At 37.3% G+C, this 576,716-nt stretch overlaps 3 protein-coding genes, 1 non-coding gene and 1 pseudogene across 25 annotated transcripts; 3 read left to right on the top strand and 2 right to left on the bottom strand.

Moving 5' to 3' along the window:
* Window positions 1-83,470: 83,470 nt before the first annotated feature.
* LOC137765780 (tetratricopeptide repeat protein 8-like) lies at window positions 83,471-84,998 on the top strand. 2 transcript variants are annotated; one of them, XM_068545577.1, is made up of 4 exons: window positions 83,471-83,583; window positions 83,637-83,976; window positions 84,067-84,834; window positions 84,924-84,998. In XM_068545577.1, the coding sequence occupies exons 1-4, from the start codon at window positions 83,471-83,473 to the stop codon at window positions 84,996-84,998; spliced, it is 1,296 nt and encodes a 431-aa protein (XP_068401678.1). The 2 variants fall into 2 exon arrangements, with proteins under 2 accessions (XP_068401678.1, XP_068401677.1); XM_068545576.1 differs by having other exon boundaries at window positions 83,637-84,834.
* A 36,756-nt stretch (window positions 84,999-121,754) lies between these two features.
* LOC137765932 (proline-rich protein HaeIII subfamily 1-like) lies at window positions 121,755-122,378 on the bottom strand. Its single transcript, XM_068545676.1, has one exon. The coding sequence runs from the start codon at window positions 122,376-122,378 to the stop codon at window positions 121,755-121,757; it is 624 nt and encodes a 207-aa protein (XP_068401777.1).
* Window positions 122,379-208,316: 85,938 nt separating this feature from the next.
* On the top strand, window positions 208,317-532,497 carry ZPLD1 (zona pellucida like domain containing 1). Of its 21 annotated transcripts, none has more exons than XM_068545571.1 (17): window positions 233,206-233,332; window positions 285,334-285,423; window positions 293,391-293,501; window positions 446,859-446,975; window positions 467,841-467,979; window positions 491,870-491,920; window positions 492,003-492,116; window positions 506,840-506,947; window positions 507,920-508,140; window positions 511,436-511,617; window positions 513,038-513,110; window positions 517,079-517,176; window positions 520,138-520,218; window positions 523,707-523,878; window positions 524,937-525,045; window positions 530,466-530,495; window positions 530,910-532,497. In XM_068545571.1, the coding sequence occupies exons 9-17, from the start codon at window positions 507,964-507,966 to the stop codon at window positions 531,083-531,085; spliced, it is 1,098 nt and encodes a 365-aa protein (XP_068401672.1). In that variant the 5' UTR covers window positions 233,206-233,332; window positions 285,334-285,423; window positions 293,391-293,501; window positions 446,859-446,975; window positions 467,841-467,979; window positions 491,870-491,920; window positions 492,003-492,116; window positions 506,840-506,947; window positions 507,920-507,963; the 3' UTR covers window positions 531,086-532,497. The 21 variants fall into 21 exon arrangements, with proteins under 21 accessions (XP_068401660.1, XP_068401672.1, XP_068401670.1 ...); XM_068545569.1 differs by lacking the exon at window positions 506,840-506,947 and adding an exon at window positions 485,792-485,822; XM_068545557.1 differs by lacking the exon at window positions 506,840-506,947 and adding exons at window positions 457,385-457,438; window positions 457,778-457,942 and having other exon boundaries at window positions 491,870-492,116.
* Window positions 346,527-346,656, bottom strand: LOC137766869 (small nucleolar RNA SNORA18). The gene has a single exon (XR_011074401.1). It is a non-coding gene; the product is annotated as a small nucleolar RNA SNORA18 (small nucleolar RNA).
* A 1,439-nt stretch (window positions 532,498-533,936) lies between the features above and the next one.
* LOC137765931 (elongin-B pseudogene) lies at window positions 533,937-539,040 on the top strand (annotated as a pseudogene).
* The last annotated feature ends 37,676 nt before the right edge of the window (window positions 539,041-576,716 follow it).

The raw sequence follows: 576,716 nt of genomic DNA, 5'->3' as shown, positions 1-576,716 counted from the left end.
GTTTTTCTAAGCCAAACTTCTTGATTTGGGTCTCTGTCATGGACTGAATATTTGTGTTCCTCCCCAAATTCTTATGTTGACATCCCAACCTCCAATGTGATGGTATTTGGAGGTGGCGCCTTTGGGAAGGTTACTTATGTTTAGATGAAGTCTTGCAGGGCGCTCCCTATGATGGCATTAGTGTACTTATAAGAAGAGGAAGAGAGACCAAAGGTCTCTCTCCATCCTGTGAGTACACGTCAAGAAGGTCTGCAATTCAGGAAGCAGGCTCTCACCAGTGACCAAGTCTGCTGCCACCTTGACCTTGGACTTTCCAGCCTCCAGAACTGTGAGAAATAAATATCTATCCTTTAAGCCACTTAGCCTATGGTATTTTGTTATAGCAGCCTGAGCTAAGAGAGTCTCTGATCCATATATCTTTGCTAAGTCTTCACTGTCATTCCCCTACTATCCCCTCCCGCCAAGATGGCCGGGCTCTAGACCTTGACTGCAAAAGTGAATAATTAAATGTATTCAGGGTTCTACTCATGAAGAGTCTCTCTCTACCTGCTCATTTGTCTCATGCTAGGGGGGCAGCTCTGAAGACAGTCCTGAGAAGTCCAGTGTTGTAGAGCTACCTCATGGGGCCTCAAGTTGAATCTTGTGGTTGTGGTTGCCAGTGGGGCTAGGCTTGTACTACAAAAGTCACCTAGAGGGAAACTGACTCAAAAATCACATCACATGTTGGCTTTGTGATAATTATAAAGATGATACGATACGTTAAAAATACTGATGGCAAGTAAACAAGGCAGACACCCAGATGAAGTCCTGATTATGATGGGAAGTTTTTTTTGAATTTTACAATTCAAAAAAGTAAACTTCAAAAAAGTAAAATTCAAAATTTTACTTTTGGGATTAAGTGAATTATGGTAAATTAAACCTTTACCAATGTTTGGGACATAGTAGGTACTAAGTACATGTTTTTCTCCTTTGTCTTCCCTTCCCTTCTCTGTGCATGTAAAAACAATGATCATGTAAACTGAGAAACATACCAGATGCTTAATTATTGAGCAAATCTTTTTTAGGAACCTACTGTGTGTCTGGCATTACTGGCTTCATGTAGGACACCACAGATGTTACACAATGGCCAGGTCCTTAAAAATATGTTATTATTATTATTTTTATTGTAAAATATATATAACATAAAAATGACCATTTTTAAATTACCATAACATAAAAATTTTAACCATTTTTAAGTGTACAATTCAGTGGCATTAAGTACATTCATAATGTTGTACAGCAATCACACCCATCCATCTCCTGAACTTTCTCATCTTTTCAAGCTGAAACTGTATCCATTAAACAGTTACACCCCATGCCTTCCTCCACTAGCCCCTGGTAACCACCATTCATTCCACTTTCTATTTCTATAACTTTGACTATTCTAGTATCTCAAATAAGTGGAATCATACAGTAGTTGTCCTTTCATGACCAGTTTATTTCACTTAGCATAATGTCCTCAGGGTTCATCCATGCAGCATGTATCAAAATTTCCTTCCTTTTTAGGGCTGAATAATATACTGTTGTATGTATATACCCCATTTTGTTTATCATTCATCTGTTGATGGACATTTGGGTTAATTTCACCTTTTGGCTATTGTGAACAATGCTGCCGTGAACATAGGTGTACAAATATCTGAATCCCTGCTTTCAATTCTTTTGGGTATATATCTAGAATGGAATTGCTGGATCATATGGTAATTCTATTTTTAATTTTTTGAGGAAATGCCAAAATGTTTTCTGCAGTGGCTGTACCATTTTACATTTCCACCAGCAATGCACAGGAGTTCCAGTTTCTCCATATCCTCATCACACTTGTTATTTTCCACTTTTAAAAAATAATAGCCATCCTAATGAGTGAAGTGTTATCTCTTTGTGGTGTTGATTTGCATTTTTCTAATGGCTAGAGGTGTTGACATCTTTTCATGTGTTTAATGACCAATTGTATATCATTTTCAGAGAAATTCCTATTCAAGTCCTTTTTCCATTTTTCAATTGGTTTGCTTGTATTTTCATTGTTGAGTTGTACCAGTTCTTTAAATATTCTGGATATTAATCTCTTAACAGATAACTAACTTGCAAATATTTTCTCCCATTCTGTGAGCTGTCTTTTTTACTCTCTTGATAGTGTTCTTTTTTTTAATGGGAATTATTTATTTATTTATGTCTGTGTTGGGTCTTCGTTTCTGTGCGAGGGCTTTCTCTAGTTGCGGCAAGTGGGGGCCACTCTTCATCGCGGTGAGCGGGCCTCTCACTATCGCGGCCTCTCCTGTTGCGGAGCACAGGCTCCAGACGCGCAGGCTCAGTAATTGTGGCTCACGGGCCCAGTTGCTCCGCGGCATGTGGGATCTTCCCAGACAAGGGCTCGAACCCGTGTTCCCTGCATTGGCAGGCAGGTTCTCAACCACTGCGCCACCAGGGAAGCCCCTGATAGTGTTCTTTGATGCACAAAAGTTTTAAATTTTGATGCAGTCCAGTTTATCTATATTTTCTTTTGTTTTCTGTGCTTTTGATGTTATTGCAAGAAATCACTGTAATTCCTATATGAAGATGATTTTCCCTTATTAAGAAACATACTTTTTTTTTTTTCTTTTGGTAAAGAAAAGTCTTAAAGGAACTAGTTCAATGTATAATCATTTCTAATTGAAGAGGTTAGATAATAAGTATAGAGTTGTTCAGAAAAGAGAGAGAACAATCCAAGTCCCTGAATAAAATCTTAATTTTACACCAATTTACTTCCAGCAAGAAGGGACACACTGGAAACACAGAAGATGCAGTGGTTGCCCAACCAAAGGGAAGCTCTAGGAGTAAGACAGACACTTGGAAAAAGTGATCGTTGGGTAATCATTTCAAATAAATAATTTGGATTTACTTAGCCCTTTGTATATATTTACTTACTGCATGTGCTTTTATCTCCCAAATCCAAATAAACCTTCAAGGACAGGAGAAAGCTTGTCGTGAGGTGATAAATTGATGGTGGATGGGGGTGAATGGTTAAGCAATTTTTGCAAGCAAGGAGATCTAATTTTGCAATCTGGGAGATCCTTCATTTTTCACTGAAAATTTCTGTTTGTATGGTTTTGTTTCATTGATGAAAAGAAAATATTTGCATCCATGTGTCCTGAAGTTTCCAAGGCACTTGCAACTTCAAAGTATTTTGTCCTGTTGTAACATGAGAGACCTTGGTTTTTGATATAGAAAGGATTTCCAACATATCTAGATAATATTTTTTATTGTCATGCCAATCACCTTATCAATTACCTTTTATGTCATAGTATGAATTTGCAATAAAATGCTGAGTAGTTCCTTAAGACTGTCTTGGTCTGTTAAAAATTCCAAACTGAATTTTATTGCTGCTCTAATATCTGAAGGCTAACTCACTTTCTGTTTGTTATATAATTTTTTGTTGGACTGGTATTCAAACACACAGTTCCTTTATCCTTATCCTTTATTTCTTGAGAGCTTAATTTTCCTCTTAGAACTAATTGATCCTCAGCTTTCGGAGGCGCCAGATCATGTAGGGTCCTGTGTGTCTCGTCCAGATGTGTGGATTTTATCTGGCATGGGCTGGGCAGCCATTGAGGATACAGGATCATATTGGCTTGTAAGAAGGCTCACTCTGGCATTATGGAAAAGGGACTCAAAGCAGGTGGGATGGGGCCAATAGTTTAATTCTCCCCTTCTTCCCTTCATATCCCAACCTCACTGGGGAAAGGAGCCTTATACTGGGTATCATAATCCCATGAAGAAACAGGGAGAAAGGGGTTTTCAAAATGGAAATACAACCAACACCTAAACACAAACATGTTCCTATGGGGTTCTACTGTCAAAACCCTGAGATGACTTTTGTAATGTCTACCAAACAACCAGCCCATCAGACACTAAACACACAGGCTCACCGGCACTGCTGCTTCACTCCTCTTTATTTATAGCAGGAAGGTTTCTTCACTTCCAGTTTGCTTATCTTCCCTATAGAGCAACTGGTCAGATGCTGAGCCTTGGCGATTGGGACAGGCCATTTATATTCTGAAATGGAGGTTATATATTTGTAATTTCCCCTGAAAAATTTCAAATATATACAACAAGAGAGATAATGGCGTTATGAACTCTCCCACACATTCCCATCATCCATGTTCAATAATTAGGAATATTTTGCCATATTTGCTTTATTGTTAAACACACATTTTTGCCAAATTATCTTAAAGCTAATTCCAGACCTTGTGTCATTTCACCCCTACATGCTTCCTTAGGCATGTAGTAAAAATATAAACATTTTCTTACATAACTACAGGTCCATCATCACATTGAACAATATTAACAAGAATTTCGTGGTATCCTGTAATATCCAGTCTACGTTCAAATGTCCCTGATTGTTTAAAAATGTCTTTCTATAGTTGGTTTGCTGAACTAAGATCCAAATAAAATCAGATATTTTATAAACATTTCATTATACTCCAGGTGTTAGGGTTTTTTCTTAACAACTTCCTTAATCCCACCTTTTTCAGTATGCATCTGAATAAGCTACAATTTTGGAAGCCATTTATATCCATTTCATTAAATTAGTTACCATGTGTGGTAGGCTGAATAATGGCCACCAGTGATAACCGGGTCCTAATCCCGGGAACCTGTGAATGTTACCTTCTATTGCAAAAGATACTTTGCAGATGTGATTAAGTTAAGGCTCTCTCGATAACAGGATTAACAGGTGGGCACTAAATACAATCAGAAGTGTCCTCATAAGAAGGAGGCAGGGGGAGATTTGACACAGATGAGAACACCATGTGACGGAAGCAGGAGGAAACAGAACCACAGAAAGAAGATGCTACACTGTTGGCTTTGAAAATGGAGGAAGAGGTCACAAGATGAGGAATTCAGGTGGCTCCTAGAAACCAGAAAAGGTAAGGAAAAGAATTCCTCCCTAGAACCTTTACAGGGAACATGACCTTACTGACACCTTGATTTTGTCCTAGTGAAATTGATTTCAGGCTTCTGGCCTCCGGAATTGTAAGAGAATACATGTATGTTGTTTTAAGGCACTGAGTTGATAGTAATTGGTCACAGCAGCCACAAGAATCTAATATACTATGGTTCAAAGGTATTTATTAAGAAAGAATTCCATTCTCTGTAGAAGATGAAATATTTCAGAGGCCAGAGCTGCTCGAGAGGCAGCATGTAGTAGAGGGAAGGGCAATGACCTGGGAACTGAATTCTAGATCCCATCCTGCCAGACTTTGGGCCAAGTCACTGGGCTTTTCCGAGATTCAGTTCCCACATATATAACCATCAAAGGAATGCATGCGGTAAACAATACTTGAGGGCCCTTTATTCTCCCTACTTTGTTTCACCAGATGAAATCAAGAAAGGGCAGAAGAAAACAGCAGAGGACCCTGACTTCTCATACAAGGCCTTGAGGCTGTAGGGGGTGTGGGGAATGTAGGGAGGAGGGAAACATTGTGAGGCAACCAAAGCCACTTTACGTTGGTGTTTGTGCTGGCCTGGGGTGTGTTTAAGTGCTGTGGATGGGACTGCCTTGGGTCTCACTGAGAGAAGGGCACTGGCCAGTCTGCCTTTTCTTCCTTGAGTCACGGCATAGCCACAGTAGTCTGATCTCTGAATCAAGGGGCTCCAAATTTAGAGGCCGAAGGCAATTTCTTTGAGTTTTCTCATCCCAAAGAAGTCTCTGAATGCAGAATTTGGGAGCCTCTGGGCTTCTTATGTAACAGCTTTCCTAATAAACCTGGGAGGGGCTTCTGATTGGGAATACCAATAACATTTATTAAGTGCTTAATGGGCCCTCTACTGGGTTAAAAGCTTTATACATAAAATCATTCAATCTTCACAAAAGTGTCTGTGAAGTAGTTATCAGCACCTCTGTTGTGTTGGCAAAGAAATCGAGGTTTAGAGAGGATATGACTTTACCCATAGTGACATAGCTGGTAAATGGCCAAGTCTGAAATTGGATGCAGGCCAACCGGAACCAAAGGCTATGTATGGGAGACGCTCTTCTTGAAAGGTAACTTGAGGTGACATACATGGGCACTTAAGATATCCAGCTGTGTGTCAGACTCCCAGTCTGCCGTTTCTCTAAACTGTTGCTTTTCAATGTTGTCTTCTTAGATGAGAGAACGAAGGGAAACCTTTGTTCCTGGGCTTAGGAAACTGTCATAATAGGAGCATAGCCACTTCTCACCTGCCACCTGGAATCGCTTTATAAGTGCCTAAGAATTTGGAAAAATCTGAACTTGTACTGCACCAGTGGTCTATAACATAAACTTTAGTATTTACCTAAATACTTCATTCTTTCTTCTTGGATATTGTTCTTAAGTCTTCCTTAGATTATATGTTCTTTCAGTCTAAGAATGATTTTATTGCTTTCGTTTTTCTATAGCCTCCCAATTCTCTAGAGTGTTGCTGAGCATATGAAATAAGTTTTAAAGATTATTTACTTTCAGTGGATCATAGAAAGGAGGATTGGAGAAACCAGTAATTTCCCTATCTTAAAGTGGGGATAATGATGCCTACCTGAATAAAAAGAAATTTATTTTGACCAAATTATTTGCCTAATGCAAAGACTTCAGTTTCTTAAGTGAGTGTTTCTGAAACTCTAGTCTCTGAACATATCTTTTGGTATCCATGAGAATCTTTTCCTTTAAAAGGAGTCAATACATTTCCTGAGATTGAAACTAATTTAGTTTTTATCCCTATTTTCAGGATAACTTAGCTCACTCTATAATTGATCAAAGTGGATCTGTGCACACACACACACCCTACATGTGCATAATATTTTCTGAACCAATTGAGAATAAGTGGCAGACATAATATCTCTTTACCACTGAATATTTTAGTGTATATTTCCTAAAAAGGACATTACCTTATGTAAATACTGTATAATTATTTCTTTTTTCTTTTTTCTTTTTTCCCCTGCCTTTCACTGGACAGAACTTCAGGGAGCTGCAGCAATGGGTACTGAGATTAATATACCATATTTCTTTTTTTTTTTTTTTAACATCTTTATTGGAGTATAATTGCTTTACAATGGTGTGTTAGTTTCTGCTTTATAACAAAGTGAATCAGCTATACATATACATATGTTCCCATATCTCTTCCCTCTTGCATCTCCCTCCCTTCCACCCTCCCTATGCCACCCCGCTAGGTGGTCACAAAGCACCGAGCTGACCTCCCTGTGCTATGCAGCTGCCTCCCACTAGCCATCTATTTTACGTTTGGTAGTGTATATATGTCCATGCCACTCTCTCACTTTGTTACAGCTTACCCTTCTCCCTCCCCATATCCTCAAGTCCATTCTCTAGTAGGTCTGTGTCTTTATTCCCGCCATGCCCCTAGGTTCTTCATGACCTTTTCTTTTTTTTTCCTTAGATTCCACATATATGTGTTAGCATATGGTATTTTTCTCTTTCTGACATACTTCAGTCTGTATGACAGACTCTAGGTCCATCCACCTCACTACAAATAACTCAATTTTGTTTCTTTTTATGGCTGAGTAATATTCCATTGTATATATGTGCCACATCTTCTTTATCTATTCATCTCTTGATGGACACTTAGGTTGCTTCCATGTCCTGGCTATAGTATATAGAGCTGCAATGAACATTTTGGTACATGACTCTTTTTGAACTATGGTTTTCTCAGGGTATATGCCCAGTAGTGGGATTGCTGGGTCATATGGTAGTTCTATTTTTAGTTTTTTAAGAAACCTCCATACTGTTCTCCATAGTGGCTGTATCAATTTACATTCCCACCAAAAGTGCAAGAGGGTTCTCTTTTCTCCACACTCTCTCCAGCATTTATTGTTTGTAGATTTTTTGATGATGGCCATTCTGACCGGTGTGAGATGATATCTTATTGTAGTTTTGATTTGCATTTCTCTAGTGATTAATGATGTTGAGCATTCTTTCACGTGTTTGTTGGCCATCTGTATATGTTCTTTGGAGAAAGGTCTATTTAGGTCTTCTGTCCATTTTTGGATTGGGTTGTTTGTTTTTTTGATATTGAGCTGCATGAGCTGCTTGTAAATTTTGGAGATTAATCCTTTGTCAGTTGCTTCATTTGCAAATATTTTCTCCCATTCTGAGGGTGGTCTTTTCATCTTGTTTATGGTTTCCTTTGCTGTGCAAAAGCTTTTAAGTCTCATTAGGTCCGATTTGTTTATTTTTGTTTTTATTTCCATTTCTCTAGGAGGTGGGTCAAAAAGGATCTTGCTGTGATTTATGTCATAGAGTGTTCTGCCTATGTTTTCCTCTAAGAGTTTGATAGTGTCTGGCCTTACATTTAGGTCTTTAATCCATTTTGAGTTTATTTTGGTGTATGGTGTTAGGGAGTGTTCTAATTTCATACTTTTACATGTACCTGTCCAGTTTTCCCAACACCACTTATTGAAGAGGCTGTCTTTTCTCCACTGTATATTCTTGCCTCCTTTATCAAAGATAAGGTGACCATATGTGCGTGGGTTTATCTCTGGGCTTTCTATCCTGTTCCATTGATCTATAGTTCTGTTTTTGTGCCAGTACCACACTGTCTTGATTACTGTAGCTTTGTAGTATAGTCTGAAGGCTTGATTTGTGATCCAAGATATGATCTATCCTGGAGAATGTTCCATGAGCACTTGAGAAGAATGTGTATTCTGTTGTTTTTGGATGGAATGTCCTATAAATATCAATTAAGTCCACCTTGTTTAATGTATCATTTAAAGCTTGTGTTTCCTTATTTATTTTCATTTTGGATGATCTGTCCATTGGTGAAAGTGGGGTGTTAAAGTCCCCTACTATGATTGTGTTACTGTCAATTTCCCCTTTTATGGCTGTTAGTATTTGCCTTATGTATTGAGGTGCTCTTATGTTGGGTGCATAAATATTTACAATTGTTGTATCTTCTTCTTGGATTGATCCCTTGATCATTATGTAGTGTCCTTCTTTGTCCCTTGTAATAGTCTTTATTTTAAAGTCTATTTTGTCTGAAGTGAGAATTGCTACTCCAGCTTTCTTTTGATTTCCATTTGCATGGAATAGCTTTTTCTATCCCCTCACTTTCAGTCTGAATGTGTCCCTAGGTCTGAAGTGGGTCTCTTGTAGACAGCATATATATGGGTCTTGTTTTTGTATCCATTCAGCCAGTCTGTGTCTTTTGGTGGGAGCATTTAATCCATTTACATTTGAGGTAATTATCAATTTGTATGTTCCTATTCCCATTTTCTTAATTGTTTTGGGTTTGTTATTTTAGGTCTTTTCCTTCTCTTGTGTTTCCTGCTTAGAGAATTTCCTTTAGCATTTATTGTAAAGCTGGTTTGGTGGTGAACTCTCTCAGCTTTTGCTTGTCTGTAAAGGTTTTAATTTCTCCATCAAATCTGAATGAGATCCTTGCTGGGTAGAGTAATCTTGGTTGTAGGTTTTTCTCCTTCATCACTTTAAATATGTCCTGCCACTCCCTTCTGGCTTGCAGAGTTTCTGCTGAAAGATCAGCTGTTAACCTTATGGGTAGTCCCTTGTGTATTATTTGTTGTTTTTCCCTTGCTGCTTTTAATATGTTTTCCTTGTATTTAATTTTTGATAGTTTGATTAATATGTGTCTTGGCATGTTTCTCCTTGGATTTATCCTGTATGGGACTCTCTGTGCTTCCTGGACTTAATTAACTATTTCCTTTCCCGTATTAAGGAAGTTTTCAACTATGATCTCTTCAAATATTTTCTCAGTCCCTTTCTTTCTCTCTTCTTCTTCTGGACCCCTATAACTCGAATGTTGGTGTGTTTAATGTTGTCCCAGAGGTCTCTGAGACTGTCCTCAGTTCTTTTCATTCTTTTTTCTTTATTCTGGTCTGCAGTAGTTATTTCTACTATTTTATCTTCCAGGTCACTTATCTGTTCTTCTGCCTCAGTTACTCTGCTATTGATCCCTTCTAGAGAATTTTTAATTTCATTTATTGTGTTGTTCATCATTGTTTGTTTACTCTTTAGTTCTTCTAGTTCTTGTCTTTAGTTCTTCTAGGTCCTTGTTAAACGTTTCTTGTATTTTCTCTATTCTATTTCCAAGATTTTGGATCATCTTTACTATCATTATTCTGAATTATTTTTCAGGTAGACTGCCTATTTCCTCTTCATTTGTTAGGTCTGGTGGGTTTTTGCCTTGCTCCTTCATCTGCTGTGTGTTTTTCTGTCGTCTCATTTTGCTTAACTTACTGGGTTTGGGGTCTCCTTTTCGCAGGCTGCAAGTTCGTAGTTCCCGTTGTTTTTGGTGTCTGTCCCCAGTGGCTAAGGTTGGTTTAGTGGGTTGTGTAGGCTTCCTGATGGAGGGGACTGGTGCCTGTGTTCTGGTGGATGAGGCTGGATCTTGTCTTTCTGGTGGGCAGGTCCATGTCTGGTGGTGTGTTTTGGGGTATCTGTGGCCTTATTATGATTTTAGGCAGCCTCTCTGCTAATGGATGGGGCTGTGTTCCTGTCTTGCCAGTTGTTTGGCATAGGGTGTCCAGCACTGTAGCTTGCTGGTCGTTGAGTGAAGCTGGGTTTTGACGTTGAGATGGAGATCTCTGAGAGATTTTTGCCGTTTGGTATTACGTGGAGCTGGGAGGTCTCTTGTGGACCAGTGTCCTGAAGTTGGCTCTCCCACCTCACAGGCACAGCACTGACTCCTGGCTGGAGCACCAAGAGCCTTTCATCCACACGGCTCAGATTAAAAGGGAGAAAAAATAGAAAGAAAGAAAGAGGATAGAATAAAATAAAATAAAGTAAAATAAAATAAAATAAAGTTATTAAAATAAAAAAATAATTATTAAGAAAAATATTTTAAAAAGTAAACAACAAACAAAAAATACCAATGGACAGAACCCTAGGACAAATGGTGAAAGCAAAGCTATACAGACAAAATCACACACAGAAGCATACACATACACACTCACAAAAAGAGAAAAAGGGGAAAAAAAAATATATCTTTGCTCCCAAAGTCCTCCTCCTAAATTTGGGATGATTTGTTGTCTATTCAGGTATTCCACAGATGCAGCGTACCTCAAGTTGATTGTGGAGCTTTAATCCTCTGCTTCTGAGGCTGCTGGAAGAAATTTCCCTTTCTCTTCTTTGGTCGCACAGCTCCCGGGGTTCAGCTTTGGATTTGGCCCCGCTTCTGTGTGTAGGTAGCCTGAGGGCATCTGTTCTTCGCTCAGACAGGATGGGGTTAAAGGAGCAGCTGATTCGGGGGCTCTGGCTCACTCTGGCTGGGGGGAGGGAGGGGTACGGAGGAGGCGGGGCGAGCCTGCGGCGGCAGAGGCCGGCGTGACGTTGCGGCAGCCTGAGGCGCGCTGTGCGTTCTCCCGGAAAGTTGTCCCCGGATCATGGGAACCTGGCCGTGGCGGGCTGCACCGGCTCCCGGGAGGGGCGGTGTGGAGAGTGACCGGTGCTCGCACACAGGCTTCTCAGTGGCGGCAGCAGCAGCCTTAGCGTTTCATGCCCGTCTCTGGGGTCCGCGCTGGTAGCCGCGGCTCGCGCCCATCTCTGGAGCTCCTTTAAGCGGCGCTCTTAATCCCCTCTCCTCGCGCACCAGGAAACAAAGAGGTAAGAAAAAGTCTCTTGCCTCTTAGGCAGGTCCAAACTTTTTCCCCAACTCCCTCCCGGCTAGCCGTGGCGCACTAGCCCCCTTCAGGCTGTGTTCACGCCGCCAACCCCAGTCCTCTCCCTGGGATCCGACCTCCGAAGCCCGAGCCTCAGCTCCCAGCCCCGCCCGCCCCGGCGGCTGAGCAGACAAGCCTCTCGGGCTGGTGAGTGCTGCTCGGCGCCGAGCCTCCGTGCGGGAATCTCTCCGCTTTGCCCTCCGCACCCCTGTGGCTGCGCTCTCCTCTGTGGCTCCGAAGCTTCCCCCCTCTGCCACCCGCAGTCTCCGCCCGCAAAGGGGCTTCCTAGTGTGTGGAAACCTTTCCTCCTTCACAGCTCCCTCCCACTGGCGCAGGTCCTGTCCCTATCCTTTTGTCTCTGTTTTTTCTTTTTTCTTTCGCCCTACCCAGGTATGTGGGGAGTTTCTTGCCCTTTGGGAGGTCTGAGGTCTTCTGTCAGCATCCAGTGGGTATTCTATAGGAGCTGTTCCACATGTAGATGGATTTCTGATGTACCTGTGGAGAGGAAGGTGATCTCCGCATCTTACTCTTCTGCCATCTTGAACCTCCTCTCCTGTATAATTATTAAAATCAATGGATTTTACATATAATCATTTATATAATTATTGATACAAAACTATTATAAAAACAACAGACCTTATTCAGAGTTCTCCAAATGTCTTACTAATGCCATTTATAGTAAAAGAAGAAAAAAAAATTATTTCCTGATCCTGGATCCAATTCAGAATAACAGGTAGTATTTAGTTGTCCTATCTTTTTTGGTCTTCTTTAATCTGGAATTGCTTGTTAGTCTTGCTTTGTCTTTCATGACCTTGACTTTTTTTTTTTTTAAAGGCACAGGCCATTTGTTTTGTAAAACTGCCCTCAATTTGGGTTTGTTAAATTTGTCTCTATGATTCAATTAAGGTTATATATTTTTGGCTGGAATACCATAGAAGTGTTTTTCTGTCCTGCTAAGACTGTGGATTTGTCTGTTTTCCCTTTTAGTTTTGTCATTTTTTTTTTGCCTTATATATATATTTTTTCCACATGTTTATTGGAATATAGTTGCTTTACATTGTTACGTTAGTTGCTGCTGTATAACAAAGTGAATCAGCTATATGTATGCATATATTCCCATATCCCCTCCCTCTTGCGTCTCCCTCCCACCCTCCCTATCCCACCTCTATAGGTGGTCACGAAGCACCGAGCTGATCTTCCCGTGCGATGCAACTGCTTCCCACTAGCTATCTATTTTACATTTGGTAGTGTATATATGTCAATGCCACTGTCTCACTTCGTCCCAGCTTACCCTTTCCCTTCCCTGTGTCCTCAAGTCCATTCTCCACGTCTGTGTCTTTATTCCTGTCCTGCACCCTAGGTTCATCAGAACCATTTTTTTTTTTTTAGATTCCATATATATGTGTTAACATACCGTATTTTTCTCTTTCTGACTTACTTCACTCTGTATGACAGACTCTAGGTCCATCCACCTCACTACAATAATTAAATTTCGTTCCTTTTTATGGCTGAGTAATATTCCATTGTATATATGTGCCACATCTTCTTTATCCATTCATCTGCTGATGGACACTTAGGTTGCTTCCATGTCCTGGCTATTGTAAATAGTGCTGCAATAAACATTGTGGTACATGACTCTTTTTGAATTATGGTTTTCTCAGGGTATATGCCCAATAGTGGGATTGCTGGGTCATATGGTAGTTCTATTTTTAGTTTTTTAAGGAACCTCCATACTGTTCTCCATAGTGGCTGTATCAATTTACATTCCCATCAACAGTGCAAGAGGGTTCCCTTTTCTCCACACCCTCTCCAGCATTTATTGTTTGTAGATTTTTGATGATGGCCATTCTGACTGTTGTGAGGTGATACCTCATTATAGTTCTGATTGGCATTTCTCTAATGATTAGTGATGTTGAGCATCCTTTCATGTATTAGAAATCTGTATATGTTCTTTGGAGAACTGTCTAATTAGGTCTTCTGCCCATTTTTGGATTGGGTTGTTTGTTTTTTTTGATATTGAGCTGCATGAGCTGCTTGTATATTATGGAGATTAATCCTTTGTCAGTTGTTTCATTTGCAAATATTTTCTCCCATTCTAAGGGTTGTCATTTCGTCTTGTTTATGGTTTCCTTTGCTGTGCACAAGCTTCTAAGTTTCATTAGGTCCCATTTATTTTTGTTTTTATTTCCATTTCTCTAGGAGGTGGGTCAAAATGTATATTGCTGTGATTTATGTCATAGAGTGTTCTGCCTATGTTTTCCTCTAAGAGTTTGATAGTGTCTGGCCTTACATTTAGGTCTTTAATCCATTTTGAGTTTATTTTGGTGTATGGTGTTAGGAAGTGTTGTTCTAAGTTCATTCTTTTACATGTAGCTGTCAAGTTTTCCCAGCACCACTTATTGAAGAGGCTGTCTTTTCTCCTTTGTATATTATTGCCTCCTTTATCAAAGATAAGGTGACCATATGTGTGTGGGTGTATCTCTGGGCTTTCTATCCTGTTCCATTGATCTATATTTCTGCTTTTCTGCCAGTACCATACTGTCTTGATTACTGTAGCTTTGTAGTAGAGTCTGAAGTCCAGGAGCCTGATTCCTCCAGCTCTGTTTTTCTTTCTCAAGATTGCTTTGGCTATTTGGGGTCTTTTGTGTCTCCATACAAATTGTGAAATTTTTTGTTCTAGTTCTGTGAAAAATGCCATTGGTAGTTTGATAGGGATTGCACTGAATCTGTAGATTCCTTTGGGTAGTATAGTCATTTTCACAATGTTGATTCTTCCAATCCAAGAACATGGTATATCTCTCCATCTATTTGTATCATCTTTAATTTTTTTCATCAGTGTCTTATAGTTTTCTGCATACAGGTCTTTTGTCTCCTTAGGTAGGTTTATTCCTAAGTATTTTATTCTTTTAGTTGCAGTGGTAAATGGGATTGTTTCCATAATTTCTCTTTCATATTTTTCATCATTAGTGTGTAGAAATGCAAGAGATTTCTGTGCTTAATTTTGTATCCTGCTACTTTACCAAATTCATTGATTAGCTCTAGTAGTTTTCTGGTAGCATCTTTACGATTCTCTATGTATAGTATCATGTCATCTGCAAACAGTGACAGCTTTACCTCTTCTTTTCTGATTTGGATTCCTTTTATTTCCTTTTCTTCTCTGATTGCTGTGGCCAAAACTTCCCAAACTATGTTGAATAATAGTGTTGAGAGTGGGCAAACTTGTCTTCTTCCTGATCTTAGAGGAAATGATTGCAGTTTTACACCACTGAGAATGATGTTGGCTGTGGTTTGTCATATAAGTTCTTTATTATGTTGAGGTAAGTTCCACTATTTTCTGGAGAGTTTTTATCATAAATGGGTGTTGAATCTTCTCAAAAGCTTTTTCTGCATCTATTGAGATTATCGTATGTTCTTTATCTTTCAATTTGTTAATATAGTGTATCACGTTGATCAATTTGCATATATTGAAGACTCCTTGCATTCCTGGGATAAACCCCACTTGATCATGGTGTATGATCCTTTTAATGTGCTGTTGGATTCTGTTTGCGAGTATTTTGTTGAGGATTTTTGCATCTATGTTCATCAGTGATATTGGCCTGTAGCTTTCTTTCTTTGTGACATCTTTGTCTGGTTTTGTTATCAGGATGATGGTGGCCTCATAGAATGACTTTGGGAGTGTTCCTCCCTCTGCTATACTTTTGAAGAGTTTGAGAAAGATAGGTTTTAGCTCTTCTCTAAATGTTTGATAGAATTCGCCTGTGAAGCCATCTGGTCCTGGCTTTTGTTTGTCGGAAGATTTTTAATCACAGTTTCAATTTCAGTGCTTGTGATTCATCTGTTTATAGTTCTTCCAGGTTGTCCATTTTATTGGCATATAGTTCTTTGTAGTAATCTGTCAGGATCCTTTGTTTTTCTGCAGTGTCAGGTGTTATTCTCCTTTTTCATTTCTAATTCTGTTGATTTGAGTCTTCTTCCTTTTTTTCTTGATGAGTCTGGCTAATGGTTTATCAATTTTGTTTATCTTCTCAAAGAGCCAGCTTTTAGTTTTATTGATCTTTGCTATTGCTTCCTTCATTTCTTTTTCACTTATTTGTGATGTGAACTTTATGATTTATTTCCTTCTGCTAACTTTGGGGATATTTTGTCCTTCTTTCTCTAATTGTTTTAGGTGTAAGGTTAGGTTGTTTGAGTTGTTTCTTGTTTTTTTGAGGTGGGATTGTATTACTATAAACTTCCCTCTTAGAACTGCTTTTGCTGCATCCCATAGGTTTTGAGTTCATGTTTTCATTGTCATTTGTTCCTAGGTATTTTTTGATTTCCTCTTTGATTTCTTCAGTGATCTCTTGGTTATTTAGTAGTGTATTGTTTAGCCACCATGTGTTTGTATTTTTTACAGATTTTTTTCCTGTAGTTGATATCTAGTCTCATAGCACTGCTGTCGGAAAAGATACTTGATACAATTTCAATTTTCTTAAATTTACCAAGGCTTGATTTGTGACTCAAGATACGATCTATCATGGAAAATATTCAATGAGCACTTGAGAAGAAAGTGTATTCTGTTGTTTTTGAATGGAATGTCTTTTAAATATCAATTAAGTCCATCTTGTTTAATGTATCATTTAAAGCTTGTGTTTCCTTATTTATTTTCATTTTGGATGATCTGTCCATTGGTGAAAGTGAGGTGTTAAAGTCCCCTACTATGATTGTGTTACAGTTTATGTCCCCTTTTATGGCTGTTAGCATTTGCCTTATGTATTGAGGTGTTGGGTGCATAAATATTTACAACTGTTATATCTTCTTCTTGCATTGATCCCTTGATCATTATGTAGTGTCCTTCTTTGTCTCTTGTAATAGTCTTTATTTTCAAGTTTATTTTGTCTGAAATGAGAATTGCTACTCCAGCTTTCTTTTGATTTCCATTTGCATGAATATCTTTTACCATCCCCTCATTTTCAGTCTGAATGTGTCCCTAGGTCTGAAGTGGGTCTCTTGTAGACAGCATATATATGGATCTTGTTTTTGTATCCATTCAGCCAGTCTATGTCTTTTGGTTGGAGCATTTAATCTATTTACGTTTAAGGTAATTATCAATACGTTATGTTCCTATTACCATTTTGTTAATTGTTTTGGCTTTGTTTTTGTAGGTCTTTTCCTTCTTTTGTTTTTGTTGCCTAGAGAAGTTCCTTTATCATTTGTTGTAAAGCTGGTTTGGTGGTGCTGAATTCTCTTAGCTTTTGCTTGTCTCTAAAGGTTTTAATTTTTCCGTCGAATCTGAATGTGATCCTTGTTGGGTAGAGTAATCTTGGTTGTAGGCTTTTCCCTTTCATCACTTTAAATATGTCCTGCCAGTCTCTTCTGGCTTGCAGAGTTTCTGCTGAAAGATCAGCTGTTAACCTTATGGGCATTCCCTTGTATGTTATTTGTTGTTTTTCCCTTGCTGCTTTTAATATTTTTTCTTTGTATTAATTTTTGATAGTTTGATTAATATGTGTCTTGGCGTGTTTCTCCTTGGATTTATCCTGTGTGGGACTCTGTGCTTCCTGGACTTGATTGACTATTTCCTTTCCCATGTTAGGGAAGTTTTCAACTATAATCTCTTCAAATATTTTCTCAGTCCCTTTCTTTTTCTCTTCTTCTTCTGGGACCTCTATAATTTAAATGTTGGTGTGTTTAATGTTGTCCCAGAGGTCCTGAGACTGTCTTCAGTTCTTTTCCTTCTTTTTTCTTTATTCTGGTCTGCAGTAGTTATTTCCAGTATTTTATCATCCAGGTCAGTTATCCATTCTTCTACCTCAGTTATTCTGCTATTGATCCCTTCTAGAGAATTTTAAATTTCATTTATTGTGTTATTCATCATTGTTTGCTCTTTAGTTCTTCAAGGTCCTTGTTAAACGTTTCTTGTATTTTCTCCATTCTATTTTCAAGATTTTTGATCATCTTTACTATCATTACTCTGAATTCTTTTTCAGGTAGACTGCCTATTTCTTCTACATTTGTTAGGTCTGGTGGATTTTTACCTTGCTCCTTCATCTGCTGCATATTTCTCTGTCTTCTCATTTTGTTTAACTTACTGTGTTTGGGGTCTCCTTTTCGCAGGCTGCAGGTTCGTAGTTTCTGTTGTTTTTGGCATCTTCCCCCAGTGGGTCAGGTTGGTTTAGTGGCTTGCATAGGCTTCCTGGTGGAGGGGACTAGTGCCAGAGTTCTGGTGGATGAGGCTGGATCTTGTCTTTCTGGTGGGCAGGACTGTGTCCGGTGGTATGTTTTGGGGTGTTTGTGACCTTATTATGATTTTAGGCAGCCTCTCTGCTAATGGGTGGGGTTATGTTCCTGTCTTGCTAGTTTTTTGCCAGGGTGTCCAGCACTGTGGCTTGCTGGTCATTGAGTGGGGCTGGGTCTTTGTGCTGAGATAGAGATCTCTCGAGAGCTCTCACCGTTTGATATTATGTAGAGCTGGGAGGTCTCTCGTGGACCAATGTCCTGAACTCGGCTCTCCCACCTCAGAGGCACAGGCTTGACACCCGGCTGGAGCACCAAGACCTTGTCAGCCACACGGTTCAGAAGAAAAGAGAGAATGAAAAAAAAATTATATAAAATAGTCATTAAAATAAAAAAAATATTAAAAATAAAAAAGCAAAAAGTAATTAAAAAAATAGAGAGAAAGAAGGGAGCAGCCAAACCAAAAAACAAATCCACTAATGATGACAAGTGCTAAAAACTATACTAAAAAAAAAGGACAGAACCCTAGGACAAATGGTAAAAGCAAAGCTATACAGACAAAATCATACAAAGAAGCATACTCATGCACACTCACAGAAAGAGAAAAGGGGAAAATAAATCTATAAATTAAAAAAAAAAAGGAAGAGAGCAACCAGATCAATAAACAAATCTACCAATGATAATAAACTCTAAATACTATACTAAGATAAACATAAAAGCAGAAACAAATTAGATGCAGAAAGCAAACCCCAAGTCTACAGTTGCTCCCAAAGTCCACTGCCTCTAATTTGGGACGATTTGTTGTCTATTCAGGTCTTCCAGAGATTCAGGGTACGTGAAGTTGATGGTGGAGATTTAATCTGCTGCTAATGAGGCCCCTGGGAGAAATTTCCATTGCTCTTCTTTGTTCACACAAACTCCTGGTATTCAGCTTTGTATTTAGCCCTGCCTCTGCATGTTGGTTGCCTATGGGTGTCTGTTCCCGCCCAGACATGAGGGGTTAAAGTAGCAGCTGATTCGGGGGCTCTGGCTCACTCAGCCAGGGGGAGGGAGGGGTATGGAATGCCAGGCGAGTCTGCAGCTGCAGAGGCCAGCATGACGTTGCACCAGCCTGAGGCGTGCGATGCGTTCTCCCGGGGAAGTTGTCCCTGGATTACGGGACCCTGGCAGTGGTGGGCTGCACAGGCTCCTGGGACGAGAGGTGTGGAGAGTGACCTGTGCTTGCACACAGGCTTCTTGGTGGCCTCAGCAGCAGCCTTTGCATTTCATGCCCGTCTCTGGTGTCCGCGGTGATAGCTGCGACTCGCGCCTGTCTTTGGAGCTCGTTTAGGCAGTGCTCTGAATCCCCTCTCCTCGTGTACCCCAAAACAATGGTCTCTTGCCTCTTAGGCAGTTCTAGACTTTTTCCCGGACTCCCTCCCGGCTAGCTGTGGCATACTCGCCCCCTTCAGGCTGTGTTCACTCAGCCAACCCCAGTCCTCTCCCTGGGGTCTGACCTCCGAAGTCCGAGCCTCAGCTCCCAGCCCCCGCCCGCCCCAGTGGGTGAGCAGACAAGCGTCTCGGGCTGGTGAGTGCTGGTCAGCACTGATCCTCTGTGTGGGAATCTCTCCATTTTGCCCTCCGCACCCCTGTTGCTGCGCTCTCCTCCGTGGCTCCGAAGCTTCCCCCCACCCTGCCACCCCCAGTCTCTGCCCACGAAGGAGCTTCCTAGTGTGTGGAAACCTTTCCTCCTTCACAGCTCCCTCCCAGAGGTGCAGGTTCTGTCCTTATTTTTTTGTCTCTGTTTTTTCTTTTTTCTTTTGCCCTACCCAGGTATGTGGGGAGTTTCTTGCTTTTTGGGAAGTCTGAGGTCTTCTGCCAGCGTTCAGTAGGTGTTCTGTAGGAGTTGTTCCACATGTAGATGTATTTCTGATGTATTTGTGGGGAGGAAGGTGATCTCCACGTCTTATTCCTCCACCATCTTGAAGGTCTCCTGGGTTTAAATTTTAATCTTTGCTTTCTATTTCCTCTTTTTGTTCTATGCTATTTTCCTCTTCTTCACTTACTGTTTTAGATTGATTTAATGTTTTCATTATTCCATTTTGCCCTTTGTTAGCTTGATATTTGCACATCCTCTTACTATGTTTGTTTAGAAATTACCATATCTATCCTCAACTTATCAAAATCAACTTTGCTAGTTGAAACTCTGACTCATTGTTCATACCTGACATTCACAGTTTTGTAGGTTTTACTGCTATCAGTAGCTTATGTCAATTCTTTCCTTGTTTTCATTACTTTTTTCTTTTTACTTGTGCAGAGCTGACCAATGATCTTATAGAGACCTTAAAAGCAGGAAGGGGTAATGGTGAGAATAGTGAGCTTGGAGGTCAGCGGAGGTATCATCACGGAACCAAAGAAACTATTTTTGATTTGGTGGGTTTTTGTGACATCACTTTTTCCTTTGCTCCAGTTATGTTTCCTTTAGAATTTCTCAGCCTTCAGTTCTTTGCCACTGACCTTCCTATAACCCTCCTTCCATCTCTGTCCTTCCTGCTGTCTCCTACTGTTCCTTTCTCTAGCTCTGTATTAGTTTAAGTCTACTATAAGTCTACTACTATTAGTATAAGTCTACTATAACAAAGTACCACAGTCTTGGTGGCTTAAAAACAAATTTATTGTCTTACTGTTCTGGAAGCCAGAAGTCTGAAATCAAGGTGTTGGTAGGGCTGTGCTTCTTCAGAAAGCTCTAGGGAAGAATACTTCCTTGTCTCATTCTAGCTTCTGGTGGTTGCCAGCAATCCTTGGCATTTCTTGCCTTGTAGAAATATCACTCCAGTCTCTGCCTCCATGCTTATATGATGTTTTCCTCTGTGCTTTCATGTGGCATTCTCCTCTTCATGTGTGTATGTTCAGAATTTACCTCTTCAGGATACCAGTTATTTGTTTAGAGCCCACCCTAATCCAGTATGACCTCATCTTAACTTGGTTACTTTTGCAAAGACCCTATTACCAAATAAGGTCACACTCTGAGGTTCCAGGGAGACATGAATTTTGGGGGAACACTATCCAACCCGCTAAAAACTCATTACCCTATTGTGCAGTAAACGTAGCACTGGCCTAAAAATTAGAATAGTCCTAGGTACTAATTCTGCCGGTGCTACTAATTTTATGGGTGCAGACTTTGGAATTCACAAGCAGAGGTTCAAATCTCAGCTGTCACTTAAACTCACTGAGTCTCAGTGTCTTCATCTGTAAACTGAGGATAATTATACCTATGTTTTAGGTTGGACTAAATAAAATCATGCTTTTTAAGTGCCTGGCGTAGTGCTTAGCATATTGTAGGTGCTTAACAAATGTTTGTTTTCTCCTATCCATTTCTTCTTATTTTCTCCATAGTAAAATTGTGAGTTTATTTTTAAGATAGTTCCAGCTTTCAAGTTATGACAGCTCCTTTAAACTATTTCTTCTTCATACTCTGCCTTACCCATTTCTCTCCTCCCTTTTCTTTTTGTCAATTTAGCCCCTTCATTCCAGTGTTTTGTTCCCCCCAACCCCATTTTCTTCCTAATTCTCTTCTTTCCAGTTTTATTCCTTGTGGCTAGGATGACATTTATCTGCTTTGCCCAGTAACAGTCCTAGTTTATGCCTGTTGTACCAGTGTAATTATTGATAATGTCCCCTTTCATTCTCATAGTGCTCTGGTTTGGATGATGAGTTATGTGGTCACCCTACTTAGAGTGTTCTCATAGTACTTGGACCTTCCTTTATCATTGCATGATCCGCAATGTATCATGTGCATTTTAATTGTTTTGTGGGTCTGTCTCTTTGGCAGGATTGAGAGCAGCAATTGGGAATGATTTTCTGTGTTTTCCCAAAGTCTAGCACGTTCCTGGCTCATGGGAGCTGGTGCTCAGCAATGTTTGTTGGACATATGAATGTTCTTGAAAACTTGCTTCTTTCTGTGTATAGCAGGTGCTCAATAAATAATCTTTAAATTGAAGTAGATTGCTGCCCGTTATGAAAGTGAAAAATGAACCCAATAAGAACACTGCTCCTCTCTCCGCCTTCCTTTATTTGTTGTCATTAGCTTAGAGAGCTCACTTTACTTCCAGATTTGTGACTCATTTCTTCTTCTTGCCTCACGCTTAGCTATTTTGATTCTTTGAAAACTGGAGTTATCCTTTTCATGACTCCAGTGGGTGCCGTGGTGACCTGCTTTCCAGTTGCTGCGTGTTTTAGGCAAGTGTACCTCCATGATTAAAATCTCGCCACCGGCCTGGGCTCCTGAGGCTTTCTCTGTTCTGTTGTCTGTTTCAGAAGCACTTTATCTGCCATCTTGTTTCTAGCTTTGAGGCCACACCTTCTGTTGATTGTTTCATCTTGTCGCTGTGTCTATACAAGCAAAATTAGGTGGATAATCAAATCAATGATGGGTTTATTTCAGGCCTCAAAGCCACTTTTGCCTGACACTTTTTCCTGTTGCTTTCGGCTCAGGGCCTCAGCACACCACCCCACTTTTTGTTTGTGGGTTGGGATCTTCTATGCCATGGGAATATTTTCTGGGCCTTGTCATTTAGTTCAAATGGTGGAAAACATTTCCCCTCTTCAGGAATTATGAAATTGAATCCACCTGGATTGAGTAAATGGGTTGTGCTTCTTGCTAATGGCTGAAAATTGGCACTTACTCAGTTTTCAAGAAACAATTATTGAAAATTTACTAAGTATAAATAATGATACCAATAATTTTTGACTTTGAGAGTTTTATAGAGGCTGTGACGGTGTGCTGCTCAAATCAACTTTCATAAGAACCTCCTGCAAAGAGTGTGGTTCATCCATAGTCTCCAGCTGCAGCACCTTTGGAGTCAGCCCCTGTTTTCACACTGCCAGGCCTCACTCTTCTCGGGCTTCTCTCAGCTGGTGACTGAGTGCGGCCATTTCTGCCCAACATGGGACACCTCTAACGGGTAATCTTTGCTTAAGGACTCCCAGTCGGTCTGGCTTAGACTTTCTCAAAGGTGTACTTCAGTCTGACCTTCCTATTACCCTGTCTTTTTTCTTGTCTCCTCTTCTTTCCCAAGTGTCAGACCTGCATCATGGTCTGAAGACTCTCCCCATTATGCCTGCTGCCTCTTCTCTTAATTCTTCACAGGTATTTCTTCCAAGAAATCTCCTGCATGACTCATTTCATCTTGGCACCTGTTTCTTGGAAGAATCAAGCCAACACAAGTTCCTAATCTGGTAGTGTAGACGAAACGAACGTGTGGACAAATAATGCAGAATACTCTTCATTCCATTCCTCTCCAACAGTAAGTGGTAGGATTAAAGTACAGTAGGGACATAGAATCTTAGATTTAAAAGATGTACATTTCCCATAGTGTATTATTTCCTTGACAGCAAGGACCATGACCAATATAATTCATTGTTCAGTTTCTAGGACACCTGTCATAGGTGATTAAAAAAAAAAAGCACTTAAGAGGAGAAAAATAATAGTAGAAGAAGAGAAAATAATAGTGGAAGTAGTAATAATAATATTTTAATGCAGCTCAATATCAAAAAAACAAACAACCCAATCAAAAAATGGGAGGAAGACCTAAATGGACATTTCTCCAAAGAAGATATACAGATGGCCAAGACGCACATGAAAAGATGCTTAATATCACTGATTATTAGAGAAATGCATATCAAATCTACAATGAGGTATCACCTCACACCGGTCAGAATGGCCACCATCAAAAAATCTACAAACAATAGTTGCTGGAGAGGGTGTAGAGAAAAGGGAATCCTCATACACTGTTGGTGGGAATGTAAATTGATACAGCCACTATGGAGAACAGTATGGGAGTTCCTTTAAAAACTAAAAATAGAACTACCATTCGACCCAGCAATCCCACTACTGGGCATACACCCAGAGAAAACCATAATTCAAAGAGACACATGCACCCCAATATTCGCTGCAGCACTATTTACAATAGCCGGGTCATGGAAGCAACCTAAATGTCCATCAACAGAGGAATGGGTAAAGAAGATGTGGTACATATATACAATGGAATATTAAAAGCTGTAAAAAGGAACGAAATTGGGTCATTTGTAGAGACGTGGATGGACCTAGAGTCTGTCATACAGTGTGAAGTAAGTCAGAAAGAGAAGAACAAATATATATTAACGCATATATGTGGAATCTAGAAAAATGGTACAGGTGAGCCTGTTTTCAAGGCAGAGACAGAGACACAGACATAGAGAACAAACGTGGACACCAAGGCTGGAAGGGGAGGTGTGGGATGAATTGGGAGATTGGGATTGACATATATACACTATTGACACTATGTATAAAATAGATAACTAATTAGAACTTACTGTATAGCACAGGGAGCTCTACTCAATGATCTGATGACCTAAATGGGAAGGAAATCCAAAAAAGGGGATATATGTATATCTGTAGCTGATTCACTTGGCTGTACAGGAGAAACTAACACAACATTGTAAAGCAACTATACTCCAATTAAAAAAAATATATTTTGAGGGCTCTCCTTATGCCAGGCATTAGTTACTTCATATAATTTTTCTAGTCCTCATAACAACCTCGCGAAGAATATATTGTTGTCATGCGCATTTTGTAGATGAGGAAAATGAAAATAGGGTAGTTAAATAGATGGCTCAAGGTCAACCTAGAGCTAGTGAATTACTTTGCCAGGGTTTGGATTCAGAGTCCTCTGAAGCCCTCGAGTTTCTCGTGATATCCTGCTCAGTCTTTGGGGTGATCTTAGGCCAGACCTTAATCAACCTGGAAAGTTTGAGCAGTGTTCCTTCCTATGGGTTGGAGATAGGCTAGACCAGAGTCTTGGTCTATGAGTTATATATTCTCACCATTTAGTGTGGTATTTTAAAGGAATTTTTAGAAAATAAAAGTAATGTCTTTAAGATGGCTTTCCCCTTTCTTATTAGGTTCTGTGGTCTAGGGTTGTGGAGAAAGAGAGTAGCACAGAAAGAAGCCAGGCACAAAAGACAACATATTGTATGATTGCATCTATATAAAATGTCCAGAATAGGCAAATCCATAGACATAATAGATTAGTGGTTGTCAGGAGCTGAGGGGAGGGGAGGATGGGAAGTGACTGCTAATGTGTGTGGAGTTTCATTTTTTGGGTGATGAAAATGTTCTGAAATTAGATGGTAGTGATTGTTGTACAACTACTTTGAATATATTAAAAACCACTGAATTATATGTATACTTTATTATTTTAGATTTTTTTTTACAATCTACCATTTATTATCCTATAATTTCATAAGAGAAAGGACATTTTCATTTTAAAACAGAATAAAGGACAGTCCTTCACATGAATAAATTGAACATTATGGAAAACACACTTTTTAAAAAATTGTTTTAGATGAATGCTGGGGATTTCTTTTTTTTTTTTTTTAAATCAAAAGCCATTTTCAACCATACTGTTCATCTTCCCCCCGGAGTCCCCATGCTTCTGACATTTCCGAATGTAATAATGTCATAGCCGGCAGTCAGTCTCCACACCTCGCCTGGATAACGATGTATTCTGATCACTTTCGTTGTCTGGATGGGGTGGTTAAATACTACAGGCCTCTCTTCATACTGTTATTAATTTCTGACTCCCTGGCGAAAGCATTTCCATGAGAATCAAGGACTTCCCGTCTTTTAATTTTTAGGAATCCGAGGTCATGGGGGACAATGGGGAGATCCTTGTTCATCCTAAGCTTTTGAGACAGAAACAAAAGAAGGTGGTGGTGATGGAACCCGAGGACAGGGTAGAAGGGGCATTGGGCAGTGGAGACCCCAGCCCGAGGGATGGAGGGTGGGAGGCTGGGTCAGTAGAGGGCAGGCTGAGAGTCTTGTGCTTTTGGAGGGAAACAAAAAGGGGAGAACAAACGAACACACTTAAGGCATCTGCCATGTGGTAGGTGCTGTGCTCAGTGATTGGCATTCATATTTCAGGAACTATGTGTGGGAGCTTATGGATTGGCATGGATGCCTCTCCTGAAGTCCTGACTCTTCCTTATTCATAGCACCTCATTTTGTTCAGAGTTCTCCACGGTGCTGTACAGTCATGGTCTTCCCCCAGGCCAACCACTGTGACTCTATTTCCCTTACTAGGTATTGGTATAGAAATAGCCATGTGAAGCAGGTTCTGGACCATGAGACAAAAGGGGAAGTCTGCTGAAGGAAGAGGAATTCTGGGAAAATAAGAGAAATATAAGAAACACTGTTTTCTCTTTTGCTGGGTACTGCCAGGTCTGGATGTGATGCCTGGAACTGCAGCAGCCATTTTGTGACCGTGAAGGAGCTTGGTGGAACAGAAAGATGAAAAGGACATGCGTCCTTGATGATACAATTGTGCTACTGAGTTAATGAACCCTGGAGCTACCCTACCATAGGGTTTCTTATGATTGTTTGAGATAATCAATTTTTTTCTCATTTATACCAATGAGTCAGTGTTTCCTATTACCATGCCAAAATCATGAAGATACAAGAACAAATTTTTCTGACTATTTTACAGATGAAAAAACTGAGACCCAATGACATACACACGTTTGCTTAAGTACACATAGTCTGGATGTGGTGGACTCAGTATTTGAACCCTCTGTCTTAGAAGGAGACCCCTGCTGCGGGGTGGGGGGGCAGAATTATTTAAAAAATTTTTATTGGAGTATAGTTGCTTTACAATGTTGTGTTAGTTTCTACTGTACAGCAAAGTGAATCAGCTATACGTATACATATATACCCTCTTTTTTGGATTTCCTTCCCATTTAGGTCATCAGATCATTGAGTAGAGCTCCCTGTGCTATACAGTAAGTTCTCATTAGTTATCTATTTTATACATAGTGTCAATAGTGTACATATGTCAATCCCAATCTCCCAATTCATCCCACTCCCCCTTTCCCCACTTGGTGTCCATATGTTTGTTCTCTACGTCTGTTCTCTATGTCTGCCTTGCAAACAAGTTCATCTGTACCATTTTTCTAGATTCCACATATATGTGTTAATATATGATATTCGTTTTCCTCTTTCTGACTTTCTGCATTCTGTATGACAATCTCTAAGTCCATCCACGTCTCTACAAATGACCCAATTTTGTTCCTTTTTATGGCTGAGTAATATTCTATTGTATATATGTACCACATCTTCTTTATCCATTCCTCTGTTGATGGACATTTAGTTTGCTTCCATGACCCGGCTATTGTAAATAGTGCTGCAGTGAACATTAGGGTGCATGTGTCTCTTTGAATTATGGTTTTCTCTGGGTATATGCCCAGTAGTGGGATTCCTGGGTCATACAGTAATTCTATTTTTAGTTTTTTAAGGAACCTCCATACTGTTCTCCATAGTGGCTATATCAATTTACATTCCCACCAACAGTGCAAGAGGGTTCCCTTTTCTCCACACCCTCTCCAGCGTTTATGGTTTGTAGATTTTTTGATGATGGCCATTCTGATCCGTGTGAGATGATATCTCATTATAGTTTTGATTTTCATTTCTCTAATAATTAGTGATGTTGAGCATCTTTTCGTGTGCGTCTTGGCCATCTGTATGTTTTCTTTGGAGAAATGTCCATTTAGGTCTTCCCCCCATTTTTTGATTGAGTTGTTTGTTTTTTTGATATTGAGCTGCATGAGCTGTTTGTATATTTTGGAGATTAATCTTTTGTCAGTTGCTTTGTTTGCAAATATTTTCTCCCATTCTTAGAGTTGTCTTTTCATCTGGTTTATGGTTTCATCTGGTTTTGCTCTGCAAAAGCTTTGAAGTTTAATTTGGTCCCATTTGTTTATTTTTGGTTTTGTTCTCATTACTCTAGGAGGTGGGTCAAAAAAGATCTTGCTGCAATTTATGTCAAAGACTGTTCTGCCTATGTTTTCCTCTAAGAGTTTTACAGTGTCTGGCCTTACATTTAGGTCTTTAATCCATTTTGTTTATTTTTGTGCATGGTGTTAGGGAGTGTTCTAACTTCATTCATTTACTTGCAGCTGTCCAGTTTTCCCAGCACCACTTATTGAAGAGGCTGTCTTTTCTCCATTTTATGTTCTGGCCTCCTTTGTCATAGATTAGGTGACCATAGGTGTGTGGGTTTATCTCTGGGATTTCTATCCTGTTCCATTGATTTATATTTCTGCTTTTGTGCCAGTACCATACTGTCTTGATTACTGTAGGTTTGTAGTATAGTCTGAAGTCAGGTAGCCTGATTCCTCCAGCTCCGTTTTTTTTTTTCCTCAAGATTACTTTTACTATTCGAGGTCTTTTGTGTTTCCATACAAATTGTAAAATTTTTTGTTCTAGTTCTGTGAAAAATGCCAGTGGTAGTTTGATAGGGATTGCATTGAATCTGTTGATTGCTTTGGGTAGTGGTTATTTTCACAATATTGATTCTTCCAATCCAAGAACATGGTGTACTTTGATGTGGACCATTTTAAAAGTCTTTATTGAATTGCTTACAATATTGCTTCTGTTTTATGTCTTGGTTTTTTGGCCGCGAGACATGTGAGCTCTTAGTTCCCCGACCAGGGATCAAACCCACACCTCTTGCATTGGAAGGCGAAGTCTTAACCACTGGACGGCCAGGGAAGTCCCTATATGTACACTTTAAATGGGAAAATTTTTATGATATGTGAATTATATCTCAATAAAAAAATTATACATACACACAGAAGACTCCCAGACTCTTCAAAATCTCACAACTATTCAGTTGGATGAAACTTCGCACGTTACAAATGTTTAATTTTAAACTAAACTATGATTCATAATTTTTCTTTTTATTGAAGTATACTTGACTTAGAATATTTCAGGTGTATAACAGTGATTCAATATTTTTATACATTATGAAATGATCACCACTGTGAATCTATTTACCATCTGTCACCATACAAAGTTATTACAATATTATTGGCTATATTCCCTATGCTATACATTACATCTCTGTGGCTTATTTATTTTACAACAGGAAATTTGTACCTCTTAGTCTCCTTAATCTGTGTTGCCCATCCCCCTCCACCTCCCTCCCCTCTGTGGCAACCACTGGATTGCTGTCTGTATTTATGAGTCTGTTTCTGTTTTGTTAACTTTGCTCTTTTGTGTTTTAGATTTCACATATAAGTGAAATCATATGGTCTTTGTCTTTCTCTGTCTAGCTTATTTCACTTAACACAATACCCACCAGGTCCATCTATGTTGTTGCAAATGGCAAGATTTCATTCTTTTTTATGGCTGAGTAATATTCCTTTGTGTATATATATACCACATCTACTTTACTGATTTGTCTATCAATGGACACTTAGGTTGCTTTCCTAACTTGGCTGTTGTAAATAATGCTGCAGTGGGGACTTCCCTGGTGGCACAGTGGTTAAGAATCCTCCTGCCAATGCCAAGGACACGGGTTTGATTCCTGGTCTGGGATGATCCCACATGTCACGGAGCAACTAAGCCCATGCGCCACAACTACTGAGCCTGCGCTCTAGAGCCAGTGGGCCACAACTACTGAGCCCACGTGCCACAACTACTGAAGCCCACATGCCTAGAGCCTGTGCTCTGCAACAAGAGAAGCCACCGCAATGAGAAGAATGTGCACTGCAATGAAGAGTAGCCTCTGCCAGCCACAACTAGAGAGAGCCCGCGCACAGCAATGAAGACCCAACGCAGCCAAGAATAAATAAATAAAATAAATAAATTAAAAAAATAATGTTGCAATGAATATGGGGGTGAAGAAATCTTATTGAGTTAGTGTTCTTCTTTTGTTATTTTGATAAATAACTGAAGTGGAATTGCTGGATTGTATGATAGTTCTATTTTTCAGTTTTTTGAGGAATTTCCATACAGTTTTCTCATAGTGGCTGTGCCAATTACATTCCCATGAGTAGTGCAGGAGGGTCCCCTTTTCCCCACATCCTTGCCAATACTTGTTATTTCTTGTCTTTTTGATGACAGACATTCTGACAGGTGTGAAGTGATATCTTCTTGTGACTTTTTATTTCCATGTTCCTGAAGATTAGTGATGTTGAGTATTTTCATGTGCCTGTTGGCCCTCTGTATATCTTCTTTGGAAAAAAGTCTACGAGGCCCTCTGCCCATTTTTCATGTGGATTGTTTGTTTTTTGATACTGAGTTGTAGGAGTTCTTCATATATTTTGGATATTAACCCTGTATTGGACATATCATTTTCAAATATCTTCTCCCACTCTGTAGGTTGCCTTTTTATTTATTGATGGTTTCCTTCACTGTGCAAAAGCTTTTTAGTTTGGTATATTTCCATTCATTTATTTTTGCTTTTGTTTCCCTTGCCTGAGGAGACAGATCCAGAAAAATATCCAGAAAAATAAGACCAATGTCAAAGAGCATACTGCCTGAGTTTTCTTTTAGGATTTTTATAGTTTCAGGTCTTACATTTAGTTTTTAATCCATTTTGAGTTTATTTTTGTACATGGTACTAGAAAATGGTTTAGTTTCATTCTTTTACATGTAGCTATCCAGTTTTTTGAAAACCATTTATTGAAGAGACTGTCTTTTCTCCATAGTATATTCTTGTCTCTTTCATTGTAGATTAATTGACCACATAAATGTGGGTTTATTTCTGGGCTTTCTGTTCTGTTCTGTCTGTTTGTGTGCCAATACCATACTGTTTTGATTACTGTAACTTTGTAGTATAGTTTGAAACCAGGGCATGAGATACCTCCCGCTTTGTTCATTTTCAAGATTGTTTGGGCTATTCAGGGTCTTTTGTGGATCCATACCATCTTTAGGACTACTTGTTCTGGTTCTGCAAAAAAATGCCATGGGTATTTTGATAGGGATTGCATTGAATCTGTAGATTGCTTTGGGTATTATGAACGTTTTAACAATGTTAATTCTTCTAATCTATGAGCAAGGTATATCTTTTCACTTATTTGTGTGTCTTCAGTTTCTTTCATCAGTGTCTTATGGTTTTCAGAGTACAGATCTTTCACCTACTTGGCTAAATTTATTCCAAGGTATTTTTTTTTTTTTTGATGGAATTGTAAGTAGAATTGTTTTCTTAATTTCTCTTTCTGATAGTTTTTTATTAGTGTATAGAAATGCAACAATTTTTATTAATTGATTTTTGAATCCTACTTTATTGAACTCATTTATTCTAATAGTTTTTTGGTGGAGTCTTTAGAGTTATCTATATATAGTATCATGTAAACAGCAAATAGTGACAGTTTTACTTCTTCCCTTCCAATGTGGATGCCTTTTATTTCTTGTCTGATTGCTGTGTCTAGGACTTACTTACAATATGTTTTTGAATAAAAGTGGTGATACTATCCTTGTATTTTTCCTGATCTTAGAGGAAAAGTTTCAGTTTTTCACCATTGACTGTGATGTTAGCTGTGGACTTATATATGGCCTTTGTTATGTTGAGGTACATTTCCTCTATACCCACTTTGTTGAGGATTTTTATCATAAATGGATGTTGGATTTTGTCAAATGCTTTTTCGGAACCTATTGAAATGATCATGTGATTTTTGTCCTTAATTTTGTTAAAGTGGTATATCTCATTGATTTTGCAGATATTGAACCATCCTTATGTCCTTGGAGTAAGTCCCACATGACCATGATATATGATCCTTTTAATGTATTGTTGAATTTGGTTTGCTAATATTTTATTGAAGATTTTTGCATCTGTTCATCAGGTGTGTGGCCTGTAATTTCCTTTTTATTTTGTAGTGTCTTGGTCTGGTTTTCATATCAGGGTAATGCTGGCTTTTAGAATGAGTCTGGAAGTGTTTTTCCTCTTCAATTTTTGGAACAGTTTGAGAAGGAAAGGTATTCACTCATCATTAAATGTGTAGTAAATTTCTCCTGTGAAGCTGTCTGGTCTTTGACTTTTGTTTGTTGGAAGTTTTTTCATTACTAGCAATCTGTCTGTTCAGATTTTCTATTTCTTCCTGATTCAGTCTTAGAAGATTGTATGTTTCTAGGCATGTATGTATCCATTTCTTCTAAGTTGTTCAGTTTGATGGCATATAATTTTTCATAGTAGTCTCTTTGATTCTGTGGTATTGGTTGTAATGTCTCTTTTTTCATTTTTGATTTTACTGATTTGGGCCCTCTTTTTTTCTTAATGAGTCTAACTAAAGGCTTGTCAGTTTTGTTTATCTCTTCAAATAAACAGCTCTCTGTTTCATTGATCTTTTGTATTGTTTTTTGCAGTCTCTATTTCATTTATTTCTGCTCTGATCTTTATTATTTCCTTCCTTTTACTAACTTTGGGCTTTCTTTGCTCTTTTTCTAGTTTCTTTAGGTATAAGTTTAGGTTGTTTATTTGACAATTTTCTTGTTTTTTGAGGTAGACCTGTCTCACTATAAACTTCCCTCTTAGGACTGCTTTTGCTGCATCCCATAACTTTGGAAAGTTGTGTTTCCATTTTCATTTGGCTCCAGGTGTTTTTTTTTAATTTTTAATTTTTTGGCTGTGTTGGGTTTTCTTTTCTGTGCAAGGGCTTTCTCTAGTTGCGGCAAGCAAGGGCCACTCTTCATCGCAGTGCGCGGGCCTCTCACTATCGCGGCCTCTCTTGTTGGGAGCACAGGCTCCAGACATGCAGGCTCAGTAGTTGTGGTTCACGGGCCTAGTTGCTCCGCGGCATGTGGGATCTTCCCAGAACTGGGCTCGAACCCGTGTCCCCTGCATTGGCAGGCAGATTCTCAACCACTGCACCACCAGGGAAGCCCTCCAGGTGTTTTTTGATTCCCACTTTGATTTCTTCATTGACCCACTGGTTGTTTAGTACATTGTTTAGCCTCCATGTGTTTGTGTGTTTTCCAGTTTTTTTCTTGTTGATTTCTAGTCTTATAGTGTTATGGTAGGAAAAGATGCTTGATATAATTTCAGTCTTCTTAAGTTTATTGAGACTTGTTTTGTGGCCTAGCATGTTGATCTATCCTGTGGAATGTTCCATGTGCACTTGAAAAGAATGTATGTACTGCTGCTTTTGGATGGAATGTTCTCTATATATCTATTAAAGTCCTCAGGTCTAACATGTTGTTTAAGGTTAATATTTCCTTACTGATTTTCTGTCAGTATGGTCTATCCACTGATATGAGTAAGGTATTAAAGCCCTTACTAGCATTGTTACCATCAATTTTTCCCTTTATGTTTGTTAGTATTTGCTTTATGTATTTAGGTGCTCCTATGTTGGCTACATATATATTTCTGAGGGTTATATCCTCTTCTTGGATTGATCCCTTGATCATTATGTTCTTCTTTGTCTCTTGTTACAGTCCTTAAAGTCTATTTTTTCTCATATGAGAATTGCTACTCCAGCTTTCTTTTCTTTCCAATTGCAGGGAATATTTTTTTTCCATCTGTTCACTTTCAGTATGTGTGTGTCATTAGATCTGAAGTGAATCTCTTATAGGCAGCATATATATGGGTCTTGTTTTTTGTATCCAGTCAGCCACTCTATGTCTTTTTTAAAAAAAATATTTATTTATTTATTTTGGCTGCACCGGGTCCTAGTTGCAGCATGTGAGCTCTTAGTTGTGGCATGCGGGATCTTTAACTGTGGCATGCAGACTATCAGTTGCAGCATGCATGCAGGATTTAGTTCCCCAACCAGGGATTGAACCCAGCCCCCCTGCATTGGGAGAATGGAGTCTTACCCACTGGACTGCCAGAGAAGTCCCAGCCACTCTATGTCTTTTGATTGGAGCATTTGGTCCATTTACATTTAAAGTAATTATTGATTGGTTAGTACTTCCGCCATTTTGTTACTTCTGGTCATTTTTGCAGCTCTTCTCTGTTCCTTTCTTCTTTTAGTCTCTTCCTTGTGGTTTAAGATTTTCTTAAGTGTTATATTTTGATTTCTTTCTCTTTATTTTTTGGGTACTTATTGTAGGTTTTTGGTTTGTTGTTACCATGAAGTTCATATCTACCTACCTATCTATCTATCTATCTATCTATCTATCTATCTATCTATCTATCTATTCCCTCTAGTGTTTAAGTTGATAGTCACTTAAGTTTGAATGCATTCTAGAAGCACTTCATTTTCCCTTCCCAACTCCCAGGTTTTTGTTTTTGATGTCATATTCTACATCTTTTTATTTTGTGTATCTGTTAACTACTTATTGTAGTTAAAGTTGATGTTATGATTTTTGTTTTTTGTCTTTTAATCTTCATACTGGCTTTTTAAGTGATCAATTCAATGCCTTTACCGTATATTTGCCTTTACCAGTGAGATTTTTTCTTTCATATATTTTTGTATTTCTAGTTATGGCCTTTTCTTTTCCACTTGAAGAAGACCCTTTAACATTCCCGTAAGACCAGTAATGAACTCTTTTAGTTTTTGTTTGTTTGGGAAAGTCTTTATCTCTCCTTCAATTTGGAATGATTGCATTACTGAGTTGTAAGTTTTTTCATTTCAGCACTTCAGATACATTATGCTACTCCCTTCTGGTCTGCAAGGTTTCTGCTTTAAAATCAGCTGATAGCCTTATGGGGGTTCCCTTTTGTGTGACTCATTGTTCTTCTTTTTCTGCCTTTAAAATTTTCTCTTTATCTTTAACTTTTTGCATTTTAATTCCGATGTGCCTTGGTGTGGGTCTCTTTGGGTTCATCTTGTTGGTAGTCTCTATGATTCCTGGAACTGGATATCTGTTTCCTTCCTCAGTTTAGGGAAGTTTTCAGCCATTTTTTTTGGCTGCGCTGTGTGGCTTGCGGGATCTTAGTTCCCTGACCAGGGATTGAATCTGGGCCCACAGCAGTGAAACCACCAAATCCTAACCACTGGACCACCAGGGAATTCTCATCAGTCATTATTTCTTCAAATAATTTTTCTGGCCCTTTCTCTCTTCTCCTTCTGAGACCCCTATAATACAAATATTAGTATGCTTGATGTTGTCATATAGGTTCCTTAAAGTATCCTCATTAAAAATTTTTTTTTCTTTTGCTCTTTTGACTGGGTGATTTCCATCATTCTGTCTTCCAGGTCACTTATACATTCTTTTGTAACATATGGTCTCCTGTTGATTCCCTCTAGTGTATTTTTTATTTCATTCTCTGTATTCTCCAGCTGTGGTTGGTTCCTTTCTATATTTTCTAACTCTTTGTTGAGGTTCTCACTGTGCTATTCCATTCTTCTCCCGAGTTCTGTGGATCTTTATGACTGTGGCTTTGAACTCTTTATCATGTAAATTACTATCTCTGTTTCATTAGTTTGGTTTTTTTTTTTTCCCCCCTGGGGTTTTATCTATTCCTTTGTTTGGAACAAATTCCTCTGTCTCCTCATTTTGTTTGGTTTTCTGTGGTTGCTTCTATGAATTAGGTGAAATAGTTACATCCTCTGGTCTTGAAGATGTAGTCTTGTGTTGGAATATTCCCTATGTAGACTGCATGTGCTGGGTAGCTTTGGCATGCCAACTGGGGCTGGAGCAGGCATGGGTCTGGGGGAAAGTTGCAGGGTACTCTGGGTTGGACCAGGGGTGCCTTGGTGGGACAGCTAGAGCTGGAGCAAGTGCAGGCTGGGGCTTTCCCAAGGCATGCCAGAGCCACTGCCCTGGTGGGATGGCTGGAGCTGCAGTGGGCACAGTCTGGGCCTTTCTCAGGGTGTGCTAGGGCTGCTGCCTTGGCAGGACAGCTGGCATTGGAGTGGGTGTGGGCCAGGGGCATGCTGGGGTGGTGGCTTTGGCAGACCAGCTAGAGTGCCAGGCACTTTTCAAACTGCTACCTGAGCTGGGACTCAGAGTGGGTGAGTTTATGCATGAGCCCTTTAAAAGCAGAGTCTAGGTTTCCTACAGTCCTCTGGCTCTCCCAGACTTAAGCTCCATTAGTTTTCAAAGCCAGTTATATGGGCATATCTTCCAAGTGCTGGTCCCCAGGGGTGGGTTACCCAATGTGGGGCTTGAACCCTTTGCTCCTTAGAGAGGACCTTTGCATTTATGACATCCCCTCCTGCTTGTGCGTCACTGTGCTGGGGTTTGTATCCTGACTAGATTATGAGTCTGCCCTTCCTGCGCATCTTGATGTGGTTTTTCTTTATCCTTAATTGTAGTTGAGCTGTTCTGCTAGTCTTCAGGTCATTTTCAGAGAGAGTTGTTCTATAACTAATTGTAGTTTTGTTGTGTCTGTGGAGGAGGTGAGCTCAGGGTCTTCTATTCTGCTATTTTGATCCTACTTCCTGATTCTTGGTTCTTACCTTGTCTTCTGAGAAGCTGAATGGAGTTTCGTCTAAAATGTGTACATACAATCCACACTTTTAGACTTCCTTTTCAAGATTTCAGTGTACTCTATTTGGATGTGGGTGTCTAAACAAAATGATCAGTCAAGTTCTCAACTCTGGATTTGGTCCTGGATCTAGTTGTCAGACTTGGATAATGTCCCAATAACTACAGCAAACAAGATGATCTAGACTGTTTTCATAGGTAGATCTTGTGCAATTTCTATCCCCAGGTGTCTGGCAGGAACATTGATGAAGACACCCCTGCATGTCTATTTGGAACCCAGGAGGCTATGCTGACTGCCAACACTATACACTCATTTGGCTCCCATGGGTGTGGGAACTTCCTGTTTTTGGCAGAGGACAGAGAAGCTTTTTTTTTTAAAATTAATTATTTTTATTTATTTATTTTTAGCTGCATTGGGTCTTTGTTGCTGCGTGCAAGCTTTCTCTGGTTGCAGCAAGCGGGGGCTCCTCTTAGTTGGGTGCCTGTGCTTCTTATCGCGGTGGCTTCTCTTGTTGCGGAGCATGGGCTCTAGGCGCACGGGCTTCAGTAGTTGTGGTTTGTGGGCTATAGAGCGCAGGCTCAGTAGTTGTGGCACACGGGCTTAGATGCTCCGCGGCATGTGGGAGCTTCCTGGACCAGGGCTCAAACCCGTCTCCCCTGCATTGGTATGCAGATACTTAACCACTGTACCACCAGGGAGACCCCAGGACAGAGAAGCTTTGACTCTCCCTACAAGTCCCGTGTGCCACTAGGTATGGGATGACTCTGCAGGGCTGGGCTTCAGACAGGAAACCTTTCCTTCCATGTTCCACCTTTAACTATGGCAGCCAGTTGCTGTAGCGTTCTGGAATGAGCTGTTGTAGTGTTTGTTTAGATTTTTCTAGCTGTAGAATGAGGTTAATGACAGTAGATCAGATGTTGTGCCAGTGTGGGAAGAGAGTTTGAAAGGATCTTATGAATCATAATGTCCGACACAGACTTAGAGACAGGAAGTGACTGGCAGTTCATGGCAGAGCTGGGTCTAAATCTAGGCCTCTAGAGTCCTAGTCTAGGATTCTTTCCATCTTGCTTTGACCTCTCATAAGTGACTATGTGATCAGAGAAGGGGAATCTAAAATGAATATAAAATGGATTGATTTATGAACTCAGAATTCGTAAGCTTTGCTGTATTGTATATGCAATCTGGCCTCTATATTTCCTTCCTCTAACTTTCTCTTCAGGCTATTTTCTAGCCATTTTGGGGATAAGTTTTCATATATTTCTGAGGTAGAACCTCAGAATCCAACTCATTTTACCTCTAGTCTATTTCACATTTTTTGGAGTATATTATAGGCATTGTGGTTGTATTTGGTGGGTAAAAGATGATGATAAGACCTAGCACCTGACCTGGAGGCACATACAGTCTAGAAGAGGAAATAAGCATAAACATAATACAGAATGATAGTTGCTATAATAGAAACCTACCTAAGGTACTAAGCAAAGAAGAAGTCCTAAGTGAATAACTTCAGGGCATGGAGCATGGAAGGCAAAGAGATGGGGGTAGGCTCCACAGAGGAGGTAGCACCTAAGTTGGGATTTGAAGAAAAACAGCATTTGGAATAAAAAACTTACTGACTTTTAAAAAATTAAAGTATAATTGATTTACAATATTGTGTTAATTTCAGGCGTACAGCAAAGTGATTTGGTTATATATATATACTCTTAAAAAATTCTTTTCCATTACAGGTTGTTACGAGATATTGAAAATAGTTCCCTATGCTAAACAGTAAGTCCTTGTTGTTTATCCGTTTTATATATGGTAGAGTGTATCTGTTAATCCCGTAGTACTAATTTATCCCTCCCCTGCCTCCTATTTGGTAACCATAAATTTGTTTTCTATGTCTGTGAGTCTGTATCTGTTTCATAAATAAGTCATTTGTACTACTTTTTAGATTCCACATATAAATGATGTCATACAGTATTTGTTACTGACTTGCTTTTAATTCATGCTTCTACTCGGGTACTACTTTATTTAGCATAACAAAAATTATAATGCTAATGCTTCCAAAAGATACTGATCAGAGAGGTCCAATGGGGACTTAGGTTGCATGCAGAGCAGCTCATCAGGAAAGTTTAGGACTTCGTTCAGATACTGTTTAAGTAACAACTATTACTATTATTATTATTATTTTAAAATTTATTTTATTTATTTATTTTTGGCTGCATTGGGTCTTCGTTGCTGCTCACAGGTTTTCTCTACTTGCGGAGAGTGGGGTCTACTCTTCGTTGCACTGCACAGGTTTCTCATTGCGGTGGCTTCTCTTGTTGCAGAGCACGGGCTTTAGGTGTGCAGGCTTCTGTAGTTGTGGCTTGCAGGCTCTAGAGCGCAGGCTCGGTAGTTGTGGCGCACGGGCTTAGTTGCTCCGTGGTATGTGGGATCTTCCCGAACCAGGGATCGAACCTGTGTCCCCTGCATTGGCAGGCGGATTCTTAACCACTGCACCACCAGGGAAGTCCAGTAACAACTATTATTGATGAAGCTAATGGCAAGCACTGCTGTCCCTATAGCCAGAAAACAGATGGATATGGCTGTAAAGGTTAGTCAAGTAATAATCTTGTTAATATTTTTTGAGCATTTATCATGTGCTGTACTTTATGTATGTTAGAAGCATTATGTTATTTAATTCTTATACTAACCATATATAGCAGGTACCAGAATTTTTATAGGTGAGAAAACAGAAGTTAAGAGAGGTTAAGAAATAATTTTGCCTAAGGTCAGAGAGCTAGAAAGTAGTGAGACAGAATTTGAAATCAAGAGTGTCTCCTTCCAGGGACTGAACTCTTAACTCCTACCCTGTGCCATGGTTGGAACAGAGTTGGAATGTAAACCAGAATTTATCTGGATCCTTTAAATCTCCCCCATAGAAGTTCTAGCCATGAGAACATGCTAGGGACATGGGATTAGACTTATCAGCAAACACTTCCTGAATTTCTGCAAAGTCCTTAACACTCTGTTAGGCCCTATAAGGAATGCAGAGAAACCTGAACTTAAGTCCTGGAGGATGAAACTCACATCAAGGAAATGAGGTCCTGGGAGAATAAGCTCCTTGCCCAAGGTCCATGGCTGGTGAGTGAGACCCAACACTTGAACACTTGAACTTGATTTTTAACACTAGAACTAGTGCTTTTTCTTCTACAATTTCTAGGCAGATTTTGGCATTCATAAACAGAAGAGTTAGCTCCTGTAGGACTGGAAGCTAAACAAACATCTTTCACAACTTTTAGGGTCAAGGTTTCATTGTATTTTTTTTTTTTCTGACTTGAGATATCCTTTTCCTTAAGTCTACTAATTCCGGTGGTGCCAGAAAAAAGATGTTTGAGACTGTGAGCCAGAAAGATTTCTAAGCCCCTGTTTGATGTGATATCTCACTCTCTTTTCTACCATACTTCAACTCTGATCCATGAACTACTTGATATTAAAAAAAAAAAAAAAGGAGAGAGAAAGATCTGCCAGCTTACTTTTCAAATAATGCTGGTGTACGTTCTTTCCATGTTTTTTTTTTTTTTTTTTGGGGGGGGTTTATTTTTATTTATGGCTGTGTTGGGTCTTCGTTTCTGTGCGAGGGCTTTCTCTAGTTGCAGCAAGTGGGGGCCACTCTTCATCGCGGTGCGTGGGCCTCTCACTATCGCGGCCTCTTCTGTTGCGGAGCACAGGCTCCAGACGCGCAGGCTCAGTAAATTGTGGCTCACAGGCCTAGTTGCTCCGCGGCATGTGGGATCTTCCCAGACCAAGGCTCGAACCCGTGTCCCCTGCATTGGCAGGCAGATTCTCAACCACTGCGCCACCAGGGAAGCCCCTCCATGTTTGAATAGCAATACACTGACATAATGAGCTAGACTAATTTTCATATAGGGCAGAGTTAACAAAATTTATGGTTGAAAGACAATTGTATTTCTGAAATTGTATTTCTTAACTTTAGTGAGAAAGATTAACAAAGTAAACATTAAGTTGAAAGCTAGAAGAAACCAGAAAAGGAGACTGGGGCTGCATGATATTCTGGAAAGCTGGTGGGACCATTTGATTCATGAGTTCAGAGCTGTGAAGGTTTTGTGCCTCGTTTTATGTGGTCACACAATGGTATCTTGGGCTATAGCCAAGACCAGCTTAATGACCAACCAGTGACTGAAGGGATTTTAGAAAGAAAAATCTTTCTCTACCCCTGAGCTCTTACTGTTAGAACTTCATTCGAGTCTGAGATTTTTCAAGAGTTTTAAAACATAGTTATCCTTTAAAGTAGTAGCCTGCCATACTCTTGCTTACTATCTCAGTGATTGGCTAATAATTCATTTACATTTAATTGGGTTATGGATTAGTAGATCCAATTCTTGGATTATCAAGCAAGAATGACCTTAGGTATCACCAAGTCCAACCCTCTCACTTTATAGATGAGGGAATTGAGGCCGTGAAAGGTTAAATGATTTGTATAAGATTAATTAGAAGGGGGAATGAGAAATAAGGATTTCTTATTCCCATGTACTCTTTTGAAAGAATTTTTTTTTTTTACTTCTTGTACAGGAATACATAAATATATATATGTGTGTGTGTGTATGTATATCTGTGTATTTTCTTCATAAAAATTTATATGATATCAAACCATAAAGGATGAAAAGATTAAAGTCCTCTTCCTCCTTTTCTCTTCCTCTGTGTAAATATTTTTGGGCCCTTTTCTACTCACTTATGTACATAGATGTATACATAAAAAATAATGAAACATCGTTTAAAAATATTAATAGAGCTCACATTTCATGTGTTCTGTAGCTTTCTTCATTTTATTTGTAAAATTTATATTTTTTGAAAAAAGAATATATATATGTATGTATATATAAGTTCAAAAGATTTTAAAAAAGTGAAAAGTCTCTCACCTCGCTCTGAGTCTTAGTCATGCAGTTTTCCCTGGAGGCCACCAGTGTTACCAGTTTCTTGTGTAGCTACCCAGAGAGATTCTTCGCTCATATAAGTCTTTACCCCCTGTTTTTAAAAATAAATTATAGCATACTATACATATATATATAGCACCTTACTTAAAAAAATTAATATTTCTTGGAGATTATTCCAGATTAGCAAATAAAAAGCCTTTTTTCTTTTAACGATTGTAGCAGTGTAGTATGTAATACAGTTCCATAATAATGCATTTTATAGGTAGTACTGCATGGTATTGCGTTATGTGGATTTATCATAATTTATTTAACTTGTCACCTACTGATTTAGTTTGTTTTCAATATTTCCCCATTTAAAAATCATTGCATTGCATAACTTTATATATAGAGTGTATCACACATACCAAAGAACTTTTATAGAATAAATTCCTGGAAGTGGCGTTTCTGGGTCAAATGTGTGCATTTGTAATTTTGATAAGATATTACCAAATTGCCCTTCAGGGGGGTTGTATCAATTTACCTCTCTCTAGCAATACAGGAGATGAAACTTGCCTTCCCATGACAGTACATAGTAATTTGCCACATTCCTTATCACGCCTCCTAGGTCTTCCACAGAATGGCTGTCCCGTAGTTTAAGTAATCCCTTACTGATGGACATTTAATTTATTTCCAAATTTTCAGTATTACAAACAACACTGCCTTGAACATTTCGTGTGCCAGTTTGTGAACATCTTTCTAGGAAACACCTACAAGTGGAAACCTTGTTTCAAAGGATATGCACATGTTATGTTTTAACAAATAATGCCAAATTTCTCCATGAATAGGCTGAAGCAAATCATGCACCCCCAAAAGAATAACAGGGTATCAGCTTCCACATATTCTCACCCAAATTAGGTATCATCAATTCATTTAAATTTTGCTTTGATAGTTGAAAATGAAAACAGGGCTTGAATTTTTACTTCTCTGATACTAGTGATGTTGAACATGTTTTCATATACTTACTGCTTGAAAAGGGTAGTCAGTAAGAGCAAAGTCCTGGAGTGAGATTGTCTGGATGTGACCCCAATGTTCTCACTTTATTACTCTTTGTAAGAGCCAACCAAGGGCAGGTTACTTCACTCTCTGTGCCTCACAGGGATGTGGTGAGGATTTCATGAGCTAATAGTTGCAAAGTGCCTATACCATAATTTATTTGATTCTCCCGTTTAATGTCGCTGGAGAAAGTGTATATGTAGGCAGTACGTGTCTTCCTATTCAGTTATGTAGAGACTTCTCTCACCTTTTCAATTTCTTTTTAAATGCCCTTCATTTTTCTTTATTTACATCTTACACATTTCTTTAACTTTCCTCCTAGGCTTGTCTGATTGCCAAAAGAGTTGAACACACTATAGTTAAAGAAGAAATAATTTTTAATAAGATAATAAACTTTCTTGCTATTTAGTACTGAGTCATTGTGTTGATAGTTTATACAATGTTACAATTTTTCAGGTTACTTTTATTACGATGTATCCTAGCCCTAGAGCCCAGTATAATTAGGTCTGGATTCAAATCCCAGTTCTGATTTTAACACGTTTCTAATGAGTCTTTTGACTATGCCATTTCACCTCTTTGGACCAAGTTTCTTACTAGAAGTAAGGGAATTAGACTATGCTATCTTAAGGTCCCTAAAATTTTATCGTTCTTCATATTCAAAAGACCCAATTGTCAAAGAGCCTGACCTGTGGGTCGTGGCCAAGTTATCACAAGCTCTTCAGAAGGAAATCCTATGAACATAGGGTAAAGTGAACAAGAGATTAAAAATTCATCTCCCACACAATGCTCCTTTAACAGGATGTGTACTTCTTTTGCGAAAATGATTCCTTATTTTCTTCCACAAATTCATGACCAGTGCACACCTCAGAGACCTAGTTCAAAGCCCCTCTCTAGAAGGCACCTCCTTATTGGCCTCCTTTGATGTGGCAAATGCCACACTGAGGGAGGGAATTCACTGTACAAATCACCACACAATAGAATGTTGATATTCATTATTATGGGAAAGATATAGAACCTGATAGGGTTTAAGTCCCAGGAAAAACTTGGAGGGGGCTTGAAGTAAAATGCCACTGTGTGAACTTGGGCCCATGTCCTTTTCCTGGGGCTGGTGTGGTCCAGTGGCTACAAATATTAAGTCAACTCAAACTGAATTGAGCAAATGTTCTCCTTTAATAAAACTGGCACCTTGAACATCCTCAGATTACATTTATAATGTTATGTTTGGATCTGTAAAGTGTTAACTCTGTCGGGAGGCTGGTGGAGAGGCATATAGGAGGAGGAATGCTAGAGAGTAGTAGTGAGGCAAGGGTGTAACCCCAAGGTATATCCCCTCCTTAGGAAGAGAAACCTCGGAGTCTTTGGGTAGGAGTAACAAAGAGCTAGTTGCTATGAAAGCTGGGATGTGTTTGGTCTCGCATTTGCCCTGGGCTGTTGTATCCTCTCTCTAGAGCTGTCTCGAAGCTAGGAAGTTGAACAGATGGTAAGGACCCAATTAGGTGTCTGCGGGACAGAGAGAAAGAAGAACAGAGGTAACAGAGCAAATAGGACAGGCAAGATGAGTCCAGAAGGATAAGCCACACCTGCTGAGGTGACAGAAGAATGAGGAAATTAAAAAACAGCATGTTGGGTGGGACCCACAGATTTTTCAATCAACTAAATAAATGCTTTTCTTGGAGTGTGAACTAGATGTTATCTAGTTAGTCACCTCTTAACTGCAAGCTGGGCTTTCTCACTCCTCCTCCTCATAACTTTCCCCCTCATTTATTTACAAAAATACTCCACATTTATACATCATCATCGATGTGCTATTTACTAGCATTGATGTGCTCTCTGACCTTAAAGAGTTTACAGCCACATTCAACCAACCAGAGCAGTATATAATTTTACTTGTTCCTATCTTTCCTCTCCAAGCCCCATAATCTTATTTGTTAAGCAAACTCTTATGTGTGGCTTGCCATGTTTCAGGTAGTTTTGTAGACATTACAGATGCTTACACACTTAATGTTCATAAAAACCCTTTGGGGTATGTGCTATTATTATTCTCATTTTATCTATGAGGAAACTGTGGGGCATAGAAGTTGAGTAACTCTCCTAAGGTCATATAGCTAGTAAGTGGCAGAGTTGAGATTTGAACCAGGGACTCTGGCTCCAGAGTCCACAGTCTTAACAATTTAATCATGTTGCATGGTCTTGAATTTGGATTGGTATTTGTTCACAAAAAAAAAAAAAAAGAAAAATATTTGAATGATGAATGCAAGATCTAATTTGAACTAATTTACTGTTGGAGAGGAAAATAGTTCATTTTCTTTTTCTTTTTTTTAAAAAATAAGAGCCAGTTGCTTCTAAGTTGCTTTTGAACCTACATCATTTTTTCACTGTTCAGGAAATGACTTGGGAGCATAGGGTGCAATGAGGGAATGATTTAAGTGTCCATTAGGGTTTCTTTCAAAGCTCAGATGATTTCTGTGAAGCCAAAAGAAAAGGGACTGTTCTTGTGTTCTCCTGGGCTAAAGTGATCCCCAAATCTGCTGTTCTCTAGGTGGTTTTGCTCTTTTACTTATTAAACAACTGCTGATGGGATACCATTTATGTCCCATTACTATGCCAGTTGAGATGGGGATCCATAGAAATACACGCATGGTATCTGCCATTAATGAGATTAAAATTTAATGAAGGAGAATAAACACACACACATACCACCTTTAAATAACATTCACAAATCTAGCAGTATATAAGCAGGCAACCAAACCAGGAATTCAGGGAACTGAAAGATCAGTGGGTAAACTTTATGGAAAGGCTGGCTTTGACTACATGGGGAGGCAGCATGTTGAATTTACATGCCTCAGCAGATTCTCTTAGTCTCATCTGTTTCAAGGACTTTGACCTTTTCCATTCATCTGTTCTGCCTCAGTTGCTGAGCCTGAAAGAGTCTGTGGTCTATGAGATTCTACCACCCAAGACTGACCAGCTCCATGCCTGGACCCTCTGGCTCCTCCTACCACTTTGAGATTTGTATGAAATATCACACTATTTAGCATGGGCTCTATCTTCCTAAGCAGCTCTTAATGGGTCCAGAAGATACAACCAAGAAGAGAGTTGACTTTGGCAAAAGAAAAATAGGAGCTGGAGAGAATTTGGGCTGATATGTATTCTTTCCCTTTCTTCCTTTAACAGACTAATCTAAGACATTTTCTCTGACCAACCTGTCTGGAGACATTCTGGGTAGCTGAGTATGTGACCTGCCAAGTGACTGAGATTTTTCAGGCTCATAGTGAAGTAGAAGCCATTGTTGGTACGTGGTTGGTGATTGTTACTGGCTGGTCGCTGTTTATTGGTGTTGTGGTTATTATGGAGATACTTATCTCCTATTGCTTGTCATCTTTCCCTGTCTCCCTTTCCTTTCCTTCACTCTTGTCCCAGGATTGTACCTCCCTAAATAAAGAAATATCCCATAATCATTGCCCCAGTTTCTGTTTTCTAGAAGTTTTGGAGTAAGACAGAAGAGAAGACAATCTTTGTAGAGTATAGAATATACAAAAGAATGATCTGGATTGAGAACGTTTATGTTGGGAATAGCTGCAGTCAAATTTTAGAGGGCCATGCTGAGAGACATATGGATTCTTGGAAGGCTTTTGAGAAGAGGGGTGTCATAGTGGACACTGGGATTTAGGTAGGTAGACCAGGTTGAAATAAAAACTGGATTGGCAGAGGTGGGGAGAACTGGAGGCAGGAAGACTAGTTATGATTTTTTTTTAACATCTTTATTGGAGTATAATTGCTTTACAATGTTGCGTTAGTTTCTGCTGTATAACAAAGTGAATCAGCTATATGCATACGTATATCCCCATATCCCCTCCCTCTTGCGTCTCCCTCCCACCCTCCCTATCCCACCCCTCTAGGTGGTCACAAAGCACCGAGCTGATCTCCCTGTGCTATGCAGCTGCTTCCCACTAGCTATCTATTTTACATTTGGTAGTGTATATATGTCCATGCCACTCTCTCACCTTGTCCCAGCTTACCCTTCCCCCTCCCCGTGTCCTCAAGTCAATTCTCTACATCTGCGACTAGTTATGATTTAAATGTGAGGATGAATGTAGGACCAAGCGGTAGAAATTAAATGGTAGATGAGGAACCTTAGGAAGGCCTTAAGCTATCTTGGTAAAATAGGAAGTCATTCACTAGATGTGAGTAAGGGGAAGGTACAGTTAGGGGAATGAGCAAGAGGAGAGTGTCAGCGTACCCTCCTGAGGTCACGCTCCTGAGTATCCACGGTTCAGACTGGGTCACGGTGCTTTATGCTGGGCCTGGCTGTGTGGCTGTAGGTCTCCCTGCTCTCCATCAATATGCTTCTAGGACACACAGAGAAATTCTCATTTCATGATGAGTTGTGTACTATAAAAAAATTGCCGGAAGACTGATCATCTATTTACATGGTCTATTCAATTTGGATCTTGTTAATGAAATTTTGTTAATTTTATAAATTAATTTGTAAACAGATTAATGTTAATCTGTTAAATTTTGCTAATTAAAACTACTACTATGGAAACTGTTATTTACAGTCCTTTGTAAAGAACAAACAGATGAGCCCCGTGGTTATATAGCAGTTGGCTTTTCTTGTGAAGCCACAGTAACCACTGAACACTCATGCACTCATGACTTTTGTCTAGATCTTGCTCTTCATGAGGAGGCAGAAGTGGGCGGAGCCAGCCACGTATCCATTCTGGATCTGAAATGCAAAAGTGTGTGCTCAGTTTATTTTTTGTAATCCTCAACTACATGTAAAAATACTTTTGATTACTTCTGTGTTGTTGAGTACTTTATACACTGGCCAGTTATTGAACACTTGAGTTTGTGTTGAAGTTCCTCGTGTCCAAGATTGTTTGTTTGCCTAGAAGGGAGAATAATTAATGTTCCAAAGCATTACTTGAGTATAGTTTATATGCTGAGGCAGGTAGGCAGAGGTAAACTATAAACCAGGGGATATAATATATCTACACAGACTCTGAGATGAGGCTACTCAAAAAATCCTTAAGTTAAAGCAAACAAACAAACCAGAAACATGAAGTGTTTGATTTGTTGTGCATGATATAATGGTTTCCAGGGACTTGGAGTGTTGTCTGGCTAGTGACTCAGGAGTCTGCTTTTGACTCAGCTAGTTGGTCTTTCTGTGGTGGCACAGGTGCCAAAGCACATCCTTTTTCAAGGGGTGGTATTCCAATAGAGGTGCCCCATTTGTCTTTATGTTGATGTGGTGATCGTCATGCTTATCATGGGACCTCATTTCCTTTGAGCCCTCACAATTGCTCTGGCAGAGATCAAGCCTGACCCAGAGGTGAGTGTCTCAGCTGCTTTTTGGCTGTATTTATTGGTAAAGAGTCAGCTCTTTGTCATCGGTAACCAACTGGTTTCAGTTTCATCACAGGAAGCTGTGAGCCAGGAACAGCATTTAGAAATCAACCAAAGGCTTGTGGGAAGTCTGACCAGTGTCATAGGTGGATGGCTGAACACGGCTGAGGGAGTTTCAGAAATGGGGGGAATTTCAAAAGTGGAGGGAACGTCATAGTTTGAAGTGATGGAGGATGGGCAAAAACCAAAAAAAACAAAACAAAAAAACCCAAGCCATCTCAGCAAGGAAGTGGGAGTACAAGGAACATATGGAGGAAAACTGAAGAAGACACAAACTTTAAAAAAAACTTCTTATACACAGGGGAAAGTATATGCTATGAGTTGGCTCTATTAACCACCAAGATGCCTATGCCAGAAGCTTTGAGCACTGCTTAAAAAGTTGTTACAAGGTCATGGAAACTCTCTTGGCTTACTTTCCTTCAAGTCATTTCCAGTCTTTCTACACATCAGCTTACCTTGGTCCCCAGACCTGCTTGGCTGTCTCACCTTGTCTAGGCTCAGTGGCATTTGGCTTAGGTCAGAACCACGATAAGTAGACCAATCAACCTCACACAGTGCTGCCTGCAATAAATGTCTGTTGGCATCATGAGTCTCATTCATGGACAAGATGTTTCCTGTTGAGCTGCCCATGCCCCAGGACACAGATGTCCAGTATTTTTTGCTCTATCAGACCTGTTAAGAAAGTTTTCTTTCTATGAAAAAAACATAAAAACAAAATTAAATGAAACTTGACTTACCAACTAATCAACCAGCCCATACACCCAAATCCCCCAAGATCCTCACCTCTAGAGAGTAATTGCAGGGACCCTGAAGTTGGCTGCCTAGATTCCCAAGGCGAATACCCGCTGAGGAGTCTCCTAGCTGCAGCTGCTGAGCCCTACTTCGGCGGCAGCTGAGAAAGTGCTGCTGAGCCAGCAGGCTGCTTCACAAATGCTCAGCTGGCCTCTGAGCCTTGCAGGTGCCAGCTTTTCCAGTGACCTGATTATGTCTCTAAGTTTACAGAACTGACATTTGAAAGTTGTCCAAGAGTTGCTCTGCAAAGCACTGGTATTAGCTTTGGGCTCGAGGATTTGCCATTCTGTGTTTTTTATTTTAATATAGAAGAATGAGACAGAAATGGGGCTTCCACCAGCACCCCTTGACAGATAATCAGTGGCCTCCTTGCCAAATCCAGTGATGTTTAATTCTTCTCTAAACTCCTCCATGGGAATCTGTGCCATGTACACCATCTTTTTCATCACTCCTCTCTTTCATTTCTTATCTAGTGGTATTTCCTAAAACCTGACCCTAAGTACTCTGCTTTATCTTTCTATACTTTCTTCCCTGGAGACTAGGTTTATTTTGATTCCAACTCTCACTTCTCTGTAGAGAATGCTTGCCTCCGTTTATCCAGCTCCATATTTTCACCTGAACTCTAATACTCATTTATAGCTGCCTACCTTGGTGCCTTCATCATTGTGACATCATTTGGAGATCATTATGTTCCAGGCTGAACTTATTTTTCCTTAAAGCTTCCCCACAGAGAAAGACAAATGTCATCACTTATATGTGGAATCTAAAAGAATGATACAAATGAAATTATTTACAAAACAGAAGTAGACTCACAGACATAGAAAGCAAACTTATGGTTACCAAAGGGGAAGGGGGCCAGAGGGATAAATTAGGAGTTTGGGATTAATAGATACATACTACCATATATAAAATAGATAACCAACAAGGCGTTATCTATTTATAGATAAAGGAACTATATTCAATATCTTGTAATAACCTATAATGGAAAATAATCGGAAAAAATATATAACTGAATCACTTTGCTGTACACCTGAAACTAACAAAACATTGTCAATCAGCTATACTTCAATTAAAGAAAAAACCTTCTTCAATTTACTCCCAATTTTATATTTCTAAGCCAGGAATAGATAGATTATCTTTTAGTCCCTGTATACATTTAATACCTTGTTCTATCAAATCTTATTTTAAATAGTTCTTTACTTTGTTCTCTTTTTCTTTAATTTTCATTGCCACCCTCCAAGCCTCATGTTCTTAAATAATAGCCTCAACTAATCTTCCTACTGCTAGATGTATCCTCTTCAAACATCATCTTTACTGTGAAACTATTTGTTGCTCTCCATGGCCTACAGGGCAAAGCAAAAACTCCTAGTCCAGTCTGCTCTAATAACCTACATATCCAACCTTATTTTTCCTAGCCAGCTGGGGAGAACCTGAATTGTGGTGGCTCACAGAGAGGTGGGCTTTATACGGAGGAGGTGGAACGTATTATAAAGGCAGCTGTCAGCTCACCAGTGCAGGTTTCTCAAATTCCATATTGAGTTGGTTCACTGTCCCATCAATGTTGGGCACCAGAAGTGAACTAGGTACTTGGGTAAAGTAGCCTGGTGCAACTTTCAGATAAACACTTGGTCTCTGTTGTGCTGATGCCAAATGACATGGAAAGGCAGAAAATGGAAGTAGGATCATGCTATAGCAGGCTGGATTTGAGTTAGACAAAGGAAAGTCGAGGAGATACAGGACCAGGGGACCAAGTAGAGGTTATTTTTCCCATTCCTTAAACCAGCACCAAAGCCTTTCCTGACTGACTGATCCCCTTCCTTGACTTATTTTTCCCCATAGCAGTTATTCCATCTGACACATCCTATATTTTACTTGATTATTGTTTGTCTCCCCCAACTAGAATGTAAGCTCCATGAGGGTAGGGATTTTTTTGTTTGTTTTGTTCACTGCTGTCTCCCCATTTCCTAGAACCATAACTGGCATAAGATACATGCTCAATATTTATATACATCTTTGTATATATTTATAAATATTTGTTAAATGAATAGACTCGCTAGTGTAAAATCTTATTTACTTATTGGGCAGTCTGATTGCCTCTACCTTCAAGCACATTAAATTTATTTCTCTTCTTAGTGATTCCTTATGCTGTTCACCTGCCTGGAACTTTCTACCTCCTTTTCGACTATCCAAATTTCACCCCTATTTTGGGTCCTGGTCAGGTTGCCTTACCACAGGGAAGCTTTTCTCAGCATCCCAGGCCATGTAGTCACTTATCTCTCAGTTCTTCTGAAGCTCTTGCTGTTTGTAGCATTCATCTTTGGAATCATCACAAACTCACATGCTGGTGTGCTTTGCTGTTTAATGCCTCCCTCAGATCCTGATCTCACCCTTTCTGAACTTCATCTTCTCTTGCTCTCAGTGTTATACTCCTTGGTGGCCCTTAACAGGTGTGGTCTTCAGCTATGTGCATTTTGCTCATTCATGTGTTATTTATTCACTCAACACACATTCATCTAACACTGGGTGTTACCCCATGGGAAACAGAAATAAACTAGGTTCAATACAAGCCATTAAAGAAATAATAGAATCTAATGGAGTGTAAACAAGTTAGATCTTTGAAGATAGAAACATTTAAAAATATTTTTTTGTGTGTATTCTCACTCTACCTCAAATAATTCTAGATGCTTAGTGAGCTCAATCAGTGTGCCAAATTATGGAAGTGTAGGACTTCAGCATTGATATGAATTTAGAGATTATTTTAATCCAATCATCTCATTTTATGGGTGAGGATACAAGAAGAATGGTTCAACAACTTGCCTGGCACAGAGCTAACTAGTAGAGGATCTGGGCTGAGAGAAACCAGGGACCTTGACTCCAGGTCAAACACATTTTTGCTGTATCTCTGTATCATTGCCAAAAAAGACAGTACAGAAGACCAGGCTGATTTATGTAAAAATAACTGTTAAAATGTATTGATGAAATCCTAGAGGACAGATAGCAATATATCAAAATATCTAATATGAAAGTGATTAATATTCCCTGGATGCTCTCTTTGGTTAGAATTAGAGGTTATAAAGGATTCTCTGGGAATAAATGCATCACTCCAAATGTAAAATTCTTTGTGGTCACCAGTGTGTGACGCTGCAGCCTCTGGAAATAACCCAGAAATTACTGCCGGGACCACTGCTTGAGATATCTAGAAACATTCTGATGATCCTACATTGGTTGCCATTCCCTGACCTCACCTTCCACCTCATCTTCTTTTCTTCTAGTATATGGTTAATAGACATCCTTGGGAACTGAGAAGCTAGTACCTCAGAGGCCCCAGCTCCCTGCTACTTCTTGGGCTACCTTGAGGTTACCACAGTAGCAAACACAAGAATCTTGGTAATTTTGATTTGCATACTCAGTGCCCCTTCTGGATCTAGGAACTTCATTCTCGGCAAAGCTAAACCCTCACTCACTCAATATTTCTTTTAAATTCCAAGGGGTGTGCCAATAGGTACATAAGAAGGGGAAGGATTTGGTGACAGAGAGGGCGTCTTCCAAAGTAGAGTTTAAGAGAAGGGTTTAGAAGTAGATATCCCCACTGGCAAAAATTGACTAATCTTTTCAAAAATTTTAAAAATTTTTTATTTTTTTAAAAAAATTTATTTTGTATTGGAATATAGTTGATTTACAATGCTGTATTGATTTACAATGTTGTGTAGAGCAAAGTGATTCAGTTATATGTGTACATATATCTATTCTTTTTCAAATTCTTTTCCCATTTATGTTATTACCGAATACTGAGTAGAGTTCCCTGTGCTATACAGTAGGTCCTTGTTGTTTATCTGTTTTATATATAGTAGTGTGTATATGTTAATCCCAAACTCCTAATTTATCACTCCCCCCACCTTTCCCTTTTGGTAACCATAGTTTGTTTTCTAAGTCTGTGAGTCTGTTTCTGTTTTGTAAATAAGTTCATTTGTATCATTAAAAACTGACTAATCTTGAGCCCTAGATGAGTTATGGTAAACCTTTGAATGCATTGAACTCTAGTAGAACTATTCTGATGAGGATTGTGCCTGGAGTAAACCAAAGGCAGACTAATTATATTTGCAATTACAAATTTATACATAAAGTATTGTGGAGAGCTATATGTTTTCCATTAAAGAGTGGGTTTAAAAAATTATTAGCTGACCACAGAGACCTGGGAGTAGCATATGAAAGAGAATTCTGGGGGAGCTACTTTGCAAACTAGAGGAATGTGGTATCACTTTTACTTCTTTCCCACGGTGATCGCATAATGTGTGACAAGTAAAGATTGACTTCTACCCAGAGATGAAGCATTTCCCAAGACCAGTAGGGAGATTAATCTCACAATGATCTAGGATAGGTTGATGTTCTTCCTCCCTTTATTCAGCTTTTAGAAAATGGCTTATAATTTTTGTCTTCAGAGATGCATGGTTGCTTTCCATGAACAATAACCCACTAGCCCAGGTTTGGCTTAATGTTCTGACAGGTTCCGGCTGTAGCAGAGGTAGCATAATCCACCACCTGAGGGCACATGAGGCTGCACCAGATTTGAAGAATAGAAGTCAGGAACAATCAAAGGGCATGTAGATACTGGGGTGAAGTGCTGATTTGGAAACACAATTTTTATGTGAGTCTTCCTGGCCTGGCATGAAGATAGGCCTCCTGGGGAAAATTTCATCCTTTTATCTTTGAGATATACTATGAGACAGGCTCTGTGGGTAGCTTCCTTTCCAGACAAAGAGAAACTGATAGATGTTGGGCTGATGATTTTCTCATGGCCAAAGAGGCTAACGCAACAATCCTGGGCACTTGAGTGGTGGTGAGATGCGGAGAAGCAGGTGCTTCATATATTGAGCATCTCACCTCCCAGCATGGGATCAGCAGCCACCTTTGAACCTTTGTCCCTTTCAAATCAAATACTGGCAATTTCACTTCTAAAAAATTAATTAATTAATTAATTAATTAATTAATTAATTAATTTCTGGCTGTGTTGGGTCTTCGTTTCTGTGCGAGGGCTTTCTCTAGTTGTGGCGAGCGGGAGCCACTCTTCATTGCGGTGTGCGGGCCTCTCACTGTTGCGGCCTCTCTTGTTGCGGAGCACAGGCTCCAGACGCGCAGGCTCAGTAGTTGTGGCTCACGAGCCCAGTTGCTCCGCGGCATGTGGGATCTTCCCAGACCAGGGCTTGAACCCGTGTCCCCTGCATTGGCAGGCAGACTCTCAACCACTGCGCCATCAGGGAAGCCAAATGGCAATTTCACTTTTATTACAGGGCCAATTACTTTTTCCTACTATAATCTTCTAAGTATTCGACCAGATTATGTAAAATTGCAATTAACAACCTGTGAGATCCGTCTTTTCTACAGACTTTGAGCACCAGCAGCATTCTAGTTTCTAGTTGTTGGATGAGTTAGAACTGATGATGACTCTGTAGGTAAACTGAAACAAACTATCTTCATCCCAACTGACATTTTAAAGATGTCTATTTATCATTCCTACATTATTAAAGCAAGTAGTTGAATGGGAGAGCAAGATAGGCCCTACAGCAATGCATACTTTTTTGACTGAGGAAGAAGCAAGCAGGTGATTCCCCTCATAGTCTTATCCTTATGGTACGTGGTGAAGCAATAAATGCTGTGGAATCAATGTTATAAAACCCGGGGATCCATAACATATTTTGAATATCTTATGTGGATCTGGGTCTAACCCAGGCATAGTGAGAAGCAAAGAGGGGAGTCACCTAATGTTATATTGCTACTTACCCCCGCCCACCCCCCCCCCCCACCACCATTACTTCTTATTCTTGTGAACAGAGATATTTGAATCCAAAAGTAGGACTCACTTTTTTGAATCTGGGATTCTAGCTCAAACTGTACCCACTATGTTTTCCATAGAGCAGTCCCTGGGCAGCTATGCCAAATGGATTCATTTTTTTTTACCAAGAGTGGAAATGATCCAGAAATAATCAAAGCTTGGACTTGTCACTTTAGATCAGGGTCATTCCCCGAGTTGACATAGAATCTCAAGTCTCTTTCACTTTTCTGCTTCTTGGAAGTTGAGAGAATTTATGAAGCTGAAAAAAGAATGATGTTATCCTAGAAAGAATTGAAGTTGTTCTTATCTTGCCCCTTGGTAAACCATTCATCATAAGGTTACATATTTCCCCAAGGCAGGGTGGGAAAAGGTTTCTGAAGGCAGGGTGAGAAAGAAGCTCATTGGTGAATGAGGGATGAAGAGTTGGTAGAGATAAAAGGAGAAGGACTACATTCTCACCACTATTATTCAACATAATTTTGGAAGTTTTAGCCACAGCAATCAGAGAAGAAAAAGAAATAGAAGGAATCCAAATCACAAAAGAAGAAGTAAAGCTGTCACTGTTTGCAGATGACATGATAGTATACATAGAGAATCCTAAAGAGGCTACCAGAAAACTACTAGAGCTAATCAATGAATTTGGTAAAGTTGCAAGATACAAAATTAATGCACAGAAATCTCTTGCATTCCTATACACTAATGATGAAAAATCTGAAAGAGAAATTAAGGAAACACTCCCATTTACCACTGCAACAAAAAGGATAAAATACCTAGGAATAAACCTACCTAAGGAGACAAAACACCTGTATGTAGAAAACTATAAGACACTGATGAGAAAAATTGAAGATGATACCAACAGATGGAGAGATATACCATGTTCTTGGATTGGAAGAATCAATATTGTGAAAATGACTATACTACCCAAAGCAATCTACAGATTTAATGCAATCCCTATCCAACTACCAATGGCATTTTTCACAGAACTAGAACAAAAAATTTCACAATTTGTATGGAAACACAAAAGAACGCGAATAGTCAAAGCAATCTTGAGAAAGAAAAATGGAGCTGGAGGAATCAGGCTCCTGGACTTCAGACTCTACTACAAAGCTACAGTAATCAAGACAGTATGGTACTGGCACAAAAGCAGAAATATAGATCAGTGGAACAGGATAGAAAGCCCAGAGATAAACCCATGCACATATGGTCACCTTATTTTTGATAAAGGAAGCAAGAATATACAATGGAGAAAAGACAGCATCTTCAATAAGTGGTGCTGGGAAAACTGGACAGCTACATGTAAAAGAATGAAATTAGAATACTCCCTAATGCCATACACACAAATAAACTCAAAATGGATTAAAGACCTAAATGGAAGGCCAGACACTATAAAACTCTTAGAGGAAAACATAGGCAGACCACTCTATGACATAAATCACAGCAAGATCCTTTTTGACCCACCTCCTAGAGAAAAGGAAAGAAAAACAAAAATAAACAAATGGGACCTAATAAAATTTAAAAGCTTTTGCACAGCAAAGGAAAACATAAACAAGATGAAAAGACAACCCTCAGAATGGGAGAAAATATTTGCAAATGAAACAACTGACAAAAGATTACTCTCCAAAATTTAGAAGTAGCTCATACAACTCAATATCAAAAAAACAAACAACCCAATCCAAAAATGGGCAGAAGACCTAAACAGACATTTCTCCAAAGAAGATATACAGATTGCCAACAAACACATGAAAGAATGCTCAACATCACTAATCATTAGAGAAATGCAAATCAGAACTACAATGCGGTATCACCTCACACCAGTCAGAATGGCCATCATCAAAAAATCTACAAACAATAAATGCTGGAGAGGGTGTGGAGAAAAGGGAACCCTCTTGCACTGTTGGTGGGAATGTAAATTGATACAGCCACTATGGAGAACAGTATGGAGGTTCTTTAAAAAACTAAAAATAGAACTACCATATGACCCAGCAATCCCACTACTGGGCATATACCCTGAGAAAACCATAGTTCAAAAAGAGTCATGTACCACAACGTTCACTGCAGCTCTGTTTACAATAGCCAGGACATGGAAGCAACCTAAGTGTCCATCAACAAATGAATGGATAAAGATGTGGCACATATATACAGTGGAATATTACTCAGCCATAAAAAGAAACGAAATTGAGTTATTTGTAGTGAGGTGGATGCACCTAAAGTCTGTCATACAAAGTGAAGTAAGTCAGAAAGAGAAAAACAAATACTGTATGCTTACACATATATATGGAATCTAAAAGAAAAAAATGGTTCTGAAGAACCTAGGGCAGGACAGTAATAAAGATGCAGACGTAGAGAATGGATTTGAGGACACGAGGAGGGGGAAGGGTAAGCTGGGACTAAGTGAGAGAGTGGCATGGACATATATTCATTTCCAATTGTAAAATAGATAGCTAGTGGGAAGCAGCTGCATAGCACAGGGAGATCAGCTCGGTGCTTCGTGACCACCTAGAGAGGTCAGATAGGGAGGTGGGGGGGAGACACAAGAGGGAGGAGATATGGGGATATATGTATACATATAGCTGATTCAGTTTGTTATACAGCAGAAACTAACACAACACTGTAAAGCAATTATACTCCAATAAAGATGTTAAAAAAAAAAACAAACAGGAGGACTAACTTGTGAGCTCTCTTCAAGAGGAACAAATACAAAGTATTAGCTTTCTCTGTTGTTTGTGTCTTTCCTTGCAGATACCTTGACCGTGAACAATGGTTTCAATAAGGAGGACAGAATGACTTCTGATAGGAAGGTTGGGAGCTGTGACATGCAGAAGAAAAATGAAGCCAAACAGCATGGAGATGTGTCATCACTACTGGGTTTTACCTTCATCTACACTCAGTTATCAACTTCTTTTCAAAATGGTTGACACTCATTCAAGAGATAGCATACATATTCTGACTTTGAAGTAATGGAAGAACTTTCAGGTACAGTGTATTGAGATAAGTCTCACCAGTTCCTTCCCAGACTGTGAATTCATTAATATAGCTATCCATTCAAGAGTCATTTTGTTCATTTATTTATTTTGTATTTATTGATTGATTGATTTTTGGCTACGTTGGGTCTTCATTGCTGTGTGCAGGCTCTCTCTAGTTGCGGCGAGCGGGGGCTACACTTAGTTGTGGTGCGTGGGCTTCTTATTGCTGTGGTTTCTCTTGTTGTGGAACAAGGGATCTAGGTGTGTGGGCTTCTGTAGTTGCAGCACGTGGGCTCAGTAGTTGTGGCACGTGGGCTTCAGTAGTTGTGGCTCGTGGGCTTCAGTGATTGTGGCACATGGGCTCTAGAGCGCAGGCTCTGTATTTGTGGCGCACGGGTTTAGTTGCTCCGCGGCATGTGGGATCTTCCCAGACAAGGGATCGAACCCGTGTCCCCTGCGTTGGCGGGCAGATTCTTAACCACTGAGCTACAAGGGAATTCCCCAAGAGTCATTTATTGCGAGCTCATTATGTGATAGGCATAGTGGTAAATACTGTGGATTATCAACCACTTAGTTCCTAGAAATTTGAAATATTGCAAGCCAATTTTGAATAAGATGGGCTCCTGATTGACTCCAGAGATGCCCTAGTTGTTGCTCAGAAGTCAAGGTACTAGCCTTCTGTGTGCTATTCTCTGTGTGTTATCCTGTATAACATTTACAGCAAGTGAACCCTTATATTTGTCAGTATGGATTTTGTGCCTATTGTTATTTACAGTGTAATGCTATAGTGATACCTGCATAAACTCACAGGCACTAATTTAGGAAATTCGTGAATTGATTCGTGAATCAAAGAAGAAGTCTTGAGATAAGACAGAAAGAAAGTAACTGACAAAAACAAGGAGAAGTACACATTGTTGGGTGGGAGGGTGGGGGAGGAGAAACAAAATTGTAACCATCAGTAACAGGACTCATGAATAAGTTACCCTTTTGATGGTCACAGTGAAAGGAATGTAGGTAATGAGAGCCTCCAGTGGAGAGGAAGAATGTCAAGGAAGAGTTAGTAGGTGGCCTGTGCCCTTCTAGTACCTGGGAAGGAAAACAGTGAAACCCTGAGCAATGGCAGCCAAGGTCAGGGTTAGTAGAGAGGAGATGGTGGTGTAGCTGTGGAGCTCGGGCAGGACTTTCCTGGCCACTTTAAGGCTTAGTGTATGCTGTGCAGGAGGGTGTTTTATGGAAAGAGTGGGCCAGCTACCGGTTAAGATGTGGCGAACACACATGTGGGAGGGGTTGAAGAATCAGACTTAATGTCTGATTTCTGTGATAGTTTAGAATCTTAATTAAACACCTTAACAAAACTTCCTAGTAGGAGGATTTGTCCCGTATTTCAAATGTTTCCCAAGTGCTGGGAAATGGAAATTTTCAACTGGCAGCATTTCATAATTCTGATTACCTGGGGAAATTAGTATAGCAAGTATAGGTTTCATTCTCAAATCACACATCCCCCTTCCCCCAGAAATGTAAGTTTAATCATATTGTTACTTAAAGTGTCAGTTTCTAAGAAGGTTGAGCTGCAGCATAGCCTGTATAGGAGCGATGCATTTTGAAGAAATCTCATGTGCGTTCCTACACTCAAATCTCAGAGAATCAAAATAAGATCCTCTTAGTTTGTAATAAACAATCAAATCTCAAGTGAAGTCTATAGCCATTTGAAAAACACTCTGCTGTCCTTTCTTCAGAGGTTCATGCTAATAGACGTCTTGGGCCCTCTCTTGACGGTGGGTGTCATGGTGCTGGAATGGTAATAATAACTCAGCCAACCAGTGCTTGTCTGAACACAGTCTCCTGAGAGCAGGTGCTGTGAAATAGAGAAGCCGAGGCAGACACAGGAAGACTAGGTTGTGAAGGGAGATGAATTCACTGTCAGGAGTGTTTGGATTGGGAGAAATACTATCCAGTAACTATGGAAGACAGAAAAGAAAAGTCATTAACCCATTCCGAATGGTGGGAGAAGAGAAAAGCAAAGTGGGGTAGTGAGGGAAAAATAAACCCATCACCAAATTGAAAAGAAAACACTTCTAACAAAAACTAGATTGATGAATGACCTTTAGCTGTGGAAAGATACTATTCTGATGAAACATGAACTGAAAGGATTTCTTCTGAGGGCTAATTTACATTTTTTTCTTTTTCAGTCTTCAACATATTTTAGTAGATGCATGGTTCTGCATGGTTAGTATCTTTGTCTCTCTGAAAAAGAAAAATGGGTCAGCTTGATATAGCCTGATGTAAGCAGTCAGTCAGGTGATCCCTGTGAGAGACATGACTAAAGCCAGATCAAGTCTTGTTAGCAGAGGGGACATTTGGGGGCTTGCCCTGAGGTGGTATTTTATGATTTAGTTTATGGAGGGATTTTCCTTCCCAGCTGAGCATGGCTGACACTGATCTTGTTTCAGGGAAGCAGGACCCTTCTAAGAGGTGCTGAGGGCATTTGCCCAATATACTCCAATGGTACTTGGCTGGAAGACATTTGTGGTGGGCAAAAAATAGCTCCTCAAAGATGTCCATATCTTTATCTGAGAACTGTGGGTTATATTACTTTACACATGAAAAGGGGCTTTGCAGATGTGATTAAGGGGCTTTGCAGATGCGATTAAGGTAAGGATCTTAACATGAAAGATCCTGGATTATCTAAGTCGGTCTGATCTAATCACACATGTCTTTAAAAGTTGAGAAACATTCATAGCTGTGTCAGAGAGAGATGTGATGATAGAACAAGGATCAGATAGACAGACTGTGAGAGGAACTCATCCCACAGTCGCTGGCTTTGAAAATGGAGGAAGGGGGCTGTGAACCAGGGAATGTGGGTGGCTTCTAGAAACTGGAAAAGTCAAGGAAAAGGAGCTTCCAGAAAGAAACACAGCTGACCTCTAGAATTGAAAGATAATAGATTTATGTTGTTTTAAGGCACTAAGTTTTTGGTAATTTGTTATAGTAGCAAAAGAAAACTATCTCTTTGTTGTCTCTTGCTAGTTTGTTTCCTGAATTCTGTCTAAATAATAAAGCTGTCATGTCAGGCTAGCTCCCTAAGGAAAATCTTGACCATAGAACATGATTTTAAACGCTGATTAAGTAAATAGACCTACCAGTAGATACTTCAACAAATTAATATATTCACTCTTTTTATGCACAAATAATTTTTGAACCCCCTAGTATCAGCCAAGCATTTTATTAGGTTCTGGGATTAAAACCTGAGTGATGACAGATTCCATCCTGCCCTCGAGGAGGAGCTTATGGATTTGTTGGGGGAAACCGACTATCAAACCAGCAATTCCATCGTGTGGAGTGGATAAGCTTGCCTTTCTTTGTTGTCCTCACTATGGGTATTTAGAGTTCACTTTCCTTTACTAAGTTAAACCAGTCACCACACTCCTTCATCCAATTTTCATCTTCCACAGATTTGTTTAAATGTGGGGTTTATTGCCATTTCTCTTGTTCTTTTTACCTGTTTCTAGGGGTAATGAGGCTTATATCTCCTGTGTATTATTGACCTTGGTTTTCTCTTAGGAACCTGGTGCAGCATGACCCTGCCTTATCCCTCTGGAAAAATAAACCATAAAACAATCCCTCCCTGTGCTAGTGCTAAAGTAGGAGAAAGGAAATAAACAAGGCAGCTTCCTGAGCTATAGCCTTGATTGCAGGAGGTAAGCTAGGTACATACAGAACTTGCAAATAATTTAGCATTTCTTTCTGCTGAGGAGTTCAGAATAAGTTGGAATAAATGATGAACAGGAATTATTTAGTAAATAAAATAATTCAGGTCATAATTTTTTGTTGCCACCCATTATTTTCTAGAATCAGAAATCCTAAAGAACCTGTTGGCAGGTTCTCCTGGTGAAGACATATCTTCTATCACTGGTGATCAGCTTCCTAATTCTGACAGATACATCTGCCCAGGCAAGTACCTGGACCAAGAATAACTAGGTTAGTCTTTCTCTCTGCCCCCCACCCCGCTTCTTTTGTTGACTATACTAACAAAGGGACAGTATCAGGCAAAGGGAAAAATACATCTATTACCAAGCAAAAATGTTTGAGAAACTTACAGCTGTAGAGTTCTCTGCCTGTTAACATCTAGTCAAATATTTTTTCTGAAAGGATGGTCTTTAATTCCCTTCCTGTGTTTTAAGGTGATGCCCTTTTCAAAACACGGCCCTGATTCGTACAGATTAAATAGTGTTTGAATTGGCCAGAAAGAGAATATAAGAAATGGATGTACTTATTCATTTCTGTTGGTCCTTTCTTTAGATTTCAGACATTGTGGTTCTGTGGCAAGTCTGGTCTCTTTGGCTAACCTCTGCAGGAAGGGTACAGTGACACTGGAAGGGAACATGCAGAAGTGGCAGGTGAATGAGAGAAATTATGTTGAGTTAAATCCATTCAGGGAGGTGATTTGTGGCCATGTGATACAATGTACAGATGTTAATTGCTTTTCCTTTTCTCATGCATGATTGCCTTGCTGTCCTACCTCACCTGTGTGTGCCTACAGAGAGCACATGATAGATGTTACAAATAGGAGGTTCAGAGAGGGTGTAGTGTGACAACAAAGGTGCTGGGAGTTGGTGCATGACAGATTAAGGGAAGAGCAGGTGACAAGCCTGGGCAGAGAAAAGAAGCAATATTCAGGCTAGGAGGGCAGACAACCAGAGTCTGAGATTATCACAAGACTCCAAAGGCAAGGTCATGAATTGATAGGGGATTTCCCTGTCTTCCAGCACACACATGAAGAAATCATCTTACCTATTCTGAAGATTCAAGTGTCTAACCAGAAATTCCATTTGGGATGGAAAAATGCCAGAATTCTTCCCCACCCTCTAACTGATTTGTTCACGGCAATTTTCATACCAAAGCGCCATGTCATGTTTGACACAGATGACATGGGCACCTAGGGAGAGATAATTCCCAGGCTCCAGCCATGCCTGACACACTCAAAATTTAGATATCCAGAGAGGATGAGGAACCTGCACAGAATATTTAACAGGAGAAAACGCAATGGGGTTGGAGAAAAATCAGGAAACATTGGGCTCACAAAAGCCAAAAAGGAGAGTTTCATGGAGTGAATTGTGGAATAACAGAGAAAATAGAATAACATGTGAAGAGATGTGTCTACGTGTCTACTGGATTTGGAAACATGATATGGAAGGAAGCCAGGTTAGAATGGGTTTTTCATTAACTAATTCTTGATGTCCACACACATTTTTTTTTGAGTACTTACTATGTAGCAGACATTATTCTGGGTGTTTGGGGGTTGATGGATGCGAAAACAGACATGATGTCTACTTTCGTGGTGGCTCATGGAGGGAGGCAAATAAAAAAGAAAACCCCAATTACAAAGACAGGAATGACGTTGGAATATTGGAGGAAGAAAAAAAAGGTCATTTTATCTGAGGCATAGTGATTGACAGAACGGAAGAATTAAGAGAAAACATGAGATGACCAGGGGCCGGATCACAAGGGAAAGGTCTTGTAGATTACATGGTAAAGGATTAAAATTTTATTCTGCATGCAACGGGAAGACTTTAGAGTAGATTTTGCATGGGTGCAGTGCGATTTGATTTTAAAAGTGAATGAGAGGTGAGGAAGTGGAGATCATAAATAGAGTCAACTTCCTCAAGATATGTGCTGGGTAGAGTAGTAACACTTTATTTAGTGCTTGTCATGAAACAGTGAATATTTTAACTATTTTTACCATCACTAATTTAATACTACCTACTCCTACAATGAAGCAGGAGCTATTATTAGTCTTACTTTGCTTATAGGTAAGGAAACTGAGGCACAGAACAAAAGTGGAGCTTTTTTTTGTTTTCACTTGCTTGTTTTTATTTTGATAGGACAGAGGTAGAGCTTTTATTTTAATAAGAGAGAAAATAGAGAATATGGGCATAAATTCAGGTAGGTTTATTGTTTGACAGAAGTTATGAGCTTTCCCCCTTACGGTGTCAATTTTCTCAATGCTCATCAGCTGAGGAAGAAGGAGCTGGGAGGCTCAAGGGTGAAAAGTGACCTGGTGGGAGAGTAGGATATCAATGTGCTAGGAAATGTTTAACAACTTGTTTTCCTCTAAAAGCTTATCCTTTACAGTTAGATCTATAATCTGTCTGTAGTTAACTTTTTAGTATGATGTGAGGTAGGGGTCAAAATGCATTAGCTTTCAGGTGGAAATCCAATTTACCCAGCACTATTTATTAAAATGACTATCCTTTCTTTACTAAATCACAGGGTCACGTTTGTCAATTAGTTGACTTTATATGTCTGGGCCTGTTTCTGGAACCCTTGACTCTGCTCCATTGGTCAGTTGAAAACCTTTGTTTTTTCACTAACGTTTTCAATCTCTCTAGGAAGGCTCAAATAAGACCTCTTGGGTTTGCTTTTACAACTATCAGGAATTTTATTGAGGTCAAGTATAAGTATCTACATATGAAATACAAGTATCTACATATGAAATATAAGGTCCCCCCTATTATCTTCTCCAAATACAATGTGAGGTAGATAAGAACTAGTACGATGCACTGCTCAGATTCTCCTACAGGACAGAAAGTCTTATTTCTTTAACTGCTGGGAATGCTGTCAACGTCCAGCCCTTAGCTTCCAGTCCTCTTCAGGATTGCCATAGACAGCTACCTGGCCCAAAGTCATGTCCCCTTCCTGGGGCAGCCCACATCAAATGACTCCTCTTATGGGCAGCTGTTATCATGGAATGAGAAGCTAAAGGGCTCAGGAGGCAGAGGCACTATGGAGATCAATGGAACTTTACCTGTGTCTGCTGGTGGAGATATTCCTCTAACTCTGAAAAGCCCTGAGTTGCAACAACAGGAAGCTTCTCCAAGAACTTGGAGAATCTCCCTAAGTGGGTCACCAGGAGTGATGGTAAGTGGGGCCCCTTCTACTTCCACTTCTTAGTTCCTGGACCCATGTATTCAACCTATTAGGGATCTATTAGGAACCATTTAAAGGTCAATGATTTAAAGTACAACATTCTAAAGGATGGCACTCCTGTGCAATACTCCTTGCGAGGTATTGCTTCTGATCTATCATTTTAGCGAGTTCTCCTTGGTATAGCATGAGCTAGTAGATTCTGTGGTCACGTGCTGACTCCTGTACTTCCTTTGCTGTTGTTCTCTTGATATGAGGTGATATAATGTGGGATGCTGGGACAGTGGGTCAGATACCTTCTAAGCTCTCAGACCTGCACATAGGAGAGGCTAACCCCTACCTGGAATATTTGCATATTAGTGGAAGAATGAATTGTTACCTTTTCCAAGGTGGAAGGGGTCTAATGTGGTCAAATACCACCAACTGGCTGGTTGGTTTTTTTTTTTAATTTAATTTTATTTTTTTATACAGCAGGTTCTTATTAGTTATCCATTTTATACATATTAGTGTATATATGTCAATCCCAATCTCCCAATTCATCACACTACCCCCCCCTGCCACTTTCCCCCCCTTGGTGTCTATACGTTTGTTCTCTACATCTGTGTCTCTATTTCTGCCCTGCAAACTGGTTCATCTGTACCATTTTTCTAGGTTCCACATATATGCCTTAATATATGATATTTGTTTTTCTCTTTCTGACTTACTTCACTCTGTATGGCAGTCTCTAGATCCACCCACATCTCTACAAATGACATTCATTCCTTTTTATGGCTGAGTAATATTCCATTGTATATATGTACCACATCTTTTTTTTTTTTAACATCTTTATTGGAGTATAATTGCTTTACAAAAGTGTGTTAGTTTCTGCTTTATAACAAAGTGAATCAGCTATGCATATACATATGTCCCCATATCACTTCCCTCTTGTGTCTCCCTCCCTCCCACCATCCCTATCCCACCCCTCTAGGTGGTCACAAAGTGCCGAACTGATCTCCCTATGCTATGCAGCTGCTTCCCACTAGCTATCTATTTTACATTTGGTAGTGTATATATGTCCATGCCACTCTTTCACTTTGTCCCAGTTTACCCTTCCCCCTCCCCATATCCTCAAGTCCATTCTCTAGTAGGTCTGTGTCTTTATTCCCATCTTGCCCCTAGGTTCTTCATGACCATTTTTTTTTTTTTTAAGATTCCATATATATGTGTTAGCATACGGTATTTGTTTTTCTCTTTCTGACTTACTTCACTCTGTATGACAGACTCTAGGTCCATCCACCTCACTACAAATAACTCAATTTTGTTTCTTTTTATGGCTGAGTAATATTCCATTGTATATATGTGCCACATCTTCTTTATCCATTCATCTGTCGATGGACATTTAGGTTGCTTCCATGTCCTGGCTATTGTAAATAGAGCTGCAATGAACGTTGTGGTACATGACTCTTTGAATTATGGTTTTCTCAGGGTATATGCCCAGTAGTGGGATTGCTGGGTCGTATGGTAGTTCTATTTTTAGTTTTTTAAGGAACTTCCATACTGTTCTCCATAGTGGCTGTATCAATTTACATTCCCACCAACAGTGCAAGAGGGTTCCCTCACACCAGTTAGAATGGGCATCATCAGAAAATCTACAAACAACAAATGCTGGAGAGGGTGTGAAGAAAATGGCTGATTGGTTTTATTATTGTATAATAAACCACCCCATAACTTAGCGACTTAAAATAACAATTCTATTTTGCTCATGATTTCCTGGTTTAGGAAGTCAGGAAGGACTCAGCTGGCCAGTATGTCTCTGGTCCACATGGCTCTAGCTGGGGTGTCCGAGGCTAGAGGATTCACTTCTAAGGTGGCTTTTTCCTCAGATGTTTGGAGTCTCCGTGTACCTTGGCCTCTCTCTCTCTCTCTCTCTCTGTGACATCTCGTTGTTCAGGGCCTCTATAGTTGGCTTGTTTTCTCATAGCATGGTCATCTCAGGGTAGATGTCTCAAGCTGCTTATTTGACAGGTGGTATCTCTCAAACAAGAGTTCCAGGAAAGAGCTTTCTGAGAAGTCCGTTCTGAGAGGTGCATTCTGAGAGGTCTAGGTAACAGTTGCAAGGCTTCTTACAACTTAGCTTTGAAAGTTACAGAATGTCTGTATTTTTTTTTTTTAATATTTATTTGGCTGCATCGGGTCTTAGTAGTGGCATGCAGGATCTTTATTTATTTATTTATTTATTTATTTATTTATTTATTTATTTATTTATGGCTGCATTGGGTATTCGTTGCTGCACGCGGGCTTTTCTCTAGTTGCGGCGAGCAGGTGTTACTCTTCGTTGTGCTGCACAGGCTTCTCATTGCAGTGGCTTCTCTTGTTGTGGAGCATGAGCTCTAGGCACACGGGCTTCCATAGTTGTGGCACGTGGGCTCAGTAGTTGTTGCTTGTGGGCCCTAGAGCACAGGCTCAGTAGTTGTGGCGCATAGGCTTATTTGCTCTGCGGCATGTGGGATCTTCCCAGACCAGGGCTCGAACCCATGTCTCCTGCATTGGCAGGCGAATTCTTAACCACTGCACCATCAGGGAAGCCTGGCATGCAGGATCTTTAGTTGCGGCATGTGAACCCTTAGTTGTGGCATGTGAACTCTTAGTTGCAGCATGCAGGATCTAGTTCCAGTAATTGAACCCGGGCCCCCCTGCATTGGGAGCGTGGAATCTTAGCCACTGGACCACCAGGGAATTCCCCAGAATGTCTGTATTTCTATTGGTAAGTGAGTCACTAAGGCTCAGCCTGGATCCAAGGGAAAGGAGGAACACATTCTACCTCTTGATGGCAGGGATGGCATATGCGTAAAGGGAAGAGAGAAATTGACAGTGGCCACATTTGAGACAAACTACCACAGTCTCATTGAGAGTCCTGTAACAGGGATTTAGGTTTGACCTGTTGTTGGCAGATAGGAGATTTGGCAGTAGCAATAGCTAGATCAGCTTTGGTAAGTGGGAGTCCATGGTTTTCAGCTCATGCATAGCCTCCATTTCTGCCACCATGGCTACTTTTCCATGTGCCCAATGCAAGGGATGGCCGATGCAGAAGCTGACATATGTCTACTGTCAAATAATTTTATCTACTTGTGTGCTTAGTGCTTTTTCTGTCATAGATTCTCTTTAGGGATTATATGCAATACAATACCTTCAGACTTTGAATCCATTTCCATATGTCCATCCACATGCTCCTACTATAGATTTTCTTGACCCCAGTCTTCCAGTATTTCTCCTTCCAAAATCTTGATCAGTTGTACTAAGACATTCCCTAGTGACCACATTCTCCCCACCCCCTTTTTTTATCTCAAACAGATGTGCCACCCAAAGCTTGGCCCAATGGGAGGATTTCCTCTCACTGTTCTCTTTCAGAATCACCCTTGAATAGGAATATAATTTGGCCACTGTCTACTTAGGCTTACACCCACATACTGAGCTGACCAATCCATGGACCAAGCCTAATCATTTTTCCCTTCATGAGTATTAGTCAGTATTCACCAGAGAAACAGAACCAATAGAGGAGATATATATCTATATCTATATCTATAGCTATATCTATGTCTATGTCTATGTCATCTCTATCTCTATATCTATAATGTATATGTATACCTGTATATACATAAATATATGTATAAATATATATACATAAATTTATTATAAGGAATTGGCTCATGCAATTATCGAGGCTGGCAAATCGAAAATATACAGAACCAATGTTCCATTTTGAGTTGAAAGGCCAGAAATTGCTGTAGAACCAGGGAGAGTGGATGTCTCAGTTTGAAGGCCATCAGGCAGGAGAATTCTCATATTCAGGGGAGGATCAACCTTTTGTTCTATTCAGATCTTCAACTGATTGCACGAGGCCCACCCACATTCTGGATGGCAATCTGCTTTACTCAGTCTACCAATTTTTTTTGATAGGTAAGAACTAGATTTATTGAGAGAGATACACGCTCCATAGAGTGTGGACCATCTCAGAAGGTGAGAGGTCTACCAATTTAAGTGTTAATCTCATCCAAAAACACCCTCATAGAAACACGCAGAATAATATTTGCTCAAGTATCTGGGCAACCTGTGGTCCAGTCAAGTTGCCTCATAAATTAACCATCATGGTGAGCTAGTTATAAAGTAACTGCTATGTGGCTGTATGTGTGAGCTGGTGCAATAGTGGTGGGGGACAATGACATGAAGATCTAGCTACCTGCTCATGGAGCTTGCTTGAACCCTCAGGCCCTGTTCATGCTCAATCTCAGATATTCCACTTGCATCTCATGATGGCCTGCTGCTGGGCCCTCAGGCCTTATTATGATTTTGTGGGTCTGACAGCTTATGATCGGCAGTTCTGGCCAGTGGTGCACTTGATGTTCCAGGAACAAGCTCTCCATCTCTACCATAGTTCAGTAGAACAGCAGAATTTGTTGTTTGTAAGATGTACAATTCTCCACTGCAGGGGGTAGGGCCTTGCTTTCTTGCTAGTGCTGTCACAAAGTTCACACAACATCTTTTCCCATGCCTTACACCTCCAGTGCAATAGTGACTACTGGTCATATGATTCAAGAAGCAGGGCCCCTTGCACCACAGCCTGGGCCTGCTTGCTTTCTCTTTCCTGCTTTGGACTCCATAGAAAATGGGTAATGTCCCAGGTATGGAATATTCTTTCAGAACTCAAAGAAGCTGGTTTTGTGTTGTACTTCTTGATGAAAGATACAAAGTCAAATAATCGATCCTTTACTTCGGAGGGAATGTCCAGCATGCTCTAGACTACTAAGCCCCTAAAAATTTATTGATATGACAGCTCCCTGAATATTTGTAGAATTTATCTCCCACTTTCTTATGTTCTGAGGGATGCCCAGGTGGCCCAGGCAAATGTATTTGGTTAAAAACTACTGTTATCTATTCTAAGTGAATGTGAACTCTTTCTGATTTTTTTGGATAAGATTGGACAAAAATGCATTTGCCAGAGCAATTGTCCCAACAACATTTATGGCATATTCCTTAATTTTACTACTTATTAAAGTGTAACTTCATATATGCATGAGTCTGATTGGGAATTGCTACTTTGGTCCACTGATCTATTTGCCTATATTGGTGCCAGGGCCACACTTCTTTGGGTTTTGTAACATTATATTATGCTTTGATACTTTGTAAGGCATGCTTTTCCACACCATTTATATATCTTAAAGTTTTTAACAGTTATTTTTGCAAATTTACTGTTCCATAAACACTTTGAGGTTAGTTTGTGAAGTTTCATAAAAGAAAGCCATAATGGAACTTCTGTTGGGATTAAACTAGATTTATAGATTTTGCTGTTGAGTAAATGATTTGAGAGAATATGAATGCATAAAAGTGAAAAGGGTTAGAGGAAGTTTGAGTCATAGACACACATAATTTTTGATAGACATAAATAGGCAAAACCCCTTCTTGAAATAAATGTCCTAAAACTCAGTAGTCAGATTTTTTTTTTTCTGATGGGAATGTTTTTCATGAGCTACAGACTACATTTCCAGAATATTGAGGGACTCTCTTAATGCACTGTTTCTGTTTTTTTTTCTTTTTGTTTTCATTCTATAATTGATTGAAACAGTTCATGTAGGAGATCCAGGAACAAAATGTATAGTGGACATTGTGATGAGTTGCTCAAATTCCCCCACTTTGGGACTGAATTCTTATCAGCTCGTCAGCTGGAAGTGCTGGCAGCAAACACTCCTCAGATGTCAGCCCACTCTGAGGTAAATGCCTCATCTGAAGGGTCACTTCTCCCCCAAGCATGCTGCCTTCCCGGGGCAGCCCATAATTGAGTGTAAAGGCCTGTACTGTAAACACCCTCTCACCCCAATGTGGGACAATCCTAGCATCAGAATTCCCCATGGTTGGCTGAGGCTTTCGTTGAGACTTTATTGTAGTATAACAATCATACAGAAGATGCACAAAAAGAGTATATAGATGGGATTAATAGATACACGCTATTATATATAAAATAGAATAACAACAAGAACCTACTGTATAGCACAGGGAACTATATTCAGTATCTTGTAATAATCTATAGTGGAAAAGAATCTGAAAAAGAATTTATATATATATATATATATATATATATATATATATATACATACATACATACACATATACATAACTGAATCACTTTGCTGTGCACCTGAAACATTATAAATCAACTATACTTCAATAAAAAAATATATATAGATAAATGTTATCACAAAGTAAACACACCCTGGTAGCTTTACCAGTAACCATAAGCCCTCCTCATGTCCCCTTTCCAGCAAATATTCCTTAGTCCTCCCCAAAGTCAACCACTACTCTGACTTCTAACATCAAAGCTTAGTTTGAAGTATGACTTTCATATCATGAAATTCGCTGATATTAAGCATACAGTTCAATAGAATTTGACAAACGCATTTACCTATGTAACCCACAACCCTGTCAAGATAGAGAGTATTTTCATTACCCCGGGAAAATGCGTTATGTCCCTTCTCAGTCCACCCTTACTCCCAGAAGCGACTACTGTTCTGCTTTCTATCACCATAGATTAGATTTGCCTGTTCTAGAAATTCATATAAATAGAAGCATATACTATGTGTTTTTTTGGTGTGTGTGTGTCTAGCTTCTTTTCATTTATCATAGTGTTTTTGGGATTCTTTCTTGTTGTTGTGTGTATTAGTAGTTTATTCCTTCTTGTGACTGAGTAGCATGCTGTTGTATGAATATATCATATTTTGTTTATATACTTTCCTGTTGGACATCTGAACTGTTTTCAGTTTTTGGCTATAATTAATAAAACTGCTCTAAACAGTCTTGTACAAGTGTTTTTGTGGACCTAGTTTTCATATCTCTTGGATAAATACCTAGGAATGAAACTGCTGAGTCATAGGGTGAATGTATGTTTAACTTTTTGAGAAACTGCCAGTTTTCTGTGTTACACGTACACCTGTAATATATGAGAGTCCTGGTTGCTCTATGTCCTTGATAATATTTGGTATTGTGAGTCTTTTTCATTTTATCCATTCTAGTGGGTATATAGTGGTAATCATTGGGGTTTTAATTTGCATTTCTCTGATGAATAATGAAGTTAAACACTTTTTCATATGCTTATTGCCATGCCTATATCTTCTTTTGTGAACTGTCTTTTTAAAAATTGAAATATAGTTGATTTACAATGTTTCAGGTATACAGGAAAGTGATACAGTTATACACACACACACATAATACACACACATATATATATATACATATACATATATATATTCTTTTCCAGATTCTTTTCCATTATAGGTTATTACAAGGTATTGAATATAGTTCCCTGTGCTATACAGTAGATCCTTGTTGGTTTTCTATTTTATTTATAGTAGTGAGTATCTGTTAATCCCTAGTTCCTAATTTATCCCTTCCTTCCCTTTCCTTTTTGCTAACCATAAATTTGTTTTCTATGTCTGTGAACCTATTTCTGTTTTGTAAATAAGTTCATTTGTATCATTTTTTTAGATTCTACATATAAGTGATATCATATGATATTTGTCTTTCTCTGTCTGACTTACTTCACTTAGTATGAAGATCTCTAGGTCCAACCATGTTGCTGCAAAATGGCATTATTTCATCCTATTTTATGGCTGAGTAGTACTCCATTGTGTGTATGTGTATATATATATATATATATATATATATATATATATATATATATATATATATATATATCACATCTTCTTTATCCATTCATTTGTCGATGGGCACTTAGGTTGCTTCCATGTCTTGGTTATTGTAAATAGTACTGTTATGACATCGGGGTGCATGTATCTTTTCAAATTAGAGTTTTACTCTTTCCTGGATATATGCCCAGGAGTGGAATTGCTGGATCATACGGTAGCTCTGTTTTTAGTTTTTAAAGGAATCTCCATACTGTTTTTCATAGTGGTAACATCAATTTACATTCTCACCAACAGTATACAAGGGTACCCTTTTCTCCACACCCTCTTCAACATTTGTTATTTGTAGACTTTTTGATGATGGCCATTCTGACCACTGTGAGGTGATTCCTCATTGTAGTTCTGATTTGCATTTCTCTAATGATTAGTGATGCTGAGCATATTTTCATGTGCTTTTTGGCCATCTGTATCTCTTCTTTGGAGAACTGTCTATTTAGATCTTCTGCCCATTTTTTGATTGGGTTTTTTTTTTTTTTTGATATTGAGCTGTATAAGCTGCTTGTGTATTTTGGAAATTAATCCCTTGTGAGTCACATCATTTGCAAATATTTTCTTCCATTCTGTAGGCTGTTTTTTTGTTTTGTTTATAGCTTCCTTTGCTGTACAAAAGCTTTTAAGTTTAGTTAGGTCCCATTTGTTTATTTTTGCTTTTATTTCCTTTGCTTTAGGAGATAGATCCAAAAAAATACTACTACAATTTATGTCAAAGAGTGTTCTGCCTATGTTTTCCTCTAGGAGTTTTATGGTTTCCGGTCTTACATTTAGGTCTTTAATCCATATTGAGCTTACTTTTGTATATGGTGTTAGAGAATGTTCTAACTTCATGTTTTTACATGTAGCTGCCTGATTTTCCCAGAAACATTTATTGAAGAGACTGTCTTTTCTCCATTGTATATTCTTGCCTCCTTTGTTTTAGATTACTTGACTGTAAGTGGGTTTATTTCTGGGCTCCGTATTCTGTTCCATTGATCTATATGTCTGTTTTTGTGCCAGATGATTACTGTATTTTTAAAGTGAGTCTTATGTAGAGTAAGTCCTCCAATACTGACTTTTTTTCAAGATTATTTTAGATATTCTAAGTCCTTTGCATAGCTATGTAAGTTTTCGTGTCATACTGTCAATTCCTACAAAGAAGTATGCCAGAATTTTTATTGGAATTGCACTGAATCAATAGATCAATTTGAAGAGAACTGATATTTTAACAACTTTGAGTCTTCTAATATGTGAACATTGTATGGTATATCCTTCCATCTCTTTAGGACTGATCTTCTTTAATTTCTCTTGGCAATATTTTGAAGTTTTTATGGGTGGCAGTCTCCCATAGCTTTTGTTAAATTTCTCTTAGTACTTTGTGACTGAAAAAATTATTTTCCAGTTGTTCATTGCTAGTATATATAAAAATACAATTGAGGCTTTGGATCAACTCTGCAACTGTTACCGGAAAACTGGTTTATCTCTTGGAGGGTGTCAAGCCAAAAAACACAACGAAGCCAAAGATAGGAAGAAAGTGAGGCCGAAAACTCAGCCTCTGTGCACTGGTGCTGAATTGAATCTCGGAGACAGAGTTTTGGGTGAAGTAGAAAAGAATAGCTTTATTGTTTTGCCAGGCAAAGGCGGAAACAGCGGACTCATGCCCTCAAAACTGTGTGTCCCAACCCAGGGGGATTTGGTGAGGAATTTTATAGCAATGGTTCAAGGGCAGGGTTGCCAATAAGGATCAGGGTGTGTGCAGGGCCTGCACTCCTTTTATGTGTCCTTAGGTGGTTTCCTGATGAGCTTCTGTGGTTCTCAAGGTTATCAAACTGTGAAGTTCTCTCTGGAATGAAGAATGTTCATCAAGTAGTTAACATTGTCCATTTTTGGGGGGGTTTAGTTCTGCAGAAGACCTCAAAGATATTGTTATGTGTATCCCTTGAAGTGGAACCAGGACACTGCCTCAAGGCTGCACTATTGTTTTTTGACTGCTCCTGCCTTGTCTCTGCATTCCCCACCCTTCCCTGATTAGCAAATGTTTGAACCTGCCCTTTGGAACTCAGGGAAGGTCATGGAGGGTGAAGCTTATTCCCTACAAACAACAATCAGGGGACACAGAAAGGCTTCCACGTCCAGGAGCCCCACAGGGTCCTACTCGGTTTCAAAGGGAGGATTTATTACTACTTGTAGCAAGTAAGGAGAACACTGGGGATCGTTCCCAAAGCAGTGTCTCCCTGAACAGCAAAACTGGGGAAGTTTTAAGCTAAGGGAACATGCATATTCATGAAGGGGCTTGGGTGGTTGACAGAGTCCAAGCTTTAGTTGATTCAAGTCAGGAGGCTCAGAAAAGGTCAACATCATCATTATTATTTTTTAAAAAATCTGTATTCTTGAGGGAAGTTGGTCTGTAATGTTATCTCCTTAAATAGTGCTTGTTTTATTTTATTAGAATTATGCTGTCTTCATGTGATGACTTGGAAACTGTTCCTTCCCTCCTCTAGTTTTTGGAAGAATTTTTGTAGAATTGGCATTATCTCCTTATTAAATGGTTGATAGAATTTACCATCAAAGCTATTGGGCCCTAGCAGTTTTTAAATTTAAAATTTGATATTAAAAAAAATCCCAGATATAAGGCTGTTCAGATTTTCTATTTGTTTTGTCATTTGTTTAAAAGTATTTTACTTTTTAAAAAATTTCTTTTTTATTTTTTGGCCATACTGCATGGTGTGTGGGATCTTAATTCCCCAACCAGGGTTCAAACACATGCTCCCTATAGTGGAAGGGCAGAGTCCTAACCACTGGACTACCAATGAATTCCCTTGTTTTGTCAGTTTTGATAAGTTATGTCGTTGTGTCCTCCCAGCCTATTGATGGTGATGTTCTTGGCTGGGAGTGCCTGAGGCACTCACCCAGCCCTACAGAACCCTCCCCTCACCCTCACCAGTATTGTGGCTGGGCCAATGCTGTGGCTGGGCTGGCCCCTATGGTTCTTATTATGACTGCAGGATGCACTTCAGCAAGAAATGATCAGGGAACTTTTAAGAATAAGATTTATTACTCACAGATCCTGGTGGGTACACAACATGCCTGAGGGCCACATAGCAAGGTCTTGGAGAAAGAGAAAGAGAGAGGAAACCTGGAGCTCTGCCTCTGTTAGGGTCTGAGAGTAAGGTGTCTAGGGCTTTGTGAGTTCACTCTTTATTGGTGAATTTAAAGCATAAGAGTGGGACTTAGGGAAATGCAGGAGTCACTAAAGTGGTCAGTTATCTAGGCTACCTAGGGCTTTATAAAAGGGGAACTTCATCAGTAGGAGTAGCCTAGTTCCTTATCTACTTGTTTTGCTCTGTCATACAGCTGGCAATATGTTTATTTGAGATGGATATCTTTGAAATGGATGCCTCAGCAATCAAAACTTAACGTCAGGCACTTAACATTACAATTAAAAGCTTAATGTCAGGCATGTACACTACACATGTTTTTCAAGAAATGTGTGTATTTCATGTAAGTTGTTATACATATTGGCAAAATGTTGTTCAAAATAACACCTTGTTGGACTTCCCTGGTGGCGCAGTGGTTGAGAATCCGCCTGCCAATGCAGGGGACACGGGTTCGAGCCCTGGTCTGGGAAGATCCCACATGCCGCGGAGCAACTAATCCCGTGTGCCACAACTGCTGAGCCTGCGCACCTAGAGCCTGTACTCCACAGCAAGAGAAGCCACCGCAATGAGAAGCCTGTGCACCGCAATGAAGAGTATCACCCACTCGCCGCAACTAGAGAAAGCCTGTGCACGGCAACGAAGACCCAACGCAGACAAAAATAACTATAAATAAATAAATAAATGCATTAAAAAAAACCCAACTTGTTATTATTTTTAATATCTATAGGATCTGTAGTAATGAACCTTCTTTCTTTTCCAATGTTTGGAGATTTAATCTTCTTTCTTTTTCTTAATTTCTCTTGCTAGAGATTTATCAATTTTATTAATCTTTAAAGAAACTCTTGACCTTGTTAATTTTTTCTATTGTTCTGCATTTTCTGCTTTGTTTTCTGTTCTTATTTTTACTTCTTTTCTTCTAGATACTTTGAATTTTATTTTCTCTTTCTTTTTCTTTAAACTAGCTTCTTAAGGTGGAAACATAGATTTAAAAAAAAATTTTAAATTTTATTTTATTTATTTTTTATACAGCACGTTCTTATTAGTTATCTATTTTATACATATTAGTGTATATATGTCAATCCAAATCTCCCAATTCACCCCCCCCACCACCACCCCTCACGTTCCCCCCTTGGTGTCCATACGTTTGTTTTCTACATCTATGTCTCTATTTCTGCCTTGCAAACCGGTTCTTCTGTACCATTTTTCTAGATTCCACATATATGCGTTAATATACGATATTTGTTTTTCTCTTTCTGACTTACTTCACTCTGTATGACAGACTCTAGGTCCATCCACGTCTCTATAAATGACCCAATTTCGTTTCTTTTTTTGACTAATACTCCATTGTATATATGTACCACATCTTCTTTATCCATTCGTCTGTTGATGGGCATTTAGGTTGCTTCCATGACCTGGCTATTGTAAATAGTGCTGCAATGAACATTGGAGTGCATGTATCTTTTTGAATTATGGTTTTCTCTGGGTATATCCCCTGTAGTGGGATTGCTGGGTTATATGGTAATTCCATTTTTAGTTTCTTAAGGAACCTCCGTACTGTTCTCCATAGTGGCTGTATCAATTTACGTTCCCACCAACAGTGCAAGAGGGTTCCCTTTTCTCCATACCCTCTCCAGCATTTGTTGTTTGTAGATTTTCTGATGATGGCCATTCTAACTGGTGTGAGGTAATATCTCATTGTAGTTTTGATTTGCATTTCTCTAATAATTAGTGATGTTGAACAGCTTTTCATGTGCGTCTTGGCCATCTGTATGTCTTCTTTGGCGAGATGTCTATTTAGGTCTTCTGCCCATTTTTTGATTGGGTTGTTTGGTTTTTTAATATTGAGCTGCATGAGTTGTTTATATATTTTGGAGATTAATCCTTTGTCCGTTGCTTCATTTGCGCATATTTTCTCCCATTCTGAGGGTTGTCTTTTCGTTTTGTTTATAGTTTCCTTTGTTGTGCAAAAGATTTTAAGTTTCATTAGGTCCCATTTGTTTATTTTTGTTTTTATTTCCATTACATTAGGAGGTCCGTCAAAAAAGATCTTGCTGTGATTAATGTCAAAGAGTGTTCTTCCTATGTTTTCCTCAAAGAGTTTTATAGTGTCCAGTCTTACATTTAGGTTTTTAATCCGTTTTGAGTTTATTTTTGTGTATGGTGTTAGGGAGTGTTCTAATTTCATTCTTCTACATGTAGCTGTGCAGTTTTCCCAGTACCACTTAATGAAGAGACTGTCTTTTCTCCATTGTAAATCCTTGCCTCCTTTGTCATAGATTAATTGACCATAGGTGTGTTGGCTTATCTCTGGGCTTTGTATCTTGTTCCATTAATCTATATTTCTGTTTCTGTGCCAGTACCATATTGTCTTGATTACTGTGGCTTTGTAGTATAGTCAGAAGTCAGGGAGTCTGATTCCTCCAGCTCTGTTTTTTTTCCTCAAGACTGCTTTGGCTATTCGGGGTTTTTTGTGTCTCCACACAAATTGTAAGATTTTTTGTCCTACTTCTGTAAAAAATGCCACTGGTAATTTGATAGGGATTTCATTGAATCTGTAGATTGCTTTGGGTAGTATAGTCATTTTCACAATATTGATTCTTCCAACCCAAGAACATGGTATATCTCTCCATCTGTTTGTGTCATCTTCGATTTCTTTCATCAGTCTCTTATAGTTTTTTGAGTACAGGTCTTTTACCTCCTTAGGTAGGTTTATTCCTAGGTATTTTAGTCTTTTTTGTTGCGATGGTGAATGGGATTGTTTCCTTAATTTCTCTTTCTGATTTTTCATTGTAAGTGTATAGGAATGCAAGAAATTTCTGTGCATTAATTTTGTATCTTGCAACTTTACCAAATTCATTGATTAGCTCTAGTAGTTTTCTGGTAGCATCTTTAGGATTCCCTATGTATAGTATCATGTCATCTGCAAACAGTGACAGTTTTACTTCCTCTTTTGGAGGAATTTGGATTCCTTTTATTTCTTTTTCTTCTCTGATTGCCATGGCTAAGACTTCCAAAACTATGTTGAATAATAGTGGTGAGAGTGGACATCCTTGTCTCGTTCCTGATCTTAGAGGAAATGCTTTCAGTTTTTCACCATTGAGAATGATGTTTGCTGTGGGTTTGTCGTATATGGCCTTTATTATTTTGAGGTAGGTTCCCTCTATGCCCACTTTCTGGAGAGTGTTTATCATAAATGGGTGTTGAATTTTGTCAAAAGCTTTTTCTCCATCTATTGAGATAATCATATGGTTTTTATTTTTTAATTTGTTAATATGGTGTATCACACTGATTGATTTGCGTATATTGAAGAATCCTTGCATCCTTGGGTTAAATCCCACTTGATCATGGTGTATGATCCTTTTAATGTGCTGTTGGATTCTGTTTGCTAGTATTTTGTTGAGGATTTTTGCGTCTATGTTCATCAGTGATATGGGTCTGTAATTTTCTTTTTTTGTAGTATCTCTGTCTGGTTTTGGCATCAGGGTGATGGTGGCCTCATCGAATGAGTTTGGGAGTGTTCCTCCTTCTGCAATTTTTTGGAAGAGTTTGAGAAGGATGGGTGTTAGCTATTCTCTAAATGTCTGATAGAATTCACCTGTGAAGCCACCTGGTCTTGGACTTTAGTTTGTTGTAAGATTTTTAATCACAGTTTCAATTTCATTCCTTGTGATTGGTCTGTTCATATTTTCTATTTCTTCCTGGTTCAGTCTGGAAGGTTATACCTTTCTAAGAATTTGTCCATTTCTTCCAGGTTGTCCATTTTACTGGCATAGAGTTGCTTATAGTAATCTCTTATGATGCTTTGTATTTCTGCAATGTCCATTGTAACTTCTCCTTTTTCATTTCTAATTTTATTTATTTGAGTCCTCTCCTTCTTTTTCTTGATGAGTCTGGCTAAAGGTTTATCAACTTTGTTTATCTTCTCAAAGAACCAGTTTTTAGTTTTATTGATCTTTGCTATTATTTTCTTTGTTTCTATTTCATTTATTTCTCCTCTGATCTTTATGATTTCTTTCCTTCTACTAACTTTGGGTTTTGTTTGTTCTTCTTTCTCTAGTTCCTTTAGGTGTAAGGTTAGATTGCTTATTTGAGGTTTTTCTTGTTTCTTGAGGTAGGAATTTATTGCCATAACCTTCCCTCTTAGAACTGCTTTTGCTGCATCCCATAGGTTTTGGATCGTCGTCTTTTCATTGTAATTGGTCTGTAGGTATTTTCTGATTTCCTCTTTGATTTCTTCAGTGATCTCTTGGTTATTTAGTAATGTATTGTTTATCCTCCATGTGTTTGTGTTTTCCTTTTTTTCCCCTGTAATTGATTTCTAATCTCATAGCCTTGCAATCAGAAAAGATGCTTGATATGATTTCAGTTTTCTTAAATTTACCAAGGCTTGATTTCTGACCTAAGATGTGATCTATCCTGGAGAATGTTCCATATGCACTTGAGTAGAAAGTGTATTCTGTTGTTTTTGGATGGAATGTCTTATAAATATCAATTAAATCTATGGTCTATTGTGTCATTTAAAGCTTGTGTTTCTTTACTTTTCTGTCTGGATGATCTGCCCATTGGTGTAAATGAGGTGTTAATGTCCCCCACTATTATTATGTTACTGTTGATTTCCTCTTTTATAGCGGTTAGCAGTTGCCTTATGTATTGAGGTGCTCCTATGTTGGGTGTATATATATTTATAATTGTTATATCTTCTTCTTGGATTGATCCCTTGGTCATTATGTAGTGTCCTTCCTTGTCTCTTGTAACATTTTTATTTTAAAGTCTATTTTATCTGATATGAGTATTGCTACTCCAGCTTTCTTTTGATTTCCATTTGCATGGACTATCTTTTTCCATCCCCTCACTTTCAGTCTGTATGTGTCCTTAGGTGTGAAGTGGGTCTCTTGTAGACAGCATATATTTGGGTCTTGTTTTTGTATCCATTCAGCGAGCCTGTGTCTTTTGGTTGGAGCATTTAATCTATTCACATTTAAGGTAATTATCAATATGTATATTCCTATGACCATTTTCTTAATTGATGTGGGTTTGTTTGTGTTGGTCCTTTTCTTCTCTTGTGTTTCCCACTTAGAGAAGTTCCTTTAGCATTTGTTGTAGAGCTGGTTTAGTGGTGCTGAATTCTCTTAGCTTTTGCTTGTCTGTAAAGCTTTTGATTTCTCTGTCGAATCTGAATGAGATCCTAGCTGGCTAGAGTAATCTTGGTTGTAGGTTCTTCACTTTCATCACTTTAAATATACCATGCCACTCACTTCTGGCTTGTAGAGTTTCTGCTGAGAAATCAGCTGTTAACCTTATGGGAGTTCCCTTGTATGTTATTTGTCATTTTTCCCTTGTTGCATTCAATAATTTTTCTTTGTCTTTAATTTTTGTTAATTTGATTACTGTATGTCTCGGCATGCTTCTCCTTGGGTTTATCCTTCCTGGGACTCACTGCACTTCCTGGACTTGGGTGGCTATTTCCTTTCCCATGTTAGGGAGGTTTTCGACTATAATCAATATTCAATTGATTCAGATATTTTCAAATGTTCAAACATTTTCTAGGGTCCTTTCTCTCTGTCTTCTCCTTCTGGGACGCCTATAATGCGAATGTTGTTGCACTTAATGTTGTCCTGGAGGTCTCTTAGGCTGTCTTCATTTCTTTTCATTCTTTTTTCTTTATTCTGTTCCATGGCAGTGAATTCCACCATTATGTCTTCCAGGTCACTTATCTGTTCTTCTGCCTCAGTTATTCTGCTATTATTTCCTTCTAGTGTATTTTTCATTTCAGTTATTGTGTAGTTCATCTCTGTTTGTTCTTTAATTCTTCTAGCTCTTTGTTAAACATTTCTTGCATCTCCTTGATCTTTGCTTCCATTCTTTTTCCAAGGTCCTGGATCATCTTCACTATCATTATTCTGAATTCTTTTTCTGGAAGGTTGCCTATCTTCACTTCTTTTAGTTGTTTTTCTGGGGTTTTATCTTGTTCCTTCATCTGGTTCATAGTCCTCTGACTTTTCATTTTGTCTGTCTTTCTGTGAATGTGGTTTTCATTCCACAGGCTGCAGAATTGTAGTTCTTCTTGCTTCTGCTGTCTGCCCTCTGGTGGATGAGGCTATCTAAGAGGCTTGTTCAAGCTTCCTGATGGGAGGGACTGGTGATGGGTAGAGCTGGGTGTTGCTCTGGTGGGCAGAGCTCAGTAAAACTTTAATCCACTTGTTTGCTGAAGGGTGGGGCTGGGTTCTCTCCCTGTTGGTTGTTTGACCTGAGGTGATCCAGCACTGAAGCCTGCCTGGCTCTTTGGTGGGGCTAATGGCAGACTCTGGGAGGGCTTATGCCAAGGAGTACTTCCCTGAACTTCTGCTGCCAGTGTCCTTGTCCCGTGGTGAGCCACAGCCACCCCTTGCCTCTGCAGGAGACCCTCCAACACTAGCAGGTAGGTCTGGTTCGGTCTCCTATGGAGTTACTCTTTCTTCCCCTGGGTCCTGATGCTCACACTACTTTGTGTGTGCCCTCCAAGAGTGGACTCTCTGTTTCCCCCAGTCCTGTTGAAGTCCTGCAATCAAATCCCGCTAACCTTCAAAGTCTGATTCTCTAGGAATTCCTACTCCTGTTGCCAGACCCCCAGGTTGGGAAACCTGAATTGGGGCTCAGAACTTTCACTCCTGTGGGTGTACTTCTGTGGTATAAGTGTTCTCCAGTTTGTGAGTCACCCACCCAGTGGTTGTGGGATTTGATATTATTGTGATTGCGCCCCTCCTTCCATCTCATTGCAACTTCTCCTTTGTCTTTGGATGTGGGGTATCATTTTTGGTGAGTTCCAGCGTCTTCTTGTTGATGATTGTTCAGCAGTTAGTTGTGATTCCAGTGCTGTCACAAGAGGGAGTGAGCACACGTCCTTCTACTCCGCCATCTTGAACCAATCTCAGAAACATAGATTTTTATACCTTTCTTCTTTTTAAATAGGAACTGAAAATACTAGCAAACAGAATGCAACAGCACATTAAAAGGACCATACAGCATGATCAAGGGGTTTATCCCAGGAATGCAAGTATTCTTCAATATATGGAAATCAATCAATGTGATAAACCATATTAACAAATTGAAGGAGAAAAAACATATGATTATCTCAATAAATGCAGAAAAAGCTTCCGACAAAAATCAACACCCATTTATGATAAAAACCGTCCAGAAAGTAGGCATAGAGGGAACTTACCTCCACATAAAAGAGGCCATATATGACAAACCCACAGCCAACATCATTCTCAATGGTGAAAAACTGAAACCATTTCCTCTAGGATCAGGAACAAGACAAAGTTGTCTACTTTTCCCAGTATTATTCAACATAGTTTTGGAAGTTTTAGCCACAGCAATCAGAGAAGAAAAAGAAATAAAAGGAATCCAAATTGGAAGAGAAGTAAAACTATCACTGTTTGCAGATGACATGATAGTATACATAGGGAATCCTAAAGATGCTACCAGAAAACTACTAGAGCTAATCAATGAATTTGGTAAAGTATCAGGATACAAAATTAATGCACAGAAGTCTCTTGCATTCCTATACACTAACGACAAAAAATCTGAAAGAGAAATTAAGGAAACACTTCCATTTACCACTGCAGCAAAAACAATAAAATACCTAGGAATAAACCTACCTAAGGAGACAAAAGACCGGTATGAAGAAAACTATAAGACACTGATGAAAGAAATTAAAGATGATACAAACAGATGGAGAGATATATCATGTTCTTGGATTGGAAAAATCAACATTGTGAAAATCATTATACTCCCCAAAGTGATCTACAGATTCAATGCAATCTCTATCAAACCACAAATGGCATTTTTCGCAGAACTAGAACAAAAAATTTCACAATTTGTATGGAAACACAAAAGACCCCGAATAGCCAAAGCAATCTTGAGCAAGAAAAATGGAGCTGGAGGAATCAGGCTCCCGGACTTCAGAGTATACTACAAAGTACAGTAATCAAGACAGTATGGTACCGGCACAGAAACAGAACTATAGATCAATGGAACAGGATAGACAGCCCAGAGATAAACCCACACACATATGGTCACCTTAATTTTGATAAAGGAGGCAAGAATATACAATGGAGAAAGGACAGCCTCTTCAATAAGTGGTGCTTGGAAAACTGGACAGCTACATGTAAAAGAATGAAATTAGAACACTCCCTAACACCATACACAAAAATAAACTCAAAATGGAGTAAAGACCTAAATGTAAGGCCAGACACTATAAAACTCTTAGAGGAAAACATAAGCAGAACACTCTATGACATAAATCACAGCAAGATCCTTTTTGACCCACCTCCTAGAGAAATGGAAATAAAAAAAATATAAACAAATGGGACCTAATGAAACTTAAAAGCTTTTGCACAGCAAAGGAAACCATAAACAAGACGAGACAACCCTCAGAATGGGCGAAAATATTTGCAAATGAAGCAACTGACAAAGGATTAATCTCCAAAATTTACAAGCAGTTCATTCAGCTCAGTATCAAAAAAAACAAACAACCCAATCCAAAAATGGGCCAAAGACCTAAATAGACATTTCTCCAAAGAAGATATACAGATTGCCAACAAGCACATGAAAGGATGCTCAACATCACTAATCATTAGAGAAATGCAAATCAAAACTACAATGAGCTGCTCCTCGCCCCCTGCCCTCCCTGGGCTGGGCCCCGGTCTTTCGCGGCTGGTTCCCGGCCGCCATGGGCTTGAAGATGGAGCCGTTGCTCCTGGCCTGGAGCTATTTTAGGCACAGGAAGTTCCAGCTCTGTGCAGATCTGTGCATGCAGATGCTGGAGAAGTCCCCTTATGACCAGATTGAGCACACTGAGGCACATGGTAAAGTAATTTGTACAAAGTTACAAAGCTGGCAGCCTGGATTTTAAAAGCACGAGCACTAAATGAAGTGGTGTACATAGATGAAATTGACGTAGGTCAGGAAGGAATTGCAGGAATGATACTGAACAAAAATGCTCAAGTCCCACGTCCTGGAACATCTCTGAAACTCCCTGGAAGTAACCAGACAGGAGGGCCTAGTCCAGCTGTCAGGCCAATCACTCAAGCTGGAATACCCATTACAGGTTTCCTTAGACCTAGCGTACAAAGTGGAAGGCCAAGCACTATGGAACAGGCCATTAGAACACCCAGAACTGCCTACACAGCTTACCCTATCGCCAGCTCATCTGGAAGATTTTTTAGGCTGGTAATGGTTTCCATGCTTACAAGTCCTGATGGACCTTTTATAAATTTATCTAGGCTGAATTTAACGAAGTATGCCCAGAAACCTAAATTGGCAAAGGCTTTGTTTGAGTATATCTTTCATCATGAAAATGACGTTAAGACTGCTGTGGATTTGGCTGCCCTTTCCACAGAGCATTCTCAGTACAAGGACTGGTGGTGGAAAGTGCAGATTGGAGAATGTTACTACAGGTTAGGAATGTATCTTGAAGCAGAAAAACAATGTAAATCAGCCCTGAAGCAGCAGGAAATGGTAGATACATTACTCTACTTGGCAAAAGTTTACATCTCATTGGATCAACCTGTGACTGCTTTAAATCTTTTCAAACAAGGCTTAGATAAGTTTCCAGGAGAAGTAACCCTACTTTGTGGAATTGCCAGGATCTATGAGGAAATGAACAATATTTCATCAACCACTGAATACCACAAAGAGGTTTTGAAACAGGACAACACTCAGGTGGAAGCCACTGCATGCACTGGAAGCAACCATTTTTATTCTGATCAACCAGAAGTAGCTCTCCGGTTTTACAGGCGATTCCTGCAGATGGGTGTTTATAACTCCCAGCTTTTCAACAACCTGGGGATCTGTTGCTTCTATGCCCAGCAGTATGATATGACTCTGACCTCATTTGAACGTGCCCTTTCCCTGGCTGAAAATGAAGAGGAGGTAGCTGAGGTCTGGCACAACTTGGGACATGTAGCTGTGGGAATAGGAGATACGAATCTGGCCCATCAGTGCTTCAGGCTGGGTCTGGTTAACAGCAATAACCATGCAGAGACCCACAACAACCTGGCTGTGCTGGAGATGTGGAAGGGCCATGTCAAACATGCAAGAGCACTGCACAGTTGCAAGCTGCTTCATCCTTAGCACCCCACATGTATGAGCTGCATTTTAATTTTGCAACAGTATCTGATAAGATGGGAGATCTACAGAGGAGTTACATTGCTGCTCAGAAGTCTCAAGCAGCATTTCCAGATCACCTGGGCACTTAACACTTAATTAAGCAGTTAAAGCAGCATTTTGCTATGCTCCGGTTTTTCCTCAGACTAAAGATATTCTTATGGAGGGACATTATGCAAGGGAAACAGTAGTGTATATATATGTGTAGTAAAAACCTGTGCTTGATATTAGTGAAGGTGACATAAGGGAAATTAAACCAGAATATTTAAAACTTTATAATAATAACTTTATAAGATAATGTTATAAAAGAAAGTATTTAAGCATTTGTAAGCAGATTATGAAATCTACCACATTATATGGTAGATGTTTGTTTATGAAGTTTACAGAACATTTTCATGAATTTCCTCAAATTTTTATAAATTCACATTTTTAATGTCCTTTAGCTGACCATTAGCTATCATGTAGCTTAAAAGGTCTGAAATCTGCCTTTAAAATTGCACTTTTATGACTAAAAGTGTATATACTTATCCTTGGTAGAGACTTTAGAGATAAAAAATTGTACTTAAAGCTATTTTTTATCAAGTGCTTTGTGAGACACTCTACTTTTTCTTATATATTATGCTTTAAAATAAATGTGTATAAAACACCAAAAAAAAAAAAAAAAACCAAACTACAATGAGGTATCACCTCATAACAGTCAGAATGGCCATCATCAAAAAATGTACAAACAATAAATGCTGGAGAGGGTGTGGAGAAAAGGGAATCGTCTTGCACTTTTGGTGGGAATGAAAATTGATACAGCTACTATGGAGAACAGTAGGGAGGTTCCTTAAAAAACTGAAAATAGAACTACCATACGACCCAGCAATCCCATTACTGGGCATATGCACTGAGAAGACAATAATTCAAAAAGAGTCATATACCAAAATGTTCATTGCAGCTCTATTTAAAATAGCAAGTTCGTGGAAGCAACCTAAGTGTCCATCGACAGATGAATGGATAAAGAAGATGTGGCACATATATACAATGGAATATTACTCAGCCATAAAAAGAAATGAAATTGAGTTATTTGCAGTGAAGTGGCTGGACCTAGAGTCTGTCATACAGAGTGAAGTAAGTCAGAAAGAGAAAAACAAATACTGTATGCTAACACATATATATGGAATCTTAAAAAAAAAAAAAGGTTCTGAAGAACCTAGGAGCAAGACAGGAATAAAGATGCAGATGTAGAGAATGGACTTGAGGACACGGGGAGGGGGAAGGGTAAGCTGGGATGCAGTGAGAGAGTGGCATGGACATATATACACTACCAAATGTAAAATAGAGAGCTAGTGGGAAGCAGCCACATAGCACAGGGAGATCAGCTCGGTGTTCTGTGACCACCTAGAGGGGTGGGATAGGGAGGGTGGGAGGGAGATGCAAGAGGGAGGGCATATGGGTATATATGTATATGTATAGCTGATTCTTTTTGTTGTACAGCAGAAGCTAGCACAACATTGTAAAGCAATTATACTCCAATAAAGATGTTAAAAAAAAAAAAAAGGAACAGAAAACAACACATTTTATTTTTTTAACATCTTTATTGGAGTAAAATTGCTTTACAATGGTGTGTTAGTTTCTGCTCTATAACAAAGTGAATCAGCTATACATATACATATATCCCCATATCTCCTCCCTCTTGTGTCTCCCTCCCACCCTCCCTGTCCCACCCCTCTAGGTGGTCACAGAACACTAAGCTGATCTCCCTGTGCAATGCGGCAGCTTCCCAGTAGCTATTTATTCTATATTTGGTAGTGTATATATGACCATGCCACTCTCTCACTTCGTCCCAGCTTACCCTTCCCCCTCCCCGTGTCCTCAAGTCCATTCTCCACGTCTGCGTCTTTATTCCTGTCCTGCCCCTAGGTTCTTCAGAACCATTTTTATTTTTATTTTTTTTTAGATTCCATATATATGTGTTAGCATAAGGTATCTGTTTTTCTCTTTCTGACTTACTTCACTCTGTATGACAGACTCTATGTCCATCCACCTCACTACAAATAACTCAAATTCGTTTCTTTTTATGGCTGAGTAATATTCCATTGTACATATGTGCCATATCTTCTTTATCCATTCATCTGTTGATAGACACTTAGGTTGCTTCCATGTCCTGGCTATTGTGAATGGAGCTGCAGTGAACATTGTGGTACATGACTCATTTTGAGTTAGTGTTTTCTCAGGGTATATGCCCAGTAGGGGGATTGCTGGGTCATATGGTAGTTCTACTTTTAGTTTTTTTAAGGAAACTCCATACTGTTCTCCATAGCGGCTGTGTTAATTTACATTCCCACCTACAGTGCAAGAGGGTTCCCTTTTCTCCACACCCTCTCCGGCATTTATTGTTTATAGATTTTTTGATGATGGCCATTCTGACTAGTGTGAGGTGATACCTCACTGTAGTTTTGATTTGCATTTCTCTAATGATTAGTGATGTTGAGCATCTTTTCATGTGTTTGTTGGTAATCTGTATATCTTCTTTGGAGAAATGTCTATTTAGGTCTTCTGCCCATTTTTGGATTGGGTTGTTTGTTTTTTTGATATTGAGCTCCATGTACTGCTTGTAAATTTTGGAGATTAATCCTTTGTCAGGTGCTTCATTTGCAAATATTTTCTCCCATTCCGAAGGTTGTCTTTCTGTCTTGTTTACGGTTTCCTTTGCTGTGCAAAAGCTTTTAAGTTTCATTAGGTCTCATTTGTTTATTTTTGTTTTTATTTCCATTTCTCTAGGAGGTGGGTCAAAAAGGATCTTGCTGTGATTTATGTCATAGAGTGTTCTGCCTATGTTTTCCTCTAAGGGTTTTATAGTGTCTGGCCTTACATTTAGGTCTTTACTCCATTTTGAGTTTATTTTTGTGTATGGTGTTAGGGAGTATTCTAATTTCATTCTTGTACATGTAGCTGTCCAGTTTTCCAAGCACCACTTATTGAAGAGGCTGTCTTTTCTCCATTGTATATTCTTCCCTCCTTTATCAAAGATAAGGTGACCATATGTGCGTGGGTTTATCTCTGGGCTTTTTATCCTGTTCCATTGATCTATATTTCTGCTTTTGTGCCAGTACCATACTGTCTTGATTACTGTAGCTTTGTAGTAGAGTCTGAAGTCCAGGAGCCTGATTCCTCCAGCTCCGTTTTTCTTTCTCAAGATTGCTTTGGCTATTTGGTGTCTTTTGTGTTTCCATACAAATTGTGAAATTTGTTGTTCTAGTTCTGTGAAAAATGTCATTGGTAGTTTCATAGGGATTTCAATGAATCTGTAGATTGCTTTGGGTAGTATAGTCATTTTCACAATGTTGATTCTTCCAGTCCAAGAACATCGTATATCTCTCCATCTGTGCGTATCATCTTTAATTTCTTTCATCAGTTTCTTATACTTTTCTGCATACCGGTCTTTTGTCTCCTTAGGTAGGTTTATTCCTAGGTATTTTATTCTTTTTGTTGCAGTGGTAAATGGGATTGTTTCCTTAATTTCTCTTTCAGATTTTTTGTTGTTAGTGTATAGGAATGTAGGGGGTTTCTGTGCATTAATTTTGTATCCTGATACTTTACCAAATTCATTGATTAGCTCTAGTAGTTTTCTGGTAGCATTTTTAGGATCTCTATGTATAGTATCATGTCATCTGAAAACAGTGACAGCTTTACTTCTTTTCTTATCTGGATTCATTTTATTTTTTTTCTTGTCTGATTGCTGTGGCTAAAACTTCCTAAACTATGTTAAATAGTAGTGGTGAGAGCGGACAACCTTGTCTTGTCCTGGTCTTAGCGGAAATGGTTTCAGTTTTTCACCACTGAGAACGATGTTGGCTGTGGGTTTGTCATATATGGCCTTTATTATGTAGAGGTAATTTCCCTCTATGCCTACTTTCTGGACGGTTTTTATCATACATGGTGTTGAATTTTGTTGAAAGCTTTTTCCACATCCGTTGAGATGATCATATGGTTTTTCTGCTTCAATTTGTTAATATGGTTTATCACATTGATTGATTTGCATATACTGAGGAATCCTTGCATTCCTGGGATAAACTCCACTGGATCATGGTGTATGATCCTTTTAATGTGCTGTTGAATTCTGTTTGCTTGTATGTTGTTGAGGATTTTTGCATCTATGTTCATCGGTGATATTGGCATGTAGTTTTCTATCTATGTGACATCTTTGTCTGGTTTTGGTATGAGAGTGATGGTGGCCTCATCGAATGAGTTTGGGAGTGTTCCTCCTTCTGCTATTTTGGAAGAGTTTGAGAAGGACAGGTGTTAGCTCTTCTCTAAATGTTTGATAGAATTCGCCTGTGAAGCCATCTTGTCCTGTGCTTTTGTTTGTTGCAAGATTTTTTAATCACAGTCTCAATTTCAGTGCTTGTGATTGGTCTGTTATATTTTCTATTTCTTCCTGGTTCTGTGTTGGAAGGTTGTGCTTTTTTAAGAATTTGTCCATTTCTTCCAGGTTGTCCATTTTATTGGCATAGAGTTGCTTGTAGTAATCTCTCATGATCTTTTGTATTTCTGCAGTTTCAGTTGTTACTTCTCCTTTTTCATTTCTAATTCTATTGATTTGAGTCATCTTCCTTTTTTTCTTGATGAGTCTGGCTAATGGTTTATCAATTTTGTTTATCTTCTCAAAGAACCAGCTTTTAGTTTTATCGATCTTTGCTACTGTTTCCTTCATTTCTTTTTCATTTATTTCTGATCTGATCTTTATGATTTCATTCCTTCTGCTAACTTTGGGGCTTTTTGTTCTTCTTTCTCTACCTACTTTAGGTGTAAGGTTAGGGTGTTTATTTGAGATTTTTCTTGTTTCTTGAGGCAGGATTGAGTTGCTATAAACTTCCCTCTTAGAACTGCTTTTGCTGCATCCCATCGGTTTTGAGTCATCATGTTTTCATTGTCATTTGTTTCTAGGTATTTTTTGACATCTTCTTTGATTCCTTCAGTGATCTCTCGGTTATTTAGTAGTGTATGGTTTAGCCTCCATGTGTTTGTATTTGTTACATATTTTTTTCCTGTAATTGGTATCTGGTCTCATAGCGTTGTGGTCGGAAATGATACTTGATATGATTTCAATTTTCTTAAATTTGCCAAGGCTTGATTTGTGACCCAAGATATGATCTATCCTGGAGAATGTTCCATGAGCACTTAAGAAGAAAGTGTATTCTGTTTTTTTGGGGATGGAATGTCCTATAAATATCAGTTAAGCCCATCTTGTTTAATGTATCATTTAAAGCTTGTGTTTCCTTATTTATTCTCATATTGGATGATCTGTCCATTGCTGAAAGTGAGGTGTTAAAGTCCCCTACTATGATTGTGTTACTTTCGATTTCCCCTTTTATGGCTGTTAGCATTTGCTTTATGTATTGTAGTGCTCCTATGTTGAGTGCATAAATGTTTACAACTGTTATATTTTCTTCATGGATTGAACCCTTGATCATTATGTCGTGTCCTTCTTTGTCTCTTGTAATAGTCTTTATTTTAAAATCTATTTTGTCTGATATGAGAATTGCTACTCTAGCTTTCTTTTGATTTCCGTTTGCATGGAATATCTTTTTCCATCCCCTCACTTTCAGTCGGTATGTGTCCCTAGGTCTGATGTGGGTCTCTTGTAGACAGCATATATATGAGTCCTGTTTTTGTTTCCATTCAGCCAGTCTATGTCTTTTGGTTGGAGCATTTAATCCATTTACATTTAAGGTAGTTATTGATATGTATGTTCCTATTACCATTTTCTTAATTGTTTTGGGTTTGTTATTGTAGGTGTTTTTCTTCTCATGTGTTTCCTGCCTCGAGAGGTTCCTTTAGCATTTGTTGTAAAGCTGGTTTGGTGGTGCTGAATTTTCTTAGCTTTTGCTTGTCTGTAAAGTTTTTAATTTCTCTGTGAAATCTGAATGAGATCCTTGCTGGATAGAATAATCTTGGTTGTAGTTTTTTCCCTTTCATCACTTTAAATATGGCCTGCCACTCCCTCTGGCTTGCAGAGTTTTTGCTGAAAGATCAGCTGTTAACCTTATGGGGGTTCTCTTGTATGTTATTTGATGGTTTTCCCTTGCTTCTTTTAATATGTTTTCCTTGTATTTAATTTTTGATAGTTTGATTAATATGTGTCTTGGCGTGTTTCTCCTTGGATTTATCCTGTATGGGACTCTCTGTGCTTCCTGCACTTGGTTAACTATTTCCTTTCCAATATTAGGGAAGTTTTCAATTGTAATCTCTTCAAATACCTTCTTCGTCCCTTTCTTTTTCTCTTCTTTTTCTGGGTCGCCTATAATTTGAATATTGGTGTGTTTGATGTTGTTCCAGAGGTCTCTGAGACTGTCCTCATTTCTTTTCATTCTTTTTTGTTTATTCTGCTCTGTGGTAGTTTTTTCCATTATTTTCTCTTCCAGGTCACTTATCCATTCTTCTGCCTCAGTTATTCTGCTATTGATTACTTCTAGATAATTTTTAGTTTCATTTATTGTGTTGTTGATCATTGTTTGTTTGCTCTTTAGTTCTTCTAGGTCATTGTTAAAACTTTCTTGTATTTTCTCCATTCTATTTCCAAGATTTTGGATCATCTTTACTATCAGTACTCTCAATCCTTTTTCAGGTCGACTGCCTATTTCCTCTTCGTTTGTTTGGTTTGGTGGGTTTTTGCCTTGCTCCTTCATCTGCTGTGTGTTTGTCTTCTCATTTTGCTTAACTTACTGTGTTTGGGGTCTCTTTTTCACAGGATGCAGGCTCGTAGTTCCCGTTGTTTTTGATGTCTGCCCCCAGTGGCCAAGGTTGGTTCAGTGGGTTGTGTAGGTTCCTGGTGGAGGGGACTGCTGCCTGTAGTCTGGTGGATGAGGCTGGATCTTGTCTTTCTGGTGGGCAGGACCATGTCCGGTGGTGTGTTTTTGTGTGTCTGTGACCTTATTATGATTTTAGGCAGCCTCTCTGCTAATGGGTGGGGTTGTGTTCCTGTCTTGCTAGTTGTTTGGCCTAGGGTGTCTAGCACTGTATCTTGCTGGTCGTTGAGTGGAGCTGGGTCTTAGCGTTTAGATGGAGATATCTGGGAGAACTTTTGCTGTTTGATATTCCATGGAGCCGTGAGGTCTCTGGTGGACCAATATCCTGAGCTTGGCTCTCCCACCTCCGAGGCACAGGCCTCACACCTGGCCAGAGCACCAAGACCCTGTCAGCCACATGGCTCAGAAGGAAAGGCAGAAAAAATAAAGAGAGAAAGAAGAAAAAATAATAAAATGAAATAAAGTGAAAAGTAAAAACATTATTAAAAATTAAAAAAGTAATAAAAAAGAAAGAATGAAAGAAGAGAGCAACCAAACCAAAAAACAAATCCACCAATGGTAACAAGTGCTAAAAACTATACTGAAAAAACAAAAGCCAAAAAAACCGGACAGACAGAACCCTGGGACAAATGGTAAAATCAATGCTATACAGAGAAAATCACACAAAAAGCATACACTTACACACTTACAAAAAGAGAATAAGGAAAAAAAATCTTTTGGGAAGTCTGAGGTCTTCTGCCAGCATTCAGTAGGTGATCTGTAGGAGTTGTTCCACATATAGATGTATTTCTGATATTTTTGTGGGGAGGAAGGTGATCTTCACATCTTACTCCTCCACCATCTCGAAGGTCTCTGAAAACAGCACATTTTTAATTGTTTCTATCTATGTACTGTTAATGTCATTATAAATATGTTGGGCTTAACTCTATCACCTTGTGTTTGTTTTCTATTTTCCTTTTATGCACAATTTTCTTCTTTCTCCTTTACTATGTGTTCTCCTAGATTGAGTATATTTAGTATTCCATTTCGCCTCTGATATTGACTTCAATTTATTACTGCTAACTTTCAAAAAATGTTCTTCTGCTTCACAAACTTTGTGAAAACCTTACAGTTTTCACTCCTGACTTTTTTGCTTTTTTATTATATATTTTATTTATACATAGACAGTAAATACTACAATAGAGTATTATTTTTATTTTTAACAATCAATATTCCTTTAAAGAGATTTAAAAATATATGTATGAATAAGCTTTAAAAAGTCATATATTTTCTAAAGTATTTCCTTTTTTTTTGTTTCTCATTTGTTCTTGCAGAACTGGATTTCCATCTGGAATCATTTCCTTTCAGCTTAAGAAACTTCTTTTAGCATATCTTGTAATTCAGGTGTGCAGGTGAAACATTTTTTGTAGTTTTGTGTGTCGGAAATGTCTTTATTTCACTTTCATTTTTGATGAGTAGTTTTTCTGGTCGTAGAATGCTAAATTAACTTATGTCTTTCAGCACTTAAAAAAAATTCCATAGTCCTCTGGATTCCATTAATTTGGATGAGAAATCAGCCATTATTGGTTGTCTGCCCACCTAGCCTGCATATTGATAATTACTTTCAATTCAGTGATTTTTTTTTTTCTGTTGTGTCCAGCCTGCTGATAAGCCCACTGAAAAATATCTTTATTTGTCTAATTTTATTTTTTATTTCTAGCATTTCCATTAGCTTAAAAAAAATTTTTTTTGTTAGAGTATAGTTGATTTACAATGTTGTGTTAGTTTCTGCTGTACAGCAAAGTGAATCAGTTATACATATCTACTCTTTTTTAGATTCTTTTCCCATATAGGTCATTACAGAATATTGAGAAGTGTTCCCTGTGCTATACAGTAGGTCCTTATTAGTTATCTATCTTATATATAGTAGTGTGTATATGTCAATCCCAGTCTCCCAATTTATACCCACCCCTCACCCCCGTTTTCCCCCCCGGTAACCATAAGTTTGTTTTCTGCATCTGTGACTCTATTTCTGTTTTGTAAATAAGTTCATTTGTACCATAGCTTTGTACATAGTTTCCATATCTCTGCTGAAATTCCCCATCTGTACATGTATGTTTTTCTCCTTGTTCATTAGATCCTGTAATATGTTCATTATAGTTACTTTAAAATCCCTGTCTAATAATTCTAATCTCTGATTTATATCTGGATCTGATTTTATTGAGTGTTTTCTTTCTATATTAGTCAGCTCAGCTGCAATAACAAGCCACAACTGGGTGGCTTAAATGACAGACATTTATTTTCTCACAGTTCTGGAGGCTAGAAGCCTGAGTTCAAGGTGCCAGCAGGGTTGGTTTCTGGTGCGTCTTCTCTTCCTTGCTTGCAGGTGACCACCTTCTCATAGTGTTCTCACATGGCCTTTTCTCTGTGTATGCACTGAGAAAGTAAGGTCTCTGGTGTCTCCCCTCTTCTTATGAGGATACAAATCTTATCATATTAGGGCCTGACTGTTACGACCTCACTTAACCTTAATTACCTTCTTAAAGGCCCTCTCTCCAAATACAATCACATTGGAGCTTAGGGCTTCAATCTATGAGTTTTTGTTTTTGTTTTTTTTTTGCAGGGGAGAGGGGGGAACACAATTCAGTTCATTACTGAACACAATTACTGAACACAATTCACTAACACTTTCCTAGGGATAAGTTAAATGATCTTACTTCTTTATGTGTCTCATAATTTTTGATTGAATTTTAAACTCTGAGTGTAAAGAGCATGAGATCTTGAAGTAAATAATATTTTTGCTCGTGAAAGTCACATCTCTCCTTTTGTCAGCCCACTAAGAGACTGAGTTAATCTAGTCTGTGGTTGAGCTGGCTTTGGATTTAGTGGTTACTTCAGTTGGATTCAGTTCACCAATGGCTTTAAATTATTTGAAGGTGAGATAAGGATCTTCCCTGTAGCAAGCTTGAGATATATGTGCCTGGATCTTTCCTTGCTCTTAACATTCAGCAGCCCTACATGCCTGTATGTCAGGGAGTCTCCCTCAGTTATATTGTTTTCCTCAACAACAGGTGGCTGCTGCTGAGGCCCAAAGTGACCAGAATATTTTTCTCAGTTCTTTAGCCCTGGCATCAAATTTGGTCAGACCCCTGGTATCTGCATCTCAGACGGGGTCTCTCTCAGTTGTTCTGCCCGTTCTTCAGTGATACACTTCTGTTGCCTTGTACTCAGTGTAAGGACTAGAGTTCCTGGAAAATTTCTTTTAATCCTCCTGTTCTCAGACTTCAGCAGGCCTCACATGCTTGCACCTCAAGCTTGCACCTCTCAGCTCTTTTGCCCCATCCCAGCTACAGGTGACCCCTTCTTCACACTTAATGAAGGCCTAGAGTGCCTGGAGGATTTCTCTTAGTTCTTCTGTTCTTCCCTCAGACACCAATGTCTCTTATTCTTGGGGCTTGGCGTTCTTTCTCAGTTCCTCTGATCTGACTCCAGTCTTTCTTGTGAGCACGTGGAGAAGGCCTATGGATAAGAGTTGGCAGATGGGTGCAGATTCTCTTTGTGTCTGGGGATTTTAGAGGCTTGAATCACCAGCATTAAAACTTTATTAGAAGTTTTTCCTCCCATGTCAAAGGAAGACTCCCTCTTTTCCTTCTGCTCTGCCAGGGATGACAGCAGGCACAGGACTGTTCATTCCTAGGAGTGTGAGCTAAAACAAAGGATCAGATTGTCAAACAGGCTCACAAGAATCAGAAATATTAGCCAGTATCAAGTGTTAATAATAATTTCAGTATAGAAATAATAAAGAGGCTCAGACAAAGCAGCAAGAGATCTGAGATGCTAAGGTGGCTCTCAGGGTTTTCCTTTCTACATCAAATACTTGTTATCTAGTTCAGAGTAGACAAGATCTCTAAGTGAGGTACTGGAACATTATCTCATATTGTGGGAATATTTAGTCTATGATACAACTCCATTTTATACCCTGGTTTATGTGACATTTTCTAGGGGGCCATGGCTCATAAATCTATAGATTCTAGGTTTATTATTTTTATTTTGTTGATATAATTGACACATAGCATTATATTAGTTTCAGGTATACCGCATAATAATTCAATATACGTATATATTGTGAAATGATCACCATGATGTCTAGTTGACATTCATCACCATACTTGGTTACAATTTCTTTTTCTTGTGATGAGAATTTTAAGATCTATCCCCTGCCTCTGGCAACCACTTATCTGTTCTCTGTTTCTGTGAAGTTTTTTTTTCTGTTGTTGTTGTTTGTTTGTTTTATTTTATTTTTTTTAGATTCCACATATAAGTGAGGTCATATAGTATATTTGTCTTTCTTTGTCTGACTCATTTCACTTAGCATAATGCCCTCAAGTCCATCCATGTTGTCACAAATGGCAGGATTTCCTTTTTTTAATGACAATAATATTCCGTTATACTGTATATCATATTCTTTATCTATTCATCCATCTATGGACCCTTAGGTTGCATCCATATCTTGGCTATTGTAAATAATCCTGAAGCAAACACAAGGGTTCAGTTATGTTTTCAATTTAGTATTTTTGTTTTCTTTGGATAAATACCCAGTAGTGGAATTGCTGGATCATATGGTAGTTCTATTTTAGATTTTTTGAGGAACGTCCATACTGTTTTCCAAGTGGCTAGACCAATTTACATTCCCACCAATAGTGCAGGAAGGTTCCCTTTTCTCCACATCCTCGTCAACGCTTCTTATTTCCTGTCTTCTTGATGATAGCCATTCTGACAGGTGTGAGGTAATATCTCATTGTGGTTTTGACTTGCATTTTCCTGATGATTAGTAAACCATCCTGCTTGCTGACTCTATTTCCCAAAGAATTACCTTGTGCCATCAGAACAATCCAGTAAGCTCCAGATGGGCATTCTCTGGACCTCCATATAATTCCCCTGTTAAATATCTCCCTCTCAGCAGTCATTAAAACCAATGAAGATGCTGTTAAGAAAATATTCATTTGTTATTTTAGGGGGAAAGAGGATACTGAATATGAAACCTGCCCTTGCTACATTGCTGCTACATTTGATTTTCCACTTGATAACTATGTCAGCTTTTTGGGCAGGCTCATCTGCCGCCTTTTAAAAATATAACTGTTATATAAAAGAGAGTATTGACAGTAATAGGAAACAGCTTTTAAAGAGGAAATGATGACAGGAAAGAGGAAGTTCATGGGCACCAAAATAATGGTGTCAGCAATTTCATGCGAGAGTAGTATAATTAATATCTTAAACTTCTGAAGTCACAAAGAATCCAAGAGAGAAAATCCCTTATCTATTCTTCTTCCTCTTCCCCAGGAGGACAAAAAAACTAATTTGGGAGCATTACTTCATAGTTTGTGGGTTAGGTTAGAGGTTGGGGGTGGGGTGCAGAATCTCAGTTATCATTTACTGTAACCGTGTTCAGAAAAAACATTCCAAACAGTGTTGCTGCCTCTGAAACTGCTAGAGTTTCTAGGTTAAATAAAGTCTGAATATTTCAGGGCATTACTCTAGCCACACACTAAAATATACCTAGGAGTAAAACAATTCTGGCATTTTCCTTCCTGGAGGAGATGGTAAGTAAATATCTGAATCACATAGATCTGCTACTCTTTCCATAGGGAGAAAGTCTTTTTTGATGTACTTTTGTTAAAGTGAGAATAAGAATGACTAGCTCCCTTTCCTTTTTAAAAATAATATATATTAACTGACAAGTCCAATAAATGACCAAAACAAAACAAAACAGATGAAACACAAAACTTATTTAGATTGTATCCCAAGTAAGACTTCATGTCATCTGCATAACATTTTTAGCCAAGAAAAAACTAAAGGCTGGCATTTTACTGAAATGTGAAGCTCCTGGGAACAGAAGCAAGGTTATTTATTTTGGAATCCTTAGAATCTTGCACAATGTTTGGAATATAGTAGGTTTTAAAATGAATGTTTGAATAAATAAATGGTTGAATAAACTGGAAGAAAAGACAATCTGGAACTGTCTCTTATAAGATAACATGCTGCCATAGGGAACTGTGGAGAAGTGGGAAAATGCCCACAGTCATCATGGTCAAGTGAGTAGCTGATAATTTTGATGCTGGCAAGGCCAATGTTCATTGTTCACTGGCAGTTGCCACCAACTCCACCCACCAATGGGACAAAGAGTACATAATCTAACTCTAACCTGCCTTTCCAGCTTTATCTCTCAATATCCCTCACATGAACTCTCTCCTTTGGTCAAACTGTTCTACTCATTTTTATCTGAACACCTCGTACTTTCCTGCCTCTCTATGCTTTGTTCACACTGAACTCGGAATCTATTCCTCTGCACCTTTACTTACAAAATCCTACCTATTCTTCCAGGTCTATCTCAAACACCAAATACTTCAAGAAGACGCCCCAGTCATCCTCACTCTAAGCAAGACTGCCTTAGAGCACTGATTATCTCTTCACCCACGCAACATTGATTACATACTCCTTGCACTGAAATTATTTGAGAGATCAAGGGATCCATGTCACACATCAATTTTTCCCTTTATGAAGCATTAAAGTTAGGTGAATTGACTGATTAATTTGGCATCTTATACTTATTGATTACTTATATATTTATTAAGCATTAGGGGTTCAGGGCAGAAAAAGGAGCCTGATAAGTAGGCAGAGAGATTCTTTTGCAGATGTGGGAGGAACACTGAAAGAGTGTTGTGTCATAAAGGCAACAGGAGGAGACTTTCAAGAAAGGATGATTTGTTATTTTTTTTTTTAAATCTTTATTGGAGTATAATTGCTTTACAATGGTGTGTTAGTTTCTGCTTTATAACAAAGTGAATCAGTTATACATATACATATGTTCCCATATCTCTTCCCTCTTGCATCTCCCTCCCTCCCGCCCTCCCTATCCCATCCCTCTAGGTGGTCACAAAGCACAGAGCTGATCTCCCTGTGCTATGTGGTTGCTTCCCACTAGCTACCTATTTTACGTTTGGTAGTGTATATATGTCCATGCCACTCTCTCACTTTGTCACATCTTACCCTTCCCCCTCCCCATATCCTCAAGTCCATTCTCTAGTATGGTCTGTGTCTTTATTCCCGTCTTGCTACTAGGTTCTTCATGACCTTTTTTTTTTTTTCCTTAGATTCCATATATATGTGTTAGCATACTGTATTTGTTTTTCTCTTTCTGACTTACTTCATTCTGTATGACAGACTCTAACTCCATCCACCTCACTACAAATAACTCCATTTCGTTTCTTTTTATGGCTGAGTAATATTCCATTGTATATATGTGCCACATCTTCTTTATCCATTCATCCGATGATGGGCACTTAGGTTGCTTCCATGTCCTGGCTATTGTAAATAGAGCTGCAATGAACATTTTGGTACATGACTCTTTTTGAATTATGGTTTTCTCAGGGTATATGCCCAGTAGTGCGATTGCTGGGTTGTATGGTAGTTCTATTTTTAGTTTTTTAAGGAACCTCCATACTGTTCTCCATAGTGGCTGTATCAATTTACATTCCCACCAACAGTGCAAGAGTGTTCCCTTTTTTCCACACCCTCTCCAGCATTTATTGTTTCTAGATTTTTTGATCATGGCCATTCTGACCGGTGTGAGACGATATCTCATTGTAGTTTTGATTTGCATTTTTCTAATGATTAATGACATTGAGCATTCTTTCATGTGTTTGTTGGCAATCTGTATATCTTCTTTGGAGAAAAGTCTATTTAGGACTTCTGCCCATTTTTGGATTGGTTTGTTTGTTTTTTTGTTATTGAGCTGCATGAGCTGCTTGTAAATCTTAGAGATTAATCCTTTGTCAGTTGCTTCATTTGCAAATATTTTCTCCCATTCTGAGGGTTGTCTTTTGGTCTTGTTTATGGTTTCCTTTGCTATGCAAAAGCTTTTAAGTTTCATTAGGTCCCATTTGTTTATTTGTGTTTTTATTTCCATTTCTCTAGGAGGTGGGTCAAAAAGGATCTTGCTGCGATTTATGTCATAGAGTGTTCTGCCTATGTTTTCCTCTAAGAGTTTGATAGTGTCTGGCTTTACACTTAGGTCTTTAATCCATTTTGAGTTTATTTTTGTGTATGGTGTCAGGGAGTGTTCTAATTTCATACTTTTACATGTACCTGTCCAGTTTTCCCAGCACCACTTATTGAAGAGGCTGTCTTTTCTCCACTGTATATGCTTGCCTCCTTTATCAAAGATAAGGTGACCATATGTGCGTGGGTTTATCTCTGGGCTTTCTATCCTGTTCCATTGATCTATATTTCTCTTCTTGTGCCAGTACCAAACTGTCTTGATTACTGTAGCTTTGTAATACAGTCTGAAGTCAGGGAGCCTGATTCCTCCAGCTCCATTTTTCGTTCTCAAGATTGCTTTGGCTATTCGGGGTCTTTTGTGTCTCCACACAAATTGTAAGATTTTTTGTTCTAGTTCTGTGAAAAATGCCAGTGGTAGTTTGATAGGGATTGCATTGAATCTGTAGATTGCTTTGGGTAGTAGAGTCATTTTCACAATGTTGATTCTTCCAATCCAAGAACATGGTATATCTCTCCATCTATTTGTATCATCTTTAATTTCTTTCATCAGTGTCTTATAATTTTCTGCATACGGTCTTTTGTCTCCTTAGGTAGGTTTATTCCTAGATATTTTATTCTTTTTGTTGCAGTGGTAAACGGGAGTGTTTTCTTAAAATCACTTTCAGATTTTTCATCATTAGTGTGTAGGAATGAAAGAGATTTCTGTGCATTAATTTTGTATCCTGCTACTTTACCAAACTCATTGATTAGCTCTAGTCGTTTTCTGATAGCATCTTTAGGATTCTCTATGTATAGTATCATGTCATCTGCAAACAGTGACAGCTTTACTTCTTCTTTTCTGATTTGGATTCCTTTTATTTCTTTTTCTTCTCTGATTGCTGTGGCTAACACTTCCAAAACTATGTTGAATAATAGTGGTGAGAGTGGGCAACCTTGTCTTGTTCCTGATCTTAGTGGAAATGGTTTCAGTTTTTCACCATTGAGGACAATGTTGGCTGTGGGTTTATCATATATGGCTTTTATTATGTTGAGGAAATTTCCCTCTATGCCTGCTTTCTGCAGAGCTTTTATCATAAATGGGTGTTGAATTTTGTCAAAAGCTTTCTCTGCATCTATTGAGATGATCATATGGTTTTTCTCCTTCAATTTGTTAATATGGTGTATCACATTGATCGATTTGCATATATTGAAGAATCCTTGCATTCGTGGAATAAACCCCACTTGATCATGGTGTATGATCCTTTTAATGTGCTGTTGGATTCTGTTTGCTAGCATTTTGTTGAGGATTTTTGCATCTATGTTCATCAGTGATATTGGCCTGTAGTTTTCTTTCTTTGTGACATCTTTGTCTGGTTTTGGTATCAGGGTGATGGTGGCCTCGTAGAATGAATTAGGGAGTGTTCCTCCCTCTGCAACAGTTTGGAAGAGTTTGAGAAGGATTGGTGTTAGCTCTTCTCTAAATATTTGATAGAATTCGCCTGTGAAGCCATCTGGTCCTGGGCTTTTGTTTGTTGGAAGATTTTTAATCACAGTTTCAATTTCAGTGCTTGTGATTGGTCTGTTCATATTTTCTATTTCTTTCTGGTTCAGTCTCGGCAGCTTGTGCATTTCTAAGAATTTGTCCATTTCTTCCAGGTTGTCCACTTTATTGTCATAGAGTTGCTTGTAGTAATCTCTCACGATCTTTTGTATTTCTGCAGTGTCAGTGGTTACTTCTCCTTTTTCATTTCTAATTCTATTGATTTGAGTCTTCTCCCTTTTTTTCTTGGTGAGTCTGGCTAGTGGTTTATCAATTTTGTTTGTCTTCTTAAAGAACCAATTTGTTATCTTAAGTGTTGCAGAGTTGTATAGGCAAAAGAGGATTTGGTTTGTTACTAACTGATCAGATGATGACCTCTGAGATAGTCTAGCTTCAGACAACACTATAGTGTGTAAATTAGTGGAGGTGTGTAAATTAATGGAGGGCAAAAGCCAGATTATAAGGAGTTTGGAATGAGTAGTGAATGAGGAAGTGGAGGTGGCAAGCATTTGAAAAAGTTTGATGGTGAGAAAGAGAGACAGCAGATAGCATCTCAGAAAAGGAGAAGATTTCCCCAACATTCTTTTTTTTATTGTTGTGGTGGTGGTGGTAGTAGTTTTGTTTTGAGAACAAAGAAAGAGACTGTTGACAGGCTTAACTGAAAGTGAAGAAGGCAGAGAGAAGAGTCATTTGACTCTTCCAAGGGGTTTGTGCTCTCCAAGGGGTTGCCTCATTGAGGAGATTCCTATGGCTGTCCATCACCAAAGAAAACAAACCATCATGACAGCAAAAGTCTTTCAGTCTTCTGCATTATGAAACAGAACGCTTAATAGTAGTACTTGAACATCTGGTTTGTAAAAAGAGAAATTAGAAGGTGACATCACTACCTTGTAAAAGGACTAAAAAAGGATTGTTGGGTAGTTTTAAGTGCTAATTTCTCAAGTATTTCTTTACAGGTCATTAAATGCCCAACAATGTAAACTACCTAAAGCTATAGTATTCCAAGCCAGTGCTGATTAAGTATCACCAGAAATTAAGATAAAGCAAACTGAAATACTGCTTTTTAGTGTTATTTAAGGACATTATTATTTAGGGATATTCACATTTCTGGTTTAAATATTTTTACTTTACCAAAAAGGAAGCTAAGTCACCATTCTGTCCTGTTAAATATAAATACCTGGGTCCCTCAACGGGACCCTGAATTGTTTTGTCTTGTGGGACTGCCCCATCAGAAGAGTCATTTGAACCACCTGAGTGGGCTGTAATATGGGCAAGCAATGGGCAAGGAGATGACATCACTCTAGGAAGTTCTGAATGCACATGACCTTCAAGAAAATTAATGATACATGTGTAGTCAATATTTTATTGTGAAAAGTACTGTATGAGATAAAAATGAAAATCTTTAAGTTCTGTAACAGTTTTTAGATTATCAAAGGTGATGTAGCACTTACTTAGAGAAAGTACTCTGATTTGTAAGCATTGTACACACTGCTGGAAGTGGTTTAGGGATTATGACAGTATAGTGCTGAGATATATGACAGGGGCAAGAGTATTCTTGGGTTATTTAGAATGAAAGTACAAGGTATTTTCAGATATTTGAACTCTGCAGAGCTGCAGAAGGACCTGATCAAGTATATATTTGTGTTCTGAGCAGCACCTGCATTTGAAAAATTATTCAGGATTGGAAAAAAACACCAAAAACACTGAAAAGGAGTAGAGGGAACAGTGCTCAGTACCCACACAGGGCCAGGAATAGTGTGTTCTCACTAGACTAGAAAATGTCATAATTCACAGGTGGAGTACTCAAAGATTTTTGCTTCTATAGTGAGAAATAATTAGCTCTAGAATAAACACAGTTCTGGTTCTGCCTAACAAATTTTAAAGGCAAGATCTGAAATGATCAAACTGTTTTCAAGTAACTTAACTGCACCCTAAAACAAAGCTCAAGAGTATTTTTAGAATAACAAAATATTCAGCATTCAACAAGATAAAATTCACAGTGTCTGGCACCCCATCAAAAATTATCAGACATGCAAAGAAGCAGGGAAATATGACCCATAATGAGGAGAAAAATCAATCAAAACCAATCTATAACTGGTACAGATGTTAGAATTAGCAGATGGACATTTAAATAGTTATATAACTATATTCTATATGTTCAATAAAATTAGAACATAGAAGACATAAAACAGTCCCAGATCCACTTCTAGAGATTAAAATTACAATGTCTGAGATAATAAATACAATAAATGGAGTTAATGGCAGATTAGACATTGCAGAAAAAAATAATAAACCTGAAGACACAACAATAGAAACAATCCAAAATGAAACACACAGACAAAAAAGGAATAAATAATGAACAGAGCATCAGTGAACCTTCAGGCAACTTAAAGCAGCTTAATGTAGATGTAATACAAGTTCCTGAAAGAGGAAAATACAGAAAAGTATTTGAAGAAATAATGGTTGAGAGTTTTCCAAATTTAGTGAAAATTATAAACCTACAGATTCAAGAAATTTGTTGAAATCCAAACACGAGCAACTTGAAGATAACTATACAAAGGCACATCATTATCAAATTGCTAAAAAAATGATAGAGAAAATCTTATAAGTGGTAAAGGATGATATACTATGTATAGAGGAACAAAGATAATGATGGTAACAGATTTTTCATCATAAACAATGCAATTGAGAAGACAGTGACTCAACATCTCGATGTACCAAAATGAAAAACTGTTGCTGAGAATTATATACCCAGTAAAAATATCTTTGAGAAACATAGGTGAATTTTTAGACATGCAAAATCCTAAAGAATTCATGAGCAGAACTGCATAACAAGAAATGTTAAAAAAAAAACAACAAACTTGTTTAATCAGAAGGAAAAAGACAGCAGATGGAAATATGGATCTGCACAGTGAAATGAAGAGCACTGGACATGCTAACTACATGGGTAAATATATAAGATATTCTTCTTATTTAAATATTTTGAAAGAAAATTAAATATTAAAAAGATAATGACAATGTGATGTGAGGTTTATAACATATTGTAGTAGGGAGAATTTTAAAAATATCCCCCAAAGAATGTTTTTCCTATGTTTTCCTCTAAGAGTTTTATAGTGTCTGCTTTTACATTTAGGTCTTTAATCCATTTTGAGTTTATTTTTGTGTATGGTGTTAGGTAGTTTTCTAATTTCATTCCTTTACATGTAGCTGTCCAGTTTTCCCAGCACCACTTATTGAAGAGGCTGTCTTCTCCATTGTATGTTCTTACCTCCTTTGTTGTAAATTAGGTGACCATATGTGCATGGGTTTATCTCTGGGCTTTCTAGCCTGTACCATTGATCTATATTTCTGTTTTTGTGTCAGTACCATACTGTCTTGATTACTGTAGCTTTGTAGTATAGTTTGAAGTTGGGGAGCCTGAATCCTCCAGCTCCATTCTTCTTTCTCAAGATTGCTTTGGCTATTCGGGGTCTTTTGTGTTTCCATATGAATTGTAAAATTTTTTGTTCTAATTCTGTGAAGAATGCCATTGGTAGTTTGATAAGGATTGCATTGAATCTGTAGATGGGTTTGGGTAGTATAGTCATTTTCACAATATTGATTCTTCCAATCCAAGAACATGGTATATTTCTCCATCTGTTTATGTCATCTATGATTTCTTTCATCAGTGTTTTATAGTTTTCTGAGTACAAGTCTTTCGCCTCCTTAGGTAGGTTTATTCCTAGGTATTTTTTTCTTTTTGTTGTGATGGTAAATGGGATTGTTTCCTTAATTTCTCTTTCTGATTTTTCATTGTTAGTGTATAGGAATGCAAGAGATTTCTGTGCATTAATTTTGTATCCTGAAACCTTACCAAATTCATTGACTAGTTCTAGTAGTTTTCTGGTGGCATCTCTAGGATTTTCTATATATAGTATCATGCCATCTGCAGACAGTGACATAAACCACAGCAAGATCTTTTTTGATCCATCTCCTAGAGTAATGGAAATAAAAACAAAAATAAACAAATGGAACCTAATTAAACTTAAAAGCTTTCGCACAGCAAAGGGAACCATAAACAAGATGAAAAGACAACCCTCAGAATGGGAGAAAATATTTGCAAATGAAACAATGGACAAAGGATTAATCTCCAAAATATACAAACAGCTCATGGAGCTCAATATCAAAAAAAGAAACAATTAAATTAAAAAATGGGCAGAAGACCTAAATAGACATTTCACCAAAGGATACACACAGATGGCCACGAGGCACATGAAAATATGCTCAACATCACTAATTATTAGAGAAATGCAAATCAAAACTATGATGAGGTATCACTTCACACCGGTCAGAATGGCCATTATCAAAAAACTCGAGAAACAATAAATGCTGGAAAGGGTGTGGTGAAAAAGGAACCCTCTTGCACTGTTTGTGGGAATGTAAATTGATACAACCACTATGGACAACAGTATGGAGGTTCCTTAAAAAACTAAAAATAGAACTACCATATGGCCCAGCAACCCCACTACTGGGCATATACCCTGAGAAAACCATAATTCAAAAAGAGACATGCACCCCAATGTTCACTGCAGCACTATTTACAATAGCCAGGACATGGAACCAACCTAAACGTCCATTGACAGGTGAATGGATAAAGAAGATGTGGCACATATATACAATGGAATATTAGCCATAAAAAAAATGAAATTGAGTTATTTGTAGTGAGGTGCATGGGCCTAGAGTCTGTCATACAGAGTGAAGTAAGTTAGAAAGAGAAAAACAATACCATGTGCTAACATATATATGGAATCTAAAAGAATGGTACTGATGAACCTAGTGGCAGGGCAAGAATAAAGACATAGACATAGAGAATGGACTTGAGGACATAGTGGGGGAAAGGGAAGCTGGGACGAAGTGAGAGAGTAACATTGACATACATACACTACCAAATGTAAAATGGATGGCTAGTTGGAAGTAGCAGCATAGCGCAGGGAGATCAGCTCAGTGCTTTGTGATGACCTAGAGAGGTGGGATAGGGAGGGTGGGAGGGAGACGCAAGAGAGAGGTGATATGGGGATATATGTATGCATATGGCTTATTCACTTTGTTGTAAAACAGACACTAACACAGTATTGTGAAGCAATTATACTCCAATAAAGATCTATTAAAAAAAATATCCCCCAAGAACCATGCTCTAATCTTGGGCACCATTGAATATGATGGTATCATTATTGTTGTGTTATATTCTAATGTTCTTCCACATTATGTTTTAAAGCATACCTGACCTTGAGATAGGGAGATTATCCAGGTGGACCTAAGTAATTGTATGAATACTTTTAAAAGCAGGGCATTTTCTCCATCTGGTAGCTGAAAGGAAGGCAGAGAGATTGAAAACACAAGAAGGATTTGATGTATTGGTACTGGCTTTGTAGATGGAGGGGTTCATGTGCAAAGATTGGAGAGTGGCCACAAGGAACTGAGAATGACCCCTTGTCTACCATCAGCAAGGAAATGGGGACCTCAGCCCTAAAACCACAAGGAATTGAATTGTCAGTAGGAAGATTGGGAGAAGACCTCATGTTCCAGATGAGAACACAGTGGGCTTACGTCTTGATTTCAGCCTGTGAGACCCCAAGCAGAATACCTAGCCAGGTCATCCCAGACTTCTTATAGAACTGTGAGATAATAAATGGGTGTGGTGTTAAGCCTCTAAGTTTATGGTAATTTGTTATGCAGAAAACTAATAAACATATGTAGAAGCTAATATACATATATAGAAAGTAGTATATATATGTAGAAATAAAATGTGTGACAAAAGTTACACAGAAGCTGAAATGGACAAATGAATGTATACTGTTGAAACAGAAGTTTTAGTTAACATTGTCAACAAAGGAGATAAAATGCAATTATAAAAAATATTCAATTAATTTAGAAAAAGGCAGAAAATAAAAAAAGAACAAATATTACATGAGACAAATAGAAAAAGCAGCAAGATGATACGCTTAAATCTAACTGTATCAATAGTCACATTAATTGTAAATGGACTAAACACCCCAATTAAAAGGTAGAAATTGTCACACTGGATTAAAAGGAAGATCTAACTATATGTTTTCTACAAGAAATGCACTTTAAATACAAAGACACATGAAGATAAAGAATAAAAGGTTGAAAAATGATGTGTTAACATTAGTCAAAAGAACGTTGGAGTGGCTATATTAATAACAAAGTAGATTTCAGAACAAAGACTATTACTTGGGATAAAGATAGTCATTACATAATAATAGAGGTGTCAATTTATCTGGAAGAAATAATGTTCCTGAAGGTTCATACTCTCAATAATAGAACAGAGAGCTTTGCTTCAAAATACATGAAACAAAAACAGATAGAACTGCAAGGAGAAATAGACAAATCCACAATTATAATCAGATATTTCAATATAATTCTCTCAATAGTTGATAAAAGAAGTAGACAGAAAACTTGTTAAGATATATGACTTGAAAGACAATTAACCAGCCTGACCTAATTGGCATTTATAGAACACTTCACTCAATACTAGCAGTTTATTTTCAGGTGCAGACATTTATTTTCACGTGCATATAGAATATATATGAAGATCATATTCTGGGCCATAGAAGTCTCAATATCTTTAAAAAGATAGAAGTTATACAAAGTATGTTCTCTGGTCACAGTGGAACTAAATTAGAAATCATAACAGAAGAATCTCTGGAAAACCACCAAATATTTGGAAACCAAACAACACATTTCTAAATTACACATGGGTCAAAGAAGAAATCAAAAGGGAAATTAGAAAGAACTGTGAACTGAATGAAAATGAAATCATAACATATGAAAATCTGTTGGATGCCACTAAATTAGTAGTTATAAGGAAATTTATAACACAAACCAAAGGATAAAAAAGACATTCAGCTTGGAAAAGAAGAAATAAAACTGTCTTTATTCACAGACAACATAATATTCTATGTAGAGGATTCAAGGTCTAAAAAAAGCTACTAGCAACCTAAGTGTCCATCGACAGATGAATGGATAAATAAGATGTAGCACATATATACAATGGAATATTACTCAGCCATAAAAAGAAACGAAATTGAGTTATTTGTAGTGAGGTGGATGGACCTAGAGACTGTCATACAGAGTGAAGTAAGTCAGAAAGAGAAAAATAAATACCATATGCTAACACATATATATGGAATCTAAAAAAAAAAAGTTCTGAAGAACCTAGGGGCAGGACAGGAATAAAGATGCAGATGTAGAGAATGGACTTGAGGACACAGGGAGGGGGAAGGGTAAGCTGGGATGAAATGAGAGAGTGGCATGGACATATATACACTACCAAATGTAAAATAGATAGCTAGTGGGAAGCAGCTGCATAACACAGGGAGATCAACTGGGTGCTTTGTGTCCACCTAGAGGGGTGGGATAGGGAGGGTAGGAAGGAGATGCAAGAGGGAGGAGGTATAGGGATATATGTATATGTATAGCTGATTCACTTTGTTATACAGCAGAAACTAACACAACATTGTAAAGCAATTATACTCCAATAAAGATGTTAAAAAAAAAACTACTAGATCTAATAAATGAGTTATCAAGTTTGTAAGATGCAACATCAATACACAAAAATCAATTGTATTTGTATAAACTAGCAATGAACAATCAGAATTTGAAAGAAAAAACCACTATGTAAAATAGCATCAAAATATGAAAATACTTAGAGTTATATCTGACAAAAAGGTGAGTAAGACATGTATATGCTGAAATCTACAAAAACATTGTTGAGAAGAACTCAATAATGGAGAGATATACAGTGTTCATCGGTCAGGAGAATCAATGTTGCCATGATGTCATTTCTCCTCAAAATGATCTAGAAATTTAATATAATCCCAATCAAAATTCCCACAGGCTTTTACATATGCATTGCAAGATAATTATAAAATTCAAATGAAAAAGGCAAAAGACCCAAAATAACCAAGGCAACTGAGAAAAGAACAAAGTTGGAGGACTTAACATTATCTGCTTTCAAGTATTATAAATTATGGTAATCTAGACAGTGTGCTAATGGTATACAAATAGACGAATAGATGAATGTAATAGACCAGAGATTGTGAAAATAGACTCACACACATATATGGACAACTGAGGGCACAAAGGCAATTCAGTGGAGAAAGGTTGGACTTTTCAACCAGTGGTGCTAGAACAATTAGATATTTATAGGCAAAACAAAGAACTTTAATTCATATCTTGCACCATACACAAAGCTTGATTCAAAATGGACCATAGACCTAAACATAAGAACTAAAACTATAAAATGTCTAGAAGAAAACACAAGAGAAAATCTTTTTGAATTTAGATTAGGCAAAGATTTTTTAGATACGACACCAAAAGCCCAACTTATGAAAGAAAAAGTTTATAAATTGAACCTAATCAAAATGAAAAACTTCTGCTTTTTGAAAGACACTGATAAGAGAACAAATAGAGAAGCCACAGGTTGACATAAAATATTGCAAATCATATCTAATAACAGATTTGTATTCAGAATATATAAAGAACTCTTAAAATCCAACAGTAAAAAAACCACAAAATGGGCAATAAAAAAATGGAAAAAATGTGAACAGACACTTCACCTAAGAAGATTTACAAATGGCAAAGAAGTATATGAAAAGATGCTCAACATCTGTTATTCAAGAAGTACAAATTAAAATGACAATGAGATTTCAATATAAACCTATTAGAATGATTAACATAAAAATGACTAACAAGTGTTGGTAAGGATGTGGAGGAACTAGAACTCCCTTATCCCCCTGATGAGGATGTAAAATGATACAACCTCTCCAGAAGACAGATTGGTAGGTTGAATAATGGCTCCTCAGAAATGTTCATATCTTAATACCTGGAACCTGTGTGTAGATTTCATGGTAAAGGGACTTTGTAGATGTGATTAAGTGAAAGATCTCAGAGATCCAGGGAATTATCCTGGATTATCCAGATGAGTATAATATAATCACAAAGGTCCTTATAAGAGGGAGGTGTAGGATAAGAGTCAGTAGTAGGAGATGTGATCACAGAAGCAGGAAGTTAAAGAAATAGACCATGAGCCTAGGGAATGCAGGCAGATCAGTGGTTAATAAGGGAAAGCAAATAAAATTTCCCCTGAATCCTCCAGAAGGAACACAGCCTGGCCAACACCTTGACCTCAAAATTTTGACCTCTAGAACTATGAGATAAATTTGTGTTGTTTTAAGCCAGTCACTATTTCTTTTTTTTTTTTTGTAATTTGTTAGAGCAGGAATAGGATGGGCAGATTGCTCAAATATTAAACATATATCTAACCTATAGGTAACCTAGTCTTTCCTCCCCTAGATATTTATGCAAGAGAAATGAAAGCATCTGCTCATCCAAAAACGTGTATGTGAATGTTTGCAGAAGCTTTATATGTAATAGCCAAAACCTGGAAGCAGGTCAAATGTCAGAGGTGAATGAGTAAACAGATCATGGTATATCCAGACAATGGAAAGTGGAACTAGGCAATAATAAGAAAAACAAACAAACAGAAAAACTATTGACAAATACAACAATATGAATGAATCTCAGAATAATTATGCTGAGTAAAAAAGCCAGAAAAAGCGTACATACTCTGAGATTCCATTTTGAAAAATTCTAGAAAATGTATACTAATCTATAGTGATCAGTATTTGCTTGGGATGGGAAGGAGGGAGAAAACAGGGAGGAGTGAAAAGGAAAGATTATGAAAGGTCATGAGGAAAGTTTTGGGGCGATGGATATTTTCATTGTCTTGATTATGGTGATGGTCTCAGAGGAATATACATTATTAAAACTTATCAACTTGTATACTTTAAATATAGCTCATTATTGTGTGGGAATTATTCATAAAACAACAACAGCAGCAGTAGCAGCAAAGAGACTATGCCTCAGAGGGTTGTTGTGAAGCTTAAATGAGATGCTATGCATATCACTTGCTGTAACTCCTGGCACTAGTGAGAACTCAATAAATTTTGGCCATTATTATTATTTTTTTATACACTTATTTATTTATTTTTGGCTGCTTTGGGTCTTTGTTGCTGCTCGTGGGGTTTCTCTAGTTGTGGTGAGCGGGGGCTACTCTTAATTGTGGTGCATGGGCTTCTCTTTGCAGAGGCTTCTCATTGCAGAGCATGGGCTCTAGGCACACGGGCTTCAGTAGTTGTGGCACGTGGGCTCAGTAGTTGTGGCTTGCGGGCTCTAGGCCGCAGGCTCAGTAGTTGTGGCACATGGCCTTAGTTGTTCCGTGGTATGTGGGATCTTCCAGGACCAGGGATCGAACCTGTGTCCCCAGCATTGGTAGGTGGATTCTTAACCACTGCGTCAGCAGGAAAGTACCTAGCCATTATTATTTTTTACTTTAGAGGCCAGAGTGGTAGAGCAATAACTGATTGTGAATTACCAAGAATCTTTTGAAATAAATGTCAAGGCTAACTTTCTCACAGTAGATACTGTGGAGAAAAGTGAGGAACAGACTTATTAAATATAGCATTTTATTAAATATACTGCACAAAGATATGATGCAATAAGGGTGTGGCTTAATAGTGGTCTTTCTATTTTCGAATAAGAGCTGTGAAATCCTTTCTTGTTCTTGATGTATAAACTTTGCTTACATAAGTGGCAAGGGTTCTATTATATTTTGGGGAGGCATAGTAGTTACTTAAAATATATCTGTCAGATTGAACTGAATTAATCATCTTCTCATCTCTGTAATTCAGGAACTTGAAATTCATGTTCATGTGTACTTTGTAAGCTAATTAACCTCAACTCAATTTGGGGGATTCCTTGCCTCAGGATACTTAGTCTTCCCTGATGTGAAATATTTAGGTAATGATAGACAGGAAGCAATGACTTATGAGGAGAACATGCCTGGGGAACTCCAGAAAGTGTCAGGGGAAGTATATAGGAAAGTTGAGGCTGGGTTGGGCCGGGGTTGGTAGGCTAATTTCATTTCCCATGGTTTCCACATGTCCTTTCCTGAGTGGAGTAGACTCTTCACCAAACAATAGATATTTGTGTTTTCTTCCCTAGTTCTTGTTCTTGCTGTGTTAGGAGCTGAGTTCTGCTGGGTGGCATGAGAATTTTTTCTTCTACATTGTGTCTAACCCTGAAGTTAATCTGTCTCTAAATACGGCACTGATCTGGTTGCATGGAAAGATTCCATACAGAACTAGTTTTAAGGAACATCACCATCTTGAGAGTATATTACTCAATCAAATCCCAAAATAGAATTGCTTGACATCAAGTTTAACATCTAAGAGAGGATAGGACTTTAGATTTTAGTCTTCTTCGGGACTGAGTGAAAAAATTTTCTCTACTGACAACAGCTGGCTGTGGTATAGAGTTTAATTTAAAAAAAGCAATTTTCTGATTATAAAAGCATTACAAGAACAGGATACTTTCCATATATAATTATCATGTGAAAGATGTTCATTATCATTAATAATCAGGGAAATGCAAATCAAAATCACAGTGAAATACCATGACATTGACAAATTTCAATCTGACAATATCAAGTGTGAGTGAGGATATAGAGCAACAAGAACTTTCACACACTGCAGGTGGGAGTGTATGTAAACGGATGGCAACCACTTTTTTTTTTAAATTGAAGCATAGTTGATTTACAATGTTGTGTTAGTTTCAGGTGTACAGCAAATTGGTTCAGTTATACACATATATATATTCTTTTTCAGATTCTTTTCTCTTATAGGTTATTACAAAATATTGAGTATATTTCCCTGTGCTATGCAGTAGGTCCTTGTTGGTATCTATTTTATATATAGTAGTGTGAAAGATATGTGTACCCCAATGTTCATTGCAACACTATTTACAATAGCTAAGACATGGAAGCAACCTAAATGTCCATCAACAGCAGAATGGATAAAGAAGATGTGGTACATATATACAATAGAATATTACTCAGCCATAAAAAAGAATGAAATAATGCCATTTGCAGCAACATGGATGGACCTAGAGATTATCATACTAAGTGAAGTAAGTCAGGCAGAGAAAGACAAATATCATATGATATTGCTTATATGTGGAATCTAAAAAAAATGATAAAAATGAACTTATACACAAAACAGAAATAGACCCCTAGACATAGAAAACAAACTTATGGTAAAGGGTTAAATGGCGGCAGCGGGATAAATTAGGAGTTTGACAGCAACCACTTTGAAAACAGTTTGGTATTGTCGAATAAAGTTGAATTTATGTGTACTCTATGACATAGCAATATCACTCCTAACTTCATAATCCAAGGAAAAATTTTTTGCAGGTGTGCACCAGGATGTAACGAGAAATAATGAACCTTCCCCCTCCCACCAGCCCTGGCAAAGAACCCAAATATATATCTCAGGTAAAATGGTGAAATAAATTGAAGTATGTTCAAATAGTGGAATACTATAGAGCAGTGAAAATAAATGAACTATAGCGACATGCATCAACAAGAGTAAATCTCCAAAATATAAAGTTGAGGGGAAGAAGAAGGTCATGGAAGAACACATAAGTAGAGGCTGTATTCCTTTTTGGACATGTTAAGTGTGAAGTGCTAATTGAACATCCTTGTGGAAATATCCAGATTATGGGTGGAAACACAGATTTGAAGCTCAAGATTCAGGTAGCATATTTAGGTGGCATTTGACGAAGTGAAAGCTGAAGCCATTGGTGAGAATAACAAAGGAGAGGGGTAAGGTGGGTGATGGGAACCATTATAAAAAACTGAATTTAGTGAGTGGAATAATGAAATAGAAAAGGGGTGTTAGAGATGTAGGAGAAAGAAAATGTAGTGTCTGTAGCTAAGGGAAGAATCAGGACCAGTTACATAATTTGTAGGGCCTAGTGCAAAATGAAAATATGGGGTCCCTGTTAAAAAAATACTGAGAATTTCAAAATGGAGACAGAAGAGTCCTAAACTGAGTTCAGAGTCTTTCTAAGTGTGGGACCCTATGTGAATGCACAGATTGCACACCTGTGAGGCCGGTCCTGGGAAGAGTTCTGGGGACTTGCAATCAATGGAGCCAGATATGTTAGGGAATTGAGAAAGAAGAATGAGGAAAAAAATATATTTAAATCCTTTTTTGCCCCTCTGATTAGGAAAGTAATACTCATTAAAGAATATTTGGAAAAGCATAAAAATGTATAAAAAGTATCCGTAATTTGACTTCTTTACCAGTAATTTTTAATCTGATAACTTTTAATATTTTGGTGGATTTTTTTCCCCCACTCTCACTTTTTTTTATGCTTTTTTTTATTGTGGTAAAAGTTATATAATACAAAACATACTATTTTAACCATATTTAACTGTACAGTTCAGTGGCACTAAGTACATTCACACTGTTGTGCAACTCTCACCATCATCCATCTCCCCAATTTTTCACCTTCCTAAACTGAAACTCTGTCCCCTTTAAACACTAACTGCCCATTCCTCCTCCCCCCTCCCCACCCCCCGGCCCCTGGCATCTACCAATGTACTTTCTGACTCTATGAATTTGACTATTCTAGGTACTTCGTATAATCCCACTCCCTTTCTGAATAGACACACATGTTAACATGCTTGCCAACACTTTAAGTAATACAAATTGGGACCATACTCTATAATTTTGTTACTTAAAAAATTTTAACATTATATCATGGGAGGTTTCCCATGTCCTTATATGTTCTTTGAGAAAATGATTATTAATGAAAAAGATTATGTGACTAGTTGGTCATTGGTGACCTTGGAGAGGCTGACCCTGTTTGGTCAGATGCACATAAGTGAGGAGTAAATGAAAGTTGAAGTTGGAGGCATCAGGCATAGACACTTTTCCATCTGATGATTGCAAGAAGATACAGGAAGTGTGGTACCTCATGGGGGTAGGTTGGCTGAGGGAAATTTGTATGAGTGTGGGAGACCTGGATGTAATTGTAGGTTGAGAAAGGATGCCTGAGGAAGAGGTGGGTGTGATGATGAATAGAATACATTCTTGGAGGAGTTGGGAAAGGAATGGACACATGTAATCAGCAGGACAGAAATGCCTGCCTCTGAAAAAGGAGCAAAGAAGACGAGGATGGATTATACAATACAAGCTGAAATTTTGAAGTACAGAGAAGGGAAAGCGATTAAATTTACATCATATAGAGCATTATTTAGAAAACAGAAGATGACGAGGAGGGTAGACTTGGAGATTTCTAATAACAGTTTGATACAGCACGTGATAGAGGCTCATTCAGAGGTAAATTCCAAAATTGTGAACAGCAGTGCAGGCCCAACTGAGGCCAGATTTTGGAATGAAACAGGTGACTCAAGTTTGAGGTTTTCTTCAGTAATATTCAGCAGCCTGGTAGATGAGCAGAGAAAGTAGATGACAGTTTGCTCAGAGCTAGGGCTTGCCAAGGCCAGGGTCATGGAAGAAGGAAGGTATAAGGGATTCTGGAGTACTAATAGGAATTTTATTAAACTTGCTCATTACCAGAGCCAAGAGTGGAAAAGAAGGCAAATAAAGGAGGAAGTGAGGTAAGGGAGGAACGAACAGGCTGAAAGCTGGGCTGAGGGTGACTGAGCGGCAATGTCAGTGGACATGGAAAAGGAGGAAGGATTCCGTGTTGTCAAAGAAGGGAAATCGAGACTTAAAAACTTGAAAGGGAGCAATTCTGCAGAATGACAACCCAAAGGTAAATGTGGGTGCTTCAGTGAAGGTGCTGAGGTGGTGTAAAAATGCTGAGGCTGGAGTGTGGAAAGGGCCATTCAGATGGACATTGAGAATAACAAGATATTGCCATGAATCAGTTGAGAGAAGACTGCAAGCCAAAGGCTAAATTATCAAGAGAGATACTGAAGGGTCTAGAGGTTGGTAGAAAACAGCAGCAAGGAGGGGACAGGGAGTCAATGGATGAGGCATTGCTGAGAGCTGGTGATAGAGGGATGGTGTGGCAGTGACTGGGAGGAGGTCAGAGTATGTTGCTTCCTAAATTAATGTAATTCTGAGGATTGACAGAAGTAGACACTGCTGGGGAGTTTTGACCTACTGTCGGGTCAAGGTCGGGGGAGGAACAATCCAAGAGAAGGCTGAGGATGTAAGTGAGCTAGTTCACAATCAGTTGATTTCCACAGAGCACAATGTTGAGCGTTGGCTTACATATCTGGGTGTCTACTGGGAGTCCTTGTACCCATATCTATCTCCAATCTCTATCTTTCCAGCACCTCCACTACATCACCATTAAATACCCTTTTCATCTGACATTCTTTTTTTTTAAATAAATTTATTTACTTATTTTTGGCTGTGCTGGGTCTTTGTTGCTGCGCACGGGCTTTCTCTAGTTGCGGCGAGCGGGGGCTACTCTTCATTGCGGTGAGCGGGCTTCTCATTGTGGTGGCTTCTCTTGTTGCGGAGCATGGGCTCTAGGCACATGGGCTTCAGTAGTTGTGGCACGCGGGCTTAGTTGCTCTGAGATATGTGGGATCTTCCTGGACCAGGGATTGAACCCATGTCCCCTGCATTGGCAGGTGGATTCTCATCCACTGCGCCACTAGGGAAGCCCTCATTTAACATTCTTCAAGTCTTCAAAATCTCCCAAATTTTCACTAATTTGTTATGAGCTTGATGAGTGACAAAAAAGAATCTATCAGAATCTGCCAGACAGGTTAAATGAGTTGGCCAGAATAAAAGAGTTAGTCAGCGTTGAATGTGGGAAAGGAAAAGATAATAACAAGGGTCACTGGTGATCACAATAAGGAACTCAAAACAAATCTCAAGTTGGTGACGAGCATAGATGAGTCTAGAACTCTCACACTTTGTTTCTCCCTTTGAAGTATCTATGCAATTTTGGCAAAAAACTGAAAACAAAATTTTCTCACGCACTTTATAGTGTGTATCTGCTGTCTTTGATGTTCATGGGAAATCAGTGCCTTTGATTATAACAGTTGAAAGCCAGAAATAACAAAGTAAGGAAACTGAATTTTCGAACAGTTGTTAAATTTTACCTTGGCTTTACATTTAAGCACATGTATTAGCCATCAATACTTGAATTGCAGGTTATGACCCTGTTCGTATTTGTCTTTTATTTTCTTACTCCAGGACACTTTTAGGCATGGGGTTTATAAAAATTTTTCCAGCAATGTTATGTAGCCTAGGAACAAGAATGGAGAAATTAGATGAAAGAGTTTAACAAGGGTTGGGAATTAGTAAAGGTATTGCCCTTTTCTATTTAAAGGAAGTTTACAGTTCTGGTTTGAATGAATTGTAAAATATGAGCACTTTTAACTGTATACCTTTTTTATTAGGTTATACAGTCTATGTCACCAGATACAATATCTTGAAATGTGGAACTACTAAAAGAATATGTGATATGAGAAGCACAAATAAATTATGGAATTCACAGTACATATAATTTGGCATAAATGCGGGGACCAGGTAAATTTATTTGATAGGTTTCCCAATGAAAGAGTAAACTATGGAGACCATAAACCAAATAAAATCAAAGTGTTCAATGCGTTTCATATTTTTTTACGGTGCTGTCAAAAGGGATCCATATAACTGTCAATAAAAGGCAGATTTTGTTAATTGGTGAGTCACTAATCAGTTATCAAGTGTTATTTTCTTTTTAACATCTTTATTGGAGTATAATTGCCTTACAATGGTGTGTTAGTTTCTGCTTTATAACAAAGTGAATCAGCTATACATATACATATGTCCCCATATTTCTTCCCTCTTGCGTCTCCCTCCCTCCCACCCTCCCTATCCCACCCCTCTAGGTGGTCACAAAGCACCGAGCTGATCTCCCTGTGCTATGCGGCTGCTTCCCACTAGCTATCTATTTTACATTTGGTAGTGTGTTTATGTCCATGCCACTCTCTCACTTTGTCCCAGCTTACCCTTCCCCCCACCCCCGTATCCTCAGGTCCATTCTCTAGTATGTTTGTGTCTTTATTCCCGTCTTGCCCCTAGGTTCTTCATGACCATTTTTTTAGATTCCATATATATGTGTTAGCATATGGTATTTGTTTTTCTCTTTCTGACTTACTTCACTCTGTACGACAGACTCTAGGTCCATCCACCTTACTACAAATAACTCAATTTCGTTTCTTTTTATGGCTGAGTAATATTCCATTATCAAGTGTTTCTTGATAGGTTATTATGTGATAGATACCGAGCTAGAAAAAAATCTATTCCCATTCCTGGCAGAATTTACAATCTAAGAGGGACAAAGCACAAAGGCATGCATGAATCAAAAATTGAGGAAAGGAACTCATTAGAGACCCTTAAAATATTGATCTGATTTCTGATTGGGTTCCAAGAAATTGGAGCAGCTGAATCTGTCAGACATTCCTGTTATATCAATATTTTGATTGTCTATGCAAGAGGCCTAGTTTTACTGAATTTGTTTTCCTATATTATTATTATTTCTGCTAACTTTAAAGTTGACCATTTTAACCTTCATTTATACATGACACATGGCAAGGTGAGGAATCATGAAGTCATAGATCCTTTGAGCTTCAACAAACTCAAGGTTACATATTTCTGGAGAGGAGGGCACTGAATTTTCAGAGAGGTGATGTGACTGGCCCAAACCTCATAGCTCTGCTAGTTAGTTGGAGAGACAAGACTTCAGTAGGGGTCCAGTGCAGCACCTAAGATGTTGGTTCCTAGACTGTAACTAGCGTGGAGATGTGGGGAGTTGTGCTTTTGTGACCATAGAAGAGAGAGAGGGGAAAGGAAACTAAAGTCTATCCTTTGGTTAACTAGAGGAAGGAAACTAGAAATTGAAGAGAAGAACCACCATCTAAAAGATACTAACAGGGCTGGAAGCCCTAGATCCTTGATTTGGTTAGTTTCCAGAAAGGGACTTAAGTTAATGGAAGTCAAGAGAGTTATCAAGATTTGGTATTGAAATAAACACTATCAGTTAAATATTAGTGAAAAACCTACCAAAAGTATTGTCCTTTGGTATTTATTTTCTTTTTAGATTGTTAGCTTTGAAATGTGTGTTCTGTATATTAATTACTTTTATATTTAAAAATAGAGCTCTATCCTATTGTACCAAACAAGAAAAGCACACTTATTTCCATCTCAGGTAAACTATACCTGAACTATGGTTAGTGGACAGAAAACCAAGAGACCTGATAGGGAGACTTTGGGCAAAACCCTTTTCTAGTTTGGTATTTGAAAATACCAAATACTTTGGTAAAATGAAAAAAGAAGACAAGATGATTTCTACTACTTAGGCCATAAAGACATCAACATCATCTTGTGGCTTCTTAATTTAATTGAAGACACAGTTCATTACAACACAAATGACCTCTTGAGTAACAGTAGAAATATTTAAAAATAACTATAATTTATTGAGCACTTACTATATACCAGATTTTTGCATCATTTTCTTCATATATATAATCTTTTATCTTCACACCAATCACTTTGTGAGGTAGATATTGTTGCCCTCATTTAACATTGTGGTACCTCAGGGTCAGGAGCCTGCAATGATTTGCTTGAGGTCAAGCACATAGTGGCTGAGCTCAGTGGGCTCCAAACCCAACGTATTTCTGTGTCACTGTTAAAACCTAAAATGTGGAGTGGCAGCAGGACAAGCTACTTATTAATAGTTTCAAATTCATTTTTCTTCCAGTTTTATTGCTATATAATTTACATATAACACTATAAGTTTAGGGTGTACAACATAATGACTTGACTTAGATACATCATGAAATGATTATCACAGTGATTTTAGTGAACACCCATTATCTCACGTAGATACAATATTAAAGAAACAGAAAAAATATTTTTCTCCTTGTGATGCGAACTCTTAGGATTTACTCTCCTAACACCTCTCATATATAACGTATAGCAGTGTTCATTATATTTACCATGTTGAACATTACATCCCTGGTGCTTATTTATCTTATAACTAGAAGTTTGCATCTTTTGACCACCTTTATCTAATTTCCGCTCCCTCTACCCCATGCTTCTGGTAACCATAAATCTGATCTCTTTTTCTACGAGTTTGTTTGTTTTAGAAGTATAATTGACCTACAACACTATGTTAGTTCCTGTTACACAACATAGTGATTTGATATCTCTATACATTTCAAAATGATCACCATGGTAAGTCCAGTTACAATGTCACCATACAAAGATATTACAGGTAATCTATGTATACATGTGATTATTTTAAGTTGCTGATCTCTTAAGTTCAAACACAATTTAACAACTCTGCATTTTTACTCTCCCTCCCAAGTTTACTGTTTCTGACATCATATTTTATGTTCTTTTGTTTTGTGTATCCCTTAACTGCTTATTGCAGATATAGATGATTTTACTCCTTTTGTCTTTTCACCTTCCTATTAGCTTTATACATGACTGATTTACTACCTTTACTGTATATCTGACTTTACCAGTGAGATTTTTCCTTTTGTAATTTGCATGTTTCTAGTTGTGGCCGTTTCTTTTTCGATTAGAGAAGTCCCTTTAACATTTCTTATAAAGCTGGTTTGGTGGTGCTGATAGCAAGCAAAGCTGGGGTTTAGCTTTTTCTTGTCTGTAAAATTTTTGATCTCCCCATAAAATCTGAATGAGAGCCTTGCCAGGTAGAGTATTCTTGGTTGTAGGTTTTTTCCTTTCATCGCTTTGAGTATGTCATGCCTCTCCCTTGTGGCCTGCAGAGTTTCTGTTGAAAAGTCAGCTGATAGCATTATGGGAGTTCCCCTCTATGTAACTTGTTGTTTTTCCGTTGCTGCTCTTAATATTCTCTCTTTATCTTTAATTTTTGCTATTTTAATTACAATGTGTCTTGCTGTGATCTTCTTTGGGCTGATCTTGTCTGGGACTCGCTTCCTAGACCTGGTTGCCTTTCCCAGGTTAGGGAAGTTTTCAGCTGTTATGTCTTCAGATATGCTCTCTGCCCCTTTCTTTCTCTTCTCCTTCTGGGACCCCTATAATGTGAATGCTAGTATGCTTGATGTTGTCCTGAAAGTCTCTTATATTGTCCTCATTTCTTTTTATTTAAAAAAAATTTTTTCTGTTCAGCTTGAGTGATTTCCACTACTCTGTCTTCCAGCACACTGGTGTTTCTCTGTATCATCTAATCCACTACTAATTCCTTCTAGTGTATTTTTCATTTCAGTTATTGTATTCTTCATTTCTGTTTGGTTCTTCTTTATATTTTCTAACTCTGTTAAAAACTCCTAACCTCTCACTCTGTTCATCCAATCTTCTGTTGAGTTCTTTGAGCATCTTTACAATCATTACCTTGAACATTTTATTGGGTAGATCACCTATCCCACTTCACTTAGTTCTTCTGGGGTTTTATCTTGTTCCTTTGTTTTGAACATATTTCTTTCTCTGTTCCCTCATTTTGCCTAATTTGTTGTTTTTATTTCTATGTATCTGGTAGGTTGGTTATGTTTCCCGACCTTGGAGAAGTGGCTTCTAGTAGGAGACATCCTATGCATCCCTCTCTTCTGGTCATTAGAGCTATACGCTCTAGTGGTCTCATCTGTTTGGGTTGCATGGGTTCTTCTGTTGTGGCTGGCTGACTACTGTGGGCAGTCTGGTAGGCGTGGCTGGCTCCAGGTCTGGTTGGTTGCCAGGCCCTGCCTTGAGTGGAGGCTGCTGGCTACTGATGGGCAGAGCTGGGTCATGAGGCTGCTGGCTGCAAGGCCCTGGGGGTGGGGGTGGGGGAGTAGTCCCAGGACTAGTGCTGGCCCACTGGTGGGCAGAGCTTGGTTTTGGAGGGGTGGTTGCAGAGCTGGGGGTCTCAGGTCTAGTGTCAGCCTGCTGATGGGCAGGGCCAGTTCCTGACATGTCTGGCTGCAGGGTCTGGGGTACCCCAAAGCTGGTGTTGGCTTGCTGAGGGGCAGGGCCAGGGCCCAGGGAGTCTCGGGGCTTGTGCTGACCTGTTGGTAGGCAGGGCTGGGCCACAGGGGAGCCCAGAGCTGGTGCCTGCCCACTGGTGTGTGAGGCCAAGGTCCAGTGGGTCCCAGGGCTAGGGCTGGCCCACTGGCGGACAGATCTGGGTCCCAGAGTCTTTGGCTGCGGGGCCCTGGGGTCCTGGAGTTGTTGTTTTCCCTGTTGGTGGGCTGGGCCAGTGCCCAGGGGGTCCTGGTGCCTACCCATTGGTGGGTGAGGCTGGTTCCAAGGCTAGTGCTGGCCCATTGGTGGGTAGAACTGGGTCCCAGGGTCTCTGACCGCAGGGCCCTTGGGGACCTGGGGCTAGTGCTTCACTATGGTGTGTGAGACTGGGTCCTGGGCCCTCTGGTGGGCAGGGCTGGGACGTGGGGTGGCTTTGGGCTCAGGGGGACTTAGGGCATCAGGCCGGCTGGTGGGTGGGGCTGTGCCTCTGCCTGGCTAGTTGCTTGGCCCAAGACATCCCAGTACTGGTGCCGAAAGGCGGGGGGCAGGGCTGGGTCCCAGTGCTAATAAGCTAGAAGAAGGATTCCAAAATTGTGTCTGCCAATACCAGTGTCCTCTTTGTAGAGCGAGCTCCCCCCAGATTATTTTCCACAGTCTTCTGGCTCTCCTGAAAGTAAGCCCTGCTGGCCTTCAAAGCCAAGTGCTTTGGGGGCTCATTTTCCTGATGCAGGACCCCCCAGTGCTGGGGACCCCAATGTGGGGCTTGGGCCCCTCACTCCTTGAGGAGAACCTCTGCAATTGTAATTATCCTCCTGTTTGTGGGTTGCCCACCCAGGGGTATGGGTGTTGACTATATCATGTCTCCGTCCTTCCTACCATCTCATTGTGGTTCCTTCTTTATATCTTTAGCTGTAGAAGATCTTTTCTGCTAGTCTTCTGGTTTTTCTCGTCAATAGTTGTTCTGTAAATAGCTGTAATTTTGGTGTGCTCATAGGAGGAGGTGAGCTCGGTTTCTTCCTACTCCACCATCTAGGCCACTCCCTCAGTAGTTTCAAATTCTTAACGTCTGGTTCTCCTTTGGTATTTAAAAGTATGTGCTATCAAATACATCAGAGTCACTCTCTATGAGTTTATACAGAGAGAGAAGAATATGTCTTTTTCTCAAAGCATTCCTTTCTACCGGAAAGATTTGGAGACTAAGAAACCCCCCAAAAGATTAAATAAAGGAAGTTGATAATATATATTTGTAAGGTATGTAAATATGGAGTCTTAGGTATTTAAAAATTTATAAGAAAACAAAACAGCTTCTGAGGGTTGATTCTCTTTAAAAATATAAATATGGCTCTCTTGAAAAATATAAATAATTGATTCTCTTTAAAAATATAAATATGGCTTTTTCAATATGGCTTTCTGAGGGTTGATTCTCTTTAAAAATATAAATATGGCTTTCAAGTTCTTGAGGTGGCTCTGGGTTGACCATGGCAAGGAGAAGGGGACCTTCTGGCTGAAGGATGGATGCTGAAGTTAGAGGAGAAGTTGTGGGAAGAAAGGATTAATTTCTAATGGGATTTATTAATTAACGCAGAAAAATATTTACTAACAGCATAGTAGATGCCAGGCTCATTCCAGATGCTCAGGGCACAGCAGTGAACAAGACAGACCAAAACCCACATCTTGAAGGATCATATATTTAGAGCAGTTCATAAATTAATTTGCAGAAAAAAACGCAATGTAGCATGAATTAATCTAATAGGGCCAGGGGAGGAGCTGGTCAAAGAGCTCTAATATCGTGGCCAGGTAGAGACAAATAAGAAATGGAATGTGGGAGCAAGGGCTGGGGAGGCAGGAAATGGTGATGGAGATGGGGGACCGTGCTTGGGGGACTTGACTCAGGGAGTGGGTGCTGGACCCTAGGGGAGATGCTGAAGAGAAATTTCTGAGACAGAGTCTAAAACAGTAGCGGCAGGTAACCATGAACATGAAGACCTAAGATTGAGGCCCTGGGGCCTAGGCAGGAAGAGCCGGCATTTCCAAATATCTAAGGATGGGGAAAACAGTACTCAGCTCCGTCAGAGGGAGGAAATAGGGAGAATGGCGATCTCCCCATGGAAAGAGCCATTACTAAAATGTTTAAACAACTCTTGGCTGTGTAACTCACTTACGTGGCAGCCCACCCCTTCACTATTTGACAGAGATTGTCTTAGTGTGTCTTCAGTGAGGCCATTACCTGAAGGTGGATTTTCCTCACTGCCCAGCAGTCCCCAGTGAGGGGCTACAGATGCCCTCACGTGGTCGTGATGAGGAAATTAGTGATTCACTTGCCCTCAGCTGAAACCACATGGAACCCCCTGTGAAAGCTCACATGGTCTTATACTGGAGAGTTTAGGTAATTTTCTCAAAGTTCTACAAGTTTGTGGGTAGTGGGGGGAAATTGGACACCTTGCCCATGGCATATCTCCATAGCTCCCTTTGCTCTCTTGCTCCCATGAGGATCAGGACTCACTGCTTAGGCCTGGGGGACGGGAGGGCTGTCTCACAGCGATAATCTCTTTCTTAATAGTTCTCTCTTCTTCTATTTCCAGCATTTCTTTTCCTTTAACCCCTTCACTGTTGATATTTTTAACCTAATCCCACAGTTTTTCTAGGACCCTCACTACAATAATCAAATTTCTAGTCTCTTAGTTCTTTTTTGTGAATTGCAAATGTTGTAGCCTCAGGCATTACTGATTGTCAATGCTTAACATGGTACTCTGACTTTATATTCTCTTGAATGAATAACTCTGGTTAATATCGCTAACATAGTATTCACTGATTCTGTGGCCCTGAGTTACATTATAATGTGCTCTCACACTGGCTAATGATAAATGATGTCTTGTTCAAATTGTTTCCCTATAATCCTTAGATTCACCCCCACCCTTAGAAAGATGAGAGGTGGTTCGGGTGATTCCACTACAGTAGCTTTGTAGTCAGACTAGGCTCTGTTCCACTACCTCTACCCTGGGGAGGTTCTATACTATTATGCACTTGAACAAATTGTCTGCCAGACTTCAGGACAAAGGATGGATGGAAAGGGTTCAATGGAAAAGATTATATAGGAGGAAGGTCTTGGGTCATTAATCGGTCTCTTAAACCTTGTGGGTAGTTGCCACAGAAGTTAACTTTGGTCAGAGGTCAGTGGGGGACAATGACGGGGAAACCTGTGTGGCCACTGCCCCTAGCAAAAGTCCTGTCTTGGTCTTATTGCGGAATGAAGGACAAAGAATATGGCTGCTCTGTTCACATACCCCTGGGCTGTCTCTGGAAAGATGCAGTTAGGAGAGGGGCAGGGAGCCATTTGTTACTGAATACCTACTGTGCTCAGCATTGTCAAATGCCATCCATTCATTTTTTCATCTAATTCTCACAAGAGTCCAGTGATATCTCATTTTATAGAGAGGAGATAGATACTTAGAACCACACCCAGGTCACACAGCCAGGATGTGGCAGTATTTAAATTAGCTCTGTGCAACTCTAATGACAGTGGTCCCACCACTATCATTCTGGGGGTGTTTTCCTAAGGTGGAGTAACACCCAGGCAGGACTTGCAGTTCCTTCTGACTTCTGGACATCCCTCCAGTCATGTGGTGATAACTGTTACTCCAACAGTTCTCCAACTTGCTTTAAAAGTAAGGTTTTTAAGCTCAAGTACAGTTAGGGGACATGCAGAAAAAGGAGGATAGTTTCCTTTGCTGATCTTAACAAAGAGATTAGAATTTGGCAGAGTTGTATGGTAAATTTCTTTTTTTTTTCTTCTTCATACTTTATTTTCTGAATGTTTTCAATGAATATACATTACTCTTACATTCAGAAAAAATACAGCTATTTGCATTTTGAAAAAATATAATCTTAAAATGTTTAATTAGGTTTTAAGCTGTTGTAAGAAACCAAACTCTCTAATATACTACTAGATGGAATTTTAAATTCATGACATTGACAGATGGAAATTTGACAATATATGTTTAAAGTCATAAATATGAAATCCATTGACAGTACAATTCCTCTTCTGGATATTAATTCTAAAAGAAAACCGATATTGTATGGTAAATTTCTATCATACTTTCTCTCCTCCTTCCCATTTCAGGCCAGCTCTCTTTCTCTTGTTTTGAAATTACACCTTTAAAATACTTTTAGTAAGATAATTAATAAGCACACCCTAGGAAAAACAAGAATATAATAGGTGATAAAGAAAGCATGCCAAATAAAAGGGGAGGGGATAGAGTAGTCAATAAATGATTGGGACACTTGCATATTTAAAACAAAAATACATTTGAAGCCTAACCTTATACAATACACACAGATAAATTAGAAATAATTTGAAAACTTAAAGGTAAAATGTTAAACTATAAAAAATGGTAAAAGTATTGTTAATTTGTATCTACATTTTGGCTGAGAAAAATAATTCTAAATATAAAGGCACTGAAAAAATTGCAAAGGAAAAGTATTTAGATTTCACTATATATTAAAGTTTAAGATACAAGCAACCAGAAAGGCAATTTATGGGTAAATAGCACATTAGGAAAAATATGAGACAAATATGATAGGTGAAGCATTAAAAAGTTAAAGATGCTTCAGCTTTTATGAGAGAAATTCTAAAGCAAGGCTTTATTTCTCATATGTTTTAAGATATGGCTCCTTATTTCATCTTGCTGAGATCTCTTTGGAGCTAATTGTCAACAACCCTTATAATTTTTTTTTTTTTTTTAACCCTTATAATTTTAAGTTGTACAGATTTGATGTCCCTGATATGTAGGTCCCAATGGAAGTTCTTGATAAATGGGTTAAGTAACACAGATCTGAGAATGAGCCCTGTGTCAAGCTGCTAGAAAACTAACTCAGCTGGGCATGGATCCAGAACGTGGGGGGTTTAGCTATTCAACTCTAAGTTAAGTCACCCAGTACTGGCATCCAGCCCACACTTAATCAGAATTCATGGAGATTATGAAAGACAATATGTGTTATGAAATCTAGATACACTCACTATCGTCATGGGGTTCTCCTGCTCTCTCATGAGTTGAAAATTCAAAAATGGAAATGAACTCAGTCTTGTATGACTTGTTCTTAGAGCATACGTGATGTCTTCTAGTGAGCCATCATTCCCCTTTATAAGTTCACAAACCCTATGTTTACTAATATCTTTGATAATATTTCCATCACTTATCTAGAGTTTGTAGCCTCCAACTTCATTCGTCTTTTGAAAATGAGGACTGTAGTTTGCTTTTCTTCACTCTTCTGGCACAGCACCCTTCTCTGCATTTTCTTAAACAGTCTCAAAAAAAATAGGAAGCATAAGTGAATTACTAGTAAGTCCAAAGAACATTTTATTTAAGCTTGCATGTTTCTGATGGTAATTATCGTTTTCAAAGAAATGAGTGAGATTGTGTGTGTTTGTGTGTGCTGGGGAAGGGTTGTGGGAAGAAGGAAGGACAGGAGTGGAGACCAATAGCTTGCTTTTATTCTCCTATAGGTGTCTGGTGCCTAGAAAAGTGTTAGGGGAACAAAGTTACATGAATGGAACACATGGAAGTAGAATTTTACTGTGTTGAGCTTACTCTTCACTTCTTTTTTGTACCTCTAATTATTATTGGGTTGAGTGTGGGCTTTTAATGGGGAATCTTAGAGAAGGAAAAAAAAAAATCAAGAATCTGCTGCCTTCATAGAACTTCTTTCTACGGAAAATTCTTGAGGATGTTGACTTCAAGACAAATTCAAACAAAACCAAATTAAACTAATAAACAGACAAACAACCCCCCTACCCCCCAAATAACCAATGGTTATTTCAGACCACAGGTAAGATAAATAAAATGGATGCCTCTGCCAAAAATTGAGAATGCCGTAAAGTTTGGTAACTAACAAGGTTGCTTCCCCTCAGTTAAAGTTTTCATCTTTAGGTGATCTATGAATGAAAAAGAGCACAAAGTTTATATTTTTTGAAATGCCACCACATTATTTTTTTTTGTTAATGGCAGTAAAGTGTTATTTCATAAGCCTGTCATTGTAAGTGTTCTTCTAAATTAAGCTCTGGGGTTTGTTATCTCAGGCTTCCTCCTCAGCAAGCCCCAGGCCTTGTGACAGTACTTCTACTCTGTTTACCAATAGTGTGAGTCAGGGCTTGTGGTTGTTGCACAGTCAGTGCCACAGCAGCTTTATCTCCTCTGACTTAAGGGAAGGCACCAATGAAATGGAAAGGGAAGCTGGAAGATCCAGTGGTCCCAAGACATCATCTCTGCATGGTAACCTCTGTCCTAATGAAGTTTAGAGACTATAGGCTGAATTGTCCCTGTCTTAGCCTGAAAGAAGGTTCCTGTTCATGAAGTATTTCTTTCGTGAAATGGCACACAATCATTACTTCACAGCTGAACTTTTTATTAGCTGATTAGCTGCTTTCTTTACCTACAATCTTCAGCCCATTCGGAATATTGTCATCAGATTAATCTTTCCAAATCATAGTTCTGATTGTCAAGATGATGTCTACCCCCAACCACTGCCCTGGACTGAATTTGCTTCCTATCTGGAAAAGTGAAGAAAAAAAATCATATGCCCACTTTATAATCATATAATCTTGATTGGAAAATGTTTACAGATAAATACTATTTCTTGGTAAATAAAGCAATTGCCTTTATAATAAGTCTTGGGGTAAGGGAGAGATACCCAAGCAAATATAAAATTCACAAGGTAATGTCAAACTTTATTGAGTTAAAATTTGCTGAATTATTTCATTATTGTCTAATTTATGTCTTGAATTTTGGCATGGAAAGAATTTTCAGTATAATTCACAATGTGTGGATTTATAAGCAAAGCAAGAATATATTTACAACTAATGCTAAGTAACGTTATATTTTCTTCAATATTCTACAAAGTTATCCTGAGAGATCTATTTCTAAAAAAATTAAAATTATTATAAAATCTACTCAGTTGTGACTTAGCTAGTGCTCACCAAATATTCTGTTTCCCTTCATTTCCTAGCCTCCTTTGGGGCCACCAATAGATAGAAAGTAGAAAAGACACGTGTCTCTTTTGGGCCAAGGCAAACTGGGACACCACACATTCGAGCTGGTGTAGGCACAAGATGGTAGAAACTCTGTCAACTGATGTTTCTGGGACACTGTGGACAGGAGAGAATTCCACAGACAAGTGCTGGCCATGGAACTTGAGCAAGAAATAAACTTTTTGAGATTTGAGAGTTAACATAAACTAACCTCTCCTAACTAAAACAGCAGTTAAACAATAAGTACCAAGTGTGACGTACTCCTGTAATTGTATTGAAACAAATGAAATATGAATTCCATTCTCTTCCTCCAGTGGTTTTCTGTGTTATGGGGACACCTGGTTCCTGCTGACTGCCATTTGAGACATCCTGCTGTTTCATCTTAAAGTCTTGGTCCTGAGTGTATTCTGAACTGAGGTTGAAGATGACCAAACCCTTCAACGCTGTACAGAATCTTGTCTGATACTGGTCTCTGGGGCAGGACCAGTGTGAGGCTCCTGCTCCTCCCCTTGCTGTTGTATCTTGTCATAGAAGCTGTCAGCTCTTGGCACTTGATCATGTGTACCAATAATCATGACTCTCTCTGGATTGAAAGTCACTGTGCCCTCTGAGTGCTTTCTACAAAAAGTCTCTAATTTTAGCCTGACCTTCCAAAATCTTCTCCTATTTTCTCCTTCTTCCTACCTTTCAAATCTTAGGTCTTACCACAACCTTTCCAATCTGATTTACTTGGATTTCCTAGACATATTTGTTCTCTCTTACATCTTGTAGTCATGTCATTGCTTCTGTCTGTATGTCTTTCTTCCCTCCCCTTTAGAGTCCTTCCAAGTCTTCAAGGTGTAACTCAAGTTTCACTTTGTTTTGATACCTTCTCTGAACCATGTGAAATTTTCTACAGATTCATAATCCCTTATCTTCAATTCTTAAATTCAAGACGTTCTGAAAACTGAAAGCTTTTAAATAACTCATTTAGCAGCAAAACCTAGACTGATCTGAAACAAATTGGAGACGAAACTTGAATTGCACTGACTTGTCTTTATCTGTAGTTTTTATCTCATGTAGTGTGTATATTCATATTCTGATTGGTTGTGATGTGCTATCCCAGACCCTTCTCAGGTAATATATAATATTACATATTACCTGTATAAAATCTAAAATAGTCTTGAGTTCAGAAACTCAACTGTCCCCAAGGGTTTTTGTAATAAAATACGGTTCTGTTATTGTCCTTATGGAGAAACTACTGTATATCTCTGTTTTTAAATTTTATGATCCATCTGAAGATGCTTTAATAAAGCTAACTTCTAGCATAGATTGGGGTTCTTGATAGCAAAAATATTCTTTATTAGTGTTTGGGTACAGATTTCCACAAGTCATAAATTCAGTTGCACAAAATGTGCTTGCTTTATTTTCTTATAACTGAATTCATTTTTTACCTCAAGGCTCCATCTCCACTGGCAGAAAACATCAGGTAAATTCAGTTAAATTAGTGATTATTACTAAGTCATTTAAGGTTTTGACTTGGTTAGTTCAGGGAAATAAGCCTGAAATTCCTGCTCCAATCCTGGGGACCTCATTTGGCCACTTCCCATGATCCTCTTGGAGGTACAGGAAACTTTCAGATACTTCTCATGGCCCTTTGGGATCCAGTCTTGCAGTCACTCTCTCCCTAAACTGTTTTAAATTTTCTGTTGCCAGACCATATTGATGATGGGGTAAATATATCAAAATCTGCACTAGGTGTGTTGTCTCTTCCCTTGGTGCATGGGAAGTGAGGCCCAACTTTCAGAATTCCCCAGACCTAATGGAACTTTGGCCATTCTTTCCTCCTCACTCTCAAGGGATAGGAATGGGGCCAAATGGTCGGAAAGTCCATGACTTCTCTGATTTCAGAAAGATTATTAATTAATGAATTAACTAGCATTTATTCTCCTCTTTAAGTGACCAAGCAAGACTTCTTCTAAACTTATTTTTCATGCTGATAAGTTTAGAATTCTTCTAAAAGTAATATTTTTTGATATTTTAAAAAGCCACATCTTGGGACTTCCCTGGTGGTCCAGTGGTTAAGACTTTGCCTTCCAATGCAGGGGGTGCAAGTTCGATTCCTGGTCGGAGCTAAGATCCCACATGCCTTGTGGCTAAAAAACCAAAACATAAAACAGAAGCAATATTGTAACAAATTCAATAAAGACTTTTAAAAAGATATAAACCACATCTCATAAAGCTATGGTTTATGACATGGATTTACAAAGGTATACTTTGAGGCTTGTAATGTGTATCACTAGAACCTACATGACTAGAATTCTTTGTTCTCTGGCTGTGATTGCTTTGGCTCTGACCCTGAGGATTTAATGTTATCTGACTCCTAGGTAAAGTCTAGAAAACAAAGAAGAGGTGGGGTGGGTGGGGATATATGCTTAACATATTAAAAGTTCATTCTATTACTTGTGCAATCCCATTTGGCATCATTCAAAGTCCAAACTGAAAAAGCTGCCTCCTGTGCAAGGGTAAACGTTTGCTCATTGTGCATAAGTGGTTTGCAAACTGGTTTCCAGAAGGATCATGGAGAAAGCTGTTGAGAGGAAATTTCTTTCCTTCCCACCCATCTTCTCCATGCCAGCCTCAAATGTATTCTACCCATATTTAGTCAAAAACAGTTCAAGACTTTCATGTCTTTTATATATTGTTGATCTGTGCATGATTTAATTTAAATAAAGAGTACTGCTAGTAAAAATATTTTAAAAATCCTTGTTGTATCTAAATAGGATTATACAAAAGATTTTTCAAATACCCAGATCCATCTGAGAATCTATTTCACTGTTTAACCAGAATCAGCTTCTTCTTTTAGCTGAGAGTGAATAATTCAATGAGAATCTTCTCAGTGATGGAATCTCCCCAGTATTCATGTCCTGTGCCTGTATGTTTCAGGCTCTGGGAAGTTCAATTTCAGAAGGACTTGCAGTCAGTTTGCTCCCTGCATAACAGTATAGACCTTGGCCGCTTGCTTATAGGGTCTAGGGCAGGAAAGCTTTGTTTATCACTTTTACTGCTATCTCTTTTCCTCTTGGGAGACACAGAGAATTAAACAAAAGAAGTGTTTCCCATGCTCATTTGAATATTCCCATTCCTGCTGACTGAGAATAAACATGATCAGTTTGGATGTTTTGGTCAGTTACCTTTGTTCACACACTCCTTATCTGTCACCTGGAACTTGTACCAGGCTCCAAACGTGTCTCCCTTCCTTTACTGCTCCCTGATCTTGTCCACTTCTAAAATGTCACCTGAATATTTTTTTCTAAATGTACATCTAGTCATAATGCTCTTAAGTGTTTTTTTTTAAAGATTAAAAAAACCCCTTTATTGGCTTTTCATTTTTACAGGCTATAATTAAAATTCTTTGCCTTGGGTCATGAGATCTTTCATGATTTCTAGAATAATACTGATAATTAACAATTATTATGTGTCTCATGTGCTAGTCAGTATAACAGGACTTTTCAGTTAATCTCATTTAACCTTCACAACAACTCTGTGAGGTTAGCAGTTCTATCTCCACTTTTTAAATGAGAAAGCTGAGCTTAGAGAGATTAAATAATTTTCCCAAAGATAATGAATAGCATGTTCTCTTCTATCACTAGTCCTTCCTATGCACGCTCATGGCTACGAAGCACCAAAGTATTCACTGAAACCAATGCTGACATATACACTATTCCCTATCAGGCCTCTCTGTCTTCCTCATGCTGGGTCCTCTGCCTGCAATGAGAAGAAGTCTTATTTGCCGGTCAGTCTTTAATTAAGCCTCGAGATCCATATCATTAGTTCCTTAACCATTTCATCTCTTGGAGGCACCGTCCCTCATGAACCAGTTATACTTTGTGACAGGCTACATCAGTAGATGGTGAATCCTAGGTGTGAAAAGTATCCTCTAGCTCACTCCTCACTTGGGGACTATTGATTTCATCAGAAGACAATCATTTCAGGAAATGGAGGAAGAGTTGAATATAGAGAAACTATAGATTACTGTGGTATTCCCACTGTAGACCATCTAATACCTGCTGATGTTTTTCTTTCTTTTAAAAAAATTGTTTTTGATATACTGAGACCGATGTGCTTACACAAGAAACAGTTGGTGCCCAGGTATTTAAATACCAACAGGTCCAACAGGGAGATTTCTTATTTTTTTCTAGGTGTGTTTTTTTAATGAAAAAAATTTTAATTGTGGTAAATATATATAATGGAAAATTTACCATCTTAACCATTTTTAAGTGTATAGTTCAGTAGTGTTGAGTATATCACACTGTTGTGCAATCAATCACCAGGACCTTTACATCTTGCAAAGCTGAAACTCGATCCCATTAAACAACTCCCCATTTCCCCTCCCCCCTAGCCTTGACAACCACCATTCTACTTTCAGTTTCCATGAGTTTGACTACTCTATGTACTTCATATAAGTGGAACCATACACTGTGAGTCTCATTTCACTTAGCATAATGTCCTCAAGGTTCATTCATGTTGTAGCATATGTCAGAATTTCCTTCCCTTGTAAGCCTGAATAATATTCCATTGTATGTGTATACCACATTTTACTTATCCATTCATTTGTAGATGGACATTTGGGTTGCTTTCACCCTTTGGCTATTGTGAACAATGCTCTATGAATATGGGGGTGCAAATATCTCTTTTGAGATCCTGCTTTCAATTTTGGGGGTATATACCCAGAAGTGGAAATACTGCATCATATGGTAGTTCTGTATTTAATTTTTTGAGGAACTGCCATACTGTTTTCCATAATGACTGCACCATTTTATATTCCCACCAACTCCCAAGAGTTCCAGTTTCTCCACATCCTCTCCAACAGTTGTTATTGTCTGTTTTGTTTGTTTTTGTTTTTTTAAATAGTAGTCATCCTAATGTTGTTCTAGGTATGGTTTTGAATCAAGAGAAACTCTCTCTAAAAGTTCAGTTAGACACTTTGTTATATGGGCCTCTTTGACTCAAGGGTTACGTATAATCCAAGACTGAAAATTATTATCCTCTACCATTTTAATAAAAAAAAAATGTGCATAGAAAAAGCACAAATGAGGATTAAAAAAAAGAAAAAAGCTAAAATATTTCTAGCTTTAGTCCAAGCTAGCAGTGTCTATGTGAAACCAGGCAGTTCGGCCACAAAACCACAACCCATAAACTACCCTCCTCCGGGAGGCATCTTCTCTTAGGTGCAGTCACAGTGTCTAAGAGGAACTAAGTAGTTTCTAGGGTGTCAGCCTTAGAAATCTGACTTTATAAGGTATTAGCAATTATCCAACTTCCCAGCTAAACCAAGAGTTTCTGGGGGATGGGGGTTGTTCCTGTAAATTGTTGTATCTCCTTAGTGCCTGGCATTGTGCAAGGCCTGTAGTAATTCATCAAAAAAATTTGTGTTGGATGCCTGCCATGTGCCAGTGAGTAAGCCTGGGAGTCACTGAAGATATAGCAGTGAATAAAACAGACAAAAATCTCTGCTCTCATGGACCTTAGGGCATGGTGGTGGGGACTGACTATAAGCACTTAGGTGTATGTATAATTGTAATATAGTGGGTATGTGTAGTAATAGTATGGAAATAAAAGCAGGAAAGGAGAATAGTAAGTGGAAAGAGGGGGGGTGGTTTCAATTTCAACCTGGGTTTAAGGAATCCTCATTGAGATATGGCATTTGGCCAAGTACCTAAAGGAAGGGAGTGAGGTATGCTGATTGCTTTCTAGGGGAAGTGTGTTCTCTCTGTGAGAGAACAACGAGGGCAGAAAGCCTGAGGTGGGAGCGAGTTTGATGTGTTGGAGAGTAACAAGAGAACCAGCAGGTCTCGAGCGGAGTGGGTGGGAGGTAGGAGAAGTGGTCATATACTTGACAGGGAGCCAGACTTCAGAGGGCCTTGTAGCCATTGAAAGTCCTTTGGTTTGGGAAGCCTTTGGGGAGGGGAGAGTGTGTGTTCTGAGCACAAGACAGACATGATCTGATCTACATTTACGTGGATCACTCTGGCTACTATGTTGAGAATTGATTAGGGGCCAAGTGTGGAAGTCAACGCTCCCAAAAGATATTTATTGGTTGAGGGAAGTGGAGTTCATGGTGTTTGGACTTGGGTGTTATAGGAAGGGTGGGCAGGGTTGGCAGTACTCACAAAATACACTACACAAATTCCAAAGAGGCCAGGCCCCTGGCCAGACTGCTCATGGATGACCTGGGTAAGGAGGGCACACTCCAGAGAGTGCATCCTGATGTCTATGTGGATGAGTGCGGACCTGCAGGGCAGTGTCTGCTGTCTGCTTTGGGGTTAAGGCACTTAGTCTATTGGAGGCCCTGTGATGGAGCAACGTGTTGAGGTTGGCAAATGGGACAGCTGCCCACAGAGAAGCTCTTTCTTTCTGAGTGAATGGGTCAGACTCACCTTTGAGAAATTTTTGCAGGGCCCAGGTCTGAGGGAATTTGAGCAAAATGTCAGTGGGTTTTCGGCAGTGGCCAAGGGTGGCCGTCACAGCTGGGTGGTTCCCACCAGAGAAATTCTTCTTTATTCCTTCATTAGCACTAATGAAACTAACTCTGATGAAAGGAGATCACATGATGAGACCACAGTTGTTTCACCGAAAGTGCTACTCACTTGAGTTGTAAAGCTGTTTATAATGTTTAACCTCGGGCCTATGCCTCAATGAAATAAACTCAAAGGAAACAACCAAAAAGTGATTGTACAGACCTGTCTTGAATTAAAAGGACATAACACTGAGAGCAATTCAAGTGTTCAGGAAGAAAGTAATAGCTGAACAAATAATCAAAAAAGTTATTTTAAGAAGATAGAATGCTACAAAGCCACTAGAAATAAAAGCTCTGGGGTTTCTTTTGGTCACTGAAAAGTACATAAGAGATTGTTGAGATGAATAATGCACAACACATAATAGAATATTTGTACAGTTGTACCTATATCAAATACGTGTACTCCCAACAAATGGATTTAGAGAAGTAAAAATAGAGTTTATAAATGAATTTAGAGAAATGACAGTTGAGTTTAAACTCATTGGGTTCTTTAATGTAAAATGATTAGACTATAGACATAAACAAAAAATAAAGTCTCCAAAGAAGATGGGGGGTTAGGCATTGAAGGTACAGGATAAGGCTGCTGGCCTTTTGTCCTCATACACCATTTAGACTTTTGTTGCTATTTGATACCTAGGCCTCATTTTCCCTAATATGGCCCATTTGCTTATGTGCTCAGAAGACTAGCGAAGAAGCAGACAAAGGTGAGTGTCCTTGACTGTTAGCCTTGAAAGCCCACCAGAAAAGGGGGAAAACTCCTACTTGGCCTGTGTACTTGGTCATTGATGAGCCACCGATGATCCAAAGGCCCTATATGGCTTGGCCGGCTCTAAGAACAGCCCTGCCACGTGATTTCGGGATGAAAGATTAGAAAGCTGCCCCTGTGTGGCTATTTTATAAACAAGCCAAGTTATTTACATTGTGGTCATTAAAAGTAGTACCAAATTTTACCAGCAGAGTTCCTCTGTTTAGCAAAGATAGTGATAAAGATATACATTCATTTTTCTCCAAGGGGCTCAATAAACTTGCAGAGAAAGTTTTTTCTGTAATATTTAAAATATAGACACTATGGATGGTAGGATTTGTAGTTAATTTTACTTTCTTCTTTAAATATTCCTGTATTCAGTCCTGTTGAATTTTTAAAAACAATGGACATATTACTTTCATAACAAAAGGTAAATTTGTTCTATTTGAAAGGAAAAAGGTACCTAATCAATATTTTAATTCTTTCTATTGGCCCTTATAAAGATTAATAAGACTAACATAACATAACATTATAAGTCTCTGTGTTGACAACCCTTCTCAATGCCCATCATAAACAATGCTTAAAAATAGGTGACAAACTCCATTGACAGATGAATGGATGAAGAAAATGTGGTACATATACACAATGGAATTCTACTCAGCCATAAAAAAGAATGAAATAATGCCATTTGCAGCAACATGGATGGACCTAGAGATTATCATGCTAAGCGAAGTAAGTCAGAAAGAGAAAGACAAATACCATACGTGGAATCTAAAATATGACACAAATGAACTTATCTGTGAAACAGACTCACAAACGTAGAAAACAGACTTGTGGTTGCCAAAGGGGAAGAAGGATGGGAGAGGGATAGACTGGGAGTTTGGGACTAACAGATGCAAACTATTATATACAGAATGGAGAAACAACAAGGCCCTACTATAAAGCACAGGGAACTATATTCAATATCCTGTGATAAACTTAATGGAAAAGAACATGAAAAAAATGTATACATGTGTGTAACTTTGTTGTACAGCAGAAATTAACACAACATTGTAAATCAACTATACTTCAATGAAATAAATTTAAAAAATAGATGACAAACTGATAGGGACTATCAGTTAATATCTCTGATACACAAAGATATTTTATAAATCACTAAGAAATGATGAGAAAAGGTCCAGAGATGTGAATAGACAACTTACTGTAGAAACGGCCATAAACATGAAAAAAGGGCTAACCTTATTTGTGGTTAAATAAATGGAAATTAGAAGAATAATTAGCTATTGGTTTTCATCCATTAGAGTGGGAAAGGTTAATTACTGATATTCGTTATCGGTTACAGTCAGAGACTATAGACATTCTCATATATTCCAGTCCATTCAGAGACTATAGGCATTCTCATACATTCCAAATTGATACATTCATTCATTTTCTTGGAATTAAAGTTTTAAATGAGAATATCCTTTGACACATATGTTATACTTCTGAGCAATTTCCTAAGGAAGTAACTGTAAAGTTTTCACAGAGTTTATGATTAGATTGCTTGTTGTAGAATTGCTGTATTATATGTATAGCCATTAAAAATCATATGGAGAATTACAAAATTCAATGATAAGGGATCCAGATTTGAGGGAGAATAGGAAGTGGTGGGCATGGGGGACCTTGAGCAAACACTCCAAACCCAAAAACTGTTGCTGCTCCAGGTCTGAGTGTCACCTTCAGGACTATGCTCAGTGTTGCCAGGCCTTCCAATTTTTCAAGATAAGGCCAAAATCTGGATTTTTACATAACATTTTCCTTATTTAAAAATGTGGGCCACTTCATCAAAATTTTTAAAACGCTGTGTACACCAACATGGTATGGCCAAACCTAGACTCTTTCAACCCTTGATGTATATCTACCTACTTATATATTTTTACTTCCAAAATTTGTGTGTGTACAGAGGATGAAAATAACATACATGTCATGTTTAAAAAATAATTTAAAAATCCTCAATCGTGTTACTACCACCCACCTTTAGAAGTAGAACATTAACAAAATCTGTGTGCTCTATGGCAATCACATTTGACTCATTTCCATTCAATTCCCTTCTGGGCAGTTCCTCAACAACCTGGGTGGAAATGGTAGCTGTTCTTAGCACATACAGTGTGCATCATAAATGACTGCTGAGGGGACAGAGGAATGAGGGATGCCTGTTGCCTGGGCCTCTCCACAGAAGTGCAGTCTGTCTCCCTGCCCAAATTGGTACATCAAACTGTTCATAGAGGTGTAAGAAAGTGACAATATTAGTAATACTCAATGCAACTGAACATGTACTCTGTACCAATCTCTTTAATTGCTTATGACAAGCTTATAAGGGAGGTACTATTATTACTCCCATTTTACAAATGAGGTAATAGAGGCACAGAGAGGTCAAGCAATTTGCACAAGGTCACAAAGCAATTAGTTGCAGAGATGGGATGCAAACTCAGTTCCATTTGACTTCCCAGCCCACACTTGAAGCCACTATGAAATGCAGTCTTCTTTCAGATCATTTGAGTCCCTTAGGCATTAAAGGCTCTCATGGTAGGAAGTGGCAGGGGTTCAGCTCCTACCCCCCCCGGAGTAGCTTCCCGGGCTTCCCCAGTCAGGGTCTCTCTCTCCTCTGAACCTCCTGCCTGGATCACTCACTTGCCCCAAATATCTTCCTGATCCTATTCATGGACACATGTTTTGTCTCTCTTCTGTATTTTCAGCATCTTGAAGCAGAGGCCAAGGCTTAAACTCTGCGAAGACCAATCACGCCCAGCAAAATGCCTCCTTTAGTAATCCTGATACTGGTTATTTCCTCCCTTGTTTTTGTTTTTTTAAGTCCCAGCCTCCCTGCTACACTTGGTGTATTACTTATTTATTGCCATGTAACAAACCAATCCAAACTTAGTTTCTTAAAATCACAGCCATCTTATTAGCTCATGATTCTGCGGTCAGCAGTTTGGTTTGGGATCCTCTGCTGATATCCCCTGGAATTACTTTTGCAGCTGCAGAAGTTGTGGCCTCTGAACCGGGACTGGATGATGTAACACGGCCTTGCTCACAGGTGGAGCACACTGTCGGTCAGATGATTGGGTTCTGGGGACTCAGCAGGAGCAGCTCTCCTCCACTGGCCTCTCGTCCTCCCGTAGGCTAGACTCGACTCCCTCAGTTGGCAGTCTCAGGGCTGTGTTCCAAGGGAGCAAAAGCAGAAGGATTTACTTTTTCTACATTCTGTTGGATACAGCAAGTCAAAAGCTAGCCCAGATTCAATGATGGGTGAAATTGATTCTACATCTTTTTTTTTTAAAACCTTTTGATACACTTTACCCATTTCTCCCCAACCCCTGCCTTTGGCAACCTTCAATCTATTCTCTGTATCTGTATCTATGAACTTTTCTTTTTCTTTTTAAATGCCACATGTAAGAGAGATCATATGGTATTTGTCTTTGTCTGGCTTATTTCACTTAGCATAATGCCCTCGAGGTCCATCCATATTGTCACAAATGTTCAAAGGACTTCTCTAAGTGGAAAAGAAAAGTCATGACTAGAAATATGAAAATTATGAAAGGTAAAAGCTGATTGCCAGGCAATTACTAAACAACAACAACAAATACATAGTATATCAATATTAAAATCGCAGATTCAGGGCAAAAACGCATTAAAAGGGATGTCTGCCTTCCAGATCGGTAAAAGGAACAATCTACTAAAAAAACACAACTATCTTTAACTGTTGTACACCTTAAACACGGCCTTAAATTGTGAAGAAATAAAATCTGGTAGAATTATAGTTGGAAACTAAAAATTACAGTGGAAAATAAAAGTAAGGCTGTACTTTAATAACAACCCTACCCCCACCCCAAACAGCTCAACTGAAAAGTGAACACAGGACTTGAATAGAGATTTCTCCAAAAAAGACACACAGGTGTCCAACAAGCACAAAAGAAGTTGCTCAACATCACTAAAGCAAGTCAAAACCACAATGAGATATCACCCTTTAGGTGGCTACTATCAAAAAACCAGAAAATAACAAGTGTTGGTGGGAATATGAAGAAGCTGGATCCCTTGTGCACTGTTAGTAAGAATGTAAATGGTGCAACCACCATGGAAAACAGTATGGTGATTCCTCAAAAAATTAAATCTACCATATGATTCCACTTGTAGGTATATGCCCAAAAGAATTGAAAGCAGAGGCTCGAAGAAATATAAACCCATGTCCATAGCAGCATTATTAAAAACTAAAAGGTGGAAGTAACCCAAGTGTCCATCCACAGAGGAATGTATAAACAAAGTGTTATATATACATGCAATGGAATATTAATCAGCTTTAAAAAGCAAGGAAATACGATACAGGCTACAACATGGATGAACCTTGAGGGTATTATGCTAAGTGAAATAAGCCAGACATAAAAGGACAAATATTGTTTGATTCCACTTATTTGAGGTACCTAGAGTAGTCAGACTCATAGACAGAAAACAGTATGATGGTTACCAGGTGCCGGGAGGAGGAGGGAATGGGTGTAATTGTTTAACACGCACAGAATTTCAGTTTTGTCAGATGAAAAGAGTTCTGTGGATGGATGGTGGTGATGATGGGAGAACCATGTGAACATACTTAATGGCCACTGACTGCACACTTAAAAATGGTTAAGATGATACGTTTTATGTGTATTTTACCACAATTTAAATGAAAAAATGAGACTACTTTTGATATATTTGGAGAACGATTTAATGAGGACAAACAGCATGGAGAGAGATCGGTTGGAAAGTTTTTCTGCAAATCAGAGAAGAGATAATGGTGACTTTAGTTCAGGTAGTATAAGTGAGGTTGAGGTCAAAGGGAGGGATGGAGAAATAATTAGAATGTAGGGACAAAAGGATCCAACGGTTGACTAGGTGTGAGTGGAAAGGGAGAGACAAGTCACTTTGGATGTTTGGTCTCAGGCTTGACAACTGGGTGGATGTTGGAGCCATTTCCTGAGCTAAGACAGCCAGGAAGAGGGGCAAGATGGTAAATGCAGCTTTGATGAAGGAGAGTGTGAGATGTTTGTGAGACACCAAAGTGACCAACATCACTTGTTTTTTTGTTTTTTAAAAAAATTTATTTATTTTACTTATTTATTTTTGGCTGCGTTGGGTCTTTGTTGCTGCACACGGGCTTTCTCTAGTTAGGGCGAGCAGGAACTACTCTTCGTTGCAGTGCGCGGGCTTCTCATTTTAGTGACTTTTGTTGCGGAGCACGGGCTCTAGGCACACGGGCTTCACTAGTTGTGGCTCACAGGCTTAGTTGCTCCGCAGCATGTGGGGTCTTCCCGGACCAGGGCTCGAACCCGTGTCCCCTGCAATGGCAGGCAGATTCTTAACCACTGTGCCACCAGGGAAGCCCAACATCACTTGTTTTGACTGCTTCACCCTCTCTTTGCTTCTACCACTAACACTCACACTTGGCTTTCATTCTATGTACATTTTACACAAAAAAACACTTTTATTTACTTCTGGAGTGTATTTGTGTCACTGCAACGTAGTGCTTAGAGGTAGATTCTGGAATGACTCAGATAAGTGCTTGTTTCAAACAGGATCTATTTTCTTAAGGTCAGAGAATGCTTAATGCAATTGAACAGCATTCCCAGTAGACCTTGGAATCCCAGAGGCAGAACACTGACAAGAAGCTTGCATAGGCACAAGGCCAATTTCATTTCATTCTCATTCACTGTAATGCATCCCTTCTAGAATTTCACTGATGGTGTAGATAAGAAGATTCACAGCTGTCACTGGGACCTGCCAACTGTTCCCTTTTGCTGTTTTCCTTTGCTTTCCTTTTGCTTTCCTTTCCATTATGCACACATAATGTTTTTGTAAAAGTAACATAATGGGTCTCTGAATTTGGCTTGTTTATATTTAGTGATGTCTTTGATGCTAACAGAGCATATTCAGGACATGATACTTAATGTAGAATGGTAATGAATCAATCACCTTTTGATGTTATCCATCTGGTAGCAGCCATTGCAGAAGACGGTTTTCCTCCACAAGTCCAAGTATAATGGTAAAAGCAAGGACTCTGTGTTCAAGCTCACAGTCCTGGCAAGCTATGTGATCTTGTGCAGGTAATTTAACTACCCTGAACCTCAGTTTCTTCACCTTTAATTAAAAAGGGGTAAAAACATCTGATTTTAGAGTTATGGTAAAGATTAATAGATGCAAATGTACTTATCGTGATACCTAACATATAGTACGCATTTAACAAATATAAGTTTCTCTCCTCCGGTGAACTGTCTTGTGATTAAATACCAGATTTCCTCAAGCCACCCCAACCTGAAGGTAAAAAAGGGACTACAGCAATAGCATAAATGTCCCCACCATTTTGGTGGAGACTTACAAATTCCCTTCAAAGAAATCTCCCCAAATGTGTAGAGTCTCAGGACTACCTCACAAAACATAATGAGCACGGTGTTTCCAGCTCACACTGGTTTGCCATGTTCTTCTCTGCTTTGCCTGTACAGGACCATTTGCTCCTGGGACTGCTGCTTCTGGTGAAGCAAATGCAAAAGGTGCCAAGAACCTTCTGGTGCCTTTGGGGAGATGTTGGGAAATCCCCCTCCTATCACTGCCAGCTTCCACCTTTTGTCATGGACGCTGGACACTGGACGGTGCCAATGCCACTCACAGGGCCCTCGTTACCATGATTGCTTCTTTGGCACACCGAAACCACTTCATTTTCTTCCCTGATGTGGGGAGACTCTCTTTTCTGTCTTCATATTGAGCTTCATTCTTTCTGTTTGTACATTTAGCCCCTGTCTCCTTGGGGACTCCATCATGAGTCCATAGGGCCCGGGTCAGAGGAAAATTGACTAACTGGAATCATACCGAAAATCTGCCCTCCCTTCTAACGCTGAAGCTTTATTATCAGGCCAAGCTTTTATGTAAGGGCCGCTCCTCCCTGAGGAAGAGTTATTTTCAACCTCTCATGTAAGTCAACCTCCCTCATCCCACGCCCCTTAGGGCCACCTCAACAATCTTCCAGTTACTCTTAAAGTGAATGCTTCTTACCCTCTGGTTGAGAATCCTGCTACAGTTTCACATGCAGCTAGGAGGATTTTTAGAAGACTTTACCTCTGAGGAGGAGGAGGGATAAGAAAGAGCACTGTGAAATGATAGCGTTAAGTTAGGACATGACGGGGTAGGGGCCTGAATTTGGGTAGTGGTCATAGAAAGAAAGGGGCAGATGCAAGAGTCTTGATGAAAGAACAGACAGATATAACAAATGACTAGACTGGAGAAAGAGGCCCTGATGGTTATCATGGGTGATTCTGAGTTTTCTAGAAATTCCTGGGAAATTTGATTTGTCTGCACAGTAAAAATTGGAATTCCTTATCCTTAATGCAAATTTTCAGAATCCTGTGCTCCCCATCCCCTCACCCTGCCCTGACTCCCTTAAATCCCCCAGGTCTACACTGGAGACCCTCATTTCGCTGCTGCTTTCTGAGCACCAGGCTTGTGGGTGAGTCATTAGAACACGTCCACTCACCCCGCATGTGATAGTGACATGGACATGTTAGCCTTCATGAAGCCACTGGTGAACTGGTCTCCCAGGGCAGTCTGTCTGTCAGTTTTGGCAGTATTGCTTGTTCTCAGCAAGAGATGGAAACGAGAGCCCTGGGATTCCTCTGGGACTGAAGATGGATATCGTTCTCAGCATTCAGATTTGCTCCGAATGAACATTCTTCACATGCTCACGGTCAGGAGCAACTTAAGAGGTATTGGGAACCAAAAAGTTGATTGGATTTCCCCCCAGTCTCTTTGTAGTCTATATTTAGGCTTCAGCCTAGCAAAAATCTTTTAAGAAGAATATTTGGCACGTTTTTGAAATATTAATCTGAACCTTAAGCCAGTGAACAAGAGCAGGGACAGCTCTGGGCAATTCTCTAAGTGGGTTTTCAGGCAGCCCTGTGGTTGGCCCCTTCTTCTTTTTCATCAGTGTCCTCATGCTGGCCCTCAGCTGCTTGGAGCTCTTCACAGGGCACTTCATCAGGACTGGCCTTCAAAATCCCTGTGGATAAGCCTTTCCTTCCCCCCAGATCCAATACCAGATTGTCATATTCCTAGAGGCATGAAGATAATGGGTGGTTTAATAAGTAGTACTACTACTACTAATAATAGTAGATATGGTTTACTGAGTGTCTGGCATTGTGCTTTTCACACATCACCCCATCTAATCCTCATTTTAGGAGACAAATGTTATTGGCCCTCTTTACAAATGAGGAGAGACTGAAATCCAAGAGTATAAGTAAGTTGGCAAAGGATATGTGACTTGTAAGTGCCAGAGATAGACCCGGATTGTGGGTCTTTCTCATAATATACACCCAGATCAACAATGCTTTTAATCTCTTAATTTTGAGGAGTGATTTCCGAAAGTGATTTCAGGAATCAAGACAAGCTCTCAGAGGTTCTATCTCTGATAAAGGTTTTATTCCAGTGGGGCTTGATTCTTTTAAACTTGTTTTTTAAAGAAACAATCTCTTTGCAAAGCTCTCTTTAGCAGAGAAAGACCACATGTCCTAGTTCAAATTGTTTTTTGAAGTCTCATAATCTGTATTTTTTCAGAATATGAGACCACGTGAGGTATCTTTAAAAAATTTTTAACTTAAAAAAAGAAAACAAACGACTCCTTACTGCCTCTTGATAAAAGTTATTTAATTGCAATTTTGTCAACGAGAATGAAGGAAAAGTGTGGTCTGTAAAAAATATTTGCTGTCTTTGGCATTTCGATTTCCTGTTTCTAAGTACCTCTCAGTGGTTGTCAAACCCTCCATACCTGCCTGAGAACAAACCCTCTCTTACTGAGCTGGGCCCCAGGTGAAATGGGGGAGTGACTGAAGGTAGAAAACAAGCACACTTAGTACTCCCAGCTTCTTCCTCTCTGGTCTTTTCCCTGCCATTCTAGGCATTTTTTTAAACAATAAAGTAAAATGCAAATAAGACAAATTTTCCTTTTCCCCTCAAGTAAGAAGGCATCTTCGGACACATTTTTGTGTGATTTAAAGAAAATGTGATTTGTAATGGTACGATATCGCTTATATGCGGATTCTAAAAAGAAATGATACAAATGAACTTATTTACGAAACAGACTCACAGACCTAGAGAAGAACTTATGGTTAGCAGTGGGGAAGGGTGGAGGGAAGGGATAGTTAGGGAGTTTGGGACTGACATGTACACATTGCTATATTTAAAACGGATAACCAACAGGACCTACTGTATAGCACAGGGAACTCTGCTCAATGTTATGTGGCAGCCTGGATGGGCGGAGAGTTTGGGGGAGAATGGATACATGTATATGTGTGGCAGAGTCGCTTTGCTGTGCATCTGAAACTATCACAACGTTGTTAATCGGCTATACTCCGATATAAAATAAAAAGTTAAAAAAAATAAAGTAAATGTGATTTTTAATTTTATGGTATTGGCATTTTCCAGGTTTTCTTTTTCTGGTCTCTGGTTAAAGGAATTTCAGGTTAAGAAGACTTGGGAGTGGTGGCATGGGGGACACAGAAGGAAGAAATTTGGATAGGATGAGCACGATATACCTTCTCTTTTCCTTAAGGCAGAAAGGCTTCATGAGAAAAGACTTGAGGGTAACCATTTCTTTACTTATTTTTTTTCCTTTGGTGGATTTTGGCAGGGCTGCTCTGTCAGATGATACTAAGGCCCATTTTTTTTTTTTTTTTTTTTTTCACTCTGTGTGACAGGGAAACAACCAGGTTTAAAGGAAATAGAGCTGTCCTCTTCTCCCAGCTTGTTTATCTGGGCAAGGTTCTTAACACCTAGTGCCCTCAAGCGATGGAGGGACTTGTTCCTGCCACAGTTCTGATGATGGCTTAGAGAATGAATCAAACTTTACAAAATACATTAATTGAACAAGTAGAAACATTTTTAATAAATGCAAAATATTATTAAAACTGAGTGGAGGAACTAGTGGAGGTTATGTGGAGTAGCCACTTTGATTTGAAAGTCTCTTAAAATTGAATTACTGTTTTTCCTCTGATTATAAAAGCACTGAAATGCAATACAGAACAAACTCTTCCTCCCATCTTGCCCCACCCCCACTGCACAAACATCGCAGAGAACAGCGCCAAAGTGGCAGTGATAACCGCGATGTCTTGTTTGGTGTGCCACAAAAAACTCGCAGTATTACACTGCCCACCCTGTGGTTCCTGCATCAGGAAGATCCCTCTCATGTTCTTGCCCAGTCAAGTCCCCCTACCTCCTACTTTCTGGCTAGACCGTGATTTTTTTTTAATTGAAGTGTAGGTGATTTATATTATATGAGTTTCAGGTGTATAACACAGTGATTCAATATTTTTAGAGATTATACACCATTTAAAGTTCTTACAAAATAATGGCTATATTTCCCTGTGCTGTACAGTATATCCTTGTTGCATATTTATTTTATACATAGTAGTTTGTATTTCTTAATCCTCTACCCCTATCTTGCCCCTCTCCCCTTCCCTCTCCCCATTGGTAACCACTAGTTTGTTCTCTATATCTGTATGTCTGTTTCTATTTTGGTATATACATTTGTTTGTTTTATTTTTTAGATTCCACATATGAGTGATGACATAGAGTATTTGTCTTTCTCTGACTTATTTTGCTAAGCATAATACCCTCTAGGTCTATCCACATTGTTGCAAATGGCAGAATTTCACTCTTTTTTATGGCTAATATTCCATTGTATATATATAAATCACTTCTTCTTGCCCAGATCAACAAGCTGGGAGAAGAGGACAGCTCTATTTCCTTTAAACCTGGTTGTTTCCCTGTCACACAGAGTGAAAAAAAAAAAAAATGGGCCTTAGTATCATCTGACAGAGCAGCCCTGCCAAAATCCACCAAAGGAAAAAAAATAAGTAAAGAAATGGTTACCATCAAGTCTTTTCTCATGAAGCCTTTCTGCCTTAAGGAAAAGAGAAGGTATATCGTGCTCATCCTATCCAAATTTCTTTGTCCATTCATCTGTTGATGGGCGTTTGGGTTGGTTCCATATGTTGGCTATTGTAAATAATGCTGCTGTGAACACTGAGGTGCGTGTATCTTTCTGAAGTAGTGTTTTCACTTTCTTCAGTTATATGCCCAGGAGTGGAATTGCTGGATTATATAGTAGTTCTGTTTTTAGTTTTTTTGAGAACCTCCATACTGTTTTTCATGGCGGCTGCACCAATTTACATTCCCACCAACAGGGTACTAGGGTTCCCTTTTCTCCACATCCTTGCCAACATTTGTTATTTGTAGACCTTTGGATGCTAGCCATCCTGACAGGTGTGAGGTGAGATTTCATTGTAGTTTTGACTTGTATTTCTCTGATGATTAGCAACGTTGGGCATCTTTTCATGTACCTATTGACCATCTGTATGTCTTCTTTGGAAAAATGTCTATTCATGTGTTGTGCCCATTTTTAATTGGGTTACATTTTTTTAAAATTAATTAATTAATTAATTTATTTTTGGCTGTGTTGGGTCTTCGTTGCTGCATGCGGGCCTTCTCTAGTTGCGGCGAGTGGGGGCTACTCTTCCTTGCGGTGCGCGGGCTTCTCATTGCAGTGGCTTCTCTTGTTGTGGAGCACGGGCTCTAGGCACACGGGCCTCAGCAGTTGTGGCACGCGGGCTCAGTAGTTGTGGCTCGTGGGCTCTAGAGTGCAGGCTCAGCAGTCGTGGCACACAGGCTTAATTGCTCCACGGCATGTGGGATCTTCCCGGGCCAGGGCTCGAACCCGTGTCTCCTGCAATGGCAGGCGGATTCTTAACCACTGTGCCACCAGGGAAGCCCTGGGTTACATTTTTGATATTGAGCTGTATGAGCTATTTATATATTTTGGATATTACCCTCTTATCAGTCATTTCATTTGCAAGTATTTTCTCCCATTCAGTAGGTTGTCTTTTCATTTTGTTGATGGTTTCCTTTGCTGTGCAAAAGCTTTTAAGTTTAATTAGATCCCATTTGTTTATTTTTGCTTTTGTTTCTTTTGCCTCAGGAGACAGATCCAGAAAGATATTGCTACGATTTATGTAAAAGAGTGTTCTGCCTAAGTTTTTCTCTAGGAGATTTATGGTTTCAGGCCTTACATTTAGGACTTTAAGCCATTTTGAACTTATTTTTGTATACAGTGTGTATGAGTTTCATGCTAGCTTGAAGCTTCTCGTCTCTTTGGACCATGTGAAATCAATCCCACACCACACCATTGTTGTTCTACAGGTTCATCGAATTTATCGAGACCTGAGGGCTCCCATCATACAGGGAACTATCACAAACAAATCTATTATGATCTTACCCCTGTGTTCCATGGGCACGGCTCACTGCTCGTCACTCATTTCCTTAATGTGCTCCTTTCTCTTGACCCAACAAAATAAGCTGGCTTACAGCCTGATCATCCTACAACAAAGTCCACTGTCAAGTCTTTCCTAATTTCACAGTTTCTAATCAGCTTTTCAGTCTCTTAAATAGGTCCCTCTTAAATGTGGATGAACTTTGGAAGATCCCTAGATATTTGAGGAAAAACTTTACGTGAAGTGAACTCAGAGGAAGCAAAGACAGTGTAAGAAGTAAAGAAAAAAGAAAAGACCAAACAGATTCTCAGAGAGATAAGAAAAGATAATAAATCCATGAACAAGGACAGGATACAATAAAAATGTATATTAAGAGAATAAAAAAGAGCTCTAGAAAAAAACTGATGGCAGAAATTAAAAATTAAACCAAATGTTTGATAGAAAGGTTGAATAAATGTCACAGACTGAATTGTGTCCCCCACCAGATTCATATGTTGAAGCCCTAACCCACCCTCCTAACCCCAGTACCTCAGAATGTGACAGTAATTGGAGATAGGGCTTTAAAGAGGTAATTAAGTTACATGAGGCTCTTAGAGTGTGCTCTAATCCAATCTGACTGATGTTCATATAAGAAGAGATTAGAACACCTAGAGAGATAGCAGGGTGTGTGCACACAGCGGGACAACCTGTGAAGAGCAGTGAGAGGGCTGATGCGTGCAGGCTGAGGAGAGAGGTCTCAGAAGAAACCACCTCCACTGGCAACTTGACCTTCGACTTCCAGCCTCCAGAACTGTGAGAAAATAAATTTCTGTCATTTAAACCACCCATTCTGTGGCATTTTGTTACAACAGCCCTAGCAAACTAATATAATAAATTTCCCAGAAAATAGTGTAACAGCAACAACAAAACCAAAATGAACAACCCAAAACAAGAAGATGGAAAACATAGAACAAAAAGAAATTAGACAAATAATTTAAGTGGTTCAAGATCTCATAAAGAGAAAGCAAATGGAAGGAAGAAAAGTAGAGAAGAAATAATATAAGAAAATAAGATTAAAAAGCTTTGCCAAGTGCCTAGCATAACAATATAAGCAAACCACACACCAAATCATATTACTGTGAAACTTCAGAACACTGGGAATGAAGAGCAGGTCTTAAAATCTCTCTGAAAGTAAAAGAAAGAAAAAGAAAGTTCAAAAGTTGATCAAATACAATAAAACAGAAACCAGGATGTTGTTAGATTTCTCAAGAAGAGAAAGTATACATGAATAATTGCAGGTGAGTAACTGTAAACTCATTTTATTTATTGAGTGAACTCATTTAATTAATTGTCTCTATGACCATATCTTAAGAAACCTCAAGAAACTTTTCTAGTAATATGTAAGAATGATGTCTTGTGTCTAGCTCAAATTATTAAACACCATTACTCTTAGTAAGTTGTAGTGTGTTCTACATCAGTGCTCAGTAAAAGTTAAAGAAAAATAAGAGAATGGACTAAATGTGATTTGTGTCAGTGGATTTTTCTGCCACCAAAGAATTATACCAGTGTGCTGGTCAGATGACATGTGGATAACATGATTCTGCTCTAAGCCACAGAACTAAAGAGGACTTTTCCAGAAGACAAAGAATAGGAAAGCTAATTAAATTGGAGTAGTCATGTGAGAAAAGCGTGAAGGAACTAAAGATGTAAAAGCTGAAACAGGAATGTTTTAGTAATGTCAAAATTTTGATCTTCGAATAGTTGAAAAGCCCTCATACGGAAAAAAGATTAAACCTATTCAACGTGGACCAGAGACCAATGACGCTTTGGGGAGAGACATTTTGGTTCAATAGAAGGCATATTAGTTTTCTTTTGTTGCTGTAACAAATCACCACAAACTTAGTGGCTGCAAACACCACAGATTTATTACTTTTTAGTTCTAGAGGTCAGAAGAAATGGATCTTATGGGGCTAAAGTCAAGGTGTCAGCAAGGCTGCACTGGAGAATCTGTTTCCTTGCCTATCCAGCTTCTTGAGGCAGCCTTCATTCCTTGGTTCCTGTCCTCCTTTCTCCATCTTCAGAGCCAGCAGTGTATCATCTTCCAATCTCCCTGACTCTGACCCTCTTGTCTCCCTATTATAAGAACCCTTACTGGGCTTACCTGGATAATCCAAGATAATCTCCCATCTCAAGATCCTTAACTTGATCTGTAAATTCCGTTTTGCCATATAAGATAATATATTCACAGGTTTGTGGGATTTGGATATAAAATCTTTGGGGGCCATTATTCTACTCACCACAGTAGGTAAGAACTTTCTAATTGCCATGGTGGTTTAGAGATGGTATGGGTTGTCTTGGGAACCAGTGATTTACACCCATTGCTGGGACTGTCCAACCAGTAGGAATGCTGAGGGGGGATTTTATGGGCAATTGCACTAGGTGAGTCTTAAAGTCCTAATAATCTTGAAATTAAAAACAATAATCACTCTTTTTTCATGATGTAGAAAATTAAATCTGAGAGAGCATGACACTAAGGCAGCTGGATGAAAAGAAAAATCAATCTTACTATACTTTATGATACTTGCATGGAATTTGAACTTTTCACTCATTTTAAAATTATGCATGCATGATCTAAAAGATATGAAAAATAGTTTGAGGTTCTACCGTATAGAATCAAGAAGTGGACTGGAATAATAGCGTATAATGAGTATTTTTCATTGGTTAGCTATAATTACCATAAAGCCTTTAAAAAATGTTTCCTTACAACTTCAACTCATTGGTCCTATTCTGCTTTCTGAAGCTAGACAAATTAAGTTCAGCTCCTTTTACATAAGACAGCCTTTCTGATATATAAAGAGGTTTGCCATATCCTCCAAGTCTATTCCATAGTCTAATCATCTGCTTCTTTGGATAGGCTATAGTGCATATGCCTTTATTTTATACTAAATTCTGGACTTTACATGTCTTTTCAATTGAATCTCATTGGTTAAATCAATTGGTTAAATTTGTTAAATTTAATTTTTTCTGTCCATTGTTCTGGCCAAGGTCAACTATACACATATATACACATATATTTGTATATGTATATATATACATATATACATATACATATATGTATATACATATACACATACATATACATATATATACACATATACATATATATTTATATATGTATATAACTATATACATATATATGTATTTCTATACGTATGTATGTGTGTATATATATGTATTTTTAAAAAATTTACTTTAGTCCAGTAGAGTTGATTTACAATGTTAATTTCTGCTGTACAAAAAAGTGATTCAGTTATACATATATATACATTGTTTTTCATATTCTTTTCCAGTATGTATTTTCAATTGTATGATTCCTTTTATTTTATTTTATTTTTTTATTGAAGTAAAGTTGATTTACAACGTTGTGTTAATTACTGCTGTACAGCAAAGTGATTCAGTTATACATATATATACATTTTTTTTTAATATTCTTTTCCATTATGGTTTATCATGGGATATTGAATATCGTTCTCTGTGCTATGCAGTAAGACCTTGTTGTTTATCCATTCTATATATGATAGTTTGCATCTGCTAATCCCAAACTCCCAATCCATCCCTCCCCCAACCCTCTCCCCCTTGGCAACCACAAGTCTGTTCTCTATGTCTGTGAGTCTGTTTCACAGATAAGTTCATTTGTGTCATATTTTAGATTCCACATATAAGTGATAACATATGGTATTTGTCTTTCTCTTTCTGACTTACCTCACTTAGTATGATAATCTCTAGGTCCATCTGTGTTGCTGTAAATGGCATTATTTCATTCTTTTCTATGGCCGAGTAGTATTCCATTGTATATATGTGCTGCATCTTCTTTATACATTCGTTTGTCACTGGACATTTAGGTTGTTTCCATGTCTTCGTTACTGTGAATAGTGCTGCTGTGAACATAAGGGTGCATGTATCTTCCTGAATTAGAGTTTTGGCCATATATATGCCCAGGAGTGGGATCGCTGGATCATATGGTAACTCTATTTTTAGTTTTTTGAGGAACCTCCATACTGTTTTTCATAGTGGCTATACCAACTTACATTCCCACCAACAGAGTAGGATGGTTCCCTTTTCTCCACACCCTCTCCAGCATTTGTTATTTGTAGACTTTTTAAATGATGACCATTCTGACCAGCGTGAGGTGGTACCTCATTGTAGTTTTGATTTGCATTTCTCTAGTAATTAGTGATAATTGAGCATCTTTTCAGGTACCTGATGAAGGCCAATGATACATTTTAAAAAAATTATTCATTCATCAGGGGTTTTTTTTGCGGGGGGACACTATGAACAAAACATTATTTTCATGACACTTTGAGTGGGGATCTTTATTTGTTGGTATTAATTCCTGCATTGGGTGAATGTTTTACTAAATAACGTTTGAGACAAATTGTTCAGCAAACTTCACTGAATGTTACTAGGGTAAAGCACTTTGGGGACATATAAAGAAATGGCCTTTGCTTTCAAAGAGCAGATCTGCTATTCTGTGACACTGTGCTTTGCCTATGTGTCAGGCTGATCATGGAACTAATATAATTTGTTATAAATAATATACACAGGAGGCTTCTCTCCACTAGTGAAACTCAAGACAGTGGAACGCTATTGGTTACTTTAGTCCTATATTACTCAAGTGAGAGGGGAATTAGAAAGCATTTTGTTTATTCTAGAAAATTTTGACACTTTAAAATCAAATATTTCCTCCCTCATTTTCCCTGAGACACAAGGATGCCCAAAGGGTCAAGATTAGACTAAGGCATAAAGAGACAGTCAGTCAATGGAGTGTGATACCTACTCAAATATATTTCTCACATCGGCCTGCTCCTGGCACTGGATATTCTATTATTTTTGATTCATTCCTTTACGCTCAGCATTGCCCACTCCCAGTAATCTCCTTTAGAATTCAGTTTTCCTTTCCACAGCAAATCTCTTGGTGTGACTTAGTTTATTTATTTATTTATTAATTTATTTATTTTGAATTGAACAGCTACCCATTTATTTAATGTATCACACACAAGGAGTTTCTCTGATCTAAGAATTATTTTAAAACAACTGTTCCCTTATAAGTATTTGTAAATTAGATAAAGTACTTTTTTTTTCTGTTTTACCATATTTTAATTAATTTTTATTGGAGTACAGTTGCTTTACAATGTTGTGTTAGTTTCTGCTGTACAGAAAAGTGAATCAGCTATACGTATACATATACCCCCTCTTTTTTGGATTTCCTTCCCATTTAGGTCACCACAGAGCACTGAGTAGAGTTCCCTGTGCTATACACTAGGTTCTCATTAGTTACCTATTTTATAAATAGTAGTGTATTTATGTCAGTTCCAATCTCCCAATTCATCCCATGCCCCTTTCCCCCCCTTGGTATCCATACGTTTGTTCTATATGTCTGTGTCTCTCTTTCTGCTTTGCAAATAAGTTCATCTATATCATTTTTCTAGATTCCACATATAAGTGATATTACACAGTATTTGTTTTTCTCTTTCTGACTTACTTCACTCTGTATGACAGTCTTTAGGTCCATCCATGTCTCTGCAAATGGCACAATTTCATTCCTTTTGGTGTGACTTAGTTTAATAAGGCAAATTTATTCTTTAAGTTTTAGAATTAAGCTGCATCAGATGATTGAGAAAGATCTTGTACAGAAACTCTAAAAAAAGGGAACTGAAGGAGCTGGAAATTCCTCCCAACAACCTATCTTACATATTTGCCCCGCCTAGGATTGTTTGGACTCTGAACTCCCTACCCAGGAGGCATTTGAGCTTGGTAACTGGAGATAATTGCTGAGTGAAGTTTTGACAGTCCAGGAATAGGAAATGAATTTGGCATTTTGAACACAAATGACTTTTAAACATAAAAAGGTCTAAATGTTAGTTAGCATTTGGGTCAGTTTTAGAACACACACACACCTAAAACCCTGAGGAAATAAACGGTGTAATGCAGTTGAGTTGTGTCAGAAAAACTAGATAATTTAGACTCCAAATATTTATCTTCCTTCAGTTTTTTTGCTTAGTTTAGGTAAAATATAAGCACATCATCCACATTACTCAGGTGATACTATTAATATGGCATTTTTTTTCAGTAGATAGAAATAACATATCTAATTTATTTTAGAAATGATAATTTTGAAAAGATATCTTGTTTTTAAATGCAGCCTATTCAGACACCACAAGAATTTGATGAACAAGTATTAGATTTTTTTCGTAGGCTTTTTCTTTAAAAGGGTCACATCACACATAGCAAGCCATCATTTTGTTTCCGCCCTTTCTCCCCTCCTTACTTTCCACCCCAACTTCCCGAATTTCCTCTGAAGCTCCTAATTCTTTTCTTTCAATTATACAGAGTGATTTCTATCTTTCTACAAAGTTTTATCACCACCCAATGCCAAGGCCCATAAATTTTAGCTTATGGTCCATGTGGGCTTATCAAAGCATTTTTCCCAACAAAAACAACTCTTCCCTTAAGAGGAATTCTTATACTAGCTGCTATGAAAAGTAAAAACAAACAAACAAATAACCCCCAAACCAAACTCTATCTTATTGTTGATGTGACAAAACTTTGGCATCAGCAAGAAATAGCAAATAATTTTACATTTAATTTACGATCATCTCCATCCACTAAAAGAAATCATTACTTTTTTTTTTAGCTTTAAGTCAGTGAATGTATTATGCATATTTCAAAGTTGATCTTTTAATCCAAGTTTTTATTCAATTCCATTACAAGGGTTTGAGCAACATGGTCAGTTTGAATATTTGTAAGCCAGTGGAGTTGAACAATGAGTTTCATGAGGAAAAATGTCACAGATTAAATAATGAAAAAGCCAATATGTTCTTTTTAAAAAATTGTGGTAAAATACATGCAACATGAGACCTACCCTCTTAACAAATTTCTAAGTGTACAATACAATGTTGTACCGCGGATCTCAAGAGATTTTCATCTTGCATAACTGAAATCTTATACCCATTGAATAGCAACTCCCCATATCCCTCTCCCCTCATCCCCTGGCAACCATCATCCTACTTTCTGTTTCTATGAGTTTAACTACTTTACATACCTTGTAGAAGTGAAATCATGCAGTATTTGTCCTTCTGACTGGTGTATTTCATTTAGCATAAAGTCCTCAAGGTGTATGCATGTTGTCTCGCATGATAGTATTTCCTTTTTAATGGCTGAATATGAATACAAAATTCCATTGTATGTATATACCACATTTTCTTTATCTGTTCATTTGTCAATGGGCAATTTAGGTTGCTTCCACATTTTGGCTATTGTGAATAATGCTGACATGAACATGGGAGTGCAGAAATCTCTTTGAGGTCTGGATTTCAATTAACTTTATTTTTTTTCAATTCTGGATATATATACCCTGAAGTGGGAGCTGTAGCGTATGGTAGTTCTCTTTATATTTTTTTGAGGAAACTTCATACTGTTTTCCATTGAGGCTATACCATTTTATGCTCCCAGCAACAGTGCACAAGGGTTCCAATTTCTCCACATCCTTGTCAACATTTATCTTTTGTCTTTTTGATTATAGCCATTCTAACAGGTGTGAGGTGATATGTAATTGTGGTTTTGATTTGCATTTCTCTGATGATTAGTGATGTTCAGCGTCTTTTCCTACATGTGTTGGCTACTTGTATGTCTTCTTTTGAAAAATGTGTATTAAGTCCTTTGCCCATTTTGAAATCAGGTTATTTGCTTTTTTGCTATTGAGTTGTAGGAGTCCCTTACATATTTTGGATATTAACTCTTTATCAGGTATGTGGTTTTCAAGTATTTTCTCCCATTCCATAGGTTGTTTTTTGACTCTGTTGATGTTTCCTCTGCTGTGCAGAAGCTTTTTAGTTTGATGTAGCCTCACTTATTTAGTTTTGCTTTTGGTGCTATATCCAGGAAATCAATGCCAAAACCAACATTATGAAGCTTTTCCCTTATCAAACTTAAAAATTTTTTTCATTGTCAATTAGTGTGGAAAACAGACATTGTTACCCTATTTCTTAATCTTACCTCTTCCTTGACTTCTACCCATCACTGACATCCCCCAGCTTGAATCAGGGTGGCCTATGTGCACGGTGCCCTCTAGGTTGGGCAGTGCATTGCCCGCACTTCTTTGAAAGGTGGTCTCAGATGGAATAAGGGTGAAATTATTTAGTATTTTCCATCTTCAGGAAAGCTGTTGCTAATTGTTGGTGTCATCTTTCAGCTGATTAAAATCCCATTAAAAGGGAAAAAAGAGGGGTATGAGGTGGTTGTAATGATGGAGTGAGGCTCAGGAATAGTGTCTCTCTTTACAAAAGGTATACTTAAGTCTCTTTATTTTAAACTTTCTCTGGACCACCTAAATCACTATCTCTGTATCCCGACCAACAAAGGAATCTAAGTTTATAGCTTCCACTTAATCACCACTCACTCACTTCTTAACTTTGTGTAGTCTGACTTCTGTCCTACACATCATGAAGAGAGTGTTGCTTCCAAGAACATTAATGATTTCTTAATCACCAAATCCTCTGTAGAGTCTTCTCCTGATGACAGCTCTTTCCTGGAAAGCACCTTCTCCTATGTTCCAAAGCCCTATTCAAGTCAACAACAGCACATCTTTATGGAGTGCTTATTATGTGTCAAGTACTTCCTGAAGTACAGAAACCAGGATAATAGCTGAGAGATGATTCCAGAAACTGCATCATCTGATAAGTAAAGATTGAATCAATTGACATGAAGAAAAAATAATGTTCTTCTAGAGCTGCACTGTCCGATAGAAATATAATGCAAACCACATATGTAAGTTTAAACTTTCTATTGATAGTAGTCACATTAAAAAAGTAAAAGGAAATAGTGTAAATTAATTTTAATGTATTTTATTTAACTCAGTATATCCAAAATATTATCATTTCAACACATAATAAATAAAAATTTATTAGTGAGTTATCTGCATTCTTTTTTTGTACTAAGTCTTCAAAATGTGGTATGTATTTTATTCTTAAAACACATCTCAATTTGGACTAGTCACATTTCAAATACTTAATAATAGTACATGTGTCTGGGGGCTGCCATACTGAACAGTGCCAATCTAGAGTAGGAATAGAACAAACAAAATAGAGATTTTTTTTTGGCTTAGAAGTAGAATGATTTTTATCAGCGATTAAGAATTCTGACTGTCCAGCAATGCAACAGACTTCCAGAGGAAGCTCTTGAGTGGGAATAAAGCTCAAACTAGGAATGTATCAGCTAACTTTTAATGTCCCTCAATTAATTACTTAAAAAACCCCAGCAGTAATTTGGGGGCAACAATTTAGACAATGCAGAGTTGGGAAGGAATGCTTAATAATTTCCTCTCTTCCACTCCTAATCTTTAAGTTAATAAATATTAACAGTTTGGTATATATTCTTCTAGATGTTCTTCTATATTTATACAAGGATGTACAATAAAATTGCGCACATGCATGGGTGCATGCACACACACACACGCAGGGTTTTTAATTTTAAAAATGAGATCATGAAAGTATAAGTCATTCCACACTTTACTTATTAATATATTATTGACATTTTTCTAGGTCAATATAGGTGTATGCCACTCATTTTTAAATAGCTGTATCATCTTCCATCTAACTGATATACGATAATTTATGGAAGCAGTCACCTACTGATTGATATTATATCAGGAGTCTCCTGACAGGTTCCTTCGGGCCATCTCTGATTCCAGCCACAGTTGAAGAGAACAATTCCATGCAAATGCAGAATCAGCTTAAGCTGACAGCATGTTGCTTCAAGCATGTGCCCTGAGTCTTTCTGTTTTTTTTTTTTTTTTTTCTTCTCCCTCTGGAGCTTCTCTAATGGATGTGTTCTCACCTCTGACCTCCAGTGGACGATCTTGTAAGTTATTCAGGTGTCACAATCAGGCCTTATTGCCCTCAGGGGTGATCACATTTCACTTTTATTTTGGTTTGTCAGTCTTCCCTGTCTCACTCTCCCTGGCCCCTCATTCCCATCACTGAATCACCTTCCAAATTGTGGGCGCACAAGTCCTTCTCTCAGATGACAAACAAGCATGATTTTTACTGTTAAGAAACAGTGTTGCTTGAAACTTCTTTTAAATATTTTTATGTATCAGTGCTTTTTCAAATTTCTAAGTGTTAGATTCTCAAAACTAAATATGTCATCAAATTACATTTCCAAAATGCTATAGCAAATCACAGGCCTATCAGTGGTATGTACTAATGCCCATTTATACACATGCTAACCAGCAGAGGTATTATTAACTCTATGATTTTTGCCATTCTGATTTGAACAAAATGGTGTGTCACATGCTGTAATTTTCCTTTCAGTGAACTTAGGGAGGTGAGCATCTTTTCATGTTCTTACAGATTTTTTTTCATTCAATCCATGCAACAAAAATAAATCCCCAATAGATTAAAAGTTATGAATGAAGAAACATAGCAAAAATATTCAAAGATAATTTGAGAGAAAGTTTAACTATGTGTGAGGGAAGATATTCTTAAGCATGTAGGAAAGACATTCTTAATCATAAATACAGATGGACAGATTTGACTACATTGAAATTTGTGTTTTAAAGTTTTTTGGTTGAGCAAATAATACTGAAAGAATTTTAATAAAAATGCAGTTGTCAAAAGACAAGTGATAGATTGGTAAAAATATCCACAAAACATTTAACAGACACTATGAAGTGACATGAGAAGTGCAAAGTACCTTACAGAAAAACAGGCAAAGAATAAAAACAGAAGAGAAAAGGTATGCTGTCTTCCCTGCTTTTGCCAGTATAATTTACGTTATTTTTAAGTGCGTACGCGTGCACATACGTGCACACACACAGAGGCCTGTGAGCCCGGAATGAAACTCTTCAAGAGAATTTGCCCAGACAGAGCTTACTTTGACTTGGGAAATAAACCAACTGCTCTGTAATTTGAGGGCCATATCTGTGTAATACAGTAGGAGTTAGAAGTGATCTAATACGTTTTGTTTACCTAGACATGAGAAAAATTTCCTTGTATTATCTGGATTGCTATTCATACACCTAAATTCACTTGGCCTGCATCATTCAGCTGATCACTCCCAATATATTTGATTAGGCAATTTCTAGACCTTATATATGCACTTTATTGTGTGTATAGTTCTTCCCATAGTATCAGCCACCAGGTAGAACCCCCAAGGCACCCACCAGTCTGCACCATTTATTTTGATATCTTAAAAGTATTAAAAATATCATTTTACATAGAACATAAACTAGATATACTGCAATACAGCAATGTCAGTCTCTTGACATTACTATTTCTTCTCTAATCAATGCTCCATGGTGAAATAATAGTATTTCTTAATCCATATTTGTACTGACTGAAATACCATGAATTACAACTCTTCTCCAAAGCTGGTGAGTTATAAAGTAATAGCTGTTCACACACAGATAAAATGTTTACCTCTATTTGGCCTTTGGATGTGACTTCCATAGGGGAAGATCTCATGAGATCTCAGATCCATGGGCTGTATCTGGTGTGCCAGAGGTTATGTTGACATGGGCTTTTTAGATGGAGTCTAAGTTTAAGATTTCAATAGGCCTCTGAAGTACAAAAGTTGGGGCCGTGTTTTCTTCTCCATTGAATTAACCACCTTTTGCTTGGAAGTCTATTTATTTTAAGCGTAACTAGAGAGTGGAAAAGGCCTCCAATTGCAAGTGCTCACTGGGAGAGGAGAGAAGAAATTGGTTCTTCCTTTTGTGGTTGCTATTGTTAAATTCCAGGTGAAAAATGGTTAGTGACATTAGACTGTGAAAAGTGACCTCAGATGATGTTTTCAGAGCCTGAGATAAACAGAAATCTGATGCAGTTAACTACATATTTAAACAGTTGAATTTATTTTATTGAATTTTTACCAAGTTGCATAAACCCTTAACTTGGAGGTTATTTTTCAGGTAACTTGGGTTCAAACTTAAATTTCTTAAAAAAAACTAATGTATATTTAAAAAGAGAAATGAAACTTCTCTCTAGGTCTGCCTACATAATTTATTTTATGTCTGGAGCATGAGTTTATATATATATTGTCTGTGGCTTGTCATATGACTCATAATTTATAAGGATTTAGTGTATTGTGTAATTAACGGTTAACTGCCTGTGAAGTCCAGAAGGGTACTGTTATGGTCCTGACATGAAAGACCACAGCACAGGTTTATCTGTGAGGCAGTTATGGGAAAGTTATAAAGTGATCTCAATTGACAGCTGTTTTGTCCATTGATGTCAAGAGCATTTCATAGTTTGGTGTTTAGTGTATTTTTTAGATTCTAAAGGCATGGCTGATGTATTTAGAAGCATTAATCTCTGCCTCAAAGATTTATTGTTAACCCTTATCATTTGTTTTCAATAGAGAAGCAGCTATGGAACGGCAAAACTCTTCCACTCCTCCAAGCTATCTTTTTACCTGGAAAGAGAGGTCAATAATTATTTCACTCACATGCTATGGAATGAGGAGTATTTAGTAATTAATTTAGAAAGAAAATGTGATTGGGCACAAGAGCAGGAGACATGGAGTCCTACAAAGCAAGTGCAATTTACTCTATTTACATATATTCTTCAATTCTGTGTGTGTGTGAATATGTAAATATACCACACAAGGGCTATCTTTCAAAGTTGTCATCTTAGGAAGGTATATACTTACTCCAATGATGAAACCTTTGCTTAATAAATATTTAGAGTAGAATTTTAATATGTCAATGTTTCTAATAATATTTGGCTTCGCTAATAACATTTGGCTTTAATTATGTAAGGCAGCTTCTCATTTTATGCATCCTTATGTATCCAGCTGGGATTTGAAAAGACTGAACACTGTTCTGTGATAACTCTGCATGCTCCCACTTCCATCCCGTTTAATTTCATTCAGTCACTTAAGATACTTGATGGAGAGAGCCGTGGGGTGGGAGTTCAAAGGGGGCTCCTGTTTCTGGCCCTACAATTTGATTTGTATGACCTTGGGTAAATCATTTGTCTCCTGAGCCAGATGTAAAGAAAGAGATATGTGAGTTTGCCCCTGGGAAATGCTATGAATTTCTTTGATAGTCACAGAGAAAAAGTTCCATGTAAAACTAGGTTACAGTATTTGTCTTCTCAAGAATTCAATATGGTTAGTCTCTTGTGAAGTAGGTGGGTAGATAGTAATCAGCTGAAAATGATCTCCCTGAAGTAGTATTTTCACTTTGTTCATTTTGAAGTTTCACAGCCATTTCTAAGACACAAAATAATAAAGATTTAACACTGTTACCACTGAAGAAAGCTCTAGGCTTGGAGGTGGAAGGAAGCCATATAGTGGGCTAGGCACCTTATTTTACAGTTGTAGGGACAAGAAAAGATATTTCATGATTGTAACAACTTTTTGCTATTTACTTGAGGACAGTCTAGCCTAAAGTTTGTCATACCAATTACTAGCACATAAAGGTTAATCCCTGATTAACCCTGCAATGACTTCTGGTAACAAATAATGCTGACCACACAACACAGACTATTAGACAGACTTATGTAATAACTTTTTTATAGAGTCCAGCAAATTGTATATTACTCAAAAGTGACTGGTTTTATTTTAGTAAAAGGATATATTATGTACCTTCGTTTGATTATTTAATTTCTCTCAGCTTTAGTCTTCCTATATGGTTTATACAATATTTCTCATAACATACACATCCAATAACTTTTTAAGGAAATAAATAATAGAAATGAGAAAGAAACACAAATTATATATGATAAAAGTACTAGTAGCTATTATTTATTGAGTGCTTATTGTGTAATAATTTCTGCTCACTATTTTACCTGTATTATTTCATTTAAACCCCTCAATAAATATATGAGGTATCAAATATTGTTATCTTCCCGAGTTTGTAGATGAAGAAATAGGCTTAGAGAGATTAATTAATTTAAACAAGGTTGCACAGCTGGTGAGTGACAGAACAGGGTCAAAACCCAGACGGTATGATAGATAACCAACAAGGACCTACTGGCACAGGGAACTATACTCAATATTTTGTAATAATCTATAAGAGAAAAAAATCCAAAAAAAAATGTATGTATAACTGAATCACTTTGCTCTATACCTGAAACTAACACAACATTGTAAATCAACTATACTTCAATAAAAAAAAGAAGAAAAACATTATCTTCAAAAACAAAAAACAAAAAAACAAAACCAAAAACCCAGACAATAAGGCTCTCTAGCACTTTATGAAGTGAGTAGGTACTAAGAACTATATACAAAGTAGTAGCTTATAAATAATGATTAAAGTACAGAGTCTATCATTTCATTCATACTGAGCCAGATTTCCTCAGGGCTTTGATTCCTAGTGGTCAGAAATCCCATACTGCTAATGCCCTGGTCCAGGGTGGGCTGAGCAAGCCAGCATTAGGGAGCCATCAGACCGTAGCTGCCTCTTCTCACCTACTGGCCTGAGAAGTGCAGAGGTAATTGGGCCAGACCAGCTCTGGTCTGGAACCCCCAGTGGGTGTGTGACCAGGAGTACTGGAGAACTGTTGTCTGCTCAATCTGATGGCCAGTTCTCCAGGCTTCCTTTTGCTCCTGAAATGACTTTCTGGCAAGGTCTTCTGCCATCACCATTATGATGGCTGCATACAGCTTAAGGGGCAAGTCACCCATTTATAATCCTAAACCTGGATGTTGAAGAAGATAGGCAAGAGAGTCCGTTGTGTGGTAGAAATGATTCTCAATTATACTCCCCAGAACTGCTGTGAGCAGCCGGCCCTGAACCTCTCATTCCTGCCTCAACCCCTGCAACAACTCTTCCTTCTCCCTAATATCCACTTTGGGATTCTGTGTGAGATTTTGTATCATAACATATCTCCTGGAAAAAATACATTTATAGTTACTAGTGTGGTGTGAAGTCTGATTCATCTTTCCTTTAGGGAGAAGATGCACTCTCAGACCCACAGGAACGTTTATTATTGCATCCTCTCAAGGGTTCTTAGAAGGATACAATTAATAAGACATTAAGATATGACACTTTTGCAGCTGATAGATCTTTATGCCTTTTTCTTGTTAGGATATTATGTCTTTTATTTTATGCCTTTTTCTTGCTAGGATATTGTCTAAGAAAGATTTGTAGACAAGGTATTTAGAATGGCTTTGTAAAAAATTCCTTCAGAGGAAAGGAAACCCTTTCATAAGTTGGTATAAATGGAAAAACTTTGACTCTTATTCCAGAAAAAGAATCATGCATGGAAAACCCCCAATTTATAGGTCACTTTAACTGAAACTGAAAGAAACAAGTTCAGAAAATAAAACCAGAGAAAGAGAGACAAGGTAATGTTCTTCAAGTTGTAAAGAGATGTGATACTTTTCCAAAGTGTTATCTCTGGGAAAGTTATGAAGTCATTTGCCATTTTTCTTAACCTAAATTATTTGATCATCTATTCAGAAAACAAAACTAAGTATTTCTTAAGAATTTTGAGGAGAATTCCTAGCCTTACATGGAAGGAATTCTCTTTTTTTTCCTTGGAGTTCCTTTAAGGGGAATTTTTTACTGTTGAAGGAAATGTTCCATTAACATTTTACATACAGTTTCCTTACGAGTGAGTCATAGGGTTAGTCAAAGTCAAAGGGTTATTTTGTCTTCTGGGGTCACAGAATGCCTGAGGAGATGACTTGTATGTAGTTGAAAGGTGGTTGTGGTGGTAGAGTTGTCTTAGTAACAAAAGAGGTGTATTCCTGGGTTCTTTTCTGAGGAGGATGGGGTTTGGAGGTTGGTTTTCCTGCTGGAGTAATTCTGATATCAGAATCGTCTGCTGACACTTGCACCCTTACATCCCTTATAAATTCTTCCTTGTAATGCTGCAGGAAAAACTTGAGAACTATGTTTCTTGGGCTATTTTGCTAGTAGGGTTCCATATTGTCAGGACTCTGCCAATGAGATGCTTTCATATGGGATCTCAAAGGTGGAAGAGGGAAGGGGGCAGACATTTTTTTTTGTCTGTCCCTTGGACGTAGTGGGCTGATGAGTAGACTTCCTGGATGTCCAGAGGTGAGTCGTTGCTATCTGACCCATTTTGGAGCTGTGAGAAGCTGAGAAGTTGGCAGCAGCTACGGGCATGGTTCTGATTTTGGGTGGCAGCAGCTTCCTTTTTCTTTGTGGCCACAAACTTGAGACTTATGGGAGTTCCTCCTGACTTTTGCTGCTCCAGTCTCTACAATAGTTTTTTTAAAGCACCTAATTCCTTATGTTGAATCCATTCCTGGTTAACATACTTAGCATGGTTTCAGATTTCCTGGCTGAATTCTGAATGACACAGGGGATTTTCTTCCTGTTTATGTTTTTCCAGCGAAGAAAGTGTTTATTCCTGGTTGCTGGAGTCCACCAAACTTTGGAGGAGACATTTTTATATGGGTCCCATCTTTAGGAAGACCATGAGATTTGGTTCACTTTATTTTTTAAAGTCAATTCAGGAGAAAACACAGTTTTTAATCAAAACAACACATGGTTAATGGAATCTCTTTATAGCTGAATTTATAATTCAATCTGTACATGTCAGTATTTTAAAGAGCCGATTAAGCTATACATACAATTGCAGCTGTAGAACATACATTTAATAACCAAGAAAAGGAGTTTGTTTTGTTATATCAACTGTGCAATTCCTGTTCAACTGTGTGGTTATTGTTAACAATAAATAGGAAAAATAAAATGTATAAGCCGGGACCATTACTAATTAGTAATCAATGTCCATCAGAACTTGAACCAATAATAAGCTCATCCTCATTCATGGCCTATGACTTCAGGGTAGAGTGTATAGTCTTGGCAGAGATGATGGAATCCTAGAGCTTTGTCAGGGGTGGCATGGGGTTTCTTTTCAGAGGGACCTTGTGTTAGAGACGTTTCTCCCACCCATAGCCCCAGCCTCTACTGAGGATTTCGGGAAAGTGTCCTCCAGTGAGTTGTGCATCTCAGCCTTTTGGCTTTGGCTCATGGAGGGTCTCTTTAAAACTGTTGATAGCTTTTGTTATTGCAGAAAAAGACTGAGGGCCATCCTGATCTTAATGCAGGCTGGGAGAGGGAGGACCTTGATTCTTCCTCCTTGAAGGGAGTAGAGTATAGAGGGGGTTGTGGAGTATGGTTCAGCTGAGCAATTTTCAGCTGCTGCATCACGACCTCCAGGTGAGTTCCTAGATGCTAGGAGAGAGAGAGGTAGAGTAAGGTAGCAGTGAGCATGTGTTATTGAAAGTGTACCATTTATATAAATTGGATATACCTAGAGAACCACTGTGTACATGATCTTAAGTGTTTCTGTCAACTCTGGAAAACTATGAATCCATAAGGAATGATTGGATGTATAGGGAGGACCGCTTCACTAAGAGGCCAAAGACCGGAGTTCTGGCTCCCACTTCATCTCAGAGGGCCTGAGGAAGTTACATACCCCTTCTGGCTTTAGTTATCCTGTGTATAAAGTGCATTTGCTAGCAGGAGACTATAAAGAGAAAATCTCTGAGGTTTATTCTGGTTTAGTAGGTATAGTTCTGTGATATTGTAAGTGTTTGTGTGTGCATCCAAGGTCTTGTATTTCATTCCTAGTTTTGTTACCTTACACTAAATGAGTTAATGTGTATAAAGTGCTTAGAAGAGGGCCTGGCACATAGGAAGTGCCACATAAATATTTGGTCTAAATAAATGGTTTCTTTCCTGATTTAGGCAGTGAAGTGATAACTCTGCTTTATTTCCACATCATCCAAATGACATTCTGGCAATTTTCAGCCTTTTGGTTAAAGAATGGAGTAGATACTAAGCTGATACCTTCCTGTAACGGACAGGAATACATTGGCACATGCAGTGGTTCAGGAACCAGTGGGCTTGGATACCGTCACTGTGCTAGGGAAAACAATGCCTTGGCCTTGGCTTTTCAGCTCAGTAAATGTTGAGAGGGAGAGATGACAAGGTTGCCTGTAGATTAGCAGTTTCTCCCTTACCAAGTCAACCAACGCCCTTCTTCTCTTTTACTTCAATCAATGCAGAGGGCTTTGTCTAATAACTGTCAGAAATATAGATGAGAATCAGAAAGGAAGGAGCGAGATTCTGAATAACACAAATAGATGCTGCAAAGTCCTTGCCCTATATTCTTTTCCCCCCTAGCTTTATTGAGGTGTACTTGAGAAATAAGTATTGTATTTATTTAAGGTGTACAACGTGATGTTTTGATATACGTACACACATATTGTGAAATGATACGTATTGCAAAATGCATTTACTGTGAAATGATTACCACGATCAAGCTAATCAACATATTTATCACCTCATAGTTACCTTTTGTTTTTGTGGTGAGAACAGTTAAGGTCTTCTGTCTAAGCAAATTTCAAGTGAAAACTAGAGTATTATTAACTGTTGTCACCATGCTATTCATTAGGTCTTCAGAAATTACTCATCCTGCATAACTGAAACTTTGTACCCTTTGACCAACATCTCCCTATTTCCCCTACTGCCTCCCCCTCTAGACCCCCTCATAGCCACCATTCTACTCTGTGTTCATGAATTCAACTTCTTTAGATTCCACATGTAAGGGAGATGATGTAGTATTTGCTTTTTTGTGTCTGTCATTTCATTAAGCATAATGTCATCCAGGTACACCAGTGTTGTTTCAAGTGGCAAGCTTTCCTTCTTTTTATGGCTGAATAATATTTCATTTTGAATTTATATATATATTGCAATGAACATGGGAGTGCAGATATTTCTTTGAGATGCTAATTTTATTTCCTGTGGGTATATGCCTAGAAGTGGAATTGCTGGATTATATGGTAGTTTTATTTTTAATTTTTTCAGGAAACTCCATATAGTTTTCCACAATGGATGTACCAATTTACTTTCCCATCAACAGTGTGCAAGGGTTCCCTTTTCTCCATATCTCACCAACACTTTTATCTTTTTTCTTTTTGATAACAGCCATTCTAACAGGTGTGAGGTGGTATGTCATTGTGGTTTTGATTTGCATTTCCTTGGCTATTTGTGATGTTGAGCACATTTTCATATACTTTTTGCCCATTTATTTGTCTTCTTTGAGAAATGTCTATTTGGGTCCTTTGCCCATTTTTAATTGGATTATTTATTTATTTATTTTTGTTATTAAGTTCTAGGAGTTCCTTATATATTTTGGATATTAACCCCTTATCAGATGTGTGGTTTAAAAATATTTTCTCCTATTCCATAGGTTTTCTCTTAATTTTGTTGATTATGTCCTTTCCTATGCAGAAATTTTTAGTGTGATGCAATCCCAGTTGTCTATTTTTAGATTTTGTCACCTGTGCTTTTGAGGTCATATCCAAAACATCATTGCCCAGACTGATGTCAAGAAGTTTTTTCCCTATATTTTCTTATAGTAGTTTTAGAGTTTCAGATATTATGTTTAAGTATTTAATCCATTTTGAGTTGATTTTTGTATATGTTGTGTGGTAAAAGTCCAATATCATTCTTCTTCATGTGGCTATCTAGTTTCCCCAACACCATTTATTGAAGAGTCTATCCTTTCTCCATTGTGTGTTCTTATTGTATCCTTATCCATTGTATCCTTACTGAAGGACACTAAAAGAAAAAAAGTTGCATGTCAATGTCCCTGAATAACATAGATGCAAAAATTCTCAACAAAATACTAGCAAACTAAATTCAACAGCCACATTAAAAGGATCATAAACCATGATCAAATGAGACTTATCCCTGGGATGCAAGGATGGTTCAACCTACACAAATCAAAAAATATAATACACCACATTAACAGAATAAAGGATAAAAATCATATGATCATCTCAGTAGATACATTTGAGCAAATTCAACATCTTTTCATGATAACAACTCTCGACAAATTACGTACGGAAGGAATGTACCTCAACATAATAAAGGCCATATATGAAAAGCCCACAGATTATATCATACACAATAGTGAAAAGCTGAAAGCTTTTGTCTAAGATCAGAAACAAGACAATGATGCCCACTCTCATCACTTCTACTCAGTATAGTACTAGAAGTCCTAGTCAGAGCAATTAAGTAAGAAAAAGAAATCCAAATTGGACAGGAAGAAGTAAAATTGTCTTTGATTGCAGATGGCATGATCTTTTATATAGAAAACCTTAAAGAGTCTACCAAAAACTGTTAGAACTAATAAACTAATTCGATAAAGTTGAAGGGTACAAAATCAACATACAAAAATCAGGTGCATTTTTATATATTACCAACAAACTATCTGAAAAAGAAATTAACAAAACAATCCCATTTACAGTAGTATTGAAACAATAAAATACCTAGGAATAAATTTGACCAAAGAGGTGAGAAAACTCTACACTGAAAACTATGAGACATTGATGAAAGATACTGAAGAAGACACAAATAAATGGAAGGATGTTCTGTGTTCACGGATTGAAAAAATAAATATGGTTGAAACGTCCATACTGCTCGAAGTGATCTACAGATTCAATACACTGTCTACCAAAATTTCAATGGAATTTTTCACAGAAAAAAAAAAAAAAACAGTCCTAAAGTTTCTATGGAACCATGAAAGATACCAAATAGCCAAAGTAATCTTGAGAAAGAAAAACAAAACTGGAGGCATTAAACTTACTGATTTCAAAATATATTACAAACAGTATGGTATAGACATAAAAACAGACACATAGATCAATGGAACAGAATAGAGAGCCCAGAAATAAATCCATACATTTACAATTAACTCATCTTCTGCAAGTTCTATATTATTTATGAATGTAGTTCCTGAATACCTTCTGAGCCCATTTTACTCACAGATCAAATAAATGAGTATCACTGCTTTTACAAACTAAGTAGATTAAAAGTAGTAAATTAGAAGGGTATTGCTAGAGGAGAATAAAAGCAAGAAGTGCAAATGATCATATGCCATGGAGAAGATAAATTGATCAAAGTAAATTAAATAACTTCAGAAATAACAGCATGGGGGTAATTAGTGTGGGGATACACAGTTTTCATTCATTAAGAGTCACAAAGGACATCACTGTACCCCAATAGGTGACGTTCACAGTGGGGATTCTGAATAATCAAAAAAAGTTAAAAATATCTTCTGGTTGTGCCATAGAAAACTTTTCATTACAAAGAATTGCACAAGTTGAGAAACTGATGCATTATGATACACTTTCAAGTTTATGAAATGAATGTACATGTCAAGCATTTTATTTCTTAAGGATGTCAACAGGATAGCTACTGCTACGTTTCACATTCTCAGGATGAATATTAGAATTTTAGATTCTTGGGGTTAAAAGGTATATTAGGCAACTTTCTGTTAAGCTTTTTCTAGCATTGAACAATTACAACAAATCAAGAGTGTGTCACAATTTCAACATCAAGCTCTTCAGAGGTGAAACAGAGGCCATGTGGCTAGTTGTACAGAGCTGAGGCCCTGGAGCCAGATCTAGATGGGAAGCTCACCTCCACCAGGTATTAGGTGAGAAATCTTGGGGACCTCCCTCAACTCCTCCAAGGCTCAGTTTCTTCTGTTGGGGTAACAAAGCCTAAGAATTAAGTAGTTAATGTGTATAAAATAGTTAGCATAGGGCTAGGCACTAATAAGTAGCCATATATGATCATCTATTTATCTTATAGCTGTTTGTCATCATCATCATTATTATATCACACCTACTAAAAATTCTTAATATATTTTTCTGTGTTAAAAAACTCATTTTTGTTAAGGCCAGTAATACGATCTTGCTAGAGATGAGTGAGTATTTCTGTGTTTTATTTTGTTTACCTCTGCTGTGGACTGAGCATTCAAAACCAGGCATATTGGGCCATGAACAATATAAGCTGGAAGGGATAAAGAAGTGTGGGGCAGATTAAGAGAAGATTAAGTTATATACAGTCAGATATCAAGCAAAGGGAAACACAGAACTCCAGTATCGTCCCTTGGGCACTGAAAAGTAAGTAGGTGCAGTCCAGTAGGCAGAGACATTAGCAGAAAAGCAGGTGGCAATGGAATATTGAAGTCAGGTGAGCATCACCACTGAGGTTCCAGAAAATATGGCCATTCATCAGCAGCTGAGAGTGAAGGAATCTGCAAGAGCTGGACAAAGTATTAGGTCTTAGCAATCAGATGAGGCAAAGCTCTTGTCCTATTAGCAGATGAGTGAATTGGAATTCAGGGAAGCAGGGGCAGAAATCCAATAAGATAGAATGGGCCAACACTGTCAGAAGTGGTGCAGGATCAGTGGCTGTGCAGATACTTGGGGTCTACTGTAAATTCATTGGGTACCAGGTGTCTTTGGCTGCTCAGACTACTTTAACAAAAATGCCATAGACTGGGTGACTTAAACAGCAGACATTTATTTCTCACAACTCTGGAGCCTGTGAAGTCCAAGGTCAGGGTGTTAGCATGGTCTAATTCTTGTGAGGACCCTTTTCCCTGGCTTGTAGAGGACTGCCTTCTCTCTGTATCTTCACATGGCAGAGAAAGAGCTCTGGTGTCTCTTTCTCTTCTTTTAAGGGTTTTGATCACATTGTGGACTGTACCCTCATGGCCTCATCCAAACCTAGTTGTCTCCCAAAGGCTCCACCTTCTAATACCATCACACTTAGAGTTAGGGCTTCAACATATGAATTTTGGGAGGACACAAACATTCAGTCCATAACAGCAGTCTCAGACAGTCAGTTCTAGGTCTGCTGTGTTGGAGGACTAGGGCTGCTAAGTGACCTGTTTTTGTTGGGCATGTCTTGGGTGTTAGGCAGTGTTCAACCCAAAAGTAGACAGTGTCAGTGACTTCTGAGAAAAAAGGTCAAGACAGGCAGGAGCTTTTATTCAATAGAATACCCTTAAATTTTTAACCGTTGCAAAATTGAATACTCCAGGGGTCACAATATATTGCAGAGATGTTCTTTTTTATTTCTGTTTTAATTACTGAAATCATTATGTTGTGATTCTTTTTTGTGGTTGTTGTTGCGTTTCTTTGTAACGGTTGTTGCTGAAAGAGTTTTTAATGTAGTGGAAAGATTAACTGCATTTGAATAAAAAAATAGATGGTAAATATGACAGTAATTGCATGAGAAAGTTAGTTTAGTTGTTTTTAGCTTCAGTGTGAGAAGGGACATCCACTGGACCTTAGGATATGAAAAGTATGTTTGTAATAATTGTGAGAGACTCAAGGGAAAGACAATGGGAATATAGGATTTTACATAACTCATGTTGAGTGTTTTTTTTTAAACACATTTTTTTTCCTGGGGAGGATTTTAGGGAGTTGATGAATTTTGCATATTTTTAGAGCAGGTAGAAGTCTAAAAATTTGCATTCTTAAGGATCTCAGTGAAATTACCGCAAGGTTTCCAGACCGTACTTGTAAATCTTGTACTCAAATAACATTAAAGCTTTGCTAGAAGACCTCTCCCTAATCCCCTCTTCCTCTCTACTTAAAACTTTTTCTTAGAAACATTTACATTTTAGAAGGTAGAGAGACAATTTCCTAACACTGTGTAAAATTACTTCCATGTTTCGGTGAAAAGCACCTTTTATTTTCTTTTTTCTAAGAAGGGAACACTTACTATGTAGTTTATTTTTCATAAAATTTTTGTTAAGATTTTAAAATCCTTTCCATGCCATTACTTAGCTTACCTAGAAAGAGAAGAAGATATTAAGAAAGTATTTCTAAGCTTGTTGGCCTATTCAGGCTCAGAATGTAGGGCCATCGTAGTCCCATGAGTTTTCAGTTTCTCTGTGAATTACTCAAATTGAATTAAGATTAGAAGAAAGTATGCTTTGACAAGAAATGGAATTTCATTTAAAAGAAAGACCATTAGGGTCTTAGAGATTACAGAGAATTTACACAGTGTGATGATGTATCTCTGTAGTTGATGGTATTTGGGCTGCATAAGACTTTTGAGAGATCTTTCATGCAAATGTCAGCCAAGGGAGTCTAATGAACTGAGAACCAAAATAGTCTTTGACCATCACAATGAATCAAGTCAAGAGATTATTGTTAGGCTATAGTCTTGAAAAACTGAGCCAGCATGGTGAATTTTTCCCTGGACAATATTTTTGTAAAGACAAGAAGGAATGGGTAAATATGAAAGAATGTTTCATTGTCCAGATGGTAGTGAAGGAGAGGATTAGGTAAAGAAAAATGAGAGCAAGGTCAATGGATTTCTAGATGCAGTTGGTAGGAAACACAGCTTCTGTTGTGAAATCAGGAGAGGAGCTAGACATGGCAAGCAAAGCATTGGTGGGAATTCCTGTTAGGTGGACCAGCCAGGGCAGGTGGGGCAGAGAGACAACAAACATTTTTGTATTGGTCACTGCTTGGCTTGTGAAGCCTGGTGGTACAGTACTCTCATTATCCCAACCAAGTGGCATAGAACTATTGGGGAGAGGAGGGATATTTGTGGCAAGGGATTGGACTAAGCAGCTCCCAGAATCGGCAGCATCATGGAATCTTCAGGGCCTGTGAGAGTGAGGTCCAGTTAGCTGAAAAACCACTTAGCCAAGATATTCACCTCACCCTGATGTTATACTAGCTCAAAACAGAAACAGGAAAAAAAAGGTAATTAAATCACACCATTTTCCAGTACTACTTGGAATTTCCCCAGAATTTCCATTCCAATACCAAACTATATTAGCTAAAATAGGATTAAGTAAACAAAATACAGAAGATTTTGAGGTGGGAGAATGGTAAACTGCTTGATAGTATTCTATTTACCGGAATTGTCCAGTAAAAGTCTTTCTCTCTCTCTCTGTGTCTTTTTTTATTTAACAAAAAAAAAGAAAAGTATACTACAATATACTGTTTGCTTTCATAGAGTATAATCAGCTCCATTTCATATTAAACTCATTAAAAAATTTGATTGTGCATACTGGAATACCAGTGTTTTTTAAAACTTACTAACATATGGGGTACTCTTTTGGATACTAGGAATTTTATTGGTATTTTTCACTTTCTGGAGGGGCAAATATTATGGAAAGCACGATGTCTAGCCTCCTGTGTATAGTCATGATTTTGGGTGTGATATCCTCCACCCATTCAACAAATATTTCTTGAACATGTAATATGTACCATGGACTGTGTTAAATTTTGAGGTTGCCAAAATGACTGGATAGGAGATCCTTTATGAAGCTGTCAGATGATCTCCAGGCTTGAGATCAGCATGTATGTGGGATCACTAAGCACTCATGTACTGAAAGAGTTATAAAGCTGAAAAGAAACACATTATTGAGTATAACTTCTATATCAGGCAGAAAGTTCAGAGTTTTAAATTTCATTTATTTCATGTATTTTATAATCATGGTGACATTCCAGATTAGAAACTTCTAATATGTTAATTTATCTGTGAATATAAACATTTAAATTTAATTATGTTTTATCATCATAGTGATATTCCAGATTAGAAACTTCTATTAATTTATCTGTGAATATATAGTAATTATATATTTCTTTTATCTGTTGATTGCTTTTCTACTGTGTCTTATTGATTCATCTCTACCTACAATTTTACCTTTTAGTTGATCCCCTGGATTCTCTTCTCTTAGCACTGCAATATGCTACTCATGACTGCTGCTGGGAAAATCTATCTAGAGTAGCGCTGTCCAATAGAAATGCGCTGTCCAATGTGAATCATATGTAAAGAGACATTTTTAGTAGCCACCTTAAAAGAGTACAAAGAAACATGTGAAATTAATTTACACAATACATTTCGTTTAACCCACCATATCCCAAATGATATTATTTCAACATGTAATCAGTACAAATGTATTAATGGGATATTTTACATTCCTATTTTTCTGGTACCAAGTCTTTGAAATCTGTCATATATTTTACACTTATAACACATCTCACTTTGGGCCAGCCATATTTTAGGTGCTCAGTAGCCACATGTGGCTAGCCGCTTCCACAATGGACAATGCAGATCTAAGAACATCTTTTCTATTCTTCCTGTTCCTGATGAAAAGATGATGTTAAATTGTCACGCATTACAATTCCCCCATCAACAATCTCTAGCCACCCATTAGCCTCATCTGTTTTTAGATCTTGTTCCTAGTAAAGTGAATCTGCTTGCTCTATCACTAAAATGACTTTCTCTTTTCTGTTTTTAGCCCTTTTCACAAACCCCTCATCTGCCAACCCATCAACCTTACCTGGTTCAAGATCTCAACCCACTTCCTCCCTCAGGAAGCCTTTACCAGATCTTGCTCTCTCCTTTCCTTTGTACTAAGGTTGATAATCAGGTTACCAGTTGATACCTATATGTAGATGTAGTACCTACGTCATATCATTTCATGTGTGAACATTTATGTCGTCAACCAGAACATTTTGATCCTTTATAGCCTCTTTTCACAATAGGTCAAAATGAGTGTTCATTAATTGGCTGACCAAGATTTGGTATGCTAAATTTTCTAGAAGCATAAGTAAAATACTGAACCATATTTCTTATTCTGTGTAATTTCACAGGTTTGTTCTTTCATTTATCTACCAAATATTAATTGAGCACTTATTATGAGTCAAAGACTGTGCTAGGCTATGGCAGTACGATATTCTCAATACATCACGTGCATCTTTCAATGTCAACACATAGTCTTCTGTGAGATTGAAATATATTTCACTGTTTTTATATCCCCTGCTTTTTAGAATTATAGAGCTGGAAAGGACACAGAGACCATGTGGTGTTCACTCGCTGAATTTTGCAAATCTGAGAATTGAAGTTCATAGAGGTTATGGGTTGTAGAGCTTATTGGTGGTGGATCTGGGACTAGAATTCAGGTCCTATTTTTTCTCCAGTACATTATGTTTCCTCTATATTGTGGTCACTGGAATAAGCACATGCATTTACAAATCCTGTGTAACAAACCTAGAATTTATGGCAAACAACACAGCTAACACTGTTGCATACTGGAACCCATTTTCCACTTCAAAAATTTCTTTTATCTTAAGTAGTTTTCCTTCTCTTTACTGTGACAGATTTCCAAAGTGCTTCAACTTTCACAAGCAAATATTAGTTTCTGGATTAGAGGCAGTTAGAAGGAAGACAACATGGTCCCAAAAGTTAATTACAAATTTCATTTGTCCAAAACTTTCTGCTTCCAGGATTCTGTCTCATCAGTCAGTAAAACTGTAGGTGTGCCTGTCACCAACATGAAGGTCTGCAAGGAAATTTGATTAATGCTACTTCCAAAGATAAATTTCCGGTTAGCCTAGAGCCATACCTCAGATGATAAAAATCCAATTTCACAATGTTGTCTTTCACTTTAACAGGTGACTGAGTAAACAGAGTTTGTAATGTTGACAGATGGAAGTGGGATACACACAATATTCTTTCATTAATATCTGAGTCTACATATACACCAATGACATTTCTTAAACAGAAAATATATTTAACTTTTTTCTGCTTTGAATATTTTGTAAAAATGTTTTACTTAATTAGGGTGCTATTTTTTTTTTTTTTTTTCTTTTTGGCCATGCCACACAGCATGCAGGATCTTGGTTCCCCTACCAGGGATTGAACCCGTGCCCCCTGCAGTGGAAGTGCGGAGTCTTAACCACTGGACCACCAGGGAAGTCCCTAGGGTGTTATTTTTAAAGGTATCATTGTGGTAGAATATTATCTGCACAAAATATGTTTATTAAATTATTTAAAGTCATATATATATTTTTAAAATTATTTGTTTATATAACATTTTATTTATTTATTTATTTATGGCTGTGTTGGGCCTTAATTTCTGTGCGAGGGCTTTCTCTAGTTGCGGCAAGTGGGGGCCACTCTTCATCGCGGTGAGCGGGCCTCTCATTATCGCGGCCTCTCTTGTTGCGGAGCACAGGCTCCAGACGTGCGGGCTCAGTAATTGTGGCTCACGGGCCCAGCTGCTCCGCGGCATGTGGGATCTTCCCAGACCGGGGCTCGAACCCGTGTCCCCTGCATTGGCAGGCAGATTCTCAACCACTGTGCCACCAGGGAAGCCCAAGTCATATATTTTAAGTTGTAATCTTTGTTTTACTGCATCTGAGTATCTTTAGATGCTTATTCCTGGTGCTCCCCTTAGACCTACTGGATTTGCATTTTTTGCGGACTGCTATCAGCCAATCGATTTGCATTTTCAATAAATCTTTCAGATGATTTTCATGCACATGAAATTTTGGGAACCTCAGATCTGAACACAGAGAAGACTATACTTTTAAAAATATTCCTGTCCCTCAAGACACTGATGTTTTCCTTGCCAGCTGTTTTTCCATGTTTTGTTACTAGAAGTAAAATCACCTGCTATCCATTAAGTTGATTGACATAACCAGGTATTTTGAAGATTCTAACTGAATCATTTCCTCAGTTCAATGGATACATTTATTTAGTTTACTTAAATTTCAATCAATTAAGTAATCATTAACTATTTTCAGGATAGTTAGTCACTTGATCTAGGCTCTGCGGAGAATAATCAAATATGTTTCAGAGCTGAGCCTCCATCAAACACTGTCCCATTGTATTTACCATGTTGCTATGTTCTGTGTCTATCCCCCTGCCTGAATGTGAATTCCATGATGGTTAGGCACCAAATTTTACTCACTTTTGTGTCCTCAGCTCCCAGGACCATGCTTGGTATGTAATAACCACCTATTACACATCTGTATTTGGATTTTGAATGAACAGATGTGCCACTGAGACATGTTCCAGGAAGTAGGATAGAATGATCAAGTGGTTGAATTTGAAAGCCAGGGTGTGTGCAGATGCCACAGGTAACTCTAGAGAAGTGTTCAAGGAAGTATAGGTGGGTTTCAATTTATGTTTATTATTTTAATTAAATGTAGTAAAAATATATTCTATTAAATTTTATGTGATACTTTTCCATATATTATTGCATAAGCATTTCCCAATGCTATTAAAATTCTCTAAACATAATATTTAATTGAATGACTATACATATTTTATACTAATCCCTTCAGGATTTTTCCAAATGTTTTTGTTTTCTTCTTTCCTTTTCTTCCCCCCTCATTTCTTCCTTCCTTCCTTCCTTGTTTCCTTCCTTCCTTCTTTCCTTCCTTTTTTTTTCTTATAAGGAATGCTCATTGAACATCATTTTACACCAAGTTCCTTTTTTTTTTTTGAATTATAGATGGTCAAATCATATTCATATATTTTTGAGGCTTTTAAAATATGAGATCAAATCACTTAAAAAAGTCATATACATATATCTTTCTATATATGAATGAATGAATATGGCATTTCTTAAATGAATTGTTTTAAATTTAATGATTTCTCATAGAAGTGACACTCTAAACTGCAGTTGAGTCCCCAGGCTGCTTTCTGAGTTTTATTTTATCCATAGAAATGGCTGAAATATCACTTATGACCCCAAATCCTAACTTAGTCTAAGACATTCAAATATTGAAACTTTAATTCAAATATTGAAACTTTGATTGCAGACTCCAAGCAAGTGTAGAGGCTTCACATTCCACATCTTTTGAGACTTAAAACATCTCTAAATCTATTCTTCCTCTGAGTCCCAAGGGAGTAAAGGGGGAGAGGGTGTGGTTGGTGGACAGCATCTCCCAAGGATGGCAGTCCCAGTCCCTGGCAGCTTTTGAGGAGGGGCTGGAAGTGGGATGTGTGTGTAGGGATCTCTAGAGGCAAATGGGTAGAGTGGCAGAGTCTATAAAAGGGCCACTGATGTTGGCAACTGCATATCCCCCAAAATAAGATTTATTAATTGGACCTCAACGATTGCCCTGAAAATCTGGATTTTAGCCTGTAGCAATGGGGTGCAGCTAAACTGCTTTCTTTTTGTATTTATGTATAGTTCAAACATGTGGAATGAAATCGAAAAGGGAAAAATTCACCACGTGGATTCTGTTAATGCTCTGTCCGCCCAGATCCCCTTTGGTGCCTTTTACTATTACTGTGCATACTCCCCCAGCTTTTGTGAACTTTCTCTTCTTTTTTCCTTTAACAGCTTTATTGAGATACCTTTGGCATAAAAAAAGTTGTATATATTTAAGGTGTACAACTTGATGTTTTGATATATTATATATACATTGTAAAAAGATCACCGCAATCAAACTAATGTATCCATCACCTCTACGTAATTACCACTATGTGTGTGTGTGTGTGTGTGTGTGTGTGTGTGTAATGTCACCTGCCACTCTCTTCAGAGGACTGCCTTGAGGCTATGGGAGCCACTTTGCCACAGGCACATGGAGCCTGAAACGCTTGGGTCTTCTTCAGCCTCTCACCTCACTAGGCAGCTGTTAGCTAATAACTGACTGCTACCAGAATATGAAAGCTCAGCACACTTGCTTTGAGTGGAAAAAACTATGAAGTGTAATTTGCACTTTAGAATTCCTCTGCAGAATCAGGCTGAAACTGCCTGTGAGAGACTTCACCTGAAAGTCACACCACGCTTGGCTTCTGCCCTACCCTTAGCTCTTCTGCAGATCCTTTTCCAATGCCTGCTGGGAGCACTTCTTCAATAAATTATTTGCAAGCAAATCCTTGTTTCAAGGTGTGCTTTTGAGGAACTTGACCTAAGAAATCCTGCTATCAAGTGGGTTCAGGTTTTTATGCTCTCCCTCATTTTTTTAAATATCTAAAGATATCTTTAAATAGTTGAACTCCTACCACACCCACATAATCATCTACTTTTATCCCATTAAATATTACTTCAAACATTTCATTAGTGGCTACATAATCTTCCACTGGTATCTGAGTTTAATACACTTTTTTGGATTGCCAAATATTTTTGCTATTGCTTTAATTTTATGAAAAGTGCTCTGATGACTAACTTAACCTTTTCCTTATTGTATTACCCTAGGATATATTCACAAAATGTCTATGGACAATTTCGTAACTTGAACTTTGCAAAAATTAGACCAGTTTAAAAAGGCACTATTAATGAATGGGTACACTAGTTTGAACATCACCTTGGCAATACTGAATGAGAACATTTTAAGCATTAATTTCTTAGGTATTACATGGTAATAACTATGGTAGCAATAATCATCATATGAGCAACCATTTATTAAGCACTTACTTTGTGTTAGGTATTTTATTAGATGCTTTGCTAAGATTATTTTGTTTAATCCTACAAACAACCATGTGAAATGATTACGATCATATGATGAAGGAATCAAAATTGAGAGATGTAAATACTTTGTAAGGTTCTTACGGCTGTAGGTGGCCATGCTAGGAATTGAGGTAGAGTTTGATTGCAAAACTGTACTCTTCATCAATTTTTTATCAGCTTCATTGTTTAGTTTGTATTCATTTTTGATTATTAGCTACATTAAGCATTTCATCCATTTATTTATTTGCAAATGTATTTATTTATTATCTGGTTGTCTCCTGCCAGTTCATCTATTGGAATATTGATGGATTTTCTCACCATTTTGTATGAACTTTTTATATACTATAGTTTGGAACCCTCTGAAAATAATATTTGTTGAAAATATTGGTATCTTTTATTTCTTAGGTTGTTTTTATTGTAAATATAAAGTTCTTATTTTACTGTTTTTTCTCTATATAACTTTTTCAAATTAATTGAAACATCAAACATTATTCTTCCAAAGAGCTGATTTGCTTTTCTATTTTTTAGAATTCTGATCTTTAGATTTTTAAAATGTTTATTTAATCCAAATTGTGTATATATGTATATGTATTTGTGTATAAATAAATATGGTCTACTTTTGGTATATTGGCTATTTTGGAGGCAAGAAGAATGAACTGACATATTAGTATAGTGTTTTAGCAAGTGAATGTGGAAGTTGGATGGAATTGTGTGAAGGAGGGAATTAACATGTACAGAATGTGTGCTGTGTGCTAGCATTTTACATATAGGCGTGGAATCTGGTTAGGAGGCTTTTCTATTAACCCACTCCTGATATGACAAGAGCATAAAATAGGGTGTTTGCAATGGGGGAAGGAAAACAAGGGAACAGTAAGACAGGCTCAGATGACTTCTCTGTCTTCCCTTTTCTCTTTATGCCACACATTGAGTGTCTAACACTGTATCAGATGGAGAACATTGAAGAATTCCTAGTAATTTTGGGTTTTACGAAGACAAACATTATTTTCTGGTAAAAAAATAGTTACATGAGCAATTCAGGTAAAAGCAGATTTATGTTTTTGGACCAAATTGTGTGTCTTTATTTTTTTTTTTTAATATTTATTTATTTATTTGGTTGCATCGGGTCTTAGTTGTGGCAGGTGGGCTCCTTAGTTGCAGCTCCAGGGCTCCTTAGTTGCAACTCACCCGTTCCTTAGTTGCGGCACGTGGGCTTCTTAGTTGCGGCATGTGGTATCTAGTTCCCTGACAAGGGATTGAACCCGGACCCCCTGCATTGGGAGCACGGAGTCTTATCCACTGCACCACCAGGGAAGTCCTGAAATCGTGTGTCTTTAGACTTGATTTTACCTGAACAAGCTATTAACCATGAGATTATTGTCTACTGAGCCAGAGGAGCCATACTGGCATCTATCTATTGTGGTTTTATGCATTTTTATTGATTTAGTGTGATTGGGAAGAGATTATTGGAAGTAAATTACACACTTCTGCTCTTTATCTGTCATCTATAGCTGGTTGCTTATTTGGTTTCAATGACTTGTTCCAAAGGCAGTTCTTGTGGTGTTGGAACAGAGGACAACCTACAATTGACCTCACTTAAAACTGGTTTAACTAGTTAACCCAGTTACTTTTACAGTTTGGGTGAGAAAGTTTTAAAATATTTGAGGAATATAAGGAAACAGTAAATATAATAATGGCTAACATTTGAATAGAACCTTACTGTTTACACACACTTTCACAATACATTATTTAATTTTCATAATAACACAAGATAGAATTATCTTGAACCTAAAGCCTACCTTCAGTTTCCATGCATTATACAGTGCTGGAATTAGAAAAGAAGACTTAGAATTTTTCTATAACAAACATCAGATATAAGGAGTTATAGCATGAAAGAAATTCTTCATCTTAACTTAGGAAAGGAAAACACAAACAAGTGGATAAACAAAATGAGAGGGGCAAAATCTAAAAAGCATATCTGAGGAAGAAATTCCTCATAGTGAAGACTGGGTGTTTGAAGGAAGTTGCTTTCTTCCCTAGTTTGAATGTACTCTTTGGAGTGATTTGTAAATTATTCAAGCCTGATAACTAGAAATTGAATAATTGACATTCCCAAAGCATGTGAGACATTTTTAAGTAGTGACTCTCCATTCTTCAAGGTTGATGATGATGATGATGATGAAAGTTAATGTTTACTGAGACTTACCATGGATTATGTAATATGCTAACAGATTTATACTCAATATGTCATAATCCTTACAATAATCTGATGAAACAAGCCCTGTTAACCCATTTTCAAACAAGGGAAAATGAAGCACAGGGAGCTTGAATAATAAAAAGTGACTGTGATGTGATGGGATATCTGATTGCCTGACTCCAAAGTTTGCATATTGAATGATTATACTCTACTATAGGACAAATATTAGGGACACCCAAGCAGAGTTGCCTGAACAAAAATCTTGCTATTTAGCAGTATATTCTAATTGGGTGAGCTGCTCAGCCAAATTTCACACAATAGTCACTGGTTATTCTTGTTAGTGGCCTTCATGAAACAGCCTAGAAAACCTCCTGTTATGCAGGCCACAGGGCTGAGTTCAATTCTCCACTGGACCACTGAGAAAATGCCTGGTGCCTTCATGAGGCAGCCAACATGGCAGCAGTGGGAAGGCAGGTGAGCCCACCCAGCACGGCTCTGTCATCCTAATGTTTGGCTTTGCTCTATTACTGACTATGTCTGTATTATACATAAGAAACATGAGGCCCAGAGAGATTTGCCTGGTTTTATCAAATGTTTATCCTTGTTAGAGAGCAGGAAACAATGTTTTGGACTTGAAGAGGTTTTCATTAAACATAAGCAGTATGGAAGATAAAGGTCTCAGGATCTTCTTTTTTGGAAAGTTACTCTGGAAACTCAATAAACTCCAGAACATCAAACAATCTAGATAATTTCCATAGGGAATAAAAGGTTTTCTATATTTGGTTTGGTTCTAAAAATACTAGGCTCTAATAGAGAACAGATTATTTCTCTGCTAAGTAAATAAAGTTTGTTCTTTTTTCTCAGAATGCTAACTTCCTTGCTTTTTGCCTTTTCAGAGAATGTGTGTTCTGTCAGCAGCTAAGAGCACAGATCTGGTTGCTGATCAAGACTGAAGTGAGGCCTGAGAAAATACAGAACTGAGGTAAAAAGTTCCAGGAAACATTGTAAATCCTGTCACGATGTTCTGTGGTATTTCAAATGCTTAGAAAAATGTGAACTTGAGGCGAATATGAAAAAGGTAAAGGCTTAGTTTAGCCTGAGAAACAGAAAACTGAAAAGGAAAATGTGAATTTTTGTTTTAGTGTAAAATAAGGACGACTTTTGGCTTGTGTTAAAAAGAGGAAACATTAGTTAATTTGAGTTTGGGGCACACTTTGGATAAAATCTAAATTTTTTATCATGATCCTTATGGCTTTTCATCATTTGGCTTCACTGACTCTGGTCACACTGGCCTTCATTTATCTCCTTGTACACTTGTTTTGGCCTAAGGACCTTTTGCATTTGCCATTCCCTCTGCCTGAAATGCCTTTCCTGTTGCTTTCACTTGGTGGGTTCATTCTCATCATTCAGATCTCGGCTCAAATGTCATCTCCTTAGAAAGACTTTGCTAGATCACCCTAATCAGCCCTTGTGTTCCCCCTCACCCACCATCTAGTGTGCTCTTCCGTAGTTTTCCTCTCCTCTGGGCCACATGAGAAGATGATACTTTCCTGACACTGTTACAGGCAGGCCGGCCTCTGGGATAAGTTTTGGGCAATAGGACATAGATTAAAAAGGATGTGATGGCGGAGTCTCATTAGCCTTGGTGTTACCCAGGTGTGAGCACAACACGGAGCAGAGCCCCCTGATGTAGGGCACGTGTAAGAAAAAACTCCAACTTTGTTGTTTGAGGACACTGAGATTTGGAGCGTTGTTGGTTATTGCAACATAACTGCACTCATTCTGTCTGAAACACCATCCTTCTGTTTTATTTTCTTTAGAACACCTGTTCCTCTTTGAAATGATCTCATTCACTTATTATTAATCTTGCCTTTCACTTCCAAACATTGCTAGGTGTGTTAGTTGCACACAATACACTAGCTGATTAACCTTCTATGTGGTCTGTGGATCCCCATCAAACTCAAACAATGTTAAACAGGTCTTTCAGAATAGCCCTTAGGCCCTCCGCTAACTGTCTTGGAACGAATGTGGTAAGCAAGGAGAGGCCCATGAATGGCCCTTGATGAACGAGGCTAGGTCCCCAGTACCTCAGTGCTCTCCCTGCCCCAACCCATTTCTCCTGACAGAGGCAAGCTGCTTAACTTATTCCAGAAAGACTATAGACTGAGCAGAACCAGTATAGGCAGAATGGATATTGTTTCTCATCCCTAATGAGGGTCTCCTCCAAACAAGTAGACTAAGAAAGAAGAAGGTGTGTGTTTCCAGAGTCTACACAGATTCTGCTCTCCCCATATCCTCACCCTAGTCACTTGGATAGAACTGATATCCCCACCAGGGGAATATGGTGATCCCAACAGTTGCAGGTCACCAGCCCTGCCTTGGGTATGTCAATTCAGTGGATAAAATTTTAAGGAATGTCTCCATTTAGAAAATGAAGGGGTTACACTGCATCAGTAGTTTCCAAACTATGATCGCTGAGGTGCTGCAAGAGGAACAGGAAAGAGATTATTGCTAGTTGACCTTTGTCTGCTCTCCCCTCCTTTGCTTCCTCTTCAGCCAAAACATCTCTTTTCAAAAAAAATCTGTTTTATATATTGAGGACTCTATATAGTTATTCATTTTAATATAGATTTATTGCTTTAAAACAAGTTTCAAAAAATTGGACTAGATATTTTATAAAGCCCTTTCTGCTTTCAATGTTCTAAAAATCTAGGAGCTTACTATGTTCAAGGTAGTGTGCTGGGCACAAGGTACAGTGGGGCACGTGAAAATGAAGAAGACGTCGCCTCTGACCTCCCAATTTAGCCAAAGAAAGAGACTCTTACATGAATAATATCAGGAAATGAACAAAGGTGGGGGAAGGAGGAAGGAGAGGAGTGTGCCAAGGATGGACTGTCTGTGAGAGTCACCACCAGATGCAAGCCCTGCTGTTATGGGCCCTTTCCACCGCCATCCCAGTGGCATGGTTGATGACAGGGAACCTTCTCCAGGTCTTGACAGGGCTTTTATTGCTTCTAAATTGACTTTGGTACCCAGCTACCCAGTACTCAGCTTCTTGCTTTGTTTCCTTATTCATCCCTGTGACTTCTTGTTTGATATATTCCATGTCTTTAGCATTTTCTGTCTTATTAAAAATGCTGGTGACACGTGTCTAATAATTGCAATTAGAAGTCAAACACTTTTATAAAACTGTAAAATTCACTCCAGTGTCAAGGGCTTCAGAGATAAGAAATATTGTTAGCTAAGATATATCAAATTTATAGATTTGTGTCCCTGGCCACCCTGCTACCTTTGATGACTCAGATACAGAAGTGTTACCATGTCTTATTTTAGCAGAGTCCTCTGATTCTCCACGGTTTCAATGCAGGCTCTGCCACTAACTGCCTTTTTTTTTTTTTTTTTTTTAACATCTTTATTGGAGTATAATTGCTTTACAATGGTGTGTTAGTTTCTGCTTTATAACAAAGTGAATCAGCTATGTGCATACAATATCCCCATATCCCTGTATCTCCTCCCTCTTGCGTCTCCCTCCCATCCTCCCTATCCCACCCCTCTAGGTGGTCACAAAGCACCGAGCTGATCTCCCTGTGCTATGTGGCTGCTTCCCACTAGCTATCTATTTTACGTTTGGTAGTGTATATATGTCCAAGCCACTCTCTCACTTTGTCCCAGCTTACCCTTCCCCCTCCCGTGTCATCAAGTCCATTCTCTACGTCTGCGTCTTTATTCCTGTCTTGCCCCTAGGTTCTTAAGAACCATTTAAAAAAAAATTTTTTTTTTAAATTCCATATATATGTATTAGCATACGGTATACGTTTTTCTCTTTCTGACTTATTTCACTCTGTATGACAGACTCTAGGTCCAACCACTTCACTACAAATAACTCAATTTCATTTCTTTCTATGGCTGAGTAATATTCCATTGTATATATGTGCCACATCTTCTTTATCCATTCATATGTCGATGGACACTTAGGTTGCTTCCATGTCCTGGCTATTGTAAATAGAGCTGCAATGAACATTGTGGTAAATGACTCTTTTTGAATTATGGTTTTCTCAGGGTATATGCCCAGTAGTGGGATTGCTGGGTCGAATGGTAGGTCTATTTTTAGTTTTTTAAGGAACTTCCATACTGTTCTCCATAGTGGCTGTATCAATTTACATTCCCACCAACAGTGCAAGAGGGTTCCCTTTTCTCCACACCCTCTCCAGCATTTATTGTTTGTAGATTTTTTGATGATGGCCATTCTGACTGGTGTGAGGTGATACCTCATTGTAGTTTTGATTTGCATTTCTCTAATGATTAGTGATGTTGAGCATCTTTTCATGTGTTTGTTGGCCATCTGTATATCTTCCTTGGAGAAATGTCTATTTAGGTCTTCTGTCCATTTTTGGATTGGGTTGTTTGTTTTTTTGATATTGAGCTGCATGAGATGCTTGTAAATTTTGGAGATTAATCCTTTGTCAGTTGTTTCATTTGCAAATATTTTCTCCCATTCTGAGGGTTGTCTTTTCATCTTGTTTATGGTTTCCTTTGCTGTGCAAAAGCTTTTAAGTTTCATTAGGTCCCATTTGCTTATTTTTATTTTTATTTCCATTTCTCTAGGAGGTGGGTCTAAAAGGATCTTGCAGTGATTTATGTCATAGAGTGTTCTGCCTATGTTTTCCTCTAAGAGTTTTATAGTGTTTGGCATTACATTTAGGTCTTTAATCCATTTTGAGTTTATTTTTGTGTATGGTTTTAGGGAGTGTTCTAATTTCATTCTCAAACTCTTCCAAAATATAGCAGAGAGAGGATCACTCCCAAACTCATTCTACAAGGCCACCATCACCCTAATACCAAAACCAGACAAAGATGTCACAAAGAAAGAAAACTACAGGCCAATATCACTGATGAACATAGATGCAAAAATCCTCAACAAAATACTAGCAAACAGAATCCAACAGCACATTAAAAGGATCATACACCATGATCAAGTGAGGTTTATCCCAGGAATTCAAGGATTCTTCAGTATACGTAAATCAATCAATGTGATACACCATATTAACAAATTGAAGGAGAAAAACCATATGATCATCTCAATAGATGCAGAAAAAGCTTTCGACAAAATTCAACACCGATTTATGATAAAAACCCTCCAGAAAGTAGGCATAGAGGGAACTTACCTCAACATAATAAAGGCCATATATGAGAAACTCACAACCAACATCGTTCTCAGTGGTGAAAAACTGAAACCATTTCCTCTAAGATCGGGAACAAGAAAAGGCTCTCCACTCTCACCACTATTATTCTACATAGTTTTGGAACTTTTAGCCACAGCAATCAGAGAAGAAAAGGAAATAAAAGGAATCCAAATCGGAAAAGAAGAAATAAAGCTGTCACTGCAGATGACATGATACTATACACAGAGAATCCTAAAGATGCTACCAGAAAACTACTAGAGCTAATCAATGAATTTGGTAAAGTTGCAGGATACAAAATTAATGCACAGAAATCTCTTGCATTCCTATACACTAGTGATGAAAAATCTGAAAGAGAAATTTAGGAAACACTCCCATTTACCACTGCAACAAAAATAATAAAATACCTAGGAACAAACCCACCTAAGGAGACAAAAGACCTGTATGCAGAAAATTATAAGACACTGATGAAAGAAATCAAAGATGATACAAACAGATGGAGAGATATACCATGTTCTTGGATTGGAAGAATCAACATTGTGAAAATGACTATACTACCCAAAGCAATCTACAGATTCTGTGCAATCCCTATCAAACTACTAATGGCATTTTTCACAGAACTAGAAAAAAAATTTCACAATTTGTATGGAAACACAAAAGACCCTGAATAACCAAAACAATCTTGAGAATGAATAACAGAGCTGGAGGAATCAGGCTCCCAGACTTCAGACTATACTACAAAGCTACAGTAATCAAGACAGTATGGTACTGGCTTAAAAACAGAAATATAGATCAATGGAACAGGATAGAAAGCCCAGAGATAAACCCATGCACTTATGGTCACGTTATCTTTGATAAAGGAGGCAAGAATATACAGTGGAGAAAAGACAGCCTCTTCAGTAAGTGGTGCTGGGAAAACTGGACAGCTACACTAACTGTCTTTGGATTTGGGCTTGTTATTTCACTTCCCTTGACTTCAGTTTATTCTGTGTTCAAAGTGGTTGGATGTTATTATCTTACTGTTTTTTAATCTTTCTCTTCTTTTTGGTCATGCATTCACTTACTTAAATTTCTAATTTTAAAAGTAGGCAATATATTCATATGCCTTAAAATCCAAATGCTACAAACAAACATGCAGTAAAGCTTCTCACTCCCACTCCTGTCTTCCATTTGCCCAGTTCCCACCCCCACCCTTCCTCATAGGTAACTATTTTTATTATTTTTTATTAGAATTTTTAGATCTTCTTCCAGAAAATTTCCCTGCAAACATAGTCAAATACAAATATCTTGCCCACCCCCATTAGTACAATTGAGGAGCACATTGTATACACTCTCAGTACTTAAAGAGCTATCTTGTCTATTGATAGAATATGTCTTCATTCTTTTGTTCAGCTGGTGAGCATTCCATTTTATTGGTGTAGTTTAATTGTCTCTTATCTTTTGCTATTATAATTATGCTGTAATAAATATCCTTGTGCCTGTGTCATTTCTAATGTATGTAAATATATCTGAGAAGAGATACCTAGAAGTGGGATTGCTAAGTTAAAGAGTGTACACCCTTTGTCAATTTGTAACTTTGATAGCTGTAGTCAAATAGCCCTCCATAGGCATTGTACTATGTGACTCTTCCACTACAAATGTATGAAAGTGCCTGTTTCCCTACAGCTTCACCATCAGAATGTGCTCTCAAACTCTTGGATTTATGTCAATCTAGTGGGTTAGTTATGCTATCTCAATTCAATTTTGATATGCAGTTTTCTTTTTATGATTCAGGTTAATCATCTTTTAAATGTTCAAGAACCATTTGTATTTTAAATTCTGATCTTGATCCTGAGATTTCTCATTGGCTTATGGCCAAGACAACATTCCTCTCATTTATCCACAGCTTCATCAAGCCATGTCCCCAAACTATGGATGCTTACAGGGTTCTCTCCATCCTTCTCATTGGTTTTACACTTTGAAACAATCTTAGCCTATCCTTCATCTCTCTGTTCATCTCTTTTTAAAAAAAATTTATTGAAGTATAGTTGATTTACAATGTTACATTAATTTCTGCTGCATAGCAAAGTGACTCAGTTATACATATATATATTCTTTTTCATATTCTCTTCCACCATTGTTTGTCACAGGACATTGAATATAGTTCCCTGTGCAGTACAGTAGGATGTTGTTATTTATCTAGTCTATATATAATAGCTTGCATCTGCTAATCCCAAACTCCCAACCCTTCCCTCCCCCACCCACCTCTATTCATCCCTATTTAATTCTGCATTATGCATTCCTTTGGTCTTCGTATGGAATTGCTTTCCAGGAGTAACTCTCCTAGCCAAAGCAGTTGCTAAGACATTCACTAGGAGTGCCTCACTGCTATCAATTCCACAAAAAACAAAAACCAACAAACAAAAATCAAAAGCAACAAACAAGCAAAACAAACAAAAAACTAAGACCTTTCCCTCCTTGTGTTCAAATCCAAGAAGACTAGATATTCTTTCACTGAAGAGAGGGTAATCAGTATCATCAATGTGTGGAATTTTCGTGTGGCTTTTGGCCTAATAAGACTATTTGCACATAGATACTGTATAAAGGCATATTTGCGTCTGGATGCAAATTCATGGTGGGGATGTAGAGGGACTTGGCAAAGAGGATACATGAGAGTTTTTGGCAAATACGAATGCATGCAGAAAGAGATCATGAGCCGTGGTGGTACCTGTAGATCCCTATATCAACTTTAAAGTGTCTGGGTAATTTGGTATAGGATATGATATAATATCCATTTCCTCTGGCAAAGAGCTTTCAAAGGCAAAGGACAGCACTTTTTCTTTCTTGTATAGTAAGCACACATTCATATTATCTAGATAGTTAATAACATAATGCAGATAATTTTGATGGGATATAGGCCATCCAGGATTGGCTTCATGGGTGCATGAACTGTGCAGTTACTTAGGGACCTCTGCTCAATAGGGCCCCATGCTTAGTTTAATGCTCCTCTGTTACCATCATGAAATTCTTAATTTTTGAACAAAGGGGCTGGTTCCTCATTTCATTCTGACTGAGCCCAACAAATTAGGTAGTGGTCTTGATACAACCTGAGGTTAGATTGCCTGGTGAATCAAGTTGGTTTGTAGAGCAAAGTCCAGTGGATTAGTGTTATTTATGAAACATCTGTGAATATCCTTCCTTCTATTAAGGTAATTGACACTTTTGTTTATAAATTTCAGTTGGAAGTGACAACTCTATTATTGGTTTCATCAGAAAAGGACGATATTTATTTTAATCTTTCATAGCTTACTATAAAAAGTAGACCAGATACAGCCATGAGAAGCAAAATGAAGAGTGAAATATATTCCCTGTGCTCCTGTGAGTCAATACAGAGAATACCATTAAGAACCATTTCAAAGTTATTCTATGTGTAGCCATTTCTTTCCACATAGACATGCTAGGTCTCATTCCCACATATAAATTTAAATTTAAAATCTTAATTCAAATTACTTGCAAAGAAGACATCCAAAAAGACTTGAAGATTCAAGTTTGCCTCTTTGAGCCTAGAGCTTTAACTGTCATTTGATAAGTGGTTACCAAACAATCCAATACTAAAATAACTTTCCAATTAAGATACTCAAAAGTTTAACCTGAAGATATACTAAATAGTAAGTTCTTTTTTCTTTCTTTGAATCTACAAATTTAAAAAGAAACTGAGTGATCTGCATTCAGAGGGTACAACTCAAGACAAGCATGTGTTGTCCTGGATTGGGGTGAAAAAACAAACACACCCTTTAGAAGAAAAACAAAGTTAGGCTGATTTCAATGTTGGGGATTCTATTACACAATCAATTCACTGTGTCATAGTTGGAAATGTGAGAACCTGTTTAATAAAGAGAATCCTCATCTCTCTTGGGGTCCTATGGAAGGGAGGAGTTACATACAAAATAATTTTTGTTTCTACCAATCAGGACCTCTGTGATTTGGTAACAACTGTGATTCTATAAGTGGCAGGAAGGCCATAATTTATGACACAGTAACTTGTTCTGCATGCTTTTTCTTTTCTCTGTGAAACCAAAAAATCATAACACCTTAAATATGGGGCCAAAGTTTAATCCTTTAATTAGCGCTTCTAGCTTAGATGTGATGTTACTTCTGAAAACTCCTCAAATAAATATTTTTGGAGATTCCAGAAGAGCTCCCTTTATGCCAATGAGCTAAAGATATAGGGTCACTTGTCTTCATCTACAAAAGCAACATGGAAAGTGTGGTTGAAGTAATGTCTCTAGAAGCTGATCCTTTTTATACATCTAAATTATTTTGAATTTAATTCATTTCTCAATTTGGATAATTTGCCTTCTTAAATTTTAGTATATTTCAGTTGGTAGTTTTTTTGGTTGTCTCTTATTATCTCAACAAGAGGTATTGCCTTTCAATTTCCTGTAATTTTTAGACACATCTAAATAAGCAGTAGAATGAATTTTTTGACACAATTCCACCAGGCTCTATTTATAATAATAATTAAGAATCTATTGCTTTAGTCTTTGGAGCTTGATCAGTCCAATAGGAGGAGTTAATTTAATTTCAGTGTTCTGAGTCTTTTTGTTGTTGAGAATCTGTCCTTGAATGAGATTATATTTGCTAGGTCATTTTAATGAAGCTACACTTGGGCAACTCGACCAAAGGATCACTTGTTTTTACCAGTCTGAGCTAAAGTTGGAATAGCAGGTAGAGGAAGATGGAGTGGTGGGGAGCTCTGTAATGTATTATGAATTTAACAAGTTATTCAAAATCTGATGCTAGTGCCATTTATTGGGTTTCTTATGCACATTAAGCCCTTTACATATATATGTTCATCTAACCCTCCCCAAAACCTATAATATTATTACCAGAGAAGTAAGAACTTGCTTGAGCTCATAGTATGTAACGGTGTTAAAACTATGTTGACTCCAGGTCTGACTCCAAAAATCCAGGCTTTTAACCACTGTCTTTTATTTAAAATTTTAAAATATGACCACCACTCATTGTCTACCAGAGTGTTATTTCCATTGCTCGAAATAGTGAGTTTAGGGGCAGTTATCCAATTCAGGGCATCGTCAACATCATGATTAATAATAACAACAGCTTTTATTGAGCATTTACTCTTTACCTATCCCTACTCTAAGTGATTTATAAATATCGCATTTAATAGGTAGTACCAAATATTCCCATTTTATAGTGGAGGAAGCTGAGATTCAGAGTTAAGTATATTCGCCCAAGATAATGGAATGAACTCAGTCAGAGTTGGATGTCCTGGATTCACATCCAACTCTGTACCCTACTAACCCTAATTACCTCCCAAAGGCCCAGTCTCCAAATGTCAACACATTGAGAGGTAGGGCTTCAACTTATGAATTTTGAGGGAAGAGAAACATTCAGTCCATAACATCATCTGAGAGTAAACATAGCATACTGTAGATGTGAGTGTACAACACACACACATACACACACACACAAACACAGACACACAGACATACGCCATGTTCACAAAAAGAAAGATCCATCACAGATCATAGACAGAATATTAATTCTGTTATTTTTGTTATTTATTTCCGATTTAAACTACTATATAGTATACAGTAGTATACTCCATGCTATATACTATATAGTATGGAGTCATCGCAGTTTTTTTTTTGATCAAATGCATTTAACAATAAACATGAATATTAGTAATTAACTAAATAGTGATTTATTTTCTCATGTAAGAAGAAACACAGACATAGATGGTTGCTGGTGTTGGTTCACCAGCTTGAGGCTGTTGGGGCTGAAGTCTTTATGATTCTCTTGCCTTCCTTTCATGGTTGCAAGATGACGGCTGTAGCTGCCTTTCCATCCCTTGTATCCAATTCCAGGCATGAGAAAGGAAAAATGAGAAAGAGCGAAAAGGTGTATGCCAGCTGAGTCTTTTAGGGATTTTTCTAGAAGCCCCACCCAATGACTTCAGCTTACATTTTATTGATCAGAACTATGTCATGTGGCTGCCATTACCTGTAAGGAAAGTTGGGAAATACAGGTTTCCCCTGCTCTCTGAAAGTAGAGTGTTCCAATGAAACTTTTTCTAAGCTGAAATGGTGTGAAGCAAAGAAACAATTACCTTAGGACACATCTTGCTAATGGAGGCACAAAATAAATGGAGACAAAGCACAGATGCTCACAGTGTTCAAATCTATGGTGGCTTGATGCTGAAATGCTGAGTGTAGTTCCCAGGGAAGGAGCTTGTGGGGGCGGCAGGGACACTCTTGCTGCTTGGGTGTTCTCTGCCTCTATAACAGCTGCTGCAAAACAAATGCTGAATGCTATCTTCACTTTTTGCCTTTTTTCATAAAAGCAAAGTCCTCTTGGGATTTCTTTTGGTTAGTGAAAATACGTACTAATGCAGGTCTTTCGTAAAAGCAAAGTCGGGTAAACTGAACTTTTGAACTTTATACAGGAAGAGAGATAGGGATATTGGGTTGGAAGCCAGCATTACGTACCACAACTACATCCCAAGAGCTGAAAAACTGTTGTGAATTCACAGACTCTCCCTCAATGGGTAGATAGTCCTCTCACATAGCAAATCTTAGGAAATGGGATGTTTAAACAAAGGGATGCTTAAACAATATATCAAAAGGAAACCTTATTTAAGGGATCGAAGAAGATAACATACTTTAGACAGTGGAGTCTTTACTCACAGGACAGCTACTAATTTAATCCAGCTGCAACCTGAGGAAAGTTTTTGGTGGTTGGCAGATGTGCTGCTTCAAGGCTGACTTTTGGCTCTCATGATGATTCCTGCTTCTGATTTCCTGTGGTTGGAGCACACTGTTTTCTTTTATTCAGAGACATCTTGTTCTTGTCTGAGTCACTAAGCCATTACTCATCTTGTGTTGGCTCCTTGTTGGGTTTTCCATAAAGTTATCCAAGGAGATGCAGGGACATGAAAATCACTGAGCTACTGCAGATCAAGAGTAGGGTGTTACAAATCAATGTGATAAACCATATTAACAAATTGAAGGAGAAAAACCGTATGATCATCTCAATAGATCCAGAAAAAGCTTTTGAAAAAATTCAACACCCATTTATGATAAAAACTCTCCAGAAGGTAGCATAGAGGGAACTTTTCTCAACATAATAAAGGCCATATATGACAAACCCACAGCCAACATCATTCTCAGTGGTGAAAAACTGAAACCATTTCCTCTAATATCAGGAACAAGACATGTTGTCCACTCTCACTACTATTATTCAACATAGTTTTGGAAGTGTTAGCCACATCAATCAGAGAAGAAAAAGAAATAAAAGGAATCCAAATCAGAAAAGAAGAAGGAAAGCTGTCACTGTTTGCAGATGACATGATACTATGCATAGAGAATCCTAAAGAAGCTACCAGAAAACTACTAGAGCTAATCAATGAATTTGCTGAAGTAGCAGGATACAAAATTAATGCACAGAAATCTCTTGCATTCCTATATACTAATGATGAAAAATCTGAAAGAGAAATTAAGGAAACATTCCCATTTACCACTGCAACAAAAAGAATAAAATACCTAGGAATAAACCTACCTAAGGAGACAAAAGACCTGTATGCAGAAAACTATAAAACACTGATGAAAGAAATTAAAAACGATACAAAGAGATGGAGACATATACCATGTTCTTGGATTGGAAGAATCAACATTGTGAAAATGACTCTACTACCCAAAGCAATCTACAGATTCAATGCAATCCCGATCAAACTACCACTGACATTTTTCATAGAACTAGAACAAAAAATTTCACAATTTGCATGGAAACACAAAAGACCCTGAATAGCCAAAGCAATCTTGAGAAAGAAAAACAGAGCTGGAGGAATCAGGCTTCCAGACTTCAGACTACACTACAAAGCTACAGTAATCAAGACAGTATGGTATTGGCACAAAAACAGAAATATAGATCAATGGAACAGGATAGAAAGCCCAGAGATAAACCCACGCACATATGGTTCACCTTATTTTTGATAAAGGAAGCAATAATATACAATGGAGAAAAGACAGCCACTTCAATAAGTGGTTCTGGGAAAACTGGACAGCTACATTTAAAAGAATGAAATTAGAACACTCCCTAACACCATACACAAAAATAAACTCAAAATGGTTATTAAAGACCTAAATGTAAGGCCAGACACTATCAAACTCTTAGAGGAAAACATAGGCAGAACGCTCTGTGACATAAATCACAGCAAGATCCTTTTTGACCCAGCTCTTAGAGAAATGGAAATAAAAGCAAAAATAAACAAATAGAACCTTATGAAACTTAAAAGCTTTTGCACAGCAAAGGAAACCATAAACAAGATGAAAAGACAACTCTCAGAATGGGAGAAAAAAATTTGCAAATGAAGCAACTGACAAAGGATTACTCTCCAAAATTTACAAGCATCTCATGCAGCTCAATATCAAAAAAACAAACAACCCAATCCAAAAATGGACAGAAGACCTAAATAGACATTTCTCCAAAGAAGATATACAGATGGCCAACAAACACATGAAAAGATGCTCAACATCACTAATCATTAGAGAAATGCAAATCAAAACTACAATGAGGTATCACCTCACACCAGTCAGAATGGCCATCATCAAAAAATCTAGAAACAATAAATGCTGGAGAGGGTGTGGAGAAAAGGGAACCCTCTTGCACTGTTGGTGGGAATGTAAATTGATAACAGCCACTATGGAGAACAGTAGGGAGGTTCCTTAAAAAACTAAAAATAGAACTACCAGTAGACCCAACAATCCCACTACTGGGCATATACCCTGAGAAGACCATAATTCAAAAAGAGTCATGTACCACAAGGTTTATTGCAGCTCTATTTACAATAACCAGGACATGGAAGCAACCTAAGTGTCCATTGACAGATGAATGGATAAAGAAGATGTGGCACATATATACAGTGGAATATTTCTCAGCCATAAAAAGAAACGAAATTGAGTTATTTGTAGTGAGGTGGATGGACCTAGAGACTGTCATACAGAGTGAAGTAAGTCAGAACGAGAAAAATAAATACTGTATGCTAACACATATATATGGAATCTAAAAAAAAAAAAAAAAAAAAAAGGTTCTTAAGAACCTAGGGGCAAGACAGGAATAGAGACGCAGGTGCAGAGAATGGACTTGAGGACATGGGGAGGGGGAAGGGTAAGTTGGGACGAAGTGAGAGAGTGATGAACTTATATATACTACCAAATGTAAAATAGATAGCTAGCGGAAAGCAGCTGCATAGCACAGGGAGATCAGCTCGGTGCTTTGTGAACACCTAGAGGGGTGGGATATGGAGGGTGGGAGGGAGAAGCAAGAGGGAGGAGATATGGAGATATATGTATATGTATAGCTGATTCACTCTGTTATAAAGCAAAACTAACATACCATTGTAAAGCAATTATACTCCAATAAAGACGTTTAGGAAAAAAAAGAGTAGGGTTTTAAGAGATGCACTATTTGTGTTTCTTCCTTTCAGTATTTCTTATGTTGTATTTCACACTGACCGAGATAGACATCCTCTGATCAGCACCCATACTAATTGCTTCTTTAAGCTTCCCTTTAACTCCCTAGGTTTCTATACTTATGTTGGTCCAAGGAGTTGGTTTCATAGAGGTCACTGAGGCAGGAAAACAGAATTCGAGTTCATTTCTTTACTTCTGTCTCAAATTTATAAATCAGTGCTGCTCCACTATCTGCTGTAAGAAAGATGGAAAGCAAATTTACCTGCCTCTTTAAAAAGCTAGGGTTCTAGATCACTGTGGTCACAATGCATAACATGAGTTACATGGAGGGTGGAGCAGAAGCCAGGGACATTCAGATGGGCATAATAGTAAGTCAGGTGAAGGGTTATGAGAGCAAACAGAAGATTCATGCAAGAAACATGGCTGGGATAGAAGGCACAGGACTCTGAGTCTGAGAATAGAGCTATCATTGGGTTAAAGAAACTCAAAGTAGGGTCTGTTTGGGGGTAATAGTAGGGACGATATGCTCTGTCTGTATTCTCCCATATACTTTGTGGAGGAGATAGAGGATGAAAGTCTCGCTAAATAGACAGACTGAAGATCTGGTATGGTTATTAAAGTGCTTAGTTGAAAATCTCTTCCCAACCACTTTGTGACAGCATTTGATTTGAATTTTGAATTCAGATCCATCGGGCAATGTGCATAAAACTCATTATACATTAAAACACAGTAAGAATTTGTGTTTTGTCACTATCCCATCTCTTCCAGTCTCTTCCATATTCCTGAGTGAATGATCACATACTCCAGGCAAATTAAGTTTCATGTTTTAAATACTTTTTTCTTTAAAATTGTAAAATAATATTGCCTCTTTCAGGTTTCAGGGGACATCTTTTTTTTTTTTTTAACATATTTATTGGGGACATCTTTTTATGTTTGCCAAATTGCTACCCAGCTTTAATAATCCAACACTGTCCAACTGGCTTTGATCATTATGGACAAATTGCTTGCATGGCCACCTATACACACTCTAATGAATATTCTTTAATATATCCACTTTGTAGAGTGATTTCCATTGACAATTGATGAATCATTCCTAGATAATATAATAGAGTATTTAAAATACACGAAGGTGTTTGACTCCTCTGATAATCACCAATACTAATTGCTTCTTTAAGCTTGTCTTTTATTCCCTAGTTTTCCATATTTAAGTTGGCCCAAGGAGTTGGTTTCATAGAGTGTTACTGAGGCAGAGAAACAGAATTGGAGTGCATTACTTCCTTCTCATCTTTTGATAGGGCTCTGTACATGGGCCGCATAGTGGGACAGCACCTATATGCTTATCTCCATCACATTTGTGCACTTGGAATATAAAAAAGGCAACATTAATATCAATTTTCCCTGTTGCATCATCCCTTCCAGATTAGGGCACATCAAAATAGGATTCTAACCATAAACAAGACAAAACGACAATCTCAAATATTTGCAAATGAAGCAACTGACAAAGGATTAATCTCCAAAATATACAAGCAGCTTATACAGCTCAGTATCAAAAAAATAAACAACCCAATCCAAAAATGGGCAGAAGACCTAAATAGACATTTCTTCAAAGTAGACATACAGATTGCCAAAAAACACATGAAAATGTGCTCAACATCTCTAAGCATTAGAGAAATACAAATCAAAACCTCAAAGAGGTATCACCTCACACCAGTCAGAATGGCCATCATCAAAAAATCTACAAACAATAAATGCTGGAGAGGGTGTGGAGAAAAGGGAACCCTCTTGCACTGTTGGTGGGAATGTAAATTGATACAGCCACTATAGAGAACAGTATGGAGGTTCCTTAAAAAAACTAAAAATAGAACTACTATATGACTCAGCAACCCCGCTACTGGGCATATACCCTGAGAAAACCATAATTCAAAAAGATACGTGTACCACAATGTTCATTGCAGCTCTATTTACAATAGCCAGGACATGGAAGCAACCTAAGTGTCCATCGACAGATGAATGGATAAAGAAGATGTGGCACATATATACAATGGAATATTACTTAGCCATAAAAAGGAATGAAGTTATTTGCAGTAAGGTGGATGGACCTAGAGTCTGTCATATGGAGTGAAGTAAGTCAGAAAGAGGAAAACAAATACTGTGTGCTAACGCATATATATGGAATCTAGAAAAATGGTACTGATGAACCTAGTGGCAGGGCAGGAAGAAAGATGCAGACGTAGAGAATGGACTTGAGGACACAGGTGGAGAAGGGGAGGCTGGGACGAAGTGAGACAGTAGCAATGACATATATACAGTACTAAATGTAAAATAGATAGCTAGTGGGAAGCAGCCGCATAGCACAGGGAGATCAGCTCGGTGCTTTGTGACCACCTAGAGGGGTGGGATGGGGAGGGTGGGAGGGAGGCTCAAGAGGGAGGGGATATAGAGAGATACGTATACATATAGCTGATTCACTTTGTTGTACAGCAGAAACGAACACAACATTGTAAAGCAATTATACTCCAATAAAGATGTAAAAAAAAAAAATGTGCTCTTCTTATTTTAAAACAAAACAAAACAAAACAAAAACAGGATTCTATCTTGGAGTACCTTTGACCCCTCTATTATATATCTCAGCTAGCAAGTGTGTATGTTTTTTAGCTCTATCTTGGTTCCATTTTATGCTCCTATCCTTATTTAATCCTATTTAAAATATTTTAGAGATCATATATCTCACTGTAAGCTCCTTTATGTGATTTTTTGGAACAGGAAGTACCTGTATATGCATCAGTGAACCCTAGCAGAGATCCCAGAAGCTCTCTCAAGACTGATTGTGGAAGAGGATTTGATGTGAGTGATAGAAATCTTTTCTGGTTTTGGTGAAGAAATTATTTGTTTCACATATTTTCTTAGCAATCCCCAGCCAGTGGGTACACTTCTTAGTCAAAACACATGAAACAAACCTAATATTTGTTGAGCCCTTTTTATGTGCTGGAAACTCTTCCAAGCTTTTTACTTATTTAATCCTCCCAAGAATTCTGTGAGTTAGGTCTTGCTCTTATCCCTACTTAATAGATGTGAAAAGTGAGACCCAGAGATGTTGGTGAATTGTTTGCACATGTCACACAGCCAATTAGTGTGGAACCTGATTTGAACGCAGGTCATTCGATTCCTGAGCCCACATGATTAACAAGAGCATGATATTGTCTCATTATAACAGAATAATCACAATTACACAGGCCCTGGTCCCTCTGTTCTCACAGAACTTCAATTGCTTATAACGTGCCCTGAATATTTTTTGCCATCAGGGACTGTCACATGTGCTCACAAACTACTTAACTATTAACGGGCAGCACTGCTGGGTCCTTCCAGTTCCTCCAGGCACTAATGGATCATGGAATCCTAGAGGAGCCACTGCTGTGGGGTGGGGCAAGCTGTGGCAAAGGGGAAAACACCTTTTTTTTTTTTTTTGCTGTGTCATAACTTTGGGAGTGAGGCCTCAAAGCCATGCTGAGGGTTTGTTGAATTTTAAACTCCCTTTTCAGATTTTTACTCAATCTCCTTCCTCTCTCCAGGACTCAAAGATGAGTCCAACTGGGACTTACCAGAATTAGAGCCACCATGTTGGGCTCACCCCCCCCACCATCCATCCCTTCATATAACTCTGTGATTAGTGGAATTCATTACGCATAACTCCTTCTTCGACATGGGTTTTCTCCTTAGAGGCTTCTCAGGCACACAAAAAATGAGCTTCTATCAGCGCATTCTTCAGTTTCCTAAATGTAATTGGGCAAGTCTGAATCCCATAGGAGGCATCTCAGAACCCTCAGTACCATCCCATGAGCCACCACTGGTTCCCACAAATTGGAGCCTTCCTTCTAAGATTCCCATAGCCGCTGTGGGCTCCATGCAGCCCAGAGGGGCAGGAGAAAATGAAGCTGCTTTTCTGATTTGCACCTACTCAAGCCAGGGTCTTGGGGCTATACTCTAGACATCACCATTTTCTGGCAGGTTGTAATGATCTGTCTGATTTGCCCATCTGCCCTAGCCTGGTAGTAAAAACTTATATACACGTGGCTTGTTGAGCCTCAAGGCTTCATCCTGGTGAAAGCAGAGCTTCCTTCATTCCCAAATATTTCACGTCTGTGGACAGGTTTGAGATTTCTTTTTTTTTTTTTTTTAATTAATTTATTTTATTTTAATTTTTGGCTGCATTGGGTCTTTGTTGCTGCGCGCAGGCTTTCTTTAGTTGCATCGAGCACGGGCTACTCTTCGTTGTGGTGCGCGGGCTTATTGTGGTGGCTTCTCTTGTTGCAGAGCACGGGCTCTAGGTGTGTGGGCTTCAGTAGTTGTAGCACGTGGGCTCAGTAGTTGTGGTGCATGGGCTTAGCTGCTCCGCAGCAGGTGGGATCTTCCCAGACCAGGGCTTGAACCCGTGTCCCCTGCATTGGCAGGCGGATTCTTAACCACTGTGCCACCAGGGAAGCCCAGGTTTGAGATTTCTTGACCACATGCTCATCTGTATATTCTACAAAGGCATTAGTGACAGTTTTGCTATGATTCAGGCAATTTTCACATTTTCTTATAAAATCTAAGATGGCCACTTTCTTTTCACCTCAGTGTCATTGCATAACCTCACCAGGGGTGAGAATCTGGTGATCCTTCCTGCCTCCCTGAAAGCCTGAGCTTCCTCACAAGCATTTCACTGTGAACAACCTTTACAACCCTTTGATCTAAGTGGATCTCATCTGCGTGCACTTTGCTGCATCCTTGCCTCTTTTCTCCTTTGACTATTTTATCCTGAACAGAATTATAAGCATTCCCCCCTGCCTTTTGATGTGGATTTAGAAAAGTAGCTTACTCTCTATGTTCCCTGACAACCTTTAGTATTAGAGAGCAGTGCCTCAGTGCTTTCATGTACCAATGCCTTGACGCACTTTAATTTACCCTCCCTGCCTTTTTGTTCACTTTCATTTACATCCCACCCTGCCTCGCCTCATACCAGATGACCTGTGCAGAGTGTGCTGCTGTCTGTCTATGGCATTCCCCGGTTATTGGTCAATCACTAGGGGATTCTTTTCAGGGAGGGTAACTGCAATGGTTTTGGTACCTTTTAGATTAACCCAGCCATGCCTGCCAAGAATCTTATACCACTCTGAGGAAGCATACAATATCTTTACAAATTTAAAACCCTTAGAGGAAGGCTTACAACTAAACTTCCAGGCTTACTTCTCAGTCACTTTGGGAAGGAGTTTGCAATGTTTTGCAATTGTTACTGACCCTCCTGAGTTAGTCCCCAACAAGGGTCCTTCTGCCTGGTGTCTTTCTTATTTTTTTTTTTATAGGTCAATTATATCTCAATTTTATTTTATTTTATTTAACATCTTTATTGCAGTAACATTGCTTAACAATGGTGTGTTACTTTCTGCTTTATAACAAAGTGAATCAGCTATACATATACATATATCCCCATATCTCTTCCCTCTTGTGTCTCTCTCCCTCCCACCCTCCCTATCCCACCCTACTAGGTGGTCACAAAGCACGGAGCTGATCTCCCTGTGCTATGCGGCTGCTTCCCACTAGCTATTGATTTTACATTTGGCAGTGTATATTTGTCCATGCAACTCTCTCACTTTGTCCCAGCTTACACTTCCCCCTCCCCGTGTCCTCAAGTCCATTCTCTAGGAGGTCTGTGTCTTTATTCCCGTCCTGCCCCTAGGTTCTTCATAACCGTTTTTTTTTTTTTTTTAGATTCCATATATATGTGTTAGCATAAGGTATCTGTTTTTCTCTTTCTGACTTACTTCACTCTGTATGAAAGACTCTAGGTCCATCCACCTCACTACAAATAACTCAATTTCATTTCTTTTTATGGCTGAGTAATATTCCATTGTATATATGTGCCACATCTTCTTTATCCATTCATATGTCGATGGACACTTAGGTTGCTTCCATGTCCTGGCTGTTGTAAATAGAGCTGCAATGAACATTGAGGTAGATGACTCATTTTGAATTATGGTTCTCTCAGGGTACTGGGTATATGCCCAGTACTGAGATTGCTGGGTCGTATGGTAGTTCTATTTTTAGTTTGATAAGGAACCTCCCTACTGTTCTCCATAGTGGCTGTATCAATTTACATTCCCATCAACAGTGTAAGAGGGTTCCCTTTTCTCCACACCCTCTCCAGCATTTATTGTTTCTAGATTTTTTGATGATGGCCATTCTCACTGGTGTGAGGTGATACCTCATTGTAGTTTTGATTTGCATTTCCCTAATGATTAGTGATATTGAGCATACTTTCATGTGTTTGCTGGCCATCTGTATATCTTCTTTGGAGAAATGTATCTTTAGGACTTCTGCCTATTTTTGGATTGGGTTGTTTGTTTTTTTGATATTGAGCTGCATGAGATGCTTGCAAATTTTGGAGAGTAATGCTTTGTCAGTTGCTTCATTTGAAATATTTTCTCCCATTCTGAGGGTTGTCTTTTCATCTTGTTTATAGTTTCCTTTGCTGTGCAAAAGCCTTTAAGTTTCATTAGGTCCCATTTGTTTATTTTTATTTCTATTTTTCTAGGACGTGGGTCAAAAAGGATCTTGCAGTGATTTATGTCATAGAGTGTTCTGCCTATGTTTTCCTCTAAGAGTTTGATAGTGTCTGGCCTTACATTTAGGTCTTTAATCCATCTTGAGTTCATTTTTGTGTATGGTGTTAGGTAGTGTTCTAATTTCATTCTTTTACATGTAGCTGTCCAGTTTTCCCAACACCACTTATTGAAGAGGCTGTCTTTTCTCCATTGTATATTCTTGCCTCCTTTATCAAAGATGAGTTGACTGTATGTGCATGGGTTTATCTCTAGGCTTTCTATCCTGTTCCATTGATCTATATTTCTGTTTTTGTGCCAGTACCATACTGTCTTGATTACTTTAGCTTTGTAGTATAGTCTGAAGTCCAGGAGCCTGATTCCTCTAGCTCTGTTTTTCTTTCTCAAGATTGCTTTGGCTATTCGGGGTCTTTTGTGTTTCCATACAAATGGCAAAATTCTTTGTTCAAGTTCTGTGAAAAATGCCAGTGGTAGTTTGTTAGAGATTGCATTGAATCTGTAGATTGCTTTGGTTAGTATAATCTTTTCACAATGCTGATTCTTCCAATCCAAGAACATGGTATATCTCTCCATCTGTTTGTAGCATCTTTAATTTCTTTCATCAGTGTCTTATAGTTTTCTGCATACAGGACTTTTGTGTCCTTAGGTAGGTTTATTCCTAGGTATTTTATTCTTTTTGTTGCAGTGGTAAATGGGAGTGTTTCCTTAATTTCTGTTTCAGATTTTTCATCACTAGTGTATCGGAATGCAAGAGATTTCTGTGCATTAATTTTGTATCCTGCAACTTTACCAAATTCATTGATTAGCTCTAGTAGTTTTCTGGTAGCATATTTAGGATTCTCCATGTACAGTGTCATGTCATCTGCAAACAGTGACAGCTTTACTTCTTCTTTTCCAATTTGGATTCCTATTATTTCTATTTCTCTCCAATTGCTGTGGCTAAAACTTCCAAAACAATGTTGAATAATAGTGGTGAGATTGGGCAACCTTGTCTTGTTCCTGATCTTAGTGGAAATGATTTCAGTTATTCACCATTGAGGATGATGTTGGCTGTGGGTTTGTCATATATGGCCTTTATTATGTTTAGAAAAGTTCCCTCTATGCCTACTTTCTGGAGGGTTTTTAACATGAATTGAATTTTGTTGAAAGCTTTTTCTGCATCTATTGAGTTGGTCATATGGTTTTTATTCTTCAACTTGTTAATATGTTGTATAACATTGATTGATTTACATATATTGAACAATCCTTGCATTCCTGGGATAAGCCCCCCTTGATCATGGTGTATGATCTTTTAATGTGCTGTTGGATACTCTTCGCTAGTATTTTGTTGAAGTTTTTTGCATCTATGTTCATCAGTGTTATTGGCCTGTAGTTTTCTTCCTTTGTGACATCTTTGTATGGTTTTGGTATCAAGGTGATGGTGGCCTCTTAGAATGAGTTTGGGAGTGTTCCTCTCTCTGCTATATTTGGAAGAGTTTGAGAAGGATAGATGTGAGCTCTTCTCTAAATGTTTGATAGAATTCGCCTGTAAAGCCATGTGGCCCTGGGCTTTTGTTTTTGGAAGATTTTTAATCACAGTTTCAATTTCAGTGCTTGTGATTGGTCTGTTTATATTTTCTTTTTCTCCCTGGTTCAGTCTCAGAAGGTTGTGCTTTTCTAAGAATTTGTCCATTTCTTCCAGGTTATCCATTTTATTGGCATATAATTGCTTGTAGTAATCTCTCATGATCCTTTGTATTTCTGCAGTGTCAGTTGTTACTTGTCCTTTTTCATTTCTAATTCTATTGATTTGAGTCTTCTCCCTTTTTTTCTTGATGAGTCTGGCTAATGGTTTATCAATTTTGTTTATCTTCTCAAAGAACAAGCTTTTAGTTTTATTGATCTTTGTTATTTTTTCCTTCATTTCTTTTTCATTTATTTCTCATCTGATATTTATGATTTCTTTCCTTCTGCAAACTTTGGGTTTTTTTCTTCTTCTTTCTCTAATTGCTTTAGGTGTAAGGTTAGGTTGTTTTTAAAAGATGTTTCTTGTTTCTTAATGTAAGATTGTATTGCTATAAACTTCCCTCCTAGAACTGCTTTTGCTGCATCCCATAGCTTTTGGGTCATTGTTTTTTCATTGCCATTTGTTTCTAGGTATTTTTTGATTTCCTCTTTGATTTCTTCAGTGATCTCTTGCTTATTAAGTAGTGTATAGTTTAACCTCCATGTGTTTGTATTTTTTACAGATATTATTCCTGTAATGGATATCTAGTCTCATAGCATTGTGGTTGGAAAAGTTGCTTGATAAGCTTTAAATTTTCTTAACTTTACGAATGCTTGATTTGTGACCCAAGATACGATCTATCCCAGAGAATGTTCCATGAGCACTTGAGAAGAAAGTGTATTCTGTTGTTTTTGGATGGAGTGTCCTATAAATATCAATTAAGTCCATCTTGTGTAATGTATCCTTTAAAGCTTGTGTTTCCTTATTTATTTTCATTTTGGATGATCTGTCCATTGGTGAAAGTGGGGTGTTAAAATCCGCTACTATGATTGTGTTACTGTCAATTTCCCCTTTTATGGCTCTTAGCATTTGCCTTATGTATTGAGGTGCTCCTATGTTGTGTGCATAAATATTTACAATTGTTATATCTTCTTCTTGGATTGATCCCTTGATTATTAGGTAGTGTCCTTCTTTGTCGCTTGTAATAGTCTTTATTGTGAAGTCTATTTTGTCTGATATGAGAATTGCTACTCCAGCTTTCTTTTGAAAAGAAAAAAATATGGAATATCTTTTTCCATCCCCTCACTTTCAGTCTGTATGTGTCCCTAGGTCTGAAGTGGGTCTCTTATAGACAGCATATGTACGGGTCTTGTTTTTGTATCCATTCAGCCAGTATGTCTATTGGTTGGAGCATTTAATCCATTCACATTTAAGGTAATTATCGATATGTATGTTCCTATTACCATTTTCTTATTTGTTTTGGGTTTCTTATTGTAAGTGTTTCCCTTCTCTTGTGTTTCCTGACTAGAGAAGTTCCTTTAGCATTTGTTGTAAATCTGGTTTGGTGGTGCTGAATTCTCTTAACTTTTGCTTGTCTGTAAAGTTTTTAATTTCTCCATCGAATCTGAATGAGATCCTTGCTGGGTAGTGTATTCTTGGTTGTAGGTTTTTCCATTTCATCACTTTAAATATGTCCTGTCCCTTCCTTCTGGCTTTCAGAGTTTCTGCTGAAAGATCAGCTGTTAACCTTATGGAGATTCCCTTGTATGTTATTTGTTGCTTTTCTCTTGCTGCTTTTAATGTTTTTTCTTTGTATTTAATTTTTGATAGTTTGATTAATATGTGTCTTGGTGTGTTTCTCCTTGGATTTATCCTGTATGGGACTCTCTGCACTTCCTGGGCTTGATTAACTATTTCCTTTCCCATATTAGGGAAGTTTTCAACAATAATCTCTTCAAATATTTTCTCAGTCCCTTTCTTTTTCTCTTCTTCTTCTCGGACCCCTATAGTTTGAATGTTGCTGCATTTAATGTTGTTCCAGAGGTCTGAGACTGTCCTCAATTCCTTTCTTTATTCTGCTCTGCGGTAGTTATTTCCACTATTTTATCTTCCAGGTCACTTATCTGTCCTTCTGCCTCAGTTATTCTGCTATTGATTCCTTCTAGAGAATTTTTAATTTCATTTATTGTGTTGTTCATCATTGTTTGTTTGCTCTTTAGTTCTTCTAGGTCCTTTTTAAACGTTTCTTGTATTTTCTCCATTCTATTTCCAAGATTTTGGATCATCTTTACTATCATTACTCTGAATTCTTTTTCAGATAGACTGCCTATTTCCTCTTCATTTGTTTGGTCTGGTGGGTTTTTACCTTGTTCCTTCATCTGCTGCGTTTTTATCTGTCTTCTCATTTTGCTTAACTTACTGTGTTTGGGGTCTCCTTTTTGCAGGCTGCAGGTTCTTAGTTCCCATTGTTTTTGGTGTCTGCCCCCAGTGGCTAAGGTTATTTCAGTGGGTTTTGTAGGCTTCCTGGTGGAGAGCACTAGTGCTTGTGTTCTTGTGGATGAGGCTAGATCTTGTCCTTCTGGTGGGAAGGTCCAAGTCCGTTGGTGTGTTTTGGGGTGTCTGTGACCTTATTATGATTTTAGGCAGCCTTTCAGCTAGTGGGTGGGGTTGTGTTCCTGTCTTGCTAGTTATTTGGCATAGGGTGTCCAGCACTGTAGCTTGCTCGTCTTTGAGTGGAACTGGGTCTTGGCGTTGAGTTGGAGATCTCTGGGAGATTTTTGCCGTTTGGTATTACGTGGAGCTAGGAGGTCTCTGGTGGACCAATGTCCTGTACTTTGCTCTTCCACCTCAGAGGCACAGGCCTGACACTCAGCCAGAGCACCACGATCCTGTCATCCACATGCCTCAGAATCAAAGGGAGAAAAAAAGAAAGAAAGAAAGAAAAAAACAGGCAGACAGAACCCTAGGACAAATGGTAAAAGCAAAGCTATACAGACAAAATCACACACAGAAGCATACACATACACACTCACAAAAAGAGAAAAAGGAAAAAAAAATATGTATAGTTGCTCCCAAAGTCCACCGCCTCAATTTTGGGATGATTCATTGTCTATTCAGGTATTCCAGAGATGCAGGGTACATCAGGTTGATGGTGGAGATTTAATCCACTGCTCCTGAGGCTGCTGGGAGAAATTTCCCTGTCTCTTCTTTGTTCTCACAACTCCTGGGGTTCAGCTTTGGATTTGGATCCGCCTCTGCATGTAGGTCGCCTGAGGGCGTCTGTTCTTCGCTCAGACAGGACGGGGTTAAAGGAGCAGCTGATTCGGGGACTCTGGCTCACTCAGGCTGGGGGGAGGGAGGGGTACGGAGGCGGGGCGAGCCTACGGGGGCAGAGGCCGACGTGACGTTGCACCAGCCTGAGGCGCGCCGTGCGTTCTCCCGGGGAAGTTGTCCCTGGATCACGGGACCCTGGCTGTGGTGGGCTGCACAGGCTCCCGGGTGGGGCGGTGTGGAGAGTGACCTGTGCTCGCACACAGGCTTCTTGGTGGCGGCAGCAGCAGCCTTAGCGTTTCATGCCCGTCTCTGGGGTCCACGCTGATAGTCATGGCTCGCGCCCGTCTCTGGAGCTCCTTTAAGCGGCGCTCTGAATCCCCTCTCCTCACGCACCAGGAAACAATGAGGTAAGAAAAAGTCTCTTTCCTCTTCAGCAGTTCCAGACTTTTTCCCAGACTCCCTCCCAGCTAGCTGTGGCGAACTAGCCCCCTTCAGGCTGTGTTCACGCCGCCAACCCCAGTCCTCTCCCTGGGATCCGACCGAAGCCCGAGCCTCAGCTCCCAGCCCCCGCCAGCCCCGGCGGGTGAGCAGACAAACCTCTCGGGCTGGTGAGTGCTGCTCGGCGCCGAGCCTCTGTACGGGAATCTCTCCGCTTTGCCCTCCGCACCCCTGTTCCTGCGCTCTCCTCCGTGGCTCCGAAGCTTCCCCCCTCCGCCACCGGCAGTCTCCTCCCGCGAAGGGGCTTCCTAGTGTGTGGAAACCTTTCCTCCTTCACAGCTCCCTCCCACTGGCGCGGGTCCTGTCCCTATTCTTTTGTCTCTTTTTTTTCTTATTTCTTTTGCCCTACCCAGGTACGTGGGGAGTTTTTTGCCTTTGGGAAGGTTTGAGGTCTTCTGCCAGCGTTCAGTAGGTGTTCTGTAGGAGTTGCTCCACATGTAGATGTATTTCTGATGTATTTGTGGGGAGGAAGGTGATCTCCACCTCTTACTCTTCCGCCGTCTTGAAGGTCTTCTGCCTGTTGTCTTTCTAACCAATACAACGAGAGAGACTGAGTTCAGTTCAGAAGCAAAGGAAGCTTTATTCTTTGAACACAGAATGGAGAAATGTCAGCTCACAATCTAGAGCATAAGCTCTCCAGCCCTGGTGGGTGCTGCTTTATAGGGATCTCTTCAGGGAGGGGTCAAGTTCTCGCATGAGGGTGCAGCCTCAGCTCAGTGCCTGACGCAACACTTCTGCACACAGCCTGCCGCCGCCATCTTGAATTGCAGTGTCTTGCATGGCCCGCTGAGCTGAGGTGTCCCTGCAGCCTTTTCGCAAGAGGAACTCTGGTCTGAAGGTCTGCGCGAGGCTCTGCACGCTGCACCCTATGAGCAAGAGACACTAGACTAAGCACAAAGGAAAAGAGAAAAAAGGTTAGATTTTATTTTATTACCCAGATTCTCTTTTTATTTCCTGGGAATTGTTATTTGGCTTTTTCGGTGACACAATCTTGGTCAGGTCATTAAAACCCATATATATCTTCCTGTGGGTATAACAACTGGATACACCCATCCTTGTGTGTTCCAATGGCTCCTGGAGGGTGTTTTTCATAACTCCCTCTCACTTCCCCAGGGTAGCACAGCCCCACGTGCATCTCTTGGCATTGCTTAGCAAGTCATTTGGTAGTTTGTTGAGGAGGGACTGACAAGCCCTATTAGTAGTAGTAGTAGTAATAGCAATTAATAACAGCGATATTTCAAAAGCACTTGCCATGTGCCAGACACTCTACAACTTTCTGTACATTATCTCATTTTATCTTCATATCATGAGGTAAGTATTTTCCACATTTTACATATGACTAAACTCAGATTAAGTAACCTGTTCAAGGTCATCCAATTTTCCAATGCCTCAGCAGGTGTGGCTTGTTTAATTTCCACTTTGTTCTCCTCTACTCCTAGAAACTTGGATGATGGAGATGTGCAGACAAACCGCCCGGCAGGCCCAGAAATTAATAATGGTGTTACACTGGTGTGCTCCCAAATGATAACCTGAATTTTGGGATGCTGCTGGGAAATAGCCTTTTATCTCAAAAACCAGTTTGAGCCTTTCACCAATTAAATAGGCTTTTTGAAAACTGGAAACTGGAAGATAGCAGGATAAAATCTGCTGGACTAGAGAACACTTTTTGAAAGGACTTTGGGACCTCTTGTCAGCAGCTCTTTGTTGTTCCTTCTTTTTCTTCTCCTTCCTGATTTTCCCCGTTAGAACTAAGTAAGCTTCATTAAAGAAAAAGATTTTGTTCATTGTTGTATAGCTAAAGATAGGGCCAGGCACAATGAAGATGCTAAATAAATGTTAGATAAATATTTTTGAGTGAATGAAAAATTGGATGAAAAATATCTTTGCCAAGCCCTCAGAGAAGCAGCTACTCCTCATACTGTGTCTGCCAATTTCCTAAAGACCTCGGTAATCTGTTGTGCATCTGCTGTTCCTCGGTTGGCCTGATCTTAACCACTGCTGTGTAACAGGTAAACCCTGCCTTCTCCTAGACAGTTGCTGAGACCCCCAAACAGGCAAAGAGACAAAGATACCTGCAGGGCTTGAACTAGAAGGTAATGAGGTTGGCCTCCTGTGCCTGTCTGCATTTCCACAACTCAACTCTTTCTGATTCCTCCATGAAAGAGGGAGCATTCATCACGTATTGCCCAGGAGAACATTCTCTATAAGAAGTACTGTGTCCTTGCAGTTAATCCCAAGTTTGCTGGAGATTCTGATTCTTTGCTTCTTCATTCAGTAAGAACTAGACAAATCTTCTAGCCTTACTTTTTCTAAATTGAAAGTTTCCCATACTAAAAATCAAAAACAAAACCAAAAAACAAAATCAAACCCATCGCCAGTAAAATATAGAAATATAGTCATATTTCTGTACCATTTCTAGAAGGAAAAGTCCTATGGTAGGTGTTTTCTTATTTATTTTATTTTATTAAAAAAATTTTTTTTAAAACATCTTTATTGGAGTATAATTGTTTTACAATGTTGTACTAGCTTCTGCTGTACAACAAAGTGAATCAGCTATATGTATACATATATCCCCATATCCCCTCCCTCTTGCATCTCCCTCCCACCCTCCCTATCCCACCCCTCTAAGTGGTCACAAAACACCGAGCTGATCTCCCTGTGCTATGCAGCTTCTTCCCACTAGCTATCGATTTTACATTTGGTAGTGTATATATGTCAATGCTACTCTCTCACTTCGTCCCATCTTACCCTTCCCACTCCCCGTGTCCTCAAGTCCATTCTCTATGTCTGCGTCTTTACTCCTGTCTTGCCCCTAGGTTCATCAGAACCATTTTTTTTAGACTCCATATATATGCATTAGCATATATACGGTATTTGTTTTTCTCTTTCTGACTTATTTCACTCTGTATGACAGACTCTAGGTCCAACCACCTTACTACAAATAACTTAATTTCATTTCTTTTTATGGCTGAGTAATAGTCAACTGTATATACGTGCCACATCTTCTTTATCCATTCATCTGTCAATGGACACTTAGGTTGCTTCCATGTCCTGGCTATTGTGAATAGTGCTGCAATGAACATTGTGGTACATGACTCTTTTTGAATTATGGTTTTTCTCAAGGTATATGCCCAGTAGTGGGATTACTGGGTCATAGGGTAGTTCTATTTTTAGTTTTTTAAGGAACCTTCATACTATTCTCCATAGTGGCTGTATCAATTTACATTCCCACCAAGTTGTTTTCTTATTATCTGACTGTATTCATTAGGTGGGAGTCTTGACTTCCATAGATTTCCTGTAGATGAATTGTTTCTATGACATTGAGAGAAAACAGATGCATCTCCCCCAAAACTAAAAATAAAAATAGAAACCTCAGATCGACACAGGAAGGAGGTGCCACATGAATTCTCTAGATTCTGTGCATTTAGCTTTCTATTGAACCTGTAAATATGGTGACTAGGTTTTTGATGTGCCAGGTTCTCTTTCACTATCAAATTCGCTTTTAGGAAAATTTTGTAAATGGACATAAGCAACAGATATAGTTATATCTGTTGGTATGAATGAACAGAACCTTCTGGAAGGAGGGCTTCTGATGAGTTAGTCTCTGAGGCTTGGACTGGGATGCACTTTCCTGCCAAGCTGGCCTCCCAGCCCTGGGATTGTAGACCAGGCTCAAGCACTGGAACTGTTGGCTTTGCGAGTCAAATAGTAATTTTCCTTGGTTTCTCCATGTAAGCTGTGGTGTCAAAGATGGCTATCTGAAGGGCAATGTGAATAAGAGTTTTTAGGATGAATGAATGAACTGTGGTGGAGCTAGCTGGGGAAGGACTCACACAACACAGTACTTGGCACATAGTAGAAGCGCATATGTGTTTTCTGAATAAATAAAGAATGAATAAATGAGTTTGAAAACTGGGCCTGTTTGAGCCATTGGCAACCCAAGGTTCTATTTGGACCCTAGTTTCTTGCTCTCAATTTTGCTATCATTTGGAAAGCATTTCTCTGAGTAACTTAGTGGGGAGGGGAGAGCAGTTACTTTGCCCACTGAATGAGGAGCCTTGAGGCAATGTATACCTGTGTCAGTCAGTGTAATGACAGATACCTCAAGGATGTCGATGTTTCTAGCTTGTAAGTTTGTCTTTGTGCTTGATTTAAGTGGACTGACATGCAGTGTATATGTCTCTGTCTAGTTTCAGTTTATTGATTATGTGAATTTGCAAAAGAAATGCCTTAGTTTTTATGACAGTCCTTGGTTTCAAAATATATTTAATTATTTTTCTATATTTAGCATTTCTTCTCCTCACATGCTCACTCCATCTTGCCTCTCTTTGATTCACATCAATATACAAAATGTGTCAAGTTCTTCAACAATGGAAATAAGTTGTTTTTCTTCTTTTTCCCTCTGCACACACTGTGTGACAATGAATATACTTCAAAAAGGAAAGCATAAAAGGGAAAGTAATCAGAATATCTGTTTGTTTCCATGGTACCTGTAAAGAATGGACCTTCCATGGATATAATAAGCTTTAGCTTAAATCATCTTCCCTTAAGAGTTATCAGTTAAGGTCAACCATGCAATTCCCCACTAGAAAGCAGATCCTTGGTATTGCTACCTATTTAGGACATTTATGAAATCACATTCTCAGGATTGGCATGATACTGTTGGATGGCAGTTATTTCCACAACTAGGAAAGAAATCCGTGCTTGTCTTAGTACAGGAAGTTAATCATATTTCTCCTCCATCAGAGATCAGTATTTTTCTGCTATGAGGGATCCATGCCTGTCATCCCTCTGAACTGCCAGCTCTTTGAAGGTACAGCTGGGCCTTTTTTCATCCATGTATCCTCCCCTGCAGAGCATGTAGTTCTTGGCACATAGCAAATAAGTGTTTCTCTAAATTTTCCACTGAAGTATTCTAAGAGCAGTGTGAATTTGTACTTCTTGAGCATTGGTGAGGCCTGGGGGCCTGGGGACCTCTCTTTTTTACGGAGAGTTATATAAAAAAAAAAACAGCAGTTTTTACTTGCTCTTTTTTTACGTAACCACCACCCTCCAAACACACACACTCGCCTACTATCAACATCCTCACTAGAGTGTTACACTTGTTATAATTGATGAACCAACATTGAGACATCATTATCAAAGTCCATAGTTTACATTAGGGTTTACTCTTGGTAATGTGCATTCTATGGATTTCGCAGATGTGTAATGGCATGTATCCACCACTATACTATTATGCATAATAATTTCTCTACCCTAAAAATCCTCTGTGCTTAGCCCATTCCTCCCTCCCTTCCCACTGACCCCTGATCTTTTTTTTTTTTTTTTTTTTTTTTTTTTGATGTGGACCATTTTTAAAGTCTTTTTGAATTTGTTACAATATTGCTTCTGTTTTATGTTTTGGTTTTTTGGCCCCGAGGCATGTGGGATCTTAGCTCCCTGACCAGGGATTGAACCCGCACCCCCTGCATTGGAAGGCAAAGTCTTAACCACTGGACCACCAGGGAAGTTCCTGATCTTTTTATTATCTCCATAGTTTTGTCTTTTTCAGAATGTTGCATAGTAGGATCATAGTATGTAGCCTTTTCAGACTGTCTTCTTTCACTCAGTAATATGCATTTCATATTCTTTTATGTCTTTTCATACCTTGATAGCTCATTTTTTTTAGCACTGAATAATATTCTATTGTCTGGATGTACCACAGCTTATTTATCCATTCACCTATTGAAGGACATCTTGATTGGTTCCAAGTTTTGGCAGTGATCAATAAAGCTGCTATTAACATTCGTGTGCAGGTTTTGTGAGTTCAATGCAGTTTTTACTTGCTCTTTTATTTTAACTTTTTATTTTATATTGGAGTATAGTCGATCAACAATGTTGTGATAGTTTCAGGTGTACAGCAAAGTGATTCAGTTATACAAATACATGTATCTATTCTTTTTCAAATTCTTTTGTCATACTGAGTAAAGTAAGTCAGACAGAGAAAGAGAAATATCGTATGATATTGCGGAATCTAAAAAGAAATGATACAAATGAACTTATTTACAATACAGAAACAGACTCACAGACTTAGAGAATGAACTTATGGTTACCAGGGGGTAAGGGTGGGGGGAAGGGATAGTTAGGGAGTTTGGGATTGACATGTAAACCTGCTATATTTAAGCCAGAAAGAGAAAAACAAATATCACATATTAACACATATATGCAGAATCTAGCACAATTTTACAGATGAACCTATTTCCAGGGCAGGAATAGAGATGCAGACATAGAGAATGGACATGTGGACACAGGGAGGGAAGGGGAGGGTGGGACAAATTGGGTGATTGGGATTGACATATATACACTACCATGCATAAAATAGATAGCTAGTGGGAACCTGCTATAAAGCACAGGAAGCTCAGCTCTGTGCTCTGTGATGACCTAGATGGGTGGGGTGGGGGTGGGAGGGAGGTCCTAGAGGGAGGGGATATATGTATGCATATATCTTATTCACTTCATTGTACAGCAGAAACTAACACAACATTGTAAAGCAATTATACTCCAATAAAAAATAAAATTGATAACCAACAAGGACCTACTATATAGCACAGGGAACTCTGCTCAGTATTATGTAACAACTTGCTGTTTTCCTTATGTTAAGTGAAAATCTGACCTCCTGTATCTTCTCTGCATCAGTGACCTAACATATTCTGTAGTTCTTCTTTTGTACATGAAGACAGCTGTCCAGGAGTTCCTACATTTTTTCTATTTTAAGCTAAAGAGCACCAATTCTGCTAACTTTTTCTTATGTTGTAGGATTTTCAGTCCGTTCAGTTTCCTGGTTCCCCATATTTTTGGTTTTCTTGGGTTAACTCCATTGTATAAAAAAAGGAGACCAGTGAACAGATACGGCCATATCAGTCCAAAAGAACAGAGGGACCATCACTCTTCCTGTTCTAGGCAAGATATCCTGTTAATGTAATTTAAGTTTGTAATCACTCTTTTGGAAATTCTGCTATCTAAATTCATTTAAAATTTTTGCATTTACTTTAACAAACTTATTGGTAGGTCAGTCTTCTCCAAACTGTAGTTTTTCCAGAGGACTTTTAGAACTTAAAAACTAGACTTTCTACATATGCCTATTAACCTTCGTCTTGTTAATTCTGGTCCATTGTTCTAGTTTGTTGAATGTGTTTTCTTCCTTTTAAATATTGCTTCTTTTATCAAACATATTATCCATTGCTCCTTGTTCAAAATGTTGTTCTTATGCTAAAGAATCATCTCTTCATGACAGAACTTTTAAAAAGTATAGATGAGTTAAAAGGAGAACAAAAAAATGTTCCCTAACTCATTGCCAGGGATTAAATATTATTAGCATTTTAGTGTATCTCTGTCTAGTCTTCTTCTCTAGGTACATGTTTATATCTCTACATGCATACATATAGTACGTATGCATTTATTGCTATACCAGATATGTATGATACATATGATCATACCATATAGTTTATTTTATAATCTTCTTTTTTCCTCACTTCATTTATCTTTTATTTGGTATATTTTAAAAATATCCATGAAGTACATAGTATTGTAGGGAATACAGTGATGATCAATGCAAATGTACTGCTGTTGATTTAATTAGTCTTTTATTATTGACATTTAGATTTTCCCCAAATATTTTGCTATCATCCATGTAGCTAAATCCTTGCAAACATCTGTGACTATTTCCTGAGGAAGTGGAACTGTGACTCAAGAAGTAAGTCAAATTGTAAAAGGTTTTGATATGTTTTAGTAAATTGTCCTCTAGAAAGTTATGAAATAATCTTGCTGTCATTTAGTTACTTGAAAACTTGATAGCTTTTCCTTTTATATGTCAGCAAATTATTGATAACCACATTGAGCAAGAGAGGACCAATGACAAGATTTTGGAGAAAACTAGTAAATCATTCTTCCAAAATTATATTAGTTCATTAATCAACAGTCTATGGGGACAATTTTTGCTCAATCGTATTATACCTTGTCCATATTTCTATATTTTTATCAACTAGGGTTTCATAGGAAACTTTGTTGGATGTTTTTTTGAAATCAGTATAGTCTATATCTACATACTCCCTGTTTCCAACAGTATAACAATCCTATGAAATGATAGAAATATTATTAGTTCAGTATAACAGTCTCTGTAAATGATGCAAGCTCCCAGTGCTCTCTACTTTCTTTAACAGCACTGTCCAATGGAACTTTCTGCAATGACAGAACATTCTATTACCTGTGCTGTTCAGTATGGTAGCCACCAGCCATATGTGGCTACTGAGTACTTAAGATGTGGCTAGTGTGACTCGGAACTTATTTTTACTTTTTTAAATTTTAAATAATTTAAATTTAAATAGTAAGATTTGACTAGTGGTTGTGATTTTAGACAGCACAGCTTTATAATATCTGGCAAACCATCTTTCTAATAACTATTATGTAATTTAATTGGAGTTTAATGTTAAGTTGAGGGACTCATGGTTCCTGAAATACATTGGTTTCTCTCTCTCTCTCTCTCTCTCTCTCACTTTGCTCTTAATTACATTTTTTTTTTTTTCACTACACCAACTCTTAATTTTTTAAAGATTTCTGACAATGATTCTGTGTCAATGATTCATATCAGCTGGTTGTTTTCAGATGCTGGGATATTGAATCTGGGATATAATTGGTAACTGTTTCTTTCAAATCAACCTGGTTTAATTTCCTTTAACAAGATTTTTCTTATAATGTGAACATCATTCTCCTTGATAGAAAGAGATGTAAGTGAGAAAAGAGTTGAGTAATGTTGTTTTCTACTTTTCATCTTTGACATTTTTCTTATCTTTCCTAAACAGTTGGCTCTCCTACTTATTTTTCTTAAAGTTGATGTACCTAATGGGGTCCTTCTTGTTGTCAATGACATTTTTTGTTTCACAAGCCTAGAATATTTTGGTTATTAGTGTTCTTGTTAGAATAATTGTAACAATATATTATTCTTTTATGTCCATCTACAATCATGGGGTTTTTATTTCCTCCTAGTTTTTTTTTGATGTCATTTAAAAAATTAAGTTCAACAGGTATATGTGTAGCCATATATATTTCTTTAACTGTTTCTCTCTTTGTATCCCCGGGAATCAGATTTGGTTATATTTTAAATTGGTTCAGCCCATCCAATGGTGCTGACTGACACTTAAGTGCCAGGCCATGAGTCCAGACTGGAGATTCTTAAGTGAATTAGACATGAACCTTGCCATCAGAAGATTTATACTCTACTAAGGTAATCAAACTTGTATACTGCAAGCCACATACAATACAGCATATGCTTATTAAGAGTAGTCACAATGTTCTGGGGGAGCATAGCAGAGAGACAGGATTAATTTTGCTTGCAGAGCATATAGAATGGGATAAGGAGGATGTGCAAAATCAGAGAAGTCTGGAACAGAAATGATGTTTGAGCAAGAATGAATGAGAATTTGTAGGACAGAGAAGCTGAGTAATGTGGTATTCTATTCGTGAATAACATGAACATAAGCCAGATGATACATTCTGGGCTTCATAACTAGTCCTGCAGCTGGAGTATAGAGTACTTCTTGGGTGAGTGCACAGAGATGAGACTGAAGTTAAGGAACAGCTAAATGGTGAGGGACCGTGAATGTTTGCTAAGGGATTTGGATTTTTTCCAAATGGAATAAACTTGAAAGTTCTTGAGCAGAGAAGGGAAATAAATTCCTTTTAGAAAAACAATTCTGGTGACATCAACTTAGGATATGTTAGACTTTGGAAAATTTGTGGAGGGGAAATCATTAGTCAAGAGGACAATAAAAGTAAAACTAGTTCAGTGTGGAGTGATAGAGAGAAAGGGTTCGAATTGAGTGACATTTAGAAGGTAGTATGGATAGGATTAGGTGGCTGCTTGAGTTTGGGGAAAGGAAGAGGCAGGAAGATGATTCACAAGTTTCTCATATGTTTTAATGTTTTTATTAGAGTTCACTTTTTCTCTTGAATCACTTTCCCTTCAGGATCTCTGGATGTGAGATCATGTCTGTCTTTTCTCTGAACTTTTGGAAACTCTTTTCCCAATGACAAATGAGTGTGTGCTGATTTTATCCAGTGTTCCAGTCCTCCTATCCTAGGAATTCCAAGATGTGCTCATCACATTTTAAAAACTTCTATATTTTGAGATCATTTTAGACTTAAAGAAGAGTTGCAGAAATAGCTCAGTGAGTTCCCATATACCCTTTACCAGCTTCTATTTGTTAACAGCTTACATAACCATAGAACAATTACCAAAACTAAGATTAATGCTTAGTAACCTTAATTCAGTTACTATTAACTGAATTACAAAATTTGGATTGCATCCATTTTTCCACAAATGTCCTTTTTTTTTTTTTTTCTATTCCAAGATTCAATCAAGGATCATACATTGCATTTAGTTGTCACATTTCCTTAGTATCTTCCAATCTGCGACAATTCCTTAGTCTTTCCTTATCTTTTACAACCCTGATGATTTTTGAAAGTACTTGTCAGTGATTTTTGTAGAACACCCCTAAACTTGGGTTTGTCTGATGTTTTCTCATGATTAGATTGAGGCTGTGAGTTGTTACAAAGGATATCACAGATGTGATGCGCCCTTCTCAGTGCTTCATATCAGGAGGTATATGATGTCGATAATTATTACCAGTGATGCTAACTTTGATTACTTAACTAGGATTATGTCTTTCAGGATCTCCACTAGAAAGTTACTGTTTTCCCCTTCATATTACTCAGTGGTTTGTGGGAGGTTCTTTGAGAACGTGCAAGTATCTTGTTTGTGCTTAAACTTTCACCCACTAATTTTAGCATCCTTCAGTGCATCTTACTTGCAGCAGTTATTAGTATGGTGTTCTAATGGTTATTTTCTATTTGTTAATTAAAATGTTTCTTTTTTTAAAAAATAGCCTGACTTAAACCAAACTTAAGGAGATATAATTTAGCTAAATTTTTTCCAGCTTTATTGAAATATTATTGACAAGTGACACATCTAAGTTTGTTATAAAACATGGTGATTGATATTCATATATATTGCAAAATATATATGAATGTCAATCTGCACAATAAGGTTAGTTAACACCTATATTCCCCCACATAATTACCATTTGTGTGTGTGTGATGATAACATTCAAGGTTTACTCTCTCACCATGCTGTACCTTAGATCCCCAGAATTTATTCATCTTATAGCTAGAAGTTTGTGTCCTTTGAGATCTCCCCACCCCCTGACACCCTGAGCCTCTGGCAACCACCAATCTACTCTCTTTTTTTATGAGTTCGGCTTTTTAAAATTCCACATATAAGTGATACTATACAGTATATGTCTTTCTCCGTCTGACTTATTTCACTTAGAATAATGCCCTCAAGCTCCATCTATGTTGTTACAAATGGCAAGATATATGGCTGAATTATATAATTATATAACATATATATATAATATATAAATATATATAATATTTTCTTTATTCATTTATCCATCAGTGGACACCTATATTGTTTCCATGTCTTGGCTGTTGTGCAGAATGCTGCAATGAACATGGGGTGCGGATATCTTTTCCAGATATTGTTTTTATTTCCTTTGGATATATTTCCAAAAGCGGGATTACTGGATCATATGGGAGTTCTATTTTTAATTTTTTGAGGAACTCCCTATACTGCTTTCCATAATGGCTGCACCAGTTTGCATTCCCATGAACAATGCATCAGTTTTCCCTTTTCTCCACATCGTCCCCATCATCCCCATTTCTTGTCTTTTTGATAATAGCCATTCTAACAGGTATGAGGTGATATTTCATGAAATGCTTTCATAAGGAAGAATTGTCTCTTCTCCCTCATTTATTTATTTGTTCAATTATTTGTTTATATTAAGATGGATTCATGGATGTTAATTTTATTATTAGGGTTATAATTCTATATCAATTTTAGTTTTTGTTGATAAACTGTTTTTCAGCTTTGGCTGTCGAGTACTTTTTTAGTTTCCCATGCCATCTTCAAATAAAGGATGCTTGAATCCTTTATTTTTGAGCACTACCTTATTGCCTAGGACCACAAGATGATTTTTGCTCTTCTTGTATTTTCCCTGCTCCAGCCCTGGAATCAACCAGTTCTCCTGTGCATTGTTCTCCAACAGTTCTCAAAAGAGCTCACTTTTTAACATGTTCCTATCACTTCTGCTTCACCAAGCAGTTCTTCATTTTTGACTGGAATTGAGTCAAAAATGAAAGAATGATAGATTAAGGGTTCTCTTTTATGTTTCCTCAAGCTTTTGAGAGAGAAAAAATTTCAGCAAGACATATTGAATTTGAATTCAACAAATATTTATAAGAACCCACTCTATGTCAGTGCCGGGTTAGGTATGAGGATGTGCCCCTCTCTGAGGGAGTGTTCTTTAGGCAGATGGCTCCATATTTTGATACTGCACACTGATAGAAGAGCTTTTCTTTAAGTAACCTCAGTTTTGCTTTGTCATACCTCATCTGATCATACAGGACACCATTAAGCTATAATGTCCCCCGACTCCCAAGGTGTTGAGGTGTACTCAGGGGGTGTCTCATATGTGCTCACAAACAAGGCCAGTGAGTCATGTCCAGTTACTATGAGGGAGCCTCTGTTCCTTGCCCAGCTGGAGCTGTTACTCCAGCTCTCTTCCTCTGTTGTGAGTCAATAGAGAAAAATGTTTTCCCCTTTAAATAATTTTTGGTTAGTGACGTAATTCCCTAATTCCCTACATTCCTGAGGATGTAAGAGTTAAAGAGGAGCAATAATAAAAACTAGAAAAAAAAAAAGAGGAAAGGGTAAGAAATGTAAGTGATATAACTTCTGGACATCCTAAAATTTAAGCATGTTTTCTTGATTTTTTTTCTCAGCACAAATGAAAAACAGGTATGTTTATTGACTGAGCCAGACCAGAGACAGAGAACAAGGGAGTCCATTGATGCTGTGTGCACAGGCCAGCATTCCTGGCCACAGAGCAGGGTGAAGAGTAGACCTGCAAGGGAAAAGAGGACATTTCCATCTTATTACAGGAGAGGGTCACACAAAAAGGAAATGGGAGGACGATAGACTTCTACATTATGGAGCCTGACGCTGAGAATTCAAGAATTACATTGTTGGTCATTAACTTCATATTAAAACCACACTAAGTAGCATTATTCTGAGGCCCTTTTCTTAGGCTATTTTAGAATAGTCTATGATCCAACTGCCTGCTTCACATTTTCACACAGAAGTTTTAATACTTCAGTATGTTTTCTATCAGTTTAATATTTTAATGTGTTCCCTCTTTATTTCTAATTTACACAAGTTATAGAGAATGAGGAACATGTTATAAGACAAAATGGGGTTGCAATCAGCAAAGTCCAGAAGGTGGAAAACTCTAGGAGTCAAATGATCTAGAAATAAGCAGGGTTGAAGGGAAGGATGGAATCCCATATTGTATAGATCAGGGTTTCTCAACCTTGCCATTATTGACATTTTGGGCCAGGTAATTCTCTGTTGTTGGGGTTATCCTGTGCATTGTAGGATTTTTAACAGCAGCCCTGGTCTCTACCCACTAGATGTTATTGGAATTCTGAAGCCCTTGCCTCCAAGTTGTGACCACCAAAAACGTCTCCAGACATTGCCAGATATTCCCTGGGAGCAAAATTACCTGCAGTTTAGAACCAATGCCATAGATTAAAAGAAAGGAGACCTAAATGACACAGAAAAAAAAAAATCTTGTTTGCAGCTTGATTTATATAAATCAAATATAAAAAATTATGAGACAATAGGAAAAATATCAACAACTGGATATTTGATAATATTTAGGAGTAATTGTTAAACCTGGATGTGTGATAATAGTATTGTGATTATATTTTGTTAAAGACTTTTTAAAAGTGATGTCCATTGAGTGATATATATTGAGATATTTATAATTAAAGTGATATATCTTGTATTTATTTAAAGAATACAGTTGAGGTGGGTGGGTGAAAAAATGGGTAGTTGTATAGATGAATAGAGATTGGCCATGTGATGGGTCCATGGGGTGGGTGCATCATACTACTCTAACTTTTGTATGTGTCTGACATTTTCCGTAATGAAATGTTTTTAGAGTGATAGTAGTATCAATATAAAAATGGTATTTAGACATATTCAGGTAACTACCAGAAGAAATAGCTAAAAAGAGATGAAAGTGGTAGTCTCTGGGGAGGATTACAGTGAGGCCAGTGTACTGCTTTTTTGTTATCCTTTTAGCATTACTTCACTATTAAAGCTATGTGCATCTAATTCTTTGACAAATAATATTTTAAAAACCCCTAAAATCCAAAATAAAGAAAACACTGGAGAGATGCTATTGATTTTATTATTTTTCTTGTGAAGATGTAGTTTACTTCAGTTATACAAAAATTTTTATGTCTAGAGATCAAGTTAAATGACACCACAAGAAAACAATCAGCTGAATCCAGAAAGTGGAACACTACATGGCACATGACTTGCTCCTGAGGCAGCTCTGGCTACCCTCTTTTTCTCTTCTACCTTTTTTTTTTTTGAACACATTAAGAGATCCAAAGCCTTCTGAGGAGGTCGATATTTACTTTTACTTCTTGCAGCTTGTGGTAAGCAGATAAAGAAGACTGTTGCCCCAGGCACAGTGGCCAGTTCCTTGCCTTTCTCTGATCCAGTATTTTCTTTTAAAAAATGTCTTCTGGCCTAAGCTGCATTTGCCAGTTCAGTTTTTATCAGAGCCCTATGTTGGGAGAGAAGGGAACATCTGCTAAGCTGTTATTAAGAACCTTATATTATCTCTAATTTTGCTATTAATTGTTTTTGTGTGATGCCTTGGCAGGAAGCCCAGGATGGACAAAGAATAAATGGATTATGGTACCCAAACCCCAACTCGAGCTCTAAAAACTTTCATGGTTACAAGCAAAACAAATATCTTTTGACCTACTACCCCTACTCCTTGTCAGATGCATAACGCTACCTCTTTTGTGGCAACAATTAGGGATCCCCAACACTCCTAGGAGACAAAACAACATAGTGACCCAAGGCCATTGTAGATGAGCAGGCCAACAGGATAATATGCTTTGAAATGTGCTCTAAAGGCTCTTGCACTGTGAGGTTTGTTCACCAAATATTCCAGGTTACCATGGTGCTTAAAGCCACACATTTTAGAGTCAACCCTTTGTGTAAATACATGAACTCTCTAGAAGCTTTCTACTAAAATGCAAATGTGTTGCTTCGGAGAAACAACATAACTCTCTGCCTCCACAAATTGCTTAAGCATGGATTAGTTTATCCAGTTATTTAAGTTTCAAGGAGGGTCCTCAAAGAAGGAATTACAAAATAGTATTTTCTATGGAGAACCATGAGAAGGCTCAGGAAAGCTATGAGAGTAAGAAAAGTAGAAGGAACGAAAACATGGGGAAATGCTTGGGAAGGCATGGCCCAGCTGGGGAGAAGTCTGGCCAGAGGGAATCACAAAAACTTTAAGAGTCAAGACCAGCATGGTGCATTAGAACTTTCTGCAATGATGAAGGTGTTGTTTATCTGCACTATTCACTACAGTAGTTATTAGACATATGTGACAACTGAGCACTTGAAATGTAGCTAATGTGACTGAGGAACTGAATTTTAAATTTTATTTAATTTTAATTAAAATTTAAATAGCCTCATGTGGCTCATGGCCTTCATATTGGATAGTGGTGTCTAGATGGGGAAAAAAATCACAGAAAGGCAACATGTGGGGGAACCAAAGATACATTTCACAGTTCACACTTAGTATAGCATCACTTTGGTAACAAGTACTTTACAAATTACAAGTTATATTATATTTAGCAAATTAACATGTGTCATGAAATTTTGTGTGATTAAATAGATTGACTATAGTAAGCCGTACTGATTAGATTTTTCCTTCATGATCTTATTTTACTCATATGAACACAGCCAAATGAAGGAAAAGAGAATGTGGACTCAGAATTATCAGAAAGGGATTTTTTTGCTTAAAATTCAAGAAAGGCTGTAATTACTTTTCCTAATATGTAATTTCAAGCTTTTCTATATTTTTTATTTTGAATAATGATTGTTTTTCTTCCCTATCAATGCCTAGATCAAGGTGCTTACGAGGGTAGCCATCAAGTTCACTGAACCTCAACTAGGGTGGAACCACACGACATTCTTCCCACCACCCTCAGAAGTATTGTCACCCTTGGAACAATCAATCAAACAAACAAGCCCAACAACCTCTCAACTAATGCTAGTTGGGCTCATTGGCATAGAAATAGAATTTTCCTTCCTGGTATTACTGAGATGCATAATAAATTTTTTTTCTGATTGTTTTATATTAAGGCTGGGCTGTTCAGAAAGTATTCATTAACTGGCACCAGAAAATTTCCCTAAATCACTTGCTGGCTATTGGGGGCCATGCATCCTAGATGAGAATGAAAATGATCTCTTTAAGCACAACATAAGCCAGAAAATTCTTTCTGTTGTTCAGAAGATAGGTTCCCCTTCGGAATCTTTAGAAGGGTCTACAAATCAATGTGGTGATATTTTGCATGCCTTCCCCATGCCAGATGGTTACTCTAGAGATAGAAGTTTGTCAGCTCACCATTTCAAGCCATGTAAAAATCCCCTGCCTCAAGATTTCTGCCTGTTTCTAGAGTTCTTACATTCTTGTGGTCACCCATAACTCTGAAATGCTCTTTCCCCTGAACTAATTGGCTTAGATCATGAATCATCTTGCCAATCTGGAGCTGGTATTTCTGTTCTGTACTATGTTAAACCACATGTACCGTTTATTCCTTCACTCATTTTCCACAGATTCCTGGCATCACAAACATGTGCATCAGAATTAAAGATTTTATGTATAAGTTATGACTTAGAACACTCTGAAAATTGTCTTGAGGTCAGTGGAGGTGGAGAATCCTGTCTTGTGACACCTAAATATCAGGGAGACCAAAGAACTGGTGATAGTCATCAGGGAAAGGGCAGGAAGGTGGACCCGTGGCCATAAGCCAGCAAACTCCAAAAAAGCTTTTTGAAAGGGATGAAGATATGTTTGAAAGGGATCATATCTAAAAGGTGAACAGAGGACTCTAACATTTTGCTGAAATTTTCTTTCTCTCATTACCAGTATGTAATGCTATCTTAACATGGAAGGTCTGATTTCCTTATCAGTGGAAACCCAATGTTCCTTCTTCTAATAAGAGCACCTTGGTTCAGTGGTGACCTATATGCAAAAAAGAAGATGAAATGTTGTGAAAAAAGAAATAAAACTTAAATTTACTCATCCTTGTCAGCTTTCTTCCTAAGCTGTGCTTATCACTATCAGACTGTCCCTACAGGTTCACCAGGAGCTTGTTGGAGTTCTTGCGGAGTTCCGTCCATTTTCAAACCCCAAGTTGGGAACAAATGGTCCAAATATCAATTCTATTCTTTCTACCTCTTCTGGCTTCTTTCATAGACAGCTCCGCCACCAGACTTATTTGAAATTTTATCGAGGAACTACTTCAGAAAATTTATAATATTAGAAGGACCCCAGAGCCCAAACTTTAAAAAAAAATCTGTTTAATTACACAAGTAATTAAACATATTCTCTCTATGGAAATAATGGCCTAGAAAATTGTTTTCAAAGTATATAACTTCTTAGGGAGGACAAATGGAGTAGGTTATTAAGGAACGAGAATATATTCTTAGGATGTTCAATAAGAAATTATGCAGAGGTTTTAGATGCATTTATAACAGGAAGGTTAGAGTCTGGACGCTAAGATTTCTGAAGCTTAAATGCCAGAAGCGGGAAGAGATTACTAAATAATCTTTAAGATAAAATTTATTTATGGTGAAATTCACAAATCCTAAGTGTAAAATTGAATGAGTTTTGATGAATGAATACCTTTGTATAACTACCACACAAATTAAGATACAGAACATTTCCATCACCCCCCAATATCCCCAATGCCTCCTTTCAGACAGTCACTGCTCTCCATAGGCAACCATTGTTCTGAGAAATAGATTAATTTTGCATCACATAAGTGAAATAATAAAGAATGTGCTCACTCATGTCTGACTTCTTTCATTCAACATGATGTTTTAAAAATTCATCCATGTTGTCACACGCATTATTACTTTGTCCCTTTTTTTTAATTGTTGAAGAGTATTTGTCATGTATCTCCATTTATTCAACATTTCCTTTATTTTTTCATCAGCATTCTGCAGTTTCAGCATACTCATCCTGTACATATTTTTTTAAGATTTATACCTAATTGTTTCTTTTTTTATTTTTTAAAAAATTTTATGGGAGTATAGTTGATTTACAATGTTGTGTTAGTTTCAGGTGTATAGCAAAGTGAATTAGTTATACATGTACATATATCCACTCTTTCTTAGTTTCTTTTCCCATATAGGCCATTAGAGAATATTGAGTACTGTTCCCTGTGCTATACAGTAGGTCCTTATTAGTTATCTATTATATATATAGTAGTGTGTATATGTCAATCTCAATCTCCCAATTTATCCCTCCCCTTCCTTTCCCTCTGGTAACCATAAGTTCTTTTTTCCTACATGGTGACTTTATTTCTGTTTTGTAAATAAGTCCATTTGTACCATTTAAAAAAAATTCTACATGTAAGCGATATCATATGATATTTGTCTTTCTCTGTCTGACTTACTTCAATTTTTTATTTTTATTTATTTGTTGGAGCTGTTTTCTATGGTATTTTTGAAAACTATTTATTATTTATTATAGAAATACTATTTATTTATTATTACTATATAGAAATACTATTAATATTTGAATGTTGAATTTGTATCCTGAGATCCTGCTAAGTTAACTTTTAAGTTCTAGGAGCCCCCCTCTTTAAAAAAATTCCTTCAAATTTTCTACGTAGACAATCATTTCATTTGCAAATAGAGACAGTTTTATTTCTCTGTTTTCTAATCTGTATGTCTTTATTCCTTTCTCTTGCCTATTACACTTGCTAGAACATATAGTACAGTACTGGATAGGAGTGGTGAGAGTAGAAATCTTTGCCTTGTACCTGATCTTAGAGGAAAAGTATTCAGTATTTTACCACTGAGTATGATGTGGGGTTTTTGTAGATGCATCCTTTCAGGTTAAGGAAGTTCCCCTCTATTCCAAGTTTTCTGGAAGTTTTTATCATAAAAGACAATTGAATTTTGTCAAATGATTTTGCTACATTAATTGATATGATTTTTTTTTTCTTTAGCTTGTTAGAATGTTGGATTCCATTGATTGATTTTCAAATCGTGAATCCACCTTACATTCTTGGGATGAACCCTGCTTGGTAGTGGTGTATAATTCTTTTCATATTTTTCTTGGATTTACTTTGTTAATATTTTGTTAAAGATTTTTGTGTTTATGTCCATTAAGTATACTGGTCTGTAATTTTCTTTTCTTGTACTTTTCTTTTTCTGATTTTGGTATCAGGGTAAGACTGGCTTTGCAGAATGAGTTGAGAAGTGTTACTTCCTCTTCTAATTTCTGGAAGATACTTGTAGAATAGATGTTATTTCTTCTTTAAAACTTTGGTAGATTCACCAGTGAAATCATCTGGGCCTAGAGTTTTCAATTTAGAAAGGTTTATAAACTATGAATTCAATTTCTTTAATAGATACAGAGTCATTCAAATTATATATTTCATATTAGGTGAGTTGTGATAGTTTGTGTTTTTGAAAAATTGGTCCATTTCACCTCAGTTGTCAAGTTTACGTGTGTAGAGTTGTTTGTTAGTTTTCTCTTATTATCCTTTTGGTGTCTGCAGAATCTCTTATTTTGTCCCTCATATTGATAATTTGTGTTTTCTCTTTCTTTGTTTGTCAATCTGGTTAGAGGTTTATTAATTTTGTTATTGGTTTCAAAGAATCAGTTTTTTAAAAAAATGTTTCTGTATTATTTTTCTGTTTTCAGGTTCATTGGTTTCTGGTCTTTATTTCCTTCCTTTTGCTTGCTTTGGGTATATTTTGGTCTTTTTTTTTTTCCTAGTTTGATTTTTAAATTGATTTTTAAATTGCTGATTTGAGAAATTTCTTGTTTTTTTTCTTTTTTATTGACGTATAGTTGATTTGCAATATTATATTAGTTTCAGGTGTACAACATAGTGATTCAAAATTTTTATAGATTATACTCCATGTAAAGTTATTACAAAATAATAGCTATATTCCTTGTGCTGTACAATACATCCTTGTAGCTTATTTATTTTATACATATTAGTTTGTACCTCTTAATTCTCTACCCCTATCTTGCCCCTCGCCACTCCCCTTCTCTGCACTGCTAACCACTAGTTTGTTCTCTATATCTGTGAGTCTGTTTCTGTTTTGTTGTATTCATTCATTTGTTTTATTTTTTAGATCCCACATATGAGTGATAACATACAGTATTTGTCTTTATCTGTCTGACTTATTTCACTAAGCATAATACTCTCCAGATTCATCCACATTGTTGCAAATGGCAAAATTTTATCCTTTTTTATGGCTGAATACTATTCCATTGTGTATATGTGTGTGTGTATGTGTGTGTGTGTGTATATTTATATATACCACATCTTCTTTATCCATTCTTCTGTTGATGCACACTTAGATTGCTCCTATATCTTGGCTATTGTAAATAATGCTGCAATGAACATTGGTGTGCATGTATCTTTCCAAATTAGTGTTTTTGTTTTCTTCAGCTATATACCCAGGAGTTAAATTACTGGAATTTTAGTTTTTTGAGGAACCACGATAATATTTTCCACAGTGGCTGAATCAATTTACATTCCCACCAACAGTGTATGAGGGTTCCCTTTTCTCTACATCCTTGCCAACATTTGTTATTTGTGGTCTTTTTGTTCTTTTAACATTTTTTTAAAATTAATTAAGTAATTAATTTTTGGCTGTGTTGGGTCTTTGTTGCTGTGTGTGGGCTTTCTCTAGTTGTGGCGAGCAGGGGCTACTCTTAATTGTGGTGCGCAGGCTTCTCATTGCAGTGGCTTCTCTTGTTGCGGAGCATGGGCTCTAGGGCATGCGGGCTTCAGTAGCTGTGATGTGCAGGCTTCAGTAGTTGTGGCTCGCAAGCTTAGTTGCTCCACAGCATGTGGGATCTTCCCAGACCAGGGCTTGAACCCGTGTCCCCTCCATTGGCAGGCAGATTCTTAACCACTGTATCACCAGGGAATCCCTGTGGTCTTTTTGATAATAGTCATTTTGATAGAAGTGAGGTGATGTCTCATTGTGGTTTTGACTTGCATTTCTCTGATGATTGGTGATGTTAAATATCTTTTCATGTGCCTGTTGGCCATCTGTATGTCTTCTTTGGAAAAATGTCTATGCAGGTCTCCTGCCCATTTTTGAATCAGGTTGTTTGCTTGCTTGACATTGAGTTGCGTATGCTGTTTATATATTTTGGATATTAACCTCTTATCAGCCATAAATATTCCTCTAAACACTGCTTTGGCTGTATCCCACAAATTTTAATATGTTGATTTTTCATTTTCATTCAATTCAAAATATTTTCCAATTTCTCTTATAACTCCCTTCCTGAGCCATAGGTTATTTAGAACTGTGTTGTTTAATTACCATGTATTTGGAGATTTCCCAGTTATCTTCCTAGTTTAATCCCATTATGATAAGAGAACATATTTTATATGGTTTCATTAAAAAAAATTGTTAAGATGTGTTCTGACCCAGGATATGGTCTATCTTGAGTTACGTTACATCTGCACTTGAGCAGAATGTGTATTCTGTCTTTCGGTGGAATTTTAAAAATGTTAGTTAGCTCCAGTTAATTAATAGTATTGTTTTATTCTTTGAAAGTTTTGCTAAATTTTAAAAATTTATTTGTTCTGTTGATTATTGAATGAGAGTATTGAAGTCTCCAACTATAATTGGAGACTTCTCTTTTTAATTCTATCAAATTTTACCTCATGTATTTTGAGGCTTTGTTGTTAGACAAATCATGTTTAAGACTGTTATATTCTTGGTGAATTAACCCTTGAATCATTAGGTAATGTCTTTCTTTATCCCCAGTAACATTTCCTTCTTATAAGCTTCCTTTTTCTCTGGTATTAATAGCCATTTCTACCTTCTCTTGGTTAATACTTGCATGCTATACATTTTTTATTCTTTTACTTTATATTTATAATAATATAAATATTATATTTATAGTGGGTTTGCTGTAACATGTAGTTGGGTCTTTGTTTTTTGGTACATTCTGAAATCTACATTTTAAAATTGGTGTATTTAAAGCATTTATTTTAATATAATTATCTATATGTTTAGATTTATATATGTTTAAAACAAATGGGTCTACTGTTTTATTATTTTTTCTGTTGTTTTCCTCCAATTTTTGTTCCTCTATTTCTACTTTCCTGTTTTCTTTTGTGATGAGTATTTTCTTAGTATTCCCTTTTAATTTATTTATTGAGCTTTTGACTGGTAATGTCCTACAGCCCCTTGAGTTTCTGCTTATTTTTAAAAATCTTTTTTTCTTTTTTGTTCATATTAGGTAATTTCTATTGATCTGTGTGTGTGTGTGTTTGTGTGTATTTTAATGGTTGTACTAGAGATTATATTTATATTTAACTTTTATAGTCTAATTAGAATTAATATTTTATCACTTCACATGTGATGTAGAAGTCATACCACATATAGAACCCTTAATGTTGTAATTTTCATATGTATTATACTGATATACATTGAGACCCCATGGGACAATGTTATCATTTTTGCTTTCATCCATCATAACTATTTAAAGAACTTGGCAGAAAAATAGTCTCATATTTATTCAGATAGCTATAATTTCTGTTGACCTTCCTTTACTTTCATAGTTTCAAGCTTCCCTTTGATATCATTTTCCTTTCTTTCTTCAGATCTTCCTTTAACATTTCTTTCAGGGTAAATCTGCTGTTGACAAATTCTTTTAGTTTTTCTTCATCTGATAATGTTTCAATTGCTTCTTCATTTTTGAAGGATATTTTCACTGGATATAGGACTCTTAATTGACAGTTCTTTTATTTCCATGTCCTTCAGGCATCCATGATTTCTCATGAGAAATCTGTGACACTTCAAATTGTTGTTCCCATCTACGTAATGTATTGCTTTTCTCTGGTTGCTTTCAAGAAAGTTTTTTGGTTTCTAGTTTTCAGAAGTTTGGTGATGACATGTCTGGGCATAAATTTCATTTAGTTTATCCTGCTTGGGGATTCACTGAGCTTTTGGGAATTCTATAAGTTTATGTCTTTTTCCAAATTTAGGAAGTTTTCAACCATTATTTATTCAAACGTTTTTCTCTGTACCTATTCTTTTCCCTCTTCTTTCAGGTTTTAAATGGCATAACTATTAGATCTTCTGATAATGTCCTACAGCCCCTTGAGGTTCTGCTTATTTTTAAAAATCTTTTTTGTTCATATTAGGTAATTTCTATTGATCTGTCTTCAAGCTCATTAAGACTTTCTTTTTCACCTCCATTTTGCTATTGAGCTCATCCAGAGAAATTAAAAATTTGCTTATTATATTTTTAACTCTAACGTTTCCATTTGTTTTTTAATATTTTTTTACATATTCTATTTGTATGCTAAGATTTTTCTCCCATATTTCTATTTGTTTCTTGAGTGCTTAACTTTACTTCTTGAAGTTTAGTTACAATAGCTGCTTCATAGGTGTTATATGAAATTCACCATCCATGTCATTTTTGGGTTAGCATCTGGCAATTGCCTTTTCCTTCTCTAGATGTTCAAATTTTCCTAGCATTTTGTGTATTAAGTAATTTTGGAATGTATCCTGGATATTTTGAATATTCTGTTATGTGACTCTAGGTCTTATTTAAATCATATGGGAAAATTTTTTTCTTTTAACAGGACATCAACCTGGTTAGGTTCAGGTCCTACTGAACTTCTGTGGACTATGGCTACATGTCAAGTTAGTTTTCAGTCTGTGTAGTGCTTTTCTGATTGGTCCTATGTGAGTTTTACCAGTGGCCAGTCAGTGATCTGGTCAATGATCAGTGATCTGGTCAGTGATCTGCCTTAGAGTTTAGTTATCAAAACCTTTGATATGCTCTTCGGGGTTAGATCTATGGAATCACAGCTTTGAAGTGAGCCTAAAATTTCATACACAACTTTATGGATCATTTTCTCTAGGCTTCATCCTCTTTATAATGTACCTGATACTTTCTGGCTCCCAATAGCCAACCCTCCTCCCATTCCTCTGTCAATAAACTAGGCCTTTAGTCTCCCCGCTCTCTCGCACATTTCCTGTAATTGTCTCTGCCCCTGGGGTTAAGCAGTCATTATATAAAGAGAAAAAAGCAATGGGATTCCTTGTACATTCTTGGCTCCACAAGAATCAGGCCATCTGACCAGAGAGAAGGGTCCCCCTCCTTTCTGCCCAGCCACCGCTGTCATCATCACCACCACCACTGTGGGATTGCCTGGGAATTGGGGTGATTTATTTAGTAATTTAATTGCCTGCTAGAAAAACAAATCAACACAGTTCAGAGGAAGATAATAGAATCCAGAGTCTCTGTGAGGTATCACTCACTATGTCTAGTTATAATAACATGGTAAGAAATTAAATTACTGGATGATAAACTGAAATTTGATTTTAAGTTTGGTAGATAGAAGATCGGTTTTCAGTTTTGTTTGGGTGAGTGTGTGGGAAGCCCAAGATGTTTATCAAGCCTGTACTCCAGACTTCAGACCTTTCTTCCTTACAGAGTGCAGCAAATCAAACAGCTGCTAATTTCTTTCAGCCTTCTAGTTGTAATTTTCCACTGGATCCTTGGAGCCAAAGTCTGTCCTCTGACAGATCATACCAACAAGCCTGTAAGTTTCTGCTTGAATTGTAGGTAAGCCATGCAAACTGGGGAATATCCTTAGTGGAAATGCCTTATATACTGAAATTATACACAGTATAATCCCTTCTTTCACTTTCTACCTTCTTCTGGTCACTCTACAGTGACTTTGAATAGTTGTGCCTTATATCCTGTCCCAGAGTTTATGATTGTTATCTATGGGAGGGTTTCTCTGCTACAAGCTACTGTGCAAGTACCAGAACCAGAACTGCTAAATATATTTATTCATTCATTTACCTACTGCCTTGATTTATGTTAATATTTTGCCATATTTGTTTTTATTTTCTTTTTGAAAATAAAATCTTATAGAGTTGAAGGTCCATTTGTATCACATTCGCAATCCCATTCTCTTCTCTTCTTCCCCAGAGACAACTGATATTTTAAGATTGGTGAAGAGCTTCCCTGCTCATGTTTCTATATACTTACTGCCTATTTGCATATTTATATAAAATATATTTACATGAAGTATTTCATAATATATTATTCTACAACATTAAAATTTTTTTCTAGATCTATCCATACTGTAGATCTAATTCATTCATTCAAACTATCAGGTTACTATTTTAAAGCTGTTAATGGTTTTCTCTGTTGCTCTAAGGGTAGAGGCATAATTTATCTTTGGGTCAAGGTTGTGTTTTTCTTTTGGGAAAAATTTTAATGCTTCTTCAAGTTATGCATAGATAAATCCAACATCTGGAATGGAAAAGTTAAGGACGAGGAGAAGCTCAGCTGTTCTATAACAGGAAAACTTGACTCTGTTGTGGGCAGAGTGGTATTTCTGCAGATTTTATGATATCATGCTGATTAAGTGGGAGAGCAATAGAAACTGAGGGCTCCTTTGGGATACTTCTGTCTATGAGAGGTAAGATGGACCTAGCAAATGGCAGCAAGCTGCAACACTAAAGAGGGACCAGGCCAGGTGAGAGACTTCCAATGAAGAGCTATGACCAGTTGTCTCTAGAAGTAGAAATAACTGATATCCAATTTTAAGCTTTCTTAGTCTGACTTTAAATTTCCCTTTATAATGTTCTAGTCTTCAGTAAAAAAAAGCGTGGACTTTTGAGAGGTGCAGCAATAGAGATCCCTGGAGCATCTACCTGAATTGACAGTGAATGTATAATAACTTACACAGATTTGTGGAATGTGTATATGCACACATTGGGACCCTTAAAAATACTTAGAGGGAAGATCCTGTAAAAGACTGACTATTATTTTGTGCAAGTAGAATGGGAGAATTTGATTGTTATTTGGGGAGTAAAGGGAAGACCTCTGAAGACTGGAGTCCTTGTAATGTACTTAGTAAAAGGATAGAAAAATTGATTCACCCCAGGAGTACAAAACAACAATCTCCAAAATTATTAATCTCACCATTTAACTTCATGGCAATTTCAGAATGCTCAATGCAATGCTTGAATTACAGCAGGTGTTTCCACAAGTGAACTTTCTATAGAGTCATGAAATTAACAATACTTTACTCTCTTAATGGTTTCAAGTTCTGGGTAGAGGTAACAAGTCCATATTTAATAGTTACCCAGGAGCAACTGCAGATCACAAATTGCCTAAAAAATTATGATTCAGCAGGAAGAAGAAATGTTTAATTTTCAAATATCTTTTAAATTGAAAAATACGTTTTTAAGTTAAATGAACTACAAGCACTTTGTGGTGAATCCTAGAGCAATTTTTTTCTACCATTTGTTTCTTATTGTATATATTTTCAGACATTAGTGCCTAATGTTCACATTTTTTTTTCCAGGCTGCACTAATGAATACTCCTAGATGAGTCTTAGAGCCCTGCAGGTTTATGACTAAGAAAGAACCAGAAAAAAAAAAAAAAAAAAAACCCTCGAAATAGTGGTTTTCATTTTTATTTTAAATTAAGTGAATTGTTCTTTATTAAATGACTTTTAAAATCATTGGTCTCTTTTTCCATCTGATTTCCAAGGTATTCACGGTAATTGAACCAGGTCATCTTTTACAAATGTTTTTAACAATTGAATTTTTCCTCATAGAAGAGATGAATATTTCTTCTCAAATGATAATACTATTTATATTTACAATTACTCATAGAAAATCTGGCTATAGATTCCATTGACGGAGTTTTGGAAAAAAGCATTTTATTACTATTTTTATGTCTTAGGGACCTCATCATTTAAACTGAGCTTTAAATATTTCTTACAACATAAAGTTAATTGAACTGATTGGAAGCTTATGTTGCCTAAAATTTAGATTTTAGCAGCTCTCCTACAGTTTATATAATAAGCTATGGCCAGCTGGCTTAAAGCTTTAACTTACAAGCAATAACTGTGATGATTCTTCCTATGTTCTGGAGGAAATTTAATGTTTTTTTTTTCCTGTTAGAAGATATAAGTTGATGATCTGTAAGTTAGTCCACAGTAATGTGCATTGTCCTTGAAGTCTTAGGTTCTGATAGTGTTTTGATTTGCTTGAGGTATTGCTATTTGGTAAGTTTATTAATCTCCTAATTGCTGTTTAAAGGATTCACTAAAAAGTACCCTGATCGTTTGACAAAATATTAAGTTAATTTCAAACAGAGATAAAACTATGATGAAAATAACTCAGGGTGATGAGATATAGAGTGACTGGGTGGCCCCTTCAGATAAAGTCATTGTGGAATATCTCTCTGAGGAGGATATTAGAGGTGAGACATAAATAACAGACATGAGGTGGCCTGTCAAAGAACTGGAGGAAGAGCATTACAAGAATGAGGACACAGAAAATATAAAAGCCCTCAGGTAGGAGGAAGCTTTTTGTGCTTGAGGAATAAGAAGGAAGTCAGTAGAAGTGGGAAGACCAAGGGGGAGAGTAGTTGCAGATGAGACAGGAGGTAGGCGGGGCCAGATTACACTCAGCCTTGCAGGCTGCAAGGAGTTCTATATTTTGAATATGGAATTATGCCCAACGTATGCTTTAGTGAAAAAACATTGTTTCAAACAGCTTGAGTAGAAAGATCCCCTTCATATAAAACTGTATATTCCCAGAGAAAAATTGAGGTGTATGTTCCTTAAAATGCTAATATTGGAAATTTCTGGATGCTGAACCTTGGGAGATATTCATCCTGCTATTTGTATTTTTCTGTATTGCTGTAATTGTTTACAAAAACCAACAGAGACATATCAAATATGCATTCATGAAAAATGAGCTACAAATTTTTTGAGTAAGATTTAAAGTTAAGAAAACATTGACATTTTTGTGACTTCCAAACTCAGGTAAAGTGGGAAAAAGAGGGATTTATAAAGAAGGGTTTGTTGAATTTCATTAACAAATATAGAAATAAAATGACCTATACACTTCTTTTCGGGGTTTTCATTGAATGTGGAAGATAGAAAAAGAGCTCAAAAAAATCCAGAACGCACAGAATACAAATAATCAATAAAACCTCCCTTATTATATAACTGGTAAAAACAAGATCATGGGCCCCAAATGGGGTCACTTATGCTAAACCCCACATCATCAAACTGACAATTAGTTACAGTTTCATCCTCTCCCAGAAATGGAATCTTACACCAGTCAATCTGGAATTACCTGGTCTGCACTAGTGAGGTCACCTGCCTGATAGACCCCTGCCACCCCCTAAAAGAAAGTGCTTTTGCCACAACCAGTCCACGTTTTTGCTAGTTTAACTTCCTTGTTCCTGCTCCCTTCTGTCTGTAAAATCTGTCATTCTGTACAGCTCCTCAGAGCTTCTTTTCTTCTGCTAGATGGGATGTTGCCCAATTCATGAATTCTTGAATAAAGCCAGTAAGATCTTTAAAGTTTACTAGGTTGAATTTTGTTTTTTAACACTGCCAAAATAGTTTTCCATGTACAATGTGCAAAGTGCAAAATGAATGGTAAAACGTTGCAGAAAAAGAAAAGGATAAATAAAAGAAAGAGGTGGAAAAGTCAAAAGGGTAAATAATATTTAAGCTATACATTAATTCAATTACTCATTCTTTCAATACAGATTTTAACATAACCTGTACTAAATAAACAAGGGTTGCATGCAAGAAGTCTAGTTGGATTAAGTTCTCATGGGTGTAAGAATAGAATGTGACCACAAAGGGAAGCAGACTGGGCAGAAAGATGGCACAGAGACTGCCACCTTCATAGCACCATGGTCAGACTCTATCAGGGTTTCAATATTCTATCAAAAAATAAATTTAAAGAGTCCTCCTTGGATCTAAATCTCCCATCAAAATCTTCCCCTTGTTTTCTTCTATGCGCTCCTTTTCACTTCTCCACATTTATCTGTGGTTCCCATCCTCATATTTCTGTGGTATCTATGGAGTTCTGGGACAGAGGATTCACTTGAACCAGCTTTGTATTTGACGTGTTACAAATGCAGGTCAAATATTTCCATGGAAGACCACTAGGAGAATGGTATTATCCCAATGTTGGATTACTTCCATAGATAATCTGAGAACTTGATTTTTTTCTGCCTATAAAAATAGCTTGGGTTCCATTCCATATATGGAGAACAGGCTTTTCTGTCTCTATTCAGCTAAGCAAGTGCCTGTCTTTTGGCAAGGAAAGAAGAAAAGCATTAATCATTTCCAGTTCATCCATATCAGGATGTTTACTCCCAAAAGATAAAGGTTCAATTCATATCTTTTTTGTTATGACTTCCAGGTAGTTTTTCTCAATGTGGATGATTCTAGAAAACTTTAGAAGAGGTTATTTGTAGATATGTATTGCTTAGAAGAATAGCATGGGGAAACAGCCTAAGAATACCTTAACAATGCTTACAGATAACCTACTGTTTGCACTGGTCTGCCGTAACTAGAGGCTTCCATTTGTTATAATATATCAAGTTTGATGGTAGGTCTTTGTGGTCTCTGGCTGCTTTTAACCCCCTCCCCAATCTCCATTTTTCCAAATGTACTAGATTGTTGTCATGGTTGGATCTTATTTCTGGCCATGTTGAAATCCACCCTCTGCTCTTCAACCTTAGCTCTGTTCCTCCATCCTGTAGGACTGCACCTAGCTTTTGCCTACCTAAGTTTCATGGGCTTAGATTTGACTGTCAGTTCTTTCCCCAGTAGCTGCTACAGTTGGCTTGGGAACCAATGCCAACATAGTTCCCTCTTAGACTGATTCAGCAATAGTATAAGTAGAGCTGAAGCTGGCACCCAGACTACAGTGGAATGATCCAGGTAGAGGCTGCATTGGGCTGCATGGAAGAGAAATAAAACTGTGAGGAAAGAGAGCAGAAAAGATGAAAATCCATGAGTCAATATATGTCTTTAGATATATTGTCATTTTGTCTTCAATAGAAGAGAGGTTGTGAAGGGCTGGATTGATCACCAGTGACTCTGTAAACATACCTACCTGTCCCCCCCAGCATCAAGATGAAACAGAATTTTTCCATCAAAGGCCACAGGTGTTAGCTGAGTATGCCTTTTTCCTAGTTAGTCCTGACTACTACTAGTTTAGAATCTTTAAAGGGACTGCGATATTTGAAATTGTTAGGGCTTATGACTTGCAGATTCACTTTTTAAGTTAAAAAATGTAAAAATTAAAAATAATTTTATTGAAATATAGTTGACATACAATATTATGTTAGTTTTGTGTGTACTAAATAATAATTTGACATATGTATACATTATAAACTAATCACCATGATTTCTAATAACCATCTGTCTCTATACAGAGTTATTACAATGTTGATCATATTCCTTACGCTGTATATTACATCCCTATGACTTATTTACTATGTAACTGGAGGTTGGTACCTCTTAATCGCCTACACCTATTTTGCCCTCCCTCCATCACTCTCTTCCCTTCTGGCAACCACCTGTTTGTTCTCTGAACCTATGAGTCTGTTCTTATTTTTGTTTTGCTTGTTTGTTTTGTTTTTTGACTCCACATGTAAGTGAGATCATGTGGCATTTTTATTTCTCTGACTTATTTCACTTAGCATAATATCCTCTAGATTTATCCATGTTGTCACAAATGGCAAGATTTTTTCTTTTTTATGGCTGAGTAATATTCCATTGTGTGTGTGTGCATGTGTATGCCATATCTTCTTTATTCATTTGTCTATTGATGGATATTTATGTTTCTTCCATATCTTGGCTATTATAAATAATGCTTCAATAAACATAAAGGTGCATATATCTTTTCAAATTGGTGGTTTTGTCTTCTTCAGGTAAATACCCAGAAGTGAAATTGCTGGATCATATGACAGCTCTGTTTTTAATTTTTGAAGAACCTCCATATTGTTTTTCATAGTGGCTGCACCAATTTACAAACCCACCAACAGTGCAAGAAGGTTCTATTTTCTCTGAATTCTTGGCAACACTTGTTATTTGTTGTCTTTTTGAATATAGCCATTCTGACAGGTGTGAGGTGGTATCTCATTGCAATTTTGATTTGTATTTCTTGGATGATTAGTGATGTTGAGCATCTTTTCATGTGTCTGTCAGCCATCTGTGTGTTTTCTTTGGAAAAATGTCTATTCAGATCCTCTGTCTATTTTTAAATTATGTTCTTCGTTTTTTTGATGTTGAGTTGTATGAGTTATTTGTATTTTTTTGATATTAACCTCCTTATTGAATATATCATTTGCAAATATATTCTCCCATTTAGTAGGCTTCCTTTTCATTTTGTTGATAGTTTCCTTGGCTGTGCTAAAGCTTTTTAGTTTGTCGTAGTTCCATTTATTATTTTTGCTTTTCTTTCCCTTGCCTTGGGAAGACAAATCCAAAAAATATATTGCTAAGATCAGTGTTAAAGAGTGTACTGCCTGTTTTCTTCTGGGATTTTTATAGCTTCACGTTTTATATTTAAGTCTTTAATCCATTTTGATTTTACTTTTGTATATGGTGTGTGAAAGTAGTCCAGCTTGATTCTTTTACATGTAGCTGAACAGTTTTCCCAACACCATTTATTGAAGAGGCTGTCTTTTCCCCATTGTATATGCTTGCCTCCTTTGTTGTAGGCTAATAGACCATGTAAGTGTGGGTTTATTTCTGAGCTGTCCATTCTGTTCCATTGATCTATGTGTCTGTTTTGTGCCAGTATCACACTGTTTCGATTACTCTAGCTTTGTGTTAGAGTCAAAAATCAGGGAGCATGATTCCTCCAGCAGTGTTCTTTCTCAAGATTTTTTTTTTTTTTTTGCTCTTCGGGGTCTTTTGTGTTTTCAATCAAATTTTAGAATTATTTGTTCTAGTTCTGTGAAAAATGCCATGGATATTTTGATAGGGATTGTATTGAATCTGTAGATTGCCTTGGGGAGTATGATCATTTTAACAATAATAATTCTTCCAGTCCATGAGCACGGTATATCTTTCCATTTGTTTGTGTCATCTTTAATTTCTTTCATCAGTGTCTTGTAATTTTCCTTAGGTAGATTTATTCCTAGGGTTTTTTTTTTTTTTTTTTTGATGTCATAGTAAATGGGATTTTTTCCTTAATTTATTTTTCTGATAGTTTGTTGTTAGTGTATAGAAATGCAACAGATTTCTGTATATTAATTTTGTATCCTGTAACTTTACCGAATTCATTAATGAGGTCTAGTAGATTCTTGGTGGCTTCTTTAGGATTTTCTATATATAGTATGATGTCATCTGCAAACAGTGACAGTTTTACTTCTTCCTTTTCAATTTGGATTCCTTTTATTTCTTTTTTTGGTCTGATTTCCATGGCTAGGGCTTCCAATAGTACGTTGAATAAGAATGGTGAGACTGGGCATCCTTGTCTTGTTCCTGATCTTAGAGGAAATGCCTTCAGCTTTTCACTCTTAAGTATGATGTTAGCTTGTCATATATGGCCTTTATTATGTTGAGGATGTTTCCTTTATACCCATTTTGTTGAGAGTTTTTATCATAAATGGTTGTTGAATTTTGTCAGAAGCTTTTTCTGCATCTATTGAGATGATCATGTGATTTTTTATTCTTCATTTTGTCAATGTGGTGTACCACATTGATTAATTTGAAAATATTGAACCATCCTTGCATCTCTAGGATAATTCTGCTTGATTCTTTTAATGTATTATTGATTTTGGGTTGCTAATATTTTGTTGAGGATTTTTGCATCTATGTTCATCAATGATATTGGCCTGTAATTTTCTTTTTTCTTTTTTTGTGGCATCCTTGTGTTGTTTTAATTATTATTATTCACAGTATAAACTAAATGTTCTTTGAGTAGATAGCCATGGCCTTTGAGATAGCTAAGAGAGATTTGCTTTACTCTAATTGAGGAAACTAAAGAAAAAAAAGTAATTTATCTATGAATTCATTTCCAGGTTTTACAGAGTCAGGGCCAGATCTTAGTAAGTTTCCTGGAGTTGACATAGCAGCAAGCAGGGCATCTCCTTCCTTATCAGTTTCTCGGTTCCTGGATTTGATGTTTTTAGAGCAGGAAGGAAGTAGCTGCCCAAAACCACAGTCTGAAGGGCTGCTGGAAAAATAGATCTCTCTTGTTTCTTTGAATGGAAGGGAGATATTCCTTGTCTTGCTGGCACATAATTTTAGTTGATTTATACTTGTTTATACGAGTGCAAAAAATGGTTCACTCATGTCTTCTAGTATGTTCGTATCTATATGTGTGTGTGTGTGTGTGTGTGTGTGTGTGTGTGTGTATTTGTATGTGTACCTGGGTGTATTTTCAGATCATAGCCGTCAATATATTTTTGGAACACTAGTTTTGCAAGATAATTTCTGAACATTGCACTATCCTTAATGACATTCCCTTTCTTGAAAATTCATAATACTACTATCGTATTAAAGAGACTAGAAAGTCCCCAGGTGAAGAGATATTTGAACTTTGTTTGACCCAGAATTTCTCCAACTTCACTTGACCATGAAGTCCTTTGTTCAGGTAATGATTAATAATATCTCAGTTCTATAAGTAAATATATTTAGGAAATGCTGAATTAGATACTTTTTCTGAAGGATTTGGATGTCTACAATAGCCAGGGATATACAGAGGAATGTGAAATTGTAGGCTGATACCAGTTTCAAGGTTTTTGCTGGGTCCTTTAAGCTTAGCTTCGTCAGTTCCATTTCTTAAAGCCTTGATCTGCTGAAGCACTGTTAGGCCACCAAAATGTAAAATCATTTCTATGCAAGTAGCCAACAGTAAAGGGGCTTACTAAGGCTTAAAAATTAAAAAAAAAATTTTTTTTTTAACTGGAATGTTCCTTTTCCTGAAGTAAGTTCTATTAGGCAAATTCTATTTCTATTAAGCAAATCAATAAATTAATTTCTTTCAAGCCAGTGTTATTAGGCAAATCAATAAAATTACTTCTACCAATTTCTACCGTTTGATACTTGGTAAAGTTGGGATCAAAAACGTATAGATTTTGGGGGGAATATATGCTCATCCCAGAAGAAAACAGAAATGAAGAAATATGTTCCTCAGATATCTGAGGATTCCAATCTTTGGTGGTATTTGTAAAAGGCAGCAAGCAACATTTAACACGATAAAGCCTTTGGTGCCTTAGATTACTCAGTGGATAGAGATTCGGGGCTATTTTGGTTAAAGCTAAGGGGAAAAGTTCTGAATTTCTTTGATATTTGCCTGATGTTAGAAAAATAAGGGTAGAGAAAGGTACCGAGTTATTAACTTCTGCAGAAGACAGTATTTGATTAATAGTTCAGAACTAAATTTTAATTAGGGTCAGATATGCTGGATAATTATTAGGGGCTCACGTAGGTTACTACCAGGATATCCTGCCAGGAAATTTATTAACCTATAGACTACTTCTGATCTCCTTTTCCCTGCCCCCATTTTTAGTATAACCGATTTTTTAAAAAACATAACTATGACTTCAAGAAACAACAAACAAACAAACACCAAAGAACTAGTTTACTGGGATGTCTGAAATCTTGATTAAGAACACAATGTAAATAACTGTAGTATATTTGAAGTTAAAACCACAGATATTTTTCCAGGTTACACACATATAGCTTTCTGACTTAACAGAGAACATTAAATAACAATGATTTGGAGTAGTGTGGATTAAATCAAATGGCACAGACTGGTGATCTAGATAATAAAAGTTCCCTTTCATACCCTTATTTGTCATTTCAGGCAAACATCTAGTCTGGAGATCAGCTATATGAGGATAACTATTACCTTAAAAGATTATTTGTCTTTCAGAACTTCCAGTGTAGAAATGGTTTAGCACACAAAACTATAGAGAATAGTATAATGAGCTTCTATATACTGATCAGTCAACTCAATAATTATTAACATTTTCCCAATTTTGTTATTTCTCTCCATTCCTCCTCTTTTCTCTTGAGTATTTCAAAGCAAATCCCAGAAATCATATCATTTTGCAGCATGCATCTCTGATAAGCCTTTTATATTTCACAATAAGCATGCCATTACTCAATTTGATAAATTTGAAAATAATTCCTTAATATCATCTAATACTGAGTCCATATAAGTATCCTCTATTATCTTCCCAATTTTACCCTCTAGCTCTAGGTCATCTGTAACCTCACTAGGACTCTCATTTTGGGGAATGAGTAGATCAATAAGGGGAACAAGTGGAGAGCATCTTTGCTCTTTTTTTCAGTCCAAAGCTTAAGTTTAAGCATCAACTTAAATCCATCGTTTCCAAATTTCCCTAATTCTGAATTCTGCTGCTACTACTTAGAGCAGTGTTTCACTATCAAAGAAGGGAGAGCAAGGCCAAGCTATTTTTATGATAAGCCAGAGATGAAATTCTAGAAATTATTCTGCTTAGAATCTCTTTTCCAAACCCTTTGGGAGGCACATGAACAGGAAGGGGACTTAGCTGTTGGTTAAAAAGCAGGATTTCCTCATAGGGAGTAAGGTGTTTTCTTTTCATTAAATGATATGTCTGTTTACATATTCAAGTAATCTATAGTATCCTTAGTTGTAGTGGATAACTAATAACATGAACAACATTAACAACGCTAGTTCATGACTTCAATAAAATTTTATTTAGTGCCAGTTGTGGGTAAGGCATTGTGCTAGTAAGGAAAATACAGGATATAAAGCAAAAAGCACTCTACAGAAAATAAAATAAAGTACAATGGGAATTCAAAAGCCAACTATTTTTTTCCTTGGGTCGTTGACAGACAAAAGGAGCATTTGATTAGAACCTTAAAAGACTTCTAGAATTTGAACAGTTTGAAGGAAGAAAGGTCATTTTGGGGTGGAGGAAAGAGAGTGAGCAAAGGCACAAAGGTAGGAAAAGCAAAACATGAAACAAATAAGAAGATCAATCTGGTGAATACGAGACTCTTCAGTCCAAACATCACAAAATGTCGTGACTAGCCATGCAGCTAGGTGTAGATGTTACGTAATCACCCAGTAAGCAGAGATTCCAGTAACTGCTATCAGTCACTGCTGCCAGGAACTACTAATCACGCAGAATGTTTAGAATGTCAAGACGATGATTGTTAATATGTGACCAACCAAGAAAACTGGTGCCTGGTAGAGGCATCTGGTCCAATGTGATATAATAATTAATCCAACTGGATAATATTTTACCTCCAAATCCAACCCAGTGGTAAGGTCAATAGGCAAACACTGTGACTGTTCATTTGTGAAGAATATTTTGGCAACTTCAAGAGGCTTGAGAAGAACAGGGTCCACTAAGTGAAGCTTCTTTTGCTGTGGGGCTGGATGTTCCTTAGATCTTTCATGTGGCAATATCATATGATTTTTTGCTTTCTTTCTAAACTCAAAACACTAAAACTGTATCATTAACATAGAAATATAAAAATCTTCTTGACCTCAACTTCAAGCTTACAATTAATGTAACTTTCAGCTAAAGAATGGATTCAAATGATGGTAACATTACTGATTTAGGTTTGCTTTGCTGCATTCAGCACTGAGCTGAAATGTCCTAGATCAGAGAATGATTCCAAATCAGATTAGTCCAATGTCCTAGTCCAGGCTATGTGCTTTACTGGGCCTGAGAAACAAGCTTTTCTTTTATTCTTCAACATTAGCTAGAAATGCATTTTCAGCTAAAATTTGTCATGTGTTTATTATGTACACCACACTTGCATCATAAGCATTACCTGATTTAGTCTTCATAACAACTCTATGATAGAGGTTAATATACTTAACTCTATGATGGAGGTTAATATAATTATCTCCATTTCAGAGATGAGGAAACTGGGACTTAGAGAGGATTAGTAATTTATATCAGCTCACATAGCTAATAAGTGGGGCAGGGCTGGTTTGTGAGTCCTGCTGGTCTGTTACAGCAGGCCATGGTCATCTGAGCAGGGACAGAGGCCTGTGGGTTGTGATGGGAAACAGGCAAGAAGAGGCCATCACTTTCGTCTGTCCCTCTGTCTCTTCAACTTCTAGCCGGCTTTTCTTCCTGCTTCCTCATTTCTTGCTATTTTTTAAAATCACAACCCCTCTATTTCCCTGTTCCTTGTATAGAATTCTTTTTTTTTCATTTATATATTAATTTATTTCCTATTTCACTCATTGATTTACCTCTAAGGTAGCAGGCCTTGTCTGCTAGGAAATTATACAAGGAGAACTAGCAAGTGAATGAATGAATGAATACAGTACAATGTACTGAATGCTGGAGTACAGTTGCTGTGAGGGCACAAAGAAGGAAAAATATCAAATTTTGAGGCCTGGGAGATGATGCTTGGGTTGTGTCTCGAAGGAAGAGAAATTAGGTGAAGAAGTAGGAAGAGCTTTCCAAGCAGACACACTAGCATCTGTATAGTCACTGAGTTGGGGCAGTAGCCAGACACAGCTGAGATCTGCTGGTCATTTGGGATGGCTGGAATGAATAGTGTGTTTCCTGGGAGTGTTAAGAGAGGAAGCTGGAGAGGAATGCAGGGGCTGGCCTGTGAAGTTCTTGAGTGCTAAATTAAGGAGCTTGAATGTTAGCCTGAAAGTTACAGGAAATCATTGAAAGGATTTAAGTTACAGAAATGCATGATTTTGTATTTTAAAAATAGCATTCTGGTAATCATCACTTGCATAACCAATTGCTATGCCTCGAAAAAGAGGCCCTAAGTTTGCACCAAGATTGTACACTACCTGTCTTGAGAAGCTTCAAAGCCTTCATCACCTTGTGATCTTCCCTGATAGAAGAGCTGAGTTTTCCATCCTACTTCCTGATCTCAGAAGTCTTGATCAGCTGGGTGCAAGGCACCCTTCATAAAATAGTCCTTAAAGACGAGGTTTATTGTTGTAACCATGAGAGCCTGCTTGTTAGGCACAAGATGCTCATGTTTTTACAGAGACATCCAGATCCCACTTCCTTTCAGAAATCTCCCCACCCACATTCTCATGTCTCTCTAGGTTATGGGATACTGAATTACCATAATCTTTTTTTTTTTTTTTTCTCTGCTGTTACTCCTGAAATCTGGGTGAGTTCAGGTGAGCAGCTCTGCAGAGGGCAAATCCATTGAGGCAAGTGGGAGGTGTGATATTGGAGCAGGAGCAACAGGTGGCATTAAACAAGTTGCATCCAATAGACAATTTGAGTGCCTTTAGCCAAGATACAACTTTAAGCAGCTTAGAGTGATGGTGGTCAAATGTTTTTGTTCACATACCCCTTAAAATACTTGGGTAAATCTAGGTACCTCATCACACATTTGAAGTTGATACCCACAATTTGTCATTATATATTTTAGTAGTTGCAAACATAATTTCTAGTGTGTTGTACCTGCTGACATTTTAAACTGTTATAGTTTTAACAGTCTATTTTAAGATAACTTCAAATGCATTCAAAAGCTCTGTCTTTACGCTCTCCTCCCCACATATTATGTGTTTTCCTCCCCACATATTATGTGTTTGATGTCACAATTTACTTCTTTTATATTGTGTATTGATTAACAAATTCTTATAGTTATAGTTAATACTTTTGTCTTTTAACTTTTATGCTAGAGTATTAAGTGATTTACCCATTACTGTTACAATCTTTGAGTATTCTGAATTTAACTATGTATTTACCTTTACCAGTGAGTTTTATACTTTCAAGGATTTTCATCTTCAGCTTGGAGAACTCCATTTAATATTTCTTGTAAGGCAGGTCTAGTGGTGCTGAACTCTTTCAGCTTTTGCTTGTTTTGAAAACTCTTTTTCTTTCAATTCTTAACAATTTTGCCAGTTTAAGTATTCTTGGCTGGCAGTTTTTTTTTCTTTCAGCACTTTAAATGTATTGTGCCACTCCTTTATGGCCTGCAAAGTTCTGCTGAAAAATCTGATGATAGGTTTATAGGGGCTCCCTTGTACTTAACAAATTATTTTTCCCTTCTTGCTTTTAAGATTCCCTCCTTGTCTTTAATTTTGACTATTTAATTATAATATGTCTTGGTGGGGGTCTCTTATATTTATTTATTTATTTATTTATTTTTATATTTATTTTTGGCTGTGTTGAGTCTTCGTTTCTGTGCGAGGGCTTTCTCTAGTTGCGGCAAGCAGGGGCCACTCTTCATCACAGTGCGTGGGCCTCTTCACTATCGTGGCCTCTCTTGTTGCGGAGCACAGGCTCCAGACGCGCAGGCTCAGTAGCTGTGGCTCACGGGCCTAGTTGCTCCGTGGCATGTGGGATCTTCCCAGACCAGGGCTCGAACCCGTGTCCCCTGCATTAGCAGGCAGATTCTCAACCACTGTGCCACCAGGGAAGCCCTTGGTGGGGGGGTCTCTTTAAATTCATCTCTTTTGGTACTCTTCGGGCTTCCCGGATCTGGATGTTTGTTTCTTTCCCCAGGTTAGGAAAGTTTGGGGCCATATTTCTTTGAATCACCTTTCCACCCCTTTCTGTCTCTCTTCTGCTAGGAGAAGAGTATATTGATCCAGTTGATGTTGTCCCATTGATGTTGTCCCATAAGCCCTTTAAGCTATCTTTACTCTTTTTTTTTTTTTTTTTTGCTCCTTTGACTCGATGAATTCCACTGCCCTATCTTTGAACTCATTGATCCTTTCTTCTACTGATCTGGTCTGCTGTTTGAATCCTTTTATTGAGTATTTAAGTCAGTTATTGTATTCTTCAGCTCTATGGTATCTTTAGTACATTTTAATATTTTCTATCCTTATGTTGAAATTCTTACTTTGTTCATTAATGCTTTACCCTGGTGAGTATCGTTATGACCATTACTTTAAACTATTGGTAAATCACTTATCTCTGCTTCATTAAGATTGATTTCTAGAGATTTATCTTGTTCTTTTGCTTGGAACATATTCCCTTGTTTCTCCATTTTCCTTGACTCTCTGCATTGGTTTCTATGCATTAGATAAAACAGCCACCTCTCCCAGTCTTGTATAGGAGATTAACCTCATCAATTAGCCCAGACCAAGCTCCTGTTTGTCTCTCAAATCTTTGTGATGGTCCAATCCTCCATCTTTGTTCTTAGCGGCTCTGAATAGTAGAGGGTGTGCCAAGACCCATTAGTGTCCCAAAAGGGAGGGTCACAGTTAGCAACTCAATGTAAGCTGATTAGAAACCAAACCCTCAGGCAGCAGCTGGGAAACTGGGAGATGGGTATTTTTTGCATGTTACCTCTGCATTGAGCCTGAGTGTATAGTTGCTGGGGGTGCATCTATTTAAAGACTGCTTTTGTTGCTATAATCCTGTGGATCTCATGAATGCAAGCCCTGTTGGCTATCAGAGCTAGGTAAATTGAGAGCCAGTCCCTCCAGTGCAAGTTGTAAAAGTTGGGGTTCTAGATATGTGTACAAGCTCCTTATAGGGAGGTACCAGTGACTTGGTTTTTTTGTTGGAGTGAGCAGGAGGGAGAAGGTGGAGAAAGTGCCCACTGGCTCTTTTGGACTCCAGGGAGGATCACAGTCAGCACCAAAGTGTGTGCGAATCAGAAGCTGGACTCTCAAGCGGTAACTTGTGAAATATGCAATCAAAACCCTTCCAGTGAATGAATGGGAGATGGGCATTTTTGCCTGCTCATTTTGTGTTGAGCCCTGGGGGGATAGTTTTGGCGAGTGCTTGCATGTCCATTGAGAACTGCTTCTTTGTTTTCTACAGTCCTGTGGCATTCATGAGCACAAGCCCCTTTGTCTATCAGGGCCAGGCAATCTGGGGGCCTGTTTCTCTGGTGGCAGATGCAAAAGCTGGGGCACCAGACTTGTACAAGCTTCTTTTAGAGATGCTAGTGAACTAGGTTTTTTTGTTGGAGTGAGCTGAAGGGAGAACGCAGAGGAAGTGCCCACTGGATCCCCTGGGCTCCATGAAGAATAATAACCAACTTCCAGAATCATGCTAATTGGAAGTCAGACCAGGGAAAGGCTAGAATGCCCTGAGAGATAGGCATTTTTGCCTGTTCCTTTCACACTGAGGGGGGGAGGGGGGGCGGGTGGGATACCAACTGTGATTCTGTGATGCATGGCCATTAGGAACTGCTTCTTTGTTTGCTCTAGTCCTGTGGGTTTTGTGGAATCCAGCCTGGTTGGCTTTCAGAGCTAAGTGTTTTGAGGGTCATCTCTCATGCGGTAGTAATAAAAGTTGGGGGACTAGGTGTGTGGTCTAAACCCTTTGCTCTTCAGGGAGAAGTTAGGAGTTGAGTGTTCCCTCTCAATTGTATGACACTATTCTGGGGGTGGGGTTTATGGTGAGAGTGTGTCTCTGCCTTTCCTACCGGTTTCAGTATGGGTGTTTTCTCTTTCACTCAACGTGTAGAATCACTCAGCTGGTATCTGGATTTCTCTCAGAGGGATACTCCTTATGTAGCTGTACATTCACTGCATCTGTGGGAGGAGGGATGTTCAGGAGCCTCCTATGTCACCATTTTTGGGCCCTCCTTCTGTCTGATGTTATTTTGTTAGCTTCTTGGACTTATATTTCTATTCCACTCTTCCTTCCTATATTTATGTTAATATATTGTCTTATTTTTGAAAGTCTTATCTTAATTACCTTATCACACTTTTCTGTTACAAAAATATATACTGGAACTTAAATTGTTTTTAAAGTTGCCTGTGACTACAAGACTTAAATGCAAAAAATAAATAGCATACTAATGACCAAAACAAAAATAATTTGAAACATAATCATTTAACATAAAAGTAAAATCTTGTTGGAAATGAATCTCTCATGGAGCTGTTTATTTATTTTTTGCCTCAGTTGGTTTATGTGTCTATAGATGATCATGGATATTTTCTAGAATGAGATTGAGTTCAGCATTCATTTAATTCCTATTTTTCACTTTCATAAATGTAAGTATTGTGAAATTTATTTATATAAAACACATGGCAATGGAAAGAGTTTCATTATAGCTAGTTAGAGGAGGGGGAAATGCCCAGTTTGGGAAATCATGACACCTACTTCATAAAAATGACATGTTTTTGGGCAAATCACTTGCCAGGTCTTGGTTTCTTCATCTATAAAATTAGAGAGGTGGCATAGAGGAGTTTTAAGTCTCTTTATAGCTCTACCATTCTATAATAATAATAATTTTAAAAGGCAGATTAAAACCATTTAGGCATATCAGGTAGGAAGTATATGCATAAATAAGCATAAATAAATGGAATTGATATAAATATGAGGTGGATGCTTGCTTTCAAGGTGACTGTAATCAAACTGGGTAGCAAATAACATTAATTAAGTAGGGAATAAATCAAGATTGCCTATGATTAAATGCTAAATGCTGTGATACAGACAAGTTTTAAAAGCTCTAAGATGAGTCTATTAGTTGAGGCTGAACTCTGTAGGGAAGGCTTCATGGAGAAGGTGCAGTCTGAAGAGGACTTTGATGGTCCACATGGTAGAACAACATGAAAGAAGGCCTAGAGGAACCACAGACCTCAGAAGCATGGGCTGGTGGTGTCAAGGTGACTGGAGCATCCTGCCTGCTAAGGAAGGGAAGGGCTGAGTTAATAAGGATATCACAGCCAGTTCCCTGGGAAGCAATTAGAGACAATTATAGTCAACTCTAATTATGTGTGGCAAATATGTTCTATAAAGTCATCATGAACAATGAATTAGCAAATACTGAACTGTTTGTCATAGGGGATGTTGTTCCTGTGAGCCTCTGTTTACAACATTTTCTTCCTAACTTTTTTGGTGTGTGTTTCTGTTTAAAGACTTCAAATTTAATATATATTGTTGATTCATTAACACTACACTAATAGCCAACAGCATTATTGCTCATGCCTGGACAGAGTTTATCTAGCATGTGCATTTTCTCCATAAGGTACATCACAACCTTCTTAGGCTTAAGAACACTAGACAGCACTTCAGCACTATGCTTAGGGGCCCTATTAAACAACAAAATCAACAACAAACAGCACATAAATATGAAAAACATGGCACTAAATAAGCTACAAAAGGACAGTTTTTTACAGTCTAAGAGCTGAAATAAGAAGGCAGAGCATCACCTTGTCCAAACTCATCTGGGAGCATGCACACTGGGTGACTCAAACTTTTCATTGCTTTGCACATGTTCATGCATGATCTTGAGAGTGCCCTAGTATTGATTGTGGGATTACAAATAGATTTTAGCAAGTAGGCAAATTTGCAAACATGAAATCTTTGAATAATGACAATGAACTGCATATTGGCGAGGTAGGCTGTAGCCAGCCATTAATGAGATCTGAGCAGAGGAATAACACAATGAGTAATATTTAGGAAGCTTACTCACTTATTCACTCACTGCAAATTAAACATTAAACGTGCCTCACTGTGTGTTAGGGGTTGCATAAGGTGCTTGAAGTACAAATGAATAAACATGGCGCCTGCTCTTAAGGAACTGAAATCTAAGCACAAGTAACCTACAGGGGAAGCCTGGGAGAAAAAACTGGAGCAACCAGAAGTCTTGTTGCCAGACTCATTCTTGAGGTAGTGAGGGCCACGTTTTGCAAAGTAGCAGTGGGAGTGGGAGGAAGGGCAAACATGAAGAGAGGATGAAAGGTTTTTGTTTTGCTTGAATAGTGAGAGAGACCTCCCACAGATTCCAAACTTTAGGTTGAGGAAAGGTATGCCAAATATATGTCCTTGTGTTCCAGCAAAAGCTGTCTTTCTCAAACTAGGAAGCTTGCAGAGGGAAATTGGTTCCCCCTTTCCTAAGGATGGCTCTTTGCTTCAGCTATTATTAAGCCCAGGATGACTAAAACAGCGTTCTTTAAAATTAAGAATAAAATCAAACAAAACCAAAAGACTAGATTTATCCTGCAGGTAGAACACACACATTTTCTAGATTCCAGAGATGTTGTTGATTTCTTTTTGGACCAGTTCTGAAACATTCAGTAACAAATTTCTATTGACCTCATGAGTTCACATTGCTCATGTGTAGTAACCTTGGTCAGCAGCAAAGAACTTAACTGTTAACTTTCCCTTGGTGTGTGCACAATTACCTTAATTATTTGTTTTCTATTTTCTGCTGTTTTTTGGAAAATAATTTCCCTTGTCCTTAGAGCAAGAAGTATTTCATGTCTAGTTTTATTAGTTAATAACATTCTACTCATGCTGCTTGGGAAGGATGTGACAGTTCTTCTGGGTCTCTTACTACTGTGCTGACTCCCTAACCCCAACAGGCTTCTCCTCTTCCTGGGTAGGGTCATAGATCAGATGGGTATTAATTTTGAATCAAGTAGATTAATCAAATAATTGTCCCCTCCCTGAGTGTCAAGTATTGTGCTGGGCCTGGGGATGAGAAAGATGGATAAAGTTTATGTCTTAAAAGAGCTGGCAGTTGTCAAAGCCTAAGGGATTCTCCAGACATTAAAATGCCACTTAATGCTTCACCCTGTAGGTGCTTACATCTCAACACTAATATAAAAGGTAGAGCAAGAAGAGGCAACTTTGGTCTTCTTTTAAGAAATATCTATTCAATTCCTTTGCCCATTTTTTTTTTTTTTTAAAAGATTTATTTATTGATTGATTGCTATGTTGGGTCTTCGTTTCTGTGCTAGGGCTTTCTCTAGTTGCGGCAAGCGGGGGCCACTCTTCATCACGGTGCGCGGGCCTCTCACTATCGTGGCCTCTCCGTTTGGAGCACAGGCTCCAGACACACAGGCTCAGTAGTTGTGGCTCACAGGCCTAGTTGCTCCGTGGCATGTGGGATCTTCCCAGACCAGGGCTCGAACCCGTGTCCCCTGCATTAGCAGGCAGATTCTCAACCACTGCGCCACCAGGGAAGCCCCCTTTGCCCATTTTTTAATGCTTTTTTTTCTTTGAGTTGTGTGTGAGATCCTTATATATTTCATATATTAACCTTTTATCAGATATATGGTTTTCTCCCATTCCACAAGTTGCCTTTTCACTCTGTTGATTGTTTCCTTTGCTGTGCAGAAACTTTGTAGTTTGATGCAGTTCCACTTGCCTATTTTTTCTTTTGTTACTTGTGCTTTTAGTGTCATACCCATGAAATCACTGCCAAGACCAATGTCATGAAATTTCAACCTGTTTTATTCTAGGAGTTGTAGAGTTTCAGGCATTACATTTAAGTGTTTAATCAATTTTGAGTTGATTTTTGTGTGTGGTATAAGATAAAGGTCCAAATCATTCTTTTGCATGTGGACATCAACTTTCCCAACACCATTTGTGAAAAGGTTATCCTCCCCATTGTGTGTTCTTGACACCCTTGTCAAAGGTCAGCTGACTGTATATGTTGGATTTACTTCTTGGCTGTCTATTCTGTTCCTTTGATCTATATATCTGTCTTTATACCAATACCATACTGTTTTCATTGCTGTAAATTTGTAATATATTTTGAATTTAGGAAGTGTGTTGCCTCCAGCTTTGTTCTTCTTTTTAAATATTGGCTTGGTTATTTGTGGTCCTTTGTGATTATATATGAATTTTGGAATTATTTTTTCTATTTCTTCAAAAAATGCAGTTAGAATGTAATACAAATCAAAACCACAATGAGATATCACCTCACACCTGTCACGGTGGGTATTATGAAAAAAACAAAAACAAAGAGTGTTGGTAAGGATATGGAGAAATTGGAAACCTGGAACACTGTTGGTGGGAATGCAAAATGGTGTAGTTGCTATGGAAAATAGGTTGTTCAAAAATTAAAAATAAAAGTACCATAAGATCCAGCAGTACCACTTCTGAGTATTTATTCAAAATAATTGAACTCAGGATCTCAGAGTGATATTAGCACCCCATGTTCATTGCAGCACTATTTGCAATGGAACAACTAAATTTCCATCAATGGATAAATGGATAAAGAAAATATGGTATCTATATACAATGGAATATTATTCAGCATTAAAAAAGAAGGAAATTTTGCAATGTGTAACAACATGGATGACCTTAAGGACATTATGCTAAGTGGAATAAGCCAGTCACAGAAAGAAAAGTATGACATGATTCCACTTGTACGAGTTATCTAAAATAGTCAGATTCATAGCATCAGAGACTGGAATGGTGATTTCCAGGGTCTGGGTGGAGGGGAAAATGAGGAGTTACTAATCAACAGGCATTAAGTTTCAGTTAAGCAAGATGAATAAGTTCTAGAGATGAGATGTACAACATAGTACCTATAGTCAACAATACTGTCTTATACACTTAAAAATAAATGTGTTAAGAAGGTAGATCTCATGTTAAGTATTCTTATCATAATGAAGTAAAATTTGAAAAAAGAGGAGAAGAAGAAGCTTCCTCAGCCAAGCCTCTGCTTTCAGATGCCTCTAGAAATCTCTTATACTCACTGTGCAACAAGTACTTTCAAAGATAATCCTTTGCAAGGAGACAGAAGATGGAAATTAAGTTCTGGAGGAAATGTGACTCAAGATAAATATCTTTGCTGAGGAGGTTTTCCCACTTCCCTCTTTTTATTCATTTATTTTTTCTTCTTCAAAATGTTTAGCCCATTGGGACACTTTGATTCTCTACTTTATACCATGAACACTTTCTTGTTAGGCAATACACAGCAAGCTCAATGCATTAGCAGGTGACATAAATTCACATGCACAAGTATAAACTATAATAAGACACCTCAGGTTGGCTTCTCTTGAAAGTTGCCACCCAGGTAGGGAGTGTTCTATGTAGTATTTTACTTGCAGATACATGTTCAGGGTTGTCCTGTCCTTAGTTAGCTGGAGATTAAATTCTCATACCCTGCCTTGGTTTTTAATACCAGACAACATGGTCTTTGTTTTAGTAAATACATGTGCCTATGTGGATTATTTTAGGAAGGCCACGTGATACCAATGTGTCTGAGGCAGTATTTCTTGCAGAGAAGTTTAAATGAAAGGAAAATTGTTCAAGTGGAGAGTTCTGTAAATGCGGTATTGTGGGAGTCATTGAGAAACGGGAATAAAAGCCTGTTTTAATCATATATCTCTTCATATAGTTGCTGAAAACAATATGAAATCATTTGGTCCCATCTATGGAATGTGATGGGGTCTGTCTGCTGCAGGAAAGGGAAGGTAGCTGCCTGCGGGTGTGGTGTGTGGGAAAAAGGGCCCAACCACTCTAATTATGAGTCTTTCTAGCCTTAAAGTCCCATTTTTCCAGTCCTAAGAGTAGAATATTAAGAGTAAGTTCATTGATACTTAGAGGACTAGTTAAAACAGAAATTCCCTACTTTCTGAAATTGTGATAATAGTAATTTTCTCATAAGATTGTTGCATATGTTTAATGAGAAAATCTATGTAAAGTATATTGTAAATGTGTATATGTTAGCTACTGTTATTATTATAATTATTACCATATGCCCATGAAGTCCTTATACTTCCCATCAGGGTTTGAAGAATTTGCTGGTCAAACCTCACTTCCTTTTAAGTGATTCTTCTTCTTTAAAAAAACAGATTTATTGAGGTATAATTGATATACAAAAAACAGCACATATTTAATGTCTAAATTTGATGGGTTTGGACATATGCATACACTTGTGAAAATGAAGCGTTCGGTTCTCTGTTTTGATTGAGTCCCACACCATTGGTATAAGTCACTTATCAAACTATCATGAGGTGCAGCTGTGTTCAGCTGAGTAATGTGGGTGTCCTGTATTTTTCACTCTTGACTAGATGGGACAAAATCACTGTGGAGTAGTTAGAAGCCTAATAAATCATATCCCATTTCCAAGATATGTATTTTGGTTAACAGACTCCTTTCTAAGATATAAATAAGCTGGGTTTCGGTTTTTCATCCAGAGTTGTTAACCGAGATCAGATAAAGCATGAGGATCTATTGATGTCTGGAGTGGGCAGGAAGGGGAATCTTGGGCTTGGGGCCATTGGTGAAAGACTGACTGTTGGGAGGGAGGGCCTTGTGGGATGCCAAACTCTAGGTGCCTCTGGGACCAGGTTGAGCGTGATGGAGGTAGGAGGGTGTGGAAGAGTACTTGGCTGAGGGCAGGTGATGTGTCATTAAAATTCCCAGCAGGCTGCCTGTAGTTCTCTGGCTGTGGAGTAGCTTGCCAATGCCTGGAGAGAGATGTCAGGGCTAGTTTGGAAGGCTGCAAATTAAAAACGATTTACACTTTTGGCCAGCTCAATCTCTTCTAATCCAGTTTGTATAGTTATTCCAGTTCAGCCCAGTATCTTTCCTCTCAGTCTTGGCTTCTCCTGGGAGGTGAAGTTAAAAAGGGAAAGAAAATGGAAGGTGTGGAAAAAGAAAAGAGCATTTCCCCCCTTTTCCTGATAGAAAAGTTGATCAGACTTTTAGATCCCTCATCTCTACCTTTTTTTTCTTCTTTACTATATACATAAACCAAGGCTTTTAAAACTTATTTCTGAAGAAATGGCCCCCTCCCCTAATTGCTAATGAAAATAGTGTACTTTACAAAATTAACATTCTAGCCTCTTCTAAGTATGGAGGAAGAGATAACATGTTACCTTTGGATCAATTTTTTACCCTTGAAAAATTACAAGTGGTTGCCTTCAGTTATGTAAATGTAGGAGTCTGATATTTTAAGGAAAGGGTCCCATGGAGTCTTGTGGACTTTATAAAGGCAGCGTCTCTCGGTATGCAGTTCTCTAAGGAAGACTAGTTGGGGTTTAAGTGATGAAATAGAAAAAATAAAATAGATGTAACTGTGTTTGTACCTCAGACTGGTGAAGTGGGTCAGCCCAGTTATACTCCCAAGGGGATTATGAAAGTTTATCTTAGGGCACCTGAGTGATTACTTGGAGGAAAATCAAGGAAATGCAACAGTTTACACCAGGTTTTCAGGGGGCATTCCTGTTGACTACAGAGAGCTACAACTGGTTGAGAGGACATCCCGGAAGCATTTTTATCAACTTGGAGAGAAGGATCAGCCTAACTCATATGAAAAACATAAGATAGAGAAGGCATGCTCATTCACTCTTGGAGGATGCAAAGAGAAGTGTTCTCTGTCCCCACTACCCTACGATGCTCCTTTTCTCAGCCCTTCTCCATTTACCCATCCCCTTACCACTTCTGAATGTGAATTCCCTGTAAGCAGAGGTTTTGTCTGTCTTATTCACTGTTGAACCCCCGGTGCTTAGAACCGTGCCTAGCACCCAGTGAGCACTCAATAAATAACTTATTTTTGAATTAATAAATGGATAAATTTAAACTTAGGGGAATATTGAAGTTGTTGAATGACAGAATTAGGATCTAAAGAGATCTGCTGGAACTATAAGCTGAATCTACCAGATAAAATTTAACAGGAAAAAATGGAAAATCCTGCCATAGGTTCAAAAATCAACCATGAAAGGTCCCCAGATAGGGAGCTATAACTTGGTGATAGCGTATGTGAAAAATTTAGTTGACAGTAAGCACAACATAAATTAGCAGTGTGCTATGATTATGATAAAAATTTAATATGATCACAAGCCCCATTAATTAAGATATGATACCTAGAATAGAGAAGGTGACAGTACTTGTTTTCTTTATGCTGGTCAGGTAGTACTGGAGTACCTATATTCTATTCTGTATGCTGCACTTAATAAATGATGTAGATAATTCAAAAAGAGTCATGTACCACAATGTTCATTGCAGCTCTATTTACAATAGCCAGGACATGGAAGCAACCTTAGTGTCCATTGACAGATGAATGGATAAAGAAGATGTGGCACATATATACAATGGAATATTACTCAGCCATAAAAAGAAATGAAATGGAGGTATTTGTAGTGACGTGGATGGACCTACAGTCTGTCATACAGAGTGAAATAAGTCAGAAAGAGAGAAACAAATACCGTATGCTAACGCATATATATAGAATCTTAAAAAAAAAAAAAAAAGGTTCTGATGAACCTAGGGGCAGGACAGGAATAAAGACGCAGACATAGAGAATGGACTTGAGGACACAGGCAGGGGGAAGGGTAAGCTGGGACAAAGTGAGAGAGTGGCATGGACTTATATATACTATCAAATGTAAAATAGGTAGCTAGTGGGAAGCAGCCGCATAGCACAGGGAGATCAGCTGGGTGCTTTGTGTCCACCTAGAGGGGTGGGTTAGGGAGGGTAGAAGGAGACGCAAGAGGGAGGAGATATGGGGATATATGTATATGTATAGCTGATTAACTTTGTTATAAAGCAGAAACTAACACACCATTGTAAAGCAATTATACTCCAATAAAGACGTTAAAAAAATAAATGATATATTTATATAAATGAGTGTGTTTAATGGAGACTAGCCAGAGAAATAAGGGGATTTGGAATGTGAGGGATAATTGGTAATACTGAGGACATTTTTAGTCAGCCTAAGAAAAGGTTCAATGAGCTTCAGTCTTCAAGTATCTGAGGGGCTATTCTGTGAAGAGGCACAAGATTTGTTCTCTGTGGTAGCAGGGGCTAAAACTAGGGCAACTGGGCTGAGGTTTCATGAAGACAGATTTTATCTTACTGCAAAGCAGGATTTCTAAATTTGTCTGATCTCTATGGAGTCTTGCAGGGAAGTGAATCTTCTGTATCTGGAGATATTCAAACAGTCTGCACAAAGATTGCACAAAGGCTTGAGTGTTTGGTTGAACCTGAGGATTGATAAGACATCTTCATTAGAGATAAGCAATGTGGGCAGGTGAAGCAGCCAGGAGGGGTGAGATGCTTCACTGATTTCAGGGCCAGCCTGACATTGGAATTCTTTCCATGAATCACACTGCTTAAATGCAATTTAAAAGTGTTCTAATTTATCTGGTCTAGCTCTGTGACACCTGAATAATATAACTCAGATTATCTGGAATTTGTAAGTGGGCTTAATTATTTATTTAAGACTACTTATTGAGCACTGGCTCTGTGCTAAGTACTTGCTAGGGATTAAGACAGAATAATGAACAAGATTCAGTCTCTGTCCTCAGGAATCCTAGGTATCGTGCTCATAGGGCCTCTGTACAACAAGGCTAACATTTCAGCTTGGAGGCTCCATTCTCAGACTTCATTGAGCATTTGGTTCACTTCCTTATATAATCTTTATGCTTATTAGTTCTCCAGACAGGCATTTCCTAGAGGGCAGGGATTGTTTCTTTTTGCCCTTGAACGTTCGTAGGATCTGAAAGCACAGTGGTTGACATAATAGTAGGTACTCAGTAAATGCTTGTACAGTACCTCCCCCACCCCACTTAACCATAAAACTCCTAGAAAACATAGGTGGTAAGCTCCTTGACATAGGTCTTGGTGATGATTTTTTAAATCTGACACCAAAAGCAAAAGCAACAAAAGCAAAAATAAGCACATGGGACTACATTGAACTAAAAAGCTTCTGCGTAACAAAGGAAACTGTCAAAATTAACAGGCAGCCTACTGAATGGGAGAAAATATTTACAAATCATATATCTGACAAGGGGCTAATATCCAAAATATGTAAAGAACTCATGCAACTCAGCCAAAGAACTCAAATGTTCAATTAAAAATGGGCAGAAGATCTGAACAGACATTCTTCCAAAGAAGACATACAGATGGTCAACAGGTACATGAAAAGACGCTCAGTATCATTAATCATCAAGGAAATGCAGATCAAAACCACAATGAAATATCACCTCACACATGTTAGAACAAATTATCAAAAAGACAACAAAAAAACAAGTGTTGGTGAAGATGTGGAGAAAAGGGAACCCTTGTGCACTGTTGATGGGAATATAAGTTGATGCAGCCACTATGGAAAACATTATGGTGGTTCATCAAAAAATTAAAAGTAGAGCTACCACATGATCCAACAATCCCATTTCTTGGTATTTATCCAAAGAAAACAAAAACACTAACTTAAAGAGTTAATAGTTCCCCTTTATTTGAGGGGGATATGTTCCAAGACCCACAGTGGGTGCCTGAGATCTTGGATAGTAATCGAACCCTATATATACTATGTTTTTTTCCCCCTATACATACATACTTATGATAAACTTTAACTTATAAATTAAGCACAGTAAGATATTAACAACAATGATTAATAAAATGGAAAAATTATAACAATATACTGCAATAAAAGTTATGTGAATGTGGTCTCTCTCTGTCTCAAAATATCTTATTAGACAAATTTAATGTTTTTTCTGTATTAACTAAGCACTTATCATGCACCGTGGCTGTAACTTTTGCAGTTTGAGGTGCAAGTGCAAAAGTAGGACGAATTTCTTTTTCCTTCTTCACAATTTCATGGATAGAAGACTTGTTCTTATTATAGATTCTAGCAAACTCAGCACATGATTTTTTTCTATCTTCATTAAGTTGAAAACTTTCACCTTTTCATTTAAAGGAAGCACTTTATGGCTTCTCTTTGGCATATCCAAATTGCTAGTGTCACCACTCCTGTGCTTTGGGGCCATTATTAAGTAAAATAAGAGTTACTTGAACACGAGTACTGTGACACAATGACAGTCGATCTGACAACCAAGGTGGCTACTGAGTAACTAAACAGCAGGATACGCTGGACAAAGGGATGATTCACATCCCAGGCTGGATGGAATGGGACGGTGAGAGAGTTCATCATGCTATTCAGAATGGCGCAAAATTTAAAGCTTATGAGTTGTTTATTTCTGGAATTTTCCAGTTAATATTTTTGGACTGTGGTTGACCGCATGTAACTGAAACTGTGGAAAGCAAAACCCCGGATAAGGGAGGATTACTTTAGAAACATAACTAACAGTTCTCTGCAAATGAGTTGAGAACCAGAAGAAATCCAAAAAAGACCAGTGGAGGGACAGTGCCTTAAGAACTGGAGGAATAATTAAGAAGTCTCATTCTAGGCTTGGGGATGGGAGCAGGAGGATTGGGGGTGGTGGTGGGAGCTGACAAAGCCAGATTGACTCAAGGATGACCATGTCTGGGCAACAAAGCCACCAGACAGGCCATGACAAAGAAGTTGGTCTCTACTAAGGGGGTCTCACCAGCATCAGGAATCAAATACATTATTCAGTACCCAATAGCACATACAAGAATGAGTTGTAGAAGCACTAGAACTCCAGGGTTTGAGTTATCTACAGGGAGAAGGAGGAGGTGGTTTCAGAGCAGTCTGAGGCCCAGTGCTAAGGTAGGGAAGCTCTCTCCTTAATGCAGGGGATGGGATGGGGCTCAGAGGACCAAATCAGAACATAAGAGGAGCCCTTATATCCACTGTCAAAGAGCACAGGCCAATTCTGATGAGCAGCATTTAGAAAAAGGTGAACTCTTTTTAAAAAAAAATTATTTTTTTTACATTCTTTTTCAAATTATTTTCTCATTTAGGTTATTACAGAATATTGAGGAGAGTTCCCTGTGCTATACAGTAGGTCCTTGATGGTTATCTATTTTAAATATAGCAGTGTGTACATGTCAGTACCAAACTCCCATTCTATCCCTTCTGCCTACCCTTCCCCCTGGTAACCGTAAGTTCGTTCTCCAAGTCTATGAGTCTGTTTCTGTTTTATAGATAAGACCATTTGTAACATTTTTTTAAGGTTCCAAATATAAGTGATATCACATGATACTTGTATTTTTCTGTCTGACTTACTTCACTTAGTATGATAATCTCCAGGTCCATCCATGTTGCTGCTAATGGCATTATTTCATTCTTTTTTATGACTGAGTAGTAGTCCATTGTATATTTGTATCACATCTTCTTTATCCATTCATATATGTTGATGGACATTTAGGTGGCTTCCATGTCTTGGCTATTGTAAACAGTGCTGCAGTGAACATTGGGGTGCATGTATACTTTCGAACCAAGCTTTTCTCTGGATATATGCCCAAGAGTGGGATTGCTGGATCATGTGGTAGTTCTATTTTTAGTTTTTTAAGGAACCTCCATACTGTTCTCCATAGGGGCTGTACCAATTTACATTCCCACCAACAGTGTAGAAGAGTTCCTTTTTCTCCACACCCTCTCTAGCATTTATTGTTTGTAGATTTTTTGACGATGGCCATTCTGACTGGTGTGAGGTAATATCTCATTGTAGTTTTGATTTGCATTTCTCTAATAATTAGTGATGTTGAACATCTTTTCATGTGGCCATCTCTTGGTCATCTGTATGTCTTCTTTGGAGAAATGTCTATTTAGACCTTCTGCCCATTTTTTAAATTGGGTTGTTTGTTTTTATGGTATTGAGCCTCATGAACTGTTTGTAAATTTTGGAGACTAATCCTTTGTTGGTCACATCATTTGCAAATATTTTCTCCCATTCTGTGGGTTGTCTTTTCATTTTGTTTATGGTTTCCTTTGCTGTGCAAAGGCTTTTGAGTTTAATTAGGTCCCATTTGTTTATTTTTTTTTAATTTCCATTATTGTGGATGATGGATTGAAAAAGATATTACTGCGATTTATGTCAGAGAGCGTTTTGCCTGTGTTTGCCTCTAAGAGTTTTATAGTATTTGGTCTTACATTTAGGTCTTTAATCCGTTTTGAGTTTATTTTTGTGTATGGTGTTAAAGTGTTTTAATTTCATTTTTTTTACATATAGCTGTCCAGTTTTCCCAGCACCATTTATTGGAGAGACTGTCTTTCCTCCATTGTATAGTCTTGCCTCCTTTGTCGTAGATTAATTGACCATAGGTGTGTGGGTTCATTTCTGGGTTTTCTATCCTGTTCCATTGATATACATTTCTGTTTTTGTTCCAGTACCATACTGTTTTGATGACTGTAGCTTTGTATTATACTGTGAAGTCAGGGAACCTGATTCCTCCAGATCTGTTTTTATTTCTCAAGATTACTTTGGCTATTTGGGGTCTTTTGTGTCTCCATACAAATTTTAAGATTTTTTGTTCTAGTTTTGTGAAAAATGTTATTAGTGAGTTGATAGGGATTTCACTGAATCTGTAGACTGCCTTGGGTAGTACAGTCATTTTCACAATATTGATTCTTTCAATCCAAGAACATGGTATATTTTTCCATTTGTTTTTTGTCATCTTAAATTTCCTTCATCAATGTCTTATAGTTTTCAGAGTACAGGTCTTTTGTCTCCTTAGGTAGGTTTATTCCTAGGTATTTTATTCTTTTTGATGTGATAGTAAATGGGATTGTTTTTTAATTTCTCTTTCTGATCTTTCATTGTTAGTATATAGAAATGCAACAGATTTCTGTATATTAATTTTGCATCCTGCCACTTTACCAAATTCATTGATGAGCTATAGTATTTTTATGGTAGCATTTGTAGGATTTTCTATATATAATATCATGTCATCTGCAAACAGTGACAGTTTTATTTCTTCTTTTCCAGATTGGTTTCCTTTTATTTCTTTTTCTTCTCTGATTGCTGTGGCTAAAACTTCCAAAACTATGTTGAATAATAGTGGTGAGAGTAGAAAACCTTGTCTTGTTCCTGATCTTAGAGGAAATGGTTTCAGTTTTTCACCATTGAGAACAATGGTAGCTGTGGTTTGGTCACATAAGGCCTTCATTATGTTGAGGTAGGTTCCCTCTGTGCCTACTTTCTGGAGGGTTTTTATCATAAATCAGTGTTGAATTTTTTCAAAAGCTTTTTCTGCATCTATTGAGATGATCATATGGTTTTTATCCTTCAATTTGTTAATATGGTCTCTCACACTGCTTGATTTGCATATATTGAAGAATCCTAGAATTCCTGGGATAAACCCCACTTGATCATGGTGTATGATCCTTTTAATGTGCTGTTGGATTCTGTTTGCTAGTATTTTGTTGAGGAGTTTTGCATCTATATTCATCAGTGATATTGGCCTGTAGTTTTCTTTTTTTCTGATATCGTTGTCTGGTTTTGGTATCAGGGTGATGGTGGCCTTGTAGAATGGGTTTGGGAGTGTTCCTCCCTCTGCTATATTTTGGAAGAGTTTGAGAAGGATAGGTGTTAGCTCTTCTCTAAATGTTTGATAGAATTCACCTGTGAAGCCATCTGCTCCTGGACTTTTGTTTGTTGGTGTTTTAAAATTTTTAATTAATTAGTTAATTTTGCTGAGCTGGATCTTAGTTGCGGCACGCGGGATCTTTTAGTTGCAGCATGTGGGATCTTTAGTTGTGGCATGCAAACTCTTAGTTGTGCCATGCGAACTCTTATTTGCAGCATGTAGGATCTAGTTACCTGACCAGGGATCGAACCCAAGCCCCCTGCATTGGGAGCATGGAGCCTTAGCCACTGGACCACCAGGGATGTCCCTGTTGGTTTTTTTTTTTTAAATCACACTTTCAACTTCAGTACTTGTGATTGGTTTGTTCCTATTTTCTATTTCTTTCTGGCTCAGTCTTGGTAGATTGTACCTTTCTAAGAATTTGTCCTTTTCTTCCAGGTTGTCCATTTTATTGGCATGTAGTTACTTGTAGTAATCTCTTATGATTGTTTGTATTTCTCTGGTGTCTGTTATAACTGTGGTGTCTGTTGAGCCCTCTCCCTTTTTTTCTTGATGAGTCTGGCTAAAGATTTATCAATTTTGTTTATCTTTTCAAAGAACCAGCTGGAAAAATCTGAACTCTTTGCCTAGGTCTTTCCTTGGGCAAAGAGAATTCTTGATTTGGTCTAGCAGCCAAAAGAGAGGATTGTGGTGAGGAGAAGGAACCAGGACTGCGTGCCAAGCTGAGCTGGCTAGTTTGAAGTGGGTAGACACTATTACATTTGAACAAACAATATTTGATTTGTAACTTAATCTATTTTTACATTTTGAATTTTGTTTTCTTTTCTCATGGTTTCTCAGTAAAAATTCCTTTGCAAAAGTCCAGACTTATTGAGTCTTTTCATAAAAGTGTGACACTAAGGGCACACGCTAGGAGCTCTGGGGACAAACTGCTAAGACTGTTAGCTCTGCACTTACTTTCTGTGTGTCTTTGAGCAAGTGTCTTTACTTTCCTAAGCTTCCCTGTTCTTGTTGTAAAGTGCATTGTGAGGATTCAATGAGATAATGTCAATAAAGATCTTTACATAGTATTTGAGTTCAATAATGTTAGCTGTGTGTTTGTTAATATTATCAAAGTGAAGAAGCAAATGGCGCTGGGAGGGTTTTCTCTCTCCTAGCTTTAAGGGAGATATCTTCATATTTGAGAGAGAAGAAGAGATAAGTTCTGCTTTGGGCATGTTGAGTTTAACAAGTCAGTGGGAAATCTGGTTTGAATTATAGCTAAGTGTCTAGAGTTCAGGAGAGGGACAAAGCAGAAGATTTGAATTTCTGTGTATCAACATGCAGAGATGGTCAGTCAAAGAGAATGCCCAAGAAGAGTATTTAGGATGAGAGGAGCAGCAAATTTTCCAGGATATCTGTCTTCCATATTCAAGAATTATCAGAAGAAAATGTCCATGAAGGGGATCAGAGGGAGCAGCCAGAGATAAATGGAAAACCAGGATAGAAGAATGTTGGGGAAGTCAAAGGAGGCATGTTTGATTATGGAAGGAGTGGTCAAGGAAGATAAGTCAAGTGAGACAGGACTGGAGATGGCCATTAATTCTAGCAATTATTATATCACTGGTTTCCCTGGTTAGGGCAGGCAATGGATCAATGGTGGCAAAACTAAACTGCTGTTGGTTGAAAAATAAAAGAGCATGTTCATATATTAAAGGAAAAATCAGATTACAAAATCATGTGCCTAGTATGACCCATGTGTATTAAAAAAATGAAAAGAGATTTAAGAAATTTTTACATTGGTGATGGTCTTTAAAACATAATAATTTCTTTTGTAATACCAGTTGTTGATTTTTTATAAAGAATGGAACTCCAAGCTTCCCCCTATCGTTTTTTTTCTCATTTGCTTCTCATTCTATTTATTTGTTTTTATTCTTTTCCATTATAGTTTATTACAAGCTATTGAATATAGTTCCCTGTAGTATACAGTAGGATGTTGTTGTTTATCTATTTTATACATAATAGCTTGTGTCTGCCAATCCCAAACTCCTAATTTCTCTCCTCCCCACCTCCCCTGCTATCCCCTGTGATAACTGTAAGTTTTTTTTTTCTATGTCTATGAGTTTATTTCTGTTTTGTAAGTAAGTTCATTTATATCACTTTTTTAGATTCCACATGTAAGTGATATCATATGATATTTGTTTTTCTACGTCTGACTTACTTCACTTAGTATGATAATCTCTAGGTCCATCCATGTTGCTGCATTATTTCATTCTTTTTTATGACTGAGTAGTAGTCCATTGTGTGTGTATATATACATACACAACATCTATCTTTCCATAGTGGCTGCACCAATTTACATTCCCACCAACAGTGTAGGAGGGCTCCCTTTTCTCCACACCCTCTCCAGCATTTATTTTCAGACTTTTTAATGATGGACATTCTGACCGATGTGAGGTGATACATCATTGTAATTTTGATTTGCATTTCTCTAATGATTAGCAAAGTTGAACATCTTTTCCTGTGCTTATTGGCCATCTGTATTTGACTATTATTTTTAATTCTGTGCTGCTTCTGCCAGCTTCTGACTTTCAGACCTTGCTCCCGATTTCCAATCTGCATTAAACTGCAGGGCTGAACTCTGTTTCCTGTGCCTGATTTTCGGTGCTCTCCAAAGACTGAGCAATTACACAGCCCTGGTGCTTCCTGCTGCAGGCTGTTTTGTAACATACTCCATCTCTACCCATCCAGCTTGACCCCTGAGACACAAATCCCGGCAGAAGTATGTGCTCATGCCAGCTGCTTGAGGGGCTGGGACAAGGGTACTGTATTTAGGAGTTATGTGATGGAGACATAGATGTTTCTAAGGAAGCTTGACTAACTAGCCTATTGAAGCCCCAGCAAAATTGGAGTCTGCTATGGTTACTATAGGAAACACGTTCCCGCAAAATCACTTCCTACTTTTTCATGCTGAGTCATGTCCTGCTTTCATTTTCTCAAGTCAGATAACAGCTATTGTCAATGACAGAAAAACATTTTATTACGAATTAAAGAATTTTACATACTTGAAGACAAGTTTTATTTTTAAGCCCAGTTATGAGAGAAGAAGCAAGCCATAAATTTGGGGGACTAAATCTTTCCACTCACCTGAAGCCTTCACAGCACCCCTACTGGTCTGTGTGACTTTGGACAAACTCCAAACCTTTCTTTGCCTTAGTTTCCTCATTTGTGAAAGAGAATTATGATGCCAACCGTACCATTTGTTGTGAGAAATTCATGTGATAATGGTGCACAGGGCTAGCACAGCTGATTTCTTTTTTGTAAGCTTTCTCCAAATCTACTTCATTTTACTCTCAGAGTATACCTCGTCTTTTTCCGGATTGAGAAGATCCATCACAGGAAAGGGAAACATTCTCAGAACATACGGCCATTTGGTTGAATTGTAATCTCCATCTCAAAATGTTCCTTTACCCCCAGCCTTTCTCCTCTCCATAATTTTGAGCTCAGTCTGCCACTTTCTCTCAGAACTTGATTCTGTAGGGTGTGATGTTTTTGAAATATTAACCAATGTGGTTGTTGTTTTTCCCTCAGGTAGGTACTTTTCCATCTTTGTCCTTCCTTGCATCCATAAAAATAACAAGTCCATTTTCACTGTCTCAGTAGAGGGAGAAAGCTTTGAGATTTTTTTTTTTTTTCCTCTTAGGGATTAGAGGAAGAGAGAGACCTAGACAGAGGTCTAGGTCTTGAAGAGTAAGGAATGTAACTTCTCACTGTTTGCCTCCCTCACCACCAAGGATTCCGTGTGCTGTCAGAATAGAGATGGATGAGGAAAGGCAGGAAAGACTGGGGCATTTCTGAGGAAAGTCCTGTGTCCTGCGTCTTGCTCCGGGTCAAGACTGGGGCTTTGGCAACAGCTCTGGAAAGCTTCTGTGATCTGAGAGCAGAAAGGGCCTCTAACTCACTTCCTTTTAGAGCTCTGGGTAGGTAGTGAGACATTAGAGAATATGGCTCACTGGTCCCATTCTAGCCAGATGGGACTTGGGAAGCCTTATAGAGTGTCTCACACTATTATGAGTTGTGGTGAGGGTAGTAGGAGGTGATGCCTTTGTATTCAAGAATGGTGCAGAAGGAGTTTCTAAAGGGATGATGCAGGTAGAAACCCCAGCAGATGGATCAGCCACCAAGGACGAGATGTGATAATGGACCAGTCAGCAGACACCAGTGTGGGGAGATGCCTTTGAGGTTCAAATGCAAGTGCTCCTTCAATTCCCCACCCCTACTGCAGACACACACAGACACATAGACACATAGACACACACACACCAGTGTCACATGTATACATCAACCATGTACACATACATGCATACCTAGCACTAGGTAAGATTCTAGAATTTAGGTGAAAACAAAACTCAGGGAAAATTAGATTACATTTCTACTACCCCAATGAACTGGGGAACCAAGAAAGAGATTGGATTCTAAAAAAAATAAATTTGTGTTTCTTACACACCAGGATTTGTAGACTAAGATACATATATACCATAGTTTATTAGCTATCCTTTCTATTTATTTCTCTCTTTTTTTATTCAGATATAATTGACATATAATATTATATCAGTTTTAGGGGTACAACATAATAATTTGATATTTGTATATATTGCAAAATGATCACCACAATAAGCTAACATCTGTCATCATACGTAGTTACAAAATTTTTTAAATTCTTTTTTTTCTTTGTTTTTTTTTTTAATTGAGGTATAGTTGATTTACAATACTGTACTACATTAGTTTTAGGTGTACAACATAGTGATTCAAAATTTTTATAGATTATACTCCATTTTTAGTTATTAGAAAATATTGGTTGTATTCTCTGTACAGTACAATATATACTTGTAGCTTATTTACTTTGTACACAGTAGTTCATACCTCTTAATCCTCTACCCCTATCTTGCCCCTTGCCCCCCATCTTCTCCCTACTGGTAACGACTAGTTTGTTCTTTATATCTGTGAGTCTGTTTCTGTTTTGTTATATTCACTGATTTGTTCTATTTTTTCCTATTCCACATATAAGTGATAACATAGTGTATTTGTCTTTCTCTGTGACTTTCTTTCTCCCTTTCTTTCTTCTTTCTTTCTTTCTTTTTCTCTTCCTTTCCTTTCCCTTCCCTCCCCTTCCCTCTCTCCTTCTTCCTTCTCCTTCTCCTTTCCTTTCCTTTCTTTTCCTTTCCTTTCTTTTCCCTTCCTTTCCTTTCCGTTTTTCATTTTGCATTATCCATCTCTGTTACTTTCCATAGCCTCTTTCCCTTTGGCTTATGTACATGCTCAGGCCTTTTCCAACATTGATGCCAACAAATAGTAAAACCCAGGACCCACACCTCACTAATACTGTCTGTTTGGAGCCTACCAGGCTCCAAATAATCTCATTATTATTATTATTTTTGTAACTTTTGGGTTTATTTATTTATTTATGGCTGTGTTGGGTCTTCGTTTCTGTGCGAGGGCTTTCTCTAGTTGCAGCAAGTGTGGGCCACTCTTCATCGCGGTGCACGGGCCTCTCACTGTCATGGCCTCTCTTGTTGCGGAGCACAGGCTCCAGACGCGCAGGCTCAGTAAATTGTGGCTCATGGGCCTAGTTGCTCCGCGGCATGTGGGATCTTCCCAGACCAGGGCTCGAACCCGTGTCCCCTGCATTGGCAGGCAGATTCTCAACCACTGTGCCACCAGGGAAGCCCTCATTATATTTTTAATTCCTGTTTGTGTCAGTTGCTATAGAAAGCACCAGACTCCCAGGTCCCCTTTTATCTACCACACCTAAATTCTCATGTAATTTTTCCAATTCCCAATATTGTACCATGCCCAATTCTTCCCCAACTCCTGAACTCCCATTGGAACTTTTGGAACTCATGGGATGTCATAGCAAATTTTTTTAAGGTATCAGCTGTTTGAATTCTTGTGCCCATATGTTTTCAGGTCCATGTCCTACTCCTCCTGTGCTCTGTATTACAGATGGCAGAGCTCCTCAAAAGCTCCCTTGTTAACTGGCTGCCATCTAGGTTCAGCCAATAGAAAGCATTGATGGGACATTAAAGGGTGACAGGAAAGGAGAGGCCAGGGCACCCTTTCCGTCCTCTCCCCTTCAGGCTCCAGCAGTGGCTACAGCTTCTCTTTGGCCCTGACTCCTTCTGGATGACTTTCTTCTGTGGTTCCAGCTCCCACGTATTCCAGTTCCTGCCAGGTGGTCCAGCTCCTGGGCTCTGGTACCATTGCCTCCTCCTCTGGGCTCCCCAGCCAAATCAGTGATGGGGCTCTTGAGAATCTTTACCTGGGGATAATTCATTGTTGCAGTCTAAGGCTCTTCCTACCCAAACCTCCCTTTTCTCTTCTTTCTGCATTGCATTTTGAAGGCTCTCCCACTGTCTTTAGCTTTCTCTCTCATTATTATTCCCCATAACTCTCCCATAAATCTCTTGCACATTTACTTCCATCTTGATGTCTGCTTCTTGGCAGATCAGAATTAGTCTTGAACATGTGAATACTGTCTCCCCATCCTCCCTCTTAGCTGAAGACTTTGATTCTTGCATCAATAATAAAACTGAAGCTATCAGAATAGAATTTCCACAAAGTCCCACCATTTCATTTTTATTTTATTTTTCAATTGATGTACAGTTGATATACAATATTATGTTAGTTTCAGATGTACAACATAGTGATTCAATATTTTTATAGGTTATACTGTATTTAAAGTTATTACAAAACAATTTGCATTTCTCTGATGGTTAGAGATATTGAGCATTTTTTCATGGGCCTGTTGGCCATTTGTATATCTTCTTTGGAAAAATGTCTATTCAGGTCTTCTGCCCATTTTTAAATTGGGTTCTTTATTTTTTGATATTGAGTTGTATGAGTTGTTTATATATTTTGGGTATTAGCCCCTTATTTGTCCTATCATTTGCAAATATTTTCTCCCATTCAGTAGGTTGTCTTTTCATTTTGTCAATGGTTTTCTTTTGCTGTGCAAAACTTTTAAGTTTAATTAGGTCCTATTTGGTTATTTTGCATTTATTTCTTTTTCCTTAGAAGATAGATTCAAAAAGATATTGCTACAATTTATGTCAAAGTGTTTTCTGCCTATGTCTTAAACAAGAGCCACAATTAAAAGGAAAACTGGCCTAATTTATGTACAAATCAAGGGTACTACTTTTCACAGGAAATTCATGTCCAGTCAGGGTTTTAAAGACAAGTTTCAAGGTTGCTCCATTCCCAGAAGGAGGTGGGATAGACTTCCCTGGGCAGTGCGGAATGTCCAGGGACCATCTGCTTAGTTCTTTTGACCTTAAAAAAAAAAAAGAGTTATTTACCAGCAGAACAAATTTATGTAGGAAAGCAATTCAGGACAAGAAATTATGGTCAACATAGGCAAGTCCAAAGAATAGAGGAGAGGGGCTTGCTTTTATAGAGGAAAAGGGGAAGTTGGGAGGAACTGTTTCAAGGAAGCCGAAGTGGTAACTGCTTCTCAATGGCTGAGCTGTTGCTGGGGAAGGAGAAATTCTTCCTTTGGACCCCTTCCTTCTCAGGGGTCTGGGTTGTTAGTGAAAACCCCTCCTTTATTACTCTATTTTAAATGTTTCCTTTATTTATTTTCATAACTCCCAGTTTCTAGGAGGCTCTCTTCAAAACCTTTCAAGACAGATGGATTTCAAAAAGCAATTAATTTTCAGGATTAATTCAGTTCTGGGCATTCCATGGCTGTTGTTCAGCACAGAATTTCATCTCCATCTTGCCAAAAGAATTTGTGAGGAAAAATGCAGTGATTTAGAACAGATGGCTCAGTGACAGGAGTTATTCTGGCCATGCAAAGTATCTTTAGACCCTGATTCTGAGCCAGCAAGGCATACCACTTTTCTGAGATCTTTTTGTGGCTTCTTGTTGCACTCCCTGCAACCACCATCTCCAAATCCCTACCCCGGGCCAGTGTCTCAGTTAACTGGTAAAGATAATGTTAGACATTTCCTGCTCTACACTCATGCTGCATCTTTAATGTCTCTGGCTTTGTTGTCTTTTTTCCCCATCCTTATTTTAAAGAAAAAAAATCATGTAAATATTCTTCAACTATAATCTTATCTGCAACATTTTACTATCTTTAATAGGATCCTAGAAGAACTCACTAACCCAATCTCAACATTCATGAACCTTTTCTCATTGTGGGTCTTCTATTTCTTCACTCCTCTTCCCCCCATTTTATCTCTTCTCGCCTGTTTTTACCTCCTTTGCACTTTGTTTAAAGACATCTTCTCTTTATTTTCAATGTTCTCTCTTGATTTGGGCCTCCTTTTCTCTTGAGCGCCTTAGACTCATAGTATGTTGGAAGCAGCAGGTCCTTAGAGAACATCTGCTTCATGACTCATTTTTAAGATGCTGAAGGCCAGGCAGGTAACAAGATTTGCCCAAAGTCCACAGCAGGGCAGAGGCAGGAATGAGCCCCATCCTCTGACTCCCAGGTCAGTGCCCCTCCACAGTGGGCTCTCATCTGTTTCTCTAAGGCAGAGCTTACAACTGCCAGCTCAGGAGCCACATTTAACCCATGGGCAACTTTTGTTTGACTTGCATATAAGTAAAAAAAATGATTTGTTATTACAGTAAGTCCCCTACATATGAATGAGTTCCATTCCGAGAGTACGTTTGTAAGTCCAATTTGTTTCATAAGTCCAACAAAGTTATCCTAGGTACCCAACTAACACAGTCAGCTATATGGTACTGTACTGTAATAGGTTTATAATACTTTTCACACAAATAATACATAAAAAACTAACAAACACAAAAAATAAAGAAATTATTTTGTTTCTATTGTTATTGCTTGGTGCTTCTTAGCAGTACCAGCTATATCACCACTGCTTTTACGCTTGCTTCTGGACATTCTCAGCTTGAAATAAAGATACTGTACTCTATACAGTACTTTATACAGTACTGTACACAAAGTCACAGCCACTTGTAGAGGATGCATGCACATGACAGTGTACGCCAGACGTGAACTAACTTACATGACTGGACATGTGAATGCATGTTTGCTTCTTTGAAAGTTCGTGACTTGAAGGTTCATATGTAGGCGACTTACTGTATTTAAAAACGGAGGACTTCTGAAAAGATCTGGAGGTAGACAGACCATGATCCCTGGAGCTGAGAGCCCCAGTTCAAATCCCAGTTAGACTTCTTACTAAGTGGGTGTGGAAGAGTTAGAGGAATTTGGGGAATGAATGGCGGTGTGTGTAAAGTGCTTACAACAGTGCCTGGTACTTGGCAAGTGCTGTATGTGTCTGTTATCATCTACTTCTTATTATTTTGGTCATGCTGTTGTGATACCCACTCAGAACCAAGAAGCTTAGCCCACTTGTATTCCCTTCCTGTCCTCTGTGTGCAGCTTCCTCACTCACCTGTGTATATACCCTCTGTCCCCCAAGCACCAAATCCCTGACTCTGAGTTCTCCATCAGAAGAACTTTTAAGAACCGTGAAAATTTTGCAAATTCATTCTTATCTGGAGGGACAACATGTCTGGAATTTTTAAAAGTATGGAATAATAATATTAAAGAAGAAGAAATGCAGTTGTGTTATTTCAGATATGTAGAATAATGCTGTGGTCAGGGCTTGCTGAGCAGGGCTGTCAGTGCTAGAGTAGTGTGTTTCAGACTGCAGGGGTAGACTCATTAGTGGAAAGTTGAGGAAGGTGTGACTAGAATTTTTAAAAATGGGATAAAATAGATGTGTTCCATTTTGTTCTATATGACCAGGGCAAAAATTGTTTTGTGAAATCCTTTTCAATTACATATTCAGGCGTGTATTGGGATAGGATGAAAAATGCATTTCTTACTGTGAGTCCTCATCTAAAAGTTAGAAAGCCACTGTGCTAGAGAATCTTGTATCTTAATAATTAGGTAGGAATAATTCTTAATTGACACGACTAATTGATTTAATAGAATGCTTCTCCTAAATTCTTCTCTTTTGAGAAGGCTCTTCTTTATATTATTTATTTGCTTCACAAACCACTTTGTCAAAGGTTCAGGGAAAATTCCATTACCAGAGGATTGCATAAGAGACTTGTCATCCAGGAGATCTGCCAAGGTAGTCTAATCATAACATATTCTCAGAAATAATAATAACCTTGTATAATAAATCTTTTTTCCGGTTCTAGTCCATGTACAAGAGGAAAGTTTGAGACTATGCACAGCTTATATTTTTAGTATAGTGGAGAGGATTTAGCTGTTAATAATTCTTTATTCTTCCATCTGGTGCAAGTTCCTCATGCCATTTCAATCAGTGCTCACCAAGGCCAATATTCTGGCTACCTAGCAACAAATACCTTAAACATATTCTATAAGCTGAACTTCCATGACATCCTCTATTCCTCCTTGTGACTCTAAGGCTTGATTTCACTTTGATAAACAGAGGGAAGGAGGTCCTGAAGAACTGTTTAAGGTCGAACATGAGGTTACTTTAAACTTCCACCCTCCAACTTGAATTCCTGGGGACACCCCATCTGATAAAATTAAGTAGCCAACTATCCCCCCAAATGTATACTTATTTCATAGGAATGTACTACCATACTGATATATTATATATACTATAAAACACATAAAGAGTAGAAGTAAAAAGGGATAAGATGAAATAAATCATATTTTAAATAATTTTTAAATGATAAAATAATCTTGCCAATAATAATATTTTATTGTGTTGAATATCTTTGTTATTTTGAAACAATTTGATATTGAGAATCAAAGTTCTAGTTTCAGTGTAGTTCATTTCAGTACTTGGTTTTAGTGGCATAATGTTACAGGTGAAAATGTTACCTCACATTGATATACAGACCCCAGTGAAGAGGTATGTCATTAGCTGTTATTGTGTTATGTGATACTCACTTTTTAATCTCAACACATCAATTATGCTAAAGTTTTATTGAAATTCAGTTTGTAATATCAATCTTCCCTTATTACAATCGGTTAGTGCTTTAAAATCCATCAAAATGGATTCAATACCTACTGAAATACTTCATTTGAGGATTTTTATCTGGGTTAAATAATTCTGTTCCTGTATTTTAAAGTGTGCAGATATGAAAGTTGTTATAGGTGATACACATCATTTATAGCAACACAAACCCATAATGATGAAAATATTTCAGAGTATTTACTTTCAGAATCTTTTTTCTGTAATTTATTTTGAAAATCAGCTACTGTCTTACTTGAAGAGACAGGTTTTGTTTACTTATTCATTTAAAAACTTATCTGCAAAGGTGCTTTCTACAGATAGACACATTTCATTAAGAAAAGATCAGCAAATTTGGATATCTTGTCTTTGTAAAAGAAAAAAAATGGGTATCTCATCAGTAAGTCTGATACCTTTTAGTACTTTGCTATGAAATAACCAGGGAATTTCAAGAACTACAAAAGATTTTCATCATTATTTTCCATCTCATTACAAAGTATTGTTGAGACCTTGTTTTTATAAAATCAATAGATTCAATGACATTCTGTAGTACTTTGTACACTTCTGTTTCATCTTCTTTGCTGTAGTTGAGTGTCTTTTAATGATAGAGTACATAAATTTCATCTGATTTGCTCTCTCCATAACTTACTCCAATAACTTAAATTATTTTTTATTACATTCAAAGCTTCCATTCCATCAAGAGTTAGCTTAAACTATTTTCATTCATATATCAGACAAGTAATTTACTAAGTAGAATAAGTCTTTGCATACACTCTTCCTTTAGTTGTTCACAAGAAAATTAGTGCTTCATATGTGTCATTATTGGAAAAAATCCAGAATATACCATAAGTATAGACATGTGAAAAACAGATATACTTTCATTCAATTGTATAGTAAATCTCCAATAACGGGTAATACTTATTTCTTCAAATGTGCAATAAGTTTGTATTTTCCAATAGTATTTTCTGACAAAAGAATATATTTTAATTTGTAGCCATATTATTTCTCATGTATTTTGTCAGCTGCTTTTACTGTAGGGAGGACAATCTTTACTAATGGTATATGGTTTTTCTTTTGTGCTTAAGTAGAAAATTTAATATGTATTACATATTTAGTGAAATATTATAAAGGTCTGGGTTAAATATTGCATGATGTTTTGAACCACTACTAAAAAAACTGTTGACATTTGTCATGTTCTGCATGATTAGTGTGTGTCTTAGTAATTATGATGGCTTTCAGACAATCATTAGCTAATGTTTCAAGGTACAGTAGCTACTTATGGCAAGGCTAATCTTTAAAGATGGTGGATATAAATGTGTATTTCACAGAATCTTCTTGATAATTTGAATTATTTGGGGCAAATTCTTGTTAAATTGAATTGCTTTTACCTCTTAATAAAGCTGACAACTTACTTGGAATAGAAGTATAAAGTCTGACATTGTCTCATTGCCTTACATTATTTGAGGCAAACCATTTAAAATTTTTTCCATAACTTTATTAAGGAAATTTGAAAATAATAAAAAAATAGAAGAGTATAATGAACCTGATGTACCTATCACCCAGTTTTAGTAATTATCACTGCATGGTATATCTTATTTCATTGCTAATTTCCTACTCACCTCACCTCAGATTACTTTAAATTGATTCTCAGACAACGTATCATTTTAACGGTATATATTTCGGTATATGCCTCTGGAACTGATTACAATACTAAACACATTAAAAATTAATGGTACTTTAAAATATTCTTAAATATTTACTGTTCAAATTTCTCCTATTGTTTTCAATTTTATTTTTATTTTTGAGGATAAAAGCAATGTGTTGAGGATACATTTTGGGGGTAGAATCTATAGTACTTTGGTTGAAAGTGGGAGAAAAGAGAGAGGAAGAGTTTGAAGATAAAAATTTTTGGGGTGAGTGGGGGTGCTGTACGTTGACATGAGGAGAAATGCAGAGGTGGTGAGAGTGAGAAAATGAATACTTCAATTTAAGACATGTAGAAATATCTAGATGGAAATAGCAAGTTGACATTTGGATGAATAAACCTGGAACTCAAAACGGGGGTATGGCTGAGAGACATAAATTTGGGAATAGATGTACCACAGATAATATTTAAAACTATGAGATTCAGGGGGAGAGACCTTCAAGATGACAGAGGAGTAAGATGTGATCACCTTCCTCCCCACAAATACATCAGAAATACATCTACATGTGGAACAATTCCTACAGAACACCTACTGAATGCTGACAGAAGACCTCAGACTTCCCAAAAGGCAAGAACTCCCCATGTACATGGCCATGTGGCTGACAGGGTCTTGGTGCTCTGGCCAGGTGTCAGGCCTGTGCCTCTGAGGTGAGAGAGCCGAGTTCATGACATTGGTCCAACAGAGACTCCCAGCTGCATGTAATATCAAACGGTGAAAGCTCTCCCAGAGATCTCCATCTCAATGCTACAACCCAGCTCTGCTCAATGATCAGCAAGCTACAAGGCTGGATACCCTATGCCAAACAACTAGAAAGACAGGAACACAACCACATCCATTAGCAGAGAGGCTGCCTAAAATCATAATAAGGTCACAGACACCCAAAAACACACCACCGGATGGGGTCCTGCCCACCAGAAAGACAAGATCCAGCCTCATCCACAAGAACACAGGCACCAGTCCCCTCGACCAGGAAGCCTACACAACCCACTGAACCAACCTTAGCCACTGGGGGCAGACACCAAAAACAAAGGGAACTATGAACCTGCAGCCTGCGAAAAGGAGACCCCAAACACAGTAAGTTAAGCAAAATGTGAAGACAGAGAAACACACAGCAGAGAAAGGAGCAAGGTAAAAACCCGCCAGACAAACAAATGAAGACGAATTAGGCAGTCTACCTGAAAAAGAATTGAGAGTAATGATAGTAAAGATGATCCAAAATCTTGGAAATAGAATGGAGAAAATACAAGAAATGTTTAACAAGGTCCTAGAAGAACTAAAGAGCAAACAATGATGAACACCACAATAAATGAAATTAAAACTTCTCTAGAAGGAATGAATAGCAGAATAACTGAGGCAGAAGAACGGATAAGTAACCTGGAAGATAAAATAGTGGAAATAACTAATGCAGAACAGAATAAAGAAAAAAGAATGAAGAGAATTGAGGACAGTCTCAGAGACCTCTGGGAAAACATTAAACGCACCAATATTCGAATTATATGGGTCCCAGAAGAAGAGAAAAAGAAAGGGACTGAGAAAATATTTGAAGAGTTTATAGTTAAAAACTTCCCTAATATGGGAAAGGAAATAGTCAATCAAGTCCAGGAAGTGCAGAGAGTCCCATACAGGATAAATCCAAGGAGAAATATCCCAAGACACATATTAATCAAACTACCAAAAATTACATACAAAGAAAAAATATTAAAAGCAGTAAGGGAAAAGCAACAAATAACATACAAGGGAATCCCCATAAAGTTAACAGCTGATCTTTCAGCAGAAACTCTGCAAGCTAGAAGGGAGTGGCAGGACATATTTAAAGTGATGAAAGGGAAAAATCTACAATCAAGATTACTCTACCCAGTAAGGATCTCATTCAGATTTGATGGAGAAATTAAAACCTTTACAGACAAGCAAAAGCTAAGAAAATTCAGCACCACCAAACAAGCTTTACAACAAATGCTAAAAGAACTTCTCTAGGCAGGAACCACAAGAGAAGGAAAAGACCTACAATAACAAACCCAAAACAATTAAGAAAACAGTAATAGGAACATACAAATCAATAATTACCTTAAATGTAAATGGATTAAATGCTCCAACCAAAAGACATAGACTGGCTGAATGGATACAAAAACCACACCCATATATATGCTGTCTACAAGAGACCCACTTCAGACCTAGGGACACATACAGACTGAAAGTGAGGGGATGGAAAAAGGTATTCCATGCAAATGGAAATCAAAAGAAAACTGGAGTAGCAATACTCATATCAGATAAAATAGACTTGAAAACAAAGAATGTTACAAGAGACAAGGAAGGACACTACATAATGATCAAGGGTTCAATCCAAGAAGATATAGCAATTGTAAATATTTATGCACCCAACATAGGAGCACCTCAATACATAAGGCAAATGCTAACAGCCATAAAAGGGGAAATCGACAGTAACACAATCATAGTAGGGGACTTTTACACCCCACTTTCACCAATGGACAGATCATCCAAAATGAAAATAAATAAGGAAACACAAGCTTAAATGATACATTAAACAAGATGGACTTAATTGATATTTATAGGACATTCCATCCACAGAAAACAGAGTACACTTTCTTCTCAAGTGCTCATGGAACATTCTCCAGGATACATCATATATTGGGTCACAAAGTAAACCTTGGTAAATTTAAGAAAATTGAAATCATATCAAGTATCTTTTCTGACCACAACGCTATGAGACTAGATATCAATTACGGGAAAAAATCTGTAAAAGATACAAACACATATAGAATAAACAATACACTACTTAAAAACCAAGAGATCAATGAAGAAATTAAAGAGGAAATCAAGAAACACCTAGAAACAAATGACAATGAAAACACGACAAGGCAAAACCTATGGGATGCAGCAAAAGTAGTTCAAAGAGGGAAGTTTAGAGCAATATAATCCTACCTCAAGAAGCAAGAAACATCTCAAGTAAGCAACCTAAACTTACACCTAAAGCAATTAGAGAAAGAAGAACAAAAAATCCCCAAAGTTAGCAGAAGGAAAGAAATCATAAAGCTCAGATCAGAAATAAATGAAAAATAAATGACAGAAACAGTAGCAAAGATCAATAAAACGAAAAGCTTGTTCTTTGAGAAGATAAACAAAGTTGATAAACCACTAGCCAGACTCATCAAAGAAAAAAGGGAGAAGGCTCAAATCAATAGAATTAGAAATGAAAAAGGAGAAGTAACAATTGACACTGCAGAAATACAAAAGATCATGAGAGATTACTACAAGCAACTCTATGCCAATAAAATGGACAACCTGGAAGAAATGGACAAATTCTTAGAAAAGCACAACCTTCCAAGACTGAACCAGGAAGAAATAGAAGATATAAGCAGACCAATCACAAGCACTGAAATTGAAACTGTGATTAAAAACCTTCCAACAAACAAAAGCCCAGGACCAGATGGCTTCACAGGCGAATTCTATCAAACATTTAGAGAAGAGCTAACACCTATCCTTCTCAAACTCTTCCAAAATATAGGAGAGGGAGGAACACTCCCAAACCCATTCTACGAGGCCACCATCACCCTGATACCAAAACCAAAGATGTCACAAAGAAAGAAAACTACAGGCCAGTATCACTGATGAACATAGATGCAAAAATCCTCAACAAAATACTAGCAAATAGAATCCAACAGCACATTAAAAGGATCATACACCATGATCAAATGGAGTTTATCCCAGGAATGCAAATATTCTTCAATATACGTAAATCAATTAATGTGATAAACCATACTAACAAATTGAAGGAGAAAAACCATATGATCATCTCAATAGATGCAGAGAAAGCGTTCAACAAAATTCAACACCCATTTATGATAAAAATCCTCCAGACAGTAGGCATAGAGGGAACTTACCTCAACATAATAAAGACCATATATGACAAACCCACAGCCAACATCGTTCTCACTGGTGAAAAATTGAAACCATTTCCTCTAAGATCGGGAACAAGACATGTTGTCCACTCTCACCAGTATTATTCAACATAGTTTTGGAAGTTTTAGCCACAGCAATCAGAGAAGAAAAAAAATAAAAGGACTCCAAATCGGAAAAGAAGAAGTAAAGCTGTCACTGTTTGCAGAAGACATGATACTATACATAGAGAATCCTAAAGATGCTACCAGAAAACTACTAGAACTAATCAATGAATTTGCTAAAGTAGCAGGATACAAAATTAATGCACAGAAATCTCTTGCATTCCTATACACTAATGAAGAAAAATCTGAAAGAGAAATTAAGGAAACACTCCCATTTACAATTGCAACAAAAAGCATAACATACCTAGGAATAAACCTACCTAAGGAGACAAAAGAGCTGTATGCAGAAAATTATAAGACACTGATGAAAGAAATTAAAGATGATACAAACAGATGGAGAGATATACCATGTTCTTGGATTGGAAGAATCAACATTGTGACAATGACTATACTAACCAAAGCAATCTACAGATTCAGTACAATCCCTATCAAACTACCAATAGCATTTTTCACAGAACTAGAACAAAAAATTTCACAATTTGTATGGAAACACAAAAGACCCCGAATAGCCAAAGCAATCTTGAGAAAGAAAAACAGAGCTGGAAGAAGAATCAGGTGCCCAGACTTCAGACTATACTACAAAGGTACAGTAATCAAGACAGTATGGTACCAGCACAAAAACAGAAATATAGATCAATGGAACAGGATAGAAAGCCCAGAGATAAACCCACACATATATAGTCACCTTATCTTTGATAAAGGAGGCAAGAATGTACAATGGAGAAAAGACAGCCTCTTCAATAAGTGGTGCTGGGAAAACTAGACAGCTACATGTAAAAGAATAAAATTAGAACACTCCCTAACACTGTAGACAAAAATAAATTCAAAATGGATTAAAGACCTAAATGTAAGGCCGGACACTATAAAACTCTTAGAGGAAAACATAGGCAGAACACTCTATGATATAAATCATAGCTAGATCCTTTTTGACCCACCTCCTAGAGTGATGCAAATAAAACAAAAAATAAACAAATGGGACCTAATGAAATTGAAAAGCTTTTGCACAGCAAAGGAAACCATAAACAAGACCAAAAGACAACCCTCAGAATGGGAGAAAATATTTGCCAACGAATCAATGGATGAAGGATTAATCTCCAAAATTTACAAGCAATTCATGCAGCTCAATATCAAAAAAGCAAACAACCCAATCCAAAAATGGGCAGAAGACCTAAATAGACATTTCTCCAAAGAAGATACACAGATGGCCAACAAACACATGAAAAGATGCTCAACATCACTAATCATTAGAGAAATGAAAATGAAAACTACAATGAGGTATCACCTCACACCATTCAGAATGGGCATCATCAAAATATCTACAAGCAATAAATGCTGGAGAGGGTGTAGAGAAAAGGGAACCCTCTTGCACTGTTGGTGGGAATGCAAATTGATACAGCCACTATGGAGAACAGTATGGGGGTTCCTTAAAACACTAAAAATAGAACTACCATATGACCCTGCAATCTCACTACTGGGCATATACCCTGAGATAACCATAATTCAAAAAGAGTCATGTACCACAATGTTCATTGCAACACTATTTACAATAGCCAGGACATGGAAGCAACCTAAGTGTCCATTGACATATGAATGGATAAAGAAGATGTGGCACATATATACAATGGAATATTACTGAGCCCTAAAAAGAAACGAAATTGAGTTATTTGTAGTGAGGTGGATGGCCTTAGAATGTGTCATACTGAATGAGGTAAGTCAGAAATAAATACCGTATGCTAGCACATACATATGGAATCTAAGAAAAAAAAAAATGGTTCTGAAAAACCTAGGGCCAGGACAGCAATAAAGACGCAGACGTAGAGAATGGACTTGAGGACACCGGGAGGGGGAAGTGTAAGCTGGGACGAAGTGAGAGAGTGGCATGGACTTATATATACTATCAAATGTAAAATAGATAGCTAGTGGGAGGCAGCTGCATAGCACAGGGAGATCAGCTGGGTGCTTTGTGACCACCCAGAGGGGTGGGATAGGGAGGGTGGGAGGGAGACGCAAGAGGGAAGAGATATGTGGATATATGTATATGTATAGCTGATTCACTTTGTTGTAAAGCAGAAACTAACACACCATTGTAAAGCAATTATACTCCAATAAAGATGTTAAGTAAGTAAGTAAATAAATAAATAAATAAGAAGACATTCCACAACAATAAAACAAAAACAAAAACTATGAGAGTAAGAGACAATACAAGGTGAAGCTATAGAGTGAGATAAGAGAGCTCAAACTAAGACTGGCCAATTCTAAATCCTTAAGGAGAATGAGAAAAAAGGATCAGAGATAGTAGAAAAATCCAGGGTGTAGTGCAGTGGAAACCCTGAGAGAGAGTGTTCAGGAAAGCAATGGGGGTCAACAGTGTTGGGTGCTGCTGAGAGATTTCATGGAATGAGAATTGAAAAATCCCTCAGGCAGTCTGAGACCCTGTTCCTTCCTCCACTTGCATAATTTCTGCTGCTGAGAGAGTCACCTAACGTATTTGAGTCTCAATTTCATCATCTGCAAAATGGTGCTTATGAAAGATTTTGCTGGATGGTGGGAAGTGGGAGGGGGAAGGGGTGTGGGTCAGTAAGTGTTGGCATTTCATCCAGCACTGTAAGATGGGTAAGTGTGAGGAAAAGGTGGTGTAGATGATCTTCTACCAACTCTAAAAATCTGTGAGGTGTGAGAGTATTTCACCTTATGGGACAGATGAAGGGATTTTCTGAGTTGCTCTATAAACTACCAGGTACTAGGTAAATATAAGGTGGCATTTCTGTTTACCGAGACAGTAAATGTCAAAGACAATTTTTGTTGTGCACTTGTTGTGGCAGCTTTAAGGCAAACATAACCATGGTGGTGATTCCACGTAGAAGAATCTGGAGGCAGGATTGTCAAGGCTGTGATCCCAAGTGTTAGTGCATCAGAACCTTAGGAGTTTAGAGGTCCCCAAGGCTTTAAGATTTGCTTGCCTCTGGTATTATTAAGTTATAGCCCCTAGGAAATTTTGCCTTCTCCTCATATCACAGAGCTTTCTGGAAATTATGAATACTCTGAAGCCCCCAGTTTGGGGGTCAGTTCAGGACCCTGTACATCCATCCCCTCAGCGTGACTCTCAGAAACCCCCACCCTGTCCCCGTCATTTATTGCTGTATAGAGGAGGTAAAGAGGAGGTTGATCCCCATTCTGTAGGTCCTTGCAGTGGAGATGGTAGTGAGGCTCCAGCTGCATCTTGGTATGTTGTACAGGGAAAAATCATTAGATCCTCAAGCAGCGATCCCACACATTAGGGAAGCAAACTCAGAGCACTTGGGATCAGAAACTCAGTTGAGTGTGTTTCTCAAGTGCAGGAACCTGACCTTGGATCCTCACACAGAACCTCACATGCACATGCAGTTAATGCTCAATAAATGCTGTTTAAAAAAAAAAAAAAAAAGAATGCCTTAGCCATTCAGGCTGCATGCATTCATGGGTGGCAAGGCCAGCCTTTGTCATTGGCCTATGGTGTCAGCTCCATGAGGTGATTTTGAAGATGCTGTCAGTCATCTCCCCCCCACCGCCTGCCCTGTTTACTACCCTTCTGGATGATTACAATTCTACTTTTGGAATTCCACCCATTTAAAGGCCTTGTTCTCTGACAAAATGCAAGTGTGCCCAGGAGAGCAAAACTGCATCATCAGATTCTTATATCTTACTGCATTTGAGTTCTTTGGATCTCTCCTGAGAGCAGAGTTTGACTAAGGATGTTGAGAAGAGAGAAGGTGGCAGTAATGAAGGGATAGGGGAAGGATAGCTACAAAAAATCTGATTTTACAGATATCACAGTTGTGCTTAGAGCTGGTCCTGATCGGTAGCTTGACAAGGTAACTATCCAAGGATGATATGTGTTCACTCTTATTCATTTTTTTCTTTTTCATTCATCTCTTTACACTTCACTAGGAATACATGCAATGGGTCAAATGCCATATAAACAGGCAGTCACATATTCTTAACACAGTTACACCTAGATGCATAAAGAGGATACAGGAAACATTTTTTAGTCTTGCAGCCTCACTTCCTTGCAACTGATTGATTAGCACAGTAACATGAGCAAGCACTAAGCCCCAGGGCTTCAGGTGACACATTCAATTAAGGACATTCAGGCAAGCAAAGAAAAACATTCTGGTACCAGGCAATTGCAAATTACAGACTAATGAAGGCAATTTTGGTTTCACAGATTTCCCTATTTTACTCTATAACACTGGGATCAACATTCATTAGCTCAGAAGGATCTAGATGAAGGCCTGCTGGCAAGCATCAATATAAGGTAAGCTTTTGCATTTGCTCAATGTACTTGCCAGATTAGATAGAATTACCAAGCTTAACCTGACCTCTACTGGCAGTTTGTAATAATGAGCACACTTGAAATCAATACCCAGAAGTTTTGCTGTGGGAATTCTGCCATGTTTTATATTAAAACTGGAAGAAAACTTAGAGATGATCTGCTTGGCAAACTTCCTACCCACTGCCCCATTCTGCAGGTAAGGAGACTGAGGTCCAGAAATGTTGGGTGATTTGATCAAGCTTGAAGAGCTAATTGATGGTAAAGACACTAACGATAGAATCCAGGTTTTTAGATTTCCATGCAAATATGACACTGTCGTCAAAGAAAAACCAATATGCAAATATGTTTAAATGTTGATAAGGATAAACTGAGATATGTAAACTTAATGGCTTTCTGAGTACTATGAGTCAAAAGCATCAAAGCACTTTCAGCTCAATATCTGAATATTTTAGTTCAAAGTATGTGGAATAACTCAGTCAAAATTACTGACTTCAGTTTAGCCATTCTTAAATGGTGAATTTCTTAGAACCATCATGACAATAATCAACAAATGGGATAATTGTAATGATTTAATAAGACCAACATTCGGTCATCTGATTCAATACTCAGTTTCAGATCTTGGGAATGTTAAAACTGGGACAAGATATGAATCTTTGCATACTTAGTTCCAGCCTTTAATCAAATGGCAGGCAGTGTAAAGTAGTGAAAAGAATGCAGGCTTCAAGTTTGAGCAGACCTGGGTAGAATTCTGGCTCACCTCTGTACTAATTTCTATTGCAGCTGTAACACATTACCACAAACTGAGTGGCTTAAAACAACACAGATTTATTCTATATCTCTGGAGGTTAGAATTCCAAAGTGAGTCTCAAGGGGCAACAAGGTGTGAGCAGGGCTGGTTCCTTCTGGAAGCTCCAGGGAAGAATCTGTTCCTTGCCTCTTCTTCTTCTTGAGGCTGCTGGCATCCCTTGGCCCCTGCCTACATCACCCCAGTCTCTGCTTCTGTGGTTGGTCATATCACCTTCCCTTCTGTAGTCAAATTTCCCTCATAAAGATACATGTGATTGCATTTAGAGGACACCTGGATAATCTAGGATAATCTTCCCATCTCAAGATCCTTAATTTAATCATACCTGCAACAATCCTTTTGCCATATAACACTCACAGGTTCTAGGGATTAGGACATGGACATCTTTTGGGGCCATTATTCACCTGCCACAATCTCTTAACAGCTGTGTGATCTTGGTCTGATCATCTTAACCTCCCTTTTAGAATTGGTTGTGAGGGTTAAAATAGAGGAAGGATAACATGTATCTAGGAGGCTGCCTGGTACTCAATAGATGCTCAACAATATTCCCTTTTTGTCCCTTCATTTAATCAATAGATAAAATCTCTAATGCAGATTATGCACATAAAAAGGGAGACAAATTCAGTGTAGTCCAAAATCTGTTTCTGGAAGTGGGATTACCATCTGGTGGATGAGGTGGACACCACAAATACCCAAAATGCAGTGTTTCTCAGTCCATTGTTTTCTAGGAGATGGGCTCCTCTCTCCAACCTCCTGAATGATGCATCTTGCATTCTGATTTTGCTAACTTGGTTACTTTCTTCATCTCGCTGCCTGGCTCCTAGTTTGCATAGATAAAAACTTCATTACTGGTAATCAAATTAATTGTCTTTTAAAATGATTATGTCCTGTGGCAATCAATTACACAAGTCTACCAGATGGCACATAAAGTGTGTGCTGAATGGAATGATCATTATATTCAAGTCTACCCTGTTTTACAGTTCCTTTTTTTTTTTTTGGCTGCATTGGGTCTTCGTTTATGCACACAGGCTTTCTCTAGTTGCGGCGAGCGGGGGCTACTCTTTGGTGCGGTGCGTGGGTTTCTCACTGCAGTGGCTTTTCTTCTTGTGGCTCACGGGCTCTAGAGCGCAGTAGTTGTGGCACACGGGCTTAGTTGCTCCGTGGCATGTGGGATCTTCCCAGACCAGGGATCTAACCTGTGTCCCCTGAATTGGCAGGTGGATTCTTAACCACTGCACCAGCAGGGAAGTCCTGTTTTACAGTTTCTACTCAGCCATGGGCTTGGTCTACCTGGGAGAGACACTTAAAAAATGTACTATTGTATTTGGCCCTATATGTTTTGCTTTCCTCCCCTTTTTATCATTCCTCTTCAACATGACCTAAAGAGGATAGGTGTAGTAGAACTCAGTTTCCTTGATTGGAAATGATTCATTGATAGTCATTCTGGAAACCTTACTCTGGAAATCTCCCTTGGTGATGCCATAAATTACAGGCTGTGACCGGGCTGTCACCAAGCTGAGCAGGGCCTTTAGGAGTAGTCTTCTTAGGCAGCATAGGGTTCACAGTTTTTAAGTTTCATGCCTTCAAATGGGCAGTCTGTAGGTTTCCCACTGGTAATACCTACCACTTTGTAGGACAGCACATATATAGGGTTCCAGACATTTCTGTGACCCACCAGCTCCCTGAAGGCATTTCTCCAGGGCAGAAACAGACATCCAGAAAAAAAAGTGAGAAAGGAAAGGTTGATATCTATTATTCCTTTCAAAGATTCCCCATGCCCCCCCAGTCAAAACATTATGTCTTGGGCTTCCCTGGTGGCACAGTGGTTGAGAATCTGCCTGCCAATGCAGGGGACACGGGTTCAAGCCCTGGTCTGGGAAGATCCCACATGCCGCGGAGCAACTAGGCCCGTGAGCCACAGCTACTGAGCCTGCGCGTCTGGAGCCTGTGCTCCGCAACAAGAAAGGCCGCGATAGTGAGAGGCCCGCGCACCGCGATGAAGAGTGGCCCCCGCTTGCCACAACTAGAGAAAGCCCTTGAACAGAAACGAAGACCCAACACAGCCAAAAATAAATAAATAAATAAATAAATAAATAAATAAATAAAAAACAAACAAAAAAAAAACTGGCCACATACCCAAATCCATCTTCATTTCCTCTGTAGCTTTAAAACAAAAAAACAAACAAACAAAAAAACATTATGTCTTATCTTAAAGTCCTATGGACACTACTACATATGGCTGCCTTTACCCTATGACGACCCTTTCTTTTTCAGAGTGTTGCTTATTTGCATTAGAGCTGTTGTCCACTGGGTCTGTAACTAGCTGGTTTATGACTGTAGCCAAGTTATTCAAAGTACCTAGATCCTATACATAGAATGAGAGAAGTGAAACTAGATAATCTGCAAAAATAGTTCTGCTCAAATATTCTGTGGTTCTATGTTTTAATGATTTTGTCAGTGGAAAAGGTTAACTTTTTGCTGATAAAAAAATCCATAACAAATCTTGGGAAGGAGGAAAGGGCTGGATGGGCAGGTGGAATGACCTTGAGAGAGAGGAGAAAAGGAGACAGGGCAGCTCATAGCATCTGGACTGGTGACTCTGGCCCCAAGTAAGTTCTTTGGGTCATATCTCCTGTTTTTGCTTTGCTCTGCATTATTTTCCATCTTTATCAGATGGTCATTAAGAGTTCCTCAGCTCAAAAATTCTTAGATTCTCTGTTACTGCATTCTGTTTGACTTCTATGCAAGTTAGATCCCAGAGAGCACATTTGTTAGCAACAGCTTGTTTCTTCTGTCAGTTCTCTGTGCTTTACTTTTTGTGTGCTGCAGTACAGCAGAAATTCCTGGCAAGATCAAAATATTCTAAAGGTAGAGTTTTCAGTTGGAAATACCGTAAACACAAAACCAATTTTTTTCAGTCATCGCTAAATGAACAAGTTCAGAATGTGTAGTTCTAGCCCTGCGCTTCTAAAGATACATCAAGGTATTGGTTTTTCCATAGCTCAATGGATACTCTGCCCAATGAGAGGTAGGGGTGTTTTCCAGCCACAAAAGCCTTAACAGATGTTCAGTTACAGATCCAGGAAAAAGCCTGCACTGATCCCAGACTGTAAGAAAGCCAGAGCTGCAGGTGACTCTTCATCCACTAGATGGAGGTAGAGGAGCACAGAAAAAGATCACCTTGGGTTGTTAATGAGGTTGACCGTGTAGAAGCTAAGGGGGAAGCTTATCTATCATTAGGTAAGATCCACAGGTAAAATTGATGAATTTCATACCTTCGAACACTAGTGGAAAACATTGGCTTGAGGTCTAAGGCCGTTGTAAGACCTTTTGATTTTATGCAAAAATTATATTCCTCTGGCATCCTCAAATAGCAGTCCCAACCCTTGTCTGATTTGGGCATTTTTCAGTTTTTACAGCTGGATCTACTGATGGGCTTCACTTTCAGCCCACACCAGCCCCAAGTCCCAAGGAACTCCCATGGCAGGAGGGATAGCTGCTGCCTCTGTGCAGGTGCGTTTGATCAGCTGAGTTGCAGTCATATAGTGGAGGGACTGCACTTCCAGCTTCTCAGGGGGTATTAGTTTCTGCCTCTTACCAAGAGTCATGTGGTACGGAATTCATCAAACAGGAAAAGGATTTAGATGCTGCTTCAGGCAACAAATGACAATGATACTGGAATATTGACCAAGACTAAATTCAGCTGGTCACCCATAATTGGTAAGACACTTGAGCACTAAGTAGTATTGCAACTTCCTTCCTTTCTTCCTTTTTCCCCCCCCCTCCTGCTCATTCTCCAGCACTTCCTTCCTATTTATGTCTCCCCCACCCTTTCTCTCTCCATCTCTCTCTCTCTCTCTCTCCATCTGTCTCTCTCTCCATCTCTCTCCACCTCTCCTTCTCTTTCTCTTCTTTTTGCTGTCCAGAACATCCTGAATCTGGAAACTGAAGCTTTGGATTCTCTTACTCTGTTTTTTCTCTGGTTTTACTTTGTCTAAGATTTTACTCAGTCACGTGTTGAACTCCACCTGGTGACGGAAGCCTTGGTACCCAATCCTCTGTCCTCTCCTGGAGGCTACAGTCTTATGAACACAAAGAGCCCACCTAAATAAAACTAACCCTTGTCCATATGCCTCTGCCCCTAGAATGTATCTCCTAATGTGGGCCATTGTCTGGGTCACATCTGAACCTTTTAATGAAACATAGGGCCAAATAAATACCTCTGGGAGTGGGAGGGATTGGAGGGAGGCAGGTAGAGTCTGAGGCATAGCCTCAGGTGGGACTCTGTTTCAAAAACGACAGCATTTTTGGTTCCTTCTATTTTATTTTAAAAATGTGTGTGAAGTTTGCATTAGACTTATATGTATTCATGTTTGTTTTAATATGTTGAAGTGTATTTCATTACTTTGTCATTGTGCAAAATTGCTCCAGGGAGTTGCATCCTGTTTATCTTGTGACTTTGAGTCCTTCTGGCCACGTGAATGGTTACGCCTCACATCTGAATTTTTCAGTTAAGCTTAGGCAGGAGCAGTGGTAAGTTTTGGAGTCAGACTGAACTAGGTTTATCCCAGCTCCTCCAGCTTACTCGTTGTGTCCATAGGCACAAGAAGGCCTCTCTCAGCCTCATTTTTTCCCATCCATAAAAAAGAATAATTGTGACCACATATGATTGTTGCAAAGATTAAATGATAGAATGTGCACAAAAGGATAGTAAGTATATAAACCACTTAGTATGGAACCAGCTACAGAGTAAACACGCTAATAAACATCATCATTGTTAGGAATAAGCCATTTGTATACTGCACTGAACCATCCATGTGTTCTCATTTGCTGCATGTAAACTTAGTCTGGTCTTTTCAATGGTGCCAAGTTAAATATGGCTTTCTATAATGCAAAGGCAACCTAGAAAATATCAGAGTTGCTTTAGTGTTGTTGCTTGTGGTTTGCGCCTCTCTGAGTAAGGCAACCTATATCAATAAAACATCGTCATTTTGGAGAAATGGAGTGGAAGTGGGGTGAGGACAGGGCTTATATTTTACTCCCATAGCTTAACTTCTTGGCTCGAGAGTGATCAGGAGACTTGGCATTTGACAGCTAGTTGATGCCATAAGATTTTTAGGAACCTGGGCAAGACATCATTACAAGGAAGACAGAAGAAGAGTAGTTGGCTCTGGCTACAGAACTCAGTTTTTAAGTTTGGTTTCTGACCTCCTGCAATGACTATATTCCCTTTATCACCCTTTACTTCCACACAAAGCAGAGTTGGAAGCCAAATAGGGTTCAGGGACCAGCTAATTTTTCATGTTAGCTTCATTGATTTTGGAAGAGGATCTGAGAAATGGTCATCTTAAATGATCTCTTGAATGAAACTTATTAATATAGGGGAAGTAGGGAAATGTGTTTTGGCTGCAACCTGGGTCCAGTCTGTGCTGCGGTGAGTAGAGAGATACTGCCTACATTCAAACACAAGTATCATCTAGGCACCTATACTGAGTTTAAGGCATTGCCTTAGATTCTCTGAGGTATAAAGAAATGGAACACCCTGGCCTGGCAGTTAAGTACTTTACATGTGAGTGGGAGAAGCAGCATTTACTCATAGGCAGCACTATATTTAACACAATCATTAATGTAAACTCCATATGCACAAGGAATCTCTTAATCAATTAATTCAACACACATAAAATATATACAGCATCTGAAGCACGGGGTGTGGATTTGATTGAACAAGATATGGCTCTTCTACTTAATGATCTCATATTCTAGTTGGAGGCAGACACATACAGAGGACTGTGATGGAAACTGTAAGAGAAGGTGCTAACTCTGAAGGAGTCAGGGGAGGCCCTAATCTGAGTGCCTGGATGGAGTCGTCTTTGGAAGGCATGCAGTTGTTGCAAGCAGAATGGATTGGAATCGTTCTGGTGCTGCTGAGGACTGGACCTGGAAATAGAAAGGAAAAGATGGCTGACAAAGCCGTTTTAAACTTTAGAATCTAAAGGAAGGCTTGCAGGTCTCTGTGACTTACTGGGTAAAGAATCTGGGGAGAAGGAGAGGTTCATGATGATTCCAAGGCATAGCACTGGGTACCCAGCAGAATGGTGGTGTATCATGACCACGAAAGGAGAACAGAAGAGTGTTCGCTTAATTTTGGCTTTGAGAGTAAGATACATTTAGAGTTTACAGGTTGACTCTGAGGTGTAATTCCTAAGTATATATTAAGGAATATATTAGTAGCCAAGGCTGTTGGAGATTTATTAATAGGTCTTTACTCTCAATATCCATTGATAATGTCTAGCATGTTTAAATTTGTAAAATTAAAGTATACTTGGGAAAGGTGATCAGAATACATTAGAAAGCAAGTTAGATTGCATTAAAGATATTTCGCAACGTGTACTAACAGAGATATAAATCAAGGAGATGTGGAAGTGCTAATTGAGTGAACTAAGAAAAGTTAAAAATAATTAAAGTTCCCCAGAAGTCCTTTGTGATAGAAATCATTTATTTTCCCAAATTTTCTTGACCTTATTTCTTAAAAGTCTCTCAAAGTCTCCTTGCCTTCAATCATATTTCTATGATATAGTTCAGGTTTTCTTTCTTCATCTTCTAGGTTAATAGGAGACTGCTAACTTTCCTCTTTGCTTTCAGTCTCAATACCCCGGTCTATTTTCCTCAGTGTCACCAGAGTGATCATTCTAGAGGACACATAACCATATCGCACCATTTGTTTAAACTCATTCACGGTCTCTTTCTTCTACAGCATTTTATCACTCTCTTAGAGTCTAATATCTGCACTTTCACAGCTGACTTGGGGCATATATAGTTGTACACACGTTGATCTCCCCACACTGAGTTGTGTACTTGTTGAAGCCAGGGATAGTGTCTTATTCACTTTTGTATTTTCTGAGTCTAGCACCATATCTTTCTCATACTAGGTTGTCAATAAATATAGATTTGTTATGGACTTAACTGCGTTCCCACAAAATTCATATGCTGAAGACCTAACCTCTAATATGACTGTATCTGGAGGCAGGACATTTAAGGAGGTAATTAAGGGAGTCATATGGGTGGGGCCCTAATACAATGTGACTAGTATCCTTATAAGAACAGAAAGAAATACAGAACTCTCTCTCTCTCCATGTACTCGCAGATAGAAAAGGCCACGTGAGGACATTGAGAAGCTGTTGTCTGCAAGTGGAGGAGTCTCACAAGAAACCAACCCTGCTGGCAGCTTGACTGTGGACTTCCAGACTCCAGAACTGTGAGAAAATACATTTCTGTGGTTTAAGCCCCCAGTCCCCCAGTCTGTGGCATACTGTTAAGGCAGCCTGAGCTGGCCAGTACTGGGTTGAACTGGGGAGACATGGTGCATTTTCTGTAGCAGCCACTGTCATGAAAGTTCACTATCAATCCCTCTAGGGTACTTGGTGCTGCAGATCATCTCCAACTTTGTGTGACAAAAACAGAGCAGCAGGAAAGTGAATCTTTGGCTATGGACTAGAGGCTGATATTAACAATTTTTTCCCCAATAAGCAGCCAAGAGAACATTCAGGTATTTTTAAACAAATGTACTCTATAAGGAGGACTTTTTAAAATTTCTCCTGCAATCCTACTTTTCCTACACGAACTGCTGGGATGTGATGATGACCCAAGGGAAGGTCATGTTAGAGGAAAGAGCAAAAGAAGGTTTGCTGGGAGTCTGAGAATATGTCTATATGTGTCAGGACCCACAGGGTTTTATAGGCTCACGAATCAAGCCTGTGGCATCCTGATTTTGATTTAAGATTATCCACTGGGGAGAAAATTTTGTTTTGAACTTTACTTAAACCTTCCTGAGCAAAGAGATCCTTTAGCTATGCACTGTGAGTTTCCCTACACAGCAGCACAGGACACTTGGGGGATGGATGTTTCACATAATTTACTGTGTGCTTCGACTGGACACACGTCACTGCTCTCTGCACAGCACAACAGTATTTAGAAAGGTGCTGCTGGCAATCTGGACTTCCGTTTTCTGTTTGATTGCTGCTCCATATTTATTCTGGGAATTAAGATAGAAAGAAAATCAGAGAATTATGATGAAAAATAATAAAGATAAGCTGACTCACAGACAGTGAATCCTCAAACCAAAAGTTAGTGGGAAGTTTCAAAGCTGAGTCTTACTTTCACAACTGCTGTAAGTTTTTAACTTCTGCTGTGTATTTTCTCATCTAATTTATTTCATCACCTTGGTCAAATTGTGCATGTGTGTTTGTGATGGAGCTCTCCTCTATAATGATGTTGGTGAGGTAATGCTATTATGAGAATAATTCTTATTTAGATTTGCATTGTGTATAATTTTCAGAGTGCTTTCCCATCTTCTATTTGATTTGATTTATACATTGGCTACATCAGGTTTCAAGTTAATGCCAGGTCAGGAATTGTTTTAAATCATTCACCTTCTACTGTTACACAGCCCTGCACTTTCCACATTTATTCACCAATGAGTCATTCAATGGTTATGGTAGGATTTAGAGAAATAAAAGTTCTGGGCATTTTTCTGATAGGAGACCAAACATATTCCAAAGATAAGTTTTTATAAACATCTGACCTGAAGGGAACTCAGATAATTAAGAAAGCACATGCTTAATACTGGTTCTTTTGTTTCATGATTTTATCTGTTTAATTTTGCTTTAAATTTTGTCTTTGGTTGAGTTTAATCTCTCTTAGAACATCTGAATGTTATCCATAAGACTCAGGTAACACAAGGGTGTTTGATCTCTTGTCAACTAGAAATTCTCAAAAAATTAGGACCTATATAATTATTTCATGTGATGTATAATTGGGAAATATGGACAAAAACAAAAATAAGCATACCAGCAAACAGAATCCAACAACACATTAAAAGGATCATACACCATGATCAAGTGGGATTTATCCCAGGGGTGCAAGGATTCTTCAAATATATGCAAATCAATCAATGTGATGCACCATATTAACAAATTGAAGAATAAAAACCATATGATCATCTCAATAGATGCAGGAAAAGCTTTTGACAAAATTCAACACCCATTTATGATAAAAACTCTCCAGAAAGTGGGCATAGAGAGAACCTACCTCAACATAATAAAGGCCATATACGACAAACTCACAGCAAACATCATTCTCAATGGTGAAAAACTGAAAGCATTTCCTCTAGCATCAGAAACAACACAAGGATGTCCACGCTCACCACTATTATTCAACATAGTTTTGGAAGTCCTAGCCACGGCAATCAGAGAAGAAAAAGAAATAAAAGGAATCCAAATTGGAAAAGAAGTAAAACCATCACTGTTTGCAGATGACATGATACTATACATAGAGAATCTTAAAGATGCCACCAGAAAACTACTAGAGCTAATCAATGAATTTGGAAAAGTTGCAGGATACAAAATTAATGCACAGAAATCTCTTGCATTCCTATACACTAATGATGAAAAATCTGAAAGAGAAATTAAGGAAACACTCCCATTTACCATTGCAACAAAAAGAATAAAATACCTAGGAATAAACCTACCTAGGGAGACAAAAGACCTGTACGCAGAAAACTATAAGACACTGATGAAAGAAATTAAAGATGATACCAACAGATGGAGAGATATACCATGTTCTTGGATTGGAAGAATCAATATTGTGAAAATGACTATACTACCCATAGCAATCTACAGATTCAGTACAATCCCTATCAAATTACCAATGGCATTTTTTATGGAACTAGAACAAAAAATCTTAAAATTTGTATGGAGACACAAAAGACCCTGAATAGCCAAAGCAATCTTGAGGGAAAAAAATGGAGCTGGAGGAATCAGACTCCCTGACTTCAGACTATACTATAAAGCTACAGTAATCAAGACAATATGGTACTGGCACAAAAACAGAAACATAGATCAGTGGAACAAGATAGCCCAGAGATAAACCCACGCACTTATGGTCAACTAATCTATGACAAAGGAAGCAAGGATATACAATGGAGGAAAGACAGTCTCTTCAATAAGAGGTGCTGGGAAAACTGGACAGCTACATGTAAAAGAATGAAATTAGAACACTCCCTAACACCATACACAAAAATAAACTCAAAATGGATTAGAGACCTAAATGTAAGACCAGACACTATAAAACTCTTAGAGGAAAACATAGGAAGAATACTCTTTGACATAAATCACAGCAAGATCTTTTTTGATCCACCTCCTAGAATAATGGAAATAAAAACAAAAATAAACAAATGGGACCTAATGAAACTTCAAAGATTTTACACAGCAAAGGAAACTATAAACAAGACGAAAAGACAACCCTCAGAATGGGAGAAAATATTTGCCAACGAATCAACGGACGAAGGATTAATCTCCAAAATATATAAACAGCTCATGCAGCTCAATATTAAAGAAAGAAACAACCCAATCCAAAAATGGGCAGAAGACCTAAATAGACATTTCTCCAAAGAAGACATACAGATGGCCAAGAAGCACATGAGAAGCTGCTCAACATCACTAATTATTAGAGAAATGCAAATCAAAACTACCATGAGGTATCACCTCTCACAGGTAAGAATGGGCATCATCAGAAAATCTAGAAACAACAAATGCTGGAGAGGGTGTGGAGGAAAGAGAACTCTCTTGTACTGTTGGTGGGAATGCAAATTGATACAGCCACTATGGAGAACAGTATGGAGGTTCCTTAAAAAACTAAAAATTGAATTACCATATGATCCAGGAATCCCACTACGGGGCATATACCCAGAGAAAACCATAATTCAAAAAGACACATGCACCCCAATGTTCATTGCAGCACTATTTACAATAGCCAGGACACGGAAGCAACCTAAATGCCCATCGACAGCCAAATGGATAATGAAGATGTGGTACATATATACAATGGAATATTACTCAGCCATAAAAAGGAACGAAATTGGGTTATTTGTTGAGACGTGGATGGATCTAGAGACTGTCATATGGAGTGAAGTAAGTCAGAAAGAGAAAAACAAATATCGTATATTAACGCATGTATGTGGAACCTAGAAAAATGGTACAGATGAACCGGTTTGCAGGGCAGAAATTGAGAACAGATGTAGAGAACAAACGTATGGACACCAAGGGGGGAAAGCGGCGGGGGGGTGGGGGTGGTGGTGTGCTGAATTGGGCGATTGGGATTGACATGTATACACTGATGTGTATAAAATTGATGACTAATAAGAACCTGCTGTATAAAAAAAAAATAAAATAAAATTCAAAAAGAAAACAACAAAAATAAGCATTAAATACTTTTTGTGGTTCACTGAATTGCAATGAATGATCGTGATGCAATCACTTTCTTTGTGTAATTCTATCTTAGTTTACTGCTATTTAGTTGAAATTTAACCTAAATTGAAAACTGTTCTGTTAGATAGGATTTTACAGAGGACACCATCATCATAACTTAGCTCATCCTTGAAAGTGCAAAGTAATTTATTTTTCCATAATTTTACATATTATCTACAAGAGGAAAAGTATGGGAAAAATAGAAAAGTATACTATGAATTAGTTTACTATTGACTGTTAAAATAGTATTTTATATTCTAAAGCTTGTGACTGGCACTGAAACTAGGAAGTAAAACAACCATGTTGGTTTATTTTATCAGCCATTAAATATATTTTGTTGCCCAGAATTTGGTTTAAAGGTAGTGGGAAAAAAAAACTATCATGAGTTAATTAAATTCTATAAATCAATTAAAAAATGTGATAATATCATTAATAGGAACATGTCTATGGTGGTATAGCAATTTATGATCCCTTCTGTAATCTGTACTTCCTGTCTCCATTAACAATGCCTACATGTATTACAAAAATACTTGAAGAGAGGAGGGAAAAAAATGTCATTGTTTTTACTGCCGTTTGACCTTCCTGCTCAATTACACCTCAAGTTCAATGAGACCATGAAAGAAGCTAAAAATAGCTTAGTTTGGGTAGGAGGCATCCTTAAAGGTGTGTGGATCTCAAACCAAAACAAAGGAAAAGGGTAAGATTGCTTCTACCAGGCGGTGGCCACCAGGTGGCAGTACACCGCAAGGAATCGGGGGGAAGATGGCTCTTTTGGACCCTGGCTGCCAGAAATCTAGCTGAACACTATCTGCTCTAAGCCAGAGACAGGGATGAAGATCTGAAAGTGTTCAAATCTGTCAAATCTGGCAGAAAACTTTGGAAAGACAGCCTCTTGCCAGCTGCAAATGGTTGATTGCTGAGATTGAATCTTGCATGATTTTGAATGGAACATTGATTAGATTGCAGATCTCCTGAAGGCAGGGCTGCCCTCCTCAGAACGCAGCTGCAGCCCAGCATGTGCTTGTGGCACAATGTGGGGCTCTTTGGGGGCCTCAACTTCCTTTCTTCTTAATCCGTACTGTCTCCTGAGGTGATGTCATTGACTCTGCAGGTTTCAATCTCACCTACACCCCTGATGGTGACCCCAGATTTAACTGCTGCCCACTCAAACACCTCCCTTTTACTATGTTTCACAGACATTGTTGATTCCACTGGTTCCTAACTTATCTTTAATGCCTGGTTCTTTGCAACCCAATCCTTTTACAGTGTTTGCCAGTTTACCACTTAACCCATCCCTAAGCCCAGAAATCTGGGGTCATTTTAAAACTCTTCTCTCTTCCTCACTCTTTATATCCATTCAGTGTTAGGGCCTGTTGATTTTCTCTACCTCCAAGTGCTTCACTACTCTGCCCACTTTTACTGTGCCTCCATCCCAGCCCATGATCCTATGCAGAACTTCTGAAATAATCCCTGTTAATCCATTTTTGCTCCCTTCCTATCTGTTCTCTGCAGCCAGAGTGACCTCTACGTTTGCTCTTCCCCTCACCTCTGCCACTCTGTGCTCCATCTCTAGGAGCCAGTCACACTGACTCTCCTACAACTTTTTCTTTGTTCTTTCCAACTTCAAAGCCTTGGGCCATGGCGTTACCCCTGTTTGGAATGCTATTCCTCTCCTCTTTCTCTAAGTAGCATCTTATTTTTCAAACGTCGCCTCAAACATCACTTGTTCAGGAGGCTTTTCCTAACCCAGAAGACTAGGTAAGGCCTTCCTGTTAGATTGTTTGCTGCTTCCCCTGTGTTGTCTGTCACAGTTGTAATCGCTCATTCACTGTTTTCTGCTAGACTATCAGTGCTGTGAGGAAAGAGACCACAATTGTCTTATCCATCACTGTATCTTCTGTGCCTAGCACAGTGCTGGGATAGAGATGTCATTTGATGTATATTCTATGACCTCATGGATAGAAATATTTGGGAGAATTAATGAGTTAACAGACATAATTCTTTTCTAATGGTGGCCATTTTGGTAGAGTATTTTGGGTGTGTAGGGATGGTGTGGGCATGCTTCAAGAGTCTACTGTAAAGGGAGGATGTGGGGCATGGTTAGAAAACTCAAACTATATTTCTCCTGGAGTGATCTTCCTACAGTGGTCAGGGAAGTCTCACTAGTTCCTAATCCTGGGGTTGGGGAGTGGAAAGGAAAGAAAGAGAGTCTTGAAAGTGAATGTGTTCATGTTTGGTAATTGCAATCATCGTTGCTTTTGTTGTGGTCATCCATGTACAATGCTTGGTGTCAGTCTATTTATCTCTTGTAAAAATAAAATACAGTGTGTGTGTGTGAAAAAAAAAAAAAAAAAAAAAAGAAAGTGAATGTGTGGTTGGCTCACAATTTTACCTTACTGGGCTTACGTCGCTTGTGTTAAGAATAGTAATATGATAAAGAAAGGCCCTTTGCCTCTTTTCCTGTAAGAATTTAGGGGAGGAACATACTTTATTTGGACAATCTGGAGGAGCACCTTCTAACAGAACTGTCTGTGATAGTGGAAATAGTTTATATCTGTATATCTACTATGGTAGCCACTACTCATATGTGACTTCCAAACACTTGAAATGTAGTAAATGCAAATTAGGAACTGAATTTTTATTCTGTTTAATTTAAATGAATTTATATTTAAACATAAACAACTAATTTATATTTAAAATTTTTTTAAAGATTTTTTTGGGATGTGGACCATTTTTAAAGTCTTTATTGAATTTGTTACAATATTGCTTCTGTTTTATGTTTCGGTTTTTTTGGCCGTGAGGCATGTGGGATCTTACCTCCCCCACCAGGGATCGAATCCACATCCCCTGCATTGGAAGGCGAAGTTTTAACCACTGGACCACCAGGGAAGTCCCTATATTTAAATTTAAATATGGCTAATGACGGCTGTGCTGTGCTGCATTAGGTAGGTCGAGAGCACGTGGGTTGTGCTGAGATGAAGATGGCTGAGTGCATCGAATGTTTCACAGTGGAGCGCCTTGCATTACAAAGAAGCTGAGTTATAGATTTGACATGCCTTTGTTTATACTGATGGTCTCTTTCTAATAAGCATGTAAAATCATCTCTTTCCGAAGAAAAAGTAAGTTGCGGATGTTTTCTCAATAGGAAAATGTAAGGGGCTATTTTATAAGCCTGGCTTCCTCTCATTCTTAGGTTGTGCTACCGTCATCTCATAATTCAGTGTAATGGCTGTCATTTCCCATCAGATAAAAAGAGATGCCTCAAACCTATTCTGGAAGTCACTTTCAGAGAGCACTTGCTTGGGATATTGTCCTCCCTCCTGGGATACCAAATAGTAAGTCTTTGGAACAAAGCAGCAGCTATTCTCCTTCTAGGATCTCAGTGTGTCATGTGAGTGTTGATAAAAAACCACTTGATGCTTTTATGGCATGTTTCATGACATCAAAGCACTTTACAAAATTGAATTCATGTTTCTAACACTTGTTTAAGTTCACTCAGTTGGTTAGAACAGTACTTGCTTAATCCTTCTCATGCAGAGAGTGCATGAAAAGTACATAACCTTTTCTTATGTGTGCGTAGTACACACAAGAAATTCAAGCCTGTGTTTATGTGGTACACCAGGGTAAACGGACAGGCTGCACATGACTGGCGGTGGCTGGCCCAGTGACTTTGAAGAATCCAGGCTCTGCCCACCTCTGATGAGAGCTGAGGAAGCTGCTGACTCAACAAAACTGTCAGGCGTTTGTTGCACTGGGATTGGGAAGCTCTGTTGACTTGGTGCTCGTGAGGTCTAGGACAATGCTTCCTAAAATTGAATGTGCATGTGAGACACCTGGACATCACATTGAAATGCAGATTCTGATTCAGTAGTTCTGCAACTGGGCCTGAGATCCTGCATTGCTAACAAGCTCCCAAGAGATGCTAATACCACTGGTCCACTGACTGCACTTTGAGTTGTTAGGTGCTAGGGCACAAATTTGATTTACACTTTGGTTAGTTTTGCCTTGAAAAATCTTCCTCCATCACTACAAAACTTATTCTTATGTTCTGCCAATTGTGATATTACGCTATCACCTCAGGTAAGAGCTCATAAAAAACATTGATTCAAGCTCTTTTCTGGGGCTAGAAAAATAGCTCAATACAGACTGATGGGTAGTTGGTGGTCATGTGTTTACAGTATCAGTTGGAAAACTGTACACAGGTTAGAGTAGCATGCTCAGAAGCAGGCAAACACAGGATTCATTAATATTCATTAATATTTCTAAGTCAATTCACTTTTAAGCCTAAATAAATTATTTTTTAAAGAGAGGAAAAGGCCACCTCTGATGATCAAGGTGCAGCAACTGTGGGACTAACTCTGGACCAGGAATTAGGAGACCTGCATTCTGGATCTAATTCTCCTGTGACTAGCTAACTTACCATAGGGAAGGCATTACATTTCTCTGAACCTCAAATTTCATCTTTCAAACATGATCCATGCTGACTGTGGAAGAGCAAACTTTTTTACTTTTCTTCTTAATACAGGTATTTGTAATGTCATGCAAGTGTGTGAAGAGCTGCCAGCTACTTAATAGCAGCCAGCTGGGCTATAATCAGAGGAGAGTGAATACTTTGCAGAAAAAAGAATCGGATTTAAAAATAACAGTAACACTAGGTTTGTGCTTCAGGGTTTTGTAGATTCACTTACTTAAATTCCATTCTGTTAATTCCATGAGTGTAAGGGCAGTTGGCCTAGTCCCATGTACAAAGTGGGTACTTTACAAATTCTTGGTAATAGTGATAATGATGGTAGAGTGTATTCTGTGACTGTAGCCTAGAGCTGGGCACATAGTAGGTGTACAATGAACAGTAGTCAACAGAAAGAATGGATCAGATGAATGGTGGCTGTGGAGCCCCTGCAGATTCCCCTTCTCTTTCAGAGCTGAGCTCCATCAGCAGGGAAGTTGCTTCATCTCCCCCTGCTATCTTACAACATTCTTACAGTGACGTGTTCATCCCCCAGGCTTTCTCTTCTTCTCCACCTCTCAGCACTTGTAAATTTACTAAAATGCTCCCTTGAGTTTTATGTGCTGGTGAGAAAGGTCTGTGTCCTTACAACCACATTCACGTGACACATGAGCCTGGGTTACTCCGGAATGTCAGGCTTTTCTTCAGCTCTCAGTAGGATCAGTAAAATTATGACCTAAAACCATAACTTTCCAGTTAATAGTAATCTCTTTATTGCTTATACAATAAAACAAACCAGAGAAAATCAAGGTCCAGCCATGCATTTGCACAGATAACTGTGAACATTTGAGTCAGTGCACACTTGTGGACATTTAAACAAAGGGAAGTAGGAACAGAGATGATCAATGAGTCATAAGTGTGAGCTGTCCAGAGGCTCTATAATCTCAGATTTAAAAATACATTTTAGGTAGTTCTGAAGAGAAATTTCACTCTCTAGTTTTCTCTCTCTTCCTATCCCCCTCCCCTTAAATAAGAGAAGACGATTATTTTGGTAACTGATATAACTAAATTAATTAAAACATTTTTTTGTTTTAGCAGCTAAAATAATGCTACATTTCTCCTATTCTATTTGTTTCCACATTGATGAAACCTTGTTACAGTTGACTTTAGGATGCTCTAGATTGGAAGTAGTTGCTAGATTCTCTGACAAACTTCTCAGATAATACAAAGCCAATTAATCCTAGCCTGATTAGCTTTTGACAGAAGTTTTCTTTCAAAGATAACACAGCTTAAATTTATACAGCTCCTTCCCTTAAGGACTTCAGACTGATCCTCCCTTTTCTTACTAAATAATTTAGTTGCATTATCATTTCTTAAAACCTCCTTCACCTGCCTTTCCTAGCTCAGTTTACAGTTATGTGTCAACTAGGGCAACTGCATCAGAAACTCTGGAGCTGGGCTGGTTGTGTGTTTTAACAAGAACCACAGGGAATTCTGATACCTGCTGCGCTCTGACGTTTGAGAAGCATGGTTTGCACCATCACTACCCACTAGATTGCCTAAGCAGAAACGTGGAAGGAATTCTTTCTAATTCCTTTCCCTTATGTCCCACATTAAATTCATTTGCTCAAATCTCAAACATAGCTCTCAAAAATCCCTTGTTTCCATCTATTTCCACATTCACTGCCTTAAGTCAAATCTTCCTAATTTTTCTCCTGGTCCGTAGCAGTGACCTTCAATCAGGCACCTCTGCTTCCTTTCTCATCCTTCCTGTCCAATCTCCATACCGCGACTAGAGTAACTGTGAAACATGTGGGGTGATGCCCCTCATGGCAAGTCCCTTAGGGCACCATGGGTCCATGCTTGTGGGCATAAAAATCCCTTTTCCACTGACTCTTCCGAACCTTGCCACTCTCTTTTTGATATCCCCTCAGTCCTTCCCTTCACTCGTATCCCAGGTTCTAATCCCTATGGGCCATTTCAGATTTCTCAAACACAATGAGTTCTTTTATTTGTCGTGCATTTTCATGTTGTTCGTTCTGCCTCACTTTTTAAAAAAATCGACTTGACATACTCCTAATGACTCTTCAAGATCCATTTCACAGGTCACCTTCTTCCTGGGACTTTATATCACTCCCTCCCTTTCCATCTTTCTCAGCATAATTAATTCCTTCTTATCTGTATTCCCAAGGGACCACGTACATGGTTCTATTATAGCACTTATCATGGAATTTATGAACGTATGTGTCTGCTGTCTTCAAGAGTTTAAAATCTCTGAGAGTAAGGAACAGTTTTATTCATCTTTGCATATCCTGTTCTTGGCACTTAATAAAATACTCTATAGTTGTGTGTTGAATTGGATGTGTCAAACCTTGTCTTTTTTTTTTCCCCTTTAAAATGTGAGGCAGAAACGGCCACAACTGTATTATAGAAGGGAAAGTTCTTGCCCCAGAGCCACAAGCAGGCCAGGCAGTGGCCTCAGGAGGAGCAGCTTGTGGGCTGCAGGCGGTGCTGAAAAACTGACTTTGGTGCTGAGGCAAGTAGCAGCTCTATCCCCTCCCCTGAGGTTATCTGTGTTGTCTCCCTCCCCATTTGCCTAGGAGCTCCTTGAGGGCAAGGATCATGTCTCTTTTATCTTTGTCTCCCCATATCCTAGTAGCAATAGCTTTCCATTGTTGCTGTAAAAAATAACCACAAGCTTACTGGCTTAAAACAACACAAATTTATTACCTTATAGTTCTGGAGATCTGAAGCCTGAAATTCAACTAACTAGGCTACAGTTAGGTGTTGGCAGGGCTGAATTCCTTTTTGGATGCTCAAGGGAAGACTCTTCGTTCTTTTCTTTTCCAGATTCCAGAGGCTGCCCACATTCCTTAGCTTGTGGTTTCCTTCCATCTTTTTTTTATTTTATTTTATTTATTTTCTGTTGCGTTGGGTCCTCCTTGCTGCGCGCAGGGCTTTCTCTGGTTGCGGCGAGCAGGGGCTACTCTACGTTGCGGTGCGTGGACTTCTCATTGCGGTGGCTTCTCTTGTTGCAGAGCACAGGCTCTAGGCACTCAGGCTTCAGTAGTTGTGGCACGTGGGCTCAGTAGTTGTGGCTCGCGGGCTCTAGAGTGCAGGCTCAGTAGTTGTGGTGCACGGGCTTAGTTGCCCCGCGGCATGTGGGATCTTCCCGGACCAGGGATCGAAACTGTGTCCCCTGCATTGGCAGGTGGATTCTTAACCACTGCGCCACCAGGGAAGTCCCTCCTTCCATCTTGAAAGCCAGCAGTGGCTGGTTTAGTCTTTCTCACGTGGCATCACTCTGACACTCTCTCTTCTGCCTCCCTTTTCCATTTATAAGAAGCTTTGTGATTATATTGGATCTACCCAGATAATTCAGGATAAACTTTCCATCTCCAGGTCAGCTGATTCACAAACTTAATTCCATCTGCAACCTAAATTCCCCTTTGTCATATGACCAAAGATATTCATAGGCTCTGAAAATAAGGACCTGGACATCTTTTTGGTGTGTGTATGTGTATGTGTGTGGCATTATTCTGCTAATCACACTAGCATAGTGTCTGGCTCATATTAGGAGATAAATACAATTTGCAGAATGAATGGACAGGATCTCTTGTGAGCGTGGCTGGTTTGAAGTCTCAGGGCTATCAGAACAACTGTGAAAGCAGTGGTGATTGGGAGGTGGTGAGGGAGAAATTCCCTGGTAAGAGTGGAGTGCTTCAGCTATAGGGCCTGATGGTTGATTTTGCTGTTGGGTGACCCCCAGCAAATCCCACCTCCTGGAGTTCACAGATTTGTGTAATACTCTACCCTTGACTGTGGGGAGGACCCACGATTGCTTCTAAGCAATAAAATATGGCAAAGATGATGAGGTATCACTCTTGTGATTAGGTTATTTATATGGCAAGGTGGTAGGCTGTCATTCCCATGATCATCTTACATTATATTACTTTGTTCTCAGCAGACTGGAGCTGGAGACTCTTCTTGCGAGCTTGATGAAGTAAATAGACATGTTGGAGAAGTCCATATTGCAGGTGGCCTCTAGAAATGGCAGGTAGCCCCCAGAACCTGAGGGTGACCTCCAGCCAATAGCTAGCAAAAAGCCAGGGCCTTTGGTAATACAGCCAAAAGGAAATGAATGCTGTCAACAACTTGAATTAATTTGGAAGCAGATTCTTCCTCAGTTGAGCTTTCAGATGGGAATGCAGCCCAGCCAACACCCTAATTTCAGTCTGTAAAACCCTAAGCTGAGGACCCAATTAAGTTGCATCCAGACTCCTGAGCTACAGAAAACTTGAAATAATAAAGGTGTGTGGTTTTAAGCTGCTAAGTTTGTTTTAATTTGTAAATAGCAATAGAAAACTCCTGCAGGCAGTTTGGGAATCATGTGAGAGATGGAGATGGAGCTGTTCTGCCCATGCTTGTGGGGAAAAAGAGTTCCTGACTGTAGGATTACCTCTACTTTACAGCTGAAAAAAATGAGCAAGAGCAAGTTGTAACTCATTACTCTTTATCCAGTGGTCAGTGAGAAATACAGGAAGAGAGTGTCTTATTCTGACTTATGCTGGGCTTCCTCCCAGCCCTTCTGGAGGCCATAGGTTGGCATTGAAATTCATAGCAGGGGACTTTGCTTCATGTATTCTCACAACAGGTCTCTGAAAGAAGGCTTCTTGAGGGCTTCTTGTGCTTTTGTTTTCTTTCAGACAGAATCACAGAGAGGTACCACTTGTCTAAAATCATAGTACTGATTCAGGTTAATATCTGGGCATGAATGAATAACACTTATTAAGCTTATCAGTTAAGTTCTTAAAAGCTGGACTTACTGAATATAATATTTAACATCCCTGTCCTGTAGCTATAAAGATCAGTCAAAACTGAGCTTGGATTTAAAAAAAAAAACTTATTTGAAGAGGCTATTTTAAATTCATCAATAATATTTAAATGACAAGATTTTTGTACATGTGAGTGACTTTAATATCTCTTATCTACTAGCCACTTTCCTCATCTCATAGATGGGATTGAGTGCGAAAAGATTAAGTGAATTGTCCCATGTGATCACACAGCTAATTCTCACTAAAATCCAGTTTCCAAGCTCAGGGTTTCATATTGTTTTCACATATAAACTCTAGAATCAGAATTTATGGAAGATGGTAATAGTCTTATAGCTAAGTCCATACTTCTGCTTTAAACAGAACCAAATATACCCGAAGCATCCCAGACATGTAATGATCTCTCTTTACAAAGAATTCCAAAGGAGGTGATATGATTCTTTGGTGCCTCAGCTTTAATTTCAAGTGATACCTGCTGACATCTTGAGTAATAATTATCTCTATCTTTCTTGGTTAAGTATTGGTTACGGTCAGAAGTGTGGTGCCAGTTTTCACAGGCCTGTGGACTTTTGTTTTGGACTGAGGGACAAAGGACAAGGGGCTTGGAGTCACATCATCTTTGCCCTGGGTTGGGACACCAGGTAGGGATTTGGAGCAGAGGTAAAATTGGCACTTGTGGGTTGAGCATCAAGGCAGGTTTGACGTGGGCTTCCTCTATGACAGCATGAAGAATGTAAGTGTAGTGCATGGATTAAGAGCTGCTAGGTTGCTTGATGCTGACTCAGAAAAGTATGTTTAGCTCCTTCCAGAGCTAAACAAGGAATAATAAATGTTAGAGCTGGAAGGCACTTTGGAGTTTACCTTGTTCAACCTGACATTTTTCATTAATGGACTGAGATGACTTGCCCAAGAACATATAGCTAATTAGTTCAGGCTTAGAACCTGAAGCTCCTAAGTGTCATAACTATTATTTGTTTATTTGTTTTTGTTTATTTTGTACTTTACTACTTCTATGTTTTATATCTACCCCACTCAGTTATTGACGCAACACACACGCACACATACATGCACACATGCATGCATATTTGCTTCCCTACAAAATTACTGGAGTTGATGGTGGTGCTGATAGCCAAGGTCCAAGTATACAAAAATGCTGTGAATGCTTCTTACAGAGGGAGTGTGATAAAATAGAAAGATCACTGAATTTGGAGTTAGAAGATCAGGACTTGCCTTCAAGTTCTCACAAACTCATAAATATAGAGGAATCACCTTTTCTGAGCCTTGGTGTCCTCATCTATAAAATGCAGATAGAGTTAAAGGTGAGAACAGTGGATGAATGGCTTGGGAGCCACTCAGGGTGAGGCTGGGACAGTGGGGTCCAGTGATTATGTTGCTAGGAGTTTGGTTACCTTGAGAGCTGCCTGTGAAAGTGCTTTGTATACTCCAGTGCTCCACAAATGTATTGTATTAATGTTACTCCCATGTACTGGGCACTATGGTGATATCAGGACAAATATTGCCCGAGATATAGTCCTTGCCTCCAATAAAGTTATACTAAAGTTATAACCTTGGAGTATAAGCGAGCAGAATATGCTGAATGGCCAATGAACAGTGAGGACAAATACTTGGAAGTGAGATGACTATGAAATGCAGCAACTGGGGGAGACTAAGAGGAGTTACAATTTGGACAGGGTCATGAAGGAAATGTAGCAGACAGGAGGGGACCATCTTAGCAGGTGGAACACATTGAGCCAACACATGGAAAAGCTCAAGGAGTGGTGAATGTACAGAAGATGAAATGTGTAGAAAAATATTTACAAGATTAGGATTAAGTCATGGTGGATATTTACATCTAAGCCTCCTATTTTATTATGCAGGCAATAGGGAGCCGCAGGTGACTTTGGAGCAGGAGTACCTTGTCCAAAGTGCTGGTTTAGGAATGTCCCTTTTGCAAGGGTGTAGGTTGGTTAAATGTAGGAGTACAGAGAGAGCTGCTTATTCTTTTCTCTTCCTCAGCATGTCAGGGGCATTTGTGCTGCTGATCTTTGATAATGACTCTTAGAAAAAGGTTGATATTATACCAGCCTCCATTTGGAAATGATTTCTGAAATGCCTCTACCTCCCACCCCTGCATAGGCCTGTGAGCCCTGCTCCTTACCAAACTGCACGAAACCATAAGGCTGATTGCCTTGTCTTAGTTTGGGGCCAAATGACTTTAATGACTAGCAATCATATCACAGATGACCGACAACAAAAAGGTATTTTTTTTCCTTCAAAGTACAAGGAGAATCTTGAAACCTCATAATAGAAAAGCGACCTATTGATGTCACTGAATCTATTCCTAACAGAGTAGAATTTTTTTACTCCTCTGCATGTTTATTGTGTTTTATATGCTCTCTGTCTGAGCAATGGCTATTTTACCACTTCTGGTGGAAGATTTTTTAATAGGTTAATTGTTTCACTTACTGCCATTGACATTTTTCTTATTTTCAACCAGAATATTCACATAATAAAATACTTGGTAATATTCCTGGTTTCCATTATGTAAGAAGCATTATTTGAATGAATATGGAAGTAATGTTTTCATATTAGGTACTTAAAATCTATAATCAATGAGAATACATTGTTTATATCTTGAAATTTTTTCTTTCAAAAGCAGACTAGTCACCAATCCAGGATCAAATTGGGAGAAAAAGAATTAGTGTGCTTCCAATCACCTAAGTGACGAATGGATATGAACATAATGGAGAAAGAGACGAATAATTTAGTGGGATTTTATTTTTATTCAAGTCAAAAAATAGGGAAAGACAGAGTGCTTCACTTTCTGTATAATTAAAGAGGATTTTGAGTTGGAGAACATTGCTCTGTGATTCATACAATACCCTTCCTCCCCCTTAGAAATCATCAAGGTCTTTGGCTTAGACTTAAGTAATGAGACCTTTACTTTTCATCAGATTGACCATTCTTTCTAGTCCTTTCTTATTCATCAATCTATAAGCCTAAGTGTGTGTGTGTTAGTTGTCTCATCTGAAAAGTGAGGATGAAGCTACCAATACTCCTTTCAATGATATTAGGAAAAGACGGTTACGTGATAATGAAGCTCTTATAGTTTCAAAGTGCTCTACATATTATTAATAACAGAAATTAATTCACATTCCTCTATTTCTGATGAAATGCTTTGTCAACTGGAGAACACTTCTAAATGTTAAGAAATGAAGCCTCAGAGAGGAGAGGTTATTATTAATTATTATTATTACTAGTTATTGTTCTTTTCTGATGTTTGTGTAACATTGGACAAGTCACTGAACTTCTCTCACCCTGCTGTATACCTGTACCTCTCATGAGGAGGTGTGTAGGTATAAACCCCTAATTCTGGTGTACTTATCTCCACAAATCCCAAATACCTGCCTCACAACATTCCTTTACCAATGAAATATGAAGTAGAACAGATTAAAAGATAGCTTTATTGTACTACTTGTGCCATGAGTTGGCATCTCAGATGAGCACCCCATACCCATATCCATACCCATCTCAGATCTAGAAAGTAGAGCAGTAATGTTGTGTCTCCACATGCTTGCACCGTTTTGCTGACCTTGGCCTTGAGACCGGGGCTCCAATAGCATCATAAGCTGTCCATTGTGATTCAAGACATTCGTGATCCTTAGGCAACTCTTGTGTGGCTCTCTGTGGCCTTGGCTCTGACATCAAGCAGCAGGGTATGGTGGTAGCAGCAGGGGAGTGAAGATTTTGAGCACTCCAGATCTGCTGAAAGAATAAACACACAGTTTGGGGAATTTTCTATCATAAGCCTCACATTTACCACAAAGTTGTTGTGAAGAGCCAAAGAAAAACTACAGGTCAAAAGACTTTTAGACTATTAATGCTATGGGGAGGTAACATTGACTGAGGATCTAATTTCAACAGCAACCTTCTGATTTTCCTTTTTTTATTTATTTGATTTTCAATGAAGCAGAAGCAACCTTTTTAACTCAGTGAATGTTGATACCAACCTTCCTTGCTTCCTTAGCACTGCAGAAGATGACTTTGATATCCTCATATAGATAATTCCAGGTTAGACCAGGGAGAAGCTCAGGGCAATATTTGGCAATGAAGAAAATTATAAAATGTACCAGAACTATAACCCACCATAATGGAAATTAAAGAAGAATCTTGGATTCTAGGGAGAAATGGTAAAATACTCATTTTACCAAAATGAAAATTCAACCTTGGGTTATCCCAGTTTGGAAAGCCTTTTCTGAGCTTCATAATCCTTTTGTTTCACTTCTTAGCAATAAAGAGAGAAATCAATTTTCTGTAAACAGTTTCTGAGGAGCAAGAGAAAGCATGAATATAATTTCAAAGTTGTTTTTTCTTTGGTGGGGGATGGGAACTTTTTAGAGACATTCTGAGAGAATCAAGGGGCTTGGAAAGAACTATTCTCAGGTTACACTTTGTAGAGCAGAGACAGAAGCTGAGAAGGTAGCCCCATCATATAAACCCTGGGGACCAAATGGATTGAGAATAAACTAGAAGGACTATTTTTTTTACAAGTCAGAAATTTATTTTCTTATAAAGTGTTGGATTAAACCAGAGGAGCATAATCCTTAAATACAACATTTTAAACTTCAAAACAAAGCAAAACCCAAACCATACTCAAAGATATTATTTTCTGTGATGGTCCAAGAAAGTGATGTACTATATTTAGAAGTTTTTACTGGTGTATTTAGTTCAGATTTTTCAATTGCTCTGTAGCCTCTGGCTCCTAAGAACATATTGACAAATCTTTTTAACCTATACTAGTAACTGTGCTAGCTTGCCTGTCATGTGTCTCATATAAGTAAGGCAGTGCAGGTGGTTGGAATGTTAGAGCTGGCTGTCGCTTAAGACTGGTGTTGAACAGTTGGGTATGGAGACTTATGAAACCCTTTGTAAAGACTGAAACATTAACAAGAAAGACTTGGCACTTGTCGCCATCAACTGGTCACAGATATGCTCTTTTAGCATCTCCTTTGATCCACTGATCATGTACCGAAACATTTTTTTTCCTGACCCAAGCCAATACCTCAAATTCCACATCATGTAAGAGGAGGAGTTAAGACTATGAGTTCCCCAAAGCTTTCTCCAATATTTATTTTCCTTATTGAGGTCTCTTTTATCTAAAAAATTTACAGACAATCATACAAGTAGAAAGCAAGCACAGCCAAAAGTGAGATAAGTGATAGATTTTATAAGTGATTAGCACAGAACCTTCCTTCCCACTCATTCAAACTCAAGTTGTCTTTCAAGGCTGTCCTATTCAACATTTTCTGGGCAGCCTTTCCAAGACCACTCAAGAAGCCCCTGAACTTTTCCTTCTCTGAATTCTTATCTTATTAATAATCTACCCCACACTAATAGGACCAGTTTGAGTCATGTACTTCCTAATCTGTCATAGATGTATATTGTGTAGTTGTATATCTCAACTTGAAGTTATAAACTCTGAGGCAAGGACATCTTACGTTTCTCTTCTCTACAAGCACATTGTAGGCACATAATACATGCACTTGGATGCTGATAAGGGCTGCAGACACAGAGAAGGTCCTTAGAGACAAGTATTCACTAAGTGATGGGGGCACTGAGTATAAATTAAATATCATAGCACCATGAAAATGAAGGAAACATTTCTCAGATTCTAACAGAATCCCTGTCCTTTCAGTTTTATTCCTGAACTATATTTCCTCTGGCTGTTAAGTAGCATATTATTGGGCTAGACATGATTCTCCCATTTAAAAGCAACTGTTCTGAATCAAGGAAAACAAAAATAAATTCTGAGAAGGGAATGAGCAATAGTAACAGGCTCAACATCCTTTTGTTAGGGGTTTAAAGCCTAAAATCATCCTATTATCTGCTATTCTGAGCTTTGCAAAAGTTGTTAGAGGTTGATAGGAATTAGTTCCAATTAAAGAACTTTAGAACTTTCCTTCTTATATCACCCACTGTTTTGGATTAAAAGCAGATGATGATGATAACATGGTCCCAATAGTCTAACTGCAGTTTCTTCCCATTTTTGCTAAGAAATTGTAGAAAAGGTCATTTCAGATTTAAAAAATTAAGAGCTTCATTGTCAGAAAGTATTACTAATGCATATAATTACTCTTTTAGATTATCAAGAAGGTGTAAAGACAGACATTTTATTTTAATACTTGCTATTCAATTGCATTAGTGACATTTGCTAATAACCAAAGGAAGTTACCTACTGTGGTGGTGAGTTTCAAGTTGTAAAGTTTAGCATTTTGACGTTCGATGCCAGCACTGTGTATAATGCACATAAAGAAAGCAAGAATCAATAAACATGTCAATTTAAAAATGTTAAAAACCTGAAATATTCCCCGTTAACTCCATTAGGAAAGACAAAATGTAATGGACAGTAGCAGTTATTTCTTGACAGACTGCCCAATAGCTTCTGTGGCAGAACCGCCACAATTCACATTTAAAAAGTTAGGAGAGGCCTGGCAGATTGAGGTTGGCAGGTAAACTAATTATGCAAAGTGATAAACTTGGCTGGGTTAATTGCTGAAGCTTCATTATCTTTCAGAGCTATGTTTCCTTACCTGGTGCATTGATTAAAAATAAAATTTTCAGTGTTTTTCCAGCCTTTAGAGAACTACCTGGTATGAATAAGAAAATATTGGGTAGTTAATTATTCAGTCTTTGATATTTTTCAGTTATTCCTCAAACATCCTTCCTGGATGGTGAGATGAAAGCTCGGTGTCTCACTACCAGATGTTAGGTTTATTTGTGCATACCATTAAAACACTTTGTGGCCAGTTTATTTTGTTATTTGGAGAAAGAAGAAAGATGACTCACTTTAGAAGTTTCCGTCTACTCCAGTATGGGGCTTTGGCTCAAAGACAGTGGTCTCAAGCCTACTACTGGGATGAATTATTTATTGTTCAGAGTGGGATTTTACGAATATACATTGAAAAAGTTGCTTTATTTTTCTGATCGTGAAAGTAACAAATGCTCATTATAGAAAACTTGAGTTGAGAAGGAAAACTAAATTACTGAAAATCTCTTCATATGAAGAAAACTATTGACACAGAGGCTTTTGTATATACAATTGTCCATCAGTTTGTTCAGTTTTGGACATTTTTTTTCAGCTTAACATTATAACCTAAGAAAGTCCCACGTTAATTCAAATTATTAATGAATTTGTGAGTTCTACTGAGTGGGTGTTCCATAACTTGCTTAGCCATTATCATATTGTTGAATATTTTAATTTTTCAATTGAAAAAATTTTCACTTTTCAAGTAAAAAGTTTACAATTTTGGAGTACTTTTCTATGGTTGATTTGCTAATGTAGACTTTTTAGTCAAAGGGTATGATAATATAATGAGATGACAAAAGGGAAGTTTTGGCTGAGGTAACAAGGTCCAAGAAATAATATATTCCATAGGAGATATTACACAAGATGCCAAATGTCTAAGGAGATTATTAAAAGCCATTTATATTTGTCTTAATTCTCTTATAACATCAAGAGTATGAAAGGGTCATGATTTGAATATTAGAGGGAATTTTGGGTGCAAGTTCTTTGTTTTCTGTAAATCTCCCTTCTCCTCCTCCAAAGAAATGAATGGGGTGTGCCTGCACCTCGCCTCACCTCAGATAACTTAATAACGCCCCTATGGGTTTGAATGACACGTTGGACCAGTTTCTGACTCACACCTGAGAAATCTAAGAGGTGAGTGACTGTCTGGCTAAATGCTGTGACGAGGGCACAAAGGAGAAATTGTCAAAATGGGAAAATTTGAACCTCCAAAGTTTGTCCAGGAAAGGATATATGAAAGTGTCTCAGGAGCCACATGTTGGCAAGTTCCATGAGAGAAAGCCAGCATAGCTGCATCTTCAGTCTATCCATCGAATGCTATCTGACGTTGCAGCAGATTTTTGGAGGCTGAAAAAGTAAGTGACAAGCCTGAAAAAAGATACATTTCCTAGTGTTGAGGATACTGCGGGTCTCTGAACACCTATGAAAGACAAAGGAGAAAGAGGGAAAACAGGTATGGTGGCATAAGAAGCAAACATTTAAAAATTTGGATGTGTTGAATTTGAGGTAGCTGTGAGACATCCAGATGGAAGTGCCTGGCAGGTAGTGGGGTGTGCAGGATGGAGCTCAGAGAGGCCTTGGCTAGAAATGTGGATATTGGTTCAATCACATATAGAAGAATGTTGGAGACCTGAGACAGTCTAAAGAGAGTATAGAGTGAGGTGAAAAGAAGGTCAAAGGTAGAATCCTGGCTTATATCATCCTGGAAGAAGATGAAAAACTAGCAAAAGAGACTGAGAAAGGAAAAAGTGTTAGATCCAAGGAGATCCAGGACTGGGCATTGTCATCAAATCCAGGGTAGGAAAGAATTCCAAATGGGGCATGGTCAATAAGGAGGCCAAGTAAGTTGGATTTTAAGATTAAATTGTTTTGGGCAAGTAGTGGGACATTGGTGATTGTATCCAGCTTATCCTCAGTATAATGATGAGGGCAGAGGCCCAACTGCAATGGGTTGAATAGTGAATGGGTGGAGAAAGGGTGTCTGAGTGAAGACCATCCTTTCTAGCATCTTGATTGTGAGAGGAAGGGGAGATATATTCTAGTGATCGAAAAGCTTAAGAGATCAAGGGAAAGACTTGAGCACATGTATAGGTCATGGGGAAGGTGTGAGTGGAGTGCAGAAACAAAATATAGGGGAGAGAAGAATTAATGGGTTTAGACCCCAGAGAAGACAAGGGGAGATTAGATTAAGAGTCTCCTGGCTCTCTCTATTGGAAACTCTTAAATAATTTAAGGTACATAAAGCAAGGAATGCAATGCAACCCTACAAAAGAATGATATCATTCTTTAGCATTGATATGGGACATTCTCCAATATATACTGTGAATGCAAAAACAAAGTAAGTATTGTATTTAGTATGCTACCAGGGCTATGATGAATGGTCACATGGATTGTGTACTAATATGTGAATGACCTCCCTCTGGAGCTGTACATTGCATGCTCTTTTAGGTGATATCCCTCTGGTGTGGGACAGTGCTCCTCATTACCTTGCTAGAAGATGCTTTTTAAGATTCTTCATATTCACTTGTTCTGGTCAATAGTCACAAAAGTAATCTTTTGATTATTTAACTTCCCACTTATCTATTTATTCAAGGATATTCAACAATCAGACTGATGGATCAGAGTCTCCACTCTGCTTGATAACTGTTTTTAAATTGAACATTAATAAAGTGGCCTTCTGATGATAATTTGGTTCTTCATGTCAGTTGTTCACAGGAAGAGAATGTGTTGGCATAATGACATGAGTGTTTCTGCCTGATGGTTGGGCCGCTTCTAAATGAATAAATCATCATTCTGGTGTATAATAGTGGTCGGTGAGAACTTGATTAATGAGAGCACACCCCTCAGAGTCAGACCTACTTCAGTATGCTAACAAAACCACATATCTCCTCCTGTTCTTGCAAGGTAAAGACCAATTCCTAGACTGTGATGAATTCATTAAGCTCAACTTTGCTTGTTCAGACTCATTGCAGGCAGTCTTCTGGCCTTTTCATGTTGACACTGTTAAAGGTAAAATTATTCATGACACTTGTTGAAGATGGTAGGAAAGGCTATTCAAGATGGGGCTACTTCAGTAGGTGTAGGGACCACTGCAATAGGGTTTTGCAGTTGGGGAGAGAGATTGGCTTCAACCCCAAATGCAGCATGAGCAACTGGGAATTATAGCCAAACAGCAGGATGAGGGTCAATGAATGAAAATTTACTAAGAGGGAACATCAAGAGTAAGGGGGGATTGTTGCTGAAGGCAGGCCAGCGTGATCAGACATCATGAGGAAAATGGTGGAGTATGAGGAACCCAATCATATATTGAGGGTGATCAAATACTGAGGATGGGACATTCTGGTTAAATGGACTTAGCAGGATTTTTGCTAAAATTAGACATTGCAGAGACCAAAAGTCAGGACCTAGTTGAAAAAGACCTCAGAGTAGCTTGAGTGAGTTTGGTCAAGGAGAGAATCTTTGTCAAGCCACTTTCTTATATGGGTCATCTTCTATTCCAAGGCAGTGGCTTGATGGTCTCAGTCTACTCTGTAAAGAGAGGAAAAGTCATGTGCATTGGGGAGTGTGGGAGAGAGGAAGGGTGTGAATGTGTGGAATGGGGAAGAGAACTGAATTGGGACATGAAAAGGATTATTGAGACTTGTTAAGGATGCAGCTAACTTGTCCCAGCAGGCTAAGAACTGTTCCAGTTTTAAGTGCCACATCCCAGGAATCCCTTCAGCTTCAGGCAAACCAGAACCATTGGTCACCCTAGATATAGCTGATATTGGAGACTAAAAATTTACAGAAAAATGAATCTGTAGGGTTCAATGATTTCTTCTAGAGGGTTTCAGCAGCCAAGGAGTAGAGCCAAGAGGATGGGTGTCTGGATTGATCCCATATCACAGGCATGTTGCTGAAAAAAGATGACTGGTTGGGGATGTTAAGAGAGTTAAAATGATCTAGATAGGGCAGGGCAGGAGGTGAGGCTGGGCTGGTCACATTTCTGGGTAACAATGTAAGTCTGCATCTCCTGGGTCTCGGAGTTGCAGACTCCTGACTGGAGGATTAGACTGTCCTGATCAGGTAATCTTGTTTCTCAACCAACTAAAGTGTGGAATAGTTCTTTGGTAAGAGAATTAGGCAGGCAAGAGCAGGGGGCCCTCCAGTAAGAACACCAAACAAGTAGTCCTCACATCATTCTTAAAGGTTCTGTAGAATCATGGAATATTGGAACTTGAAGGGACCTAGCATTCTTCTGGTCCAGTTACTCCCCTGGACATCTGGGAGGTTGAAGTTGTGTTTCTATTACAAGTGAATATGTAAAGATTCATTGACATTTTCTCTACAGTTGTGAGAGTAATTGAAGCAATCACTGAAAGAACAGTTCAGTTTGGTTAAGAGAACAGAAATAACCACAACTGTTAGCCAGGTTATTGCAGGTGTCTTAATGATATTGCTTTAATGCATAACATTTTGATCTACTTCTACGGGAATACCAGATCGGAGAAGAGTTAGATTGATTCTATGCTATATGGGCTGAGATTCATGGCAATTACATGGCTACTGATAAAAGGATGTAAAGAACAAACTCATTGTTCAATACTGAATAATCTTGTGATTAGTGTGTCTAAAATAACAGTCTGTTGTTAGTAAATTCTATTCTGAGGCAACTGTTAAGTGTCTATAATTGTGGGCCAATACTTAGATGCTGTAGGACAGAAATCAGCAATCCACTTGGCCTGCATGGTAGGCAGAATAACATCCACCCCCCCATCCCCCTGCCTCTCACTCGATTGTCCATGTCCTAATCCCAGGAACCTGTGAATATGTTATGTTATATGGCAACGGGGAGTAAAGGTTTCAGCTGGAATTAAGTTTGCTAATCAGCTGACTGTAAAATAGGGAGATTATCCTGGATTACCTGGGTGGGTCCAAGGCTCCTTAAAAGATGGAAGAGGGAGGTAGAAGAGTTAGCAACAAAATGCTGCAATATGAGAAAGCCATTGCTGGCTTTGAAGATGGAAGGTGAACTAGCCAAAGAATGCAGAAAGACTCTAGAAGCTGGAAAAGACAGGAAAATAGATTCTCCCCTACAGCCTTTAGAGAGTAACGCAACCTTGCCGACACCTTGTTTTTAACCCAGTGAGACCCATTTTGGACTTCAGACCTCCAGAACTGTGAGATAATAAGTTTGTCTTTTTTAAGCCACTAAGTTTATGGTAATTTATTGCAGCAGCAATAGGAAAATAACACAGAGAAGTGAAAGGGTGTCATCGAGACAACATGGAGTTGTGGCACGGTGGCAATCTGGAGAGTGCCTACCTACATGGCTCCAATTCAGCGCCAGCTATTTCTTAGAGGGAATAGTGGTTTAGAGTTGTCAGATTTTTCAATTTTCCAAACAAGGTGAAAATACAGATTTCTGTGTAAAAGTTATTGTTTTTATTTAGTTATTTGCAATTAATTCAAATAACAAAAACAGCTCTTGCACATGTTCAGAAATAGATGTATATGAGGATGGTCATCACAGTATTGTTGGTGATAGCAAAGACTGGAAACTTATGCATATAAATAGAGAGTGTTGTGATCAGGGATGGTAGCTAAATCGGTACAAAAAGCCAGGTAACAATAATAGTGGGGATGTGCATGGATTGATGACGGTCATGTGCTATGAACTGAGGTGCCCCGCTCCCAGCTTTGATTGATCACTGCATAGGCCAGACCAGAGAAGATTGTGGGTTGGGTTAGACCCTGGGTTTCCACAGGAGATACGAAGATAACAAAGACATAGTTCATCCCTTCAAAAGTTTTATGGAGATTTGGGGCAGAAAGTTGTGTCAATGAGGCAGAAAAAAAATCCAGTTATAAAAAACTGAACATGAATTCAGTAATTAATTTATTCATTCACTCATTCATTTATTTATTCAACATTCATTCAAATATTTATTAAGCACCTCCTGTGCTCCCAGCAGTTTATTTAATTGCAGTGTATCTGTGTAGTATAGGATTTGGTTGTAAGATTAGTAAGACCTATGTTTAATTTTGTTTTAAATGCCCCCCAGCCCAAGATTAGGTCCAATAAATGTGTCATGGCAGTTAACCTTTCTGAGTCTTGGCATAAAGGACATTATTCCTGTTCTAACACTACATAGGATTGTTGTGAGAAAATAAGCAGGAAAGCTCTCGTGAAATAGGAAGCATTGCATAGATGGAAAACACTTTTACTGGGCTTCATTTCCCAGTTTGTCATGGTTCTCCCCCTTACCTCCACTTCTCCTCCAACTTGCCTCTGCCTCCATCTGGTCCAGGCCCTTATTGCTGGTGCCCAAGTCATTGCCATGGGCATTCTGACTGCCACAACATTCCTCTTCGGTCTGGCTTGTGATTTAAACAAGACAGATATTCCTAAAACAACTCCTTTATCATTAAGTCATAAACTCACAGGGGAAGGGATTTAGATGTTTTCTTCAATCTTGTGCACATTGCAGGAATCCCAGATGGCTCACCTTGGAAATTTCCTCTTTGTGTCTGTTTCCAGCCTTTCCATTAAATTTTTCTAAATTGCCTGCTGTGGTGAGGATGTGATCATGGTTCCCCTTTGTTTTAGACAATTCCTTTATCCAAGTTTCACCAATTGAAACGATCTTCTCCCCTACAGGCAGTTACAAAGATTCACTTGTGGGAAAAACTTTCCTGGAATAGAATTGTTCATGCTGTGATGTTTCCTGTTATTCCTGATAATAGGCCTCAGAGAGTCTGCCTAATTCCCACTGATACACATCTGTTCCGTAAAGAGACATCTCTTTGGAATCAGCGGGATTTTAGAATAACTCATCAAAGGAAGTATGAAAATCAGGTTGGGGGCAAATTTTCACGTTGGAGCCAAATAACCTCGATCAGAATAATGAAACAATCCATATGTTGGGATTTATTAGCTCTTTTTGACAATTTAAAACCATAAGCTTCTGAGGAAATGGAACATCGACCTAAAAGTTATGAAGAGATGGCTCTGTCTCGTAGTTGGAGTTCTTGAGTATTTTTGGTGTTAAAACAATGCATGATTTTAGGGGGATGTTAACTATAAACTGAAGCTGTTTCCTAGAGGGAATACATTTTGCAATAGCTGCCATTCAGCTGAAGTTCTCTGCAAACCAAGAAAGAGTTGAATTCCTTGTATTTACTTTTTATTGTTTGAAAATTGCTATTGCATTACAAGTGTTATAGATGTTTGGGAGAGAAGAATGAGGCATTATTAGAAACATATCCCTGGGGCATAGTTTAGCATCATTAGTAGGAGATGGAAGAAATGGCTTCATACTGAAAAAACAATGTCTGAGAAATATTATCAGTAACATGCTACTAAAACTAAAGGCTGGACTGATTAGAACCAGTGGGAGTTTGGCTACATAAAAAGGCATTATTGGACTACATAAAAAGGCATTAGAACTTGTAGAAAGAAGGGAAAGAGGAAGTAGCTTTATTGGTAAGGTAGGTTGTACTGGGGTAAAGAAAACATTCCAAAGAATTTATTAAAGGGTGGAAAAAGTATTAATAGTCCCCTTGCAGAGTTATTACACATCAGTTTATTTTTCTAAGGGACTCAAAGTGCTTTACAAAGTGTAAATATGACTCATGGACCTCTGGGGTATTCTGCATATGGAAATACTACAAAGAGAAGTAAAATCACTGAAGTTTTGACTCACCTACAAATATAGAAAGTTAAAAGGAAAATTAGGTCTTGAATGCAGGTATTTTCCCCCTCATGGAAACTCTTTTATTGTCACATGGGATATTTGAAATATTTTTTGTGCAAACTGAGAATTCACTTCACCAAACATTTTAACTGTAGTCCTAATAGTTTTCCTGTGTTTGTTCTGACAATATACATTATTTTCTCTCAAAATAATTGGAAGGAAAAAGAAATTAACTTAATGATTAGTGTAATAAAACATTATTTGATCTTTGAGATCATACCTTTTGTAATCTGGGTTAATTAAAAAGTATTTTTGTAATTTAAATTAGTTTTTTTCAATTCAAAAAAAGTAAATCATACACATAATAAAAAATTCAAATAATGCATGATTAGTTTAAAATGGAAAGTAAAAATAACTCTTTCTCTGACTCCCCTTCCCATGCCTCAGAAGTTAAATATTAACTTTCTTTTAATCAATATGATTTTTAATGCTTCTATAAGACCATTTTCCTGTGTGTATGCACAATATTATTATATAATATTATATATTATATAGCATATATCCCACATTCCTTTGATCATACAGATTAAGTGAGTAATGCATATTGTTTTATACCTTGCCTTTTTCACTTGTTAGAATATCTTGCGCATCTTATCTTTATAAATCAGTGCATTAGTCTTACCTCTTTTTCAAGGATGGTGCATCGTTCTATTTTGGTTTTTACCGTAATTATTTAGCCAATTCTCTATTAATGAACATTTAGATTGTTCCTTCTGTGTGTATGTTTGTGTATGTGTGCATGCAAACAATGCTACAGTTGATCTCCTTGTATATGTATTTGCACAGTCATACAAGTATAACTGGATGAAAAATTCCTACATGCAGGATTTTTTTGCCAAATGAAGAATATGTATATTACATTTTACCAGATATTTCCAAACTGTCCTTTCAGAGGATGTATCAGTGTCTTCTCTCTAACAAAAGTGCAGGAAATGAACTGCTTGCTAAGTCCCTCAATGGAATTGTATATTATCACACTATCTGATAGCAAAAAAAGGTATCTCATTGCTATATTTGTATACCTTTAATAAAGACTGAGGTTGAGGATCTTTCTCTGTGTTTGTTTCCCATTTAAGTTCTTTTTCTCTGAAATGTTAGTTCATGTCCTTGGGACTAATTTTCTCACAGATTGCTTATCTATTTCTTTATTCATTTGTCAGAACTTTTCATATATTAAGGAAATTATTCATCATTCTCTCATATGTTTTGAAAATACTTTTGGTTGTTCTTTGCATTTTGACTTTGCAATGATTATTTTTTGCACACTGAATTTTATACACCAACATCGATCAAATGCTTCTTTTAGAGTTTCTGGAGTTTGACTCATAAAAAGGTTTTCCTCACTCTAAGTTTACAAAATATTCACTCACATTTTATTTTAGTTATTTTATATTTTAATTCTTTTTATATTTAAATCTTTGAAGCATCTAGAATATATTATGTAGTAAGGAATGAGGCAGGAAATTATTTTATTTCTTTTTTCTAAATGGCTAGTGTGTCATAGCTTACTTATTGAATAACTTATCACTTCCTTAATGAAGTAAAATTCCATGTTAATTAAAACAAATTCCTATGTATATTTAGCTTTATTTTCATACTATCCATTATGCCCCTTTCCTCTGTATATATTTTTCTATGCTAATACCGGATAATTTCAATGACAGTTGCTTTAAAGCATGTTAACTATCTAGTGGGGCTAGTTGCCCCTCATTGCTCTTCTTCCATGGAATTTTCCTAGCTAAACAAGTGTGTTCATTTTTCTAGATGGTCTTGATCATTATTAAGAGACATTGCAAAAAATTCAATAGGATTACATTGATTTCATAGATTAATTTGAGGGATAATTGACATCAAATTTTCTTTATATTAGTCTTGTAAGGTTCTTATTATTTTTAGTTTTTCCCCCTTTTGCTATTGTTAATGGAGTATTTTCTTCTACTGTATTTTGAATTTTTTTATTGTATTTGAAAATCAGGTTGATCTGAAGTATGGTATGCGTATGATTAGATTGGTCTGCAGTATTATATGTATGTGTAGAAATTACCTATTATCTACCTATCTCTTTATCTATTTTTCTATCTCTATATCATCTGTCTATCTATCTATCTATCTATTTATCTATCTACATCTATCATCATCTATTTTTGTGCTTTTGTAGCTGTGTTATTCTTTGTAATAAGAGTTTTAAAATTTGCCTTCTTTTTCATGCTCTGTAATCTTTAGCTTCAGAATGATGATTTTTGAAGGTTTCATAAGATTCATACCATCTGGACAATAATTTCATCCACATTTCAAACATATTGCACAGTATAGACAGTGTATCCTCCTGTAATTTAATTTCTTTTCTGTGTTTATATTCCATATTTAAAATTTTATGTTTGTTTTTAAAAATCTTGATTAGTTTACCTATTTAAAATTTTTTATTGGATTTTTGAAGGAATCAGCTCTTGAATATATTTCCTTGCCTAATCTATCTTTTTCCTATTTAACTTTTATTATTTTTTCCCTTAATTTTCAAGGTTTTTGTTCTTTTTTGAACTTTTTGGTTTAGTTATTAGTTTATTTTTACTTTACCTTGTTTAGAAATACACTTTAGACTATTATTGTTCTATTGGAACATTGCTATAGCTGTGTTTAATAGGCTCCAATGTATAGAGCATTTACAACTGTTACTCTCCAGATATGCTACAATCTTAAATTTTGATTTTTAAAAATATTTTCAAGTGACTGGAGTTTTCTTTTTGTTTCATTTGTTATACAAGTGTTAGTTTTATTGTATTATGGCCAGTGAATGCTTTCTGTACTATTTACACTTTGTGTAAGTCATTCTGGTTTCTTCTGTGACTTAATATGTGACTCAGTTTTTGTACACATACCATGGGCTTAGGAAAAAAGATGCATTCTGTTTTTGGGAGATACAGAAATCAGTAAATCATTCATTCACTCAATAAGTAATATATAAATGCATAATTACTCATTTTACATATAAGTATATGTCCAGATTCCATTCAAAGCACTAGGGATGGTGGAGTGAATAAGACAAAATAAATCTCTGTGTTTGTGGAGCCTTCATTCTAGTAAGGAGACAGAAAATAATCAAGCCAATACATACAGATACATCTTCATTTCTGACAGATGCTTTTAAGCAAAGTAAATCATGTAAGGAGGTAGGGGAATGACTAGGCTGAGGAGATGGGAGAACACCATGTTGGAGGGTCCTCAGCAAAGGCCTTCTGGAGTGGTGACATTTGAGCAGGGACTAGCATGAAGCAAGTGAGGGAGCAGTTAGTCATGAGGGAACAGCATGCCTGGCAGGGGAGTAGAACTGGAGGTGAGAAGACCTGGGTATTTGAGGAGAGCAACACGAAGGTCCATTTGACCAGCATGGAGTGAGTGAAGGGGACCACGGCAGGAGGTAGGTTGAGAGACAGACAGGAGTCTCAATAATGAATTAGGAAAGCTGGAGATTTTTGAACCAGAGGGTGATACAATCTTATTCATGTTTTTAAAATGCAGTTACCTATTAAGTCTGATCTATTATGATATTTAAATATTTTATGTATCTTTACTTACTATATTTTGTCTACTTGGTTTGTCAAAGATTCAGAAAGTTGAGGTAAAGATTCCTCCTACTGTGCTTCGTTCTGTTTATTTCCGTCTTGCATATCATGTTTTCTTTATGTGCTTTGATGCTAAGTTAATTAAGGATCAAAGTTTCTAGCACTTTGGATTGGATTTATTTTAAAGATCTCTTCCTTTTCTTGTGTAATGATTTTTCCATTGCATTCACCCATTATGTGTCAATATTGCAATGCTTGTTTCATTTTTGGTTTCATTTTCTTGGTAAGCCTTTGCTTATCCCTTTTTAAAAAACATTGTGAGTCATGTTTTTTCAGTTGTCATACAGTCAAATAGATTTTAAAATTCAATCTATTTTTTCTTTTGCTAAATGATCTATTTTTGTTTTGTTTGTTTAAAAAAATTTATAATTTGTGTTTAAGTGTTTAAGTGTTTGGTGGTTAACTCTCTAAATTTCCATATATACTTAAGTCAGTTTCTTGATTTTTAGATGGTTCGTATTGAATTACCACTCTGAAAGTTGTAGAAATTGACACACTTCACTTTCAAGTCCCTACTTAATAATCTGCCTCCTTTAAGAATATTTACGTTCTGTTCTATAATTCTAATCCCCTCAGTAATTTAGGCATATCCAATTTTTTCATTATACAGCAAATTTCCTGAGATCTTTATTTTAATTAATTTTTGTTTTTACTCAGTTTAAAAAAAATTCTAGAAATTTTTAAAAATAAAATAAAACAAAAAATAATTCTCAGAATTATTTTATATCTATTGTATTCTTCCTTTTCTCATAAGGTCTGACTTATAATAAACCTTGTCTACATATGCAATTTTGGGGTCCAGTTTATTTCCTATAACAGTTTATAGACATTGTTGCACAGAATTGGAAAATGTTTTCCTCTTTTATGTCTTCTTCATCAATATTAATATCAGTGCCATGATCCTCCCTGTGTCTCTTCCTGATCTATCGTCTTCTCTCTAATTACATGCATCTCTTTATCTTCTTAATCCTATTCTCTCTGACAATATTTTCAAAACTGTCTTCTAATTTTGGGTGCTTCTCATGTGGTTTTCATTTCTGTAATGATTTTATTTCATTTTTTTGCTTCCATTTATCATCTGTCAAATTAACTTATTATCTCTCCTTTGGTTTCTTTGTCTTCTTTGAGCTTTTTTTCCCCTCCAGAGTCCAAGTTAACTGTATTTGGAATTTATTGTCCTTGAAATTTTCTTCTGTAAGTTTCTTTGAAATGCCTCTTCTGATGTCTAATTTTTGACTAATTTTTGCTTCTCATATTCTTTTCTAACTTCCCTGTAATACCTTAGTATAGACCTTTTACTGGTTCTATTGTGCATCTTTGAGTAAGGTCTCTTGGGCCTGGGCCACCTACTTCCCCAAAAGTGGTGTAGGGAGGGGTGGGAGGAGTGATCTGACCTCGGATTGCAGTCTCACACACTTTTTTACCAAACCCCCTCTGTCATCTTCCCTCTGAGGCATGTCTCCCCTTAATTTGTATGTTTCTATTTTGGGGACAATCAAGAGTCCTTGGGGGTTGCAAGGGAGGTTGGAATGTCAGAAGTCTTCCATGGGCGATCTAGCGTGTTTGTGACTGCACACCTCACTGCCTCCAGTAGTAGAATTGCAATTGCCACTCACCCTTTCTGCTGTTCTCTGTCTTTCTGGTAACCTACTTCCCTAGTTATGAGGCACTACTATTGTTTTGGCAGGTATTCTTCCTAGTTTAATGTTTGGATCTGTGTATTCCCAGTTTCATCAGAGATGATGTTTTCTTCATATTTTGCTGCTTTCAGTGTGCTTTGGGAAGGACTGTTCAACAAAAACCATTTAATCCTCTACCTTTAATTGGAAATCCCCATGCCAGTGTTTTGTTTTGTTTTGTTTTGCATTTTTGGCTTTTTTTTTTTTTTTTTTTACATTCTAAAGAAACCTCATTACAAATGATTTTTTTTTAAATTAATTAATTAATTAATTTTTAAATTTTTGGCTGTGTTGGGTCTTCGTTTTTGTGTGAGGGCTTTCTCTAGTTGCGGCAAGCGGGGGCCACTCTTCATCACGGTGTGCGGGCCTCTCACTCTCGCGGCCTCTCTTGTTGCAGAGCACAGGCTCCAGACGCGCAGGCTCAGTAGTTGTGGCTCACGGGCCTAGTTGCTCCGCAGAATGTGGGATCTTCCTAGACCAGAGCTCGAACCCGTGTCCCCTGCATTGGCAGGCAGATTCTCAACCACTGTGCCACCAGGGAAGCCCTACAAATGATTTTAAAGAATTCACAATGACTAAATTGTGTGAAAATTTTATCAAAATATAAATCCACTAAGGTATCACCAAAATTTTCACTGAGAAGACAAGGGGTTTCTAGCTAGCAATAGTGTACATTCAAGTTCATATTCCATTCTTGAATTCCATTAAGACATTTATTATTGAACCATTAACTCACAAAATTGTGGGTTGAAATGTGTAAAAGTAAAGTTTGGGATAATACTGGCAAGTTTTAATTTCAGTCTAGTTAGTTTCAACATTATTTAGTAGGAAGTCGTTGACATCTTTACCAGGGAAGTCATTTGATTAGAACTCTGTTTAAGAAAGATAGATTGGAGAGAGAAGAGAAGACAGATTAACAGAGAGGAGATGGATTAAGAGGCTCCCACAGTCATATTTTTGGAATCTGTATCATGTTTTTCACTGACTACTTCAGATTTACCAATTCTAAAATATATAGAGAATAAAGAGAGGGAAATATTACTATATTTTGGTAAACTCTCTAGTGTAAATGACATATGTCACAGTGCCCCTGCTTGTCCATTACTAAGGTACTACAAGTTCTCATTTTTACTCAGATACAATTGATAACTACCTGAAATGCTTGTAGACTCTGGACCAAGATGGCAACAGAGGAAGCTGCTGAATTTCCTTCCTCCCATTGACACACTGAATACGTCGCTACACATGGAGCAATTCCTTCAGAGAGGAATCCAGAAACTAGTTGAGTGACTCCTACACATTGAGAGACTAAGAGAATAACCACACTGAAATAGGTAGGAGAGACCGAGACATACCCTTGCCATAATCCCCACCCCCAACACAGCACCATATAGTTAAGAGAGAACCCTCAACTCCCAGATTATCCATTAGGAGTGAAGGGTTTGAACCTCAAATATAATGCCCAGTCTTTTAAGGCTGCCGCACCTAGGGGATAGGTCCCCCAAATCACCTAGCTCTGAAAGCCAATAGGGCTTGTGTTCGTGAGTCCTACAGGACTATAGCAAACAAAAATAGAAGCAGTTGTTAACAGGTGTGCAAACACTCACTGCAGCTATCCCCCCATGGCTCAGTGCAAAGGGAACAGGCAAAATGCCCATCATCTATTGCCAATATGCCAATGTATATTGTGGATACACAGTATAAAAGGATGTAACTTGTGACATCAAGAACATAAAATGTGGGAGAGGGGAGTATAAAAATGTAGAGCTTTTGTATGCATTTGAAGTTGAGTTGTTATCAACTTAAAATAGACTGTTATAACTATAAGATGTTTCATGTAAACCTCATGGTAACCACCAAGCAAAAAACTATGGTAGATACGCAAAAGATAAAGGAATCAAAGCATACCACAACTGAAAATCATCAAATCACAAAGGAAGAGAGAAAGGAAGAAAGAAACAAAGGGACTGCAAAATAGTCAGAAAACACTTAACAAAATGGCAATAGTCAATACCTATCAATAATTACCTTAAATGAAAATGGATTAGATTCTCCAATTAAAAGACAGAGTGGCTGATTGGATAAAAGAACAAGACCCAATTTTAAGTTGCCTGCAAGAAACTCATGTCAGTTTTAAGGATACAGTTTTAATTTGAAACTGAAGGGATGGAATGAGATATTTCATGCAAATAAAAACCAAACAAAATTAGGAATAGCTATTTTTATATCAGATAAAATAGACTTTAAAACAGACTGTAACAGGAGATAAAGAAGGTCATTAAATAATGAAAGGGGTCAATTCATCAAGAGGATATATAACATTCGTAAATATTTATGCACGCAACATAGGTGAACCTAAATATATAAAGCAAATATTAACAGATCTAATGGGAGAAATAGACAGTAACACAAAAATAGTAGGAGACTTCAATACCCCACTTTCAACAGTGGATAAATCATCCAGACAGAAAATCAATAAGAAAACAGTGAACTTAGACTACATATTAGATCAGATGGTCCTAATAAACATATACATTCCATCCACAGCAGCAGAATACACATTCGTCTCAAGTGCACATGGAACATTCTCCAGGATAGATTATATGTTAGGCCACAGGACCAGTCTTAAATTTAAGAAGATTGACATCATATCAAAAACCTTTTCCAACCACAATGTCATGAAACTAGAAATTAATTATAAGAGGAAAACTGGAAAATTCACAAATATGTGGAGATTAAACAACATGCTCCTGAACAACTAGTGAATCAAAGAAGAAATCAAAGGGAAAATTAAAAAAAAGAACTTTAGACAAATGAAAATGGAAATACAACTTACCGAAATTTATGGTCTGCAACAAAACAGTTCTAAGAGGGAATTTTACAGTGATAAACAGGTACCTTTAGAAAAAAGAAAGATCTCAAACAACCCAACCTTACCCCTTAACAAACTATAAAAAGGAAAAGCAAATTAAGCCCAAAGTTAGTGGAAAGAAGGAAATAACAAAGATTAGAACAGAAATAAATAAAACAGACACTGAATATATATAGCGATACATTTGTTAGTGATATATACCTACTTTGGAGAAGGCACTGTTAGACACTGTGGAGAAGAAATAGGAAATAGAATATTTTTTACCCTTGAGAAGCTTATATTCTATACTGTGGTAGGCAACATAAGAACCCCCCAAAATGTCCACATCCTAATCCCCTGGAATCTGTGAATATGTTACATTACTTGGCAAAAGGACTTTCCAGATGTGATTAAGGTTAAAGACTTTGAGATGGAGAAATTAACCTGGATCATCCAGGTGGGGCCAATGTAATCCTATGAGTCCTTAAAAGTGGAGAACCTTTCCTGGATTTGGTTAGAGAAAAATGAGATGATGGAAGAAGGGACAGAGACATGCAATATTTCTGGCTTTGAAGATGAAGAAAAGGACTCATAAACCAAGGAATATGAGTGGCCTCTAGAAGCTGTAAAAGGCAAGAAAATGGGTTCTCCCCTAGAGCTTCCAGAAAGGAATGACATCCTACTGACTCAGTTTTAGCCCAGTGAGACCCATGTTAGACTTCTGACCTATAGAACTGTTGGATAATAAATTTGTATTGTTTTAAGTCACTACATTTATAAGAATTTGTTATGGAAGCAATAGAAAACTATACCTACAGGAACAAAACTATACCTATAGGAATATATGTATATATAGAGAATTCATATATATATATATGAATTGTGGCACAAAATATGACACTTCCCATGTTTTGCCAATTCAATTTTGACAATTTGAAGCAAAATATGGGAAGTACCATAGAGACAATGACCAAAGCCCTCTAAGAGTTGAGAGCAAAAATGGGACAAAAAGGACTTCAAGAAGGAGCAGATATTTGATCTGGGTTTTTGACGTTGAATACAATTTCAAGAACTAGACATGGGAAGACAAATTCTAAGCAGAGGGAATGGGATTAACAAAGACAAGCGAGTGTGTAAATATGTACTATGTTGGGAAAGAGGTGGATAGATCAGTATTATGGTACAGTTTATTTGATTAATATTGCTAAAATATTTTTATTATTGAATATTTTTATGACTCACAAATTTATAAAATATTCAGAATGCAATGATATGCAGAAGCTTATGTTGGAATCAGATTGTAAAAAAGTTTTGAATATTAAGCAAAGTCTATTATTTTTATTTAACATATATTAAAAATAATAAATAGATATATTAAAAACTTGTTGCTTTAAAAAAAAGGTAGAGCCTTGGTCAACAATTACTTTAAAAAGGAAAATTTTCTGAGGAAGAAAGAGGAGAAAGGTTAATTGGCAGGAGAATAGTTAGGAGTCCACTGAGCCTGTCTAGATGAGGTACTGACATCCGTCTAAATAAAATACAGCACATATGTCAGCAAATTTTTGCACCCAAGTTCTGTAGTATTTCTTTCAAGGACTATTACTCTGTGGTCAAGTTCCCTATCTTGTGGACCATTGGGCATATGTGAAATTAAAGACCAATATGCTTAACATAAAATTATATTTACAAGCAATTTAACTAACTTGAAACACATTATTTCAATACTCCCAATGCTGAAATAGTTTTGATCTTCAGAGCCTGCCTGCTTTTCTCGGTTGCACAGGAGGAGAGCATCTTAAATTTTCTACCTTCCTTGGTTTGGTCATAATTCTCCCCAACACTCTACTATGATCTCTGAGATGGGTCTGCTTCTATCCTTATAAGGTCCATTACCTGTATCATTAGATGCTGCCTGCCTCAGCTGTGGGCAACTCACACTTCAAGGATCTTGAAAACTTGCCAATTTCTCCAGAAGGAATAAAAAAAATTTCCTTGAGTTTACTTTTGCTCTCTGTGCTTTTCTTCTTACCAACTGTCTCCTGCTTTTTTTCTTGTCTCCTGTTTTCTATGGAGCACTTCTCTCTCCAAATGTTCTACAGACTCCTTTGTTTAGGCCACTTCTCCCAAGGAACAGCCTTCAGTTTTATTTTATGGTGTTGTTCTAGGTGGGAAACATTGTAGATGTGACAGGCTTTGTGACAAGTGATGGACTGGATTAGGATGAGAAGGAATGAGAGGAATAAAGAGAGGATAAAGATGGTTGGGATATTTCAGTCTGGGTGCCTGTGAGAATATGATTCATTAACAGATAATGAAAATTAAGGGGGAATGGTTCAGATGGCCAAGGTTTGAATTTAGAACATGTTGAATTTGAGGCTGTAAATGCCTCATTTTAGCAGAGCTGAATAACAGATATTTGGAAATGGCAGTGTGGCCTGGTAGAAATAATGATTCTATGGTAAAATTTGTTGGTAGACATAAGGGAGGAGGACTTTAGAGGTGAAAATATGTGAGGAGAGTGAGTTTGAGAAGACACATGGAGAAGGAGAGAGGGGCAAAGAAAATAAAAGATCACAGGCAGGTTGCTTTGTTATCTTTGACAGTCTTCCTTTTCTTCTATTGGTAAGAAGTCTAGTTGCCTCACTGGGGGTGTCTTCCTGGCCAACTTTTAACAACCAGAAGTCACTGTTCTTATTCTTGGACCCACTGCCCTTGTCATTGTCCTAGGATATGGGGATTTGACAAATCTATTCTCTAGTGGTCTATCTCATTCAGTGCCATTTTACCACTAGAATTAAAAGTCCCCAAACTGAGCTGCATATCCCAGGTATACATTCTGCCTTTACATCATAGCAAAGTTCTCTCCAAGTTAATCTAGAGAGGGAAAACCCAAGTACTCTTCCCTTCTGAGTCTATGGCAATAAGCAATAATGAAAGTGTAGTCTTTGTGAATGAAATAAATGATCTGCACCCATGTTGGTACACTCCGGGAATACTTTAATGCCTCCAAATAGCTTTTGCTCTAATATATTTCCTTATAGTAATGGCTAGCTCAGTTGCACCCATGTGAAAAGATTTTAATTTGGTTAAATTTATACTAGGAGCTGTTGGAAATTAGAGCTTTGCAGGGATTCCCCCCCTCCTTTCATTGTAATTCTCATGTGAATTTCTTCCCTGCAAAGTTATGCAGCTCTCCATCTGGCCATATTCATAAGCTATTCTTCTTATAGAACTTTGATAAAATGCATCAGCTTCTTTGGAGTTAGATTAGCATCTTGATCTGAGAGCTTTCCAGGCTCTTCCTGCTGACAGGTGATGAAAACCTCATAAATAAAAATACTGCTTTGTTTGCCTCTATGATGTGATAGACCCTGTGGAAGAGAAAGACAATTAGATTTAAACATCTTTTCATTGGATGTTACAGATATTCTCTTCTTCCATGGCTTGACACTAATGCCCTCTCTTCTAGTGTTATCTACCATGAAGATTGTGTAATAGCCCTGGAAAGTTAAATAGCACCCTTCAAACTAGCATTTGCTTTTTCTAACTACTCTAGAAATCTTCTCGGTAGAAGATGCAGATTCTTTGTGCTTCATTATCAATTACCATCATTCTAAATAAGGTTATAATGAATCAATTTGTTTTCTCCTAAGAATTTCATGTCCGAAATTAGTCAATAATAATTGACTGTCTATTCGGAATAAAACACCATAATAAAGTCTGCCTATGTTAGACTAGAGTTAGATACTTAAATCTGTGCCTCTAATTAGCATAGGTTAATAATTTGTAGATGACAGTTAAGCACATAAGGCGATTCTGGGACACAAGATTCAGACTTAGGATCTGCTTGACTCGAGATATAAATGAATAAAGTTGAGATGGGACTTGATTTGACTTTATCAACATGTTGTTTGTGAGTCTTCTACTTTTGATTTAAAGTGATTTGGGGGCAGGTGAGCTTATTACTATCAATAATACATTTATGATGAAGAAGATCGTAATAATTTATATTATTTGAGAATAAGGTGGTTAGTTTAGGGTCTGGAAGAGTACTCTGGCTGTAAGATTTGAAGAAATATGTCAGGACATCAGCATCGTGGCAATGTGAGATGTCCCCTTCAATCTACAATCAGTAAAATGTCCATAAGTCACCAAAAATTCCTCTGCACAACACACCAGGATGCCAGAAAATTCCACACATCTGTATATCTAAAGGTGGGTGGATTGGAGCACATAGAGGAGGAAAAACTGGGGGCACAGTGAAAGGAGTGCCTGTGTTCCTGCCCCCCCAGCCACAGCAGCTGACTCTGCCAGCCCAAAGAACCCAGGATCAGGAGAGGAGGCTGTGCACACAACTCTGGCTTCCTAGCAACAGCAGTGCCCACAGCCACAGGGAAGTAGACAGCAGCAGCAAGGCCTATGACCCTGTCTCTCCAGCTGTGGAAGTACCCATGACTCTGGCCCACCAATCTGCAGTAGTAGCACCTGTGAACCTGACAAGCCCAGAGGTAACAGAAGCAACCCTGGCTTCCCCCCTTTTCCCCTGTGGCAGCAGAGCCTGCAACCCCAGTCATGGTGGAAGCATCTGCCATCCCTGTACCCCAGGCAGCAATGCCAGCAACAGCCATGACACCAGCAGCAGCAAGGCACAAGAGACTCAAGAGGCATAAGCAACAACAACGGGGGTACTGAGCAACACCTCTGGCAGAAGTGGTGGACGATGGAAACTGCTGATCTCAAATATAACTAGAGGTAGCTCAGGTAAGAGAAACCAAAAATTTGTGCTATAGTGCCACCTACTGAAAAACAAAAGAAAGATCTCTAATTACTAATGTTGAATTGTCAGAAGCAAGTAAAAAAAGCTTTACCTAAAGAAGAAATGTGTTTGTTACTTCAAATGCACAGGTAGACGAACAACCATCAAGCACCATGAAAAACATGGTAACATGGTATCATAAAAAGAAAATGACAAAACTCCATAAACCAAACTTAAAGTCATAGAATATTGTGATTGAACTAATAGAGAATTCAAGATAGCTGTCATGAAGAAACTCAAAGAGCTACAAGAAAACAGAAAGACAATTCAGTGAGCTTAGGAATAAAGTTAATGAATAGAAGAAATACTTTACCAAAGAGATAGAAACTCTAAAAAAGAACTGAACTGAAATTTGGAGCTGAAGAACTCAATAAATGAGATGAAGAACACATTAGAAAGCACTGGAAATAGAGTAGATAATATGGAAGAGAGAATCAGTGAGCTCAAAGATAGAAATATAGAAATACAGGCAGAAGAGGAGAGAGAACTAAGATCTAAAAAAATTGTGGAGATTCTGTGAGAACTATATGACTTCACTGTGAAGGTCAAAATAAGAATAATTGGTATCCCAGAAGGAGAAGAGAGGGAGACGGAAGCAGAGAGTTTATTTAAATAATAGCTGAGAACTTTCCAAACCTGGGGAAAGAACTGGATATATAAGTCCATGAAGCTAAGAGAACACCTGATTACCTCAACACAAAAAGACTTTCTCCAAGACCATTACATTAGAACTGTCAAAAGTCAATGACAGAGACAGAATGGCCATCATCAAAAAATCTACAAACAATAAATGCTGGAGAAGGTGTGGAGAAAAGGGAACCCTCTTGCACTGTTGGTGGGAATGTAAATTGATACAGCCACTATGGAGAACAGTATGGAGGTTCCTTAAAAAACTAAAAATAGAACTATCATACGACCCAACAATCCCACTACTGGGCATATACCCTGAGAAAACCATAATTCAAAAAGAGTCAGGTACCACAGTGTTCGCTGCAGCACTATTTACAATAGCCAGAACATGGAAGCAACCTAAGTGTCCATCGACAGATGAATGGATAAAGAAGATGTGGCACATATATACAATGGAATATTACTCAGCCATAAAAAGAAACAAAATTGAGTTATTTGTAGTGAGGTGGATGGACCTAGAGTCTGTCACACAGAGTGAAATAAGTCAGAAAGAGAAAAACAAATACCGTATGCTAACGCATATATATAGAATCTAAAAAAAAAAAAAAAAAGGTTCTGATGAACCTAGGGGCAGGAGAGGAATAAAGATGCAGACGTAGAGAATGGACTTGAGGACACGAGGAGGGGGAAGGGTAAGTTGGGACGAAGTGAGAGAGTGGCATGGACATATATACACTACCAAATGTAAAATAGATAGCTAGTGGGAAGCAGCCACATAGCATAGAGAGATCATCTTGGTGCTTTGTGACCACCTAGAGGGATGGGATAGGGAGGGTGGGAGGGAGACACAAAAAGGAGGAGATATGGGGATATATGTATATGTATAGCTGATTCACTTTATTATAAAGCAGAAGCTAATGCACCATTGTAAAGCAATTATACTCCAATAAAGATGTTAAAAAAAAAAGTCAAAAAAGTCAATGACAAAGAAAGAATTTTAAAGGTAGCAAGGAAGGAAGGACAGTAACCTACAAAGGAACCCCCATTAGGCTTTCAGCAGAAACTCTATAGGACAGGAGAAAGTAGAATGATGTATTAAAAATATTGAAAGATAAAAACTTTCAGCAAGAATACTCTGTCCAGCCAAGGTATCCTTCAGATCTGAATGAAAAATAAAGGCTTTCTCAGACAAACAAAAGCTGAGGGAGTTCATCACCACTAGACCTGCCTCACGAGAAATGTTGAAAGGAGCTCTTCTACCTGAAATGAAAAGGCAAAAGTACACAAAACTTTGAGTAATGTGATAAATAGACAGAATCATAAAATTGCAATTTTATATCAGAATAGGCTGTTAAACACTTAATTGTAGCATACAGTTTAAAGGGAAAGAAATCAGTAAGGATAACTATAGTAACTTCAGTTTGGTAACAAACTCACAAGGTAAAAAGGAATAATTTGAGACAACAAAAACATAAAAGGGGAAGAGGAAAAGGAGAGAACTCATATAGGCAGTAAAGATAAAATGCTATCAGTAGAAAAAGGACTATTTTATCTATAAGACATTATATACAAACCACATGGTAATCACAAAACATAAATCTAGAGCAGAGACACAAAACATAAAAAAAAGAGGGAACTGAGAAAACATCTTAGAAAACTACCAAACTAAAATGGCAGATAGAAACACAAGAAAAAGAAAAATGGAGGTGTAGAGCAACCAGAAAACAAAGGATAAAATGGCAGTACTAAGTCCTCATTTATCAACAGTCGCTCCAAGTGTAAATGGATTAAATTCATCAATCAAAAGTCACAGAGTTACTAGCTGGATTAAAAAAAAAAAAAAAAAACAAGACCCAATGATATGCTGGCTCTGGGAGACTCTGTTCTGAAGATGAATATAGGCTCAAAGCAAAGGAATGGAAGATGATACTCCAAGCAAATAGAGGCCAAAAGAAAGTATGGTGCAGACATACTCATGTTAGACCATCAAGCCAAAAAAGGTAACAAGAAATGAAAATGGATATTATATTATCATAAAGGGGAAGCATAAGAAAGAAAACATAACTGTCTGTAAGGAGCACCAGAATATATAAAGCAATTATTAACAGACCTAAAGGGCAAATCTGACAGTAACACAATGTTAGCAGGGGCTATAACATTCCACTTACAACAATGGATAGATCACCCAGACAGAAAGTCAACAAGGAAAAATGGCCAAAAATAAAATATTAGACCAGATGGATGTAATAGATTTATATAGAACATTCCATTCAAATGCAGCATAACGATGCATTCTTCTTAAGAGCACATGGAACATTCTCAAGGAGCGATCATATGTTGGAATACAAAATAAGTCTCAACAAATTTATGAAGAGTGAAGTAATATCAAGCATCTTTTGCAAGCACAATGAAATTAGAAATCAACTACAAGAAGAAAACTGATAATGTCACAAATAGGTGAAGATTAAACAACATGCTACTGAGCAACTATTGGGTCAATGCAGAAATCAAAGAACAAATCCATAAATACCTGATGACAAATGAAAATGAAAATAAAACACACCAAAATCTGTGGAATGCAGCAAAAGCAGTTCTAAAAGGGGAGTTTATAGCAATACAGGCCTATCTTGAGAAACAAGAAAAATTTCAAATAAACAACCTAACCTTACAACTAAAGGAACTAGAGAAAGAAGAACAAACAAAGCCCAAAGTTAGTAGGAAAAAGAAAATAATAAAGATCAAAGTGGAAATAAATGAAACACAGACTAAAAGACAATAGAAAAAATCAATGAAACCAAGAACTTGTTCTCTGAAAAGATAGACAAAATTGACAAACCTTTAGTTAGACTCACTAAGAAAAAATGAGAGAAGGCTCAGTTAAATAAAATCAGAAATGAAAGAAGAAAAATTACAATGGAAACCACAGAAATACAAAAGATTGTAAGAGAATATTATGAACAGCTATATACCAACAAATAGGACAACTTAGAAGAAATGGGAAAATTCTGAGAATCATACCACCTTCCAAGATTGAATGATGAGAAATAGAAAATCTGAAGAGACTGATCACTAGTAAGGAAATCAAAAACCTCCCCTAAACCAAACGTCCAAAACCAGATGGTTTTGCAGGAAAATTCTAACAAACATTCAAAGAAGAATTAACACCAATCCTTCTCAAACTCTTCCAAAAAATTGAACACCAATCCTTCTCAACTCTTCCTAACACATTTTACAAGGCCAGCATTTACGCTGATATCAAAACCAGAGAAAAACAACACAGAAAAGATAATTACAGGCCAATATTGCTGATGAACATAGGTGTAAAAAATCCTTAACAAAATATTAGCAAACCAAATACAACAATACATTAAAAGGATCATACACCATGATCAAATGGGACCTATTCCATGGATGCAAGGATGGTTCAACATCCACAAATCAATCAACATAATACACAATATTAAAAAAATAAAAAATAAAAATCACATGAACATCTCAAAAGAGACAGAAAAAGCATCTGACAAGATTTAACAGCCATTTATGACAAAACTAAATAAAATGTGTATGGAAGGAATGTGCCTCAACATAAGAAGGCCATATATGACAACCTACAGCTAACATCATACTCAATGGTAAAAAAACTGAAAGCTTTTCCTCTTAAGATCAGGAACAAGACAAGGACGTCCACTATCAGTACTTTTATTCAACATGGTATTGGAAGTCCTAGCCACAGCAATCAGACAAGAAAAAGAAATGAAAGATATCTAAATTAGAAGGGAAGAAGTAAAACTGTCACTATTTGCAGGTAACATGATACTATGTATAGAAAACCCTAAAGACTCCACCGAAAAACTATTAGAACTAATACAATAAGTGAAGTTGTAGGATATAATATTAATACACAGAAATCTGTTGCATTTATATACACTAATAATGAACTATCAAAAAGAGAATTCAAGAAAACAATTCCATTTAAAATTGCATCAAAAAGAATAAAATACCTAGGAATAAATTTAACCAAGGAGATGAAAGACCTGTACACTGAAAACTTAAACACTCTTGAAAGGAACAGAAGAAGATACAAAGAAATGGAAAGATATTCTGTGCTCATGGATTGGAAGAATTAATATTGTTAAAATTTTCATATTGCCTAAAGCAGTCTACAGATTCAATGTAATCCCTATCAAAATCCCAGTAACATTTTGCACAGAAATAGAACAAAAAAATCCTAAAATTTATATGGAACCACAAAAGATCCCGAATAGCTAGAGCAATCCTGAGGGGGAAAAAAAAAAACCAAAAAACAAAGGTAAATGTATCACACTTCCTGATTTCAAATTATTCTAAAAAACTATAGTAATCTATACAACATGGTATTAGCAAAAAAAAAAAAGACAATGAGATCAATGGAACAGAGTTGAGAGCCCAGAAATAAACCCATACGTATATGGGCAATTAATTTATAACAAAGGAGCAAAGAATGTACAATAGAGAAAGGATAGTCTCTTCAGTAAATAGTGTTGGGGAAAGCTAGACAGCCAGACACATGCAAAAGAGTGAAACTAAAGCACTTTCACACCATACACAAAAATCAACTCAAAATTGCTTAAAGACTTGAATATAAGCCCCAGAACCATAAAATTCCTAGAAGAAAATATAGGCAGTGTGCTCTTTGACATCTTACCAATATCTTTCTGGATGTCTCCTCAGGCAAGGGAAACAAAAGGGAAAATAAACAAATGGGACTATATCAAACTAAAAAGCTTCTGCACGGCAAAGAAAACCATCAACAAAATGAAAAGACAACCTAATGAATGGGAGAATATATTTGCAAATGGTATATCTGATAGAGGTTAATATCCAAAATATGTGAATAACTCATATAACTCAAAAACAAAAAGAACAATTTGATTTAAAAAAAAAACTGGCAGAGGATTTGAATATAGATGGCCAACAGGCAGAGGAAAAGATGTTTGACATCACTAATTATTAGGAAAATTCAAATCAAAACCATAGTGAGATATCACCTCATGTCTGTTAGAATGGCTATTACCAATAAGGCAAGAAATAACAAGTACTGGAGAGGGTATGGAGACAAGGAAACTCTGATACACTGTTGATGGGAATGTAAATGTAAATGTAAATTGGTACAGAAACTATGGAAAACAGTATGGAGATTCCCCCCAAAATTAAGAATAGAACTATCACATGATCCAGCTATTTTACTTCTGGGTACTTATCTGAAGACTATGAAAACACTAATTTGAAAAGATATATGCACCCCTAAGTTTATTGCAGCAGTAGTTACAATAGCCAAGATATGAAAACAACCTAAGTGTGCATCAGTGGATGAATGGATAAAGATGTGGTATGTTATAAACCAATGTTACCTCAATTTAAAAAAAAAAAAGAAAAAGAGTCAGTGTCTCAAGTCAAAGTTAAAGAGATTTAAGGAAAGAAAGAGAAGTATGTGGTCTCAAAAACAAAAGTCTGAAGGACATAAAGAAGACTAGCAGATTTTACCTGGAGTGTAGCTCCCTGGTCTGTTGGGAAAATATCTGTGATTGAGTGATGAGGATGAAGATTCCCTACTAATAATCAGACTGATTCAAGAAAGAGCTCGTGGAGAGACATGTGAAAATGGTAGAAAAACTAATTTTGTGTCTTGAAGCATATTCAAAATTCTCATCTTGGGATAAATTGGAATTTTAAAGTTTTTCTGAAAATAGAGTTTTAAATATTTGTATTTATTTAGATATTTGTCTCATTCACATTCTCAAGACTGATGTTGTCCCTTACAAGCTATTTTCCACCTTAAATAATTCCCATTATCTTCCATACACTTTGAAAACATTTTAAAAATAAATTTTACCAGAAAATAAGTTATTTTATTTTCTAAAGTGTGGAGAAATTTATAATGCATTGCCTTTACATATGAACACTTCCTAAAGTTAAACTCTACTTTGGGGAAAAACAATTGCCTAAGAAGGCTGTTAAAATTTTAGGCCAACTTTGCTCAACAATTTATGCCTGAGTTATGCTGCCTAGAGATAGAAGATCAAGAGTATGTTTTCTTAAAATACCAGCTACGATTTCAGAAAACTGTCAGTCTCATCATGTTTGTATTATGGGAAGGAATCCTAAATGCAGCAGAAATAAAAAAAGAAAATAGTCAGGAGCCATATGGAACTTTACCATTTGCTGCCAAGAAATTGTCTTCCATTTTAAAAAGCCAAAGACGTCCAAGATGTATAGAGGAAAATAATTATACATGCAATGATGCATTTGATTGAGTGGCATTGATTGGAAAGATGGAATGAGATGTTTGTTTTTAAGAAATTATTTAATGTACTGGTTGTGAATTGAGTGATCCCAAATGAATTTTCTGATCATAATATTTTTATTTACTTTTGGTTAGCTTCAGATTTCCATTCATAAGCACACTTTAAGTTGGCCCTTTACTTGTTAACTTCTACAGGATTGTGTGCATGAGTGTGGGGGCAGAAGGGGAGTTTTCTGTTTAAACTAGAGACAGCAGAGTGATATACTTTGTAAGATATTTAAAACATATATGAAATTAAGATGAAATAACTTGGCCCAAGTAACTCATGTTGGTTTGAAATCACAGAATGAAACTGAGTATTAGAATCAAATAACTTTGAATCTTATTAAATTGCATTTGCCAACTCCTGACATGAAAATTATAGATTGAGGAACAGAGTAACAAATGGCTCATAGCTCCATGTGAGATGGTGGTGTTCATAGTGTAGTAGGCTTAGAAGAAGGGATCTCTGGGCAAGAGGTCTCAGTTTTAGCTCTGAGGAGGGTACATCTTTTTATGTTAGAAACTGGAGGCTGAAAAGAAGTCATTGAACAAACACACAGTTTTCCTCAGAAACGGAAGACCTGATTAGCTGTGGTCTGACTTAGTTCATCTATCTGTTTGTTGTATGTGGTTGCTGTGTTTTTATTTGTATTGAGGTATAATACACCTATAGAAAAGTACACCTGTCATAATCACACATAATTCAGGTTGGAGGTTGCTGTATGAAGGGTGCATGGGTCTATGGAGAAGTAAGAGAAGGTCTTAGTGTAGGGAAGTCTGGCCATGCTTTTAAGAAATAGAACTAGACAACTCATAAATGCATAGTAGAGAAAAAAGAAACACAATTTTAACCTTATATGGCAGCCTATATTTTTGGTTTGGAAGCTTAAATTCTTTTATCAGCTTGTTATGGCCATCAGTGCTACTGTGGCCCTTCTGATATCACTCTGACTTTCATAGGTTTTTGGGAATTTACCACACTCATTTTGATGGCATTTTTCTTCTCCATAGTGAGGGGTCCTTGTTTTTCCTCCTGTCATCAAACAGATTAAGGATGGGCACTCTCCCCAACTATCTATTCATTCTTTCTTTAGAGCCTAGTATAGGGCCTCATTCTTTGTTTTTTATAAATAAAGGTCCTTGTGCAAAACTCTTTTATTTAGCTCACGCTTTCAGTTTCTCACGGCTTCTCAGGGGTAGTTTGTCTTAAGATACCTTGAGCAATGTTGTATAATTCAGCATCCCAGACCATCTTTTGCAACATGCAGTTGCAGATGACCCCACATGGTATGGGGCACCTGGTTGTTCTCTTACCTTAGGATGAGCTCCCTGCCCATCAGGTTAGAGCTTCTAGGAGTGAACATGGGGTAGATTAGCTCTCTGTGGTACCCTTGGGAAGACCTTCTACTACATCCATGGAAGAAAGCAATGCTAAAAATGATTGAGGTATAGGTTTGCTGTGCTGATCTTTTCCAAGTCAACTTCTCATTTTCTCTCTCTCCCCCAGTTAATGGGTATATGAATGAATGTGTATGTTTGTGTGGGTGACTCACACATTCTAATGTAGAACTTTATAGAAATGAATTTCAGTGAGTCTTTTTCTTTTTTATACACAAGACCACATCAATGAAAAAGAAACACTCTTGAGCTGTTGACTGGCTTTCACCACTTATTATGTGAGAAAGGAAATGTCAGTAACTTAAAAGAAATTTTAAGATCAATGTGTTTGAGCTTTTCTGATTTTAAAATCCTTTACAGAAACTTGTTAAAAAGGTTATATAATGGAAACAGGGAGGCAGAAACTTCTCAGGGCACTGGGAATTTTCTTTGTTTCCCCTGAGAGCAAAAGGTAGAGAAGTGGAGCCTTATTCTGGGGAGACCAAACCCCCACCCCCAGCATGAGTGTCAGTGTCCATTAGTTATGTGCAGTTATTGCTTTTTAGGAACTACTGCTCTGATTTACAGGGAAACAAAGACTGGGCTACACCATGTATTCACAAAAGCCATGGTGAAATAATTGGTGAAGTAAAGGTGGTAAATGAACCAATTGTTGGGGTAGTTCAGGCCTAAATGGACTTTCTGCTGAGGTGACCTGAAGTTGCCCTAATTCTTCCTTTGTTCCAGTTGTATAGATCGGTTTAGAAATGTGGTAGAAGGTTGACATGTCAGACTGTGACTTTATTCTGTCCCTGGAATAACCAAGGATGTTTTAGAAAATCAATTTGCTCTCTTCAGGAGGATTCCACTGAAGTATAGGAACACAGTCTTTTGGGGAAAAGTTCCTCTGAAGATGGACACGGTTTCATTTCTGTTTCATTAGCTCTTACTGCAGAGAAGATGATGGATAAACTTAGTTATTTGCTGCTTCTCTTATTAAGGGTTTTATCCATTTCTTTTCAACGTAGAAGAATATGGGAGCCTAAACGTGATTGCTGAGATTTGTCATTTTCAGTAGCTCAGGGTTCTCCCTGAAGTAAACTAAAGGCATCTGCTTTCAACACTCATGTCTATAAAACCACAAGTGAGAGGGAAATGTGTGAACTTTCAAGCCCCAGACAATGATGCATTTAAAAAGAATTGTTGCTATGACTGTGGAAATATTTTCCTCCCAGTTGCTGTTTATGCATTTTGTGTGTGTGTATATATGTTTGCTCAGATGTATGTCACCTACTCAAGAATTCTGAATTCAAGAATTTTGCATCAGAACTTATTACTCACTTGATTAGATTAAGATGTAGAATTGTTAGCATTTTTTTAAAGCTGCAAGTTGTCTACGTGATTAATGTAAAATGAAAAATTTAGCCAAATATCCTGTTAACACACACACACATTGTTTATAGAAATTAAAGCATGTATACTTCCATTTTTGTGAAAATTTTTTACCTTAAAGCAATTTTAAGAAAAATTGATCTCTACTTTGGCATTCTAAATCTGCTTTATAAAAAATTATGACTTTTTTAAAAAAGATGTGACACTCTTAATCAAAGTGAAATTAGATAAAATAAAGTAAAATTCAAAAGCAGCAACCTTTCTTTTCCTTTAGTGAAGCAGTGTCTGTGGTGGAAGTTGCCCTGGAATGAGTCTGAGGAGAGCAGTTCTGTGGAATGCAAGTGATGACTCTTAACCTTCTTTGGCCTTTGTTCCCTCTCCTGCAAAGCTAGAGCCATAGAGAACTATCTCTGGGTTCCCTCCCCCATCTGCTCCTCCAGGTCTAAACACTATTTCGCTTTCTCTGTTATGCACACACCACTATTTGACATTCCTTTGGGAATACTTGGGAATACTTTGGGAATACCCAATACTTGCAGTGTGTAGCTCTGTTTTCAAATAGTATTCAGGAGAGAGAAAACTCCAAGGCGGCAGATCCGGCATTCTCAAATTTTAAAGCTCAACTGAGAAGAAAAGAATTCATTCAGAGAAGCATATAAGTTCCACTTGACTAAATCTTTGCACTTTCCACACATCTTCATTAGGGAAGGTGTGGACCCATCTCTAATGGCTGTGGTTGACAGTTTTGATTGTACAATATTTTGACTTGCACTTCAGAGTTCCCTCAATGTCTCCATCTATGTCCATGGGTAACTCTCAAAATACAACAGCTGTGCCATCTGTTTCAAATATTATTTCAGCCCTTGCTGTTTTGGGATAAATTTCATAAAGTATATTGCATACACACACATTTAATTGAACAAATGAGAAGCCTTTCCAGTTTAAAAAAGCTTCCTAAATGACAAGGAGTGTCCAATTTCCATTCAAATGGTTACTCCGGGGCTTTAAAATGTGTGAATTCATCTAACAGAGGCTGGTGGTGTACTTTGAGGCAGATGGCTTGATTCTGCGAAGAAAAAAAATTAAGTGGATTTTACTATCAATCTTTTTTTTTTTGGCAAAACACTGACATAATAAAGATGTATGTTACTGAGAATGTTTTTTAATAATGATTCTACCTTATGTTTTCCCCCAAGAATATGGTTAACTGACTAGGAAAATCTATTTAGAGATTTTATGTTTATCTATAGTGATCAGCTTAGGAAAAAAAAAGAAGCCCACTAACCAAATTGCTGAAATACAAAAGGAAAATAATGCTCTACAGCTTTCTAAAGGAGTCCAAGAGGAAAGGAATGCTCAAGTTTGTCTGCTTTTTCTCCTGCTAAATAGTTGTGAAGTCAGTAAGTTGACTATTTTGAAGGAAGGAGAAGGGATTTCACTTCATGTAAGAGTGTCTTTAGAGAAGTATCTTCAACGGGTGTTACAGATGTTTTGTCCAAGACACTTTGCATATTTAATACCAGCAGTTTTAGAGGTAAGTCATTGGAATGATTGCGTGTACTCTCAAATTTAGACTCACGTTAGCAGGTGTCAAAATTATGTCAAAAGTTCTGTGCTCTAGAGGTCCTTTTAAATCTTGCCTGCCTTATGAACATTATAGTTTACCCCTGCCAAATCCACTCCACTTTTCTTCCATTTGTAGTTTGCAGAATTGCTGAGTTCTTGGTTAGTTCTTGATTAGTTAAAACCAATCATGTGTCTCATCCCTCTTGGAAATGATTGTTTAGCAGCCTAAGCCTAAGCCAATCAACCCATTGCTTTCTTTGGCATCAGTTATTGGTTTAGGACTAAGCATATGACTTAAGTTGTCCCAATTGGTCTGAAAGAAAAAACATTTCTTTGATAGCTTGGGAAAAGTGCTTTCTTCCTTCCAGTGGACATGGATAGGGAAGCATATAGCCTTTACTGCTACTGACAACTTCTTGGAAACATAAAGAAAACTGACCTTAGGATGAAGTGAACAATGAAGATAGTAGGATGAAATGTAGGAAGAGCTTTGATAATATAAGTGAGACTTTGAGTTCATCGCTCTAAAGTCCACTAAGCCTCTGGACTTCCCCTTGTGTTATCCAGTGCTCATGGTTAGAATAATTCTTATTGTTCATGCCAGTTGGAGTGAGTCTTTGTTTTTTAAGTGTAAAGGTTTTTTTTTTTTAATTATGTGTAACATAGGCAAAATTATGTCAATAAAATATTATCTTAAGAAATTTCACATGTGTGGTTCCTTCCACAGCCAATCATGTTAGTTCCTCCAAACTTTGAGAAATAATCTTCAAGACAGACCTTTGAAAAATAACTTTTGCTTAATCTATCATTGTCATGTCCATCCACAATTCTTTTAGTTGGACTTCTTTGATCTCCACTTGGGTACGGAACTACTTAAAACAGTCCCCACCTGTAATCTTTGGGGTCTGTTTTCTTCAAGCAATGTACTTTAGAGCCATGTTCAGGATCAGAGTAGATGGATGTGCCTGGTTCTCAACTGCAGACACTCTCTAACCATGAATAAGTTCAAATTACATTCACTCCTAAGCAATCACATCCTAGAGTAGTACAGATCATTGGGATATGCCAATACCTAAGATAAAAAAAAATTCGACTCTTAGGTCTTTCATAGTTTCTGCAGCTCTGCCTTGTGGTTCTTTCCCATGGATCTAATACATACTTCTGTGAGTAAATAGAACTACATGTTTACTCTGTGAGGTATTTCCAATGACGTGGGTCTTCAGCTAAGCCCCTTTGGGATAGACTTCAGCTGGAGTAAGGTTTTTTGATACTTGCAGCTAAAATCATCTTAACAGATACACCTGAGGATGTGGCTCAGTTGTGCATGTCATGAGACTGTTTCCCAGTCATGGGTGACAGGTCTTATTTCTCTGCTCTGATACTACTGTATTGTTTTTGATATGAAGGGTATTTACTGGAGGCAAATAATGCTATAAAAAATTATTTATTTAATGGGGGTATTGGAGTTACTATGTAGTAGAGCCTAAAACGTCCACATAATCTTTGATTGATTGAAGGTGGTTATTTCCTCACTAAGCCAGTGGTTCTCAAGTAGTCCCCCAAAGTCCTGATGCCTGGTTTCCTCCCCAACATGCTTAGAAACTGTCACTCCTCTCCTCACAACAGGAAACAATCTGAAGAAACTGGAAATCAGTAACTCTTCTTAGATCCATCGGAGAATTGAGGTGACAGGGCAAATTGCCGCCTAGAAAACTGGAGAGACAAGTGAATACAGAGAATCATAGCTCAGCAGGAGCACAAGCCTGCTGGAGCCAGTTGCAGGTAGAAACACTTACATGGTAATTGATAAACTTCTAGAGGCTGATTGTGCACAAGCTTGAAAGTTAAAAACTCCCTGGGACCCAGTCTTAGGGGGAACCCTCACACTTTCATGACATGTACCAGCAGGAACCCCACCAAGTTCTCACTGTGAAGATCAGAGAAAAACCCCTTTATGCTCTGGGTAGGGCAAAAGTAAGGATTTTGAAAGGTGCCCAGAGTGTCCTCCACAGCAAAGTCTTACCCTCCAGGAAAACAGCTTTACCAGAGCATCATCTAACATGGAGTGGGACAGTTAGACTGCTGGGCCCCCTATAGCCTTTCTGCCTCACATAAGAGTAGAAAAAATGCTAAGACACTCTTCTGAAAGTCACAGCTTAGGGACTCAGTGTTGCTGAAAAACCAGGCCTCTGTTCACCGGTGCCAAATAGAAATGCAGAGACAAAGCTTTGGAGGAGTAGAAAGGAGTGGCTTTACTACTTTGCCAGGCAAAGGGGGCCACAGCAAGCTAACGCTCCCAAGACTGTGCCCCCCTTCCTGGGAAATAGGAAGGGGTCTTATAGTTTTAGAATGGAAAATAGGGCTGTAGCTAAGGATCAGGGCTGATGTAGTGTTTTAAAAAAAGTATATAGTTTATTTATTTATTTTTTATTATTTTTGGCTGTGTTGGGTCTTAGTTGTGGCATGCGGGATCTTCATTGCGGCAAGTGGGATCTTTCGTTGTGACACACAGGGTTCTCTCTAGTTGTGGCATGTGGGTGTTCTCTCTCTAGTTGTGGTACATGGACTCCAGAGCACATGGGCTTTGTAGTTTGTGGCACGTGGGCTCTCTAGTTGAGGCGCGTGGGCTCAGTAGTTGTGGCATGTGGGCCGACCAGGGATTGAACCCGTGCCCCCTGCATTGGAAGGTGGATTCTTTACCACTGGACCACCAGGGAAGTCCCAGGGTGATGTAGTCTTGCATTCTTCTTTCCTCCTGGAGACATTGAGATCATTAGGGCTGGTGTCAGGTGATTCTGGAACAGGTTCTGATGGTCCTCGAGGTTATCGTTCTGTGACCTTCTTTCTGGAATGAAGAATGCTCACAAAGTAAAGGAGTGTTAGGGAGTGTTGTCTTGGAGAAGTAAACGTCAGGTGCATAGTACAACTTTAGCTAGAGGGCAATCATTTTCAGACTGCAATTAAGCAAGGAAGGAGGGGAAAAAAAGTCTGTAGGAGACCAGTTGAATGGGTGGAAAGAATAAGGGCTGAAAAAGGGCTAACGTAATAGGGGTTCCTCAACTAGTTTCTGCTACAACATCAGGCCCACTAAAAAATGGGGATTTAGTCATAAGACATAGAATGCTTCCTTCCCAGGACCTTAGCACCACATCAGTAGGGCTCTGGTATAGTAACAGTAAATTACAACTGAAAGAGCTGAAAGAGACACAGACTCTATCTGAAGAGGAGATTCTAGGGAAACTCAAAGGAAACAGGGGAGAAAAAATAAGTTCACTAGAGGAAATTGAAGCCTCTACTAGTTATAGCCATAGCAGACAGTACGCACAGCCTAACTCCTAGTGAGATAAACCTAAAACTTCACACTAAAGGCCTCAGTTCCCATTATCCAATACATCACGTAGAGCTTTCAACAAAAAATGACAAAGCATGCCAAAAGGCACAAAACCAAACAAAACAACATCCTCTCTCCCCCAAATAAAACAGACCAAAGAGTCAAAATGAGCATTAGAACAAGACTCAGAAATTTTGGAATTGAAGTGTAGTCCCAGGATGAGCAGCATCTGCTTCCCATGTTAGGACTGCAAACTCTTGGATCCTACCCTCAATGTATTGAATCAGAAACTCTGGGTGGGGGACCCCATCAGCCTGAGCTTTAACAAGACCTCCAGGTGATTGTGTTTGAAGACCACTGCAGGAAGCATATCAAGCAGATGTGAAATTTGTAAGCTCTTGTGTTTCTTTATATTCTCAGATATAGAATAATAACATTTTTGTTATCCTAGTAGCAAGGTGATTCAAAATGTAAAGAACCCACTAAAGGCATTGTTTATGACTTTGACTTTTAGTTTTGCCAAGCAATATCATTGCTAATGAATTATTTTGGGTGACTGCATGTGGTATAGAGTTCCCCCAGCTGTGTGTGTTTGTGTGACACTTACCACCTGACCTGGGAACCTTAATGCCAGTGGACAACGAGGCAGAAGATGTTTAAATCTGGATAAAGAGTACAGGACCTTTGAGGTTTTCTCAGGGCAGGATTGTCAGGCCCTGTGGCCTCAGAAGATTTTACCTATGGTTAGTTTTTTATGAAGCGGGTTTAGGAAAGGGAGAAGGTGTTAACATGTGCCCTGCTAAAGGCAGATTGTGTTTTTATCTAGGTCTTGGCTAATTCAGTGCTCAGCTGCCCTCTGGTTTGATCACAGTTCTGCAGTCCCCTGAGAGTCAGTTGTTAAGCCTAATGATGATTATTTAGAACTTCCCTGAGACTCTGATGTCAAAGGTCTGCTTTTAGGTTTTTGATCACAGTTTTCTGTCTTAGGTTGCCCGTTATGTGGTCACATACTGCTGCATTCCTGCTCACACACTGGGAGCCTCTCTCTTCTTGGTGCCTCCTGTTAAGTGACAATAAATGTTTTCTATCCAGCTCAAGAAGAATCATAACTTGCTAATACTTGCAGAGGCCTCCTAATTTTACATTGGAGAAAACTGAAGTCTGCAGAGGGAAGGTAATTTACTTCGTTCATTCATTTGTTCAAAAATACTTATTGAGCACCTACTATGTGCCAGGCACTGTTTAATAATGGCAATGATAATAGCAAAAACATGATTGGAATAAAGGAATCATAATTCCTATGCCAGTGCTCTCGTCACCTATCCTGCTTCTTAAAAGGCATTTGAATAAAACAGAATAAACTAAATAAAAAGCAATGAAAGACTAAATAAGAAAAGAAAAAAGGGAAAAAGGAAAAATAACAAAGAAAATAGTCATTTGGGAGCTAAGTGCCATCTGGATGTCTGACTAAGCACACACGTTTACAATTCTGTCCCCAAAGCTGGAATGAATACATATAGAAATAAGAAAAACAATGTAACAGCACTAGGAAATGTGAAAGGTTAGACCAGCAGAAGCAAAAAATTTCTGGAAGATATAAAGCAGAGGGGATTGGATCAACAGAGTAACCAAATAGAACTGATACATGCAGTTAATACAAACAAAAGAAAATACTAACAGTGGGAGAAGCGAGTTGTTTTTCTTTTTTTCTGGACAGAAATTTGGAAAACTCCAAGATCATAATCATTAGGAGCTAGGGGCAGGAATCATCTGTTGGACACTTAATAGGGAGACCAATAAAACTAGGACATTCCAAACACCTGGAAAAAGCACACCCACCCAGCTCTCACAGAGCTGTTATAAACAGTTTGAGACCTAATAAAGAGGTGAATGGATTCTGCCATGGGAGATGGATAGGTGATACTTAAAGTGAGTATTGGTGCTAAAAAGAGAAGTTGGGTGGTGTACCTATGTAATATTAGCTGCCAACATGGTAAACCTTCCCATATCCTGACAGCAAGCTCCTATCCACCCTAACACAGAGGTATTTCTGATGACAGATCCCAGTTCACTTACCATAAGCATGGCTTCTGTCATGTGCAATCAAATTTACTATCAAGTGACTGTGGCATTCACATTGGCCGCCTATACTGATCATCTTAAACCCTCACTTATAAATAAGAAGCTCCAGATTTTTTAGGAAAAAATGGACTACCAAACTGAACAAATTGAAGTAATTCTTGAGGAAACTGATTACTGGAGAAATATAGAAAATATCATTAAAATAATTAGTATCTTCAGAGAGATTTGGGGGGACACTAAATTCCTATAGCTAGAACAGGCTGCTAAGAAAAGGTAAACTGTAAGAGAGAATTTATAGACATTGAAAAGCCCCTACATGATTGTTGAAATATCAATAAATGTGACAGTGCAACTGATGATGTAGAATGCAAAACTCTTAATTCCCTAAAGCTTCTTCATATTTATGGACAAGACCAGCCACTCTGGAGCAAATATTTATTCAGAAAAAGGCCACTTGGGTAGACACAATTAACTCACTGCCTGGGTGAAAGAGGACAATACAAGCTTCTTTGGCTAAAAAAAGTTACCTTTAAACTGTCTTGCTTTTGTTTTTTGTTTTTTTTGATTTTGAAACCTTATTTTATTCTGAGGAATCTATATAGCACTTAGACAGAAAAACGTATTTGTATTTGCTATCACATGTAGAGATTATTCATGCAAAAGTGAGATTTGGAAGATTTTGCCAGCCAATGACAAATAAGTGGTGGAAAAGTGGTAAAGTGAGAATTCCTGCCTAAATGCAGGATTTCTGCATTCTGGGTAGAATTCTTTGGGTCTGCAGCTGGAATTCAGGACATACATACTGATCCTCTCTTTATTTAAAAATCTTGATATTTTGCTCATCATGATTCGTTTTGCCTTAATTTTTTAAAATACTTTAAAATATTGTAAATATTTTTGTAAAATTTTGATTTATTAAATATATTAAAATTCTTAAAAATATCTTGATAACCGAGATATGGGAACATATGTATATGTATAACTGATTCACTTTGTTATAAAGCAGAAACTAACACACCATTGTAAAGCAATTATACTCCAATAAAGATGTTAAAAAAAAAAAAGAAAAGAAAAGAAAAGAAAAAGGAAATGCTAAGTTTCAATTAGAAGTTTGTGAAAATAATAATTGTCTGTAGATCAGGTCCAGGACCAGGATGAGGTGAGTAAAGCCATCACCTCAATTGCAAAATTTAAGAAGCACCAAAAAACTCGGTTAAACTGTCTTTGGAATGCTGAGTTGACTACTGGAGAGGAGATGGGAATACTTGCCTAAGGAAGAATGGATTACTCAAGAGGAAAAGTCAACTCTTTCCCTTTTGAGGTTCAATGTTGTTAGCACCATTCTGACTGACCAGGTCTGTGAAAAGTCCAGTGGCATAAAGGACTCCAACGACCCCAGGGAGGAACTCACCATGGGAGAAGGTAGAACTGGACAGGTGAGCAAGGGCCAATATTTAAGTGAAAGATTAACTTGGGGAGGCTTGGATATGGGATATAATGCAGCTGAGGCCAGAAATACCTATAAACCCAACCATCTTGGCAAACTGGTTATGGAGGCAAGTAATGATTAAGCTTGAATATGAGCTGAAAGACCTATATTCTTGGAGTTTAAGTCTAGTGCATTAGTGAAACTTGTGCAGGGAACTGTACCTCTGTAGGCATAACTGCAGTGATGGACAAGGTGAGAGAATAGTTTTCAGAAGAGTTCCTATGTGCCAGTGACAGAAGCAATAGTACTAGCTGATTCATCACATTTAAGTTTTCTCTGTCAGCTGATTGACAAAAAGACTAAGACCTTAGACTGGAGCAAACTCTTCAGATTCTTGTGACATTTATAGAGAAAAAGGACTACCTCAAGAAAGGGTTAGTTAGTTGTCAGCTAAAGAGCAACTGAAAAAATACAAAAGATGTGACTGAATTCATACAACCCAACTGCTGAAGTAAATCACACAAATTACCTAAAAATATCAAAACAAAACAAAACAAAACAAAAAAACCCTGAATAGTAGAATAGAAATGGTTGAACACCAAATCAGTTTTATGGAAGATCAAGCCAATAAGTTTTCTCAGAATGTGGTACAAAGGAGATGAAAATTGTGGAAGAAACTTGGAAGAAAGGATGTCACTCAGTGTACGAGGTATACATATTCACAAGGCATGTGAGATGTTCAGGAATCCCAGTAACTACCTAGTAAAATGCATGTAAGGAGAAACTAGGGAGACTGGAAGGAATGATATAATCAGAATAATAATAGAAGACTACTTTTTTCTTCAGCTGGGAGAAGATGTTTGTTGGCTTAGTTCCACATGGCTTTCATCTTCCCCTTGGGAAAACAGGATAGCTTGGACATGTCCTTTTCATTGCATGGCAGAGTCACAAGAGAGTAAACCCAAACATATCCACATGTGCAAGTGCTTTTCAAGCCTTTGGTCCCATCACACCTGCTAATATTCCACTGACTAACTCACATGGCCACAGGAGAGGCAGGAAAGTCATATGGCAAAGGATGTGAATATAGGGAGGGGTAATGAAGTAGTTCCATTAATGCTACATGACGTCACCAATCTACCTCTTTCATAGTTGTTGCTTGGGGAAAAATCCTATAAACAAACCATGCATGAGGATTAAGGGTGTGTTGAGAACAGTGTAGATATTACAATCACACTAGTAACCACAGGGCCCAAAGAGTGTTTGTAAAATACTTTGCACTTAAAATGTTGGGTGAAATAATAAATTATGTTTTACTCATTCAAAGAGGACCTTCCTTAACCAGAATGATCCTTTGAGGATGGTATGCTGGGATCCTCCTTCCAGTTTAGTATTAAGACTACCTTCTTTTCAATAACTAAGGGAGGAAGGTGAGGAGAGGCAAAGTTAAAATATCTAAGAAAATATATCTATACCTATACCTCTATCATCTCTATATCTGTCTCTATCTATATAACTATATTTGCCTTTGTTATTTTCTATGTATATCTCCTGTCTTCAGATAGTAAAAAATAAAATGATGAATGCATAATTTTGAATGAGATGTGCTTTTTCTGATTCTAGGTAGGTGTTTGGGAAGAAGTTTTACAAGTAGTGGAAAGAGAGCATTTGATGGAATAGTCTAGAAATTGTCTTTTTGCCCTAGGTCTGCCACTAATAAAAGATAAAATCTTGAACACGTTCCTTAACTTTTCTGAGTGACAATTTTATTATCATTAAAACTGAGCTGGAGGATCTCTAAGATTCTTTTCAACCCTAAGGATTTAAGATGGAAATTAAAGTGGAAATATGACAACAGTATAGATGGGAATTCATTGAATTGCGTTTTGTAAAATTAGGAGCAGTGGCTGATTTATAAGAAGCAATAACATGTTCTCTAAAATGATTAATTATAATTGAGCAGTTACTATTGACATAAGGATGGATAGATCTCATGAATAAAATTGTAAAGCTCATTCCAAATTCGTGTTCTTTTTCGAACAAAGAGGAAAAGTAAGGTGTTTAAATGTTTTAAAATCAGTACTAGATAAATTATGAGTAGAAAAAACTAAAGGTTATAAAGCTTACACTAGATTATAAGTCACTGACTAGTCTCTGATTCAAAGTGACATACTACTAAAGTATGAAAATAAGAAATATCATAGTGGCCTTGCCCTAAGATATATCCTTTCTAGTTGGCAATACTTCCTGTATTGTATTATGGCAGAGCCTAGTTACCATTTGTTGCATCAACTCAAAAGCCTATGGCCGTGTTCCAAGCATCTCTACCTTTCTTCCTTGAAGAAGTTATAAATCCACAATCCACTAATGTATATGAATATACATTATAGATTAAGTTTACATATGCAAATGATTTACTTCACCAACTAGGAGTGGCAATATATCTCATGTTCTTTATTTTGACAGGTAATTTTTCAAGCAATAACATGTCCTTATTAGTGGGAAGTCCAGCATCTTCCATTTGAGTGCTTCTCCTTCCTTACTCTCCAAGTTGTTCAGGTGGTTTTCTCAGACCAAAGACTGTCAATGAAATTTCAAAGATAATTGCAAGTTTACATTGGTCCTCTACTTATGGCTTCTCACTGGTGTCACTATTAAACACTGGTCCTATCCACTTCCATAGATGTTTGTCACTTGATGGTAATTCCTTTCTAGTCTAAGTCCCTACATTGACTTCCCTACATTCTTTTTTTTTTTTTCTCTAGCATGAACTTGGATTTTATTTTTTAATTAATTTTTATTAATTTAAATATTAGGTGATTTACAATATTGTGTTAGTTTCTGATGTACAGCAAAGTGAATCAGTTATACATATACACATATCCACTCTTTTTAAGATTCTTTTCCCATATAGGCCATTACAGAGTACTGAATAGAGTTCCCTGTGCTATACAGTAGGTTCTTATTAGTTTATCTATTTTATATATAGTAGTGTGTATTCGTCAAACCCAATCTCCCAATTTATACACCCCCTTTCCCCCTTGGTAACCATAAGTTTTTCTACATGTGTGACTATATTTCTGTTTTCTGTGCCATTTTTTTAGATTCTACATCTAAGCGATATCATATGGTATTTGTCTTTCTCTTTCTGCCTTACTTCACTCAGTATGACAGCCTCTAGGTCCATCCATGTTGCTGCAAATGGCATGATTTCGTTCTTTTTATGGCTGACTAATATTCCATTGTATATATGTACCACATCTTTATCCATTCTTCTGTCGATGGACATTTAGGTTGCTTCCATGTCCTGGTTATTGTAGATAGTGCTTCTATGAACATTGGGGTGTATGTATCTTTTTGAATTATGGTTTTCTCCAGGTATATGCCCAGGAGTGGGATTGCTAAATCATTGGTAGTTCTATTTTCAGTTTTTTAAGGAACCTCCATGCTGTTCTCCATAGTGGCTGTACCAATTTACATTCCCAACAGTGTAGGAGGGTTCTCTTTTCTCCACACCCTCTCCAGCATTTATTGTTTGTAGATTTTGACTTCCCTGCATTCTTGGGTTCAATGTATTAAGATTCTGAGTTCTGGAGTCATGTGAACTAGATTTGAATTTTGCCTTTGTTTCTTTCAAGCTGTGTGACTTGAGGCAAGTTATCTAACTTGCTGAGCTTCAGGTTCCTCATCTATAAAATAAAGATAATAATAGATTTTATCTCACATAATTGTTGTGAAAATTAAATGAGACAACACATAACAAGCAGAGTACCTGGCCCCTACAAGATCTGTAGAAAATGTATGCTCCTGCTACCATTATGACTACTACTACTATTAGTACTATAGTAATAATTTCTAAAAGTGTAAAAATATTGCCAGATTGCTGTGATGCAGAGCTTAATGGTCCCATTATTTTCCCTTTGGAAGGAACCTTTGCAAATTAGTTTAACTTCACCCCAGAGCTCTGCATACCAAAGCAGTTCACGTCCTGGTTGAATGTGTCTCTAAGAAAAATGGGCATAGTTTATGAAAAGGCAATTCACGAGTAAATTTCAGTGGTCAATACATGTAACCTCAGGTAAATACAAATTAAGATAAAAATGAGATAATATCCTATACCCCATATATCTACAAAAATAAATTTCTAATAACATCAGTCTGTGGGGCTGTGAAGCAAAGGTGACCCTCATGTATTGTGGATGGGAGGGTAAATCATTACAACCAGTTTGGTTCACACTGTCTTTATGTCGTAGGAAATGGACAAATAAACTGTGATTTATTTATAAAATAGAATACTACACAGAATTAAAACAAATGAAGTGTGTGTGTGTGTGAGTGAACATGGATACATCTGAAAAACAATGTTGAGCAAAAAAAGGTTGCTAAAGGATATATAGAGTATACTATTTACATATATTTCTTAAAACAAATTGTATACAAACATGTAATAAAAATATTAAAACATGTAGGCTAAAGATACATGTCAACTTCAGGATGTTAGCTACTTCTGGGGAGTGAGGGGGTGGACAAGATAAACAGAGGGGTTGTAGCTCTCTATATAACATTTTATTTCCTTTAAAAATTTTAAGACAACATGGTTGTATGGTAACATCTCTTAACTATGTGTGATGGGTCCATAGGTATCTATGAAATTATTATTTTTTGATCCTGTCTATAAACATAAGTATTTAATAATATGACATTAGGTCAAGAAAATCAGAGGGAAAATAATAGCTCATTTAGACTTTGGGATAATTAGAAAACATTTGGGGGAGAACAGAATTAGATTTCTGCCTTATGCCATATACAAAAGAAAATTCCCTATGGGTTAAATTTTAAATGAAAAGAAAATAGATCAGAAGATAATGTAGGTGACAATTTTTTTGATCACAGGGAGGGAAAATTATCTCTAAGCTTGTAGTTGAAAGAAGTCTAGACAAAAGAAATTTTGACAAAAGGAAAAAATTAATAGTTTTTTTTACAAGAATATAAATCTCTATGTTTTGGAACTATAAACAAAATATATGTGATGAACTAAATTGATATTCTTAACATGTAAAGGATTTGTAGAAACACAAAAGATATAAAATCTTCTCAGGAGAAAAATATGAAAATGACCTGAACAGATAATTTGCAAACATGTGAAAATGTTCAACAACACAGGTATCAATTTATTGCTTCTTAGCTCTAACTCACCCTTCAGTACCTGCACTGCAATAATGGATTGGATTGTCCACACATTTCTCTTTTGCAATGAGTATAATGTTAAGCTTTGTCAGTAGGAAAAAATGCCACTGGAGGGACATTATTAGAGTAAGGGATCTTCTCTTACTGAGTCTGGTGTGTTGTGTTTTGTTTTTTGTTAATGACTTAATTCTACAAATCTTAGTAATTTTAACATAGGACATTTTTAGAACCAAGATTTAAGATCCTATAATGAGAAAACATAAATGCTACTAGTAATCTTCACTTGAAGTCCTGCTTACTCGTTTGTATTCTAACTGCAATAAGCAAATATTGACTGTAGTTGATATTAATATTCAAAATTTATTGATCTGAGATAAATATCATCTAAAATAATGTCAAGGTCAATATGTGCTCAAGAGACCATTGATCTTGTATGAAGGCCAAAAGGTCATCAATATCACCATTAATGAACCCCATGTATTATAAAACTTCTTCTTAAAAATGCAGTTTTCAGGAAGTAAAAAGTTCATCCTGAAGGAGGATGAGGAAACTAGAACCTGTTATCATTATGGCCATGGAGACTAAACGATAGTGCAGTCCAATAGAACTTCACAAATTCTTTCCTAATACCACTTATCCAGCTTATTTGTACTTTGGTTACCGAATTTTTAGGTGGGTTGTGGCTGGAGCTAGGCTGATGAAAGCCTGAAGGAAGAAGTGGAAGGGGGGATCAATGGGTTCAAGAGATAGCAGAACAGAACTGGGAAGAGGAGCAGAATTGAAGAAACAAAAAAACCTCAAAACACTCATTTAAATTTTCACTTTTAATAACACTTCCCTATTGTACATAACTCTGTTATGTATGGTTCTACTGCAGTTAGCAGGGTAATGTCACAGAGTAGAAGAAGCAGAAACAACAGATACTGTCACCAAAACAAATTTATATTTTTATAATAGAGAAAAAATTGCTATGTGTGTATGAAAATAAGATTTTGATAGCTATAACAAATTCTTTTTTAGAGACCATGGGCTTATAGTAAAATAGGACTGACTTCTGGTTAGAGATGATCAAGAACCGTCAGCACTAGATCATTAGCAAGAAGGACCTAGGTAAGTTTAGAACAAAAAATTATTGGATCTCTCCTTCAGTCCTCCTACTGAACTCCTGCTGAACTTACTAAGAATTCTCAGTCCCAAATATTGCAAAATATGCTTTATTTGATTGGCATGGTGATCCTTCCAAAGTGGGTGATTTTAATTGTAAGTTTTCTAAAGAGATGTTGATATGATACTTTACAGTGGCCTGTTCTATTTGGCAGTAGTTAGAAAATCATTAATTCTTTCAACGGATTAATATTAAATAATTGTGGACACAAATAGGTTTTATATATACATTATCTCTATCTCTATATCTTTATGTATATATATTTAGTTTTACCAAGCTTATGGGGAGTATTAAAAATGTATAAATGACTCTCATAATTCAATAAGAAAATATATAATCCCAAGAGAATAAAAATACAAATACTTTTACAGTTAATTCATAAAAGAAATACAAATTCCAATACATGTATTAAAAAGTTTACTTCAGAAATAATCAAATAAATGCTAATTAGCATTAATAATGTGATTTTTAAGAAAACTTCCAAATTTTAAGAATAGAAGAAATTACCTATCATTGGTAAGAATTTCTGGAAAGTGGGGTTTTTCATACAATCTCATAAGTAAAATATTTATCAAAGACTAAAAAAACCCAAAATTACTGATGATGCAATTCTGTTTTTAAGAATTTATCCTAAGTAAATACTGAGAAACATATTTTAAGTACAAGATAGTTTACTGTGGCATTATTTAAAAGTGTAAAAAAATTAAATGCTTAAATGTCCAACAATTGTTGGGAGAGACAGTCTGCCATGGGTCCCAAGCAGCCATCCCTCTATATTCTTGCAAAGTGTGCTAGATGGCAAAGCTAATAATGTCTTGTGATATTAAAAAGTTTCTGTAGCTAGTCACATAGGCAACTAAGTAGGTCAAGGTGACCATAGCCTGACTACCATGTAACAGCACATTCCTCAAGATGAGGGTGACTGGTTTATCTGCTGCTGGCCACAACTATTGTTTGTCACAAAGCCCTGGACCTTTGGCTTTGGGTTTCTCTTCTGTGTGTGCGGTGTCAGATGGAACCATGACACACCTTTGTGGGACTTGGGGGTGAGGGGAACCAATGCAAATCTGCTGGTGCTCCTATTGCTTGCTGTGCTGTGAGTGATAGTCTTTTTCTCTGACCCAGGAGTCTTATGGCCTCTGCCAGCATCCATGAAACAACAATAGGCTAACTTGTTAGCTTACAAGGAGGGTAAAATCTCAGACCCTTCCTGGTTCTTGACACAACGAGAATTTTGTTAGCAGATTCTGGTATGTGCATGGGATAGAGTTTTGTCTTAGCTCAGACTGAAATAACAAAACATCATAGACTAGGTAGCTTATACAAAACAAAATGAAAAAACAAAACAAAACAAAAAAACATTTATCACAGTTGTGGAGGCTGGAAAATCCAAGATCAAGGTGCCAGCAGATTTAGCGTCTTGTGAGGACCCGCTTACTGGTGTGTAGACTGCAGCCTTCTTGTATTCTCACAGGGACGAGAGAGAGAGCTCTGGTCTCTTCCTCCTGTAAGGGCACTAATCATATGGGATCTCCACCCTCAAGACCTCTTCTAAACCTAATTACCTCCTGAAGGTGCCACCTTCAGATGGAGATTAGGTCTTCGACATATGAATTTTTGGGGGGAGATACAAACATTCAGTCCATAACAAGTACTAAGCTGCCATTGTTATGTTCTCAAAAAATTATCAATGTATGAAAACGCTCATGACATATTGATTAGAGAACAAATAAATGACAAAACAGATCAGTGTGATATACTTTTAAAAGAGTGTGTACATGCTCGGAGAAAATTCTAGGAGTGTATATACCAAAAGATGAGTCTAAGATCATCTTAAAAATGATTGCATCATTTCTTCATTCAGTGGGTCTCAAATTTTAGCATCTCTTAGCATCACGTGTTGGGCTGTTAAAATACAGCATACATAGTGTCACCCCCACAGATTCTGATTCAGTAGGTCTGAGATGGGACCCCCAAATTTGCATTCTAACCAGTTCCTGGGTGATGTTGCTGCTTGTCAGGGAAGCACTCTCTGAGAACCACTATATTAGTCTATGTAGTAGTTTAGTGCAATAATTATGAGCATGGACTCTGGAGGCAGCTTCCCTGGGTTTATAGTTGATTCCGTCACTTCTTAGTTATGCGCCTTTAAGCAAGTTTTGAAATTCTCTGTGCCTCATTTTCTCTTGTGGGAAATGGAGATTACAATAGTAACTCACCCATAGAATTAAACTAGAAAAACCTTAACAAAATGCCTATGATCTTATAAATACTCTTATGTTTTAGCTTGTCTGGAAATTATAAATATATTAATATTATACAAAGAATTTTACTCTTGGCCCTACCAAGTTCTTTGTGTTACACCTGTGCACCATTGTAGTGAAAAGAGTATGAGATTTTACAAGCAGGCAAACTGTGCTTACTGTCACCTATTAGCTTTAATTTCCTCATCTATAAAATGGGGGAAATAATTTTTCTTCTGCATTAGTTTTGGAAGGATTAAATGCAATCATATGTATAAAATACCTGCCAAGTAACCTAAGTCAATTAATATTAATCCTGTTACTTCCCGTACCACTTCTGACTAAGCATCTCTCATTTACCTAATAAAAATTAATGACTGGTTATTAAATTCTTCTTACTGTTTTAGGCTTCAGGAACACATCATTTCATAGGACCAAAAAGGCCCTACTTTCTTGAGGCTTACATTATATTGGGGAGAAATTTCAAGGAATGAGAGTGTTGCAGTGGAAAAGCAATACCAGGAGCGAGTAAGTCTGATGTTCCTGCTATTCTGCTACTAATTTAATATTTACTGTTGAGCAAATCCTTTATCTGTGGCTCAGTAGTAAAGTGAGAAGATTGGGCAATATATTTTTAAGATCCTTTAAAGTCTAACATTCTCTCTATCTAAAACTTCTAAAGCTTTATAAATTAGGTGTTGAAAACCTAAGTGCCTTTGGGGATCAGCTAGGTAATAAATGTGTGTAAAATGGCTGGTTAACTATAGAGGGTGCTGGAGACACAGCAATTTGGAGAATTCATGTCTGCCTAAATATATTTACATTAAAATTGTTGTTAAAACATATACTTGTCAAATAACACAATTGATGTACTGGATTCTGCAAACTTTGGTCTAAATGTTAGACCTGATTTAGTCATTCAGAGCATTATACTTCTCCACACTTTAGTCTTCCTATTTTCACAGCAGGCCCAACAAAAATTAATCTTAAAAAGAGCTTAAAGACCTTTGAGATAATTATCTTCAAAATGTTTTTAGTTAGAATAGGGAGAAAGAATAATAATCTACTTTTAAAGATGAAAATTAGTTAATTCTATAAAACAGAATATACTAGGAATGTTACAGACTACTGAATTGTCTGCATTACTCATTTCAATGTAACTGAAGTCATAGTAAATGTTGAGCAAGATAGATCATCTCTAGGCAAAGAATTTAAAAAATCTGACTACGAAGAGTCAGCTTGCACCTGGAGGTTTGAGAGGTGAGGTGGGGTGTTCTACATTTGTTCTACAAGTCACTGATAGTTGAGAAACACATTAATCATGTTTCGATGGGAAATAATAAAGAATGGAAGTGGGTTACATGTGTATAGAGATTATGACACAGAATTCATTAAAGAAAGGATACCTTTTGAAAGAATTACTGTAAATGGCAGGGATCATGAAAAGGGATCATAAAATAAAAGATTTTTCTTTTTATTTAACTTAATAATTTTATTTTAAGGTCTTGCTTCTTATTAAAAGAGAAACTGTCCTGACAATTTTCTGATACAGTACTTTCCTGGACTTATGATTTTGGAAAATGAGACTAGAGATAAAATTATTTACTTGCATACCTGCTTTGATTTAACTGAGAATGTTTGGTTAGGTTTTTACAAACCAAAGTGAATTGGAGAGTGAGAATTTCAAATGAATTTTGGATGTGTAAAATACGGGTTACTCAGGAGAAATAAAAGTTCATTTTGAAAAGAGCTAAAAGGAAGAACTTGTCAAACTTCTAAAACACTGATATTTGGTATCATGTTTGGATTTCTTAAGGATAATAAGAAATCCAAACATTTTCCCACTAAAATATTAAAACTTTAGGAAAATAATGAAAGCACTATTAAGTTTAAATAGGTAAAATTTGACTCAGGGGCTAGGAAGTGAATTAATTCTTGATAAGAGTTTCTTAATGTTGAGCTCTTGTATTAAGCATATTTGATTATTTTTTCAAGACATCAAAAACTTTTTAATTTTGAGAAATAAATATTTTGATATAGTTTAGAGCATGCTTGTTATCACACCAGCATATTGTAAGACTAATCTTTTCTGTTTATTTCTTAGAGCTTTATTGTGGTATAATTAACATGCAATAAACTGCACATATTTAATATATTCAATTTGATTAGTTATGACAAATATATGCATATATATATATATATATATATCCATCCATCCATTAAAATATCAGCACAATCAATGTAATGAACATTATATCACACCCAAAAGTTTTTTGTGTGTCTCTTGGTTATCCCTCCTTTCCAACTTTCTTGACTCTCCTTCCTTCCATCACTGTTCCTCAGGCACCATTGATAGGTTCTCTGTTGTTATAGGTTAGTTTACATCTTCTAGTATTTTATATAAATGAAATCATACAGTATGTACTCTTTTTTTGCCTGACTTCTTTCACTCCACATGATTATTTTGAAATTCATTCATGGTTTTGCCTGTCTCAATAGTCCATTTCTTTATTTTGCTGAGTAGTAATTCATTGTATGGATATACTAAATTTGTTTACCCATTTGACATTTTGTTTGCTTAAAGTTTTTGGATATTACAAATAAAGCTGCTATGAATATTCCTCTCCAACTAAAAGACGAAATACTTGGGTATAAATCTAACAAAATATGTACAAGATCTATATGAAGAAAACTCTAAAACTCTGATGGAAGAAATTGAAGAAGAACTAAATAAATGGATGGGTATTCCATGTTCATAAATAGGAAGACTGATACTGTCAAGATTTTAGTACTTCCCAGCTTGATCTATAGATTTAACCCTGTCCTAATCATAATCCCAGCAAGTTCATTTTTGTGTTAGGACATTAACAAACTGATTTTTAAGTTTGTATGGAGAAGTAAAAGACCCAGAATAGCCAACACAATATTGAAGGAGAACAGGGTTGGAGGACTGACACTACCTGACATCAAGACTTACTATAAAGCTATGGTAATCTTGATAATGTGGTACTGGCAAAGAACAGACAAAGAGAACAGACAAAGAGTTCAATGAAAGAGAATAAAGAGCCCAGAAATAGACCCACATAAATATAACAACTGATTTTTTGACAAGGGAACAAAGACAATACAATGGAGCAAGATAGTCTTTTCAACAAATGGTGCTGGAACAACTGGGCATCAACATACATAAAAAATCAAGAATGTAGGCACAGAACTTACACCGTTCACAAAAATTAACTCAAAATGAATCATAGACCTAAATGTAAAATGCAAAACTATAGAAATCCTAGAAGGTAACATGAAAAAACCTAGGTGACCTTGGATATGGAAATGACTTTTTAGATACAACACAAAGAACAGTCCATGAAAAGGGAGAGAACAGATGAAAAGGAAAATAAACACTTATTATACACAAGCTCTGTTTTACTTATCATACTTGTAATAATCCTATAATTCACAACAACCCCTAAAATATTCATTTAACGTGAGGAAAGACTAAAGTATAAATAGGTGAAATGATTGCACAATCTCAGTGGGTAAGAAGTAGAAGAGAAGGGTTTTTAATTTTTGTTGGTCTGGTACCAAATCCCTTGTTTTTAGCACTAGACCAATGTGTTTCCTTATGAAGCAGAAACAGTGGCAATGGCTGGCTGTAGAGCTAGGAGTTTTAGCAGAGCTAAGAGTAGTAGGTCAGGAATAGTGTAGGTATCTCTTAACAACCTACAAACCACTCCGTAAAAAAGAAAGCCAACCTTTGAAATCAAAAATGCCCATCTTATGTCAAATAAGAACTTTCTGAGCCTTGTTTCCTTTGCCTTCTTCTGTTCCAACGATACAGAGACTAGATGAAAAAAGATGAGGAAGTAGAATAGCAAGGTGGGGAATACTCAGCTCTACCTAAATGGCCATTAGTTGGAAGGAAAGGAGACTTTTGAATCAGATGATAGACTGAAAGCTATGTTATTATATTAGGACTTTTGTTGCCTAAAAGTTATTAGAAAAGCTGTAGGTGTTAGCAAAATTATCCTTTAGGGTGGAGAAGATAAAGTTAGGGTCAGTGGTAAAAGAAATTAAATTTGTCCTATTTTTTTCTGAGTTTACCTCATTCAGTAAACTGCTACTTTCATACAAATTATTTCCTGTTGCAGAAATATGAATAATTACAATATGTCTTCAAATGATTCAGAGATTCAATTTAGTTTGGATGAGCATACAAATTATTTCATAGTGAAGAAAAAAAAAATCTAAGATTCCAGCTTCCTCTAGTTCTAGAATTCCTTGCTAATTCCTAACCTGTACTCTTTTGTTCACTTGTAACTACTCAGAATGTCTCACTTTTGGTGGGAACTTTTTTGCTGATTGTTATCTGTGCAGTGCCCGTTTATGTTGTGTTTCCTATTGTCTGTTCCACAATTTTATGGAGAATCAAGTAAATCTAATAAATATGAAGAGTAAATTTAGAGAGTTGAGGTCAAATATTTCTCCCTTCCTTAAATAGTAGAGCTTTATAGAAATATATTTAATAATGTTTTCAACTTTTCTCCTTGTATTGCTTTCATAGCTAAAGTCTGGGTAGCAAGAACATTGATTGCTTTTCTCTAAAATGGCACTGTCCAACAGAATTTGTCCTGTTATGGAACTGTTCTATATTTGTGCTGTCTGATATGGTCACTATTTGCCACACATGGTATGGAGCATTAAAATATGGCTTGTGTGACTGAGGAACTAAGAATTTAATTTAAATAGCCATATGTGGCTAGCGGCTATGGTGTTAGATAGTACAGTTCTATAAAATACATTTTTAACACTGAATAAATCTCTGACTCCCACAAAACCCCTCCTAGACTTCGCATTTTATTGCACATATTCATTTCATTTTAAAGAATATTATGAAGATTAGACTTCTTTCTTTTTCTTAAAGGTAAACAGATAAGCAATCCTCAGCTTAGGGAAGAAATGCTTTTGTGAAAGCTCAATATTTTAGGCCAAAGTGTCCATTTATCTTCAGTAATATATAGCTTTGAAATGTTGCTGCTGTTAGCACTAAATGAAGCCTCAATTTCCATGCTTCAGAGATGGCATTGATGAACATTAACAGTGTGTGCGTGGTGCGCACAGCGTTAAGCAAACGGCCACATACGTTGAGGTCTGTGCTTAAGTCCTGACTCAGGATCCCTACAGATTCCTTGAGTATCATTTTAAAGACACTGCTTTCTGTTTTAAGAAAGGAGCAGATGCATCTTTACATATAATGCAATCAGCGAAGTTCAGGAGATGTAAGGCCAGACTATATTCATATTTCTGTCACAGTGTTGAGTACATTGGCGGTACTTAAACCAGACTTCACAACAGCTAGCATCTCTTGTTTTTAAAAAAATTGGTTTCTGTTTTGGCTGTTTGAGATCAGGAACTATTTAGTTTTCATGTGAGTGAATTTCTTTCATTGTTTATAATCCTTTCTAATGCAGTGCTTTGAGGTACCCTAGTATTTCTATTTTAAAACCTAATTCTCAGAAGTTTCTATCTTTATGAAGAAAACAGTTTCTTCTTTTTACTCCTTTGAAAACAAGACAGTGATTTTAAATTAGAATAAATTCTTGGGCTCACAGTATTGTCTTTCTTTTGGAAGTAATATGCATCTTGAACCATGGATAAAAGTATGAGAAAAAATATCTATGTATGCACATATAACTTTTTACATATATTGCACAACACTTCCCCTGCACACAAACACACAAATCAATTCTACCCCCATTAGAAGGCACCTGTATATTTTTATGTATGTGTAACTGTATAATGCAGACTTGTAGTTTTACTTCATAGATGGAATAAAATTGGGCAAAATACTTTAGGTGACAAAAAGCTGAACCTCACTAAAATTTATTCAGTCTTAGTATATATTTTCTTAGAAGTCATACATTTAAATTCTCCATACAGTGTCAAAGTCTCCTTGACAATAGGTGCGATGGGTTGCTTTTCATCTGTCCCTTGGGCATTTCCAGTGATAGGGGGTTCACTACTTCACCAGGTAGCCTGTCTATTGTCAGCTAGCTACTGTTTTCAGAGAAAGTCAGTATAAGAGTTGGGTCTCCCTCGGTATATCGTCTATTTACTGGTTCTATTTTTGACCATTTTAATACATATATTAAAAATACATATAAAGGATCCAAAAATTCTACGTCCATGTGGAAGGACAAACATATCTCAAACAAATGATATTTGTAGAAAGTTCTAGAATTCTTAGTGACTAAAATGTCAGTGAACCATATAAACTAAGGTTATACTTTGCACTAAGTAAAATTCCATTTATGAAAATATTAATTTGCAACATGGATAAAATGGAAGATGGTTATCAAATTTTCATAATAATTTTTCCATCTATACATGGATTTAGTGTAGAATTTTTCTAAATAATGAGTTGTTTTAGTGTACTAAAATGTAAATCAATTTATAAAAACTCAATTTATGCTCAATTTCCCTTATCTATTAAAAGTGATTAATTTACTTTATATCAAAAGCTTGCTGATGTCTATGAAGCACTATCAAATGTTCTGTAATGGACATCAGTGAAAAAGAATGACTTCTTATTCTGTGTTGGAACTTGAAGCAAAGAGAGCTTTTCTTTTTTTTTTTTAAACATCTTTATTGAAGTATAATTGCCTTACAATGGTGTGTTAGCTTCTGCTTTATAACAAAGTGAATCAGTTATACACATACAATATGTTCCCATTTCTCTTCCCTCTTGCATCTCCCTCCCTCCCACCCTCCCCATCCCACCCCTCTAGGTGGTCACAAAGCACCGAGCTGATCTCCCTGTGCTATGCGGCCGCTTCCCACTAGTTATCTATTTTACATTTGGTAGTGTATATATGTCCATGACACTCTCTCACCCTGTCACATCTCACCCCACCCCCTCCCCATATCCTCAAGTCCGTTCTCTAGTAGGTCTGTGTCTTTATTCCCATGTTGCCACTAGGTTCTTCATGGCCTTTTTTTTTTCCCTTAGATTCCGTATATATGTGTTAGCATACTGTATTTGTTTTTCTCTTTCTGACTTACTTCACTCTGTATGACAGACTCTAACTCCATCCACCTCATTACAAATACCTCCATTTCATTTCTTTTTATGGCTGAGTAATATTCCATTGTATATATGTGCCACATCTTCTTTATCCATTCATCTGTCGATGGACATTTAGGTTGCTTCCATGTCCTGGCTATTGTAAATAGAGCTGCAATGAACATTTTGGTACATGACTCTTTTTGACCTATGATTTTCTCAGGGTATATGCCCAGTAGTGGGATTGCTGGGTCGTATGGTAGTTCTATTTGTAGTTTTTTAAGGAACCTCCATACTGTTCTCCATAGTGGCTGTATCAATTTACATTCCCACCAACAGTGCAAGAGTGTTCCCTTTCCTCCACACCCTCTCCAGCATTTATTGTTTCTAGATTTTTTGATGATGGCCATTCTGACCGGTGTGAGATGATATCTCATTGTAGTTTTGATTTGCATTTCTCTAATGATTAATGATGTTGAGCATTCTTTCATGTGTCTGTAGGCCATCTGTATATCTTCTTTGGAGAAATGTCTATTTAGGTCTTCTGCCCATTTTTGGATTGGGTTGTTCGTCTTTTTGTTATTGAGCTGCATGAGCTGCTTGTAAATCTTGGAGATTAATCCTTTGTCAGTTGCTTCATTTGCAAATATTTTCTCCCATTCTGATGGTTGTCTTTTGGTCTTGTTTATGGTTTCCTTTGCTGTGCAAAAGCTTTTAAGTTTCATTAGGTCCCATTTGTTTATTTGTGTTCTTATTTCCATTTCTCTGGGAGCTGGGTCAAAAAGAATCTTGCTGTGATGTATGTCATAGAGTGTTCTGCCTATGTTTTCCTCTAAGAGTTTGATAGTGTCTCCCTTACACTTAGGTCTTTAATCCATTTTGAGTTTATTTTTGTGCATGGTGTCAGGGAGTGTTCTAATTTCATACTTTTACATGTAGCTGTCCGATTTTCCCAGCACCACTTATTGAAGAGGCTGTCTTTTCTCCACTGTATATGCTTGCCTCCTTTATCAAAGATAAGGTGACCATATGTGTGTGGGTTTCTCTCTGGGCTTTCTATCCTGTTCCATTGATCTATATTTCTGTTTTTGTGCCAGTACCAAACTGTCTTGATTACTGAAGCTTTGTAATATAGTCTGAAGTCAGGGAGCCTGATTCCCCCAGCTCCATTTTTCGTTCTCAAGATTGCTTTGGCTATTCGGGGTCTTTTGTGTTTCTATACAAATTGTGAAATTTTTTGTTCTAGTTCTGTGAGAAATGCCAGTGGTAGTTTGATAGGGATTGCACTGAATCTGTAGATTGCTTTGGGTAGTAGAGTCATTTTCACAATGTTGATTCTTCCAATCCAGGAACATGGTATATCTCTCCATCTATTTGTATCATCTTTAATTTCTTTCATCAGTGTCTTATAATTTTCTGCATACAGGTCTTTTGACTCCTTAGGTAGGTTTATTCCTAGGTATTTTATTCTTTTTGTTGCAATGGTAAACGGGAGTGTTTTCTTAATTTCACTTTCAGATTTTTCGTCATTAGTGTATAGAAATGCAAGAGATTTCTGTGCATTAATTTTGTATCCTGCTACTTTACCAAATTCATTGATTAGCTCTAGGAGTTTTCTGGTAGCATCTTTAGGATTCTCTATGTATAGTATCATGTCATCTGCAAACAGTGACAGCATTACTTCTTCTTTTCCGATTTGGATTCCTTTTATTTCTTTGTCTTCTCTGATTGCTGTGGCTAACACTTCCAAAACTATGTTGAATAATAGTGGTGAGAGTGGGCAATCTTGTCTTGTTCCTGATCTTAGTGGAAATGGTTTCAGTTTTTCACCATTGAGGACAATGTTGGCTGTGGGTTTGTCATATATGGCCTTTATTATGTTGAGGAAAGTTCCCTCTATGCCTACTTTCTGCAGGGCTTTTATCATAAACGGGTGTTGAATTTTGTCGAAAGCTTTCTCTGCATCTATTGAGATGATCATATGGTTTTTCTCCTTCAATTTGTTAATATGGTGTATCACATTGATTGATTTGCGTATGTTGAAGAATCCTTGCATTCCTGGGATAAACCCCACTTGATCATGGTGTATGATCCTTTTAATGTGCTGTTGGATTCTGTTTGCTAGTATTTTGTTGAGGATTTTTGCATCTATGTTCATCAGTGATATTGGCCTGTAGTTTTCTTTCTTTGTGACATCTTTGTCTGGTTTTGGTATCAGGGTGATGGTGGCATCGTAGAATGAGTTTGGGAGTGTTCCTCCCTCTGCAATATTTTGGAAGAGTTTGAGAAGGATAGGTGTTAGCTCTTCTCTAAATGTTTGATAGACTTCGCCTGTGAAGCCATCTGGTCCTGGGCTTTTGTTTGTTGGAAGGTTTTTAATCACAGTTTCAATTTCAGTGCTTGTGATTGGTCTGTTCATATTTTCTATTTCTTCCTGGTTCAGTCTCGGCAGTTTGTGCATTTCTAAGAATCTGTCCATTTCTTCCAGGTTGTCCATTTTATTGGCATAGAGTTGCTTGTAGTAATCTCTCATGATCTTTTGTATTTCTGCAGTGTCTGTGGTTACTTCTCCTTTTTCATTTCTAATTCTATTGATTTGAGTCTTCTCCCTTTTTCTCTTGATGAGTCTGGCTAATGGTTTATCAATTTTGTTTATCTTCTCAAAGAACCAGCTTTTAGTTTCATTGATTTTTGCTATTGTTTCCTTCATTTCTTTTTCATTTATTTCTGACCTAATCTTTATGATTTCTTTCCTTCTGCTGGCTTTGGGGTTTTTTTGTTCTTCTTTCTCTAATTGCTTTAGGTGCAAGGTTAGGTTGTTTATTCGAGATGTTTCCTGTTTCTTGAGGTAGGCTTGTATTGCTATAAACTTCCCTCTTAGCACTGCTTTTGCTGCGTCCCATAGGTTTTGGGTCGTCGTATCTCCATTGTCATTTGTTTCTAGGTATTTTTTGATTTCCCCTTTGATTTCTTCAGTGATCACTTCGTTATTAAGTAGTGTATTGTGTAGCCTCCATGTGTTTGTATTTTTTACAGATCTTTTCCTGTAATTGATATCTAGTCTCATAGCATTGTGGTCGGAAAAGATACTTGATATGATTTCAATTTTCTTAAATTTACCAAGGCTTGATTTGTGACCCAAGATATGATATATCCTGGAGAATGTTCCATGAGCACTTGAGAAAAATGTGTATTCTGTTGTTTTGGGGTGGAATGTCCTATAAATATCAATTAAGTCCATCTTGTTTAATGTATCATTTAAAGCTTGTGTTTCCTTATTTATTTTCATTTTGGATGATCTGTCCATTGGTGAAAGTGAGGTGTTAAAGTCCCCTACTATGATTGTGTTGCTGTCGATTTCCCCTTTTATGGCTGTTAGTATTTGCCTTATGTATTGAGGTGCTCCTATGTTGGGTGCATAAATATTTACAATTGTTATAGCTTCCTCTTGGATCGATCCCTTGATCATTATATAGTGTCCTTCTTTGTCTCTTGTAATAGTCTTTATTTTAAAGTTATTTTGTCTGATATGAGAATTGCTACTCCAGCTTTCTTTTGATTTCCATTTGCATGGAATATCTTTTTCCATCCCCTCACTTTCAGTCTGTATGTGTCTCTAGGTCTGAAGTGGGTCTCTTGTAGACAGCATATATATGGGTCTTGTTTTTGTATCCATTCAGCCAGCCTATGTCTTTTGGTGGGAGCATTTAGTCCATTTACACTCAAGGTAATTATCGATATGTATGTTCGTATTCCCATTTTCTTAAATGTTTTGGGTTTGTTATTGTAGGTGTTTTCCTTCTTTTGTGTTTCTTGCCTAGAGAAGTTCCTTTAGCATTTGTTGTAAAGCTGGTTTGGTGGTGCTGAATTCTCTCAGCTTTTGCTTGTCTGTAAAGGTTTTAATTTCTCCATCGAATCTGAATGAGATCCTTGCTGGGTAGAGTAATCTTGGTTGTAGGTTTTTCTCCTTCATCACTTTTAGTATATCCTGCCACTCCCTTCTGGCTTGCAGAGTTTTTGCTGAAAGATCAGATGTTAACCTTATGGGGATTCCCTTGTGTGTTATTTGTTGTTTTTCCCTTGCTGCCTTTAATATGTTTTCCTTATATTTAATTTTTGACAGTTTGATTAATATGTGTCTTGGCGTGTTTCTCCTTGGGTTTATCCTGTATGGGACTCTCTGTGCTTCCAGGACTTCATTAACTATTTCCTTTCCCATATTAGGGAAGTTTTCAACTATAATCTCTTCAAATATTTTCTCATTCCCTTTCTTTTTCTCTTCTTCTTCTGGGACCCCTATAATTCGAATGTTGGTGCGTTTAATGTTGTCCCAGAGGTCTCTGAGACTGTCCTCAGTTCTTTTCATTCTTTTTTCTTTATCCTGCTCTGCAGTAGTTATTTCCACCATTTTATCTTCCAGGTCACTTATCCTTTTTTCTGCCTCAGTTATTCTGCTATTGATCCCATCTAGAGTATTTTTAATTTCATTTATTGTGTTTTTCATCATTGCTTGGTTCCTCTTTAGTTCTTCTACGTCCTTGTTAAATGTTTGTTGCATTTTGTCTATTCTATTTCCAAGATTTTGGATCATCCTTACTATCATTATTCTGAATTCTTTTTCAGGTAGACTACCTATTTCCTCTTCATTTGTTAAGTCTGGTGTGTTTTGACCCTGCTCCTTCATCTGCTTTATGTTTTTCTGTCGTCTCATTTTGCTTATCTTACTGTGTTTGGGGTCTCCTTTTCACAGGCTGCAGGTTCGTAGTTCCCGTTGTTTTTGGTATCTGTCCCCAGTGGCTAAGGTTGGTTCAGTGGGTTGTGTAGGCTTCCTGGTGGAGGGAACTAGTGCCTGAGTTCTGGTGGATGAGGCTGGATCTTGTCTTTCTGGTGTGCACGTCCACGTCTGGTGGTGTATTTTGGGGTGTCTGTGCCCTTATTATGATTTTAGGCGGCCTCTCTGCTAATGGATGGGGCTGTGTTCCTGTTTTGCTAGTTGTTTGGCATAGGGTGTTCAGCACTGTAGCTTGCTGGTCGTTGAGTGAAGCTGGGTCTTGATGTTGAGATGGAGATCTCTGAGAGATTTTCGCCGTTTGGTATTACGTGGAGCTGGGAGGTCTCTTGTGGACCAGTGTCCTGAAGTTGGCTCTCCCACCTCAGAGGTACGGCCCTGATGCCTGGCTGGAGCACCAAGAGCCTTTCGTCCACACGGCTCAGAGTAAAAGGGAGAAAAAATAGAAAGAAAGAAAGAAAGAGGCTATAATATAGTGAAGGAAAATAAAGCTATTATAAAGCAAAGCTATACAGACAAAATCTCACCCAGAAGCATACACATATCCACTCACAAAAAAAGGAAAAGGGGAAAAATTAATATACCCTGCTCCCAAAGTCCACCTCCTGAATTTGGGATGATTCGTTGTCTATTCAGGTATTCAACAGATGCAGGCACATCAAGTTGTTTGTGGAGTTTTAATCCGCTGCTTCTGAGGCTGCTGGGAGAGGTTTCCCCTTCTCTTCTCTGTTCGCACAGCTCCTGGGGATCAGCTTTGGATTTGGACCCGCCTCTGCATGTAGGTCGCCTGAGGGCGTCTGTCCCCCCCCAGATAGGACGGGGTTAAAGGAGCAGCTGCTTCGGGGGCTCTGGCTCACCCAGGCTGCGGGGAGGGAGGGGTACGGAGGAGGCGGGGCAAGCCTGCGGCGTCAGAGGCCGGCGTGAAGTTGCAGCAGCCTGAGGCGCGCAGTGCGTTCTCCCGGGGAAATTGTCCCTGGATCACGGGACTCTGCCAGTGGCGGGCTGCACAGGCTCCCAGGAGGGGCGGTGTGGAGAGTGACCTGTGCTCGCACACAGGCTTTTTGGAGGCGGCAGCAGCAGCCCCAGCATCTCACGCCCGCCTCTGGGGTCCACGCTGATCGCTGCGGCTCGCGCCCGTCTCTGGAGTTCGTTTAGGCGGCGCTCTGAATCCCCTCTCCTTGCGCGCCGTGAAACAAAGAGGCAAGAAAAAGTCTCTTGCCTCTTCGGCAGCTGCAGACTTTTTCCTGGTCTCCCTCCCAGCCAGCTGTGGTGCGCTAACCCCTTCAGGCTGTGTTCACGCCGCCAACCCCAGTCCTCTCCCTGCGATCCGACCGAAGCTGAGCCTCAGCTCCCAGCCCCGCCCGCCCTGGCGGGTGAGCAGACAAGCCTCTCCGGCTGGTGAGCACTGCTCGGCTCCGAGCCTCTGTGCGGGAGTCTCTCCGCTTTTTCCTCTGCGCCCCTGTTGCTGTGGGATCCGTGCTGTTAGCCGCGGCTCGCGCCCGTCTCTGAAGTTCGTTTAGGCGGCGCTCTGAATCCCCTCTCCTCTCGCACCAGGAAACAAAGAGGGAAGAAAAAGTCTCTTGCCTCTTCGGCAGCTGCAGACTTTTTCCCGGTCTCCCTCCCGGCCAGCTGTGGTGCGCTAACCCCTTCAGGCTGTGTTCACACGGCCAATCCCAGTCCTCTCCCTGCGATCCGACTGAAGCCCGAGCCTCAGCTCCCAGCCCCCGCCCGCCCCGGCGGGTGAGCAGACAAGCCTCTCGGGCTGGTGAGTGCTGGTCGGCACCGCTCCTCCGTGCGGGAGCCTCTCCGCTTTGCCCTCCGCACCCCTGTGGCTGCGCTCTCCTCCGTAGCTCCGAAGCTTCCCCCCTCTGCCTCCCGCAGTCTCTGCCCGCCAAGGGGCTTCCTAGTGCGTGGAAATCTTTCCTCCTTCACAGCTCCCTCCCAGTGGTGCAGGTGCCGTCCCTATTCTTTTGTCTCTGTTATTTCTTTTTTCTCTTTTGCCCTACCCAAGTACGGGGGGAGTTTCTTGCCTTTTTGGAGGTCGGACGTTTTCTGCCAGCGTTCAGTGGGTGTTCTGTAGGAGCAGTTCCATGTGTAGATGTATTTCTACTGTATCTGTGGGAAGGAAGGTGATCTCCGCGTCTTACTCTTCCGCCATCTTCTCTCCTCCCAGCTATTAACTTTTGAAGTGGATACTGATGCTTCTTCTGCAGATTCTTACATCTTCTGGTTTTTAAGGAGTCAATGGTATCACCATCACGAATGTAGATGGTAAACACTGACAAACACATTACAAATTACACAAGTACCATCAATTTTCTTGAGAAACAGAACTTTAGTGCTTATTTTAAAAAATAAACATGCACTTATGCATTTTTAACTCATTATCAATGATATGGTTTATAGAAAAACAAACTAAAAAGCATTACCAAACAACAAAATAAATAAGTATGTAATAAACTTCCCACCCACTGTGACTGTAGTGTTCAGACTGTTCTTTATAGAGTAGGACAGCCCAGTCTGTTTCCCATCCATATTTCATGTACAACTAGCCTATAAATTCCTACATTTCCTATAAAACCTACTCTATGGCAGTGTGGCAACTTATACACATCATGAAATGAATACCATGATAGGTTTAGTGAGCATCTATCATCGCATATAGATACAACATTAAAGAAATAGAAAAAAAATTTTTTCTTGTGATGAGAACTCCCTCATCACAAGAACTTAACTTTCATTTTTAACGTATAGCAGTGTCAATTATCTTTATCATGTTGTACATTACATCTCTAGTACTTATAACTGGAAGTTTGTATTATTTTGACTACCTTCACCTAATTCTACAACCTCCTCTGGTAGACAGAAACCTGATCTCTTTTTCTATGAGCTTGTTTGTTTATTTTTGAAGTATAATTGACCTACAGCACTATGTTAGTTCCTGGTGCACAAAATAGTGATTCGATATTTCTATACATTTCAAAATGATTACCATAATAAATCTAGTTGTCTTCTGTCACCATACAAAGATATTACATAATTATTGACTATATTCCCCACTATACATTTCATACCTGTGACTCATTTATTTTGTAACTGAAAGTTTGTACCTCTTAATTTCCCTCACCTATTTCTCTCCACCCCCCACTCCCACCCCTCTGGCAACGACCTGTTTGCTTGCTGTATCTACAACTCTGTTTCTGTCTGGTTAAGTTTGTTCATTATTTTTTATTAGATTCCACATTTAAGTGAATTCATACAATATTTGTCTTTCTCTTACTTATTTCCCTTAGCATAATACCCTCTAGGTCCATCGATTATTGAAAATGGCAAAATTTCATTCTTACGGCTGAGTAATATTCCATTGCATATATACACCACATCTTGAGCCATTCATCTATTGATGGGCACTTAGCTTTGTTATTGTAAATAATGCTTGAATACTGTATCTTGGTTATTGTAAATAATGCTGTAATGAACATAGGGGTGGGTGCATGTATCTTTTCCAATTACTGTTTTCATTTTCTTCAGATCAATACCCATTGCTGGATTGTATGGTAGTTCTGCTTTTAATTTTTTGAGAAATCTCCATGCTGTTTTCCATAATGGCTGTGCCAATTTACATTACCACCTACAGTTCACAATGGTTCCCTTTTCTACACATCCTTGCCTACTCTGGTATATCTTATCTTTTTGATATAGCCACTCTTACAGGTATGAGGTGATATCTCGTGGTTTTGATTTGCATTGATGAGTAGTGATGTTAAGCCTCTTTTCATATGCCTGTTATGAAATCATCTTATGATTTCTTGGAAGTTTGTCTAGGTCCTGTATTTTGTAATTGGGTTGTTTGTTTGTTTGATGTTGAGTTGTAAGAGCTCTTCATATACTTTGGATATTAACCCCTTGTCAGATATATCATTTGCAAATATCTTCTCCCATTCATTAAGCAGCCTTTTTATTTTGTTCATAGTTTTCTTGGACTGTGCAAAAGCTTTTTAGTTTGATATATTCTCATTTATTTATTTTTGCTTTTGTTTCCCTTGCCTAGGAAAGACTAATCAAAAAAAAAACATTGTTAAGACCTATGTCGAAGAGTGTACTTCCTCTGGTTTCAGATCTTACATTTAGGTCTTTAGTCCATTTTAAGTTAGTTTTATATATGATGTGAGAAAGTGGTCCAGTTTGATTCTTTTGCATGTAGCTGTCCAGTTTCCCCAACATCATTTATTGAAGAGACTGTCTTTTTCCCATTGTAAATTCTTGCCTCCTTTGTCGTAGATTAATTTACACTTTAAGTGTGGGTTCATTTCTGGGCTCTCTATTCTGTTCCATTCAGCTATGTGTCTGTTTTTGTGCCAGTACAATACTGTTTTGGTTACTGTAACTTTGCAGTATAGTTTGAAATCAGGAAGCAAGATTCCTCTTGTTTTGTTCTTCTTTCTTAATATTGTTTTGGTTGTTCAAGTTCTTTTGTGTTTCCATATATATTTTAGAATTATTTGTTATAGCTCTGTTAAAAATGCCATTGGTATTTTGAAGGGGATTGAATTGAATCTGTGGATTGCCTTGGCTAGTATGGTCATTTTAACAATATTAATTCTTTCAATCCATGAGCACATTTATCTTTCTATCTGTTTGTGTTCTCTTCAATTTCTTTCATAGGTGCCTTGCAGTTTTCCAAGTACAGGTGTTCTTTAGTTAGATTTATTCCCAGGTATTTTATTCTTTTTGATGTGCTTGTGAATGGGATTGTTTTCTTAATTTCTCTTTCTATAGTTCATTGTTAGTATATAGAAACTCAACAGATGTCTTATATTAATTTTGTATCCTGCAACTTTACTGAATTAATTGATGAGTTCAAGCAGTTTTTTGGTAGTGTATTTAGTATTTTCTATGTATAGTATTATGGCATCTGCAATGACAGTTTTTACTTCTTTCCAATTTGGATTCCTTTTATTTCTTTTTTTGTGTGTGTCTGATTGTTGTAGCTAGGACTTCTAATACTCTTCTAATACTATGTTGAATAAAAGCAGAAACTGTGGGCATCCTTGTCTTATTTCTGATCTTAGAGGAAATGTTTTCAGCTTTTTACCATTGAGTATGATGTTAGCTGTGGCTTGTCATATATGGCCTTTATTATGTTAAGGTATAATCCCTTTATACCCATTTTGTTGAGAGTTTTAATCATAAACAGATGTTGAACTTTGTCAAAAGCTTTTTCTGCATGTATTAAGATGATCATATGGGTCCCATACTCATTAAAAAATTCTGCTATTACCCTCTTGAAATTCTTAATAATTTTATATTTGAAATTGTGTTTTGTAAGTGAAGTCTGAGGGGATAATGAAGCATGTGTACAAGGAGAGGTGGAATAAATAACAAAATGAGAGTAAAGAAAATAAAAGCAACACATTTCTAAACATGGCAGAAAATCTTGATATAGTTTTCTTCCTAATCATGACTGTCAGTCGCTTTTTTCTTCATAGACTGAGGCATAGTTCAAAGGATATTTTAAAATTCTTTTATTGCTGGTTTCCCCAGATTGCTGTGTCCTCACTGTTTTGTTGGTATGGCTATTCTAATATTTGTAAAGCAGTGTTTCATATATTTTATGCCACCCATCATTCACTCTATAAAAGGGTTGCCATGTTGAAAACAAACTCGCCACTTTTTCAGAGAAAAATATTTGTCTGTTTCCTAGGCATTTATTTTTTTAATCAAAATTGATGATTTTAAATTGTAAAAGTAGCACACATTTTTTATTAAAAAGAATACAGTAATATATGAAACATAAAAATTGAAAAGTCATACTCTTACCCCTCTTTACCCCATAATTCTTCTTCCTAGAGGGAACCAAAATTAATGGCTCAATATCTGTCCTGTGTGTGTATCTCATCTGGTCCCATAACAGGATTTTGTACTCTCAAGAACATATTGCAACTATCCTTCCATAGCAACATATTTACTTGAGGGTAAAAAATTATAATATACTAATACTGTATTTTTATTATCATTTATTTTATGTATTACAATTTTTAAAACCAACCCCAAATTGGTTATTTCTAAATTTTCAAAATGTAAATAACCTGCAATGAACAGATTTTTTTTACATTTATCATTATAATAAACTTTAATGACATAAAATAACATAAAGCACATAAGGACCTGAAATGGATACATTTTGTTGTGAAATATTAGGTATATTATGACAATCATCCACCCTACTTGTGCATCCTATCAAGAATAGTATCTCTCCTTACATACTAATTGAGAATTACTGCTTTAGGCTAATCCCTAAATCTGAAAACAAAGTTTCTGTTGCATTGTTCTTAATACTAAGGATGATAATGATAATCACAAATTTACTTGGATTGCTGCAAATGCACGTCATTAAAAGTTGGCCCCTGCTTTCCCCTTTCTTGAATTAGTGCCTCAGGACAAAAGATCAGAAACTCCCTTGCACAGTTGCCTTAACAATATTCAATGACCAGTAGGAAAAGCTTAGTTTTCTGTGCCTAAGCTTCACAACTTTTACTAAGAAGTAAGATGAAAAGGATCGCAGCCTAAAAGTTGTTCTTCCTTATGACTCCTGTATAGCTTCATATTCTGCACACGTTGAAGCTCTCATTAAGGTTGCTGTTGTGATGTTTTCCTAGAAGGAGAGGATTGACAGTTAATTTGATTAACAAGAATTGTCAGTTTGGATTTTGGCTTTTGTGGTGGTGTTGGTATCTCTCAGATGCTACCCGCAATCACTAAATTGTAGACTACAGGTCTATCTTTAGGCCCTGGCGCTGGCTTTGTATTTCCTTTTTATTTTTTTATTTTTGCTGCTTTGGGTCTTTGTTGCTGTGCACGAGCTTTCTCTAGTTGCAGCGAATGGGGGCTGCTCTTCGTGTGGTGCATGTGGGCTTCTCATTGCAGTGGCTTCTCTTGTTGTGGAGCACAGGCTCTAGGCACGCAGGCTTCAGTAGTTGTGGCCCACAGGCTTTGTTGTTCTGTGACATGTGGGATCTTCCCAGACCAGGGCTTGAACCCATGTCCCCTGCATTGGCAGGTGGATTCTTAACCACTGCACCACCAGGGAAGCCCTAAAGTCATTTTTAAAGTCCTTTTATCACTAGAATTTCATATTTCTCTAATTCTAAATAAGATAGGATATTTAGCCTGCACTCTACAGACCAGTCAAATGTCAAGAATTGTGCCAATGTCTGGCACACAGTGGATGTTCAATAAATTTTTCTGAATAAAAACAATTGGAATTGGAATTTATATTCACTCATTCAATCAATGAACAAGTATTTACAGAGTGCTTCCTAGTGCCAGACACAACTCTAGGTTGGGGTTAAAGCAGTGACTAGATGGAGCATGAGGGTCTGCCCAAGTAAAAAGACAGGTAATAAAAAGTAAGAGAACATGTATTCAAAATAATTGTGGTAGGTACTATAATAGGACAAAATAAGGTAAGAAAGCCTTGGTGAATGGTTGTGCTATTTGAGATGGAATGCTCAGAAAACGTATCTCTTAAGAGGTAATATATGAGCTGAGCCTGCTGGAAGATAAGGAGGCTGCTGAAAGTAGAGCTGAGAGAGAATGTTCCAGGAGGAGGAAATAGTACAGAGGCCTTGAGGCAGAAACACTTAGAGGGCTGAGAAATGGAATGGGGCCGTCTGAAGTCTAGTGATTGGAGAAGTTGGAATGGTAGACAGGAGACAGAGTATGAGAATCTTCTAAACCAAAGTAAGGATTTTTAGATTTTACTCTAGGTTTAATGTGACTCATTAGAAGATTTTTAAGGTGTGCAATGATATGAACTGATTTATACTAAAAGAAATTATAACTGTATGTCTACTGTATCAAGAATGGACCTGACCGCTCTATGTACATCACAACTTACTCTCATCTGGCATTTCCCATTGCCTTTGTTTGCTTTATTTTTCTCCTTTGTACTCATCACCATCTAACATACTTTATGTATTTACTTTTTGTTTATTGTGTGCTATTCCCACTAGAATGCAAGTTCTATAAAAATTGGGATTTTTATCATTTTTGTATCTTCGGCAGATGGAAAAGTTCCTAGTACATAGTACGTTGTAATAAATATTGTTGAATTAATCAGTGGACTTTTTGGAGGCAGTGTGAGATAGGGCTTAAGTAGAGCAGTAGGATCAGAAAGAGATTACAATAAGAATCTAAGTGGGATATATATATATATTATATATATTATATATAATATATATATAATAATATAATAATAATATTATAATAATATATATATTATATATTATATATATATAATGTTTTAGACAAGAGTGGTAAGAATGGAGATGGAAAGATGTGGAAAAATTCAAACTTTATTTTGGAGACGTAATTGATGGTAGTTGCTGCTGGGTTGAATGTGGGAAAAGCGGGATATATGAGGACTCAAGAATGACTTCCTAGAGTTTTATCTAGCAACTGCATATGATTATGGTGTCATTCTCTAAAATGGGAAAGTTAAGGAGAGAAGCATGTTTTGGGGAAGAAGTTAGTGGGAATCAAGATGCTCAGTCAATAGCCCAGTGGAAATGTCAAGTACACAATTAGCTATATGTATCTGGTACTCAGACGAGAGGCCTTTGGCTTTCGTAGTCATTAGCATAAAGATGGCACATAAAGCTACAGATGTTGATGAGATTGCATAGAACAAGGGTATAGACTGAGAAAGTTAGAGGGCTCAGGACCAAGAAATGAGTCAATAATGTTTAGTGGCAAGGCCATCAAAGGTGATGGAGAAGGATGCTGGATTAGAGTGAGACTGGGCAGAGCTATGGAAGGACAACATGGAAGGTGAGTCAAGAAAGGCATGAACAGCTTTGCTGAATGCACGTGGGGGGCAATATTATGAAGACATAGAAGTATCCACTGGTTCTTGATTAGAGTAAGTGAATTATAGTGCTTGGAATGAAAGCCAGATTAGAAATGGTTGAAAGTGAATCAGAAATGAGGAAGGAAACAACTGTCATTGTGGATAGGAACAATAAGTAAAGGGGATATATTAATCCAGGAAAGAGGGGGGACAATCATGGGAGTAAATTCTACAGCTGTTAGTAGATGGTGGGGAAGGTGCTGTGTTGGCTTAAAATAATTGTTTAGAAGAGATGATGTTTTTATGTGTCTCAGTGATCAAGGCTATTTAATTACATTATTTTTCAAGGCATCTTCAACTCTAATGGTTCCAATGTCAGAAGGGTGACTTGTCTTCACCAGCAAAATGGCCTGAGGTAATTATCTGAATCTCAGGCACTGTGGTTTACTGTCACAATGGAGCTTTCCTTAGAATCTTAGCTCTTCTTGGCACTGCCACATGACTCTTCAAGCCTGTGTTTATTTACGTACTGTATGCGAACAATAATACTCACTACTTGAGGGTTGTTGTGGGCATGAAGTAAGATAATGTCTGTATGGATTGACTTATTTATATATGCACCAAAAGATAAGTGGACATTTGCTGAAATATTAATACCCATTTGGTCATAGTGCAGCTATTATTTTAAGCTATAAAACAGTGCTAGATAATAAATGCCTTGAAGGAAGAAATTACATTTTACCCATCTTTGTATCCTCAGTACCCAGCAGTGAACTTAACTCAGAGCTAGTGGTCAGTATATGTCTGTCTAATTAAATTAAAAAAAAAAAGAAGAAGAAGAAACACAAAGCAACTTCCTGCAAATTGTAGAGTAAAAATTAGGTATGACTACATTCATTCTGGTTTTGTTTTTCTGCCCATGGTACAGTGGGATGTGGAATGGTTTCCTTATGAAAGATCCATTTGGCACCTGAATTAAAACAGCTGCTCTAGAACACCCATGGATAGATCTTTCATATCTGTCTGAAGTCATACAACTGTGTCTTAGCTTCTAATTTCCTTAACTGTTTCATTATTATTCATCTAAGACAGAATAATTTGTTGTAATTTTACCTATAATCCATATTTTGGTATGAGCATTTCATTTTGGTCCTGAAAGTTTGTTTAAAAAGGCTTTTGAGTTTGATTCCTGCATGTGTTAGTCCTTTATCATATGTTCTAAACTGGTCCATTGTGTTCATGAAGATTTCTTAAAGCCCATGCATTAAAACTATCATGAAATTCTAGGAAACATGACCCAAAAAAGTATTTCCCATTGTCTCAATTTGTTGGAGTTAGGTCTGAAAAATGTCTTAGGATTTTGGTCTAGATGTATGACTCTGTGTGCTCATCTGTCTTATTTTGTCACTAACTCTCCTTTCTTGTACTTGCTGTGCTCTCTTCGTGGTTTCTCCTGTTTAAAGTCTTGGGGTGGTTTAAGAATTCAAAATGGAAGTTTCAATAGATATGCTTTCCTCAGTCTGTAAGGATAGGTTTGTAGTTTCATTGTGTCCTGAACAAGCAGATACATGGACCTCTATTAACAAATTAGACTTTTGATTAGATTAGCTTAGATTGAAGAGAAAATATATTTTCATTTGAATGGAAACAATTGAAGTTAATGAGGTAAAAAAATATTTAAGTTCAGCATTTATCTTTTGCCCATTGAAATGCTTCTGCATCTAATAAAATCAGGGTTTTAAAAAATGCCATGTTCTCTAAGAACCAGAAAAAGGACATTTACTGCCTTTTAGAGAATATTGACATATCTATAAAAATTATCACAGAATTTAGTGGGGTTAAATTATGTATTAACAGATGAGAATATAAATTCTGGATCTATATCAAATCCTGGTGAGAGATCACTAGGGTCCATTAGGTTGGAATTGGTTTTCAAAGAGTATTATATACATGGTATAGGGAGTGGCTACCTCTTTATGTGTCAGATTTATGAGGCCGTATAGTAAGTGGTAATATATACTGTTTAATTTCACTCCTGAGAATAAACCTCAAGTAAAAAATCTGAAGTACCCATCCAATCTCTCAAAAAACCAACACAACTAACAAATTCCTCAAATTTCAGAAACATTTAAAGAAGCATTAATTTAAAATAGTAAAAAAATGAAAATAATGTAAGTAGTCAAAATAGAGGAAGAGATGAAATATTATATCATCACTAAGAGAATGTATAATGAGATATTTATAATAAACTAGAGGAAAAGCTCGTGTTGCAGTATTAGATATTAAAAATAGTACAATTTTTTATATCTAGAAGAGCTCAACTAATATACATAGAGAAAATATTTAGATCAGAAGGAAATTGACCAACATTTATCAGTGATTATGCCTGGTGATTTCAATGTTTCTCTTTACAATTTTATATGCTTGGTTTTTCGACGATGAACAGTGTTACTTTTATCATCAGAAAAAGTGAAATAAAGTTGTGTATAAACAGCTCAGTTTAGCAATGATTATTTATCCTCTCACAGTGGTCACTTGTGATAGCCTCTTGATGTGGTGTCTTCCTGTCTGAAAGTATTTCTTGTTTTCTTTAGACCCTTTGATCCCATTCAGTTTGAAAGCAGCATGACCTTGCAAGCCCAGGGTTTACAGCTTTCTTAGATAAATGATATTCAGATGTGATTTTTAAAAAATCAGATGTGAGTTTTGTAAAATGTTATTTTCCCTTTGTATCTAGAAATACATTTGTGCTAAAGATTTAACCACAAGCCAAGCATGAAGTAATTTGGTTTGGTGGTTACCAAGCTATTGATAAATAACTGACATTATTAAGTTGAATTTGCTTTTTAGTTTCATTCTGAATATGGCCCAACTTTTCTTGGAAAAGTAAACTTCATCTTTAGCTGAGATTGAGACCGTGTACTATGTGGCAAAATTGTAGTAGAGCCCACCTACTTCCAAAAAGGATTTGGTACAGAATTACTGAATATATTACTGAACAGCTTTCTGGAAAGCCCTACTTTGTATACGCACCTAGTGAATCTTTATTACATAATAATCACTATTTCATTCCTCAAAATTTGGAACATTTATTTATCCATGCATTCAACAAACCTGTAATGAGTGCTATTATGTGAGAGATGCTATGGCAGCCACTAGATCTAATATCCCAATGTATTTAGGTATATTAAGATTCTAATCCATTGGATGAAAAACATAATACAAGTTAAATATATAATTGGGTTTTATATGTACGCAAATATATTTAGCTATCTGAGGGCAGAGATTTTTTGTCTCTTTTGTTTTCCCCAGCTCCTACAACAGTCCTTGGTAAATAGTAAATGTTCATTTAAGTATTTGTTAAATAGATGAATAAGTGAGTGGACTGATATAGAGCTCTAAGAGGCATATGGGTGACAAGAAGGAGACATTTTGTCAAAAGTCCTGGAGCTGGGATATAGGCAAAATGAATTTGAAGAATAGTCACCACTGACTTGTGTCTAATTCCCAAGGAGAACGGAGAGCAGGTCCACCTCTGTCTCTGCTTCCATAATTTGTTCTTTCTTTGCTCTCTCTCAGAGCACTGCTCCCCTAGTTCTCCTAGTCTCTGCACATTACAGAGGTGCCTCTCTGCTAGCATGGAGAATTTATCCCACAACCTTATACACAACCTTGGTACAAAGGGATGCTGTCTGTTGCTCTTTGTCCCTCCAGTAACTTAGTGTGAAAACTAGTCTTTCCATTTCTGCTTGATCTCCATTCTCTCTGGGAATTAGACACAGCTGATTTTTCAAAAAATTAAGTCTTAAGTTCCTAAACAGACTGGTAGACAAAGAAGCCTTTTGATTAATTAAACAATGCAATCCAGCAATCCCATTGTCTGGTATTTACACAAGAGAAATGGAATCATGTGTCCACAGAAAAAAATTGTAACAGAATATTCACAGCAGTTTTATTCATAATAGCCAAACATAGAAACAATCCAGATGTCCTGCAAGAGAAGAACGGAAAAACAAGTTGAGGCCGATTCATATGTTAGAGTGTCATACAGCAACAAAAAGTGATAAACTATTAAAACATAAAACAATATATTTCTCAAAAATATATGTTAAGAAAAAAATCAAACACATAAGTATATATAGTATTTGGCATAAAATTATTCCATTTATATGAAGTTCAAGAACAGATAAAACTAATATATGGCAACAGAAATTGGAAAGTTATTGCTTGAGGGTGGAAGGAGAGGAAAAAAAGGTTGAAAAGGGATGAATTTTCAGGGGTGATGGAAGTATTTTATATCTTGTTTGGAGTGACATAGGTGTATACAATTTCCAAAACTTACCAAAATAAACACTTTAGGTCTGTGTATTTTATTTTATGTAAATTATACCTTGATTTTAAAAAAATAAGAAAAAAGGTAAACTACTTTGAGAATTAAAATATAAGACAATTCAACACAAGTAATAAGTATTTACTAAGCACTTCTATCTCAGCCACTGTTGGAGGAGACAGAACTATGAACATGAATAAGAAAGGGTACCTCCCCTGATGAATTTATAGTCTAAGAAGGAGAACAGATATGGAAAAACAGACATTAACAAATATTTTATTGATAAAAACCTTTTCAGAGGTATAATATGTTTTCAGAATATACCTAGGCATGAACTGGATTGCATTTAAGAATTATATAATAATCATCTTAGGTAAAGACTATTGTATAAAAAATATTCAGTTGGCCAAATCCTGTAGTTATGCTGTGGTAGACAGCCTCCAACATGGCCCCCAACTGTATTCCTATCCTTGTGAAGACCCCTTCCACAATGCATTTATGTTGGTTTTGTTTTCTGTGACCAGTAGCATATGGCAGAAATGAGGGTAAGCCATTTGCAAGATTAGGGTATAAAAGGCTGAGGCTTCTGTGCATATAGGGTTCTCTCTCTCTCTCATCAATCAATTTGGGACAAGCCAGCTGACATGTGAAAATAATCAGGCAACCACAGAGAGGGCCATGTAAAGAGAAATGGAGACCTGTGGCCAACAGTCACTAAGGAAGTGGGGCTTTCCTACAACCACATGAGTTAGCTTGAAAGCATATCCTTCCCTAATTAGGTCTTCAGATGAAACTGCAGCCCTGGCTGCCTTCTTGACTATACCTCCTGGGAGACCTTGAGTTGGACCGCTGAGCTAAGCCACTCCTGAATTCCTGACCCACAGATATTATAAAATAATAAATATTTATTGTTTTAAGCTGCTAAATTTTGGGGTAATTCGTTATACAGAAATAAGTAACCAATACATGATCTCCCTAAAATGTAGAAGACGTGAGTTTATGGGTTAGTGAATCATTCCTGATTGTAAACTGATCACCTCAATTTGTCAGTTTCACTTAAATACTAATTAGTTAATGACTGTTTGAGAACCAAGATTCCTGAAAATTTTGTACAGTTTAATCCCCAACTTATATTCATAGAATAGTTTCCTTACTCAAACAATCTAGCCCTTTGAATGAAGACTTATGGTATATATCATTCTAGCTACCAAACTAAAACATGCAAATTCATAATTTAATAAAATTTAATTGCTTCTCAAGTGTGAAAGGTCAATTTTATATTGTTGAATTTGTTAATGAAAAAGCAAATAAAAATTAAAATGAATTCAAATTAATATTCACAAGTAATCTTCACTTTGACCTTCAAAATATATAATATAGTTCTAAGTCATTATAGCTTAGAGACCACACTTAATTAAAAAAAATCACAGGGATGATTTAGGCCGATTTTTAAATCAAGGCAACAGAATATGAAATTTTAGAGTAATTGAGATTATTGCTCTACCATGTAGAGGTTACCAACCTTTACTCCTTGCATGTTTAAATTTTAATTATACCACCCATGACAGATATTCATAACTTAGTATAAACTCATTTCTACATTAAGAAAACAGGTCTTGGTTACTGTCACTGGAAGAGTGTGATGTATCTTGAAGCATAAGCAGACCCTCTTTCCCTCTAGTTAAGCAGAAACTAGAGAGGGTGCAGATCCTTTCCTAAGCCCTAACAGGGCTTCCCCTAGGGTTATGGTAGCTAAAGGAAATGTTGTAAAGACTTGACTGGCAATGGGATCATTCATTAATTCCGGTAAGCTGGAGGGGGGTTATGGAAAACTACTAAGATAATATGAAGTTTGGTCTTATTCCTCATCTGGTTTCAGACCAGTGATTCTTCAACATTGATGTGTTTCCAAATCACACGGAGGACTTATTAAAACACACATTGCTTAGCCTCATTCCTAGAGATTCAGATTTCCTAATTCCAGTATGTGACATAGGAGTTAGTTTCCGGGTGATTCTTTTGAGATCACATTTTGAGAACCACTGATAGGTTGTATTTGGAAGAATTGTGTTTGCGTGTGTGTGTGGTGGGGGGAGGGGGACTGGAGAGAAAGGGCACTCTGGTAGTTTGGACATTTATTGGACACTCTGACGTTTTGATAGGACCTTGAAAGTGAGTTTTGGCCAGTGAACTATGGGAATAGTCTTATATGCCACCTCCGTGGCCCTAAAATGTCCCATGTGATCTTCCATATTCTTGTTGCTCTTTGGGCAGCTGAATGCAAAGGATTAACTGAGGCTTTGAGAAAAACGTTCATGCTTTCTTTTGAGAAAGACTATGGGACAAAAACTGCTCACTGTGTATCATGTGACTACCAAAGTCATGAATCTGGCTTGGGCAACAGATCTGCGTCATTATATAGAAGTGTGTATATGAGATCATCAGGTTCAGGCATGTCCTGAAAGCATATGTAAGTGGCAGGAGCAGGTGGCTCAGATGCTTAAGCTCCTACTCTTGCTGCGTTGTTGCCTGTCCCTCAGTGCATACCTGTGGCCCTATGGGACATTTCCTATGATTAGCTGACAGAGAAAGAAAGAAGAATATTTGACCTTGTTTACAGCTCTGTCTGATAATAAGCTGACGCAACTTAAGAGTCAACTATTTTAGCACTAATATCTCCTGAGCACTATGGGCAGAAATTAGAACACTTTGCATTACCTGCCTAAAAAGATGGATAGCCAAAGGTATATACCTAGCATGATCACAGGGCAGTTAGTTAAGAGTTTGGTTAGATGGTCAGGAACTTAGAAATCACAAGATTGGAGAATTACTGACAAAAAGGTCTGGGGAAAGAATATGTGAATAGGACTCTTGAAATGGGACTGTTTTTGTTAAATGTTATAGTTAATTTTATGTGTCAAATTCATTGGGTCATTCTGCGTGTGGCTGGGACAGTGTTTCTGGAAGAGATTAACATTTGAATTGGTAGACTGAGATAAGTAGATTGTTCTCCCTAATTTGAGTGGGCCTCATCCAATCCATTGGAGGCCTGAGTAGAACAAAAATTGAAGTAAGGGAGAAATTTCTCTCTCTGCATGAATGTTTTCCAGTGGAGACATTGATCTCCTGCACTTGGACTATGACTTATGCCATTGGCTCTCCTAGTTCTCAGGCCCTAGGACTATACCATCAACTTTCCTGGGTGTCCAGCTTGCAAACGTCAGATAGTGGGACTTAGCTTCCATAATCTTGTGAGCCAATTCCTTGTAATAAATCCCTATCTATCTATCTATCTATCTATCTATCTATCTATCTATCTATCTATCATCTATCGGTTCTGTTGATTCTGTTTCTATTGGTTCTGCTTCTCCAGAGAATCCAGAATAATACAGAGACTTAGAGAATATTTATATCACATGTGAGTGCTTGCCAATGGGAAACCCTGCAGGTGAGGCTTTTGGTTATCAAGATGATCTATCCATGGATGTCAGTCTTTTTTTCTAGCTAGGCTGTGCTTGCTCAGTGGGTTAATGAACAAAGTGACTGTGGCTGCAAGGATGGAAGTTATTATTCATGGGCTCAAAATTACGGGCTTACTTTTACCAAGACTGAACTGGCAATCATCGCTACTGAGTAGCTAGCCTGCCAATAGCAGGGTCCATTTTTTAGCCCCTGATAATGTACCATTGCTTGGGGAGACTAGTCAGCCACCAGGTGGCATATTAATCACAGTGGGTCTCTTCCATCCTGGAGGGAGCAGAAATTTGTCCTCATGAAAAAAAAAACACAGTCTTTCTTGCCCTCAGTGCTTCTTCCAGTACTATCATCCAGGACTAACTAAACACCTCAAGGTATCTCACATAATCTTACTTTTGACTAGCAAAGCTATTGTACAATAAAAGAATAGAGACAATGAGCTTTTAAACTCATGGTGGTGGGGTACTGGTTTTTATCATGTATCTCTTCGCCCCCAAATACAGGTGGGTCCAATAGAACAGTGGAATGGCCTAGTACATAGTTACAAAGCTGCCTGGGGGACAATCCTTATGGATTTGAGGATTTCAGTAGAGGGGGTTTATTCACTTTTACCCCAAATGATCCTCCCATAAAATTTATACTTCCTCCTCCTGCATCTTTTGGTTCTGCTGGTATGAAAGAAATCTTATTTCCCAAGAAAGGAATGATCCCACTAGGAAACTAAAAAAGGTTTCAATTTAACTGGAAGCTGAGATTGCCATTTGGTGCCTTTAACCACCTTAGGCCACTAGACAAACATGCAAATAAAGGAGACACTCTCCTGACTAGGGTGACTGATCCTGGTTATAAAGAGGAAACAGGTTGCTACTATACAATTGTGGTAAGGAAGAGTGGAGCCCATGAGATTCTGGATTCTTTTAGGTATCTTTTGGTACTTCCATGACCAGTGGTGAAAATTAATGAATGGATGGCTATAGTAACTTAATAGTCAAGGCCAAAATATGTAAGAGAAAGATGATCTTTGAGAGCATGGAGTTGGATACTTGGGTTTGTATGTAAAATAAACGTGATGGATTAGGTGCTCACTAAATTCACTTTCACGACTACATCTCTATAACCTCCAAGCAGACATTTATGCTTCTGATTCCATTTCATTATCATTACTCAGGGCATCAGGGTAACTGGGATGTATTTCTTCTCTTGAAACTCTGTCTTGTTTCTTTTACTTCTCTTGAATCTGACAATCAGCTAGTTCAAATGGGAATCTCAGATGTAAAAATACAAGGTAAGTTGCATGGGAAATGTAGTACAATGAATGAGGATCTTGAGTGTTAAGATTTGAAGTAGATTACATGGTAAATTATAGCTGTACTATTTTACCGTTTGAATTAATCTGAATTGATTTCTTTAGTAACTGGTCTCTTTTTTTTTCCTTTTTTTTAATTGATTTTTTTGTTGTGGACCATTTCTAAAGTCTTTATTGAATTTGTTACAATATTGCTTCTGCTTCATGTTCTGGTTTTTTGGCAGTGAGGCATGTGGGATCCTAGCTCCCCCACCAGGGATCAAACCCCCATCCCCTGCATTGGAAGACGAAGTGTTAATTACTGGACTTCCAGGGAAGTCCCAATAACTGGTCTCTTAACAGACTGCAACTCTAATATTCTTTCCAGGTTGATTAGATCACTCATTTAACAGACATGTTTGGGCTACTCAGTCTTTGTTTGCTGGTTCTCAGACTAACTCAATATTTAGTAAAAGTCGAATCTGTTCTCTTGTTACCTAAATTCTGACTTAGTGGTTTCTAAGAGATTTCCCCAATATCTACCAAATAAAATCTCTTTGCAAGACTAATATGATTTATCGTGCAAAAAAATATGTATTTCCCTCTTACATGTCCTTTCTAGCTGACTTGCCTCTGGACAATAATATACTCTGTTTGGTGGTTCCTATATGACCTGCCCCAACCATACTGTCCTTTCCTATTGATCTCCTTTTTCTCTCAGAGCTTTTCTATTTCCCTCTATCCTTGAACCCAGTGTTTGTGGAGCTGAGCTTCCCCCTCACTTACTTTGTGTCTGGTGACATAATCCAGGAGTCCCAACATAACCCAATCTAGTAATGAAAATAATTGTTTTTCTAAAATTAAATTTGTATTATGATTATTTGGCCTGGACCCAAAATAAATTACATGGTAAAGAATTCAGAGAATGTTAAAGCTGGAAGAGATAAGGAGAGTCCAGTTTAGTCTGATCCTCTCATTTTATAGATGAGAGTAATGAGACCCTCAGAATTGCTTAGTGCCCTGTTAGGAATTGATGTCCAAACAGTCTGATTTTGGTTCAGCACAAATTCCCTAACATCATGCTGCTGCTCTGATATTATTTTTAGGATGTAAATATAGTGTTGGTAATTTTCAGATATCAAATTTTAATCAATAATTTTTCATATATACAAGGTATATTATAGCTTTTAAACAACTTAACTTGATGAGTACCTACACATAAAAGGCAATTATATTTTCTTTTCAAAATCCCCCATTTTTTTTAAAGAAGAGCTTTTACTACATTTCCCTTTTCCCTGAACAACTGTTAAAAGTGTTCTAAGAGGAAAAAAACAGAGGATTTTTTTTTAATTTTAGAAAGGCAAAGTCATTTTTGCCTTTAATTTCTTTCTTACAAATTTTATTTTTCTCCCTGGAAAAAAAAATTTTTAGGATGCCCTAGAAACTAATAGTGACTCAAAACAAAGATATCTTTTCTGAAAATGCCCCATTGTTTTGTCACTCCCCATTCAGGCCAATTTCAAATTTACAGATTTAAATTACATGAGGGAGAGTTATTGGAACTATATATTAGATTATCTTTCTTTGGTTTTTGGTATCTGAGACAGCAACCCTACTAATGAATGGAGTTTGTCCTGCAGTCTATTGGCAGCTATATAAAAAAGTTGGTTAAACCTAATGCTGAGGGCTTTCAGTAAAAGGTGAAGTTTCCAAAATCTGTGGATTACTCTGAGGGTATGCACAAAAGCCATATCTGGACATGGAAAGTGGAAAGCTGAAACAGTTTGTATATCTTGATAAGTCAAATAAATGTTTGAACATTTACCTCAATTACCTTGAATCTGCAAGAAAATGTGTTCTTATGTCTGAATTAGTATGAAAACTGCCTCAGTGTTTTATTCCAATTTACATGTCCAGATATAGCTTTTGAGTAATAATAATTGTGGCAGCTTCCATTATGTTCCAGGCACTATTAAGTGATTTTCATGTATTATTTCTAACCCTCATACTGTCCCCACAAACTAGGCATTGTTATTCCCATTTTACCCATAGGAAACTAAGCTTATGGAGGTTACAGGATTTATGAAGAGTTTGAAGTAGTAATTTTCTTTGAAGAAAATTGGCAAAGTGATGAAAGAAAGCAATGCATGTTGTTTAGTCTCAGGAAATGAATAAATGCTAGCAACATTATTTGTCAGTTTGAAGAGATAAGAAGTCAAGTCCAAAGTTTTTGCTCCTCAGGATTAAAGTCTTCGCTCCTCTTGCATGGTCATAGTAGTATGATGGTGATTTTGGTCTTTGCCTTTCTTTCTTTGTGACTTTAGGCCACCATTTCCATGCTTGTCTTTTCTTTTCTTTTTTAAAGTTTAATTTAATTTTCCAAATCTTCAAGCCACTAAGTTGAAACCTAAAGGCTTTAAAAAAAAAGATATTGTGCTCCATATAAAACAGCATATGTCAAAATGCCAAGTTACATCATCCTTTTAGGGCAATAATTTGCACAACCAAGCTATACTCGAATACATTAACTTGCTAAAATTTTGACAGAGGCAGCCTGTGTGCGAAAATCCCTCGAATACTGATGGATTTGTGATTATACCCTGAAAAGAGAAGAGTCTGAATACATATTTTAGAGGGCCAGAAAGTGTTTACTGTCTCATTGTTTGCATCGAGATTCTAAATCACATTCAAGTCGATGACTCTGATCTTCATATCAATGCACAAATAGAACAGAATAGAAAAGCCAAGAAAGCTGTTTTCTGACTGAAACACTGATTTTGTTCTCATGTTACCAGCAAGAGACCATTTGGGATATTTAAGCCTGAGGTTGAGTGCTTCGCATTTGTTCGAGCTCCTCAGTGTTTGAAATGGGTTTTCCCTTTAGGGAGCCCATCCATTTGGACAAGTGCTACATCAGATCAAAAGACATGGGAAGAGGTATTTCACGCACAGATTGAATTCTTTTCTGGCAAAATAACATAGCCTTTTAGCACAACATTGTCTATTCTCTACTGAGTGTCCCTTTTTTTTAATAGTTGGAGTCTGTTTTCCAGTAAGTGTCAGGGTTTTTTCATGTGGCAAATTGGCTCGCAGCCACCTGGAGAACTTTTGAAATGAAAGCAAGCGTTATGGGATTTAGTTTCTCAGTTCCAGTTGGTATTGTTTTCCAGTTTACCACTTGTTGATCAAATTGCTCATGGTATTGAAGTTATCATTCATCTGATTTTTGTGTCATTTACTATTTGAGAAACACAAATATTAATGTAAACTTTTATAACTTTTGGCTATAATGATATTCTACTGAAGATGTCATGGGACTACTAAAAGAAATCACGTATGTAGTCTTTAATCTCTTTTAATTGGAAGAAAGTCAGTGTCATTAGCACCTTGAGTCTGTCATCACCTTAAAATTGTTTGAAGGGAGATATGGTAAACCCAAATTGCCATTTTCACTATAACAAAAGGTTAATCTAGCAATGGAAAGCAATGGCCACATTTTATTTTGAGATGGTGGTACTGATCCATTTTAGTGAACATTGTTTACAAGAGCCTTGAACACAAATCCTGGGACATGCTCTGCGGTGGACCAGTGCCAGGTGGTTGGAGACAGCACCAGGAAGAGTGCCACGGTGGGAAAGATTAGGGACTGGAGAAAATGAGGGAAAAGTGTTTTATCTGCTTTCCTCCACTGTGGATTTAGCAGAGTTCCTAGCATGACCGATTCAGTTTTCCCCTGTTGTCATTAGCAATTGCCGCCAATCATGGCAAATCATCTACTTCCAAAATGAAAAGAGAATTGGCCAAGGTGCAGTTGGAACTACTGCTGCTGCATCCCTGGGGATGTTCCTGGAAACTTTACAAGTTCCTGTTTCCAAACTACTGTCTTCTGATACAACATAATGGAAAATTGGAGCAATTATTCAGATAATATGTGCAAACAGTACATTTTCACCTTCAGGTTATTGAAGAAAAATCTCCATCTCTTAGTTACAGTCTTTCCTGAGTTTTAGCACTTCTTGCTGGAGCCATTACCTTTTCTGAAATTTTACTTAATTTATGTTTGAATCCCTCTACATCTTGCCTTCCACAGTGCCTGGAATTCATTAGTTGCTGGATAAACATTCACTGTTTTTAAAGCTATTTATTTTCTTTGTAAATATTAGGCAGTAAAGCATAGCAGTCAGGAGAACATGATCTGGTGTTAGACTGCCTAAGTTCAAATGTTACCTCCTCTGCTCATTGGCTCTGTGACTTTGGACAAGTCTCTGGGGCCTCATTCCTTCATCTATGAAATGGGGATGATAATATTGCCAATTTCAAGGGCTGATATTCAGCTGATATCTACCTGTGTAACATTTGTTAAACCACTGAAATGCTTCCACACTGACTGGAATTAGCTGCAGCCTCAAGCCCCTGAAGGCCTCCCTTTCTCCCCACTGCCTCAGTGCAACTTTGCTCTTCCCGGTGGTTCTGCAAGGGCTTGTTTGCTCTGTTGGGGGGTCTCCAGGATCCTGCCCTAGCACTATGCCCAGCATCTGTCCTCACAGGACATGATGTTTTACTTGTTAATAAATGTTTTTAATATCACCCTCTTTATAGAGTTGTTGTGAGTTTTAAATGAGTTGATATATTTAGAATAATACCTGGTGCCGTTTAAGCACTGTCCAAGTTACTATTATAAATAGATGGTAAGTTTTACAGGGCAAGGGCAATATCACCTATGTATTTTTGACATCTCTCTGAAGCACAGTGCCATAGGTGGGTGATCCATTCATGCTTTTTTTTTTTTTTAATTAAGTTAAATTAAGTTTATTTAACTTAATTTTATTGTAGTAAGAACACAAACTTGAAAAACACCCTCTTAACAAAATTTTAAGTGTACAATATTGTTAAGTATAGACACAATGTTGTACAGAAGATTTCTAGAACTTATTCATCCTGCATGACTGAAACTTTATACCTATTGAATGGCAACTCCCTATTTCTCCCTCCCCCCAGATCCTGGTAACCACTGTTCTACTTTGTTTCTATGAATATGACTGTTTTATATAACTCCAAGTGGAATCATACAGTATTTGCACTTCCGTTTACTGTCTTACTTCACTTAGCATAACATCCTCAAGTTTCATCCATGTTGTTGCATATTGCAGAACTTCCTTCTTTGTTAAGGCTGAATAATTTTCCATTGTATTCATATACCAAATTTTCTTTATTCATTCATCTGTTGATGGACATTTAGGTTATTTACACATATTGACTATTATGAATAGTGCTGTAATGAACATAGGGGTGTTAATATCTCTTTGAGATCCTGATTTCAATTATCTTGGATAAATACCCAGAAGTGGGATTGCTGGATCATATGATAATTCTATTTATAATCTTTGGAGAAGCCTCCATACTGTTTGTCATAATGGCTGTACCATTTTTTAATTCTGACTAATAGCATGCAAGCACCATTTTCTCTACATCCTTGCCAACACTTGTTGTATTTTTGATAATAGCCATCCTGAGAGGTATGAGGTGGTATCTCATTGTGGTTTTAATTTCTATTTCCCTGGTGATTAGTGACATTGAACATTTTTTCGTATACTGTTTTATCTTCTTTGGAGAAATGTCTATTCAAGTCCTTTGTCCATTTAGAAGGTTATTCATTTTTTATTTTTTGTTTGTTTTACTATTGAGTAGTAGGAGTTCTTTATATAGTTTAGAAATTAATCCCTCATCAGATATATGATATGAAAATATCTTCTCCCATTCCATAAATTACCTTTTCACTCTGTTGATTGTTCTTTGTTGTTGTTATTGCCCTACAGAAGCTTTTTAATTCCACTTGTCTGTTTTTTCCCTTGGTGCCTGAGCTTTTGGTGTCACATCCATGAAATCATTGCCAAGACCAATGTTATGAAGCTTCTCACATTTTCTTCTAGAAGTTTTACAATTTCAAGTCTTACTGAAATTTAATCCATCTTGAGTTGATTTTCGTGTATGGTGTAGGTTTTTTTTTTTTTTTTTAGCTTTAATTGGCCTTTATATATATATATATATATATATATATATATATATATATATATATATATATATTCTAACTAGATAAGGGTTTAATTTCATTTTCTGCATGTGAATATCCAGTTTTCCTAACACCATTTGTTGAAGAGACTATCTTTTCCCTATTGTGTATTTTTGGCACCCTTATTGAAAATCAGCTGACTGTATAAGCATGGGTTTATTTCTATGCTCTCTATTCTGTTCCATACAGTATGTCTTTTTGACAGCATGGTGTTCTTTTAATTACTGTAGCTTTGTAATATATTTTGAAATCAGGAAGCATGATGACTCCAACTTTGTTCTTTCTCAAGATTGTTTTAGCTACTCAGTACTCTTTGCGCTTCCATATGAATTTTAGAATTGTTTTTCTATTTCTATAAAAAGTGCTACTGGGAATTGTTTTTTGAACTTTATTTTATTTATATTTTTATACAGCAGGATCTTATTAGTTATCCATTTTATACATATTAGTGTATATATGTCAATCCCAATTTCCCAATTCATCCACCACGACCACCCCCCCACCACTTTCCCCGCTTCGTGTCCATATGTTTGTCTCTACCTCTGTGTCTCAACTTCTGCCCTGCAAACCAGTTCATCTGAACCATTTTTCTAGGTTCCACATACATGCGTTATTCTACGATATTTGTTTTTCTCTTTCTGACTTACTTCACTCTGTATGACAATCTCTAGATCCATCCAAGTCTCAACAAATGACTCAATTTCATTCCTTTTTATGGCTAAGCAATATTCCATTGTATATATGTACCACATCTTCATTATCCATTTGGCTGTCGATGGGCATTTAGATTGCTTCCGTGTCCTGGTTATTGTAAATAGAGCTGCAATGAACATTGGGGTGCATGTGTCTTTTTGAATTATGGTTTTCTCTGGGTGTAAGCCCAGTAGTGGGATTGCTAGATCATATGGTAATTCTATTTTTAGTTTTCTAAGGAACCTCCATACTGTTCTCCATAGGGGCTGTATCAATTTACATTCCCACCAACAGTGCAAGAGGGTTCCCTTTTCTCCACACCCTCTCCAGCATTTGCTGTTTGTAGACTTTCTGACGATGCCCATGCTAACTGGTGTGAGGTGATACCTCATTGTAGTTTTGATTTGCATTTCTCTAATAATTAGTGATGTTGAGCATCTTTTCATGTGCTTCTTGTCCATCTGTATGTCTTCTTTGGAGAAATGTCTATTTAGGTCTTGTGCCCATTTTTGGATTTGGTTGTTTGTTTCTTTAATATTGAGCTGCATGAGCTGTTTATATATTTTGGAGATTAATACTTTGTCCATTGATTCGTTTGCGAATATTTTCTCCCATTCTGAGGGTTGTCTTTTCGTCTTGTTTATAGTTTCCTTTGCTGTGCAAAAGCTTTTAAGTTTCATTAGGTCCCATTTGTTCATCTTTGTTTTTATTTCCATTACTCTAGGAGGTGGATCAAAAAAGATCTTGCTGTGATTTTTGTCAAAGAGTTTTCTTCCTATGTTTTCCTCTAAGAGATTTATAGTGTCTGGTCTTACATTTAGGTCTCAAATCCATTTTGAGTTTATTTTTGTGTATGGTGTTAGGGAGTGTCCTAATTTCATTCTTTTACATGTAGCTCTCCAGTTTTCCCAGCACCACTTATTGAAGAGACTGTCTTTTCTCCACTGTATATCATTGCCTCTTTTGTCATAGATTAGTTGACCATAGGTGCATGGGTTTATCTCTGGGCTTTCTATCTTGTTCCATTGATCTATGGTTCTGTTTTTGTGCCAGTACCATATTGTCTTAATTACTGTAGCTTTGTAGTATAGTCTGAAGTCAGGGAGTCTGATTCCTCCAGCTCCGTTTTTTCCCCTCAAGACTGCTTTGGCTATTCGGGGTCTTTTGTGTCTCCATACAAATTTTGAGATGATTTGTTCTAGTTCCATAAAAAATGCCATTGGTAATTTGATAGGGTTTGCATTGAATCTGTAGATTGCTTTGGGTAGCAGAGTCATTTTCACAATGTTGATTCTTCCAATCCAAGAACATGGTATATCTCTCCATCTGTTTGTATCATCTTTAATTTCTTTCATCAGTGTCTTATAATTTTCTGCATACAGATCTTTTGTCTCCTTAGGTAGGTTTATTCCTAGATATTTTATTCTTTTTGTTGCAGTGGTAAATGGGAGTGTTTTCATAATTTCTCTTTCTGATTTTTCATCATTAGTGTATAGGAATGCAAGAGATTTCTGTACATTAATTTTGTATCCTGCTGCTTTACCAAATTCATTGATTAGCTCTAGTAGTTTTCTGGTGGCATCTTTAGGATTCTCTATGTATAGTATCATGTCATCTGCAAACAGTGACGGTTTTACTTCTTCTTTTCCAATTTGTAATCCTTTTATTTCTTTTTCTTCTCTGATTGCCGTGGCTAGGACTTCCAAAACTATGTTGAATAATAGTGGTGAGAGTGGACAACCTTTTCTTGTTCCTGATCTTAGAGGAAATGCTTTCAGTTTTCCACCATTGAGAATGATGTTTGCTGTGGGTTTGTCGTATATGGCCTTTATTATGTCGAGGTAGGTTCCCTCTATGCCCAATTTCTGGAGAGTTTGTATCATAAATGGGTGTTGAATTTTGTCAAAAGCTTTTTCTGCATCTATTGAGATGATCATATGGCTTTTCTTCTTGAATTTGTTAATATGGTGTATCACATTGATTGATTTGCATATATTGAAGAACGCTTGCATCCCTGGGATAAATCACACTTGATAATGGTGTATGATCCTTTTAATGTGTTGTTGGATTCTGTTTGCTAGTATTTTGTTGAGGATTTTTGCATCTATATTCATCAGTGATATTGGTCTGTAACTTTCTTTTTTTGTACTCTCTTTGTCTGGTTTTGGTATCAGGGTGATGGTGGCCTCATACAATGAGTTTGGGAGTGTTCCTTCCTTTGCAATTTTTTGGAAGAGTTTGAGAAGGATGGGTGTTAGCTCTTCTCTAAATGTCTGATAGAATTCACCTGTGAAGCCATCTGGTCCTGGACTTTTGTTTCTTGGAAGATTTATAATCACAGTTTCAATTCCATTCCTTGTGATTGGTCTGTTCATATTTTCTATTTCTTCCTGGTTCAGTGTTGGAAGGTTATACCTGTCTACGAATTTGTCCATTTCTTCCAGGTTGTCCATTTTATTGGCATAGAGTTGCTTGTAGTAGTCTATTAGGATGCTTTGTATTTCTGTGGTGTCTGTTGTAACTTCTCCTTTTTCATTTCTAATTGTATTGATGTGAGTCCTCTCCCTCTTTTTCTTGATGAGTCTGGCTAATGGTTTATCAATTTTCTTTATCTTCTCAAAGAACCAGCTTTTAGCTTTATTGATCTTTGCTATTGTTTTCTTTGTTTCTGTTTCATTTATTTCTGCTCTGATCTTTATTATTTCTTTCCTTCTGCTAACTTTGGGTTTTGTTTGTTCTTCTTTCTCTAGTTCCTTTAGGTGTAAGGTTAGATTGTTTATTTGAGATTTTTCTTGTTTCTTGAGGTAGGCTTCTATAGCTCTAAACTTCCCTCTTAGAACTGCTTTTGCTGGATCCCATAGGTTTTGGATCATCGTGTTTTCATTGTCATTTGTCTCTAGGTATTTTATGATTTCGTCTTAGATTTCTTCAGTGATCTCTTGTTTGTTTAGTAACGTATTGTTTAGCCTCCATGTGTTTGTGTTTTTTATGTTTTTTTCCCTGTAATTCATTTCTAATCTCAGAGCGTTGTGGTCAGAAAAGATGCTTGATATGATTTCAATTTTCTTAAATTTACTGAGGCTTGATTTGTGACCCAAGATGTGATCTATCCTGGAGAATGTTCTGTGCGCACTTGAGAAGAAAGTGTAATCTGCTGTTTTTGGATGGAATATCCTATAAATATCGATTAAATCTAACTGGTCTATTGTGTCATTTAAAGCTTCTGTTTCATTATTTATTTTTATTTTGGATGATCTGTCCATTGGTGTAAGTGAGGTGTTAAAGTCCCCCACTATTATTGTGTTACTGTCGATTTCCTCTTTTATAGCTGTTAGCAGTTGCCTTATGTACTGAGGTGCTCCTATGTTGGGTGCATATATATTTATAATTGTTATATCTTCTTCTTGGATTGATCCCTTGATAATTATGTAGTGTCCTTCCTTGTCTCTTGTAACATTCTTTATTTTAAAGTCTATTTTATCTGAGATGAGTATAGCTACTCCAGCTTTCTTTTGATTTCCATTTGCATGGAGTATCTTTTTCTATCCCCTCACTTTCAGTCTGTATGTGTCCCTAGGTCTGACGTGGGTCTCTTGTAGACGGCATATAGATGGATCTTGTTTTTGTATCCATTCATCAAGCCTGTGTCTTTTGGTTGGAGCATTTATTCCATTCACGTTTAAGGTTATTATTGATATGTATGTTCCTATGACCATTTTCTTAATTGTTTTGGGTTTGTTTTTGTATATCCTTTTCTTCTCTTGTGTTTCCCACTTAGAGAAGTTCCTTTAGCATTTGTTGTAGAGCTGGTTTGGTGGTGCTGAATTCTCTTAGCCTTTGTTTGTCTGTAAAGCTTTTCATTTCTCCATAGAATCTGAATGAGATCCTTGCCAGGTAGAGTAATCTTGGTTGTAGGTTCTTCCCTTTCATCACTTTAAGTATATCATGCCACTCCCTTCTGGCTTGTAGAGTTTCTGCTGAGAAATCAGCTGTTAACCTCATAGGAGTTCCTTTGTATGTTATTTTTCGTTTTCCCTTGCTGCTTTCAAGAATTTTTCTTTGTCTTTAATTTTTGTCAATTTGATTACTATGTGTCTCGGCGTGTTTCTCCTTGGGTTTATCCTGTATGGGACTCGCTGCACTTCCTGGACTTAGGTGGCTATTTCCTTCCCCATGTTAGGGAAGTTTTCGACTATAGTCTCTTCAAATATTTTCTCTGGTCCTTTCTCCCTCTCTCCTCCTTTTGGGACCCCTATAATGTGAATGTTGTTGCATTTAATGTTGTCCCAGAGGTCTCTTAGGCTGTCTTCCTTTCTTTTCATTGTTTTTTCTTTATTCTGTTCCACAGCAGTGAATTCCACCATTGTGTCTTCCAGGTCACTTATCCGTTCTTCTGTCTCCGTTATTCTGTTATTGATTCCTTGTAGTGTAGTTTTCATTTCACTTATTGTTTTGTTCATCTCTGTTTGTTTGTTCTTTAATTCTTCTAGGTCTTTGTTACACATTTCTTGCATCTTCTCGATCTTTGCCTCCATTCTTTTTCCGAGTTCCTGGATCATCTTCACTATCATTATTCTGAATTCTTTTTCTGGAAGGTTTCCTTTCTCCACTTCATTTAGTTGTTTTTCTTGGGTTTTATCTTGTTCCTTCATCTGGTACATAGCCCTCTGCCTTTTCATCTTGTCTATCTTTCTGTGAATGTGGTTTTTGTTTCACAGGCTGCAGGATTGTAGTTCTTCTTGTTTCTGCTGTCTGCCCTCTGGTGGATGAGGCTATCTAAGAGGCTTGATGGGAGGGACTCCAGAGTTTGTAATATAATAGGATTGGTGGAGAGATTCTTGGAAAGTAAACCTTTGTTTGATAAGTGTGAACAATCTATTGCCTGATAGGAGAGATAATTTTCAATATGAGTAAATTGTCTGACTTTATCAGTATTCAGTTCCTGAAGCAAAGAGCAAAGTTAATTATTGGATTACAATCTATCTTTTGGGGCAAAAATGTCCTCTGTAATGTTCGTATTGGGACCTCCGGTCTCAGTCCTCATGGGTAAGCTCTTTGGATGCAGATGGTCTCAATTCACAAATGCTATAGAAGAAAGAATATAGAGAACATTAGGATAAAGTGACTGAGATACCAAGGAGGGGACAAGATATAGTATTAAGTTGGTGGTCACCATTGTCCTCTAGTGAAGGTAAGATTTGAATAAAGACTTGTACGTAGTAAGGGCCAAGTTGGATATCTGGTTTATTTTTCTACTTTATTGTATTTCTCTAGATTTTGCCTGGTTTGAAGTTTAACTTAAGCTGGGTTCTGTTTATAATGATCAAAATCCTATTTTGTCCTTAGGTTTCCCCAAATATTTCTAAAGAAAAACGTGTTTTGTGTTTATATTTTCTGTAAATCCCTCAATATGTAGCTTTATTCCGATTGGAGAAGGCTGGTTTAAGTGTAGGTAAATAAGAAGCTCAAGGAAGGGTGAGACATTAAATTTAAACATTCATCATATGGTCACTTTTGAAATTCTTCTCTCCTCCTTAGTTGACTGAAGCATGCTCAAATCTGCAAAGGAGACATTTTTTTCTTCTTCTAAACTGCCTTCCTTTCTCTCCATTAAGAATATCCCACTGGACACGTTCATTCAAACAACTAACAACTGTTAATTTTTGCTTTTGTTTAACACAGTGCTATATTCTCCAATTTTGCTGTGTCTTCATAACATTCTAAGAAATTAGTTTCAACTTTTGCATTTTAAGAACGATTATTTCATGCTGCAGATAATTTTTCTTCTTTTTCAGTCTTACAATCTTGGTGACCACTTAGCAGGAAGACTTGGCATTGTTCCTGATGAATATCATGGGAAAATCTACTTTAAAATGGATATATTTAATTTTACCAATAACTAATGTAAGCCAAGTGGATACTTCTTGTTCTTTCTATAAACCACTATATTCAAAAAGAACATAATTGAAAATGAATTATTCTTATTTATAATTCAGCAAGAGAAGTTTTTGAATTTTTCTTTCCTTTTCCTAATTAAGAGTAATTGTCATAGCAAAGCTAAAAACCAACACACTGCAGTCCAGTGTTAGATTTGTCTTTGAGCCATAAATGGACTTTTCTTTATTGAATAGATTACTAAAACATAGATGCATTCTTTTCACACACCATATGGTATTAAGACACACTGTATAACACTGGGATTCCAAATGAAAGAGACAGCACATATGTTAAATCACATCAGATGTGGGCTGAAGAATAGAATTTCTGATTTTATTCTTCCTGTAGGTATAACTATATAAATTTATCCAAAGTCAATAGCAAAAATCATCTTATTTGTCTCCCAGTAGAATATGAGTTAAAATTAGAGCAGGTAGTGATCTGCTAATTTACACTGCTGAACACACAGTGAGTATTAAATATTTGTTGAGCGTTTGATTAATTGGCCTCTGTTCTTGTATTTGGGGAAACAGACGAGTGATACATTATCCTGATTTTGTCCTTGGCTCTGCCACATGAGTTTATGCTACTTAGTTTTCTAGTACCATGTGCCTAATGTATATTTATGAGCCTGGGCTTGAGGTCAGAAATAAAGAAAATTTCATTCTAACATGAAAATATGTATTTTCAGACTTTTTCAATTCTCTTTAACCACTAGTTCTATATTTTAATGCTATTATTAAGTCTTTGGATTCATATTTTTTATTGCCTTGTAACATTTTACCTAATTTTTTTCCTTTTTGTCACTATCTGTGTTGCATTTGTGTTGATTCTCATATATGTAAGTACCATTGATCAGAATTTTTCTAAGCCTCACAGCCCTATCATTACTTGCATTTTCCAGATAAGGAAGCTGGGGTTTAAAAACGGAAAGTAAATTTTCTAGTTTCATAAATAAAGCTATTGTTTTTTCAAATACTCTTTATGTCAGAAGACTTGACCTGAGTTGACACTGCTAATATGATTGTCCCTTTTCATACACTAACCAACCATATTGCCTCCGAGCTCCTCAGATCAGTGGAGCATTTCATCTGAATGGGGACTTATATATCATCAGTGGACCACTCTTTATTTCATTCCTCTTTGGTGGACTAAATAAATTTCTCCTTTCCAATAAAGAGGCATATCTTACATTAAAAAAAACAGAATCAATAAACTTGAGTAACAAGAGTCTCCTAATGTCCTCAGGATATGTAGAACTCACACATAGCAGAGAGCTCGAATCCTTAGCACCTCCTAAGAGATTGTCTGCTAGAATTGAGTCTTTATACAGCTAGGCTAGATCACTGTACTTGTAGCCAGAAATCAGAATGATCTGAATCTCACACATGCTTGTCATGATGTAACCTGTCAAAGGAAAGGATACAGCAATCTAGGCATCATCCCAGTCAATACCCATTGATAAAATGATTGAGTGGAATCTGTGACCCACTGCTAGCTGATTCTGTCCAATCCTTCTGCAGCAAAAAGACTCGAGTGAAAGAATTCCTCAGGATAAGCTAAAGAAATAAAGGCCAATATTGATTCTGTTGCTTGTGTATACCAACAAAAAGGGAACTATTATGAAATTTCATATAGTTCTAAGCACTTGTTGGCTTAAAATAAAATCTATCATCTTACAAATTCCTTGGCCAATTATTCCAACAAGAAAAACTGTTGCCAGGCATCTTGGAAAAAAAAAAAGATCAATACTTTCACAAGTCATATTTTCCATATTTACTTGCATTCTATTTCTCCACTGGTTTTTTTGTTTGTTTGTTTGTTTAATCTAATTTACCCTTGTGCCCATGAGGCAATTCTAACGTACATTGCTTTGAGAAACCATCATAAAATTCTCTTGACATTAAAATTGCATATTAAAAATGTGATTGCTGCACATTCAAGTTCTGCATGGCTATAAATTCCAGCCCAGTGATTACTCAAGCTATCCTATTAGGAACTTTACAGTGAGAGGTATTGACTCAAAAGTAAAGTAAACAAAATGCATTTTCATGTCAGAAATGTATTTTATCCTTGTTCCTGGATAAGTGACAATGAATAATAAACATGTGGGCAGAAATAACATGACTTGTTTGCATTTAGGTAATCCAGTTATTGCCAAATGTGTCCACATTTATTGAAAATTGCTCCTAATTAAGACCCCTGAGTTCCAGGTCATCTGGGCCAGCCCAGGACAAGATAATAAAGTAGGTGAGATTTGCCTTGATGCAGAAATCCTCCTTCTCCTACTCTTCATAGGGCTTCTGCCCTAATTATTCATTCCTTTAATCTCTGCTTATTCATTTCTTGTCTTTACACATTAGTGTGAATTAAGTTCTTATATACCTTTTCTGGTATATTTTCATTTTGATTTTTCTCTCTGAAGGTGTTATTGAAGGCTTTGCCTCCAATCCCAGGAAATATAGGGATCCTGATCTGGTATCTGCTATGTAGTATCTGTTATGTAGACTGGGTATATTTTAGTAATCATTTCAAACTTCATCCAATTTCTTTAAAAGGAGTGCATAGTATTAGCTTCAGTTTCTCTCCTAATATCCTCTTCTCACTCCAGATTACGCTATGACTAAATGTATATTTGTTTATTTTAAATTGAAGGACTATAGAACCTTCTGGTATATCATCACTTCATTCACTGTTTTTCTCATCTCCCTTAACATTTCACCTTAAAATAAATAAACTCTTCTTTTTCTAAACTTTACTTGTTACCCCCTTTGTTACATTTGTCCAAATCTTATTTTTTAACACTTTTTGGTGACAGACTGTATATTCTAAAGAAAAAATGTCCTCTATAAGCAGATGAACTTGAATAAACTCTTGATGGTCAATAACACAATGATAATGATGTAACTCATAATATTTGTATTTTTAAGGGAGGACATAATATATCAAAGATAAATATCAGTGTAGATAAAAATAAAGATACCATTGGACAAAGAGACACATTTAAGTTAGAAAAAAAAGCATTGAATTTTGAATGCTTTTCTATCTTCTCAAGTGGTGATTAACATGGCCTATTGGTTATGAAGGCTCAGCAATTTGGAAAAAAATTGCCCTTCTTTCTCAGTGCTTCAATTAGAAGTGGAAAATAAGCTAAGTACTCCATTGAAATACAATGAAGTTCTCTTCCTTCCCAACAGCTTCTGTGCTGGTGCCCACTTTGATTTCATTTCCCCCCTCAAACATGGTTTTGTTGCTCTGATTGTTAATATTGACATAAAACTATCAATACACAAGCTTGGTTCTGTAAACAGGATTAATGAATTGACAAAAATTATGGAAGATAAAATGCTACGTACAGTGGCAGTCTTCAATTCACCCAGACTTTTTCTTTCTCTCCAGCTTTACACACACACACACAGGTGTCATATGAAGGAGACCTTGAGAATGTGGTAAAGCTCCAAGTTTTCTGTAAGATGGGGAGGTGATAGGCTGAGTGTACTAAGAAGCAGTCTTTGGAGGGTTAGCTAAGATGCTCTTAGAAGGGAAAGGACAATATCTGCATGTCACAGCTCTGAAACAAACTTCTGGGAATGTATTCATGCTATATCTACATATTCATCTCAGAGGTCTGCTCTGACTTATTTTAAGAACAATCGAAGTTCTGAAGCTCTGTGTTTCTTTCAGAGACTCAGCATCCTTTGTGTTTTCTCTTCCCAACTGAACACAAAGACACTGCTGCATCCAGTATTCTTAGCTGATGTAAAATATTCCTCAGTGTGTCTGCACACAGTGTCTCTATGTCATTGTCACACCATCTACATTGGCTCACATCTCAATCTCCCTGCCTCTGACTGCTGCAGTTTCTTCACAGGTGAGCTTACTGATCCCGTCACTTACAGGACTTTGGCATTTCAGATTATTATTTACCCCTTTTGCCTCAGATTGCTCAACCCCTAGATACCATGCTTACCTTCCCAGATAGGCCATATTCTGGTTCCTTGATAAAAACATGTTGTAATTAGGAAAGAATTTAAAGAGTTCCAATCTATCGATTTCAGTTTGGCTGGGTCTTTGCATTGAACCACCCTTTTTACTGCACTGACTGAGGATCCAGTCACTGAGACATTCTTGCTGCCAAATTCATCTGGAACATCTGTTCTTTCTCTGATTACTAGGGCTCTCTCATGGCTCTTACATCACAGTTCCCTCTGCAGAGAATAAATAGGTTTGTTGCACTTGATTTCCTGAATCCAGGATCACTCTAGAGGCCTCAATTTACAGTTTTGGGCTTCTGTGTTGATCACCCTTTCACATTTTATACTAAAATCCTGCATCTTTCCCAAACGCCTTTTAAAGCCTGGAAGCCTTGCTTCCTTCCTGGGTATGGAGGCCAGCTCCTAACATCCAGCAGCCCTCCCTGATGCCTACTGCCAATCTGGGTTTTAGAATATCACTATCCCTGGATTCTCTTATTGCTGGTTTTCACCCACCTGTTGGCACATTTCATACTCCTTGGAAATTGAGTACTTATTAATTACCCTGATTGTGCTTGAGATTGCATGATCCCTTGGCCACCAGGCCCTGCCTTCCCAGATCCTGCCATCCTTAAAGCTTTTGTCCATGCTTGCCCAGATCTGTGGATTTTGTGTCAGGGCACATCGCTTGTCTTACTGTGAGTGCAAAATTATTCCATGCCGATTAGACCCTAGATATGAGAACATATATCTTAGTTTATACGTTGAAACATTGATCACAGATCATGTTTCATAGCAGTTTAAATGTATTCCTGAGATAGAGACAAACTTTTTATGAAACTCTTCAAAGAACAGAATCATTGAATGCCCACTTTGCTCTTCCCTGCCTCTCTTATCTCACCCTCTTCTTAATCCATGCAACTATGATTTCCCTGAGTCCCCCATCTCCGATAATGTCTAGTGTCTGAGTATCAGTGTCTACTGTTCTTCACCAAAGTCAAAGATGTACACTTGCTAGGTGAGCAAGACCTTGTCCTCTTCCTGGAATGGAATTTGATTTAGAAGAATCTTTATCCTTCATTCAAACCAGGAGAACTATCCATCTTCCAGAGAATCATTTCAGTCTGTCTTGTTACTAAGCTGTCATTCTTTAAATTCAAGTCTGTGGTCTTATATTTTTAGCTGCCTAAGTTGCTGTGTAAATTGGAGGAAAAATATCCCAATAAAAGAAACCTTTTCCAGAAGGATAAAGCAGTTTGCATCTTCCTTCTCAGAAAACCATGAAAATATGCTAACAGAGGAAATTGAAATATCAGCATACCAACTGCTTCATTTATTTGTACAAGGATTATTATTTTTCATAATTTTGAAAAATACATTAATGAAAATTACCTAGGATGCATTTATTAGATTTACAAAGTCTTCAATATGTTCTGATTAATCAGATTATCATAATTATATATATAATATTTATTTATAATATTATATAAAAATCTCAGTATTAGAGAAAGATTAAAAATAAGAAAGCCTGTAAAACCTAATATCATTGAAATCTGGTACCTGAAAATATAAAAGTATATCTTAAGACAATACAGAAGCAAACTCATGTTCTGGAATTAGAAGTTTTACCTCCTGTTTACAATTGCTGTATATGTATTGCCACCAAAATGGATTCTAAGTCATGGTTGGTTTTTATAAAACTGAGCATTTGTGGGATTCATGTGTTGATAACACCAAGAGATATCTCTGGGTTACTTTCTATTCTTAACTATTTCTATTCTCTGCTACATTATGCCTATTGCCAGCAATCTTCTAAAAGCCATTTAAGAAAAAAGCAATTTGATTATTTTTTGTCTGAGTTAGGTTACTGTTGACTAAGTATATAATGAATTCATATATAATTTATAATATAATGAATTAAAGTTATAGAGCTTACTAATTTATCAATATCTTAGTAAATTGTAAGATTAGTTGTATAGAATTTGTCAATTTATTGATATATCAGTAGTTGTGAAATTAAAAATATTTAACGGTGGCTACCATTTGTTAAGTGTTTATTATGTGTTAGGTGTTTTAACTGTGTGAACTTGATTCATCCACACAACCACACTATGAGGCAGATAATTAATTATTTTACAGATGAGGAAACTGAGATTTAGAGAGATTAAAAATCTTGACCAGATCACTCAGATAATAAGGAGGGGAACTGGGACTTTGCCTGATTCTCATGGTTTTTGTTTTTGTTTTTGTTTTAAACATCATTTACATCATTACCTCAAACGCTCAAAACACAGAGCCAAGGAATAAGGCTTGGTGATAACTTACTAAGTTATTGAGGACATCTACATATCACCATTTTATGTTAGAAATATGTAACAGGGTCCAATCTGGAAGTGATTATGATTCAATACCAATATCAAGTAGGTAAAATGACAGTGTATAAAGCTACATAAAGATATGAGACAGAATAGCTAACAACATTCTACTCTAGATCTCGTAAGTTTCACTCCAGATCAATATGTCAGCTGACGAACCGCACAGTCACATGGGACTGCTCTATTAAAAGCAGTAGGGACTACACCCCTACCAGCCATTGGGAGGAAAAGAGTGGGGAGCACAGGAATGGGTCTGTTTGGCGGATTACTGCCCCCCCCCCCCAATCTCAGGGACGTCTAAGATAAATAAAGCCCACTAAATGGAGAAAACACAAAACGTCTTATGTCTTCACCATTATCAAGGCCATCAAAGAGATGTAAAAAGCACAGCAGCTAACCGTATTCATAAATAGCAAACTAGCATTTGAGAAGGTAGTAAGAACTCAGTCTCATAAATAACTAGATGTATGTTAATTTAATTCTTTTGGAAGGGGAAGTAGAAGAATATAAAACATTAATCACCATCTCAGGAATGATTTATTTTGCATATATGCCTGCAGAGAGAAGGAAAGCTGTTTGCTTTTGGTAGTCTTCCAGCTCCTGCTTTCTTCTTGCTCATCAGGGGGCTGCATTCACATACATCTTCTATATGTCAATAGTAGATTGCCCATCCTCTGCTTTCATGTGTGCAGCCAGAATCCACTGACTTTCATGGGCAAACGGTGGTGAGTTTGCTGTTTGTAATAAAGCTATTATACATCAGACCTCTGGATCAGACGGTCTGATCCAAAGACTGTGGCAGAAGCCCAAGTTATTATTTCTCCCTTATTATAGATGAATGAGCCCCTTTCTTTTTATCTTTTCTTCAGCTTTATTGAGATATAATTGACATATAACATTGTGTAAGTTTAAGGTATACAACATGATGATTTGATATACATGCATTTTGCAATCTGATTACCACAATAAGGTTAGTTAACACATCCATCACCTCACATAGTTACTTTTTTTGTGTGATGAGAACTTTTAAGATCTAATCTCTTAGCAACTTTCAAATATGCAATACGTATTGTTAACTATAGTCACCAAGCTTTAAATTATATCATCAGAACTTATTCATCTTATAACTGGAAGTTTTTACACTTTGAACACCTTCATCCATTTCCCCCATTCTCCTGACCCTGGCAACCACCAATCTACTCTGTTTCTGTGAGTTTGCTGTTTTTTATATTCCACATGTAGGTGAGACCATATAGTATTTATCTTTCTTTGTCTGACATTTTACTTAGCATAATGCCCTATAAGCTCATCCATGCTGTTGCAAATGGCAGGATTTCCGTCTTTTTAAAAATGGCTGAATAATATTCCAGTGTGTGTGTATGTGTGTGTGTGTGACATGTCTATATATCATAATTTCTTTTCTTTATCCATTCATCCACTGGTGGACATTTAGGTTATTTCCATGCCTTGGCTATCATAAATAATGCTACAATGGACATTGGGGTAAAGATATCTTTTCAAATTACTGTTTTTGTTTTCTTTGAGTAAATACTCAGAAGTGAAATTGCTGGATCATATGGTAGTTCTATTTTTTATTTTTTGAGGAACCTCCATACTGTTTTCTCTAGTGGCTGCACCAATTTATACTCCCACAAATAGTGCATAAGTGTTCCCTTTTCTCCATATCCTTGCTAGTACTTGTCATCTCTTGTTCTTTTTTTCTTTTTTTTTTTAAATAATGACCATCCTATCAGGTGTGACCTGATAGCTCATTGTGGTTTTGATTTGCATTTCCCTGATGATTAGTGATGTTGAGCATCTTTTCATGTACCTGTTGGCCATCCGTATGTCTTTTTTGGAAAAACGTCTATTCAGGTTCTTTGTGAATGGACCCCTCTCTAAGAAAACATGCCTTTTATCAGAAATATGGCTTTCTGAATTTCCTGACTGACACAGGTCGGTACACACATTGTTGAGGGAATCACTTTCCCATTAAGAGTGATTGAAAAGTTCATCTAATACACTGATAAAATATAACTTCCATAGTCAGTTTGATTTTTAGCCTACTTGGGTCTATTTGTATCAGGACTTTTAGAAGTAAAACAGAACATTTAAACTTAAAAACTAACTCAAGCTACCTAGGAAATAACAATTCTCTCTATACATTTGTCCCTTGGTAACCACAGAGGATTGGTTCCAGAGGCTCCCTCCATTACCAAATTCTGCAGATGCTCAAGTTCCTTATATCAAATGGTGCATATTTGCATATAACTTTGGCACACCCTCCGTATACTTTAAATCATCTCTAGATTACTTACAATACCTAATACAATGTAAATGCTGTGTAAATAGTTGCTGGTGTGCAGCAAATTCAAGTTTTGCTTTTTCGAAATTTCTGAATTTTTTTCAAACATTTTAAAGTCAAGGTTAGTTGAATCCACAGATGCAGAATCCATGGATATAAAGGGTCGACTGTACACAGATCACCATGCATAGACAACCCAGTAACAAGATCCAATATACTAAACCTGAAGTCAAGGAGGGCTGTGGACAGGAGGGTAGAGCTAGTGGTATGTCACTGGTTTGACTTTTTCTTTTTACCAGAAAACACCCAACTGCAAAAGTTAATCACAGAAAAAGATTTTACAAAGGGCTTGTATAAAGTAGTTGCCAATTTTTAAAATTGTTTGGCCACAGTTTTCAAAATGACCAACTCCAAAATACAAATTTTTGTTTTGGCCTTGCCAAGACTCATGTTTTATTTATGGAAATTTGTAAATTATATGTATCCTGTAATGCATATTTTTAAGCTTGTACAAATGAGAATATTGCTTCTTAAAACTTATCAAGAGATTACAAATATTTATAACTATTTCATTATTACTCAACACATTGCTGCAAGTCTCATTAGTTATGTCTTTCAGGGAATTTTCTCCTGAAAACCTTTAGTGAAGGTTATTCTTACTCAGGTGGGTTCCATGCTTCTGAAGAGGTCAGAAAGGATTTGAACTAAATCTGATATTTAAACTGAAGATCAGGATGGACCATATAATTTATATTGATGAGTCTGGTGCTTTGTATAGTTTGTAAACTAGCACTAAAAATTACCAAAATGAATTCTAATAAAGGTTTGAGTAACAACAATGTTTATTGGAATAAGTGGTTAGTTCTCAAATATAAGAACTTTTTTGAAGGAGAGCACTCACTTGGAACCATGTTTTAATGTGTTTGTTAAAAACACTTACTTAAAAATCACTCTTTTTAGCAGGAGACCAAAAGCTAGACACTGAGCTGAGTGTGTCTAATTTTAACTTTCAAATTTCCCCCAGTCTAGAAGTAGCCATCTCTTGCTCAAGGATGGAGTCTATCTCCTGGATTAATTTATTTTACCCTGGAGACAAATATTAGAAAGCAACATCTTTTGTGCTTATAGTTAGTAAACCACAGCCCAAGTTAAAAGTACTATCAATGTACCAAAAATGATGCAGGGTGGGGAATTGCTTCATGACAGTAAAGTTTATTTTCTGCAAAAAATGACACAAAGGATTTTTTTACTTCCCAGGAAAGGAAGTAAGGTTTATTCTCTACTGAAAATAAATGAGAAAAATATTGCTGCTTCCAAACTCTAGGTAGGAATCAAAACACTTTAATAACATATATTTAAATGTTTACCTATTAAAAAAATTCTAAAGTGCTTTTTAAAGAACAGTAGAATTAGAATATCCTAAACCACACAAATTGAGGGTAACAACAGCATCAAAGTAACAGATACAAATTGGCATTTCTGTGGATAAACTATGCCTATTTTGCAGAAAGTCTAGACCCAAATGCATTGGGCTTCCCAAAGAGGATGTTTGATATGACCTCTGGGAACCAGGGCTCTTGGTCACCCTGGGGGTACTTGCTGTGGGTGCTCTCCTCAGCATTGTTTTGATGTGGAGGAGCTCCTGTGGGCTGTAGAACCAAAAGCAGCATTTGGACCAGTCAAGTCTGCAAAGGGCCCCTCTACTGTCCATAGTGCCCATCTTAGAGGAATCTGCTGACACTGATATTGCTGACACCTTGAACTTTCTCATAGAGATCCAACTGGGGGAAAGAAAGTTTATGTTTTACTCCCTCTGTTAGTGTATCCCATTGTAAGACTGGAGCAAGAGTCCAGGGACTGGACTGAGGAGCAATTTGAATGAGATATTTGCAGTGCTCACCGTCACCTCACCATCCTTATTCTGGCGCAGTAGCTTTACACCAAATTTGTGGGTGCAGCATTCTCATTTCTAATGATGAGTTACTTTTTTCCCCTGCAAGTGTTTCTCAGCCTCCTATGCAAATAAACCTTGGCTGTTCTGTGCCACCAGTTATCCAGAACAGATTTTCCCAGTTCTTTGGTGGGTAAAACTTATCCTGCAAACGCGAAGACCCCTGATGTGGGGTTTCTGTAAATGAGCTAACTCTTTATTTTCCAGGGCTTTGTAACATGGAGGTAGTTACTATCTCTTGTGACTTTTGCCTTAACCACTTCCGGATATGTCAGAGAAATTTTAAAAAAAATCATAATAAATATAACAAAAAGTTGCTAACATTTATTAAGTCCTCCTATATGCCACACATAGTTCTACATTGTGTTTTGTATTGACTAACTCATTTACTCTTCAGAATAACCTTTTAATGTAGGTGCAGTTATTTCTTCCATTTTATTGTAAGGACACGGGCACATAGAAGTTAAGTAACTGACAGAAGTCACTCCCACTGGATTCAGATGACTAGCAAGAAAGGGGAAGAAAGAGGAGTGAAATTTTGCCTTCATTATATTTTCTTCTGTATTCCTAATTTCAAAGGCAATTAAGTGAAATTAAAGAATATTTCTCTGGCATAAATGGTAAGCCCCACCAAAGCAGGGGCCATGCCTTTTTTCTCTCTCCATAGTATCTCTGGTGCCTAGTACAAAAGAGACACTCAATATTCATGTTACAAATGAATGAATAATCTAAAAAACTTTCAGTTGCTTTTTTTTTTTTTAATGTGTCTTTCATTCTTTTTCTTGTCTTTCCAATTTCTGTTGTCTTAATCTGTACTAAAGAATTACTAAACACTGTCTGGATTAGTGGGTTGACGACGCTCCTTGTCAATAACTTATATAGCTTTCTGTTGGCTCTAATTTCTAACAGAAGAATTGGGGCTGGTTTGAGAGATGAATCAGTTAAGAGGCTGTTTTCCTTACAGATCTCATCAACAAGACTTCTCTGAGATGTGTACTGAGAAGCATACTGAAATGCAGAGTTCATATCTAGATGGGTGAGCACAGCTTTCATGGCTTTTCTAAGATCCTTTATTGTATACTGTTTTATTAATTATTTCTGGTAATAAGATGAGTTTCAAAAAATAATCTCTGGTTGTATGTGTAAGTTGACAACATTGATAGAGCTATTTAAGTTATAGGTAATGTATTCTTTAAATTGACTTACAAATGAGTATAATACATATAGAGGCCATGCGAGTACATGGCTTATGAACTAGGCCATGGTCCTGAGGAGGGAACTGTATATTAGTTCTGTTCTTTGTAGTTGCTAAAAGTTTATTTGATTATTAATCCTATAATTCCTCATATTTTCACACCTTCTGGCTCTCTTCAGCTTCTTGGTTCTGAGGCATCATGCTAAACATCTTTATTAGAGGAATAATGAAATAGCTTCATTTCATACAATGCTTTCTTTTAAACTCTTTGATAGCATCCTGGAATTTAAAAACATCCATTCATAAATTATTTTTATGATTGGACCTTGATCAATTTACTTGAACTTAGTGTGCCCTCTTCTCCATTTGCAGCTAAAAGGGTAGTAGTCTTGACCTACTTTTTAGAAGAGCCCCTAAAAATGATTAATTGAGCCTTCCTTATAGAGTACTTTAAAAATATATAATTGCTCCGCATATAGGAAAAAACCGATCAGAATTTTAAAAAAATGTTTAAAAATAGTTAGGTGAAAATTTCAAGATGGAAACAGGGACTTGCTAATGCTGAATAAGGCAGAAGAGCATATTTTTGTCAGTCAGTTTCACTAGTTTAAGTAAAGCCTATTTAACTATAAAAATCTATTTAATCAGTGATAGAGTCATTTCATTTTAGTGACTGCCTAATTGTAGGGAAGCTCTGCAGCACAATCATGACCTCCTTCTGTTGTGCTCAGCTCAAGACTACCTTTAATGAATTGTGATGTTGGAGCAGTTCCCTTGATTACAGCACTTTAATAAATAAGTGGCTAGACAAATTTACCAGCTAGGAGAGAAGAGGAACAAATGGAGCTGTAAATCCTATAAGAATAGTTTTATCATTTAAAAAAATTTTATGGATTATTTAAATTGTGCTTCTCTAATCATAATCGTTTATAACATTTCATTGTGTTTAATAGCATTTGCTTTGATTGAATCATTATCATAGTTAGTTAAAAAGAACTCATAGTTAAAAAGAAAAAGTTGCTCATAGTTAAACTCATAGTTAAAAAGAAAAAGTTGCTCTAATATCTACCTTACAGTATCTTTTCAATTATGTGAAAGATAACTGAAGCTATGTGAATGTGGTTTCCTTTTCTGTCCCTAGAAAGAGACCATAATAGAGAAATTTCATTTGTAGAAAATTTATATTTTGTAGTCCCTTATCCACTTACTATAACATTTCAGATTTATTTATTTACAGTTTAATTTTGCACACTCACCCATTCTGATTGCCCTCTCACAAATTTTAATATTCCCATTCAGTTTTGGCAGTATAGCAGTAGAGAGAGAAATTTTCCTGTTTTTGTTCTTTTTGGATAGATCCACAACATTATAGAGAAAATTTTAAAAGATTTCAGTCTTCCCGTATGCCAGAATTTTGGGGAAACCTTTGATTAATTGATCTTATCCCGCTCTCTACTACTCCAGCTCTGATTTCAGAGGGTATAGATGGGGAGGACCCTCACTTTCTCTCTGCTTTGCATGGTCCACTAGACCTTCTGCAGCTTTCCTAGGTTGATATGAGAGTGAACGAAAATGTCATTGTTGCAGAAGTCAAGCAGGGGCTCACAACCAATTGTGTGAATGTTTTGCTTTTCCTGTACCTTGTCTTTGCTCATGCAACTTTTAGAGTCTAGGCATGTGTTTGTGTGTGTATGTGTGTGTGTGTGTGTGTGTTTGAGCGAGAGAAATAGCAGTCTACTCTAATAATACCGTAATCACAACCAGGAAAGACGTGCTTCATCAATTCTCTGGCAGTAACTGCAGTTCCTATGGAAAGAAAAAGTGTTGTGGTCACAAAGCACCGAGCTGATCTCCCTGTGCTATGTGACTGCTTCCCACTAGCTATCTATTTTACATTTGGTAGTGTATATATGTCCATGCCACTCTCTCACTTCGTCCCAGCTTACCCTTCCCCCACACTGTGTCCTCAAGTCCATTCTCTACATCTGCGTCTTTATTCCTGTCCTGCCCCTAGGTTCTTCAGAACCATTCTTCTTTTTTAGATTCCATATATATGTATAGCTGATTCACTTTGTTATAAAGCAGAAACTAACACACCATTGTAAAGCAATTATCCTCCAATAAAGATGTTAAAAATAAATAAATAAAAAGTCAAAAAAAAAAAAAAAGAAAAAGTGCTGTGGTACAGTAGAAAAAATATAGGCTTTGTAGTAAGAAACATCCAAGTTCAAATTCCAGCTCTGAATTCACAGATAATTAGCTCTAATTTGCTTTGCAAATTCATTAAACCCATCTGAATCTGTTTTCTTATCTGTAAAATGGGAATAATAATACAAACCTCATAGGGTTATTATTAGTATTTACTAAGTAAAGTATGAAAATTATATGGAACCTTATATGTTTTCAATAAATGTGTTCTCTTCTATTCCTTAGTACTCCAGTGAGTTGGCTTACCACAAAACACAGAAATATAACAAAATTTGAATCAGAACTATCAAATTACAAGTAATAAAAAAGAGGGTAAAACAATTAGGCTAAAGAAACACCTAATGTTATTTACTGTGATTAATTGTAGTACTTAGTTTTCAGATTCTTGAAGGGTGAGGTAGCAAGATAAACACAGTAGGTTATATTATTGTCAATATTTGAGAAAAGAAAATAGAACTCACCAGGTTTTTTGGTACTAGTGTTTTTAATATTAAATATTAAGTATCTTTACTCATTCTATATCTCAGATTTCATTAAAATTTTAATTAAAAGTTAATTGCAAATTCAATAGAGAAGAGGGAGCCTCGTCAAAGAATGGATGGACATTTCTCTGCTATAGGTTTAGTCATCTCTTTGTTAACAAATAAAGGTAATCTTGCTAGAACACTCTTGTAATATTTGAACTGGAGATTATTCTATTGTATAAATAGTGGAAAAAGAAAATCTGACTAAATGGAGGACTAGTGAGATAATGGCTGCTACATGTTTTCTTTCAGTTCTATGAATTCCGGGGGATGGATTGGTGTTTTCTTGCCTCAATTTCTTCATTAGTCACTGCATACATGTAGACCTTTTCCAGAAGTCCCTGAAATTGTCCAGTTGTTTCCTCATTGATCCGATGCCAATGTTCTATCAATATTTCTTCTCCCCCACCATCTCACACATATCTCTCTCCCCAAAGTCCATTGTTCTCATTGGTTAAGAAGTCTTCCTCACTTGAAAAAAGTGTGAAGACTTTTGATTTTTTAAAGCACTCCTAACTTTATACTATTATTATTAATTTTTTATACTTTTAATATAGAGGAGAGGTGTAATGTTTCCAAATTCCTGGCAGATATTACTCTTTGGGATTTGCCAATGAGAAATTGGAATTCTTTGGAATTACACAAATCATAAATGATTCTTAAAATATTTCCAACATTCTTCATGGTATTTATGGATATGTGAGTAAATTATAACAAATATAAATAAAATATTAAATTTAGTAGCATTTTCAAAGAACTGTAGCCATAGTGCATATTCAAACACTGGTAAACACCAGTGAAGAAAACTAGGTTATCTTGAAATAGCATAATGTTCTTAATCCTAGTAAAGTTAATGTCACTCACTGTACAGGATCATGTGCCAAAGTAGCTAATGTAACGACTTATTTTATTTCCTAAACTTGTTATTTCTTAGGACATTATTCATAGGATTTGTTTAAATTTGTTTAAATTATATTATGCATGTAAATTGATTCTTTTATTTGCAAGCATGATTCACTGTTAGTAGCAACAAGGGTATGAACACACATTTAGAACTTGGTCATAGGCACAAACAATATTGCCTATCAGATCAGGAAATTTCTCTCCTTCTGCTCCTGTTCAGTTCCCAGAAATGTTGACCTCAACTTCTGAATCTCCTGTCATTGTTTCCCGCTACCACTCTCTCAATTAGATTTCTTTGAACCAAGTTGTCTCTTGGTTGATTGTTGTGTTTTAATTCTTACAAGAGAATTATTATACCTTTTCCCACTTTCTCCATTTCTCAACTGAGTTTTCTCCTGATCCCAGAGAAACATATAAATTACTCTAGAAATGCTGGGAGGGGATTCCTTATGGAAACACTACGAAATAAACCCTCTTTTTAGGGTAGTGATTTTCAGCCTTGGTGGCACTTTAAATTCACTTGGATGCTATTTTAGAAATACATGTGCCTGGGTGGTGGATCCCAGGAAGTTGATTTAATAAGGTATATTTTAAAAAATCCTATTGATTCTGTTGTGTAGCCAAATTTGAGACCTCTCCTCAAGGAACTGCCCAATGAATTACTCCTCATTCTATAATTTAAGTATACACTTATAAGTATTTTTCATTCTTTCATTGTAGGTAAATTCATTTTTATAATCTCTGAAATAGTTTGTAAAATTCTTGAAGAAAAATGTATTTACTGTTGGAAACTTATTTTTGATCAGCAATTTCAGAACCTTGGAGGTTTATTATTACATTTTGGCAGTTGTAAGTATTTAATTGATCTTATTTTTTAGTTATTAAAGAAATACATATGTTTATTTAAAAATAAAGTTATGCAGAATTACTTATAATGGAAACAAGACTTACTTATTCCATCTCCTTCTCCAGAAACAACTGTTTTTAATTTTTCAGTTGTTTGTCCCAGTTGTCATCTTAGCATTTCTAAGTAATATGATTATGCTGATATTTCTTAATAAATTATTTTTTTTTGACATCTTCTATTTATTTTCTGCCATGATAGCAAGGATTTAGTCATTTATTCTCCCCCAACATTTCCTCTATCCTTCTGTTAAATTACATTATTATTTTTCAATCTTATGCTGGCTACTTTTCTAACTTTAATTTATGTATTTCCATCATTTTTTCTTCCACATTACCTATGAGCTGTATCTCTTGACTCATCACTTTATAAGATGAGAATATTAGCACCCATGCCGTTCTCTTCAGCTCTCCCATATCTCCCAACTTCTGTCATTTTTACTTTTGCATCATCAAAGTTGATGAAAACATATCATTTTATAATATATACTTTCTGTTTGCCTATAGATTAGTTTTAAAATTTGATAGCTAATATACATTTTCACATTATTCTGACTATATAAGAGTAGTAAATGGAAGCGCCAATCAGGCTTTTGTACATCAAAATGCTCTGCTCCCATTTCTTCATTGTTTTCTTTTGTATTTTGTCATCATTAAAAAAAAAAAAATTAAGACCCCAAATCTTACCCTTGTCTTAGGGTTTGGCAATCCCATTTGGAAAATGTTTATATTTGATATTCTTTCTTGACCCCCTTTCTCAGACACTACTACCCTCAATCACTGGCTGCTCTAAAAATCTTGACTAAATCTTGACTCAAAACTGTTATCTTGGAACTTCCATCTAGGTTAAGAATTATTTTCTCATATTTTGAATGCATTAGTATATCATTTTCTAGCATGTAGTATTGATGATAAGTCTTCTGCTGGTAATTTTCTTTTATTTGTAGGTAAATTTTAATCTCACCTGAAGCATTTTGAATTTTTTCTTTATCCAAAGAGAACTCCAAAATTTCACAGCAAAGTGTCTAGATGTGTCTATTATTTGATTTATTATGTTGAGCACTTAGTCTGCTCTTTCAACCCTGAGATCATGTCCCTTAGTTCTGAGAAATTCTCACTCATTTTTCCTTTGATGTTTTTCTTGTCTCTGTCCACTCTGGTCTGAGCTTCTGAATTCTAGTTGATTAGATGTTGGACTTCTTGGATGATGCATTGATATACTCTTGATATCTTTTATATTTTCTCATTTTTCTGTCTTCTTTTACTAGTTTTTTAGTAATATTTATTTTTTTAATCTTTCAATGATTTCTATTAAGTTTTAAAGATATTATTAATCTTAATTTCAAGAGATATTATTGGATTACCCCCACAACAGTGTATCTATCTGTCTGTCTACCTACCTACCTACCTACCTATTATCTTTATTTCTATATGTACTGATCTATTTTTGAGGATTTTATTTCCATTATTTTAATATTCTCTTCTACCCCCTGAATTATGTCCATTTCCTCTAGAATAACATTTTTCTGTTTAACCTGAGTTTCTCTATTTCATGTTGCATGTTTGTCTCAAAGATATCATTATGCTTTGCTGCCTAATCATACTTAAAAATAAAACCATAAAAGCACATCATAATTCAGTGCACAGTTGGGGCCTTTGATAGGTTTATTTTAGAGCAGTTGGGCAGATATGTGACTGTTACAGCTGTTTGAAAATGACAGAAATTAAGAGACACTTTTTCTGGGGCTCAGGAAATCCTTTAGAGAAGAGACTTGATTTTTTTGTCCAAGCAGTAGATATCTGGGTGCCAGATGAAAATAAAGAGAAGTGGGGAGGGGCCTGAACCAAGATGGTGGAGTAGAAGGACGTGCTCTCACTCCCTCTTGTGAGAACACCAGAATCACAACTAGCTGCTGGACAGTCATTGACAGGAAGACACTGGAACTCACCAAAAAAGATACCCCACATTCAAAGACAAAGGAGAAGCCACAATGAGATGGTAGGAGGGGCGCAATCACAATAAAATCAAGTCTCATAACTGCTGGGTGGGTGACTCACAGACTGGAGAACACTTATACCACAGAAGTCCACCCACTGGAGTGAAGGTTGTGAGCCCCACGTCAGTCTTCCCATCCTGGGGGTCCGGCAACAGGAGGAGGAATTCCTAGAGATTCAGACTTTGAAGGCTAGTGGGATTTGATTACAGGACTTTGAAAGGACTGGGGGAAACAGAGACTCCACTCTTGGAGGACACACACGAAGTAGTGTGCAAATCAGGACCAGGGGAAGGAGCAGTGACCCCAGGGGAGACTGAACTAGACCTACCTGCTGGTGTTGGAGGGTCTCCTGCAGAGGCGGGGAGTGGTTGTGGCTCACTGTGAGGACAAGGACACTGGCAGCAGAAGTTCTGGGAAGTACTCCTTGGGGTGAGCCCTCCCAGAGTCTGCCATTAGCCCCAGCAAAGAGCCTAGGTAGCGTCCAGTGTTGGGTTGCCTCAGGCGAAACAACCAACAGAGAGGGAACCCAACCCCACCCATCAGCAGTCAAGCAGATTAAAGTTTTACTGAGCTCTGCCCACCAGAGCAACAGTCAGCTCTATCCACCACGAGTCCCTCCCATCAGGAAACTTGCACAAGCCTCTTAGATAGCCTCATCCACCAGAGGGCAAACAGCAGAAGCAAGAAGAGCTACAATCCTGCAGCCTGTGAAACAAAAACCACATTCACAGAAAGACAGACAAGATGAAAAGGCAGAGAGCTATGTACCAGATGAAGGAACAAGATAAAACCCCAGAAAAACAACTAAATGAAGTGGAGATAGGGAACCTTCCAGAAAAAGAATTCAGAATAATGAGAGAGAAGATGATCCAGGAACTCGGAAAAAGAATGGAGGCAAAGATCGAGAAGTTGCAAGAAATGTTTAACAAAGACCTAGAAGAATTAAAGAACAAACAAACAGAGATGAACAATACAATCACTGAAATGAAAACTACACTACAAGGAATCAATTACAGAATAACTGAGGCAGAAGAACGGATAAGTGACCTGGAAGACACAATGGTGGAATTCACTGCTGTGGAACAGAATAAAGAAAAAGAATGAAAAGAAATGAAGACAGCCTAAGAGACCTCTGGGACAACATTAAATGCAACAACATTCGCATTATAGGGGTCCCAGAAGGAGAAGAGAGAGAGAAAGGACCAGAGAAAATATTTGAAGAGATTACAGTCAAAAACTTCCCTAACGTGGGAAAGGAAATAGCCACCCAAGTGCAGGAAGTGCAGTGAGTCCCATACAGGATAAACCCAAGGAGAAACAGGCTGAGACACATAGTAATCAAATTGACAAAAATTAAAGACAAAGAAAAATTATTGAAAGCAGAAAGGGAAAAATGACAAATAACATACAAGGGAACTTCCATAAGGTTAACAGCTGATTTCTCAGCAAAAACTCTACAAGCCAGAAGGGAGTGGCATGATATACTTAAAGTGATGAAAGCAAAGAACCTACAACCAAGATTACTCTACCCGGCAAGGATCTCATTCAGATTCGATGGGGAAATCAAAAGCTTTACAGACAAGCAAAAGCTAAGAGAATTCAGCACCACCAAACCAGCTCTACAACAAATGCTAAAGGAACTTCTCTAAGTGGGAAGAACAAGAGAAGAAAAGAACCTACAAAAACAAACCCAAAACAATGAAGAAAATGGTCATGGGAATATACATATTGATAATTACCTTAAACGTGAAAGGATTAAATGTTCCAACCAAAAGACACAGGCTTGCTGAATGGATACAAAAACAAGACCCATCTATATGCTGTCTACAAGAGACCCACGTCAGATCTAGGGACACATACAGACTGAAAGTGAGGGGATGGAAAAAGATATTCCATGCAAATGGAAATCAAAAGAAAGCTGGAGTAGCTATACTCATATCACATAAAATAGACTTTAAAATAAAGAATGTTACAAGAGACAAGGAAGGACACTACATAATGATCAAGGGATCAATCCAAGAAGAAGATATAACAATTATAAATATATATGCACACAACATAGGGGCACCTCAATACATAAGGCAATTGCTAACAGCTATAAAAGAGGAAATCGACAGTAACACAGTAATAGTGGGGGACTTTAACACCTCACTTACACCAATGGACAGATCATCCAGACATAAAATTAATAAGGAAACACAAGCTTTATTTATTTTTTTTTTCCACACACACACACTGTATTTTATTTTTACAAGAGATAAATAGACTGACACCAAGCATTGTACATGGATGACCACAACAAAAGCAACGATGATTGCACTTACCAAACATGAAACACACTCATACTATGTCATAATATTGACATTCAGTCCAGTAATCCTCCACTGTAACAGCTCCTTTACTTTGCAGTGAAAATTGATTTGTATATTCTTTGCCTCTGAGTCCTTGTGGGATTTTTTTTTTTTTTTTAATTCAGACAGAAAGTCACAAAAATTATACTCATCCTCATCAGTTCACTCAGTCCCATGTAATTAATTTTTTTTTTCATCTTGATCTTTTGTTAGCACTTTTATGAGTTCATCAGTTTTTCATTAGAGTTCTGAAAATGCTTATTCATTCAGTACAGGTTTCTGGTAACTGACTGTACTGCTGAACTGAAACACAAGCTTTAAATGACACAATAGACCTGATAGATTTAACTGATATTTATAGGACATTCCATCCCAAAACAGCAGATTACACTTACTTCTCAAGTGCGCACGGAACATTCTCCAGGATAGATCACATCTTGGATCACAAATCAAGCCTCAGTAAATTTAAGAAAATTGAAATCATATCAAGCATCTTTTCTGACCACAATGCTATGAGATTAGAAATGAATTACAGGGAAAAAAAACGTAAAAAAACACAAACACATAGAGGCTAAACAATACGTTACTAAATAACCAAGAGATCACTGAAGAAATCTAAGACGAAATCGAAACATACCTAGAGACAAATGACAATGAAAACACGATGATCCAAAACCTATGGGATGCAGCAAAAGCAGTTCTAAGAGGGAAGTTTAGAGCTATACAAGCTTACTTCAAGAACGAAGAAAAATCTCAAATAAACCATCTAACCTTACACCTAAAGGAACTAGAGAAATCACAAACAAAACCCAAAGTTAGCAAAAGGAAAGAAATCATAAAGATCAGAGCAGAAATAAATGAAATAGAAACAAAGAAAACAATAGCAAAGATCAATAAAACTAAAAGATGGTTCTTTGAGAAGATAAACAAAATTGATAAACCATTAGCCAGACTCATGAAGAAAAAGAGGGAGAGGACTCACATCAATACAATTAGAAATGAAAAAGGAGAAGTTACAACAGACACCACAGAAATACAAAGCATCCTAATAGACTACTACAAGCAACTCTATGCCAATAAAATGGACAACCTGGAAGAAATGGACAAATTCTTAGAAAGGTATAACCTTCCAAGACTGAACCAGGAAGAAATAGATAATACGAACAGACCAATCACAAGGAATGAAATTGAAACTGTGATTAAAAATCTTCCAAGAAACAAAAGTCCAGGACCAGATGGCTTCACAGGCGAATTCTATCAAACATTTAGAGAAGAGCTAACACCCATCCTTCTGAAACTTTTCCAAAAAATTGCAAAGGAAGGAACACTCTCAAACTCATTGTATGAGGCTACCATCACCCTGATACGAAAACCAGACAAAGATACTACAAAAAAAAAAAAAAAAAACATTACAGACCAATATCACTGATGAATATAGATGCAAAAATCCTCAACAAAATACTAGCAAACAGAATCCAACAACACACTAAAAGAATCATACACCATGATCAAGTGGGATTTATCCCAGGGATGCAAGGATTCTTCAATATACGTAAATCAATCAATGTGATACACCATATTAACAAATTCAAGAAGAAAAACCGTATGATCATCTCAATAGATGCAGAAAAAACTTTTGACAAAATTCAACACCCATTTATGATACAAACTCTCCAGAAAGTGGGCATAGAGGGAACCTACCTCAACATAATAAAGGCCATATACGACAAACCCACAGCAAACATCATTCTCAATGGTGAAAAACTGATAGCATTTCCTCTAGCATCAGGAACAAGACAAGGATGTCCACTCTCATCACTATTATTCAACATAGTTTTGGAAGTCCTAGCCACGGCAATCAGAGAAGAAAAAGAAATAAAAGGAATACAAATTGGAAAAGAAGAAGTAAAACTGTCACTGTTTGCAGATGACATGATACTATACATAGAGAATCCTAAATATGCCACCAGAAAAGTACTAGAGCTAATCAATGAATTTGGTAAAGTTGTAGGATACAAAATTAATGCACAGAAATCTCTTGCATTCCTATACACTAATGATGAAAAATCTGAAAGAGAAATTATGGAAACACTCCCATTTACCATTGCAACAAAAAGAATAAAATACCTAGGAATAAACCTACCTAGGGAAACAGAAGACCTGTATGCAGAAAACTATAAGACACTGATGAAAGAAATTAAAGATGATACCAACAGATGCAGAGATATACCATGTTCTTGGATTGGAAGAATCAACATTGTGAAAATGACTATACTACCCAAAGCAATCTACAGATTCAATGCAATCCCTATCAAATTACCAATGGCATTTTTTACGGAATTAGAACAAATCATTTCAAAATTTGTATGGAGACACAAAAGACCCCGAATAGCCAAAGCAGTCTTGAGGGAAAAAACGGAGCTGGAGGAATCAGGCTCCCTGACTTCAGACAATACTATAAATCTACAGTAATCAAGACAATATGGTACTGGCACAAAAACAGAACCATAGATCAATGGAACAAGAAAAACCCAGAGATAAACCCACACACCTATGGTCAACTAATCTACGACAAAGGAGGCAAGAATATACAATGGAGAAAAGACAGTCTCTTCAATAAGTGGTGCTGGGAAAACTGGACAGCTACATGTAAAAGAATGAAATTAGAACACTCCCTAACACCATACACAAAAATAAACTCAAAATGGATTGGAGACCTAAATGTAAGACCAGACACTATAAAACTCTTAGGGAAAACATAGGAAGAACACTCTTTGACATAAATCACAGCAAGATCTTTTTTGATCCACCTCCGAGAGTAATGGAAATTAAAACAAAAATAAACACATGGGACCTAATGAAACTTAAAAGCTTTTACACAGCAAAGGAAACCATAAAGAAGACGAAAAGACAACCCTCAGAATGGGAGAAATATTTGCCAGTGAATCAACGGACAAAGGATTAATCTCCAAAATATATAAACAGCTCATGCAGCTCAATATTAAAGAAACAAACAACCCAATCCAAAAATGGGCAGAAGACCTAAATAGACATTTCTCCAAAGAAGACATACAGATGGACAAGAAGCACATGAAAAGCTGCTCAATATCACTAATTATTAGAGAAATGCAAATGAAAACTACAATGAGGTATCACCTCACACCAGTTAGAATGGGCATCATCAGAAAATCTACAAACAACAAATGCCGGAGAGGGTGTGGAGAAAAGGGAACCTTCTTGCACTGTTGGTGGGAATGTAAATTGATACAACCACTATGGAGAACACTATGGAGGTTCCTTAAAAAACTAAAAATAAAATTTCCATATGATCCAGCAATCCCAGTACTGGGCATATACCCAGAGAAAACCACAATTCAAAAAGACACATGCACCCCAATGTTCATTGCAGCACTATTTACAATAGCCAGGTCATGGACACGATCTAAACGCCCATCGACAGATGAATGGATAAAGAAGAAGTGGTACATATATACAATGGAATATTACTCAGTCATAAAAAGGAACAAAATTGGGTCATTTGTTGAGACGTGGATGGATCTAGAGACTGTCTAGAGTGAAGTAAGTCAGAAAGAGAAAAACAAATATCGTATAATAACGCATGTATGTGGAATGTAGAAAAATGGTACAGATGAACTGGTTTGCAGGGCAGAAGTTGAGACACAGATGTAGAGAACAAACGTATGGACATCAAGCATGGAAAGCAGCGGGTGGGTGGGGGTGGTGGTGTGATCAATTGGACAATTGGGATTGACATGTATACACTGATGCATATAAAACTGATGACTAATAAGAACCTGCTGTATAAAAAATAAATAAAATAAAATTCAAAAACTCAAAAAAAAAAAAAAAAGCCACAATGTCAGAGACAAGAAAATGTCCAGTGATACAGATAGTTCAGTAAATTATGTATTTCCATTACAAATGATGTTCTAGAACAGTATACAATTTCTTAAGAGATTATAGGATAGGAAAGATATTCAGGAGAAATAGTGAAGTAAAAAATTCATATTAGTGGGGCTTCCTTGGTGGCGCAGTGGTTAAGAATCCGCCTGCCGATGCAGGGGACACGGTTTCGAGCCCTGGTCCGTGAAGATCCCACATGCCGCAGTGCAACTAAGCCTGTGAGCCACAAGTACTGAGCCTGTGCTCTAGAGCCAGCAAGCCACAACTACTGAGCCCACGCTCCACAACTACTGAAGCCCACATGCCTAGAGCCCGTGTTCCGCAACGAGAAGCCACCACGATGAGAAGCCCGCGCACCGCAACGAAGAGTAACCCCCGCTTGTCGCAACTAGAGAAAGCCCATGCACAGCAACGAAGACCCGATGCAGCCAAAAGTAAATAAATAAAAATAAATTTGTAAAAAAATTTCATATTATTAAATAATACGTATGATCCTATATTTGTGAAAAAGTTTATACATACACATGTACGCATAGAGAAAAGGACTCAACCCTGATGTTCACAGTGCCTCTCTTTGCATGGCAGGGAGGAGACTATAAATATCCCTTTTAAGGAAATAAACAATATTTTGCTTCTCTTAATTTTGTTTTGAATTACAATTTTAAAACTATAATAAACTTTTTAAAGGAAAAAAAAAGAGAGAGGTGGGAGCTTGACTTTTAATTAATGTTCCTGTTTTTAACCCCAAGTCTTACCCTTGTCGTGGGGTTTGAAAATCCTAATGTCTACCCTCTGCTGTCTCTCTTTTCAAGCCTACTTCCCTGGGCAGTGACTTCTTTTTCCCACGTCATCATTTTTGTTTCACTTCCTTCCCTTTGTAATTCTTTCCTTGTGGACACAGGCTGCCCACCCAAATGCCCATATGGCTCAGGCAGGTAATTAAATAAATGAAGAAGACTGGTCCTTGAAAATAGACTTGATGTGCCCTGGAATGGAGATATTGCCACTACTCAGTTTCAGTTATTATGCTTTATTTCTTTACAATTAATTTAGTGAATTTTCCAGAGGCAAAAATGATATACACATATGGTTGGCCTGTCATCTTGACTCAGTGGTCCTCTTAGGTACTAAAATCTAAAAGAAATGTATTATTTCTTGTTGGGGGGGGGCTTTAGGTCTTATTACTTTCCATCAGAGTCCTCTAAACTACCTTAAATGAATATAGGTTCTAGGTTAAACCATGTCCTTGCCATGTACAACCAACCTCAAGCCGTATCAAAAATCAAACATTGTATTTCCTATTAAAAAAATTTCAATGTAGGAGGCTCTGAATAATCTAAAAGACAGTAATTTTATTTTGATTTTACAGTACCATGGCAGCATGCTTCATGTTTCTTTCTCATTTGGACCCTAGGTATAAATTTAGGGTTGAATATTGAGACATAACTCAGGGAGAGTGATTCTGCTTGGGTCTAGGTTAACGTGGTTCATTTATATAGCTTTCTGGTTCCATAACTTGATCCAAAGATAAGACTGAGTTTAATATGTAACCTGAGAATCAGATAGATGGCATATTCTTTGGTGGTGGTCATTTTTGATATCATTTCTCTTGCCAGGCCTTTAGATAATGCAACAGAAAGTTAATGATTGTATTCTCAGATGAGATCTTGAATGTCATGGTTTTCTGATGTTGACTGAAGAAAGAATTATTGAGAATTATTTGTATTATGTGATGATGGTAGGGTTGATAGCATATTGGACATTGAAAAATGTAAATGTAATTTGGACTTGAGGGAGGCATCTGAAGGAATGTTTATAAACCAGGCCAAAAGTGATATATAATTTGTCACACCCTCCTTGTTATATTGGCAAGTTTATCAGTTTTCAGAGTTAATGCTGAAAGGTGGCAGGATATGCCAGCCCAAAATATGAGTGTAGGAGTTCAAGACATGCCACCCCCAAATATTCTGCTTTGTTTTATTGATTGAGTTGTAGGCACTTGAAAACAGCAAATTCAGGGAAAGGCTTTCCCTGAATTCCCCTTATTTGCTTAAAGACAAATGCTCCAAAAGGAACTCAATTGTCATCAATCCTATCCTGAGGTAGGGGGGAATTTCATCATTCAAAGAGGCTTGACTCATCACAGAAGAGGAGACTAGAGGTTGACACCACACCCAGACAAACTTTGTCACAAACCATTGTACCTCTAATCTGTTTTTCAAGGGCCCATTCATCTTTCCTAAAAATCATTGACTGTCCCTTCAGAGGCTTACATCTCTCCTCCCCTCCCCATATTAAGATGGGTATTTAAGCCTAAATTCATAGCCACCTCTAGAAGTTATTTATTTTTACCCCCAAGGGATCTCCTATGTATTCATGAGTTACACATGTTAGTAAACTTGTTTTTCTCTTGTTAAAGGGGCCCCAGTGAGAACTTAGAAGGGTAGTAGAAAAATTATTTTTCCTCCCCTGAAATGCCAAGGCATGACTTGATAGAGGTGGTGAATTAGGTCCCAAAAGTCTCCATGAGACTTTCCCAAGCTACCCCAAATAAATATACAATCTATTTTAAAACCCTGTGTTTTCCCACAAAGATAATTTTAAGCTCTAGCAATAAACATACAATATAAGAACAGTGTGCTTTCTGTTCTAAGTAGCTTCAAAGTAGGTTCCCAGCTTCTACCCCCAACCTAATTTCTGCCTTAAGTCCCTCCTATTCAGGAAATTTGTTAGCACTACCATATTATCAATGGAAAAATTATAATAGCATACAACCACAATTTATATGCATATGTGTACTCACAATCTGCTGAGAATAGGGCATATGTGTTTTAAAATCCATAAAGATATGTCTTGAGAGTTTCAATTCAGTTAAGTCTGGCTTGTTCAGATATTTAGAGCAAACAACAGGTTTTTAAGGTGTTTGGATTACCCTGACAATTCACCATGATGTAGATGTCTCCATTAAGCCTGTCAGCTCCCCCTTGAGCAAGAGAAAATCAAATCAAAGCTCAACAGACATGAAGAGCATGGTTTGCTGCTATGGTCTTCATGGTGGATATAGATTTCTAAACAATCAATGAAGTCGTGGTGTTGTAAATTGATTGCTGAGATGGGCAGTGGTGTACCCCAGAGCTGTTTTTTCCTTGCCACACACTGCTTTACTGGTCACTCATAGCCATGTGTTTAGATCAGTATCCCAACATGTAAGAGATTATTGGACTGCTGCAAAGTGAAACAATGTAAAGGTTGGTTTAAGCTGCTAAAATTGAAAAGCATCTCAAATAATAAACATGTAAGCCCAGTGATATCCTGGACTCCCAAGCAAAAATGTCAGAAAGGGACCCCACGTCCTTTTTAAGTTGCAGATTAAGTAAATTTTTAGTCTCCTTGGGAAACCGTCCAGAAGGGGAAAGGATCTATTTAACACATGCTTCTCTTTTGATATGCTGATCTCTCTTTACTTCCTTAATTCATTTCACACAAGCCAGAGAGCTGAACTTCCACCATTTTTGTTGTGTGCATGTGAAAGAAGCTTATGGCGTCTACTTTCCAAACTTAAATCCTGCAACTAAATGCATTAGACTTGCAGAAAGTTTTATGAAATACTTCAAAGTCTTCTCTAATCTTGACTATAAAGGTGTACTTAATTTACTTAACTCTGTCTAAGCCTGCTTCACACTAGAAACAAGGAGAGGAAATTTAATACGTAGGTGCCAAAGAACAAGCATATCTTTTTGAAAAATTTGCTTGGGTACTGTGAGATTGTACATTCCAAAAAGGGCCACAACAGTGTCTCCTGTCCCACATTCCCTTCTTTGATGGTCCTCCTACAAGGAGATGGGTGTTTATGTTCCTTCCCCTTGACTCTGTTTTGACTACAACAGAGATGATGCAGTGAAGCTAGTTGTAAAAAGTGATACAGTTTTGCTAAGTTCTCTTGGGACACTCCCTCTTAGAACAGAGTCATTGGGCTGGAGATAATTCAAGCACTCCATGGAGAAGCCCACTGGAAAGGAACCAATAACCTGAAACTTCTCACCAGCCCTGAGTGAGCCATTGTGAAAGTTGATCCTCCAGTTCAGCTGAGCCCCCACAGCTCACTGTCGTGTGGTGTGGTGCAGTGGTTGTCCCTACTGAGCTGGGTACAGATTGTAGACGTGTGAGCAACATAAATGATCGCCATTGTATTTTTGAATTTCGGAGTGTTGTTAGGCAGCAAAGCATCGCTGTACCAGGGAATTATACTTAACCTTGTGGGGACCTAAATTTGTCAGTGTTCTTTTCCTCAGTAACAGGGGTTGGCAAACTTTGGCCTGCAGGCTAAATCATGGCCCATAGCTAAGCATAGTTTCTACATTTTTAAAGTGTTATCGAAAAGAAAAACCCAAAACAAACAAGCAAACAAAAACACCAAGAATGGGTGACAGAGACTATATGTGGCCTACAGAGACTATATGTGGCCTGCAAAGACTAAAACATTTACTATTTGACACTTGACAGAAAAAGTTTGATGACCTCTGCTGTATGACAATCCACCTTCTTTCAGGTACTTAGTGTGAATTAGTACCACTGGTTTTGTGCTGGAAGAAAAACTTGGCAACATTAGTAACTCTCAGAAACCTTTCTCTAAGGAGCCTACCATAGCCTTCTTCCCACAGCTAAGTGAAACTTCAAAAGCAGTTGCACATTTTCTTGAGTGTCCTCGTGCAAATGTGTTGATTTTCCCATTAAGATACAATAGGCCATAGTTCAGGAAAATATATTTGGGTGTGATATACCTCAGAATTGTAAATCATTGAGCAATTTTTAGAAAACATTTGCTGGAAATCTGGAAATAGACATATTACCCTCTTCTCTCTCCTTTCAAACACATACATCTGTTACATCTATAACTTCTTATCTGAGGTTGAAATAATATGAATTTGAGGGGAAGGATATTTGTATACATTTGTATTTGTATTATATATTATGATTGAATACTGGAACTAAAGGTTTCTAAGACCAAAATTGAACTAGAAAATGTGAACACATAATACCAAAAATTTTAGCATTTCTTCTTAGGTGACTGAATTGATAAATTAAGACACCATGGCAAAGTCAACTACCAGCCTAGACTTATACTAAGCAGCTGTGCTGTTCCATGGGCTCAAGGTGCCAGTAAAATCATAGGATCTGGCCAAAAAATCATTTGCTCATAGTTGCTCTTACATTAGACATTTTCATCACACCTCTAATTTTATATTCAATGACTGCTGATATCCAAACTTTTATCAATGTACTATGAAGAATAAGAGTATTTTAGTGTAATAGTATTTGGCTTTAGACAGGACAATAATGTAAGTTTGGGATTTTGAAATCTGCTTACCTTCTCCAGTGAATTGAGGCTAGTGGGTAGGGAGCTGTCTGGGAAAAAGTAGATGTGGCAGAAATCTTTCTTACCTGACACATAAGGAGGTGGATTCATACCCACACATCGTATATTTGTTCTGTGGATTTTTTTCTTTTTGATAAAATTACTTACTGTGTTTGAAAGCTATAGATTTGAGTTGGTAAAAATTTTAATTAGAAATATCTTTGCCATTTAAACTGCCATCACTTTGCCATTTGCCAGTGAAATGTGTCAATTCAAAATCATGGATATCAAAGAAATGATTTTCACAGTTAGCATACTTTTAAGTACTGGCTCACTCTGTTCTTTACCAGGGGTCTCAGGGATTTTTAGAGAGAACAACATAATGCAGGTCTTATAAGACTGCAGTTAAGCCCTTGATAGGTTGGAAATTGCTGTGGAGCTTTAATTTTTGAAATATGTTTTCAGCAAAAGCTAAAATAGACGTGATGACATAAAGAAGCAAAACAAATAACAACCTTTCAAAAAGATTCAATATAATTGTTACAAAGTGAAAAACCTTTTAGAACCACTCCCATACATTTCAGCAAGAATTGTGTTGTTTTGCATTACAGTTTTTATAGAGCTTCTGTAATATTGGTTCATAAAATGTGTGCAGAAATTATCTACGGAGGTTGGAGGTAGAAAAGACCTGCTAGAGCATCTATTTCATTTACAAGCCATCAATAACTAATGTAGGACACACAGTAATGCAACACTAAGGTTATACATTTAAACACAGAAGTCAGGAAATGCAAAAATCAAGGATCTCATAATAACTTCAAACACCCACAGTGCACAGATAAAATATTTTTGATTGCTAATTATACTGTTAAGTGTTATACCTTAAAATGAAGCACATGAAATATGAACAGGCTAATGTTCCCTTGAGATACTTAAGTTGCATTTCCTGGCTTTTATGTTTAAATTGGAAACTTTAAAATTTCATTGACATAGATTTTTATTTTTCATTTCCTTCCTTTATTTTTGAAGAAAATGAAAAAAAAAAGTTGTCCATTGATCACCAATGTCGTTAACAGTGCTAAGAGTTACACTTAGCCTCCATAGAGCTTTCTGAAGTGATTTTAAAATTAGACTGGTAAAATTAACCAGAATTATGGCCACAGTCCTCAGGATGTGGTCTTCCATGTTTCTGAGCATGGGTCTGATGTGGTTGGACCCTTTCGTTTAAACATGGAGCTGCCTTCCCTAAATAAATAGACTCTGTGTCGTGTTTGTAGATTTCTAAATTTTACAAAGTACAATTTGAAAGGAATATGGGGTATTTATGTGTCCACATCTGATAAATTTTGATTTGAGGAAGCCTTTTTAAGAGGATAGAGGCTCCCTTTCAAAACACTACTCTTAATAAGAATAATTAAAAGGAAGAGGATAGGTAAAGAGCTATCCATGCAGAACACAGCAGTAGAAAAAATACCTGGGCTGTGAGATTGGAAATGGAATATAAACTTAAGTCAGAGAATTGATCATGGCAAAGACATCGATGGGGTAAAGAAAAGAAGGACTTAGGAAGTAGGTAACAACCTTCATTGATTCTCTACTGTTTATGGTGTAAAGTCCAAATGCCTAATACCATAAAGCCTCCCCAATTTACCTCCAGCTTACCTCTTGTGTTAGGCAGAGTCATGGACCCCCAAGATGTCCATGTCCTAATCCCCAGAACCCGTGGCTATGTTACTGTACATAGCAAAAGAAATTTTGCAGATATGTTTAAGGATCTTGAGATGGGGTGATTATTCTGGAATATCTGATGTGGTTAAGGATCTTGAGATAGGGTGATTATTCTGGAATATCTGAGTGGGCCCAATGTAATCATGTGGGTCCTTACAAGGGACAGAGGGAGGCAGGAGAGTCAGAGAAGGAGACACACAGTAGAAGCAGAGGTTGGAGTTATGCAGTTGCTGGCTTTGAAGATGGAAAATGGCCATAGGCCCAGGAATGCAGGTGGTCTCTAGAGGCTGGAAAATCAAGGAATGGATTCTGAACCTCCAGAAGGAGGGCAGCCCTGCTGATACCTTGATTTTAGCCCCATAAGAACCATTTGGTCTTCTGACCTCCAAAATTATAAGACAATAAATTTGTGTTGTTTTTAAGCCACCAATTCTGTGATAATTTGTTACAACAGCAATAAGGAAATTAATACACCTCTATATACTCATAATAATAACATCGTATTACTTTGTCTCAAACATGCCATCTATTATAAGACAAAACTAATTTCATAAGAGACTTGGAGGTGTGTACAAAACACAAACATTTGTTTTATGAGTTAATTGCTTATCTTAATCAATGCAATATAAAATATTATCTTTTTAAATATGACAATCAAATTTGAGCCCAAGTTTTCCTTACAGTCAGAATCTAAAGATTCTTCTGATTTTCTTTAGGCTATTGGAAATTGTGTAGTTTGATTTTGACATGTTGCTTTTCATAACCCACACTCACAATTTCTTTAGAGATAGACATTGTCATTTCGAGGTGTTCTGTTTGCATTTGCTTCTTGTTAATTCATAGATCCTTTTTTTCTTTAATTGAATTATATGTTGTTGGAAGTTTAATGGCTTCTCTTGAAAACCTAGTAGAAACATTTGTCAGGCAGATGGTGGTGCCCCAGAGATAGTCCTCATGATGTATGAATCAGCCATGCTATGCTTCACTGCCTTTCAAAGTCTTACGATTTATTCTCAAACACTGGCAATGTCTTCTGTCTCTAATTGCGTTACCTGGATGTGACAATCTTCTGCATACTCAAGCTGCCTCATAGTGTAATCTTTTTTGAAGACATTTAAGTGACAATTAGAGATACATATTTCAGTGAAAATTCAATTGCGTGTAACACTACCAGTGCAAGAACTCAAATGAGTTAATGAACAAACACCTTTTAGGCAGGCTAGTTTCCTATACTCAGGGCAAAACAATTGGGTTGCATCTTACTCCTCTGCTTTTCAGCTGAGAAGATTATTTTATATTGATTATTTGATACATCTTGATTTTTAGAGACATCAAACAAAAAACTTGCCCTTTTGGGATCCAGGAAATATGGTAATAATATGAATAGCTAACACAGCACAGCCCAGATGAGGAAACTGAGGCTGGGATAAGATAAATAACTTCCCCAAGATCACAGGGTTAGCAGGTAGCAGAGGTAGCACTCACATAGAGTGTGTTCTCTCTCTCTCTCTCTCTAAAGCCTAGGCTTTTAGCCACTGCACCCCTCACCCCCTCTCCTGTTCTCACAAGTTAGTCTATTACTAAACTTCTTGGTGATTCATCAACATGTGGTCTTCTTTCCAGCCTCTGTGTGGTTGGGTACATGGTCTCTACTTCTCCACCTGGCAACTTCTCTGAGCAGAATGGTTAAGGAAATGTGTCCTAGGCTTAAGTGACTAGAGTTCTGCCCCCACCACTTACTAACTAGGCCTCAGCAGCCTCATTCCTAAAACACAGATTACTTGGTTTATGTCTCATAGGTTTGCAGTGAGGATTAAGTGAAATAATACAGATAAAGTATTTAGCAACAATGCCAGGGACATAAGAAATTATACTTAATGAGAAGGATAAGAGGAAGAAAATAAGAATGACACATATGTTACTTTGTTTCCAACAACTTCTACCATTTCTCATAGCGTAAAATTCTTATCCCCTTCAATTCAGTGATAGTCAGGAAACACATTTTGACCATCGGCTGTGTGCTAGTTTTACTGTCATCAAGGGAATCAGTGGTGCTACAAGAAGTGTAAAGATGCTTGTAATTGGGAGAGCTTCCATGTGGTGTCAAAGAAAAACAGAGTCAGACACTAGTTAAAGGTGGTAAAGACAGAGTTTATTCTGTATTTTCACAGTAGGGGAAAAGAGACTTCAGTGTGGGACTGAGCTCAATTCCTAATACAATAAGGACAAATGAGGATTTACAGCCAAAGAGCAGAGTCAGCAGGGTCAGTAGGGGGAAAATTACTAAGAGGAGACATCAAGGGTTGTGGGATTCTTGCTAAACCAATTTAATAAGATTCTTGCTGAAGACAAGGTGATCAGATATCAAAATGAGAGATAAGAACTTGATGAGATATGAAGAGTGATCAGATATCAAGGATACAGGAATGACTTATCAGAGTTCTTGCTAAAACTGGGTTTAGCAGGGATGGACATGGAAGGCCAAGTCAAGGCCATGTCAGGAAAAAGGCTCAGAGAAGCCTAACTAAATTTTGGTCAAGGAGAGAGTCTTTGTCAGGGGCAATCAATGGCCAGCTGTGAGGGAAGACCCTCTTTTCCTCTCAATATTCTCTTTCCTCTTCCTGCTTTAGTTAACATAACATTTGTTGGCAGACTTTTATTGGGTAGACTTATGTAAGGCCCTTTCTTTGCAAGTAGTGCTTGCAGAAGGAGGGTTGACAGGAGACTCTCCAATCAGTGTGTCAATCAGAGTGCCATCTTGCCCTGATGCTCAAAAATAATCTAGGAACCTCCCTCAATTATAACTTGGAAGTGAGTAGGTGAGCTCTGATGAGGTATTTTAAGTATTAAAAGTCTCAAAATTTGAAGATCAGGGATATTTGGTCTTTGTTATGTAGGCCCCTCTATTCTATACCAAAAGGTACGTTTCTAGGTCTGGGGCAACACAGTTGCAAGGAGCCCATGTGAGTTACTGCTCCTTATTGCTGGGTGAATCTAGAAGATGACATTATCTACTACCTATTCTGGATACTACATCACTCACAGTTCCCTGATCTGAATAGGCACTGGATCTCAATGAAATTATAACAATTTTTTTTTTTTTTTACTGAAGAATCTTAAATGACTTTATGTTTTCTTCTTACAGGGTAGGCTGTCCCTTTCATTAAACAACAAGGCTTTTAAATTCTCACATTTACTGATTACAACACTTCCTCTGAGGTATTTGTAAAACCCTTTACTTGTTCCAAAGATATGGTAAACTAAATGATAATGTCTCTTTAGAAGCATTTTCTGCATGGTTGACTTAATGTTGATGGATCACTTTTACCTTAGAAATAAATGTGTATGTGAATGCACACACACATGCCACATAGACACATATACATGTAGATCCAGCAGGAGCAAAGAGGAATAGTTTGGTGCCATTTAAATAAAAGCTTTGATTTTAGAAGAAAATTGGAAATTAGAGACAAATCTCAAAGAAGGGAAAAATTTTAGAAACGTGGGAGAAACCACTATTTTCGCTATTCTCTGATCTTTGGTATATTATTTATCTAGTGGGTTGCAGTGAACTTTAATATTTGAAAAAGGTCAGATTCACGTACCATATTTGAATAATGTAGGCAGCAGGGGTCTAGAGAATTATCATACTTAGACGAGGAAGTGTGATTTTCCAGCCTGGACTCATTTCTGCCCCTGATTTGTTGTTTGACCTGAAGTGAGTCATTCTCTTCTTTGTCTGTCAATGGTGATAATGAGATCTCTTTTTTCCCTTTCTAATATAGATGTTGTGAAGAATGCAATAATCTGCTAACTGACCTTTCCCCTTTATATACTACCTCCTGAAACTACCTACATACTACCTTCTGAAAACACTGCTTTGCACCCAATCCCCCTGTTCAAAAATCCCTATATCTTCCCCATGGTATGATATCCAAAGTCCTACTCATTTTAATCCCAAGCAATTGCTGACCATCTTCAATGTGCTAGACTTTGTACTGTGCACTTTTAATAATAACCCTTAGTCTTCAGACCGCTGTGAGCATAGCTATTAATGCTCACACCCTTTTAAATATAAAGAAAATCTTCAACAGCACAAGTTTGAAGACAGGCCCGTTGGATTCTTGGCTTTTGCTCTTTCCACATGCATATTCATGCTGTTGCTACTTAGGTCTTATCTTTACACACACACACACACAAACACACACACACGATCTTTTCTTTAGAACTTTATGTTTATGTTCCACCCGCTTTCATAAAGGATTCAACGTGGGACAATAAAATTCAGGTGTATAACAACACCATTGCATTAGAAATAAAGAAAACAAGAACTATGTAAAGGAGGAGGAAACAGGCATTTTATCTTCGGAATGTATCCCCAAACCATTTACTTACTACGGTTGTACTGCCACCAATACAAGCTTCTTGCATGGCTGCAGCAGTGGCCACCTACATTTAGATTCCCACTCCACTGTAGCCTATACCATTCAAGTTCTATACAGAGGGTACAGTGACTATTTTAAAACATAAACCATGGTATCTGCTTAAAATATTCTACTGGTTCCCATTATATTTGGGGTACAATGTCATGACCTCTCTACCATGATCTTCAGGGCTATATATGATCCATTTCACACTCAGATCTCAATCTTCAATTCTTTCCCTTCCTCATCCACTTCTCTTCAATCATTGATGACCTTCTTAGAACAATACATCCTGCCCCAGGTTGTTTTGCTTTTGTTGTTACCCAACCCTCGTATGTTCTAACCCTAGATCTTCATGTGAATAGTCCCTTCTCATCATTCAGATATTAACTCTTAGTTTGCTAGTTCTAGGTCAGTATATGTAAACATACACCATCCTTTTTTTTAATGGCTGCATGGTATTTATCATACGGATGCAACTTGATTCAGTTAACCTTTCTTCTACCAGTAGGCATTCAGGTTCTGCCCAGTGTTTTCCAACTACAAAAAAGAAAATACATCTGCAATATGAATGACTACATATGCATATCAACATACTCGAAGGAGATTATTTATAAAAATAATTGCATGAATTGGAATTACTAGATCAGAAAGCATGGAATGATTATTTTTGATAAATTTTGCCAAGCCAGAGTTTGATTTTATTTAATTTTATTTTTTTCAGCTTTATTGAGGTTAAATTGACAAATAAAAACTGTGTGTATTTAAGGTGTACTACATGATGATTTGATATATGCATACAGTGCGAAATAATTATCTCAATCAAGTTAATTAACAAGTCCATCACCTCACATATTTACTTTTTTTTTTTTTGGTTTGAATGTGGAAGATCTATTCTGTTAGCAAATTTCAAGCATACAATATAGTATTATTAACCATAGTCATCACACTGTATATTAGATCCCCAGAACTTATTCATCTTATAAGTGAAGGTTTGTACCTTTGACTAACATCTCCCCATTTTTCCCACTCAGCCCTTGGTAACTACTGTTCTACTCAGACAGTTTAATTTTAAAGCATAATTTAGTGAATTTTTAAAGACTAAGCTAAGGTACTCATAATGTGTAGCTTTAAGAAGCTCTAACTTGATCCAAGGATAGAGCTTAGAAAGCCTTCAGGATTGGTTGGTTTAAATGATTTTCCTTGATGTGCACTTTTCTTAGCAGGTCTCTAGATATGAATTATTTCCTGAACACTGCCTCCTGTATTCCTTGTTACTAACTAAAGGATGAGCCAGAGCCTTAGTGGTAAGGAATAAAAGCAAGAGCTGACCTCCTGCTATGCACACTGGAAAGCCTGAGCTGTATATTTGCCTGGATGGAGGGTCCCAAGCTTCTCTATGAGGATGAACCAGGGGTCTCCATTTACTGAACACCCATCCTCTGCCTTCTGCATGTTCAGAAGGGCTAGCGCTGAGGTTGCCTCCTCATGTTTCTTCTGACTACACCAACAAAAAGCAGTCTTTCCTTTTTCTTCACTCCTTCCACACTTACTGGCTACACTATTTACTTGGTCCTAAAAATACACTATACCTTATAACTTATTATTTATCCCTTTTATATGTCTTCCTTCTCTCACTTGGGTTGTGTGGTGCTCAAGGGCAGCCTCTCTTATTTCCAAATCTCATTCAGCAACTCACTCATTCTAATACAAAAAGCAAGAATGATTATTTTACTGACTGTCCACACAGCTGATAGGATCTGTGCCTCTCTGCACTCTTCAAACCAGTATCCCTTTGGCCTATGATCATCCAGCAGGAGGCTACTTACCCTTAGCAGGAGCTGATCTCAGGTGTGGAATATTTTCCTTCGATATGAATGTCATACCAGGATGAACCTTGACCTTGACTTCATTAGCTGTTTTCTAACCAACTGAACCCATGACTAAACATTTTTAGGGCAAGATTTCCATTATGGCTCATTGTTAAGCTGACTCTAAGAAGAAAACAAGCTATAGCCTTGGAGGAAAAAAGCATCAAAAGGTTGCCAGTGAGAGAAAATTGGGGTTATATGGTACACTTCCTCAGTACACTTCCTCCGTAATGAGCGATGAAGTGATCCATTTATATATGATCCATATATATATATATATATATTTATATATATATATATATATATATATATATATATATTTATATATATATCCATATATATATATATATATATATATATATATCTCACAAGACTGCTGAAATTAAATTTCTAGATGCAGTCATTATTGATGTTTTCATATCCTGGCACAGTAGCATTTGACAAGCCTGCACAATTTTTTGCTTTTGCTGCTGCAAAGCTAACTGTTTCAACAGTGCATACACTGCTAGGAAGCTTTTGTTCTGATTTTTTCTGGAAACTTTGCATATTATGGACACTCAGTCCATTTGATTGACAGGTTGTTTCCACAAGATACCTTAAAAGGCTGCAGGTACTACTTTTGGCCTGTTCCTAGGAAGAGAGCATTGACTGTATCCAGTGCTCTTTGAAATGAGGGATTAGGCATCTAGGTACCATGACCCACAACATTACCAAAATTAGTTGATTTTGTGTAAATTTTAATTTATTAAGTTGGGCATTTGATATTGGTAATTATTGTCTTGTTACTCTTTGTTATGAAAAGATAGCCATTGTGTAGAAGGCTTAGCACAGTTGATGTAGCCACTTGTTTATGAGTGGTTAGCATTATTTGAGTTTTCATGCTGTTGCTACTCAGTATTTGACATGCAAGCTGTAGTAAAGGGGTGATTTAGACTCCACAAACCTTTTTGTCTCATTTTAGGTTTTGAAGTTTAGACCTTTTGAAACCACTTTTATCCAAAGTCAAACTTAAGAAACTAAGGTTATCTCTGTAATAAATGTATTTTTAGCAAAGGCAATTTTTTTTCCTAGACATTGATGGCTTCACTTAGCAGCTCTTAAACCAATAGCCCTTTTTAGGAGTAAAGACTATTATATGTAATTTTTTAAAGCCTCAGTATATTGTGGCATTTCTTGGCCCACAAAAATGCCATAAATGCTTTCAGATGAACTTAATTTTTAAAATCTTTACAAATGCTTTGCTTTTGCTTAAGTATTTTACTGCTTTTCTTTACTTCTGTCTTTGAAGTCCATTATAAAATTCTTTTAATTGTTTAAATATCTCTCTTCTACCATTTATTCATTCAATTCACATTTATTGAGCACTAACCCTTTCTTATGTAATATGAAAACATGCCTGCTGATAAAGCAGTTTCATCTTTGCTTGGGATGGTACCAACGTTTGAACATCAAGTAAACATTTTTAGAAAGGCCAGTATTTGCATATTGATATGTCAGATAGGATGCTATGTAACGGTACAAAAACTGAGTATTTCTAATCAGAGGATGTTGGAGATAGTAGAATAAATAAAGGCTATATGAGTAGTCAGGGGACTTTGCTAAGTCCATATGTGGTATAAAGAAATACATACAACACTGCAGACTGAAAAAACTCTGACCATGCAGAATTGGTCATTTGGTATCCCTCACTTCCCGAGGCAATAGACTATTTGATGATTATGAACAAGCTTCTTTAATGCCCATCTTTATTCAAGCAAAGATTCAGAATTTAAAAAATTGTCTCAAGCTATTTCCTTGAGGTTGGATTGTGTGAAGCTGTTGTCTTCATCCCGCATTGATAAATGTCAAACATGTGAGTGTATTTTAATCACAATCCTCATATTGATAAAAGTTGTGGCTGTGAGTTGGTGATAAAATTGAAACAATTAACATTTTTAACCTTTTATTTTGGGAAATTTCAAACACACACATAATAAATGGAATAGTATAATGAGCCCCTCTGTGCCCATCACCCAGCTTAAAATATTATCAATGTTCAGCCATTCTTGTTTTATCTTTGCTTCCACCCACTCACCAGCCCTACTCAATTATTATTTGTAGTATTTGAAGTTCTTTTTTGTGAGATGTAATTTAAGGACATTGAAATGCACAAATCTTAGCTGTACAATTTTCACAAATAAGTACATCCTTGTAACTCCACCTATACCATGACCAGCAGTGGGATTTGTATTTATTATTGTGGCTGCTATAAATTCTGTAGGTATTCATATGCAAGAGAGGGAAATGCTCTCTCAGTCTTCTCCCTGATGCTCAGACCTGGCAGTGGGATCTTATACATGGGCTTAGGGGACATTAGATGAATGAGGTTTTGCTTCTAAGCTAAAAGCTTTTTAATATCTTTTACATTATAGGTTCTGAAATATCCTCCCTTTGTGCCTCTTCAAGGCACAAGGAAGAGGAGATAGCTATCATGAACTGGAGGTGGGAGAAGCAGAAGAAGAATCTCCAAGTCCCATGTTAATCTTCAGGATTTTTCCTTTGTTAGGAAACTGACTGAAATTAAAGTCAAGTGATCTATCTCAGGCTTTTACCTAAGTGAGAAAATATTTGTTTTTTCTTTGATCCTTTGTTTTTGAACTATAACTTAGTAGCTTTAACTTACCCTTGGATTTTTCTAACCTCTTAATGAATCAGGAAATTGATAAAATTCTAATTTATCCTGGTATGTCTTAGCTGTGGTTGTTGAAGTGACATCAATGTGGTTGAGAGGCAGGTGAGACATAGAAGAATATCTGGGGCATATTAGAGGTGAAAAGCAGTCGTGTGGCTTGAAAAAGTTCTACTTTGTCTGTTTTTCCTCCTTCTGGCTTTGTTCGGCTCAACCAGTTCAAAATACAATCACTACTGACGAATAAGCCCTTGATTCTATACATTGGAGATACATGCAATATTTTTTCTTCTGCTGGCATTGGAAATTACAAACCAACACAGAAATATTTTAAAAATGAAGTCAGAATTCTTCACTTGTTGCCAAAAGATAGTTGCATATTCATAGTCAGTGGCTATTTGCAAGGCTGATCATTATAATTCTGCACAAAACTGCCTGTATTCCTGTGTCACTCTTGAATAATCAAAATCCAGAGTTTCAATAAGGGTGCTCCTCGTTTACCAGGTTAATTCCCCTTATAATGATGTCTACATTCTCACACACATTTCAGAGCTGAGAATTTATTGCATAGGGCACAAATTCATTGGATATGCAGTGTAAATAACCTTATTAAGAATGCAGTGAGAGGATATACATTACTGTTCCGTTGGGTCAGAAGGGTAAACACAACAGGAAAATGAGACATTTACCACTAAGTAGTCCAACTGATTTATTTTACTGTGCCTTTTTCATTTTGAGCCTTTTGAAGCACAGGCTGTCTGAGTACTCTGCCCTCATGCAGGCATTCAATTAGAAATTCTAAATTCTAGAGGGTGTGGGAACTGTCCTGGAGAACAAAGCCAGGGACTTTGTGTTAACCAAAGTTAGAATTGAGATAATATTTCAGGTAAGGGTGAGTTGATAGTAAACCTGCTTTTGCTTTTGTCCTCCAGGGTTTTTTGTTAGGATTCCATATAACATGATGGAGAATTTCTCCCTGCCACTGTCAACAAAACTCAGCTGATCTAGATCCAAACAGTGACACAGCTCTAAGTAGAGACCAGAGCCAAGACAGAGCACGATATACTAACCCTTCAGCTATCTCCTATATACGGTCTATATTTCCATTTCAACTAGAAATGTTTTGATAGAAGAAAGTTGCTCTCTACTTTTCTGCCTAGAGACAGCACCCAGTATAGTAGTGTGCCAGTAGGAAGAACTCCTCCAGCCAAGTGGTCTTCTGAGACACGAGGTCACATTTTATATAACAGAAGGTACCATGTCAAAGCTGTAATAGTCTCAGAGCCCTTCCCTCAAGGGCCACTTAGCTTTAGCCGTATATACTTTTCTTAGTCCTTCAAACAACAAAATATTTTTAGGTATTTTTAGGAAGTTATCAGTGTCTTTCAAGCTAGTAACGCTTGCTATAATAATTATTTACCTGAAAATGATAATGATTATAGATTACTATTTTCTGTATAACAAACATTGTAACTGGAGTGGACTCATGAGAAAAGCATTTAGTATTATGGTGATCCCCAAATAAGTATCATACTTATTTATCCTATAATCTGTATAAGCTGTACATTTCTCTAAATAAATAGCTTGTTGAGAGCTACTCATTTGGCTTATTCTCTGGCTTGCAGGGAGAGGATGGAGTACATCTCTCTCTTTTACCCAGCTCCCCAAGGTTTTTGGCTTCCCTGATCCTATTCACACTTGTCCAATGATCAAGATAGTTTCTCAGTTTTCGTTGTTAGAAATCTCTTCCTTATGGAAGCAGAATGTTTACTTTAGTTACTTAAATGTTTAAGCTAAATCAGATAGCCTTGTTGCCAACTCTCTCAGTTGAAAGTTCACCTATAATTTATCGTTGGCCCTCCTTATATGTGGTTTGGTTCCCCGTGTCCAAGATTCCACAGATCCATTGTGTAGTATTTACTATCGAAAATAAATCTATGTATAAGTGGGCCTAAGCTGTTCAACCCATGTTGTTCAAGGGTCAACTGTAATATGATTCACCTTATATGGATTTTGTGGTGCTGAGTTCTGTTCTAAACTTTTACTTGTCTGCCCCATCAGTGTGACAGAACATCTGTTCCCAATTCTGAATATTTTTTTAAAAGTCTGAACTGTTGGTGAAATAAAATTTCTCTTTTTTTGCCTTGTTCAGCTCCTTTAAAAGAGGCCTGGGTTGGGGGTGAGAAGGTGTGGGTTCCATTCCTGCCCTGGCACTAAGTAGCCCGATGGTATCATTGGGTACTTAGTCCCAGTGGGCCTCAGTTTTCTCTTTGTCAAATGAAGGGGTTAGGCTAATAATTTTTGATTCCTTCTAGCTCTAAATTTCTCTACTCCACACGTTTTTTTTAAAAATTATTTTAATCCTCATTAATTATACAATACTCATTAATGATGATCAACTGTCCCATTACTTTAAAAATACTAGAACTGAGTCCTAGAAATGTAAGCCTGTGAAGGGATCTGACAAAAATGCCTGGGTTTCTTAACATCATGGCTTGCTTTTAAAATTAACATGATCGGGGTGCAACCATGGAGTTGTACACCATGAATCTCCCTGCAAGAAAGAACTTGTAGTTAGACAACCACCTCCAGCAGCAGGACCTCAGGAATGCTCTCAGTGTTTGATATGAGGCCAGTCTTCCCAGGTGATCCTCTGTACGCTACATGAGAGTATTCTCCAAAGGGCCGTCTTTGCTCTGGAGCTCCCCATCAAGTTACCAAAGACTTTTTCAGGTTTGTAGCACTCTGAGGCTTTCTGTGCCCATTTCTGCTCTCTCCCTCCTTCCCTTTCCTTAGTGTCAGATCTTTGTTGTTCCTGAAAGCTTTTCCTGCTCACTTCTGCTTCTTCCTCTTTTGTTTTTCACAGGCACTGCCCACCCCTTACCCCTCAACCCCAGTGGACCTCTTGCTCTCCTCACTTCATCTCAGCACCTCCTCCCAGAAGACCTGAACTGACACATCAGGGATCCATGCCACATTAGAGGTAAAAACAGATATACTGAAAGATACATTTTTCAGGTTTATTTGAAAAAGGCCTTTTTGGTTTTGTTTGTTATTTTGTTTTCTATTGATTTACAGTATTGTGTTAGTTTCAGGTGTACAGCAAATTGATTTGTGTATATATATATATATATATATATATATATATATATATATAATTTTCCATTATAGGTTATTATAAGATATTGAATATAGGTCCTTGTTGTTTATCTGTTATATATATAGTAGTGTGTACCTGTTAATCTCATACTCCTAATTTACACACACACCCCCACATTTCCCCTTTGGTAACTAAAAGTTTGTTTTCCATGTCTGTGAATCTGTGTCTGTTTTGTCAATAAATTCATTTGTATTATTTTTTAGATTCCACATATAAGTGATATCATATAATACTTGTCTTTCTCTGTCTGACTTACTTCACTTAGTACATATTCTCTGGTTCCATCCATGTTACTGCAAATGGCATTATTTCATTCTTTTTTATGGCTGCATAATATTCTATTGTATATTTGTACTACATCTTCTTTATCAGTCATCTGTTGATGGACATTTAGGTTACGTCCATGTCTTGGCTATTGTAAATAGTGCTGTAATGAACATTGAGGTGCATGTATCTTTTCAAATTAGAGTTTTCATCTTTTCTGGATCTATGCCCAGAAGTGGGATTGCTGGTTCATATGGTAGCTCTATTTTTTATTTTTATTTATTTATTTATTTGTGGCTGTGTTGGGTCTTCGTTTCTGTGCGAGGGCTTTCTAGTTGCGGCAAGTGGGGGCCACTCTTCATCGCGGTGCGCGGGCCTCTCACTATCGCGGTCTCTCTTGTGGCGGAGCACAGGCTCCAGATGCACAGGCTCAGTAATTGTGGCTCACGGGCCCAGCCGCTCCACGGCATGTGGGATCTTCCCAGACCAGTGCTTGAAACCGTGTCCCCTGCATTGGCAGGCAGACTCTCAACCACTGCGCCACCAGGGAAGCCCCGGTAGCTCTATTTTTAGTGAAAAGGGCCTTTGGTTACATTTCTTCTATCCTTTCTATTTTCTCTCATGGAGTTAAACACTTTTGAAACTGGTTGGGACTCAGAGAATGTAATTTCAACTCTTTGATTTTTGACAGATAAAGAATGAGAGAGATATGAAGTGAGTTGTCCAAGGTCATAACTGGACTAATTAATAATATGACATTTTAGACTCTGTTTCATTGAAGAGGTATCAAGACAGACAAAGTCTCTCTAACCCCTCAGACCAGGCCTCTTACACTTATAGTTTATTGTAACTCCTGCCGCTGTTCGAATGCACATCTCAGCTTGACCAATAATTGACAGTGTGATCCTCCTTGTTGGTGTCTTTTATAGTCAGAAATAAGGGCCTTACATGGGGGAGAAGATAATTTGAGTCATGAGGCTATTTTTTCTAAGCTGCTTTCAGCCTGGATGTGACTTAAGTCATAGAGGTCTCTCAAACCCCACATTCCTGCACTGTTAGTGACCAGAAAGGAACATTAACATTTGAATGGGGTTTCAGAGGAGTTGTGGAAATTTGCGACATAGTAATTAGGAACGTAAATTTCTGTAGCAAGAGCAATATGAACACATGAGGGTAAGTGGGTACAGAGCAATGACAAACAGAAAAGCTCAGGGTTCTCTGCCAAGACCACATCAGCACAGAGTCCTGAAAGCAACCAGACCGGCCTGTAGATGGTAGAAATAGATGAGGCAGATTAAGTCAGAGCCAGGGCCTAGACAGGGAGACTGTGTAACTACATCTGCCTTAGGAAGAGCCAGGTGTATGGGCCTGTGACTAGGGCAGTTACACAAGGCCCAATGCGTAGGATTTAACACAATGTGGTCATCATAAAATTCTTAATGATTTTGCTTTAAATTTGTATTTTGTAGTCAAAATCATCCCAGTGGGATGACGGAGCATGCACTGGGATCTTGGAGCCTCTACTCACATGTGGTCTTGCCTCCTGTCAGGTCCCTATGTCCCCACCTCCCCTGGTTGGGTGTTCAGTAACCCGCTCCCTTACTTCCACCTGGTGGCTTCTGCTGCCCTCTGTTTCCTGTGGGGACTTAGGGATGGACGTAGAGAGGACACTTGTGAAGGTCTATACTTTCCCTGTTGATATCCTCACTCCCAAGAGAGCAGAATGTTGAAAGGAAATGGAAATCACCATGATAGGGTGAGAGACTGCGGAACAGAAAAAGCTTTTTTTCCTTTCTTTTGAACAAGGAGTCCACATTTTTGTTTTGCACTGAGCCTGCAAATTATATATCCAACCCTTGCCTCAGGCTTTCAAAAACATCTTTCTTTGTAAGGGTTACAAATTAATAACAGCATCACCCTTTCCATATTGCTTTCTATACTGTATAGTATATAAAGTATATAGTATAATTATAAAGTATAACTATATATACAATGTAGTGATATTTATGGTATCACTATTTTTCCAAGTCTTATTTCTCAGTTCTGTAGATTCAGGAAATTGATTTTATTTTTCTCTGTAGGTAGAAACCTCTGGAAGACTGATCTATGTCTATCGAACTATAAGAGCCCTATAAATTAATCTGTTTTGAATTGCTAAGTGGTTGGAAATAGGGATATTGGGGTATCAGTGAATTTTCTTGTCAGAAGAGATATTTATTTGGGAAATCTGATGGTATAAAAAACTCAGAAAAAAATTATTTAGATGGAGGAGGAGCTTCAAGATGGTGGAAGAGTAAGACATGGAGATCACCTTCCTCCCCACAAATACATCAGAAATACATCTACATGTGGAACAACTCCTACAGAACACCTACTGAACGCTGGCAGAAGACCTCAGACCTCCCAAAAGTCTCTTGGTGCTCCAGCCAGGCATCAGGGCTGTGCCTATGAGGTGGGAGAGCCAAGTTCAGGACATTGGTCCACCAGAGAGCTCCCAGCTCCATGTAATATCAAACGGCAAAAATCTCCCAGAGATCTCCATCTCAAGGCCAAGACCCATCTTCACTCAATGACCAGAAAGCTACAGTGCTGGACACGCTATGCCAAACAACTAGCAAGACAGGAACACAACCCCACCCATTAACAGAGAGACTGCCTAAAATCATAATAAGGTCACAGATACCCCAAAACACACCACCAGATGTGGACCTGCCCACCAGAAAGACAAGATCCAGCCTCATCCACAAGAACACAGGCACTAGTCCCCTCGACCAGGAAGCCTACACAACCAACTGAACCAACCTTAGCCACTGGGGGAAGACACCAAAAAACACGGGAACTACGAACCTGCAACCTACGAAAAGGAGACCCCAAACACAGTAAGTTAAGCAAAATGAGAAGACAAAGAAACACACAGCAGTTGAAGGAGGAAGGTAAAAACCCTCCAGACCTAACAAATGAAGAGGAAATAAGCAGTCTACCTGAAAAAGAATTCCGAATAATGATAGTAAAGATGATCCAAAATCTTGGAAATAGAATGGAGAAAATACAAGAAATGTTTCACAAGGACCTAGAAGAACTAAAGAGCAAACAAACAATCATGAACAACACAATAAATGAAATTAAAAATTCTCTGGACAGGATCAATAGCAGAATAACTGAGGCAGAAGAACGGTTAAGTGACCTGGAAGATAAAATAGTGGAAATAACTACTGCAGAGCAGAATAAAGAAAAAAGAATGAAAAGAATTGGGGACAGTCTCTGAGACCTCTGGGACAATATTATATGCACCAACATTCGAATTATAGGGGTCCCAGAAGAAGAAGAGAAAAAGAAAGGGACTCAGAAAATATTTGAAGAGATTGTACTTGAAAACTTCCCTAATACGGGAAAGGAAATAGTTAATCAAGTCTAGGAAGCAAAGAGAGTCCCATACAGGATAAATTCAAGGAGGAAAACGCCAAGACACATATTAATCAAACTATCAAAAATTAAATACAAAGAAAAAATATTAAAAGCAGCAAGGAAAAAACAACAAATAACATACAAGGGAATCCCCATAAGGTTAACAGCTGATCTTTCAGCAGAAACTCTGCAAGCCAGAAGGGAGTGGCAGGACACATTTAAAGTAAGGAAAAGGAAAAACCTACAACCAAGATTACTCTATCCAGCAAGGATCTCATTCAGATTTGATGGAGAAATTAAAACAGGTTAACATAAGGTTAACAGCTGATCTTTCAGCAGAAACTCTGCAAGCCAGAAGGGAGTGGCAGGACACATTTAAAGTAAGGAAAGGGAAAAACCTACAACCAAGATTACTCTATCCAGCAAGGATCTCATTCAGATTTCATGGAGAAATTAAAACCTTTACAGACAAGCAAAAGCTGAGAGAGTTCAGCACAACTAAAACTGCCTTTACAACAAATGCTAAAGGAACTTCTCTAGGCAGGAAACACAAGAGAAGGAAAAGACCTACAATAACAAACCCAAAACAATTAAGAAAATGGTAATAGGAACATATGTATCGAAAATTACCTTAAATGTAAATGGATTAAATGCTCCAACCAAAAGACATAGACTGGCTGAACGGATACAAAAACAAGACCCGTATATATGCTGTCTACAAGAGGGCAACTTCAGACTGAGGGACACATACAGACTGAAAGTGAGGGGATGGAAAAAGATATTCCATGAAAATGGAAATCAAAAGAAAGATGCAGTAGCAATTCTCACAGCAGACAAAATAGACTTTAAAACAAAGACTATTACAAGAGACAAAGAAGGACACTACATAATGCTTAAGGGATCAATCCAAGAAGAAGATATAACAATTGTAAATATTTATACACCCAACACAGGAGCATCTCAATACATAAGGCAAATACTAACAGCCATAAAAGGGGAAATCAACAGTAACACAATCATAGTAGGGGACTTTAACATCCCACTTTCACCAATGGACAGATCATCCAAAATGAAAATAAATAAGGAAACTCAAGTTTTAAATGATACATTAAACAAGATGGACTTAATTGATATTTATAGGACATTCCACCCAAAAACAACAGAATACAGTTTCTTCTCAGGTGCTCATGGAACATTCTCCAGGATCGATCATATCTTGGGTCACAGATCAAGCCTTGGTAAATTTAAGAAAATTGAAATTGTATCAAGTATATTTTCTACCACTATGCTATGAAACTAGATATCAATTACAGGAAAAAAATCTGTAAAAAATACAAACACATGGAGAATAAACAATACACTACTTAATAACCAAGATATCACTGAAGAAATCAAAGACAAAATAACAAAATACCTAGAAACAAATGGCGAGCCAAAACCTATGGGATACAGCAAAAACTGTTCTAAGAGGGAAGTTTATAGCAAAACAATCCTACCTTAAGAAACAAGAAACATCTCAAATAAACAACCTAACCTTACACCTAAAGCAATTAGAAAAGAAGAACAAAAAACTCCAAAGTTAGCAAAAGGAAAGAAATCATAAAGATCACATCAGAAATAAATGAAAAAGAAATGAAGGAAAGGATAGCAACGATCAATAAAACTAAAAGCTGGTTCTTTGAGAAGATAAACATAATTGATAAACCATTAGCCAGACTCATCAAGGAAAAAAAAGAAGACTCAAATCAATAGAATTAGAAATGAAAAAGGGGAAGTAACAAATGACACTGCAGAAATACAAAGGATTATGAGAGATTACTACAAGCAACTATATGCCAATAAAATGGACAACCTGGAAGAAATGGACAGATTCTTAGAAATGCACAACCTTCCAAGACTGAACCAGGAAGAAATATAAAATATGAACAGACCAATCACAAGGAATGAAATTGAAACTGTGATTAAAAATCTTCCAAGAAACAAAAGTCCAGGACCAGATGGCTTCACAGGCGAATTCTATCAAACATTTAGAGAAGAGCTAACACCTATCCTCAAACCCTTCCAAAATATAGCAGAGGGAGGAACACTTCCAAATTCATTCTACGAGGCCACCATCACCCTGATACCAAAACCAGACAAAGATGTCACAGAAAAAGAAAACTACAGACCAATATCACTGATGAACATAGATGCAAAAATCCTCAACAAAATACTAGCAAACAGAATCCAACAGCACATTAAAAGGATCATACATCATGATCAAGTGGAGTTTATCCCAGGAATACAAAGATTCTTCAATATATGCAAATCAATCAATATGATAAACCATATTAACAAATTGAAGGAGAAAAACCATATGATCATCTCAATAGATGCAGAGAAAGCTTTTGACAAAATTCAACACCCATTTATGATAAAAGCCCTCCAGAAAGTCGGCATAGAAGGAACTTACCTCAACATAATAGAGGCCATATACAACAAACGCACAGCTAACGTCATCCTCAATGGTGAAAAACTGAAACCATTTCCAGTAAGATCAGGAACAAGACAAGGTTGCCCACTCTCACCACTGTTATTCAACATAGTTTTGGAAGTTTTAGCCACAGCAATCAGAGAAGAAGAAGAAATAAAAGGAATCCAAATCGGAAAAGAAGTAAAACTGTCACTGTTTGCAGATTACATGATACTATACATAGAGAATCCTATAGATGCTACCAGAAAACTACTAGAGCTAATCAATGAATTTGGTAAAGTAGCAGGATACAAAATTAATGCACAGAAATCTCTGGCATTCCTATACACTAATGCTGAAAAATCTGAAAGTGAAATTAAGAAAACACTCCCATTTACCATTCCAACAAAAAGAATAAAATACCTAGGAATAAACCTACCTAGGGAGACAAAAGAGCTGTATGCAGAAAATTATAAGACACTGATGAAAGAAATTAAAGATGATACAAACAGATGGAGAGATATACCATGTTGTTGGATTGGAAGAATCAACATTGTGACAATGACTATACTACCCAAAGCAATCTACAGATTCAATGCAATCTGTATCAAACCACCACTGGCATTTTTCACAGAACTAGAACAAAAAAATTTCACAAGTTGTATGGAAACCCAAAAGACCCCGAATAGCCAAAGCAATACTGTGAAAGAAAAACGGAGTTGGAGGAATCAGGCTCCTAGACTTCAGACTATACTGTAAAGCTACAGTAATCAAGACAGTATGGTACTGGCACAAAAACAGAAATATAGATCAATGGAACAGGATAGAGAGCCCAGAGATAAACCCACACACATATGGTCACCTTATCTTTGATAAAGGAGGCAAGACTATACAAGAAGAAAAGACAGCCTCTTCCATAAGTGGTGCTGGGAAAACTGTACAGCTACATGTAAAAGAATGAAATTAGAACACTCCCTAACACCATACACAAAAATAAACTCAAAATGGATTAAAGACCTAAATGTAAGGCCAGACACTATCAAACTCTTAGAGGAAAACATAGGCAGAACACTCTATGACATAAATCACAGCAAGATCCTTTTTGACCCACCTTCTAGAGAAATGGAAATAAAAACAAAACTAAACAAATGGGGCCTAATGAAACTTAAAAGCTTTTGCACAGCAAAGGAAACCATTAACAAGACGAAAAGACAACCCACAGAATGGGAGAAAATATTTGCAAATGAAGCAACTGACAAAGGATTAATCTCCTAAATTTATAAGCAGCTCATGCAGCTCAATATCAAAAAAACAAACAACCCAATCCAAAAATGGGCAGAAGACCTAAATAGACATTTCTCTAAAGAAGATATACAGATTGCCAACAAACACATGAAAGAATGCTCAACATCATTAATCATTAGAGAAATGCAAATCAAAACTACAATGCGATATCATCTCACACCGGTCAGAATGGCCGTCATCAAAAAATCTACAAGCAATAAATGCTGGAGAGGATGTGTAGAAAAGGGAACCCTCATACACTGTTGGTGGGCATGTAAATTGATAGAGCCTCTATGGAGAACAGTATGGAGGTTCCTTAAAAAACTAAAAATAGAAGTACCATATGACCCAGTAATCTGACTACTGGGCATATACCCTGAGAAAACCATAATTCAAAAAGAGTCATTTACCACAATGTTCATTTCAGCTCTATTTACAATAGCCCGGACATGGAAGCAACCTAAGTGTCCCTTGACAGATGAATGGATAAAGAAGACGTGGCACATATATACAATGAACTATTACTCAGCCATAAAAAGAAACGAAATTGAGTTATTTGTAGTGAGGTGGATGGACCTAGAGTCTGTCATACAGAGTGAAGTAAGTCAGAAAGAGAAAAACAAATACTGTATGCTAACACATATATATCGAATCTAAAAAAAAAAAAAAAAAAGGGTCTTGAAGAACCTAGGGGCAAGATGGGAATAAAGACACAGACCTACTAGAGAATGGACTTGAGGACACGGAGAGGGGGAAGGGTAAGCTGGGACAAAGTGAGAGATTGGTAGTGTATATACAGGTATATATTCACTACGAAATGTAAAATAAACAACTAGTGGGAAGCAGTCTCTTATCACAGGGAGATCAGCTCGGTGCTTTGTGACCAGCTAGAAGGGTGGGATAGGAAGGGTGGGAGGGAGGGAGATGCAAGAGGGAAGAGAAACGGAGATATATGTATATGTATAACTGATTCATTTTGTTACAAAGCAGAAACTAACACACCATTGTAAAGCAATTATAATCCAATAAAAATGTTAAAAAAATTATTTAGATGATCTTTGGAAACAGTGTTAATAGATTGGCACTCACCCAGCTTTACTATAGCAATATACCTACTGAGAAGGCTAGAGGCTCATACCTGCCAATCAGAGTGCCCTGTTCTATGGAATATGCTAGGGACACAACTACACAGTATTTAATTTTTAATCCTTGTTTACCCAGATTTTACCCTTCTGAAGGCATTGGGCGTTGCAAACTTACAGTTTATCTTCTATCAGTTTATCATTATAGTTTATCTTCTATTAATTTATCCTCCCAATAGGATTTAAGTCTGTACAGCCTTATTCACAGTAGCAACACATTTGTATATAATCATTTAGATTGGATACCTCTCTAAAGAGTTGATCAAATGTGATGTTTATGGTAAGCTTAGATTTCAGAAGTTTATGTTATGCTTACTTTCTCCTCAAATTCTAGGTAATTTCAACTGACTTGTTATGATAAAATTTTAAAAATACCTACTACATTCAGTAGTTTTTAAAGAAGAAATTATTTTTACCATAACCCATAGTTTAAAATGTTTAAAATTTAAAGAGAATACCTAATTAATTCTAGCCATTCTTGAATCCACCACCATAATTCAGAGCCCATTTTTTTCTTTGAGTGAAATCTTTAAGAATTACATTTGTCAAATATTTATGCTGTCAATATGTTTGTTTTGTTTCTACAATGAGATGATCAGCTTGAACAAATTGTACAAGTGTTATCAGAAGTAAGAACTCAGTATCAATTCCATCAAAATGAAAATAATTGTTTTCTGAAGATCTCTTTCAATATTCAAGTGGATGATGCTTAGTAAGTCTACCCTGCAGGTTCTGCCAAATGTATTTTGGGAGTAACTCATCTGGAAATGTCATTAAGGTGGAGTCCTCCTCAAATTTAAATTGTTGTCAGCATTCATGTGATAGAGATTGAGAGTTACTAAAGTACACTCTTTTAAATTTTCCAGTTAACTTATGATGCAGAACTCTGAGGAATTAATTGTGTTTTTGTTCAGAGCCTTGCGAAGGGCTAAAGCTGCTTTTTCAGAGAAGGCTGGGTTCTCATCTCAACTGCTGTGCAGCTGGGCAAGAATACAGATAACTTATTCAATATTTATATAAAATATAAATTATTCAATATTTATATAAACATAAATCTCATTAACTACACAGCCAGTAGCTAAGTTATAAGGAAATCAGTTCATTAAAAAAAACCCAAAATGTCTTCACTTTAGACATTTATAAAAACCTCAGTTTTCAAAGATATGTTACTATGTCACATAAAGATATGTTATATGTTACTATTTTACATAAAGATATGTTATATGTTACTATATACTATGCTTTAGCAGGTCATCCGAGATAAACAATTGTTTTTCTAAAATTTTTAATCTCCCCTCTGCTTTAAGCCAAATCAGTAGAAATCTACACAATCCAGTGCTCCAAAAAGTGTCATTTCAGTGATTTTTTTTTTTCATTTCATTGACTGATTCATTTATTCATTCCACTAACACTTGTTGATCTCCTACTAGGAGCTCTTTCAGGCATGAGTTGTAAACCTAACAAAGACTCTGAACTCATGCACCATCTTGAGTGATGTGGATACCCAGTACTGGATGACAAGAACTATAAAAGAATAAAGGAGAGATTATGTTTTTTATACTATATTTATTAATATTACCCTGAATGCCAACATGAGGTTTCTGGAGCAGAGAAGATTTATCACTACTTATTTATAGTAAATAATAATGTGTTGTTTCCCTTGTGCTACAACATCCTCCCTCCAGGGCAAAGCAGTAAGAGCCAGATGTTACTCTACACATACTGGGTCTGAATTGTAGGTGAGTAAGCCCTCCTCTTCCCCCAAAAGAAAATGAATCTGGACATTGATATAGGAGAGAGGGGCAGCTGTTTTCCTTCCTCTTTTGAGAGAGTTTCCTTGGAAAAGTAATGGAGAGAATACTGAGTCCTCACTTTTTGAAATGTCTCCATGGTCCTGGGTCTCAACTCCCCTTGAAATGTAAACACATACCTCTGGGAAGTAAATCTCTCTGTAGTGCTTATTATTTATTCCATCATAAATTACCTTCTAAGGGTTGCATTTTAGCTCAAGTTCGAAATTTCAGTAAAATTTTCTCAGAAAGCCCTACTGTGCAGAAACAAAAATATTTTCTCAACAGCCCCACAAGAAGGCTATGGGATAGAGTGTTTGATGAGTTCCTGTAGATTGAGTTGTCAGCTGTGACCTCTCTGAGGAAGTGATCTGAGCTGAGATCTAAAAGGCAAGAAGGAGTTGGCTGTGTGAACATCTGTGGAAATGAAACATCTGGCATAAAGATCTTAAGGTGAGAATGAGCTTGGAATGTTTCAGTAGCCAAAAGAAAGCCACTGTGGTTGGAATATAATGAAGAGAATGAACAGAGGTATATTCAGAGCAGTAGAGAGTAGCCAGATCATACTAGGCTTCATAGAATGTGTAAAGGATTTGGATTTAATAATAAATATAATAGGAAGCTATGGGAGGGTTTTTGAGCAAGGGGGATGCAGGGAAAACCATGAGGAAGATACTACAATAGTCTAAGTGAAAACAAGAAGAGTTTTGGACTATTTGTTAGTAGTAGATATAGAGAGGTGGGAATTGTACTTATTCAGTCATTTCTTTATTATTTCCCCATTTATCAAATGTATTGGGTGCCTACTATGTGCTATGTAGACATGTACAAAATTCAAGGGACATCACTGATTGAAAGATTGACATAATTTCTGTCTTCCTGAAATTTATGATGCAGTGAGAGGCAGAAAATACTGTGTTTGGGATTGTAGGAGATGTCACGGAAACAAGGAGGACCACCTAAACCAGAGTGGGGCAAGGACACATAAAGGAAGTCTGAGTGTTAAGGTTGTATTCAGCTGTGTCACAGAAAGTCAGTTGACGTGCTTATTTTATTCTTTTATTTTGCTTTATTTATCTTATTTTTCATGTAACGTTGAGTCTGGAGGCAGACAGTAATCCAGGGTTGTTGTTATGGTGACATGACAGCATAACAACAACCTTAGTGTTGTTGTTATGCTGTCATCCTTAGTGCAAGGCCTTTCTCCTCATATTTACAAAAAATGCTATTACCCTTCTAGATATCACTTTTCAATCTAGGAAGAAAGACAGGGAAAAGATAAAGGGCAAAAGATACATTGACTAGGTTTGCTCAGTCTATTAGGAAGACAACTCTCTGAAAAGCCCAACCCTTAACTGTCACGTATACCTCTTTGTCCAGAAGTAGTCACATGCCCATCTACAGATTCACGGGAGCATGGAAAGCTAAGTATTTTTAAATAGAAACATTACCCACTAAATTAATTTGTATTCATTTAGAAAGGAAGATTAAATGAATTGATATTCGAGGGCAATTAAAAATGTCAGGCACAGGGATGATTTCTATGACTTGAATAGAAAGAAAAATTCTCAGAAGACCATTGAGACACTTACAGAAAAGAAAAAATTCCTGTCACTTAACCTTTTCTTTTCAATGCTAATTTTTTTAAAGAGCCATGATAAGAAGCAGTATAAAAAAGAATGTCTGTGTTCTTCATTTTCTGTGAAGTTGCTATTGAAGATAGTGTTCATATTTTAGTTAATGCTCCTTTATAGACTCTTGAACTAAATCCCTCTTTCGCTGTTTGACTCTTGTCCTTTACCTTTTTTTATAGTAACATGATTATAAAGCAGATATTATTTATATCCACATCTCTTACTTATAATATACCTTAAATCAATTTAAAAATAGGTAGAAACCACTTACTTCAGCCATGACTGAAAAAAAAAAAATAAATGTAATAATATAGTGAGCTTGGGAAAAATGCATTTGATCCTTAAGAGATTTTCTTAACTAAATATCTAGTACAATGGACTTTGGGGTCTGTCTCCAGTAAACAGAATACATGGCTTTTGACAAAAACAGGCCCACATATATCACTGGCCAGAATATTACCCTTGTAATATAGAAATTATACAAAATAAAATTAATTTAAAAACATTGTAAATTATCAAAGGTATTAATTTGATCCCTTAATTTCAGACTATATGGAATATTTGTTTCCTGACCCTTCTGAATCTTTATAGCTTGCATTTCTTAAAACTGAAGGAAGGCATACCTCCTTGACAAGGAGGAAAATTACTTAGGATGAATATCAGTAAATAACCCTTGCCCATGGAATTTCCATGTATTGCTGAAGTAGTGATTATAAACTGACTCTGCCAAAGTTGTTTATTCCAACAATGCCACTTCTTGATTTCAAGGTGAGAGCTCAACTGTGGGTCCAGATAGACAAATAAACAAAATTAATTTTCACAAATAACCTTGCATGATCATGTGATTCAAATGTGGATATTTGGTGGTCTCATGCCTCAGAGAACACAGGAGATGTTGGGCAATGCTTAGGACAAAAATCACTACCAAGATGGCACTAGGCAAGGTTTATACAAGCCTAACACCATTGATTGGACATTGCACAAATTATTCTTGGGAACTCATTATATCTGTATAAAACTCATTTTCCAGATTACTGATTATATTCTTAAAGGCAATCATTTTAGTGTTTAATTTCATGTTTGATAATTTGGAGAGTTCCCCATTTACTGTGCATTTTGTTTCTTTTTTCATCTTGATTGTACATTGATTTGATTGAACATTAGTATGTGGAACCATTCCCGCAATCTGGCTTTTGGCATTTATAGGCTGGACATTTATCATTGCCTTACCACTGTGAAGACATTTTAATTTTTTTTTTTTTAATTTATTTAATTTATTTATTTATTTGGCTGTGTTTGGTCTTCGTTTCTGTGCGAGGGCTTTCTCTAGTTGCAGCGAGTGGGGGCCATTCTTCATCGCAGTGCGCGGGCCTCTCACTGTCGCGGCCTCTCTTGTTGCGGAGCACAGGCTCCAGATGCGCAGGCTCAGTAGTTGTGGCTCACGGGCCCAGTTGCTCCGCGGCATGTGGGATCTTCCCAGACCAGGGCTCGAACCTGTGTCCCCTGCATTGGCAGGCAGATTCTCAACCACTGCGCCACCAGGGAAGCCCGACATTTTAATTTTTATATTAAGATAATGAATAGATATATGCTTAGAGAGGAGTTGAGAATCAGTATTAGGCAAATACAGGCATTTCTTTACTTTTGTCTTTATGTTACCACACAGATTATTATTAAAATTACAATAATTTTCATCTCACATTCTTCAGTTAAACCTGAAACTCAGAATATTACAGAAGAATTATTTTCAAAAAATAAAGAGATGATCAAAAATGTATGTGCCTTTAATGCAATAGATTGCTAAGTACTCCAATATTTCATCTGCACACACACAAAATATTACCTCACTCACTCAGTTTCTAAAGCCTGTTAGGCTACTGATGGTACAAATGGAGTGAACTTTCAGCAACCTAACACTGGGCTTCAGAAATGGTGAAATCAGGAAGCCACTTAGAGTTTAATCCCCTCTCTATTAAGAATTCTTTTGGAGAAACATAAGAGTTGCGGTTTGGCACCTACAAGTGCATAGGAAACCTGCTGAGTGGAAATTGGCCCAGGTACCTAAGTCCTGAATGGATTCCTTGTTCATGAAAGGCTTGCTACACATGCTTATGTTCCAAAAGAGGGTGGGGGGGGGAGGTGTGGGAAGAGTGGTCAGATGGGAATACCAATAGATTTCTGTGACATTTCAAAATGTAATAACGTTCACCTTCCAAAATATTTATTTGGCAAAAAGAAAATTATTTGACCTAATCATTGTTTATATAAAGGTTAACACATGTTTTAGGAAATAATTTTTAAAGGACACCAGATCCTAAGAAAGAACTGTGTTTGTGAACACTCTTTCAGTGTCCTTAATACATCCATCTATTTTCTTGTGGGAAAGGAATACACTGGGTTCAGATAACACAAGGTGGTTGCAAAAGTTTGTTTTACATAGACTATTTAACTATAGGATGAAAAAATGGGAGTTGGAGGCAAATTGGATTCTACTTCTCCAAAGCTGAGTGAATAGAAAAGGAAGCCTTTGCCCAGCAGAATTAGCAGATGGTCTAAATCTCCTTGGGGTACATGGGCTCAATTTAATACTGATTTAAGATTTCTCATTCAAAGGGTTTAGTCTCTCCTGAGAATTTAATAAGCTAGGTAAGAATAAACTGTGTCATTCAATTTGAGCATTATAATTTGTCTAGTATGATTCAAAAGAGTTATTAAGGTAGCTTTTTATGTTTGGGAAAAACAATAGCAACACGGTGTCCAGCAGTCACATTAGCTATGGCTGGTGTAGACCACTTCCTTAGAAAGTCAGATCTTAGATTCATCTGACTTCAAAAACTAGCCTTTATGAAGCAAGCATGATTCTATCCTCTGTATTTGAGATAAACCTGAGCAGACAGTGAATACATGAGAGCCCAGAGGCAAACCTCCAAAAGAATCATTCAGCCAAGAATGATGAGTTGACTATAATAAGATAAAGTTTATTGTGAATAAATATAAATTCCTTCATTTCAAGTGCAGACAAATAAAAACTTTTGAGAAAAAAATCTGTAAATTTATAAGATAGGGGAGATGGAATTTAGCAGCAACATGTATAAAATTAGCCTACTGTATTAGGGCTCTCCAAAGAAACAGAACCAACAGTATAATATATTCTCTCTCTCTCTCTCCCCCTCTCTCTCTCTAAATATACATATTTTATATATATATTTACTGTTGGCTGTATGGAGAGGGGTAAGAAGGTAAAACATTTAAAAGGTTTCTTTAAAATGATGATGGAGAAAAATTGATTAATATTTTTCCATTTATGAAGCTTAGGGAGTGAATAGTTTTCCATATACATTGTATTTTCATACATAATTGATATGTTTCTATAGGTCAAAACCATAGATTAGAAAAACTAGAAAATGTTAATATTGTTCTTTATTTCTTATCCTCTGTTTTGTTAGGATAAAGCCACAAAATACCTTCCTGAATGTGTCAAAAAAGTAACTATGATGTTATGACTTTGAAATGATTATAATAAAACTAACATCAAGACGGTACCTTTGGGCGTACCATTTTTCCCCTTCACGATGTGGTACTTTTTATATGATAAAAACATATACGTGAAACTGGGATGGTGGGCCTCATGGACATTCAGTATTATGTATAAATGGACATAGGAAATTCACTCTGTGACTCAGGAAGATGCCACTACTAGCTAATTGAGCAGTACTGTATAAAAGAACAAGATTTTAACAGGAAACTGTCTCATTTTTTTCTAGTAAGAAAATACCATTGACTATTCCGACTTCTAGACAAGGTGGCAAACTAGTAGCTCAAAGATTTAATCCAGTCCAAATATGTGCAAATGATTTAAAAACATGAGACAGCACATAAAATGTGGGTAGTTTCAAATAAAAACCATGATCTACTCTTTCCTTGAAAAATTGGAATGTCTGGCAATGTTGAGTAATGTATTCCTGCATGGCAAAAGTCTCCTGAAAGAGTGTAGCCATTGCTTCATGCCCTGGAATTGGATACAGTTCCAGCTTCTCACCCAATGTGCCCATGTGCCCCTTCACCAGGTAGTTTGCATCACTCATTTACATTACCTTCCAGCCTTTGTAGTCCTTGAAGTTTGTTTACTGTCTTAGAAAAGAGGTGATGCTCAATTTAACTAAAGAGTTCAGAACAAACTCCCACCATCCTCGAATGCGTGTTGAAACTATTGCAGTAGCCTATGTTTCTAGCTTAGAAATTTCTTAGAATCCTTGGTTTTAAAAAGAATGGGCCCATCTTATTATGACAATAGTGATATGATTAGAACAATCTTTCCTACCATTATCTAGTTTGTGGCTTTCAACATAGATTTGCTGGAAATACAAACCACAGTTTCAGTGCTTTTATTGGCAAATCAGGCTGTATTGGTAAACTGATACAGTAATTGAAGTTTTATAGCCATCAGCACTCCAATTTACAATTATTTTAAATTTAATGCTTTTGGTTAGGCATTTCCAGAAATGAGTGTGCCTAAGTAATCTAAGAAACAAGGAAATGCCTTGTAAATCTAGGATGATTTAAAAGCTTTCTTAAAGTTATTCAATACCAGATACCTAATAAAGCTAGTTCCTGGAATTGATCATCTGTAAATAAATAATTACCAAGAAATTGTAGTACTATAAATACTGTAATAACCATGAATTCTTCATTGAAAGCATCTAGAATATGTTAGTACATTGTATATAAGGAGAATCTCTAAAAATACCTGAAAAAACAAACAGAGGTTTAAGTATCATGAGACATATGAGCAACAATATACCAGTATTTCCACTGATGGTCTTAAAGTAATAAATTCAACATTCCTCTAATAACATTTTCCCCTTTTGTGGTACAATAATACCTTCAATACAATAAAATTTTAGTGTAGCCTATAGCTGCTTGCTAACTTATCAACCAACAATTTATGCTGATCAAGAAGTAAGGCTAATTTATTTGGCTTTTAGACTCTTGAGATTAGAAATATTTGGTTAAATTAATTGTTGAGTTGGGAAATCGATTGCACTTATGCGTAAAGCTTGTTTGGGTCCTCTTTCAAGTATGGCTGAATCTGTATTTATAATTTGTCTACAATGCTGCACGGCCTGAAATCCCATTAGGACACAGAGCCAATTTCTTTGTATAAAAGAATACATGGGCTACAACTGGTTTTGTTAGTGCCTGAAAAAACTATGACACTCCTACAATGTAGCTCTGCAGTAAGAAACCTGTTAGGGTACATCTATGAGATGCCTACATGCCAATTGAAAATGAAAAGTAAAGTAAATTTGTGGGGGAGAATCTCTGATGTCAAAAACTATTTTCTGGGGACTTTCCTGGTGGGCCAGCGGTAAAGAATCCACCTTACAATGCAGGGGAAGTGGCTTTGATCCCTGGTCAGGGAGCTAAAATCCCACATGCCACGGGACAACTAAGCCCATGCGCCACAACTGCTGAGCTCACGCGCCTCAACTAGAGAGTCCCTATGCTGCAAACTACAGAGCCCACATGCTCTGGAGCCCGCGTGCCACAACTAGAGAGAAGCCCGCACACTGCAGTGAGGAGCCCGCGTGCCTCAACGAAGATCCTGAATGCTGCAACTAAGACACAATGCAGCCAAAAATAAATAAATAAAATAAATAAATAATAAATAAATCTTTAAAAAAAATTAGTTTCTGGCTGCTGGATTAATTGATTATATCAATCAAAGTTTAAAAATCAACATATATATATATATTTATGAGATCCTTTATATATTGAGCTCAGGTCCATCTTAAAAAGAACTCTGAAAATGAGACTAAACATTTGGGTGATACAAACTTTATCAAGCACAGAGGTTTAGAGCTACAAAATTCTTATATTTATTTTATAATACCGTTCTTTATTGTGAAGCTAAAACTTTGCTTTAATAGAAAATTATGCTAAAACTAGTCTTATTTGCCTTTTCCTTTAACTTTGAAAAAAACATATTTATATCCTCACTTTCAAATACATTTTCTGTAATTTGTCACTGTTTTTCTTCATTCATTCATTTATTCAAAATATATTATCGAGTGCCTCTTATGGGCCAGGTTTTCTCCTGAGTACTAGGGAAGCATTAGGGAACAAGAAGAACCTACAGTGGGGATTACATTCAGGTATGTGTCTGGAGGAAGAAGACATAAATAAGTTAAGTTATGTAGTATGTTAGAAAATAAGTGCTATAAAACTGGATAAGATGGAATCATTCAGGACGCAGTTGTACATAGTGAAGTGAAGAGGGCAAAGACTGAGCCCTGGAAGCAGTTCCATCACTGAGAGATAACTTTGTGAGACCACAGTGGAAATCAACCTTTATCCCTTCCCCAATACACAGGTGCTGGTGAATGTCAATTTCATCATTCTAGGTTTGACTCTAATAATAAAAAGACAAAAATCTCACCTTCATGTCCCACACCAGAAAGATACTTTTATTAAATGAAAGAAAGCAGAAAGAACATAACTCTCCTGTAAGCAAGGTCCTAAAATACCGACTTATATGCTCTATTATTGCTCCATGTGACAAGGAGGGCTTTTTACTTTCATTTTCTAGCTGGAGGAATTCAGTCATTGAGGTTTTAGTTATATGATTTTTAAAGGAAGTTGGGAGTGAGCCACCTAGTTTGAGAAAACAGAAGTCAGGGTGCCTTCCTAGTCTAAATTCAGTCTTTTTTAGGTACTAAAGGGCACTGGTCACTTCTTCTGATTATGAAACATCCTTTCCTGGACAGGATGACTGTCGGATTTCCACTTCTGATGCTATCAGATACTGATGAATATTTTATGTGGCTAAATTATTCTCTGATACAAGCATATGTTGCATATACAACTAATCAATATTCAACCAAGTCACACAGCCTATAAGACAAGAAATCCCCTTAATAAAGGGCTCAGAGTTTTCAAATAGCTGGTACAATTTTCCCTTGGAAGTTTGTGGAATGTATGACATTGCTGTTCACTACATTTTTAAAGCAAAGTAGTAACTAATACTGTCAGCTACTTTATCTCAACTATTTTATATTTTCCTTGCGAAAGCCTCTAATGGAATTTCTCTCTTTTTAGCTAACCAACTTGTAGGGTATGTGTGTAATGGTATTCAATATTTATGAAATGTTCATTTTCTCATAGGATAGAAGCTGCTGATTTTTTGATGTAAATGACAGAATTTATTAACTGCTACTTGAACCTGTTGCATTTTTATTTAACTTTTAAAATGGTAGAAAACATGGCAGAGATGCGTTCAAAGTAAAACCTGAAACATCGCTTGAAGACATCTCACTCAAAAGCTTCATTATAGAGTAAAACAGCCTCTGGAGAATGATGCTGCAATTCTGTCAGCATAATTAGGAAGGCCTAAAAAGAGGTTTCCTAGAATTTTTATTATGTTTTTAATCAAGAAAATACAAAGAATTTTATATTGATGGTATTCAAAAAGTTGGTAGATTCATGTATTTCATATTTACTCAGGAGTAGAATGGTGTTTTAACTATGCTTGTTTATGGAGCTGACACTTCCCTGAAAAAGTGCACCTGAATTTGTCTGGTGTAGAAAGCACCAATCTCTCTTTCAATACTAAACAGGAGATAGAAGGCAATGTGAATAGCCTCTGTCTATTATTTTTTAGTAGTTATATTAGCTTTAAATTCACTTACCATTTAGGGAAAGAGTTTGGTCAGGGGATTTACTAGAAATCTTAAAAGGCTGAACTCTTGGATTTTAATCTCAGTTCACAGTAGCCATAGGCAACTTGCCTCTATCACAGAAGCAATTGAGAACTTAAATGTTGTTAAAGTACCCTGAGCCAATTGAATAAAATGAAATTTTATAAAGGTATCAGCTAGTGGTATTACTGATAAAATAAGGTCCTTTTTCAGGATAGCAATTATTATTAAACAGCCAATGGAGTAACATAAATCTATACAATGGGCTCCAAGCTTCCCCACAGTCATCCCTAAGCACAGTAGTGCATGAAGTGCATGAATCAAAGCTTTACTATGGTCAAGGTATCTCAAAAAGCTTTCCCTGTGGTACCCAAATCCCAGCTTCCCACTTTTCTTCTCAATGAGAAATGATAATAACTTTTGGGGTAGAATGCTTAGATGACATCCAAACCCATTCCAAGGCTCTGAAGCCTGGTGGAAGTCTCTAAACAAAAGCAGAGATTGTGAAGCAGGTTCAGTGTCTAGCTCATTCTTCACAATTGGGTCCTGTTATGTTTTTTGCATTGATGGCTTCTTAGTCATTATTATCCCAATCAAACTAGTTTTCACGATGATATTCCATATCCCATTTTCATCGCTACATGAAATGTAGTATTGAAAGGACCAGGCATCTTTCATGAAGCACAACAGGACATTGATAACCATGCAGATTAACTCCCAATCCAATCTCAGGCCTTGTTTCTTACTTTATGATATTTTTCTAGACCAGCAGGCTGACGATGGCTCGCTTCACACATACCACTCAAGACTTCTGTACAGTGTAAAATAGAAGATCAAAAGCAGGTAGGAAAAAAAAAAGAGTAAGGGAATGAAATGAAAATTGAAAGAGATGTAGTTGGAAGGAAACAAAAGTCTGTAAAAGATGAGCTCAAGTTTCATGTTGGTGATGATTAATCTTGTAAAAACTTCTGGGACCTGTGGAAACATTTGCTTGTCTAAAATCCAGGTTTTTTTTTTTAGACTTCTCATAATGAGCTACTCACCTCCCACTTGAAGGATCAAATCTTTTCTGAAAAAGTGTGGTAAGGCCAACACTCAGTCACACGCAGCAGAGCCGGGCACATGGAGGACAGCTGACTCCACAGAACCAGGGACTTGGGTAAGTGCCCAGCACTGAAGCCACCTAATGTGACTAAAAATGCTCCCTTTTTAGTAAGCATGGAAAATTCATTTTAATTTAATAACGTGCTTACAACATAAGGCAGCCTCCAGTAAAACTTTTCTGGTGGTACGGTTCCAGTGATGGGTAATGGTTGGGCTGGGAATTAAATGTAGCAAAAGAAAGTGAAAAACATCTTCCCACATTTGGAAACAGAAAGGTGGAAACAAAATTTTATTTTGTGAATTGTAGTCCCATCTGAAATATTTTGATTAGATTTGGAGAAAGAACTGACTCTTTGGGCAGTTTCTTCAATTCTAAGCATAGAGCTTGAGGTCAAATATTGTACAGGTTTGCCACACCATTGTATTCCAGACTCCAGTCCCATCCACGGTCTGCCACCAGTCGGCTTCAGCCCACAAATATTCCATTAATGGAAGCAAACAGGCAATTTATATTTGAGATTTCTTATCAGGGTTCTACCATACCGGAAAAGCTGGCTGAATACGACATCATCTCTAATTACAGAGATTGTATGATAATTGAAGATAATTATAATCTATTTTTCTTTTAAATGAAAATTATTTTAAAGATGAGCTTAGTATTGTTAGAATTGACATGGAATCTCACACAGCTTAGGAGAAGTCATCCATAACTTAGAGGAAACGTTGTGATTTCCATTTCTTGGGTGATCTCTAAGGCTCCTTCTTTCCAAGATTGCCTTTGGTAAAACCAGTTGTTTGTGGTGTTAAGAAAGAGACCTCACTTCTTAGGTTCATGTGTTGGAGATAATAATCTTTTTGGTTCTCAAGAGTGTGACATTATTTATTTGGCTTCTTATAATTTGTTTTAGGGGCCAAAGAAAAACAATTCTAAACTGTCAGTTTAAATAAATTTGGTAGTAACAACAAAGGAGTTGAATTCAGTTAAAAACTTAATATTTCTTTTAATACATAATAGAAAATATCTCTTTATTATTTTATTTTTCAGTCACTAGCTTTCTTCTGAGGCACATATCAGAACTATTATTTGAACCATTGCTCCTACTTATTTTTAAATGTCCCTAAATGAATTTTGATTTTTCTTCACTGATTGTTATAATGCTTAGCAAAATATAAAAACCTAGAAATATGCTCTATGTCCATTCATTTAGAGATTTTCAGAAATATCCTCAAAATAAAATATAGTTATTGTTATCAATAGTCACATAATATAGTATCGAGATCATGCAAAATATTAAATTCTACATTCCCTTCAAGACTTTTAAAGCTTTTTTCTCCCCTTTAAAAGAAGGCATATAGTAATGTGCAGAGGCAATAACAAGTTGAATTTTTCTGCTAGGAAATCTTATTTTAAAGGTAACTTTTGAACCATGAGCAGATGCTCAGAGTATTATCTATTTAGTTAAGGCATCAAACAGAATTACTGACAATTCATGTTTTTGTAGCTTTTTCAAAAGCTTGAATAGTGTTAAGTTCACTAGTAGAGAATGATAATCTTTTGTATCATTTAAACACCTATTAGCAATGTTTGCTTGCAAGGAATTCAATTTTTTGGTTAATTTACCAAATTTGTGGGCTTTTTTTTTTTCCTGTATTTAAGATGGAATGTAAGCTGGGTCAAGACTATAAATTAAACTTGATCTGGTTTGCTGTGTTTTGTCTTCATTACAAAATGGTGTAGCTAGGAGCCAGGCATAACAGCTTTATTAAGATATGATAAAGTAGACATTAGGCTGAGTTTACAGATTCAGTCATTGATGATTGTTATTAGATGTCTAATTTGATTTCAACTGGGGAATTATAGGAATTCCAAACTCTCAAGACTTCAATGGTGAGGTAAAGAAAGGAACACGTCAAAAAAGTAAATGATCAATTCAACTAGTTCAATAGTACTTTTCCAAATATTTTAAGAACATCATAGTAAGTATTTTATTGCTAATAACCAACAGCCTTTACCAAGGTTTATAGAAAAATATATTATTGAGAAAATGATATTGGCTGAAAGAAATCCCCTCAGAAATGAACTGTGTCCTATTCACCAGGTTTACATGTTGTGTGTGTGATAGTAATATACTAATTGTTTAAAGCACGGTCTGCAAACTTCTATGTAAAGGGCAGATAGTAAATATTTCAGTCTTTTTAGGTCTCTGTAATGACTACTTATATTTGCCATTGTATCTCAAAAGTGGCCTTAGAAAAATACGTGCACAAGTGAGTGTGGCTATGTTTCAATAACATTTCATTTGTAGACACCGGAATTTTTTTGGTTTATTTTTTGTTTTTTGTTTTTGGTTTTGGTTTTGGTTTTCTTTGGCCACGCCTCACAGTGGCTTGCAAGATCTTAGTTCCCTGACCAGGGATTGAACCTGTGTCCCCTGCAGTGGAAACACAGAGTCCTAACCACTGGACCACCAGGGAATTCCTGACACTGGAATTTTTGAATTTTATATAATTTTGGCTTTTCATGAAATGTTATACTTCTTTTGACTTTTTGCCACCATTTTAAAAATGTGAAAACTGCTTTTGCTCATGATCTATACAAAAATAGGTGATCGGTAGAATTCAGCCTGTAGGCCATAGTTTACTGAGTCCTGGTTTAAAGTATTAGTTTTCTAGAACTCGCAGTGGGTTATACGTACTAGTATCTCAAAAAATATAAAAACCAGAATCATATACTTGGATATTTATGGATTTTTAAAAAGTGACCAAAAATCATTTAGAATATAGAGAGCCAAACTTTGAAGAAGAAAAAAAGCATTTGCTAAACCTCAAGAACAATGACGTTAAAGATAGATTAATATGACGTTTTGTTATTTCTATTGCTGTGAGCGTGAAAACTTCAGATGCTGAATACACAAGATATTTTTAGTTTGGTTAAAAGGAACTGAGACCAAGTGAAAACATCAGTGGCTTTATTTGCAAAGTTAAGATTCTCTATAAAATAAAGTTGACTTTAAACTTTCAATAACATTATAGTCATTTAATATGAAATTACATCATTAGAGAAAATAAGAAAGAATGAAGACCACTTATTGTCAAATTGTTAGAATTTAAAATACAATATTTGCTCAAATATGCTTATCTAATAAATAGCCAGAGTTCATATAGCCACACTATCTCTTAGTTGAACACACCATCATTAATGAAAATCCTTTGTACATTACATGAATTGTACTTTCAAATTAAATAATTTATCTCTAGATAAGATATATTATGGAGTTGGAAAGAATTCATGGCTAACTTTTCTTTCTGTTTTAAATGTAATTAATAATAATTTGGATATAAGAAGTTAAAATAATTGATAGCTTTTAAAATCATCTTTTAGAGATTTTAAATCATTATCCATAGAATACATACATTTAAAAAACTTATGTGTATTTGTGTATTATGCATATTTGGGCTCACATATTTGAATTCTGGCACAGCAATTCTATTTAGGAACTTCTTTTGAATAAGTATTTAAAATTAAAGTAATGTATTTCTGGCTTCTAAAATTCCTTGCTTTATCAATTCTATCATAGAAATGTGTTCCATCAATGTTAGTGGAGTGAAAGTAGACTTAGGAAGGGACTATTTTTAACTTTGATGGGGTTTAGTTTGTAAAAATTTTTTAAATTGAAAATATTATTTACAGGGCATAAAAGTACTCCCTGAACGTTTTTTAAAAAGTGAAGTAATTAATTAAAGCTATTCAGAGAACATAAAAATACTAGCTGAGCATTTTTAAAAAACGGAATCAGTTAACCAACTATATTCAAGCAATTTTTACTCCAAGAGTTTTATATACCTAGGTATAATTTCAAATCAAGTTCTAGACCCCAAATCTCATTTTCTTTTGTATTAAAACCACATAAAAATCAATACAAATGATTTCTAGTGATGGGTGGATGGATTTGAGGATTTTAAGTGATGTTTTGATGATATTGAAAATTTTAATTTCAGTAGTGATGTAATCCTTAAAAGAAACAAAAGCATTATCATGATCAGGATAGATGTTGATATGCTTGATCTTCTACATTTTGATAGTGTGTTACTATCCCTTTTGTAACAAGATAATCATTCCTTTAACAAACATAGCTTGAGAATCTACAATGGACCTGGCACTATGCTAAGTCCTAAATACAAAGGTGAAAATAACATTCTTGCTTTCATGAAACTTACAGGTTTATTAGGGGAGAACAAAGATGCACATCTTAGTCAACTGGGGTTGTTTTGACTGCAGGAGACATTTGGCAGTATCTGGAGATAGGAAGTGGTCATGACTTGAGGCGGAGTTCTTCTGGCACATAGTGGGAAGAAGCCAAGGATGCTATTAAACATCTTACAATGCTGTTAAAATATCCTACAGCAAAGAATTTATCCAGTCTAAAATGTCACTAGTGCTGAATTTGATAAACCTTGATCTAAGTGTAAAACATTTTTAGAACTGTTATTATAGAATGATGCACAGACTCTGGTGGGAACACAGAAGAGTCAGTGGTCAATTTAACATCTCAACAAACAAGAACGGTTGTCTTGATAGAGGAATATTTTCAAAGAAGAGCTGTGCTTGAGCTGATTCTTGAAAGGCTGAATGGAGAGATGTTCCTGTAGGGAGAGGGTGGAGTTGGAAAGAAGAGCTTTCCAGACAAAGTCAGCAAAGTGAGCAAAGGCATGGATGTGTAAAATAACTTCTTATCTCTGGGAACTATACAAAGTATAGTGTGTAGGTTGGGGGTGGGAGTTTGGGTGGGTAAGTAGGAATCTCATCTTGGGAGCTTTTTCTTACTATGTCATGTAGAGTTGGGTTTTCTCCTGGAAGGTGTTAGAAATGATGAAAGATTTTGAGCAGGGACATATGATGAGGCAGTCTATTTGTAGGATTCATCATCCATGGTGTGAAGTGTCATGATTATTTAAGGGAAAATAAAATCCTACTTCATTTGACCAGAGAAGAGACACAAGAGGATATAGTCTCTCAGTAGGAAAGAAGATTCCTTGTTTCTTTTCCTATAAATGTTTTGCTTCTGATTCAATATCTTTCACATTATTTGTCAGAACTATATCAAAGCAACAAACACTTAGCCTTAACTCATTTTCTGTAGTTTCATAAATGTACTATGTTGCTGATTGGCTGACTCTTGTGGACAGAAGCTGCCATGTTGTAGCTTCAGGTAGCATTGTCCTTCCTTGGAGGTTCTATTTTCAGACTCTTGTTGTGTAGCCATGGTGAAGAAAAAAAAATCTGCTTACCAATGAAAAAAAGACAACTATAAATGGAATCTCAGCTGTAGCAAAACCTTATTCTTCTGTCTCAGTGGTTCTCAACCCTGGATACTTACTCATTAGAATCGCTAGAGGGAGAGATTTGTGTTTCTGTATTTCTTGAAACTCCTCACGTTAACTCAGACAACTCTGCTATGGATACAAAATATTAACCCCACATTTTTTTATTTGGCTTTGAAATGACTTGTTTTTTAGATTTTTTTCATTGTAAACACACCTTCTTATTTCCATTAAAAGTTAAAATGATCTTTTAATTTTTTTTAGCATACACCTACTTTCAAAGAGTAACTTTCTGACAGTGTAACAGAGCAAGAGGGAAGTAGTCTATGATTTCTTATATAAAATCCACAAACTGGATGAATCTCACTCATGTAGCAGAGAGATAACTAGAGATTTGAACATGAAGTTTTGAACAGTGATATTTATATCGATACTTTTAAATGGTCTTATTTTGTGCTGCCCATCTCTATGATCAATTGGTTCACGTGGCTAGTGAGTGTGGTGCAGTGAAGCAGGTCTAAGAGTTTGATCTTCCTATGGCCCACTCCCTGTTCTTTAGCCATAGATTATATTATTATTATCCTTTTGCTTGCTTCTTTTGTGGGACCAGTCAAAACTTGTTTGTGGGTAGGGACATTTAGCCCATGTGTACCATGTTTCTACCTTATTCTAAACTGGTGGGTTTCAAACTTTTGACTGTAACTCACAGTCAGATATTTTACATTGTGATCTAGTAGACACACATCCATCCATACATGTATAGCACATAAACATTTTACAAAAATAATCTATTCCATTCCATCCTATACTATCCCATACTATTCTATTTCATGAGGAATGTTATTCTTGACCCACTAAACTAATATACCAGCACAATAGTTATTTTAAAATGTTTTCCTAATCTAAACCCATGATTTTCAGCACAGCCTGTGGGTTATAGCATCCTCTTAAGGGGGTCAGTAAAACCCTCAAGGGGTGTGCAGATAGCTTGAAAACAAAACTGTTCTTTGTTCCATTGCTTTGATTTGTGTTTAGTGAAGAGAGTTAATTTATACAGATTTTCAAATATCGCATGTAGGAGAAAATGAGACTATTTAACATTTTTGAAAGATCTAATCCCTACTTTTCTTCAAATCCCATTTATATTTTATCTTTTTCATGGAGTCATCCGATGAATGGACCAAACTAAACACCCATTGAAATTCACTTAGTAGTTAAGTATGTATTGCTGGGTGACACCTTTTGTGTAATTCTTTGGGTCAGAGACATTTATGTTATGATGGGCTTTGGTTTTCATACTGTTCTTGATAGACTATTTACCAAAGTAGTCTGAAGAGGTGGGATCTCCGTGACTCTGAGGATTTATGTTTAAATTTGCCAAAGATCCTGCTGTCCTAGTTATAATGAAACACTGTCTGCAGTCTCATCCACAATAATACATTCTTTTGCTCACCTCCTTCCTTCTGCTCACCTCCTTCCCCTCACTTACTTCTGTCTGAGACCCACTGTAAGGGCAGTTTACCTTGCCTACTGTGGCCCACAGCCATCTAGAGCTTGCCTGATGGTTCAGATCCCAGAGACCATTTTGGTTTATGAGAGAGAGCCGAAAAATTGTGTTTAAAATTATGTCTTACATTCCTAACCCTGGATATAACCAGGACTATAACTTTGTTAGAATTATGTTCATCTCATCTAAAACACAAAGGCTCATAAGCTATCTTCTTAAGAAGTGATAACTCTCCTCCCCTTCATATCTCTCATTCTCCAATATCTTGACCTCATTGACTTTCATCCTATAAATGTTAGGCTGATTTCTGCCTCTTCCCCCTAACTCTACTAGATAAAGGATGAAATGTCCTTTTTTCAAAGGTTCTGTAACCCAGTTTTAGTTAGTCACTTAGATCATGTAGGTCCTTATTTTACAGATAACCAGAAAATCGAAGAGAAGCAAAATGCGTTACTCAAGTTATCACAGAATAAGTTACCACTAGGTCTCCTGATTTTGAGTTTTTATTATGATAAATTACAAATATACAAGATATTGAAATAATAGCATAATCTTTAATATTTTTTCCATATTTCCTACACACACACACAAACTTTTTTTTCAATGAGTTATTTTTAAAACAGAAATACTGCCGCTCCTTGAAAGTCAGGATTAATGCTTAATTCTGTCCTCTTAACTACTGATTTTCAGAGTAAGGATTTGATATAATGATCACTTCCAGTGATCTATGCATAACCTTTTAAATTCATAAAATAGAAACAATTAATGTGGTGCTTATTGAAATGTTTAAATAGAAGGATTTAAATTTTAGGTTCTCCCCGACTTCAACATCAATTCTTGAGTAATGCTTTTGTGTGTATATGCTACTTGATCCAACTGGCTAAAACGTTGGTGGATCTCATTTCATTATGTCCCGAAGTGTTGTGCTTTGTGGATGTGATTTTGTTGTTAGCAAATAGCTGAGTTAGAGATATTAGAAATTATTACTTCGGAAGTTTCCTTTAGTTACCTCCTTTTATATTATCTATTACAAGCATGCGTTACCTAGGAAAAACATTTAGCCACTTGGTATCAATTCCCACATCTAAAAAGCAAAGGCAGCTCTCTGTTCACTTCAATGTACTCCTCAGAGTGTTGTCATGTCATCCCCCCAAATAGTTCAACATGACAAAAAAAATCATGAACATTAATGAGAACAGGGTTGGAAATGTATTTCAGGCAGAACAAAGTGCTGTTATAAATTACCAGCAGCCTATTTTATTTTGTGATTATTGTTTCCTAAAGGCTTTTGAGACCTTTGAGAAACAAACAAATATAGATGCAAGGAGAAATAAATAAAAGTATAAAACCAATAACAACTTATTTATATTTTTTCATGTAATTTTAATTTTACCATTTTTGTCTGTGGAAGGACAGAGCTGCTCAAAAAGTGAAAGGGCTATTGCCTTTTTTTTTTTTTTTTTTAACACTATTGAGATTAGGCTGTGAGACCTCTTACAGGTTTTATTTCTTATGAAAATGACAAGAGATAGATATGAGGGTGTTCTAGATGCAACATTTGCCACCTAATTGATTGTCATAGACAAAGTTAAAAAAGCAGTAGAAGATCTCTAAATCTTCCTGATATAGTAAAACCTAAATTCTGATAAGGGAGATGATTTTAGAAAGAAGTCTCTGGGGAATTTATCACTATATTCTCCTACAGTTGTTAAAACATCATGCATTCATTGGCTCTTTATAACTGGAAGTCATCTCAGTCATTTCTAGCCAAACATTTCATTTCACACATGAGGTAACTGAGGGTAAGGCACATTATGTGACTTCCCCAAGACCACAGACAATTAGTGCTGAAATGGGAACCAGAGCCCAAGCCTATGGTTATATTTATTCAAAGGTATGTGAGTGTGTGTTGCATAAATGTCACATAAATGTTAGTGTGTGTTGCATAAATGTCCCCAAGACCACAGACAATTAGTGCTGAAATGGGAACCAGAGCCCAAGCCTATGGTTATATTTATTCAAAGGTATGTTAGTGTGTGTTGCATAAATGTCACATTATATGAATTAATGGGCAACATGAAAACAAAAATATCTCAGTAAGCCTCTAGAAGGAAGTTGTTGGGAGACCCAGCCTGTAATTTATGATGATACAACAATGTTTTTTCCTAAGAAATCTTTCATTATCCCAAGGTCATAAACATATTCTCCATAAATTAACCTCTAGAAGTTTTAATGTTGATAATGTAATTATAAAGCTGAAGTGTTTGCCTTTTGATTAAAAACTTTTGGAGGGCAGAAACACATATTCAGAAATGCATATTCTGTGCATTTAGTGAAGTTACATCAAACTGGCATTTATCATCAACAAATTCAACTATGTAATCTTGGAGAAAAAAGAGAAACAATTAATTTAAATAGCATGTTCAGTCTTCCTGTTATTCCAGTCAATGAATTTATTTATGACTTTATGTAAGCGTGAGATAGACAACATCAAACTGATATCCTACAGTTGATCTTAGTTCCCCTGTAACTCTGAGTGTAAACATCTCAAAGTGTGGTATATGATTTTAGCATTTAAAGGTGTGATTCTATCTCAGCTTTTATTATGGCTTCTGAAGCAAAACAACCATTTACTCTGTGTTTAGTGTGAGGTTTTCCTGATGTTCTGTTTTGAGTAATTGAAAAATATCTTCTGAATTTTTTAAGGATGAACATTACATTAAAACTATAAATGACCAAACCTAGCTATTCTTGAAGATTTTAAGCTCAAATTCTATTTATCTGTAAGTCTAAGCAGACTTTGATAGTCATTTTTTAACAGGTTTTTGAGAAATATTTGATTTTATATGCAAGTAGTTAACTGATGTACAGAATAGGAAATTGAATATAATAAATTTTTATAAAAGGCAATTTAATATGTTTGAAGGAGTTTAATTATCTGCTATAATAATCCATCTATAAATTATTTAACTAGTGCTTAAAAATAGATTTAAAAATTTGTTCAATCTTACATTTTCTTAACTATCTCAATAATATATATAATCTTATATATAATCATGTCAATTTTACCTTAAAAGTCTAAATTGTTTACTCAGTTCCACATCTCAAATCAAAATAAAAGGACAAAACTGTTAGTTAAGTAGGTCAAATTCTCTAACACATTTGAAATACTAAGAATACCAACATGCATAGATTCTGTAACATGAAAAATGATTCTCTAGTTTTTGATTATCTTTAACACTTCTATGCCTACATAATCCTGGGGTTAATAGATGCTGATAGATGGAAAGCACTTATCTTCTAAACTAACTGCAATTGCTTATTAGCCAGAGGTTTTGACTGGGACGATGGGTAGATTCTTATTAGTAATCATCATGCAACATAACTTTATTTACAGCCTATACAAGGACTTGATAACTTAGAGAAGAATTGTTATAGCCCACATGACTTTTCCAGACCATGTAATCCGCATTTCTAATGTTCTTTAGATTCATGTTACATGTTAACTCAGTTTTTCTCTCTGCAATCTCAGTCATGCAGCTCTTAATATTTGATTAAATTTTGAATTTATGGACTCAAGATATTTGAATGAATTTCATCTAGCTTTAAATATTTCTGATTTTGACAGAATCTTGCATTTTCTCACATTCTTTTGGTCTGGTGGGACCATAGCATTCTTACCAACGTAAAGTGCTCAGATTTTCTGTATTACAAGAGACTAAAGGGCTATCACACCTTAAATGCAAAGCATACACCTTTGCATTTAGTTGTATTAACTTTTTGGTCTCTTTTTTTGGATCCCAGATTAAGGAAAAAAAACAGGTATAAAATATACTTTTGGTGAATTGGGGAAAATTGAATATTGAATTGATATTGGATGCTATTATGAGTTAATTGTAATTTTCTTAAGTTTGGTAATGGTATTGTGGTTATGTAGAGATGGTCCATTTTTTCTTATGAGATGTGTGCTGAAATATTAAGGGCCAAAATGTCTGAAACTTAATACCAAATGATTCAACAATCACCATCACCACCACAACAGATAGATGGATGGATGGAGAGAGAAAGTAAAACAAAACTATGAGAAAATAATATCTACATGGACCCGTCACATCTCAAGACTGTGTTTGAGTCCATGGTGGCCTCAGCATCTGAGAATGTAACCTTGATAATATAGAGCTCATCTCCAAAGATACTAATCTATTCAATTGTGAGAAGAAAACCTGGCTGTGAACAGCTCATGGATAATGTATATCTCTGTACAGGGTTTTGTATTTAAAATTAGTTTGCATCTTGGATACATTCAAATGAAGATTTGTTCTTTCTCTTTAAGTGAACTCAAATTATCCAAGAGACTGATTTTTGTCCATGGCAGGAAACACTTTATCTTGCCATTTCAAGATAACTCTGGTTTAAAATTTAGTTTCTTTGGTGTTAACTATTCAGTCATAGTTAATATTCTCTTCATCCCCCTTCTCCTAACTCCTCATGTTTCATGTATGGAAAGGAATGGTAGGGAGATAGTATAGTGCAGGTTTAAGAGCACTGATTCTGTAGCCAGATAACCTGGGTTCAGGTGCCATCTCTACCACCTCCTAGGTGAGTGACCTAAAGTAAGCTATCTAACTATCCTGTGCTTCAATTTCTTCACCTGTAAAATGGGAACAATTATAGTACTTATAAGTTTGCTGTGAGAATTTAAAGGTAATATTGGTAAATAATGTTTAATAACTATTAAATAATGGTTATCAATAGTAATTATATAAACAAATAAATGATAAAAATTGATAAAGTCTCTGATGAACAAATTCTTGCCTAGGTGGCTCCTTAGAGTTATGGGAGAAGCTACAGATTGAAAAATCAGCAGGTGTAGGATCCAGTATTACTAACTACTCATAGGATTTTAGGCAATCTAAGATCTCTTTGGGTTTTAGTAAATGCAGATGTTGGAGAAATGACCTCTAAGGAATTTTCCAGTTCTAATGCTTTATGACGTTACAGGAGAGATGTAAGTTCTAAATAAATGGATAAATATCAAAGTCCTTTGAACAGTATAAAATATTTGATAAATGAATGTTACAAAAATCATCCCATGAAGTACACTCACAATATGTTTTCAGGAACAGGATCCTGGGAGGAGAATGACCAGAAGCATCGCTGCTTGCTGGCATCATTTACCCTTTGGCCTCCGGCATTCAACCTGCTCAGCCATGCACATTGATTATTTTACCCATCTCTGCCTTCCACACATGGGGGATTAATCTCAATGCTAAGATCTCATGTGGCCATAGAGCTCTATCTCCATAGAGATAGAAGAGGAGCTTTTTTACAAATCACCTGCAGCCATGGAGATTGTAGAGCCATGGTCAGATTGATTTGCTTTTTCAAGCAAAATTGGAAATTCAAATATTATGTTACAGGCACTGTGTCTCCATGCCACAGTACACCCCACCTCTTTCCTTACTATCTGTCTCTGTCTTGCCGGTTATTTCCATCATAATGGAGCAAGGCTAACAATGTGGGCATGGTACCAGCTCCTATTGCCGTCTGATGCTCCAATGGGCTTTGGATATATACGCATGTTGAGGGAACATTTAAATAATGTTTGTGTGTTGCACAGTCATAGAAACACCATTTCCACACCAGCTCCTTTGATCTCCTAAAAACCAGCTGTCATAATACAAGCAGATGTTTGAATGGGTAGAAATAAATCCAGGTGGCTCCAGCCTACCCCGTGGGGCCTCATACGACTCCATTGGCTCATTCAGGTTTGCCATTCTCCTGATCTTAGTGGGCACAGTTATCACATTTCAAGTAGGCCTGAGTTCCAACCACAAGATTAAAACAAACAAACAAAAAAATGCTTTCTACTAGAATGGTAAGGGGTCAGTGTTAGAGTTGGGGAAAAAAAAAAAACAAACAAGGAGAATCAGTTTCTTCAACTGAAAAAATCAAAGAGAGCAGTCTATGTCATGGATTATTAGCAGCTCTGGAGCAAAAGATGTGCTTGACTTTAGTTTAAACCTGGTGCCAGTGTCAAAATACAGACGGCAGCAAATTGTAAATACTTAGCAGGTTGCCAAATTTGTTTGAAGCAACTTGGAAGTAGAAATAATTTAGGAGGGAGCCAGAATCAGAAAAGTCTCCACAAAGGAGACATATTCCTGGAGAAAAAGAGCATTTGAGCAGAGGAGAATGCATATGAGAAAAAGAAAACAAACAAAAGCATGACATGTTCTGGAAGTTGTGATAAGAGCGTATGCTAGACCACATATTGTGTGAGGTGGGGGTGGATAAGGAAGAGGTAAAGTAAACTAATAGGGAATGTTTGGAGTCAGATTGAGGAATTGATGAGGAACTTAAATAAAGATGCCAGTAGGGTTGCAAATAACAGGAGTGAAGCCTTTGGTATCTATGTGAGAGGTAGCATCAGTAGACCTGCAAATAACTATTAAAACTCTAGCTGGAGTTACTGAGTGAAACAGAGGGCTAAAAATACAGGAGAAAAATGTGATTGGGTGAAAAGTTAAGGTTTGTGTGTATTGCATCAGATACACACATAGGACTTCGATATGGAATACTTAGGCTGGAAATACAGGTCTGGATGCGAGGAGAGAGAGGAGAGCTGAAAATCTGATGACAAGAGAAGTATAGGGACTGGAACTTTAAATTTGTATGAAGTCGGGAAGTTTCAAGGATAGAAAGATGAAGAGCGTGATCAGAGTGGTAGGAAATGAGCAATCATAAATGAAGGAGATTGGGTTGTTTGCTCTTTTGATATTGAGCTGCATGAGCTGCCTGTATATTTTGGAGATTAATCCTTTGTCAGTTGCTTCATTTACAAATATTTTCTCCCATTCTGAGGGTTGTCTTTTTGTCTTCAATCCAAAAATGGGCAGAAGACCTAAATAGACGTTTCTCCAAAGAAGATATACAGATGGCCAACAAACACATGAAAGAATGCTCAGCATCACTAATCATTAGAGAAATGAAAATCAAAACTACAATGAGGTATCACCTCACACTGGTCAGAATGGCCATCATCAAAAAATCTACAAACAATAAATGCTGGAGAGGGTGTGGAGAAAAGGGAACCCTCTTGCACTGTTGGTGGGAATGTAAATGGATACAGCCACTATGGAGAACAGTATGGAGGTTCCTTAAAAAACTAAAAACAGAACTACCATACGACCCAGCAATCCCACTACCCGGCATATACCCTGAGAAAACCATAATTCAAAAAGAGTCATGTACCACAATGTTCATTGCAGCTCTATTTACAATAGCCAGGACATGGAAGCAACCTAAGTGTCCATCGATAGATGAATGGATCAAGAAGATGTGACACATATATACAATGGAATATTACTCAGCCATAAAAAGAAACGAAATTGAGTTATTTGTAGTGAGGTGGATGGACCTAGAGTCTGTCATACAGAGTGAAGTAAGTCAGAAAGAGAAAAACAAATACCGTATGCTAACACATATATATGGAATCTAAAAAAAAAAAAAAAAAAATGTTTCTGAAGAACCTAGGTGCAGGACAGGAATAAAGATGCAGACATAGAGAATGGACTTGAGGACACGGGGAGGGGGAAGGGTAAGCTGGGACGAAGTGAGAGAGTGGCATGGACATATGTACACTACCAAATGTAAAACAGATAGCTAGTGGGAAGCAGCCACATAGCACAGGGAGATCAGCACGGTGCTTCGTGACCACCTAGAGGGATGGGATAGGGAGGGTGTGAGGGAGACGCAAGAGGGAGGAGATATGGGGATATATGTTTATGTATAGCTGATTCACTTTGTTATACAGCAGAAACTAGCACACCGTTGTAAAGCAATTATACTCCAATAAAGATGTTAAAAAAATTTTTTTTAAATAACTGAAGGAGAAACAGGACTATGCAGGGCATGAACACTAGGACAGGAAAGCATTTCACAGGGTGTGTAAATAGCATTGCAAATGTTACAAAGATTTCCAGTAGTGTGAGAAAAAAAGAGGTTGTTGGATTTGGTCATTAGAGGATTCCTAGTACAAATAGAAGAGTAATTTCAGTAGAAAGACAGGAAAAAAGCAAAATCCTAAGGGGAGAGTGGATGAAAATTAATGAGCTAGAGCGTTAGAATGTACTAATCTTTGAAACAAGTTTCAAAGTAAAGAGAAGAGCAGTACGGCAATACCTTTGTAGTTTGAGAAGATTATAGGGGAGGGGAAGTAGCCAAATAAAAGGAAAACTTGAATTGTATGACAGGTGTCAGTTCTAACCACCTAGTCTTCAATTATCTCTTTGTAGAATTTTGGAATAGGAAATGTCTCAAATATTCTAGGTTATGACCTTGGCTTCCATTTCTCCAATTATCCCTTTTAGCTGTTATAACTACCTAGAACCTTTAAGCACAGTTCCCTTGATGTGATGCTGCAACCTCCACCCAGGCCTTAAGCAAGGGGACGTTGCACTTTTTCCACATTCCCATAGGCCACATGGGTGAATCAGTCTATTAAGATGTTGGAGTAACTAAAGAAAAAAAAAGGAAAAATTACGTAAATAAAATAAAAAGTAGTAATTATTCTATACATTAGCTACTTAAAAAATACTTATTGCCCCGGCATTGGTGAGGGTATTTAGTCCATTTACCATCATGTGGTCCTAATTGGCCTTAGTAGGGAATTCTCATCTGTTTGGTCTTTAGGTACGTCACTGCCCTTGCTGTGTCCACCATGGCTGTCATACCTCACACCTTCTCTGTGGACTTTAGTACAAACTCTAGGCTTCCAAACTCTTCAGTCTTCCAACTCTGGCTCTTAAAGTTAAAGTCCAGATGTCTGAGAACCAAAATCTTCTTGGTCTCTAGTAGTCAAAAACCATGGATCTTTATGCAATTTTCTCTACTTTGAGTTAAAATAAGGCTGTTTGGAAGTCAGAATTAGGTGATATTTTTCTTTTAATATAGGTTCTATTCTCATCTTCCTAAAAGGATCAAGAGCTGTGGGACAACAGAAGCGATCAGGAGGAAACTCATTCAAAATATTGTTATATTACTCAGGAATCCCACATAAAGATGGACAATTTAGGGAATTTCTGGGGTAATTTTGACTATATGAGCTAGCTATAGATCCTAACTGCTCAATAGAATGCTATCTCTCTGAATGTGTTAGAAACATCCTCCTGTCAATACATATTATACTTTCCTGAGGCACTCTTTATTTTCTTTCATAGCACTTACCAAATATATATTTAAGTATATTTTAATGTATGCCATTATTAATGACTTTTCCTCTCTCTAGTTTTTAAACTCCGTGAGGGTAAGGACCATGTTTGTTTTGCTCATCACTGGATTGATTCCGAGTCCCCTGAGTCTAATACTTAGAAATTGCTCATAAAAATTTGTGGAATGAATAAACAAATGAATGAATTAACCAAGGAATATCAAATAGTGGAGTACTAATAGAAAGGGGCTCTTGTGTCTTAGGTAAGAGTTGACCAAAGTATGAAGTTATCTTTATTGTTATTGGTACCCATGCAAAAACCTTTGATTTTTTGGAGGTGGGTTGATATTCAGCCAGAATATATCAGCATGGTGTCTCTTTTGATTGGCTGATTCCTGTGCTATGCCTGCTTATACGTATTTTGTACGTCATCTCTATTGAGAAATATTTTCATTCTGAAATGATCACACTAATAGTCAATTGTTTAATTAATTAGAGGGAAATGGGCATTTAAGATAAATAAATTATCACTTTATTATTGATTTGTTATCACTGTACTTCATGAAAGGATGAAGGAAGTCAATATACTAATATATCTTCAAAGATACTTCAGAAGAATAAAATGTACACGTATCTTGAAAATGAATGTGGTAAATTATTTTAAAAAGCTTTTAGAGTGACTTAGTTCAATCTGTCAGTACCCCAAAAACTAAGGTGCTAGAATAAATGTTCTAAACTAAACAATGTAGATCATTTAAATGCTATAGATTACTTGAGAAAACCCTCAACAGAAAGACAGGTGAGAAATGTGTGGAAAGGGAAATAAATGAGCACTCACTTCGTGTCAGAGAAAATTGGATTAGGTTTTACTCTTAGAAACAACCTTTAGCATTCATATTTTCTCATAGCATACATCAGTATCTTTAGAGTCAAAAAATTTCTGAATGTCTTCTTGATGACTAAACCTGTTTCCTTCTCTGTTTGAGGCATTATTCTGAAAGTACACAGTGTGTTTTATTCTTTGTTTAGCAAGACAAGGACATTCTATGTTAAAGAATATATATGTACATAATAATGGATATTGCTGATGAAAATTTTATATTTTCATTTTCCTTTTAATATATATTTGCCTCTAATGTCCCAGTGCAAACACAGAAATAAAGAACATAGAGCTTCAGTCTAGACACCCGATCAAAAAACAGATTTCTTCATTAAATAGTCATTGTCTCCAGCATGGTAAAACTGGTGATTTTGGAGGGTGAGCTAATATGTCCTTTTTCTAGAGGCAAGACCATGTAACGCCGTGAGACTTGACTGAGCAAGACAGCTGCCTACCTGTACGACTTCAGTGCCTTTTTTGTCCCAGATCTTATCTGGGTCCTATTGGTTCCTTTGAAGGCTGAAGTAGGGCTTTATTCTTTTAACTTAAATTTTGATCACTATTAAAATACGTACATTTCTTCTCCTCCCCTTTCCTGGGAACTCTTCAAACTATTTGCAGTCATTTAAAGCTTAATGAACTGTTTCTGAACTCTTCTGAGAAGCAGGCTTGAGTGGGTCATACAGAAGCGCCAGGAAAGAGGTTGAGCCCCCGTAGGGGACAGCAAGTCTGTGCAGAGTAGCAGGTCAGTAAATGCACAGGAGGGCTGAGAATGAGAGGATTAAGATGATCACTGATGCCTAACAGCCCATTCCATATTTTTGCGAATCTGTATGATTAAACAATTTGCTTTAGTTTACTAAAAAAAAATGCATGTCTTAGATTGACAATTAAATATTTGAAGAAATGATTTTTGGTTTGAATTTTCTATTTTTCTTCCCAACTAGAAGAGTATCATACACCGTGGCCCATATGAAGGTAATAAAATTAAAGAAATATGAAATTTTGATGAATTGTTTCTGCAAGAGTTATTTCTCGAGAGTAGGTAAAAGCACTTTTGAACAGATTCACTTTTTCTCAGGTCACAGGGGTGCTGTTTAATAAATTACTTTTCTTGGGTACTAAGAGCCAACTTTATTCATCTGAAAAGGTTAATGCGGCTGTTCAAAGTGTCCAAGTTATTCCCAGAGAATAATTTATGCACTGAAAATCTGTTTTATTTGGGAAATGCCTAAAGAGAAAAAAAAAAGTGCAGTACAAATTAAACACAGGTAGATGTGGTAGTTCATAAATGAAGTTGTTCTTTTCCCCCCGAGCTTCATTTATATGGACTGATTTATATCCCTGACCATTTAAAATTTCAAAACTCCCTCTCCTCTGCCCCAGAATTTCCTGTCATTCCTTTTACTTTTTCTCCATAGCACTAATTGTAAATATACTCTGTATTCCACTTATAGATTTCGTTTTCTTCTGACTTCCCTCACTAGGATGTAAGTTCTATGCAAACAATGTTTTCTGACTTCATTACCTCAGCTCTCCTGGACACTACCAGGCATGTGTAAGCATTCAATAATATTTGATAAATGAATGTAGGAATAAATCAATATTGATTAAATTTACCAAATAATCGCCAAATTTCCATTTGATGTACTGTTGTAAGGATCATTTTCTGGAAGGCAATGCCATATAATAGTTGAGGGTGGTTTCTGGAGTCATTGTGTGTTGAATCTTTTTTTTTTTTTTAAATTTTTATTGGAGTATAGTTGCTTTATAATGTTGTGTTAGTTTCCGCTGTACAGCAAAGTGAATCAGCTATACGCATACTTATATCCCCTCTTTTTTGGATTTCCTTCCCATTTAGGTCACCACAAAGCATTGAGTAGAGTTCCCTGTGCTATACAGTAGGTTCTCATTAGTTATTTATTTTATACATAGTAGTGTATATATGTCAATTCCAATCTCCCAATTCATCCCACACCCCCCTTTCCCCCCTTGGTGTCCACACATTTGTTCTCTATGGCTGTGTCTCTACTTCTGCTTTGCAAATAGGTTCATCTGTAGCATTTTTCTAGATTCCACACATTTGCATTAATATACAATATTTGTTTTTCTCTTTCTGACTTACTTCATGCTGTATGACAGTCTCTAGGTCCATCCATGTCTCTGCAAATGGCACAATTTTGTTCCTTCTTATGGCTGAGTAATATTCCATTGTATATATGTACCACATCTTCTTTATCCATTCCTCTGTTGATGGACATTTAGGTTGCTTCCATGACCTGGCTATTGTACATAGTGCTGCAATGAACACTGGGGTGCATGTATCTCTTTGAATTATGGTTTTCTCTGGGTATATGCCCAGGAGTGGGATTTCTGGATCATATGGCATGTACATTGAATCTTGATTCTCATACTGGTCATCTGTTTAACCTTGGGCAAATTCCCTAACATTTCTGTGCCTCAGTTTTTTCATCCTCAGAATAAGGAGAATAATTTACCTGTATCATGGTTAGAAAATATACTTAGAAAATATGGTTAGAAAAGTGCTTAAAAAAACATTCTGGGGCTTCCCTGGTGGCGCAGTGGTTGAGAATCTGCCTGCTAATGCAGGGCACACGGGTTCGAGCCCTGGTCTGGGAAGATCCCACATGCCGCGGAGCGACTAGGCCCGTGAGCCACAACTACTGAGCCTGCGCGTGTGGAGCCTGTGCTCCGCAACAAGAGAGGCCGCGATAGTGAGAGGCCCGCGCACCGCGATGAAGAGTGGCCCCCGCTTGCCGCAACTAGAGAAAGCCCTCGCACAGAAACGAAGACCCAACACAGCCAAAATTGAAAATAAATAAATAAATTTAAAAAAAAAAATTCTGGCGCATAATCAGCCCTTAACAGTCACTGGCAGTATCATTAAATCAATTTGTGAAAATAATAATATTTTTTATGCACTCTGCCTGAGTGAAATAAAGTCATGACAATTATGTAGATATTAAAAATATTTTGCCTCAATCATCTGAAGCATTTAGCTCAAAGCATATTTTAAGAATTCATTATTAATATAATTTACTTTCTGAAAATTAACAAGACATTAATTTTATTTATTTGACAAACTCCAATTAAGTCAAACGGAGTATTACAATAATTCCAAAGATCAAGCTTAGTTTTGAATTCTTCTCTGTCATTTACTAGGTCTGTGACCCTGGGCAAGTCAATTAAAATCCTTGGCTTCAGTTTCCACATTTGTTAATATGGGCGAAAATTAAATCTATGCTAGTAGTAGAATATTAAACGTAGCACAGAATCTGGCACATAACAGATCTTAATAAAAGGAGGTTCAAAAAAAGATTATCAAATGTATAAAATCTAGAGAACAGTGTTTGTGACAGAACTATCTCAATTTATATAAAACTGAGTGAGAATTAAAAGTGAAATTATGTTTTTCCGACTCCAAGTTCAATCTTAAGCAAATTCATATTTTAGAAGAAGTTATTTTAAAACGAGAACTTAATATGAGAAATATTGACATTTGATAGCAAGTCACTCAGCATATGACTTCCTTTGTATCGCTAAGTATAAAACACAGAGCCTCTTAATACCAGTTTAAGAGATGCAAGTGTCTCTTTAAAATCAACACTTCTGAATTCCTTAAAATTCAATGTTATACATAAAATCCTCTCCCTCCCCTATCCCAATCAATTTAAATTTATGGAGGTACTGAGTTAAGAAAGATGTACAAAAACCTTGTGATACATGTCTTCAAGGTCATTGTTATCTAAGAATGTGTTACTAATGTTTTGTAATATTGACCATGTCAGACAGTCTTGTACAACATTGTTAAGTACCAAAGTAGGGTCATTGGATGCTGCACTTAGTGATGGTGGAGAAGATGGGAAATGCTTCTGCTCAGGTTCTCTAATCAGAGTTTGCTGGAGCCACAATGGGACAGCAGCCATTTCAGGTCATCCCAGGGTAAACCACAGACACTGGGTTCTACCTTGTGACATGAAGCTCAACTAAGTTTTTTAAGCCAGATCGAGACTGGAGTACACATGTCTAGAATTGCACATGCCCAGGAGCAGGGGAGTCTGAGCAAACAAGACATTATGCTTTAATGAGTGTAAAGAATCTCAACACAGTCTCCAAACCCCAAGCACTCCCATTTCAGAAAATAATTTTAGAAACTGTGGCAAGTAATGTCTCCAAGCTTGCTACTACTGTGAGTTGATACTCAAGTTTTCTATGTAGAGAGCAAATGATGGAGATAGACTTGAGGATGGGGAGTGTACAAGAAAATAGTTCATTAACTCCCAAAGTCTTGAAAATGCCATGAGCACTGCCAATGTTATAGGGATCAGAATGTGGATACTGCCTATACAAAAGTTGTGGTGTCCTTCAAAATTCCCCTGCTTAATGTACCATAATATTAAAACACAGAGACCAATACAAATAACATTATAAATATAATAATGTGATGCAACTAATCAGGGCTGTTACTAGCCCATGGGACACCTTTGTATTGTGCAGTCTAGCTCCAGAGCATGTGGCTTAGTCAAAGGAGCACAGACCCAGTCACCATCCCTCTCCACGGGATTGAGAGTGCCTTCTGTATGTCCAGACTGTGCTATGTTCTTTATGTGTTTGTAGTTTATAAAGTCTTATGATCATCATCTTGGTTTTCAAATGCTAAATCTAGAGAATGCCTGAGGGGGAACTTGAATCTGTATCTGCTGATATCAAAATCAATGGATTTTCTGTTAAAGCAAACTGCCTTCTACCTCTACCTTCTTCTTGTCAAAAATATATTTATTAAGAGTTTTAATCTCCATGACAGAGCTCTAAGTCTTATTCAAAGTGTAGAGATATGTCTTTTGGACAACCTCAGATCTGATCTAATGTTGTAAAGCAAAGACTTTACTACTGCTATTAGTGGTCCGTTTCAAGTAGCACGTGTTTCTTAACCATTTTTGGTAAACATAGTTGTGTCCAGTTTAGCCTGTAGTAATAATTCTCACTGTTTCCACAATCAGGACCTCCTCTCCCTTTTTAAAAAATAATTTTCTTCCTCACAATGCCCATATTATTGAATACATCTATTAAATAAATTGCATTCACTATGTAAGAATTTATTTTTATATGAAAAGATCTAATAAAGGGTACACGATTTTAAAAGCTAAAGAAAACAACTGATGATAAATGGCAGCCAAAATAGCATGAAATTTATTTAATAACAGATGATATTTAGGTAGCTTGTGCAGCAAGCTCTTATCAGAAAGATCTGGAGTTGAATTCTAGTCCCTCCACTTGTTTTCCACGTCACTTTAGCATCCTGAGACTTATTTTTCCTTTTCTATACATGGAGTGGTGATTCCAGTATCATCCAATGTTTATAAGGATTTGAATGAGACACTATACGTAAATGATCTGGCAACACACTGCCTTCTTTGTATACAGCATCCACTCAATAAGCATTATTTTTCTCCTGTGAGACAATATAAAAGCTAGAAAGCCTTTTTGAATAATAAAAATAACTCACTCTTGAAAATTCCTGACTCTGAATCCCTAGGGGTGGGAGACTTCTCTAGATTGAGAGACAACAATGTGAGTCTAGAGTCTCCAGTGCCTTCTAGGAGTTAATGGGACCCATCATGAGAAGGAAGCGGCGGGGCATTGCATCGCTGTGTGTGTGATGGGATGTACCGTTCAGACACAAGCTGCTGTCTTTCCTAAAAGTTTTCCAAAGACTCCAAAAGAGCAAGGCTGTCTTCATCTATTTGGAGTGTCCTGAGGAGCTAGACATTGAAGGCATAGGCATGGCCAAGAGACCCCAGGGTCTGGGTCAGCCATTTGTGTGAGTCTTCTGTTTCCGGAGTATCCTAGCATATCAGAACTAACCAGACATGTGGCTGTTCTTCCTAAAGTGACTAGGTTTGTGCCTGAATGGTATGTTATAGTGCCTAAGGAAGGAAGCTCCTGTTTAATTAATAGTTTTTGTGTCTATTTTGGGGAGTAAACTCATGCTTTCCTTTCCCACATCCTCACCAAAGTGAATTTGTTCACCATAAACATGTTATATTAAAATGACGATTCAAAAGCAAGACGTATTTCCTTCCTTTTGCTAAAGACTTAATTGATCATCTAAGGGCAGATCTTCAAGGACAGCTAAAACATCATTTTTTTTCCCCGAGCCCAAAGCTTTAAAAATGCAATAAATTATTTGAACAAGCCATTTGCAGTTTTATTTTCTTTTTGTTTTTTATATATAGACCAAAACCACCAACCTAAAAGATTTTTTTCCAGTGCACAAACCATGCTCTGAGAATAAGTTGGGCACTTCTGGAAGATATTTTAACTTTATCAGGACAATAAAAGGCCATATAGGAAAAAAAAAAAAATACCAGACTGACTGGAGTTTAAGTATTAAAGTCAATTTATATTTATTTGTTCAACACACATTGATAATTTCCATTACACTCTCCTAAGAATTCAAGGTTTTCATGCTTTTGTATCAATTATCAATCACCAATGAGCAGCCATTGGAGAAACCAGGATGTCATTCTACACCTAGTATTTTTCTGTTCTCCCTTTTGCTTTATTCCTGTGTTTCCTAGGAAAGTGATATACAAACCATTGATTTTGAGAAGTAGTAGTATCCTGGAATTCCTTTGCTGAGAGGAAATTTTTCTTCACATTATCTGGTCATTGAGAGTATTGAGAATTCTCTGAAAATCAACTATTGAATGTTAAATCCCTCTGACTATGGATATTGGTACTTTAAAGTGTAGCATTGCCTCCAAATCAGTCAGTCTGCCTAGCTATGCTGTTCTAATCTGCTAAATACTTGGTTTGAGTTCTTCCTATTTATAATAAAAATCTTTCTTTTGCAAATGTTATGATTTATATCTTAGTTCTTCTACTACAAAAGCCTAGCTTTGTCACGCTTGCAAACTGGAGTCAAAGAATAAAAATAATTTTGAAATATTGTAGCCAAAATCTCTGCCTCATTGTTGATAATTATTTCTGATAATCCTTAGGTCTTTAATGAGCTTTGCCTGCATGGATGTAGACAGCCTGCCTATCCAACAGTGAGTTGAGATCAGCCTCAGTCTTCCCAGCAAGTAAGAGTGAAGGCTGGTGATGTCCACATGAAAAGTAACTCTTTTCTAGGTTTTGCAATGGAACAGATATGGTTGCTCTTGCTTCTAATAATTAGAGTGCTTCCAGGGTCTGCTCAGTTCAATGGCTACAATTGTGACACCAACCTCCACAGTAGATTTCCTGGTAAGTCTGAACCCAGTCTTTTCTCTAATTGTATCTGGAAAGAGCGATTATGTTTGAATAGTAAATCATTTAAATACATATGGAAAATGAGGGGGATATCTGTCTATATTAAGTGGATGTTAACAAATGGCAAATGACAAAAGACATTTTTCTGAAGTTGTAATTTATAACCACATTAACATACAAAGTGTTCATTGTAGTTTATATTATTATAATGACTGCTCACAGATGTGAAAAATATTGGCTAATGGTTGATAAAATTGGGAGAGGCTAATGTCATTCAAAATTTGTCTAATTGAGGGATTTTTTCTCATAAATTAATTCAGACTTTAAAAATTACCCTTATATGCTGATAAATTTATTTAGGAAGAATACTCATAAAATGACTGTGAAATATTATGCAATACTCAAAAAAATACTATTTCAATGAAATGTTGGTCACCACCAAAGTACACACGCCAGCTTCAGAATGCATTTCATAGCAACCCGTCAATATTATGACAGACATGAGATTTTGACCATATTGATGGACGTGTCCCACAGGTTCCTAAAATCTGCACTTTTTAGAGGTAATTTAAGGTTTCACTTAAGTCATCTTTTTATATCAGCTAAAGTTATAGAACCACAGTTCAATAGTTACAAAATAAGAATTAGATGATCTGAAACTACTTTTCTACTTATGTATTGCAAACTGAAATATCTTCTGCAATGTTTTACATGCTCCTGTGTTTGGAGCATGCCAGAGTAACAACACACCTTCATAGAGCAATCAGTAGGTAGTTAGGTAGTTGATGTGAAGTTTCTAATTTATTTGAGGAGAGGTAATCTGGCTTGCTCTAGAATAAAGACAAGGGTATGTAGGAATGGCTTCATGAGCTCAGACCTAGTATGAAAGTACTTGACAGGTTAAGTAAAATAAGGAGGTCAGGATGGGGAATGTCCAAAGGCAAGTTTACAAAGGTAAGTTAAGGCAGGGTTCTTAATGATTTTGAATACCACAAATGATAGGATTTTTTTTTTTTTACTATGGAAAATTTCAAACATATGCAAAAGTAGAGATTAGTAAAAATGCACTCACAGTAATCATACAGCTTCATCAGTTGTCAACATTTATAAATTTTGTTTGTCTCTCCTTCTTACTACCTCCATCTCTGAAATAGTTTAAAATACATTCATTATTCATGTTTCATTATATATATAAGTGAAAAGAACTTTAAAAAGTCATTACACTTGTATATCTAATAAACTTAACAATAATTACTCAATATCATCTTATACTCAGCCATTTTGCCTCTAAATCCACATGGTGCATTTGTTGACGTGTTTCTTAAGTCTGTCTTAGTTTATAGAAGTCCCTTGCTTTTCTAAAATGCCATTTATCTCTTTGAATAATTTGGTAATTTGTTTCTTAGAATTCCAACACTCTGGATCTGGTTGACTGTAACTCTTACGTGTCATTTAATATGCTCCTCTTTTCCTGTATAACCTGTCAACTAATGAGAGCTACAGGTTTGAATAAATTCAGGTTCAATTGTTTTGGCAAGGATACTTTTTGTATTATTTGTTTAATAAAAGTGTTTTGTCTTCATTTTGTAAGCAATGAAGAGCCATTGCATCTTTTTAAACATACTTTTTTAAGGATTTGATGTGGTCACATTTTGTTTCAGAAAGCAGACGTTGGGGAAAGTGTGAAGGACAGAATCAAGTTAGAAGAACTAGAGGCAGAGAGAAATGTCACGAAGGCAGTGGCAGTGGAAGCAGTAGAAGGAGACAGTTATTAAGAGATGCAGTATTTTGTGGTGGACCCCCCAGAACCTGAGAACTGATTTGACTTGGGAAGTGAGAGAAAGAGAAGGCTAGAGGCTGTTTTGAACTTAGATAACTGGATGTCGGTCCTGTTAAATGATGCCAAAAGTATAAGGCATTTGCATGTTTTAGAAAGGAAGTTTGGGTTCGAAAATAATGACTTTGAAGTGCTCTTAGAAAGTAGAGGCAGCCTCTACTCAGAAGTAGGAAATCTGGACCTGGGTCCGAGGGGAGAGGTTGAAACTGAAAATAGCTGTGTGAGAGTTGAATCCGTGTGCAGTGAGTGAGCAATGAATGAGGGGTAGGAAAAGGAAAGTTGTGGAAATAGACTACTATTTAAATAACCCTGGTGGTGAAAGAAAGGGAGGAGTAAATTGAGCCAGCAGTTTAAATGAGAAAGGAGATTTTTGGATTAGAGGACTAGAGACACCTGAGTCTACATGAGCAAAGAGAAAGTATTCAGAGATTAGGAATACTAACAAAGAAATAATTGATGTAATGAGGAAAGAAAATATGGAAGAGATCAAAGGTACAGGTGGAGGAGTTAACCTTGGAAAAGTGGCAGCTCTTTGTTTGATTTAGGAGAGAAAAGAAATAAAAGACAAAGGCAGAGAAGTTGAGAGATGCTAATTATGTTCATCTTCTTGGTTGAAGTGGAAGGCAGAGACCCTCAGAGAGTGAGGGGCCAGAGGCCTGGCTGGGGCCTGGGAAGGGTAGTTAAGTCTTACCCTGTTATGGATAAAAAAGAAGGCCAGAATGTAAGAAGATTACTCGGCAGAGAGGAACTAGCTGATGAAGTATTATACTTGTAAAGATAAATAAAACCTGTAAATAAGCCAAGAAGTGACTAGGACAGCAAAAGGAAGTATTTTTCATATGGTAAAATTTAAAAATTATGTTAAAACTTCCATTCACAATGGTGCCCACTGACCATCAGCATCAAAATCACCTGAGATAGTCGTTCAGTGTGGACTTCACTGCTTTCCCCCAGATATGTAGTGTCAGAATCTCTGAATATGGTGCTGGGAATTTGTATTTTAAACCCTGCAGATGAGTCTCATATGCATTATGATTGAGAACAGATGACTGTATTCTATTATTTTCTTGAATCCATTATTCCAGTTAAAAGCACAGTCATGTTTGGGGAAATATAACTAAAAACAAAATCTTCTCCCAACCCAAAAATTCTTTCCACAAAGATAGTAGAGATGAGAACACATTTATCACCGAATAAGCATTAAACCAGAATGTGATGCTCAACACAGGCAATTCATTAAAAGTTTGCAAAGACAGAAAGGAATCTCACTCTTTTACATAGTCAAGCAGAGGCAACCCATTGCATACATGGTTTCAAAATAAATAATAATTAGTCTTCAAGTAAGAGGACTTGACAGCACCATTTGTCACGTATAGTTCATCCTGAATTTATCTGGTAATTGAGGTGACCATCTGTGTTAGTGTATTAGCTTTCTCCAGAGGGAAGATAAAATTCTCCTATCTTTATGAGAGGAGGTACTTTTGTGATTTGGAACAAGGCTCCCACCCTCCCCAGACTGTGAGATAAGGATACTATTTTCCTTGATGTTTACATTTCTAAGAGATGGTTCCCAAGTCCTTGAGAAAGACTTCCCTGCATCATAAAGCTGACAAAAGTCCTATCTAATTTTCAAAAGGATTTATATACATTTCAAGGAGAAGAGAAAGTACATACAAGTTTTCTGATATAAATGGTCTCTTCCTTTATTTTCAACAGGGAGAATTAAACCTCTTCTTTTTAATTAGTATTTGTCCTTACACATGTTAGCACTTTTAGTACTTTTGGGCTTAGACAACAAATATCCAAACTTTCCAAATTTATACACACACACACATTGTTGCAATTTAAAATTTATATTAAAAAAAATCTAAAATTCAGATAAATCAAAAGTTTCATGAGAGGATTTAAGTTTATATGGGTAGTCTTTTCAAGTAAGCCCATTTTTGCAGGTTGTTAGCAAAAGAAGACTAGAGTGAGCAAATAAAGCCTGAAGGTTAATTGCTCACTCCCCTCTTGACTTGTGGCTTCTCTTCCACATCAGGATCACCCTTGATATCATTAGGAGCTCCACAAGCTGCTCAGATACTAAGCAATGGGCTAGAATGAGAATGAGTCTGGCAAAGGAGAGGAGTTACCTAAATGCAAAGTAATGTTAATAATGATGAGAGTAATCATCTCACCCTATCTGACCTTTGCTGTTTCATGACATTAGAACTATTTTCCTTAATTTCCATGCCATTTATCCTTGAGCCAAGGGAACCAACATGGTCTAATTCATTTTAAATTTAAAGGGATACCATTTAGTATTAAAGGTAGTTAACTCTTGCCTATCCAAGCTAGTAGCAGGGAATAGACTCATGCCCAACTGACATTATGATTATGCTCTTCCAAGAATAAAATGCAATCCATAGTTGACTTTTAGAGTACCAAAGAATTATTTGGCCAAAGTGAAACATACAGATAAATGCATTTGGCCTCTGCAACTAATGGATACCTTCTGGAACTAGCCCCTCTTTTAGAAGATGGTATATGTAAGGGTCGGCCTAAACTTTCAAGCCTCTAAAGAAGTCTTTAATGATAAAGGCACAATCAAGGAGAGATTAGGTTAATGACACCAGAAACTTTGTGGCCTGACATTGTTTTATGGTGAACTAACCAGTCATGGGAAACTGAACATAAGTCAATGTTTTATGACTTGTCATTTTGTATTCTATTTGAAATAGTGCTAAGAAGGAATAAATTCCATGTATAGAATGCTAGGCACATTATGTAATTCTCTCTTTTATTTCTTACAATAAACCTACAAAACTTTTTAATTTTTACTTTATGATATGGAGATTGAGGATTAGAATTTGTCTAATACTGCAAAGCTAGCAATTGTCAGAGATATAACACTAGAGCTCTTTCCATCAAACCATGATGCCTTAAAGTGAATCTTGAATACTAAGCTTAAAAAATGATTTATACCAAAAACCAAATAATCCAATTACAAATTGGCAAACAAATGAATAGGCATTTTTCCAAAGAAGACGTACAGATGGACAGTAGGCACATGAAAAGGTGCTCAATATCACTAATCCTCAAGGAAATGCAAATTAAAACCACGATGAGATATCACCTTACACCTGTCAGAATGGCTATCATCAAAAAGACAACAGATAAATGCTGGTGAGAATGTGGGAAAAGGGAACCCTTGTGCACTGCTGGTAGAAATGTAAATTGGTGCAGCAATTATGGAAAATAGTTTAAAGATTTCTCAAAAAATAAAAATGAACTACCATATGATCCAGCAATTCCATTTCTGGGTATATATCTGAAGGAAACAAAATCATTATGTCAAAGAGACATCTGTACCCTATGTTCATTGCAACATTATTTACAATAGCTGAGACATGGAAACAACCAAAGTGTTTATCAACAGATGAATGGATAAAGTTGTGAGATACACACACACACACACACACACACACACACAGTGGAATACTATTCAACTATAAAAAAAAGGAAATCCTGCCATTTGTGACAACATGGATGGACTGCAAATGTTATTATGCTAAGTGAAATGTCATACAGAGAAAGACAAATACTATACGATCTCATTTATATGTGGAATCTAAAAAACAAAAACAAAACTCATAGAAAATGAGAAGAGATTTGTGCTTACCAGATGCAGGGGTGGGGGCACAGGAGAATGGATCAAAGTAGTCAGAAGGTGCAAAGTTCACACTATAAGATAAATAAACACTGGGGATGTAATGTACAACATGATGATTATAGTTAACACTGATGTATGCTATATTTAAGATATATTAAAAGTTGCTAAGAGAGTAAATCCTCAAAGTTCTCATGACAAGGAAAAAAGCATTTTTTTCCTTTTTTTTGTGTCTATATGAATGATGGATATTAATTAAACTTATTGTGGTAATCATTTCACAATAAGTGTAAGTCAAGTCATTATGCTGTCACCTTAAACTTATATAATGCCGTATGTCAATTATATCTCAATAAAACTAAAATTTTAAAATTATGTGTAAATGGAGAATCACAATGGAAAGTGACACATTAAAGAATTTGAAAAATCATATGTTATGAAAATTTGTTTAGCTTTTTCAGGACCAGCGTGACTAAGGAACTTTTTTCTCTGATAATATTTATTAATATTTGAATGAGTGCCAGTGTTCCCCAGGAAATAAAATAGAGAATCACCTATTTCAGTGATAGACTTCATGGGCAGGTCAAGTAAAATGAGCTGCCTGATTTTGTGTTAAGCTTTGCTTAACCATTGCACTGTTCTCTGCCCAAAGACAAAGTAAGAGTGGATTATGGAATAATTATCCCAGGGAATACGTTCTGGCTCTCCGTGTAGGTAAGAAAGGCCAATTCTGCTGCCTTCCTACATAGTAGTAGTGTTTTGGTCTCCAAGCTGTGAAGAGGATGCCTGCTTTTGCTTTGCAGCTGTGACTGCAATTACTACACCAGATGAGGCAGAAGAACTGATCGAGGCAGTGATTGCAGATCACATCCTGATTAACCTTCAGTGATAAAGTGCAGTGGAGAGAAGAGGAATTAGTCAGCAAGTTCAGTGACTGAACAATTCAGAGTTCTGAATTGTTCTTCTTTATTTTAATAACAAAGTTCTTTATTGCATGGATTTTTCATTTCGTCTACTTGTATAAGTAAAACCTATATGCTTTCTTCTGCTTGAAAAAGATGACCAAACTCTTCTAGATCTAGCAAGTGTGAATAGAAGCCTGCAAAGTTTATCGAGGACGGCGTATGCATTTCTTTCAGCCCTGCAGACAACAGCTTGCATTTGCTAATGAGAAACAGAAGGGGAAAACTGAGGTGGTGAGCAACCACCACCTTCAATACAGAGGGGAAACCTGAATTCCTAATCCACTTTAAATTCTTCATCAGCTGCTGGTATTTTGGGTAGATGAAATATCAATACCCCTTTTAAACTTCTTGCTCAATATTGTATAAAAACTTGAGAATTAACCTTAAAAATTGTGTTAAAACAACAAATATAACATCTGTTTGCTAAGAAATTTTAAGTTTATGTAGTGCCAAATATTGCTACTCTCATTTTATAGAGATAGAAGTAGAAATGATATATAAATTACTTTTATAATCTGCTAAGATTAAATAGTCTTGGAATATCTCTTGGAGTCCAGGAAATAAATTAGAGTTGACCTTCCATATCCATGAGTTCCACATCTGTGGATGCAACCAACCTCAAATTGAACATATTCAGAAAAAAAATTCCAGAAAGTTCCAAAAAGCAAAACTTGAATTTGCTACATGCCAGCAAACATTTATATAGCATTTACATTGTATTTACAGCTATTTACATAACATTTACATTATATTAGGTATTACAAGTAATCTAAAGATGATTTAAAATATATAGGAAGATGTGCATAGGTTATATGCAAATACTGCATATGCCATTTTATGTAAAGGATTTGAGCATCCATGGATTTCTTTTAAATTTTGGTATCCAAGGGTGGTCCTGGAATCAATCCCCCATGGATACTGAGGGATGAGTGTCCTGTATTTCCAGGTGAGATTTCTGTGGTACTACAAAGCAGCGCAGTCTTCAGCCTACAGAAAAGACTCCTCCTGTTATACTGAATAGGTTTTGTTTATACAATCAGTTTTAAACCAATGTTACCTTTAAGTGTGTATAAACCAGCCCATGGATCCAGGTGCAATCATATTCACGGGAATACCTGCATCTGAACTGCACAGAGCCGTCAGTTGCTCACAACAGACTCACCCAGCCTCACACGTCTCCTTCAATTGTTTCGAAGAGTGCCCAGGGCATAGTTGCCATTTGAGGTAACTGTCCTGCCCCTCTGGTTATTAAACTGTTATGGTTTGTAACATGCGGTAGAGGTGGGGAAGGAGAAGACTGACCTTCTTCCCAATTTTATTTCACACATTGCCACCTGAGCACTAAAGTAGACTCATTTGGGTTCAGTCTCACAAAGTCTTTCACAACCTTCTTTCAATTCATTGTAATTCAAACCAGTTAGTTCCTCAAAAAGGAAGGGACTCAGACACACACCCATCCCCTTTACAATTTGTTTCTCTCTCTTTCCTGTCCCTTTTTCATCCAAACCTCCCCCTCTTGTAAGCCTATAAATCATACAGTTTGGTGGGAGTGCTTAATCCCACCTGATAGAACCCACCTAAGGATTAATTCCTGCCCAATCAAAATGTATAGTTATGACTAAGTAACTCAGTTGGTTAAGAGACTTGTGTAGGGGAGGAAAGATAATTTTCCCTCTACCCTTCTAGGTTCTTAGCTGAAGCCCCCTATAATAAAGGACAGATTAATAGAAAAAAAAACAAATAGAAGTTTAATAACATGTAAACCTCCTATATTCATGGGTGATACCCAGGAAAACTGAGTAACTCCCTGAAATGGCCCAAGCCACTACCTTAAATACCATCTCAAGCTAAAGACAAAAGAGATGGTCGTGGTGGGGAAGCCAGTTATGGGAGGTCATCAGATAAATCACAGTAAACAGGAGTATGGTTGTTATGCAGATTTAGGTCTGTAGCCTCCATTTGTAAGAGTTTCTGGAGGTTTAGTTGTTCCCCTCTTCCTTCCTGGTACAGAGAAGGAGATGCACTTACAAATGGAGATTTCCCTTATAAATGTAAATGTCTCTTTCAGAAGAGTAACTTCCATTTGTTTTCAGGGATTCTCCTATGTCTGCCATTTCTTTTTTCTTTTTTTAAAAAAATATTTATTTATTTATTTTGTTGCACTGGGTCTTAGTTGTGGCATGTGGGCTCCTTAGCTGTGACATGCAAACTCTTAGTTGCAGAATGCTTGTGGGATCTATTTCCCTGACTAGGGATTGAACCTGGGCCCCCTGCACTAGGAGTGTGGAGTCTTAACCTCTGCGCCACCAGGGAAATCCCTGCTGTTTCTTAAAAATAATCAATTTAAGGTAATCCTTATGCCAAAGAGGCATATTTTGGGGTGGCATATTCTGCTCCCCTTCACTTGCAACATTGGCATCACCTGGGAGCTTGTGAGAAATGTAAAAATCAGGCCCCATCCCAGATCTACTGAATCAGAATCTGCATTTTAATAAGATTCTCTGTAATGCATATTCATAAGAAGTGCTGATTGGAGCATGGTACTCATGATGTCTTGCCAGCTTTACGTTGTTACATACCACAGTGGTTATGCCAACCCCAACTGGCTGTCACGCACTTGCTTGCTATTAATGACAATAGGGATTAGCAAATCCCTTGCTGTTAAGGGGAAATGATTTTAAAAATTTATTATTAATAATAAAGCAAGATAATTAATTGCCAGACTAATGCACTTAAAAAAGCTAAATACCTAAACAAATAGCAAAAATCCATTAATTTCATATTATTTAGTGTGTTGAATTAGAAAATATCTGACATAGAGAATTTTGATGTTCATCTAAAAGTCTGAAAACAGGAATCATCTCAGGCAGTTGGCAGAGTACAGATAGGAAATATGAGTTCTGGATGAACAGTCAAGATGAACCTATATCATTAAGCACATATTTTCTTTGTGAATCTTGAAAGTTGATACTAAAAAGTTAGAAACCATGCATGCTGTTTGTGAAAGAGTTTAATTAAACATATTTTAATAAACACTTGCTGAGTGTTTGTTAGGCATGCTGGGAAAACCCAGAGCTTTCAATGAGTTCATAATCTAGTGGGAAAGAAAATATCCACTCCCAGGTATAATGTAGGTGATATTGTAGACTCATAGTTAACGTGATGTGGGATAGAGCAGAAGAGAATGACTATATATCATTGGAAAAATGAAGTCTTATGAAAGGAAGCCTTAGAAATTGTTTTTCTGTTCTCAGCCCATTTCTCTTACCTGAGTGCTCTCAATGGGTATTTCATCTATTTTTATTGTTTATAATTGATGTACTAAGTATTGGTGATTATCAAATTTATAATACTTACTCTTTTCTATCCTCTAAATATTAGACTCTTATTTCCAACTACCTGCTGTATATTTCTGCTTGAATGTCCCATATGTACCTCAGCCTCTCAAAAACTGAGCTCATCATCTATTTCCTTCCTGTATTCCTTATCTCAGGGAATAATCCACCCAGTCACTAACGCTAGAAACTTGAGCATTAGTTTGACATCCCCTTCTCTTCATGCCATCATCTAATCAATTTCTTATAAAATTTAGCCAGTTGGAACTGTTTCATTTCTTCCCAACAATCCCTTCCAAACAGCTGTGCCCTACCAAGACATGGTTATATATAACGTGGTATTCAAACCTCTATCATATCATTATCAACTGCATTGCAATTGTCTGTTTTTTTCTCTGTGTCCTTTACCCAACCATGAGTCCTGGAAGTGAAGGAGTCCTGTTAATGTCTTTATCCTCAGAGTTTAGCACAGAAACTAACATACTGTATATAAACAAATGCTTTTTTTGGATACTTTGTTAACATGAAGTGGCATGTAGTTTAGATCTTGAAAATAAATAGGACCAAATAGCCTCTAGCTTGTGTAAAACTGATGGCACTGATTTTTTGTGTTCAACTCCTGTGCACCCTAACCTTTTTTTACATTCTACACTGACACGCAGAATTGCTTTTCATACAAATTTTTACCTTTTCAAGTCAATAGTGAAGGAACATTTTGAGCCGCTGCACTGCAGTGCTGAGTTCAGTTCAATTCTAGGGTGTTTGTGTTGCAGAATATATGTGTGCAAATTATTTGAATACTTGCATTGATCTGTGCCCTTATTAATCCAGGTAATAATTAGAACATGTTAAATATTCTGACACTACTGAAAGGAAATGTAGGTCTCAAACTTAATAGTATTGAGATGAGATAAAAATCATTCCATGTATCAAAAACTAGGAATCATGAGCCTCATCTGGATGCCATTGGATGTAAGCCAGTTGAGTATGGAATTGTTGAGAAAAAGAAAATAGATATGTTTGTTAAATATGTGAATCATATGCTGAGAATATATTGTCATTAATTATGTCTAAAGGGAAAATTATATTAGGTGTTCTAGGAATGGAACTTTCTTGGAGATAAATAGGTAGAGTGATGTTTTTATTCACATATATAGAATTGGATCCATTCCCTTTTTACTCCATTTATATGGTAACCATATTCTATGAACCCCATATCAGGCTATGTTTTTGTACATGGTGAGATAGATGGTGACAGGATATTTAGTGTGACAGGATATTTAAATTTGCATAATTTTAGAAAATCTGAGACAAACTCATTGCCTGATTGGTAGCTAAGAGGAGTGCAGAACATCTCTTTATTTTTATCTGAATTCAATTGAATACTGCATTTTAAAATTTCCTATGAAGAACTTAGCTTGGTTAAATATCAGGGGAAAAAATCACCCTTTTGGCAGCATAACTGCACATAAACTCTGTATGCAGGCCTACCATTTTAGACATACTTAGTATCTTTAGACAGAAAACACTAGAAACCAAACATCTAAAGATGTTTATTCCTTGATTATTTTTTGTCGTTAGCTTGTATTCATTGGATTGTTTAATACTGCAGTGTTGTTCAAAGGGATATTACAATTCAGGCCAGGGATTGGACAATAAAAAGGCTAAAAAAATTTAGTTGTTGAGAGCAACTGTTATTCAGTAACTGAAAACAATTTCTCTACTTTTGGCAGAAATTGCTCTTTGGCAACTTGAAGTAGCATTTTTGTTTCCCTCAAAGCCTCACAAATGGAAAAGTTGTGCTGAATAGATGTCTTTAGTGTCTACAACCAGGGAAAAATGTGTTCCTTGGTAGGGACAGTGAAAAGTCTTTAGAAAGCTAAGTTAGGATGGATTTGAACAGATCCTTTCTTACACTGTAAAGTCTTTAGTTTGTTATCATTTCTCCAAGTGAGATCAGCTTGTAGCAAATTCAGTTCCACTGCAGGGGTTACAAGTCTCCAGTTATAAAGCAGAAAACGGAAGAGAGCACTACGTCTGGACAAAGCAATCACTGCCATTGTTAAGCTAGCATAGGTATCAATTAATTCTCGAACAAAGGTGAGGAAGCTAAAATCTTTAGTTGGTTTAAGTTAAGGGAGTGATACCTCTTTTGTAACATATTTAATGATATGTATTAACTTCCATACATTTATGGTATGCCAAGTAATGCAATGATACTCATTCTCTATTTCGCCAGGCATAAAGAGTTCTTAGTGCATGCTCTGGTAGTTGAGAATTTGATTTCACATTTAAGTAGACATTTTGCTACCTTACAGAGACCATTTTGTATGTGAAGGTTTCCTGTGATCTTGCCTGTGTGCTTGCTACTTGGCCTCATTGCCTACCATTTCCTCCTTGCTTTTTTTTTTTTTTCCTTTAATTTATTTATTTTTGGCTGCATTGGGTCTTTGTTTCTGTGCGCAGGCTTCTCATTGCAGTGGCTTCTCCTGTTGTGGAGCACAGGCTCTAGGGGCGTAGGCTTCAGTAGTTGTGGCATGTGTGCTCAGTAGTTGTGGCGCATGGGCTTAGTTGCTCCGCGGCATGTGGGATCTTCCCGGACCAGGGCTCTAACCCGTGTCCCCTGCATTGGCAGGCGGATTCTTAACCACTGCACCACCAGGGAAGTCCCCCTCCTTGCTTTTTAAATTCAAATGAAAATGGAACTGTCCAGCTCCTAACCAGCCTGAGCATATTTATTTCATACTTCTGTCATCATTCATGCTGTCCCCTTTGTGCTGTAAGTTTCCCACTACTTTTTGTAGCTAACTCCTACCGATACTTCAAAACTCAGTTCAATGCCATCTTCTCCAGGAAGCTGTCCCTAGTCAACTGGTCTGGGTAAGGTTCTCTTTCTATGCCACCCCATGGTTCTCTGTCCAATCTTTCTGTAAACGTGGGCCACATCTATTTCCTCTTATGGACTGTGATCTACCTAAGAAAAAGGACCACTACTTTGTACATCCTTAGTGCAGTCTATTGCCCCATAATTTATGTGAGTAATTAATTAATAACTCACTGGAGTACATCAATGAATATCATAGCTTCCTGCCTTCTGGGACTTCCAATTTATTGAGAAGACAATTATACAAATACATATGTGATTCCAAGTCAATCTGACATCATAAGCAGAGTAGCATAATTTAGATTTGGGATCAGGAAAGTCTTTGGGAAAAAGACAATGAAATTCGAGACCTGAGGGATGAGTAGGAGTTCCTCAGACAAAGATTGGGAATAGGAGAAGCATCCTACGGAGGGGAAAGAAAACTGATTGAAGGTCTTATGTAACCTATATTAGGCTTTTTAAAATACGGTATTTTATTGAGGAATAACATATAAAATAAGATGCAGCAATTTTAAGGGTGTGGCTTGAAATTTTAACATATGTATACACTCATGTTATCACCACCCAGATTGATAGAGAACAATTTTATCACCCTCCAAATTTTCCTTGTTTCCCTTATCTAGACAGTTTTCCTTCAGAGGTAACCACTAATCTGGCCTCTATGATTCAGTGTGATACTTTTAAAGAACTGAAAAGAATTCTATGAAACAGATGTAGGGAGCAAGGGAGATAGTAGAGATGAGATAAGAATGCAGAGGTAGACAGGTGGTGGATCACAGAGACTCTTGAGGACCTGGGTCAAGATTTGGACTTTTGGCCTGAGTGAAATGAATAGCTGTTGAAGATCTTCGCAAAGAGGTAACATGATTGGATTTACGTTTTAACAGCTGTACTAATTAGAGGGCATTAAGAGTAGAAATAAAGGAACCAGTTAGGAGGTTAATGTAATATTCTAGGGGAAAATATAATTATGGCATAGACCAAGGAATAGCATAAAGATGGAGAAAAATCAACAGATTTAAGATGTAATTTGAAGTTTGAATGTTTGAAACACTCAAACATTTGTTTAAATGAACTCATTATTTTAATAAGAGCATCATTTAAAAATTATAGTTGCATTTGAACAGCTAATGTTGTTGAAAGCTAATAGACATATTCTCCCAATTTTAAGTGGTATTTATTATTTTCTGTGTTGGCACAGTATACTTCATCTGTGGAATATCATTTTATTTTCCACCTACAAAGGGAATATTGCTTGGAGTTTTCCATACTAAGTAGCCTAATATTTGCCTTTTGGCCATGAAAAAGATTTTCCATCTTTCTATCTTTTGCTATGAAAACAATTTTTCTTTTTTGTATTGAGTTTAAAATCATAATCAAACATAGAAATTTCCATTTTGATTGATTCGTATCCTCAAAACATGATTCACTTTACCAACAAAAAGCCAGTATGCAGAATAAACACTCCAAAGAAATATGCTGTTGAACACTTTTACCCATAGATTAGAACTGATATATTTAAGCAAATTAACTTCATGCCAAAAAGTCATGAATGACATTTACATATTAGATCATTTACCAAAAAAATATTTTATTTTGCTTGTTTTTCCTTTTTTGAACAATAAAGGTGATTTCTCCAAACAGCTTAATCCATTTTTATTTGTTTGTTTTCACACTTTGAAAACCAGATGTATGTTTCAGATTCTTTATCTCAGTGGTAAAAAATAAGAGTGTTAAAGAGTGGTAAGCTTACTGTATTAATTTCCTAAGTCTGCTGTAACGATGTGGCATAAACAGAGTGACTTCAAACAACAGAAATATATTTTCTTGCAATTCCGGAGGCTGGAAGTTCAAAATCAAGGTATCAGTAGGGCTAAACTCTACCTGAGACTCTGGACAGAATCCTTCCTGGTCTCTTCCCAGCTTCTGGTGGTTTGCTGACAGTCTTTGCTGTTCCTTGGCTTGTAGGTGTGTCACTCCAATTCTCTGTCTTCACATGACATTCTTCCTGTGTCTCTGTCTCTTCACTTGATATTCCTTTTAGAAGAACACCAGTAGTATTGGATTAGAGACCCGCCCTACTCCAGTATGACCTCGTCTAAACTAATTACCTCTTCAATAACCCGATGTCCAAATAAGGTCACATTCTGAGGTACTGTGGGTTAAGATTCAATGTTTTTTTGTTTTTTTTTCTGGAGGGAGGGAAACAATTCAATCTGTAACAGTTACCAAAACCAATAAAACTAAAAGCTTCTGACACTGGGGAATTACCTAGCAGCAGCCAAATTCTCCATTTTCTACATATATTTTCCTCATTACATGCAGAAAAATAACTAAATAGAGACATGAAAATTTTGTGTGTGGGCTGTGCGTGTGTGTGTGTGTGTGTGCCTGCTCACCTCTATAGACCTGGAATGGACCCCATCACTGATAACTCATGGAATCATGGAAAACTGCAAATTGTGAATTTACATTTTCATGCCTAGTTAATTGCTTTTATTCAGGCATAGTCATTGGCAAATTTTTCTTAGGGTAGACTGCATATCTGACAGTAATATCAACAGATATGTTTTCATTCTCTTCCTCTCTAACATAATTTAATAAAATAAAATGGAATCTGCATGGATGGCTTTCGTTTATACATCCTGGATGAGATGGGTTACAAAACACCGAAGTGCTCAGCAATTTGGCTTAGGATGGATTTTAACTGCTTCTTCCTTACACTTGAGAAAATGCATCATTTGTAGTGAGTCTCACTACTCTAGACAGGTGATCTAAATAATTCAGTTACTGTCTTCTGAATTTCCTAAGTGGCCTAATTTTTTCCACTCAATTCTCCAATCATTTTACACTACCCGATCAACATTTAATGCACATCCACTGTGTACCAGGCACAAGGAAACAGAGATGAACTATAATCTCTACACTCAAAGATCTCTCCTGAAATAACTAAATCAAAGACTATTTTTCCTAATACTTTCACGTTGGATTATGGTGTATTCAAGTATAGGAATGAGTTAAACAGACCAAGGGGATGAAAATACCTCAGGGGATGTTAAAGTTATTCTTGGACCCCATGCTGTGCTTTCGTGACTTGTTTGTTTTTTTATATTTTTTATTTCAGCTGAAAGAGACATCAATGTCTACTGTGGGGTCCAGGCCATTACAATGAAGATTAATTTTTGCACAGTACTTTTCTCCGGTTATTCTGAAACAGACCTGGCACTGAACGGAAGGCATGGGGATTCCCACTGCAGGGGGTTCATCAATAACAACACCTTTCCTGCGGTGGTCATTTTCATCATCAATCTCAGCACCTTGGAGGGCTGTGGAAACAATTTAGTGGTAAGATTAGTGTGAAATTGTGTGCTAGGTTTGGGGATCATAACTAAAAAAACTCCCAGTTTCATGAAATAATCAGAAGCCCAATCTATCTTTCGAGAAAAAATTCCAATAAAACTGAACAAATAGCTTTCCTTTGCCTGTTTGAGGCTTCTGCTCCCAATCATACAATTTTATTTTCCAATAGTGGTTCTGTTTATTGTAGCTGGTGGTTGAGGGGCCTGAGATTAACTGTGCTACTCCAACCAACATTATTTTGTGTGAGTGACGCTGAGGAATATGTCTCTAAAGTTTATCATTAGCTATGTTCCTCATGCTTTTTATGGAAGTATCTTTTATATTCCAGTGAGTTTGGCAATGGATCACTTGGCCTATTGCTTCTTAGTGACCTCATTCAGGAAGAAAGATGAAATATAGAATGAGAAACTTAGAGTCTTCTAGGTATCATGTTTACCGTTGAATGATCCACACCACTGTTCTGTAAAAGAGGGCTGTTAGCATTTCCAGTGTGAAATTCTTCATCCTGTGGGACTGTCCTTTGAATTTCAAAATGTTATCATACCCAGTCTTACCTATGAAATCCCAGTAGCACGCTCTCTCCAGTCATTGTGAAAATCAAAACACCACTTCAAATATTTCCACCTTGAATGAGAACCACTAGTCTACACTATTCATTTATTTATGCATGCATTGAACACCAAAAATAGAATTGAAAGAGGCATTCACTCTCCTGGGAATTAAAATTAATTGAAGTAAAAATATTGTGATTTGGGGGGTGTTACACTAAAATTCATTTAGCACTATTTTTTCTTTTGCTTGTTTAAATAGAGTCTTATTGGTTAATCCTAGCAAAGACAAAAAGAAGATTCAATGAGCATGACCACTCAGCCCGGTGAAGAAGGAGAGATCTGTTTTTCCTCTTGATAAATTACTGTTTGGGAATAAGGGGGAAAGCTTGATTATTCTAAGGGCAGGGCTTTTAAGACGTGGTGGAAGATAGGAGACAGGAAAAAGAGATTTCTTTGAATCTCCTTTATCTTTTCCTGGAGGGCAGTTAGAATATTGTGCCCATGACCATTTCCAAGTCTACAGCTTGAGTATTCTTGACTCTTTTTATTAAAAACGTTTATTCATCTCTCTGGGTTGTGTGCAGAGAGGTTATGAAGTGGGCCTAAGGGAGAGAGGGAGAGTGATGCAGGTTGATTATTACACATTCAAGATTCCGTGTGGAGGGAGGGAGCCCATGTGGAGAGCAGCAGCTCTGCCCCTCCTCCCACGGTAGCCCAAGGCCTCTCCTTCAAGGAGCTTTCTACTCTTGACTTCAGTCTTACCCTGCTGCTGGAAAAACAATTTGGGAGAAATGCCAGACAAAGCCTGTGTGTGTGTGTGAGTGTGTGCGTGTGCGTGTGTGTGTGTGTGTGTGTACGTGTTCATGTGTGTACCTTCATTTTTTTTTTTTAGAGCTGAATTACTCTGGTATAAAAATTGAGATATATATTATGTGTATATATATAAATATATGTATATAATTTTTTTTTCACAGACAGAATTTGCATGTTTAGCTAGCCAGTCAGGCAAGCGATGTGTAGAGAGGAAGAATCACTTACTTTTTTATTTTTGTCTTAGATGTTACCATCTTTGGAGTCCGCTCCAAGGATAGTCCTGTATGGGAAAAATTAAGTAGACTACTAAGTCCTCTGGATTAGAATCAAAATGTTTTCATTCATAATGATTTTGGTTCTCTTCATGAGTCAGCTAGATAATTGCTTCAGCTTTGCCCATGTGCTCCTAGGTTCATGTATAAAGTATATTCTATTGTTGAAAATTAAATGTTACAGGTCTCCATAATATCTGCTAAAAATATTAATTGAGCATCATATTGTATTTGACATGGCGGGAGAAGCTCAATTGTATTATGAAGGTCAAGAACATTATTGATTATTCCTGAAATGCTGGTTCTTAAATTTTAGTGGGATTGGAGAAATGAAAGCTAATCAGTCCCAGGGAAATATACACATGGACAATATTTTTATATAAATTCTAGGAGTTCATGATCCCTCTGCAACCCACCTATGAACTATTGTCCTGGAAGGGGATAAGAATCTCCATGTACCACAGAGGAAGACCCTGAGAAGATCGACCCTAAGAAAATGTGTGACCTTAATTCATTTGTTCAGAATTTATCTCGAGGACCCCAAGATGCTGGTGTCACTGAGCTATGCTGAAGGGACAAAGACAAACAAGACCAGGAGGGTCCCCTGCCCACAAAGAGCTCTGATTATGGATGGGGGTGTGCTGAGTCAGACTGCTCATGCACTGTGATTGCATGAATAGAAGCTGTGGGGCTATCAGGAGAAGTTTCCAGGGAAGATGAGATCCAGGGGAGGAGTGGGATATGTCGTGGTGAGGAGGGGAGAGTGGAGGCAGGAGGGGTATGCACAAAGGCCAGAGCAACAAGGGCCTTGGGGCTGGGACATTATTAACCAAGAGTGGGAGCCTGGAGATGTGAAGCTAACATGCAAAACAAGATCAGATTAACAGGGGTCTTTTAGGCCATGCCACGGAATTTGGACTTTACCCATGAGCGTTTTCAAATTACTTGCTATAGCACAACGAGTAACATATAGTCTCTCTACTTTCTCATTTATGAAATATGAGTATAGTGTCTTTGGTTATATGAAGTTTTATTTAGTTAAAAGACACATATGAGTCAGACAGAGAAAGACAAATACCATATGATATCGCTTGTATGTGGAATCTAAAAAAATGCTACAAATGAACTTATTTACAAAATAGAAATAGAGTCACAGATGTAGAAAACAAACTTATGGTTACCGGGGGGAACGGGGGGGATAAATTGGGAGATTGGGGTTGACATATACACACTACTATATATAAAATAGATAACTAATAAGAACCTACTGTATAGCACAGGGAACTCTACTCAATACTCTGTAATGACCTACATGGGAATAGAACCTAAAGAAGAGTGGATATATGTATATGTATAACTGATTCACTTTGCTGTACACCTGAAACTAACACAACATTGTAAATCAACTCTACTCCCATAAAAACTAATTAAAAACGAATAAAATCACCCTCTTTATGAGAAGAAGAAAAAAAAGATGTATGATTACTTATAAGTAGCATTATATGTGTATAATTTCAAAACCATGCCATGTTATAGTTGCAACAGACCCTAGAAATGATCTGTCTAATGTTTTATTTTGCATATGAAATGCCTAGATTTACATGTAACTATTTAATAACTGAGCTTGATCTACCATTCTAACAGGTATCCACAATTCCTGGAGTCAGTGCTTATGGAAATGCAACTTCAATACAAATAGGAAATATTTCAGGATATATTGATACTCCAGACCCATCAACAATCATCAGCTATCTACCTGGACTTCTTTACAAATTTAGTTGTAGTTATCCATTGGAATACCTGGTTAATAATACCCAGCTTGCTTCGTAAGTCGCATTTTATTCTTGCTTTCTCATATTGTCTTTTGGTTTGAGTCATTTTTACCCTTGAGGGACTTATAAAGATAACAGGATTTGTTGGGAATAGCTAAACTCAATCTAATGGAAACCATATAAGGTCTTATCTATCTATCTATTTACCTACCTATCTACCTCTCTATCCATCTGTGAGTGTTATTGTTATGATGCATATCAACAGCTCAGTTTTAATCCTCCCCCCCTCCAATTAAAATTGGCTCAAACTAGTCAGCCTTGGGTTCTCCTAGCTCCCTTCAGAACTAACTGCCCAAGAACCCAAGAACCCTGGGTGCTTATGCAGTCCAGAAGGGCCTGTCCTGTTTCCAGTGTGTAGAACATTCGGTCACTGCATTGTTGGGTCCTGTTTGGCTTCATTCTCTGCCGTATCTCTCACTGGTGGACTCTGCTGCCCAGAATCTGAGGTCTCCATGCCTCCTGCTGAGGTGTCACCTGCACAGTTGCTGATGCTTCCCAGGAAAGGTGGTGTCACCCAGAGCCAAAGAGCCTCAGACATGGACTGAGGTCATTGCCTTTTGTTTATAGTCATGTATTCATTCATTACTCCCAAAGCGCATACTCCAAGACAGTTATACATCCACGTTACAATATAACCATATGGATTTGTGAAATATTTTTGACAAGATGGGGGTGATTGAATAAGAACTTTCCCTCTCCAGTTCTAGGGTTTTCTATCACAAAAGTAAAGTTATTGTTTAATCTTAGTCACAGGGAACGTGGAGGACACATTTTGCTTCGGGTAAAAAATATTCATAGATGATTTAATGGCACAATGATGACAAACAACTTGGTCAAAAGCAAGATTTTGATGTGGAAAAAAAGAAAAGAAAGGCCTTGAGTCAAAAGCATACAGGTGCAGAGGGAAGGAGGTCATAGTCTTTCACTCTGCTCCCCTCAACTTTCCCACTAAATACACTCCTGAACTTCAATGCACATGGAAATGTATTCATTTATTCAATAAATATTATACACCTACTACGTGCCATGCAATGTTCCAGCAGTGAACAAAGTAAAACAAAGTCCCTGATCTCATGAAACTTCTATTGAAGTGAAATTGATGAAAATGTATTTGCATCAGATTCAATTTTTTTTGGAATGACGTTTTTCTGCAAAAGTTTCATGTAAGTAATAAAAAATGTAAAAAAGCTTCCTTTATAAATAAAAAGATCATAAAGAACAGTTTGTCTTTACTTAGTCCCTCTTGCTTTTTGATTATTTATCTGTTCAGTAATTTAAACAGTATGCACACTCCAGACCTAGTTAAAAGTATGTCAGGATTACTCAAGAGTTTTTTGCCTTAAATCTAACATTAAGGTATAAATGAGACTTTAAAAATCTCATCAATGCCTTCCTTTTCCTCAATCTGTTTTAGGTCCTCAGCTGCTATTTCTGTGAGGGAGAACAATGGTACATTTGTCAGCACTTTGAACCTGCTTCTTTATAACGTAAGTTGATGGGAGAAGTATGTTATCTCCTCTTTCACTGTTCTGAGGAGCCATTTATGAGAATGGCTTTTATATAAAAATCTACCAAAAGCCACATTAACCTTGTTATACTTTGGTAACGCTTATTCATCTTTACCACCATTTTCATATATCTTAGTGATAAAAGTATACTAAAAACTCCATTTTTTTCTAGAAGTTGGTGTATGATTTAAACTTTACTTTATAAGTGTGATTCTGCATAGTTACTCCAAGTGTCTACCTACATTTATACATATATATTTATTTATGTGTGTATGTGTGTGTGTGTAGCCATAGTCAGGGTCAAGATTTTGGAAATAATATATTTGTGATAAAAAGATAGGAAAAGTCCAAATGATACTTGACTTGAAGGCACGATGCTTGGTGATGAATGTGTTAATATTTTCAATGTGGGTTTTGGCTGTTGTCAATTCTGTCACATTTGAAATAATTTGGGTTGACTGCACAGTATTGTATAAACTTTTGTCATTTAAATATCGACAGTGGCAGCAAAAACGTGAAAAATACATGAATTTCTATTTATAACTAACATTAATCTCACAATGATATTTTCATGTTGATTAAAAATTTTTATTCATACATGTTAAATGCCTGATTTAAATATCAATTTTCAATCTATCAACCAACATTTTTGTAAATTATGAATCTGATTTTTACATTATTATTCATGTCATCATGGCACTGAGTTATAATTCATGCAACTGATTTAAAAGTCATTGCATTATACTTTGAATATAATGTGCTATAAATATTGTAGTAAGACATTTTCCAAAGGCATTTTAAAAAGTCATGTTTATAAGTTTGTAGTCTGACACCACAGAGTTCTAAACAACAAATTAAAATGTGTTGGAATGGAGATTGCCTTTCTGTCATTTCTAAACTTTCTTCTGTAAGGAGAAGCTGCCAAGATACTTGGTTTTACAATACTCAGCAAATATGGGTCAGTATTCATTCCCAGTACGGCCAGATATTTATTATTGTTGTGAGCAGTATTTTTAAATTGGAACATTTCTGTTAATTTATACGTGTAAGGTCCCTCAGGTAGAATTGCGATGAATGGTTTGGATTCAATCTTATTTGTTATACTTGAGTGAAACAAAGATGAGAATTCCTGATCCTAAAAAAGTGAAAAACATACTCACATGACATTTAAGGATACCACTATTTTCTGTGAAATTAAACTATTCTCTCAGCAGAAAAGCAGAAAATCAAACCTTAGAACTGTGGATTTGAGGAGAGCTTTGCTATTAAGCTCTTTCCTTTATCATTAGAAATAGTATCGTAGTCCTGTTGCTAACTAGACCTAATCCTTCAAAGAGTTTCTAGAATCTTAATGCCAAGTAAAAGTCTATAATTTGATGATAACCTTAAGATTTTAATTCTATAGTAAGTAATTTATATCAGAATATAAATGAAATACATAGTGCCAAAATCCTTCTCATTTTTAACCAATTTGCAATGAAAGTATTACTAATGGTTGAATTAATACATTAAAATTTAAAAGTTATTTACTAACCAGTTATTTAATAAAATTCAACCACTTCCCTACAAACTAGTGTTTTAAAAATTAACAGACTTAATTTTTTTAGAGCAGTTTTAGATTTAGAAAATGTACAGAGAGTTCCTATAGACCTCCAGTGCCTGCATACAACTTCCTCTATTATCTGCACCTTGTATTATGGGTCATATGGCATATTTGTTACAATTGATGAACCAATACTGACATATTATTAAGTAAGGTCCATAGTTTACATTTAGGTTAATACTTCACGTTATATATTCTATGGGTTTTGACAAATGTATATGACATGCATCCATTATTACTGTATCATACAGGAGAGCTTCACTGCCCCAAACTAGTTTCTTAACATGGCACCATTGTAATATTTTGCCATCTTACAGGACATTAAAAAAATAGTAATTTATACTGAAAAAATTTTTGTATACTTTGACGAATTGATCCAAAACCATATTTATTATTTGTTTGGAACACTAACATTTAGCTACCCAAATGTAATTTTATTGCAGTATTTCAAACTAAGTATTATTTTACAACCATTGGGGGCCATATTTTACATGCAAAGTTTGTGATTTCTAACCCTTAGGAATGATGAAAATTATATTACATACCTACTGCTCTTATTCTATGGTTAGTTACTTGGGAAAAAGTGCAATTGTTTATTTCTATGTGTTCTGGGATTCAGTGAATGTACTTAGGAAAATTTTACTTATAATAAATAATGACATTTATTGACTGTGTGATTTTAATATATGGAGTTTACTTCAAGTTGAACTATGACCTTATTTTTGCATGGTATAAATAGATCAGTTTTCTCCTCTGTGGAAACTGAAAGTGAGGATGACCTTGTGAATTTGAATTATACCTAAGTAATAGTGTCTTCTGAGCAGATAAAGAAACAGAGTAAATCTAAAACTGGGTTATGTTAATTATGAATTATTTTTAAGGTTGAAGAAAAAATTTAAAATAAATATAATTGATTTTAGGGACAATATTGTGCTAACAGGAGTAAAGGCAACTAAACAAAATAAAATCAAAAGATCACCTTATAGAAGAATAAATTTGATAAGTCATGATTAAACCACAGCTGAGTCATATCACTTGCAAATGACTTTATAGTATAATACTTGTAAAAAACAGTAAACATTCTTCTGGAGAATATTGATGCAAATACAAGATGAAAGAACTGTATAGTTAATGAAATGTGGATAACTTGGAGAAGTTGGAAAAGGGAGCCAGAAAGATAATGAAATAAAAATACTACCTATCAGAAATGGTTAGAGGAGCTATTATCATTTATCACAGAAATATAGAAAATAAATACAGCATATAATCCCTCATTTATCAGGCTTTATTTGAGAATGAAATATTCCACATGAATGCAACTTTTTCAAAAGTGAAGCATCCGAATTATTATTCTTTTAATTTTAAAAATTCAATATCTGTTGTTCTCTTCCCAACCTTCTTAAATAGAGTATGCTCTGTATTTTGCCTTTGCTTGATGATGTTGAGATTTCATAATGAACATTAAAAATTCCCCTTTGCTGCAAAATAGCATTATCTTCAGAGTTACTGAATTTGGGGGAAACAATTTGCCTCCATGCTAAATGATTTGACAGCTTAGATTTTGAGAAGTTTTTTCTTTATTCTACATTTTTTTCTGTTCTTCTTTACTATCAAATTAAAGCTGTCACTTCTCCATTTCTAATTTGCTGCTTTAATCTACTGTAGATTGGGAAGTGATATAAATAAACTCTCCAGAATTGGTCTAAACTTAGGGTAAAAGGTAGAAATGAAGTCCTAAGACACCCTTCTATAAGTCTTTACCATGTAATCTAGTACAGGAATTCCAGGGCATGCATTTTGGCAACTCAGAGACCATACTGGTCTCTTTTTAGGTTTTTTATTAAATTTTGGTAATTTCAAATTGCCAGATAAGTGACTCTGGGTAAATGAGACATTATTTAAAGTGTAAAGACTTACAACTCCAATGGCAAAGGGCCTAAACTGAAGCAGATATAATTTAAATAAACTGAATATTAGCCACTAATATAATTTAAATAACTGGAATATGAATTTAAATAAACTGAATATTGATAGTTGAATATTAGACAAACTAAATACTAACCTCTGACTAGTAACCATTGCATATAATTTAAATACACTGAACATTAATCATCATAAATGGTAAACTACGGACACAAAAAGATTTATGCATGAATTTGTTACTTGGATATGATTTAAGAACAGTTCTGCCAAAAACTAGAGGATTAATTAGGTCCTTTTTGGAGTTGGTTCTGTAAATTGATGTTGATTTGACCCCTTTTCTTTTATAGGACATTATTGTCTTAAGTAGATGTGCTGTTGGGACGGCAATGATAGATTAATTGCTTATTTTTTTCATCATTAGGATTCAACCTACAGTCAGCAGTTAATTATCCCGAGTATAGGATTACCTTTGAAAACCAAAGTATTTGCAGCTGTACAAGCCACTAATCTGGACAGCAGGTATTTTCAAACCCTTATCTTTTGTTGGTTAAAACATTTTGGCTGCCTAAAGCCTCATGAATCATAAAGTTAGCTCATTCACTTTAAAAAAAATATTGCCATTACCATTCCATTTAGAAATGCTAAACAATGGCTCTTAAAGAAGTAGTTAAGGGGGACTTCCCTGGTGGCGCAGTGGTTGGGAATCCGCCCACCAGTGCAAGGACACGGGTTCGAGCCCTGGTCCGGGAAGATCCCATGTGGCACGGAGCAACTAAGCCCGTGTGCCACAACTACAGAGCCTGTGCTCTAGAGCCCGTGAGCCACAACTACTGAAGCCCACACGCCTAGAGCCCGTGCTCTGCAACAAGAGAAGCCACCACAGTGAGAAGCCTGCGCACAGCAACGAAGAGTAGCCCAGCTTGCCGCAACTAGAGAAAGCCCGCGCACAGCAATGAAGACCCAAAGCAGCCAAAATAAATAAATTAATTAATTAAAAGAAAAAAAAAGTAGTTAGGGGCATAGGCCTGAGGCCACTCCCCTAGGGATTTTAATACATCTCCTGCCCTAACCAGGTACAGACATTTCGCTCTCGCCATCCATGGCTACACATTTTTGCCAAACATAGCAAGGCTTATGCCATTGCCTCTGACCAGATTCTATCTCCACCACCACCCTCTTCCCTCACACACACCCTTCCATTTTATTTCTGCCAGCTCAAATCCTACCCAGTGTTCCTGGCCCTGACCTAGTGTCATCTCTGTCTGATATCTATCCTTATCACTCCAAACAAGAGAGCAGTCAGAATGGGGTGAGATTAATCAAGGGAAAAGACACGTATTTAAAGGAAAAGAAGAATATCAGTGGAACCACTGTTCTCCCAGTTTCCAAAATGGGAAACTCGACCCTATATTAAGGTGACATAACCTCACCTTAAATGTCCAAAAAACTTCTCAGGAATTCACCCCATCTTATTCTTCAGTTTTCCTTCCCAAGTACCTCTCCTATTATGTCTATTATTCTTCCACCCATGCAGCCACCCTCTGGTCCAGCTGTCAGCATCTCAAAACACCTCCTGCACTCTCTAGCACATTCACCCCAAAACATCCCTGCCAGAATGGGGATTGTGACCTTCCTTCATCCTGCTGCTTCTCTCTAAAAAATGTCAGCACCTAAGACTCCTTTCCAGATTTTCCAGTGTCTCCGTGCTGCTCGCATCTCAGCCCTCCCACCTGATGCTCCCCATGAACCCCAGGACCTTCCTAGTCCCTTCTGGGTTTTTTTTTTTTTCTTTTTATTTAAAATATTTATTTATTTATTTTTGGCTGCGTTGGGTCTTTTTTGCTGTGCGCGGGCTTTCCCTAGCTGCGGTGCGCGGGCTTCTCATTGTGGTAGCTTCTCTTGTTGCGGAGCACGGGATCTAGGCATGTGGGCTTCAGTAGTTGTGGCTCGCGGGCTCTAGAGCGCAAGCTCAGTAGTTGCGGCACACGGGCTTAGTTGCTCTGCCGCATGTGGGATCTTCCCGGACCAGGGCATGAACCCGTGCCCCCTGCATTGGCAGGCGAATTCTTAACCACTGCACCACCAGGGAAGCCCTCCTTCTGTTCTTTCACACCTTTGTTCACCTTACTCTTCCCACCTGAATGCCCGCCCACCCACAATCGCCACACCTTCTGAAGCCATAGACCTCAGATTCTCCAAGAGAGGGATGATTTCAAATATTCTGCCTCCTGTCAAACTGTATATCAAATCATGTACCCCAATTTTTGGTTTAGAAGGTAATGCCTATATTTTTTAGTTTGCCTATATGTAAAAATACATATATTTGCCTAAATTAAAATAAAAAAGAAATGCTAATAAGTAGAAATAACATATTACAAGGGGGATTCCCTGGTGGACCAGTGGTTAAGAATCCACCTGCTGGTGCAGGGGTTGTGGGTTCGAGCCCTGGTCCAGGAAGATCCCACATGCCGTGGAGCAAATGCTCCACAATTACTGATCCTGCACTCTGGAGCCCACGTGTCACAACTACTGAAGCCTGTGCACCTAGATCCCGTGCTCCTCAGCAAGAGAAGCCACCGCAATGAGAAGCCCGCGCACCACAACGAAGAGGAGCCCCCGATTCCCAGAACTAAAGAAAGTCCGTGTGCAGCAACGAAGACCCAATGCAGCCAAAAATAAATAAATAAATACATAAATTTATCTTTAAAAAAACCAAATTACAAGGATTAAAGGGTGACACCCACTTTATGTCATTAATTGGAAAATAGCAATTCTTCCCATAAAGAAGGAGGGGTAGTGACTGGAAGAGGGCATGGGGAGAGCTTTTGGGATACCAGAATGTTCTATGTTTTTCATCTGAAAGGTGATTAATCAGATGCAGTCATTTTGTGAACACTTATGATTCATGTATTTTCTATATGTGTTACTATTCAATAAAAGTTTATTAAAAAACAAAGGAACTCTCCCCATAAGAATCTGGGCCAAAATTATATAAAACTATCTCCAGAAACATCTCTGCAAAATAACGAAATCAATCAAGTTTCATTTGACACTTAGAAAATCCAGAATGATCAGAATTGAAAGGAAATTCAAAAGTAAAGATCCATTTCTGCCCTAGTAAAAAAATTGTAGCATGTAAATAGTTTATTTTGGGTTTCTCATATATTATTATTTAAACATTGCATCCTGAAGAGATTAGCACACTCTAGAAATCTGGTTCTACTTTACCTTCTCCCTTTTTGTCTTCTTGGCATTTTTATTCTTGGTTGTATGTGATTCTTGATGTGTGACAGCAATTTGTTGCAGACTTTTAAATAGTTTGAGTTTAGGAGAAAATTTTAATAAACAAGAAGTCTCTGCAAATAATATAAAACTATGTTCCCTGGGATAAGATGTTTGTCAATATCTACTTCCCTTGGATTAGTAACTAACATCCAAAAGGAGATTCTGACTCTAGATTATTCTTACCTCTTCCTGCAGATGGAATGTCTTAATGGATTATTGCTACACGACCCCATCAGGGAACCCAAATGATGATATTCGATATGATCTCTTCCTTAGGTAAGTGTCTAAGTCTTGTATTGATAGCAATAATCCTACTGTAGATAATTAAAATAGAAAAGCTAAGTCAGATAAACAAATTATAGGGTACTTTTATAGCTTTTAAATTTAAAGTTTTACATTTTGAACTTTTAGTCCTTATATAGTTGGAACTATAAAAGTGGAGAACAATTTTCAACATGAAATGCTGATAAGGCTGTTGTTGAATGACAGTTACAAGTAAGTTTGCTCCATCAAAGATGTTTTATTCATGTTTAGGTCATGTGGGAATATTTCACTGTCTTAGGAAAAGCATGGCTAGGGTACTATGGACAATATGAGAAAGGCAGTGAGAGGGTACTATTTTTCCAAAACTAGACTGTCTCATGGTATGTCAAAAGGAGACTAAAATTAAAGTAATGGGCTAGATAATTTAGACCTCAAAATGCTTTTTTCATTTATCAGTATTTAATATGAAAGTGTAATACAGCCTACCACTCCTTTTTTATCAGAACCAATAACTTCAACTTCATTCCCCAATAGACAGTGATAGAGTGAATGTAATCTACATTTGGGGAAAGGGGACATTGATCATAAAAACATTCAATCATCTCAGTTCCTTTTCAGCATCTTTATCTGACAGGAGAACAGACTTGAGAGTCAAGCAATGGCTTCTAATCATGCTTATAAAATGCAGTTGGCTCTGATCACTGCCACTTATTGACACATGATGGGAGTAATATCATGGGAAACCAAAAGAATAAGTTTTACTGGCTAATCAATGTTAAGATGATACTCAGAGGGTATGATCAAACTGACACATATTCTATTGCTGGAAGTGTTAATTTGGTTAACATTTTTGGGAAAAAATATCAGTATGTATCAAAAAACCTTAAAAGATTTCATATCCTTTGATTCTACTTTTGTGAACTGGGAAGCATATTCTAAAATATTTATGACTTTCTTGTCTATCAGTGTTATTTAAAATAGTAAGACATGAGAATCGACTTCATATTCAGCAGTAAGGAAGTGGGTAGGCGAATTATGGAGAACCAGTAAGTTGAGAGCTCACACAGACACAATAATCATGTAAAATTATTTGTAAAATAGAAAAAAATAGTTGGTTCTATTTTATCTCCTCCCCTTCTGTCTTCTTGATATTTCTATCTTTAGAAATATGTGGTTCTTTAAAATTTAAATGTATTAAAATATGAAATGAAAGAATTAGCATACACGATTGTACAGTTGACCTCATTTATATAATACATGATAGAAAAGACTATAAGGAAATACATCAAAAGGTTCACCTTTGTTATTTATGCACAGTGAGATTGTGGATCATTTTGTTTTGACATTTTTCTTATTTTCCAAAATTTCTATAATGATTATGTATTGATAATCTAGAGTAAGATCATCAGACTTCTGGTATGACTATGGCTTCAGCTTAATTCTTTCAGTTTTCTTCTTGGAAACTATAGAGACTGAAATGGATAACTAAAAAAAGTTCCCTAAATGCCATTTTCAGTGAGATTAGGAGGAAAAGAAAACCTAGAAATTCCAAAATATGTGTTAGTGTTGATAAAAGCATTTAAGATCAAGACAAAATAGAGCAGGAAAAGGCTGGCAGGAAGCAGAGTGGGAAGAAGTGGCAGGAGAAGCAGGGAAGAAAAGTGATTGCTGAGGGGTCCCAGTGCCATAGATCCCAGAAACAGTCAGGAGAAATGCATACCTACGAGAACAGAGAATCACAAGCTAACTGAATCGAGAAAAAAGGGATAAACAAAAAATCCATAAAATACCAAAGAAAGGGGGAAATCAACATCGAAATGAGGAGGGTATGGCTCTACCAGATATTACAGTTAATAGAAGCTCTAAAGTTATTAAAGGGGTATGATATTATGTGAGGCTAGACACATAGACAAAAATTTAGAGTGGTAAGTTGAAAAATAGATCCAAAACATGGGAATTTACTATATGACAGAGTTTGGTAACATGCAAATCAGTGGGATTGACAGAGATTTTTAAAAATAGTGCTGGATAGTAGATAATCTTAAGAAAAAAAAATAGCATAGGATCTGTACTTCACTCATTATACCATGATAAACTTTAAATAGATTAATTTAAATTTAAAAACTACAGCTTTAAAAGTGATGGAAGAAAACACACAAAATATCTTTAGAAATTTGGAGTAAGGAAAATCCTGTTTAGCCCACATACTAGAAGCCATAAAATAAAATATTTAAAATTAAATTATGTAAAAATAAAATTTCTGTGCTCAAACACACACACACACACACACACACACACACACTGGGAGGAATGTCCAAAGCCAAACAACAAAGTTAAAACAATTTACAACTTACATAACAAACAAGGAACCACTCTTCCTAAAAACCAAGAATTTATAGGAATCTTAAGGAAAAGGCCAACAGTACAATAAAAATTTGAGCAAGGAACATAAACAATTTTCAGATAAAGAAACACAAATGGCTCTAATATATATGAAAAATGCACACATCCATTCACACTAAGATAAAGGTGAATTGATATTATATGGTGATAGTTTATTGTTCCTACCAAATAGGGAATAATCCAAAATTTCATACATATACTTTATTGATGTAGCTCTGAGGGAAATAAGTATTTTTTATACATTACTGGGGCAGTACAAAATGCAACAATATTCTAACACACCATTGTGAAGCAATTATACGTCAATAAAGATGTTTAAAAAAAAAATGCAACAATATTTATAGAGGGCGATGTGGCAAAATCTGTTGAATGATCCTACAGATATATAGGTAACCCTGCACATGTTCGAAATGATGTATTGTAAGACTATTCATTATTACTTTGTAAAAATGCAAAAGATTCAAAACAATGCAAGTGTACATAAATAGGGCACAGGTTAAATAAACTCTGACGTGTGCATGATGAAATAGTGTACAACTGTGGAAAAAGATGAAAGAGGCTCTCTAAATATTGATATGGAAAGACCTCTAAGATACATTGTTAAATTTAAAAAAAGGCAAGGTACAAAACAATATAGAGAGTGTGCTATCATTTGTTTAAGAAGGGGGGAACATTGAGAATATATTGCTTCTGCTTCTATTTGCATATGCCCTGTGAGGCTGCAGTAACATGTGAGGTCACCACGGGCAGGTTTGTGTGTGGACATGGGAGAGCATGGACAAGGGCAGAGATGTGGGGAGAGACTTTTTACTATATATATTTTATACTGTTTGGATTTTTGAACCATATGAAAGTATAATTCCTCTAAAATTTGATAATAATATTATAATCAGAAACTGATCTGCTTAAATATTGTGATCTAGGTCACTTACATATCTGTTGAGTTAGTTTATTCTCCTATTAAGTATCGATAACATGACATAATTTTGTTATCTCTTAATGTAATGGGGTACTCTTAATACTGCAGAAATTAATTTACAAGTCACGGTGGGTTGGTACTTTCCAGTAATATCGTTTTCACATTCTTTAACGTGTAGCTGTGACAAAGATCCTCAAACAACCGTCATTGAAAACGGCAGGAGCCAGCAGGGCCACTTTTCCTTTGAAGTGTTCCGATTTGTGAAACACAAGAATCAGAAAATGTCCACTGTCTTCCTGCACTGTGTTACCAAGCTCTGCAGAGCTGATGACTGCCCCTTCCTTATGCCAGTATGTTTTTAGCAACTTTATTCTGAACTGTTGAATTGATCTAAGCTGAAAGTTATCAAGTGTTAGGAACTAATTTCTACATAGAAAGTGGATATGCTTCAGGTCAAATAGTTTGAAGAACAATTTTTTCATTCATCCAGGAAAGATCTATTGAATGCCGCTTTGTGCCAAGCATTATACTGGGAATACAGAGATGCATGAATGAGTTCTGAATTCAGTTAGCTTATCCTTTAGGATCATGAGATAATCATGAAATAAAATATGACAAAACGTTATGGTGCAAAGGCAGACATATATATGGGCTGTAGTAAAAGGCATTATTCGTCATTGTGAGAGAGATGAAACAAGAGAGGCTGGAGGCTCAGTGGAAGAGATATGACTTTGAAGACAGATGAACCCCAAAGAGGCAAAATCAAGAGTATAAGAGACACTCCATGCCAAAGGATGGTCAAAGTCACAGACGCATGATACAGAGTAACCAGGGAACTTCCAATCCTTCAGTAGGGCTATGGGGCAGAGTAGAATATCTAGACAGTAGGCCCCCTAGTGTTACAGCAATATTAACCTGAGAAAAATGCAGTCATGTTTTTTGATTTGAGATAGCTTTAATGTGTTTATATGTGTGCTCTAATTCATGGATTTCTTCACAATTATTAATTGCTTTAGTCCTAAGTAGCTATATCAGTTGGGGTTAAATAGAGATTCCACATTTCCTTGGCTCTGTGCTGACCAACATTTCAGGGAAAGATTTATTAAAGCCTTGAGAGAAATAAAAGTAGAAAAGTTTGATAAACACAGCTCTTTTTCAGGGGAGCCATTGAGCTATGTAAATTAATGAGGCAATGCACAATTACAACGGGAGGAAATAAGAAATGCGGCCCAAGCCAGGATAAGAAATACTGTAGCAGTTATATGCAAAGTAATTAAATAAATGCACAGAAGTAAATGAATAAAATTAAACATGTGGTATCTCTTCTAAAAGAATCTGCTCTCCAAATGGCCATAAAGAAACAATTTTGTGCCGGTGTGGAATTTCATTTGTTTTCTTAACTCCTTAGATTTGCGACCACAGAGAAAGGCGAGATGCGGGGAGGAGGACCACCTGGAGCCCCCAGAGCACTTCTGGAAATGCTGTCCTTTCTGCAGGGCCCATCATTACTCGGAGTGGTAAGAGCACTCCTCCTTTTGTGTGTAGTAATAGACGGTTCCAAAATGGCTTGTACCTTGGCTTCTAAGGAGAACTCAAAGTGATTCTTAAAGAGCACTAATTAACTGTGAGACAAGATAAACTGCTAGACAACTTTAATTTCATGGTAGTTTCCTGTTTATTCAACTTACTAAGGGAAATACTGTCTTTACCACATTTCACTTCACACACACACACACACACACACACAAAGTATACGGTGCTGGACATGTTTCATTTGCCCATCCGGCTCCACTCTGCCCTTCCCAGCCCCTCTCTGACCTTGAATACTGGTCTCTGTGAACTGCATCCCCTGGCTGCCTTGCCAAGTAGTTTCTGGTTGGACTTGGCCAATAGGTGGCGCTGTCAGAGGTTGGGTGTGAAGTCCACACAGCTCCCACCAGACAACTCTCTCCATTCAACTACTCTCAGAGTTCTGGAAACTCTCCCTTTAACCCATAGCCCAGGTAACTTGACTTTCTCTTGTGAATTCCCTCCATCTTTATAAATAGTCCTATTAAATCTCCTTAAATTGCTAGTTTGAATACCATTTGCTTCCTCCCAGGATCCTGAATTGTAATAGTATGTAAATACGCCCACCAGTGCACTTATTTGTGCTCACGACTCTAATGGACACAATTGTTTATACAATACATTTTCATGTATACAAATATTTGTATATGCATGTGCATACACATACATATACACATACACACACACTCTCCAAAGGGATACTGCTTTACAAGCGTGAACCTGGAGATATCCAGAATCAGTTGGATAAAACAGACATGCATTGTAAACAACACACACTGAAGTCTGAAAAGCTGGTTCTAGTTCCAGCTTTTGTCCTAATAAGCTGTGGAACTTGGGATTTTCCTCCACTTCTCTGGGCAAACATTTCTTTCTTTATTTTTAAAATAAAGGGTTTGAAAAAGTAGCCTTTCAGATTCTTTCTAACTCTATGGTTCTAAATTTGTCTAAAAAGGGAAAGCAGAATTCTGATTTGGACTATATGCTAATAATTTTTCTCTATTTTATAATAGCCATAGGCTATTATTATGTTTCAATTGTGGGTCTCCTGTCCCACAATGAAAAGAAAGTTTTGTCTGAAAGAGGTAATTAAGCAAAAGTCATTTGGACCTGAAAAATCCAGACAATTGCTTTAATTATTCACTCCTCTGTGTTTGTGTACACATATCAGTATTTTTTTAAAAAGCCTAAGAGGACCTTTAAATAATGCAGAAATTTATTAAATATAAAATTTCAAACTTAGTCTCTACTCCCTGAGGGTTTGGTATGTTTTGAATGGTTTGAAAATGACTGGTTTGTGGTTTGTCAGAGGCCCAATCCTTATCTCTATCTAGCTGTCGGAAATAGCTCATAGAATTACACTGCATGGAAACTCAGCTCTTGCTGCCAATAATTAGGAATGCTTTTGGGTAGGCACAATAAAAAATATTCTTAAACAAAAAAAAAAAAAAAAAAAAATTTTCTTATTTCTATGGAGCGTATCTAGAGTCAGTTTGCCATAAGAAAAGAACCTTGAAAGTGACATTTCTCTGTTCATGTTGAGTAGATGACTTTTCCTCCTCTTTAACTTCTTTGCTTCCTTCTTACCTGGACAAAATCAAATTTAAATGTTACAAATTTTAAATAATTTACTACTGTAATATAATCTTAAAACAGACCAAAATTATTAAGATCTCCAAATCCCAGTAAAGATTACCAAGCAGCAGTTTCGAATCCTACTGTAGCTCACCAGCTATCCAGGTTTATAGGTTTCTTCCACATCACGTCTAGTCATCCGAAATATCTATGTTAAAACCTCAAAGAGCTAATGCCTTTGATAACAATACCTCTGATGTCATGCCTGGATTTCTTCCTTTCCAATTTCAACTTGTTTCCACCTCAAAGATGACATTTATTTCCCAATGCACTAAGGTTCTCTCCTAGTCACCTTGGTCTCTCCACCCGTAAAGCCCCCAAAGGATAATGGTTAACCTTCCTTCATTTCTCTCTCACTCTCTGTGGATTTTTTTTTTTTTTTTTTGTAACTTTGATAAATAGCAGTAGGATGGTCCTTATTTTTGGATATCATGGTGGCCTCACTGCCTAGAGGACCATGTGTAACAATGATTTCATTATAATACTATAATATCCTTAAAATTTTTTAATTTTAAATTCCATACAAATACAACTCAGAAATCAAGCTATTAGCCATTCACAGGCAAATTATATGTAAATTTAATGTCCAACTTAATGACCAGGTCTACCTTCTTCTCTTAGTTTTACTTTATTTTTTACCTTAATTCAGCTAGAATTTATCTCTGCAGATCCTGTGGCTGATTTTCATAGACAAGTCCAGTTTCAGGCTTGATTTGCTCTCTTCAAAGCTCTCTGATACTTGGAATTTTTGCTCTGTTTACTCACTGAACCACGCCTTCCCCTAGACATCTGGCTTGGATCAGGTTTAATAAGTTGTTAAACCTCAGAACTCCTGTTTTGTTTTGTTTTACTTTAATGAAGTCAAATCCGTTGTGGTTATTTTTACCCAACATTGTTAATCCTTTTTTTAGTTGACTTCGGAAAATATTCATATCCTCAGAATTCAAAATCCTCAAAATTCATGAAATGTTCTTATTTTAAGCTCTGAAATGCTAAAACTATTCGGTAGGGAAATGCTTATCATGGGGTACAATCCTGGAAATTTAAAGGTATAATCACTGGAAAATAGTAGTTCATAATTTTTTTTTTTTACAAAAATTCATATGGAGAAGTTCAAGCCAAACTCTTGTCCAACTAGCGTCATTGAGTTTCATTGAATAATTCATTCTAGCATATTTATTTAGCCCCTACAGGGACAGCCACTCTGCTAGGAACTGGGAATAAAATAGAGAACAGGCCACAGTCTTTGCCCTTGGGGAATCTTAGAATTCAAATGTAGAGATAGACTATTAACGAACATGACCCAGTGGAGAGTAAAAAGTTTTGAGGCTCTCAACCTGAAATATGTGGTTCATTTTACCACATAGGTAAATTGAAGACTTAAAAAAATAGTTTGTGCTTAGAAAGGAAAAATATTCATTCTGCATATATCTTTGCACTGATGTTCACTTTTTCCATTTATTTCAGCTACTTATCTGAGAGAAAAGCAGAGAATGACAATTTATCTTCCACTTCTGGCTTTTAAACAGCTGTGGTATTGCTGCTATCACTTTCCTCCTATGGGTCCTCAGCTAGCTATATGTTTTTTGAAGAGCTCACCAAGTTTAGAATTCCAATCTGTTTGAATTCCATAAGGTTTTTTTTAGTGTACATGTGTATAAGACCAAATTGGTGTGAGAGAAAAATAGAAGTGTGTGGTGACAAAAAGCTCCTGAAAAATCTCTACCTCCCTTTTCTAGACAGTTCTTTGATTTTCTTTTAATTGCAATGATCCTAACATTGCAGGATACCAGAAACAGAAGATAACAGATAAATTTATTCTCGCTAAGCTTATTCAGTATCGAGTACAATTCCAAACAATATTCAAATATTACACACTCTGATTTCAGCCATCTACCAAAGGTAGGATGCTTTCAGTTTTTCAGAGTCCTGGAGCCTGCAGCTGATGTGGCTCATTTGGCATCTTTGTCCCCACACAGAGATTTTGTCCACAGCCAAGTCCTTGTAGATGACAGCTGGGATGCTGTTCTTACAAAAGTGCTTTGGTAATGTAAGAGAGGAGTGGATATTCTGACTTCTTTTGTTAACCTGAAATTGCAGAAAATAGTGGGGGCATACAATCATAGAACTTTTGCTTAATTTGGGATACATAGGAGGAAACTTTCTATTCTTTAATAGAAACCTTTTTTTTTTTAAGAGCAAATAAATGTAATTCCTAAACAAAGAATAACTTTTAAAAAGGAATTTTATAGCATTATATATTCTCTTCCATGTTCCAGTGAGGCAGCTTGTTTTGGGAAAGGGGCACTCAGATCTTTTGGATGAATTAATCACAGTGCATACATCCTGTCTATTTCCATGAGAAGCTATTGTCCTTGTAGGATGATACTGGTTGGAGGTTAGGATTTTCCTAAGGGCGTCTTATAATGAAAATTTGTATTTTTTTTTTCTTTTTGTCCTATAGCAATGCATTGCACCATTCTAAAGAATCCTATGAATGAGTGCTCTATTTATTTTGGACATTGTACTTCAGGATCAAACAGCAGAACCATCATTTCTGCCAAGACTCATATGTCTGAAAAGAAATGGCATCAGATGTTTTATAAATATCTCACCAGGTTCTCCCATCAATTATTTCAAATACTAATCCTGGAGTTTTATAGTTTGAGATATTTATCTCTTTTACTAAAAATATTTCCACACTTGCTAGTTTATATTATTTTAGAAAAGGGACTCTGAAACTGATCTTTTATTTAAGCTTAGTGTTTACTTTATCATGGAGGCTGTGGCAGATGGAAGTTTCTTCATCTGTAAAATGGGAGTAGCAATAATATCTAAACCATATGGCAATTATGAGAATTAAATGTGATAACATATGAGATAGCACTTTGTAAACTGTATGAAATTACACACATATTAATTGTAATAGTATTTATACGCCAGAATCAAACAGCCAACTGCACACATTTTATGGTTCAAATAACAAACACTCACAGGCACATATACACCCATGTATTTAAACACAAATATAAAATCCACTCATTGTGTATGTTCAAGGGTTAATTGCTATATGATTACAAAATGGGTAACAAAAACTGGGAAACCAAGTGAATGTGTTCATTGCATCTATTATGTTTGTCAGGGAAAATGAAAAATCAATGGCTTCAGTCTTTTACTTAACAGATGCAAATAAAACTGCAACTCAAGTTCAGGAATGATTTTTCTTTTCATTTAGTTATTAAGTACGAATTTATTTTCTTGGAACTTGATGTTTTTTGCAGATTATAATGGGCAAATTGGCATCACTTAAAATAGAGTGGCACTAAATAATGAATGTTTCTCTATAAAAGAATAATAAATGGCAGGTTATAGGGCTTTGAAAAATGTAATAGCTGTTAACAATTACTGCCCCCACTAACCTGACTGGAGAGATAATGATGAAGCAAAGTCAGCAGGAAGGAATACAGAGCAGTATGTTTTACGATTTTATTTGTATGCCCAGGGCAGTGGCGGGGTGTGGGCTTGGAGGAATAGATAGATGATGAAATCTTGGACACATGGAACAGGAAATGAGAAAGCAGACGGTTTAGCGGGACTTTCGTTATTGCCTTTCCCAGGGAGCTTGTGGGTGAAGGTGAGGGGACATATAGGTAAAAAGTAATTATAGAACTATAACAGACATAGATAAATATTTGGAGACACAATATTGCTTTTCTTTTTCTTTTCTTCCCCCCAGATGAGACTCCAACTAACAATTCACAGCTTGGTAAGATAATTAACATATATTGAAAATTAAAGTATAATTTTTTTAAATGGTAAGTATTTTTTGGTGATTAGTTACAAAACTGTAATCAACTAAAAATAATGAGCTCTGGTTTAACAAGCTTGTTATATTTTAAATAACAGTTCACTGAGGATTTCTGAACTCATATGCAACCTGTTGGTCAATTTTTAGAGCATTTTATAGGTGACTGTTTTTGGCTGCCGGGGGGATACCAGGCCTCTAAACCATACAATCCTTTGGGTATTGAATTGAATTATAGTCAAATAAATTGTAGCATAATCGTCTCATGCTGTTATTCTACAAGATACTGATGACATGCTTTGCAGGTTTAAATTGGGATAAGGTGAGTTAAATCTGATGCTGGACCTTCCCACTGTGCGTGTTTATTACTTGCAGGCTCTCCAAACGAACCTCATTTCCAGCTGAACGCCATCACCAGTGCACTGATATCAGGAACGGTCATTCTGGGAGTCGTGAGCTTTTCCCTCCTCCTGTGCTCACTGGCCCTTCTACGCAGGAAGGCACCCACCAGTCTGGTATTGAATGGCATACGAAACCCAGTCTTTGACTGACTGTCACAGGCTCCTGCTCTCGGGAGAAGGCTTCACTGACTCTGCAGTGTGTGACTGCAGTCAGTGTTCTATCTGAATTGAATGCCAGCCAGCATTTGATATTTGTAGGTTAGATAGATTTCGGTGTAGCTTGTTAGCATGACAATAGTGAGAGAATTTTGATAATATTGCTCTTGTCACTTACGTTTGTGGTCAGCCCTGTTTGTATGGCACCCATGGGTATACTGAGAATAAGCAAACAACATTCAGGACTTAGATCCTATAGGATCTGTCATTATTTCATTTCCTTTCAATTTTCTTTTGGTTATTGGTTTTATAGATAAAAGGTGACCATAGGAAAAAAAATAAATTTGTTGCATTTTATCCCCTAAGCATTAAAAGCCATTGTGATGGCACTTAGATTTGCATATGTGGTCCTGAAATGAAAGTTGCTTTTTGTTTTGTTCCAGATAATTGCAGCTTGGGGATAGGTTTTAATTGGACCAGCCAATTTGGACACCTGAGATTTAATTTCTCATTCTATGACCTCCTATGTTTTTGGCTGATTTCCGTGTCTGAAAACATTAATTTGAAAAAAAAAAATACAACTCTTGGGTATTGTATCCTAACCTGGAGGGAGCATCCATTTGTGTAGCAAACACTAAAAATAGTCGTTAACCTCTAAAGGATACTGGCACTAGGTCGTTATTCATTTGACAGAAGAATCTGTGATCAGTTTTCTCCTGGTTCAAGTGAGAACATCAACTCGTGTTCCCTCTGCCCCCAAGTAAACCACTCAGCTGCTGTTGCAGCTGTGCTTCCAGACTGCAAAGATTATTCTTAATTCAGGAACCAATACGTGAGAAAACAAACAGTAGTTGTGGGAGAGGACATTGTCCCCACACACAAGCATAGCATTCCTATGGGGTTTTTTAAAAACCTAAGTTCCATTTTTTTCCCTAGAACAAAGAGGAAACAGGTTAAATGTTTTTGCAGAATTTTGCTGGAGTCTCCATGAAAAAAATGTCGCTTTCCTTACAAATTTCTGATGTAGACAAAACATATAGTCTGGAGGAGGCCTACTTTTGCAGGTGTCTCCTTTAAGGCATCATGAATGCCATGGAAGAAACAGTATTTTCCTCTAATAGTAAACTGCAAGAAGCATTTTATTTTTTATCAGTTTTGCAAAAAATTTTAAAAAGCCAAGTTTTAAGCCTATATTCTTACCAAAAAATCAAGCTTCCCTTTGTTCAATCTATCTACACAATGGAACAAATAAAACAATTCAATGACAAACACCAGAACCTAGCATGTGCAGCTACTAGAAGTGCTGTTTATAACTGTAGAAATTGCTGTAGAGACTAATTGTTATTCAACATTTGTGACCTATTATTCAGGACTTAATTTTACTATACTACATGCAAATCACTATGCAAGCTTAGATTTGTTTCAAATGAAGTGTCTATGCTCTGATGTTAATAATTAAATCAATCATCAAATCAAAAAAATACCTTTTCTCTAATTTGCCTGAATAGTTCAAAGAAAGTATTTATATTACTCTAATTAGCTATATAATTGCTTCAACTTTCTCTTTCAAGGTATAGACACAGTCAGAGGGAAATGGGATCTGAAAAGTCTCCTGATAATTTCTTCAATATAACAGAGTCTAACAAATACTTAAAAAGCCAATCTCCTCTTCCTCATGTTACTTCAAAATAACTTTGAAGTGACCATTCTGAACTTTATCAGTGTTAGCAATTTATTTACTAATTTAAAGGGGGAAATCTTACAGAAAAAAATATGGACCATGCTACTTATGTGACCCTCCATGTACAGGGATAGTATTGAAATATTCTGGTAAATCTATTTCAGATACTTTAAGTGAATTGCCATTGATCCAAGGATTAAATCCTGTGAATAGGACATTATATCATTGAAACTGGTTTGTCAGTTTGATTTTTGTGCTTTGGGGATAATTACCGTTTCAGCTATTAACCCGTTAAATTCTATACACCATTTTCTAAAACTGAATAATGCACATATCAGTTTGCAGGCAACTTAAATCTCATATTATTTTTTGCCACCTTTATAACATAAGTGGGATGTCCAAAGCTATAATGAGACAAACCAGGTTTGCTTTAAATAGCGTTGTTCTTGTAAACCTGCAGTTATATGTAGTATTTAGTTATACTGAATATTCCAGTTACTATAGTGTGAAAACCTTACAAAATATGTGCAAATGTTCCTTCAGTTTTAATACCTCAAACTGTTTTTTGCACTTCAGGGGTAAGGTCTGATGACATGTAAAAGATGATTGTTCAATAAAATAATTAAGTGATATCTTTAAAACAGTGATTTTTTTGTTTGTTTTTTATTTTTTTTTGTTTTTAAGATATATCTCCATCCTACTCTCACCATTCTATTCCTACTTTCACAAACATTAAGAAAGGTTAAACTTAAAATAAGCTGCCTAATGCAACAGGGAAGGGCAGTAGCTCTAGGCCAGATGAAGACTGCCCTCTCCACGCTGAACTTCCACAGCCCTGTGTTGGGAGCATATTCATGAGATCAGCTGAGGGTACAGAAGTCCTTTACCTTGCGTCTGAGCTCTGACTAAAACTGAGCCTACGATTTTTAAAACTTTGAGGGGAAAGTAAAAACTGGAAAGACAGGAGCTCAGCTTCTGCCCAGAGTTGCATAGTCTCTCATGACAGTTCCGTCAGGATCTGGCTGCCACCCCTTGTTTTGGAATATGACAAAGAGTTGAGGAGAAATCCTTTTCCTCACTCAGGGAGAATCCAATCTTACAGAACTGAGTACTAGTCTGGGTCCTCAAGTATTGGCACTTAGCTTTGGGAGAATGACAGACACGATGGTCCACGAAGGGGCGTTGTTAGCTGTGGAAAATGTAAGGCAGTGAACTTCTAGAAGTGAGAAAAGAGCAGGAGAAGAAGTATATGGGAGACATTTGTTTGTGAACACACACACGGTGTAGTTTGAAGGATTCTCAGAGCACTTGGCAGGAGAGAACTGTAACAGGATGGAGAGCCTTCTGTCAAGATGATAGAGGCTATTAGGCTAGCACACATTTGCTTTCATTTTATATTTATAAGGAAAACAGCAAGCTGACCATAGATCAATTGCTTTTGAAAATGAAGTTCCTCAATTATTTACAAGCGGGGAGACATTTAATACAAAACAATCCAAATTTGTAATTTAGGAAAGTATATACTTGGGTAGTAAACAAAATAAGTACCAGGATTGGCTGGTGTCTTAGGGTTCCCCAGAGAAAAAGAACTAATAGGATGTATGCATATAAAGAGATTTATTTTAAGGAATTAGCTTTCATTATTATGGAGGCTGACAAGTCCCAAGATCTGCAGTGGGCAAGCTGGAGACACAGGAGAGCTGGTGATGTGTTTCCAGACTGAGAGCCAGCAGGCGCAAGCCCCAGAAGAGCTCTTATTTCAGTTCTAGTCCAAAGGAAGGACTAAACCAGTGTCCCAGTTGGAAAGGCAGTCAGGCAGGAGGAATTTCTCGTAGTCATGGGAGAGTTAGACTTTTTGTTCTATTCTGATTTTCAACTGAATAAATAGGGTCCACTCACATTAGAGAGGGCAATCTGCTTTACTCATGTATTCAAATGTTAGGTCTCATCCAGAAACATCCTACAGACACACCCAGAATAATGTTTGACCAAATGTCTGGGCAACCCGTGGCCCAGTCAAGCTGACACAAAATGAACCATCACAGCTGGTAAACTTGCAGACACACCATTATTATGTGTCACACTACTGAAATATAAAACGTCCTAATGAACCCAGCCACATTAAGGGAATGAATAAATAAAAATATTACAAAATTTGATAATCTCCTCTTGAAATTACTTTGAAATATTTAATGTCTGGAGGTAAGGGCTTGTGAGCAGAGGGTCCTCTTTTATATTAGCTAAAAATATGGATCAAACAGAGAAAAGACAGGGCTATGAGTGGGTGGGCAGTGATGTGCTTGGAAATTATGCTGCATTATCTCTCCTTATCATGAGAAAAAGGGCAGAAGGAGGCCTGGCATCAAAGTACTGACTGGACCTACATCCTGCAGGGTTGGTATTGAGGGGGCGGGTGGCCAAGGAGTGGAGTGAGTGATGTCATCAGCAGTGACAACAGGCCAGAAGCAGTGAAAAGCATAAAACAGCAAAGCAGAGATAATAGGGGGCAAATGAAACAAGGCAAGTGTTGAACCCTGGGAGGTGAGGCAGCTTCTCAGAGGGCATGAGTTCACTGGTAGAAGACAAAAACAAATCTCTGGTAGCTGTTACCCATGTTTATCATGATGGTGACTCGTCTCCTCCAGAGACTCAAAGGAAGTGGGAACTGGACAAATATAAGTTATACTTTCATGTTTGTGAGAATATCTTGCCTGATCTTTACAAATTTGAATAATACTGGAGAACTAAAATTGTCTTGATTAATACCACTTTTTGCTGAGATAGCAAGGAGAGAATTGGTTTGGGTACTAGACACAATATTTGGAAATCTCTGTTCAATAAACTACACTTAAAAAATGCTTTGTATTCTTGGCGAAGTGAAATTGAGAACTCAGATTGTTATCTGCATAGTTCAAACCTCTAATTCCCTTTTGCCTCAAGTATCTGTATATTTTTTGTTTTACTTAAATTGCCAACATAATTATCTCAATTTTCCCTTTCATTTTCTATGTTGAAAAGAGAAGTGACATCATTATATGGAGGTTTAGTCAAAGGGAACTTGGATCAAATGTTGAGGTTAGTTTTCATCAGGAGCATAGCTGTATTAGCAATGCCCAAAGCACAACCTATTACTGAATAATCCTGCTCGTTTGGCTAATCAACTAACACTGGAAGATCCTGGGAGAGTTTGGGTTTGACAATTTCACGCAACTCTGACTCAAAGTTACACAGGTCCTGAAGCCATTTCTCCCTTTGCGTGTAGTTTTCTAACTTTATAAATTATTTACCACTTGGGGATTGGAACTGATTTTATTTTAAAAGCTATTGTTTTGCTAACATATATTTTGTTGTTCATAAAATGAGACGGCAGAATGCCCACTGAGAGAGAATTGAACCCAGTTATTTCTCTTAAATTCTATAAAGATAAATCACAATTAGTTTTTGCATCACCCTCACTCTCAAAAATGCAATATGGAACACGGGTGATTCACTATCTCATTAAAAGATTTATCAAAACTTTAATGCTTTCTTTCCAGTTTGTCAATGGATCCATAACAAGAATTTCTCTTATTTCACACTTCACCATCCCTGGTCTGTAGCCCTTGTCTTGTGGTCCAAAATGGAGAAAGGTCCAAAAACAGAGGCAAAGGACATACACACTCGTCAATAGTTTAAGGAAATTTCCTGGAAGCTGCCACAGGAGACTTTCTCTCATTATTTAACTTTCCAGAACTTAGTCCCATCATCACACTACCAGCACGGGTGTCTCAGAAATGTACTGTGGGTGTCCATACGCCCAGCTATCATCAGAGGATCTGACTTAAACCTATGTTACTCAAGTCATGTCATCATTTACTCACAGCTTTAAAACATGAGATGCATTGATTTATGTACAAGGATGTTTATCACTATTATTTTTAATAAAAAATATTAGATGCCACTTAAATGTTTCCAAATGCAGAATTCTTAGATGTATTATGGTCCTTTGCTGTGCTATAATGATATGTAAACACTAAAGTCAGTTATAAAAAGCCTTTACCCAAATGGAAGATGCTTATGCTATAACATGAAAAGAAAAAAGCAGAATACAGAACTGTATATATAATATGAGCTCACACAGAAAAAAGACACGAAGGAAACTGATAGAAAAGTTAACTATGGTCAGTTAGGAAAAATAATTGGTTTTGATATTAATCTTCTTATACTACTACTCTCTAGAATGTTTTCTTTTCTTTTTTCTTTTCCTTTTTTTTTTGTTTTGAGAAAGTATCCAGATAATTTAAATGAGAAAGTAATTTTAGTGGTCTGGTAATTTGGAAGTTGAGGAAAGTGTTTTGTCTATATTATTGACATAATTGCATCAATTCTCAACTTTATTTCATCTACTAAAAAAAAAAAATTCTTTGCACTTAATCTAATGAGCATGTAGGAAGAAAACAAAAATCCAAACCTTTCTGAGAGACAGTGGAAATGCAACTGCTTTATTTATTCCAAAGCAATTCTAACATTTTATTCAACATGCAAATGGTCTGCAATGCACTTAAGATTATACAATGGCAGACACTAAGCAGATTTGGGGAACTCTGGATTCTATTGACAGCAACGAATGAGCTATCCGACTCGCTGTTTTTCATTTGTGCATTTGTTTTTCCCATATCACTAGCATTCATTATGGTCACACAGCCAGTCTCACACTCAAACCGAGTTTACCCTCTGGGAAATGCTGAAAAGCATTATCATCTTCATTATTGTCATCAGGGAAAATTATGTTCGTCCATGCTCTCTGGAGTTGATGGCTGGAATGTTTGAAAACAACATCTAGGCATTTTCCCTCTCACCCTGAGGAAAAAAAATACATACCAGTGTTATTTTTTTTTTTATTTTACTAATAATCTGTTTTTCCTTTGCCCTTTAGAGTTGACAAAAGCTGCATGTAATGAATGCTATTTGTACATAAAGGCAATCTCCAGAATAAGTATAATGTCACTGCCTGGCATATGAAACAGATACAGAAATTCTCCAGATCAGCCCCTTTAGTTGAACACTACTCATATTTTGAAGTAAACAAATAACCATTTCCTGTGCATTTTCGCCTCACCCCATCACCTCATCAGAACAGTGATAATTGCTTTGGAGACTCTTGGTATTCCCTCCATGCCCCACTCAGTATCCCTTGGAAAGGGTGGTCAGGACTCCATTGGAAATACAGCTATAAGGTCCAAATTCCTCCAGGTTTGAGGAGAAAGGTTGTAGCAGCTTTCCTGCGCTAATTCATGAACTTTTTTTAAAAAAAATTTATTTATTTTATTTATTTTTGGCTGTGTTGGGTCTTCGTTTCTGTGAGAGGGCTTTCTCTAGTTGCGGTGAGCGGGGGCCACTCTTCATCGCGGTGCGCGGGCCTCTCACTATCGTGGCCTCTCGTTGCGGAGCACAAGCTCCAGACGCGCAGGCTCAGTAGTTGTGGCTCACGGGCTTAGCTGCTCCGCGGCATGTGGGATCTTCCCAGACCAGGGCTCGAACCCGTGTCCCCTGCATTAGCAGGCAGATTCTCAACCACTGCGCCACCAGGGAAGCCCCCATGAATTCTTTTGAGTTAAATTTTTTCCTCAAAAAGGGATCTTTCCTCAAAATGGCAACCAGTGTAAGTAACTTTGTACATACCCAGAGGGTTTGAAATAATGCCTTGAGGACTGTGTGGTTTTTCCTAAATTGTCAACTATAGAGTTCAAAGGGATCACATTTTGCCTCAGCTTAAGACCAACACTTTTCTTTCTTTAAATAGGATTAAGAGAATCACGGAGCCCTGCGGGCGCGGGGTGGGGCCGCCCTGGCGCGGGGCATGCTGGGACCAGCGCCCGGGTTGCTGGGAAGGGGGCGGAGCGCGGCTGTTCTGGAGCGTCTAGAGGGAGTAGTAGCTGTGAGGGACGGGTTCCTCACGAGAACGACATGTTCACGGACGCCAAGGAGTCAAGCACCGTGTTGGAGCTGAAGCGCATTGTCGAGGACATCCTCGGGCGGTCGCTGGACGAGCAGCGAGCGGCTGTACAAGGACGACAAGCTTCTGGACGACGGTAAGACATTGGGCGAGTGTGGCTTCACCAGCCAGACAGCAGGGCCTCAGGCCCCAGCCACTGTGGGACTAGACTTCCGAGCAGATGAAGCATTTGAGGCCCTGCGCATCGAGCCCTTCTCCAACCCACCCGAGCTGCTGCATGTGATGAAGCCGCAGGACTCAGGAAGCAGCCCCAATGAACAAGATGTGCAGTGAGAGACCCTCCCCCCACTGCCCCTTCCCCCCCCTTAAAAGATATTTGGGTGTCCAAAAAAGAAAAAAGAGAGAGGTTATTCTCTTAATCCCATCTGAAGAAAGAAAAATGTGTTATCATGTTTCGCTCTTCAGTTTAAATGACTTCTCCCAATATCTGAACTCTGTGCTAACTCTAAATGGAAGCCAAGAAGCAAAGAATAATGTGCTGTTTTAAATGTAAATGGAAGATAAGATGTTGAGGGTAAATTTTAAAACCACACCAAGATACATGTATTCTCCTCTCACATTTAAATAATGCTCACATTAAATAATTGTTCCAAAGGAACTGTCAATTGAAAGTCAGTTATAGCTTTCCCTAGCTGAGCTCTGACAACTAGAAAAGTCTAAGGCTCACAGTGAAGTTATGAAAATAATTTTTTAAAAAACTCATTTGCAAAACATGAGCAAAACCTTATTTCTATCTGATATTGGCAGAAAAATGAACAAGTTCTACAGTATTGATTAGGTGACGCTTTCTAGATTATATTGATTATGCAGGGCTAGCCCAGGGAATCTAAACCACGTAGGACGAAATTGAGTTTTGAGGACCTGTGCATAAATTTCAAAGGTATAGGCATTATTGTTTTTAACTTTTATCTTAGATATCATCTTTATTTGTGCTTTCTATGCTCTGGGAAAATGTGGAACTGACTATGAAATGCAGAAGCTCTGCAAATCAGTACCTAGAGCTTCCTGGGGGCCTTGAAGTCAAGGAATTTGAGCACATTGCTTGTAAAACAGGTTGCTCATTCCTGCGAGCTGATATATTATGGCTGGCGTTGGTTTGGAGTAAGAGAAATAAATTGGAAACTTACAATAACTCTAGAACCCTAGTCCTGGATGTATGATCCCCTGACCCTCACCATCAGTCTTACCCAGTAACTTGTTAGAAATGCAGTTTCTCAGAACCCAGTCCAGATCTACTCAATCAGAAACTGTGGGGGTGGAGTCCCCTTTTTTCTGTTTAGCAAGCCCTCCAGTTGATTCTGCTGCATGCTAAAGTTTGAGAACCACTGCTCTGGAATAAGACTGAAGGCAGTTCCAGAAAGCTGAAAAGAGATCACCATAGATATATGGAAGTATCTGTATATCCCCAAACAGAAAGAAGGAGCCATACTACCTAGTGTCTAGAGCTGGAAATACACCTCTATTATGAAATCCTCTATTATGTATAGCATTTTGACCCAAATGGTTACACTTATCCATCATTTATGATCACCAGGGCTGATTCAGCTGACCTGGCTGGGCAGTGGTGTACTTTCTCCCTCATTTCTCCTTGTTTATTATCTATGTTTAGTATTTTATATGCTTAGTGAAGGGATGAACGTTCCAGATCGAGAAAGATGGTTCTTTGGTCAAAGACATGAACATCCCTGAATTCCTCTGTACTATATTCCTTAAGGACAGAGTGCTCCAGGACATGGAAGATTTCTGTGGTCTAGATTGTGTAGATTTGGTCTCTAGAAATATTATATATAGAAAAACCCTGTGCTTTGGAGTCAAAAAGACTTGATTTGAATCAGTTGTCACTTGTGAGGTGTATGACCTTGAGGAAGTCATTTAGCTTCTTTGAACTTCAGCTTCCTTATCTATGAAGTGAAGATTCTCATACCAACTTTTGGGGTTAATTTGAGGACTAGGGATAATCTGTGGAAAGGCCTGGCACTTGGTAGATATTAGAGCTTCCACTTATCCTGATTTCCTCACTGTTGCACCTGTTCTTGGCCGTTATCGTGATTTCTGACTTAATTTTGTTTCTACATAGTGTGGTGGGAGGTTAAGAGCATGGACTGTGGGTCAGCATACCTGGGTTTGAATCCCAGCTCTGAAATATATTTTGTGTTTTCCTCATGTGTTCAATGTGAAAAATACTACTACTTACCTTCACAAGTTGTTCTAAGGAATAAATGAGTATAAGGTGCTTCTCAAATGACTGACAGAGAGTAAGCATGCCATTAATGTTAGCTATTACTGTTAACCTCATTCCTCAGCCCTGTTGTAACTTCACTTTTCTTCCTTATCCTACTTGTGCCCTAAAAATAGTACTTTAGTGGAAAAAAATCATCTACTCACCCATTCATTCAGCAAATATCTTTGAAGATCTCCTATGTGAAAGGACTTGAGCATGGGTAGATCTCTGCCTCAGGTTTTTGAAGACAGATTTCATTTACCACTTCTACTCCAAGTTAGTTTCCTAATCTGTAAAACAGGGATAATAATAATTCTTTCTGTATCCATGTTAGAGTGTTGTAAATAAAATGAGATAGTAAATGAGATTCCAAAAACTGAAATGAGAAGCCTCAAGACCTTACACATATAATCAAACTATAAACACCTTCCCAAATAGCATAGAGTCAAGGTAGAGGAGTACAACTACTGCTCCTCCTTTCCAAACACATCCCCCAGCTTCTTATTTGTATTTTCTTTAGCAGCCTTCATGCTCTTAGTAGGATGAGATGAGTGAGAAGAACAAACTATTTAACAAGTATGAAATAAGTAGAAGGACCAAGTTCAGAAGGTTTTCCTCTTTTTCAAAAACTTAAAGCTCTAGACACTACTGTAAATGTGTTGTATATTACCAAATTTATTTGTTGGAAAGAATGTTTATCTACCACCAAGATTACACTCTGAAAACAAGAACTCGATTTTTGAGCACTGAATGATATTAGAGGTTCAGGCTGCTGAACTGCAGGTTACTACAGATCCATTTTGGAGCCAAGGAACCTGGCAGTAATAGGGTCCCCTTCTCCATCAGGGTTGTGATGATAGGGTCTTAAGTTTGTCTTGCTACTTCTCAGACTCATTGCCTCTGGACCTCTGGGAACTCCCTGGACATCTGTGTGTCCATCAGGCTGCCCTCTTTCCTGTTATTTGTCACCTCTCATGACTGGACTTCAGTTCTAATCCCTGACTTGTTCTTCACTTTCCTGACAGCCTGCACAGCGCTTTTCTCTGCCTCTACTCCTATCAGTTGCTACCAGGTCCTGTCCTGCTATAAACTAGAATTGTGAGCTGCAGTGCTCCTGACCAAAGGTGTCACCAGTATTGGAAGATTCCTCTTTGGGGTCTCTTCTCCCCCATGGAATTTTACACCAGCCCAGATCACGTCTAAGTCTGACCCAGGCTTGATTTTTAATTTTAGATGGTTGACCTCCTCCAGGGGAGCCAGTGCATGTGGATTCTTAACCGTGCTTACTTCTCTTACGCTATAGTCTGCTGAGCAGTCTCAGAATCTTACAGCCGGGATCATGTGCGTCAAGACAGGGAATCTATTGAGGAGAAAAAGAGTCATTTCAAACTTCCCTAGACAGCAATTTAAGTGACCCAGTCCATTCAAATCATAAAATTTCTAAGAAGGCAAGCAGAAATATTGTTAATTAAATGTTTAATCTTTATTATAACTAGCATATTAATTTTAAGTAGTTTTAATTTGTATTATAGCACAATTTTATTTATGTGCAGCATGTAGCCTTTATAGAGTAGAGTGCCCTCTTGTATAATCAGTGTGTATAGGATATTTATGCTCATTTTATTGGACTCTCAGCAGAATTTTAGTATTAAATATATGGAAGAATTTTATGCTTTTTTTTATGATATCATTGGCCTAAGCTAGCCTTGCTTTTATGCCAAGTCTCTTTCCAAGAACACAGCTCTCAATTTCAACATTATTTCTCTGGGAAAAATACATAAATACACTGTCTTTCATGAACATTTGCTTGTCTGTAATTTCAGTAAACCTAACGCACAGAGACCTAGGTTTTCTTCTTTCTGTTGGAACTTTTTTTCCTTTGGTACAATGATTTCCCTTCAGGTCATGTGATTATGCTATGTGGTGGTTGAGCCTTTTACTATGAGTGAAGCATTCATTTCCTTGAGTCACAAAATTCTCAGGAAACTAAAGTTCTTAAAAATGCATGTAAGTGTGTGGGAGTGGGGGGGGGGGCTGTATATATAAATGTAATACAACCAAGAAAAGAATCCTTAATTAGAAAACAATTTCTATTTAAAAGAAGGCTTTTGAAATAGAAAATAAAAGTTGATTTAACCCATATCTGTCTTTTATTGTTAGTACTTATTCTCTCAGTGTATTTTAATTCACAGCCTTGTTCAGAGACCTAGATTTTATATGGCCAGTGAGGCCTGAAAACCCTCTTCCTGGTCATCTGGAACAAGATGGAATCTGACAGATGCAGCTGCAGTGCATAATATCCTCAACAACACTGAACATCTGGTGGTCGATAACAAAGTAAGTTGTACCCAGGGTCTCAGGTAATATGCAAAGCAGTAAGAATTGGTTTTATGTTAGAAAGAATGTTGAACAAGAAGCTGGGAGACTGACATTCACTTTGGCAAATCATAATCTCTCTAAACTTCTATTAGATTCCGTACTGTGCTTTATTAATTTCCTGTAAGAAATGCAACTGGCATTTTTTCTGCTTCATGCATCAAACTACTTTAATATATTAACATTTTAATAAAAATAGTATAATTACATGTGGAAACATATGCATTGCAACTTTAAGTTGTCTGTGCTTGGAGAGAGCAACTGTTAAGCCTAACCATGAAGACTTAGGTTAAGCCAGCAATAAATGTAATTTGATATTTTAAAACTCCCATCTTCAGACTTTATGGAATAAAATATACATGCTAGAATAATAAGATCTCATAAACAGCAAATACCTAATCATCTTTTGTTTGTAATTGAAAGCTTTTAATTTTATGCCAGTTGTCGTCATTATATATTGTAAGATGCAAATCCTCACAACCATCTTTTTCTACTATTGAAAAGTCTTATAAATTTAGAGACTATTTCATTTCATCCATGCTGTGTTCATTTCAATCCGGAGTAAGCAAACACTTCACATGCACACAGTGAATCTCTTATAGTCCCATTTTAAGGTTGTCAAGTATTCTGATTTCAATCCCATTTGATCAATTTAAATTGCAATTTAAATGGTTAGATTCTACCATTAGATTTTAATTACCTTCAATTCTATCAGAGTGGGTTCCAACCCTTTGTGGCAGATTCATTTCCTGCTCAACCAAAATGACAATACTCTTTAAATAGGCTTTTCCCTGCTGCTAGTGCTTTCTTTCTGTGGAGAGAAAGCGTTTTAACGCATACTGTTGTTTATTTCCTCTCTTACTCCAGGACAAATTTATGTATAAAATAAGTAACACGCCATACAAAGGAAAGACAAGATGAGAAACATGATAATATTTACTTTGTGAAAAAAGATGCTCATCATTTCTTTAATATATGTAACTGAGTGGATTTGTCATTTTAACTAGGAACTGTAAACGCTCATAATAATATGACTCTCCACCTTTAAACCTTCCTTTGCCTAGGTCATTTCAAATACAGCCTCTCTCTAGAGAATGTAATTGTGTAATTAAATGAAATGCATAGAGAAGAATAAATCCTTACTTACTGGCCTGTGATTTCAAGCACAGCATAGAATAAAATCATAGAGAATCCATCTGAAGTGTACACATGTACACTTATATAAAAATCACATTGTAAAAGATGTAACAATAGAAAGTTTCATTCTTATTTTTGATGCTATCACCGGGTACTTCTGGACAAGTCATTAATTGCTTCATGCCATCAAGGGCCACTTAGTGGATTAAAGCAGTAACCTTCTGAGTTGTCCCACTGGCCAGAAAGATTTAGGTTAGGCTCCAGAAGAAACCCCCACAATAGTTTATACAGGAGTGCTGAAAGTCGAACATGTTGGAAATTACTTTGTGACTGCATGTAATAACTTTGGGAATACAGATACTGTCATATGTGAATAGGTGGTTAAAGGAAAATGGTTTTCTTTCCTTGACACTTGAGGATTTTCCATGTAACAACATCCAGAAGTGAAGGTGACTCTGTTATGATGCTACAGCATTTTGGCAGAAAGCTTCCCACTTTTTGTACACCCTTTTAATTAAAATCTAGTGTGGCAAGAGATTGCCAGTTTCTTTAAATGGGATCTGTTGCCTTTATAATCGATTCTGACAAGGCTCCCAGCTCATTTTTAAAAGAAAGTACTGTTTATTCTTGAATCAAATAATGAATAACCTAAAAAAAGTCAAATTAAGTTCTTTATAAGATCTGCATATCTTACATAGGTTATGCGGATATAAACAGTTTGCTTCTATGCCTGTCACTGACCAGTATTATGGAAGTTACTACAAGCTAAAGTGGTTGACAGCTTTGGATTCAGACAAGTCTTGGCTCTGCCACTTGCCAGCTATGTGATGGACAAACTTCTTAATATTCCCTAAACCTCAGCTTTCTCATCTATGAAATGGGGTGACCACATATAGCTGTGAGAATTAAATGAGATCATCTAATATAAATTTTTAGCACAGGATCTAAGACTTAGGATGTCCTCAATACATTGTTGGTGGTGATGGTGGTGAATAGCTCTCAACTCAGACCGAAGTCCTTTGATAGTTTTCCCATTGTCCATATTCAGGCAGTAGTCAGATCCTTCAGTTCAACCTCTGTCTCGTATCTGTGCTTTATTTTTAGTCCTACCTTTCTGCCCTATATCAGCCTGTATTCAAACGAGAATGTATGCGAGAGTGAAAGAACTTTGTAAATTCTAACACACTAAAGAATTATTGGTTATTTTTAATATTTTACTGAAACTTACCAGAACTATAGTAATTTATTAACTGGTATAATTCACTACACATTCTAATCCATTCTTAACAGTGCTGCTGTAGGTACATTTTAAAGCATTTCTTTTTAGATCACTCCCTTCCTCAAATACTTTCTATCACCCGTAGGCGTGATGGACAACAATCTACCAAAAGTGGGTCATTGTCTCTCTTTATAACCTTGTCTTCAGACATTTCCCCTAAAATGCTACTAATACTCTGCTCTCCAGCACTTCAGAAGATGTCCTCCTCTAAATTTGTTCTAACATTGCCTTATGTGAATAGTTAACTTTTATTAAGTTAATTATTTTTAAAGATTTACATTTATTGAGGTATAATTGAGATATAACATTATATTCATTGGTGAATACTTAGGTTGTTTCCATATCTTGGCTATTGTAAATAATGCTTCGGTGAACATGGGGGTGCATATATCTTTTTGAGTTAGTGTTTTCATTTTCTTTCAATAAATACCCAGAAGTGGAATAGCTGGATCATATGGTAATTACATTTAAAATTTTTTAAGGAACCTCCATGCTGTTTTCCATAGTGGCTGCACCAATTTACATTCCATTATATACATACTAGTTAATTCTTTAATTGGATAAATATTGGTTAAAAAATGTTTGCATGCTTTCTCTCTGTATTGAATGGTCTGTTACTCTTGTGACTACTTAAATTCCTGTCCTCTGAGGCTCTACTTAAAATTTGTTGTTGTTGTTTTTTTAATTTAGCTTTCTTGGATCTCCCAGGTGGGAATCAACCTCTCCCTAACCTGTTCTCCATTTTCTAGGCTGTATTCATGTTCACCCTTTTATCTTAGTTTGCCATTTACAACTTAATCTTAGAAGTCTGGAGGGCAAGGACTGGGTTGCTATTTTCCCTCAACCCTCCACAATGCCTTGTGGAACATCTTTCACAAGGAAGGTGCTAAATCAGGAGAAAAAGTATTGTCTTTTTCTCTATAGATGTATTTGCTAATACTAAGTTGTAGTAAAGGAATAGAGTAACAAAAGATAGAGCAGCAGCTGAATTTAAAAAAAATCCCCCAAACCCCCAGCGGATAGAGAGATTGGCTTTGATGCTTCCTTCTCTTTTTCCATGTACTCCTCTTAGGCTGTACATTCTTTTGATATTTATTTTAACTGAAATTCGCTAGGATAAAAATGGTGGGTGAAGGTCATGGATGAAAGATGGAGGGAGAACAAAGTTTCTCCCAAAACCAAAGTTCAACTGTGGACTGAGTCTTTGTTCGGAAGTGTTTTACTAAGACCTATGACCATCCTCACCATCATATAGCAACAACAAAAAGCACCTCTATAACTCTGAATTTTTTTTGCCATTTGATGATGACTTGTATTAGCCTGACCTGGTCAGTTTGGTATTCAGAGTAAGGTGAAAATTCATCACAGAACAACACAGCATTTTATCAATGGCCATCCTCCTCATTTTGTGCATCCTATCTCTACCCCAATATTTTGTGGTTCTGTTTAGCCCCAAACTGCGTTTTTGTGTGAGACGTTTGTGAGAAGATTGAAAGATGCAGTTAGAAAATACTTTATTGGCCTTCAACACCACCAATGTGCAGGATTATCAGTGTTTACCACATCTACCAATTAGGCAACATTGAGAGGATCGCTTCAGGCTTCTCAAATCTTCTTTCATCCTTCATGTAAATCACTGTGAACTCTGCAGAAGATGTAATGGGAAGGGTCATTTGGGGACCACAGTATTGATAGCTGTGGGCAAGATACTGTTATAAGTTTCCGTTGTACCTTTCATAGAGTAATTATCTGGATAAATAGCATTGTCCCTTTAAGGATTTTAAAATCCAGCCAGAGCCATTCATCTTTCTAAATACATGAATGAAATTGGTCATCAGCTACAGTTGCATCTCGCCTTATGGACAATAAAAACTAGTCATCTTTTATTGTGAGGAATGTATGATCTTAATAACCCCTGTTTTAAATCCCAGCTTAAATATAAGAATAGATGGACTGAAGGAAAAAGAAAATACACTCATCCTCAAATTAGCAATTATGCTGGGCAAAACAAATAAGTTTGTTGTTGGCAGACTGCCTGACTGACAAACTAAATCAGAGTGGAGAAGGCATTGCCTTTTTTTTCCCATTTGTCAAAATGTTCTTCTGGGTTCCGTGGTTCCTGAAATGGCCGTATGATGATGACTTTCATTCTCCTGATATCACATGAGTCTTGCTTTGCATCAGATTGGGGAGAGAGATGTACTGAGTGCTTTTGTTTCTGTGACCAACTCCTCTCCTTTCATTTAAAGGTGCATTAAACACAGTTTACAGGGATATTCAAATCACACAGGTTTTCCTTTTAAAGTTTTCCACTTGATAAAACAGAGCAACCATATCATAGCTACATTGCTGTTTGTACTGAATCCACTGTTTCAGAAAGATATTGCCTGCAAAATTGCTGCTAGCTATAAAATGAATAAAATGTCAATCCTGCGCTACAAGGTACATGCCAGATGTAGCCATGCTTTTCTGGAAACTATGCCCACCAACAGGAGCTACATGAGAAATTGGCCCTGAGCTCTTTCAGCCTCATAAACAGGACTCTAATTAGAATGCTGATAAATACTTCAACAGCTAGCATACAGAGTAAGCATTCTGTGGTTTAATTTATACAGTTCTTCCAACATTCTCTGGTAGGGAATGATAAACCATACTGCTGATACCAGGCTTTCATGAAAGCAATAATAACGTTAGCCAAACTCCATTTACAAAATAATCTCATTAAACCTCAATCGTGAATATCCCTGAAAATGCTGAACAAGAATAGCTTGGATAAATGCAATTTATAGATACTCATATAAACTTTTATTTCAGTTTTAGATTACTTGACCTCTTATACTTTTACTAAAATGCTTTCTATAACCTGAACTATGGACTGATGTGGGCTTTACCGTCACTCCCTTCTGCCTACTGTTGCTGAGCTACACCAGGCTTTTGCATATTCAGGAATAAGCCCATTTTGGACCAGATACAACAGGTTGATTTTATTTATTTATTTATTTGCATTATATATATATTTTATTGAAGTATAGTTGATGTACAGTATTATATACGTTACAGGTGTACAATATAGTGAGTCAGTTTTTAAAGGTTATACTCCATTCATAGGTGGTATAAAATATTGGCTAAATCCCCTGTGTTGTACAATATATCCTTGTAGCTTATTTTATACCTAATAGTTTGTACCTCTTAATAGCCTACCCCCTCTTACTGCCCCTCCCCCCTTCCCTCTCCCCTCTGGTAACCACCAGTTTGTTCTCTATATCTGTGAGTCTGCTTATTTTGAGTTGTATTCACTAGTTTGCTGTATTTTTTTAGATTACACATATAAGTGATACCATACAGTATTTGCCTTTCTCTGACTTATTTCACTTATTGAAACTTACTTGTGTTAGGCTCTTTCAGGTTGCAAGGAGCAGAAAGATATGAAATTTTCTTTTCATAATATGAGTTTTTGGTCTGGATTCACGTAGAGGAGTCAAGGAAGTGTTGAACAGTCTCAGAAGATACATCATCAGGCCTCATGGAGAACTGGAACTCAGTAAGAATTCAAGCTACTCTAGTGGTCCAACAATAATTCTAGTAATGAATTATGCCCATCCCAGTTTTATACTTTCTGTAATTCTTTCTCTACTTCTGTTACTGCTATCAGTTGGCATCAGGGTACCTTCTTCCATTTACTGACGGTTCCTTCTGTCTCATGGCTCCTGTTTATTGCAAACTCTCCATGTGTCTTTCCTTCTGTGCTACTATACCTTCTGTGTCTCTCTTATTTTTATTCAAGTTTCTCAGGAGAAGGGATCTAATCAGGACAGATAATTATGGTTCAGTATGGAGTACCTACAATGAATAGATGTTCAACTCTAGGACGCATCACAGGCTGTGTAAGTCATTGTAAGGTTGAGTGCCTTTGGTTTAGGGGTCCTTCAACTATAACAAAGATGTTGGGGTGACATGGTCCAAAGCATGGTGACATATATGCATTGGAATTGAGCATCTTTGGTTATGGAGAAGACGCTTGAGCTCTTTTTTAGCTTTTGAAAAAACTTAGGTAATTAATAAAGAAATTGTCAACCAAATTGTTCACCAAAAATACAGCCTATAATTGTTAAATTTAGAACTTCGTTTGCATGAGATTGAGAATAGCTTCAAAAAAAAAAAAACTTAATTTGGCTGTCCTGCCACTCTACAGGAAGTCAGGTATAAGTACCCTAGAATTTTATAACTTAATAATTATAAGGGGATATAAGATGGTCTTACCCAAACCTCCTATTTTGCAGTTGAAGAATAGGCTAAGTAAATGGTCCAAGATCACACAGCTGATTAGTGTCTAGCTGCTGCATTATGAGGGACAGAAAACATTTTTCCTCTAGATTCTGGGTTTTAGAACACTGTGAGCAACACTTCTGCATGCTTACAGGAGAATCCTATTAGTTTCGAGTGATTACTTCACCACTTAAAACCCTTAATCAAAGAAGGGCCACAGAATTCATTTGAGTTACTGACAAATTGCTGAAATAGCTATTTTTCTCCAGATTAAAAATGCTTAAATTCATATATTCCTCCATGTTGTTTATACACACTAAAGAAACTTTAAATTACAATGCCATTTTACATTTTTCAAAGGATGTGATCTTACTGTGAATCACAGCATCAATACAATTCATAATTACTCTTTCTTTTTGGTTTATTTCACGGGCCACATTGAAACTTTGCAAAGATACATGCAAGGCCTTAGGCCAGGAATCAGTAACATTGGAGGATTTCACATACTCTGATTACCCTTTATTATAGACATTGTTATTTATGTGCTCCCAATTACCATTCTGTAATTTTACCTTCCATGGAAAATATATCACATTAAGCCAGCCTTTTAAAGCACAAGAAATTAAATCAAGCTGAGAAATCCTGGGGTATAAATTATGTTCATTTAGGCACTTTCAGGCGCCCAGCTTAAGTGATAGATGTCTTCTTCTCTCAGGTTCACCCTTTTCTCATCCCTATGACAGGCAGCTCAGCTTTCTATTAAATTCCTGGTCCTTGAGAAAACAAAGCCAGCCTTTCTGCTTCGTTTGGAGGGTGCAGTCCTAGAGTGAAGATAAAATCATTTTCCATATCACTAACACCCCAAGCTGAGCAGAGTATGGCTTTGAGGGTAGAAAAGCAAAAGTGGAATCTCAAGGAAAGAAAACAAATACACCTGTTGGAAAATAAAACAAAAACCTCTCTCCCATCAAATGACCACTCTAGCCAACAACAGAGTTTAAAGTGCTTCAGAGAGCCATCCTAAGCTGGCAACAGTGAATTACTGGATTCAAATATATTGTTGGTATACAGTCTCAGAACAATCCTCAGGTCTCAGCTTTGCTCCACTTATGCTCATATTTTCAATAAGTTATGGCCAACAATCACCTAATATGTTTTGACTGTCAAACTTTTATGCAGTTGGTAATGATCCTTCCAGAATGGTTTCTGTAGCCAGTGAAGCTTTCACCCATAAACCATAGACTCAGGAAGGAAACAGGGAGTGACTAAGGCATTTTGTGTTTGCATTTGTATTCATTTGTATACAGACCCATAATTCCTAACGGTGCATCCTTTCATTCTCTAAATGTCACTCTTAAATGATAAGGTAATGGTTCTGAATAACACCAAGGATTTAAAAATAAAACTCTTGTCCTTGTTAAATCTTGGGCTATGATTATATCAACTATAGCCAGTTAAGACAAAGACATGGGGTTGGTAAGTCCCAAACCTAGGGACTCCTCCTACTTAACCTTATAATAAAAAAGATTGTAATATTCAGCAGATGTAGCACAGTTCATCAGTGGGTAATTCAGTAAAGCTGTTCTTATCAGGGAAGTTAAGGATGTGATCATTGTTAGTGGACCCCAACTATGGGGTATCTGGAACCAGGATTTATGAACAAGAATCCAGCCTCAGGAAGATGGAGCGTAACTGGCAGGATTGTTCAAAGGGAAAGGGGCAGAGGAGTGGATTGGGGTAGTGGTTGCAATAATAATAACACCAGCAGCAGTGATCACAGGCATAGTTAAAGCTCTTACTATATACCAGGTGCTTTGCTAAACACTCTTCCGTGAACTAGCTCATTTATTTATTACAGTAATTCTGTAGGTTTGTTATTTTCCTTCTAAAAGTAAGGAAACTGATGTTTAGAGAAGGAACTTGACCAAAGTCCCACTGCTTATTTGTGTTTTTACCTACCGTTTCAGATAGGCTCTGTTTGCCCCTTGGATCCTTCTCCACCTTGATCTTTACCCTAAGAGACTGACAGGAGGAGAATAGAGGGAAATTGGAGAGAAGTAGGGAAGAAAGTGAAGTCAAAGTATTTTTCCCCCAGGTCCCTCCCTATAGGGTCATGTCAGGCTGCTTGTGTCCCTTGTCACCGAGCATCTGATATTAGAGCACATGGGGACACAGTGTCTAGCAATGTGAGATGCCCAGTTGTCATACTCTAGAAAGGGTTCAAAGAGAGCTGAACAACAAGGGGTGCAGAAACCCAGAATGTGGGGCAGGAACTTAGATCTCCTTTGCCTATGATCACAGACCTGGGTGGACTGGATCTGCCTGCAGGGTGAGTCAGCTAGCTTCATCTGTGATGTCAGGAGAGCACCACCGACTCAGGCAAGGCTCAGGAGCGATTAGGCTTCTCTTGACATTGTGTGAGTTTGACTTTCTACCTGCTGGGAAACATTTTTTTATCTTATTAGTTGTTCTTTTATCTAATTGTTGTTATGACATCATGATACAGTGGGGCTTCCCTTAGGAACTTTGAAGTGAGGAAAATCTAATTGCCCTCCCTGCTCTAAGAGTAAAATTTTAATGTCAATTGAGCTGAGAAACGCACAAAGCTGCCAAAGAGGGAAACTAGCTCCTAGGTCTGCAAGACTTGATAGTAACTCATTGAAGTATATAAATACCAATTAAAAACAATGAATCTATGGAAAGAGGGCATTAACAGTCTCCAGGACAAAGAAAAAGGAGAGTTAGGAAGGTAAATGGAGACTAGATCCATGTTGGCACAGTCTGGTAAGTGGAAAAAAGATCTTTGGCCAATGATTTTGACTATTCCTTCTGTCCAGACTTTCCTTATAGGAGATGGTGGCTTTATATGAATATACAAGTTTTCAATTGTATTCTCATTCAGGAACCTTTTGATTATAATTGGACTTCTCATATGTTTTGTCTTTAGGGAAATAGTGTGCCAGCTAGAATTGAGAAACTGAATCAAGTAGATTTTATACTAAAATAAATCACTCGTCACTCTGGTTTTATTTATCAGTTTTGTGAGTTCAGTTAATGTACGTCTGCATCTGAGAGATCACTGTATGTGTGCTGACAAACAAGGCTTCACTGTCTCCAAGATGAAGGGCCAGGGGCTGCCATGGGAAAATTATTAAGCTAATCTCATCCCACAAAGCATTTTGGGAGGAGAACAAGTTGGTTTACCACAGGGGACCCCTCCCCCTCTACGGTAATCTGGGCTTTGGTTATTTATTTATTTATTTTTAAAGGTGTTGAGTATCCCTAAAGGCACTTTGCTTTGTACTGGCAACATAGTGGTGTTCAAGACACAGTCCTGGCTGTCAAAGACCTTAGGGTCTAGTGAGATCACAAGCATGCAAGGCCTCTTCTGTCCTAACTTCTGCCTGACTGAGACTGCGAACACTAAGGACAATTTAGATGTATAAGGTGCTCTGGGACCCTGTGTGGATAAGTTGCGAAGACAGGAGGAACATCTCTTGGTTCATAAAAATACTTGGTTGCCAAGCTTCTGATATGGTAGGAGTATCTACAGTTTTGTAGGATCCAAGATTTACCCCTGCCTGCTCCCTTGGATTTGAATGTTCAGAGCTTGCCAGGTATCCTGGGCCACCCTCACCTGGCACTGGGACTCAGTTCCCACCTTGCTCCTTGCCACAGGTGAGCACGCCTGCCTTCTCCTGTCCACAGGACAGAGTAGATCCACAGATATTCTTTTTCCTGGAAGGAAGGCCAGATAATATTCTAAACATCCTATCAACTATTATGACTGTTGATATATAAACATTAAAAAATCATTCTTTCCCTTGGTTAATGATTCCATTCATTAATTCATCCATTTGTTCAATCTATGTCCTTTGAACAAGTGCTATATGCAAGGCTCACCGTTCTTTCATTTTACTGCTTCATTCTAGAAAAAGAGATAAGCCACATCTTATTATTGTATGTAAGATATTTATACAGATTTCTTGTGGGAACATTGGAACATTAGGAGCTTTGTGTGGTAGGTGGTATTGAGATAGATCTTGAAGTGTAAAATATGCTTTTACAGGCAGAGACAGCAAAGACTCAGGACAAGGCAACTGTAGTCATGGGGAAGAGGAAAGAATGCTGTTTTTGAAATCCAATTGACCTCCTAGCCCAGCTCTGCCAATTGTCATATCTTTGACCCTAGAGAAGTCAATTTATCTCTTTCAAGCTTCCATTTTTTTCTCATGAGCAAAATGGTATAAAAATACCCACCTTCACACAGTTGTGAGGATTATGTGTAATGATATATGTTGAAGTTTTCTGTAAACTTTAAGTGCTATGTAATGGTGGGATTTTGTTCACACACAGTTCATGAAAGAAAAACTCAAAGGACTCACGTGATGTGTTCTAGGAATTGCAGGTGTTTTGGCCATGAATTCTGTTGAGGTATTTAGGCTCGTTCTCATTTGAGTGACCCTAGAAAACGGTTACCTTTTTTTTTTCCCAATTACTCAGCTGGAAAATGGGAATGCTAATTTCCACTTACCGGTGTTACAGAGACACTGTGATTACTAAAATTAGATTATATTATAAAATGCAATGAGCATTTGGAAGTGAAGAGCTAATGTAAATAAGCTCAACTGAGTACATGTTTCAGCAAAGAAATATCATGCTAAAGAGATTTCTTTTAATGTGATACTGTTCTCCTTTACTAGGAAAACAGGATTTGTGACAAAGCTCTTGAAATGATGGCAGACTAAGTAAATGCATTAAAATTTGATCTATAGCAGGTGACTGTCTCCTTTTAAAAATTGTCAGCTTGGTTTTAAAAACTTGCAATATTCCAGTACTTGATTTTGGTTAATTACCACCAGAGCCATTTGGGGGTTTGGGCACGAATTTCATTTTAATAAACAACATCGGCCTAATTTGGAAATGACTTTTATTTCAAAACTGAATTCCTAATGTAAATGTCTGAAAGAATCCTCTATAAAACAACACGGGGGCACCGTAAAGATGGTGGAGGAGTAAGACATGGAGATCACCTTCCTCCCCACAAATGCATCAAAAATACATCTGCATGTGGAACAACTCCTACAGAACACCTGCTGAACGCTGGCAGAAGACCTCAGACTTCCCAAAAGGCAAGAGGGTGGAAGGGAGATGCAAGAGGGAGGGGATATGGGGATATATATATACATATAGCTGATTCACTTTGTTATACAGCAGAAACTAACACAACATTGTAAAGTAATTATACTCTAATAAAGATGTTAAAAAAAAAAAAACAACACATACACAGGAGTTATGTCTTTGTAATGTAAACACAGCCTAAAATTGCAATAAAGATACAAGAATTTTGGAACAAACTTTTGTAAATGATTGCATAATTCCTAATGTTTCATGCATAATTCCTAATGCTTCATCCCTTTGTTTTCCAAATGCTGCCTTTATATTCTGCTTAATCATTTCTCTGACAGTTGGGGGTGTTGTATGTCATCTATGGAAGAAGTATTTTCTTCAGTATTGCCATTATGAGTAACATCTTACTATATAAAAAATGCTATGAGCAATGCTAATTTGAATGGCTTCTGAGCCAACATCAACATTGCTGACACCGTGGCATCATGTACATGAAATCTAATCACTCCAGTAATAGGATGCCTCAGTAAATCTGAGAACATTAACAGACAGTTGCATCAATGTAGCACTGCCTTGTGCTGCAGTGTATTGACACAGAAACATGCAGGTTTAAGAGCAGAAGCGTTCAAACATAGAATGCATTTATAATGCATTTATAGTTTGTAATGTGGCTGTCTGTCCATCATAAACTCTAATATGATGACACTCTTTTTCTGTATTACCTCTCTGAAAGATTTTGCGCATACTATTTCAAAATCGGATGTGTCCATTTGAAAGACATGATTTGCCTTTTTTTGTGACATGAGACATACATGCTTACTTTGGAAAACATTATCAATTCAATTTCAAATTTATAAAAGAAATTGACTAGGTGGTAATTATTTCCTTACTAGATTGATTATTTTCACGGAAAAGGAAATACCTGTAGGACTTAAAATTCCCTTATGGATGTGTATAAGATAGAACTTATGCATGAGTGTTGAGAAACATGAAATCATTTACACTAGTAATCTTCCAGTCTGCCTGATGTCAGTAAATGGTATGCAATATACCCACATAGAATTCCTGCATATCTAAAATAATTCATCTTTGCTCAAGCTGTCAATGGTGAAAAGACACCCATATACTAGTATAGAAGTAGAAAATTACAATGAAACAAAAAATGACTAAGTCACAACTGTGGTGCTGGCAAAGAGTTTGCTAGTAAGTAGTATTCTGGTCCTTGAATCAAAAGGGGAACTCAAATGAGTACATGTTGCTCTGAAGTAGTCAACGTTTCTTAAAGAATTTAATGGGATGTATTTTTGGGGACAGAATTATCTTCTAATGGATTTTTCTGCTGTGTTTTGTAAATATTGCAGATAGTAGTAAGTCAGTATTATTTTGATGGTAAAACATTTGTAGTTGAGGACCTGTCTGTTTTGGGGATTACCAGAATGTTGCTTTTATCATTGAAGGTTTAGTCATGAGTAAGTCTTGGAACCAACTCTTGAAATGAAATTAACATGAGCTTTGTTGCCTTATTTCCGCAAACCACATGATAAAATGCTTTTATTAGGACTGTTCTTCTGACCAGAATGTGGTGCATTCCGTGAGCAGAGCTTTCTGAAAGGGGTCCCTGTGGACTCAGTGTGGGTTACCTGGACAATAAGGCAGCAGGGACACCAGAGCCTATTTCCCCTCTCCTGGTGGAAGGGACTGCATCTAAACTCAGCTTCCCATGGACTCTTGACAGCATCCTACAGGCCATGAGGCTTCCAGGAGTTGGGCAGCCAGCTTTCTCAGACAGTCCCTGTAAACAGCTGATATCCAAATTCTAACTCTCTAACTCCTGGTACCAAATAGCTGTGTATTCCTGCTCTGACAAGGCTACTTTCTCATTCTTAACCTATAAGAAGGTGATCCTTGCTGCCCTCCCCGACCCCAACGCCAAAAGCAGCAATTCCACGTTGTAACACAGGATTGATTAAGCAATGTACCCCAATACTGGGTACAACAAAGAGCAGCCCTGAAGGAATTCTCTGGACGTGACATGATGCATGTGGCCTAGTCCCTAGGTGGTGCTATTTACAAAACCTTTTGAAGCATCAGGATCCATGGATTCCCAGAGCTCTCAATTGTGCTATAAAGGATAAAACTACAATCATATATTGGTTGCTGATTAAGCAATTTTGATAATTAAATTCTGGGAGAAAAAATATATTTTATAATCAACCTATAATTAGTAATGTTCTATTCCAGGTGGTAATAGGGAACTCTCAAATTGGGAGGGCTTTCTCAAATGCCCAGCAAGCCCACTGCAGTCACAACCAGGCACAATTCCAGTTTTACTAGATGGCAGAATCAGAGACATTAGAGGAGAGAAGACATTTATAAAGACTGGCAACTGAAGGGATTGGCTCACCGGTACGGAAGAACCCTTCAGCATCTCAGCGTGGTGGTTTCTATCATCATGGCAAGGACAGATTTCAGATTCTGGTAGTTTGTCATTTTATTTTTTTAATAAATTTATTTATTTATTTATTTTTGGATGCATAGGGTCATTGTTGCTGCGCACAGGCTTTCTCTAGTTGCGGCGAGCGGGGGCTACTCTTCGTTGTGGTGCGTGGGCTTCTCATTGCGGTGTCTTCTCTTGTTGTGGAGCACAGGCTCTAGGCGCGTGGGCTTCAGTAGTTGTGGCTCGTGGGCTCTAGAGCGTAGGCTCAGTAGTCGTGGTGCACGGGCTTGGTTGCTCTGCAGCATGTGGGATCTTCCTGGACCAGGGCTTGAACCCGTGTCCCCTGCACTGGCAGGCAGATTCTTAACCACTGCACCACCAGGGAAGTCCTAGTTTGTCGTTTTAAAAAGCAAGCTCTGGGGTAGAATTTTTTTCTGAAATACATATGTGATTTCCACTAGCATTCTCTTACAATGTGTTCCCTCTAGTTAGGAAATTCATATGAAGTAATGGCTGGTGTAATCCAGTAGAAAGGTACAAACTACTGTGTGATGTACACATTACTCTGCCAGTGCATATTTGTGTTATTTGAATCTTGGAGTTTAGTGACTCCAGTAGTTGAGTCCTTTTCTTTGAAGGTCTTTACTGCCACCCTCAGTGCTTGAATAGTTAGTTACATTAATGATGACTCATCTCCCTTATGTGATGATGGTAATGGCAGAGCAAGCCAGGAGACACAATTCAAGAATGTCTCAATTTCAACAGTATGCAAAAAATTTTATATACAATGGATTCCATATATTCCTATGCATTGTACTTCTTTTTCTCCCTACTCCATGATAGTCTGCCCATTTCTAAAAAAAACAAAAGTAAAATAATGGGAACAGTGAATACTAAATTCAATTTGATCCCTATAAAATTGGTTAAAGGGGAGAATAAAAATGAAAATGTTCAAGGCTTTTGCTTACATGTTTGGTGAAATAGTATAAATAAATACAGCAGGGAATTCCTGCCTGATCCAGAGGGCACGAATTACATTGGAGGATTTAGAAATGTCTCTTGAAATTGCTTTGTAGACAGTTAACATAGTTCAGACTAAAGCATCTACCTTTATCTCTCATGGGCAGTAAATGCTAAATGGTCTAAGGTCCAAATTGGCTTTTTTCACAATTCAAATTCACTGAGATATTTAATTGCCAAAGCTTAATTTTGTGTTGGCAGGAGAAAGAAGAGGAAGATGAAGCTCTTCAGAACAAAAATCCATCTGCCAGCAATAACAGCCTTTGTATTTAAAAAGCAGTCAGTAATAATATAACTTTCCTTCTTTGTTACTATTTTTGTATTTTAGTAATTTGGGAAGAAGAGCATTTAAAAAATTGACACGCTATCAAAGTCTGATGCAACGAAAATTAAACTGCATGGACTTGATGAGGAGATAAAGGGAAATGTAATATGGTCAATGTAGGGCCTCCCAACCTTGCCCATATCCTATGTGTCAAATAGAAATGAATGGATTTTGGTGATATTTAGCTTTGTAGTAATAATGACTGGAAATGTTAACATCAATAACTTATTACTGCATAAATCACATTTGGAAAAAACATCTCTTTGAGACAGTATTACTTTGGCTGTTATTCAAATGAGCAGGAACAAATGAGGCATTTATACAGTTATTTTTTTTTTTCTTACTCAGATCAAGCTAAATCTCATTAAGAAATGATTTTACCAAAATAAGCTTGTGCAATTAAAAATAACTTAGATTAGAGATAATGTATTTGACAAAAGTATATGTTCTATATATAGATGGACTTATTTATCATATAAAACAGAAATCAATTTTCTGTTAAGGGGCCTTCACTCATAACTGAGGCAGGTTAGATCTAATGAATGGATACATTATTTTTTTTTCTTCCAGGAAGTTCAATTATCAAACAAGGAAGTAGATTAGTGAAACCTAAATCCATTTGATTAAAAAAAAAAGAATTTCTCCCTCTTTTTATGTTGCTCATCCCATATATGTATTTTTAAAAATATAACTGCAGTTTGGCTGCTAGTTATCTACAAGTCAGTTGGAAAAACTTTAATATGCTACTTTAAATCAGATATAGGGAAAGAGTGACCCAGTGAATTGAATCAAGTGCAGGAAGGCTGGCAATTGCAAAACTAATCTCAGTCTTGCCCAATTATCTGTGACCTCTTGGCAGTTATTTTAGTCCTTATGGCAGAATCTGTCAGTCTGTAAGAGGGGTTCTTCTACCTCCCATCTCCAGCTGCTGCTGCTTGGAAAATGATGAATATAATTTTCCTAATAGTATCTTAATTTTATTAAATTATGTTGGCACCTTCGTTGAAATAAATTGATTTATATGTGTAGGTCTGTTATTGGACACTGTATTTTTTTGATCTGTATGCTTACCTTCATGCTAAAACCACTCCCTGATTACTGTAGCTTTGTCAACTAAGTCCAATAAGTCATTCAACTTCGTTCTTTTTCAAAACTGTTTATTTCTATTCTAAGTCTCTGTGTTCTATATAAATTTTAGAATAGACTTGTCAATGTCTGCCAAAGGAGCCTATTAGGATTATATTTGGGATTGTGTTGAATCTATAGTTCAGTTAAAAGGAATGGCCCCAAATATTTCATATTTTGATGATACTGTTTTTCAGATTTTAAATTCCAAATGTTAATTGCTGATCTATAGAATAAAATTGTTTTTTTGTTTTTGTTTATATGTTTATATATATTTTTGATTTTTATTACAGTATAGTTGATTTACAATGTTGTATTAGTTTCAGGTGTACAGCAAAGTGAATCAGTTATACATATATTCACTATTTTTCAGATTCTTTTCCCATATAGGCCATTACAGAGTACTGAGTAGAGTTCCCTGTGCTACACAGTAGGTTCTCATTACTTATCTATTTTATACATAGTAGTGTATATATGTCAATACCAATCTTCCAATTTATCCCTCCCCTGCTTACCTCCTGGTAACCATAAGTTTGTTATCTACATCTGTAACTCTATTTCTGTTTTGTAGATTAGTTCATTTGTACCTTTTAAAAACATTCCACATATAAACGATATCATACACTTGTCTTTCTCTGTCTGACTTACTTCACTCAGTATGACAATCTCTGGGTCCATCCATGTTGCTGCAAATGGCATTATTTTGTTCTTTTTTATGGCCCAGTTATATTCCATTGTATATATGTACCACATCTTCCTCTGTTAATGTACATTTAGGTTGCTTCCAGGTCCTGGCTATTGTAAATAGTGCTGCAATGAACATTGGGGTGAATGTATCGTTTCGAATTATGGTTTTCTTTGGATAGATGCCCAGGAGTGGGATTGCTGGATCATATGCTAGCTCTCTTTTTAGTTTTTTAGGGAACCTCCATACTGTTCTCCATAGTGGCTGCACCAATTTACATTCCCACCAACAGTGCAAGAGGGTTCCCTTTTCTCCACACCCTCTCCAGCATTTGTTGTTTGTAGATTTCTTTATGATGGCCATTCTGCCTGGTGTGAGGTGATATCTCATTGTAGTTTGGATTTGCATTTCTCTAATAATTAGTGATGTTGAGCATCTTTTCATGTGCTTTTTAACTGTATGTCTTCTTTGGAGAAATGTCTATTTAGATCTTCCACCCATTTTTTATTTGGGTTGTTTGTTTTTTTGATATTGAGCTGCATGAGTTGCATGAGCTGCATGAGCTGTTTGTGTATTTTGGAGATTAATCCCTTGTTGGTTGCTTCATTTTCAAATATATTCTCCGATTCAGAAGGTCGTCTTTTCATTTTGTTTGTGTTTTCCTTTGCTGTGCAAAAGCTTTGAAGTTTAATTAGGTCCCATTTGTTTATTTTATTTTCATTACCCTAGGAGGCGGATGGAAAAAGATCTTGCTGTGATTTATGTCAGAGTGTTCTGCCTATGTTTTCCTCTAAAACATTTTTATACAATCCGGTTTTACATTTAGGTCTTTAATCCATTTTGACTTTATTTTTGTAAATGGTGTTAGAGAATGCTCTAATTTCATTCTTTTACATGTAGCTGTCCAGTTTTCCCAACACCACTTTTTGAAGAGATTCTCTTTTCTCCATTGTATATTTTTGCCTCCTTTGTCATAGATTAACAGACCATAGGTGCATGGGTTTACTTCTGGGCTTTCTATCCTGTTCCATTGATCTATATTTCTGTTTTTATGCCAGTACCATACTGTTTTGATTGCTGTAGCTTTGAAATATAATCTGAAGTCAGGGAGCCTGATTCCACCAACCCCATTCTTCTTTCTCAAGATTGCTTTGGATATTTTGGGTCTTTTGTGTTTTCATACAAATTTAAAAATGTTTTGTTCTAGTTCTGTGAAAAATGCGGTTGGTAATTTGATGGGAATTCAATTGAGTCTGTAGCTTGCCTTGGATAGTATAGTCATTTTCACAGTATTGTTTCTTCTAATTCAAGAACATGGTATATCTTTCCATCTGTTTGTGGGTGTGGGGTCTTCAGTTTCTTTCATCCACATCTTATAGGTTTCAGAGCACGGGTCTTTTGCCTCCTTATGTAGGTTTATTGCTAGGTATTTTATTCTTTTTGGTGTGATGATAAATGCAATTATTTCCTTAATTTTTCTTTCTGATATTTCATTGTTAGTGTATAGAAATGCAACAGATTTCTGTATTTTAATTTTGTGTCCAGCAACTTTTCCAAATTCATTGATTAGCTCTAGTAGTTTTCTGGTGGCGACTTTAGGATTTTCTGTGTATAGCCTCATGTCATCTGCAAACAGTGAAAGTCTTACTTCTTTTCCAATTTGTATTCCTTTTATTTCTTTTTCTTCTCTGATTGTTGTGGCTAGGACTTCCAAAACTGTGTTGAATAGAAGTGGCAAGAGTTGGCATCCTTGTCTTGGACAACCTAACATTATGCTTAAAGCAATTAGAGAAAGAAGAGTAACAAAACCCAAAGTTAGTAGAAGGAAAGAAATAAAGATCAGAGCAGGAATAGATGAAATAGAGTCTTAAAAAAATAATAGAAAATGTCAATGAAGCTAAAAGCTGGTTCTTTGAAAAGATAAACAAAATTGATAAACTTTTAGCCAGACTCATCAATAAAATAAGGGAGAGGACCCAAATCAATAAAGTGAGAAATGAAAAAGGAGAAGTTACAACCGACACCACAAAAAGAAAAAGGATCATAAGGGACTGCTACCAGCAACTCTATGCCAATAAAATGGACAACCTAGAAGAAATGGACAAATTCTTAGACAGGTGCCATCTCCCAAGACTGAACCAGGAAGAAACAGAAAATGTGAACAGACCAATTACCAGTACTGAAATTGAATCAGTAATTTAATAACTCCCAATAAAAAAAAAGTCCAGGACCAGATGGCTTCACAGGTGAATTTTACCAAACATTTAGAGAAGAGTTAACACCTATCCTTCTGAAACTATTGCAAAAAATTGCAGAGGAAGAAACACTTCTGAATTCATTCTATGAGGCCACCATCACCCTGATACCAAAAGCAGACAAAGATATCACAAAAAAGAAAATTACAGGCAACATCACTGATGAACATAGATGCAAATATCCATCGCATTAAAAAGAATAAAATACCTAGGAATAAACCTACCTAAGGAGGCAAAAGACTGTACTCTGAAAATTATAAGATGCTGATGAAAGAAGTTGAAGATGACACAAAAAGATGGAAAGATATACTATGTTCTTGGATTGGAAAAATCGATATTGTGAAAATGACTGTACTATCCAAGGCAACCTACAGATTCAATGAAATTTGTATCAAATTACCAATGACGATTTTCCACAGAAGCAGAACAAAATTTTTTTAAATTTGTATGGAAACAGAAAAGACCCCAAATAGGCAAAGCAATCTTGAGAATGAAGAACAGTGCTGGAGGAATCAGGCTCCTTGACTTCAGACTATACTACAAAGCAACAGTAATCAGAACAGTATGGTACTGGCACAGAAACAGAAATATAGATCAATGGAACAGGAGAGAAAGCCCAGAAATAAACCCATGCACCTTTGGTCAATTAATCTATGACAAAGGAGGCAAGGATATACAATGCAGAAAAGACAGTCTCTTCAAAAAGTGGTGTTCTGAAAAGTGGACAGCTACATGTAAAAGAATGAAATTGGAACAATTCTCTAACACCATATACAAAAATAAACTCAAAATAGATTAAAGACCTAAATTTAAGCCTGTGTGGTATAAAACTCGTAGAGGAAAACATAGGTAGAACGCTCTTTGACATAAATCACAGCCTTTTTTTTTGTTTGTTTTCTTGGATCCATCTCCTAGAGTAATGGAAATAAAAACAAAAATAAACAAATGGGACCTAATTTGATTTCAATTTGCTTGTTTTTCTACCTTCTTAATGTGAAATATTAAGTCATTTTAAATCTGTCTTTTCTAATAGAGACTTTTAAAACTATAAATTGCCTTCTAAATACTGCTTTAGTTGATATGTTGTGTTTCCATTATCCCTCAATTTGAAATTTTATTTAATTTCCCTTGTGATTACTGCTGTGATTTTAGGGTTATTTAGAAGTGTATTAATTATCTTTTGAATAATTGAGGTGGTTTTCTACATATCTCATTGTTTTCTTTAGGTATCTCACTTTAATAATCACAGAACATACTCTATGACTTAAACCTTTTGAAATGTTTTGAGACTGATTTTATTGTCTGTGGATGGACTGTCTTGGTGAATGTTCCATAAGCACTCTATATTCTGGAGATATTGGATGTAGTGTCCTATAAATGTAAATTAGGACAGGTTTATAGATAGTGTTGTTTGGACAATCTATATACTTAGTGATTTAATTAAAAAAATTTTTTTTCTATCCATTACTCTTAGGATGTTTAAAAATTTCCAGTGATTTGTGATTTGTTTACTTCTGCCTTTAGTTTTTTCTATTTTTGTTCTACTGACTTGGACATTCTTTTACTAGATCCATATAATTTTAGGATTCTGTCTTCCTTATAAATTGTCTTTTTTAAATCATCATCAAATATCCTTCTTTATCTCTTGTAATGTTCTTTTACTCTTATTAATATAGCCATTACAGTTTTCTTAAGCTTAGTATTTTTACAATATGCTTTCCCCCGTCATCTTTTAAATTTCAGTCTATATACCTGTTTTTTTTATGTCTTTTTATATAAAGTCCTTCATATGGAGCCACTATTCTGTTGGGTCTTCCTCTTTATCCAGACTGGCATCTCTGTCTGTTAATTGAATTTTTTAATCAATTTACATTTAATGTAATAGTTCTTAATGTGATTGGGTTTATGGCTACCATTTTGCTATTTAAAAAAAAAATACGTTTCATGTGCACGGCATCATAATTCAATGTCTGTATACACTACAGTTATCACCACCATAACTCTAGTTACCATCCATCATTATACGATTGACACACTTCACCCATTTTACCACCCTCAACCCACTTCCCCTCTAGTAACCACTAAGTTCTCTGTATCTGTGAGTTTGTTTTTCTTTTATTTTGTTTGCTCATTTGTTTTGCTTTTTTAGGTTCCATATATAAGTGACATCATAAAGTATTTGTTTTTCTCTGTCTGACTTATTTCACTTAGCCTAATACCTTCAAGGTCCATCCATGTTGTTGCAAATAGCAAGATTTCATTCTTTTTTTATGACTAAGTAACATTCCATTATGTGTGTGTCTGTCTATATATTATACATATATATATTATATATGTGTATATATATGTGTATATATGATATACCACATCTTCTTTATCCATTCATCCATAAGTGAACACTTAGTTTGTTTCCATATCTTGGCTATTGTAAATAATGCTGCAAAGAACATAGGGGTGCATGTATTTTTTTTTTGAATTAGTGTTTTTGTGTGCTTCAGATAAATACCCAAAAGTGGGGTAGCTGGGTCATATGATAGTTTTATTCTTAATTTTTTGAGGAATCTCCATACTGTTCTTCATAAAACAGTGGCTGCACCAATTTATAGTGTCACTAGTAGTGTATGAGAGTTCCCTTTTCTCCACATCCTCTCCAGCATTTGTTCTTTCTTGTGTTTTAGAGAATAGTTATTCTATGAGGTGTGAGGTGATATCTCATTGTGGTTTTGATTTGCATTTCCCTGGTTACTAGTGATGTTGAGCATCTCTTCATGTACCTGTTGGCCATCTCTGTGTCTTCTTTGGAAAATTCTCTGTTCATATTCCTATGCCCATTTAATTGGGTTTTTTTGTTTTTGATTTTGAGTTGTATGTGTTCTTTATCTATTTTGGATATTAACCCCTTATTGGATATATGATTTGTAAATATATTCTCCCATTCAGTAGGTTGCCTTTTTCCTTTTGATATTTCTTCTCCATTTATTTCTTTTGCCTTTTTATTTCTCTGTATTCCTTTCCTCCTTCTTTGAGACTAATTCAATTTTTTTTTAGCATTAAATTTTATTTCATCTATTTCTCTTCATTTTTTAAGTTAATTAATTAATTAACTTGTTGTTGTTGTTGTTGCTGTTATTGTTGCTCTAGGCCTAACAGCATGCAACCTAACTTATGAAAATCTATGTAAAGTTAATATTGCATGAATTTCTACTTCCCACTTTTCATTTCACATCTGATACTTTCCACCTTCCATTTCCTTCTTGATAAATGTAAAAACTTATAATAGTTTAATTTCATTTACCCACATATCCATTTTTGTACTGTTATTTTCACATTGTTTTCTTCAACACATGTTATAAATACCACCTTACAATGTTATTAATTTTGCCTTAGAGTCAGATGTCTTTTAAGAAAGTTATGACCAGAAAAAAAAGTAGTAATTTATTTTACCTCTTTATCTACCATTTCCAGTGTTCTTTATACCTTCCAATAGATATGAGTTTCCACCTTGCATTGTATTCTGAAGAACATCTCTGTTTTTTCATTTTTTTGTGAAGTCCTGCTGGTACTGAATTCTATCAGATTTAATTTATTTCAACATGTCTATATTTCATTCTTATTTTTGAAGGATATTTTCACTGGATCAGAATTCTGGGTTGACAGTGTTTTCTGTTTTATTTTTCTTTTTGCACTTTAAAAATGTTCTGTTATCTTCTGGTTTCCATTATTTCTCATAAGAAATCAGTTATAATTTATATCACTGTTAGCTATCAGTTCATTGTTTGCTTCATGTATGTAATGGGTCTCTTTTTTCTATTTTTCAAGAGTTTCTCTTTATATTTTCTTTTTTAGTAGTTTGAGTATGATATTCTTAGATATTTTCTTTGCATTTATCCTATTTGGGGCTTGTTGAGTGTATGTGTACATAAATCAATGTTTTGCATCAAAACTGGGAAAAAATTGACCATTATTTCCTCAAATACTTCTTTGTTACATTCACTATCTCTTCTGCTTCTAGGGCTCAGGTTACATACATGTTAAGACCATTTTTCTATCATGCAACAGGTCACTATTGCTCTCTTCAGTTTTCTTCAGTCTTCTTACTATTCTTCAGATTGGATAATATCTATTGACCTATCATCAGATTTACTGAGTCCTTCTCCCCTCTGTTGATAAGCCCTTTCAGTGATTTTCATTTCATTACTTTTCAGCTCTAGAATTTCCATTTGATTCTTTTATTATTTTAAATTTTCATTTTTCTGCTAAGGACCCCTTTTAGTTTACTTATTATTACCATATTTTCCTTTAATTCTTTGCCTCTATTTTTCTTGAGTTCTTAGAATTTATTTACAATAGTTTGTTTAACATCTTTGTTTGCTAAAGTCAACAATAAGCCTTTCAAAGGACTGGTTTCTATTGATTGCTTTCTTTTGTGTCTATGGATCACATTTTCCTATTTCTTTGTATATCATATAATTTATTATTATATACTACATTTTGGATAATACACTGTAGAGAATATGGATTCTGTCATCTCCTTCTAAGTGTCTTAATTTTGTGCTAGTAAAAAAATTAATTATTAATTAAACACCTTGAATTTGTATAAGCATAGTTGTCAGTTGGTTAACGTAGATCTGACAAAAGCATAAAGTATTTCCCAAGATACTGCAACTTTCAAGGATTCAAATTCCTCCAAATTATATATTCCCTGAGGTTTTTTTTTGTTCAGGGCTTGGTTTTTTCATTTTATTGGGCCGATCTAGAGAAGTCTGTACTAAACATTGTGATGTCTCAACTGGATTCCCAGGATACCCCTAGTGTTTTATAGATCTGTGATCTATACTGTCTATATGGACAAGACTGCAACCTGCAGCACTGTTCGACAACTAATGTTGAGCTCTGAACCCTATACCAGCTGTTTTCTGGTAAGTCTCATGAAGTCTCACCTTGCACATTTGCAGCCAAGCCTTTAATGAAGGGCTTGCCTGAACCCTCATGCAGACTTCTGTCCATCCCCTCCACAGCTTCTTCCTGTCTGATGCCCTCAGATTCCAGCTGCTCCAGCTCCCCTAAACCCTGATATCTACCTCCTCAGCTCATTAGGACCTCCATATCCTCTCTGAATTCCAGCCCACTGTGCCAAAGTCAGACACAGTGGAAAAATGTGGAAAAAAGTCAGTAAAGTCAGGAAATTTTCTCCAGGCTGAGAACTGGGCTGACTGTGGGGCTCATCTCATGGGCTTTCTCTTCCCTCAAGGTTTATAGTATTGCACTGCCTGTCATCCAGTGCCTAAAAATAGGGTTCTCATACATTCTGTTCAGCTTTGTAATTATTCATGTTAGGAGGGATTGATTAGTATTAATCAATCCAGGTACTTTATTATATCTGGAAGCAAAAGTCCCCTCTACTTAATTTTTTAAAAGATTGCAATATTCTTGTATAAGTCTTCAAGGATATATTTAAAAATCCTGTTTTACTTGTTCTATTAACTGTGCTTATCTCAGGTACAAGTTATTATCTTTGTTGAATTTGGCGTTGCTGTTTCTGAAGTATTTGGTGATTGTTGCTTGCATGCTTGTGTCAGTTAAGATCATAATAAGAAACCCACAGCACAATTGAAATAAGATAATTAGAGGATAGTTAATTTGCAAAGGTGTGGGCTTAGGGCAATCTTAGGAATTTTTAGTCTTAAAAATAACAATTCAGTATCTGTAATGGTATTTGTAAGACATGTAAACATGGGAATATTTGGTACCTATGTTTTCTACCATGTGTAGTAAGGAAGAAAAATAATTGAGCCAGTATGCAGAGAGAGAGAGACAGAGAGAGACAGAGACGGAGGGAGAGATTGAGAGAGACACACAGATTGAGAGAGACAGAGAGAGAGACAGAGAGAGAGGGAGGAAACTCCTTATTGTAGTCAACAATCTGACTTTGTTCTAGCATCTGTATATTTCTTGTGGTTTGTTGGTTCAGTGCCATTGCTGATGTTGACCAATAAATATACCTGTTTTCCTTTGAGTTAGTTTAACCTGGGTCTGTCACTTGCCACAAGGGTCCTAACTAATGCTGATGATAAAAGGTTGATGGAAATAAAGATTGATTCAAGAGAATGTATTAAATGTGAATGGAGCAACCTAAATTTTGCTAGTTAGATGGATTTTTTTAAAGGAATTTAGGCCCTGATACCTGCTGTCTTGCTTATGATAAAAAGATTAAGTAAGTGTGTCTTTTTAGTTTTTTTTTTTTCATTCTTTCCCACACTGCTAAAAGGGAAATATTATCTGAGAGTCTGTATGGTATAGGCCCCATTTTGCGGGGGGAGGTTTTACTTTGGATTTCTCAGATTTTATTTCATCAACTAAATAGGAATGAAACGTATCATTAAGTGTGCTTGTTCACCAGCAAATATTTCACTGGATATTTCATATCCTGTACATGGTAGTCTAGGGTTTTGCTTGATTAAAATCTTTAAATACTCCACATATTTTAATGCTTATCTTAAAAATGATTCTACTCATAATCTTAGGCAAAATATCTATGTCTCAGCTCTTTAAAAGATTACCAATTTTATCATTACTTATGGAACAAGAAGTTAAGGTGTTTAATGATTGTCAAATCCCTACTAATGGAACAAAGAACTTGCTATTTCCTGTTCAGGAATTGAAGGTGGTTAATTATTACATTGCCTATCTTCATACAGAATAATTAGAACTTGGTATAGAAGCTGCCGCATAAACTATTTAATTGCTTACACAGAGTTTTAAAAAGAATTATGTTTGTTAACATAAGAAAGGCATAGCATATTCAAGTTTAATACTTATTAATTAACTATGTTTAAATAAAAACTTACACAAGTCTAAGCCATGAATATAATGCTCCCTTCCTTTTAAATTTTTATTTGTACTATTTATATGAACAGGATATGGTGATGAGATGAGGGGATGCATTGAATAAGACAAATCCAAATTTTATAGCTTGGTTAGGGGAAGGAAAACACTAGAGCTTTTAAAATAAGACTTACAATGAATGTTTATGGAATTAGAGTCAGGAGAGGCTGTTAAGTAGCTGGATGTCTTTAGCTCACCAAAGGGAAATAAATAATTTTATCCATCATGGTGAAAAACTAGCAGATCCAAAAGTATGTTCAAATCGTTTATCACTCATGAATTTAATCAGAAAATTAGTGTGGCATCTAATTTATGTCTCAGTTTGGTGGGTATGCAGGGAATTGGAGACTCTGTCAGGTGGAAAACAAGTATGGTTTCTGTTGAGGTTTGTTTATACAAGATGTGCATCTGATTCACCCACATTTCCTAGCCCTGTGTCCTCGCCCTGCAAGCCATTTTTATCTCTTACTATTTTTTTCCTGCATTGCTGAACGTGAGAACAAAAACATCTGTCTGAAAAATATATATTTCGGAAAAGTCTATGTAAGGCAAGTTCATCCAAGCATACTGTGTTATTTGCTCCCAAGACATTTTTCCACTTTGTTTTGATTGCCTCTCTTAACTTGCTGTCAGCTTCAGTGCTAGATTTTTGTGTTTTTTTTTGTTTTTTTAACATCTTTATTGGAGTATAATTGCTTTATAATGATATGTTAGTTTCTGCTTTATAACAAAGTGAATCAGTTATACATATACATATGTTCCCATATCTCTTCCCTCTTGCGTCTCCCTCCCTCCCACCCTCCCTATCCCACCCCTCTAGGTGGTCACAAACCACCGAGCCTTGTGCAAACCTTGGTGTGTGTGTGTGTGTGCGTGTGTGTGTGTGTGTAATGAGGTGTGGAGGAGTGTCAAGGTGAAGAGAAGAATGATTACAGGATGATAAAATACTTTTTTTTTTTTGATGAGGTTGTTTTTTTAAATTTATTTATTTTTTGGCTGTGTTGGGTCTTCATTGCTGCGCACTGGCTTTGTCTAGTTGCGGCAAGTGGGGCTACTCTTCGTTGCGTTGCGCGGGCTTCTCATTGCGGTGGCTTCTCTTGTTGCGAAGCACGGGCTCTAGGCTCATGGGCTTCAGTAGTTGTGGCTCGTGAGCTCTAGAATGCAGGCTCAGAAATTGTGGCACACGATCTTAGGTGCTCTGCAACATGTGAGATCTTCCCAGACCAGGGATTGAACCTGTGTCGCCTGCATTGGCAGGCAGATTCTTAACCACTGCACCACCGGGGAAGTCCGATAAAAGACTTTTTATTGAGGAGGTTCATAACGCCAAATCCTAGGGTAGTTCCACAGTTGCCAGCACCCTCTCCAATAGAGTCATGTCTAATCGAAGCCAGAAAATTTTCTTCCTGAGTATGCTCTGTCTCATATTCACATAGCCCTAAACCCTCCCACCATTCATCCCAGTCACTGGTGCTTGGACCCCATCAGTCCTTACCTGATGGTAAGAATCTACAAACACAGTGTGAATCAGAAATAGGCAGGTTCTTCATTTCCAGCCTTTCTCCATTGTCAGAATTTTGTTTCCATAGCTGCCTATGGTAAACCTTAGAGGTTTACCAGGGAGTTGGACAAGCACTTTGAGAAGTACTGTTCTTTAGGGGCATTGGAACTTTGACTGATTTTTTGAAAAATTTTGTGGTGTTTCTATAAATGACTACTGGATGGATTTCCACCCTTATCAGGAGTTGGAAGAAATAAATGAATCATTCATTAATTGGCTCAGTGAGCTATTGACTCTGAGCTCAAATGGCTAGACTGTGACTTTTGCCAGAAGGAAGGGGTAGACATCAGGCTTAGGCCAATAATTCAAACTTAAAAGGATAATACCATGGCAAAGATGGAAGTAGGCTTGAAATAGAGAAAAATGCTCCAGGGGTTTAAACCTCATTAGGTCTGAATTATTATTACTGGTACCCTTCAGAAAGAGGCCTCTGCTGGCTTTGTACTTCTTTACCATGAGTCTATTATGGAACAATCTTGTTAGTAAAACATAATTATCCATTTTTCTTCCTTTGTTTTCCTTCCTCTCTCCCTTCTAGCAATAAAACCATGGCCACCCTTCTCTGATTATGTTCATGTTGTTTAAAGGAGAGTTACCTCCAAGACCCTGCCACACTTGGATTCTCCGTACAACACAAGGTCAGGTAGAGCCATTTCCCCTGGGCTCTGTAATTCTTTCCTCAGATTGGCTTTGATTGCACCTCAGTTGAACAGCTTGTCTCTCCCTGAAGGATACGTTATTTATAATTGTGTAATAGCACTTTTGAGCTTCTATGTGCCTGGCCCTAGGCTATGACATGGGGATATATCAGTGAAGAAGATGCAGGGACTATTCACCCATTTTCTGACCACTTAAACATAACTGGCATGCTTCCTTACAAGTAAAGTCAGCCTGTTCCAGGCATTCACAAAGGACCTTTCTTTCCTTCATTCTATCTTCACACTCCTGCAAGCTCTTACCTCCCTGGCTTGCTAAAGCCCATTCTTTGCCTGGCTTTCAATATCTATGGCTGGCACCCCAACTTTGTTTGCCGAAATTTCCCTACTTCCTCTTTTGCCTTATCAGTCTTGAACTGCAAAGTCCCTTAATTGTGGCATTATTGGTAATATGTAGTGAAAGTAATCCACAGCAGTCTTCCCTGCAGAAGAGAAAAAATGAAGAATGACTATTCGTAGCTCAGAAGGAAGGAAAGGAACTAATATTGGCAATTATTATGCATTAAACACAGTGAGAAGTATCTCACTTATATTATTTCATTTAACTTAGTGGCAGAAATATATAAAATATGTTATGCCAAGTGAAGGAGAAATGGAAATAAAAACAAAAATAAATAAATGGAACCTAATGAAGCTTAAAGTTTTTGCACAACAAAGGAAACCATAAGCAAGATGAAAAGATAACCCTCAGAATAGGAGAAAATATTTGCAAATGAAGCAACTGACAAAGGATTAATCTCCAAAATATACAAGCAGCTCATGGAGCTCAATATCAAAAAAACAAACAACCCAATCCAAAAATGGGCAGAAGACCTAAATAGGCATTTCTCCAAAGAAGATATACAGATTGCCAACAAACACATGAAAGGATGCTCAACATCACTAATCATCAGAGAAATTCACATCACAGCTACAATGAGGTACCACCTCACACCGGTCAGAATGGCCATCATCAAAAACTCTACAAACAATAAATGCTGGAGAGGGTGCAGAGAAAAGGGAACGCTCTTGCACTGTTGGTGGGAATGTAAATTGATACAGCCACTATAGAGGACAGTATGGAGGTTCCTTAAAAAACTAAAAATAGAACTACCATATGGCCCAGCAATCCCACTACTGGGCACATATCCTGAGAAAACCATAATTCGAAAAGAAACATGTACCACAATGTTCATTGCAGCACTATTTACAATAGCCAGGACATGGAAGCAACCTAAGTGTCCATCGACAGACGATTGGATAAAGAAGATGTAGCACATATATACAATGGAATATTACTCAGCCATAAAAAGAAACGAAATTGAGTTATTTGTAGTGAGGTGGATGGACCTGGAAACTGTCATACAGAGTGAAGTAAGTCAGAAAGAGAAAAACAAATGCCATATGCTAACACATATATATGGAATCTTAAAAAAATAAATGGTTCTGATGAACCTAGGGGCAGGACAGGAATAAAGATGCAGATGTAGAGAATGGATTTGAGGACACAGGGAGGGGGAAGGGTAATCTCGGGTGAAGTGAGAGAGTGACATGGACATATATACACTACCAAATGTAAAATAGATAGTTAGTGGGAAGCAGCTGCAAAGCACAGGGAGATCAGCTCAGTGCTTTGTGACCACCTAGAGGGGTGGGATAGGGAGGGTAGCAGGGAGGCACAAGAGGGAGGGGATATGGGGATATATGTATACATACAGCTGATTTGTTATACAACACAAACTAACACAAAATTGTAAAGCAATTATACTCCAATAAAGATGTTAAAAAAAAAAGAAAAAAAGAAAGGGGTAACATAACAGAGAGAGTGAGTTACTCTATCTGAGCATTGATGGGGTGGTTAGATGCTCTTCATACGTGAGGTGAGTGTTGACTTATGACATGAAGATGGTGCTGGCCAGCTACTGGGTAGCCATAGCATGTTAGCTTCCCTTCTGGCTTCTCTTCTTGCTACTCTACAGTTCATTCTACACATAGCAGCCAGAGAGAATAAAATCTCAGTGACTTCCCATCACACTGAGATGCTCAAATTCTTTCAGTGGTGGACAGAAATATAGATCTGGCCTATCCTTCCAAATTCAGCTCTGGCCATCACCACTCTTCTTTTACTTCTTTCACTCCAACCACATTGGCCTTTTGGGTTCTTAAAAATACTAGGTGCTTTCCAGTCTGGGAGACTTTTTAATGCCTCTGTCCAGCATGTGCTTCCCACCCTCTCTTAAAGAATGGGTGCGCTCTTGGAGTAGAGCTTGTATATCATGTTGATTACCAGATTAGAGGCATTTCAAACAAGTCTGTTCATCATGTACAAGAAATTCTTATCTAACAACCTGGTCTGGTAAGCAGTTTCATTTTCTAAAGCCTTATTTGTTAAACGGAGACCTTCTGTTTACCTCAGAAACATTAGCCAGTGAAAAGGTTGAGTTTGCTTAGGGAGAGGGTTTGTTTATGGTTGTGGATATCAGTTTTGGTCTTTAGCTTACCTTTCACTATTTAGACCTGAAAGTCCTTGCTTACGTTACCAGTGTTGTGCATGTAACTGGTTATGACTTTGAATTTCTGATCTCTGGTTACTGATGCCGTATTTTGTGTAATTATTAGCTGTTATCAAACAAACAAGGAATTAATTACATTTACTGTAACTGAAATTAATACTGGGCTACCACCAGTCTGCTTTACCTAGATAACCTAGATTTTAGGGATCATTTTACTGTTGGAATTTTGGGATCATTTTACTGTTGGGAAACTCTTAAGCTGTCTAGGAGGACTTGGTTTAGTTGTGGCTGTTTCTCATAAGCTGTGTACTTCTTCTCTACCACGTTTGCTTGAAAATCCCAGTGGACATTATTTGGTAAATGTACTTCTTCGGATGGAGGTTGGAGAGTAACGGGATGATTAACAAAGCAGGTGATTTTAGCAGAGTGGGAAACTGTCAGTGGGACAAATCTGATGGATAAAGTGAGTAGTTATCTGGTGACTCCTGTGGGAGTTTGGATTTTTCAGGGCTGCTCTCTGGGGCTCAGTGATGGCAAGACAAGATGGGCTGATCTAAGTGATCAAACAGAAACAGAAAATCCTGTAGGATAGTCTGGTGATGCAGAGCTACATCAGAGTCAAAGCATCATACAATCCATAGCCCTTCAGTACAAGCTCTCACCCTTCTGTTCCTCTCCTTTGTCCTAACAGAATATTAAAAGGTACCATAAACCCATCAAAGGAGGAAGACGACTTTTAAGAATTTAGGGCTTTGTCTGTGTGTGGAAGTGGGGGGAGTGGGGTAACGGGGGGAGGGAAAGGAAAGTGTTATTCTTTTGTAAGACATTATAAGACAACTTTTATTAAAATAGTATGCAGTGTTACATAGTAATAAGATCAGGAAAGGTTGTTATCTGATAATCAGGGAGGAAATATTTGAGCCCATTTTGCAGCATTTTAAAAAAATCACGTATTTAAAGGAAAGGCTGAGAACAACACTCTTCACTGGGCGATTCTTTTTTTTTTTATTTTACATCTTTATTGGAGTATAGTTGCTTTACAATGTTGTGTTAGTTTCTGCTGTATTACAAAGTGAATCAGCTATATGTATATATATATCCCCATATTTAAAAAAAGAAAATATTTATTTATTTGGCTGTGCCGGGTCTTAGTTGTGGCACACGGGACCTTTAGTTGTGCCATGTGGATCTAGTTCCCTGAGCAGGGATTGAACCTGGAACCCCTGCATTGGGAGCGTGGAGCCTTAGCCACTGGACCACAAGGGAAGTCCCCACTGGACAATTCTTGATAGGGAAGTTGGACTAATGGGAAATGCAAATACTGTGACATCTATTATGAAATAGACTGGGAAGTGCATTGAAGGAGCAAAGAAAAACCACTTTCATATAGATAAAAAATGAGCTTAAGTAGAAAGTAAATTACCAAAAATATTGTTGTCCAATAAGGCTAGATCTGAGGAAAATAAAGTCACCATGACTTGAATTCATTTCCCATAATGTGCAGCTCCACCTTCATATTTCTCATTTGCCAAGAAATCTCTTCCACATTGATGCAAATGGTAGTAAAAGTAAACCATTCAGAATCAACTTGCACTAATGTATACTCAGTAAGACACCACAGTGCTGACTCACCAAACATCTTGGAAGCATACAAATAGAATATGTGACAGGAAAGAGGGAGTGTGTTTTGAATAGATGTTAAGTAATGGTAAGCCATTTAAGCACTGCATTTGCCAGAAATCAACAATCAGAAATTTCTGTTTCCAACTGAAGCTATGAATGGCAAACCAAGATCAAGGAAGGAAACAGCTGAGAAATGAATTAGTATGCATATTGATAAATACAAATCACATGAGCCCTTTGTTCTTTGGTTGTCTATGTCACAATAAAATGAACTATCATATAATTTCAAACAAAACATCATTGTTTACTACCCTCATGTGATAATAAAAATTATCAGGGAAATTAAACATACATATTCTTCGAATGAAACCAGATTTCTGAATCAGACTCTTCATGGAAAATGTCTAGTGTATATT

Source organism: Eschrichtius robustus, chromosome 6 (assembly GCF_028021215.1).
Source record: "Eschrichtius robustus isolate mEscRob2 chromosome 6, mEscRob2.pri, whole genome shotgun sequence".
In the NCBI taxonomy this organism is placed as follows: Eukaryota; Metazoa; Chordata; class Mammalia; order Artiodactyla; family Eschrichtiidae; genus Eschrichtius; species Eschrichtius robustus.
The sequence above is the reverse complement of the archived record's forward strand: the minus strand, read 5'-3'. Positions and strand labels throughout refer to the sequence as shown.

Excerpts from the sequence above, each read along its gene's own strand:
- LOC137765780 (XM_068545576.1), top strand. The coding sequence starts at position 83,471 with ATGGGCTTGAAGATGGAGCCGTTGCTCCTGGCCTGGAGCTATTTTAGG. Across the intron at positions 83,584-83,636 it reads GAGAAGTCCCCTTATGACCA|GGCAGCCTGGATTTTAAAAG; the intron begins GATTGAGCACAC and ends AGTTACAAAGCT. Across the intron at positions 84,835-84,923 it reads GGAAGGGCCATGTCAAACAT|ATGGGAGATCTACAGAGGAG; the intron begins GCAAGAGCACTG and ends GTATCTGATAAG.
- LOC137765932 (XM_068545676.1), bottom strand. The coding sequence starts at position 122,378 with ATGGGTAGGCACCAGGACCCCCTGGGCACTGGCCCAGCCCACCAACAG.
- ZPLD1 (XM_068545559.1), top strand. The coding sequence starts at position 491,981 with ATGAAAAGTAACTCTTTTCTAGGTTTTGCAATGGAACAGATATGGTTG. Across the intron at positions 513,111-517,078 it reads TGAACCTGCTTCTTTATAAC|GATTCAACCTACAGTCAGCA; the intron begins GTAAGTTGATGG and ends TTTCATCATTAG. Across the intron at positions 520,219-523,706 it reads CGATATGATCTCTTCCTTAG|CTGTGACAAAGATCCTCAAA; the intron begins GTAAGTGTCTAA and ends TTTAACGTGTAG.